The sequence below is a fragment of the Haliotis rufescens genome, unplaced genomic scaffold, assembly GCF_023055435.1.
Source record: "Haliotis rufescens isolate VD_foot unplaced genomic scaffold, xgHalRufe1.0.p SCAF_3, whole genome shotgun sequence".
In the NCBI taxonomy this organism is placed as follows: domain Eukaryota; kingdom Metazoa; phylum Mollusca; class Gastropoda; order Lepetellida; family Haliotidae; genus Haliotis; species Haliotis rufescens.
Window position 1 is genome coordinate 18,286,834 of NW_025964001.1, and position 576,716 is coordinate 18,863,549.

The 576,716-nt window shown below is 39.7% G+C and overlaps 11 protein-coding genes across 20 annotated transcripts; 6 read left to right on the forward strand and 5 right to left on the reverse strand.

The window, feature by feature from the left end:
* The first annotated feature begins 54,895 nt into the window (after nucleotides 1-54,895).
* LOC124137030 (kinesin-like protein KIF26B) lies at nucleotides 54,896-379,777 on the forward strand. Of its 6 annotated transcripts, XM_048403869.1 has the most exons (19): nucleotides 54,896-54,932; nucleotides 125,251-125,370; nucleotides 160,927-161,060; nucleotides 203,056-203,250; nucleotides 212,120-212,692; nucleotides 236,122-236,360; nucleotides 254,677-254,803; nucleotides 271,508-271,755; nucleotides 303,046-303,211; nucleotides 322,579-322,788; nucleotides 328,652-328,745; nucleotides 344,149-344,346; nucleotides 351,064-351,222; nucleotides 351,662-351,754; nucleotides 360,177-360,321; nucleotides 368,795-368,957; nucleotides 371,585-374,690; nucleotides 376,083-376,303; nucleotides 376,878-379,777. In XM_048403869.1, exons 4-19 carry the CDS (start codon nucleotides 203,068-203,070, stop codon nucleotides 377,061-377,063), a joined length of 6,111 nt encoding a protein of 2,036 aa, XP_048259826.1. In that variant the 5' UTR covers nucleotides 54,896-54,932; nucleotides 125,251-125,370; nucleotides 160,927-161,060; nucleotides 203,056-203,067; the 3' UTR covers nucleotides 377,064-379,777. The 6 variants fall into 6 exon arrangements, with proteins under 6 accessions (XP_048259826.1, XP_046359087.2, XP_046359084.2 ...); XM_046503131.2 differs by lacking the exon at nucleotides 54,896-54,932 and having other exon boundaries at nucleotides 124,682-125,370; XM_046503128.2 differs by lacking the exons at nucleotides 54,896-54,932; nucleotides 125,251-125,370; nucleotides 160,927-161,060 and adding an exon at nucleotides 176,347-177,160.
* Nucleotides 379,778-388,997: 9,220 nt separating this feature from the next.
* LOC124137032 (neuroglobin-like) lies at nucleotides 388,998-401,432 on the forward strand. Of its 3 annotated transcripts, none has more exons than XM_046503135.2 (4): nucleotides 388,998-389,218; nucleotides 394,100-394,233; nucleotides 398,580-398,811; nucleotides 399,931-401,432. In XM_046503135.2, the coding sequence occupies exons 2-4, from the start codon at nucleotides 394,103-394,105 to the stop codon at nucleotides 400,096-400,098; spliced, it is 531 nt and encodes a 176-aa protein (XP_046359091.2). In that variant the 5' UTR covers nucleotides 388,998-389,218; nucleotides 394,100-394,102; the 3' UTR covers nucleotides 400,099-401,432. The 3 variants fall into 3 exon arrangements, with proteins under 3 accessions (XP_046359091.2, XP_046359090.2, XP_046359089.2); XM_046503134.2 differs by having other exon boundaries at nucleotides 388,999-389,218; nucleotides 394,094-394,233; XM_046503133.2 differs by lacking the exon at nucleotides 388,998-389,218 and adding an exon at nucleotides 391,277-391,338 and having other exon boundaries at nucleotides 394,094-394,233.
* A 974-nt stretch (nucleotides 401,433-402,406) lies between these two features.
* LOC124137035 (bile acid-CoA:amino acid N-acyltransferase-like) lies at nucleotides 402,407-414,510 on the reverse strand. 2 transcript variants are annotated; one of them, XM_048403870.1, is made up of 9 exons: nucleotides 414,433-414,510; nucleotides 412,118-412,462; nucleotides 410,940-411,203; nucleotides 409,701-409,870; nucleotides 408,448-408,561; nucleotides 407,455-407,543; nucleotides 406,872-406,962; nucleotides 404,807-405,008; nucleotides 402,407-402,910 (listed from the first exon to the last, which is right to left on the reverse strand). In XM_048403870.1, the coding sequence occupies exons 2-9, from the start codon at nucleotides 412,434-412,436 to the stop codon at nucleotides 402,795-402,797; spliced, it is 1,365 nt and encodes a 454-aa protein (XP_048259827.1). In that variant the 5' UTR covers nucleotides 412,437-412,462; nucleotides 414,433-414,510; the 3' UTR covers nucleotides 402,407-402,794. The 2 variants fall into 2 exon arrangements, with proteins under 2 accessions (XP_048259827.1, XP_046359095.2); XM_046503139.2 differs by lacking the exon at nucleotides 414,433-414,510 and adding an exon at nucleotides 414,183-414,403 and having other exon boundaries at nucleotides 402,408-402,910.
* Nucleotides 414,511-427,140: 12,630 nt separating this feature from the next.
* Nucleotides 427,141-435,288, reverse strand: LOC124137036 (bile acid-CoA:amino acid N-acyltransferase-like). The gene is made up of 9 exons (XM_046503140.2): nucleotides 435,217-435,288; nucleotides 434,390-434,761; nucleotides 433,849-434,118; nucleotides 432,110-432,279; nucleotides 431,803-431,916; nucleotides 430,476-430,561; nucleotides 429,281-429,356; nucleotides 428,538-428,742; nucleotides 427,141-428,135 (listed from the first exon to the last, which is right to left on the reverse strand). Exons 2-9 carry the CDS (start codon nucleotides 434,715-434,717, stop codon nucleotides 428,002-428,004), a joined length of 1,383 nt encoding a protein of 460 aa, XP_046359096.2. The 5' UTR covers nucleotides 434,718-434,761; nucleotides 435,217-435,288; the 3' UTR covers nucleotides 427,141-428,001.
* Nucleotides 435,289-437,715: 2,427 nt separating this feature from the next.
* LOC124137037 (bile acid-CoA:amino acid N-acyltransferase-like) lies at nucleotides 437,716-448,062 on the reverse strand. Its single transcript, XM_046503141.2, has 9 exons — nucleotides 447,957-448,062; nucleotides 446,178-446,520; nucleotides 445,378-445,647; nucleotides 444,388-444,557; nucleotides 443,444-443,557; nucleotides 442,676-442,761; nucleotides 442,062-442,140; nucleotides 440,006-440,210; nucleotides 437,716-437,865 (listed from the first exon to the last, which is right to left on the reverse strand). Exons 2-9 carry the CDS (start codon nucleotides 446,515-446,517, stop codon nucleotides 437,744-437,746), a joined length of 1,386 nt encoding a protein of 461 aa, XP_046359097.1. The 5' UTR covers nucleotides 446,518-446,520; nucleotides 447,957-448,062; the 3' UTR covers nucleotides 437,716-437,743.
* A 34,509-nt stretch (nucleotides 448,063-482,571) lies between these two features.
* On the reverse strand, nucleotides 482,572-486,510 carry LOC125384342. Its single transcript, XM_048403359.1, has 2 exons — nucleotides 486,388-486,510; nucleotides 482,572-483,582 (listed from the first exon to the last, which is right to left on the reverse strand). The coding sequence occupies exons 1-2, from the start codon at nucleotides 486,508-486,510 to the stop codon at nucleotides 482,572-482,574; spliced, it is 1,134 nt and encodes a 377-aa protein (XP_048259316.1).
* A 15,409-nt stretch (nucleotides 486,511-501,919) lies between these two features.
* On the forward strand, nucleotides 501,920-504,088 carry LOC124137086 (endochitinase A-like). Its single transcript, XM_046503239.2, has 3 exons — nucleotides 501,920-502,146; nucleotides 502,349-502,535; nucleotides 502,654-504,088. The coding sequence occupies exons 1-3, from the start codon at nucleotides 501,988-501,990 to the stop codon at nucleotides 504,030-504,032; spliced, it is 1,725 nt and encodes a 574-aa protein (XP_046359195.2). The 5' UTR covers nucleotides 501,920-501,987; the 3' UTR covers nucleotides 504,033-504,088.
* A 4,497-nt stretch (nucleotides 504,089-508,585) lies between these two features.
* Nucleotides 508,586-521,904, forward strand: LOC124137038. The gene is made up of 12 exons (XM_046503142.2): nucleotides 508,586-508,681; nucleotides 509,516-509,734; nucleotides 510,010-510,152; nucleotides 512,438-512,570; nucleotides 513,223-513,356; nucleotides 515,026-515,164; nucleotides 516,749-516,892; nucleotides 518,183-518,356; nucleotides 518,978-519,109; nucleotides 519,215-519,490; nucleotides 520,224-520,299; nucleotides 520,760-521,904. The coding sequence occupies exons 1-12, from the start codon at nucleotides 508,621-508,623 to the stop codon at nucleotides 521,772-521,774; spliced, it is 2,646 nt and encodes an 881-aa protein (XP_046359098.2). The 5' UTR covers nucleotides 508,586-508,620; the 3' UTR covers nucleotides 521,775-521,904.
* Nucleotides 521,905-525,802: 3,898 nt separating this feature from the next.
* On the forward strand, nucleotides 525,803-535,834 carry LOC124137040. Its single transcript, XM_046503143.2, has 10 exons — nucleotides 525,803-525,953; nucleotides 527,666-527,845; nucleotides 528,323-528,462; nucleotides 529,223-529,352; nucleotides 529,997-530,128; nucleotides 531,037-531,246; nucleotides 532,020-532,160; nucleotides 532,895-533,077; nucleotides 533,873-533,948; nucleotides 534,555-535,834. Exons 1-10 carry the CDS (start codon nucleotides 525,872-525,874, stop codon nucleotides 535,276-535,278), a joined length of 1,998 nt encoding a protein of 665 aa, XP_046359099.2. The 5' UTR covers nucleotides 525,803-525,871; the 3' UTR covers nucleotides 535,279-535,834.
* Nucleotides 535,835-540,012: 4,178 nt separating this feature from the next.
* On the forward strand, nucleotides 540,013-553,258 carry LOC124137087. 2 transcript variants are annotated; one of them, XM_046503241.2, is made up of 10 exons: nucleotides 540,013-540,121; nucleotides 542,198-542,416; nucleotides 542,969-543,105; nucleotides 545,052-545,187; nucleotides 546,024-546,221; nucleotides 547,620-547,817; nucleotides 548,974-549,120; nucleotides 549,564-549,740; nucleotides 551,255-551,327; nucleotides 552,083-553,258. In XM_046503241.2, the coding sequence occupies exons 1-10, from the start codon at nucleotides 540,016-540,018 to the stop codon at nucleotides 553,179-553,181; spliced, it is 2,490 nt and encodes an 829-aa protein (XP_046359197.2). In that variant the 5' UTR covers nucleotides 540,013-540,015; the 3' UTR covers nucleotides 553,182-553,258. The 2 variants fall into 2 exon arrangements, with proteins under 2 accessions (XP_046359197.2, XP_048258800.1); XM_048402843.1 differs by lacking the exon at nucleotides 542,198-542,416 and having other exon boundaries at nucleotides 540,015-540,121.
* A 4,734-nt stretch (nucleotides 553,259-557,992) lies between these two features.
* Nucleotides 557,993-558,934, reverse strand: LOC124137007 (probable ATP-dependent RNA helicase DDX23). The gene has a single exon (XM_046503084.2). It carries the CDS (start codon nucleotides 558,932-558,934, stop codon nucleotides 557,993-557,995), a length of 942 nt encoding a protein of 313 aa, XP_046359040.2.
* Nucleotides 558,935-576,716: the final 17,782 nt, after the last annotated feature.

The following is a 576,716-nucleotide window of genomic DNA, read 5'->3' on the forward strand; positions in this document are numbered from 1 at the left end:
GTCACGTGTCTCTTTAAGTTTTCCAGCCTTTCAGTAGGATTCGATGACTGTCTCTAACCATACATGTAAACTGCCGGGCAAAAGATAGTATACACCCATGTTTGATGGTTCCTAAAATGAAACAAACAAGAAATGGTACTTCGATCGCAATGTATTCGATACGGGTATCATAGTTGCGTATTGGACCTTAAGTTGTAGTGCTTCGAAGACCGTTTTCAGCCTAGTAACGTTTTGATAACGATTGCACTTTTTGGTCACATCCAATCGTATGTATACTATTCTTTGCCCGGCAGTTTATAATACAGGCTTCAAAGGTGAGAATATGTTTTGTGTTAAATATGTAATTTATTGTATCCCTTGTTAATATCCCAGTATCCCAGTGTTTTAAAATCTTATAGTTTTATTATTCATGAAAGGTAGTTGGTATATTTTTATCTGATATAAATAACATTTTGTTCTGTGAAATGCATTAAAATACAGCATGTCTGATACAATACGAAAATGAAAGTGATTCGTGTTTTACGTTCTTGTATCTAGGCCTGTTGTCTTTATGTGGGAAATCTGACTTGGTTGATGCATGTCATCGTATCCCAATTGCGTGGATCGATGCTCATGATGTCAATCACTGGTCCAGACTCGACTATTTACAGACCGCCGTCATATAGCTGGAATATTGCTGAGTGCGGCGTTAAACAACAAACAAACAAAACAAAACAATTATGTGGGAATATGGGAAAAAGGTGAAACCCACAAGCACGTGGACCCGTGGTAGAAAAGATCTTCAGCAACCCATGCTTGCCGTAAAAGGCGACTATGCTTGTCGTAAGAGGCGACTAACGTGATCGGGTGGTTAGGCTAGCTGACTTGGTTGATGCATCGTTTCCCGATTGTGTATATCGATGCTCATTATATCAATAAATGGAATTTCTGGTCCAGACTCGACTATTTACAGACCATCGCCATATAGCTGGGATATTGCTGAGTGCGGCGTTAAACAACAAACAAACAAACACAAGTACGGGTATGGTGCTGATACAGAATCATATTCAGGGAGAATCTGGGACTCGAACCCACGAAAAGCGGATCCTGCAATGGTTGATATAGGCAACTCTGCAAGGCAAACTGTGACGCCTTTAACCGTGACCCATTTCGTAGAGTGAGAGTTGTAAGTAACACAGACTCATTTTAGAAACATTTTATACGTTATGAAACAGTCACGTCTTGAGAGGCCAGAACCCAGGCCAGGTCGGTTGTTCGATCCCCTGGCCGCGTCATACCAAAAAGATCGTACTTGTTACAAGATGTTACTTGCTGTTAAAAGATCATACTTGTTGTGACCCATTCTGGCGCATTGAATCAATATAATGTGCAGGATACCCATGCTAAAACTGTGGCATGGTATATCAGTGGGCTAACTCTATAAAACCGACTAGACCGGACTAGTAAAATCAGCAACACAAGCATGTGCATGTACATCGCAATATATTTTAGTGAAATAATAATGAATGCGACGTTAAACCCCATTTCACATCACATCTTGTGAGACTGCTTGGAGTAGTTTTATACTGACAGTAAACCTGTTTGTGCATCCATGAGACTAGACGTGTGTATCTCGCTGATAGGGTTTTATTGGTTGGAACATCATGTCACCCCCTCACATCCCCACTGTAAGAAACCGGCTTCCTGGGGATTCTCGCTGGCCGATTCTCCCTATGACATTTCTATTGGGAAGATTATAGATTTGCATCCGCATCAAGACGGATCATCTTCGTGACACAAGGGAATGTTTTGTATAAAATCGAATAGCTTCAACAACCGTCATTGTTGGGTGATAACAGCATCCACTGATAGTCCCTTGGTTCGATATATATTACCTGTTCTTATCTGGAGATCAGTCGCTACATGGCTGAAACATTGTTTATGGGACGTCAGATTTTAACACATTCACTCCAGAAAAGAATACCTGAATCGAATAAATCTTCCCGACACACACTTGTAACACACCAGTACCTGGTTCAGACACATACACGTGGAAAACACCAGTACTTGGTTCAGACACATACACATGGAAACCCCCAGTACCTGGTTCAGACACATACACATGGAAAACACCAGTACATGGTTCAGACACATACACATGTAACACACCTATACCTCGTTCAGACACATACACACGGAAAACACCAGTACCTGGTTCAGACACATACACATGGAAAACACCAGTACATGGTTCAGACACATACACGTGGAAGACCTAGGACCTGGTTCAGACACATACACATGGAAAACACACGTACCTGGTTCAGACACATACACACGGAAAACACCAGTACATGGTTCAGACACATGCACATGGAAAACACTAGTACACGGTTCAGACACATTCACATGAAATGACTCAGTGAATGGCTCAGACACAAACACATGGAAAGAAAGACCTAGTACCTGGTTCAGACAGATGTACATGAAAAACATCAGTACCTGGTTCAGATACATACACATGGAAAACCCCAGTATCTGGTTCAGACACAAAAAACATGGAAAACCCAAGTACCTGGTTCAGACACATACACATGAAATATCAAGTACCTGGTTCAGACACATACACACGGAAAACACCAGTACATGGTTCAGACACATACACATGGAAAACACTAGTACACGGTTCAGACACATTCACATGAAATGACTCAGTAAATGGCTCAGACACAAACACATGGAAAGAAAGACCTAGTACCTGGTCCAGACAGATGTACGTGAAAAACCTCAGTATCTGGTTCAGATACATACACATGGAAAACCCCAGTATCTGGTTCAGACACAAAAAACATGGAAAACCCAAGTACCTGGTTCAGACATATACACATGAAATATCAAGTACCCGGTTCAGACACATACACATTGAAAACCCAAGTACCTGGGTCACACACATACACATAAAACACACCTATACCTCGTTCAGACACAAATACATGAAACATCCAGTACCTGGTTCAGACACATACACATGGAAAGACCCAATACCAGTCTCACAGCGCCAGCAAAGGATGCGAAATCAATCCTCTTATTACAAAAACGGACCATGTTACAAATGAAATAATCTGAACAACTTGGGAGGGAACTTCAGTGAAAGATCAACTTCCCGATGTATGACACCGCATTACGCGCAAACACAGGTACAATTATCCTCTGCTCGACTTTACATAGTGCAGTTGATTGTGTTTATCGTGTTGTCCTGCAGAAATGCCCAGTTTTGAGTAGAAACACTCTAACTGTTCACATACCCCAACGTTCTCCTCATCTCCAAGGTGAAGCAACATTGACGATGCCAGCGTGTTTAACGTCCCGGGATCGTGACGTAAACGAGGATATGAGCTCGGGGAAGTTCCGCTGTCCACCACATACGTGCGTAAAGTGGTTCTCCCTCATATTGACAGCCTCTTGCCTGAAGAGCCGTCGAGAAGACCGCATCGTTCCCACAACTGATAGTTGACAGTCTTGAAGGAGAGGGTATTTACTGTGCATTCTTTTTGAGCGGGCTTGCCTCTTCACGAGTCATTTTCGCCGTCAATACCGTGCGTCGTCGTGCAGGTGAAAGGGGCGCCAAGGAGATCTGGAAAGCGTCCCACGCTAGATAGTTGCACATATTGAACCAGAATCGATATCTGTATGGATCCTTGTGGTTAGGAACGTTGAGAGACACTTTAGCATTGGCCTCATTGGTTTTGAGTTTTTTCTTTCATTTTTATCGTATTTTGCAAAAGTGTATTTCAAGGGCAACGGATATGCCACTCTATCAAAATGAATTTCCAAATCTAGTTCATTAATCCTGTTGCTTTTTGTAAGAAGTTAGTTTAAGTATTTCAGACCCCTTGAATGCGTCAGCCTGTATTGTTAAAGTATGTTTTACTCCTTTGTAACTTGTCATTAATACCTGCATTGTAAACAATTGGACGCCAGCATCATTGCCATATTTAGACGCTCCCCTAGCACTTAAATAGTCAATTTATGGTGGGTGAAATTGGGTTTAACGTCGCGTCCAACATTATCGCACTTATATAGCGACGTGCATGCACGTGTGTGTGTATGTGGCTGCTTGTACTAGTCCGGACTGATGCCGATATGATGCGCTAGCTCACTGAGATACCATGCCGCAGTTTAACATGAATACCCCACTCAAACACAGTAAACTGACTCCGAGCCGAGTCAGTCAGTCCTTGTTTTAGCCCCTTAATGCCGAGCGCCAGACAGGGTAACAACAAGTACCATCTTTGAACGTTTTTTGGTATGACGCGGTCGGGGATCGAACCCCGGACCTTTCGCTCTCGAGGCGGACGCTCTACCACTAGACCACGGAGGCGGTCCTCAAATAGTCAAGATATTCAGATGAAATTCTATTCGAAGACAAATAAATGTTTCATTAGGTTAGCAGAGGTTTATTAATTACTGTTTCTACACACAGTCGTTCACATTAGGCAAATTTAAAACAAATGATTGAAGGCAATAAAATGTATTAGGACTGCAGAGGTTTACTAAGTTTCTATACACATTCGATCACATTAAAGAACAAATAAAACGGAAGATAGAAGACAATTAAGTGTCTCATAAGGACAACATGGGTTTACGAAGTACTGTTTCTTTACCCATTCGTTCAGATTAAGCAAATATTAAAAAGTGATTGAAGACACGTATTGCGTTTCTGTACGCAGCCGTTTACATAAAACACATTTATAATAAAAAGATTGAAGAACAATTAAAAGTATCTGATCATTCATTTGAGGTTTGCTGAGTTCTGAGTTACTGTATACACTCTTTCAGATTAAGCAATTTAAAAAAAAAGGAATAAAAAAGATTCCTCCTACAATGGTACATCCCCTCGCTGCAGTACTTTATAACTCTCCAAGTTTAATAATGTGATATTCGATTTGGTAGACAGATATAGGAGTGGGGGAAGTGCGGCGCAAGATCGGCGAAGAGCATAGCTGAGAGAAAATATATCCTCAGCAGCCGGAAATGAAATTTCACGAGAGAGTCTTAACGTGCCTCTCAACCTGAAGAGCTACCACGTGCAATGGGAATGGCCACCCACAAAATGTGCCAAATTTTCATGGTTCTTCAGCAAGCAACGTTTTGACATCCTCAGTGTATTTACTCAAGCATTTAGAGCAAAAACAGAAAATCGAGCCTCATGCATTGAGTTGATCCTTTCCCTGCATTCTTGATGATACTGGAGTCTTCCTGAATTCAGACAAGGTACGACTCCCCGAACACAGCTGTACGAGTGATGCATTAATAGAAATGCACGTCACGCCGACTGAAAAAAAATCGGACACAAAAACCTTTCTGAAGAAGAACTTGCCGGGTTTATTTCGTGCACATATGTTGTGTAGAAATCTGAAATTTGTTTTTAATTTTTAATACCATGGAACGTAATCACCATTGGCGGTATTTCGTCACGTTGGGGAATGTTGGTCACGTCATTAATAACTGATGCCACGATGAACAAGGGCATTATTAGCATGATGCGGCGTCTTTCCTCGCCGACAGCTGGGGTTATGTTACGTAACGCTTCCCGAGATATGAATGAGAAATAGATTACCTGTTCTTTTTTAGTAACTATATGCGTCCGAGACAAATCGCGGTAAAAGCATACTGGTTGAATTATATTGTTCCAGGGAGCAGAAAAAAAGGTTTCGGACTAAAAGGTTTATGGCATGAAAAAGATTGTGCTCTCAAAGTGTTGTGGATGTGAGGAACTAAAACATATGGTAAATTTTCACAGCACATGTTCAATATATCTATCTACTCTACTCGTATTTATGTATCTATTGATCTGAATTCAGATAAACCCCGTTAATCCAGACGATACTGTTCCAAGTTAAATCGTTCTGATAAAATTTTCTTCGGTTTAATGACTCATTATCTTCTCGAGGGACAGTTAACTCCCTTGCCCCGGGAAGATGTGAATTATTGGTAGGTAATAACGACCCTTTAACTATATAGACGTTCCAGGATGTCAGTGGAAAATAGGATTTCTGGATTAACAGCGTCCGCATTAATGAGGTTTCATTGTCGCCACATCGACTCTTCTTTCAATTTAAAGCATGAGTTCGATTCCTCACACGTGTACAATATCTGACTCCTATCTCTCTCGCGCCATAACTTGATAAAAACATTCACTCACTCACTCAGACACTCTTTAAATTTTAAATAAGAAACCTCAAAAATGAAATTAAATAAATATATTTTTTATTTATAAGCGTAGCCGAATGTAAAGCAACAAAAACTTGAAAGGGTTCCATCACCAACAATTTCCAGACCTAGGTGTTAAAGGTTACCCTTTCTATATACGTTTAAGACAAGTAAATGTCTGCGAATCAGTGTAGTGTAGTGTAGTGTAGTGTAGTGTAGTGTAGTGTAGTGTAGTGTTGTGTTGTGTTGTGTTGTGTTGTGTTGTGTAGTGTGCAGTGCTAGCAACATGAGCAACCAGAGGAGGAATTTGAGATAAATTGAATCAGGACAGAAGAATTTAGGGATTGTTAACCACATTTCACAGGTTTGCGAACGTCTGATCGCATAGGCAACAGGAAACATATAATATATATTATACATGTCTCGTGTGAGAATCACAGCAACACAATCAACATTCTAGCTTATTGACTGTATTGGGTGATGCGTCATAGAACCATTCCGTATAAGGAGACCAATTGCATTTCTTGTCATGGCAATAACTGCAAACGGGATGCCTATCCCCAAAAAGTAGCAGCAACAAACAAAGAAAACAACAACAACAACAACAACAACAACAACAAAACAAAAACCACTCCAACAAAACCCCCAAAAAGAAAATGTGAACTCCAGAAAATTACCCCATAGGTTAAACACTGAAAAATAAGTTGGTTGATCATCTAAAAATAAAGATAATATCTAATGTCAGATTGGGATACGATGACATGCGTAAACCAAGTCAGCGAGTCTGATCACCCGATCCCGTTGGTCGCCTCTTACGACAAGCATAGTCGTCCTTAACGGCAAGCATGGGTTGCTGAAGACCTCTTCTATCCCGGATATTCACGGGTCGCACATCCGTAAGATAAGCGAATAATCGCTCCAAATATTTTATGAAAACAAGTAATATGACAAACTATTGCGACGTCGAACTGATATGAAGCAGGTTCAGAGTGTGAAGCAAACATATTATTGGTTAAAACTCAAGAGAAGCGTAGGCAAAAAGGACTTAAAGTTGCTGTATATTTAACTTGTGTCAGAAACTGATGTCTTGTAACACTACCTCGTATGGCACGAACACACTGAGCATATCTGACTCTGAGAGTTCTATATCTGACTGTGTGGTAACCGATGTTGCATGTGTCCATTATTAAGTATACGTTTCTCCTACTATACTTCCCTGAGCATTTAGCTCAGTAATGAATGGTTCCAGTAGGTCATGTTAGAATTACTGCGACACACCTTGTATGAGCTTAAGAACGTTTTTATTACTTGCTTGATCTTCAACATTTGAAAAAAGGAAAATATAACCGTGACTGTACCGTTCCAAAAGAAAAGATATGGGGGAGTGATACTAGCCTATGTTTACAACTGAACTTGGCTTATGTGTGAAACATAAACAAATTAACAGACTCTTAAATATCGTTTCAAACTTCTGGTGTCTGATGTATAACATAATCCTATGCAGTATTTCAGCTCCACAAACAGGCATCGCTATCTCCAGATCCCTTACTGTATACATACTAAACCTCTCACAGAGCATCTCTCAAAGGTCACACAAATACGAGAAGCCTATAGTAGGGTCTGAACAGCAAAGAAAAATGAAGCAACATGATGCTAGTTTTGCAAATGCTTTCCAAACAGTTGTCGACTTCTAATCCTCAACGTATCGCAGCAGGAAGTTGACGGCCCTCCACCAGGCGCCCCCTAGCGGAATTTTCTGGCACTTCATCTCGACGTCCATGCACGATCGCGAATGCAACCCGCGCCGTTGTTCAGGGGCCTGGTGCCTGTTGTCTATATTGTTGGAGATTTCATTCTATATGCGGGCACATTACGGATGTTGCCACAGCTATCAAGATGTTTACCTGACATTTGACTATTTATCGTTGGTTTTTCTACACATGTGTACATAGGATTTGCCCAGGCCATGCCCGGCGCAACTCAACAAAGTGAAGGAGCTTTAGTTTTACGAGTTTGGTTGTCATGGTTTTATCCCATACAAAAGATGCAGATGTGTATAGAATATGATGAAACATTTTTCTTTGATTTCAAAGGGTATCATAAATCTGTTTAATATAAAATATGTAGCAGGGGGTTACATGTGGATGCTACGCTATGTCCGCATGATGGGATTGACATATGAATAAAATTGTGTGAGGATAAGAAAACAACACCTCTCCTTTGGGATCCTAAATATAATGATGGACTCCCGAACCAACACTACTGGGACTATTTCAATATTCGTAATGCTGTGTCTTAATGTACTTGAGAACGATGCAATTTGTTTGATAAAAACGATTTCGCATACAGATACCATGTGTGGTATGATGGGCATCTTTTTGTAAGGTCACGGGAATTGTACTGGAACCCATGAATAACAGCGGTGAGACGTCCGTGATTGATGACATGTAATGTTGTAGTCGTTGGAAATGTAACTTTTGAAATTAGAAACTACAATTGACACCATTGGTCGGACCAAAACAAAAAGTCTTCAGGACCCTTAAAGACCATAAGATCGAAGCGATTGTACAATCACTCATTCATCTCTATCCATCTTCTGGAGGCAAGGGAGTTAACTGTCTATAAAAGTACAGTTTCCACCCTTACCGAACTAGGCTGGTATTATTGGGGTCACATTCTGTCTGGACGAACGAGTCTATGCATAGTTCAATCAAAATCGCGTAAACATCAATGCAGATTTCGGACAATTGCGGAATTTGACATTGACATATATTTTCCAAATCTTTTCATGTTTTTATTCCAGGTGCTCCACTGGTAAGACCCGTTTTATTACACTAAATATCATGATTGTCGATCAGATCGTTTTGACTGGGCTTTTTTGTTTGAAGCAAATGCAAGTGATATGAGAAGTGGAATTTCATTGGTCAGTAGGAGGGACATAGAAGGAACGTAACTCGTAATAACCACTGGTGGTGCTACGATCGAGACACGGAGTTCCAGCCTAGTTCGCCAAGGGTGGAAACTGGACTTTTATAGTCCGTTAACTCCCTTGTCTCTGGAAGATGATCTCTCTCATGCTTCAATGTAGTTCAACACCACAGGAAACAATATTTCAGCTTCATCACGGCGTACTGTTAATATAAGCGACAAAACAAAGACTCGTGTTTTGGCAACTTGTGAACCAAATTACACTAAAAAAACCTAGAACCTGTTCACGTAACAGTGACCCCAAGGACACATGGGGATCAAAACGATACGATACACAATGTCACTGTCAAACCTCCTGTCCAACAACAGTGTGTAAAGTTTCTTCAAGGTAAGTAAAGATTGGATTAACAGCGAATTTGTCCACCTCGTACATCAATGCACACCACTACACGTCGCCACATCTTTGACCCCAGACGCCGGATGACGTCAGCGGGAATCCGTTGCCATTCATAAAGAAGAGATCGGCCCAAGTTTTGACGGGTGACTGGTAGAACTGGTCGACTTCTGATTAGCCTGTCAAAATAACCCCACAAATGTTCGATGGGGTTCATGTCAGGAGAACATGAAGGTGATGGCAAAACAGGTCTGTTCATATTGTTGTTGAAGTCCTGCTTCAGCCTTGCAGGATGGGACCTTGTGTTGTCTTGTTGAAAGAGTACAGCATGTGGCTGTTGTTGAAGTCCTGCTTCAGCCTTGCAGGATGGGACCTTGTGTTGTCTTGTTGAAAGAGTACAGCATGTGGCTGTTGTTGAAGTCCTGCTTCAGCCTTGCAGGATGGGACCTTGTGTTGTCTTGTTGAAAGAGTATAGCATGTGGCTGTTGTTGAAGTCCTGCTTCAGCCTTGCAGGATGGGACCTTGTGTTGTCTTGTTGAAAGAGTATAGCATGTGGCTGTTGTTAAGTTCTGCTTCAGCCTTGCAGGATGGGACCTTGTGTTGTCTTGTTGAAAGAGTATAGCATGTGGCTGTTGTTAAGTTCTGCTTCAGCCTTGCAGGATGGGACCTTGTGTTGTCTTGTTGAAAGAGTATAGCATGTGGCTGTTGTTAAGTTCTGCTTCAGCCTTGCAGGATGGGACCTTGTGTTGTCTTGTTGAAAGAGTAAAGCATGTGGCTGTTGTTGAAGTCCTGCTTCAGCCTTGCAGGATGGGACCTTGTGTTGTCTTGTTGAAAGAGTAAAGCCTGTGGCTGTTGTTGAAGTCCTGCTTCAGCCTTGCAGGATGTGACCTTGTGTTGTCTTGTTGAAAGAGTATAGCATGTGACTGTAGAAATGGTGGCAGAAAAGTTCACAAAACTTCATCTCGTTACCTCTGTGCATTAAAGTTGCAAAATATGATAACAGCCATGTTTTCAAGTTCCCACAGATTCCTCCCGAAACCATGACACCACCTCCTCCATACGGTTCAACTTCGTGGACACAGTTCGACACTGCAAACCCTGCTCTCACCATAGGCTAAACGTCGTCCATAATCCCGAACTTGTCAAAGGCGTCCCCTCCTGGCCAATCTCAGTTTGTCACGTCGGAGCTGTGGCTTTAACATCATCCCACGACAGGGTCGACGTGCTTGGATACAATGTTCCCACAGTCGTCGGGACACTGTCTGTCGACTGACACGATATCCGAGTGCCGTCGATGTTGTCGCGGGGAGAAAGTATTTCCGGAGTTGGAGAACGCGTATGGTCACACGCGGCCTGGTTCTGGTTGTACGGGTACAATCGGACGTTCTTGCAATATTGCCGTGGCTCCACGCTAAGCCATACCAATCCCCCCCTCTCTCTCTCTGTACAGCTGATAAACGGTGCGTTTTTTCTGTGTTCTTTCGGTTATTGCCTTCCTAACGGATGGTGTCAGCTGATGTTTACCAGTTTAGCACGTGCATTTAGTGCTTCAAGTGCATACGTCATTGTGGCAAAATGCACGATATTTTGGTAATTCACACTTTCACTGGCTTCATGTCATCGGATACATTTGGTTGTATTTTGGTCACATATATAAACATTCATTTCCATTCTCCAAATTATAAAGGAATTGAAGTCATTTTAATCTTGGTATAGTTTCTTTCGGACGTAAGTGACCAGACTGAAAGCATCAGCACCAATTCACTCCATCACGGCACGATAATACGCAATGGGCGGGTCACCGAGTCTGATCACTAGTACTCGACAGCCTTTAGTGGCCATACCCGGGGAAGAATAGGTCTTCAGCAACCCCCTTGAAAGGGGACAATGATTGCCGTAAGAGGCGACTAGCGGAATCAGGTGGTCAGGCTCGCTGATTTGGTTAATGCACGTCATCGTATCCCAATCCCCATGTAGCTGGAATATTGCTGAGTGCGGCGTTAAACAACACACACACACACACACACACACACACACACACACACACACACACACACACACACACACACACACACACACACACGGAAGGTCCGGGTATGATCCCCGGCCGCGTCATACCAAAAGACGTTAAAAGATGGTACTTGTTGTTACCCTGTCTGGCACTCGGCATTAAGGGGCTGAAACAAGGACAGGTCGGCCGGAGTCTGTGTCTGCACTGTGTCTGTAAGTGGGGTATTCATGTTAAACTGCCCCCCCCCCCCCCACACACACACACACACACCTCACCCCCCACAACACACACACACACACACGTGTCGCTATATAAGTGCAATAATATTGGACGCGACGTTAAACCTAATTTCACCTCACCCCAACAGGGCGTAATAATAGAGTGTCCATGGCAATCAGCTATAACAAAGAGCCTCACCATCCGATCCCCATTACATACCCATTACTGTTGGTTTCTACAAGCTGAGATACTACCGAAACCCCAACATGAGAAACTGCGGGGCAAAAGAAAGTATACACGTGCAAATTTGATTTGACCAAAACATTATAACCGTCATCAAAACGTTACTAGGCTAAAAACAGTCGTCGAAACACTCCAAAAACACAACTATGATACCCGTATCAAATACATCACCATCGAATAACCATTTCTTGTTTGTTTCATTTTTAGTCACCCAAAACATTGGTGTATACTAACTTTTGCTCGGCAGTTTATTTGCCGTTGAAGAATGGTGTATAGAGCACAGCCTACTTATCGGAGTTTTGAAGTTGTGTCGTTATTCTTCCAATCTTCCCCACGAATACAATAATAAGTAATCTGGTAAAGTTTTAAAGTAATGTTTGCTTTTACGATTATAAATTGGTAGTTTGATTCCAATATATCAAGAAGACGAAAGTGCGTATGATTTATATGGATTTGTTCCCGTAACAATGATTCCATCACAAATATCACCGACTCCACTTCACAGATCACAAGAATAATCATGTACATTTCTGTCATATACGCAGTGGTGTGAGGAAGCACCGACATATAGATCATATTTAACGATTAGCGAAACCATGCGCTCTCTCAGTCCACTTCGATTTGCAACATTAACTGAAACAATAACAGTCATTCACAACTCACAAGTTGTGACTGATGTTTATTGTAATTCATAATCAATGTTATAGCCTTCGAAATAGCATGAGGCAGTTATCGTACATTCCCTATCGGCCATTTGGGGTAAGCTAAAAGTGCGATCAGATATCTGAAGCGAATAGAGAAATAGCGACATGGTCATAAAAACGAAAATGGGATAATTACCCAGGAATGTTTTGTTAGCGTAAAAACAAATAGCAATTATTATTCAGCAGTTTGATTAATGTGAATACCAATGGTTGCCTCTTTTTACTCTGTGTTCTTCTCTCATTACGACGCACAGAATGATATGCAACTTTGCAAAAAAAGTTTTTTTTGTAGCTGCATTTGCATTCTATTTGCATTGTGATGCACAGGATATCGTTTTTTACTGTGCAAATATTTGTTTTTACGAACAGGTTTTTTATAATTTAGTTATAATTTCTGCGAAAGCATGAAAAGCGAAAAATAACAGATGTTAGGTTAAGTGGAACCATCGAGACGCTCAAAGCATTTTCCAAGTTTCACGAAACAAAAATAATTAGACTTTAATCAAGTGGTAAATATATACAGAATCCTCAAACCCTTCAGAAACTTGAGCGAAAAACTAACTCCCTGAGATGTAAAGCTTCACTGGGCGCTTTCGCCGTGATACATTTTGAGATTGATGCGAGCTGCTGTTACGTATACTTGTATACCGGTTTCCCCTGTGATGGAGAGTGTGGATGTGATGGGAACATTGCACTGATCGCTCTCCCCACGAATATCTTAAAGGGGGGGACTAGGCTCGGGCGAATGGCAGTCCTAGCAATATTGATTCGTCATGCAATAAAACAATATAAATCTCTGCTAAAAGCAGAGTTCGTTTTACGATTTCGAGTGTTCCATAAGCATGTTGTATGAATCACTATCAAATAGTGAAGATATCAGGTGTTCCCGAACAGGTGTGCCTTGGTACCAGTCACAAACACATACCAAGGCAAGTCAAGTATTTACCTGAACAAACACGGGAACAAGTGGTACAAGTCAAATTCGGGAATTGCATCGGGTACAGGTTGGTTACCGATGCGTCAAATCTGGAAATGTCCTCCACGTGTGTACAATAAAACCTTTTGAAAGCTTTACTGAGGCCTTGAATGGTTTAACCTTGATCAAACAACTTCTGAGCAAGAGTAGTGTGACGCTCTTTAAAATAATGGTGGAAAGAATATGCTCGACTGTACGTCAGTTGTGAAATGTAGACACCAAGGGCTGGAGCTGCAGGAATATTGCTCGCAAACACAAACGCAAGTCAAGTATTTACCTGAGCAAACACGGGAAGTGGTACAAGTCCAGTTAGGGAATTGCATCGGACATAAGTTTGGTTACCGATGCGTCAAATTTGGAAGTGTCCTCCACGTGTCTACCATCTATGATGGAAATCTGGTTGATGAAGGGCACGTTCAAGACAAAACAAATACATTTTATATCGGTCACATAGGTTAGATGTAATGTACCGGAAATAACTGTCACAAAACACTGATTAGGTCACATCAACGATCCTCATAGCATCCAATGGTCGTCACTTCAGTATTGGATCACGTATCAGCAGGTTTGACATAATGGCTATAGCAGGCTGAGTGGATTATGTGACACGGCGTTATTTGAGGGACGCGTGCCATAAATGATTGGGATGTGAGTCACGTGAACACAAATAATAGGATTGAACGGTGTAACCGGAGATCGTATCAAAATTATATGTTAAAAATGATAAATTCTCGCAATAAAAAGATATTTCGTTGAGATATCTTTTCTCATTGCTCATAAGTTAAGACGAAAAGGAATTGCAACACAGAGAGAGAAGTGATGGGTTGTGTTGGTTGGGATATTTGTACTTAAGTCTTTGACAAGGGGTTTTGTTTAGGTGGGATATTTGTAGAAAGGCAGTTCTATTGATGAACAACTTCTTTATTACAATTAGTGCTTCGCGATCGTTTCGACATGTCTGGTTTCTAATGTACTTGCCAACTGCGGTGTGGATATGTGTTTGGAAACACCCTGCCAGCTTCAGGCGCTCTTGATATAAGACAAACCTCTTTCAAGGCATTCAACAGTGACAATATGTATTCTAGGGTCAGTTACATGTTGCTGCTTATTTGACCGATGGTATTGCCTTTTGATTGAAAACCTAAAGCTATGTTTAAATATAATTTATTGATTATTAATTGATTTTACAGTTTAGTTTTGTACGAACCAATTTCTGGGTTGACCTCAGCGTTTCAAGTTGGAAATCCCATCGTAACAATACTCGCATTAAGGATTGTGTCAGTCAGTCTTTATTTCTTAACACTGATTGATTGATTTAGGCTTATGTCATGCGGGTTGTGTTGTAACATTCATACTTAGGTGTGTCACAGGGTTAGCTTTTGGATATTCGTAACTGGTACTCTGTCACAGGGTTTGTGTTGGGTGAGTGAGGGGTAGGTTGGATTTTAAAGCGGGTTTGAACGGTAAATCAGTTATCAAGGCGTGTCAACTAACTTTGAGGAGGAAGGCCGACAATGACGCATGTCAGAGAAGTTTGTCACTTTAATGAGTGAGAGAGTTTGATTTACGCCGCTTTTAGCAATATTCCAGCAATATCACGGCGGGGGACACCAGAAATGGGCTTCACACATTGTACCCATGTCGGGAATCGAACCCGTTTCTTCGGCGTGACGTCCACTTTAATGAAACTCACGAGCACGGTAATGATTCTTACAAGACAAGAATTTTAAGCGGAACGAATTTGGGTTTCGAACCCATTATTAGCGGTTCATGGGACGCCTAAGGTAAATTCGTGATCTACCAGACGATGAGCTACATGATCCTTCTGGCGATTCAAAATGTTAAAGCCAGAAATAATCTCGAATATCTGCCGAAACAGATGACACAGGGAGAATATAACGGTATTAAACTCAACTCACTCACTCTTATATGAATGGCTTACCGAAAATCAGTGACACCAGATGCTCGCGAAGACGGTAAGCATGTTCTGCTCTACCGATACCAACTGCCATTCACACGATTTTCATTGAAAATGATTATCCATGATAACAGTCATATGACAGTCTATGAAATTTGGGATATTTAAATTACAGTTCTATTACAGGTTTGTGTTGGGATGTTAGTACTACGATGTATTACGTTATGACATTCGGGTCTTTCAATCGGATTGTGCTATTCTCACGTATCTGTCTGAAATGAAACTAATTTAGATTTAATTTACACAGTCTTATGAACAATCGACAATATTACAGCTTATTCGTGGCATGGTCTCGAGAATTAAACCACGCCTTCTACATCTTACCAAAGTGCATGCCTCGATCCAAAATTGTGTGCTTAAGAGCAAATGAAATCGTATTCAACGAATCCCTTTGAGAGTCTTGTACAGTGAGTCAAGGCCCTTGCGAGTTCTTTGACTTGTCTAACTGAATTTCTATTTATCTGGAACGTAGAGGCTACCTACTCACTTGAAAGCCACTTACAGTAAGCTTAATCGATAGTTTAAGGTGAATGACACAATTTACTTGCAATAAATCTCTATAAAACTTAAACCTGGACTTTACTTGAAGGTGTTTGGGGATTGACGCACGCGGTGATGAAGGGTCTGGTCGACGGCTGCACGCTTCTTCATGGAGTGAAGCGCTGATTTGTCAAAATGTAATCAAGTGATGCGCGTGCAGCCCGTGCAGCTCGTGCAAGGCGGATCAGCAATTACGATCGCTGACGATCCTTTCTGAGAGACTTGGCCGGCGGTGCCAGATTGTCTGCAGAAGCGACGGGAGACCGACTGGGGTCGGTCGAGCGCTAATATTTCACCCCATGCGAGCCCATAACGTTATATTCCAGTCATATCTCATCGTTTCATCATAGACAAGCACTTTGGAAGCTAACCATTGCCGAACGCCCAAAGAGAGTTAGCCCCTTAACGGCTCTGATTGTTCTCTTTATTTGTGTGCCCATGAAGTGCATGGACCTTGGTCTTGTACTAGGATGAGCAAGTTGACTATATCTGTTAGAACTGAAGCTGGTAGATGTTGCTTGATTTAATCTATAAGGACTACTATGATTGACGATGCTATAAAAGAAGTCGCAGTGATAAACATGTCTGAAAACTCCTACAAGAGTACTGTAAATCACCTTTCTTCTCTTGATATCATCCAGGTGCTATCGTCCAGAATTTAAGGATTTGAAGATTCTTGTAATATGGCAAAATATGACAGCATAATTTCACAATTATCTCTGTCTGAATCGATTTCCGCCAGTTTTCTCAAGTAATAAACCGCCTTTATCATAGCATCAAGAACCGAGAACCTTGTTCATTCTAAGTTATGTTTCTTGATATCAGAGATTCGTTGTTGGCCTACTCGCGAGCACAAAAGGAATGTCAGAAAGGGATTACGATATTCCCATCAGGGACAATAAATGTCAGATAAATTCGAAGAGTTCCTGACAAAGCTTTGGACTCAAGCCTAGTATTAATGACATGTATGTACAGTGGCTGGCGTATGTTTACAAAATCAATGGTGTGTACTCTGAGGAGGACTAAAGAAACCAATACTATTTTCCGACCACTGTTGTGACTACGTGTAGAGGTAATTGTAACAGTGGATGGTCACTGAGATATTCGTCTGGTATTCTTTAGTTTCTAGTGTACACAATCCTAATACCAACACGTACTGTACGACATTGGGTCACGCGTACACATTTGGTTCACCATAGGAGTTAGATATGTCCTTGGTACACCATCGGGTAAAGTCACGTGCATATATTTATATACCATTGAATCATGTTTAACATGAAACCATTCTGAAACACCATCGGTTAGACCACATGGCACACCATCGGGTAGACCATTCAGAACACCGTGGATAGACCAAGTGACTCGTCGGGATAGACCAGGTGAGTCTTCGTGTATAGACCATGTGAGTCATCGTGGATAGACCATGTGAGTCATCGTGGATAGACCAGGTGAGTCATCGTGTATAGACCATGTGAGTCATCGTGTATAGACAACGTGAGTAATCGTGGATAGACCATGTGAGTCATCGTGTATAGACCACGTGAGTCATCGTGGACAGACCATGTGACTCGTCGTCAGGAGGACCATGTGATTCAGCGCGGATAGACCACGTGACTCGTCGTGTTTAGACCACGTGACGCATCGTGGATAGACCATGTGGCTCATCGTGAATAGACCACGTGACTCATCGTGGATATACCATGTGGCTCAGCGCGGATAGACCACGTGACTCATCGTGTTTAGACCTCGTGACTCATCGTGGATAGACCATGTGGCTCGGCGCGGATAGCCCACGTGACTCGTCGTGTTTAGACCACGTGGCTCATCGTCAGGAGGACCATGTGGTTCAGCGCGGATAGACCACGTGACTCATCGTGTTTAGACCTCGTGACTCATCGTGTTTAGACCACGTGACTCATCGTGGATAGATCACGTGGCTCATCGAAGGATAGACCATGTTGTTCACCGTCGGGTCCCATCGAGTGCCTGGTATCGACGTTGTAACTCATCTCAACAACGCATGTCACGTAGGCAGTGCCCAAGGTCCAAGAGATGATATTAATACTATTCGAATAACTCGACTTTATAGTATCCTGAATGTCCTTATGTCTTGATTTAAACTGACTGACGCTGCGAAGCCCGCCGGTACACATCGCACACACAAGCTCAATATCGCGATGTCAGCATTCTTCTGCAGATGCAACGGACATACACTTATTCCTCGTTCCGGCGCGTGCCTCGTACCGACTGTTCCAATAATGTGGTAGTGATGTATCCGAATCTAGACTGAATTATAGCCCCGGTGACGTTACGAACATGCATCGGAAGGATTCGTGGGACATTCCTCGAAACTAAGGATGCAGTTCTGTCTTATCCAGTTAATATCAACCGATAACAGTGTGTCGACGATGTCGGACTGACATTCCTTGACAATAAACGTCAAGCTGCGATTACTATATATGCGTTTTCTAGGTAACCCTGTATCATGGCTTCGATTCCAAAGCCGAGAGACATTCTTGTTTTGTCGTAAAGTCCTTTAATTCCGAGTTAAAGTGACAAGAATCGAAGGTAAAAGTTCCGTCACAGTGGTAGTTGTAGCGATAACAAACTTTATGGCTTGTATAATCACGTGAATACTTGCACCGCCTTGCTAGCGATAGGAAGGGAGATAAGTGTTGTTGGTATGCTGAGGTTAATTGTAAATTGTACGTTGGGGAAACCACATGGTATGTATGAGCGAGCGGAAGAATGATAAAATCATGTATAAATCAACGACAATATACGACATGTCAGTCAGCGGGTTCAGTTGCTTGGAAAAGCAAACCAATTTGAAAAAAAATATTTGCTTCCGAGTGATCAATACAAAGACAAGGCGACAAAAATAAAAAATAAATCTGTGCTAAAAGCCGAGTCTATCGTGCGATTCCAATTAACTGAAGGCAGAAGAAAGACTCCATCCATGTTTGTTGGCGGCTATCAATAAAACAAAATAGAAATGGTTTTTCGATGGTGGTGTATTTGATACGGGTATCATAGTTGTGTTTTGCGCCTTACGTTTGCAGTGTTTCGGCGACTGTTTTCAACCTGGTTTGTTTATACTTTTGTTTGCGCAGCAGTTTATATCATAAGCATGTGTTTATGAATCACCATGTATCCTTCCCAACCTGGTGGCACCCGTCACAAACACATGCAAAGGCAAGTAAATTGTTCACCTGAATACGGGAAAAGAAGAACATAATAATAAATAATTTTATTATATTGTTCACGCTGGTTACACTAAGAACGTTTATTTTTACCTCTCTTGTCTCCGGGTACCCACACAAACATGCGGAAATAAGACTTTTCACGCCTTATTCACTCCACTTTGGACAAAACTAACCCAGTGATTGATACTATGAGCAACGACGCCGTCCCACAACGTGGTGTTACGATGAAACTGGCGATCAAGCTGTAAGTATTACTTGGATTAAGTTTGTTAACTTTGCAGTCAGCAATGTTGAAACCATATGACTACAGCCTGCACACAATTGAGACAACCCGGTGACTGATATTATGAGCAACGTAACAGTCGATCCGGTTACGATTACACACAGTCAACCAAGTAACCGAGCCTGACCACCCAATCCATTTAACTGATTCTTAGGACAAGCAAAAGCTGCAAACATAGCTTAATGGGGACTCTCTCTAATCCGTAATCCCCATGATTAATCAAACAAGTGAGTAGGGTCAGGGGCCCCAATATTGGCCTCACAATCGGAACCAATGGGGATCGAACCAATGGTATGAAGAGCCAACATTTTACCCATAGGCTAGCCTGCCGTCACCCATGCTTGCCGTAAAAGGCGACTATGCTTGTAAGGGAGAGTAATGGGATCGGGTGGTCAGGCTCGCTGACTTGGTTGATGCATGACATCGTACCCAATTGCGTAGATCGATGCTTATGATTTCAAATAACTGGATTGTCTGGTCCAGACTCGATTATTTACAGTACGCCGTCATATAGCTTGAATATTGCTGAGTGCGGGTTAAACAAAAACAACAATAGAAAAACAAACCCAAACACTACAAACGGAATAACAAAAACAAACATTAAGAAAACAAAACATTATATTTCATTGTTCATGTGAAAGATAATCAAATTTGAGCCAATAATACAATAATTCAAGGGACTCTCAATACCGGCATTCCGTGATGTTTTTTTGCAATTTAACACACATGTTGTGAGGTAGGTTCTTGTTTCATTAGTCCATTCAATGTGTTTTCTATGCTTTCATCCAGTAGTCAATGTTCAGAGTAATCTCGCACAGCAGTTTCGGGGAATTTGTTGTCATTATTTTAAGTAGCTATTCGTCCAGACTGTGATGCAGCATATCATCGCGCTGAGAAGTAGGAAGTCTTGTCGACAGAGCCCACTGAGCATCACAGACCGTCAAGTCAAGCCTTCCACATCTGGCTTTTAACTTCTGATTCATCTCTCCGAAGGAAGCCATCATTTATACGGCCAAACTGTCTATAATTTACGTTCATGTCGGTGTGTTAAGCTTTGGGTATTGCTACTCTCCATCAACTCCAAAACGCCGTCATGTGGGGAAAGCCAATATGTTTTAGCACGGCCTTCATTGTTTTCTGTAATTTGTAATGGCGTGTTTAAATCTATTGCTTTTGATATATAATCCTTTCGTGTCAAAACTGACAGTAGTTTTTCCCTGAGATTTCCATTTTATAAATGAGCGCGCCTGAGATGAATTACGTTTGAATAACACTGCCCCATGTGTCTTGTACACGAGTCATTATAGGATTTCTCTTGGTATTTTTTGGCACTTAATGCATTGAGGGAAAAATACGTGCGCGGCATTTCATGTTTATAAAATAATAAGTATGTTTTCTGCAAAGTTTGACATTTTCAGCTGTTCGCATCTTCTCAATTAGTGTGGTGTAATGAATGATTAATTCGGCAGATATTAAAATGGAAATTGAAGAAATTCGTGAAAAAGGGTCTTTTCATTCCAAGTGTCAGACTGGCGTGAACGTTTTGCTGATCATGGAAATGGCTTCATTTTTTAGAATATTTGTCGTTATTGGTTGACGTAACCCGAGGTGATGTTCCATGTGGTGTAAAGTCACTTCGTCTTTCCTAACCGTGTAAGGTGGTACGATCGGTTGTGTCGTTGCTGTATATGCAAACTTGCTCATAATAATCAACCCAAGAGCAGACAGCCCAGTGGTCGATAGTGTGAGCATTTCAATGGGGGTACACTCAAAGAGGATCACCGGTATATGTAGATATATTGGTTATTTTCAGTTGAGGTTGTGGCCACTTAAAGGTACCCATCGATCAATATAAGACGGCTGGAAGACCTAAAGTAACATGTGACCTCAATATGGAGCAATGGAATTACGTTTCTGCACAGGACATTCGTGTAATGACTACCAGTATGGACATGTGTAGAAACATAGCAGTATAATGGAAGTCTCGTATTTGGATTACGCAGCGCCTGGAATGAGCGATCGATGACTACCTTTACCCCGTTTTTGGAATACTTCTTGTAGGGTCTTTCAGACTCATTAAACGTCAGAGAATTATCAGACGAAACAGATTCTATGGGGCGTAAAATGCAAAAAAGGCGATGAAAATTATGTGAATAGATCACTGAACATCAGTAATGACACCAGGTGTTTACGAAAATGATAAGCATATCAAAACCATCCTTTCCCGGGCCCAAACTTGGAGCTGTGTGGTAAAAGTTCACTAATCAATATTAACATATAATTGGTAAAGTGCAAAAGATGATAATTTGAAAAAATATCTAATAAAGAGATATATGAAATACATAAAATGCTTTCAAATGATATGAACGACATATGCAATAACTTATCAATTTCTAATTACACATATATTTCCACCTCTTGCTGTCCTGAACGGTTATTTGATCCGTATTGATTTCTTCTTATATTAAAAAAGACGCAGAGTAGGGAGAACATTGGCTTATGTAGTGATTGGGTACAGAGTGTTCTTTGATGATATAATTTCATGATAGCTTCATGATTAGCCTTGGAGTACTGTGCGACCCAAATTAAATGATTTTCATCTTTAAAAAATGCAGTTTAAGAAAGAATGTTAGATTATACAGCGTCCGATGCAGAGAGTCTTCCCTCATTACATATATTTCACTTCCAATGAACATTTTGCAGCCTTGCAATAGTGTTTGCAGACTGAAATCTTATTGTCGCGCGGGTTAAGTCAATATATGTTACTTCTCCTCTGTATCTGTCAAAGACCGACGCTAATAATCTTCCTAACTCCAGAACTGCTTATAGGGAATTGTTCCATCGCTTCTTAGTATGCATCATCCAAAAGCTAAAGAGATGGGCTGTCTCGACCGTCTCAATTTGTTCCTGTATATTTCTGTGACTCTCTTTGATTTATCCCATTTTGCCCACGAGATGTGTATACTGTGGTCTGTGGCGCTCGCGATGAGACGCTCGGCTACCTGTGAAATGTGGTTATCTGTCCACAAAGTCGACCGTTCCTGCTCAATTTGTCTGACTCAGTCCTTACACATAGTGTCTTCTGTGAAAGTGTCTGGCTTCTCCGCTATCATGTCATGACGCCGGGGAGAGGCAACAAGACGCTAAATCAAGGGTGTCTTAAAGGTTATTGCATCTCACGGTATGCATATACGATAGCCATTTAGACACGATTAGAAAAAAGGGTGCGATTATTTTTAAAAACAACCCAGCAAAACACAAATATTTCAACTAAGGATTGATTGAAAATGCCCTATTGATTCGAAAAGCTTATATCTGGATTGCGTTGGACTTGCTTTACATAAGGGTTGAAAGAAGAACAGATCTGGCGTTATAACAATATATATATATATTTTTACCTGTGGCACTGATGATTTCTGTACATAATATTTAACCTTGTTGTCACTTTGTAAAATAAAATTTTAAGGTAATCGATATTCCCTTAATAATTATTGAAATGGAGTGTAGCGCGCTTTAACACAACTAAATAGCTTTACGTTAGGGCCATTTGGGTTTTCGAACCCGGTATTTAGCGCGACGAGCGAACGCTTTAACCACTGGGCTACCCTACCGCCCTTAACAGTTAAGACAAATGAATACGATTCATTCTTGTGATTAGCTGACGCCGAAGAAACAAGCTTGATACGCAGCAATATTATTACACATGACAACCTTGAAGCAACGTCTTGCTTTATTGTGTTTGCGGGTTGACCGACAATCCTTGGCATTAATAGGTATATGTAATCCCGTGGCGGATACTGAAACCCATAGGAAGTTGATTTTGCGTATGTGGCTAATTAATTCGATTTCAGATTGTATGAATATATTCATCAGATGCCTATACATTTTGTTATTGTGTTCAATTATCCATACACGGTATGACAAGGTTTTCTGTACACCATTTGTGTTTGACAAATATTAACACTTACAAATATATTACACAATACACAACCCGTTAGGATCTGGGGTAGAAGTGGTCTTCAGCAACCCATGCTTGTCGTAAGAGGCGACCAACGGGATCGGGTGGTCAGGCTCGCTGACTTGGTTGATGCATGTCATCGTATCCCAGTTGTATGTATCGATGCTCATGATGTCAATCACTGGATTGTCTGGCCCAGACTCGATTATTTACAGGCTGGAATAGAACTGGAATATTGTTGAGTGCGGCGTTAAACAACAAACAAACAAAACTCGTTAAACAAAGCCAGTTATCCTTACTGTTACACAAAACGCCAACTTCAATTTTAACTGCACACAAAAGACAACACTGATTACTCGCTCCAAAGAGAATGGTGTCCGTAATGAACAGTATTAGTTACGCGAGCCATATGTTATACCCCCCTCTAATAACAATGAGATATAAGTGTCCCAAATATCGGTGTTCAACCCCAAAACTCTCGCCTCACGCGACGTTCTGTAACGAGATGATACACAGCGCGTCTCATACTACAGTTTTATAGCGCCAACTTAGACGCTAGGGTGACCATGCGAACAAGACAGATTGCGTTGTGCAGGTTTCTGCAAGCGCAAGCGCATTCCGGGGGACGGGAGAAACGAATCAGGCAACAAGGCCAATCCGATAGTCTAAGAGGAAACGCTTGTCAATTTTGATATTGATTGTATTTGTGCTCGTCCTTATTTTAGGGGCCCACGTCATCCTAAATAACGCACGCTCCACTCACTTTGAAAAAAAAATCAATTTTGGAACAACAAATAACGGTAATTAGACATAATTCCCTGTGCCAGAGACACGTGCATTGAGGGAGTTTTTGGTCAGGCGTTAACCCCAACATGGCCTATCTTGTTCCGAATCTGCGCTGGTCACCAAGGCCAAATACATGCTATCAACAACGTCTGGTATTGATAGTGTAAATGTAAGTCTGGGGCAGAGGTCCTGTTTAACGTTATTTCAAAAATAATTGTAGTGTGTTTAGTGTCTACACATAGGGGTGCACGTTTCAGCTTGACAGGCCACTCTATTTAGTGAGTAAAATAACTGATATCGATTGAAGCGTTCTTCACAGAGGTGAAAAGGAACGTCTGTAACGTGGTGTCGCCCCCCAATACGGAACAAAGAGTGAAATAAGTGTCTGTGAATGGACAAACTTGTTGGGGCTATCAGAGTGGGAGAGTGGTTTTACGCCGCTTTCAGCAATATTCCAGCAATATCACGGCAGGGGACACCAGAAGTGGGCTTCAGACATTGTACTTATGTGGGGAATCGAACCCGGGATGTCGGGCGTGACGAGCGAACTCGTTAGCCACTAGACTACCCCACCACCCCGTTGGAGCTATGAGAGTGAGAGAGTGAGTTTTGTTTAAAAAGTATTTCAATATGACCCTGTGTCAGCTTGATATTAGGAAAGGCCTGAAGTGATGCAGGTTAAATACTTTTACAACGTTCGTTAAACCTACCAGTGTGGTACTGACAAACCAAAATTAATAATCAGAGCGAATCTGGGATTCGAACCAACGATTAAAGATTTGGCTCGCCTGAAGGGACACAACTATGGACAGGACAGTGAAAGGCGGCGCCTTAGACGACTGAGCCCCCAAAAGTGTCTGCGAATGGACATTCTTCTTGGCTCTACAAAACATGCGTACGCACTTAATCGTTCTCGTCCTTATCAACAATATCGACCTTAGTGTCATTATAAGGCGTACCTGTAGTTTCGTGTTGGTTTGTAGTACAAACGCTTGGGGTTGAATCCAAACATTGGTGGATAATCTGGAAATTATAATTGTCGAGCATTTCGCATCAACCTTTTTTTATCTTACGATTCATTAAAAGCCCGATATTATCTTTACACAGCATCACTTGCTTGTCTGGTCCAGACTCGATTATTTACAGACCGCCGTCATATAGCTGGAATATTGCTGAGTGTTGCATTAAACAACAAACAAACAAAGCAAACCATTGCGCAGCATAAGTTGTCACATTGTTCTTTCAATCAGCGAATGAATGTGGTTTACGCCGTGTTATCAGATGCATGATAATCAAGTAATTACTTTCCCTTTGAGATTCCGGGCTAGAATTTGTCCCCAGCGACCCATGCCTGTCGTATGAGTCGACTGAAATGGCTCGGGTGCTCACGCTGGGTTACCTGGTTGTACCCGTCCCTGACTGAGTACTACTTTGCTCACAATATCAAATAATGGTTTGTCTGCCCCAGATTCGAGTATTCATAGAACAAATCGGGGAACGTTGACAGATTAGTTCAGCAAGTTGAAGCTACCATGTCAATAATTTACCTCTGGGATAGTTTAGTTGTTAACGTATAAGGTCGCCATGTCGAAGACCCGGTTTCGATTCCCTACAAGGGTAAGATGTGTGAATTCCATTTCTGGTGCCCATTCGCCATGTCGAAGACCCGGTTTCGGTTCCCTACAAGGGTAAGATGTGTGAATTCAAATTTCTGGTGCCCATTCGCCATAGTTTGGCAGACATATCGTACATATGGCATTCAACTCAACTCACTCACTCTATATACCTTTGAATTTGACGAACGAAACGTCAGATGACGCGCCTCACATCTATCAACACAAATGTCTGCTGCAATCTTCCAAGACGCGTACACATCAAAAGTAGGTACTCAAGCTGCCAAATATCAGCTTAGATTGGCCGGTCTGTTGTCATTGCATGATGGGAGTAGCTGTGTGACCGTTGGAAGTACAGCCATCGAAAAACTGGCGCCTGGCAAAGGAGAGACACTTCTCGTGATTGCCGCCTGTAATTGCCCTCTCGTTTGGCCACTATAGCTATGTATGGACGGAGATAATTATTATTGCACTCCTGACTTTTGGTTCTAAATTTACAGGAGTACATGATTGGTAAGATTTAACTAAATGTTGTTGCTGTTGTTGAGATCTGACACTTTGCAATGTCTGTTCTTTGGAAGTGAAGTAAGCCACATTACGAAGCTACTTACGCGTTCAAAGTAAACACGGTTGTATTAAAACAAGTGCGTAGGATATCAGTCTAACCTAATGGCTTAAAATGTTTGAACATACTTTTTTATCACAAGGAGTTCAGATTGTATGTTACTATACAAAATTCTTAAAAGGAAGCGGATGAACTTTGTGTTGTCTTGTCTGACGGGGGCACGGGTGGCCTAGTCGTCTAAGGCGCCGCGTTTCGCTGTGCAGAGTTGCGTCTCTTGGGCACGCCAGAAACCTATGATTGTGGGTTCGAATCCCGGTTCGCCCCGATTATGTTTCTAGGTTTGTCAGCACCATACCCGTGCTCATGGGTTTCACCGAAGTGGTAAACGTCTGAGACCTGCATCACTTCGGGCTTTCCTCCCACATTAAGCTGATATGCCGCGACATAACTGGAATACTGTTAAAAGCGGCGTTAAACCAAACTCACTCACTCACTCTTGTCTGACTGAAGAGTGTGAAATATTATATACAATGTGTTGTATAGAAGTGCCGATATTCACACCTGCAATGAAAATACATTGTACTTTTCTTAATATCACATCTTCGGGTACAGGCTACAAACAAACTTACGTTTTAATACAAATTAAGTGAGTGGCGGTTGCTACCACTAGAGCAGGACATGTTTACCCGTTTAACGAACACCTGGTATCACCATTCAGTTACAGTGGCCAATTCATATAGTTTTCATCACTATTTTGTCTTTTCCGCTCAGTGGAATCAGCTAATCGAGACTGGTTAATCTCTGGCGTTGACGTTTTATGTTATTATTCTGCCCATGCTCGCCAAACAACTTAATTCTTATGTTTCTCGTAAAACCAATTATAGTCATGCCATGGCTCCATGTTTAGAAAATATGGTATGTTACTGCCAACCCCTTTGTGAAACGTACTTTACTTTGCACGCATATTCTCTTGTTAAGTAATTCTTACAATGCATTCATTCGTATTAGCAGGATTCGCGATTGACTGGAAACATGTTTTACCTCAGTACACTTTTCGACTCTTTATGAACCCTTTTTACAGACGATAATGGACTCCAATGACGTATTGAGAGTCTCTATAGTGGGCAAGAATGAGGAAAAAACCGAGGCGAATCCGAAGAACAAGTCATTGATGAGGTCTTAACATCTGCTTGAGAAGCGCTTCTGAAATGTCACCACGTCTTGATATGCTCCGTCACACTGACACACATTTCATCCACAATTTGTTCACTCGACTGGAAATCCACCGATAAACCACGAGGAGAAGTATGAAATGCTGATATGTTATCATGGTCATCAGAAATTCAATTACCATATTGATGTCCCTGAAATATGCATGGTCAACAGCGGCGCTTCTCTCATCACCCAATGGCTTCTTATATATACATACTCAATGAATGACATGAGAGGGTTTCTATCTCAGGTTTGTGTCTAATAGGCTACGTTTATTTAAATATTAATCATATGATCTATCACAGTTAGTGCAGATAGCTGTTTCTCCGAGTCTCTGACAGATCTGGTTTTGACAGCCAACACTGTGCTTGGATGGCTGATTGTCATGGAGATTGAAGGACTTGGAGCCTGGCCTGGAAGGTCGGCTTGATGGAGTAGATTAAGATAGAACCTTTTAAAGCAACAATTGATTATGTTGTAAAGGGCGGTGTGATGTAATGGGATCAATGGGGTAATGCAACAACATAGGACGAAGAAGGGACAACTGCATGGCGACAACCATGACCTGGATGCTTGGGGAGGATTTGATGTCAGATGTGGAATATGTGTCCCACGGCTTGAAAATTTCTCCGGTCTGGATCTGAACGTTTGAAGGAGATGTTTTTAATAACCTGTCTATAAACGTTGTACAGCGACACACCCCTTGTGATGTGACGCTGTCGCTTGGAAGAGAAGTCCATGTCGTCTTTTTTAATACCTGACGTTTTATCATGCCATGATCCTAATGAACGTGTTGCAGTTTGGCTACATCAGTGGTATTAGTTGCAATGAGAACTGACCATGTGAATACTTTGATGACATTCATTGTGTTCTGACCGTCTGAGGTTGGATCTTAATTTACAGATTTTTTTTATCTGTTTGAAGATTTAATCATATCGGTGACTTATGTTGTGACTAACTCGAGTTTGACATCCGTGAACATGTTTGTGATATATGTGCTTCAATCTATTTTAGAATCGTGGTGTCGCAAAAACTTGATACTGACCTTGACCTTCTGGTGTGTTCTGATCGGCTGAATCTCTTGTTCAGAGCATGGCAACTTGGCTCCTTGCACTGACAAACTTGTTATCAATAATAGATTTTTTTTACAAAATGAAACCAAAATTCGTTGGCGCGTATGACCTTTTTAAAGTAAACAAGAGCCAAACCTGACGGTGTCATTTTCAAACTTTCTCCATGATCCAGAAAAGAACCATTATTGCGCTTGAACAGTCACAAAGTCATTCACCGACGGCTCACATTAACATCTGCAGTTTCCGATGGCCGTATCAGGATGTATGAAGTTTGTTGTTTCAAAAAAGTATTCGTTTCTTAATGTGACGTTAAATTAACACCCACGTAAACTTAGATGGTGATGCTAACATACACTCATATCGTTTACTTTAATGGCATCCCTAGAAGTCACATCAAAGGGATTATCCACGATCACAGATACTGATATTACAATTTTAATGCTGAATTGGACATTGGCGATTTGAAAGAAACATCTGATAACCTGATTTCCCCAGTACGACTGAAGGACAGCGTGAAGAATAGAGCCAACCAGTCTGATGAAGGGTTCTTCATCTCAACACTAGTGATGTTAGATTGTATTCATGGGGATGTTATGGTGACAGGTATTCCTATGGGTAAGTAACGGTGTTGTTGTTACGCTCAGCACGTTCAGCAGGAGCCCAACAACCAGAGTCTCAGGTTGCACTGTGGTAATGTAATTAAGGAAAGTTTACCTGATAGCTTTGGTAGAAATATCAATACTTGCAGTGAAGTGACACTTGTTGTTTCTGGTCACTTGACGACTGGACCTCTCAATATGATTATCTTCTTTCCCATGAGTCTCAATGGCCCATTAAAATGACATCAATCGTTTTGACACCACGTGCCAAAGTCGGTGCCAATTCTACGCACGTACATGAATCATGAGGTTGGATTACACACGTCCTATTTAACTGCAGCAGAGATGACTCCGTACGATTAAAGGTATGATCGTGAGAAAATTGATGATGATAATAACACTGATGCTTACAATGTGAAATTGCATTTTCATAATATTTCAGATCAATGTGAACCCACATACCTTAGGCCATGTTATGTGTTTGATGCAAGGTATACAGTTCTTCACCTGGCTTAGATTCTGGGTAAAGGTTAATTTCATTTCTTGATAATGGCTAATGGACAAACAGAATCAATCTATTACTCACAAGAGTCAGGATCAGTTCTTTAGCAATCGATTTGGCTGCACTGGCTGTTGCTCGCTTAAGAATGAAAACAAAGTTGGTTCTTCTCCTACTCCATAAAACGCTATCTCCTAAAAATACACAACACACTTAAATCTGTGTTTTAGTGATGCATGACTGGTCCTAAGTAACGCGATTGCATAAATCTCTGACAAAACCTTAACACTGAAAATTGCGATCGTGTCCTTTAGACTGGAAAGACTGTATAAAAATCAATCGTGACAATTTTCCTCAACTTGGCATTATTTTAATCAAGATCCATATATTATTCACTGGGTAGGATCGTTGAAGTTTTTAATGAACTCCGAAACTCCCAAGGGATGTAATGTATCCATATACATTGGAAGAATCGATTGAGGGTTGACATTGTCAGGATTAAATTAATTCAATTTTGTCTCTAAACTGGGCCAATTGTGTTTTTGATTGACGTATCAGATATATTCAGATGGTGTGTATATTGCTAGCTGTCCAAAGGTCACCGACTCCTTGGTTGGATATATACTTATATTATAGATACTTGACAGAGATAGAAAGGCTTCACTGAGTTTGAACAAGGGTTGTGTATCATCAATACCAGTCTCAACTTGATTGGGGCATTTAGGGTGTACGTGACGTGCCCCATGAAATAAAGTATAAACTATCATTACATACAGGCCCGTGTTCGTTCGAATTAAATTTGCAAAAGACAAGGGTTCAGTTGATTGTGAATTCCTTGTTTAGATGCTTTAAAACATTATCTGCAAACAACAAATACCCCAGGTCAGCCAATGAATGAATAAAAAAAACCAAAACCCCCAACAAATTCCCGTCATTAGTTTCAAAAAGCTTCCCTTAAATACTAGCCATGCTCACATGCGTTGATATGGTTTGATTGTGACAGATAGGAGTGATGATGTTACCTCATATGTACTGGCAAATGTTATTCTGTGAGTGAGTGAGTCGGTTTTTACGCCGCTTTTATCAATATTCCAGTAATATCACGGCGGGGGACACCAGAAATGGGCTTCACACATTGTACCCATGTCAGGAATCGAACCCGGGTCTTCGGCGTGACGAGCGAACGTTTTAACCACTAGGCTACCCGACCGCCCCCATGGTCATGTAAGCATAATCATATAAATTGTTAAATCACAACGTTACACCACATGGTTGCAGTACTTTGGACATGCACATACTACATGCTTATTATACAGTTGTAAAGCTGTAACCGCCAATGTTCTACAAGACAACGGGAACGGGAGCTGACACTGGGAAGCTTGTTGAGAAGCATCTCCTGGACGTCCAGCAGCTGGCTCCATGCTGATACAGGAACTGATACTGTCAGCCTCCGGGAGGAATGTAACGGTCAGTAGGACCAATAAACATCAGTAATAGCTGCACACTCAGCTTATTTGAATGGAAAACAAGCTATTAAGTATCAAAATACATGCACGACCAAACAAACACATTGTCAGGTGCAGTGACATTCCGTTTTGGCATGTTCATTTATTGTTGAAAGCGATACGGCTTCACAAATGGACTTGGACTTTAATACACCATATTTTCAATGCCAACACATGTCAAACATGTGTACAGGTAAGCGTATATTTATATTCTTTCTGTCAATGGAGGAGCAACATACATCTGTATTGTATATACATTGTATTGCTCTATATAGTACATTTTTCATACAGTAAACGACGGTTATAACGAACTCAAAGGGACCTCTTATTTTAGTTCGTTATAACCGTAGTTCGTTATAAGCATATATACAGCATAACTACAGCAAATAGCCGGGACAAAAAAGTAAGTTCGTTATGTCCGTCACTTCGTTATAAGCATGTTCGTTATAAACGTAGTTTACTGTAGTTACATTTTACATACTTTTTCATTGTCTATTTCTTGAAATAACAGCGAAAACCCCATATTCATGGTAACAAGAGAGTTAACAACAGTATAAAAAAACATATCCCAAAACCTATTTAATTTAAGAAACACACACTAAAAAAGCTGAATAGAAGCTAAAACACGTTCATTGACCTGATTTACTTTGTCGGAGAACAAATAATCTTTAAATATGTCACATCATTCATCGTAATTACCTGTATCATGTTCATGACATGACCTTTTACATTAATGTGTCAGCCAGTACAAATACATTAAGTTGATATGAGGTATTTGACTTCCTTGTATAAGTCAGTTCTAGTTTGATAAAATACCATGTCTCATATTCGATACGTTGACCTTCTTGAGTAGTGTACGATGCTCTATATTGACTATTCCTGTGACCAAATGCTAACTGCTATTTTAGGATATCCTCATATAAACCATCAAAAACAGAGAATCGATCAAATTAAATCCATTTATATCTGAATGGACATTCAGACAAATGAGAATGTACGTGCAGAACCATGTGGACGATAAGGTTGCCATACGTAGCTAATCACCAAGATATGATGACATATGACTGAAAGTCTACTGGGAAGATGACATCCTCCTCAGAGTCATAACTCTTCATTCGCAGGGGTTGCTGGGGCGGCCATTGAATGTCAAATCTACGCAACGATAAGACTGTCGTCTAAAAGCTAAAAACAGTCATTAGTGGGACGAAGAACCTTTCAGGAGGAGGAGCGACTCGAATATAGCAGTTAGGAAACATCTTTTAATCCTGTGAATTAGCAAATTGGTTCTTGGTTGTATTGGAATAGGTAATCAAACGCTCTTTACAATAATTGGTAGTAGATGCTCGGGGACTTAAGATCTTGAGCTAAGCGTGAAATCGCCGACAATGCTGATACGCAGAGAAAAGACTCAATTACCAAGACGGCAATATACATCACAAGACTCCACAAGGACTCTTTGGTCGAGGGACTAAGATAGCCACGGGCAAAATCAATGAAGTTCTATTGCCACCAATATGACTAAATTATCTACTATGTGAGGCTCAAGATGAAAGGGTGGAGGACATTTACCTGAGTGATTCACTGAATCGATGGTAGAATCATGAATCGTGTTCAGTAGAACTGTATTTGTGTGGCAACGAGATGTATTTGATGTTTCGATATTTTTGTATTGTGCAATGGACTAATTGTTGCAGTGACGTAGATGACGATACAATGGACAACCAAGCTTTATCTTCAGTATTTGTTTACGTATTCCTAATCGTGTGAGCTCCTCTCAGTACAGATGCCTTCGTAAAGGTAAATATTGCTCCATTATTATACACAAATTTACCGTTTTTACATAAAGGGTGATTCAGTTTGGTTGCTTACAACTTATGGATTGAACTTCTTATTATGTGACAGAGAAGCGTCATTGTTATTGTGGCTCAGTTTGATTCATATAAATCATACATGTATATGGATACTATGGTCAAATGCATATTTTCATAACTGTTTGGTCGTACAATTTACACGTGACTGCGTTGCATCTCAGTTGTTCTTTTTAGTTTCAAATTCGTATTTACGTCGATATTGTAGAATGAAGGCAAACTTGTGTTTCTACGTTATATAGCTGATATACATGCTTTCGTAAATAAAAACGCTAACAGCTAGGTTATTTGTACATAGGCTGGGTAGTGCCGGGTACACCATGCGGGTTCCGATTCATTAATATACAAGCATATAGTGGACTGACGTATTATATGTGTGTTGATATTGAGTGTGTCACATCGTGATTACTCGGACACTGAACGACAGACAGAGACGCCTCTTCTATTACTTTGAACAGTGTCACTCACAATGGCCAGGCTTTGCATTACACAAACTAATGTCATTGCACACATATTTGGAAATGCTACCTTTGCAAGTGTTTGTTCAGGTGAACACTTGACTTGCCCTTGCATGTGTTTGTGATTGGTGCCAATGATGGGACAGAATGCGCTCACCTTTTCGCGAACATTGGTACCACAACTATTTTATAGTGAGTCATAAACACATGTTTATATGATATAGTCGGAATTTGGCAATGAATTAGCAGGCATTTCTTATGATTTTAGAAAGCGCTTTGTCGCTTTTAATAAATGAAATACTCTACTGATGCTACACTGAAAGGGAAATGTTTGCTTATGTGTTCATCTAATGAGATCTACAAAACCTTTTAAACTTCTAAAAAACATGAAAATCTTTCTGTGTGATGTAAGCGTCCTTAACATATTCATAAAAAAGACAACTATCTCAACTGGTTATATCTCTGTCCTTTAAAGCCGATTAAACTCTTATCTTAACTTACTAATAGCAGTGAATGATGTAACTCTACACAATTTGCAATGAAGGCTCGTTTTAATTCTCATGAAACAGATAGCATAGTTTCGAGATATCAATGTGGGATTTTTTTTTGTGCAATTGAAAACTATGCGTTTTTGATAAGAAAGTTAAATGCAGTTTAATGTCAGTATGTCAGCCGATGTCATTGTGACCTGACAACGTTCGCTGTGTAGGCGTATGGTATATGCGTAACATTCTGACATTTTGAAAAGCTAATGTTGTTGCGTCCTTTAGAAGTGCCAGAAACATATGACAGTGCTTTCGAATCCATGTTTGCTCTGATGATATTTTAAGGTTTGTCAGCAGCATACATATATGGTCGTGGATTTCTGCTAATATCAGGGTCCATTCCAACTACATCATCAGTATGTGCTTATGAATCGCTAGCAAATACTGATGCAACCAGGCATTCGCGAAAAGGCGAGCGTACCCTGCGCCATCGATGGCACCAGTCACAAACACTGCAAAGACAAAACTACAAAACAAGGGAACATATGGCACAAGTATAAAAAGTGAACATGTCCACAATAACGCTTTTTTGAAAGCTTTACTAAGGCATTGACTGTTGTAACCTTGATTAAGCAACTTTTAAGCAATATTCATTTGAAGCTTTTGAAATTATATTAAAGAGAGCATGCTCGATTGTACCTCAAAAGTGAAATGTAGACTTCAAAGGCTGGAGCTGTTAGAATGTAGCTCGACATAAATGGAAAGTTGACTATCATGAACAGATCTAAATATGAAACATGATGTGGTTACATTGGCCTCTTATATCAGTGGAAGGAAATTGGCTATTTGGCTATTTGGCCATTATCGAACGTAATCAGATCATCGATATTCCAATAATAACCCACCTCATATTAAAACACCACCGAACCGCACCCGAGGCTAACAAATAAAACCAGTACCTAACCAACCCTAGAACACCCCACCCTTCACCACCTACCCACCCCTACACAACATCATCACAGGCGACTGACCGGATCGGGTGGTCAGGCTCGCTGACTTGGTTGATACATGTCATCGATCCAAATTGCGTGGATCGATGCTCATGATATTAATCACTGGATTGTCTGGTCCAGACTCGATTATTTACAGACCTCCGTCATATAGCTGGGATATTGCGTTAAATAACAAACAAAACAAAACATAACATTAAAAATGCAACAAACTAGACAGACAGTAAGTGGTCCCATCATTACTTCAGCTATTTTAAACCCTTTGACCCAGCGGGGGCACGGGTGGCCCAGTCGTCTAAGGCGCCGCGATTCGCTGTGCAGAGTTGCTTCCCTTGGGCAGGCTAGAAACCTATGATTGTGGGTTCGAATCCCGATTCGCCCCGATTATATATGTTTCTAGGTTTGTCAGCACCATACCCTCGCTCGTGGGTTACACCGAAGTGGTAAACGTCTAAGACCTGCATCACTTCGAGCTTTCCTCCCACATTAAGCTGACATGCCGTGATATAACTGTAATACTGTTAAAAGCGACGTTAAACAAAACTCACTCACTCCTGATGCTTACATTTTGGTCAAGAGAGATGAAACTATGGATCAGTGAATGAACCGGCGCCATCAGCAAAACTGATTAAATGGTTTAAATTCTCTATACTTTCGTTATAAGCTCTTTCGAAAATATCAAAGTAAAAGAGATTTTTGGAAAGCCGTAACAACCTTAACTAATGAAGGATTGCATTCTGTTCTGTATTGGTAGATGGCATCAGTATTTGTTGTCCTAAAGAGATTAATTTGTTTTATTTACATTGGTTCTATTATTGAATATGTGTTCGTAGGTTTGCCACGAAAAGAGTATAATTATCCGCTAATAAGTAAGATCAGGGAGCATGGTATGCATTCCAGTGCATATTTGCTTTAATCCTAGCCATTTTATCATTCTTTGTTGATAGAGGCATTGGTATGCGTCCATCTCAGTGTTTACTGTGGCAACAGTAAAGGGCAATTTACGAAAGGTCAGTGTATCGGATCATAATCATAGTATCATTACACCCCCTATGTTTTGACTTAATGCTCAGGGGACCACATTACACTTTATTTTCTATGGAAACACGTAGGGACCATCTGCTGGAGACAATCCACCCCCGAATGCACAGAAAACCTTACATGTGCCTTTGTAGCCCGAAGGTGATAAACTGCCAACATATGGTCAAAGTTCCAGACACACGCCCTCCTTGTATGAGATAAGGTGATATGTAGGTGTGTTTACTTTCACAATGTTCATACAGAGAATCTAAGAAACTCCCGACTGCACATGTAAATACAGCGTATTTGAAGCATTTGCCGACAGCGTTCGTTAAAGACCTATCGCAGAACCCCTCTTCCACTGTAAACTACCGACGGTTATATATCATACTACTGTCAATATCCGGAGCCTTAAGGGTTACTACAAAATGCAAAGATCCAGCATCTGCTTTCTTTTACGGAAATGGAACGAGTTCTTTGACAAAGAATTCTTGTACTCATTCTTAGGGTCTTTAAGCAATATTTGATACTTTCCTTTTATGTTGGAATTGCAAACGCGCCACAAGGGCGTGAAAATATATGAAGAGTTGTTTGTTTCGTGTGTTCACTAGCTTTGGTTGATGACCTCATTGTTGACTCTGGGATGGTACAATGAATTGCCTGCAGGTGGCACTTGAAAGGTTTCTTTATGGCTACAGATTCCTTGGATATTCAGCAGATTTAGGCATGTACAAGTGACATCGGATTTCATGAAGTTCGACAAATATGATATAGTTTTCACCCTTGTAATACAGATTTCAACATGTACAAATGACTGCAGATTTAAACATGTTTCACTGACTTCTGACTTAGGTTGTCACGGGTGGCACAATCGTTTTAGGCACTGCGATTCGCTCTGCAGAACTCCCCCTTTGCCGTGCCAGGATCCACCTGTTTCTTAAAATCCTGGTGATCCAAGGGGTAAACGACTAAGACTTCGGACTTTGGGCTTTCCTCCGAATTAAGGGGGCACGGGTCGCCCAGTCGTCTAAGGCGCCGCGATTCGCTGTGCCGAGTTGCGTCTCTTGGGCACGCCAGAAACCTATGATTGTGGGTTCGAATCCCGGTTCGCCCCGATTATGTTTCTAGGTTTGTCAGCACCATACCCTCGTTCGTGGGTTTCACCGAAGTGGTAAACGTTTGAGACCTGCATCACTTTGGTCTTTCCTCCTACATTAAGCTGACACGCCGTGATATAACTGGAATAATGTTCAAAGCGACGTTAAACCCAACTCACTCACTCACTCCTCCGAATTAAGCTGACATGAGGGTGATATTACCGAAATGCAGTGTAAAACTTAAAAACAAAGTGTCCAGAATATTTGATAATATGCTTTTTTCTAAAACAATCCCTAACACGTCCATGAAGCTGAATTCCAGTTTCACTATTGTTCCATGCAAATGACTGCCACTGACCACATTTCTTAGATTCCTCTAAACAGACGCTTATCAGCTACTACCAACACTTGGGGTTCTTAATTATACTCACGTGAATGAAGAGTAAAAATGTTTATTTTGCTCGTGTTCTGATGTTGGCCCGTGCTTCAGTATTTACATGTGGGGGGCTAGATATCAACACATATGGCGTGGTGCAGGTCCATGGTATTTGGACATCTGAGTCTCATTTATGATTTTCCTGTTCTCGACAAGGCGTAATACAAGAGATATGGTCATACTTTGTGCCTGGAGGTCTGGTTTCTCTGTCAAAAGAGAAGGTGGTCTTTGGTTCTGTTGTTTACTTACGACGGATTCTAAACATTACGCCTGATTTTTGCATTCGCGTTTCTTGCTGAATGATATAAAAATATTTAGAATTTTTTATTTGGGTAGGGTTTGTTGCTTTGCGATGCATCTATAGAAAAAGTTTGGGTTTTGTAATTGTTCTTTTGTGAAATTACACTTGTTTTAGTTTAACTCTAAAGTTGAGTATATAAATGACAATTAAGCATCTAACGTCAACGCCAGAGAATATGCAGTCTCGATTATCCACCGAAACTGAATCACGTGAGTGTAAAAGGCAAAATAGGGGCGAAAATTATTGGAATAGATTATCCATTATTAATCCATATATCCAATTCAGCACTTGCAATATGTGTAGTCACATAAATTATATGTCAAGTGTTTGCTATCATATCATTGGACAGTGGTCTGCTTGTATACATCAAACTCAGCATGGAGGGCAGTTCAAAACACTACCTTTGTAGGCGATGGTAAAACGAACTGTTCTAGGACAAATTTGTTAAAGATGCAATCGTTATAGTTGGACGTCGTTTCTGAAAAAGATGCATATTTAGGAAGAATGACACCGAATTACCACACAAACTATATGTACGCATCCCCTCTTTAATTCTAATACTAAACTGGACCCAATTGCAGTCAAATAAACTTTTTGAGAGTATTGTTTTCTTATTTCTGTCTTTTCCAGTAAATTGTTTTTTATCCAAATGAGTTTCTAAGTGACTTTGAAGTAGAGTTAACGGAATCACATTTCAAACGCATCTGTCGTTAGAACTAATTATAGAATAACAATATGCGCAACGAATAAACGTTAAATTCAATAAACTGAACTGCCTGTATACACCTGTAAAATAAACAAACTTCAAATTTAAACTATGCTGCTAAAAGCAGTATAACGTTTTAGAAAGTAATCATACAGTTCATTACGTTCAGGAGGCCTTTGAAGTGTGTTTTGGGTGCTCGGAAGGAAGGTTTCATTTCGACCCTGAGTCTATTCAATTTATATAAGAATGTTAATGAGCTGCGTATCACAGATCTGAAGACTCTTTCTCTTAGATTTTAAGTAACTGAAATTTTTTTTGAAAACATCTAAATGTATCTCTTCATACGTTATCAATAATATTTTTACCTGAATGAATTAAAGACTTAATGCATCGTTGCTTATGCTATCAATCACCGTTTTGTGTTCAGTACCAGGATTGATTGATTGAATGAATGAATGGTTGGTTGGTTGGTTGGTTGGTTAGTTGATTGATTGATTGAGTCAAGTGGTTAAAGCGCTCGCTCGTCATTCCAAAGTTCCAGGTCGATTCCCTACATGGATACATGTGTGAGGACCAGAGATGATACTGAATAAGGAAACAGCCGTTTAAAACCAGCGTTCCATCTTCGGTGAGGCTGTAGGTCTCTGTGTAAGCACATCGCACAGGTTCAATTTCCTACGCAGAAGTGAATTAAGCCAACTCTTGGTTGCCCGCCATTGGCTGCAATATTACAAAAAATGGCTAATCCCGAACAACTGATGAGCACATAAGCAAGCCACAACCTAACTGATGAAGTATTATGATAATGCTACTCGATTTAGACATCTAACAACATCATCAACCAAATGCATCTTGCCAAACATTAATGTTCCCGACCCAGACACGGAAATTAAGCATACCTCCGCTAACCATGTTTTCAGTCATACCTCCAACATGAACGCCATGAGATCGTTATAGATAGTGGTTACGTTTTTCATTATATACACTAGGTTAGTAAACCCGGCCCCATTGATAACGAGGTTACTGTGTACACAGGTCCGTGGAATCTGCAATAACATGCTCCATTACAGCCTCATCCAACGCCAGGGAGCCGTAAAATGAGTAATGATGTAACAACAACTGACTAATTACTCAGCGTGTTTGGTAATCCGCCATCATGTTCCCGCAATTACACCTTTGCCAGAGGATTCTTAGATGTAAATATTTTCGGAAGACCTCATTGCTTTTAAAAAGGATGCTTGTTGCATTCATCAATACCCGCCAATTATAAGTGGAAATGTGGGCCCATTGCTAGTAAAGTGTTGCTCTAAGATATATTCGTTTATATTTTTACCATTCCTGGAAGTACGTGGTTTTGGAGCCATCTGGCTCCGGTGGGTATGTTATTTACCTAATGCCCTTTAAGTGGAAGTGGCTGCGGTGTGATTTAACCCTGATAAGAAAACAACAGGCCGTATCCACCTTTAGCTAGATGGTTCTTCACGCAGGTGTTGGCGAACGGTTTATCCAGTATTGTAAACCCTCTGTGGCATTCTGTGTGTTCAATGTTTTTGTAAGTGGCTTTGAAGTATCCAATTTTTGTTTTATTAGTTATTTGTTCTACTCATATTAAGTCATATGATCCAAATGATGTTATACTTCGCGATCACGGTGGCAGTGATGTGGTAGGTGATGTGGTGAGTTGGGTTTAACGCCGCTTTTAATCGTATTTCAGTTATATCACGTCGTGTCAGCTTGATGTTGGGGGAAATCCCGAAGTGGTGCAGGTCATAGACGTTACCACTTCGGTGAAACCCACGAACGAGGGTATGGTGCTGACAAACCCAGAAACCTAATCGGGACGAAACGAGATTTCGAACCCACAATCATAGGTTTCTGGCGTGCCCGAGGGACGCAACTCTGCACAACGAATTGCGCCGCCTTAGACTACCGGGCAACCCGTTCCCCCTCACTGATTTACAAATTGATACAATTCCAATCACTGTTATATGACTACTGCTGCTCAGTATCGATGAGTGATGTTATTAATATCGAACCCTTTTCTTAAGGGTCATGATTTCACCCCAATCCCATTTATTGCTGTAAGAGCCATGTTGTTCGATCTCAGTCACTGCTGTAGGAGTGATGATGTTCGATTCCAATCACTGTAATACGAGTGATGTTGTTCGAGCCCAGTCACTATTGTATTAGCGATGTTGTTCGACTTCAATCACTGCTGTAGGAGCGATGTTGTTTGACTCCAATCACTGCTTTAGGAGCCATGTTGTTTGACTCCTATCACTGCTGTAGGAGCCATGTTGTTCGATCCCAGTCACTGCTGTAGGATTTATAATGTTCGATTCCAATCACTGTTATATGAGTGATGTTGTTCGAATCCAGTCACTATTGTATTAGCGATGTTGTCCGACTTCAATCACTGCTGTATGAGCGATGTTGTTTGACTCCAATCATTGCTGTAGGAGACATGTTGTTCGACTCCAATCACTGCGGTAGGATTTATGATGTTCGATTCCAATCACTGTTATACGAGTGATGTTGTTCTAGCCCAGTCACTATTGTACGAGTGATGTTGTTTAACTTCAATCACTGCTGTAGGAGCCATGTTGTTCGACTCCAATCACTGTTGTATGAGCGATGTTGTTTAACTTCAATCACTGTTGTATGAGCGATGTTGTTCGATTTCAATCACTGTTGTATGAACGATGTTGTTTAACTTCAATCACTGTTGTATGAGCGATGTTGTTCGACTTCAATCACTGTTGTATGAGCGATGTGGTTCGACTTCAATCACTGCTGTATGAGCGATGTTGTTTAACTTCAATCACTGTTGTATGAGCGATGTTGTTCGACTCCAATAACTGCTGTATGAGCCATGTTGTTCGACTTCAATCACTGCTGTATGAGCGATGTTGTTTAACTTCAATCACTGTTGTATGAACGATGTTGTTTAACTTCAATCACTGTTGTATGAGCGATGTTGTTCGACTTCAATCACTGTTGTATGAGCGATGTGGTTCGACTTCAATCACTGCTGTATGAGCGATGTTGTTTAACTTCAATCACTGTTGTATGAGCGATGTTGTTCGACTCCAATAACTGCTGTATGAGCCATGTTGTTCGACTTCAATCACTGCTGTATGAGCCATGTTGTTCGACTCCAATTACTGCTGTAGGAGTGATGCTGTTCGAGCCCAGTCACTGTTGTTCTCACTTCATATCAATTTTTCATGCCATTGGGTATTGTTCAATAATTATTCCAATCATTATTCGTGATTGATGTATTTCAATCAATCTCAATCAATGTTTATGAAACAATAATATTCCGTAATATGTAAGTTATGGTTAAATTCCGATCACTATTTACAGAAATATTGTTCATTTCTGAACACAATCACTCATGTTATGGCTCTATTCCGATATTCTTTAAAGGAACTTTATCGCTCTATCTTCCTTTTCGTCTCAGCAACATAAGTTTATCTCCCATTTGTGTTGTGAAGGAGGTCCCCATATTTAACCCATTTTACAATTTTCAACTGCCGTCATATCTCACATGGAACGGTTCATCCAGTGATAGACCCAGAACCCCGAAGAAGTTAAGATGCAGTCGATGTCCTTTTCATGTTATTATCACTCTGATGATTGAAACGTTTGGAGAACCTCACTAATCTTGACCAGATCTTGACCTGCCGGTTTATCGTAACACATGTAGTATCTGTTTAGCAAATTTCCTTCATTTTCGAATATTTTTAAGATCATGTTTTTTGGTCATCACTGATACAAACAAAAGTGAATACAAGCCGATTAAACCTTTTCCCCCCATACACAATAAAAATACATGCATAGATACGTGTGTACGTCCTCATCGTTAAAGAACTATAAATACTTTTTGCGAACGGTACCCTTTTTATTTACTTATTATGTGTGATTATTCAAACAAAATACAGATAAGACTTGATTCTTTTTCATTAATCGTGTTAAGGTCAAAGGTTAAACCGATGAGCGCTAAGTGGCGCCACGGCCGCGGAAACGGATGTCCGTTTTCCTGAGCTTGTGAAAAAACAATCTCATTTTTAGGAGAGTGATGAAAATGACGACTTGCTTTTGCTGACGAGAGTTCTTTAACCTTAAGAACAAGAATGGTCGATGAATCACAGGTTACATCCGGAGATCTTCCTCTTGTCACTGGGTCGGCATGACATCACAAAACATGGAGCCAAAGGACCAGTCTATGCTATTTGGTATGCATGCTTAGCAACGCTCTATTGTTTGCATGTACGAACCCCGGTCACAAAAGAACATTTGGAAATTGTCCTTCTTTCAAAGCGAACAATTGAATTAAATCAGAAATCACAGCCTCGGAGCCTACTAAAATTTTCAATTATGACATGAATGCTTAAAATTTCACATTGAATATTCGTGTAGTTTTCTTCGTCAACAATGGCCATATTTCTCCTTCACATCGGATTTAAAAAGACATTAAATTGTTCATTTAGACTGCAAAAACACCAAGGCAGTGGTAATTGGGGGCGGTTGATCCTATTTTGTAAACAGTGGGAGCAACACCGCATAGGTCATGCAAGTCAAGAGGAAGAGATATGATGCTTTAGTGGAAAGCCCTCCGGAATACCGTTTAATATTCAGCAAAATTCAGACGCTGATCTGATTTGCTCAGCTAAAATGACAAAAAATGAGACCAAGAATTGTATAAATGAGAACAAAAATAATCGTCGAAAAGATTGTGGAAGACATGACCGTATGCATTCATATCTCATTAAAACAATTACCTCGAAATGCATGCACAAGTTACACAAATGATGTTTTAGTATGCTTTTACTGAATTTCTTATGTGTATTTTAGCGTTACGTTGGCAACCGATCGACAGTCACATGTTTTGTAGCCACAGTAACGGAAAAACTGTTCAGTATGTGCGTAATGTGATTAATCTTATTCCATGCGTGGTCGTAAGCTGATGACATGCAAAGAAAATACATTAAATTTATGCATATTGGTTTCAAGCACATTTTTTCGGTGTATTAAATATATTACATTGAGCATTTACAGTATTTCAACGCAGTCACATCTGAAGACCCGTTGACTTGAACATTGTAGCAGTTAGGTGATACACTGACGCACAATGAAAACGCATAATAATGTATTCAAGCATAAGACAAAATGCGTTTTTGTAACCACGTCTATCTCGAAACACATCGAATGAGATTCGAACCCGACCGACGAAATTGTTGTGTTTGATTATCTCAAGCCTAAATACACAGAACAACTTAATTTATATTTGTGGGCATTTTGCCAAATATTACAAACATTAAGTTTATATCATAGTAGGTTATCTAGGCAAGAGGCTGTCACCTCTTGTGAGTATTCTTTCGTCAGGTAGTACACAAACCTTAAGGCCCTTGTAAAGCATAGTTCAATGTCTCATTAACCCCATCCTCGATAATACAGTGTATTATGTCGTCATTCTATTACAATAAATAAACTGGATCTATTTGCTACGGTAAACCATAGTTTCGTTCATAGCCTGGTTGAAGTAACATGACGTCACAAATTTACTTTACACACATATGTAAGAGCTTTGCTACGTTAGTGATAAGATGCACTGAGATAACGATGTCATTTCCGAAACCTATGGTATTTATAATAATGGAATGAAGATGTATTACCCTTTATAGTCGAGGATGCATTATCTCTGCACTACAATTCATATAAAGCTTATACTGTGGGACTAAAAATGATACGAATGTTCACACGGTGATTTTTCCCTGCCCAGGGGCTTTGCGTCGTAATATATGAGATTTGGATGCTTTTGAATTGAACAAAGCGTGGAGACAATGTTTGTGTATATCTTTATTGTCTTAATAGTACAATATTCCTGAAACCCATGTGTGATCCAAAGCGATGAAACCCCACAATACACGCACAAAAATGCGCATACTCTTATCACACAGAATGACTCAACCCAAACGCAGATAAACACATCTACATAGGTCAGTGCTCCATTATTATGGTCAGTAGGTCAATACATCGTTACGGTACGTAAGCGTTTATTCGTATTACTGTTTAGACATATCGGTCTTCGTGCATTAGAAGGGCCGGTGTGCCTGACTACTAAACATCCGTCTTGCTGAGTGTGTGTCCATTTGAATAAAACATTTCCATCTTGCTGATAAAGCAGTCTGCCCGTCCGTGTTAACCATGTCTATGTACCTGTTTAAGCAGTCTGTTTGTCTGACGCAAGACTCTGTGAGCAATCCACGCCTTCAGGAGCCCGATAATCCATATACCAACAGAGCATAGAGAACGGATGACCCAGCAAATTGATATACCCACTTACGTCACACATCCGGGCTTTTCTACAAATGGCGTTGCGAATAGAGACCTCTGGTGTCAGAAAGGCACGCCGACCCCCACTGAAGTGTGTAATAAGTCTCATTACCTCACTCGCTCCTCTATCACCCTTGCGGCGACCTTCACCCTGACGTCTGACAGGTGAAGCAGATTGTGGGCTCTGGATGGATGTCTTGGAACCGGGAAAAACGTCTTGAAGCTGTTTTATATTGTATGGCAGTCTCTCTGACAACGTCCTGTTCGAACTGAGAAGTCTCAGATGTTGGGGCTGGGGTGGGGGTGATGGTTGTGGCATTGGTGGGTTTTGTATCTGAGAAAATAGTATGCTTTTTCTTTTTTATGTTTAGTCCGTAACAATCCTTATTATAGAAAAGGGGCACGGGTGGCCCAGTCGTCTAAGGCGCCGCAATTCGCTGTGCAGAGTTGCGTCCCTTGGGCACGCCAGAAACCTATGATTGTGGGTTCGAATCCCGGTTCGCCCCGATTATGTTTCTAGGTCTGTCAGCACCATACCCGTGCTCGTGGGTTTCACAGTAGTGGTAAACGTTTAAGACCTACATCACTTCGGGCTTTCCTCCCACATTAAGCTGACACGCCTTGATATAAGTGGAATACTGTTAAAAGCGGCGTTAAACCCAACTCACTCACTCACTCACTATTATAGAAAAAGTGGGTCAGTGGGCTAGGGTTGTCATGACCACTCTACTGGAATAAGCATGCAAGAGGTCAAACATACCCCCCTTGGTCAGTCGACTAAATATTGATGACAACGGAAATAAAGACGAATTGAGACGGCGACGCTAATGCAATTACAGAACCTGTTTATCTACTGTTTCAATTTGTTTGGATGCTTCCTGTCATTACGGCTTATCTCTTTATCAAAGCAAGGCACACTCTGCTTTTATCTGATGATACTATCGTTAATGACATGGTATGATCAGCGATCTAATTGTATAATAATAATACGGCTGATAGTACAACGCCCCTGCTGATTACAATGTACAGGTTTGTGGGAGTTTTAATGGACGCTACTATATTGAGTGGGCGATGACGTGGCCTCGTCGTTTAGGTATTCGGTAATAAGTCCTGGGTTCGAATGTCCAAATGGGTTGAATATTTTAAGTCGGTTCTTGAAGTCATTTACGATGGAATTGTTACGGACTTAGCTCACTCACTCATACTGACAGCTGTTTGTGTTTCTCTTTTTCTTCTGTAACTGTTGCCTAACAATACACACGAACGTGTCTCCAAGAACATTTCATATTCATCTTCACGAGAGAGAAATAGTGAGTAGACTTGTTTCATGTCACTGTTAGCAATATTCCAGTAACACCACAGCGGCTCGCCCCGATTATGTTTCTAGGTTTGTCAGCACCATACCCGTGCTCGTGGGTTTCACCGATGTGGTAAACGTCTGAGACCTGCATCACTTCGGGCTTTGCTCCCACATCAAGCTGACACGCCGTGATATAACTGGAATACTGTTAAAAGCGGCGTTAAAACCAACTCAACCACCCACTCCCACAGCGGCATGTAGTTGATAGTCGATTTATGGCTTGCAACGGTCGATCCATACCAGAGGGGCACGATGACACTCAATCAGCCAGATACTCACTGTAAGGGCCTAGCTCATTCTTACTGCTCGTCAGTTGTTACAAGTATGTCTGAATGTTATTTCATTCAAAATTGCAATCCCCCGCTCTTGTTGAGAGTAGCGTAAATATGAAAATGAAATTCGGAAGTTTGGCAAAATATGTAGTTTCCATTCACACATGGATGACGTCACCCCATAGATGCATCTATGCAAGCACCGAACTTCACTAGCTCGACTTTTTTTCCGGGCGGTATTGATGATGTTATTGAAATGTTATTGTTACGTAAAGTAATAATGACGTCACACTAGAAACGACTAGGTTTGCCTTCATTCGATAATTTTGTTTTTTCTTAGACGGTGGTTCCGATCTGTGCACTTTTTTAAAGGGGAGCTCAAAAGGATTAAGAAATGATGGGTAATACAGACATTGGTGCACTCGTGTAAGAAGTCATAAGACGTCCGGCTGGGGAAAAAGTGACGTTACAAACCAGTGACATCATATCAAACACATTGACGTCAGGATGTCCGTATCGGCCCGCCAACAGACTTTTATATTTGTTTTAAAGATGGCGATAATAGCTAGATTCTTTAACGAGTACTCATAAAGATATTTTCAAGTTTACGACATCATTCTTAACGCTACTTTTTAACCTGTTTTACTCACACCCAGCAGGTAAAGTGCTAATTTGATGACATCCCCAAGTCTGGTTGTCTGTCTGTCAGAAAATAGATCCCATGATACAGCAACAAAACAAAGCTATTTCAACGAAGAAGAAATCGTTTAAAAAAAGAAACCAGCTTGATCAATTGCAGTGAGTTTCGGGGTAGGGGTGAGGATTAAGTGGTTCCTTTTCAGATTTCACTCCCCCCCCCCCCCCCCCCCCCCTACACACACACACACACACACACACTCACACACACACACAAACATACAAACACAAATAAAAAATAAATAAAAGCAAAAAAAACCAACAACACAAAAAACATACAGACACATGCACACAGAGAGACACACGTTGAAGATTACAATGCAAATTGTGACACCCAACAGAAGTTAACATTTTGCAAATAAGAATCACGCTCCCGCCTTTAAAATATCCGCCGACGCCTTCGTAGTGTAGCGCAAAGAGCATCTACCTGGAGAGCGGAAGGTCGGTGGCTCGATGCCCGGTCGCTTCATATCAAAATGCATTACAAGATGGTACTTCTTGTTGCTGTGTCTGGCGGACGCCATAAAGGGGATAAAACAAGGACTGGTCGGCTCGGAGTCAGTATATACTTTATCTAAGTGAGATATCCATGTCACTATGCGGCGTGGTATCTCAGTGGCGTAGCACTATAACACACGCATTAGTCCGGACTGGTACAAGCACGCACGCACGCACGCACGCACGCACGCACGCACGTACGTACGCACGCACGCACGATAGAAAAAAACCCAACACACACACACAAGAAAAGTAAATGCAGCGTTAAACCCCATTTCACCTCACCTAAGATCCGTGAAGATCCGGGGTACAATAGGTCTTCAGCAACCCACTCTTGCTGTAAAAGGCGACTATGCTTGTCGTAAGAAGCGACTAACAGGTTCGGGTGGTAAGGCTCGCTGACTTGGTTGATGCATGTCATCATATCGCAATTGTGTGGATCGATGCTCATGATGTCAATCACAGGATTGTCTGGTCCTGACTCGATTCTTTACAGACCGCCGTCATATAGCTGGAATATTGCTGAGTGCGGCGTCAAACAACAAACAAACAAACAAACAAACAAAATTTCACCTAACATACCCGCATCTGAATCGTAGGGGAGGAAAATCGAGCGTACATTTCAATTAGGCGATACAGTGAACAGCAAGAATATCTTCCCATCAGTAGCAATAATATTTACATAGTATTTGTTACTTGTTCTGGCTTTTCCATGCTAATAAAAAAATTTGTACCTTTTAACTTCGGGACAGGTAAAACACCTTCACACATTGAAACATATGGGTTTTGAGCCGCGGCCGGGTCGCGATCGGATCACTACATGGAGCAGATACGGTCGCGTTCACCTGACGTTCCCTGAACATAATCAACGTAATTTTATACCACACAATACTTCTATAGAGGTTTTAACCATCACACTCACAAACGTCGATGACGAAGCGCCAGTTGCATGCAGCCAAACTCCTGGCACTCCTAGAATGAAAGTTATTTTTGCTACGTTGGCAGAACTATTAATTAGTCATTAGATGGAATAAAAATTAAAAAAGTTAATAATGCGCGTTTGTTGCACAACCAATTGTTATATTGTTCATTTGATATGTTCCAATGTAAAGGACTACAAATGACTGATTAAGTAAGAGAAAAACAACAACTTTGATAAAAGAAGAAAACGGAGGTAAAAATCATACATTAGTGAGATGAATCATCGCATTCACAGTAAAGCTAATTATTTTTGTCCGATGTTATCTGAAATCCCTTTTGACATTTAGAGTTGCAAGTAAATCAACTTTTGATTTTATTTGTTCAAGCAATTGACATTTTCTCCATTGTTCTGGCACAGTAAAAGTTGACTATTTCTTAATGATTTGGTACAACTCAGCTGCTTCCGAACATTTTGTTCTCATGGACAAGAATACTGTGAATTGGTACAATTTGAGATAATGAAGCAGTATGAATATTGTTCTTAATGTTCTATTGTTGGAACTGTTAATAATGTTCGTATAATAAGGACGTGACTGGCCATTCCCTTTGTCCTGGCAATACTGACCGCTTTTCACACAATATCACCTTTATGCATCAGTTATAATTCACATGACAATGTTCAAATATTAATGGCCAATACTACCATTCCTAAAAAAAACGATCCTTAAAAGCTAAGCCTCTGGCACCAACACCCCCGCCCTTTGTTTGCAGTTTATGTGTCAAATGGACGCAGACCATCTGGTCAATGAAAGCCTAGGGGGTAGGGGAGTCGCCCTGTCCCCCTCCTCGCGGGGCAGTTCTACCCCGGGGCTAAGGAACATTAACTCGTTGGACTCAACTCGGGGTATTTGCATCTGGCTTAATGAGTAGGTTAGCAAATGTCTTGCATAAAAACACGCTTGGAGCTTCATCGTAATTCGATTGTGCTAGTCACATGGAGCTATGTCGTTACCGGGGCTCTATTACAATCAATTAGGGTCACTCCTCTGCCGCTGCAATTACAATCAGGGTGTTTCTGCTCACTGCATTTGTGCCAATCGTAACTGTCACTTACTATTCAATTTTAAGATTATTAACACAGTTCTACACAACAGTGTCCTGACCCATATTCAAAATATTGACATTCGCGTGTTAACGTATTCTGACTCAATTCTCAATTTTAAGATGGACAGGAGCACAAAGTCAAACGTTTTGTAACATTATATTACCATCAAAATGACATACACTCCAATAATCCAATAACCAGATGAAACTCTGTATACATACATGATGAAATTAGAAAATGAAAATTATGAAATGACCTTCGTTTCAAGAAGATTTATGATTACAGGGTCAAGGAATGTCAATTGAAGAAATGAAACAAAATGAATAGTGTGAGAACGTCTATAGCATATTGAATAAGCGAGATATTCCATCTATATTACACAGGACACAAAAATGGATTTTAACCATTGTACCCGTTTGGTTAATAGAACCCGGCGTATCCGCGGGTCGAGTGAACACTTTAACCGTTTGGCTACCACCCGCCAATCAACTATTCTTTTCATTGAACAACTGACACAAAATGAAGAAATTCATAAATCTATATGAGAGGTACTCTACTACCTTGCCGGACAAAAGAAAGTATACACCCATGTTTGATGGTGGCTAAAAAAGAAACAAACAAGAAATGGTTTGACGAGGGTGATATATTCGATACGGGTTTGGGATCTTAAGTTTGCAGTGTTTCGGCAACTGTTTCAGCCAAGTAACGTTTTGATAACGTTTGTACATTTTCAAGTCTTTTGCCCGCAGTTTGTTTAAGACAAGCGTTCCCTCGACCGTGATGTTTGTTTTCAACACTAGTGTAAAACTGCATGTGATTTCTTAATCGTATATATGTTGTGTTACGCTATACAAGTCAATGGGTACACGACCTCAATGTTCTTTCAGTTAAGACCGCTCTCAAGAGTCCAGTGATTAGTCTCGTTACTTGTAAATCTAACAGCGGTGAGCAGCTACAGACTGCTGCAAAGACATTAAACACCAATACCAAACAACAGCTATGCCCAACACAAGTTCTTCCTGTGGACGTAATTACAGAGAGATGGTATGGTACCACAGGGTGAACGTATATTAGCTCATTAACCCTGCAGGAAAAATATGAATCTCAGTCTATGGTACGCAAGGAAAGTCCTATAAAGTATATTTTGGACATTATTCATGAACAGTCCAAAAGACGTACCAACTCCCAATACTCTATGAAATCTTTTTTTACTGTTTAAATTATTTTGATACAACAAGTACAATTTGTGTTTGTATAATCTCGATTATTTTGGTTTTGTAAAATACACATATACTATAGTCAAATACACATATACTACAGTGATGGTACAGTACTATGTCCTCAGATGACCTGGAGAATAATCTATAACAACAGGGTTGAAAAGTATGTTGTCCTCTTAGTGTCCACTAAATTGCTTTGATGACATTCCGGTCCCCTGAGACTGGCCACTGGTCAACCGGCAATAGGCTATTAACATAGATATGTCAGACCGAGTAAAGACCCCTCCCTGCATCATCAAACACTGTTGTTGGTGGTCGGCTACGACTTTAGCTTGAGGATTGGAAATAATCAGCCTAAACGGGGATTTGTTAAGGTCAACTGAACGTAACACCTTATGGTCAAATTGATAAAGTACAGAATTCTTTGAAGAATGCTTGTTTTTTTGGCAATCAATTGCTCCGAAGACTGAAGTATTCCGTTCTGAGACGCCGTTGTCTCAGGGGTATATGGTAATAACTACACGTCGAGACAAACGTCATCCAAAGCGGCAATTAACACTGCAATAGACATCAGTAACAGCATAATAGCTGATGGCAAACACAGCGCCGAAGGTGAAATCGACAAGATAAAAGAGTTCTGAGACGTTTAGACATTAAATATAGAAATACAAGACAATAGCGGGATGCAAATTGTTCATAACATAAAGCAACACGGAATATATGTCACTAGATATGGCATCGCTTCAAGATGTCAGTTAGTGCGTTTTTATGACTTAAAAACTTTTTAGTTTTAAAACTGTTTCAACATTTTTTAAAACATTTCAAACTAAGAAATAAAGTTTCGCATAAGAGGAATATTTCTTCAAATATATTATATAATACCAATTACAGTAAACTACGGTTATAACGAATTCAAAGGGACCACTAATGTTAGTTCGTTATAGTCGTAGTTCGTTATAGGCATATATACACCATATAAACAGGAAATGGCAAAAAGACCAGTTCGTTATATCTGTTAGTTCGTTATAAGCGTGTTCGTAATGAACGTAGTTTACTGTACTAGCAATGTTGTTAAAATAATGTAATAGGAACAAAGAACATACTAGTGCAGCATTATTTTACTGTTTAATGATCGAAGTCTGTGTAAAAATAGTGAATGATTCAGGTGGTATTGAAAACAGTTTGTTTATGTGCATCACATTGTTGAGACACATTTAATTTTTTTAAATTTTCTTTTAAATTTTCTTTCAAGTTTAGCGCCATGGGTTCAGTTTGACAATAGTAAGTCCCCCATGTACGTGGCACTAGCACATTGTTGGATCCAGTAGACATATGCGAATGGGAACACCCCTATGACATTGACGTTTTTGGGATCTTGGTATGTTTGGCTTCTTGAGGTGAAATGTTGTCTGGGGGTTAATTTCACCAATTGACCTCTATTCTTTTTCCTCCCGCCAGATGTCAAACACTTAGAGAACAAAGCAAGAGTCTAACAAACGTAGGCGAGTCTGTGTATGTGTATTTCAGGAACGTATCATTCAATTGGATGCCCGGATGTGAGACCGAGGTGAGGAAATCAGATCTACGTACCGTCGTTTGTTCTCAAGATCGCCGCCAACGTCGCGACGTACTGTTCACGTTGCCTCTCCTTTAGATTGCGAGGAACACCATTCATCTCTTTTGTTTCATTCAACCAGTTAAAGCTTTATACATTTCTTCCGGATATTCTAGATGATAAATTTGCCCAAAGAAGCTAGATTCCGTCGGGGTTCGAGAGTAATGTCATTGCGGTATTATCAAGTCACGTGACCTACCCTCGTTCCCTTTGCAAGGGGAGAGAAAACAAGGCGGTGTAAAGATTGCGGAGTTTATTCGTACTGACCCTGCGTTGAACTTGGGTCTTTAACATTTCGTGCAGAAGTCCGTGTGTCTTACTTGCTAGTGTTGCTTTGATGTAATCAGAGGGATATAAGTGTTTGGCATCTCCCGTGGCGCTTTACTCTTATGCCGTGTGATATGGAACACTTATGCAACTGATGTAAACCGTTTGTTTACGGTGTTATATGATAAAGAAAGTTAACATTAACTCTGCTGTCGGAGGTTGACATTTGCGCTGTACAAGTTTTAAAAGCACTTTGTGATATTTGATTTGAAAACAATGCTTTCAGAACCGTTGAATTTCACAGGCAAATATCGAAAATAATTGAAAGATAATGTACAAATATCACTGATGTATTAAACGAATTCATGAATTGTGATTTGAATCTTTGTTTAACTGTTTTGACGCCATTTATTCCTTGTGCACCGATGGTCAGTTTCACTTCCTGATATTGCTAAACTAAGCGGGTAGATTCATATAATGGAATATTTAATCTTTCCATATAGTTTACCTTCATCAATATGTAACATATGAAGGTTTCATATTCAGATCGATCATAATGCATAACGATTCATAGTGACAAAAAACTATCCTCAAGACTGCATGACAAGATGGGTGACTTCCACATCCAATTGTCAACTTTTCCTTTATGTCGGGCGATAACATTCCAGCGGTTCCAGGTTTTGGTGTTTACATTTCACAAGTTTTGAAGTACAGCAGAACATGCTCTTCCTGCGAAGATTTGAAAGAGCATCATATGACTCTAGTTCAAAAGTTGTCCGATCAGGCTTACAACATTGGATGCCTTAGTAAAAGCGTACAAAACGTTTTATGGCGGACATGTGGAGGTCATTTCCAAATTTGAGTCATCATTGACAATATAAAAGATATATCTGATGCAATTCCCTATTTTGACTTGTACCATATGTTCCCGTGTTTGTTCAGGTGGACACTTGACTTGCCTTTGCATGTTTTATGACGGATGCTACTGGTGGGACAGGATATGCTCACCTTTTCGTAAACACCGGTCACCATCACAATTTGATAGGGATTCATAACACGTGATTATGATATAGTCGGAATCGTATTTTTATGGAAAGGATTTTGTCACTTATATTTACTTATTCCAAAGCAATAGACAGACATATAATTTAGTCAAATTCATATATCTACAATAAACCCTCCTTAATCCGTACAAAGACATGTGTTAAAACCATTCAGAGTAAGAAGGGATGAATATGTTCACAGTGTCAATCGTGGATGAGAGAGTTCAATTAACGTGGTCTCAGTGTTAGTGTTGTGCGTGAGTGTCTTTTCATGTCGCTTCAGACTTACCCCAGCTATGTCACGGATGGGGCACACCAGAAATGGTTACTGACATCAACAATGATTGAACATAAGATAATAATATGCCCTGATGTCAAACACATACCCATTCAACAAAACAGTTGATTTGTAGGTCATTGTCAATTCAATTTCATCATAGTACCATGCACATAATATAAATGTGTACCGAATAAAAATAAGACCAAACAAAAGTAGGTTGAACTGGACACAGTTTAGAATACAAGAGACAGCTAAAGAAGAACCATACAATGTAATCTGAATCCAGCATCTCACGACTAAAATATCTGTAATAGCAATACGGGCCTACGTGTGACTGAAGATGTTGAGGTGAGACTGGATACCCTAGGCAGGTTTGCTCAGAAAGGCAGACACTCAGAAACACACCTTGAGGCGAGGGTCCGGAGATTGTAGCTGGGGAACGAACGTGGGGGTAAGTTATCCGTCATTTCTACCATTGTTTGACATATACTCTCTTAACGCCTACCTGCGGTTTGAATTGGCGTTTCATCTCGAGATGCCGGGAGGGGTGGTGTTTGTGACCTGACAATGGGGAAAATATCCCACTGCCCACGTGGTCTGCACAAGAGAAGAAGATAAATATACTACCATGGGTAGAAGAAAAAGCAACAATAAATACGGTTCCACTGGGATTATTTAATGACGAATGTTCCGCCAAATGGTTGTCAGATGTGGGGCCGAATCGGGTTTGCATTCCGTACTTCCTCTTTCTGGCGCGTGTCGATAGGCTTAGTAATAACAAATTGACTGGGAAATACAAATCATTATATGCAACCACATCTTAATGGACGCCATATGATATTTACAGATTTGGAGGAAGTTAAAACGGTAGAGGACATATGCTAGACGCAGGCATAAATAAATAAAGATCTTCTTATAAAATGCTACCTTTAATTATGCTTGGATACTGGGACACCCTTGCTGAGAAAGATTATCGTAGATCAAAAGACGGGAATAGCGGTGATCAGAATTTCTTTTTAATGAAACATATGTGATTGTAAAAGGTGTAACTTAAATATTAAAAATAATTATTATTAATGTTTTGTTTAATAATGTGTATTTTATAATGGCTATCACATAAACCATTACTTGGTGTTACGGACTTTAAACCCAGAAAATATGCCTCAGCTTTAAAGTTTTTTAAACTTAATTTAAAGTTTTAAAGTAATATTCGAATTTTGTAATGATGGAAATGTTGTAACGAAATAACTGTGTGCAGTTTCACCCATCGAACAACACTTGATTCCAAATCAATACAATCGCATAATGCAAAAGGAAATGACATTTTCAATCAGGACAGAATCGTTACAGTGAACATTCTAACATCAGTTCATTCCACGTCCATTGCTATTTACCATGGTATATATACCCCACATGCTTTAACAGGATGATCTTTGCAGAAAATGTCAAATTTCCTCGAAAGCAATTCACCCCTCTTTTATCACCTGCCCAGCATCATGCAACACCACATGGACGCATTTTACAAGATGCTTAACGAAGTCCTTCAATCCCTGCTGACAAGCTGCACCAGACATCGAGTTGCTTCAAGATGTACCACATGTGCAAATATAACTGGCACAAAACCTGGTTAATTCATCACATTTTCCTATCTCTTCTCGTCCTGACATTTTATTCCACTGATTACAAAAGTCAGAGCCCATTTTCTTTGGCTTTTTACTCAGGGTAGAAAAAAGAAGCACAATCGTTAACCTTATCAACAGCCGAGTCTTCGGTATTTTCTGACTGCGTCCAATCTTCCTTCTCCACACAATGTGCATCTCGGGGACTTATTCAGAAATGGATTAATAGAAAGTGACTGACAATTATCTTCTAGCTGTGAGCATAGTCTCTATCATGAGACGTCCATTTCCCTCATACAATGTAGGTAAATGAGTCAACTTCCAATTGTCTGAAAGCACCTCGCCTCTCATTGTTTGTTTGGAGAGGCTATATGGTGAGACAATGAAATCAAAACATAGTTCTGGGATGAAAAAATAACTGGGAATAAACCTCTATGTCTGCTGACCTTTTATGTATGATTTAGTGTTGCCTTCTATTTTCCTTGACAACAAAGTGTATGAAACGTACAATCTAATTTGGAAAAGGCTACTCTCTTCACACATAGCGTCTATATCAGTGTCTAATAACACACGATAAACTCATACTCTGCGAAATAATGTCTCCATAACATCCTTTCCAGTGGTATGTGTCTTCATGGTTCGGGGTATTTCTGTGTCAGAGGGAACCGGAGGTCACTTTGAGTGTTCTTTTCTGTGATTCTCTTAATAGATGAGAAGAATCGTCATGGATGCAAAGGGGTACGGGTAGCCCAGTAGTCTAAGGTGCCGGAAATCGCTGTGAGTTTCATCCCTTTTTAGTTCAAGGATCTGCTGTTGGTTGGGTCGAATCCAAGCTTTGTTTTGATTATGATCCTTGATTTGTCAGCACCGTAATAAACGTCTAAGGCCTGCGTCTCTTTGGCTTTCCTCCTAACCTAAGGTAAAAAGCCATGACATTCTTTGCAATACCTTTCAAACGCGGCATAAAACCAAACTCACTCATACAATTACTGCAAGGCCAAAAGGTAGGAAGTAGAACAGAGTAAAAAGATCCCAACGCATTCACTATATAAGGTAAAAGGTGTGAAGAGTCCTAAGATCTCAACTCCTCACTCACTATATAAAGATAAAAGTAGTGAAAATCCTAATATCTCAACTGACTCACTTTATAACGGTAATAAGGGTGAAGAAAAGAACATGCTTACCGGGCAAGATAAAATTACATGAGGAATTCAACCTGTTACGCTTCTTCGAAATATGCCACACACGCGAGACATGGATTCTTCAAGAACTCCCCCATGTGTTCATTTGTTGAAAGGACTGGCGAAAATTAAACATCCCCACCAGGGTGATGTATCATCAGTATCTACCTATGTATGGCTATCTCCGTGACATAACAAACAGGCCAGAGTTGGGGATGACAACCTCGGAGGGGCATCAAAGCCAGGGGATCCTTTTTTCGTGTGAGGTCCTGGCGTTAACAAATACCATTTGGCTAAAAGTATGTGTCTCTGGTTCCGAAAAAAACTGCTGCTGTGGTTTGCATCGCCCAATGTATCTTCATTATAATGCCTCAAACGGCAGATTCAAATATTTCTAAGAGCTCAAGGGCAACGGTTGTATTTGCGATTGTGTAACATTGAACCTGTTAGAGATAAACACATGCGTCACAATCATTTCTGTCTGGATCGTGTCTGATTTGAGCATTACGTGATCTTCGTGGTGGAGGCATGATGTCGTTTACAGGACAACATAATCTGATAACAAATACTGATGGAGAAATGAATGCAAAGTGCTGGTTTTAAAGTCATGTTTTTGTAAAGTAATGTGGTCCTGATATATATGTTATGTCATTATAGGTGACAATACACGTGCATAAACTAGATAAGGAATCAAACATATGCATATATGCATGGTAACATGTTCAGGGTTTGACGTTTCTGTCATAAAGCAGATAACTGTCAAATTTGATTTATTGCAAATGATATTATTTGGTAAGATATTTCCATTAGGAGCAAAGAGTTTTAGGATTATAAAACACTCGTTAGGATGAATGCTGGTACCAACAGCATCTTCTAATTGCGGCATTCTATTATTCCCACATAAATATTATGACAATATTGTTTATGTGCCATGTTTTTAGATTAACTATGTGTTACGTTGACTGATTTAGACACCTTCTCAATATTGTTTAAAACCATTCTGCTGTTTATTTTATTTTTTACCTACACAATGAACGAAAACACAATCCCGTGTGTGATGCTGTAAGACGCATCTTTGCCTGAAGCTGATGCTCTCGTTCTCTTTCCCGTATGTTCAGGTGCGGGTAAAGAAAACAGCGTTGTTAACTGTGCATTATGAAGACAAACAGCCACCAAATTGGCTAGTTTATGGACAAACGTTAGCTTCAGTGCAACGGTCCACCGACCAGTTTGCTTATTATCTTACAAACTGAAGTAGGAGATGCGGTCGCCATCCGCTCAGGCTTACACTAGTAGCAGAAAACCACTCGTACATTACTGTGCAGCTGACAGACTGGGACTCACTTTAGTCTTGGTCTATGTACCTGTGGAAAGCCGTTTCACTTTATCTCATATTTACTACTCCAAGGTGTGAGAACTAGGTCTCCCAACTGACTGAGCATTGATGCATGAGGAGGGTTGGGGGAAAGAGCTTATGAGTTCTTGTCTACAATTATCTTTGGCGGTGAGGGTTGAGTGAACCCATTGCTTGGTTTTGAGTGTGATATATGGTTTAATTTGTTTTGAGGGAAACGGGAAATTCTAGGTAATTTCTTTGAAAAGATGAATGACATAAAAGTTAAAAGGGACTGGTTTGTCAGGAAATTCATTTCCAGTGGCGTCTGCTGGAGTCCTTTGAGACTCGTGATGGTAGAACATGTGTCAGCGATGACACTGATAAAATAACAACTACCGCGAACATGCAGGATATGATAGCATAGACCTATATGTATCCTAAAGTATATATATGGATGTATGGGTAATTCTAAATGAGTTGAATTCTGGTAATAGTCCAGATGACAATTTATCATTCTCACACTTATATGAATGTAAAACATGAACTCTTTCTTGCTTAGTTGTTCCATAGAGATCCACCCAAAATTGTGTTTTACATGTGTTTATCCCATACTGTTAGGATCTAAAAACTGAAAAGTTGATTCTCGCCTAAAGTTTTTAGAAATGAATTCAACGTTAACGCTAACCTTTCTCTTCTTCATTTATTATTGTGGAGGAGAATGGGTTTAAAGATTAACGTCCACTGTAATACTCAATTATATCCATCTCTGTCCATGCCCTAAGCATTGAGTAGTATATAGTATTCACCTACTTGGAAATATAATCTTCCTACTCACATATGCCCATTTTTCCGACCCCCCACGACCGAATGAGATATACTTCCTGCTATATTTCAGCAAAGGTATCACTTCTCATTTCATATTAACCAGATTTTTTTCAAACCAAGAAATGTTTTTTCTCTCTCAAAATAACCCCCTCACTTAATGCCATGGCCACGAGGAGCAAGGTAAAAAGTCGAAATCAGATGAACGAGAATTTAATCGTTGAGTAATATGGAGTGTGAACCCTGGCAGTGCCAATTGCTTCATGAATGGCGTTTTCTTCTGCAGCTAAAGACGTGGCCTGTTTGCACATGTACGTTAAGCGTGTTTCTTTGCATTAAAAACTGCTGATACATTTTATTCGTTAATGTTCCTTAGTGCTGATTAATTAACCATGAAACAGCACCATCCTGTACATGTCCGCTTTTGAAATATATATGTCTAAAAACAGGCATCATGCACCGAGAGTATCACGGAGCGTTTGCATTGCACTCTGGTCGTAATCAGACGAATATGATAATGCGCGTGATTGCACATGCGTGCGTGTTAATCTGGGCCCAGAAATTCGAAAGTGATTAAGGCGATAACATCTGTATTCAGCAAGTAACAAAAGCAGAAACTTAGCTTTTTAAAGTATATTTCTTGTGAGCATTTCTTGAGGGGCGTCAGGGTCTAAAGCGACTGATTGCACAGCATGCACGGTTGTGGAACTTTCCCAGATGAAGGTAATTAAGGATCTACGTGATAGATTGCAAATTAATTCCCTGGATGTCATGGGTGTTGGAGTTTCTTTGCACGTGTATAATTCAAGATGGTATATATCAGATATATATTTAACGTCGTAACTGTCATTTACATGAAGTGAACGATGTGGTGCAGTTGTCTGAGGTTCATGCCAGGAGGCTGAGATTTGGGGTTCTGGGCGCCGTTCCACGAAGCGATCTTAGCGTTACGACTATCGTAGGCCAGTGTTAAAGTATGGGACTTACGATCACCTTAGCGCTAAGATGGCTTTGTGGAACGGGGCCCTGATCCAAATATTAGCCCCGAGTTTGTTTTTAGGTTGGTCAGCATCCGTGCTAGTGGGTTTCAACAAAGCAGTAAAGGTATAAGGCTTGCTTCATTTTTGTCTTTCCTCCAACGTGAGGTTGACACGCCGTAATATAACTGAAATACTGTTTGAAGAGGTGTTAAACTAGACTCACTCTCTCTCTAAAGTTGGCGGTTGGGTAGCCGAGTGGTTAAAGCGTTCACTCGTCATGCCGAAGGGCCAGGCTGGATTCTCAACATGGTTACAATATGTTAGGCCCATTTCTGGTGTCCCCCAACTGAGATTGCTGGAATATTGCTAAAAGCGGCGTTAAACCGTACTCACTCACTCACTCTCACGTTCTCTTTACAATGTAGCACTACGTGTAGACTCCGGCGCAAGGTGCTCAGTGATGCATTGTTGTAAATGTAAGAGCCGGTTAGTGAGGATTAAGTGCTTGTATTGTTTGACCTGGCTAACTGTGGGCCATTGCTACGATGAGTGAGTGAGTACGGTTTTACGCCGCTTTTAACAATATTCCAGCAATATCACGGCGGGGGACACCAGAAATGGGCTTCACACATTGTACCCATGTCGGGAATCGAACCCGGGTCTTCGGCGTGACGAGCGAACGCTTTAACCACTAGGCTACCCGACCGCCCCTGCTACGATGACGTAGATAATTGCTCATGCAGTCAACCACTGGTTTGAGTAGCCAAGACTCGATTATCCAGCTCAATTTTCTTTTCATGTTAAACTAACCTATACTGCAAATGCTTTTTACCCTATAAGCGACGTAATCTGCATGGTTTGTGACGTCATTAAGACACTATGACAACATAATGGTTAATATACAAAAGGCGTAAACTTATTAGACCTAGCTCTTTCACTAAACTCATCAATACGTCACTGCTGGATTTAGAATAAGCCCAAATAGATGAAGAAACTGATGACGGAGCGTCAGGGCTGCTGCAGACTCGTCAGCTGTTATGTGATATACATGAATACGTGTGTGCGCGATAATTGAAACCCAGGGCGTCAGACGGTTAAATGGTTCCTGTAATACTGAGATTCCCAGAGGGCACATATACCCCACATAAAACCCATTCTCCAGCTGATAAAGCACTCCTATATCAAGACTATATAGACCACGGTGTGGTGTTGCAATTTCTTTCTTACAAGGGTACAGGCCCAAGGATGTCCCCAGCATGACATCCTTACCTTTGTCAGATGTGCCTTACAATTGTCCACCTTATTTACTGAAAGAGATCTTTTTAGTATTTTTTACATCGGTTTTTCCGGAATTACTTTTTTTGAAATAGTTTTCATTCGTGTAAGTTAGAACTGATTTTTTTAGGATTAACGTCATTGATCTGTTGTATACAAAGTTGGGAGCAACATTGAATCTTAAATATTATAAAATGATTGCTTAACGTGACAATGGCTCGCCGTTTCCTCTACCGGTTACACAATGCCCAAACTTCCATATAACGCAAATATGTAACAAAAGAGATATCATGACCCAAGTGGGGGGCATGGGTGGCCCAGTCGATTCGCTGTGCAGAGTTGCGTCCCTTAGGCACGCCAGAAACCTATGATCCCGGTTCGCCCGGATTATGTTTCTAGGTTTGTCAGCACCATACCCGTGCTCGTGGGTTTCACCGAAGTGGTAAACGTCTTAGACCTGCATAACTTTGGGCTTTCCTCACACGTTACGCTGACACGCCGTGATATAACTGGAATAATGTTAAAAGCGGCGTTAAACCCAACTCACTCACTCATGACCCAAGTGACCATGTAAATGTTGAAATTGTCTCATCGAAGTACCAGGACTTTATGACCGTGGTCGAAGGGACGACGCAAACCGTTCAGCTATCTCCTGGACTATTAAAAAAAGCAAAACATATTTGGGATTTCCAGACAATGAGCCGAAGCACCGGTCCAGTGCATACAGCATAAATAAGCGTTGTGTTCATTCTTTTATGACGAGCAGATATTGTATGGGGTGTGAAAAATCCCGAACAGCGAACGTTATCAGCTTTTTGTTTCTCTGACTAAGCACAAACTCTCGAAGTATCTCTAAGGGTGAGCTTGAGCATCTGGAATTAACATCTAAGGTAGAGGTTTCCGTGAGGAAGATATGATAGGCCACGTTTTTTGGCTATATTGCTGATGAGTGAACATTGGGAACGGAAGAAAACAGAGCTAGTGAAGAGAAATCGTGTGTAGTTTTGTTATGGCTGTGACGACCGGCGCAGGTGCACCCCACATCAAAAGAAAGTACAGGTTGAGACTTACTTACATGTAAGACGTGTTATATTATTGGACCATTTTCTTCCTTTTCGCACAATTTGCCAGACAGAATATGATGCAATAGAAGTGCAACGTCCTGATTTGTCCTCAAGACCCATTTGTCGCAAATATACATATATCTATCTACCTACATTGTGTCTAGCTGGTTGTCCATACCGACGCACAATGAAAACACAGAATCAACTTTAACTTGAAATCAGAAAAGATGTTTTTGTGCTCAAGTCCTTCACTAAACACGTACTTACTTATCTATCTGTGTAACTACATATGTATATCCCTTTGTGTTTATTTCTCTATATTTGTATACAGTATTAGTAATCTCTATCTTTGATCTGGGGAGGTCGGGTAGCCTAGTGGGTAAAGCGTTCGCTCGTCACGCCGAAGACCCGGGTTCAATTCCCGACGTGGGTACAATGTGTCAAGCCTAGTTCTGGTGTCCCCGCCGTGATATTGCTGGAATATTGCTAAAAGCGGCGTAAAATCACATTCACTCACTCACAGAATAACATTTGCCACTACATATGAGGTAACATCATCTCTCCTATGTGTCACAATCAAACCATATCAACGCATGTGAGCATGGCTAGTATTTAAGGGAAGCTTTTTGAAACTAATGACGGGAATTTGTTTTTTGGGGGGGGTTTTTCTTTTTCATTCAGTGGCTAACCTCACTATCTTTGATCTACCTTTCTATTGGTCCATTTACTTCTATTTCTGCCTACCTACTTTTCTATCCAAGTACAGATCTATCTATGGTTCTACCTACTTACTTATCTTACTAGCTACGGGTCTATCAAAACTATCTGTCTTTCTACCTACTCTACCTCTATCTTCATGTTTGTTTCTCTATATGTTTGGGTGCGGTCGGGTAGCCTAGTGGTTAAAGCGTTGGCTCGTCACGCCGAAGACCCGGGTTCGATTCCCGACATGAGTACAATGTGTGAAGCCCATTTCTGGTGTCCCCCGCCGTGATATTGCTGGAATATTGCTAAAAGCGGCGTAAAACCATACTCACTCACTCACTCACTCACTCAATCTATATGTTTACCTATCTATTTTTCTATCTAACCACTTTCTATCTATGTACATGGTATCGTTCTACGTGTTAATCTCTATCTGTGTATCTACCTTTCTATCTCTTCACCTACTTATCTATCTACGTATCCCCCTACGTTTGTAGCTGTCTTCATGCATATCTTTCTTCGTGTTTACATACATGTATGTATTGATCTGTCTATATTTCCTCCAACCTGGAGGCACGGGTGGTCCAGTCGTTTAAGCGCCCCAAGGTTGGGTCGATTGGGCACACCAGAAATCTATGGTCGTGGGTTCGAATCCCAGGTCGCCCCGATTATGTTTCCAGGTTTGTTTCTTCATCTTCATCTCTTTGGTCTTTCTTCCCATATTAAGTTGACACGCCGTGATTTAACTGGAATACTGTTCAAAGCGCCGTTAATCCGACCTCACTAACTTCTATCAATACCCACTTATAAACCTAGCTACCTACCAACCTACATGTACCTATCCTTACATCCATCATTCATCTATCTATCTATCTATCTATCTATCTATCCATCCATCCATCCATCCATCCATCCGTTCATCCATCCATGTGAAACCAAACCATCTTCCTGATATTTGTGAACACCCACACAATTTAACAGTTACTGAGATTCTTTGAATCCCTGATGCCTCAGCAATATGAACTGCATCCCTAATAGCTCTACCTGTCGGGCTCCATCCCCGCCAACATCATCTTGGTGGCAGCTCATCTCTTGCCTCGCAGTATGTCGAACCTCGTGTAATGTCGGACTGATTTCATACTCCATTAATCCACACACCTCCGCGGTTACATCTGGAGATTCTGTTTTTATTTGTTTTGAGAAAGAAGATACAATTCGACTTCTCCTATTTATCTCACTAACACACGTGTGAAAACCCGATAACAACAGACGGTACAAGGCTCACCTTCTCGCAAAGGCATCTTGTTCTTGTGGGATGGTTGCGTTAGAGAAAATGATCTCATGAAGTCGAGAACAGTTTTGGTGAGTGAGTATGGTATTACGCCGCTTTTTAGCAATATATCAGCAATATCCCAGTGGAGGACACATAGAGAACAGTTGAAACTCCAAACATTCATTGTCTAGGGTAAATATAAATGATATGCTTTCTCGACTGGGGGTCGATGTTTTTTATATTTCTTGATAAACCATTTGTTCTTCATTGATTCCCTCGGGCTTTGTAGCGGTGGATTTCTGCTTTCTCGCTTTCGGATTGTAACTTTAACACTCTCAGGTAACTTGCATGCATGCTCATAAAGCGAAGGGAAATCGTCGGAAGTATTCTTTTTATGTTTTCATTATGAGGTTTTGCTCCCAAGAAACTTAAGTAGAATCGCTTGCCTTCAAAAAGCGTTCTCGCACCAAGGAATACGTCGCCTAACTTCACTGAAAGAACGTTAGCAAATAGTTTACGACAATGTTACACTAATATTGCTTTGTGGCAGTGGCCAAGAAAATCTAAAGAAAAACTAGGAGACTCAGGACTAGTAGAAGTATTTTATCATAAACACTTTCTACATTTACGGCTGCGTTGCGCTTATAGTTAACAATGTAGTAGTATTCAGTTAACGACAACAGTAACGTTCCGTTTTGTGGCAGTGGGCCAGGAGATCCTTGTTGTAAAGCTAGGAAACTGAGGGTTGGGCGAAGACCCGTATCACAAACAGTTTCTAGATGTAGGAATGCGTTGATCTTCTATTTAACAATGTACTATTGCAGTTACGACAACCGTAACATCCCAATTTGTGGCAGTGGGCCAACCGACCATGTTGTAAAACTACTCGACTGACGCAGATTTAGCAGCAGTAATTTCTCGCAGGGCAATACCTTTCACTATACATCACTGATACCTAAAACTCAGCAAAATACGTACGTATCAGATATGAATGATGTATAACGTCAACAGTCAACAGTTGTGTGAACCGTGTCAGAGTGGGGTGGTACTCGACCAGACAGTGTTGACTTACGGCAAGGAAATTCCAAGATGTCGGTACCCTTTTACAGGATGTTTTTACATTGGTGAAGATGGACTCGCTATCTAGAACAATAAACACCCATCACAGCTCAGATCACGTGTTCAGTGCGTGGTGGAGTCAACAGCAGTTCTTTGTAAAACAAGTCGTAGACTAAGAGGTAGAACTTAGAGGTAGAACTTGTGAATAGGGTAAAAATAGGTGCGTTTGGTTTACGTTAGAAGCACGTAGAGGTGTATATATTAGCCGTTAGACTACATATGAGTATAAGTTGCTTTAGTACATGTAAACATGAGGGTAACAGAGTCTCAGAAGAGGGTTGTTATAATCACTGGTGAGAGGTCGACCTATCTTGTGATCGTGTTTTTAACATTAATAAACAGAACTGATTACAATTTTTTTATTGGTGGGGAAAACATTCTCATAATCGTCTTAATTACAATATAAAACGTCAACACTAGACATTTATGAGTCTCAATTGCCTGCTGAAACAAATTCCATTGGGCGAAAAGTCAAAATAGTGGTGAAAGTGATTTAAAAAAAGCTACGTTGAAGCATAATTATACTCTGCAAAAAAAGAAACGCAAAAGTAGTAAAATCGTAAATATCTGACAGAGTGTTGTCGGCATCCATACAGAATTATACCAAACATGAATTGATCATTTCTGCATGGATGGGATAGATTTGTGTACATGACATGCACGTGCAACATTACTTGTTGGGCTAAAAACACGTTAGGTTTTCATTGCATGCCATCACAATTTTACGACAAGTGAACAGCGACGAAAGCCCAACGCAAATGAACCACCACGGCTACCACTACAACTACGGCATTACCAGGATTGCGTAGGGTATCAGCCCAGACAGCGAGGAGCCGTTAATATTTACGCGCTGAAGGTATTCGCGCTAGACTACCAGTTCGAGGTGTCATTTTGACGAACCTAAATCGTCGGCTGCGACGTCAATGATGTCAATTTCACCGAGTATGGCCACGGAGACAAGTTTGGTTTATTGACGTGTCACGTTTCATACTTCGCCGTGCGGATGGTAGACTTCGTGTTTACAGGAGTCGCAGGAAACGTTATGTACGGACGGATTTGGTGGTGTACGTGTGATGATGTGGGCAGCCATCTCCTACACTGGTAGAACAGACTTGGTGCAAGTTCTGGGAAATTTGACGGCACAAAGTTACACGGATGAGATTCTTCGGCTACACGTCGTTCCCATTATGCAACAAGCGAACATCAACAACTGTGAGCACGTCAGCAACCATCACGGAATCTCCGACAGTTGGCACAAGCGATCTCATTGCTTCCATGGGACGACGATGCCAGTCACATTTGAACTGTAATGGTTAGACTAACACTTAGTCAATGAAATCATGTCTTTAAAATATTTTTTCTTCGAAAGAACCTTTCCTCTTCTGCTGTTTTCATATGTGGAATCAAGCAAACTAGACTTGGTTAGTTTGATCTAGACTTGCCTAAGGCTTTTAGTAAAAAAGATATACCTAAAAAATATATATTCCACAGTCATGGTGCAGGACTGTCTAATGGTGAGCCATGCAAGATATTGAGAGCAGATGACCTCCCTTGAAAATCTACTGTTCCATGTTTACCGTATGGAACCCCGGTCGATGGCAATGTTGTGTGTTTTTCTTTGAACAATCGACTACAATCTGTTTATTTTTTTATACGATATATAAAATATACATCTAAAATCACTTTTGCGTTTCCTTTTTTGCAGAGTATACAAATTGCATGAAATGACCATATTTCAAGATTTACCTCTTTGAATTTGTGTAACATCAACACAGTCTAGATAGACTAGATCAACGTCTAACATGTATGCATTTTTTAAGAGTTAATGTATATTTTCATTTTAAATATTGATTCCTAGAACTGACTGACATGAAATAAAAATTCCAAGAAATGCTTCTGAAATAGGCTTTCATCAATCTTTACACCTGTAAGTATTTAACTCCAGTTCTCATGGCGACAGGTGAACCATCCCAGCGCCAGCTGACGGCAATTACCCACGCTTCTGTATTCTCCCTGTGTCCTACCTCGCCCATTTCCTCAGTATGCCTTTTAACACAGTGCCCAATACTATCCCCATTACCCGTAGGTTTTGCAAGAATATCTTCTTCAATATTATTATCAGCGAACATTTTTACGTTTGAACATGCTATTGAATTTCCTGTGCTCTAATGAGGGAAAACAAACAGGCATGCAAACGCAGAAACGCAATCTGGTCGGGTCGAGCCCTTATTGCTTTTTGACTGCATTACAAAACAGTTCCGTCATCGCATATGCGGATGTTTGGAGCAAGACGGCCGAATTCCGCACTGTATTTTTCATGTGATAAGTTGGGGAGGCCAAAGGGTCATGCTGTCGTACAAATATAGGTGTATTTGTGAGGGCTTCGTTGGCTTTTATGTGCTACTTTGACAAGCTTGTCCTGAATGAAGGAGGAGAATGCATGCTTTTAAGACATTGTTTAGAGTGTTGGTTTCACTACTGGCTACTTATGTTAAGAGCAGACCTCCGGAACATGTTTCCTTCAGATGAGTCGTACCTTGGCATTTGGGTATTACAGTTCGTCTACCAGAACTAACATCGCCAAGGTGAATCCTGATATACACGTTTATTATTCATGCGTTTTTGGCGGAACAAAGGATTGAAACCTAATCTGTACGCTTGCTTCGTTTAATCGTATTGTTAATAAATTCAATGCAATTTTTCTTAAATGGTCAAATATAAATATTTATAGACATGACTTGAAAATTGCATACTAGCAGAAGTCTTTGGCTACAACGAGCGCATAAGGGGGAGCCGTTGAAGACAAATTATTTCTTTGACCGAACTCTGCTATCTCCATGAACAAAAACCGATTTCTTAAGCATTGGTATGGAAATATTTAGCTTCATCAGAGCCAATCTTCCAATTCCTCAACATTATTACACGTAACGGAGTTTTAACAACAACAACAACAACAACAACAACAACAACAACAACAACAACAACAACAACACGTTTAGAAGCGAGGGACAGTTGCACCTTATTACTGGTACTCGAGAATGCCGCCATATTTAGGACAATTACACAATTCAACTATTTTGTGTTTCAGTAGTCAGAAAGTACTGATGTCTGAAACCATTCTTTGTCAACGTAATAACCTGCAGTTCAGCGACGGCAGCTTTGTACACGAGATGTGATAAAATGTACAAGTAAGCACTGGAACAAAAGTTAAATCTATGCATTACTTCACAATTGAAATTTGCTTATATCGTTATTTAAACCCCCCAAGAGATATCGGTTTTAGATTGAATATATTACACGTCAAATCGAAGCATTATTAAATAATTGATGCTTAATATCCTTATTTTAAAAACAGGAATAGGCGTTAAATTGACAATTATACACTACGATCAAAGAAAACGACATTTCGAATCTATATTTCACAACTGTAATTGTAATATATTTATTTTACAAAGAGTAATAAGTTCGTTTTGAATCTGTAATAACGGCAAAGAAGGATCATGTGTATTGTAAGCGGGATACATAATGGACATGTTTCTTCCTATAAGCCTGGGTAAAGTATACCATTCAGGAAGCGATGGAGGGAAACTTCTATTTATCTCTTGGTAATATAAGGGCTGCTTTCTATGTCTGTAACCAACGAGGCCCCACTTTCTACATTGCACTTTGTTTTCAGTAACATAATGCAATTTTAACGTCTTTGATGTTCTTCGACACTAATCAAAACCAAGCGCTATTCAACAGCGTCCAAGCTAAAGAAACCGCAGCGAAACATGTTTAAAATGGTTACCACGTTCGTTTTACATATCTAATGTACTTGTGTCAACATAAGGCCCATTTCTTAAAATACCCTACATAGCCATGTGGTAACTCCGGTCGCCAAGTGTTATGTTGAGGGTTAATTTCAAAGACGAAGTGTAAATAACCCCCTGTTAGCCGGTATTTCATCCATGTGATGTTGAAGAGAACGAAACTGGACACCAGACCTTAATCTCTGAATGCTGTATAGAAAGAGATGGAGGGAGAGCAGAGCCCTGTCTTGGCCCAACTGGGCAGACAGGTGCTTCGCTAGATAGGCTGCAACTGGAAGAAGATACAATCTGGCAGCTCTTAAACAGACATCGACATCCTCCAATGATACAGAGACGCCGGGGACAGGTGGAGTCACAGTTAAAAGCTCTTTCATATGTTCCCGGCTTCCCCAGTGCTATAGAAAGTACCGTTTTATTCTCTTATGTGGAGGAGGTGAGCTGATACCATTACAAAATTATTCGCTATCATTTTAAAGATAATCTTAACTTCAAGCAATAAACTAAAAAGACTTGGTGCATGTGATAAAATGAATAATGTCTCACGTATCCAGATTGATGATAAGTCTGTTATAGTTTAACATGTTGAATAAGACAGAACCGAGTGGTATCACGGGCCGCCTTACAAGGTTTTGCCGCGGCAAGAGAGTGGACTAAAACTTAGTGGTGTCTAAAAATGTTATTCTCCTGTAATTATCTCTACAACTGAGTGAAAGGTAACAACAAATTGTTCGTCAGGCAAAAACCTGCCAATGCCAGAATATCTGACGTTAATTCGTGAACATTTTATCCCAAGTATTTTTGTTATGTACTGCTGAAACTGAAAGGCTGTGGTTTGGTGACGTTTATGAATTGTTTCGGCGGTACTTGAACTCACGCAAGACTTTAACTTCCGACTAGCTGTCAACGAGAATGTTTTATTGGTCTTAGGTAAATATTTGAAAAGAGTGTTTCAACGCAAGCCTCTTCTTACAAATAAAATTAGGTAAGAAAAATACACGCAGCTGGACGTGAACAGCTTAAACGTATCACAAAATAGGATCCTAATAAAATCATAGAACCTGACCAAAATGAGGACCGTCTTTGCAAAACATTGTATTATTACATTTTTTTCTGGACAAACAGTTAATCATCGCAAAATATACATCCATATAAAATAGCTACTTTTTAAATCATATCGTGTATTATTTTTCCAAAGAAAGAAATTTGTTTTGCTTTCTAAGTTTCGATTATCTATTGACATGGTCTGAAGGGAATTTGACTTCCCCTTTGACTGCTTCTTCTGCTTCTTGCATCTTATGATTTGACTCATTTGTTGTGATCTTATGGTTATGGATAGGGGTTGTCGCGGGTTTATTAAATCAGAACAACATACATTTGATTGAAGGAACCGCGTCAGAAATGTTCATGAATAAGCAAACACTTTGGCCCAGTAATTTTAATACTCCAGCTGCACATTACGATTCTGGTGGCAAATTTGGTATGAAGTTCTAAAAAGCAAACGTATAACGTATTGTTCACAGATACGAAATGTGCTAAAACACGAATAGAGTATTCAGAATCTATTAATTTCCAGAGGTATGAACATTCACAGGTCATAACATCCCAGCTATGACACCCATCTTTATGTTCAGGGCTCGCGCAGGCTCTGGACCATGATTCAATCATGGGTTTTAACATAATATAATATTTGCTTAAAGTGATTCACTCGAAAAACATAGATTACAACATTTTCACGCCTAATATGCTATTAGAATATTAAAATTGCGGCCCAGTACCTCTTCAGTAATGAAAGCTAATCCTATAGGGTCATTTTAATGTGAAATTTATCTCATGGCTGCATTAAACGCCACTTTTGGTTGAAAAATTATTTTACAGAAACACTGTAATTAATCAAATTAAAAATATTATTCAAATGGAACTGACTGAGGCCGATTTTCTGACGAGGCACATGCGAGGTAGAATGTAGCAACACTTTGTACCCCATGTCCTAATGTCCTAATCTAAGAACCTGCACCCGAGCGTAAGAAATAAACCAGTCGGTCACCCTTCTCCGCTGAACCTTCGCCTCGAGGAAAGGCAATTAACGAGGACTCATTCATTCTGTGAAATTTTCACCGTCATCTTCCGCCATCACTGTCGCCCACCAATGCAAGAGCAGTTTCTTGTCATGGAAAACGTGCGCAGGTTCAACATGCTATGACGTCACGACCGATAGGCGGCGCGCCATCGCGTGTGCCCCGTCACGTGGTAGGTGAGGCGTGGTGATTCCGCCAGGGGTCCCTGCCATCTCTAATCAGTGTTATGACCCTTTAGCCGTGCCACACAAACCACAGGGGATTCGATTTCGTCACATGTGAGCAGGAACGTTGTGAATTTTCAAAAATTGAGCTCATGTCTTCTACTCCATGAAATTCTAATCTGTCGCCGTTGTCGAAAGTTCGTTTAATTAATAAAATGAGTCGCTTACGTCTGATGGGTTTTACATATGTGCTTTTTAAAGATTTTAAAGCATGTCATTTGAGATAACTGCTGACTGGAAATCGAGTCAGTTGTCATATTGCATTCACATATGCTGTTATACTAGCGGTCAAAATAAAAATAAAATATTGATTGACAAGGAATAATAATTTTAGTACGAAATATGGGATTGTAGATATTAGTCAATCTACAAGCAGCGTAATACAACAAACCACTGATCAGTTTTTGCATCCTTACGGATAATTAAGTGTGTTAAAAAGTCAGATCTCAAACCCTCTGGCCTAAAGAAACAGCTGACTTTGAGTAACCGGAATTGAAAATGAACACCAACGTATTGATTTGGAAACTGAAATATGTTTAAATGTAAGATAAAAAATATAATTTAAAGAACCTATCACGGCGGCGTCGATCCCATTGGACACCAAAGATGATTGAAACTGAGAAAAATATATTTTGAGGCTGAAGTAATGTACTTATAAAAAGTCAAGTTATAATGATTCGGAATTCATGATCCCTTATTTTATCTGCTGTAAAAAAACACACAGTGCGGCGTAAATTGAGTGTTTCTCCAAATGGCAACGCCAGTTTTTCTTTGGGTTAAGCAAGTGCAATGATTGTTGCAACATTGGGTGAACTGCATTTAGTCTGCCGTGCACATTGCATGTCTAACCTAATGACAAGCGATATGAAAAGCGAGCCGGTCTATTTGTCACATTTAAAGCATTAATTCGAAGCGTCAAGCCTGCACACCGCAAATACGTAACTGTCCCCTATGCCTTCGCCTGTACACGAATTGCGTGACCCAAGCCAAATGACGTCAGATTGAGGAACACGTCTGATTGGTTATTAAGTCGACAGTCCCAGTAACATCCGATATTGCCACGCTTGTCGGTCATTCTTCATTGTGATAATTGAGACTCAAGGTGACTGCTAAACGCAAGTTGTGGAAAAGAGATTATACATGGAAAAGCATCAGCCACTGTCTCAATTTTTCATAGGCCCACTTATGCTTTAACAGAACCTCCACTCATCAATTACACTAGGTCTGGGATACAGAAGATGATGGGGTGGTGTGTTGGGGAGTCGGGGGGGGGGGGGGGGGGGGGGAGTCGGGGTCGAGAGGTCTTCGCAAAACCCTATGAGCATGTCTAAAACGCCAGATTCGAACATTCGCTATCCAGTTAGAATTAGCAAGTTCCTTGTATTCTCGTAAATACATCAACCGCGCCCAAGCCTGTCCGACAATGCGCAAGGGCCTCTTCGTAAACTCTACATCCCATGCTATATTATTTTCCCATAAACCTACCGAAACCTGTTTTTAATTACCTCGACGGAAGCTGGTATTTTAAGCTGTCCATTTCCTCCTGGAGTCTTGACTCGCCTCGTCTGTGCAAGGTTGAGGCTATCGTGGTAACGTAACGTAATAAACTAGTCAAAAGAACAAGTTTATAACGATGACGAGTAATTACGGCTGGCGAGATCTATTACAAACTGTATTAGCAAGGCAATTTTCTACTTTACTGACGTGTATGTCTGTTATGGCCTTGATTGGTTCTTAATGAAGACATGAAATTTGGAACAGATGGAACACCTTAATACAGTCCAGATGCAGAGAGCTTTTACAGAACCAGGGCCATCGTGTCCACTACAACCAACACGTTGTCAAATAATTAACAAACCATTTCTAATTTTGAAATATATTTCCTGGCTTTGTCTCAGAAAGACCCCGCGTCTTCCCAGCACGAACTTCAACCTTGAATACGATGTTACGAGCACGCTCTGGTTTTGCACGTGCATCTGGACGAAAACATGTTCGTCTGGTCAGCTTGCAGTTGCTAACAGATTTTACCCCAACGAGCAATTCAATATCGGCCTAACGGAAATGCAAATAGTGAAATTAATTGAAAGGGAAAATTGCAGTTTAGAGTTTCAGCAAATGACGAGGAATATCGCTACTCACTTCATCATTAAATGTTGATTTTCGACACGAGAGAGATAATTTAAGCGTTAGGGAAATATCAGAGACATCCTCCCCTCGACGACGTGCTGAAACGTCAAGAGATTGTCTACGACGTTGACGGAGGTTATTTCCGAAATAAAGTTTGGAAAAACAGATTGACTCGTAATCCCGACCGGTCCGATTTTCTCCCGATCACGTCAAATGCGTCTTAAACCTTCAAGCCAATTTGAAAACATTCTTCATCTCGATGTTAGCTTTCAATAATATGTTCCCTGTTTATGTGGGTTTGAATGGCACGCTGGAACGGTTACCATTCTGCTCCGAAGACGCGGGTCTCAACATCAGCCTTAGCGACCAAGTCATTCCCCAAGAAATGACCAAGAAAGAATTGATGTCCGCATAGGGATAAGAAGGTGATTGATAGGATGTCGACGTACCTATCTATTTATGGAGACGATCTTTGTTTTTGTAACAACAGTCACATATCACTTTTCAGCGTTTGCGAAGACCAAACATGATGTCTCAAACACAATAAATCTACATACAGGAAGGTCGAACTATTGATCGGGTTTATAACAAGAGGAACACCCGTCCCACGAAATACACCAAATATACAATCATGAAGCAATCGTCTTCCATTCGAGGCCTAAACCTGGTTCAGTCCATCGTTTAGGTTCTGATGTCCCTACCAGAGAGGACACGGAGAACTGTTCCGAGTCAGTATGTAACCATGCAATCACTTTACCTCTGTCTAGACACATAGTTTCAACGGCGGCATCCTTGCTGCTGGTCACCAATCGAACTGGATTGTGTGGACTTACTGCTGACTTAGATTGATTTAGGTCCTTCTCTGGGAATCTCAGAGCGATAACGGACATTTTATCGCTTCTCCCTGTTTTATGGACCACCCCAGTATAAATAGAACATCGACTAGCAGAAGTGGTATATGTAAGTAGATTTGCCTTACTCAGAATAGAAGAATTAGATTTAGTTTTCTCGTTGTTTACGTTGTATTATTGTAATCTGCCTTCACCATGGGGATAATTGGGTTTGGATACCGGTTTTGTTGTACATGAAATTAGACGTGCCAGCGTTAAGGAAGGTCATGTCAGTGTTTCGAGAGATTGATAGGTTCTTAGGCCTGTGAAGGTGTAAAATGTAACATGTGACGTGGTTGGGTTTAGATTTACAATGATTTGCTTGTCTGGTTGGACTTCTTTTGTATTTATACGAGTGTGGACATTCCCAATGCTGAAGTATAGGGGTACAGTTGACCAAGTCAACCGCAGTTCAATGTCCAGATTTACATCCCGTAGGCGTACCAGAAGCCTGTGATCATGCATTATGTTTCTAGGTGTGCCAGCACCATACCCGTGCTCGTTGGTTTCACCAGGTGTAATCATCTTTGAGCTTTTCTCTGACATAAAGCTGATACGATGTGATATGACTTAGAAACTATTCCAAACGCCGTGAAACCAAACTCACTAAAGTTTGCTATTTGCATATAATATGTTACATGTGCTGTTGGGGTCTTAGGATGTTGTATACGTGTCACTCATTGGCTGTTCAATGCGGCGGTTAAGGTATGCACGTGCTACATATTAATTGTACAATATGAATCTTATATATACAGGGGTAACACGTCTAACATGTTACCTGTATTGCTTGAAGCTTTACTTTGATATACACGTATAAAATATTGATGGATAGATATTGAAGTATATATACACGTATAAAATATTGATAGAAAGATATTGAAGTATATATACACGTATAAAATACTGATAGAAAGATATTGAAGTATATATACACGTATAAAATATTGATAGACAGATTGAAGTATATATACACGTATAAAATACTAATAGAAATATCTTTAAGTATATATACACGTATAAAATATTGATGGATAGATACTGAAGTATATATACACGTATAAAATATTGATAGAAAGATATTGAAGTGTGTATACACGTATACTATGTTACCTGTGTATTTGGATGCATTGTGCCATTCGTTTTATCACATATCCAGAGATAAATATCCAACAGATACAATATAGTAAACATCAATGCATTATGCATGATATACTTGTAATGTCATTCGCCATGTTACCAACGTACCATTTAGATAATATGCCACCATATAGACTATGGCCCACGTCAAGCTGACACGCCTTGATAAAAGTAGGACATTGTTCAAAGCGGCGTTATACTCATCGATACTAATGACATCCATTTTGATCTCAGTATATTTTCGTCTGGGGGATAAATACTTCCCTAGTGATAAACACGGCCGTTGAGTAGCATAGTGGGTACGCGTTTGCTTGTCACGCCGAAAACCGGTTTCGACTTCCCTCATGTGTCCAATGTGTGAAACCCATCTTTGGTGATACGCTTAAATATTACCGAAAGCGGCATAAAACCATACTGTTGACATACCACATCAATAAACTAATTTCAAGAACAGTATATACACATGAAACAGGCGTGAAAGTCATACATAATATAAATACAATATTGTCAAGAACACACTGGAAGTGACAGGGAGAGTTTTATGTAGTCAAGCAACCACCTCGCATACCACTGGAGGAACATAGGTCCCCGACGGCAATAAAACGGTCCAACAAATCCATACGTAGCTATATCAGTCAAGCCAAAGTGCCTCCATTTCTTGCTTTTCCTCTTCGCTAATTAAGGTGACGCAGGGGGTCGAGTCTGTCTGTTCGTAATCCACCACATCCCTCGGTGATAGTATTGGGCATAAACGGCAATGTCTAAACACGGAAACAGTCACGGGTTTCGAAGAATCAATTATTGAAAACCCGTCTGTACTAACCACTCTGACCCTCTCCTGCTCCAAGGACGGCTGTGTGGACGTTTAGCTCGCCTGATACATGCGATGGGAAATTAAGTATTTACCAGCCTGTGCTGTTCATTACAGTCAAGACATTCCATTGTAATCAATCATTGTGTGACAATGTAGTTTTAACGATCAGTTGTTGTTTTAATCTACGATGGTTGACTGGTCAGACGGTGGTATCGTTGGTTCAATCACGAACTGAAGGTGAGCGGAGCTGAAGAAATGAAGGGTACAGAGTATAATTGAGTTCCTTAAGTGTAGGGGTCTTGAGAGACGGCATATTTACGCATATCAATGAACTGATGAATTAAAGTTTGAACTGATGAATTAAAGTTTTAATTATCTTTTTACTAGCGTAATTGGAGTACACTGTTACGTGTGTAGTTGCCTGTACTGTTCTGGAGAGAGAGAGAGAGAGAGAGAGAGAGAGAGAGAGAGAGAGAGAGAGAGAGAGAGAGAGAGAGAGAGAGAGAGACAGTCAGAAACCAGCTCCGCAGGACAGACGTACGCGTACTGTCCTGTATGGTAACACTCAAAGACGGGATATATGCCTCTGATAAAGACACACTTTCGCAGTTATACATATACATGAATTGTGTTGAAGTTAATCCTTGGGGGGCGTGTATACGTCACCTTCTCCAAATATATTCAGTGGCATATCAATATTTTATGTATTAAGTACTAATACAGATAAAAACAACTGATAACATATTATTCTGACAATGGCGCCTCTGCGCTGCCCATTGTTAGTAAATTGTAATTTGTGGTCTAGACTTAGTGTAACATTTACGTGCAATTAGGATGCATTCAAACCAGATATTGTGGAAACAAGTCGCCCCAATTCATCAGACAGACTGTTTATGTGGATAATTTGGTTCTTGCCTAAACTCTACAAAGTCCACTTAACCCAGGAACAGGCAGACTCCTTTGAAAATGAGTCAAATACTATCTGTAGAGCTTCTCTGAGCCAATGGTACATGCCAGACTGGACTTCATCTGAAACCTATTTATCAGGGCCGTAAAACTAATCAGACAGGGCTTGTGTTGTGGACGAGAACTGACCACTAACAAATTGATGACCACACTGCTGGCACCGCTGAAGACAGGGAAGCGCATGGGTCAGTAGTCCAGACAGACCGGTGTCTAATTTTATGGACCATGGTCACTCTATCTGACCGCTCGGGCTCCAAACTGACCACAGTCAAACACTTAGTGTAACTTACTGTACACAGGGGAATCGGGGAATAATTGTCTTTCCAGGATCAAGTCCATTACTGATGTCACTGGCCGATGCTGGGTCAAAGTGAGTGAGTGAGTTGGGTTTAACGACACTTTTAACAGTATTCCAGTTATATCACGGCGTGTCAGCTTAATGTGGGAGGAAAACCCGAAGTGATGCAGGTCTCAGACGTTTACCACTTCGATGAAACCCACGGGTATGGTGCTAACAAACCTAGAAACATTATCGGGGCGAACCGGGATTCGAACCCACAGTCATTGGTTTCTGGCGTGTCCAAGGGACGCAACTCTGCACAGCAAATCGCGGCGCCTTAGACGACTGGGCCACCCGTGCCCCTGCTGGGTCAAAGGGTTTAAAATGGCTGAAGTAATGGTGGGACCATTTACTGTCTGTATTGTTTGTTGTATTTTTAATGTTATGTTTTGTTTTGTTTGTTGTTTAACGCCGCACTCAGCAATATTCCAGCTATATGACGGAGGTCTGTTAATAATCGAGTCTGGACCAGACAATCCAGTGATTCATATCATGAGCATCGATCCACGCATTTGGGATCGATGACATGCATCAACCAAGTCAGCGAGCCTGACCACCCGATCCGGTCAGTCGCCTGTGATGTAGGGGTGGGTGATGTTGTGTAGGGGTGGATAGGTGGTGAAGGGTGGGGTGTTCTAGGGTTGGTTAGGTACTGTTTTATTTTTTAGCCTCGGGTGCGGTTCGAAGGTGTTTTAATATGAGGTGGGTTAGTTGTGTTAGGTGGTTTGTTATTGTTTTCGACGTAGTTTGATGGATATTTGCTTCCTGGGGTGGTTGTGGGTTCTGTGCTGTGTTGTGATGTGCGGTGTGGTTTGGGGGCAAAGATTAATTTGTTGGGGTATGGGATGGGTGAGATGCTGTTGAGATATGGGTGTGTGTGGTGGTGTGTTGTGGGTGAGTGGGTTGGGTTTAACGCCGCTTTGAACCGCACTCCAGTTATATCATGGCGTGTCAGCTTAATGTGGGAGGAAAGCCCGTCGCGAAGCAGATCTCGGATGTTTACCACTTTCAAACCCACGAGCGCGGGTATGGTGCTAACAAACCGAGATTCGAACCCACAATCAATGGTTTCACGGCGAAGTTCGGCGCATTAGACGTTTGGGTCAGCCATACCCCTCTGGTGTGTTCCATTGGGATGGTAGTGTGGTGTGTGAGTTTGAGTGGTTTGGTGAGGTGCTCTGTTGTGTTGCGATGGTGGTGTGTGGGTTTGGCTGGTTTGGGATGGTGGTGTGCTCTGTGTGTTTGGCCAGTATGTTGTGTTAGGATGGTTGTGTTGTGCGTGTTTGGTTGGTTTGATGAGGTGCCTGGTATGTGTCGGTTTAGGATGGTAGTGTTGTTTTGGGGTTTGGCTGGTTTGATGTGGAGTCGGGCATGTCCTGTCGGGAGGCCCCAAGTGGGTAACATTGCGGACGTAGCTTTCCTTATCAAATTATCAACTATCAGCCTTGAATCAATTACTCATCTACAAATATACATTGCCTGTACCGATTCCGCGTCGAACCAACACAGGTTCTTTAGTCATTTCCCCAGTAAACAGCGATGTATAGGTCACGGGCCATGACACGAGTAACAAGAAGAATGTTTATTTGTCGTATCAATCTCGGTATGTAATGAATACTTAAACAAACAGTATGCAACAGTAACCTACGATTGTCCAGCGATATCGCAATCTGGATGGGCGGAGACCCAAGAGACATGACCACTCCTGGAGATGCTCTTTCCGATCCAGGCCATTCACACTGGTCCACAAGCGAATTGGCCTCTGGATATTTAACTATCTTCTCGGACATGATCTGGTCAGGCAAGTGCTCGCAATTGATCCGATAAGAGCAACTCGTTGCTGGTCATCTGATAAGCTATGTAAGGCAGATGGTATCTGGTATTGCGGACCCGCAGGCACACACTGACCGCTCTCTGCGGTATATCGCTTGGATCGTTTGCGTATGTACTTGCGTGTCTTTAGATGTACGTTCAGAACCTTCATGTCAGAAAGACATTGAATTGATTTGAAATGAGACGGCTCTGGTTTGGACATACTGCTGATGTGGTAGCGATTGGCGGTGGTTTTAGGATCACCTTTGTCATCGCACATGGCAACTAATCATCATCATCATCATCATCATCATCATCATCATCATCACAATGGGGTCAGAATAAGTCGGCAGTACGAGGGCTCGTAAAAAAGTTCCAAGCCTGACTAACTTTCAACTGTGGCCATAACAAAGTGAACTAGTCAATGTAGTACATTGTTTGAGTAGTTCAGTGCAAGTGTATTTGGTCTGTTAAGGCCGTTTGTATATTAGTGGCAGACAGTTGAACGTGATAGGGGTCCAAATGGACACAGAAATGGATAGGAACGAGTACCGAGCAGTCATCAAGATTTTGACGTAAGAGAAAGTTGATTTCTACCTGTTTCTTCAACCGAAAGTACAATTCGTGGAAAGCGCTGTGGCGACAACGATGACCTCAAAGCCGCCGTGAATGGGTTTTTCAGGGTGGCTTCAGAAAACTGACTGGAATTGAAAAGCTTCACTATCGACATGAGAAGTGTATTAAAAAGCAGGGAGATTATGTTGAAAAATAAAATTAAAAGCACTTTCACAATTGTTTTGTTTGTTAAACTTAGAATTGTTTGACCAGCCCTCGTATCTCATGCTTGTCCTGAGAGCTGCGACTGAAAACAGGAATCGGATGGTCCATCTGAGTCGTCCGCCCCTTGCAATTTTTCCATCCACGGAACTTTCCTGATTCAGACTCGATTTTACTCGTATGTAGCTGTTATATGGCTGTGATACTTCTTACAGTGTCGTTAAACAACGTTCAGTCATCATCACAACCTGTTATAATATTCAACATAACTGCCATCATAATCATCAATATTGTCTTCAAACATGAATTTGGAAGCTATTGAAATAGTGGACTCCTGTCACTAAAACAATGAGTAAGACCCTTAAAACATGTTCAGCAAAAGATTGTAAAGCCTCCCCACCCTACCCCTCATCCTAAACCCTCCCAGCACCATCAGTCGCGACACCGACACCTCCACATTGTATCCAGGAAAAGTCTCGATAAATCCACGATCTGCTTTAATCCCCCTCCGTTTACACTACATCTGCAACCACACAAACTGCCACCCCTTCTCCTCCGCCGTATAAGGAGATCATTTAGCGCTATTACAATCCGAACGTGGAATACATCAATGTGACGCGCATTTTCTGCTCTCAAAATTGAACGTGTGGCCGTCCTTTGTTTTTTCCCCTGACACCGAGCTCCAGCATCTTTTTTGGTGACTCAAAACCTGTCACATGCTTCTCGTGCATGCTCGTGCGTTCATCCCACGTGACTCGGGTTACACGAGAAAAGCATGTTGGCCACGGTGTCACCCAATTGAATTACAAACGCTGACGCAATCGTCTATAGAAGCAGGCATGTGTTTCAGGAGCTTTATTTCCTTCAATTTTTAATAACCGTATCGTTTACAAATCTTTAAAACAGGAAGTTTTCATTGTCACAGATTCTTCCTTCTAAAACGTTTTCCTTGTCGCTAATGGAAGTAATAACACCTCGAGGCTCTGTGTTATCCGTTTAGTTCATAGCTTGTTTTTCAAGAGCAGCATAAAACGTGCATAGCTGGGTCGTATGTGCCGCAGTGTTGTCTTGGGAGATTAAATCAGGCATTACGAAGCGAATGGGTTACAATGTATACAACAATCCTACATGGCTCCAACACACGTCAGTGATGTGGGTCTTGTAGGTGATGGATATCGTTGTGGGTCAGTCCTCATGTTACAAGGGTCTCAGTCTCGTTTGTGAAACTTTGATATGAAGTAACAATATGTAGATACGCCGTTGTGACATTTACATTTAGAAAGGATTGGAACAGGATTCATGAAAAATAACCATATTCGTCTCAAATTTGTTTCACAATTTGACATCAGAGAATCGATTATGTCCTCATCCGCAATTTACCCTCCTCAATATTTGAAAATATGACGTAACAAAGTCATATTTCAGTCTGACAAACAGGATTAGGTGATCTGATGTTCGCGCCGTTCGACGTTACGCGCCACTTTCTCCAGTCTCTCATGTCGTCTGCCTGAGTCGAACAGACGACACCGTGTCGCAGAAGGCGAGTTCTTGTCCTGCGATAATCCAAAGAAGGTGCAGCCCAAGACGCAGCCAAATAGCATTATAACAATTTCCCATTGGAAGGGGATTTTTCAAGTGATTGTCAAACTGCTTGATAGACTGAAGTTGTCAGAGTAGGCGAATTTGCCCGTCTCAGGGGCTTTAGAAAAACTGTTTAAAACACATCAATATGAGTGAATTATTTAGAGGTTGATCTCCAAGACATGTCAGTGTCAGTGAACATCGATAAGCGAACGTTTCTCGGATCGGCGTGTAGGATACACGTTTAAACGATCAGTTTGGATTACTTTCATTATCTTGACGAACCAAAGAAGTGTCCTGAAGGAGTCCCGGATTATATGTTTGGATTAACATGAAAAAGGTAGGCCCGCCTTTTGAAACTGTCTGTATAAGAGGCGGATTTTTTCTATGAGGCTTTGGCAATCTTGATCCCCAGAGCTTGAGAATATGAAGAAATCAAAATCACCTTCTAATTGAGAAGCTGACAAATCGTTAGACAAGTGTTTTAGTCTATACAAACATGTTTGCCCAATAATGTTTTTTTTGTTGTATTTCAAACGCAGAATTACACTTATAATTTTATTGTATTAATTTATTATTTATTACTTATTACAAATCCTGTATTATCATCATATGTATGAATTTAGATGTACAACAATGAAAAAGTCAAAGTTTTGGCACTTGATATAAAATTCCTTGTTGCATTATGTTGAGCATATGTGTTTGTTTGTTTGTTTGTCTGTGTTTAACGCCGAACTTAGCAACATTCCAGCTGTGTGACTGCGGCCTGAAAATATTCGAGTTAAGACAAGAGAATCCAGTGCTTGACATCATGAGCTCCGATCTACGCATTAGGGATACGATGACGTGCACCAACCATGTATCATTTCGGGAGTAGATATTGTATTACTATACCGCATCCACAACCTAATTAACTGCTAACTTAATGTATTTTGACAACGTAGGGAATATGAGAATAAGAACAGGATTTCAGGAATAGTTTCTTCATAACGTCACATTTGTTTTGACAACGAGATATTCATTAAATGAAAGTTTTAACTATTATGATGAACAGTATGTTAATAGTAATGTTGATGTATTTTCATAGTCGCCGCCTTGTGCCGTCGACAATGAAGTAAATTAGTAGATTGACGTTGCTATACCATTTACATCAAATCCCGTCGAATATCACTTAGGAACTCACTCAATCATGCAATCAGCTTATGTGACATTAGTGCCAAATGATTAACCGCAATCACGTGTATACTGACATTTTCCGTCATTTCTTCTACCACTGATTATAATGGTATTGAAGGGTTCTTGGTGCATTCAAATGTATTATGCTTATACAAACATGCCTTTCTGACACAAACAACAAAATGGTTGTACACGACTATATACACATAACAAGTAAAATGCCTTGAGACCTCGGTAAACTGGACCCCGTTAACCCAGAACCTCAACTTTCGGGACTCTCCTTGTTAGAACGTCTACATGTAACTACGTTACTCCGTACTGCAATCCGATACACCGTGTGAGTTACATGTGAACAGAACCGATCATCGGATTAATGATGTTTCACTTGGATAACATACTGATGGACATAAGACAATGCATTGAAGTAAGGCAGATAAGTGTTTACTGCTGTGTTCGTAGATTCTTCAGACCAACAAGGGCCGGTCAGGTAGCCTCGTGGTTAAAGCGCCCGCTCATCACGCTGAAGGCACCGGTTCGATGCCGAAATGTGCGAAGCCCCTTTCTGGTAACTGGGAGAACTGTAGTTGTAGGATCAGACTACAAAGGAGCCCAGTGCCTCTCTTCATTACTGCAGTAATATAGAATTGCCAAATGTTATAGACTTGCATGGTCTGTATTGGATATACTTGTTTCAGTGTCTGTATGGCAGACTAGGATAGGATGTGTTCAGTCAAATGCAAGGTCTTCATGGAGGACGTTTAAACACCAAACATACGTACATTGGTTCACAATATGAAAATGGGGTCATTCTCAGCGTACTTGAAATTTGCTTGACCTAGACTTTGAGAATGTTTTGAAAGAAAAGTATATAACGGCATTGGTTGGCATACATAACAGTGCTTCCAATGGGGAAGGACTAACTAGCCAGTTTGGCTGAGTGTCTTCATTATAGTGAATGATTTGGTGAAGGAATAACTTGGCATGTCAGCTTAATGTGGGAGACCCTAAATTTATACAAGTCTTATACGTTTACAAACAGTGGTGAAACTGGTGATCATCGGTATGCTTCTGACAAACCATCAAGGTCAGATTCCGGGCGAAACTGGGATTCGAACCCACTACCACTGGATCCAGCCACCCTAAGGGAAACAACTCTGCAGAGCGAATTAGAGCGCCTGTGAAGCTGGGTTACCCGTAGCCCTATCATCATTGTAACTTGCAATAAATTGTAAGACACCAAGTTTATTTTCCATAATGTTAAGTTCCTTATGTGACATACAAATATAAATACTCACAAGGCATAAACTATTTTAACTATTCCCATACTGAACGTCTTTAGCCATGAACCGCTGTACGTTCTTCTGGTTCTTTCTAAATGAAATGCCAGGACCATGCTTGTTCCATCTCAGATATTGCCTCTCATTGACTGTGTACATTATGCTGGACGATTGAGTAGCCTGGTGGTTAAAGCTGAAGACCGTAGACTCGGGTTCGAATCCCAACGAGTATACACATTGTAACACCTAATCTTTTAAACCTATACCCTGTCTTGATATGGTTGGAATGAAGGTAAAAACGGCGTCAAACCCAACTGACTCACTCATTTGTATGCCACCAATTGTCCTAACCATTGCATGTTATGTTATTGAATTCGACGTTTCATTATGGAACAGAACAATCAATAATTGCAGCTGTTTCAATCCATCATGGCATTATAACGAGAAGTAACATTTCATCATGTTCATGTGTCATTTTCATTCTCATTGTTGCTATCGTCATATCTGTATATGAGTGAAAATAGTTTTACGCTACTCTGGATGTATTGTATTCCTGTAATATTACGGTGAGACAGCAAGAATGGGCGCCACACACTGATCCCACGTAGAGAGTCGAACCCACTTCTCCGGCGTTACGAATGAAAGCTGTAACCACAAGGTTACTCATTGTTTTTACTTGAAAGAGTCGTGCTGAGCAAAGAAATCAGACTACACTACACGGGAACCACCCACTCATAGACACAGACACACAAACAGAGACGCAAACACATAAAAACAGACACGGAAATACATACATGTACATCCAGGTCTCACCTTCACCTACATATAAATGTACTTTTTTGGTATATGACATTGGACGGGTAAACAGTTTTATGATTAACTCCGCTATATTTGCAAAGTTAATTTTCTTGTTGGTGTAGGAAATCAATCGTCCATCTGCTGTGTATACACTCATAGCATCAGGGTTAAAAAGTACACACATCCCTGCCAAAAACAGTAAGTTCATCACAGTGAATACTATTTGCCACACCACCTCTTGTTATGCACAACACGGGGGATTACATGGCCCTTGAAACGAGTCTCTGCCGCGAGTTATCGATGTTACAAGCATGTATACCAAAGTGGACGTTGCGCTCGCTTCTGCATTGATTTGTGCACCATCAACACAGACCCTCCATCGCTGCTACATGCTTTCGTTCGCCGTTCTTCTATTCAAAATCCCGCATTGCTAGCATCCACTATTGATATACAGGGAATTAAGTAGCAATCTACCGTGTTCTCCATGATGGCATTTGCTCGAGAGCCAGTGGTCGAGAAATAATGAAAAGTAGCCATTGTTCCAATCCCTTTGATGTCATGAGCACGGATACATTGTGTTTCTGCAAACCTAATGGTTTTGTAATTTGTATATATCAATTGTACTTGATCGATGGCCATGAAGAACGAGTGTTATTACAAGCATGTAGATATGCAGGGAATAGTCAGGGTTCTGTTTGTATGTCCGTGTGTATTGATGACAAGACTACACATTGGAGGAAACATTAAGTGCTTCGGTATTAAAGAAAAACACCAGAAATCCTTTGATGTCCGGATTGATTTGTATTTAGTCTCGAGTTGAACCATTCAGTGAAGAGCATTGATCGTAGTTCAACTCTCCATGTAGAAATATGAAATGATTGACGTTTTAGGATAAAGTCGAACCGAAATAACACACTGAGCAAATTGTGCTTGCAGTTCAACAGTCTTTAGTACAATGAAAGGGATACCAATGCCTCACACCATTCACGACGCATTAACCCTGAGGTTCTATATTTGCACTTTCTGGGTCATAAATGACAAATATCTGTATTTTCTCTTTCAATGTGTGATGGCTCTAAATCCATTGGTATGAATTAGGGAGGTATTATTTTTGAAATAACGTGACAGCATAACGTGGAGTGGTTGGTGGTATTGGTAATAATCTGTGGACCTCAGGCGGCAGCTTAAGGGGCAAAATACCTCAGTTTTAGCTTGGATGTGACACACAATACTTTGAGATGTAAAAATCATAAATTTTTCATAGAAAGCATGATTAACTTTACTGAACACGTATATAATGTGTAACACGGGGAAAATATCATTTAGGTTTTCTTTTGCAGTGAATATATTGAAAGGTTTCGAATCACGTTTCGCAAAAAAACCCAAAGCTTACTCCAGCTAAAACTGAAGCAATTAACATACAATGTAAAGGTCATTCAACTGTAATCTTCATTCTGATCCTGGGGCTGTAATAATATGCAGTCATATTAAACATGCAGGAAGCAAGGAGTTGGGTCAGGAACAGCTCCTGTTGCAAGTAGCAAGTGCTGCTGTCCGTCTTCTGTGCACTGAAACGCTGCAATGATAATGTTGAAGTGTGCACGCCAATACCTTGAGGCTGTTCCTCTGTGTATGAGTTGTAGGTAGACAGCAGAAACATCTGACTTCGTGGGCATGTTGGGGATTGTGGTTTTAGGCTCAGTCACCAATGGTCCTGCTTCATCACTGTGGTGTGTAGATAAGAGATCAAAGGTTGACAGCATGAACGAGGGACAATGCTTGTGGGTCACGCTGACAGAAAATCGGCAAGAACACACACTTAGTCTTAATCCCGGGAGAAGTGTGTGTGCCTGTGTGTGTGTCTGTCTGTTTGTGTTTGTGTGGTTTGTGGAGGTGTTCGGTTGCCTAAAGAACCGCAATTCGCTGTGCAGAGTTGCATCCCTTGAGCGTGCCCGAAACCTATGATCGTGAGTTCGAATCCCAGATTAAGCTATTTCAGCACCATGCCCGTCCCACCAGGGTGGTAAATGTCTGATGGCATGATTTCGGCCATTTCTCTCACATAAAGCTGACACGCCGTGACAGAACTGTAGGAATACTGTTCAAAGCGGCATAAATACACACTCACTCACTCACTCACCTGCGTCCTCCAATTCAAAGCGTACCTGGAAGGGCAAATTGTTGGTTTTGGGGTAGATTGAGAAAGAGGTTTGACATGTACTCTGGGAACAAATGACCACATTCAAAAAGATATTCTCATCATTCATAATAAATATTCCTATCAGTAGTATTACCATTAGATGCTAGGACAGTATACTTAAGGTGAATTATTATTTTATTTCATATCTAATAAATTTACAGATGAACTGTTTCAATAAAGTTACTTATCACATGTTTCAGCAGTCATTAGTAAACGATGAGTATATTTTACGGTTCAGGTTGTGAACCAGCCCGATAACGGTGAACAGCGAGCGTTAAAGTTGGACAGCTATCTTGGCCCCCTGGCGGGGTCGACAAGCCGGGTACCCCAGAGGGAGAGACACTAATTGGGACAGGGGGGTCGGGCATGCTGAGAAATTGGCCACTGCAGTGCATGGTTGGACCGATAGGGAGGTCAATAGGTTTAATAATCTTGTTACTTACTTTGAACATAGAAACCTACTGATACACAGGTGTATCGCCTGTGCCAAATAGCTTCGTTGGACGATATGGGAATGAGTTTGCGATATTGGGAACTTTGGAAGTGGTGTCGTTTTCCTGATTGTACTCATGAAGGGTATCTTATAGATTTGATGTTGTATACAGTCTGATTAATTGAAAAATGGCTGATAGTTACACTTCAAATATACTTATGCTTGTTCGGGCTGGACCTCTATATTTAGTGCGTTTGAACTGTATTGCAGGTGTAGGTTTAGTGTCAGCTCAAAGTGGGAGGAAAGTCGAAGGTGTTTGCCTACTCCTGTACGTGACTCGAATATATGTATTATGAAAACAAATTAAGACAAATTTATATCAAATCTATATTGACATAAATGCAAGTCTAGCCAGCTTTATTCCACAATCAGCACCTGGAAAATGTTTTTAGAGGAGAGAAATGTATTTTGTAATACAAGACTTCATGGACTATATATATGTTACTGTTTGCCACTTTGATTAACTTATATGTGTGCAGGTATATATTCTGGACCAGAAGAGACCAACAATGCAACATCCCCTGGTACCCTGTGCTTGTGTCTCCTCCATAGAGAATAGAATAGGTTTGTGTTTGTTGGTTTGTTGTTTAACACAGCGCTCCAGCTATATAACGGCGGTCTGTAAATAATCGAGTCTGGACCAGAGAATCCAGTGATTGATATCATGAGCATCGATCGACGCAACTGGGATACGATGACATGCATCTACCAGGTCAGCAAGCCTGTCCACCCGATCCCGTTAGTCGCCTCTTACGACTGGCATAGTTAAAGGTATAGCAAGCATGGGTTGCTGAAAATTCCTATTCTCACCCGGAACTGCATGGGTAGTTGAATAGGCAGGTCTCATTTGCCCCATGCTTGTCTGTCACGGGGTTTCGGGGTATATATGACACCCATTGTCTCCATGTTGGGTTCCGAAGAAGAATATTGCCACCTCCCCTCCCCCACCATCCCCCACAATGCCAGTACCTCATGTCCGTCCCCAATTTGCTTTGCTGGCATCTTATATTGATGTTGTTCATAGTGTCTTCGTACCCAGAGGTCTTGGATCGCTGCTCCTGCTATCAACCACCGATTTGTCTTATCGCGGCAAGCTGCTCAGTCAACCGTGCAATAGTTGTCATGTTACTGAGCACGGCTGAATACAACGTTCTCTAAATATCGACTCTAGGCCAGCACACCTTGTCTATTCTATACCGAAGGAAACTGCATATATATATTTATATATACCTAATGGTAAGCTATTAAGTCTCAGTCTCAGTCTCTCTATGTTATAGCTTTAACCGTAGTGCATTAAATCAACCCAGCTATCGTTCAGCCTAAGTGCAATGTTAATGATCAACAATTAAAGCACTATCTCTTTGAGACAGTCCCCAATGGCAACATAAGAAGAGAGATCATGTGATTAGAACACGTGATGTTTGACTGGTTGTCCGATAAACCTGGGTCGATGTTCTACAGGCACAGTAGGCCTAAGGCATATGTTGATCGCACTTTGTGGTGTCTATAATCGCATTTGCAAGGCACTTGCAAGTACATTGTATGCCTAGGACCTCATTGCAGCGATGCTTGCACAGCGACAGAAACGCTGACAGGCAACAGTGAATGGACGATGTTACACAGGGACAGAGGCAAGAATGCAGACAGAGGGTGGTGGACAGTGATGAAGTTATGTACAGAGACAGAGAGACAGACAAACAGCAAGACAGAAGGTGGTGGACAGAAAGAGAGTGAAGTAGAAAGAAATTGGTAGATATTTATAGAGTAAAGTACACCGACAGACAGACAGACAGAAGGTTGTGGGCAGAGATAGAGCCAAGTACACAGACAGACAAAATTTGGTAAGCAGTGACAGAGTTAAGTACACGGACAGCCTGGCAGACAGACAGACAGACAGACAGATATACAGAAGGTTGTGGACAAAGATATAGAGTTAATTACACGGAAAGAGAGGCAGAAAGACAGGCAGACAGAAGGTGGTGGACAGAGAAATAGCTAGGTACACAGACAGACAGACAGAAAGAGTGAGTGAGTTGGGTTTAACGCCGCTTTTAACATTATCACAGTTATATCGCGGCGTGTCAGCTTAATGTGGGAGGAAAGCCTGAAGTGATGCAGGTCTCAGACGTTTACCACTTCGGTGAAACCCACGAGCACGGGTATGGTGCTGACAAACCTAGAAACATAATCGGGGCAAACCGGGATTCGAACCCACAATCATAGGGACGCACCTCTGCACAGCGAATCGCGGCGCCTTAGGCGACAGGGCCACCCGTACCCCCCACAGACAGAAAGAAAGGGGTGGACGGTGATAGAGTTAAGTACACATGCTGGCAGAAGATGGTGGACATTGACAGAGGAAGGTACGCATAGAAACAGATTGAGAGACTGTCAGACAGATGTTCAGACGGACTGACAGACAAAGAGGCAGAAATTCAGTCAGACATGAGGCAGGCATAGAGATATGAAATACAGAAAATATGACGAACAGTTATTCGGGCACTGAATAAAAGCCGTATTCGCCGATAGAGACAGCTCACAAGCCTTTCGACAGACACTTAGCATTAAGCGATTAAGAACATTTTAACATGATATTATCTGGTTCAAAACATATTAAGAACGAGAGTTTAAGATTTTAGACACGGGCTATTTATTTATCATATGGTTAAAACATCCTAGGTTGTTAAAAAATTGCACACCGACATAAACAAAGACATTATCAAGCCTGACATACAAGAACTTTTTTCAATGTTTTGCTATCAGTGTAATTCCATAAACGTCCTTTCTCAAGCCCTGTTTGCCTTTAAAAGATATATCAATATCACCCGATGACAGATAAATGACTGCGAAGTTGCAAAACGGCATAGATTTGTCAAGCGGCGCGCGACTTTTACTGCTATGGCACTTTTAGCACGTCCGATTCCGACTTGAGATATTTATGACATCTTGGAACCGGCGATTTGTCAATGATGTGTGTGGTGGTCAAGTGTCTAAACGAGACGTTCGTTGCCAGATCTTCATGTTATTCTTGCCTCCGATTTCACGCTGACTTCATTTGGTTTTGACAGTCATGGCTTCGTAAATCTCCCTGGTTTTGCGTTAAACCTCAACAATGAACTCTCCTTAAGACAATTTATTAAAAGCTTCCAGGGCTGTTTTATTTATGACTGAATGCCGCCCTTCTGGTCATATGATGATTGGTGGTGTAAAACAGAGCTGCGTTTTGGTGATATGTTTCAAACGATTTCTTTGAAATAGTTTAAACGTTCACATAATTTTTTCTCGAAAAATAGTTTTTGTTTGATATATCATGATTGTAAGAGAATTAAGGCCATTTTGATAATATGGAGGAAAAAATACATGCACTTTTATACCCTGATAATATTTTCTATTTTGTTTGCGTATATCATCAAATCCACAAATAAACAAAATACACACAAACCTTTCAATACATAGTATGTTTATTTAAGTTAACTCTTCTGAATGCACTCCCTGAAATATTGCCACATTAAAAAGTATTTATCAAAGTAATACGTTATGTTCCTTTTGAGGGGAACATGTTACCCAAAGTACTTGCTGACAGGAGCAAGAACCGATTTGTCCAAGAATCAATACATGATATTTTGTTTACCTCTACAGTCTTCCGCGAGGAAGTGCCCTGGAGAGCCATGTTATTCCCTCCGCGATCGCAATCCACAAATTGTTAACAAATGCGCGCGCAAACACACTACTCAAAGTCTGAACCGTGTGTGACATTGCCCTGCACAGCCTACTACCACAACGCTCACATACATCAAACCGTCTGTCAGAAAGCCACAAAAAGCAAGAAACAGAGAGCACAAGGAATGTACACTCTTAGTGAACCATTCCCGCTGGCCAAGCTTGTTTGCTTTTTCTGCAGGCCCGTGCAATAAATACGGCGAATACCCTATCAAGGGCTACTGCAGGGAGATGTTTTTTCCCCTTCGTCATCAGATGATAAGGAAGAAGTGAAATAGTGCTGCTGAGACAGCTGCTCCAGTAGGATACATGCGCCTTAATGCTGTGTTTTAATAGGGATGTTCTTTCTCAATCCGAAAAAAATGGTCTAGAGTAAACATCAAAGACGAACAACTCTGGCAGAGTTCTCAATGTGACAATTAAACAGGGCTTCATCACATAGCCTTGCCATTTATCAGAGGACAAATGTAGTATATTCGTTTTCACTTTTTGTATCTTTCATCAGTTTCTATTTCGCCGATGGCAGAGATCTGACATTAGGAGGAAACAAATTTTCAATGTTGTAGAGGTATGTGACAGACCCACATCGATTATACCTCTCGATAAAGCTTCTTATTTTGAGATATGATCAAGTAGGTGGAACATGTTAGTATGAAATAAATCAAAAGGGGCGTGTCGGGAATACAACTTGTTTTAGGTAGAAACAAACTTAGGGAGTGTATCATTCCTCACCATGTGGTTTGTTTGTGAAACATAACACCCACAAGCCTCCAGCTGGACAAATCTAGTCTCTAAATTGAAAATATTTACCGAAAAATACAGTTGTTAAATTATCTTTATATAATATAATTAAAAGGAACAAAGAAAAGCTCTTCATTTTCAGTAATATAGCCTTGCCAACTATTAAAATACTTGCATGGGCTGTATTGTATATATTTGTTCCAGGGCTTGTATGACAGTCTAGCCTCATATTTCACATTTGAACTTTAACATAAAATAATTATTCTATTGATTTTACAACCCTATATCATGCCACTTACATATTACAAAAAAACAGATATTTCATGATTCCCAGAGTTCCAGTCAAGTCCACTGAAAGCCATCTTCAATTTATTTCATACGATGATTTATTACCTCATCAACTGCACCCTTTAAAACCGTCAAAAATATCTCATAATTAGTTTGATATCAGCCAAGCAGAAATACATACTAATATGACATTTATATATAGTCTCCCTCACGACTAATAACCATAATCTAATCTTTCGGGAGAGGATAGTTGCACGCGAAAACCTTGTCAAAACCAACCGGGGACATGCAGCTAAATCCTGTCGCCCTTATCACTGTCCTCACCCCCACTGTTGTATGCTGTTTGAAGTGCTGAGGAAGCCCATCCACTGGGGACGCTAGAGGATCAGGCACGTACTGTGGTTTCTCTTGCAAATCAGCTTTTAATACGTTTATATGGAATTTCCACATGACACCCACGAAGCGTAAATGCTCCCCAATGAGATAAAGGATTTTGATATGACTATGAACATTTTGCGTGTTGGTGAGGATATAGTGTGCGCTGTTAGTTTAAGCGTATTTGTGGATCAGGGATATATCTGTGGATTTGGAAAGAGGGTTGATGAGTGCTTGGGTGTTAAAATTGGTTTAGCTATTCTCCCTGGGGTGCAGTCGTGGAAGTTGTGAGACGGGAAGGGTCGGGCGGGGGCGTGGTGGGGTCACATACCCAGATATATCATGTGATAGGGTTCTGTCAGCTTGTACATGTGTAATACAGTAAACTACGTTTATAACGAACACGCTTATAACAAACTGACGGATATAACCAACATATTTTTAATCCCGGTCCTTTGCTGTATATATGCTTATAACGAACTACGGTTATATCGAACTAAAATCAGTGGTCCCTTTGAGGTCGTTATAACCGTAGTTTACTGTATTGTCAGTAAACTGACGCGTCAGTTTAAACTTTGAGGTACCGTGCGTTGAGGTAGCCAAATGTGTACCATTTTGTACATATTGACGTACAAATTGTTTTGCGATTGTAATAGATAGAGGGTGAGTGAGGGTAGATTATCGGGATCAGATCAGTGTATATTGTGGACATAACACGAAAACGACGCTTTCTGCACCATCCAGGTGTCGAAGAAAATGCAGTTTGAGCGACACTGTTGTTTAAGATGTATTGGCATAAGTACAATATTGGTATATAATTGTATTATAGGTCACCCAAATGACGATCACCCATAGGATCAGAACCCCCAACTGTCCTCCAATAATTAATTATAAATAAAAGCGACAAAACCCTTTCCATATTCATAAAACATTTCTGCAAAACGCAGAATCTATTGTACGATTCCGACTATATCACGAGCATGTCCGTGGATCACTATTAAATAAAGAATGGATACTCACTCTGTATACACTGAGATATATTATTTTCTCTGTTGATAGTTTTGACATTCTCAAATAATTAATGTTCTCGATGATCTTAAAGTTTACTAACTTTGCACAAGTTTAAATAATGAAAATTAGAAAGCCTTACCACTTCATGAAATCAATAAATACATTGAAGTAAAGACGTTCGAATTGGACAAAACCTTAAAATATAAATTTTCTGGCCAGTTTATTTCATAACTAATTGCCAACTAGAGTGGATGACTTCTGTTTACTTTGTCGATTGGCAAGTCTTGGGGATCGTAAAATGTACCCAAATTGATCACTATGTCTGAAAAAAGAGTTAAAATAAAATGATTAACTATGTAGAATAATTCAACTTGAGATTGAAATTGAGGTTGAAATTTGCTGAGAACATATCAGAAAAAAGTGCCTGTCAGGAAAAGATGATTCAATTCTCCTGAGAAATGTTCCCCTTCAAACAAATGGATCACTGTGATATCCTATTATCTGTGATTGGGCGAATAAGGAACAGACGAATTGTCTGGAACAGCTCTGGAAGCATGACCAGATACAAACAAAGAAAAACAGACATGGACCAGTTACAACGGGGCTGGCATACACGAAGCACCCATTGCTCATTGAAGGCCCTGACTGAGGTAAATACAGATAAGTAGGACGTTTCCGTGGGTTGTTTCAGTTAAGGCTTTGTTTTTTACTTGCTTCGTCAGCCATGCAAGGTGAAGGTCAAGAGGACAGGGGCATGTTAAGATGTAGGTAGCCATATTGAGATATGGAATTGGTCTTCCTGTTAACAAACGCATTTGGATGTTTTAATATCTGTTGTTTTATGTAAAAGCTTTAGGCCGAAAACATATATATTACTACAGTTAAACCTGCTGTGTGAGTAAGTGTGTTTCGTTTAGCGCCGCTCTGAACAAAATTTCAGTCACATATATGGGAGCTTTATGTGGGAGGAAAACTCGAAGTGATAAGGGTCTCAGACGTTTACCACTTTGATGAAACCTATGAGGTATGGTGAAATGGGGTTTAACGTCCCGTCCAAAATTATTGCACTTATAAAGCTACTTTCATGCACGTGTGTTTGTGTGGCTGCTTGTAGTAGTCCGGACTGATGCCGATTTATTGTGCTAGCCCACTGAGGTACCATACGCAGTTTAACATGAATACCCCACTCAGACACTCAGACACAGTATACTGACCCCGACCCGACCAGTCTTTGTTTTAGCCCTTTAATGCCGAGCGCCTTACAGGGTAACAACAAGTACCATCTTAAATGTCTTTTGTTATGACGCGGCCGGGGATCAGACCCCGGACCTTCCGCTCTCCGTGCAGACGCTCTCCTACTAGACCACGGAGGCGGTCTGAATTCTGTGAGCACTGGTATAGTGATGACAAGCCTAGAAACATTTTTGGGTCGAACCGAATTCGAACCAATGGACATATGTTTCTGGCACGCCTAAGGGACGCAACTCTGCACGACGAATTGCGGCGCCTTGACTTAAAAATACATTGCACTGTGGCACAAAGTTTCTGATGTTGATTCTGGTTCAAGAGTAACATGACACAATAACTTCGACCAAATATTTTAGTTTGACCGCCTCCGTTGTCCAGTGGTAAAAGCGTCTGCCTGGATAGCGAAAGGTCGGTGGTTCGATCCCCAGCCGCGTCATACCAAAGTACTCGAATTTAACAAGGACTGGTCGGCTAGAAGTCGTTATGTATACAGCTTCTGAGTCAGCACCATACCAGTGCTCATAGATTTCAGACCGGCTCCGTGGTCAAGTGGTAGAGCGTCCGTGATTCGATCCCCGGTCGCCTCATACCAAAAGACGTTCAAAGATGGTCCTTGTTTTAGCCCCTTAATACCGACTGGTCGGAGTCATTATACAGTGTCTGAGTAGGGTATCCATGTTCAACTGCGGCATGGTATCTGAGTGGGCTCGCACTATAAAGTCGGCATCAGTCCGGACTAGTACCACCTGCCACACACATCCACGGCGCTATATAACTGCAATAATATTGAACGCGACGTTGAACCGATATTTCACCTCACCTGACCTTCAACACTTTAACTGAAGTCTTTCAGTCAAATATCAATATCATGGAAGAGATGGTTATTCTATTTACACATATATCACAAATATATTCTGGAAACTTTACAATCATATTTGTCTTTATTGTGATAATACCTTTATGGTTCAAGCGACATTAAGACTCTGTACTAAGTCACCGGATCAATAATAAAGTTTAACCGACAATAAGTGAAGGAATGCTTTGAAGTGTACTTGACACATCCTCATTAACATCCGTACATTCAAATGTATTAATTTCTCATCACGTTTTATTTCATGTGTATATGAAATCATTATAACGCTTTTCAATGAAATTGGTGAATGTATGCACACCAAACATCATAACAGACTTATCATTTACATTAGTTTCTATCAGGAATGCTTGTTACTCTACAACCTCACACGATTTGGTCATTTATAATTGATGTCATATTCATGTGATAATACAGTCAATAAATATCGTATACATATTTCATTTTTCAACTTCTATTACTTAACAATGACGTGGTGACAGGCTCGTAGTGCCTCTCATCCTATTGTTCTCGAGGTCAGTGTGTCTAGGGCTATAAAAATCTCCTGACCGTAAAATAGCTCGTTGGAAATGAAGTCCTTGGCGTGAACAAAGAGTCAACGATGTCGCATCGTGTCTGATAGAACGTTAATTTCATTTTATGTCCCATATATTTTTGTGGCACGCTGGAGGCCTCGGACAATGCGATTTTTTTTATTCATAGCAAACAGACTCGAAACGATATCATCAGATTTACGAGCCTGCGGCTGACCGGTCGCCATGAGAGTCGCGTACATCAATTTAGTTTCGGATCCGAATGTGACTCCAATGACACTTTGTAATTGAGTTTTATTGGGTTTATACAAATATCCGATTTTTACCATGTAAGGTGTTGAAGGCGATAATAAGTATTAATGAATTTATGACTTCCGATATTGCAGTTTTGGAAACACGAAGGGAGAGCTATGGTTTCTTGCATTGTTAGATTGGGCTAGAACCAATTTAAATGTGTTTGTAACACTTGGAATTGTACTCATGGTATAGTTTCGCCTAAAACAGTGACACTATTCCTTGGAAACGTTAGATATAAAAGGTATAATGATATATTCCACCATATCTTTTCAAGCAGCTTTAAAGTTTAATTGTTGTTAATGTAAATCCATAGTTCTGCAGTAATTATCGATAAGGCCAACTTGTAGTGCTTAGAACCAGCTCTCCCTACATAATGTCAAACCATATATCGAACAAAACAAATTAAAATATTAATAATATATTGATTTTGTATTAAGAAGTTCATGACGCTATATATCTCAAGGTATACCCAACATCATCAAATATGCATGTGCATCTCTTGCTTGACATTTGATTATAACCTCAGAGAGGTGTTTACGCTACACCATAATGACCCAAGGTGAATCAGTCAATGGTGCCAGATAGTTTTAATTTTGTAATATGCTTTATCTTTCCCACTAGATAACTCTCTAATTTGTATTTCATTTGTAAATGCAAATATGATTTGTTGACTGTCGTCAAGGACCGAGAGCCATTCACCAATAATACATAACAATACACGATTTACAAAATGAACAATGAATATGGATAGAAACATATAATTCGTTGGAATGCTTGGCGCCTCGGATTCAACATCTGTTTTATATTCTTCAACAGTATACCGTATACAAACCATCCAAAGTAAAAGCATCCACTTCAGGGGCAACACGTTTCGGAGCATTTTAAAAAAGCTCCCCAGTTGTCAACACTTGAGAAACAGGACGCTTGGATACTTCAGGTACAGGGGCATCTTACTTTGAAGTTGTAAGAATGTTGCCCTGGTTGTCATAGACTTCTAAATTGGCCTCATTTCGCTGATTGGTTCGGGCTGTTAAGGATTGGGGGATAGGTTGTGAGGGGCATTCGGGTGACGAGTGAGCTCCTTTAAATATAAAACACCTGGTTCTAGAGGAAGTGTAACATTCGTGCTACAAAATGGTCTTCCGAAATAGGTATCTCTGATACGTAAGGGATATTTTAAAATGTTCAAGCATGCAAGGTGGGCACCGGCGGCCCAGTCGGTCAAGGCGGGGCATTAGCTGTGTCGAGATGTACTAGAAACCTGTGATCCTGATTTCGATTCCCAGCTCGACCTGTTTCTTGGTTCGTACATTCCGTGATCGTGGGTTTCACAAAAATGGTTAGTGTGTAAGATCGGCATCACGTTGGGCTTTTCTCTCACATAAAACTGAAGTATGATGTAACTGAAATACTGTTCAAAGTGACGTTAAAGTCAACACACTCCCTCAAACACGTAAGCAGTTCAAGTAATTCCCCGAGTTTCAATTTTAACAAATTAATTGTAAAAGTTAATTGCAATAGCCAAATTATGTCTGCTCTACGTAAGTCTGTTTCTGTAATGATAGCTGCCAATAGTATACAAAAAAGTTTGGCTTATTCGCTTCCAAGAGTATTTCAGTTTTACGGTGAGGTGAAATGGGGTTTAACGTCGCGTTCAAGATTATTGCACTTATATAGCGACGTGCATGCACGTGTGTTTGTGTCTGTGTGTGTAAGTGTGTGTGGCTGCTTGCCGGTCTGATGCCGATTTATGGTGCTAGCCCATTGTGATACCATGCCGCAGTTTAACATGAATACCCCACTCAGACACAGTATACTGACTCCGTGCCGACCAGTCCTTGATTTATCCCCTTAATGCCGAGCGCCAGACAGGGTAACAACAAGTACCATCTGATAACGTCTTTTGGTGTGACGCGGCCGGGGATCGAACCCCGGACCTTCCGCTCTCCGTGCGGACGCTCTTCCGCTGGACCACGGTGGCGGTCTTCAGGTTTACGGTGACTGTCAGATTGATATGAAGGGAAAGTTTTATGTGAGTATGAGCAGGGTTCTAGCATTCTAAAGAATCAATATCGGGGTAAGTTTTGGATTCGAACACATGAGTATAGGATACCGGCTGTTGAAGGGCACAGTTCTGTTTACATGTCACCCTCGGCCATCGGACCATCTCTGTCCACTGTTAGGCAATGCGAAAGCGAAACGCTTAAGGGAGCAATAACTTATTCTAAAGTTTGCCAAAATCAAATTAAGCATGGTAGGAATATTCTCTCTGACCACTTTTGACTTTACAGTTCAGGTATGACAAGTATTCATCAGATCTTTTAGTTAAAACATCCATTGTTGCTTGTTGTTGATAAGACGTGTTTCTTTACCTTAGTCTTGTTTATCTTAATCCAAATTTGTTATACCATTAGTTTAGCTATGGTGTTGATTTTTTAATTGTATGAGGTCATTTTAATTCCAAATAAGATGTGTTAATGTTTTACACCGTAGTCAGGACTATACAGGCTACAGATTACATTTTACCCTTGAGAAGATCCGGGTTAGAATTGGTATTGGTTAGAAATGCATGTCTTCGTGATGCATGCGTGTCTTACACATAATGTAAATCACTGGTTTGTCATATACCTGGAATATTGTTGAGTGCGGCCTTAAACAACAAAACAAACCATACAGCAGCGTTTCATATTCGAGTCTGGGCCAGGCAAACAAGTGGTTGACAGAAACGTCCCAATCCATCTGGGAACAATAAAACAAAGTCAACAAATTCACAGTATCTGTCCCCCCAAATCCCCATATAAGCCGGGTCTTATGACAATACAAGCGACAAAAATATTCTTCTAAAAGCAGAGTCCACTGTACGAATCCGACTATATTATAAGCATGTGCTTATGAATCACAATCAAATAGTGATGATACCAGGTGTTTGCGAAAAGGAGAGCGTATCCTGCCCCACCGGTGGAACCCGTCACAAACACACGCAAAGGCAAGTCAATTATTCACCTGAAAAAACCCAACAACACGGGAACATACTGTCAAAAATAGGGAATTGAATCGGGCATCATGTTTGTCACTGATGCGTCACATTTGGACATAACCTTCACATGTCTACCACAAAACTCACCAAAACTACCACTTGAAAACATGAGTGAGTGAGTGAGTCGGGTTTAACGCTGCTTTTAACAATATTCCAGTTATAACGCGGCGTGTCAGCTTAATGTGGGAGGAAAACCCGAAGTGATGCAAGTCTCAGACGTTTACCACTTCGGTGAAACCCACGAGCACGGGTATGGTGCTGACAAACCTAGAAACATAATCGGGGCGAACCGGGATTAGAACCCACAATCATAGGTTTCTGGCGTGCCCAAGGGACGCAACTCTGCACAGCGAATCGCGGCGCATTAGACGACTGGGCCACCCGTGCCCCCTTGAAAACATGAAGTCCGTGGAACCTATACTGATCTGGAATCATAATAAGGGTGTTTTGTATTTGGATGATTTCAAACAAGAATATGGTGACAAGTGAAACCCGTTATTTGACTTTTTTGTCGTGACCCTAAAAACATTTGTTCATTTGATACAGTCAAAGAATATTAAATGAATGGAATAAAGGGAGACTACTCTATAATACAATTCGGTATTCACATAGGACCCCGGCACGAATGAAACTATAATAGCTACAATCAATCAGAGTAGTTGATTAGCATCACCATAGTTTCATTGTCTTTGGGCACCATTGTTTATGGTATTCGTGATTAGATTTTCACATCATGCATAAAATCACCACAGTACATTCAGAACATGATCATCGGTTGCACCTCACGAATTAATTCCCGTGGAATAAAAGTAATATTTTACATCATAAACGACGCCGTGACAACGTCCCTCCAACATCACGTTCGCTGGGTCAGAGGTCAGCGGATAATCAAGTTGTGGTCATTAATCATCACCCTGGCTTAAACCTTCGACGAAGGGTCAGTCATTGTCCACCTGTAACAATCGCTTTCCAACTGACCGCTAACACCTGCCCACCACGCCCCCTAGTGGTCGTGCAGTTCACTCCCCTTGAATCAACTCGCTGGTCACGTCCCACCATCTGGTGTTTAGGGAGACCCTTCAGGAGCTCCTCGTGTTGGTGATCCCCTTGTAATGCCCCTCATGGCGTTAAAATTGCCCCTTCTCCTCCTTCTGTTTTTCTTGGCTATTATTCGAGGATTAAGGCACACAAGGCCAGTGTTTGGTGTCAAAGCGGTAAGCCGGAAATCCCCTTTTTGCAGAAATTTGACTGTTGGGTGACAGAATAAAAATATTCAATTTTCTTTGTAATGCTCTTATGATAAATTTACAATGAACATTCAGTGGTTTGTCTGGAAAGTTTTGAATTAAGTTTATATTCAGGAAGAACATGATGGGATAGTAACTTGGAGATACAGTTTATGTAGACCTTGTCTATTGTGATCTAAATGCCCATCGATATATAAGACAATGAAGCTTGTTCTTGTGGATATATACATGCAAATGTGCCACACTGTTTCTTTTTCTGTCCCATTGTCAACGATGCTAGAAATGACTCATTCTTCTGAGGGAGTTCATCTCAACACTAATTATATTGTAATGCTAATTTTACAAAATCCCTAGTAATTTAGATATTTTAAAATCAGTACATTTATATTTTCTTCATTCCAAACTAACGTGAGATTATAAATCCCTCATATATATTAATCTTCTACTACTCATCACGCATAACTGTCATGACCATTTGCTTGGAAGTATTTACGTTTATCATCTTGTATTATGTTTTTGTATAACACCTTCGTGACTATAACTTGTACTGGAGAGGTATTAACATAAGCCTTCGTGGCTTGTTTACTGATCCAGATCCATTGAAAAAACATGTCTTTTAAAGTAAAAAAGATATACAGTGTCAGTACGATAATTGTTCATGGTTTTGACGTTGCATCGATGATCTTTTTGAATAAAATTATGTTTCAACAATATTGCAAACATTCATTACCGAGGATATAGAGCATGATTTCCATTAAGAACTTGGGAATGAAACCAGGACTCAAGGCGAAAGCATTAACCACTCAAACCGCTCAGCCACCCATAGCATTCATGAATTTATTGTCATGATGGTTTAAGTACAAGTATGTATTAACTTGATGTAAAAAATATGATAATAACTAGTTTAACACAGGGAGTCGCCATTACATTTCTCGTACAGTAAACTACGGTTATAACGAACTCAAAGGGACTTCTATTTTTAGTTCGTTATAACCGTAGTTCGTTATAAACATATATACAGCATAACTACAGTAAATAGTCGGGACTAAAAAGTTAGTTTGTTATATCCGTCAGTTCGTTATAAGCGTGTTCGTTATAACCGTAGTTCACTGTACTAATATTAAACGTCGGGTGTTGTATGTTCGATGTCAGACGAACGCGTAGTCTCTGAAAAATATAACTTTAACTGGAACAAGCAGCTGGATTGAAAAGGAGCCTCAGTGGGAGATTCTGAACCTATGAAAAAATCTAGACTTGCTTCTTTTAGGGATATAACATTAAAGTAAGGACTGGGCGAGAGGGGAAAATAATTTGGTTCAGGGACTGTGAGGCAGACTGGTTGGATCTGTACATAGCCTGGTCTTAAATCCCCAATATTCTTTGAATAAACTCTACTCAACTCTAGCAGCCCATACTTTTCCAATTAGAGCTCCGAAATTGAGAGATTTGACTTTTATTTAAAACTCCGCGTTCATTTTAAGAATTATTCTTATTTAACTTTATACATGATTTATCTACTTCGTGGACTGTATGTTAGTCTATACATAGTCGTACTTATGTTTGGGTACATTCGGACATTTGGTACATGTAACTGTAGAAGGGTCAGAGTGTTGCAATACTCAGTGTATTGCTTTGGAATGACAAGCTGGTCAGGACCGAGAGAATATATGCCTCAGTATTCTGTTAAAACACGTTCTCTCCGACCAAATATCGACACTGACAGATATGCGAGGCAATGCAACTAACCTGCCAGCAACATGCTCTGATCCAGCTCCGAGAGCCTGTCGGCCATAAATATTTCACCAATGCTTCTAACACTGACTAGCGTGAAAATTCCGATAACCATATTGCACAGCTAATTATGATGGTTAAGTCCTTCAATTACCTCGCTCATGCGAACCTTGATGAAACCATTATGTTCAGTAATGCATGGTCCGACAATGCGTTTAACTTGCAATCACTGTCACTGCCCTGTTTGTCATTGGTCATCAGCAGCGGCCATCTCAAGACAGTAGACAAACAATTAGGAAATCTGTGCATTTATGTTATTACTGACCACTTGCGAACCTTGGGTCTTGACCAGGGTCCGAAAGCCTGATGGACATTTGATGAATTGATTATACTAGGTTAATGTGAATTATTTGCATTTGGTATTGTTTCATTATGGGTCCGACTTTCTGTGATTGATGCTGATTTGTTTCAAGCAAATTCATATTCTATTATACTAATGCATTTTCCTTGATTGGAATAATTTCTATTTTTGGGTGCAATTCGTCATGAGAATAGTTAACGTCATAAGGGGCATTTCATTTGCAGTTGATTAGCATTTCGACTCGAATCTAATACAATATTTGCATTTTTTGTTACTTTGACTTCGTTTTCGTTTGTTTTCTTTTCAAATATGAAGCTTCAAATCTGTTGGTATTTCAAGTGACCTTTGCGGAACTAGTATTAATATCACTGAACTTTGCAATACATGGATAGCCTTTATATCTATGTAAGAGGAGATCACTAGATGGGCATTTTGTACTTTGGTATTACAAAACTTTTATCTGGAGAAAATGTAAGGTTATATGGTAGGGGTTATCATCGTCAGTAGTGTTAACGGTAAATACCAACAACAGTAGTTTAGACGTTGTAACAGAAGCATTAGTGGTAGTAGTGGCATTGGTAGTATCATCAGCATTGGTGGTAGTTATGAAATTGGTAGTAGTGATAGTAACAGTAGTGGTAGTAGCGACATTGTAAGTGGTAGTTACAGCATCAGTAGTGGTAGTAGTAATAAAATCAGCAGTGAACTTGCAGTATTACGAAATCGATAGTGGCAGTAGTGTTGTAATATTCGTAGTAACAGTAGTTGTGTAGTTGTGATAGTAGTTGTGGTAGTATCAGTGGTACTGGTACATACATATGTTGTTATGTCATCTATAGTGATAGTAGCTAGCAAATTTAGAAGCAGGCCTACTAGTATATGTTGTAATAACAGTTGTAGTGGTAATACATTACTGGTAGCAATAATAGCAGCAGTAGTAGAAGTACTTTTACTGATATCAATAATAGCAGCAGTAGTAGAAGTACTTTTAACGATAGCAATAATAGCAGCAGCGGTAGAAGTACTTTTACTGATATCAATAATAGCAGCAGTAGTAGAAGTACTTTTACCGATAGCAATAATAGTAGCAGCGGTAGAAGTACTTTTATTGATAGCAATAATAGTAGCAGCGGTAGAAGTACCTTTATTGATAGCATTAATAGTAGCAGCGGTAGAAGTACTTTTACTGATAGCAATAACAGCAGCAGTAGTAGAAGTACTTTTACTGATTGCAATAATAGCAGCAGCGGTAAAAGTACTTTTTCTGATCGCAATAATAGCAGCAGCGGTAAAAATACTTTTACTGATAGCAATAATAGCAGCGGTGAATTTAATGTGTCAAACATTGCCTTTTTTCAAACACAGTTCAATATACGGTATATTTGAATGTCTGCAGTCTTCCTTTGCAAACTAAGGCATTTGTTTTCGCCTGGAAGTAGCTACACGGTGGTTAACAAGCAAGTGACACACATTCACACAAACAACATGTCAATTATTGACTGTTTATTTACTTGCCCCAATAACCGCCTCCTTAACGCCCGAACATGGCCACCTGCAATTCCCCAGCTCCACTGGTCAGTAGGGCTCTTCAATACATTAATCTCAAAGGAATAATTTCAAAATTGATATTTATCATTCCGATCAATATGTCTCGAAAGGATAAATAAAGTTCCTGGGGGACTTCTGAATGGAGAACGAGAATTACTGCTCCCTCGGGGACGGACAAAGATTTGTAGGAGCGAAGGACCGTGACTCCGATTTTTCCCATACATCCGCCGAAAATTGCATTTTGTTTTTAATCGAAACGTTGATTAAACGACTATTCGTGTCCTGGTGGTATTGTGTTTGTCGCCAATTCGTCAACGCGTATACTGAAGGTCATAAACAACGTCATGTCGATTACAAGTGACGTTTATTGACGTGAAGTTTAAATTGTTTGGGATTAACGCCTTTGTGATTCGTATTAAGCCTTCATTGATGTTTTTGTTTGTTTTTTATTGATGTATTTGTTTGATGTGTTTTTCTTCATGTACTCGCCATGATGTTAATGGGGATTATGGTTACAATTTATCAAACAACGTTTCAAGCAGCGTTGAACGTAATTACAGCGTTTGTGACTGTAGACCCACGGGTCACTTCAATTATGTGGTATGGATTATTTAGAGCTGCAACCGACATGCTAAAACGTGCAACGTTTTTGGAATCGCATAAGAAATGAATAGTTAACAAAACGACAACGGGTACCGCGAGACTGAGACCCCGTTAATCCGGACGGTAGCATTCCCGTTGAAATTATTTGAATTTAACTAATTTCTGGATTAACGAAACAGTAATGTACCCCTGTATTCGCGCAAGCGTGACAGAGTGACTAACATGAAAGAATCTGATGTTCTTTAACTTCTTTAGCAACACGTTAGTGTATCCACTGGTAGACCGCCTCCACAGTGTAGTGGATAGAGAGTCGTGCTCAGAAAACGAAACGGTTGTTGCCCTGGCTGTGTCATACCAAAAGACGTCCAAAGATGGCACTTGCTGTTACCGGCCTTGCGCGCGGTATTTAGGGATAAAGCAATGACTGGCCGGCTCGGAGTCAGTATACTGTTTTCTGAGTGGGGTATTCGTGTTTAAACTGAAGCATGGTACCTCATTGGGCTAGCACTATGTTAGCAGCATAAGTCGAGCAAGTAACAGCAGCCACACACACGTTTGTTTGTTGTTTAACGCCGCACTCAGCAATATTCCAGCTATATGACGGCGGTCTGTAAATAATCGAGTGTGGACCATACAATCCAGTGATTGACAACATGAGCACTGATCCATGCAATTGGGATCGATGACATTGCATCAACCAAGTCAGCAAGCCTGACCACCCGATCCCGTTAGTCGCCTTTCACGACAAGCACAGTCGCCTTTTACGGCAAGCATGGGTTGCTGCCACACACACGTGCATGGACGTTTCTATCTTAAGTAAAATAATCTTGAACGCAACGTTAAAACCCATTTCACCTCACATTATCCACTATATGATATAAATCCATATTTATGATATACCCATATATGATCCAAAATATGACAGTCAGTATTTGGTGTGAGCCATTATAAGGTGTTACCGGCTTTCTTGTTAATTGAAAGCCCAAAGTTTCGTTACCTAAACGGAGTTTGTGTATTTTAACCTGCCTGATATGTGTCCTTTTCCTTAACATTCAAACTCCGCTTAACGAGATGAAGATGATACATTTTGTGACTAGGATGACATGTTGCCCACTAATTCTTTCTTTATGTTACTTGGCATTATATTACAGAATGAGATCAGTTTTACCAGGGCAATAACCTTTGGAAAAAAATTTGAATGCTGTAACTCGCTCAATATCTAACCTTTCAATGAAATTTCGGAGATACCTTGAGTTTATTGAAAGTCAATATCAATGCTGACTACTCAATACCGCGATCAATTACGTTTCTGTGTTTACAGTTGGAAATAGAAACTTAATGGCGCATGAATCTAGTTAGCTTGGATCTGATTTTTTGTTTTATATAAAAAAACATGTCACACCGCACAGGTTTAGACGATTATAATGGCATTTCTGTGTTGAAGCTTAAAGGTGAATCTGACCGAAACATAACAACGTCTGTGAATGTTCACAACGTTATCCCTGACATAAAAAGGCGTATATTAACGCTTGTCCAAAGGAAATGCGTTTAAAGATTGAAAACTCGCTAAGATATTTATTACCTTCATTAGGTAACCGCACTGCCAGGTCGAGGTATTTGCAACTTTCTTCTCCCGTGCAGCCACCTATGAGATGTGTTGCTTGTGGGGGAGCTAGAAGCTTAACGATTATGATTTCTAATATGTTTCAACCTCCATTTAGTTGCATCGAAACTGTCGTTCTCCTAATCCCTTGGGTGAATGATCCAACACCTCAAACGGTACACATCTGGAAATGCACCTCGGAGGGCTTATAAACTCACGCGAGATTTACAATCTACATCGTATCAGAGGAGCTTGAACGATTTTGGAAATTAACATCACCTGACTAGGATGTTTTCTCAGTAAATCCAAAGGTAAGGTAAGGAAATGATCGACTTGACACACACAGAGACTGTTACACCTTTATAATGGCTGGAGCCAACTGTTGTGTTTACTTTAAACTTCTGGACAAGGGAGCATCCGTTTCACGCCTCAATGCAAACAGGTGAGAGACGTATCATAAAAAAGATAGACAGTTGCAAATAATGAGCTCTCGCGAGGATGGTAAAATCATTCACAAAACTCATCAGAAACTGAACTCTCCCTAATGGCTGGCACCTTTCTGCCAACCTCGATGCAACATACTAATTCGAAGCTCGCTGCTTTCATCTGTAAATTCAGGCTACCAGGGCATTGCATGAGAAGCAGCTTTCCAAGCGTCCGCGCTGAGCAATAGGAATTCGATATGTAAGTTTTATAACGAAACTCAGGTATGCATAGACATATGAGAAGCAAAAAGGCAGAGCACTTTTTGCTGGGTAACAAGTTATCGTGTGTGGTATAAAACCAATTGACCCCGTCAATATACCAAATTTTAAATGACTGATATATTTCTGGGGCTAGGATCAGAACAGCATGATCAATTACAAAGGACGTAAGAAATACTAAAACATACAAACACATGATTGTTTTACCGGAAGTGTCTCTGAACCAAGATGTGGTGGTGCATAGCAATCCTTTCAGCCGAGCAATGTATCTTTTTATTGTTTGAGAGTAGGTCCTAGAGCTGAATAAAAGCTTATATATCCAAATTCTGAATGATTTAAGTACTTCCGGACATGTGTGTATAATCGCTTGAAGAGAACGTGAAAAATGCCTATACTACTGATGTGTCTTTGAGCCAATATCTTTAGTGTGTGGAAAACCATCTTACTTTTTAATGGTTGTGTGGTAGGTCTTGGTACTGAATGAAAGCTTTTTAGTATAGCAGAGATTCTCGCAAGGAGTTCATTATCCAATTATCTGGAAAGCTTCCCAACAAATGTCTCGGCATATGTTTATCAACAGGATCACGGCTCTCTGTATGTCTTCTTGTGGATCACACTGCTTAGTACTTACCCAAACTCAAAAGGTCTGTTACCTCCAGATCTTATCAACCTTATGATTTAAAACACTCCTTGCGAGTAAATTCCGCTGCTGCCAATTCTTCATATTTTAGATTGAGCTTGTGATAGGTTGATTATGTACGTGATACATCTGTTGTTGAGGTATGTTTTCTTACATCATAAAGAGCTTTGCATATTTCGTTGTCAGATTGCATGTATATACATGCCCCGTGAGCAGTATATTTTTATTGGCACTAGAATATTAGTTTTTATAGGTACTAGAATATTTCTTTTTGTAGGTCTTGGAATATTTGTTCTTGATTCTTTTCGTGGAGGTCTGCCACTTTATCATGGCTGAAGCTCGGGAGTTATGTTATCGTATGGTAAAGGACATTTAGCAATATCATTGTAGAACAGCGATAATGCTAACTTTAATTTTAAATTCTGTGAATATATGATACCGCTATCGAATTTGTTTCACAATCTTACTTATAGACTTCAGCTCATCAGAGGGTTTCAAACTCTGTATCCGTTACATGTAAAGAAATCTATATTTACGATGTTGATACTCATAGATATATCACCAGACTTATTAGTAATACAAGATATAATTTGTCTATCTGTGGCGGGTACTAATGTTTGTTTGTTTGTTGTTTAACGCCGCATTCAGCAATATTCCAGCTATACGAAGGCGGTCTGTAAATAATCGAGTCTGGATCAAAGAATCCAGTGATTGATATCATGAGCACCGATCCACGCAATTGGGATACGATGACATGCATCAACCAAGTCAGCGAGCCTGACCACGCGATCCCGTTAGTCGCCTCTTACGACAAGCATGGGTTGGTGAAGACCAATTCTAACCCGGATGTTCACGGGTAGGTACCAAGGGCATGTGTTTCACAGTCGTACTGCAACAAACATTATTTTAATGCAGACTGTGTGAGTGGCGGGTGCTGCCGGTAGAGCAGGACATGCTCACCCTTTTCACTAACACCTGATGTCATCACTGATTTCCAGTGATCCATTCATACACCTTTTTTGACTTTTTTTACTTTTACGCCCAGCGGAATCTGTTTCGGCAAGATTCACTTTTACTCTGGCGTTGACATTTTATAATCACTTACAATAACATTCGCTTACTCACTCAAAAGTTTAAAACGTCACGGTGCATAAACACCTAATACTGGCTTTTAGAACCATGTAGCGTAGCATTGTCATGGTGATACATACCAGCATGATGATCCGATATACATACAATTATACATACGGTTAATCTTGGCCATGTACACATATCAGGTATTTTTGGAGCCTGTAAAACCTTTATGCCTTTGGCATGCATGTTTATTGCTTCCAGTCTGTTTTATGTTGATATAACAAAACCACGACACATAATAAACTAACCCAGGACAAAGACAGGGCCATAAATCCCTCAAGAAGCTCATGGTCGCTCTTAAACGTTATCATGGTAGCTCGACCTCCTAAAGTCCATGAAACCGGGACGGTTTATGATATCCACTTGCAGTAAAGTACAGAGTCATTGTAGTTTTTATATGAACTTTTTTATTAAGGAGCGTCTATTTCTAAAATATAAGGCACATTGATTTGAACATTTCGATTAGCGAAATACACAACGAGGAAACGCTATTTCTTTTAACATTTTGGGTTTAAAATTTATATATATGCTTATATGACAATTGCTTTTATCGAAACGGGCATTAAAATAGTTCATCCCAGATGCTAGATCATTTATATAGCAATTTTACATTTAACATGGTAATAATAGAGTAATGAACACATAGTATGTATATTGCACTTAAGATCGGGTACATTAGTTTCCTTTTCAGTAACTGAAAAAAATGTTTCTTTTATGAAAACAAAATCTTCGTCTGACGATATTAGGCAGTATTATACATGGAATAGCTTTCATGTGACATAATGTTCGAAAACGTGTCTTTCCAGTACCTCAACAAAAAATATGTATAATAGAAACATCATGTTTAATTTTGCACAATACCACCATAATACAACCCCTCCCATAATCATAAGAAATCTCTACTAATAAAATAGTCCATTGTCGTCCCAACTATATCATGAGCATGTGTTTATAAATCACTATCAAATAGTAGTGACACCAGGTGTTCACGAAAAGGTGACCATATCCTGTCCCACCGGTGGCAACCATCACAAACACATGCAAAGGACAGTCAATTGTTCACCTGAAAAACAACAACACGGGAACATATGGTACAAGTTCAAAGTAAGCCGTGTTGGGGATTCTTTTGGAATAGATCCCCTACAACGTATGTTTGTCGTAACTAGGCTAGGGTGGGCGGGCTCAGTGACTTGGTTGTTCGCCTGTCATCATTCCCCGTGCGGTAACTCTCATAATATCAACCACTGGTTTGATTATTTACAAGCTGTCGTCATATAACTGTTAACTTTTGGTGATGGCGGTGTAATACAACAGACACGATAAGGTGGGAATATATGGATGTCAACTTATTTATTACGAGGAACACAACGTTTCGGAGTATATGCTTACTCCTTCATCAGGTGAATGAATGCCATGAGGCAGAGAGCATATATATATGTACATGTAAGGACAACACAATTAAGAAGATGACAAAATAAAGAAGTTGACATCCATGTATTCTCTTCCTTATGTGTATCACTTCTAAATGCCTTTCAAAGACCTGAACAAACACGATGTTTTATTCCGAATCCACACAACAGAACCAGATAGTCTTCACGTGTGCTTGAAATTGTATAACCTGCAGGGTATAAAATACTTCACTTCTGGAGTAGCCAAGTAAACCGTGTATGGTATTATATATAACATAGGGTAACATTCCCTGAGACGATATAGTATCTGTTATGTAAATGTAGATGATTTGGTTTTATGTAAGTATTGATGTTAGTGTTAAAACGACACCAATGGATGGGCCATGGGGGATCTAAGGCCCCGCATGTCGCTGAGCAGATTTATCTCCCACAGCCGTGTTATGATCCGTTGGTCTTGGGTTCGAACCTCAGATTCGTCCAGATTTTAATCCTTGATATGACAGCATGATACCCATGGGTTTCACAAAAGTCCCACCACATTAAGATGACCCGAGGTGATGTAACTGAAATGTTTTTAAAAGCGGCGTTGAGCCAACCCGACCACAGAAACGATACAACCAAATCACAAGCCAACTTGCACAAAGAGATTGTAGCGCTACAGCTTAGTTTATGTTAAGCAATGGGAGTTAGCTTTGGGACCTCTTTGTGAAAGTGAGCCCTGGAACGTATTGCCATACAATAGTTCACCAATAGAGTGTATTTTTAATAAATTAAAAGAAAATAACGCTGGTTCTATTCTATGAAACGGTAAATCGTTTTAGTCCCAGTAAGTTTCTGGCACTGAGTAATATCACACTGTGTTATTATAGAAATGAGATGCCAGGTGAATCACATGGGTTAGACATATGTTTACGCTTCATAGATTGTATATATACACAGTTCATCTATATATAAATGGCGCTGATATATCTCGATCAGTATGTTAGCATCATAATGAATGGTTCACCTTAAACTATCATAACACAGCACCCGATCTCTCCTTCATGTGATGAGACATCTTCTGGATGGGGTTTAGTTTTCAACACAGCCATACAGAAAGTGATTACATGCACTGCGTGTATTTTCTCCACCCCAACGTAATTCAAAATAATTTAAATATTTCAATTTTCGGGAAGAGATGAGGAAAGTTAAATTGCATCCTCTGAAGATAAAGGTAACATCCATTCCAATCAATGCACAGCTGGCGCAATGATAAGAATAAAACTTGGAGTGGATAATTTCAAGGAGTGGATGGTATTTTTCAGGAATTCTCCTCTACACAATCTTCTTGAGAGCCCTCTTAGAGGAACTCCCTTTCATTAACCTGGAACCTTCGTGATGGAACGATTACCCCAACGCAAAAGACATGATGGCTAATGAATGGTATTGTTGAGCAATCATTTGAGAAGGTTTTCAAGGTTTAGAATTTCTATGTGTCTTATATGACAGTTTAAAATTTTTAATTTTCTTTTTACAATTATCCAAAGTCGCCGGAATCTCGAATTGTAGAAAAATGTCTGTCTTCGATCGAAATAAGGTAACTAAAGCCGTAAAATGACTGCGCAAACGAGCATGTTAAGGGATACTGCAGTGGGTTATTTATCTTCGATTACCCCTCTTTTGTTTCGGAAGTGACGTCACCGCTCTTATCTCTAACCAAAAACAGAAGTTCACTCGATTGTGAGAGTAATTTGACAGGAAAGCTATAGGCACCATCGTGTTATTCGAATTGGGCTCAAAACAAAGCTATATTGGCCGATATCCAGGGCAATAATATAATTATAACAGAAAAGAGATATACTACACTGGATAAGTGAGGATGCGGTTAATATGACCAAGCGTACAGTTCAAACTCTTTGAAGAATTGTGGGATTCTGTAAGATAGATAAAAACCTAAATGATTTCATACGAATAGGTATTCTTCATTAAGCGTGTTTTTCATTAAACTTAATATACTAGTCTGTCATACACACCCTGATACAAATATATCCAATACATCCCATGCAAGTCTATAATGTTTGGGAAGACTAGATTTCTGCAGTATCTGAAAATGAAGAGTCTCTGGGGCTTTTTATCACATTGTTATTAAGATATCTTAACAAATATTTGTTTCTGTAAGATATGTTCATTTCAGAGACTAAATGTGAGTCAACTAATGTACCTGAAGCTTTAATTAACAGATAACCGTATCGTTCTTTTTACTGTCTACTTGATCTCAAATTCTCGGATTCATGTGAGTTACACGACCATCGGTAAAGCATAACAAGGGAGGCAGTTTCTTCTTATTGTTTTCTTAGTTATACGAGACACAAGCAATACTATCGTAGTATAGTCATCCTACCCTGGTGATGGATGCGGCAAAAAGGACTCGATATGTGCAGAAAGAATTACAGATGGCTGTCACAGTAAATCAACTTCTATATCTACAAAATCACTGGAATCAAAGAAGTGTGGTATAACATCACGTTTATCACCGTCTCATAGAAAACAACAGGAAACTAAGTGTATTTTCGTAATACAAAAACGGGAGATAATTCTTCTCCAGATGGGAGCATCCCTGATTGTTAAGCAAAACCAACATGGCGGTTCACGTGAGAAGCATTATCCACCATACATTTCATCTGGCGTGTGCTTACTTTGTTATACGTTTTTTTTGTAGACGATGCATAAAAAACGTGCCGAGTCGATTTTTAAGAATCAGGAAGAAACTGTGCTTCAATAGATCCGATTACGACTGCTGTGAGCGTTGATAGATATTTGTCATTTTCAAGAATCGTCTATCACGTTAGCCATGTGAGTGGGGGCGCTCAGCTTGAAGGGCTCTACTGGTAGAGGCGTTGTTAACTTCGTTGACGCTGTTCGTGGTGAAACTGACAACAGTAGATATTTCGTATTTTTGCTTCCCATGGGGTTCAAGTTTTTATAGATTCGAATAACGTTTATAACGTGACACGTCTGGTTGAGAGTTAATAAATCAGGCGTGGCATTGTGCGTCAAATTGACCAGTTTGCACATTTTGAAACAATTTTGTGCACTGACTTCTTGTTTACGTGGTTGTCTGGTTCTTGCTGTAAGTCACATGTTCAATGGGTGGCTAACGAAAGGAAAGTTACATTCAAGCGTCGCTGCTCGTCTATCGATATTATTGAAAGGTCATGATTGGTATGATATATGTACAGTATACATACTATGGGCATATATGCAGGTCACATTCAGTGCAAACAGAGGACAATTATTAGGAAACGGGAAAGGTAACAATGTTAATAGTGGATGGGGAAACAAAACAGTACCGACTGGTCCTTTCTGGCTTTAGGCTTCCATTGACTCGACTCTTGTGTGTCCGGACTCCGTTAATCCTGACAACCTCGTCTATCGCATAATGTCAGCTGGGAACGATAAACTGTGTGTAAAGGGACATAGCTCCAGCACATGGGTCGTTATTACAGAAATATGTTAACGGGTTTTCACTGACAAATAAGAGGTTAGCCTCGAACACAACATTATACCTTGAACTGATGCATTTCGTTGATGGTATATGCAAAATGGTGTACACAACACTATACCTTTAACTGATGTATTGCGTTGATGGTATATATGCAGAAAGGTGTACACAACACTATACCTTTAACTGATGTATTGCGTTGATGGTAGATCTAAAGAAAGGTGCACACATTGTACACAACATTATACCTTTAACGGACGCATTGCGTTGATGGTATATATACAGAAAGGTGTACACAACATTATACCTTTAACGGATGCATTGCGTTGATGGTATATGCAAAAAGGTGCACACAACACTATACCTTTAACTGATGTATTACGTTGATGGTATATGTGCAGACAGGTGCACACAACACTATACCTTTAACTGATGTATTACGTTGATGGTATATGTGCAGACAGGTGCACACAACACTATACCTTGAACTGGTGTATTGCGTTGATGGTATATGTGCAGAACGGTGTACACAACACTATACCTTGAACTGGTGTATTGCGTTGATGGTATATGTGCACACAGGTGTACACAACACTATACCTTGAACTGGTGTATTGCGTTGAAGGCAGATCTAAAGAAAGGTGTACACAACACTTTATCTTTAACTGATGTATTGGGTTGATGGTATATATGTACGGAAAGGAGCACACAACATACCTTGAACTGATGTATTGCCCAATGAAGGCGGGTATCTATATTCTGAAGCAGATTTGTACACGAGGGTTACCTTGAAATGGAAAATGTCAAGGAGCTTAGGGCTATGACGATTGTACCTTCCCCTTTGTAGAATAGATCCCTTGTCACTCTGCTTGTCGCACGAGACGACTGAATGGATCGGGGGTTTAAACTCAGTAAGTTGATTGCGTGCTATCGTACCCAGGCAGGAGGGGATGTTGCTATTACTCATAATAACTATCAAGCACTGTGGTTACATTTCCAGGTCCGCCTTCGATTATTTACAGCCGTCATACATAGCTATAAAAAAGCCAACCCTTTCCAGTACTTTGTTACAGGCGTTTGGAGTATAAGACTTTGAAAATATATGTTCGTTAATTGTAACGTCCTAAATTTTATAACATAGATGAAGCTTTCAGTTTATGGTCCACGGTCTATTGTCGATTTCAGTATAACGTCCAGAGGGCGTATTAAATGCACTGTGTGAAGCTAGGACATTGTCACTATCTAGTTGGGAAGATCATTAACCATAAGTCTGAAAGACATCATAAGATTTGACTTCACAGCAGCAGTATTTGGTGTTTGAACGACTTGAATCAAATTTACTTGCCTATTTTGCCAAAGCCTATTTATTATTTTGTGGCTAAACGAGTGAATGTGAGTAAATATGTGTATCGGGAATTATACACAGAAAATGAAAAAAAAATTAAATAGATTATATTTTATTGCATTGATTTAAATTCTTTACTGTGCATTTCTGTTGTGGTATGTGGTAAAACCATGAAGAATATTAACTAAACATGACATGTTACTGAAATAGACTGAAAGCATATGCCTATGTGTTCACGACATCACAGCACACTATTATATTTATCATTGCAATAGTCGGGTACTGATAAATGTCTTACTCTAGAATACACATTAATAAACTGTCAATACATACGCAAGAACATATGTCATCACAGAGGTTGTTCAATTCCAGTCAAACCATACCCGTGACTATCAGTTACATAAACCGTCCCTTTGTAACTGTGCTGTTCATGAAAACGTACGCAAATATCATGGAACATGTTATGTTATATACACTTCAAGCGTCTACACAGAAAATGAAAGAAGTGATGAGAGAGGTTGTCTTCATTTATCATATAAGTTGCCGTTGTGCCCTTTTTCGATTTCTTGGGTGAATAGGTTTGGCCAATGACTTGTTGGCGCCGCAGTTTTGGATCGAAATTGGTCTAAGTATAATAATTTACGTTCATTCTCTTCAACCCATCCCTTGATCCCTGAACGTTGGCATTGATATTCGCTTAATCTCCAGCTAATTCGAGTGCCCTAAATATAAAGTGTGATATGATTAATCATTCGAAATAATTGACGATTGTGGGGCCTTTGATCCCTGAAACAGCCCATGATCAGAGGTGAATTCGATACGGTGATGCCATTTTGACTTGAGACTTTCCATAAATCACATGCTGTACGCGTTTGTCAGAATATGTTTTTTATGCTAATTTATAGGTTTGTTGGGACAAAAGAGTTTTCAAGTAGTGAAAAGTTATCGGATGCTTTGAAGCTAACCTGAATAGAGTTTCGAATCGGATCTTTATTATGTTAGTAAAATGAAGACGTGCATGACATGTACGTCTTGGTATGAATTATTGCATTGAATGTTTGAACATATTGTGGTCAAGTCATGCACGATGAGATTTTTTCTTACATAAAATTCTATTAACATTGTCCACCTAGTTTCATAAATGATAAAACATTATACGCTCGATGATTTTTATTCGACCATTATCATTATACTTTAATAATATGTACACTCCCTGTGATATAAGCGGTTTAATTTTCAACCCGATATAATACATTATTATGAAATTCTCATTAAGTCTTCCCATTTCTACTAACTGTACATATAACGTCTTCTTATTGCCTCAACTAAAGTAGGAAAAAAGTCATTTTCAAATAAGGTTTCTAAATTGTATGACATTCCCAATTTGAACTAACGTATCAGAAATCGCATGCACGCGCCCTAAACACGTAGTGGCGATTTGCATGGTAATAAAATTACTCAACTACAAACACGAGCACTTAACAAACAGCGTCGAACAATTAAAGCCCATTAGCGGGTCATACTCCAAAAGCTGGAAAAATTGCCTCATGGTTTTCAAAAAAATCCCCCGGAGCGTTTTCCGTTTGAAATTCTTACAAACATTTTATATGGATTTGCCCCGTTGTAAACCATGCCCACATCTGCATAGCGTTTGCTTACCGTAACGCCACTGCGGAAATAAAGTCGTATGAATGATATTGGGGATTATGGTGCTTATGGGGTTTAAGTTATTGGTTGTTGTCTAACCTCTGACTGGCCTGGGAGAACAGGGGATCCCCAGACAGGTATTGCTATCAGTTAGCGCCTATTAGCTATGTACATTGCAATGGTGAGGGGTCAATCGTTGTGTGGGGACTAAGGAGGTGACCCAGGGAGCTGGCGTTGCGAGTGGCAAGGCTCATGTTTTAGGGAACAATTCATCATTTGATAAAGATTTTATCTGACTTTTATGACTATCGAAGATGCCTTGGAAGGTATTATCACATGGATATGAGGTATCCCATTTCTGAATGATCACTCTGCCAACAATAGGATACCAATAGCCCGAGTTTGGCGTGTCATCCAATATGTAAGTTTCCAGACTGTTTTATAGTGTATAAAATGAATGCAGGCGATTGCAATCAGTTCCAAGTGGAGTTGTATATAACAGTGAAAACAGACATAGCAAATGGCCTCGTATTGTTGATCAACATTCAGTGTATGTTTATTATGACATTTAACACATTACTTACAAAAAACTAATGTAAGAACGGTTCATATCCTTTTACACCCAGACCGTGAATTCCATATTGTAAACTATCAAATGTGCCCCACGGGTTGCCTGGAAAGAATGGTTTCGTTTTATGGGTAAATTTCTTTAAAAGAGTATGGGTTTCGCTAAATACCTTGTAACAACCATAATATATTGGTTGAGGTGTTGAAAAACGAGCACCAATTGAAGAAAACCCGTACATAACGTCATGGTGAAACGTTAGCCATCTGTTCAGTATCAATCTCAAATACGAATTGTACAATGACAAAGAACACTCACACACACAAAAAACTAATGAGAAGAGAGCATCTCTTAGCAGATCATTAACTTACTACTAGGAAGGTCAACTCAAGTCCAGACGTTCTATCTCGCTGACTCTGATGTAAAACACCAGCGTTCATTCGTGCAAAATTGCGAAAAGCATGATCAGCTTCCTCAATCGGTTTAACGTTATTGTCATAAAAAGTGCGAAAGGTGTGATGAACAAGTAGGGAAAAGAACATCTCCTTACATAATGCCTTTTTCATTGCATGTTGGACTTTGCAGAAGGAGACAGAGACCGATTCTTACCCTCAGGCAGTCAGCTCCACGTCGTAAAAACTAAATCAACTGTCTATCTCTGGTGTACATATCCCCAGCTTAACGATCTTGTCAGTCAAGCTACATGTAGGCTCGTTGACACTGACTAGAACTGCAAAGTGGCATTTCGAGCAGAGAGCCCGTATATATGACCATTGGGAAATGTCACAGGACATGGAAATAACAGAATCAAGAACCGTTCGGTGTTTTTTGTACAGAAGCCTAAGCATGGTTTTCTTCATTTGATTCCAATTCATTTACTCTTGTGACAGAAAACAGATCGTCCTAAAGGTTATTAATTTTGTAAAGTAAAACATCATCATGAAAAACATAATAGTGATATAACCTGAGGCAAGTGCATGTGTCAGGTTGTGCTTTTAGGAAATTTGATGGAGCCGCTCACGAGGATGCAATGTCAGCGGTATTATTAGATTTGCAGCTGGAGAGAAAGGCACATTGTGGATATACATGTGAATAGTGCTTTGTGAGATACACGTCTAGGTATAAGGAGTGTCAATGTTGAAAAGTCCCAAATGCTGTTGAAGGAGAAATATTTTGTAGACAAAACCAACCATAGATTTTTCAGAGATGTCAACTTTAGACACATGATGTCAGCGAAAATAAAGGTTTCGTTTGAAATAAAAGCCACTACGAAAGGCACATAAGTATGTAAGTAAAGGTGTGTCAAGTACTGGGGTTGTTGAACGAGAATGCAAATCATGTCTAATTATACCAGAACAGTTGGTGTAAGGAACGATGACATGGACAGCCCTCTCCCTCTTCCCAATACTCACAATGTGAGGTTACAAGCAGATGCAGCTGACAGAAGCACAACGTTTTTACCCTGAAGGTGAAACACGAATCGATGTTTCTACGTTACCATAGGTCATTTGCGTGTTTAACACGATGACGGTTGCCTGGAAATGTCGTCACAGAAATTGACGCCTGGGGGTTAATTTCGTTGTTGAATGACTGATATACAATATACCACCACACACTCCCTTATCACAAAGCAATATGACAATATCACAAGGCAAAGTTTATTTATTTCATGTGAGTATTGTTAATGTTTTTGTGACGGTCATTTAAATTGTGAGGTCTTGAGTGCCATCAGATGATCACATGCATTTTCTTTTTGTGAATAAGGTTCGTCCTGGGGGATTAACGCTCAAGAACACGTTGTACTGAATTGTGCTCTTTAACTTCCTCGTGGGTTCGAATCTCGATTCACATCGATGAAAAATACTTGGTTTGTTAGCACCTAGACCATGATAACGCTTACGACATATATGGAAGGGGACATTTATATTTGATCGGTCACCTCTTCAAGATATACATTTCTATGATTAGAGAAGTCCAACGAATCTTTTCACCAAACAATTTATCAGAACGCCCATCAGGCCCAAAACCTGAGGTAAAATTATGTTTCCTACAATTTTCTCTTTAAAAAAAGCGCAGGTCGTTCCCTTAGCCGTCGCGCCGTGATATAACTGAAATAAGGCAAAAAAAACAAAACTAGAAAAAACAATCACACAACCAGCCCTCTTCGTCACGCAAAAGGGGGTGGCCCAGTCGTCTCGGGAGCCACGATTCGCTGTCCCTTGGGCACGCCAGAAACCTATGACTGTGGGTTCGAATCCCGGTTCGCCCCGATTATGTTTCTTGGTTTGTGAGCACCATACCCGTGCTCGTGGGTTTCACCGAAGTGATAAACGTCTGAGACCTGCATCACTTGGGCTTTCCTCCCACATTAAGCTGACACGCCGTGATATAACTGGAATACTGTTAAAAGCGGCGTTAAACCCAACTCGCCCACTCACTCGTTACTCAAATGTTACTGAGACTGACATACAGTTCATACAAGTAGACACAGTGCGCGGAATGGTATATATACGGACAAGTGCGGACAAGCAATACTGACACATGTTGTTATACAATACATAACTTGGTTTTTACCCCATACGTCTTCATATATGTTAGAGATCATTGTCCAATATCCTGAGTGTTGAGTAAGTGCGTTGGGTTCAACACCCCTTTGAAATGTTGTTCAGTTATATCACGGCGTGTCAACTTTATGTTGGAGGAAAGCCGGGGTTCATGCAGACCAAGAAACATAACGAGGGAGAACCTGGGATTCGAACCAGCGATCATAGGTTTCTGGCGCTCCTAAGGGGCACTACTCTGCATAGTAAATCAGGCGCTTAAGACGATTTGGCCACCTTTGTGTACAAATAACACGTATTCCGTATTGGCGAAGCCAGGGGTGTGGTGTTAACAGCACGAGGATCATAATCAGGGCGAACCTGACATAAGGAATACATATAAACGATGAAACACAAGGAAGTGGATTACATAATTGATACGATTTGTAATTTACCGTATTGAATGTATATCATGACAGGGGCCAACACGAACGAGTGATGTACAAATGCTGAAAATCAAACTCAGATCATCAGGTTGATGATAAACGCTGTATCCACTGGGCTATCTAATCACTAATTAAGAAGATGCGTTTTGATTTCATAAGACAATAGTAGATATCTATTTGGATAAGTAACGTGTTTATTATTTTAGTTTAAAACATAAGCCGAAAAAACTCCGTTGAGATGCTAACTGATAAGACATGTAAGAAATACACCAAAAACAGAATAATATAAACCCGTTTCTAGGCAACACATAGGCTAACACTTAGTCTATGAAAACATTTCTTTAAAATAACTGTAATTTACTTTTCCCCAAAAAATACTCTTCCCTGCTCTGCTGTTTACACGTAGAATCAACGAACTAGACTTGATTTAGTTTGATGTAGACTTCCCTAGGCTTTCCGTAGACAATAAATTTCAAAATAATATATTCCACAGTCCTAGGGCAGATCTAGAAACGCACGTATGCTTATTAAATTGCCTTGGAACCACGCCGACCCGGGATCATAAAGAACAATGTTAGTTCCATGACATCGACATCAATCAAATCTGTGTTTATAAAAAAAACTTGCCCTTATGAGTGAATGTATGTATTTAGGTCTGGAGGGCACGCATTTATTACCACCAATGAAATCCATCATAAACAATGTATGTGTCACATGATACTATCACTTTGCTCTGCATTCACGGAGAAACGGATAACCACCCAGCTATTGTGACTCTTGTCTCGGGGGCAACCATAAATTTTAGCGTTGTCATTTATAGAAAATGATATAAATTTTAATAACAGATTTGATTTTTAAGTATCATTGTACTAGCGATCAATGCTACACGTTTACGGGGAATTGTTTCATTCATAAGTAATAGACCACATCAATCAAGTTCGCACTATCGCCCCTATACACTGACAGATGTAGTAACGCGGATATTCATTGAGTGATTGAACATCACATATCTCGATCACGAGAAACAGTCTTTCGTAACGGGTCACTGCAGGTATGGAGGCGATTCTTGATTACTGTTAGGAGTGATCACACATTGATCTCCATTCAAATGGCCTTGACTATCGTGTACATCTGATCTTTCCGTAATATGTGTGGTAATAAGAAAAGCTGAAAACGAAGCATTACATCGATTTTTACACCGTCCACCTGTAAAGGCTTGTATAGTTTCTATATATACATTTAATGCCAACATGATCACTTAATGTGTATATCTGTATGACGTATATGAAATGGTGTGTGTTTGCAGGGGGAGTGGCTGGGGTGAGAGTAGGAGCGTGAGATCGTGACAATGTGCGAGGCCCAGTGTGATTGAGACGTGATAGAATGGGAAAGAGACGAGTGTGTGTGTGTGTGTGTGTGTGTGTGTGTCTGTGAGAGAGAGAGAGAGAGAGAGAGAGAGAGAGAGAGAGAGAGAGAGAGAAGTGTCAGATAAAGACAGCGAGTGAGAGATAGTTAAAGAGGTAAAGAGTGTATATGTGTGAGTGAGTGAGTTGGTTAAACGCCGCTTTTAACAGTATTCCAGTTATATCACGGCGTGTCAGCTTAATGTGGGAGGAAAGCCCGAAGTGATGCAGGTCTCAGACGTTTACCACTACTGTGAAACCCACGAGCACGGGTATGGTGCTGACAAACCTAGAAACATAATCGGGCCGAACCGGGATTCGAACCCACAATCATAGGTTTCTGGCGTGCCTAAAGGACGCAACGCGGCGCGTTAGGCGACTGGCCCATCCGTGCCCTCTATATGTGTGAGGGAGAGATTAGGTCACTGAGAGTGACAAGGGACATTAATAAAGATAATTCCATAATGTTTTCCTTAAAGATTGTTTGAGGTTTTATTAGAGATAGAGTCATGAGCGGGCGAGAGTGTTAGAGAGAGCGAAGGGGAGAGTTTCAGAGTTAGAGACCCAGTGAGAGTGAGAGAATACATGTGCGTGAGAGAGAGAGAGAGAGAGAGAGAGAGATAGAGAGAGAGAGAGAGAGAGAGAGAGAGAGAAAGGGGGGCGAGTGAGCGAGTGTCATATAGAGATAGCGAGTGAGAGCGAGAGAGTGTATATGCGCGAGTGAGAGAGAAACAGTGAGAGCGAGAGATTGCATGTAGGAGAGAGAGATACATATATATAATAGAGAGAGAGAGAGAGAGGAGGGTGGGTGAGTGAGTGAGTACGTAGGAGTCTCAGCTATAGAGATAGCGACTAAGAGTTAGTTAAAGAGCGAGGGAGTATAAGTGTGAATGAGAGTATCAGAGACCAGTGAGAGAGCGAAAAAATAAAGAGAGAAAGAGGACGGGATGAGTGAGTGCATGTGTGGGAAAGTCAGATATAGATAGCGAGTGAGAGAGAGTTAAAGAGCTATATAGCGAGTAGAGGAGTGAGTGAGAGTGTCAGAGATAGAGAGAACCTGCCGAAGAGCGAGACGTTCATTTAGATTGCGTTTTACTGGCATAAAGACAAAAATGCATTATCATTATGTCAGAGATAGAGAGAACGGGTGAGTGAGCGAGAGAGGGAATTCCAAGTTGTAGCTTTAGATTACTTTTTCCTGGTATAAACACACAAATGCATTATCAGTGAACATTTCTATCAAGCCTAATGTGCGACGGGGCAGGATAGTAATCTCTTAAATATATGTGCTTTTAAGACAGTTAATCTCTACGTCTGCGGTACATTTCAGAATTAAGCAACGTCACTTCACCCAGTGTTGTAAATGCCTCACCAATAGCCACCAATACAATGCCTGTTTTTAACTCCAACGCATAAACAAAAAACCGAAGCCACTATGTGTCTTCCAGGGCACGTGACTGATCGTAAGACCATAAAATTGCAGGAGAACGCTCAAACACCTCAATAAACACTGCGTAAATCAAGACGAGGAATTCTCGTCTGAAATGACCGATGCTATTTGAGTTGCATTCATCGATACGTATCTCACCATGAAGGATTATCAAGATGTCGTTTAATAGTAGAAAGAATGTGACAGCACTATCGAGGGCAGGTTTGAAAATATAAAATAATCATTGGCGATATTGACAGTGCTTCAAGCGCTGAGTGAACGCAGAATTCTTGTCGACAGTTGTAGTTGTCAATCGCTCGTCTGTTGCTACCAGGCTCGCGAGCAGTTCTACAGTCGGTGATGAGCGTGAGCTATCTGTAGAGTATCACGCGAGTTTCTCCGCAAGTCCAGGCAAATGTGATTCCTTGGAAGGATTACTTCTGTCTCAGTTATTGCACTGTAAGATTTGAGGTTATATACCGCTCAACGTTATCGACGCTTCTGCTGCTCGCTTCCAGTCTTCTAAGCCACGTATTTGGAATTACGCCTTTATAAACATTTCATGTACAATTACTGGAACAGGATTGTATTTATAGTGTGGGATATAGCTCAATATTTGTGACATACACTTTTATAGCATTTTCAACTTGTGTACGAGCGTTGCTAAGTTCTCGGCCTGACGCTCTGCGGGAAAGTGTTCGTTTACATGGGCTCTCTCTTTCACCTAGTGAGCTGGCCTGTGTGCATATACATATTTAATTAGTAAACAATAGCACCACGCGGGCACGGATCTCTGGGTTGTTTGCTACACTTGCCGTGGACGGTCTCATCACGGGCTCCGCAATTCCTTCTCCACCTGTCAATGTGGTCGGAAACGGTTTTATGGCCGTTCAGCGTTCTCCAACTGGCCAGCTTCAGGATTTGCCTTGTCTGTTTCAGGGGGAGGTAACTGAGTTGGAATAGGATAGTAACGAATGTGGATAAGTTAAGGACCAGAAACGGGGATACTGGAATACCTTTTTTGTGCACACCTGGGATACCTGGATTAACTATTTACAGGTAAGATTATATTTAATTATTGCAATTCAACACGTCTCAGAATGTACCGAAACGTATTTACATTGTACTCTTATAGTATCATTTAATGATATATCTGACAAAGTTATACTTTGCACGATCAGCATGTAAAAAAAAGAAATTCTTAACAAAGAACGCATGGCAACGATCTTATGGAAACTGATATTCTAGCTGTGAACTTTAAACGCTGTAAATATTTTATGTGGAATGCTACCTTTAGGATTGAAAATGACTAAGTCGAGTTTTTCATTTCTGAGCTTTTCCATTTTCATACAAAATGGAAGTAATAGCCATTAAATATAGGCGGCACAACAAATAGTTTCAATTACTCGATATAAACACTCTCCGTATACTTTCATTCTCACGGGACAAAGCTATATTTTGTTTGAGTGGGAGGGAAAGATTGAGACTGGGTTGTTCAAAAATACGTGCATTTTGTAATCTTAACAAGCAGCGGAGAGCTGGACTGGGGGCGGCCCATGTCAAGCACGTAGACTCGTCTCGTGGAGCGCCCGGATCACCTGCGCTGAAGAAACTCAAGTAACGGGCCCATTGTTTAGCATTACAATAGCAAGCCTACAGTCGTGCAACACTGTATAGTGTATATCAACTGCGAGAATGGATTCCACAATGCTTTACCTTAGCTGGATTTGGGTGGAAGCATTCGTTGATTTCCCCTGTAAATGTATCGGTTTACTAACACTACATCACGTCAGAGGATAAGACGACTGGCGAACATGGCACGCTCTCTGCTGTAATACCGACCATTAAAGGGGCTAAACACCCGCCTCTTTGCGTCTTGTACACAAGCCTCACCGGGCAGCTGTTTCCAACGAAATAAGGGAAATCTCGCTCTTGTTTAGTTAGCAGATTTGCTTTTTGTCCTCGGATAGAAAAATCATGCGTGTCTTTAATGATTGCTACCCTCGTTATCAACTATTATCCCTGGGAGTGGGGCTCGCACCTGGCACCGGTGGGGCAATGGTTTTACTTGAAAGCCTGTATGTAACATTGGGTGTAACGGAGGTATTTTCCCATGATTTGAATCTAGCCTGTTACGCAACCGTTATCTTTCTTTGGGACCAATGAATACAATCTTTACGACACGAACTCCACCGCAGTTAACAGCGACATCTTATCTCTTGTTAGCCGTGTTACGAAACATGCTAAAGGTATAAATGAACGCTGTGGGACTGGCCTCGCATATTTACTATTGCATCAGACGTTGCGGTCGTATATCCTTACTCGAATAAATAAAACTGAAATCCTTATCATGTTTATGGTTTCACTGATGACTTGCAGACCTTTAAGTGGAGCAGGGATATTATGGGTTCCCTGCTTCTCATAATATTGAAATAAAGTGCATTCAAACGTGACACTTTTTATAATTCACGCATAATTTTAACCCTTTTCTTTGACCATAAATGATGTATCATCAGCTATGTCCTCGCGAACGAATCTAATATGATGATATGAATATGTTTTATTGCACACAACCACCACTTTCACGGTTTTTCGGTGTAGTTTTTTCCCTATCCGACACATCGGATCGCCGTATTTTTGTTTCGAACCTTGAAAATGTTCTCACCTACTGGGTATTTGCAAAGTATTACGAACATCTTTACACGTCACGTGAAATGATGTTAACCTTTCTGAAATGTTGAACAAATTGAATTTCTAATTTTAATTTAATGTTTTCGTTATTACACTCGTGATTACGTATTTACATGTAAGAGCGGGTTTCACGTTATATCTGAAGAGTACATACAGAGAAATGAAAGGTTGTGGGATCGAAGCAGTGATACAGCTTCCCCACATGGCTTTGGAAGAATCCATCCATCGCTACAGTTCCTAAGGTAATCTGGGCAAGCATTGGTAGAAATCATGCGGGAACTTAATTCATCAGTTTCACCAGTCCAAGTGACCATCACACTGCCGAACACAATCTTGATGCAGTCGTAACATTTATATATATGTAATTCGATATTATATTGTAAACCTAAATTGACTTTCAGAGTGACAAATTTCAACAAAACTGTATGATAAGATGGATGTATGACTTCAACATTCCAGAAGTCACCTCTCCCTTTTTGTTATTATTAAAGCAGCTCGAGCATTTGGTGTCTACATTTCACAACTTTTGAGGTACAATCGACTCGTATGACTCTTGCTCAAAAGTTGTTATATCGAGGCTACAACATTCAAGAACCTTTGAGGAACCGGGTTAGAATCGGTCTTCAGCAACCCATGCTTGTAAGAGGCGGCCAACGGAATCGGTTGGTCAGGCTCGGTGACTCGGATGATGCGTGTCAGTGTCATCCCAATTGTGTAGATCGGTGCTCATGATGTCAATCATTGGCTTGCCTGGTCCAAATTCGATTATTTTCATCCAACGTCATATAATTGAGTACGGCTTTTAACGAACAAACGAACAAACAAACTAACATTCAGGGCGTTAAATATTTCAAAACGATGTATCGTACACATGTGAAAGACATTTCCAAATTCGTTGCATCAGTGACAAAATGATGTCCGATGCAATTTCCTATTTTGATTTGTACTAAATATCCCCATGTTTTGTCAGGCGACCAATTTACTTACCTTTGCGTGTGTTTGTGACGGGTGCCACCGGTGGAGCAGGATACGCTCACCTTTCTGCGAACACATGGTATCATCACTATTTTATAGCAATTCATAAACACATGCGCGTGATATAGATTTAATCGTACATGGAGTGAGTATGGTGTTACGCCTCTCTTAGCAATATTCCAGCAATATCACGACTAGGGACACCGGAAAATGGGTGTCACACGCTGCACTCATGTGGGGAATCAAACCCGGGTCTTAGGCGTGACACGCCAACACTTTAACCTATAGGCTACCCCAACGCAAAGCAGATATTTCTTACTGTTATAGAAATGCTCTTGTTGCTTTCATTTCAATTAACCTAATTTCTCATAACCATTGACCCGTGGGGATCCGGGTAAAAACAGGTCACCAGCAATCTATGCAGGTCGCAAGACACGGCGAAATCGATCGGGTGGTCTTTGGGTCAGACTTAATTCATTATATGTCATCGTATCCAAATTGCCTGGATCAATGCTTATGGCGTCCATAACTGGACTTTCTAGTCCAAACTTGATCAGTTTTAAACCGCTGTCACATGGCTGGAATATTGCTGCATCAAACAACACTACCCACCACCAACGAAAATCTAATGATAATTAAAAACCCTTTTCTCAAATGCTTCTCTTATGATGTACGAACTACACGCGGAGCTGAACGAACGATTTATTATGTAGGAATAAGCCGAATGACCAGAATGGGAAACTATCCAGACGATATCTTCCGCAATGACCTTTCTGACAATCTCCAGATTGACCCAGTGGACGGTCACATGACCGGAGGTGACACCGTCGAAATTGACACAGACGTGCAAGCACGTGGCACGTGAGAGCATGTTGAGCAGACGACACTGTCCAAATGCCCGCCAAAGTCTCCCCTGTCGGTGTGCTGAAAGCTACACCTTGAAACACAGGTCGCTTGTTACGTTGACGTAACAAGCCCAAGAAACAGGCACGAAGAAAAACACTAGCCGCGGCGTGTAAAATACGGGCAAATTTGTTCAATTTAATTTGACATTCGTTTATCTTCCGCCATTATCTGTTGATTTGTCAATATTGATGGGTCGTCTGTATTTTGACCTTGATGAGCACAGGGAGAGCTAACCTCGATGTTGTTGATGTTTTGGGGTGGTCGTCATTGATCGCACAGTGATCCTGACTCGAGCAATGCGTTGTAACATTTCACAACCGCTTCTTTGTTGATGCTGGACGTGAGTAGTTCTGCTTAAATACTTGGCATTTTGGGCAGCCATTCCTGTTGATGACACGTCTGTATTTATGCTTGTTTTCAAAATAGTCAATTGCTGTTTAAAAACAACGGGAGACAGCGACCCCGGAGCGTCTCAGCAAATATTCAGAAAAGTGACAAATCGCGCTTTCAGAACAACCTTCTGTAGACTCGCGTTTCGCAGTGAAAGTTCACTCGCACTGTTATTGACCGTTTGGACACGTGTGCCTTCTGATATTATTATGTTATAACATTAATCGTGATCGTGATTATTATTCCTAAATGGCATTATCTGTGATTCTTAAAACTGGATCATGTACAGCGGGGATAAACAAAATTCACCTTTTCTGAGATTCTTGAAAATGTGAAATGGTTGTACTTGTATATATGTGTGAGTGAATATATGTGGGAGTGAATAACATCGAGAATTTGGGTAGACTAGCCAGTATTTATTTGAATATTCATCGACATAGACTATGTAGGGATTCCAGAACAAATATACCCCTTGCACCCATTGCTTGCCGTAACATTGCGTAAATGTTGTTTAAGGCCACAGTCAGTAATAGTCTAGCTATATCATGGTGGCTTGTAAATTATCGAGACTGAGCGAGACAAACAAGTGACTGACATTTCACAAATCCACGCCATCGAGGCACGCTGACACGCAATCACCCAGGCCGACCACCCAATCCTCGTTAGTATGATCTTAAGACAAGCATCGGGTACTGGGGACCCTATCCCTTAATCTGCACAAGGACTTAGCGTCAAGACTACACTGCTGATCGAGTGGTTACAGTGTGCGACCTGGATGACCTGTCATTGTTACCTAACGATGTTGGTTGTTGCTACCAATCAGTGGTTTGTCTGGTCCAGGTTGAATTAATTTAGGATCACTGTGGTATTGCTGGCGCGCTGCTTGACTGCTGCGTTAAACAACATTCACTCGTGTATTCGACCCATAGCACCATACCCGTGCTCGTGGGTTTCACCGAAGTGGTGAACGTCTGAGACCTGCATCACTTCGGCCTTTTCCCCCACATTAAGCTGACACGCAGTGATATAACTGGAATACTGTTAAAAGCGGCGTTAAACCCAACTCACTCACTCACTCACTCATAGCTAGGCTTGAGGACAACGGATTCATACACAGCTCAAGAGGACATTGACTGCCCAGAAGAGTCACCATACTGCTATTTTGTCAACTAGAGCTCACTGGGACATTGTGATACCGAATAATGGGCTTATCTGCCATTCCAACCTGATATTCATCATTCATTCATTCATTCATTAAGACTATATGTATCAGTCATCTTGATTCTATTAATAAGTTTCTCTCTTTTTTTCGAATTTACTTATGTCATGTAATACATAAAAATATTTGAAATGGAATATCAATATTTTTAAAACCATTTATCGAGAATTATACTCGTACGTGGAATCGAATGCTGGTTTTCGGCGTAACGAGGAAAGTAATTAACAAATGGCTACACGCCTTTGACATAGAAAGAAGTGAAAATGTGGAAAGTGTAGCTTGTCGGGAACAGACAACCGATTCAAACTGCCCTTGTCTCCCTATAGTAAACCACAATGTTTAATTATTTAGTTCTTCGCCATCCTTGAGGCGATTTACATGAAATAATCACCAACTGTCAAAAGAAATTATTGTAAAAACGCCATGAATTGATTAACAGACTTTGTCACTCTGATTATTTGACAAATGCCACTTTTTACCAGCTTTCCTTCACTGCAGAGTTAAGCTGATTATTTGAAGTGCGAGAGAAATGTTGGTCTCCCACTCCAACACTGATGTCTCAGACAAAGCGTATACCAACGCCAGCCGGCTGACTTCAAGCTGCTCATCTGTGTACGAGGGACCATCGAGTCAAGAAGAACGTACTGTGTTACAATCAGTCTTGCACTGCTATATTCTATCTCGTACCACCCAGGCCGGGAGAGAGCGAGTTACATCGATACCAACACAGGCCTTGTTAACTGTGGAGGTGTCGTGCCACTTGATGTAGCGGTAGGGGGCAAGGTTTAGAACCTTGACACTTTTCAACAACCCATGGTGATACTAGCCAGGAATTATGTCTTGCATAAAACACATGGCATCACCACTTACCCACATGTTGCTATCATGATGTACTTCGTCTGCAGTCGGGTTATTAAACTGCCAAGAGATTACAGAGACCCGGATTTCGATTCAGGAATTCTATTAATTTATTTGAGCTCGGAATCTACTTGTTTGTGATAAAAACGACACGGAGATCGCGAGTACTTGAGGAACTGATAGGTCTTACTCGTTACATATGTTTACAGATTACCGTTAATTGAGGTCGATAAGGGCTGCTGCGACAAATGGGCTACTTCGAATGAGGATTCGGTATCAATCGGACTTGTGTAAGCAAGGAAGGATAATATAGCATCATGTTTTGGTTACAGCGAACAAAATGTGAAAGAAAATCCAATCTTCGAGGGACGGTTCCGAAAAAAGACCCTGAAAAAATAGCCTTGTTCTTAGGGTGAGGTAAATGAACTATAAACTAAATAAACCATAAAACCAGACATTGTTAATGAATGATAGCACAAATATGTCGACGGGAGCTGAAAAAATAACGATAAAATAATTTGTCCCGAACGAAGCTCCATTCCCCTCGCAAAAAACGTGTTCGCTGAGGATCTGTCAACGTTATATAGTTAGCGTTTCCTCGAGAAAAGACAGCAGGGTTGAAACGCTGCAGAACGTCATTCAATTTCTTGTTCAAATCAGCTTATGTCATTCTTCTTGCTGAATGTTTACTTTCCAAAGATATTGTCTAATCTTCACTGATAATTCCAATAGTTTTGTATTTCACTTCTGTGCCAAACCTTTGATAGGTAACAGCGGATCTGGAAGACAGAGCTCGTGTTTGACCGACTTTAGTTCTTTATTGACCAATGGTAAATCACTACGATGAGCACTAATGGCAGATAGCGTTAGATCCCTGAAGAATGCCGGTAAGACAGTGCTATCGCGCTCTGTCCCGAACCGATAGGGCTAATGAGATCGTTTCCGTCGGCTCCGAACAGCAACGGGGATGTAAATAACTGCGTCGGTGATAGAAAGAGTTCATTAAGGAGTGAAACGGCAGACTGAACTAGGAAAAAGATCTCGTTTGCTCGTTTGTTCCAATTGTGGTCTTAGAGGAAGCGATTCTAAGTCCGTGAATAAGTATGCAGATTGAGGATGATCTTACAAGGGCCACCCCAAAGCCACACACACAGTGAATACAGTATAACTACAAGGCGAAGTGTAGATGAGCAGCTCATTTGTGCTGGCGTGTGTTGATTGTCATTTTCGGAGCAGTTTGCAAATTCTAAATTTTGTTCGTTCAACTATGGAGATCGATAGTTTTGTATTTTTTAAAGCCGGTATTTGAGGCAAGATTCTACCACGAATGGGGAGCTCGACGGAGCGTTGGTTATTACTGCATACATGATATGGATTAATGTTTGAAACAAACGGGGTCTCGGGTAAAAACAGGTCCCATCGAAAGTGAGGATCGCGGGCAACGATCATCGCAGAATATGCGCGTTGATGGAGGATTTTCCTTCTTGATTAGTTAACACAATCTGACGAACCCGTGAAGGTCCGGGGTAGAATAGGTCATCAGCAACCCATCCCTGCCGTAAAAGGCGACTATGTTTGTCGTAAGAGGCGACTAACGAGATCGGGTGATCAGCCTCACTGACTTGGTTGATGTATGTCATCGTATCCCAATTGCATGGATCGATGCTCGTGATATCAATTACTGGATTATTTGGTCCAGATTCGATTATTTACAGACCACCGTCATATAGCTGGAATATTGCTGAGTGCGGCTTTAAACAACAAACATAACATAATCTGACTATTGGAGTGCACTTTACTACCCGTACTCAATGGTCACAGCCTCGACCATTTGCTGACCTGTACCATGTACGATGCTACTTTGCAGGTGGTCGTTTGTGGTCTGGCTGGTTCAGTGCTTTCCCGCTCTCGGGCGGCGTGAATCAGTGTTCACATCATCGACCACTAGCCGATATGTTCCATGTACGATGATACTTTGCAGCCGGCTGGTCCTGACCTGGTAGATGCAGTATATCACTGCACTCCGGCGACGTGAATTGGTGTCCACATTATCGACCACTGGCTGATACATGTACGTTCCATGTTCAATGATACTTTTTAGTTTCTCTGGGCGTGACCTGACTGTTGTAGTATACGCTTCCTCTCCAGCGACGTGAATCGGTGTTCACATTATCGACCACTGGCTGACATGCACCATGTGCGATGATACTTTTCAGTTAGCTGGGCTTGACCTGACTGTTGTAGTATACGCTTCCTCTCCAGCGACGTGAATCGGTGTTCACATTATCGACCACTGGCTGACATGTTCCATGTACGCTGATTCTGTACAGATCGCTTGTCGTGACCTGACTGTTGTAGTATACGCTTCCTCTCCAGCGACGTGAATCGGTGTTCACATCATCGATCACTGGCTGACATGTTCCATGTACGATGATACTTTACAGTTCTCTGGGTGACTTGGCTGTTGTAGTATACGCTTCCACTCCAGCGACGTGAATCGGTGTTCACATTATCGACCACTGGCTGACATGTTCCATGTACGATGATACTTTTCAGTTAGTTGGGCGTGACCTGGCTGTTGTAGTATACGCTTCCACTCCAGCGACGTGAATCGATGTTCCATGTACGATGATACTTTTCAGTTCGCTGGGTCTAGACCTGACTTGAAATGTATGCCCAAGGTCCAGCGACTGGAATCAATGCTTACATTATCGACCACTTGATGACATCTTACAGTCAACATTGTGTTTTGCAGGTCGCGGTCATGTCAGAGATACCGCTGACAACGACGGAATATCGTGTTTATGTTATTACTCATTCTCCGGATCGTCGTTTCAACGAGTCTACATAATGATTTGTTCCGATCCTAAGAACAAACAAATACGCAATATTGCTAACAGTTCCATCTATATTTAGAAAACGCATAACTGTCAGTCTAGTCATCTCAATTGCATAGCTTCGTTCTGTGGTCAATATTTATAACAGGCAGTATAATCCTATAACACCGTGACATATTTCACGCTGTTGGCCATACAAATATTTACGCTCACAAGACGGGACTCTAGCGCTCTTAGCCGAAACGTTCAAATACTGGGCAATTTGACAGGGCTTTGAGTAGATAGGTCCCTTGTTTGCCGGCTAATCCAAGGCACTAATCTCGTTTGTCCCACTCACAGAATATAAATTTACCTGTTGGATATATTGCCTACTTTGTGTTAAGGTGAAACACCTGCTTCCCCTCCCTGGGCTCATATGTGCGGTTCAAACACTCGTTGATTCACGCTGTGATGTGGCTCATATGTGCGGTTCATCATTTAACACTGGGGAGTGGTTCAGATGAGAAATTTAACAGCGGGGAGTGGTTCAGATGAGAAATTTAACAGCGGGGAGTGGTTCATTCACACTGTATTGTGGTTCAGATGAGAAATTTAACAGCGGGGAGTGGTTCATTCACACTGTGTTGTGGTTCAGATGTGAAATTTAACAGCGGGGAGTGGTTCATTCACACTGTATTGTGGTTCAGATGAGAAATTCAACAGCGGGGAATGGTTCATTCACACTGAATTGTGGTTCAGATGAGAAATTTAACAGTGGGGAGTGGTTCATTCACACTGTGTTGTGGCTCAGGTGTGAAATTTAACAGCGGGGAGTGGTTCATTCACACTGTATTGTGGTTCAGATGAGAAATTCAACAGCGGGGAGTGGTTCATTCACACTTAATTGTGGTTCAGATGAGAAATTTAACAGTGGGGAGTGGTTCATTCACACTGTGTTGTGGTTCAGATGAGAAATTTAACAGCGGGGAGTGGTTCATTCACACTGTGTTGAGGTTCAGATGAGTACTTTGACATCAGACATTCGTTCATGCACGTTGTGGTTCAGAATGATGTGTAGTGGACCAGATAGTTGTTGAGAATGGTTCATTCACGTTGTGCTGTGCTTCAGATGTGTACATTGACAGCGTGGTTCATTCACTTTGTGGCGTGGTTCAAATATATAGTTTAACATGAGAGAATGGTTCATTCGCGTTGTGCTGTGGTTCAGACCTGTAATTCAACACCAGAGAATGGTTCATTCACGTTGTGATGTTCACATGTGTGGTGGTTCAGATAATAGTATATTCACGTGTGATGTTAAAATGTGTAGTTTGACACGAAAGGGCGGTTCATTCACGTTGAGAAACGTCAGATGTGTGAAGAGACAGCAGATTATGGCTTCTTCACGGAGGGTTTCGGTTGGTAAGTGAGATGAAACGTTGGTTGGTTGTTTTACGCCGCACTCAGCAATACTCCAGCTATATGACGGCGGTCTGTAAATAATCGAGTCTGGACCAGACAATCCAGTGATTAATATCATGAGCATCGATCCATGCAATTGGGATCGATGACATGCATCAACCAAGTCAGCAAGCCTGACCACCCGATCCCGTTAGTCGCCTTTTACGGCAAGCATAGTCGCCTTTTACGGCAAGCATGGGTTGCTGAAGATCTATTCTATCCCGGATCTTCACGGGTCTGAGATGAAACGACAGACAGCTGTTCATACATGTACTGCTGTGGTTCATAATGTTTTCATATGTGATAATGCTTACAGGCCACTGTAAAACAGGTGAAGTAGGGTTCATTGTGGCATAAAACAACACTCTCTCACTCAGATGTGTGACTGGTGCAGATGCGCAAGAGTATACCGATACTGTGGTTAGATTTGAAACTGTAAAAATGTGCTCAAACGTATATTTAATAATGTTTACCATCCTCCAGAATAAATGTTTTCTGTTGTGCTGGACTGTCCCTAGAAATGTAGACAAACAGGAGGTGGAACTGCAAACGAACTGTTTCCGAAAAGGAATCAAATTTCAGTTACACTGAGATACGTTGTGAAATGTCAACCATCCAATATTTTATTTGCAATATTATCTCATTTCCAACCCTGTTATTCTAAGATGATTGGGGCGGTAAAACTAAAGAATTCTATTGCTGATTATATCCCGAGCCTTATTAAACGTCCATGGTTTGTGCATGTTGATGTGGGCTACCGAACCATTTAGAAACCAACCCCGTCGTTTTATGGAGATCTAACCTTGCATTATCTAGCATTAATTGTTAATATGATATCCAAAACATTGATTTGGCGACCATATTGTGGCAATGCGTGCACAAGTATCTGAAAATACAAGGGAGTGCATGTTATTCCTTTTTACCCAGGTCCCTTGGGAGTTGGTGGTGGTGAATCACGGTTTAGTCAATTTACTAAGTTAGTATTGAGGAAGTTATAGGGGAATATAATGCAGTTTTGAAGAAGTGTAAAGGGTGTATGGAGGACCATAAAGGCCAACCCTCTTAAATGAAACCCTTTTGATCAATCGGCATTGGTTTTGAACGACACATCGGAGACATATTCCGTGGCTACTTTTATGACTTTTTGCTGACTCATTTTCCGTATCTTTTGGCGATATTCTCGCATAAACCAAAACCAATGACGAAACAAATTAGGCACATTTTGCAATGGTCTCACAAATCAGTCCAATCACTGATTTATATTGGATCGAAAGCAATAAAAACCTGGATTATAAAACATTAATCACATTAAATGCGTAAAACAGCTTAGAGGGACGGTTTCTGAAATAGGGGTCATTATCACAACTGTCCAGTCGGCTTACTGCATGTGGACAAAGACAGCGACCAATGTTTGTCTTGACCGATGGTTCCGCAAGGCTCAAGGCTTGTCATGGCCACAATGAGCAGCTAAGAGTGATGATTCTTCCAACACTAATTAGAGTGATCAGCACACCATTCGATATTCTTTTCCTGTCGCTCTGCCCATAAGGTTGCATTGTCCGGTCGGGGAGTAGCACCTTCTAGTATTGATAGAACAGTAAGGAACAACAGCTTGCAGCTGGACTATGTGTTTATAGAGACCGTTGAATGTTTATGGACAATACTGCCTCGTCATAGCATTGGTGATGTACTGTTAGTATAGATTCGGTTTTGTTACAGGCGAACGTGTACATATGTAGATCATTACAGATATTGAATTGAATCTCGGAATGTTAAAGTACTTGGCGGGTAGTTAGCAGAACATTCTCCAGAAACAGATGTTGTTTAATAGGAACGTCTTTGTTCTTTTATTGGTGTAGTGGATGGGTCGGAGTGAGTTAGTGTACAGACTAATTGGCTTGTGGATAGACGCTATGTCGTCGTGGTTTTATTTGTATTTGTCAGAAAGTGGCTTTATTTTGTTATGGTTGGTTGAAATTGTGCAGTTAATGACGTCTATGAAATATTTTTTTTTTTTCAAATAGTTAATTAGTTTTGATATGGACAAACACAAAGTGTTTTCCCAATATATACGATGGACAATGTTTTAGAGAATAGAAGCGTGCATTTTCCCCATCTTCCCGAGGCAAGAGCGTTAACTGACTTTACAAGTCCAGTTTCCACCCTTGCCGAACTAGGCTGGAATTCCTGGGCTCGATCGTAGCGCCACCAGTGGTTATTACGAGTTATGTCCATTCTATGCCTCTCCCATATGTACCAATCAGATTCCACCTCTCGTATCAAATGCATTTGTTTCAAACAAAATGGTGGCGCCCAGTCAAGACGATCTAATCGACCATCAAGATCTTTCTAGTGATAAAACGGTGCTTACTTCGTAAAGTACATCAAATCACGTGAGCGCCTTGATTAAAAACATGAAAAGATTTGGAAAATATCTGTTGACAACGACCGAACTCTGCATGACAGTTTACGAACCGGATTTCGATTTCGGTGCGTGATTTTGATTGGACTATGCATAGACTCGTTAGTCCAGCCAAAATGTAACTCCATAACCCCAGCCTAGTTCGGCAAGGGTGGAAACTGGACTTTTATAGTCAGTTAACTCTCTTGCCTCGGAAAGATGATTTTCCAAAGAAAATATAGGATAAACAAGACTAACGTTTGAACTAAGTCACTTGCCCAGGGTGATAACACAGGTTTTGACAGGGTGTATGTATGTATTCGTGTCTCCACCATTTAGTCATCTACCATCGGAGGAGTGGGTTCTTTTGAATGCACAGGGTGTACATGTATGGACTGTACACTAGGATAGTAATCTCTATTACTTCTCATGCTTCATTAACCTAGAATACGAACAAAGAGATCGTAACAAGACATCGCAGTTGACCTCCCGTGACCAAATGACCTCAAGGTTCAAATCCCATCCTTTCAATATGGTTTCTCTCAAAACCATGAAGATCTCATAATGCAGAAAGCCGGTCAATGGCCTGTTGGCAGATGCTTGTCATTGTCGTTGGTGAGCCCAATGATGGAACCAGTGTCATTACCAGAAACATCCAAAAGTTCACCCAAACCCGTAAATTGTCATCAACACGAAACAAGACAAATTCTTCCTCTATCCTTTTAGAATTGTTTCTTTAATCTCACTTTCTCTCCAAACGCCATCAGGAAGGTCGTGTAATTAATGACGGGACGTCTTCCATCCATTTTTAGCGGTATGCGAACCCCCGATTATCCCCCTTGTGACATCCTAAGGCCTCTGGATTATGACAGCTTAACTTCAAGGACTGGGGTCAAACCTCAGTGTGCTAAAAGCCGCTTAGGACCCCAGAGACGTTACCGAATTCACCCCATGGCCAGTCAAACTACCAAATTCCATCATCTAAGAGACTTGAAGACATCACGTAAACAACATTTAAATGCCTGTAGCGGAATTTCATCACGGTGTTGAAAGAATCACGTTATGCTGAAAATAGCATGTCTATAGGACATTTTTTGCTGCCATGACCAAGATTTCAATTGAGGGCGTTCGTGTATAAAAACCTGAACATATGATAACAAGCATGCTTAACACACTTGACAACAATGAATAGTTCCCACATGCATGACATAACAAGAAACCCTAACCCACGGGCGTTGACATTTTCTTTAAGAGATCTTTTAAGGATAACTTAAAATACGCTCTATGATTTCATACTGATTTCAGCTGCCTAAGCATTGCTTGCATCATCTATATAATGTTCCTTTTTTCTACATTTAATGATATACATTAGAAAGAAACGATTCCAGTTAAGAAGGATGCGCACAGATCTTATCTCATTGATGTGTTTTTTCATCGACGCAGTAGAAATTCCCTAGAGTCTTTGTAAAAGATATTTTTTCATAAATTATTGATTTCGGTTTTTTGTTTATATTTCTATATTTGTTAACCGGTCCTAAGCGATGGAATACTCTTTTTCATTAATAACACATTGAGAATCCCTGCAATGTTTCCAGTAATGCCTACCGGGCATCATCTTAATCCATCAGCGGCTGTAAACAATGAATCCGAAGTTAACAAGACTTTTACTGGTGTAATTACTTAGATAAAGCCACGTGGGGATGCTGGGTGGGGATGCCTCCTCAACTGCATCCTATGCTGGTCGTAAGAGGCGATTTAATGGATTGCGTGGTCAGGCTCGGTGACTTGGTTGATTACATGTCACCATATCCCGACGGCGTTGATCGTTGCTCACCATATCGATCACTGGTTTGTCTGGTCAAAGCTCATACCGACGTTAAACAATATGCAATCCAACAAACGTATACTAAGATGTATGTTAAAAGTTTTTTTGATTGCTGTTATCGCCGCACGCAGCCTGTAAACAATCGTATCTGGGCCGGACAAACCAATGACTGATATTATGAGCAACATCCCACGCCGTCGAAGAACGATGATAGGCCTTCAACCAATTCACCGAACCTGACCACCCGAGCCATTTAGTCGCTTCTTGCTGAGCACAATTCTCATTTGAAAACTCCACAGGAAATGTAACCAGTTTAAGCATTTCCAGTTGTACAAGTGCATGACGTTTAATATCTTTTCACAACCTTATACAGTTTATGTATCAGAACACTTGTCACGGAAACAGAAGAGAGGATACGACTTGTGATTCCTCTCAAGAGAAACAATCAGATTTTACAACAATGTTTTATTCCAACATTATGCCATCTCTGTAGCCCTGTAGCTGTTATTGGCCTTGAAAACGTTTTCAAGGGCCACATCGCTATAACTAGTATAAGGGCAATGCTGAAAGGTGTCGATATCAAATATCGAGATCTATAGCTATCAGTCACACGATCTTGACATCTAAATCGATAGTAACACATGGGGTAGATTAAAGCTATTTACACTGTTTGTATTAATTCATCCAGTTGTCAATATCGCTGTAACACATGATCAGGTTTCAGGTACATTTCCAATAAACAACAAAGACTCTCGATATAGTCATCAAGCAGATCCTTTCGGGATTTCATTAGAATCGTATAGATCCGATACCACATCCAATGCTTTAGATCAGTAATCATTATCCTCTGACTTGTCAGCTTGTCGGGGTATGATGTAAGGAAGCAAAAGTGACTTGAAAACCAGTCATTAGACCAAGAAAAGAACTAATTAATTAACCTCTTCAGAGTTATTGGTAGTGGTGAGCCGGTGGACAGTGTTCGTAGGGCAGCCGATGGCGACTGACAGTCGTCACTTGAATTATGTGTGTAGTGGTGTCTGTCTAACAAAGACATTGGTTACTTCACGGAAACCATGTTAGTTTTGCACTGATAGATCAATGGTAATTCGGTTCATTAGCAATCATGGCTTTGTTGTGCACAAGTTTAAAGACATCAAAAATCACCCAGTTTACAGGAAGTGATCACGGCCATCTGCCAACTCTGAACACTGATTGGCTGCCGGCTGCACGTGCACATGTCACATGGTAAGCCTCGTTCCCGCAGGTCAAGATAGGGGGCGGAAAAAGTCCCGTAACTGCTCGTAAATAACAATGATAAATAGTGATTAGCTAATCATGGGAGTCCCCTAGCCAGGATTTTGTTTGATTAGGCAACGTTTATGCTTGCATGCAGATGTGCTTATTTTGCCCAGTGTACAATTCATCAACCACAATTCTCTTTTGCCAAATGTTCATTCGACACACTGACTTAGTTATGAGAGCAGAGAGAATCGTTCTCTGTCATTTTACTAATGGAAATACTTCACGAAATTTGAGCAAACATAATTTTGGTCTCTGTTTGGTAGTTATTAATCAAAGCTAGCAATGGCCTGTACCGCGAAGTAGTTTTCGTGTTAATGGTATTGTGTGGTGTCAGACAATGCAAGCCCAATATCTAGAGTTATGATGTGACTGAACGTTGAAGTGTTTATGGATAGGGTAGATTTGTGGCGGTATACATGTACATGGTATTCGAACTCTTGGGCAGCAGGTGCTTATTGAACAATTTAAACTATCATTACAGGGTGTCATCAACGGTCATGGTATGGTGTCCATAACTAATATCATCGTGCTATCAACTGTCATGTCGGGGTGTCATCAACGTTCATGGTATGGTGTAATTAACTAATATCATGGTGCTATCAACTATCATCTTGGGCTGTCATCAACGGTCATGGTATAGTGTAATTAACTAATATCACGGCGTTATCAACTATCATCTTGGGCTGTCATCAACGGTCATGGTATGGTGTCATTAACTAATATCATTGTGCTATCAACTGTCATGTCTGGGTGTCATCAACGTTCATGGTATCGTGGCAATAACTATCATATGCTGCTGTCAACTCTCATGTTGTGCTGTCATCATCGTTCATGATAGGGTTTCATAACTATCATATCATGATGATATCAACTATCATATTTGGGTGCGAGCATGGTATGGTGTCATTAACTATCATACCCTGGTGTTGTCAACTGCCATGTTTGTCTGTCATCATCTTTCATGATAGGTTGTCAATAACTATAATACCATGGTGTCATAAATTATCATGCTGGGCGATCATCAACGTTTATGGTTATAGTGTCATTAACTATAATACCATGGTGTTGTCAACTGTCATGTTTGGCTGTCATCAGCTGTCTTGGTATGGGGTCATTAGCTATAATACCTTGGTGTTGTCAACTGTCATGTTTGGCTGTCATCAGCTGTCTTGGTATGGGGTCATTAGCTGTAATACCACGATGTTGTCAACTGTCATGTTTGGCTGTCATCAGCTGGCTTGGTATGGGGTCATTAGCTATAATACCATGGTGTTGTCAACTGTCATGTTTAGCTATCACCAGCTGTCTTGGTATTGTGGCATTAACTACCATTGCGTGGGGTCGTCAACCGCCGAAATGGGGAATGGGGTTGGGACGGGTGGTGGTCGTCGACGTACATGGTAATGTCGTCAAATATCATTGCAAGGTTGATTCACTGAATCGGGCTACGACACCATTAAGTAAGCAACACTGATCCCACTATATATCGCCTTTAACATCATGTATGCTCTGAAAATGGTAAATTGTAATTTGAGTGCAATGAAATGAAAGTCACGACATCCCTATGACTCCTTCTGGACATGAAATATGTGACGTGTGAGTCATGATACAAGACGGGTTATACAAGTTCAGGACAGGTGGGAACTAAAAAAGGAGAGGCGTTCTGTTATTTACGTTGGCTTCAATATCACTTTAATAGAAATACGCCTTTTTGTACCCCAACCAAACATTTACCTTCTAGGAGAAGAGAAACTGATGTTTCATGCGATCTCGCGTTATAATTTCATTCCACCCACTAATACTGAGTGTTGCCTCAACCCTTTTGGCTGTTACAGTTGAGAGTGAATTGTCGCAACATAAGTATACTGGTCTCACTAAAAGTAGGGATACTTGGGCAGTGTGGGTTTTGCCAAGAAGGTGCTCAACGTAGTAGGTAAACACTATGGATGGGGTATATGTGTTTTCAGCAAACATTGTGTCGTTATTATCCACCCTTATTGTGGGTACAACATCCAATCTGTCATGTTCTCGTCTTGCAGTACTCCAAGAGGGAACGGATCAACAATGATGACAAAGCTATATAGTCTGATAGTAATTAGGGGTGGAAACATTCTTGGGCTTTTATTAGGTGTAAGTGTGTATTTGTATATTCCGTGTACTTTGGTCCACATCTAATTTTATTGTGTAGATCACACTTTCATTGACACTAAGACGTGGAGTAAAATGTTTTTTGAGTGAGGTTGGTTTTACGCCGCTTTTAGCAATATTCCAGAAATTTCACGGCCCGGGACATCAGAAAATGTTTTTTACACATTGTACACATGTAGGGAATCGAACCTGGGTCTTCGACGTGAAGAGCGAACGCTTTGACCACGAGGCTACCCGCTTGTCCCCATTGTAATAAAGAATTTTCTTTTCTCTGAATTATTTCAATTCGGGCTGAGAAAAAGTGCTGGTAGCAGAAATATGGTGATTCATGACAGTTCCTTTTCACGTAGTTTAATAATTGACTTTTATTAAACATGACCACCAATGTGTGAAGTCGTATTCAGTTATAGCTGAAATTATCAAATCTGCTGTCTGCATTATGTATCCGGTCATTCCCCAAACTATTTTACCGTCTTCAAAGCAAGACCTATGACCCAGATCAATCTGACAGTAACTGGTTATCCTGACTTGAAAAGAGACAGTTTTTCAATTTCGTGCAACTGAAAAAAAAACTGGCGGCGTTAAACCCAGTTCGCTCGCCGACACATTCAGTTCCACATACGGCCCCAATTTCTATATGGAATGAGCTTCAAACCGTGAAACCTAATCACTGTTAACAGTAATTTTATCTATCTTCTGTTACTATGAACATATTAATAAAAGTCAAATGAATTGCTCCGCCGCTGTGGTTTGGGCGGGAAATTGTTCTGAGTGGCAGACGACAAGAAAATGAAGATACCGTTCGTCATTGTTCTAATTCATTTTGACGCGATTTATCGCTAGTTACGGTTGACCCTTACGCATACTTGCCCCAGTCACCTTTTGTTGACATTGATTGTGAATATTCAGTGAATGACAGCTCCGAGTCTGGAGAACGTTGCCTGGAATGGTTCGGCCATCTTGGGTGACGTCTCGCGAGACCAGGTCTCATATTCACTCACAGTCGAATGAATGAACAAAATCAAATCAGTTTCTTCTGGTTTAAGCGGGTGTCGTGGCGAAGATGACAGGGTTTCAATAGAAGGAGAACTATTTGCATACAGGTTGGGATGTTGTTAGGGGTCAGTGGGGATGATCAATCAAGTCTGGGTCCGCTGAGGGTTGTCTCGTCTTGGCCTGACTTGGTGTCTGCGCTGCAGACCTGGCTCTTTTATGTGTCCCTGTCACAGGGCCTGTTTATCAATTGTGTCAATACAATAGCAATCAAGCTTGATTTGCTCATAAGACAATGCGGCGTCATATCCTCGCACAATCAGGCCTCAGCTGCCGCACCTAGCTTCTTGTCGACATCTTGAGGAGTACTGACCAGTTTGCTCCCAACAGACAAAGCCACGAGCCAGGGACAGACTCCAAACCCTTGACACGTGGTGCTGGCAATTGGTCGTGAATTTCAATTGTTTTTTCACAAGATGACCAATTGTCATTGTTTAACCCTTGATCCCTCTACGACAGAGCGTCTTGTAAGTATGGCGACAGTCAAGACTGTAGTGGGTCTAATTGGGTTATCAGGTACTTCTGGAACCGTTGTCCTCCCATGGCAGACAGTTGATGACTTATTATCAGGAATAAAAGTCACCGACTCTTCCCAAAACGTCAAGCTGTGCATCCATATGTCCCCGTTCGTAATTTCTGAAAACGTTCACACATGTAATAAAGGGGTGTCACGCGAAAATAAGAGAATACCAATATTAAGCCCGACGCGGAATATCCCACTATGTTATTAAGCTGTGATATCTGGAAGGGGTTCTTCGGAAATTAATCTCCAAATTGCAGGTACTGAACCAATAGGCAGGATAACACGGAGATAACCAGGATGAGGATAACAGTGAGATGATCAAGATAACCAGAGGATCGTGACTAAGAGGGTAGTATGCATGGGTAAGTCACAATCATTTAGACACCCAAGACAAACGGACTTCGACTTAGCATCGATTTATGACAGCAACGTTTTCAATATTACAAATCAAGCTTCAATAAATGAGTCAGACAGTCGCCTAGTCCAAGGTAATGTCACGACGGAACTGGGTTACCCCAATTCCAGGAGGCATGGTAAAAGTGCCTCTTCCCACTCTAATCCGCTCTGATGGTAGCACGGTTCCATTAATCCAAGCACACTCATGGCTCAAGCGCTATATTGTCTTATCGGCAAGATGGACCCTCTTACACATTGGACTTATTGTCCACTGCGCTCATTAGGTCGTTACAGCTCGCATTAACCTGGAGACACGGGCCTACATTAAGACTTCTATATCAGGACAGCAGGATGCTTTAAATTGTCTCAATAATCCTTCTCTGTCTGAAATTACTCAACGCTCCCTGCTTCTTCCTCGCAAGTGAGTGTCGTGAGATTTATGGAGTCGTCTGCCCTCCATGTTCCAATGGACACATTTGATAGGAAAATCTTCGGTAATCTCGGGCCGGAAGGGCTGCTTGTGGGGCCTGGAAGTGCAGCTAGGCAATATTAGCGCCTATCTGGGTCGTAATGACAAGAGGTTTACAGCGTTATGCAACACCGTGCAGAGATCGTTCGATCCATCAGGAAACGGACTCCTCACCAGTAGTGTCCAATGTATTGTTGAGGCGTAGGAGTCAGTCGCTGCGACGTCTGCTGGTAGACAGAGGGGCAAGAGTGTTGAAATGCAATCGATGTTGGGGGGAACATCTGTAAGAGAATGAAGCAGTCTAATGTTGGTAATTATAACTTAATACTGAAACGGTTATCCGTGGTCGATAATGGAACACGGGGTTTGTATTTTGGAGGAAAGAATCCATGACAGTAATGAAAATGATTTGTGGGATTAACTAAGTAATGCTGTCACAGTGTGACCGGCATGACTCATGTGTCACGTTGCTTAACAGGCGTGATATTAGAATTTCTATCTCAATGAATACCTGGGTAGTCTGGTGGTTCTAAAACGCCAAACTGCCGTGATATTGCAGGAATATTGCTAAAAGCGGGGGTAGAATAGGTCTTCGGCAACCCATGCTTGCCGTAAAAGGCGACTAATAGGATCGGGTGGTGAGGCCGAGTGGTCAAAGTGGGTGGAAGCGTTCACTATATGTTGGAGGAACATCAGGCGAATACGGTGTTTTCTGATTGTATACAGGAGTTCCGATCATATCGTCACCGTTTATCTGTTCGAAACGTCCGTATACACTGAAGGACATTAACACAAAGCTGAAAGTTAAAAGAATAGTCTTTTACTCACATTCAATTTGTAGCATCCTCAATCACGAGTCTTTACCAGCTGACCGAAACAGTAGATCATCGTACATACAAGGATACAAGGATGACCTTTTGGATGGTGCTTAGTCGTACAAAAATAGCGGAACTTACAGCTGTGTTGATACGTTAGGTTCGTATCTCCATGCTGACATAATATATGGACCAGTGAATGATACTTACTCTCGCCCCCGTGAAGATCCGGATTAGAATTGGCCTTCAGCAACCGTTGGCGACTGGCGAGATCAGGTGGTCAAGTTCGGTGCCTTGTTTGATGCATGTGATGGTATCCCAGTTGGGTAGATCGTTGCTCGTGATGGCAATTACTAGATTGTTTTGTCAAAATTCGAATATTTACAGCTCAATTATTGCTGAGTGCGGCGTAAAGCAACAATTATACAAACAAACAAACAAACACCCATGCAACATCACTCTCTTCGACGCGAGGATCGACAAAATACTATTACTCAATGTTAAACCAATCCAACCAGACCGTCGGGTAGATTATATCTCACAAGGCTGTCATTCGTCCTGGAACTATTAACGCTCAACGAGTTTGGTCACTCAATCACATTTTATCCACCTCGTACGATGACCTGGAACCCGTATGTCCTCAGACTCTTTGAATAAAGAAGCACTCTGTGGAGAGTTGTTGGATTTATAAATACCGGAGCAGGATTTCAATTTGAGACTTAATGCCTAAGGCTGATGGGATATAAGAGCAATGTCATTCACACTTATTGTCAACTTCACCATAGAGCTTAACACATTACGTACAATTGCTCCTATAGATCGCTTCTTAACGGACTCCAGGTCAATTTCGAAATGCAATACCGTCACGATGCCATTCGGGTTGATGCCATTTTCCATTCTGTGTCCAATTTCTGCCTATCTATAGTTACCTAGTTGAACGAAATTGGAATCAAACTGTCCTCAATGACCTGTTCTACATTGGCACTGTTACAACGGAATAGAATCCAATACGTGAATAGGAAAAGGATGTAGACGATGTACTGTGTTTATCTGAGTAGGCGTTCGTTGTTGAGGCCAGCAACCAACGATACTGATCAGTGGTATAGACGGCTTGGAGGAATGGGACACTAAGGAAGAGGATGGCGATTCTTCGGGTTGAATGAAAATCAAATGTTTCTGAATTACGAGTTCCATCAAACAATGGCGGTTATTGATAAAATGGTATGCGCTATGTACAGTAACATATATATTTAATGAAAGCCGTCCGGGGGAATGGATTTTCGGTTCAAGAGGTGACCCGTGAAGATCCGGGGTAGAATAGGTGTTCAGCAACCCACGCTTGCTGTAAAAGGCGACTATGCTTGTCGTAAGAGGCGACTAACGGGATCGGGTGGTCAGGCTAGCTAACTTGTTTGATGCATGTCATCGATCCCAGTTGCGTGGATCGATGCTCATGATATTAATCACTGGATTGTCTTGTCCAGAATCGATTATTTACGGACCGCGGTCATATAGCTTGAATGTTGCTGAGTGCGGCGTTTAACAACAAACCAACCAACAAACGGTTCAAGAGGTCTTTACAATGTCATATATTTTTACCGTAACAATAACACAAGGTATTGGGATTCACATCAACTACGAATGCATTGATTGCCGCTTATTCTAAATCGAAGTTATATCAATTACACATTGATACATTACTGATACGTATTTTACGACCGACAATTTGGCAGGGTATTCAAATTCAGAGTTCACATTTTGCCGCTAGAACTATCAGCAGGACATGACATTCATTTCTAAATACAAATGCATTTAAAGTCAATTACCCCGAGAATATTAGATCAGATATGGAATGACATGTTACCATTTCTGAACAATGGATTACTCTTAACATGAAGGTGTGTCCATTCCCATACCTTACACAATGTCTGTAAATCACACAGACTAAAGAACATTTTATTGCCAAGACCACCTTGAAATACTATTTCGAAAACCTAAACTGGCTCAGGAAGGACATGCCCATTAAATAAGAAGCCCACGTCAATATACGTGTAATTGTCTGTCAGAGTATGCATGCAACATTGTACATTTCTCAGCTAACTACCAACGATTACCCGACCCAAGAAAATTGACAGTAGTTTTCCTATTGTCGCACTGTCAGGCCACGTCACAAAGGTGTCATTTTCGGATCAGGCCGTTTGTCCTATTACAGAAGACATCGCAACAAGGAGCCAGACCAACAAACTTCACTAATAACAGACCTCCTTGGTGACGTTATGTCATGCAGATGAATGGCGTAAGTAAAGATAGGGTTAGGGTCTGAGAACCACCAGCAGTGGGGTGAGATGGATGTGGTTTGAGCCCTTTAGTCGCATCGCTGCACTGTACAAATTCTGGCTTTGATGTAGGCTTTCGTTTTAGGTTAGCGGGGGTTGTAAAGCTTTGAACACGTGTATTTGTGTCAGTTTCGTCATTTAACAGCCAATCAAACAAGCTTTTTTGAGTTTTTGCGTGTGTCGAGCAATTATGATTGGTCTTCAATCGAAAACATGTTGCGTGTGGGTTGGTCTAAATAAGACGGTAAATCCACAGATAGGAGAACCCTTATATTATCTTAGATTTCAACAATTATGCTGTTAATAAAAAAACAACTTCAAAGAACGCAGTATTGGAACCAGGAAATTCTAATGGAACTCCTCTCTGATCAGACATAAATTGATCAGAAATGGTTGCAAGGTGAATATTGAGGTGAAGTGTGCTTTAACGTCGCGTTCAGAATTGCTTCAGGTATATGGCGACGAGCATGCACGTGTACCTGTGCGTGTGGCTGTCTGTTCAGACCGGATTTTTAGTGATTGCCCACTGAGATATCATGCCGCAACTGCAACAGGGAAACCCCACTCAGACACAGTGTACAGATTCCGAGCGGACCGGTAACATTCCTTGTTTTATCCACTTATGACGAACTCTAGTACCATCGTTTAACGTCTTTGGGTATAACGCGGCCAGGGGATCGAACCACTGACCATCCGCTCTCCGGGCAGACACTCTATCCATTAGACCACGGAGGCGGTCCACCTGGAAAACGCCTATCATCCCATACATTTGTTGCTTTGATATTGTTTATTCAAGCGAAACGCCCGTCTCCTATAATGCACCTTCTTGAGACACGGTTTGTGTGCGCGTGTGCGTGTGCGTGTGCGTGTGCGTGTGCGTGTGCGTGTGTATTTATTTTCGTCCTCATTGTGTGTGTGTGTGTGTGTGTGTGTGTGTGTGTGTGTGTGTGTGAGCTCAATTGTTCTGGTTCGATTTTCCACATTCATGGGACAAAGTGTTTTTGGTGCCTTCTTATGTGGAATTGCTGCAACACTATTGCTTATCCTAAAAAAGAAATTCAAAAATCGACACAGCAAAGTAGCGGAGTACATATGCATGATTTATTATGGGAAATGGGAATTAGAAATCAATGAAACGTCTCATTCTTCTCATCTATGCGAAGCAATTCATTGCTCTGGACATCTCTTCGCAAAGATTAATGATTTTCATTTCCCACAATGTCATACAATATACCCAGCATGTTTATCCTTTGATGTTTATCCCTCACAGTTATTGGGGTATGTGTAATACTAACGTCTAGAAACGTGTACCATTGAAATGATTCGATAAAAGGTAGAGCAAAGGTATTGTATACTAGGACTAACGATTAAGATATTTTTTATCACAAATACTCTATATATTATCTGCAGGTCTGTGTCCTTTTCCACTGTCCAGTGAATTATATCTCCTTTCTATAATGCAAAATACCCTGGATCCTCTCACCAAGTGTTGAGCCCGACTCGTATGGCTTGACGCTGCATCTTTTTTGTACTCAGTAGGTTAGTCCTGCACCATGACCGTGGAATATTCTTATTTTATGAAAAATAATAATCTAGAAACGCTTACAAAAACAAGTCTAGCCAGCTCAAGCTAGCGCTATTCCACTCTGAAATCAGTATGAGGATTTTTTATATTTTTTAAGAGTCAAGAGTGAGTGAGTGAGTGAGTATGGTTTTACGCCGCTTTTAGCAATATTCCAGCAATATCACGGCGGGGGACACCAGAAATAGGCTTCACACATTGTACCCATGTCGGGAATCGAACCCGGGTCTTCGGCGTGACGAGCGAACGCTTTAACCACTAGGCTACCCGACCGCCCCTTTAGAGTCAAGAAGGCTATTGTGTAATATAAGACTTCAGAGACTAAATGTTAGTCTCGAGATAGGTCCGATGCCGCAGTTAGACATGGAATACCTACCTAGACTCAATTTACTGATTCCCAATCCTTGTTGTATCCCCTTAAAGCAAAGTACTATCTTTAAACTTTTGATGCGATGCGGCCAGGGGATCGAACCACCGCCTCCCCCTCTCCGGGCCGACACCTAGTCCGCTAGACAATCTAGGCTGTCCACATTGAGTACACCCACCATCCATCCTTTGTTTCCCGGATAATAATAACCATGCGCAAAGTGAAATGTATCCATACCTTCATTAATCCAATTGGCCATTAAGACCGGATTCCATATCTATGATACGAATATAAAGTGCTTGATGTCATGGAAACATGTTGTTTTCAGATAGTTTTGGTTGTTTTAAAAAACAAACACGCTATTTAAGACCTCCCCTTTCATCCACTAGGCGGTCGCGTGTTAGTGTTTTGTAATACGACGTAACGGCTACAAAATGTGATGGATAAAAAAACCCATTTATCAAACAAATACTGGACATGTTTGAAATTCCTCTTTAATCGACAAGAATGATTCCGGTTAAACACACATAGCTAAGAATTCGGGCTAAAGATCTCTAGAATTTGGTTTGTTTTGTAAACATTCTGATTATTTGAAAAACGCTAAGAAAGAGTTTGGGCTCTGAGCGAACGTAACGCCCAATCCACGTGAGCGGTGATTAACGTGCAATGCGGGCGTGCGTGCGCGTCAATATCTACAATGTTGACAGTAAGCGCTTCTTGTTTTGTTTGTATTTTACACATTGAAGGAAGGTCAGAAGCTTTGACACTACAAACAACGCCTGAACTGTTCAATTAGCCTGCCCAGCTGTTACTCCGAGATCACATTTACAACTGTCCTTTGCGTTAAGTCTTTCCCGTTATGGGCTTAATGGAAAGGAAGGCACCCTGTTCGAACGACCTCTCAGCAGCACACGAACACAGGGCAGAGGTGAACGCTTGAAATACCCATTTGAAAGCGCGTAGTTTGCTGAGGAAAGTGTAGATTTAGTGGTTGTGTTGATTAATTACTACACCGATGCCCAGCGAATGTATCTCCGCACACAGTTGAATTCTGTTTTTTAGATTATTGAGGACACAGTGTGTAAGGTCTTTGAGAGCGTTGCGTAAAGCAGGCAGATAATTAATTTACATACTTGAGTGTTGTTTGGTCCGGGGAGTGAGTATATTCAGCAATATTCCGGTATATCACAGTATATCGAGATTGGAGTTGAGGTGAAAAGGGGTTTAACGTCGCGTTCAAGATTATTGCTGTTCCATAGCGACGTTAAAACGCGTGTGTTTGGCTGCTTGTACCAACCCGGACTTATGCCGATTTTATAGTGCTAGCCCACTGAGATGCCATTCCGCAGTTTAACATGAATACCCACTTAGATATTATATACTGACTCCGAGCCGACCAGTCCTTGTTTTAGTCCCTTAATGTGCAGCGCCAAGCAGGGTAACTTTCGGTTTGACGCGGCTGGGGATCGAATCCCGTCCTTCCCATCTTCGGGCGACCCGTGAAGATCCGGGGTAGAAAAGGTCTTCAGCAACCCATGCTTGCCGTAGAAGGCGACTATGCTTGTCGTCAGAGGCGACTAACGGGATCGGGTGGTCAGGCTCGCTGACTTGGTTGATGCATGTCATCGATCCCAATGGCGTGGATCGGTGCTCATGATATTAACCACTGGATTGTTTGGTCCAGACTCGATTATTTACAGACCGCCGTCATATAGCTGAAATATTGCTGACTGCAGCGTTAAACAACAAACCAACCATCTTCGGGCAGTCGCCCTACCACTAGACCACGGAGGCGGTCGGTACTTTTGGGATAGAGGTAGAGAGAAAATATAAAACGTTTCAGGTATATGTAGTTTCAGGTCCATTAACGAACAAAAACATCTTATCACATCGAAAGCTCTTGCTTTTTAGGTCGGTTACAGTGAAGATAGCAACTGTTCAGTTGATTATAGGAACTGTGGTTTGGTTGTACGAGCGGACGATACATGCACTGTAAGATAAAGAATTGTTCCCAGACATAGAGATGAGATTGATGGCCTTTGTAGAAGACACAGTGCGGCGGTGGTAATGCTCGCGTCTTCCGATGTTATCCAGATGGTACTAGGTGCAAGGTGTGCGCGGGGCAGCGTGATTACCCGTCATTGTAACAGAGAGACGTACGTTGAGTGTAGGATCGAGATTGGATGTCCACATTGCCCAATTACTGCTGCGATAGCGATTGAATACGTCACGAGTTGGTGTGACTTCTGATTGTATCTGAACGTCATCGGGTGCAAGGTGCATTCCATGTTAACATGAGAAGGTGGAATTGTTGGTGGAGGATTAGGGTAGGGTTGAGGCTGATTATAGGGGGCATGGTGTGTGGTGTGGTGTGGGGGTGTGGCGTGGTGTGGTATGGTGGTGTGTGTCGTGTCATTTGGTGTGGTGTGGTGTGGTGTGGTGTGGTGTGTCGTAGTGTGAGTCGTGTCATTTGGTGTGGTGTGGTGTGTCGTAGTGTGAGTCGTGTCATTTGGTGTGATGTGGTGTGGTGTGTCGTAGTGTGAGTCGTGTCATTTGGTGTGGTGTGGTGTGTCGTAGAGTGTGTCGTGTCATTGGGTGTGATGTGGTGTGTCGTAGAGTGTGTCGTGTCATTTGGTGTGATGTGGTGTGTCGTAGAGTGTGTCGTGTCATTTGGTGTGGTGTGGTGTGTCGTAGTGTGAGTCGTGTCATATTATTATGACACTAGTTTTGATTACGGTGTAATAGTCATGATAACAGTAGGTAGCAGTAACCCCATCAACTCGAACTCAACAAACACAAAGCATTTTATAAGATAAAGTGACTTCGTGTCCCCTGCATCATTCTGTTTGTTTCTAACTAAATTAGAGAGATACACTCCGATGATAACCTCTTCCTTGACAAATAGAGATTTGCTAGTCTTGTTCCGTCCTCTTTATCAAGGTGCTCGGAGCTATTGCTGTAGACACTTCCTGTAACCTATCGCATCTTGAGCTCTGAGGCAAATACGAACCCTCTCCGGTGACTCCTATCAGATCATAACTGTCACTATTACATTTTAATGAAGACTCTTTTTATCCAAATTGTTCACAACCTTTTACCTTCATTGCATTTTAAATTCACTTTGGGCGCTAAACATGCACCCGTGCACGCAAATAGATACCATTCAATTTAGACTTGTCTTACGCCATAGCTATATTTGTATATCATCGTAATATATCGTACATCTGCTGTCAACAGTGTTATAGTCTACTCTATTGTTCATTACAGATTTAATGCATCCGGGGCAGAATAGGCCAATGACCCTATTACCCAGATTAACATTCAGTCTTTGAACATCTACTTCTATTTTTTCAATAGAGCCTTATCTCTACTGCTGTGAACTCAAGGAAACTAGACTTGGTTTAGTTTGATCTAGACTTGCCTAGTCTTTTAGTAAAAATTTTGAAAAAACATATTTATTCCACCTTCATGGCGTAGGATACCTATTACCCCATGCTAGCCATTGGCCCCGAATATGATACGGATCTGGTTGTCACGGCGTGTGACCTGAGTGTGTATCATCGTACCCCGACGGCGGGAATCGTTGCTCATTGTATCAACCACTGGGCCGCCAAGATCAGATTTGATTATTTCTGGTCCCCGTGATGTATTGTTGACTCCCGTTTAAAACAACCCACTCGCTCACTTTTTTATGCAGAAATGTTGCAGTCTTGTAGAAACTTCTCAACGTATATTGAAATGAGTACAAATTGGCAGTGAAACAACTGGCTGTCAATCCGACCTTCTCGCCATTTTCTATCTTTGCCGATGAAAAGGGTCTCGTCACCCAGATGGGGCTTGGTTTGTACATTCGTCATGGAAAGTAACGCGTGGCAAGTTGATCCACTTAATAATCATAATATACAGAGAGACGTCAAACAAATATATCCTCCGGTGGTGTATAGACCGGTTCATATAGCTGGGTTCGTTGGACTGGCATGATGTATCAGCTGCGTAGTCGCCCTGGGCAGTAGGGCATAAGCTGTGCGGGCAACACGTGACATAATTCACACCTTTGATTTGCCCATAGCATTGAACGTGTGAAAGAATGCCAAATCTCCGCAACAACATATACCCTGGGGTTATAGTACATGATAATAGAATATAAGATTATAGGCTTAAGGTAGATCACCTCTTAAACCGCTAACGCGATGGGACGGATTAGAAAATTAGATTTAATGGATTTGCATAGCTAGGGATTTAAATCTGGCTAATTAGTTCGAGTCAGGTACGGCATAATGTAGCAAGGCGTTGTCTGGGAACAATGCCACGTAATCATAGGTTATGTTTACTTGTTTATTTCTTTTGCAGCCTTAATGACGTCACGGGGTGTTTATTTTATTCCACAGCCGTGATCTTGCATTAATAGACAGGTTAACAACCTTCTCATGGCTCGCCATCAAATGTTCACATGACGGTAACATTAGCGGGTTGTAATGAACTGCATCACCAAAGAGCACAAAAAACATCCCCCTGCACGCGGTCCATCATTCTCCTTAACTAGGTCACTGGGTACGAGCAGTTGGCAAAAATGGCGCCGATATTATGCATTCTAATATTTAATACGATGTGTCTTTTCCCACTTAAGATGAAATATGTTCGTATGACGGTCTGCAATCATGATTAAATACAGTCGATTAAGATACCATAGTCTCATTTGGCACGTTACTCTCGAGGAGTTGAAGTTGATGACGTCATCAGTGTCACGTGGTCATCACAACCCAGCTGTGGAACTGGGCTATGTCATTGATTTTTTTAAAAGACGTTATTATCTCCTGCAATCGCGGCTAGCTTAACGAAGCGTACACGGTATAACGCTAACTAATGAAATAACAGACGTGATTTAACGAAAGAAGCAATTGAGAATGTAAGAGGGTCGTTTTTCCACAATACGTCTAACTCTCGCGAGATAACGCTGGCTCCCGTTGCCCTCGTTGTGACATTATATACCTCATTAGGTCCGCCATAAAGCTTGAAATATTAGATATTCGAAGAACACTTATACTAACTTGTAAGTTAGTATAAGTGTTCTTCGAATATCTAATACTGTTAGTATCAATTATGTAAACATTACTAATAATGTACAGGTTCAAAGTCATAATATGTCACTAATAGAGGCAATACTGTCAAACTGTACACGATATCCTTGGTGTACTGTAAAAGCAACAAAACCCTTTTCATAATCGTCAGAAATGGAAACATGTGATCAACGATCAAATAAGATTATTTCAAATAAATGTCTTCGTTTCCACATTCTAAAAGCGAAATATTTCATCGACAAATATATTATGTTTGATTCACATATAACAACAACCCTCATTCATCGCATTGCACCTCTGGTTGGGACGTCACTATTTTGTATGTACGGAGATTCTCCTCATGTCTTATGCCCTGGAAGCCCAGGATTGTTATTGGTAATGTTTGCGTTGCGTCACGTTTTTGAAACTTTCTAATCAGTCGACAATCATATTGTTTAATATTCGATATCTTTGCACTGGACAGGATAAAAGATACGATACTTTAATATTTGTTTTGCCATATAAAACAGATCCAACTGAAGAAGACGAACAAACGCTTTGAAAAATAATAATTGAAGAAAAGGAAACATTTTCAGATAGAAGTATTTTTGGTTTATGACAATGGTTCGAATAGTCAGAATGTGGTACAAATATAGTTTCCGTGTTGATGTGCTATTAGTAAAAAACGAACACTACACCGTTCGTTTTAGATACGATGGGGCGTCGTAAATGTCAGGCTATTCAATCACATGCTGAAATATTGTGTAATAAATTTTGTCAGAGTAGAATATAGTGAATCCTGCTGACGTTAATGCATATAATCATTAAGCTTCTGTTACTGTGTCACTGGACTAAATTGGAAGTAAGGGGTGATTAGTACTCTCAAGTGCAGAGTACTGTCGGCGTCTGGAGAACGTTGGCATTCTCATCTCATCACTCAATATCATCTCAGAAGCTACCATAAAGGTCGCCTGATATCTCGTCTCTGGAACAATAGCCAAACGTTTGCGTACAATCACCAAACGAAATCAATTATCAGGTGGACATGTTAAACATTCTACGAGCTATGCCAGATTGACTTTGAATGTTCTTTTTAAACAAAATGTATAATTTTCGTTATTCTTCTTCTGGGGAAGCAGATCTGGTGAGGAGAAAAACAGCGAAACGTGTCATTGTTCTTTTAATGGTTTTCTCCCACCCCTGATGCCAGCTAACCAACGATGACAAAGATCCTATTAAATCAGTGTGACCGTGGATCCCCTTGCCCAAGTCCATCACACGTCCAGTATTGATCTCTTTGTTTGGTCCTGACTGGGTCATGTCCATCATTGATGGTCACTGGCGAGTTGGACAATGGTAACTGTCCTCTTACTAGGCTCCTGGTGAGTCGGTAATGTGATCTGAACATGGTGACACTGATGGCATGGCCTGGTTGCATTGGGGGAGGTAATCTGACAACTTTGTCCAGCAATAAGACTTCTTTGGACACATGGTCAACTCCTCCAATGAAACCTATGGGATCTGTATAATGAGAGGTGCCTGGTTAGATGAAACATTGTGGGTCGCCAATGAGTTGGTTGACAGTTAGGGTAGGGCGTGTGGTATCCAGGGGGTATGAGGTGTGGGATGTTAAATTATGACCCATTAAGGCCAAGGCCCCCGATGGTCAGATAAGCCCGTGAATGTGCTTTTACAGTACGTTGTGGTTCGCGATAAATGAAAGAAATATGATTCTTCCGATGGCTGCCGTGTAGATTAATATTGAAGTGTATTGTTGGGTTATTGATAAAGGAGACATATCTGAAGTAGTTTGAGAGCTTGTGTCGAGAGGGAAACTGATGATCTAGCCCAGAGATCCCATATGTCAACTCATATTACTGGATCTAGTCAGCCAGCGAGGTATCAGACTGCGAGGGAGATAGTGATTCGGTGGTGCTGTCGTGGTTTGTAGACGTTGTGTATCCTCCCAGTGAGAACCAATGGGCATTCCCCTTTTGATGGAATGGTCATCTGGTGGTCATAAGTGTCAGACACCTCCATTATGGAACAAGATAAATAACAAGTTCATGTCTCAAAAGTAAGGTCCAAATGGGTTGGTATTAGTTTTCTGTTCCAATAAACGGAATTTTGTGTTTCCGTATTAAAGTAAGATTACACTTTTTCGTATTTTTGTAGTGTTGATTATATGAAACCTTCTGAACAATGAAGACCTACACAACACGACATTGGGACGGCATTTTCTCGGACAACGAAGCCACAACCTTGCCCTTTTTAGTTCATATTCTTGGATTGACGATATTTTCAATATAGCAATGGCGCAATTGATATTTTCCAGACCGCTTGTCTTCAAATAGCTCTGGGCAGTTTAGGACCGGAGGAGAATATAAGTACACACGCGCGGAGGTCAGAGCAACGTTGATTACGGTGGCTACTGTTGTCTAACCTTTACCTGTACTGCCGCAGGGTCTAATCACGAGGGAATTACATTTTATGTCCGGCCATGACACACGACATAATTTTTAAAAGTGTGTCAGTTTCTGTCTAGCGGAAAATGACATCGCAACCAGAGACGTGTGATGACTTCGTGGGCAGAAAAGGCAGAAATGTCGGAAAAGGTTAACCATCAATATGATTGGGTATACCAAACGAAGTCAGGTAAGGCTATAACCTTGTGTTGGTTTCAATGATACGGGTGTGCTGCAGGGAGAGCTTAATGTGAACTTGGCTTGCGGATTAGAGAAGGCGTTTTGTTGAGCCATACGACCACGCAATCCTGTGTTGGAATTGATCCCAGTATCAAATATTTGTCTAGAAATACGATTGCCATTTGACTTGATATGGTAGTCGGATTCTGAACATGTACTCTACTAAATAAGTCAACATCTGGGGAGACGAAGTCTTGTCTGGCTGTGTTATTGTAGTTTCGGACCCTTCGTTTTTTAGTGCTGATTAAAACTGTCCCTTTCATCTGTAGTTCGACAGTGTTGCATTAACCCAGATAATGTACATTATATTTAAAGGCTGATATATCACAGGCAGCGGTGTAAAGTCCTAGACGCATTGTCTGTAGGCGTAATGTGATTGTAGATGGGCGTGACGTCAAGGGTCGATGTTAGGGATGAAACATGATCAAATAATCTGCTAACAGTGATTCATGATCATTGCACAGCTCGCCTGATTTCCAGATCGTTACTGCTGTAAACACATTAGCCCATTTGTGGATTTCATATTCCTTACTTAAGGGAGACTTATCTGACATTATAGTTGCTGATCATGAATTGCAAATGCTTCTGTTTGTTTCACGCCGCACTCAGCAATAGTCCAGCTGTATGACTGCGGTCTGTAAATAATCGAGCCTGACCAGACAATCCAGTGATTGTCATCAATGGGGACACGATGACACTTATCAACCAAATCAGCAAGCCTGACCACCCGATCCCTTTGGTCGCCTCTTACGACAAGCATATTTTCTTACCGCAAGCATGGGATGCTGAAGACCTATTATCTATCCGGATCCTCACGGGTCGCATTGCATTGCAGAAAGGACCAAATTTAGGAAAATGAAATGGTGTAGGGGTATCTTAGTGTTTAGACACGTATGGCTAACTGTGTCAAAATGATCGGGATGCGAGGAAGATTTATTTTTACTCACAAACGTGCTCATAGTTTGGTTTTCTCCAGAATCAGATTCGCCAACATTGAACCAGTACCAGTATACCTCTCCGCAACGCTGATTTTGGCCATTGTTTTAATGGCCAAAACAGTCCCAATCATACTACAGATTCTGTCTTGATCAGAACATTATGTTGATCAGAACATTAGTTGAAGACTGAACACACGTTGATGTCCATACGTTTACTGTCCTGTCCAACTTAACGCTATCGGGTTATCGGCAAGCCGATATTCTACCGAATGATATATGACCCGTTGCTTAAGCTTGATTTTGAACATAATTTTTAAACTATGTCAAATAAAGTACAGTGCAATGCTTGTGTCGTGATGTGCTGTTTCAGGCATATACACACATGAATAATATTTCTGCCCCTGAAGATTTATCATTTAGTATTTGTCCTTGGAGATTTCAGCTAAATTTCAGCGGCGGGTGATTTAGACTGTTCTCAAAAGATATTTGATATGGAAGTGTGTGAGTGGGTTGGGTGTATCGCCTCTGGATATATGATTCAGAAGAAAGGATATTATGGTTGACATCAAAGCATATTCGATATGACATTATGAACAAGGATATGCAATTTTACATTGGCCCAAATGATATCATTTTCAATATAACCAAAACGACCAGTGTGATCTGAAATTAAAACCTAAAATCAAAATATAGGAGCTTTGATATTAGGGCATTATATAGTACTCGCAAAGCGAATATTGATCAATTCATTTGAGCTTCAAAGATTAAGAAGTGGCGTCATTTGATTTGCGCTCATAGGTAGGTATCAGTGTAAATGTACTCGAGCGCTTAGACACGGGTATGACTGGTTTACGTCCCACCTAGTGGCATGGTCATCTTAAATTTGCAGTTTTGCAAATACCACCCGCTCTCAAGCAAACACGAAACTCAGTATATTACAACACCTGTCTCATTTTGATGAGATGTCTAGCTTTTTCTTTGAATGCAAAATACAAAACACGAATTTAAGCTATTGATGTATGAAAGCTGCCAATTAAATAACATTATCTCCGTGCAAATATTTCTCTGTTTCGAAAACCACCCAGAATCGCTCGTGTAAGTCACATCTAACAGACGGGTTTATTCTTCTCCTGAACGAAATAACTAATATATGTATCTTATTGGGGTGCAGTGAAACAGGTCCGTTGACCGATTGCGAAGTAATACACACACGTATAGACGGACCTATTCAAATAGTCCAATTGTTTATGCATGGGTCTTTTCACTGTCATGTTGACTCGATCCCCCTGGCTTAAGGAAGGACGGTAAGACCAGAAATCTAATTTGTTTGCTCAAAGTCCTGGAATTTTTGGCGTTACTAAGTCATTGTTTGTATGTTTCAGTGTTTAGACTGGCGTCGCTGTTTGGATAAAACCATGACCCTGGGTGGCTGAGGACACGGGACAAGATACACTGGACAGTCATGGATAGAACAGCGGTCAAAGTGTGGACTTAAAGCTTCCCCTCCCAGGAACAGGTAGGGAAATACACGGACGTATATTTATAATGCTCATTGTCATTGGATGTATTGTTACACAGTGGAGACATTTATATTATACTCTGTCATCAGTGACTGTTTTCATCACTGTTTTCATCACCTGTGTTCATCACCTGTGTGCCGAGTCTTGGACACAAATACTTTAGTAGATGTACATACCCATCGAGCAGACACCTTGCAGAAAGCCATGCCAGTTAATATGTCAATTGACGCTATCCATGAATATAATATTATATGATTCCTCTGAGAACTAAAGGCCATTGCCCTCAAAGCCTGGGATAATTTCATTACACGGATAACACTGGTTTCATTACTCACATTCTCTTTAACCAGCGTTTGCGAACGCGGTATTATCGGTGTTCCTCAGATGAAAGCTTTATTTCATTGGAACTATACGATGTAACGAAATTACAGCATTGTACCCATACATGGAAGCGTGTTCTAATATACCCACAATGAGGCTGTATTGATTACCCGTATGTAGTAAATCAGGTCCGCTTTGAAGAGCGTATCATTATTAAGGTGGGACAATTTCTCAGGCACAGATCTGAGGCAAATGAAAGCAAGATCGGCCATTACATATAAACGAAAACACTGTTAGTCGTTATCACTTTCATGCTTCAGTGTACACAGATTGCAAATTCAAAAGTGATTATGTTTGTTATAAAAGGAATATTGACAGCCTTTTTTCTCACGGAGTATTTTATCAGCTGTTCTCTTAATGCTATTTCTGTTTCCATTGAGCGTGGTGGCTTATGACAGTATCTGGGTCAGGGCTGTATGTGCGCGATTATATGTAACATTAATAGACCATTTCGAGAAATGATTAAGGAACCATTAATCCGATTTGAAGGCAGGCCTAATCAAAAAAATCATTTACTCTTTTTATGCATTACCATGCTTGTAGAGGGCATAGCGTTGTGTTGAATTCATACCATTCAACGCGTCAGTAATTGAAAATCATCTGTTCGTGAAAAATCCCGGGCACGGTAGGTTAACCTTGATAATGTGTTCAATATAATGGCAATACTTTATCTTTGTTCGTTATGAGGTATCTGCTGTGGATTTTATCGGATATAAACATGATTGTGACAAATTACAACAGGGAAACTCAGCTCCATGTGGATACATCCACCTAACCGTGAACAGGATGACGTACAATGGCCCTTGACAATCACGTGGACATCCATGCTCGTCTTCAAATCTGAAATTCGTTTATGTTAACGTTAATGTTAATTGTCACTATTGATGGAGCAGGATTAGCTTCGTTGAAGCCGAGTTCTCGCTCTTTATTAAGATATCACACATTAGGACCTCGTTAATTCAAAGTCTTTGGGATTATGAAAATATCGAGCTATCCACAGTTAATATAACTATGCCTATCGGGTTTCTATCGGTAGTTATGTCGACTAAAGCAATATATCGAGTCATGGAGTTCGTATGTGAACGTGAATCTAAAATTGTCATATTCATACAATAAAAAATGGTGTTACTTCTGTTTGAGACTAGTATTAGCGTGCCCGTTTGTTTTAGCGTATGGCTAAATTTGCGTAAGCACTGAAATTTGGATATGGTTGTCACAACGTAAGGCTTGATAATCACTATCAAATTCTTTACTCAAAGGTGACTCAAATAAACCAACCCTCAGCTCGACATACAAATGGAACTGCAGATTAAATGGCAGACTTGATGTTTCCCAATGTGTTTCCGCGTTGTCGTAAATGACAATTGGTTACCAAAGGGAAGAAAAACGAGTAACAGTGTTCGACATATGCAATATTTGAGATGTCGCCTTTCACGCTCGAATGACAGATGTACAAGGGAAACGATGACACTGTTGTGGGAGGTCAATATGCGTGAAAATCGGGCCCTCCGGCGTTGTCCGGAAAACAATAGATGGCCCGGATCAGAAAACCGGGACGATCCACTCCAAAGTAGTGGCGCATTGTCTTCAAGGTTACGCTAATGCCAACCACCCACTCCGATATCTTATTAGCGAACCGCGGGGAACGATAAAGCCTTTTCAACATTACACAGGACTGGAAGTACACGAATACGTTGTTTGCTAACGGAACAATATTAGAATTTTCGATTTTTATTATAAAACTTAATCTGAGATTATAATTACCACCGACATTCCGTAATTCAAGGTCACGAACCATTCCTCACAATATTTGTTTAGAAATTTCCCATGAAAACCATAGTAATTAGTTTTGTATTGTAACTCTTGCGTCTTTACGTGTGAACACTAAACCCGAATAATGTAACGTTTATCAAATCGAGGTATTGCGTCTCTGCAACTGTCGAAAATAATTTGGAGCACATTCGGAGAGAAAATCGTTTTGGATAAAGAAATTCGAACCTGTTTTTTAAATTCTGCATTCCCTAAAATGCCATTGGAACGATAGGTCTGAAAAAAGTCTAAATTACGAATTTGAGTTTCAGGGGATCGCTGCCTAGAATACCACTCACTATCGGGGCTACATCCGTTTTTGAGGCACTTATAAACTAAGAGGAGGCGCAGTTAAAATAGAGGCTGTTAGAAACTCGCCTATTCAATTAAACCGAATCCGCAGGGACTTACAACCTATCTGCTAAACGATCGTCATCGATTCCAGATGCTCAAATCACGTTTTCAGCAGTTACCGTATACCGTCATGTTTCCGGTATAGCTTACCGTATGCCAACACGTTTCCTATGCCGTATGGATAACGACAATGAAACTTAAGAACATACGCAACTGCTTTTAAATGTGCAGGGTAATCTCAAACATTATTTCTATATTTCGTAGTCATGAGAATCTGAATCTGTCGACGTTCTTGTGAAATAATGTTAACATTCCTATAAGTGTTGAATTAGAGACACCAGCTCATCGAAATCTTTGTAAGAATCAGGTTATTTCACGCCAAGGGTACTCTTGTAGCAGTTATGATATAACCATTGGTACTGCAAGTATGTACAGGAAACGGAGTATCCGTCTACGGAATGGTCACAGTTTTCGTCATAACTCGCTGACATTCTTGTATTTCTGTAGTGTAGGCCGTTCTAGTGATAAAATACTGTTGTATGACAAGAAGCAAATCCTGTTCCTTTAATTTTCAAGCTCATTAAAATAACACTTCCAGCCAGTTTTTGTTGAAACAGATGCACTTAAGGGATATTTACATGTGTGTCAAAACTTGCTTTCTTAGTTCGTTGCCATATTACTGTTTATTCACATAGGAGATTCGTAATTTTAGAAAAGTTCTTCATCGTACGAACCGGTATCAATTATCCCAGCAAGTGTTCCTTTGAAAGTTTTGCAATAAAACACGGTATTTGCCAGAACAAATTGAAGAAACGGAGTTGGGATTAGGTTTTCGAAATGGTAATTAACACTATGGAGGCGGTTTTAGTCATTATCGTCGGCACAAATGTGTTACAGATAGCATGTGTTTGCAAAGGTCAGCCAAATAAGAAACTTTCAACATATTTGAATTATATGCATGGGCTGTTTGGAGTTTTGAAAGATTTATTGCAATGTTTTAACCGACATATGAGATGTTCGGATGCAGTTTTCTTAGACTTATAGCTCATTGAAACTGACAATTACGTTTTGCGTTTAATTATCTTAGAGTTGTAACATGCAGGAGGTCACTAATTTTATGGTGTTTGTTAAAATAAGGCAACATAAGGTTAATTGTAATGAGTGGTACTATCTTCAATGCGCCAATGTTGAAAATGGAGAAAAGGTTAACAACATACGAAACCATCTATAACTAATGTTTCCCTTCACCAAATGTGGTATCTAAAACCAAATGTTTCACCTTTGAAATTAACAAATGCAAAACTGGAACTGGTATCAGATAAATACGACCCCGATTGCAGTTCCGAACATAACCAACATTCAATTGCTCGTAGACTGTGGCATATAAAGTGCCAGGCCTTTTTGCGTATACACTTGAAATTTGGATTTGACCAAACAATTACAAACGTTATTAAAACGTTACTCGGCTGAATGTCTGGTGTCTGTGAACTGAAACTGATCACGACAATACCTGCTTCACTCTGCACACTACATCACCATCCAATAACCATTCCTTGTTTCTTTCATTTTTAGCCAACATCAAACACAAACATGGGTTTGCATTTTTTTAGGTCAGCATCTTATATCTACAGCTTCAAAATAATCATATTAGTTATAGTCATAAATCAATTATCGAGAAAAAATAACCTTTTATTAAAATATCCTATTATATGAAATACTAATGTTATTTGCACAATTTTCGGATAAACCGTCTACTTTCACATTAGAAGTGGCCGCTAGCGAGAATCTACCTTCTCAACTCCCGACGGCTGACTCTGTTATGGTGTTAGCATAGACGGACTTAATCTGCTCTGTCTACCGGCGTAATTGAAATGTTTTACTGCTAGTCAGGTCTGAGAAGGAGGGAATAGTCTGCGTTATTTCGTAGCTCATTCCTAATCGTTTCAGGGATGGTGTCAATGGCATACAGCAAATTCTGACTTGTAAATGGCTTAGGTTCGTAATCCGTAGGCTCTTGCAGGCCTGGGGAACGATCTCGGCAATGTGCTAACGTCTAAGTAGATTTCCCAAACAGCTTTTCACTCTTTGCAACCAACTCTTTCTACGGTGATATTTTTTCTTCTTTTGACACCGTGTCTAAAACAGGAGTGTTTATACAAGACGGTATCATTGCTTCCTGAATTTGCAGTGCCTTTGTATACTGTGTGTGTAATCCTTCTGTATAATGATTACATCCGTTAACGTACTTACACATACTTATGCCGCTGACACGTTTCTGGACATGTGGCACATGAATCAATCAGCATATATATCATTGCCATGTTTGGTGTAAACAGGCGACCCAATGTTTCGCTTCTTGACCTCCCGATGGTGTCTCATCCGGGTAACTGAGGTATTGGTTCGACAGGTCTGAAAGGTCACCATGTCGTCTGTGCGTGGATTCCATTTGTTATCTGGACAGGATCGGCAAGTTGTCAGCTCTGCCAGGTCTCTATCCCATCTACAACATAATCCTACATAAATATACAGATAATACACAGTTGATGTACTCAGCAAAGGGAGCAACGCCGGTGGTAACCAGGCATGCCAAGTGTATCGAGACGGGCAGATTGAAGGCGAGCCAAAGAAAGAAATGGGAAGAGACTTTCTAAGTATTTTACATTCAATCATTCTGTTCAGAGGCATTCCTCTGACGCTCTCCTTGGTAGTTCATCAGTCGTAGCTCTGTTTTATTAGAACCACCTTCGACCTGGCGCAACTAATCGATGTCTGAAGTTTGAACGGGCACAACTTTATTTGGAAAACAAAGATTTGAACCATGTATGTATTTGCAAAACCTGTGTCATCTATTTATACATGCATATACCATTTTATGAAAAAGTGAGAGTTTTATGTTAGAAGAAATGTGATGTTTTCTTTAGGGGTATGGTACAAAACCATTTTCATATCTCCAGCAGTTTAAACGTAACTTTTACAACTTTGTTTGAAGGAATATTACGTTTTCTTTTGGGTTATTCTACAAAACGTATTTCATATATCCAGCAAAATATCAAAATAGTCATCTTTAAACATTCTTTAGTTGTAATCCATTGAAGTCGTTGACATAAAATAATACATTCATTTAGAGTTATACTGCCATGCATATAAACCAATATGGGCTGGCATACTATTGTTCACCATGCATGTGTTAGAAGAAGACTGTACCATGATAACAAGTCATAAATATGATTGGTACTGAAGTTCAGGTGATAACGCCGTCTCGGTGGGTGCCTCTCGCAACCTAACCATGGAAACATCTCCAAAAACCTCAAGAAACGTTTATAAGAACCTACAAGATACTAGTCTATCTGTTGCAGGAATCTGACAGAAGCGTAGAAGATATGGTAAGCATGGTAATAGACAGATGCCTCTGTAGATGACACATGTGTAGATCCGTGATGCATCACGTGAATAATAGACAAAACTGACACCTTCAGCAGAGGGCAGAGAAGAGAGCATAGTAGATAACTAGAATGCCACGGTGACTTTGTTACGGAATGATGGTGTGCTGATTGAAACGTCCCTCCAGTGTGAATACCTAGTTAAGTTAACACAAGAACGCCTTTGCTACTTCCTCATCATTCATAGTGTAACATGTTATTACAATTGTGTTTTAGTAGATAGGAGAGGTATAACCTCGTCCCAGACAGGAACCCTGGATGATGTATATTGCTGTCAATTTTTCTGACGATGTGGTAAATTAAGGGCACATCAGGAAGGGGTCGGGTTACAGAATGTTACACATTGTCGAGTACGTTCTTATGTAGCTGTCTTATATGATATGTAAATAATGAAATGGGCAATGCATTTTTGTCGGTCACATTACGGACACATGATGGACGATTTATCAGTAGACACACACAATGATGAGGGGAAAGAAGGTCGTGTTTCGTTGATAAAGATAAAGGATTGACAAATATTCCACCTACAAAGAGCATGTTCCTCGTATAGTTTAGTAGGTACAGTGTAGGCGTTGGAGGACGGGTGGTCCAGTCGTCTTAGGCGCCGCAATTCACAGATTCGCCCTGATTATATTTCTAGGTTTGCTAGCACCAATCAGTGCTCGTGGGTTCATCAAAATGGTAGACGTCTAAAACTTGCATCACTTCGGGCTTTCCTCTCCCATTAAGCTGACATATCGTGGAAAAACTGAATCATTGTTCAAAGCGGCGTTAAACCTAACTCACTCACTCACTCAACAAGTGAAGCCGTAATAATCTTCTTTCGTTCCCCGATCAAGTGACATTGTTTCGGACTGAAGTTTCCCGTTCGTGTTCAAGGACGGTTGTTTTAGGGGGTATGTGTCAATCCACTTTAGAGTTTGCTGAGCCACCTTGTTGGTCAATACTTAGTATGTCTGTAAAATTGTCCAACAAAAGTTGACAGTTGAAATTTCAAGAACACAGTTTCAGAGTGTATGATATGAATTTTATTTTATGTTTAATTCAAAAGTTGAACAGGATCTCTCTGAATATGTTTGTAACAGCATAACAAGATAAGTTTGTAACAGCATAAAATGATCTTAAAAAACAACCATTCAGTGATATCAATGATATTTCTTATGATTGTCACAATTACTCATGGTTAATTACCACTGCAATTACCATTTAGTTCGTGATATCAATTATTTCATAATATTACTTTGACCAGATAGGAAATTCATGTATAATAGTTAGTTATATGTAGAATGTATTTCCCCAATAAGTATGTTTTAACTCGATATACCTTTAATGACCAACCATTTTATGACCTCTGTGATTTACGTCGATGAAAAATATACGTGAATGAAATTGATAGAATGATTTCACGAGGAATAAAGAACGGTAAAAAGGATTGATTCTTTAATTCTGCCCAAACAGAGGTAAAGAAAGAAACGTGTCTGTGTACGCCCATACGGCTAAATGGACAAGGACAAGACGATCAAGGTCCCATCCAGTACCGATAACTGTATTAATATCCCTACTCACTGAACACAATCCCCGACACGAGTCAGTCAAGTACTCAGCAATCACCATTCTACTTCAAACAAATCACGAAATACGGTCTCCATGGCCAATAGCTGGTTTTATCTTTGTAGTACCAGAACGATTTGTTCTCTTCCGGCATATGGGCAAATAGGATTGATCCTCTTCTGGGGACACTACAACGTAGGCGGTACGGGGATATGGTGGTCGAAAGACTGGTTAATAGGACTCTTGGTGTCTATGTTAGTAATAGGAGGAGGCAACGTATCTGAGGGTTCCCTGTCAGATTAGTGTGTCAACATGTTTGGTAGACTGAAAGCAGTCTCGCTTGTATTTCCAAATCAAATTCGATTTGTGTGTAATTCTTCTATCATGTGTATCATTTGTGTTCCGAATGCATGTATTTACAATTACTCTGTTTTAGCTCACCAAACTGAAAGGCTAGTGGGGTTATGTCGTTGCGAGTTGTCTGTCGTCCGTCCGGCCGTGTGACGCTCATTGAATTCTTCATATGTCAAGTGAGCTACAGTGCCCTGTAGCTCTATTTTTAAGGACATAGCAAACATTTATTAACTTCCATCGTCTTTAAATATTGGATCTAAATTGCTTGAAATGATGAAATTGTAACATCCGTTGGTTAAATGTGCCAAGGGGTGATTTGAATTTAATTAAACGTAAATAAAAGCGACAAAACCCTTCCCATCGTGACTTTTGTTGCATTCATGCGCTGAAGGATGTATCTTATTGTCTACTATCTTTGTGTTAATACTAACATAAGTAGGCTGTGAAGTACTATTGTTGACGTATGTATTTATAAACCTTGACTCCAATATATTATTGCGGTTATGGAGGTATAAACGTATACTCAGGTGTGCACTTTGCGTAAATCTGGGTTCTCCGTTTATGCTTCCACAAAAGTAACAAATATTGGAAGTCAATTCTTACTTATACTATTATGTATAAACTGGGCATTATATATTTTACCAGTGTGGGAATCGCACCGGGGGATTCATGGTACCATCGACATCGTTAGCCATAAGGACCGTCTCCATGGTCTCGTGGTAGAGCGTCCGCTCGGAGAAGCGGAAAGTCCGGGGTTCGATCCCTGGCCCCGTCATAGCCATAGACGTTAAAAGATGGTACTTGTTGTTATCCTGTCCGGCGCCCGCCATTAAGGGGCTAAAACAAGGACTGGTCGGCGCGGAGTCAGTATACTGTGTCTGAGTGGGGTATTCATGTTAAACTGCGGCATGGTATCTCAGTGGGATACACTAGTAAAATCGGCATCTGTCAGGACTAGTAGAAGCAGCCACACACACACACACACACACACACACACACACACACACACACACACACACACACACACACACACACAAACACACAAACACACACACGTGCATGCACTTCGCTATATAATCCAATAATCTTGGACGCGACATTAAACCCCTAGTTCGACCCACCTCATCACCGTTAGCCACAGGTGGCACGGGTGGCCTAGTCGTCTAAGGCGCCGCGATTCGCAGTGCAGAGTTGCGTCCCTTGGGCAAGCCAGAAACTTATGATTGTGGGTTCGAATCCCGGTTCGCCCCAATTATGTTTCTAGGTTTGTCAGCACCATACCCGTGCTCGTGGGTTTCACCGAAGTGGTAAACGTCTGAGGCCTGCATCACCTCGAGCTTTCCTCTCACATTAAGCTGACACGCCGCGATATAACTAGAATACTGTAAAAAAACGGCGTTAAACCCAACTCACTCACTCACGTTAGCCACAAGGCTAATAAAGGAAATAATATCACATTCTAATGGGTTAAAATTAAAACGTGTTTGGATTATAAGGCTTTTATGATTTGCTGAAGTAGTAGACAAAAAATTATGGACATTTTTTATGCTCACTATTACATTTAGTACCCACTGAACTGGGTGTATACAATATTTATAATATCAAATTTAACAACATAAATATCATTATGTTACAAAATCCCGAAAGGATAACACGATTACGTGCTACATTAGAATAGACAAACATTGTTTATTCTGTTGCAAAGAAGTTCGCATGGACTCAAGTACGCTGCCTATTCATAAGGTAAACATGTTTTCTTTAAGGGTCAAGGCATGCCGAATCTCAAAGCCGTGCAGTTATAATCATTAAACAGTCGTTGACTTCAACTTCCTTATTTGCAGACGACGTTAGGAAAAGTAACGAGACTTTGATCTCGCCGCCAAAATAACGCTCAAAGATATCCCCCGTATGCTAGCAATGTCACGCACGGACCACACGGCCGCTATTGCTTGTTTTAAAACAGTCGCCGAACACGGGGGGTTCAACTTAAGGAATTCAAAATCATATTTGTTTATTGCAGTTTAGCATTACTGGCAGTGTGCTATGATATTTGATCAAACCATGTAGTGGAGATCTCATTTTATCAATGCTTTTTATATTTTCCTCTTTGATCTCGATATTATAAATCTCTAATCTATGGAAATAAAAGCGACAAGGCCATTCCCATGATCATAGCAATCTTTTCTAAAAGCAGTGTCCATTGTACCTTCAATGGATAGCATATCTTTGAAGAGTTTTTATGCCACGCTAAACCAGTTTATATAATGACATAAAACATATTATGTATATTTGTCAATTTTGATTTATGAAGGGTAGCCTTGAAAGCAGAACATGTAATATAATTTGGACCTACGTCAGAGTTGAACTTTAATAGGAATCACTTCTAAATATAAATATTGTTTCTTATTATGGGTGTATATATAACGCTGATACGTGTATGGTGTATTTCAGATAAGGCTGTATGGCTGTAGTAATGCTTGGAATGGTGTTACGTGTGTAATGAGTACGTATGGGTACGTTAACGTGACTTAAATTTACGTTATATCGTGACCTGTGCATTAGGTGTGCCTAATCCAAATTTTTACTCACCCACTTAACGATAGGCATGTATGATATATTCCTAAGATCATACGATGTCTGGACGGTATAGTATTATAAACCTTACCACGCTGTCTGGGAAGGCTTGGGCCTATGTCGCCGACATCACGCGTCACGTCGTCACGTCAAGAGGCAGCCGGCTGTCGCCTGTACTTCGATACTTGATACAGCTACACAGAAAATCAAAACGAACTTTGGTAACCCGTCACAAAACCTTCGATCAGCAATCGTAATCAATAGGAGACCTTTGCTCCTGAGGGTCGTGCACTGTTTTTAAACGCCATGGCTCGTGTCATGTGATTACGTCATGGAGCATATCGGGTAATGTCGCCTGTTGCCGTTTTAATCAAGGGGGGTAACTCTAGACAGTTTCCTGTCGATTAAATGCGATATTGTATGATAGAGAACATTATGATTGCGCAAACTTTCATGGAGGCAGTTTTTCAGTCCGTTATCGAATATCAGTAATTGAATTTGTGAACGAATTAACACTCGCGTAACAACGAGTCGGACTTTGATAAACATCAAAAGGAAATTTAGTTATACTCCCGTTTCGCGGCGAACAACATTAATCATATAAAATGACTCAAAATGTAATCCCACTTGTTTCCCCGTGAAATAATGTTTTCAGTCAGGCAAACGGAAAACTCTAGATGCTCTGTTTGTACTGCTTTATGTCAATTTATTACCTCGGCCACTCCCAGTGGGATACATATAAAAGAAGTACAAAAAGAAATAGCTGACCCGAAGACGTACGATGTTATTGGTAAACTTTGATTGAAAGTAGGACTCAGCATTGAAACAAGATACGCTGTGTAAGTACACACTGCACGACAACTTGGAAATTGATGAATATATATCGCCTTGAATTGCTGACAGAATTAATGGTAAAGGTTAACCTCCGTGTACTTTCTACTATAGGCAGTGCCTTAGAATTAATTGCTGTGACGAATCCTTCAATTCAGAACTCCTTTGAGAAATGTGATGGCTTATGTTGCGATAATTACAAAACTTTATCAAAGGCTTCATTCCCCATCATGGGATTATTACATGCAAAGCATGTCTAAAATTGTATTTAATGGTTAATATACTCAAAATTTATTTGAGTGACAGATAATTAAAGGTCATTGATAGCACGTTGTGACACCTCACCGGGGTTGACGCTTGAAGGCAAATGAGTTTGGGACTAAAAAGCAATATCGTAAAAGTTCAGAGAGCATTTACTTAAAATTTTAATAGAATAGGACATTAAAAAAATATCCATAAGTTTAGGATTGTTATTTCGGCATAAAAGTAAACTGTGAAAGTACAGCCTTTTGTTTGCAGTAATAACATTTATTTCTTTTACAAACATTTTAAAAGGAAGCGAGTGTTCGAGGTCACTCCCATGTCTTTGAAGTACACATTAATAGTCATTTCAGATAACTTCAAACACCACGTAGTGGTTTTGAACACTTGGAAATTTTAGCATCTTTCAACGGTCTACGTTTCGTGGTAGGATCTGTTTTGGTTCATTATATTCTTTTGTTGTTGAGAGACTTTTTCAAAAATGATGAAAAGTTAATAATGTTCTTCAGAAGACCTGCTTTTGCGCATGCGGTCCCATCAGAATGCAAAGATGTTAATAAAACGATTTGAAATGCGCCCAATCTCCATGCTAACCATGTGTTAATGAACAAATGTATATTTCCAGCGCCAGTTTTTGATAGATGATTCATTCAAAATATGATGGCCACGCCTCGTCCACAGTGACATTGTTGCGATTTGGAAGTTTAATTCCAAACGGAAACATATTAATTTCCGCATTAGGTCATGCTCATCCATCAGTGCCAGGTCGGAGGCAGTGAAGCCTTAAATGGAATTCCGGTCCAGTTATACGACCCCTGGCCTTTATTTACTGCCCCAACCCGGATTGTTTGCCTTCTCAGAGAGCGGATCTTTGAGACTCAAAGTACAAAGACCAATTGCATAACGACAACACGCGAGCGTAAAGTCAATAGCTGAAAGTGATGAAGAAGGACTTCTTGTGTCGGAGCGACCACTGTTTAACTTCACGCTGAGACTAATAGCAAATATACATTACCTGTGCCTTTAATCACCTGTAAATATCAATCTTATAGGGTTTAGACATGGAGAATGGGGTCGGTTGAGATTATAAAGGTTCTTGTGTCGGGCCTCCAGTATATCAGCGGAACTTGATCTATACTGGGTGGAAGGAGGGCTTTCTTGAGGAAACGTTATTGCTCTGTTATATCAAACAGTTGTGTTCCCGAACACATTTTCGGTGACCCATTCTTAATTTTTCACCGTTATGTTGATTTTTACGTCCTATGATGTATGTTTCGGCGGATAATCGAGACTGGTTAATCTCTGGCGTTGACGTTCTATGTTATCGCCATCCATTCTGGTAGAGATTATCGTTAAAATGGAAATGATGTAGACATGTCGCAGACACGACACAAAAAGGCAATGATAAATATTTTGTAATTCATGAGTTGGCAATGCTATCTAAATAGGAACGTGTTGTGTTCAGGCATTATATTAACGTATGAATAGTTACATGTAATCACGTGAGTCTCACGTTGTTTGGTATGGGACATGTTAAAAATATGCGACGTATTATTTGTTATGTGTCACGTGAATATAAATGTGACATGTTATATACAGCTATGTCAGGGGCTTTGATATATGCAATATGAATAGACATGTGACGTGTTATAGGGTCTGTGTCACGGTGTTTGATTTGTGACATGAATAAGTATGGGATATGTTATAAAGTATGTGTCTCATTATTTTGATATGTGACATTTTGTAAGGTATGTGTCACGTTGTTAGTACGTGACATTGTATAAGTTATGAATATATCCTAAGCTGGAATGTGCCACACGTTCTGGAATGTTATATAAATGTGACACGCGATTAGCAATTCGTAATAGGAATTAAATATGTCATAGGGACAATAGGAATTAGATATGTCATAGGGACAATAGTAAATAATATTCGTTACAAAATGGAAGGAACGGACAATTTAAAAAATCTAAAAACTGTAATGCTGTATAATTAGTAATACTATTAACGCTTCATATGCATGGTGACGGGAATAAAGCAATGTTAAGATGGGATTCGAACCCAGTCTTACTCCTTGAAGGGCGACCACTTTAACCAGGGAGTAACCATCCGTTTCTTTAACATAATGCAGAAGCATGACGTGAATATGTCAGTGTCAGAACATTAAAGCAAAATGTCGTTAAAGAATCACCCATGCATTAACGCACATATACAAAATATGACCCACTCCTCCAGGTGTGTGATGCTGATATATCGTTACACTAATGTCACCAAAATCAGTGGATAATCTTATCAAAACTAGGTCAAGCATGTCCTGGGCAAAACAAATGACATTTATACGATGGGATCGAAAGTCAAGCTAGCGTGCTCTTCATGACGTATAGAAAGACGCGTTCTGCCCCGTAATACAAATGTTTAGAAAACTGATATCGTGTGTATTGGTAATAGTCAAGGAAGTTTTCAGCCGGAATAATTTTGTAATGCTCTCTCATACATGATTTGATATAAATGTTTTTTGGGGAAATGCGGAACATGTCATCGTTTAAAAGATCTGAGTCGTCGGTTATCGCAATTTAAACACATAAAATTATGAACAAATGTTGTGATGTATGATTTGTGTAGATGCAGTTTCACTTATGACACGAATGTAGGCATTAACACGTGTTATCTTAAATCGCATCTGTTCAACCAGCTGTTACGATAGCCAGGGGTTTATACGAAGCCAGTATGTTTCCCTGATCCCGTTATGTGTGCTTGTTCGCCATTGAAAGAGAAACAAACAGCCGGACAATGTAATATATGGGGTTTATCCATGTCGCAGGAAAAGATTTAATGCAGGTGGGAGCTCAGCCGTGTAGCATGTTGTTGTACGTCTGTGAGCAAGCTAGGGATTAATGCTGGGAGTCGAAGCCCATTGTCCTACTACCTGTCACCATCCGATCGATTTCGTTCTTGAGTGACGCCTCTACACTTGTATACAGGTACAGAGTAGACAATACCACTTGGACATGGCCGGACGTGCGACCGCTGGTCAGTGTATGCAGGAGCACGCCCTGTAAGATTTATGTTCAACGCAGGAGTTGGGAATCAGTCAAGCGGTATGCCATTATTCTAACAAAACACTAACTTGAGCACAAGCAGAACTATTCTATATGATGTTCCCCCGTGGCGGGTTGGATAAAGTTCACGTACGGCAATCCAGTGGTATTAACTCCCGATCAGGACTTACAACTATGATTTTGTTCTTCGCCGAAGAGTTTAATGTGGCGAGAGTATGTTGGCGACGTTAAGAGAACAGACCAGCTTGTGTTCAAGGCAATTGATCTGAAGGTGTCCCGTGCTGAGAAATGACTAGCCGTTGAAGGTAAAAACTCGGACATAGACAGTCACACCTGTGGACGGGGGTGAAGGAGGGGGACAAGTGCACTCTCTAATCTCAGCAGACTCGGGATCGAGTCGTATCGTCGTATCATACCCGTCTCGGTGTCCCTTTACACACTATTGGAGATTAGGAACAAGTGTTTTTCGTTTGATCTATGTGTTGACCTAAGATGTGTTAACGGTATATCTCCCCTACCGCATATGGGGAATACTTATAAAGATCTATTATCTCGGAAAACGTACTGATACGTTTGTTGGATTACGTGCAGAAATTTCTGCAGAGGTATTGGGACGATTGTTGTGCTGGAGCCACGCTGTTTCGCTTCCCAGACCGGACGCGACACCTCAATCTTTGTGGGTGACCAACCAGACTGACTGTGCATTGGTATGTTCACTTGAGAGCGAACGGGTAGCGTTACCTTCCACAGCGTTTGGGTCGTTGATTGTAGGTGTCTCTCTCGCCTGCATTGTGTTTTCCAGTCAGTGATCATAGAGTTCAGAGCGAAACAATTGCACACGGAGAGTTCTCGCATGACAGACCAGCTAACCGCAAGAGCTTTTCCTTTCTCTCTGTCACACACTTAGGAGTGGACCGTACCGTCAGAGGGATTGCCAGAGGCACATGCTCTGTCTTCTTAAAGAAGCCATCTACGAGGATGAGGCTTGGTATAGCCTCTCGTCATTGCTTGTGCATCTGTTGTACAACGAGGCCATGGATCTCTACCGTTGATATGTTACTGCACCAGAGAGCCAGTATGGATTAAGTCAGATGGTGTCTGTGTTTCAAGCAGAAACGCAATGGATTAACATGATAGTCTCACGATTCGGATTTACTGCCTAATCGATATCGCAAGATGGATATTATCAACACGGATCCGGTTTTTAAAAGAAAAATAGCATCCTCGCTGTACGGTCAGTGTAATAGTAGATGGGCTTCCCCGGAGTCGGAGTCGATGTCAAACAGACTTTCAGAGGAACTGGACATCGAGATGAGTCGTCTCCAGGAGATGATGTCCTCTCTTGAGGAGCTTGACCAGGAGCTGAAGGGGGACCAACTAAACCCGATGACTATATCAAGGCTGGAAAATAATAAGGATAGGAAAACAAAACATAAAATGGATACCGTTAACCACACAGTCAAAGGACGAAACCTTCAACAGGTAAGAGACAATAAGAGATTATGTTCTCAGACGAAGCTTAAAAGTAAATCTGAAACTTAAACTTTGGTCATAGATCTATTCAAACTCATGAATGGGGCATGGCCATCAAGTGTTGACTCTACTCCTTATGTTGTGTTAAGTGTCCCGTTGAGGTTAGGTAAGATACTAAATGTTTCTTTGGATCTGTATGTCTGAAGGGTAGTTTTTGTAGTTTAGTTTCAGTAGTCAGACACTCTGTCGCCAGAAGTATTGATTATTTTTCAGCTGTTTCTGTCAGGTGTCTGTTTAGTACCGTGGAGTTCACTAATCGTCAACCCAGACAAGTTTTTTTAACTAGAAGGTGCTAGGAATATAATCAGATTCCTCACATTATAGCGGACCTTTCTTCGTCTTGACAGTGGAGTGTCCGCCGTTATTGGATTTGGCACTCGCCTAATCAGCACCTAAACAGCCTCATCGTACGGAGCGTAATAAGTCTCATCCTTTGTGAGATTAATGTTATTTTCTCCCTTAAAATAATTCCCCTCACACGTCAATGCCCGGAATACGTAATTGCGCTTTAATACAAAATATAAATTAACACTTTTTTGTTTTCTGTCATGCATTTACATTATAGAACACGTTTATTGAATAAAGCAACATGCATGGCCTCTCACTACCCATACGCTTACAATACAGCAGTAATTTAATTTTGAATCGAATTCAGTATTGACAATTCCCTTAAGCAACGAACCATACTGTTTAAGGCAGAGCTTTGAATTAAATCAGTATCCGTCTAACTTTGGGGATTGTTCCTGTCAGTGTGCGAATTGTTTTCTGTGGTTCTGTTTGTAGATCGGCATAGTTAATACATACACTTAGGCAGCGAACTGTTTTGGACGGCATGTCTTTTGTATGGGGACATGCTGTTAATTTGAGCATTGTTGGCTGTGAGACAAGAGCCCTAAGACCATTATTTGGCGTCTTCTGCATTCAGGAATAGATAGGTTTATTTTATGTTCTTTTGAAGTAATGCAGGAATATGGGTTATGCCACTGAAGGGTTTATTATAGGAGCATTATATCTCTTTATGGGGATATGACGTTGGTATGTGTAATTTGATTTGATGGTCATCACACAGACAGTTTTAGCATGGGAACAGCAATTAAGAGTATGTACGCTGGAACACGAATCAATAGATGATGATCACCGGCCGATATTCACATGCAGGAGAACTGCAGTGAGAAATGCGACCGCTTATCGGGAAAGATTAAACAACGAGAGAAGTGAGGGAGTGAGTGAGTGAGTGAGTTGGGTTTGACGCCCAAGATGTAGAGGGCGTCATGGAAAATGATAAATACAAAATTCTTTGGAATAGTCCTATTTACAGCCTTAGACGTATCCAGGCCAACAAACCTGATCTTGTCCTTTTTGATAAATCCAATGAAATCATTTATATCATTGAATTTTCTGCCCCCTTTGACACAAATGTGATTGACAAGATTGAGGAAAAACATGGCACATATGCGGACCTCGCTTTCGAAATGTCACGCTTGCATCCCAAGTACCAAGTTGTCCGACTCCCCATTGTTCTCGGTGCCTTAGTTTTGGTACCTCCCAATCTGTTGACTGACATTGGGAGAGTGCCCGGGTTTGCTACTAGGAATACAGCCCTTCTGACAATCTGGGTAATGCAGAAGGCTGCAGTGTTTGGGAGTCTTCACATTCTCCGAAAAGTTCTGGGTGGGTTTGACTGGGCAGCGCTTCCTGGGAGAAGTCCCATTCGCTCTGTCTGGGCTGCGTGTAGAGGGGGCCTGAGCTGATGATGAGCCTAACCAGCCTGACTGTGCCAGGATCACCTAAAAACTTTTCTGCATTTTTTATTTTAATCTATAAATACTACTACTAATACTACTACTACTACTACTACTACTACTACTACTACTACTACTACTACTAATGATAAAACGATGATGAATGCAACCACAACAATAATAACAACACTAACGAAAACAGCAATAATAATAATAATAGGGGTCGTCGTAAATATCATCATCATCATCATCATCGAACAGTTTATAGAGGTTAAAATTACCTTTGAATGGCGCCACGTACCCCTGACAATAACCTACTGTTTTGATTGTTTTAAACGTATTCCCTTTTATGTAAATTGGGACATAAAACTGTCATGTGACGGATGCAGTACCACAGTATCTCCGCGTCCCGGGCGGGCGGTACCACGCACAGTTTCAGCGCTTGCCACCAAGTGGCGTGCGGACGAGGTTACCCTTAAAGGCGGTCGCACAATCAAAGTGTCATCTTTTAGTAACGTGGCTAGAAGATGAGGGCAAGCCACTCTGTTACCATCAACGTCCCCCTGCGCCACGACACCGGACTATTACCAGCGTGTGTATGTTATATTTGGATATCTGTTTCGTTTAAATAAAACCGCAATAACCCCCATAGGCGATAAAACCAGGACAATCCGCTAATCGATTGAACTGAAATTGACTGCGATGTTAAGTGAAAACCTAAAAACCTATTCAATGAGTTTGTTTGAAAAATTCACACGAGGATTAAATTAATGGGAGGCGTGTGATTCAATCTTTGAATTAAACCCAATGTATTTCTCTCTATTACACCGATGCTTTTCATGAGGATACCCTTGCCGAATGCCATTCAGACTAATTGTCAGTGTTTATTTCTATACACTTTACAGGACACTAAATGATGCTTAGCTTGTGATAGACATTGTCAGCATGAAGCTATCAAGGAATCTGAGTACACTGGTGCCCTGTGTGGCTAAGTTAAGTAACTTAATGTCCTTTCATGTTTTTCATGCAAGTCAACAGGGATCATGTTTAATGGACGGTGTCTATTCATATATCAAACCCAGGGTTAGCCGCCGGAGAGGACTTGAATAAACCAGTAACTGTTCCCGGGGCGATGTACATTGCTTGTTGACTCTGGCACGTTGAAACAAGCACCGTGTACATAGCATGTGTATTTCATGTCCATTCGGGGATGTTTCTGTGTAGAACATCGAAACTCCAAGTGTCCTCTGTGTTAATATATACTGGCCGTTACTTCATGATCATTCCCGCAGTTAGTACTCGGATATTCATAAGGTCATACTCCGGCGTTCTGCCAAATGGCAACTATGGCCTAATAGTGAGTGAGTGAGTGAGTGAGTGAGTGCGTGAGTGAGTGAGTGAGTGAGTGAGTGAGTGAGTGAGTGAGTGAGTGAGTGCGTGAGTGAGTGAGTGCTTGCGTGCAGTTAGTACTCGGATATTCATAAGGTCATACTCCGGCGTTCTGCCAAATGGCAACTATGGCCTAATAGTGAGTGAGTGAGTGAGTGAGTGAGTGAGTGAGTGCGTGAGTGAGTGAGTGAGTGCTTGCGTGCGTGCGTGAGCTACCCAACCGACCCTGCGATATTTGAAACAATAAGACGAGAGCGAGGAAGAGTGTTCAGAAGAACCTAGAGGGAGTGAGTAATGCAATACTCCAGTCATGCCACGTGATGTAAAGAATGGGACTCACATAATATTCGAACAAAGGTCTTCAGTGTGACGAGTCAACGTTTCTGCTTGGCTACCCGCCGCTCCTTAAAACACACAAGAACCATGCTCACACATTATAATGTTCATGTCACTTGATACAGTGTCGAAATGCGTGTATATGCCACACAGTATTATTGGTTTAATTCTTTTTAACACTTCACTGTTATGTGTACACTATATTTAATTGTTGAGTGTCGTGCTTCTTCTATAAATACGGCTGGCTTTATATAGCTTAGTCTACTCCCACATATATGTAGCAACGGTTTCTTATGGGGGCTCTTGAGAGTTCGGTCAGACACAGTTCCCTTAACGCAGTAAAATACAATTTGAAACCCCTGTTAGTGAGTGAGTTGGGTTTTACGCCGCTTTTAACAGTATTCCAGTTATATCGCGGCGTGTCAGCTTAATGTGGGAGGAAAGCGCCAAGTGATGCAGGTCTCAGACGTTTACCACTTTGGTGAAACCCACGAGGATTCGAACCCACAATCATAAGTTTCTGGCTTGCCCAAGGGACGCAACTTTGCACAGCGAATCGCGGCGCTTAGACGACTGGGCCACCCGTGCCCCCTTCACCAAGGATGTCTTCATTTAAATAAAGACAAATTATGAACACACAATGCCTTTTTGAAAGTTGTTAGATAACGCTTTCTGAGAAACGTACAGATTCTCGTACTTTTTTAGGGTTGAGTCCCGCCATTGATTCGAACCCACACTTCCAGAGTGAGGCACGTAATCGCAAGCACACAAAGTCAGCGATCTAACCCACTCAACCACCGAGGCATCCACAAAAAATGAATGTCCGTCAACTGGTAATGGCGATTACGTACTTTGTGTACGTACTTGTGTGCTGGCGATTAGGTGCCTCACTCTGGCAGTGAGGGTTCGAATCCCGGACGGGACGGGACCCCCAGAAGTACGAGAATCTGAACTTTACTCAGAAAGTGTCATCCCAGATATAACATTTGTTACAAAGACATATTACACAATAACTATGTTTCGATAATCCGAATCCTCTCGAACTGACCGAAGCTTATTTCCAATTGCAATTTCAACGGAATAAACTTTATCTGCACATGATTTTAAGTCATGTTTTGAAATTCGATTTCCCAATAACATTATTCTCAAGGACTCGTCTTGAAGCCCCTGTATTGTATAGAAACACGAGTCATATCAACATATCTAGCCTGTTTGTTACAGCTCAAACAGTTATTATCATACTTGTCGAGTCTTAATAGAAGTACAAGCGTAAACATTTGTGTGTCTGGCTTCAGCTGGGCTTGTTTGATATAGTGTCCAAGATGTTGCATTAAGACCACGTCTGCGGGCCAAGGGCTGTCTCGGCTAGGTTTAGTGACACGTTATATATTCCAAATGCCGTAGTAAGGAATGTGTGTCATCAGTATTTGTTGAGGGTTTACTCCTCGCGGCTCAACACTAATCGTAGTCCATTCGTCAGCATTAGGCGCTCGCTTCTGTTGGGAGGGGCGTCCTGCTACAGCCGCTTGTGTCGCGTTTCACAGTAGTTTCATCGTGTGCTTACGTTCAACTCTGGATATGACGAACTCGAGGATATGACGTCGTTGTAATCGGAAATATAACAACCTCGAAGTCTTAGTGCCCAAAATATGTATCGAGTTATCAAATTCGATACACGCGGAGTGTCGATATCGTCGGTAGGGGGTTCAACCGGAACTGTAAATTTACGTCCCTTTTAAACGATGTATCGTGATAACAGACTTCCAGTTAATGAAGTTGAATGTTGGGGATGAGTACGTGATTGTAGTTATTGTGGCTTACTATTTACTATGTCCGTATGTTGATTCATTGGAATGTGCAGCCAAGTCGAATATTCTAAATACAGTGTATACTACTCAAAAGAAGTTAAGGATCACCTTATTCTTTCATATTACTATAGTTAATCTCTCTTGTCATGACAGATTAACTTTACCATTATGAAAGAATCAGGTGATCCTTAACTTCTTTTGAGTAGTATATGTTGAAATTTGCTCCTCACTTTAACATAAACATTATTGATCACCATTGCTCGAGTATTTGTTGACTTAAACCAAAAGTTCGGCATAATAGTCTTCGTTATATCCGGAGTGATGTGAATCATGATCATTTACAGTAGTGTCATTCCATTTCAGGCAACCTCGATACTCCAGTGTATTATGTATCTATTCTGTTACATGCTGGACCCATAGCATATAATAGCTTTGTTTTGAACTGACGCTAACATGTTCGAGAGTCACTTCGCTAAAAATAGTCGTCCAATCAAGTTACACGCGTGAGCGAGAGAAATCCTGTGCCAGGCTTGTGATAAGAGAGACGGAAGGTGGTGACGTCACTTGTCAAGTGAAATGGGCTCAGTATTTTTATCATGTGATAATGGTGATAAAGTACCCTGGATAAACGAGGATGATGTTAAGCATATTCCATGGATACTGTTAGTTGAGTCGACAACGGTAACAGTGTAGCGCATGGTTAACATGAGACCTCGTCCACCACTGCACTTTTATTTGCTAAATATTTACTACGCTTTTGTATTAACGTTATTCCTTGGTTAAGGCACCGTTTTCTTCAGTTTGAGCCGGGAAAATGTCGGAAATGATAATAAAATACATTCTGACCAATATTGTCAGACATGTCACGTGAGATGGCATGTAAGTAATAAGCTTACACGTACGTCATGTTGTGACATTTATCGGCGCCATTACAATCTAATCGATTTCGTGCCATCAAATATAATTTAGGTATCTTACGAACATGTCAAGGAAATGTTAAACTAACAACGAATATGACATTAAGTTTAGACTTGCAAATAGAGTCGCACAAAATTGATGGATTTTAAAACAAGATTCGGCGAAGTAAAAAGCTGTAATTGTATACTTTAGCCTGTTCCCTTTCCTTGACGTAGTGCAACAAAAGAAATAATTCAAATCTGGTTTAAACTGATGGCATATGGGCAGGCTAATCATTTAGATAGGATTTGACAGATTAATCAACGCGGTCCTTCCTGGATTCAATTTCTTTTTGAAAAATTCTCTCGTGTTTGAAAGGCATGTTCAAGAAATTCAGGCATTATATCATTTTAAAAATTACAATATTGATTTTTTTCACGAAAAATAACTTGTGCTCATTTAATTGCCAGCTATGCGTGGGTACATGCAAGTCATGCAGGGACTACAAGACAAGATGGAGATTCAGACAAAACGTTTTAGAACGCCCGAGGAACTTTGCGGAGAAGTAACACGACGGCGGCCAGCTTGATCAGACAAACGTGTGTTATCAAACTCCAACCTCGAAAATGATATTTTTTCGCATGGGCAAAGATGAGATTAATTATTCACCGAATATTTTGAAGCCTACTCTGACGGCAGAATTAAGCACGTGTCATGTAAATAATTAATACGGTTCAAGAAGATATAAAAGATGCGATTACCGGACAACAGTGAGATGTGACTTAGAGTCCTCCGTTGTCCGGCCTGGGCAAACTGTGTTAATAGAGCTAGCCTGAAGCCAAGACCACTTTACTTCATTACATAGGACAAATTATTCATGGACGTAATCTCCTCCTCGATTAAATTGTTTTAGTGATTATATGACAAAACGTGTTGGTCAATTGCGTGTAATTGTAGCCAAGGTGGCTTTTGATTGATGTCCATTTCAGTCGTGATTGAAAGTTACAAGAGTGCGACACTTGTCTCTTGCCAGATATCCCAATGCGGACGGTTACGATACTGGTGGTCCATTAACACTGATTTTCTTTGTTTCAAGTTGAACTGTTCTGTTAAACTCAAATTAGTTACTATCTGAAACAGGAATAAATCAAAGTTAACTGTTTGACGTAATGGATTAAGATCTTTTCCCCCACGTGTTGTAGTTTTAAGACAATGGGTTTGAAATAGGTGACCTGTAACCTTTTTCAATATTTTTTTTCTTTCTTTAAGAAATAATTAATAATTAAAGACATGGACAGAATATTGCGTGTCTCAATTCAAGATTTTGATTTCATACGCTGTCATAACAACTTTACTCAATGGGCGTGTAATTCCTGGTATTATTTATGCTTTTGGAGGGCGATGCTTTTAGAAAATTTAAAATTCATGTAAATTACAACACGTGAAATAGACATGGTTAGGGGGAAATATAATTTCAAGCACAAAGCAATTTTCTCTATTTTATCCCTAGACGACAACCACACGCCATCTTTCTCTATTCCAACGCGCTCACACGGCTGTGTCTGTTGGGGGCTAGGGGTCGATCGTGAGGGTGGGAGTCAAACCCATTGTCAAATCCGCAATCCCTCCCTGACGGGGGGCCCGGATCCCCTTCTAGCCCGGGGGGACAGGATACTTAGCTTCCTTAACCTCCGTACCCGAACCAATTGGTTTCTTCTCATGTCCTGTGAACCGGAGCCGAGATTAGCGCACGGTTTAATGTCCTGTTAATGTTTGTCTGTGGTCTGACTTTCTGATGATGTTTTAAATTCCCGGTACGGTGTAAGGTTACCGATCTACCCGCTATGAACCTTGCTTATCTCAGCAAATAATGAATAGAGTCTATTCTCCGGAATTATGCTTGGGGTTCGCAAACACGTTAAAGTCGCACCTTACAAGCTGCTGTCTCAAAAGAGATGGCCTCGACACCAGAGAGTCGAAAAGTGAGGGCCAGAAGAGGGCTATCACAGTGGCGTGTAGTATCCAGCTCACACCTTTCTGTTATGCCACCACCACCAACCATCTCTTGTCCACTCAGTGGTTATGCGGGTACACTCAGCTTCAGGACACCATTCAATTGAAACGTAATGAGGCCTGACTCAAGCAGTTTAATCACAGATAGGGCAACTAGTTCCTTGCACACATAACAGATGCTAGGAGCCTAGAAGTCATCCTTTTGAAGCTCCCTAAACCACGTTAGGCCCGGATCTGAATATAGATTAGATGGGCGTCATCGAATGGATTTCCTAGAAGCTTTGGATTCCTAATTCTCACCTTAAATGCAAACCTCCACTCTACGACATAGACATATCTTGACAGACCTACTGACCTGACGTACTCCTTATCAGAAGCATCTCAGTCGCGAAATGTTGATTTGGATCTTACGTTCATGTCTCATGTTACCTTCATTCTCAGTTTCAGACAGCGTGTCCTGATTATTTGACAATATCAGATTGAAGAGAGCCTGAATTAATCCTTTCGATTCTGGTACAACCAGGCGTGCATGTTTAAATGTAATACATTGTTTAGGCCCAAAATAACGAGGTTGTTCTTTATCATATGAAAGAACTTGAGGTAAAAGGTTCCCATGTCAGAAACAGGAAATGTCAAGTGTGCAGTTAAACTTTAGACTTATTAGTGTTTCCTTTTTTGAGAAATACATATCATTTTTCGTACTAACGTATCAAGTATATGAATCGAGCGTTCAACAATATAGCACTAGTGAGACAAAGAAAATAACCGGATGACATTCACACTGTTACAGGCATACATCAAGGTTGTGTTCTCACCCCTATCGTATTAGTGTTGTGCATACAAGTTTAATGTCTATCGATGTTAACACTGTAAACCGATGTGATATGTGTCCATTGTCACGCCATGTTTATGTTCTAGCTATTTCAAGACAACAATAAAGGAAACAGTATAGTTATACATTGATTGTAAACGATAATCACACCGGTGCGTTGACCCTTCATAAGTTTACAGGTAGGCCCACCTGGCGTTGGGGTGAATGGCTTCATCAATTTCTTATACCATAACGACATGCTGTGTTAAATTGGAATGGGCAAGCGCATGGCGCTTCAAAGAGACCGAAAATTTTCATGTCCATTTAGCGTTCCAAGTCATCCGGGCACTTTGGTAGAACACGGATGTCCCGTTATTAGTCATTACAAACAAAGGTATCGGGTTACCTGGCTCCTTTACAATCCATGCTAATTAGCAACAAGTGCTTATCGAAGCGGCTTGCTGTTTCCGAGTAACTTACGTGAGACCTAAAGTCATCGGCGTGGAAAGACAAATATTTACTTTACACAAAGTTTAATTCAGCAAGCCGCTTTCAAATGATCCTGCGCTCGGGGCTATTACTTGCCTCTAAACTGATACTCTCGAGTCGAGATACTGACTCCATCTAAGGTGCAGAAGTTCAGAAAAAACATTGTGTCATACTTGCAACTCATGCAAGCTTTGCAAATTACTTTGTCTTACCTGAAACCAATGTTTAAAATAACACAATACTTTTGGGGTAATTATTGTTGTTTTGACTTGGTTGATACATTTCTACGTTTTAAAATCTAGTCGAATGCAATTCCCGAATCTGTATTGTTTTTGTAACCAGTTTTTAATATGGTGTATTCGCTGTCACCTAAATCTAATAAGGTTTGGGTCTTGTATAATGTTGTCAGGAATGGTTGAAAGAGACTCTTAAGATGATATCACCCATTCACACAGTAAGGTGATAATACCTATCCCCTATGAACGCCTGTCTGTTGAAGATTCTTATGTAAAAGTGGCTTCCCTTCCCCAACACCTTTCACACATGGTTCCTCAACCAGTGTCAATTAGTTTCATTTCCACGTGACGCGTATTGAACATTCCTAGGAGGTACATACGTAATGGGGATACTAGCATCTTTTTATTGCCGCCTTGATAGCTGCGTGTCGCACCTATAGATGTAAATCTCGGGACGGAGCATAGCCAGGGGGAAGCAGACAGACAGGGATGAGACACGGCGAGGTCCTGACTTGTACCCTCTTTCTGACAATGTTGATAATTACCGTGAATGTCACATATCTCATGGCCTCCTGGACTATCGCATAGCACGGGCCATCACCGGCATTGTCTTGTGGATTTGCTACACGTTTGGAGGACTGTCTCGATGGATTTATTCCAAGATCGCTTTGAGGTGATATTGACTTACTTCCCTCTATGGGAATTTGCAGTCAGTTGTGTGAATGTTTGGGTCTTTATCACGAGGGTTGTGCGGACCTTTACTATCAGAGGATCAGTAAGAGTTGCATTATAATTCTCAGGAGCGGCTGCTGAGTTTATGTCGGGACAATATTTTGATATGAAAGCCTTATAGCGTGTTTTACAACTCTTGTTAACAAGGCAAGTTGGCAATAAAACCATATACCATTGACAAAGGCATATACTAGACGGCATATATGAATGGGTCGGGGGAATTTGGGTGGTTTCAGAGGCCAAACTTTCCGACCGTGACGTGAAACAGGCAGCTATAAAAGTGCGCGAGATAAGTCAGGAACACTTTCCTGTGACACTCCGAGCTTTATTTGCCTCAAACGGACGACGCTAGCTCATTTAAATTTCCTGGATCAAATACTAGAAATATTACTGCTTTTGAAGATTTGGGACGGAACAGGTAGGGCGCTGACTTCTATCACCTTTCAAGGATCATAACCAAGTGGCGTTACACGACTAACCTCATTATCGCGACCTATATGTCATCCTGTCAAATGAAAGTGTTGTCCAAATACGTCATTTTCTCATACCTTTTGGTCCTATTCTGGCTTTACCTACAGCTGGCTCAGAACATACTTTCTTCACCTGAGTCTTTCGGCTTGACTGACTGCTATCATTTGTCCACCATTAGTCCATGATGCATCTTGCTTGAGAGTTCAAGTCAATATATGCGTCTAAAAATACTCGGCAACCAATGTCATTGGGTAATCACTGCAATGGGGTGTAATTGATTAATCTTTTCCAACTGTGATATTGATGAGCGAGGACGTTCTGTATCAACACTGTAGTGAGTACATCAAAGAGATCTCCTCGACATCAAACGGAATAAGTCTCAATCCGTTAGATTAATACATGGAGAGCATGTTGATTTGGACTAAGTTCCAACCTCTGGGCAGTGTTATGGCATATTCTCAAATAGATATCGGTGTTCCACTAATGGCCATGGGTATTTGGGTTGTCAACGTCTTCCTATTATCACCGTTACTGTCAGTTTCAGTATCATAGGGATACATTTCAAGCAATCATTATTCAATGTTAATATATGAATTTCTGTAACACTCATGGTTGAAAAAAATGATCATGCGCTAAGGAATAAGTCCCTTTACTGAACAAGGTTTAGATTGTTTACTAAACACAACGATGTTAGAATGATGTCAGCTTGTTGGGTTTACGCCAGGGCTCTATTCCTGTTCGAATGTTGTAGCTATAGATAACGATGTTGGTCACATAATAGATGAGGTAAAGCCGGGATTAATCTTAAATATCATCAGTTTATACCCACATAAATCTTACTGAATCCATTCATACCTTGTGTGCCACCACCCACGATTAAGGGCGGACACATGCTGAATTTTCGTGTCATAATGGCTGATTGATTATCAAATTTCCAGCAACCATACCAGCCGGATTTGGGCTAGAAAAGAGTCACGTGACTAGTGTCATGTGATGAGGATTAATATTATCAAATCATTGTTGAGTGAGGTAATTCTGATTTGATGACCTATGATAAATGCACCCGATAAAGTAGCTCCCCTGTGGTTTGTTGGGCTAATATATGCATGGGCCTTTATGCTTGAATTTCGAAACGACATTCATTCAAACCGCTCTATATCCGAGCGGTTATCGTCAAAATATTGCCAAACACGTGATAATTGAAATCTTTTGAAAAATCTATTGCTGCGGTCAAAAATAGAAATCATGTTCCCTAATATAAAGATATTGACTCGTTTAATACCGTGTGAAGTTGTTCCATTGAAATCTGCCCATTTGTACCATGTTTTAAGTGGAGAAATCTGCTGGGAAGACGTTTTCACCGGACGAATCAAGCCTTTAAGTAAACGTTTACCAGAGGACGTTCCATTGAAAGAGACAAGATAGTTTTCGATCCAAAACAAGCTTTTTGAGTTCTTCAAGACTGGGATAAACTTCTTGATTAGCTATCGACAACCCGCGTCCAATTCCACGTTCGTCAAGGGGGACACGATAACGCCACTTGGGAGGGGGGACACACGTAGTATTGTCCTCCTCGGGGGATGCTCAACTACACTGGCATCAACGATAGCAGATGCATTACGTGGACGAGAATCCTTCCAGTATTATTATACGCCCATCTTGAAATTGAGCAGCTCAATGATACGGCATTAGGAGGCATGCAGCGGTTTGTGGCGAGGGGACAGGTTATTTTTTCAATGTCATCCTTCAAATATACATGCGGTTTCAAATAAGGATGATTGGCATATTAGTAGTACAGTAAACTACGGTTATAACGAACACGCTTATAACGAACTGACGGATGTAACGAACTTTCTTTTTTGGTCCCGACTATTTGCTGTAGTTATGCTGTATATATGCTTATAACGAACTACGGTTATTACGAACTAAAATTAGTAGTCCCTTTGAGTTCGTTATAACGGTAGTTTATTGTACGTTCTGGTGGTAGCCTTTCTGTCAACGATAGACTAGTAACTGTTTTGATGACAATTCGTGTATATTTCACTATTTCACCCTGGGATAATGTGCAAAGTAGGCATGCTCATGTCCATATAAACCTTCCATCTACCTGTTTGTATGCGATGCTGCATTATCAAAATAAGTTCTTGTTTGCCATGCCTATCACTATTCAAGCGTTCGCTCGTCACGCCGAAGGCCCGGGTTCGATTTCCCATATGTGTACAATGTGTGAAGTCATTATCTGGTGTTCCCCGCCATGTAATTGCTGGAATATTGCTACAAGTGGTGTAAGACTATACTCACTCACTCACCCATCACTATGCATTATAACACTGCTAGGAATATGAATATGAACAAGGATGCATTCAAGTGAATTCAAATTTAGGTACTTGAAATGTCATTTGGGCGGTCGGGTAGCCTAGTGGTTAAAGCGTTCGCTCGTCACGCCGAAGACCCGGGTTCGATTCCCGACATGGGTACATTGTGTGAAGCCCATGTCTGGTGTCCCCCGCTGTGATATGGCTGAAATATTGCTAAAAGCGGCGTAAAACCATATTCACTCACTCACTCACTGAAATGTCATATTTGTTTATAAACATGTTCACGTTAGCTTGTAACTGACATCTACATTCGAACAAAGGAAAGTTCACATGGTTGGTCATAGTTTGCTGGTTGTGATAACCATCATGATATAAACTTTATCACATCAACATCAACAGTGTTTTCCACCCTCAGACAAACACTGTTTTGCAGCACCCATCTGAACTCATCTGAACCTCAGACACTTGAAACTTTGTAAATATTCCTGATATAGAAACCTACTAACATCCTGTCACTTTCCCTTGCGTCTATTCGCCTCTTCCTTCTAACAGGCAGTTGTGACATCTCTGGATAAATATTAGAAGTCAACTCTAAATTGAAGGGTAAACGCAGCAGGAACGCTTGTGTTTTTGTCCATAGTGGCACACACTATACAGAGCCCCGCTGTCGGGGCTCCACCGCTCACTGCTCTGTATATCTGATCTATATATCAATCAACGTCCCATTGTACAGTACCGGTAGGACTTCACTCCATGTCAGGTGATTGTCCTCATCACGTGATCAAGTGTCCTCAACATTATTCCTGGTGTCAGTCGCACTCAAAGACTGTCAGGTGCCACCACCATCTAGATGACGCCCATATTGTATTGTCCATTAGCTGAAGATTCTGAACATGCTCAAGATGCTATTTCGAAGATTCGCCTTCATTCTTTCCTTATCCCTATTGTTCACATTCTATTAAGTCCGTCACAGTGTTTCTCGTAGTGGCTTCGACTGGTTTGCATAGCTATCGGGAGAGTCATTTACTTGGCGAGGAAAACTCCATAAAAACGGATTCTTTTCATATCTTTACTCTCTCATTGTTTTTTGTTTGAGCTATTGATCAGTGCCCCTTTTCGCTGTCAAACAATTGACCCCACCGGTGCTTCACTAATCAGAAGGTTCTATGCACATGCATGACACTCAAAACGGGATGGTAAGCATGGGCCTCGTTCGCCTTTGTAGAAGAGTATATGCTTAAGCACACTTAATGTTCAGGGTGTGGATCTACATTTGAAGAATATATGATATTAGAGAGCAATGTTAAATGGCTTTCAACAGGGCCTCGTGCGATATTGTGCTGTCAATAGCAAAGAAAGTAGTGAGAGCTCGTTATTAGGCAAAGGAGAGGGAGGAAGGCACACACGCGCATACACGCGCGTCTCCTGATGAACTAAGCCTAGGCAAGGAAGCAGTGACTTAGGGCCAGTTCGCACCGACAGCGGCGAAAGTAGGATCGTGGTGTTGATTTATATGCAGCTGATCTGCGTTCCAGGGACATATCCGGGTACAGACGGGGCTTGGTATTGGTGTGCGAGACTGTAGCAATGGGAGGTCAGTGCAGACGGTGTTATGGTTGGACATCGGAGACTATAGCCTATTGAGATTCGTATTGTGCGGACTGCCTGGCACTCTCATAGCGCCTTTAGAGAGGAGATCACGTCCATTGAACTGAGGCAGCGGGACAAAGCCATTGTCGTATGACCGGGTCTAAAGGCCGACACGGGCCAGTGGGGCTGAGAAATAGAGCGTTTACACGAGCCCGGCGTTTGACAAAAGAGGGGGGACTTATTACACTGCCTTGTTCTATGCTACGCGCCTTCTAATGGGGATCAATTCGGGGAAGGAGGTGATAGGGCGATGAAAAAAACGTCCCCAGCGGCTGTCCTTAGAGTGATAGCCCCGTGATAATACTGAGATATGGAAGTGCATCTGCTAGGAGCGACAGACCGTGGCAAAGCCATCGTGGTTTTTGCCAGGATAAAGATGCATCGGCGATTGTAGTTAGGGTCAAGAAGTGATACAGTGCACACGCTGCAGTGAGATACTCCTGGACAGGCTGGAGCATTTACTCTTTTCCTACGTCGACATAACGGCGTGACATACCTGGCATTCGGTTTTAATTGCCGCCATGAATCAAGTGAAGAAAAACGTCTTTGATGTGCTGATCGTTATTATTTTGGTGCCATATTTCGAGTATACTGGCCTCGGAACCCACGTCGTCCAAACACCGGTCAACTTCTCTTGACTGATCTTGTACAAATCATCAGACGAATCCAACCTGGCCCCCTATCTGATTGAGGAGATTTCTAATGTGCGCGCTTGATCACCGAGCTTTGGATTACCGAATGACAGATAAAACAGCACAACAGTTCAATAATAACTTCAAGAAAAAGATGTGATTACATCTGGTCTGATCAAACTCTTTTGATGGCGACTTTGAAGTACTAATCTTGTAATCGCCTTGTGTGTGGACCCATTCTAGTAGCCTTTGGCTCTCAAAGCCAATGTGGAGTTGGACTAACATATTATGCTCTTGCAAAGGTTGCCACTTCAGTAGATATGATCGTATTTATTGCGCTGATTTATAGATGCAGACGATAAATTGTTTTCCTTTGAAAGCAGACGTATGGATTTTTGATAGTCTGTACATATAGCAGACGACACGTTTTTTTTCCAAATCAAAGTGAACACGTTTAAGACATGCCCTAACCTTAGCACATTCGTGTTTTTGGCAGTCGATTAGTGTTGATTTATTGCCGGAGGACGCTGCGTGTATCGGATATATTACACTTGAGGATACTCATATAGAATACTATTGAAAACCGTCTGTTGTCACACAGCTATTATTCCTTGTCACTGGATTAGCAGTTTGTGTTCATAATGGGCAAATCGAGAGAAAATCTGTTGAAGGTAAGAAGCAATAATATATCATTTGTTGGACACTTCTAATCGTTACCATTAATGTTTCTCTTTAGCATGCATTAATATCCTTCTGACAGACTCTGAGGTAGCCTTTTTTACCTCAGCCGTTTTGTGATGTGAATATAGTTGCTAAGGTTGAGTATTACTATTTAGCGATGAATTAACTAATGGTGACATTAAGCGTAATTATTTGTCAAATATTACGTAGCGAGAGTAGAATGTTCTTTTACGACGGCAGTGTCAGGACAGTGATGTATTGTGCAAACAGCTCATTGTGTCGGCAATACATAACGCATCAGGTAATGTTGTGTGGCACTGGGGAGACGATAGAATCATAATGACAATGTAAACTACATGTAGTAGTTATCAGTTGTGAGGGGGACAGTATTACACGCTACATAGGAGAAATATCGTATCTGCAATTGAAATGGTGGGTGGCCACGAGGACATACGTGTACCGATGCACCTAATAATAAAAACTATTACAAATATACAGGTGTGAACATGTATATTGATTTACAAGATGCACTTTGCATACTACACAGGCTGATTATTTTTCATTTATTGTCAACCATGTCTGCACAGCTGATCACTGAAATCACTACCCTTTCTGTCTTCTCCCCTTCCTGATCCATTCCTCTTTCTATCTTCCTTCATTCTCTCCTTTCTCTCCTTCTGCCTCTCGAACCCTCTCCTCTTGCCTTCTCTCTGTCTTTCATTATCTATCTCAGAATGTATATGATATCCTACTTTTGAGGAATATCGCTACTGTCCCTCATATTCATATTGCAATACAGTATACTACGGTTATAACGAACTCAAAGGGACCACTAATTTTAGTTCGTTGTAACCGTAGTTCGTTATAAACATATATACACCATATACACAGCGAATGGCTTGGACCATTAAAACCAGTTCGTTATATCCGCCAGTTCGTTATAAGCGTGTTCGTTATATACGTAGTTTACTGTATTACAATGAAGGTACTCCCATGGGTTATTTTTAAATATTGCAGTGGAGATACTCCTCTGGGTAAAACATTTACCACACTAGCTTAACTTCCATGAACGATACTGTTGTTTCAGTGTAACAGTTGAGGACATGTTGAAGGGGTTTTTATCATGCACTTGCGCCCAGTAGTCAGTATGTCTCAAGTGTCACAACTGTCGTTAGTTTCTATTAAGGGCTACTTGCAAGCATACGAGAATGTGCACATATGTCAAGCATGCACTCTTTTAACTGGAATCGTATGCGCCAATATGTCTGCGTGTGGCTTTCGGGATAACTTTAAAGATCCGGTGACTCCTTCAACCTGCCTTGACAGAGGTGCCATAATTTGTCCGCAAGTATCACTCGATTGTGCTTACGCTGGGTCCACATGGAAACAATATAATCCCTCTCGGTTCCCAGATTGTGTATACTGAGAGGTGGCCGCTGTTGTTCTTAAGACCCTGAAGCTCTGATAAGAGCGACAGAATCGTCAAAAACAGTGACGGCAGACGAACAGCTCGGACGCTTCCAGGAAGCGAGTCTTTTGAGGAAAACAATCAGTACACATTTGCCAGGGCAGTAAAAACATCAGATTTGATTATGCCAACAAATCTATTCACGAGCGGGAGTTAAACACTCCTGTAATCAAATAACAAGGGTCATCTTTGTGTTTTGCCAGTATCTCTGGTCGTCCTGTACGCTGGGCGAAGGCACTTCTCGTGGAGACAACATGCCTCTCTCCTATCGCCAGTAAGGGAGGACAAGGAGAGGGGGCGAATTGATTTTTACAATACAGGGCTAATTTTGTAATTTAATGTGGCGATATGATTATGCCCAAACAGCTTTCCGCGGTAACAGGGTCTTGTGTGCCTTCCCTATAGTAGAAACGGAATAATTCGGTTAGAATTGATGCAGTTAGTTCGCAACGGTTCCTTCTTATTTCTGCTCAACCAGCTCCCTTTCTTCTCGGCTTGGGTATCTCCGTTTCGTATCCAGTTTCAGACAGCAATCTCTGAAAATTTATGAAGTCGGTTGGACACCTCAAATCCCGTTTCTTGTCGCGAGATCAAAAGTGCAAAAATCGCGAGACTCGATCAGTGTTGTTGAGCGCCAGCCAGGCGACAAGAGGGAACGAGACATTGCAACAACCCTTTACCCTTTCCTATATCAGGTTTACTACATACTTCAAGACGAGGTATCCTTATGCGCAGCTGGGATGTGGTTTTCGCTTGCTCGGAAGGTGATTATGCCTGCCTTTCATAACACGGTAGAGCTTCTGAGAGCTCTTCTTTGAGTGTGATATCGAGGTTTTTCTTGGTTAGGCATTCTCTCCATTAGCTTTTTGGTCTTATTCACCAGAGCGAATTCTCTTTTTGCAAGGAACAGACTGCTGATCCTTTAGTTCAAATATACTTATGGGCACCACTGTGGTCGTTAACAACACCTGTGCAAGCTTCTGTTATATACTAATGAAAAGAAGTTAAAGACCACCCGATTCTTTCATATTAGTATATATAATCACCTTATTCTTTCATATTGCTATTTTCATCTGTCATGCCATGGGTGTTCTTTTGAGCACTATAGATTGATTAAAATAATTAATATACCATTCCATATTGCTATTTTATTATAATAATTACGAAGGTAACCAAGAGGACAAAACGCCATTTCGTCGTGTAGATGAGTGTTCGAATCGCAACAAGGGTAAAATATTTGAAGCCTACTGATGGTCTGGATTACGTTTTTTTCAAACTGCTAGAACTTAGAATTATAAAGTAAATCACTGGATTGTCTGGTCCAGACTCGATTATTTACAGACCGCCGTCATATAGCTGGAATACTGCTGAGTGCGGCGTAAAACAACACACACACACATGATAGTACCCCAACTGAACTGGACCCTTAACGCCCTCAAGCATGACCAGTCTGGCAGTATCGATCCCTGTCTACACTAACATAGATGCCTGATCCAGTTCCAACCTCAAGAGGATACTTAAACGGACAACTCTCAGACACAATCGTCACTCACTCACTCACCCACCCACCCACTCCCTCACTCACCCACTCCCTCACTCACCCACTCCCTCACTCACCCACCCCACCCATCCTCTCACTCACTCACCACCCGCCCACCCACTTACTCCCTCCCATCCGTGTAGCCGTCACCATAAGCCATCATTATTACCTGTCTTTCATATTTATTCTCAAAATAAAACCTTTCCCGTCAAAGTAAACATCGGCGTTGAAATTTTTCATAAATATACATTGTGTGTAGGATTTCATTACCTATAGAAGCAATTGCGCCAAGCGGGGAGCGGGGTACTGTTAGCAGACATTAGTTTTACTGCATGTATTCAAACACGAATGGTTTCATCTATGCTGTAGGTCACAACCAATTCAGAATGTCTATTGGGGAAATTTATGTTCTGCTGTCGCGAAACTAATAAAGTCGACGGTTATGAGTATAGTATGCGAGCTTTGCAATGAACACCAACGTTAAAATTGCGACGCGTCTACGTCCAATAAACAACCGTGATCACGTAACGTGATAGCCTCGTCCTGATATCACTGCGGCTTTAAACAAATATGTGACTGACTACTGATTGAAACACGGCACCTTAAAAGAACGTCTTACGACATGGTTACGTCACCAGCCGTTACCGCTACCGAGATAGCCTCGTTGTGAAATTACCGCTGGCATTGACGTTAGATTTGGATTTTCAAATGCTATTTTGACGTGGCATAAATCTCTAAAGTGATAGGTATAACCCCTTCCTGATGCTACATTGACGACAGTTTTCTCAGCACATGACTTCCACAATAACAAGACAGACGCGAATGTCTTTAAGTCTATGCATTAAAGCGTTGTATTATCCGTTTGTCGTGCTGTCTTAGTGATGGGATGGTACGTCTATTTGTTGTGGTTTACAGAAACTGCTTTCCTCACGTCGCTCTAATCTCGTCATATCTACAATACGAATGTGTGAGAGTCATAATCAAATGAGTTGGTGATTCAGCGTTTTTATAAGAGCAGCAACTAATTCCCCCAAATAGAACGTGGGGAAGATTGAACGCCTTCATTTCACAACCAGTTGTTTTCATGTAGATACCGTAATCATAGTATTTGACGCTTAAATAATCCCTTTGAAGTCCAATGAGTCACTTATTGCCAAAGTTGTCATAAACCCGAGGAAAGACGTCCACGTGGCGATATATATTTTCCGCGAAGTGTATGGAAAGGCCAAGGGAGCATGAGAAAAAGAAGCAATCCCTTTTACGCTTGAGTTGGCGTTGCGTCGTGGGGTGTCGCCAGTATTACGCGAGGGTGAATGAACGCTAGAGAAAGGCGAGTGTTCCACTGCACGGAGTCAAGGGATCGATATAAAGAAAGCTAAAACAGGTTCAGCTCCCCGTGATTCAGTGGTTCGGGCACCGTGTGCATCTATCATCAAATTGAAAGTCTTTTAGCCTGTTCCTTAAGTCAAATCAGTGACAGATTGTCGGGAATTACTGCTTGAATGGGACACTTCAATTACAAGCGTCCATGTTTACTGTTGTATACAAGTCAGTCCCTAACAAAAGTCAATAGCTAGCTGCAATATTTTTATAACGTGCCGCAGTGCAAGGCCATTACGGCCAATTTGATGGTTCTTTCGGGGTTGGGGGAATATTGTTCAGATTTATTTCAATAAAAATGAATCACAAAGGGGTTTTATCTGATTGTGCTGATGCCCGTGAGTTAAAAATGATTTTGTGATGAACTGTTACACGCGATGTCTCCCCTGTGCTGTCTGTTCCTGTCGCACTTTCATCTTACTTTGAAGTTTCTTTGTATCGAAGTGCTGACATTCATCATCAGCAAAACGTTCTTACAATCTCCATTCAGAATGTAGTCAGAAGACAAATCTTGGTTCTACCTCGATGTATCTATGATGTATGTCACAAGGATTTCATGAAAATATGTTCCTTTTTTTAACAAGGGAAGCCTAAAGCACGGGTTCATTGAACACATATATATTTCTGTTGATAAAGTTAAATGACAATGTTACACATGAAACTTGTATATGTATTTTGTATCTATTATAGCAACAAGTTATTTTTCTTTTAATATTTATTGTTTAGTCATTTTGGTTTATTTATTCATTCATTCATTGTCATTCGTCTCCAAATATTATTTAGAGTTACTGCTTTTAATATTCATTGTTTAGTCATTTTGGTATATTCATTCATTCATTCATTCATTCATTCATTCATTCATTGTCATTCGTCTCCAAATATTATATAGAGTTACTGCTTTTAATATTCATTGTTATATTTTCTTTTATATTCATTCATTCATTCATTCATTCATTCATTCATTCATTGACATGCGACTCCAAATAGTATATGCAGTTACTTCATGACATCATAGTGGGAAATGTACCGCTCTTATGATAGCAAAACATACGTGCAGGAACGTTAAGACCATCAAAGAGTATGCCTATTGGTCGAGTATTAACACATAAGACTACAGCCACGTCCCCTCTTAAAAAACTGAATAAATAGAAAATTGATAAATTTGAACAAGAATAGAAATCCCACGCCTCATCCCAACAAAGACAGAAAAATAACAACACACACATAATCATAAATACCAGTATCCAAAAATATACATATACCAATTCAAAACCAGCTAAATAAAGTTAAAAACCTTTCCCGATAAATAAACAATCAACAATAACAATTACCGACCATAAATTTAGCTCTTGTTACTTCTTCCCTTCCTGGGTACAATGACGCATTACGTCACACATGTATAGTATGCAATAAATGCTTATCCTTCATGAATTATGCTATACATTTAATTGCAATTAATTCAGATTTCTTTGACCAAACCCCTTAAAATTCGACAGGATAATTACCAGTCTTGATTTACTCGGCCAGTTTGCCTGAAGGTATTCTCATCCCGTGACTCCGTCCACTATACAATGTCTACGCGATGTTATCGCCAGTTAAGCAATCAAACATCTCATTAACCATGTCCTATAGACCTCGCTATAGCGTGGAACGACGGCTGTAAACCTATTGATGTCTAGTGTCGTATTTATTATCTATGCGATGATTAATTAGGTGGAAACTGTAACTACGGGCAGCGACATTAAGTATACTGAACGGCAAAAAAGCCATTGAATATTGTCAATAATCAGTTTTAATGCGGTTCGGTTGCTGTGGCTATAGCTGTCATGCCTTTGTGATTTGTTTGGTAAACGGAAGTCATTTTGTGTTTCGGAAAGGTTGGATTCAATTGATATTGAAATATGGCTGAAGTCTGTTTATTACGAAAAATAAATTAGGACACTGGTGAATTTCGATTTGGGATGTCAGAAATTATTAATATTTCATATCAGACATTTTCCACTGAAATCGGTGTTTCTTCCCCTGAGTAATGGTTTCTTCTAAAAGTAGAACTGACATTTTTTCCGAAATGATGTAATGAAATTTGACAGGTATTAAGAGAGAATGGAGATTGATATTTTTAAAAGAACGTATTTTTCAATCAGACCTTGCATGATATCAAGAAGGACATTTAATATTTAAGATTTCCCTCAAATTAATTGTTTTTTCATCAAATTTATATAGCATGTCACAGTTAGCGTTAGCGTTGCACCCAACCCAACCATGGTCCATTGTGTCCGATATACTTGTCAAATCTAATCAAAATTGACGTTTCTTTAGAAAGGCTTTAATAAGTTATTGAATTGAATACAAACTCTACCTAGGCAGAATGCGTTTCTCGCCATTAATTAGGAACCGTGTTTGGGGTTGAAGACGGCTTAATTATGTACTATTCGCTGCCCCCACCAACTTAGAATAATAGGAACGGGCAAACACGCCTGTCAAGGGAACGCTGTTCTATGGGGCCAAAATGATTCCTTAAAAAACGCTAACAAAAGGCACAGCGGCGGAACTGTAGTGTGAAGGAGATAATTTTCAGTACAGTTGCCATTGCCAAAGAAATGTCCCGTCCCCCTGCCCACTCCCCCAAAACTGTCCCCTACCTGTCAGGTAAGCTCACCTGCGCTGCGTCACAAGTGCAGGGCCCTCGGGCGAGACATAAAGCTCCGTGGAGGCTTCGTGATGGCGTAGCGAGATAAGTCCCCTATTCTCCGTGTTCCCCGTGAACTGCAGTGTGTGGATGTCCTGGCATGGGATTATGCTTACGTTAAACAGTATGTAGTGTCTGGGTCCCGCTGTCTGTTGTGTCACACTGCACGTAAGGATTCAAGGGATGGTGGACACAGTATGCACGCCTCAAGGAAGGAATGTGTTTGACTTGGAGGTGATGCTTGGAGTTTTTCTTGACCGTTGATCTGGTGTGCTTTGTGAATGTGTTAATGGATTATGGTGCGCTGTGTATATGCTATGAGACCATAAGGCTTCATGCGTGACTTTATTGATGTTTGATCTATTGGACAGTTGATGTTGCAATGTTGTGCTTCATCGGTGAGGAAAGGAAATCGTTGTGGCAATGGTCACAAGAGTGTGACCTGTTCGATTGTGACCTGATACATCAAGGCATTCTTTTAATAGATCGGAGTTTAGAGTGTGTTGTTATTGATGGTGATGCTTGGTCTATTGGACAGTTGATATTACACTGTTGTACTTCGTCCATAATGCAATGGGAAGCACTGTAGTAATGAACACAGGAGTGTGATCTGTGGGATGTGACAGGGGATACTTTTATTAGTAGCCACTGTTTCACTTGTGACTTTGCCAGTCTTGATGTTTCTTCTACAGAATAAGTAATTTGCACTGATGTGCTTTCTAAATGTGGAAATGGCCACAAGATTGCGTTCTGTACATATATGACCCTAAACAACGTAACATATTTCAATAATTGTGCATGCATTTGTTGCGCATTGTTTTACTTTACTAATGGTGATGTATGTATGTGAGGTACTGGACTAACGGTGTGAGTTTGTTAGGTGTTTGTGCAGCTAACGATATGATCTGTTTGATGTTAGTGTGTTTGTGGAGCTGGCGGTCTAATCTGGTGGATTTTAGTGGGTCTAACGGTATCATATGTTGAGTGTATGTGAAGCTAAAGGTATGATCTGTTGGATGTGTGTGTGTGTGTGTGTGTGTTGTGTAGATGCTAACGGTATGATCTGTTGGATGTGTGTGTGTGTTTTTAGAGGCTAACGGTATGATCTGTTGGATGTGTATGTGTTTGTAGATGCTAACGGTATGATCTGTTGGATGTGTGTGTGTTTGTAGATGCTAACGGTATGATCTGTTGGATGTGTGTGTTTGTAGATGCTAACGGTATTATCTGTTGGATGTGTGTGTTTGTAGAGGCTAACGGTATGTTCTGTTGGATGTGTGTGTGTGTGTTTGTGGATGCTAACGGTATTATCTGTTGGATGTGTGTGTGTTTGTAGATGCTAACGGTATGATCTGTTGGATGTGTGTGTGTTTGTAGATGCTCAACGGTATGATCTGTTGGATGTGTGTGTGTGTTTTGTAGATGCTAACGGTATGATCTGTTGGATGTGTGTGTGTGTTTGTAGATGCTAACGGTATGATCTGTTGGATGTGTGTGTTTGTAGAGGCTTACGTTATGATATGTTTGATGTGTGTGTTTGTAGAGACTAACGGTATTATCTGTTGGATGTGTGTGTTTTTAGAGGCTAACGGTATGATCTGTTGGATGTGTGTGTTTGTAGATGCTAACGGTATGATCTGTTGGATGTGTGTGTTTTTAGAGGCTAACGGTATGATCTGTTGGATGTGTGTGTTTGTAGAGGCTTACGTTATGATATGTTTGATGTGTGTGTTTGTAGAGACTAACGGTATTATCTGTTGGATGTGTGTGTTTTTAGAGGCTAACGGTATGATCTATTGGATGTGTGTGTTTGTAGAGGCTAACAGTATAATCTGTTGGATATGTGTTTTTAGAGGCTAACGGTATGATCTGTTGGATGAGTGTTTGTATAGACTAACGGTATGATCTGTTGGATGTTTGTTACAGCGGGGCTACCGATATGATCTGTTGGATATGTGTGTTTGTATGGCTAACGGTATGCTCTGCTGGATGAGTGTGTTTGTATAGGCTAACATTATGATCTGTTGGATGTTTGTTACATAGTGGGGCTACCGATATGATCTGTTGGATATGTGTGTTTGTAGGGGCTAACGGTGCCATCTTTATGGATGAATGTGCGTCAGTAGAACTAAGACTGGGACCTGTATGGATGAGGATTCCACGTCTCAGCAGGGAACCATAAGTTCGAAGTATATGTTGTCATATTGCTTCTTTAGAGTGGGTAGATGATGACACGTTGCATTGCAGCCCGTTGAGAGCTCTCCTTTAATCAGTGTAGAAACCGACTTCACTTTTCCAATCATGACAGTGGCTTGAAACTTCTAATCACACTTCCACGAGGACACCACTTGACGCCAGAATTAACGTACACTTTCGGTTCTTGTCAGCGTCTTGCTTTAAAGAGAGCGGCTGTTCGTTCAACAGCGTACGCTATACGTGGAGATACACTAGGCGACATATGTTTTTTGCTAATTATAGTAAAGTTCAATCGATATAAATGATATATGTAACACAATATCGCATGTTGGAGTCAGTTTCTCAGAGCTGTTTTTTGTCTTTCAGATTAAGGCTGGCATGGATAAAGCCAAGAACCCCCGTGGGTCTGGTATCCCCCTGTTTGTGGGTCAGGTGAGCAGCAGCATGGGTAGCCCTGTCCCCCCACGGAGTCCAATATCACACCGTGCTGTCATCGGGAGTGAGACGTGTCTGCCCACCCCTGATGGAAGGGGACCCAGTGATTTTCCTATCCGACAAAAGGCAAGTACAGTTATTTTGAGTCTCGAATCCATTACGGTGCAGACCATGAGTCCTGGGTAGAGGATGGGAGCGGCGCGTTGGGAAGTAATAGTTGGTGGGCAGGGACCTAAAGTGGGTGGGTATGGAAGTGAGAGATAGTGGGTACTAAAGTAGCTGGGCAGGGAAGTGAGAGTGGGTGGGCAGAGACCTAAAGTGGGTTAGGGGAAGTGAGAGTTGGTGAATAGTGTAGTTGATAGGTAGGGAAGTGAGAGTGGTCGGTAGGGAAGTGTGAGTGGGTGGGTGGGGTAGTGAGAGTGGGTGAATAGTGGAGTTGATAGGTAGGGAAGTGAGAGTGGGTGGGTAGGGGAGTGAGAGTGGGTGAATAGTGGAGTTGATAGGTAGGGAAGTGAGATTTGGTGAATAGTGGAGTTGATAGGTAGGGAAGTGAGAGTGGTTGGGTAGGGAAGTGAGAGTGGGTGGGTAGGGAAGTGAGAGTGGGTGAATAGTGGAGTTGATAGGTAGGGAAGTGCGAGTGGTTGGTAGGGAAGTGAGAGTGGGTGAATAGTGGAGTTGATAGGTAGGGAAGTGAGAGTGGGTGTGTAAGGAAGTGAGAGTGGGTGGGTAGGGAAGTGAGAGTGGTTGAATCGTGGAGTTGATAGGTAGGGAAGTGAGAGTGGGTGGGTAGGGAAGTGAGAGTGGGTGAATAGTGGAGTTGATAGGTAGGGAAGTGAGAGTGGGTGAATAGTGGAGTTGATAGGTAAGGAAGTGAGAGTGGGTGGGTAGGGAAGTGAGAGTGGGTGAATAGTGGAGTTGATAGGTAGGGAAGTGAGAGTGGTTGGTAGGGAAGTGAGAGTGGGTGAATAGTGGAGTTGATAGGTAGGGAAGTGAGAGTGGGTGGGTAGGGAAGTGAGAGTTGGTGAATAGTGGAGTTGATAGGTAGGGAAGTGAGAGTGGGTGGGTAGGGAAGTGAGAGTGGGTGAATAGTGGAGTTGATAGGTAGGGAAGTGCGAGTGGTTGGTAGGGAAGTGAGAGTGGGTGAATAGTGGAGTTGATAGGTAGGGAAGTGAGAGTGGGTGTGTAAGGAAGTGAGAGTGGGTGGGTAGGGAAGTGAGAGTGGTTGAATCGTGGAGTTGATAGGTAGGGAAGTGAGAGTGGGTGGGTAGGGAAGTGAGAGTTGGTGAATAGTGGAGTTGATAGGTAGGGAAGTGAGAGTGGGTGGGTAGGGAAGTGAGAGTGGGTGAATAGTGGAGTTGATAGGTAGGGAAGTGAGAGTGGGTGAATAGTGGAGTTGATAGGTAAGGAAGTGAGAGTGGGTGGGTAGGGAAGTGAGAGTGGGTGAATAGTGGAGTTGATAGGTAGGGAAGTGAGAGTGGTTGGGTAGGGAAGTGAGAGTGGGTGGGTAGGGAAGTGAGAGTGGGTGAATAGTGGAGTTGATAGGTAGGGAAGTGCGAGTGGTTGGTAGGGAAGTGAGAGTGGGTGAATAGTGGAGTTGATAGGTAGGGAAGTGAGAGTGGGTGTGTAAGGAAGTGAGAGTGGGTGGGTAGGGAAGTGAGAGTGGTTGAATCGTGGAGTTGATAGGTAGGGAAGTGAGAGTGGGTGTGTAAGGAAGTGAGAGTGGGTGGGTAGGGAAGTGAGAGTGGTTGGGTAGGGAAGTGAGAGTGGGTGGGTAGGGAAGTGAGAGTGGGTGAATAGTGGAGTTGATAGGTAGGGAAGTGAGAGTGGTTGGTAGGGAAGTGAGAGTGGGTGAATAGTGGAGTTGATAGGTAGGGAAGTGAGAGTGGGTGGGTAGGGAAGTGAGAGTGGGTGAATAGTGGAGTTGATAGGTAGGGAAGTGAGAGTGGGTGGGTAGGGAAGTGAGAGTGGGTGAATAGTGGAGTTGATAGGTAGGGAAGTGAGAGTGGTTGGGTAGGGAAGTGAGAGTGGGTGGGTAGGGAAGTGAGAGTGGGTGAATAGTGGAGTTGATAGGTAGGAAAGTGCGAGTGGGTGGGTAGGGAAGTGAGAGTGGGTGAATAGTGGAGTTGATAGGTAGGGAAGTGCGAGTGGTTGGTAGGGAAGTGAGAGTGGGTGAATAGTGGAGTTGATAGGTAGGGAAGTGAGAGTGGGTGTGTAAGGAAGTGAGAGTGGGTGGGTAGGGAAGTGAGAGTGGTTGAATAGTGGAGTTGATAGGTAGGGAAGTGCGAGTGGTTGGTAGGGAAGTGAGAGTGGGTGAATAGTGGAGTTGATAGGTAGGGAAGTGAGAGTGGGTGTGTAAGGAAGTGAGAGTTGGTGGGTAGGGAAGTGAGAGTGGTTGAATCGTGGAGTTGATAGGTAGGGAAGTGAGAGTGGGTGTGTAAGGAAGTGAGAGTGGGTGGGTAGGGAAGTGAGAGTGGTTCGGTAGGGAAGTGAGAGTGGGTGGGTAGGGAAGTGAGAGTGGGTGAATAGTGGAGTTGATAGGTAGGGAAGTGAGAGTGGGTGGGTAGGGAAGTGAGAGTGGGTGAATAGTGGAGTTGATAGGTAGGGAAGTGAGAGTGGGTGGGTAGAGAAGTGAGAGTGGGTGAATAGTGGAGTTGATAGGTTGGGAAGTGAGAGTGGGTGGGTAGAGAAGTGAGAGTGGGTGAATAGTGGAGTTGATAGGTTGGGAAGTGAGAGTTGGTGAATAGTGGAGTTGATAGGTAGGGAAGTGAGAGTGGGTGGGTAGGGAAGTGAGAGTGGGTGAATAGTGGAGTTGATAGGTAGGGAAGTGAGAGTGGGTGGGTAGAGAAGTGAGAGTGGGTGAATAGTGGAGTTGATAGGTTGGGAAGTGAGAGTACGTGGACAGGGATGTGAGAGTAGGTGGAAAACGAAGGTAGGTGGGTGGCGTATGTGTGTTGGTGGGAGATGGTTGCCAAGATTTTGAAGAATAAGGATCATTTAGGCTTGAAGATAATTTCAGGAATTCATTAGTTGCGGAACATTTGGCGCGAGTTAGAAGACGAGAATGGGGATCTATATGAGCTTGAAAGTGGCATTTGGTTCGGGTTTCAGAATGACAATCATATACTTCGGTGTTTCTAGGATATTCAGTTCACCTGTAAACATCTTACACACCATAACGTGTCTCTAACTTAACGCAGAATTCCACTCGCTACTTGTTGATAGAACGTACGCCTTTCGAATCAGACTCTAAACGAATCTATTGTAGCGAATGGTTCCAGGATATTTCTAAGCACAGAAGGAAAATACAATACACTGGATAATCGAGGTTGACACCGCCACAACAGTGACTCGTCCAACCGTGGCACAATGTCTGCTACAAACGTACCAATCAGCCACCATCAACCATCTAGGCTGACAGGAGCATTGGTTGTTGAAGTCACTTTGAACAATTCTGAAGTGATATGAACTTCCAATGGACAGTTCCTCACACATGTCTAAAAACAGCCACTATCATCATCTTGTGTAGGCAAAGTGTTTACCAATTGTCGACATCAGATTCTAGGGAATAGCATCCCATGTCTGTACCAGATTGACTTAGGACGATACTACAGCATCAGTATCACTCAATTGATTTTTATGAAGTCCCGACCTCTGATATTTCCTCATGCAACATAATGACTGGTTCTATTGCAAGAAACTTATTGATTATTGTTTACTGCTATTTGAAACATCATTACACTCTCGTTAACACTGACGAGGGGTGTTGTTTAACATGAACATACTGCTTTACCTATATTTCATAAATGTATTCGTTGTGCAGAGTTGCGTCCCTTGGGCACGCCAGAAACCTATGATTGTGGGTTCGAATCCCGGTTCGCCCCGATTATGTTTCTAGGTGCTCGTGGTTTTCACCGAACTGGTAAACGTCTGAGACCTGTATCACTTCGGGCTTTCCTCCCACATTAGCCTAGCTAGTGGTTAAAGCGTTCGCTCGTTACGCCGAAGACCCGGGTTCGATTCCCGACATGGGTACAATGTGTGAAGCCCATTTTTGGTGTCCCCCGCCGTGATATTGCTGGAATATTGCATAAAGCGGCGTAAAACCAAACTCACTCACTCGCCGCGATATAACTGGAATACTGTTAAAAGTGGCGTTAAACCCAACTCACTCACTCATAAATGTATTTAAGAATATCCTGAAAATGAATAATATTTTAGGACATGCCATGACTCGTTTTTTCTTTAAGTATATGTTTTCATCAGCGTCAGAACACTCATTATTTGCTTAAGTCAGTTATAAATGTAATTAACATGTGCAATATGCATCAATATGATCACAATGTTTGAGAGACTCAGAATACCAAACATCGTATAAATCACAGTGCCAATAAACTTGGTCATAAAGACGTTATTTGTTTTGTGCAGTGTAAAACGTTAGTTCAATATCCCTCGATCCCGTATCAACACTGGGTGAAAAAATGACAAGTATTTTTCTGAGCATCCAACCGCATCCAAGCGTGAAACATTAATTCCAAGGGAGGTTGTCAGGGTTGCCTGTGCTAACTGGAGCGTGGCCTAATCACAGCCCAGATTTATTGTTAGCTGGGCAAAACATATGGTTTGTTTTACAGTATTGATTAAGAAGGCTAATTACTATCGGTTGGTAGCGGTAATTATTAGACATTTGATGTCGTATCTATTGAGAAAGATAACAAAGATATGATGTTTGATTCACGTATTTGATGACTGTGTGTCATATTGTAAACACGACGTTGTTTTCTGTAAACATATACACATACGGATGCACTGAATTAACTGTATTTAAATGTAGATTAATGATAGAGCGCCGAGGCCCGTTAAGAACAGATGGTAGTGATATGTGGGTGTTGGCAAATTCGCAAATATATCTTATATTAACACGTCCCGTGTTTTTATGACTAATTTACGTACACAGTATTTGTTTTCTTTCTTTTTCAAAATTCAAACTCAGGGGAACAACATTAAAAAACAATCTTTCTGTATTTTAAGGGTTTTATTGAATAACCCTAATGTAATGCAATTTGCATCACTAACTTGGTGACTCTTAACACATTTTCTATCTTGCATAAAGACGATCACGTGTGCTTCGTGTATGTTTGTAAAACTACATTAATTTAGTTTGAATGCACATGTGATTCGTGCACATTTGGTTTAAGCCTTATTCTGTTTTATCGTTTTCCTAAAAATGGTTTGATTGATCTGTTTAAACGTTTTTTATGGAATATAGTCATCTGTACTTCATACATGTGGTTATATTTTGTGAAAACGCGTTTACATACTTATACCAACACAAAATATGTCATGGGTAATGTTCAAACTTTCATCGGTTTCGTTTCAACGTTCTAACTCCCTACAAAACCACCATTCTCACTGATAGTAGGACGTACTTTACCATTAATGTGGAGCTATTGTTCAGCCAAATCAATACGGGTGAACTAATACCATTAAGAATGGCATAATGAAGTCATACTTTGACTAAAGGCGTTTTATTTCCGGTAAGTGTCAATCAAACGCTACCATTAAGTTGTCGTTTGGTGGTCGTTGTAGCAGACGACATTCTGTCGACAGATGTCAGTTCGCGCCAACTGAGGAGACTCTGGTAATGAAGTATTGAAACCAACGACCTTTGCCGTGACCTACTCAATGTAATTTCAAGCAAGGGTACCTTCCACAATCACTAGTTCAACTCCAAGTCAACATCCAGTCATTATTGAAAGTTTTCAGAGCACATGAGTGTTATTGTTAAGCAAGGGTAGGGGGGCTGGGTGTTATTATTTGATAACACTTACTCTCATTGCTCAATGGCAATTGTTAGCTCACTGGGCACGGGAGAATTACACAGCCAGTTGCCTTTGAAAAAAATCGAGATCGGGCCATGTCATTATTTGACAACATGATGGTCATTGTGCTTTCTAAACACAACTGGGAACGAACAAAAACAATGCTGCTCTCGGGAAATGAGGACCAAGTTTATCAGATAAAACATCATTAGCTGAAGAGAGAAGGTTAATTTGTACACAAACGCCGAGAGCTGAAAGACGCCCATCTTGCCTAACCGTGACTAATAATCCGGGCAGTAAACGCCATGAAAAACCGGACTTTATCCGGGAAATACCTTGAGAGTTGATCAAGTTGAAAAAAAGCAAATGAGTCATTGTGTCCTTGGTTACCAGTTAATTTGAAATGGTCATACAATTTGGCCTATGCAGCTGAGATCGTGGCGTGATTACTTCATGTGTCTAACTCGTTTCATGCATCACGCTTAAATGGGAATTTTTTGATGGTCTAAAATCAAATGGAATAAAAAATAAATACCTTTGCCGCAATTTACGTCAGAATTATCTAAATCTGTGCTTAAATCTTCCGAGTTTGGAATCACCTAATAACTATTTGAAACCATTATCTGATTATTGTAAAAATTCGAATCACATTGATATCTGAAAGATGCCACTTTTTGACATTTCGTATCCATCAAGTTTATTGCATGGCTTCACATGTAAATTTATAAATTGAAGGTGGGATTTATGTGATCATTTAATCCGTATCAGGCTTTAATCGTCCTCTGACGCCTTTACTAACAACCAGCTGCCCAGATGAACTGATACCGTATATATTACATAACAAGAACCCATTAAACGTCTGCCCCACACACATGTAATTTTCATTATCTACGACTAGCATTAGGTGTATATCGCTTTAGATTACCCGTGAGAGCGTTCATATTCGACAAATATGCTTTTCAAAATATTACTCTAAAAGAGGCTGATTAGATATAATCCGTCTCATCAGGAAATAGCTGTCAAGTTATCGGGAGGGTCAGAGGTCAGAGGAATGTTATCGTGGATTATTTTGACATAAGCGTCACAACATGTGGATGGTTGTGATAAATACATATATATGTAAGTGAAAGAGAACAGCTGATAGCAATGTCAAAATGTCAAGACGTCCGTCACATGCTTATTTGGTGCATTATTGGGACAAAAAGGCCGCCCTTTGAAGCCAGGAACGTGTGAGTTTGAGGGTGATTTATGTGTTTTATGCCTTTATTTGTGGGGACACGGTTTCTGGGACAGTGTAGGTAATGTATCTTGCATTCATGAAGTCAAGTTGACCTCCATACTTGTGTAGTGTATAGTGAGTATGGTTTTACGCCGCCTCTAGCAATATTCCAGCAATATCACGGCGGGGGACACCAGAAATGGGCTTCACACATTGTACCCATGTCGGGAATCGAACCCGGGTCTTCGGCGTGACGAGCGAACGCTTTACCCACTAGGCTACCCGACCGCCCCTGTGTAGCTTATACTTTTGTCATAAGGTGAGCTAACAATGTGTTGCTCCTTAGCGCCTAGGGTTGGTCAGGTGAGCTATAACAGAGACCATACTACTGTATGTTAAAGTCTGACATGTGAGTCAGGTGAGCTAGAACAGAGACGATGTCTCGTCTGTCTGTTTCACAGAGATAGATGACACATGAGATAGATGAACAGAAACGGAGAACCTGCCTTGTCTATGGCAGCCTGACACATTTGTCAGGTGAGCGATAACAGATATTTAGCCTAGTCTGTTACATTCTTATACACGAGTCAGGTGAGCAATGACAGAGATTATGTCTTGTCTGTTACAGCAAGACACGCGAGTCAGGTGAGCTATTACAGAGACTATTCCGTGTCAATTCGGAATGTGATTATGAGCTGATAGAGCTTGACATATTAGACATGATTCTAGACATAACCTCTGTGTGATCTGACATCATATCGTTTTTGTATGTGTCTACAGAAATGTAGATTATGTTTGTCTGTATATATGTATATATAAATCATAATGTCTTGTCTTTTAAAATTGCATCTGTCCCGTAATGGAACGTTTCTGCAATAAATATTATCTTATCGCGACAGCACGGGCCGTTGCTCATGTCATCAACCACTGGTTTGTATGCTCCGACGAACTGGATTGTTTACTGACGCTAAATAGCTGTATTATTGTTGACTGAAGCAAAAACTGTAATTCGCGATCACATCTGGTCTATTATTCAACACATACTAGTAATAGCGACCGGCAGTCGTATATCACAATATCAATCACTGGATTGTCTGGTACATACAGACCGCCGTCATTCTAACTAAAACAAACAAACGTTGGATTTTGATTTAAACTTGTTTAGCCAAATGTTGGTGGGAATGCACCCCAACGTCTGTTAAAATACCACGTGGTGCAGGGCCGCGACAGCACAGATGCGACCCGTGGCACAGGCGGCAAACAACACTAACCAGCCTCCCTCCTGCGGTCGGCCTATCTGGTCATGTGTCAAATCCCGCGATGTCTTCAAGTTTGATATAGTCTAATCGTCCCAACTATGCTGACAGTGGCATCGTGCAGCGTAAGTTACTGGGTAATTTGCCCACGGTACTCATTACCAATATCGCTTGAATTTATCGCGCCAGACGCCCCGAATGTTTTGATTCCCATAACATCTGTTTATTTGGTCAAATCATACTTAACCTTTGTGTCATTTCGGGGGTTATTTTACTTCTCAACTTCAAAAGGACCCGTGTGTTCGTTACTCCCACAGGCTACGGGTCTTGGTAGGGGTTCAAGAAATGTTTATATCTCCCTAAGCGTTTGTTTGTGGTCTGTATTTATTAGATGCTATCTGTCGTGAATTAAGGATATTTAAAGCTTTGATACGTAGTGTATTTGTGAAGAGCTGTGATCATAATCACAAACGCAAGTGCCAGTTATTGGGGGCGATCTACCCTCTCGGCGAGCTCTTCTGTACCACGGACCAACGCAGGGTGAACGAGGATTAAGTATACGCGGACAAGTGTACACTGGGGCTTAGTTCATTATTTCATCATCCATCCCCGTTTGACAACAATAGACCAATAACATAGATCCAGCGGAGGAATGATGAAGTTTGACAACACTTATTGACAATATCTGTTTTCCCTTTCAGTTCGACCGAAACATAAGTGGGGTGTCAAGCGGCGGACCCCCCGTCAGGGAAGACAGTGGCATTCGGAGACTCATCTCCCCAACCAGGGATAGCGTTGCCCCCCAGTCCATAAGAGCGGGCGACGTGAAGGAGAAATACTACTCGCATTTGGTTGATACCGACTTGGGTGACAGAACAGACAGAAGTGGCTATTCGTCTACCATGGATTATCCCATTAGAGGAACAATGTCCCCTCTCACCAACCAAATCGTAGTGAAACGATCCATTGGTCCAGTGGATGAGGTATCTTTTGTATTTGGGCGACCTGCCTCGCCCCGGAGCGAGAGGGCTGCTACAAGGTGTCTCTCTCCGATCAGTGATAAACGTTCTTTTGCCACCTCTTCGGATATTTTACCTTTGAAGAACAGCCACAGCCACGGCGAACGCTACCCCCAGCCCTCAGTTGGGGTGGGAGGGGGAGGAAACATGGGAGGGATACTTTGCGAAAACTGTAACAGTTGCCTTATAGACCTTAAACGCCAAGCTCTTCGACTTGTGTTCCCCGATAACGAGGCTAAAGGACCGGCCTTGAAGGTAAGTCCGATAACTCTCTTCTTTATGACTAACTTGTCCTTTTAAAATCTTGGTTTCAAAATCCCGGATCACGTAAATCAAGAGGTACTAATTGCAAAGATCATGCCTGCCGCCAGAGAACTATTCACAACCCCTCTGCCACTTCATCCTTCGACGACAGTGAAGCACAGGGCAGGTTATAAAACTGATGCCTTTTGTCTTGTCTATTGTTACCCAAGGACCTCTCACTGGGTTTTCTTTCAAAATGAATTTTTATAACATGGCTTGTCATCGTATCGTGATTTATTTCTTTACAAGACTTCCGCCTTGCACGTCTAGGGCCAGATTAGGAGCCTTGGGCGATCGTTTAGATGGAATAGACGATACCACACTGTCCTTAATGCAGTAATTGTCTTGCAGACTAAAACACAGGTTTTGTTCATTCTTAAGAAGCCCTACTAGTGCACGTTTTACACATCGTGTGTGTTAACAAACTTTTTTTCCAACGCACTTATAAAATTACTGTAAAAACAAACTTATTACCGAAACACACAAAAACCTGCACGTGTATCAACAATTTAGGTGTGCAGCGTAGTTTTTTTTTCAATTTAGATAATGAAAAATAGGAATAAAGTTTAATTTGAAAGTGATTCATGTCTTAAATATTCAATTTCGGGGATTTCATTTTAGAACCACGTTGAAACCATGTCCCGCTCTAGGCCGTAATTTGACCTCGTGAATTTTATAGGCCTCTGGGTCAAGTTGACCTTTTGCACTTGTGTTAATGGTTTTTGCATATTGGATAAACGTAGCAATTTGGCCACATTTTCAACAGCGAGAAACACCTCTCCATCTGGTGACAAAGGGAGGGGAATATACATTCGTTACTTTATCCGATAAGGAAGATGATCGGTAGTGGTTAATAGAATCTAAAACACGTTGGGGAGACGTTGCCATAGATGGGTTATAACCTCATTTAGGATGTCGTTATACTGACGAATCCCTTCAAAAGTTCCCACTATTGTTCCAAAATACAGTGAGAACTTCTTCAGTAAATGCCAAATGTGGAGAAATACAAGCTTTGTGTTAGAGCAGTAATTGTTACTTGTTACTTATAAATGAGAAGCTTGTAATCGTTTGAAGGCTACCGAGATTTTTCGTATTACCATAGATCTAAATATGATTTAGGTCCCGTGGTATTACTCATTATGAAAGATTGGAGTAGTTATCCTCACTTGCAGTGTCTCTGATGATAAGCATGATATGTTTAAAAGATATTATGGAAGAAATATCAGGACTTTGTTAAGATCATAGCACCAGGGAAGCCATTTCTCCCAATCAGAACATCCGGGGGATTGGTTCAACGGAGACTGAATTTGATGCATGTATTGCGATGTGTATTTCACGGGTCTGATAACAAGTCGGGCTCGTCAAAATTCATAAGCCGAACCCCGGTTTCATATATTTGAATGAGTTTTTTATGGTTAGATGTAATCTAAGACAAGAACAAAGGCCCCGGAGAATGGTTGAGAAAGCCCATTAGCATTTGACCCGATGCCATTTCCAAGGATTTATGATTTTCGTTAAAAATTCACACAGTTTTGAACGCGAGGTAAGGAGTGGAAAGGCAACTGTAAGGGTGCAGTTTCACAGAGAATGGATGGCATCTTATCTAACACACACGAGCAAGTCTTATGGGAACGCATGGCTCCAGATTACGTGAAATTCAAAACTATAGAAGCAACGACGAGGCAGGCAAGTGTGTGAATTAATGAGCTAATTTGATGCTGTTCCTTCCAAACAGTTTATCAGTTCCAGCGTTCTGCGAAAGGTTTATAAGGTGTTCTATAAAGATCTATTTGCAAGCAGGTGAATCGCGGTCGGAAACTTTTGTCACGACCTTCCCTCTACGAGGCTCTACGAGGCTCTACGAGGAGAGAGAAGTGTCCTGATCTGGATACTTTGTGGCATCGTTGAGTGGTGCCGCTGATATAGGAAGGCGTCGTTTGTGTACTCTGGCGTTTAGTTCCCGTGTTATCAACATCTGTACACCTGCCTGTGCCGAATGCAGGAGGATGTGTATCGCGTTGAAAGACTTACGACGAACCAAGTTCCAGAGCTCTCTATCTGTCTCTTCGCGGAGAGGTGATTTACTGTTGTGTTGGATTAAACCGGAACCAATTCGCTGATGGTAAAGGGCTGACTTGCGACGTGTATAATATGTTGTACCGACATTTTATGGATAATGATCAGTGAATTCATTAGCCAGAACTCTCCTTGTTGAAAGATTTGTGACTTTGTGAAATTTGAAACCATCTGAGGACGCCGGTTCCTTTGGCTATGGGACTACAACGGCGGGATCACAGGTGCAAGTGTATGCTTTGTAGAACAATATCAAAGGGACGCTAGGCCCCTGTCCAGCTTGAGTCGATGTCAGCGTGGTCTAACGCCCAATTACCACCAGTTCCATGCACTTTCTACAGGGTCGCGACAGGTCCCCGATGCCTATCTCTTCCGTGCGTGTCTTCGCAGAGATGATACCCCCACTGAGATGGGTTGAGGGGCGGGGGTTTTCGAAAGGGGAATGCATAGACCGCCCCAGGGCACGCGTCCTATCTTTGGAAGCTCTAGGATTTCAATTTTCAATCGTGCAGCTTTGAGTCCACTGTAATGTTTTAGCCCTATAACATGCCCCGTGGCCCCTGTGGACGCCATCTAACCATCGTTTCGATGAACAGGGGTCAATTGATCTTGCGTAACCGATATCAAAAGTATTTGTTAGGCTAATCCTCGGTAATTTTCTCGCCTTCGGTCAAAGAAAAGACGTTCTGTTATATGGTTTCTTGTGTCTACACACAAGATAGAATCACTAACACACCAGGAACGTATTATGTTTTCTGCAGCGAAAGATAATTGAACTTCTTACGACGTCAATCTGATAGTTGGTCGTATTTTGGAAACGTCATTTCATCACTAATGATAACCCATCTATGTGGAGAGCATTTTGCCTTGAAGATGTGTTCTCTGGAAAGATAGTTTATTGCTGACCAATCGTGTTTTAACAACAGTCTATAATAAATCAGCCTTTATGACACGATGCTGAACTGCTTGTAGCAACTTGATACCTATCTTTGGAACCCAGGGTGTATTATGTATAGAACAGGGTGAAAGAGTGTGACCTGGCTATAGGAACATTATACAATTATACAATTATACAATATAGGATGAAGCGTGTACTTGTCAAACACGGGACGCTGTTTTTTGCCAGTTATTTATATTTATGTTTTTTTTCACCTGGTCAGTGTACAGTTTTATTCCCGGCCGTTTGTTATATAAATGCTGTATATATGCTTAAAACGAACTACGGTTATTACGAACTAAAATTAGTGGTCCCTTTAAGTTCGTTATAACCGTAGTTTACTGTACACCGGTCACATACCTAAAACTTGGTGTGTTTTATTGTATCATTAAAAAGCCCACATATATTCGATATGTGCCTGTCATACAAACTGGTAAAATATACTTCGACACTCCGGGAAATATATTTTATATTTCTAAGAAATTTTCTATATTTGCGAAAATTCAACATATTTCTGAATCGATGTGTCATAATAATTAAACATTATACAAATTCATATGTTTCTGACACGTTACTCACTAACATGACACTTAATATCAAACACAAGTGTCTGTGTGTGTTTAAACAAAATCTAAGTACGCATTAAGTAGGTCAAAATTGGAAGTGGGGTAATCTTTTGACCAAGAAATCTTTTTTTAAAATATTTTGTTGAAGTTTGATACTTCTTTCGACCACTGATTCTTTGGTTAGTGAAAAAAGCGTAATCCAAGGGAAAAAATTCCCTAATGTGCACGTCCACAGACCTAAACACAAGAATCATCTCCAGACGCGGAAGTGAAACTGATAGGGATGGGGGCACTCTCTATAAGGCGATGCCGCTGCCTTACCGTGTGCCCTAATGCCGGTCGACACACTGTTCCCCTCTGCCTGTGCCTGTCAGAGTTTGTGGATGAACTGTGGAAGCAATCAGAAGAGATAGCGATGAACTTACACCAAGTGATTTATCTACCGATACATTTCACAGTCGTTCCGCGAGGCAGTGAAACGCGTGAAAACAGCTTGCGGCCAACTGTACATCCTAAACTTGACCGGCGTCAACGCTTGTGTTGCCTCTTCGTTGTCTTTGGAAGGATTTTGAGAGCTATTTCGGGCACTCCCTTGTATTTAGTACAACATTTGTATTCCAACGGTATATCCAACAGCTTTGGGATGAATCCTAAGTCGTGACTACATTTGTGAAAGTATGTTGTCCCTATATGTTGGTTGTATTCCTGTTTATTGAATTAAGTTATGATATATCATAAATATAAACTCCAGTTTTCGGAATTGATCAGAGCTTTAGGGCATATGTATTCGTTTCTTCATTGATAATAATTAACAATGTTAAGGATTCATCAGATATGTATCTATATTTTTAGGTGGAAGAAATTTTCAGTTGTTTGGGCTGCTAAGCGTCTATCAATGTAGCAGGTATTGAATACATAGCGTTATAAACGTGTTGCAGGTGTTAATTTATCACTATAAACATCGACTGTCATAACTGACATTGTCACACAATGTTTCTGTTAGAAATGTACTATTCATTGCTTATTTCACGCTAAGAACATGGTAAATCAGTAGCTGGATTCCTTGGAATGTTTTTCTAATTAGTTCAAGCTGTGCAGTGCCTTATCGTTGATATAGCTTTATCACGTAAACTCGATCCTCGACAGCCTGTAAATGCGACATTGATTGTCATAATTAGCACTGAATTATGTAATTGATTAGCGTGTGTACATTGCGTCAGGAGTTTTGACAACTGATGGACATGCCAAATATGCCATGAACACGACCCCCGCCTGTGCGACCATCCAGTGACCATGCTGGATTTGAGGAATCTCTAACACGTGGCACGTACCTTGGGGATTTATGGGGATTTATGAGGAGTGGAGTGGGGAGGAGGGTCATTTAGGACCAGAACAGGTCTGTTTGTAATGGCACTATAACAGTTAGACCTTTGAAATGAAAGAATACACCATAGCAAATCGGAAGGTAAATTCTCATCATTTTTAAAATTGTGTACAATTCCTTTGCCATAAGGCTGGAATAGTTCTGACTGCAGCCTAAAATAACATTTTATCGAAATAATTTACAAATAAATACCTTACAGGTGATAAGTGTATAAAATGTGTCCGTTTAAGACCATATATTCCCTGTTCAGATCAACACCTTTAAAGTTGTGCATCCCGGTCAGATCAACACCATATAAATCAGTGCTGCATTGTTTGAATCAAAAGGGTAATATGCTGTGCTTGCCCGGTTCTTATCAACACATGCAGAGTTGTGCTTATCTGTTTATATCAACACAAGTAAGATTTGCTTTTTTCTGCGTATTCCTTACGCCTTGTCATGTTTAAAGTTGAAAATGTTTGGCTTGATAAAATCTGATAAGAAACGTCTTACTGATCTCATTTTTCGAATTTTGGGAAATTTTGAAGATTTTGTCAAGTGTAACATTCCTCAACCAGGGCGGATTTGGGGGAAATCCTGTCAAAGATAGATCCCAGCTCGGAGGTCAATGCCTCTTACGGTACCCTGAGCTCTGCTTTGTTGGTACTCCCAGCTCTGCCACCAGCAGAAATCAAGATAGCTCAGCACCGCATGTTAACCATTAATCACAACTGCATCTTTTGGCAGCCCTCCTTGATAAATGAAAGAACCGTTTCCACTGTTGCAGACAGTATCTTACTTTAGCTTCTATGCTTTGTAGCCCCAGTGAAAGATAAGCCTATGTAAATATATAGAAAGCTGAAGATTCGCTGTATTACTTTTTTCACTGTTGTGTTATAGTTATAACCCCAATTACATTGATAGCTTTCACAGTGTGTTTTCTACTAACTTCAAGTTTTTTTCAGTTTTCTCTTCTTTAATGTTATATCATGTTTTGGCCTGTGACAGTTTTCATCTCCATTCTGGTGTCAACATTGGCATAAAAACATCACTCCAAACATAGAGTGTCTATTACTGTCAATCACAGGGGGTGCTCCATTTCAGGAGTTATGAAATCCTACACATTCTTGGTTATTGTGTATTTATATATTTAGCTGATGTGTAAATAATAAATGAAAATTCATCAGCTGAGCAGTTATGATATTTCTTCTTAACAATTTAACCTTAATATTTTATTAAACTTGTAACTGGAGTTGGTTGTGACCTAATTATAAATGATTCATGGAACATTTCAAATAATCTCTGTCTATGAAATATAGATGGGTTGTGAGCTTGGTTTAAATGTATCTACTACTCAGGATTGCTGAATTTATTAGGCTTTCTCTTTGTTTCTATTTTTCACACAAGGGCCTTTTATTGCATTTAGCAATGCATATCTGCTGTTGTTAATTTCCTGTTTGTTTTAAATAGATTGTAAAGTAACATGTTGTCTTTTCAAACCACTGGGTGTCAGTTTCCATCTTGGAATCACATTCCTGTCATTCTACTGAATGGAGGATATGTAGAATATATATACACTGGACTAGATTCATATCAGCCTGGTAATTTAGCATCAACATTTTACAGTTTGTGTATTTGCATTGGGATCACATTGACTTGTGTATCTGGTATCCATGGAAACTGATATCTAGCTTCATTTTATGTTTTAACAGAAGAAGATTATGTTATATTTCTTTTATAAATATTTGTGTGAAGGAAACCAGTGAAACTATTTGTTGTAACGGGATGTAACATTGTCAATATCACATATACTTCATATAGGAAATTAACAAGTTGGTACTTGTTTTTCATAGGAAGGTTGTCAATATCAGATATATTCCATTCAGGACAATAATGAAACCTTTGTACTTGTACTGATATAGTTATCACTATGGGATATATATCTATGCATATATATAAACAACAAGCATACCGGTACATATGAAAGTATGTTGTCATAACGTTTCATACTTGGAGCGTAAAAGGCGACTGTGCTTGTAGTAAGAGGCGACTAACGGGATCGGTCGGTCAGGCTCGCTGACTTTGTTGATGCATGTCATCATATCCCAATTGTGTGGATTGATGCTCATGACATCAATCACTGGATTGTCTGGTCCAGACTCAATTATTTACAGACCGCTAACAACAAACAAACAAAGCATACCTAGAGTTCATTATCAATGCAGATTAAGATTGGCTTTCCAAAATATATTCCAAAACTTGCTTGTTAGGCTTGTTAACATAAATTTCTCGTTTCTTTTACCCTAATACTTTTTTCACTTGTAAATTTCATCTTTTTGCTCCTGCCATTTAGAGTGTCAGGTTTCGAAGGTGAACCTAGCTGTGTCATGTTACTTTGGTCTGGCTGAAAGAGTATTACTTTAGAATAGAATTTGATAGATTTTCACCTACAAAAAAATATATATAAAAATCCTCCAACCAGTTTTTAGAAAAAGTAATGAAAATCAAGACAATTTTTTTAACTCGCCTTAACATCCTGATTGACCTAATTCAGTTGTGTAAATATCGTGTCACATGAAACCAACAACATCTGCGAATGGACAGAACCAGGCTGTCATGCATGTACTTACTGCCAGGCTTCATAGTGAGCATGCTGGAGGAGTTCAAACTGATATTGTTGTGTTCACATCATGTTGACTTAATTCAACAGGGGAATTGAGTATAAAAGTGTGTCTACATTGTAATTGATCAAATTGTCAGTCTCACAGGGGTATTCATTTCACTATCAGTTTCATTGAAAGGAACATGCCAAATAAAATAGTAGTGACAATAGGACAAAAAAAACCAACATAAGACATTGTAGTGAGTGAGTGAGTGAGTATGGTTTATGCTGCTTTTAGCAATATTCCAGCAATATCACCACAGACGACACCAATGTGGGGAATCGAACCCATGTCTTTGGCGTGACGAGCAAACGCTTTAACCTCTTGGTTACCCCACACCGCTTTTATGTTAATCTTTGTAACAGTAAAATGACAACAGGTGCATGAATAGAATTTATTAACTGTTAATTATAAGAAACATGTTCTATTGTGTACACATCATGTAACACAAAATCAGCTGAAATAATGCTGAACTGACAACTTCCGTGCCACCGTTTAAAATGTGAATTCATAGACTGTTATGCTAATAAGCCGCAAGTATTTGTATTGTTGCCATGTCAGTGATGAAATTGATTACCAGCATGACTGCATTCTGAGGACGTACATTTCAATATCAACCTGTCTTGCTGCCTCTGTGGCGCAGGGCTGTACAATGTGCAGTTGAGCATTTTGCACTGAGGCATACATAGCTCTACCTAGCTGACTTGAGTGATGGATAGATTCACCTAGGGTGGTCGATTACCACAGTGGTACATGCCCTGATAACACTTTGACACTGACAGGTCATCAGAGTGTTAAAGTTGTCCATATCATGCAGTGAAATGTGCTGAAAGTGCACTTTGTGAAATCTAGAGGTGATTAACGTGTGTGCCTAGTGTGTGTTCTTTATGTTGAAAATGTGTTGAAATGTCCATCTGATTATGTGGTAAAGGTGTTTATGGCTGTAGATAGCGTGTATATTACAGGAGCTGTTTCTGTAGATACCTTGTATCTTACAGGTGCACATAGTAGTATACAGCTTGTATGCTTCAGGTGCCTATGGCGTGATAGCTTGTATGTTACAGGTGCTTGAATGGATGTTGATAGCTTGTATGTTACAGGTGCTTGAATGGATGTTGATAGCTTGTATGTTACAGGTGCTTGAATGGATGTTGATAGCTTGTATGTTACAGGTGCTTGAATGGATGTTGATTGCTTGTATGTTACATGTGCTTGAATGAATGTAGATAGCTTGTATGTTACAGGTGCTTGAATGAATGTAGATTGCTTGTATGTTACAGGTGCTTGAATGGATGTTGATAGCTTGTATGTTACAGGTGCTTGAATGGATGTAGATTGCTTGTATGTTACTGGTGCTTGAATGAATGTAGATTGCTTGTATGTTACAGGTGCTTGAATGAATGTAGATTGCTTGTATGTCACAGGTGCTTGAATGGATGTAGATAGGGTGTATGTTACAGGTGCTTGAAAGGATATATATAGCTTATATGTTACAGGTGAGTGAATGAATGTAGATAGGGTATATGGTTCAGGTGCTTGAACGGATATATGTAGCTTGTATGTTACCGGCGCGTGAATGGGTGAAGATGGGGTGTATGTTACAGGTGCTTGAACGGATGTGTACAGCTTGTATGTTACAGGTGCTTGAACAGATATGTATAGCTTGTATGTTACAGGTTCTTGAACAGATATATATAGCTTGTATGTTACAGGTGCATGAATGGATGTAGATAGGGTGTATGTTACAGGTGCTTGAAAGGATGTAGATAGGGTGTATGTTACAGGTGCTTGAAAGGATGTATACAGCTTGTATGTTACAGGTGCTTGAACCTATGCATATAGCTTGTATGTTACAGGTTCTTGAACCTATGTATATAGTATGTATGTTACAAGTGCCTGTGGAAATATATAGCGTGTATGTATCAGGTGTTCTCAGTTACTCCCTGGTTAAGGTATTGTTCAATATGGTACATACATCATGACCTGCAAGATGAATTTGTCATGTGAAGATAGTTTGTCCACTAGCTCTTCACTTGTGACTAAATCATCAGTAAATAGTTGGTTGTGGCCTCATGTATATGATTCAATAATTCATATGGGATTTTAAATATGATTTTTTTTCTACAAAGATTTATGGAACCCCAGCATTTGACAAATATGAAATATCCTTGGTTATTTAGAATATGACATATATAGATAATATCATTCTGTAGCATACATTAGGATTTAAAATATAAACAAATGTTGATTTTAGATTTCTCAGTTTAATTCTTAAAGTCACATATCTAATTTAGAAACAAACTTTAGCCCAATTATTAAGTATACTTACCCGCTGTTGTATATATGAAGTTATATGCTACATACATGTTACGTACAATATAAACAGTAAAGTTGGCCATTTGGCTTAGCTTCCAATTTTATGATTAGTCAGACATATTGGGTAATAATACCTTTGTAGGGCTTTTTATGTGCCTGACAAACTATCTTCCCAATAACTGACATTGAAGAAGCAGGTTTGGAAGTCACAACAATCCTTTAACCATCACCTATTCATCATAAACAATCAGCCTCATGGCAGTGGTCCAACTCTGGAGTAAAATATACTACAATTAAGTTATTGCTGCAACCCTAGGGGTTTGGATTGCCTAATTTTCAGCCCATTACCCTCGATAAGTGGTAGGGAAGATAGCTTGTGGCAGTCCTGTGGTAGGTAGCATGGGAGATATATTCACAGCCCTGTCAGTAATAGACAGGGGTAGGATAAATCTCAGTGCCTTAAACTAGGATGTCAACCTACTGAAATGATATGTAATTGGGAGGTAGATGGCCCTATCAGGGTATTACAGTTAAAAGGACACTCTAACTGCTCTGTGGTCATTGATTGTATCTGGAACGGACAGATTTGAGCTATAATCATATAATGACCTGCCCAACACAGGGACTAGGTATATAATCACTGTCTTTGTATTGACCAAGAATAGTTTGTTTTTCATAAGGGATTTACTTTGCGAAACTAATATTGACATTGCCTTTCGTGTGTCTATTGTTAACAGAGGAAGAAAAAGGACTTCTTTTCCTCCTTTGTTAAAACATACTTCAAATACTGGTGTACGTGTTTATATAAGCTTAGAGGTTTTCTGAGGGTAGTAGTAGGGACTAGTCTGGAGGAAAATATCTTCACTGTTGTATGGGCTGGGAAATAGGAAATTTCTAAACCCGTGAACACTTAAAAGTGAAAAAAATAGTTGAAATTTGGGACGACACGATTCTTGCACTACTGTCACCACTTCACAAGTGAATTCCTTTTATGCTGTGATCTTGTTCTTTCAAACATGTATGTACAGAAGCCCTCGTATCTAGTCAGACAGACTTAATGTTTATACTTAAGAGCATGAGGTCAGACAGGAGTTTCAATCATTGAAGGGTTCTTCACACATCAGCTGTCACAGTAATATATGATATGATCATGGTGTTATTAACAAGCTACGTGTTGAGGAGAAACCGGTTCACTTCAGAGTATATATCACATACACAACCTGCTAATTTTGTTGTATCCTGTGCATGGATGTGATCGTGAAGACGGCCCTTTAACAGAAAAGGAAAAAGCTTGATCTCGAGTAGCTTTATGAAACTCATGGTGTCCTTGTCACCAATTGTGATCTGTAGTTCTGTTGGTGGCGCCACAACAAATATCGGTGAGTCTGTTTTCTGACAGCCTTGTGGTATATTAGGAGCTGATGAATTAGGAACTGGCAACTAGAAGAACTAGGATTGTAATTAGTTAGGGAAGGGGTTCCTCGTTAAGTGCTTCTAGGCAAGCCTTGCCAATGGAGTGGGCAAAAATTCTCTGGGAACAATGTCAGTATTCAATTTAGAGATATTTGCATTAAATTGGAAGTTGGCCATGTGTGAAGAGTCAGACTGGTTCCCTGCGTTATGGCCAGTTGCCGTGTTGCCTCGCTGATTCGAGGCCGGTTTGATTTTTATTTATGCGTTGCTGTGAATTCGGATAGGCTCTCTTGAAATTGAGTTCTGATTTATGAGGATGAACTGCTCAGAAAAGACCATTTCGATCTGTCAAAATCAGTCAAAAGAAGAATTCTCCGTCTCTGTGTATACAAGGTTATCAAACTGGCTGAAACTGAGTCAGAGATTTTCATTGCCATAATCCTGTTAAAAAAGCACTCCCTCAACATACATTATTATTTTATCAATGTTCATTGCTGTTTACAAATGTGTCCAAAGACATGTCAACCTCTACTTATCATTGATCCCCTTTTTGCTTGAAATGAATATAGATTTGTTGATAACATGGATAGATCGATGTCACCTCTGACCTCAATATGAACTATAGTGCTATAATCTTTATTATAAAGATATGAATATTTGATATGAGAGTAAATGATGAAGTGTACTGTTAAAGGGATATAGGTCAAGTTGAGGACATGTCGAAGGTCTCTGCAGCCAGTTCACAGTATCGTGGTGAATGGAGTATTATTAACTGCTGGTACCGTCTTAATGGAAAATAAATTGGGACGGCAAAACTATTTTGGGTCTTGGAAATTCCTGATGAGTGGGTTCATATCAACAATTATGAGTTTGTAACATTGAATACACTACAGCCAGTGGGTGACATGTTACATTGAATACACTACAGTCTGTGGTGACATGTAACATTGAATACACTACAGTCAGTGGGTGGCATGTAACATTGAATACACTACATACAATGGGTGACATGTAACATTGAATACACTTCAGTCAGTGGGTGGCATGTAACATTGAATACACTACATACAGTGGGTGACATGTAACATTGAATACACTTCAGTCTGTGGGTGACATGTAACATTGAATACACTACATACAGTGGGTGACATGTAACATTGAATACACTTCAGTCAGTTGGTGGCATGTAACATTGAATACACTTCAGTCTGTGGGTGGCATGTAACATTGAATACACTACAGTCAGTGGGTGGCATGTAACATTGAATACACTACAGTCAGTGGGTGACATGTAACATTGAATACACTACAGTCAGTGGGTGACATGTAACATTGAATACACTACAGTCAGTGGGTGACATGTAACATTAAATACACTACAGTCAGTGGGTGACATGTAACATTGAATACACTACAGACAGTGGGTGACATGTAACATTGAATACACTACAGACAGTGGGTGACATGTAACATTGAATACACTACAGTCAGTGGGTGACATGTAACATTGAATACACTACAGTCAGTGGGTGAAATGTAACATTGAATACACTTCAGTCTGTGGGTGGCATGTAACATTGAATACACTACAGTCAGTGGGTGACATGTAACATTGAATACACTTCAGTCTGTGGTGACATGTAACATTGAATACACTACAGTCAGTGGGTGACATGTAACATTGAATACACTACAGTCAGTGGGTGAAATGTAACATTGAATACACTACAGTCTGTGGTGACATGTAACATTAAATACACTACAGTCAGTGGGTGACATGTAACATTAAATACACTACAGTCAGTGGGTGACATGTAACATTAAATACACTACAGTCAGTGGGTGACATGTAACATTAAATACACTACAGTCAGTGGGTGACATGTAACATTAAATACACTACAATCTGTGGGTGACATGTAACATTAAATACACTACGGTCAGTGGGTGACATGTAACATTAAATACACTACAGTCAGTGGGTGACATGTAACATTAAATACACTTCAGTCAGTGGGTGACATGTAACATTAAATACACTACAGTCAGTGGGTGACATGTAACATTAAATACACTACAGACAGTGGGTGACATGTAACATTGAATACACTACAGTCAGTGGGTGACATGTAACATTAAATACACTACAGTCAGTGGGTGACATGTAACATTGAATACACTACAGACAGTGGGTGACATGTAACATTGAATACACTACAGTCAGTGGGTGACATGTAACATTGAATACACTACAGTCAGTGGGTGACATGTAACATTAAATACCATACAATCAGTGGGTGGCATGTAACATTGAATACACTACAGACAGTGGGTGACATGTAACATTAAATACACTACAGTCAGTGGGTGACATGTAACATTAAATACACTACAGTCAGTGGGTGACATGTAACATTAAATACACTACAGACAGTGGGTGACATGTAACATTGAATACACTACAGTCAGTGGGTGACATGTAACATTGAATACACTACAGTCAGTGGGTGACATGTAACATTAAATACCATACAATCAGTGGGTGGCATGTAACATTGAATACACTACAGACAGTGGGTGACATGTAACATTGAATACACTACAGTCAGTGGGTGGCATGTAACATTGAATACACTACAGTCAGTGGGTGACATGTAACATTGAATACACTACAGTCAGTGGGTGGCATGTAACATTGAATACACTACAGTCAGTGGGTGACATGTAACATTGAATACACTATAATCAGTGGGTGGCATGTAACATTGAATACACTACAGTCAGTGGGTGACATGTAACATTGAATACACTCCAATCTGTGGGTTACATGTAACATTGATCACCAGTTGACCTCCTTTGACATACCTAAGAGTACTTCTTAAGCTTTTGTTTGTTCCAGTAAGTCATGTCAAGGATATGACAAACAAGTTTAATGCCAATACACTCACTGTTCAATTTTCCGTTTCAATAACATTGCCATGTTTTGACAAAGCTACTTGGACATTTACTCAATCATATATGGAATTTCGAGTATGTTTGCTTAAGAGTTTGGCAACTGAAGACGTCATCATATAAGATACTTTATAAGTTTATTTTACATACTTCTGAGAAATAAACCCAAGAATCCGTCTACTATGTGTTGTAATGTATCAACGTTGGCATACGCACCATGTAAATATACAATTGTGACAAACAGCTTGTATTGATAGTGCAATGTACACAGCTTATCCATTTCCCTGAGTGCATGTCAATAACATTATCTGCTATAATTTGCTTAAGGATCACAGTTACACAGTAGGGGAAATACATGTTAATTTCAATGTACATTTCAGTTTGTAAACATATGTCTACATGTCTAATGCAGTGGTCATGAAATTCCTTTCAAAATTGATTTTATGTTCCAGTTTGAAATGTACTTTTCGAATATATATTGTCATGTGTCTGTCATTGATAAAGCTGTAGACATTTGTCACAGATGCTGATGATAATTTAAATATCTAGCTGGGTTTTAATATTTTATTAGAGATAACGTAAATGGATATTCTACATTCTTGTGTCAGACAAATACATGAAAAGCAAATTTACAATTTTCAAAGCTGGGAATTATTTCAAATCATTAAGACATTTCATTTGAACGGCTCCATTGCATATAACAGATAACACTAGCCCTATTCTAGATCTTATGATGTTAGGGATCTTTACGATGCCTGCCATCTTTTTAATGGTGGATCTCTCCGGTTAGGCATTTTTATCACACAATTAAAGTTTTCGGCACACAATTCTTGTTTTTATCTGCGTTTGCAGGGTTTTATCAACTCCTTGCAGTTTATTGAGAATGGGAACCGTTTTATCATGCACAGTGTGTTTGGAAAGGAAGAGGCTGGCTTTGACACCAGATGGTTTGCTAGGGCCCAACAATAACTAAAGTTTTATTGCAAATGAGTTTTGTTGTTCTGCAGTGCAGGAAGCAGTTATCTTGGCAAACAGTTAAAAAACACATGTACTTTATGTGCTTGGAAACTAAACCCTCGAAACTGAGGGTGCTTGAACCTTGGTACTTGTGCATTGCCAGTAATAGTTAGTCTTTTGTTCCAAGAGAGTGGACCTTGGGTCCATGATCCAATTCTTCTCATTAAAGGAGTCATGATGTCAAGCAAATAAAGAACTGCTGTGGGGCAAATTAATCATTATCATTAGAAGGATTATATATGAAGCGCAAGATTTGACGAAAGCGTAACAGGAAATTCCCGCCATCATGTACTCCAATACGAGCAAGCTTAGGGTAAGATTGAGTCAGAAATTTAACTATGGGCGGGCTACGAACATTAATTACTTTTAATTCATTTGATGGAAATTTTGATGACATCTTCACATAAAAATTGCACGAGCTTGATTTCCTTTGGAAATGTTTTAAGCTGATATTAATGTTTTCGCGCACTGGGCAAGTCAATACAAAACCCAATGTCCTCGGTCCTTAGCAGTGTGTCACTGCGAAAATATTAAACAGATTTGAATCTGACAGAAATTTTCGCCATTGACAGTGAGATTTGTCATAGCTGAGGTGATATCCATTTCATTTTTCCACCATGTTGTCTGTCAGATTGAAATGAGGTGGCGATAATATTTTTCATCAATTTCCAATTTTGTGTAATTAAAACCACTGACACCTGAACATGATTAGACTCACCTGTGTGACCTGGGGGAGTCAACCGCTTGTTAGGGGGTCAGGGCAGAGTGACGTGTGCTTATGGGAGGAGGGGAGGGGGAAGATTTGGGAGGGACCAGAATTTGCATCCATTGATTGCATGAGATTGAATTATGCATACATTATTTGTTAGGAAGTTAAACTATGAAAGTTGAGAGTTACTGCATTTTATTCCTTCCTTGAGACCAAACATATAACATTTATGACTCTGCCCAGTGTAGACATATTGTCGTTAAACACAAGGGCACTCCCAGCATAGAATCTGGACAGATTCATCTGAATAGGTTTTGAATAGTATTTGTTTTTATATGCACATCGTAATGTTGTTGCAATAGGAGAGCGCAAGGAGTCTTAATGATTGTTTATCACAGTTGTCGCATTGATCAGATATGGTTATAGTACATTAACTTTTCATCCCTGAAGGAGTTTGGGTTAGAGTATATTTCATCCCTTAATAAGTTTGGGTTAGAGTATATTTGATCCCTTAATAAGTTTGGGTTAGAGTATATTTGATCCCTTAATGAGTTTGGGTTAGAGTATATTTGATACCTGAATGAGATTGGGTTAGAGTATATTTGATCCCTTAATGAGTTTGGGTTTGAGTATATTTGATACCTGAATGATATTGTGTTAGAGTATATTTGATCTTTGAATGAGATTGGGTTAGAGTATATTTCATCCCGTAATAAGTTTGGGTTAGAGTATATTTGATCCCTTAATAAGTTTGGGGTTGAGTATATTTGATACCTGAATGAGATTGGGTTAGAGTATATTTGATACCTGAATGAGATTGGGTTAGAGTATATTTGATTCCTGAATGAGATTGAGTTATAGTATAGTTGATCCTTGAATGAGTTTGGGTTAGAGTATATTTGATCTTTGAATGAGATTGGGTTAGAGTATATTTGATACCAGAATGAGATTGGGTTAGAGTATATTTCATCTCTTAATGAGTTTGGGTTAGAGTACATTTGATACCTGAATGAGATTGGGTTAGAATATTTTTTATACCTGAATGAGATTGGGTTAGAGTATATTTGATTCCTGAATGAGATTGGGTTAGAGTATATTTGATACAAGAATGATATTGGGTTAGAGTATATTTGATTCCTGAATGTTATTGAGTTAGAGTATAGTTGATCTTTGAATGAGTTTGGGTTAGAGTACATTTGATTCCTGAATGAGATTGAGTTAGAGTATATTTGATCACTGAATGAGATTGAGATTGAGTACATTTGATCATTGAAACAGGCCTAAATTACAGTTGATCATGTGAGCCTGGGCTATTGTAATGATGACATTTAGTAGGGTTGGGTCATGATGGATTTGGGAGTTGGGGTTTGGGGTTGGGTGATGACGAAGTTTGGGGATGGGGTTGTCTGATGATGGAGTTTGGTGCTGGGGTTGGGTGGTGACAATGTTTGGGGTTGGGGTTTGGAGATGATAGTTTGGTGTTGGTGGTTGGGTGATGATAGTTTGGTGTTGGTGGTTGGGTGTTGATAGTTTGGTGTTGGTGGTTGGGTGAAGATAGTTTGGTGTTGGTGGTTGGTTGATGATAGTTTGGTGTTGGTGGTTGGGTGATGATAGTTTGGTGCTGGAGTTTGTTGTGACAGAGTCTGCTGTTGGGGTTACACAAGGGTCCTATGTTATTATACCAACAGCTGGAGCTCACATCATGGTCGTGATTGTTAGTGCTTAACGCTAAATTTACAAAAACACTCAACATTGTGTACTTCTGTGTAGCAGGCTTAATCAGGTCAAATGTTATGAGCGCCCTGTCAATTTGAAATGACACATCAAATGAAAGGAAACTAATGACATTATCCAAATATTTCAGCAACCCATTTCACTCCTTAAAAACAGAAAGCATAATGCTTTGACATGGTGGCGCCACAGAAGAAAGAATGCTTCAAACAATTCAAATAGGATGTCATTCAAAACCCAAACAAATCTTCGAAAAAAATCAACAAAGTGTCACCAAAAGTTTCAGTTTAAATTAACCTTAAATACATTATCTGTGAAGAAATAAATAACCACATGGACCCTTTCTGTTTCATGGCTATAATTTGTCTAAGGCAGATTGCTTCCTCAACTGTTCCTGGTATTGTCCTGTAGCCAAGGAGCCAAGGAGCCAAGGAGCCAAGTTCCAAATAGCTATTTGACAGCCTGGCTCCTCCAGTTCGTTCAAGTTGATGTTGGATTCGTAGTGGCCCCAAATAACAGAAGCATAATCAGGTTAGGGGTCCTGCTACAATGGACAGTCAGCTCGAAAAGCCCAGCAGATGTTGCAGAGGAGAGAGTCGCGGGATGTCTTCATTTAGGCCCATCTTACGAATCAATGAGAGCGTTTTTTATAGGCATTCTGGGACTTTTTTATCGGGCTTGTAACCAATCGTGACGCCTTCAATGAGACATGTCATTCTTTCACTTTAACTATTTAAATGTCTGCAGTGTTTTATGTTACAGTTCTTTTGAGGGGTGAATTTGTTGGGGATAATTTTTGCTTGTTTTCTTTGTTATTTTAATGCTCTTTTGAAATTTACGCCCCTGGATTTGAATTTCCAGGGGATTTCGATTTAGAATTGACTAAAAAGCTTGATGTAATTGATGGATGTAATCCTGTTAATTACCATATTGACAGTTGGCTTGTAGCTGATATACACGTCTCTCTTCAACATCAATCATAATTTACATAAAAATATGAGTAACGTGTTAATTTCAGAAATTTGAACAACAGTTAATGGTTTTGATTTAAATAAAATGGTGTTGAAATACGTTTCAGATTTAGACAAGAGACAAGATTTTGACATTTGAAATCCACACCAATACCAACATTTATGTATTTCTTGCGTTCTTGCTGAAACGTTGACATTGTAGGAAAGGGTATTTTACGTATGCCCTTGAATCATGTTCCATTCACAAACCTACCTTAAGTCCGGGAGACATTTGAGACTCCCTTTGAAGTCTTTTGTGTTTATAGAGGTATGTATGTTTGAAAAGTCAAAGCTCGTTACAAATGCAATTTACACAAGACGAGTGTGACGACGGCGTTTTAACATGCAGTCAGTTGGGCCAGAGATACTCGGTTGTGGATTCTTGTTAGAAACCAGCTGTGATATGTACAAGTAACATGTGATGTAATTAGCTGTGTGAAATGTACAAGCAGAGATTGCAATCACTGTGTCACTGTAACTGTCATACAAGTGAGTGGGGCTTGCTTATTTCAAGGACAGGTGTGATTACTAAGGCTGTGTAAGGTAAATATGTCATTTCTGTGTGGTCATTGATGTGATACAAGTGATAACAGGGTGGAGGAGGTGTTGTCAATTTCTAAATTTAAATCAGTAAATAATATTGACGACAATGCAAGATGAGTCATATCTTGGTAGGTGTTGATGTCGGCTGTAAGATAAGTATGTCTATCTGTTAGGTGTGAAGAGGAATTTGGTTTGAAATAGAGTCACGTCTATTTCAGCTGTCATGAACACTATCAGGGAGACAGGTGTAGATTGTAGATTTTACAAGTTTATTTTGTAATCTAAGTAGGAGGAGAGAACGGTTTTGAGAAACGGAATCAAAATAAATTATTCCTGATGTTTATTGCATGAGCTTAGAGCTCTGGTTGCTGGTTCTCCATGAACACATGTAGTTCAATTGCACTGTGTTAGATTTTGAATTCTTTTTACACAAAACACATGTGCTTTGTTGATGGAGATTTGGTTATTTTTGATGCACGTTGTCAGACATCGATTATATAAATTGCAATCAGTTTTGCTACTGACTTTATCTCTTGTACATCATCCCATTTACAAAATTACCCATCTTTTGTTGAACGGTGAAAGTTGTCAAATAGAAACATCATGCGGAAAGATTTTATGATAGTCAGACCAAAATCAATTTCATTGGCCAGATATCCAGCTGTTACCTAATTTCTTCCCAGTTGCTGGCTCGGGACTGTTTTCACTTTCACGAAGATCCAGAGATATATACGCTTGAGTCTGCCTCCCCAGACACTACCTCCTCCCTCCCGCCCTCCCTCTCTCTCTCCCCCCCAGCCATGCTGTAGCTAACATAACATGTGCTAGTGACCCCCTCCCTGCATCTCCTCTCTCCGCTCTCTCACGTCCATGTATCCTTCATGGTTTAACTGTCATCCCCTTTATACTTATCTCCTCCATCCACCCTTTCTTTTTCTTCCTTCATGCATCCTCTCTTCCCTTCTAGTTCTTTTTCTCTCACATCTCCCACTTTCTGATCCCCCTTGTATCTTCTGTCTCTCTCTCTCTCTCTCTTCCTTCTCTCTCTCTCTCTCTCCCTCTTCCCCTTTTTCTCTGCCTCTCCCTCTTTCTTTCTCTGCCTCTCTCTTCCTTCTCTCTCTCTCTCTCTCTCCCTTTCTCTCTCTCTGCCTCTCCCTCTTTCTCTCTCTGCCTCTCTTTCTCTCTCTCTGCCTGTCTTTATCTCTCTGCCTCTCTCTCATTAGGTTTAAGCCTCAAACCTAGTTCCTACTCCACCAGCTCACCTAAACGCGCCCCACTTCCCTCCTCACTAAGGATTTGTTCTAATTTGCCTGCAAAGTGACCCAGACATGTCTCTATCTCTCCCTGATGAATGGCATCAACTACAACAAATGTCTCACTCTTCCTGATATATAGACTGACATTTAGTCACAGAAATAAAGTTTTTCTTATTTAAAAATATATATCTACAAAATAAAAACCCATTAAAATTCAAATGGAGCCCAGAAAATAATGGTATCTTATTCAAAAATATATATCTACAAAATAAAAAAACATAAAGATCCAAATGGAGCCAATCCTTAATTTCAGAGCTGAAGCAATTTAGACATTGCCAAATCATTCTAGAGTTGGATTCCTTTTTAATGTATTATCTAGGGTCTGGGCGACAGACTAGCTGGTCTATGGCAGTAGTGGTGGTCCCTGCTACACAGGCCAGGTGGAAGTAATTTAACTGACATATCACTGGGGCCATGTGGTTAATCATGCTGTTGAAATAAGAACAAATGTCTCTGTTTATCTGGAGATGGGGGAAGCTGTGCATCCTGTCCATTTCACCCTCTGCAGCCCCCACTTTCATGTAGTTAATGTAGATGTAGATTGAAAGATTGCATTGATAACATCACTCAAAATGCAATAAAAATTTGATTTTATCTTGATTCTGAGCTTTTCCTTTTGACGATGTATGGGATCAAAGATGCGTAGACTAAAGTCCTGTGTTTGACATGTACATTTCGTGGTGTATATATCAGTGTATTGGGTGTATATATCAGAGCATTTCATGGTATGTATATCGGCACATTGCATAATGTGTATATAAGTGTATTGGGTGTATATATCAGAGCATTTCATGATGTGTATATCCGCACATTGCATGATATATATAACAGTGTTTTCATTTTGTATATATCAGTGTATTGGGTGTATATATCGGAGCATTTCATGATATGTTTATCGGCGCATTGCATAATGTGTATATCAGTGTATTGGGTGTATATATCAGAGCATTTCTCAGAGCTCGAGATAAGCTTCGTATTTGCATAAAATATGCATAAAATAAACTGAAATAAGCAGACAAATCAAATCCTAGCATATCAAATATGCACCAAAAACTATAAATACGCTATTGAAATAAAATTTATGCTTATATTACAACAGTTAGATAAAATGATTATGTATCAGGCGATCGCCAAATTCACTTACCGAAAGTTATATTTGGAAAAGCTTTTGCGACAACATACTGATAGATGCCAATTGAAAAGCAGATCCTTCCTGGTCAATGTACATGTTGTATCTTAACCAGTTGTGATTGGTGATTAAACAAATACAAAAATAACCCCAAAAATGGCTTCCCGGAGAGGGAGCTGCACGCAGATGCAGATGGGTATAATACTATTCACATAGTTTTAAATGATTAACAGGGATTGTTATGAAAAAAGTTTTAAGTTAAATACCCAAATGTAAAGAAGCAGGTGGGGAAAAAAACATAAAAACCTTAAAAAACTTGTGGATAACCAATCAAAATCAACCCACTGGGTAAAATACAAAAAAACACCCAACTTTATCTGTAGCTCTGATTTCATGGAATGTATATCGGTATATATCAGTGTTTTCATGGTGTATATATCAGTTTATTGCATGGTGAATATATCAGTGCATTTCATGGTGTGTATATCCGTGATTCCCAATGATGTCTTTACAAGTCCTGTGGAGATTCTGGGTTAGACTAGATCTCCAACAACCTATGCTAGTCATAAGAGGCAACTAGATGGAATAAGAGGCAACTAGATGGATCAGTGGTCAGGTTCAAGGACTTGGTTGATTGTGTTCCATCGTACCCTGATGGCATGGGTTGTAGCTCATAACATCAATCACTGGATTCTGTAATCCAGACTCATTATTTACAAGCTGCCACCCTATAGCTCGAATATTGCTGACACGGCATAATACCACAAACACACTCAATCAAGCATAAAGGATAACTTTTCTGATCACAACAACAGCTGAAACAATTACATTTATATTTTATGGCTTCTGAAATGAAATTTTTGGTTCTTCATCGATACATCTGACTGTAAACAGTTTTGTCAAGTGCTCAGACAGGCAGACTGACATGCCTTGCAAGGTTCTCTCCCTTGAATCATCCCAGCTTTCATTGTATGGAAGGCAAATGTTGCAGCTTAGTGGACTTCAATTTAGTTTCAATTCAGAGTGGTTTATGTTGTACAAAACAGTTTCAATGACGAACTGAAATTTGAAATATGCACTTAAGAAACAGATGTATTTGTTTAATAGATGTAGGGGAAAGTTCTATACATAGATCTGATATTGACTGCTGGCAACTTACATTTAGTGTGATGATCTCATAAGGGGTGGGTTTGAATCCCAGTACATTAACCAACCTTTATATCGTCTCAACCTACCAAAATACTACATGGAATCTAAGGTTCAAAAGAATGGGCTCTCTGCAGCATCATGTCAGAAACAGGTTACTGATTTGTTCTTTCAGGAATCCAACATGAGCACATTTGTGTCTTAATGCCTAAAATATATTTCTTCCATGTGGGTATGTTTTATAGAACCAAGAATGAATTTATGAAAATTGATTTAACTGTGTGTGAAGGTCCTAACTGACTTTTCTCTTGTAGGGTCTCTCAATAAAAGACATTGAATTCTGAAAGCTGAGAAACAGACCCAGGTTAAGGAACCATGTTGTTAAGGGTCCAAAAGAGTTTAAATTATTTATAAAAAAACCTATGTGGTATGTATTTGTTTACATGAGATTGACATAACACTGTGTGAAGATCATCACTGACTGTCGTGTCTTGCAGGGTCTGTCCTTGGAGAGGATCGAGGAAAAACTGCAAGTGCCTGAAAGTTTCCGCAAGTACCTGAAGCAGCTGCAGTGTGATGTGTGCGAGACCCACATCCGTCAGCTGAAGCAGGAGGCCGTCGCCATGATCAAGTCCATCCAACATGCTCAGTCAACGTCCGGGGCCACCGCCAACATCCCCGCTCTCGTTGGGTCCTGCAACATCATCCCCACCCATCAGAGGAGTGGAAGTGGAAGGTGGGTTCTGATTGGTTGATTTTTGGATTCCTTTTGGCATGGAGAATTTTTATGGACCTGTGTGTGGGTGTAAGTCCCTCCTTGTGTATACTGGGTGGCCCAGTTGTCGGTGCCACACATTTGCTATGCAGAGTTACCTGCCTTAGATGTGCCAGAGACCTGTGAGCATGGGTACTAATGCTGGTTTGTGTTGATTATTTTTCTAGGTTTCTCAGCACAGTACCTATGCTTGTAGGTTTCACGAAGGCGGTAAATGTCTAAGACCTGCATCACTTTGGGCTTTCTACCCACAGCTAGCTGAGGTGATACGTGATATAAGTGAAATACTTTCCAAAGTGGCATGAAACCCAACTAACTAGCCTTGCTCCAAGGCTGTATTGAAAGAAAAGTCCATGGATGTGTAGTATTTCTACCCTCCTAATTGGCAAGGCTAGATATGTCAGGCCTCCAGTCTCTTATAGAGACAACTTGGTCTTATTATTTACATAATCTAGAAATTATGATTTAAACTAATAATTATTGGCTTAGAGACTTGTACAAGTCTACCAACTCCCTCACTCACTTGTGTAAATTTGTGAAGGATGTTCTGGTGTTCATCGTATATTGGTGAAATGTCGCAGGTGAAAACCTCACCCACTTGTGTTTTTACCTAAAACATGCACTGGGGAGTGAGTGGTTTTTATTTGACCACATTCAGAGAAAATGTGTATTTCTGAAGCAAATCTATATCATAGACAGTCCCTACATCCCAAGAAAAACATGTTTGACTTCCAATGTTTTCTCTGCAATGCTTTGTCGCATCAATAACTCCATCACACTGCCCCATTTTGTGTGTGGGATGCAGTGCCGTGTCAGTGTTATAGCTGTCCCATCCAACCCTACCTTGTCCTTGTGAACAATTGACTTGCCTTTGCATGTGTTTGTGGGGCAGGATGCACTCACCTGGTATCATCACTATTTGATAGTAATTCATAAACACATGCTCATGGTATAGTCTGAATTGTACAATCATCTCTGCTTTTGGCAGAAATGTCTTTTGAGTATGAAAAGGGTTTATTCGCTTATATTCCAAGATCACAGGAACTCCATTAATCCAAACTGATCTTCACCTACATTTAAAGTTGGACAGAGTGCTACCTTCCACTGTAGGTCCAGATGTTCCTGACTTGTGTGCAGACAGGTTCCATGGTACCAGTGTGATAGACATCAGTCCTTTCTAGATTTTTCTAGATGAAATTATTTACCAGGCAGGTAATTTGTATGAATGACCTGATTCATACTCAAAGGGACTGCCAAGTGACCTGATCCAGGTCTTCCTTTAAGATTAATAATATGCCAGTCAACTGACCTTTGTCACTGTAATTGAGACCAAGGATTTTTTGGCCCCGTATTTATGATATCAGGCCTCATTAAATCTTCAAAAAATTCTTTATGTTTAAAATTAAAGTTTCAACATTTGACCTTCGGGCTCATTTTTTTATATAAAAACAAAACATTTCATTAAAGTTTTGTCTCTTTTGAGATGATTAATTAAGCATTATGTCATGCTAAATATGATGCAACTGTCCTTAAAAGAGAATTTCAGACTTCAAAAAGCTCTAATGCCATTGCTGATGAGCTTTGATAGCATCACCTGGAAGGGATACTTCCCGAAATTGGCATCACCTTACTGTTTTCCATTCATCACAATTACCACCACTATTTGCTATATATGATACGGCTTCTGTGCCAGTTGCCACGAGGATCCAATTGATGCATTTCTAAACTTTCAAAGACAATACCTGTAATACGACTCTCGATCAGTGATGCAAGATGTAGCAGTTCTTTTGTCTCCATGATGGAGATTCTTCCTGACTCTCTTTCTGTAGGAGATTTGAGACTTGATGAGTTGCGATGAGACCTCATGTAATAACTGTGTATTGTTACCCAGTTAATTAGTGCTGTCTGACTGCAATGGATCTGAAACTAGATCGAGGATTCGTCTCCAGATTGTCATCAGTTTCAACTGTCTTGATGAACTTTTTTTAAAATCCAGGGACAAAAAGTCCATTTCATAGTATCAAGATTCCCAACAGAATAAGATGCTGTTTCAGACTGATGTACATTTATGGGCATTGTTTTATAAAAAACATTTGAATTAAATTCTATTTTAATTTTAATGTTTGATTCATTATTCAGAGGAACCCTTTTGAAATATATGTTTCTACTATAGAACAACAGAAGACAATGGTGTCGAGAGGCATGCTCTTTGATCTTGTTTAAGATTTAAGGTTTGAATAATGGCCAAAGTAATCTTTTCTGACCATCCTTGAGGTCATGTTGTAGAATGACATGCAATACTGAAAAAACTAACATAGCCACAAGTCATGGATAGAAAGGAACTGGTAATAAGACTGTTTCATGTGAAGGATCACCATCATTTAAATGCTGTGCTGAAAACAGAAACAATAAACTTCAACTTTATATATTTTGATGCTGTAAGAATTGATATTTTAAAAAAGCTGTACAGTTTACCAGTTTTTAAGACACATTTTACTTCTATCAACAATGATTCATCTCTATTTGAAGTTTCAGGTATTATGCTAGATGAAATATATCAGGTATGAAAATCTATTTGTGAATCTGTTTTCAACAGATTCTGTGATGATAATTTTTTTAAGTATAATTTTTAAAGGATTTTTTGGGTTACTTCAACGGTATCTTCATGATTTTCAATTACACATAAAAGACTTTTTTTTTTAAAGGAAAAGAGCAAAAAATTAAAACAAAAACACTCCAAAAGAAAGTGAAATCTATTTAAAGGTGTAAATTGTCTCATTCAGATGCAAGTCCACTTCATCAATGACTATACAGAGGATTATTACTAACAGTGAAGCGAAGTCCCTCGTTAATTAGTTCTCGTTGAACGAGGGCTGTTTCACGGTCAGAGATCCAGTGACTATTTGCTGTTTGCCAGGCTGATGATAGTGTCGTTTCACCAATACTTCCATTGTTACCGGTGGATTCATTTCTGGTGGCAGTCAACTAAATTAACATGATGCGTGTGGAAATTGCATCTGTGCCACTAGCACTGACTGTAGGCTGGTAGTCCTTTCTTTAGCCGTGATTTGGGCAGGGATTAGGAGGGTTCTACATCAAAATGGCTTTTGTTTGAAGCAAGACATCCCTGGGGGAAGAGCTTGGGATTATGTGGGTTTTTTCTTGTTGAATTGTTTGGATGAAATTAGATTTGAAGGATATTGTCCATTTCTATCTAAGCAACCTTTGTTTTTTCTATTTTGAGTGAAATTTAGTCAAGTTGGCAAAGTGGTTTTTTTGTATCGTATGACTTAAGAATTAATATTATTGTGGCCTGTTGTAAGGGAATAATAACGAATGTTGTATTTTGCAACGTTTAGCAATATCACTTACAATTATGTTGCAACTGGGACAATATGCAGATAAACTGAGACTGGGTCAGACAGACAAACCAGTGGTTGATAGCATGAGCGATTATATACTATTTAAAACAAGTTGAAGGAGACCCGATTCTTTCATATCACTATAGTTTATCTGACATGGCATGAAAGATTAACTGTTGTAATCAGTGAGTGAGTGGTTTTACGCTGCTTTTAGCAATATTCCAGCAATATCACGGCAGGGGACACCAGAAATGTGTAGTAATGAGAAAGAATCGGTGGTCCTTAAGTTCTTTTGAGTAGTATGCGATGTTGCATACGGGAGATGCACAATCAGCCATGGCGCACATTGTAAACACAGATCCCCTGTATGAGGTTCCTCTTGTAACATGCTTGTGCAATATGATGTAGAGAGTACAGTGTGCATAAGTTCTTATTATGGGGGGGGGGGGCACAGGCGGCCCAGTCATCTAAGGCGCTGCAGTTCACTGTGCAGAGTTGCGTCCCCTGGGCACCTAGAAACCTATGATTGTGGGTTCGAATCCCGGTTACCTAAATTATGTTTCTTGGTTTGTTAGCACCATACATGCTTTTGGGTTTCACTGAAGTGGTAAATGTCTATGACCTGCATCACTTCTAGCTTTCCTCCCACATTAAGCTGACACGCTGTGATTTAACTGTAATACTGTTAAAAGCGACGTGAAACCAAACTCACTCACTCACACTTATTAGGGGACCACTGTTGGGATTCCAGGTCACAATAGATCCCTTGTACCCCATGCTTGTCATAAGAACTGACAAAATTCACGATTTTGTGAGACTTGGGGTATTATTTGTTTAACACTGCACTGCAACAATATTCCTGCTGTATGACAGCGGTCAGTAAGTATTCCAATCTGGACCAGACAATCCAGTGATTGACATCATGAGCATCAACTTGCACAACTTGGATACGATTACATGCATCAACCAAGCCATTGCGCCTGACCTCTGATACCGTTGTCACCCCTTATGACAAACAAGGGTTGCTGAAGATCAATTCTAACCATAGTGACATTTGGCAAATACATGTATCATATTTTGTATCTGTGTTTACTGTCAACATATAATTGTTTCAATACTGTTGATTTGTTTGTTTGTTGTAGAGGTCAAATAATTTCTGTGGGGATTCAGTTGTTTAGATGACGAAATGACTAGAAATGATATTTTATTGAAATATTTCAATTGTGAATGCAAAGTATATTCAAACTAGGGTTGGGACGAGTCCAAATTTACTACCAGGGTACTCGACCCCCCCATTACCCGACCCTACCCAGGTACCTGCTGTAGGTCTCAAGAATTGGCAGCAAATTGTCCAGTTGAGAATTATTTTACAGGAGCCCTAGGAAAAAGTGCTTTGTTACATTCATAAACTGATCTGATAATTCATACACTGAAGTTGACTTAAGCTTTATCTTTACTCAAATATATGAAAGTCAAAAGGAATGCGTCCATTGTCAGAAAGAAATGCAAACATTTAGCAACTTGTAGTGTAAGCAAGGAGTTTGATTGTTATTGTCATTAAACAATATATCACATGACTAACCACTATATCCGGGTAGTCCTGTGGGTATCCGTGTCCTACTGAGGATCCACCCGACCCGAGTACCCGAGTACCCGAGTACCCGGGTACCCGTCTGAGCCCTAATTCAAAACAAAATATTTAAACAACACTAATCATTTCTTCAATCAACAGGATAATATATACTTCTCAAAAGAAGTTAAAGAAAACCCGATTCCTTCATATTACTATAGTTAATATGAAAGAATTGGATGCTCTTTAACTCTTTGAGTAGAGATTTTGTAATATGAAATGTTCAGTGCATTCATGTTATCAGAACACTGAAACAAATTATCCAAGACAGGATAGCAGTTATGTTACTGGTACCAGATCGACAACTTACTGCTGAGGTGAAGCTTAGAGATGATTAAAGGGGAACAACTCTTGCTGACTTGATATGCCCATGCACGTTGGCAACATTGAATGAAGCAGTCATAAAATTTGTAACTTAGTGTCCAATGGTTCAAATCAAGATATGATTGTGTTGTGTGTGATTCTCTTTTATTTAAATGTCTGATTACATTGGCATCCATAAGCTGACCAAAGCAGGAAATAAAGTTTAAATCAGGAAATATTTAAGAAAGTATTAAGTACATCCCTAAAAGCAACTGAACATTTCTGGTGAGTGAAATGTATTTAGATCAAAGAAAATAGAAATGTTGTGTCTCGCATAACGCACCCAGTCCCATTTACAGAGTGTACTCCCTACAGTAATAAAAAAAGAGAAAACCATGTAATGGTGATTTCACAAATTCACAAACGGCTATGATCTACAAACATTTATTTAAAAAATGAATACTATGAAAAATACTTTTATATTGAACGTAGGAAATGTCACAAAGTGTGTTAACACACCTGACCTGAAGGCTGACCCAGGAGAAAGCATCAAAGCTAACTTTCAAGGTAAACAATTGATAATATGTTATAAATAAATGTTCAAGAGACCTAACACTTCCAGATAAACTTTCAAGTAGGGATAAGAAGTCCCCTTCAGTATCAGTATATCAGGCCCATTACATTCACCATCCAACAGTATCAAGTCCTTCGGCCCGATAACACCACGATTAATGTACTTCTCTCATGTCCCTAGGTGTACTTAGGTATGCAATAACTTCGTAAATATGTCTGTATCTCTTCAGGAGCAGTTAAATCACAGAAACATATTGCTCTGCACTCAGTCACTGTTTAATACACCGATACCAAGATTTAAAGGAGGAAGCTCCGTTGCCGTTTTTCAGTATGGGTCTAAATATTGTGATTTAGTGATTTAAAAAAAAATTGAAACAATATCAATTTTTTAAAATTAGTTAAATTAACTGTTCTATAGATAAAGGTTGTCCAATTTGAGAAGCAGAAAAAATGAGTTGAACCAAACTTGCTTGCATTGCAAATTTGCATATGCCTTGTTCTCTTTAATGCTTGCTCTGTATTTCTGTGCTGATTTTAATCATTAATTTAAGGAATTCATGTATAATGCAGGACTAATCTCTATAATTTATTCTTTCAATATTCTGAGTAACAAAACATTTACATCCGGTCTTCTCAAGAGGTTTTTGAACCCAAAATGTTTTCTTTGTCCAGTATGAAGTGGGACGACCACCAGCTAGTGTTTGCCATAGAGCTGTTTGTGGGACGTGCAATTTTCTACAGCAGAATTAGCAAATGACAGTAATTAGGATAAGTGATGCAACACAATGTCACATTTAGATCTAAATCATCCCTGGCAACTTAATTCTTTTTGACAAGGAGTAACAAATATGGCTGAAAAGTTCCTGGCTAGCCCTCATTTAGCGGTGATAGACCTCACAGCTTTACAGGGGCAACCCTGATTGAGCTTGGTGAGTCTTTGTACATGGCTGACTTATGCTTGTAGTCAAGAAAATTACGCTTTTCTGCTTCATTGAAATTCTTGTCAAGTTGAGCCGACCTGAGACTTTAATCAGCGGTTATAAAACTCGAACCGTTGGAAAATCTTTGATTGTCATCCATATGGAACTAAGCAAGATGGCTTTTGTTGTAAATCATAAACATGATTTTCAAACAATTGTAAAACATTTTCAGAGTTAATTGCCCTTGAATGGTTTTCTTTCGAGTGGTTAAGGCCCGCTTTGAACATTAAGTGTCTTTGTTTTGAAAAAAGATGTGATTTATGTTCAAGAATAATCTCATTTCTAGCCATTAATAAGTGTTGGTATATCTGTTGAAAAATGACAAGGAGAAGAGGGCAATATCGTTTTAATCTATGTCTCACATTAGATTAGATCTAATTATGTTTGATCTAATTTGAGCTCGGAGTAACACTTTATATTCAATTATGGCACATCTGGCGTTCATTGAATTATGTGGTGTTAGTATTAAGTTCTTTCCATAATGAATACTTAACACTTTGTCTTTCCCAGACTCTAAAGACAGAAAAAGTCTCCTCTGGGTGCTGTAATTGAAATGTGTGGAGTGGCTCAAAGTTGACGGAATTGATTTTGCTTTTCAAAGTCTTTAAGAGTTCCGTTATGGCTTTAGTATGTATTTGGTTTGTTGTTTAACATTGCACTCTCAAATATCCTGGCTGTATGAATGAGTGAGTGATTTGGGTTTTAAACTGCTTTTGCAATATTCCTTCAATATCACTGCTGGGAACATTAGAAATGGGCTTCACACATTGTACCCATGTGGGAAACGAACCAGGGTCTTCAGTGTGACGAGTGAACGCTTTAACCACTAGGCTACACCCCCACCCCCCCAGAGATGTGATGGCAGCTTGTAAATACTTAAGTCTAGGCCATACGAACCAGTGATTGATATTATGACCAACATTCCATGCTGTCGGATTATGATGACACGCTATTGACTGGGTCACCGCACTGACAACTCGATCCATAGGCCGAGCTAGAGACCATTCTTCACCTTCTTCCCAATGGGTGTGTTATTTGCAGTTATTTTGTTGGATGGGGGGATATGAGTGGCTAGGTTGCTTAAGATGCTGCAATTAGCTTTGCAGAGTTGTGTCCCTTAGGCATGCCAGAATCCAATGATCATTGGTTCAAGTCCCAGATTCTTCATTTGTCAGCACCATGCAGTTCTTTCACCAAAGTGGTAAACATTTAAGATGTGCATAACTTTGGGCTTTCATTCCACATTAAGCAAACATACAGTGGTATAATAGAAGTGGCATTAAAATCAAATCACTCACTCCCTCACTCACTTGGATAGACCTAATCATGTTTTATTTTGTGTAGACCAGACTATTTGCTTGTTCTACTGACAATCCTTTCCTAATTTTTGCCTAAAAATTCAAACAAATTAAATGCAGTGCTCAAGTGAATTTATTTTTCATTGACACTTTTGTCATTTTTTGTTAAAACATAGATTTCAAGAGATTGGGAATGAAAATGATATACCTGTAATCAAATTCTCTCATGACATTTTTTAATTTTTCCTCATGCCTCCTGGCATATTGATAATAAAACAATAAAATAAATCAGTATAGCCAATGGCAGTTATGAAAATATCATATTTGACTTACTATTTTTCTATGTATTAATGTATAAAAAATTAAGATAAATTTCCCTCATTCTACTACAATAAACATCAGCAATCATTAACAGTAAATGTCGATTTCATGTGCATAGCCTAAGGGTGCTGTAATCAGAACAATTTATTTCATATTTCCAAAGTAGTTAACAAGTCAAATAGAATCCAATGACTTATGGCTTGATTATGTTAATCAGAGGCATGAAGGGGTTAATATACAGGTGATTCCACAAAGTCTGGCTCGCTTTGACAGGTGCCTGTTGTCCTGTCATTATGTCCATGAGTGAAAATTCATCTCAATAACAATCTACTCTTACGATTACAAAGGTAGTCATGTTGAAGGGAGGACAGAATGCTGACATGTGTTTTAGAACATAATACCACATAGATCCAAATATTAGAGTGTTGGACGTTTATGAGAATGAACTAGAGGTGAAAGGGTGTAGTTATACCTTGATGTAATGTAGTTCCTCAATAAAGACGATCCATGGGGGTAAGAATCTAGGTCTCTAGAAACCTTTGCTTATCGGAGGAGCTAACAGAATGGATCAGACTCGGTGCCTTAGTTGATTGATTGCATGCCATTGTCTTCCAATTTTGTGGATCCTGATGTTGTCAATCACTAGATTGTCCGTTCCAGACTTGATTATTTACAGACAGCCACCGTAGCTTGAATGTTGCAGAGTGCATTGAACAACCACCAAACAAATATAATAGCCAATTATCTTTAGATTGACTAGCTTTGATAAATCGCATGAGATTCTATTATATATCTCCTTAACCTGTAATGCCAAATTAATATTACAAAATTGAATACTTTGGTGAGTGAATGATTGTAGCTTAATGCTGTGGTCCGCAATATTCCAGTTATGTTTTTGTGGCCGGTGTGTAATCATGTCTGGACCAGACAGACCGGTGACTGAAAACACAAGCAAAGAACCCAACCATGTGAGTATGATGCCATGTAATCCCCCATCATCACTTACGGTCCATATGAAGGAGTAGGGACCAATTCTACCCTGGATTCCCAGCAGGTTAAGATTCTTTGGTACATGCAAACTTTCATTGCTTAACGCCACACTCTGCAATATTCAAGCTATATGATGATATTTTGTAAATAATTGAGTCTGCACCTGACAAACTGGTGATTGATATTGTGGCCAATGACCCACGCCATCAATGAGTATAGTGACATCTTAAACCAAGACACCGAGTCTGACCACCCATTGCATTACAGGCAAGTCGTCTAAAATGATCAGCTCATGTTAGTCGAGACAGGTTCAAACCTGGAATCTCCATGTGTGCTTTGCTATACTGAAATCCTATATATATTTGCTGTATATCGCCTCCAAGGTTAGCTATCCTCTAAATAAATTTATATGATCAATAATCACTTGATGCCCCAACTAAATATGCATATAAAACCTTATAGGTATAGTAGCTTAATAAACAGTTTTTTTTAAAGGTTATGGTGTCTTGAGACTTAAGGGCTTATTGATAGTAACTTACCATCACAGCTGGTGCTGATAAAACCAAATTAAGTTTCGGTGGAATAGTTAAAGAATAGAGAATGAGGTTCTGGCTTATATCAGTTAATTCTAAGGTACCGCTGCCTATTGAATAAGAGTCCAAATTAACCAATTATCCCAGGGAAAGTTCTTAGCCATCCTGTCATCACAGTGCCACCGCAGGGCAGCAGATCAATATTGATAGGCTACAGTCATCAACGATTTCCTCCGATTATAGCACTTATCTCCAGGTCCATCATTTTTGTTATCACTTGTCTATGTTGCACATGTTCTTCTTTCTCTCTTTGTTGGATGAATAACATGGTGTCCTTTTGGCATTTTTTTGGTGTCAGTTGTGTTCAGACAAATCTGCTGAAAAACTTTGATTGTGTTTCTACGTCTTGATTGACAGGCTAATTAGAAATCACTGTCAGTGGAAAATATGAGATTTATTGGCAAATGGCTCATGACAGTGGTTCAGTGTTGAATTCACTGGCTTGAAGACACTATAGAATTCCATGCAATCCATACCCAAATATGGAATCGAGTCTTAAGAAGAATTCCATGTAAATTCCAACTTTGTCACGTTGAATTTGTCGAGCGTAATTTGCGTTAACTTGTCCCGTATTAAATGATTGACGTCTTAATGAGATGGGACTCCTAATGGTGTCATCAGAACCTTGAAGATCCATATCCTGAATGGACCATCCGTATTGCGGACCTTCCAATAGAGGCACTGATGGTATTTTCTCTGCCAGTCATCACTGGTCAGAGTGCACCATTAACCACATCACAGAGGTCCTAGCCTTTGTGAATTTTAATCAGCCCAGATTAAGAGCTTTTGTTTGACACGCTGTCCAGCCGACCATCTGATATTAATAAAAATGGCAAGATCAATAGGTAAGCTGACAAAGTCGAAGCGCATTGTCTGATTGAAAGCTGTCCGATTTGGCGGCAAGGGTGTCGAGACAACTCTCTCATCTCTATTAGCTAGCAATTGTGTTAGGAAATGTGAAGTGGATTGCAATTATCCCATATCGTCCTCCAAAGCACAAATTCTATTATATGGAAGTTACTTCGACCCTGGTAAGTAAAACAACTTTTTTCGAGGTTGGGTATTGGTCTTTTTGTGGGATCTAACAAAAACAGAGGTCTTGGTTCACAGAAGATTCTGTGTTGAAGTGATTAGTGTATTGACGTCCCTGGCCACATGTTAGCATTCCTCCTTCAGTAACACAACTGGTGTTTAATACTGTTGGCATTTAGGATAAAAACTGAAGGAAGTTTTCAATAGCTTTGTTTCAGGAAATCAGTTGCAAATAAGAGAAGGAGACATTATTGAGGTTTCTTAAAAGCATCTTATTAAGACTTAAAGTATCTAGTTAGCATCGATATCTGAACATTTTTGTGTTGAATGTTGTTGAATATATGAAGTTAGATTCTGGTGATGCATTTGCTTATCCCCACATGGATACAATACACTCACTCACTCACTTGATGCAGAGTAGCAGCATTGTTACAAAGACGATGATGATGATGATGATACTCTTTTCTTTCTTCCAATAAGTTTTAGTGTGTATTATAGTGCCTAATTTCTTCTGTTTTTCACCAAAATAAATACCCCAAAGCACCCAACTTTTTAAATCAGTGAAAATGTTATGAATTTTCCTAAATTTTAACGACTTCCTCATCCTGTCAGTTAATTAATTTGTGGTCACATCATAGCTCCCCTGCTTCCTCAACACATGCAGAGATCTAGTTCACCAGAACAGGTGTTGATACAATGTTCTCAGATATGCGCAGATTGGTTTGTGTTTCGTTGACACAGGTTCACAGGTTCTTCTTTCACACAAACAGAAAACAGCTAAGGGTGATTGTTAAGTATTTGTACAGATGATTGTTGATATGTGAAATGATTTATGATGATTGCAGATGTTTAAGAAGGTTCTATTTTATTATGTATTTGTGTAAATTTAACAATATATTTTTTTTTTTGTGATATCGGGGCATCTTTTTTTTGTGTGTGTGTAAATTTAACATTATTTCATTCATTATTTTTCTATTACGTGGTTTAATGATATCAAAAGACTTAGTTTTGTACTTTGGTTTGTTGTGACATTTTATTAAGAAATGTGATTTGTAATAGTTTTGCAGTATGAAAAAAAATGCAAACTGTTACTTTGTTCAAATTTGTTTTGTTCAAAGTTAAATATGTTCAAAACAAGAACAAACACTAACAAGAAAGCAGTAGTTTTTATTGTGAAAAAAATGTTTCATTTGGAAAGGATTAGGCAACATGTGTTTATTCAGTAACAGAGTGAATGATTAATTTCATCAATAAATTACTCAAGTCTTGATCACTCACAAAGTCAATTTACCACAAAGGGCAGATAACTCATAAGAGAAAAAGGAACTCTGGAACAGCTGGGCAGTGAACCACATGTTAGTGATCCAGTGATTTGAGTTGAGATTTTATGTCACCCGCTATTAACAAGTGTAATCCACGTCTTGAGAGCAGGAGGCGAGGGGTTATATTTCCTGCAGTAAAACTCCGCAAGACTCAATACCCCTCAGGCAATTCTCACATCTTTCCTATTATCAGATGGCAAAGTTTGCATAAATTCTTGGCAATATTTTTTATACCTCGACTAGTGTGATGATTGATAAATAGAACCAATGTCTGATTACCCCGCAATCAGCGAGCCCTATAGTTTGAGCCAGCTTGACAGCTGTAAATAGCGTATAGCGATGGAAATTTACGTCCTGAAATGCGCAACGGCTCTGATCAAACTGATGAAAGGGACATGAAACAAATTTGCTCCCCTGAATCAAAATTTTTATCAGAATCGTACATTTATCTTAAAAATCCCTTCGGTGGTGGGGTTCCGTTTTCTGTGACAGGTGGCAAGGGGTATATTAGGCCATGTAGAAGGGGAGAATACAGAACTGAGGGAATGGGATATTGATCAAGGAGAACCGATGGAGAGACGTGAGTAATATGCATTCCACATGCAGCATGCTTGCCATAATGCTTAAAGGGGCAACACTCATTGTACAGCTTGACCAGCATTGCAAGAGGGTAGTTCCAGGAAACGGTGAATTATTCAATTATATTTTTTCCTTTAATGTGCGGAGAAGTTAAAATATTTCTTTTGATGTTGATAACATATTTCCTTAATAATATTTGTGTAATATTTTCTGACGTCCATGCATGATATATTTGGGCCAAATCGCATGCCTGTGATCTTGGTTTCAAGAGTTGAGAACTTCCGATACAGCATGAACAAATTCTGCTTAACGTATACCAAAGCACTTTTCTCGCTTGCAATGAATATTGATTTATGTAACTCTATGATGGTGACTTTGAGACATTTCATGTTTCATATAATATAGTTTTTTTTAAGATAGTCATTTCTGTCATATAAACTTGTACACATGTAATGAAGCATCATTATGAATATTGCTTATGTATTTACAATGACCAATTTGATCATGATAGCCGTTTCCGCGATAGACCACATATGGCATCGGAATGTTATTGGAATAATTCCAAATCTATAGCCCAAACAGGGCCTGTTTACTTTCAGTCGAACAAGGCAAACATCGTATTGAATAATCATTCAACTGTTTTATGTAGAAACATTCAGTGACAATATGTCGGAAAGCAAAATGAATGATCTACAAGAGTTAACGTGCCAATCACGCCCCCCAAATAATCCCCATCATGGAAAATGTCATAGCAGCCTGTCTCTGCTAAATAATTACATCAATACTATGAAAGTACCTAGCTAGCTTATTATATTGATTAAATTTCCTGTGTGATGGAAGCCACTGAGATATCATGCGTTTTGTCTGGTGGAGTCTGTCACAATGTTATCGATCTCGGATCATATGGCTTTTGATAAGTATTTTCAGAGCAGAAGTTCCTTAGTATCATTATGTGTGATGTCTTGTTCATTTAATACATGCCTTGGTTCTTTGAGCCCTTTTGCATGAATCGATTCCAACAAGTTGCTCTTTAGGTTTGAGGATTTTGAAGAATTGAGCCAAATACAAATACATATCTTCAACACCAATTGGATGTTTGGATTAGTAGAGATTTAAAAATATCAAAATCATGTTATTGAAATTTAATAGATTTAATTTCCTCAAAAAGGTTTTGATTACAAATAAATATTGCTTAAAAATCAAATAAAAATACATTAACAATCATATTAAATCAAATATTGGGTTCAATAATTTCATTGAATACAGTTTACTTATCAACACATATTTGCAGCTGTATCCTGCAAATGTCTTTCTTTTACTTTCATTTTTGTAATAGATTGTATCATTATCATCATATTAGACAAAATATTTGTTTTGGAATTGTAACATAGTATTGAGATTTATTTCTTTCACCTAATCTCATTGTTGAAATTCTGAAGGAGTCATTTTTCAAGTGTGACATCCGCATTTATCTATTAAATAAATTCTATGATGTTTCATAATAAATTCTATTTGGAAATTTTCTCGGGATGTAAACCATCTCTAATTCATGTCCAGCGGTGACCGACAGGTCAATGGTATGCAAATGATGTATTCTCAGCTGTAGTGACCACATGGACTGACCACACTGTGTCCCCATCCCATGCAACAAACCCCATCGTAAGGGAGGTCTGGGACCCCCAAGCCTGACAACACAATGAAATCAATCGCAGGTCAAATGTGTTCACTCTCAAAGGTGCATAGTCAATAAGTGCCAATTGTCACCAAGGGACTAAGGGCTTACTGTAGCAACTTAATCTGTCTAACCACTTTTTCTCCCGAGTATAAATCCATTGTTAACTTCAAATCAATTCCTTTAATTAACCCTGAGGAAATAGAATTTTTTACTTTTGTGGACAGCATGAAAAAAGGTGTGGTGTCACCTATTTCACTTTTGACCTAGTTTCTCTGATTGACAGTATTGTGTGAAATGTACATGTGCATTTAAGCGTGAGTGAGTGAGTGAGTTTGGTTTTACGCTGCTTTTAGCCATATTCCAGGAATATCACGACAGGGGACACCCGAAATGGGCTTCACACATTGTACCCATGTCGGGAATCGAACCCGGGTCTTCGGCATGACGAGCGAACCCTTAAACCACTAGGCTATCCGACCGCCCCTCATTTAAGACATATAGATAAAGAGGGACATCACCAGTTTAGTTTTTAGCCTAGTTCCATTGATTGTAGTCTCGGTGGCTGAGCAGGTAAGATCGCTGACTTTGTGTCCTGGTGATTAGATGCCTGACTCTGAGACTGTGGGTTCGAATCCCAGATAGGACTCAACCCCAAAAAGAACTAGAATCTGTACTTTACTAAGAAATGTTGTCCCAAATATAACATTTGTTACATTTGACCACTTTCTAAATGGCATTGTGTATTCATAACTTTCAGCCATGTGAGCGGTGCCAATTTACACTTGTCAGAGGGGTACACAAAGTATGTGATCTAGACTACCAGTTATCGGATGTTCATGTTTGTGGAAGTCTTGGTGGCTGAGCAGGTTAGATCGCTGACTTTTTGTGTGCTGGCAATTAGGTGCATGACTCTGAGAGTGTGGGTTCTAATCCAAGCATATAATCAACCACCCAAAAAGTACGAGAATCTAAAAAAGTGTTATCCCAAATATAACATTTGTTATCACCAATTTCATTTACGACCTAGATAATTTGATTGACATTACATCAAGTGAAATGTAAGGCTACATGTGGAAGAGGTAGACAAAACAGTGTCATCACCAATGACATTAGGGACCTAGATATCTGATTGACATTACATCGAGTGAAATGTAAGGCTACATGTGGAAGAGGTAGACAAAACAGTGTCATCACCAATGACATTAGGGACCTAGATATCTGATTGACATTACATCGAGTGAAATGTAAGGCTACATGTGGAAGAGGTAGACAAAACATTGTCATCACCAATGTCATAAGGGACCTAGATATCTGATTGACATTACATCAAGTGAAATGTAAGGCTACATGTGGAAGAGGTAGACAAAACAGTGTCATCACCAATGACATTAGGGACCTAGATATCTGATTGACATTACATCGAGTGAAATGTAAGGCTACATGTGGAAGAAGTAGACAAAACAGTGTCATCACCAATGTCATTAGGGACCTAGATATCTGATTGACATTACATCAAGTGAAATGTAAGGCTACATGTGGAAGAAGTAGACAAAACAGTGTCATCACCAATGACATTAGGGACCTAGATATCTGATTGACATTACATCGAGTGAAATGTACAGGCTACATGTGGAAGAGGTAGACAAAACATTGTCATCACCAATGTCATTAGGGACCTAGATATCTTATTGACATTACATCAAGTGAAATGTACAGGCTACATGTGGAAGAAGTAGACAAAACAGTGTCATCACCAATGTCATTAGGGACCTAGATATCTCAATGACTTTACATCGAGTGAAATGTAAGGCTACGTATGGAAGAGGTAGACAAAACAGAGTCATCACCAATGACATTAGGGACCTAGATATCTGATTGACATTATACCAAGTGAAATGTACAGGCTACATGTGGAAGAAGTAGACAAAACAGTGTCATCACCAATGTCATTAGGGATCTAGATATGTAGCAGTGTTTCTTGCCAGAGCTGTAGACCAGTTGGTTCCTTTGAGTCTCAGTTTATTTACATCATAGGGGTTTATTCTGCTGTAAATGTTACTGGGCAAAGATGTACATGTCCAGAGGGTGAAGGTGTCAACTGGCTTCACTAATGTCTAGACACAAGCCGGCATTAAATTGCTTTTGTGTTTATTTTCATAGGATATATACATAGTTATGTTCACCACTATAGACTTTATCAATTTTTGAAATGACAACTATAAATTTTATTCATGAAACTTATTGAAATATGGATATCTTGATGTTATTATGGCTGAAAGAACCATATTATGGCTCAGTGAATCAGACAACCTGTTATGGGGAATTGTAATGTATGCGCTTTTTGCAACAACTGTGTTTATATACATGGAATTTCATTGGCTCGGGTTTATATGGGATATACGTCTTTCATTTCATGGTTCTATTTGCCCAGTGGGTATCAAAGACACTTTCATGTTGGATGATATAGATGAAGGTGTTTGTCAATCTGTGCTGTGATATAGAATATAGCTATAGTACATAGCTGATAACATCAGTGACTGGCGATCAGACATAGGGCTAGAAACTACACATATTTTACTTATGTTATTCATAAGTTCATACAGGCCATGTTTTTTGTTAGAATTAATGTATTAGTTAACAATTTGTGTCCAAATGCTGAAAATCTGTAGAGTTGGGGACTTGGAGGTGAAATCCTTTGCAGTGAACCAGGGCCGAGTCCACATAGTGGTTATGACTAAGACTGTCACAGCTACTAAATCTAAGTGCTCAGATCGCTTGTGGAACAGGTTCCAGTACTGATGGGAATGTGTGAATGTAGTGTACGAACTTGTCCACCTGAAATATCTGTTTGGTACCTGATGCTTCATAATGGATCATAGATATGGGACTTCCTTTGTGGTGTAGTGGAAAGAACGTCTGCCTGGAGAGCGGAAGGTCTGTGTTCTATCCCCTGCATCATACCAAAAGAGGTTAAAGGATGGAACTTGTTGTTACCCTGCCTACCGTGTGGCATTGAGGGGATAAAATAATGACTGGCCGGCTCGGAGTTCATGTGTCTGAGTGGTTATCTATGTTAAACTGTCGCATGGTATCACAGTGGGATAGCACTATAAAACTGGCAAATATGGACTAGTACAAGCGCAGGACTTTTGGGACAGACAACTCTCAGCTGTCTCCAGTGCTTACAATAAAAGTGATGTTAGTCCTATGACTATTAATACAGTATGTTGTGGGAGTTAGGACAGTCTTGACACCAAGATCACACACAGCATGTGGACACTGACTGACAAATCGTGCCATTGTATTTCACTCATTGAGATTAACAGTTAAACATCAATTTGTGAACACCAGGGTTGATTACATTGACTGGACGTTGACCTTAACATACCCAATTCACAAAATGACCACCTGGAAACTCTGCCACAGTTAATGCCACTTGTGTTTAATGTTAGCTGATACAATTTTATCCGAGTGCTAAATCAGTTCTGCTGGAAGCTCTCATAAAATCAAACATCAGCATAAAAATGGTACCGTTGTCAGACTCATACTGTTTGGACTAAATTTATTTGCTCTTCATTGAAAATTCCTGACATGAAGGTTGTTTGGCTTGTGTTTCCAGGTTTACCCGTCAAGGCAAGAACGTCTACTCTAACTGCTCCGGACCGGGGCTGCCTATCGCTGCCCAAGCACAAGCTTACCTGGAACAAAATGTACGAGCTTGGATACAACCTAAGAAATGTAACCAGGTAAGAAAATCATTTTATTATCTCTGAACCTAATGATATTAATAGTTCATTACTGGGCCACACTGAATTAATTATCAATGATTGAGTGAGTGAGTGAGTATGATTTTACTCTGCCTTTAGCAATATTCCAGCAATATCACGTTCGGGGACACCAGAAATGGGCTTCACACATTGTACCCATGTCAGGGAATTAATTATAAAATTTTCTTCCCCACCTACCTCACTATGACACACCCCACCTCATGTCTTTTTGTCATCCCCTAGTATACAGATGAAGAGAATCACTGTATGTGTTCTTGTCTTTCTTTACTTCATGAAATACGTAGCCCTTCTAGACGTTCATGGTTCATGTGAATCATATCCATCAACAGGTCCACATATTCCTATGATAGTTTGGTGAAATGACATCATTGCACTTTTGAAATATGTACTTTAAAATCTGATAATTAATTTATTATGGCCACAGAGGATTATGAAATTACCATCTCAGTCGACAAGCCCATCCTAGAAGTAGGTTGGAGGAAAGGTGTTATGCCAGGCACTAGAAATACATATCTTGCACTTCATTAAGCAGGACCTCCCATCTCCACAGAATCAGTAAGAGGCGACTAAGGGGATCAGGTGGTCAGGCTCGCTGACTTGGTTGCATGTCATCATTCCCAACTGCGTGGATCGTTGCTCATGATATCAATCACTGGATTGTCTTGTCCAGACTTGATTATTTCCAGACCTCCGTCATATAGCTGAAATATTGCTGAATGCGACATTAAACAACAACCAACCACAGAATCAACTAACCTATGCATAAGGTTATGAAACAGTCTTCTCAAAATTAGGTTTGAAATACAATGAGCAGGCAACTCCATTGTAAGTAGGTAGGGACTGTGTAGCTATCAATCTGTGTATGTCCAATGGTATACACTTTACAACTGCCCCTTGAGTTAATCATTTTATGTCCAAACTGGTGTAGCGGATATGCAGGATGACACTAGCGACCATGACAACCATCTGGTTCTGATTAGTGTAGCCTTTTCAAAGATGATACTAGACTAGCGGATCCAGGATACCGCCGTTTTTCAGAAGCTTTACATGTTAACTGTGCCTTCGGCCTAGTCACTTCATGACTTGAGTATTATATGCACACACCCTTTGGCAAAACCTGGATCCGCTTCTATATAACATACTTGCCAGCCATCATATTCTTTGACTTAGCTGACGAAAAATTCATTTTTCATTTATGAAATATGTCTTCTGTACTTTAAACCCTCAGCAGGTCATCAAGGTGATTGTTTCATTCTTTGAAGGAAGACGTGTCACAGATTCTTGTATTGTGACAGTTATTTTGCTGTTATATGTCGAATTATATTGGTCTACCCACATTCAAGGGATCAAGCGTTTCTTTGATATGGAAGCCACTGGCTTTGTGTTCCTCAGCAATGACAACCCTTCTTGTCTAATCCATTAACACAGTTGTCAAATGTCGTATTTTTTTTTGTACTTGGACAGAAATATATCTTCGGGAAACACATCTGTTGCCAAAAAATCTACAATGTAACATGTTGAAATTGACATCTCACCAGTGTAACAACGTTAAGCAATGTTTTCGCTACATTTCCAGCTAAAAGAGTGGAGTGTTAACAGTTATTGTCTCCGTACCCTTTTTAACCTAAACTGACTCCAGAATAACACATCGGCATTATTGAATTCTCAATGAGGAATTTCTTTGATATAAACAATAGTTTTATATAGATCAGCTGATGGGACTTCCCATTGTGTCAAGTATGTTGAAAATATATCACAAGAAAAGCTCTTAAGGGAATGCCAGTCTGTTTGAAAACAACACGACATACAAAGGGATCTCTGATCTTTCTTGAATAATTATTCACATTTACGTGGACTCTGGTCGTCCAATGACAAAATGAGAGACGCATTTCTTGATTACTTGATTGTGATAAGAGAAGGTTCTCGATAATTTTCCAAAGCGAAATCTTTTTGTTTGATGTGTTGCCTCTACTTAAGAATATGAAAGAAATTACGGAGTAGTTTATGCAACAAAGTAGATGTGTTATGGTTTCTTTTTGATAATAAAGACAGTTGTGTAACTTGATAACTGACTGTTTTTGTGAATCAAAGAGAGTTTCACATTTGAACGTCTCTGTGACTGCCACACCAAAGGGAACTGACTTTACCAAGGCATAGAAGTCATTACTAATTTTCTTTTAGAAAGTTGGTTTTATAAAATTTTGCACCCTTCTTTACAAGCTGAGAGGTTTGACAGTGTTTTCTAGAATAAGAAACACTACATTTTATGTTCTGTATTAGACAACTGTTAACATTACTGAGTCCCATTCCATGAAGCGATCTTGGCACTTCGCATTTCGTAAGCCAATGTTAGGTATAGGATTTACAAACATCATTGCGCTAAGACCGCTTGTGGAATGGACCTTGTTTCTTATGTTAAGTTAAGTTAAGCATTGACTGAACTCCAGTTGTTCTACTCTTCAATCTAAGTTTCTCCACAGATGATGGAAACTGCTGCCTCCAAAATTATTCTGGGCGTTGCAAAATAATAAAGTTGTGGGATAAGATGCCTAGTTTGATCACTGGTCAGATGAATGGGACTGTTAAGATAGATAAGCTCAAAGCAAGAATTTCTATGTGTCAAAATGTCAGGAACAGTGATAATGGTAGAGGTATAAAAGTGGAGGAATGAGGAACGTGATGTACCCAACAGATGATTCCTTGGTCATGTACATGAGCACAGCCTGACAATTTTTTTATTTCTTGGTCAATATGCAAAAAGAAAGAGGAAAACTAGGTGTCTGGATTGAAGGTCTATTTCTTATAAAGTGCTCTAAAACAAAACTACAAACCGATATATGTTATAAAAAAAATCAAACAAACAGCTTTATTTTTCCTTTTGCATAGCTAAGGGCAGGCTTGTCTGTACTAGAGTGAGTGAGTGGGATTGGTTTTATGTTGATTTTAGTAATATTCCAGCAATGTTCTCACATGGACACCAGAAATGGGCTTCTCACATTGTAATTTCTATACAACAAAAATAACTAGTCTGGCTTAAACGTTAATAAATGGAAAGATATTTACATGAAGCATATTTCATGTAATGTAATTAGACAAGCATTGTTGCTTCATAATTAATTTGTGTTTTAAATCAAATTAATAAATACTTCTGTATATTATGTGTCAAAGATCACTGGGAAATTGACAAGGGTGTTGATACTATTAAAAGCGTGTTTTATGAAATTGGCAACCTTGAGGTCGACAAGTGCTCAACGTGTTGACAACAGCCCCTGAGTGATCGCACCAGGAGTTAATGACCGAACTTACATAATTCCATCATTGTGCTTAGTTTCAGTGTGAATGGCACAGGGTCAGGTACACCATTCATGGCGCTTTAAGAATATATACGAATTTCCAGAGTGCATGAAACCTTCCGAGAGCCCTTATCTAAATTGTATAATGGTAAATTGGCTACTGGGGACCTTTTATGCGCAGTGCCCATAGATTACATGTCCATGATAGAACGGCCAAGTAATTTTATCGATATCATATTCTCAATTGTCACATAATGCTGTGTGCTCTTCCTCTCTCTGGGTGACTCCTAACGTATTATCCACTGGCAAACACAGATAGTGTAAATAAGTGAAATTCCCTGTCGTGTATATATACCTGATTGATATCACACTTGACAGTTGGACATTTCACTGGTGGGATTGTACATATTCAGTTTATCAGTATTGTTTGTTTAATGGTAAGTGGGGAGAGTTGTTGATCTACCATTTCACTATACTGAATTTATTATGTGCCACTTTCATAATGAATTACTTTCCCATGAGATTTCTTATGGACATATTTGTCAAGTTTATTGCACGGCCGTGCTTTGTCGCACAATGGCTACAAAGCAAAAAGGGTGTTGCATTTCGTCGTCAATTTCGTGTTTTGTTGTCTGTTCCTTGTCAGGATCTCATAAACATCATGTCAAGCAAGTGTAATTTAAAAAGTATTCGTTTGAAGGTTGTTGCCTATTGTTAGATAAGGATGAGCAAGTAAGTTAATAATTAGGAAGTAATAAAATTGACAATTAATGTTCATGTAATAGCTCCACAACAGTGTCTTAACAATAGGATTGCATTACTCGTAAGCATAGAAGCCTCTGGTTTTACTTATATGAGAAGAAATATGAATACATCACTATTGATTCCCACGAGTACATTTCACATTACCCCATTATATGTACATTTTGCCATGTGCTGGGTCAATTGCACGCTATTGGCGACACAAGCACCTGTCAGGTGGGACATCAAAGGTGTGCATCACAGAGGATACGATGGTTTCATAGTGAGTGACTTTGTTGTGACAAATGGATGGTTACCTGTCAACTACACCTGTAATTAGCTTACTTGTTATGCTTGCCTCGGGATATGGCTAGAACATTTGTAGTCGTCTATTTAACTGTGTGATGTCCATGTATACGTCGTTCTCAGGATTGTCTACTTCTTTTTTCAATTACTGGTATTTTGTGAAATTGGATTTACCAGGAGTGTCGACACTTAAAGGTAAGAGGGAGAAATATTGTTAAGCATATATTCTTTAAAGAACATTGGGCTAGTAATGATTCTTAAATTAATCATAACTTTTTTATTAACAATTTCATTAAAGACTTTAGACCCTATCTAATTGAATAAATAACTATAAATATACTGATGGATTAACCAAGATTTTAGGACTGAAATATTCATTTGGTTTGAAAAGTGTTCATGCTTGTGCATCGAATGAAAGTATGGCTGTCAAAAGAATGTGACTTTGATATGTGCAATATTGATATTACAAATGGTAACTTAATCTCCCATTTTCACTCTGGCTAATCTTGGATGGACATATACAAGTTGTATTAGAGGATTAAGTTGAGTAACACTTCATCTCATGGACACACATGGTTTACATGGTCTCTGTTACTGTGGTGGAGTATGTCATTCACAAAATTTTACAAGATAAATCAATGAGACAACATGAGACTAAATGGTTTATGGGCATAAGTTGACAGCTTATTTGAAGTACATATTGTAGGATGATGGGGGTATTAAATTTAATGGACCATCCCTAAGTCGATATATATTGTGGGTTTGTATATCACAGGTTGTTTTATGAACATGTATGCTTTAATACTGATTTGTTATTAACAATAATACATTTTATTGTAAGGTTTTAATGATGTTGAACTTGGGGTTAAGCAGGGAGATTGTGTAGACCCTACTTTATTGATGTTAGTGACATATTTTATTTCATTTGGATGAATGTTTGGTTCATTGCCATGATATGTCCCACTGTGATAGTTGAAATAGAAGAGAATAAGAATATTAATTGTACAAACCACATGCCAAGTTTCAATATTACAAAATTCCACCAGATGTCTGTAAGTTGTGGAAGAAGCTGTTCTAATGTTGAAGTGATACCAGCTGCAGGTTTCTCATGTTTGGTAATTAATACATTTGAGTGTGGCTGTGACCTGTTTTATTTTTGAGATATGTACACATATATATTGACTTCCAAAGTTAGATCTATGTATCACATAACACAAGTTCATGTTTGGATCCCAAGTTAGTCTGGTCTGATGAAAATGTGGAGATTATTTTTGTCAATTTGGATATTTGTGTTTCTGCATTCTTAATGAAAAAAAGAGAGTTAAAATATTTTGTGTGTGCAAATATAGCACTGTTAGGCCCATTTGCAACTCTTACAGACATTGTGTAGTAAAGATCTAGTTTTTCGAAAAATATTTTTGTTTGGTGAATAAAGTATTAAGGTTGACTTGGTAACCTTGCCTGGTCTGGTGCCTTTTTTCTCCATCCTCCAAAAGCAGATGCTGACCTATCTAAGTTAGTCCTTTATCTGAACAATAAAACAAGGTTGGCCTAAACAAAATAACATCACTCATACAATAATTGTTTGAAAACAGCATTGTACAGTACAGTGTTCCAAACAATGGCTACAGTAGAGGACATGTTTGATGAAAGCATACAGACAACAATAACATACCTATGGCCAGAGCTGGAAACTCTGACTCAGGATGTGGTTTATGAACTTTTTATTTCCATTTCATTGTATTTTTATAACTGTAGCTTTTTCTCTGTTAAGGGAATTCCTCGGGCTTGTTATAGCGATCTTTAAGCGATATTTGTATCTTGTCAAATGTCACTATTTGATGGCTCTGGGTGTCATTGATGTGTGTCGGAAAGAAAGTAAAAGTCATTTGTGAGATGTGGGTTGTTTCGGATAGCGGCAGGAAGGTAAGGGTTTCAACATGGTGGAATAGACAATTTCTGACAAATACTGGAAAAGACTGGGTTGTTTTGGAATGGGTGTGCCTCCTTTGGGCATAGGTTTTAGGACATTTTCACAATTTTCAAGAAGCCATGATTGAGTGCTGGGATCAGCTCCACAAATTTTGAGAATTCTTTAACCAGTCGTATGTGTGATGAGTAAAGTACACACCAAACACAGTAAACACTAGGTGTCCTCATATACCTGATATTAAGTGTTATTAATATTACAATATTGTGTTGTGGCGGGTGCTACCCAGTAGGGCAGGACATGTTTCTACCCTTTTGGCAAACACCTGTTGTCATCACTAATTTTCAGTGATCCATTTATTAATTTTCACCTCTACTTTGCATTTCTCATTCAATGGAATCAGTTTCAGTGGATAACTCAGATTTGTTATTCTCTGGCGCTGATGTTTTTATTGAATCATTATGGTTTCTTGGTTGAAGGTCTGTCTGCAGTGAAGATGTTAAGATAAATTCTCAAGTACAAAATCAGCCTTCCTAGTAGTCATGTTTGCCATGTTTAAGATTTCATTGTGTAATGTATGTGTAGACGTTAATGATTTGGTGTATTGTAATGTTATTTAGGAGAGAATGTTGATTTATGTTTCAAACAAAAAACGACATGGAACACGATAATGAAGAAGAAACACAAAGTGATGGATAGAAAACTCAAACAAAAGATCTGTTTGTGGATAAGGTTCAACAAAGGTTATCCGAGATAAGGTCATGTGAAGAATAACAGTCTTATAGCAGAAATCCAAGCCCAGGATGTCTAGACACCATTGTTGTTATGGATAGAAGTTTGAAGCCAGAAGCACAATTTGACTAGAAATTGTTAAGAGAAATTAGAGCTTTCTGACAAATGTTCATCTCAATTCTTACTGAAATCCCAAACAGCATGGCATTAACGTTGATTGGGATGAGAGTTAGATGAACGGAACTCCAAGATTACATTGTTGCTCACATTCATCATTTTATCATGCTAGCAGTTCTCAAATTGGCAAAGTCCGATTATTTTTGTGTCAAAATGTTACTGTTGCATCAGGATCGTGTGCCACGAAGGGACCTACAATTAGATTTTATGGGAATTCATTCATTTTGACTACTGAACTGTGTTAGGAATCCTTGGGCAACACCGAAAACTCAATAAAACATGTTGGATCTTTTACCATGGGGACGGAATTATCAAGTGAAAAATCACCAGGGGAGGAAGAAAATTTTAATTACGATCTCCAACCGTCTGTTTTATACAGAGTTATCTGACCCCTAGTTCATTGCTATGCATCCAAGTTGGGCAGCCCAGAATATCAAAAGTCTATCTATGCTATTATCTGCCACATGAGTTTAGCTTTGTACTCTTTGGCAAATCACATCCTTAGATGATGGCAAGGACAAGATCCACGATCATTCATCAAATGGCAATTGATTCCTGATGCATAAAAAAGGTCTGACTTTAAAAATATGATCATTTACAAATTCCAGTTGCATTAAAAGTGAGTCACTGGTTGTGGGTGAGAGACGATGATATTATACAATCATTAAATATTTCAAAGTCATTGAATTTCCTTGATGGTGAATTGAGCATATTGATGATGTTGGCGTGGTTGTTATTTAATGACACATTATCTGGTAATGATGTTTTCAATACACATCGTATCTTATAAGCTGTTTGCTCTCATTACAAATACTTCCGCTCCAATCTGTAAAATTCACTTCTAAAGTTTGATGTTTCCATCTAGACTTGTTAATCTTTTATGTTGAGGATGAGTTGAAAGCGTCCACTAGGTTTGAATAATTTTTTTAAAGTTTTGTTTTTAAATCTAAATGCATATCATATTCTGTATTTGTATTTCATGTGTTTTAAAAAAATTAAATGATATCCGAAAAGCAACAGGAAAAAATGTTGCAGCCTTTTATGTCTAATTTGGACTCTTTTTGAAACATTAAAAGGATTTATTTTTATCTGATTGCTTTAAGCGGTAATATGATAAGACTTATTGTTTCTAAACTGGTTATGGGCTTTCTGTTGTGAGGATTTTGATATTTTTATTCCTCATCAACATACTTAACAATTTGTTCAACTAAAGCCCGGTTTTCAATACAATTGTGCAAACCTCCTGACAGAATAATTGGCAATTGTGTTCACACAATTCTGAATCAGGCACCCAAAAAAGTGTCCCTTTGAAATCGACCACAAACTTTTTATCATTCCAAGTTTCCATCATATTCATTGTTATTTGTTGCAAGGAAAATAGCAGGATCACAATGTCAGTTTATAGAAAACAAGCTCAAGCTCTCAAAGCATTTGAGCCGACATCAAGTCGAGCGACAAATTGTTCACCGCTCACAGGGTTGTGCCAGTAGTTCCATTGAAAATGTGTTTTATTGTAATGAATTCAAATAAAAGGTCTTCTCTTTAGGGGCAGGCCAAACAAAAAACAGCATTAGATTGAGAACTGCTTCTTGGATCCCCTATCAACTGTTTGTCGACCAGCATGAACGATATGGACAAGCTTCGCAAATCATCATCAACTTTCGATTATCTAATTAATTCACGAAATCATCAGCAAACACTGAAAAGGCTTAAGAGGAAAACGTATCAGGAATTTTTTTGTAAGGGCCTCCACGTAATTTATGCAGTTCCCCTTGCCCGTGGCGAGAAGCCATCAACACCAGGTCCCATCAAACAGGGGGGGCCATGAAGATATAAACCTGGCAAGGCTGTGACTAAGCAGAGTTGTAACTGTTTGTGTTACCCATCTTCAAACACTGCATGACAATATACACCAATAATTCTCTTCATCATGACCAGGCTCCAGATACAGCCTCTTTATCTGAGAGAAAATCTTTTAAATAGGCTCATCTCGTGGCAATATTTTTCTGAAAATGTCGCGATGACGACTTTGACGGTTAGTTTTCATGAGAAGAATTAAATGTGTGCGCTTCCCCCGGCTTGGTGCTAATTGCTTGGATTAGAAGCGTAAAAAGCGGGGCTTGTATCTCCGCAGGACCCCAAGGCTAACTATTGACCCAATGCTGTATTTGCCCTCTCTTAGGTCATCGCGAATTTTTTATTACAAAGTTTTTCTCGATTTGACTGGCCTTTAGGCTAGCTTGATCAGCTGCGTCTCTGAATATCTTCATTAATACATGGCTTAGGGAGGCTTGGACTGTGAAGCAATTCAACACCAGATAAATTGTGCTTGCCTGTTGTCCTGTTTTGAGATCACCGCTTAGTAAACTTTCTCTCATGGAGGCCCCTCGGGTGCATGCATGTTCTCGAGATGAGAGGGAAAATGTAATAGATTCAACAGTAATTGGTCTTTTGAGCTACAAAATGAATAATGTAATATCAAAGAGAAATTAAGATTTAAGCGACTACTCTCCTGCTCTTTGCACACTGAGTGTAGCTGCTACCGATTCGAACCATTTAATCATGATGAGGTCTTGTTATGATCCGTCATTGGGAAAAACTGCTCGCCGCTTCGCTTCATTCAATGGCTTGCCTACATCATTGCTTGACTATGGAAATCCTATCGGTGAATATATTTTAACGGATAAATTTACTATGACTGTCCTGGTGGAGACAGATATTTGTGTCGTGGCTGGAGGTCAAAGGTAAAGGAAGATGGATAACATTTTCATTATTGGATGTGGAGTTATGATAGGGAGGATAGTGTTTAAGGAATTTCATTGACTGGATATTCATGGAGACTACAATGATTGATGAACGTTCAGAATAGTGGCTGGTAAGATAGATAAACTATGGATTTCAATTATAGTATTTTTCTGATCCTAACCATGTGTTGAGTTAATATTGTTTTGTATACATGGTGTAAATAATTCATATTTCGGAATCGGAAAACTTCATAATCAATTCCATGTCTTGCCAGGAACTGTTTCAGCAGATGCAGTTCAAAACAATTTCATTTTCCCATCACTTACCAAAGCCATATCAATGATATGTATTCAAATTGACACTTAAACTAACTTTGACAAGAAAGTGTCATATTCCGGAAAAAGCAGCCATGCTCATATTTGACTTTAAAATGGTCTGCATACATATAAGTTCAAATGTTTGATCACGATCGCTGAAAGATGTAACAAAGATCAGTGTTTTTCACCAGCTACCTTGGGGCCTGCATTTGCCTTTGATGTATGGCTATGTTTTCTGTCCCTAGTTTATTGTTGTGTAATGGGAGCTGTTGCTTGTTGGACATTGTGTTAACCTTTCTAACAAGAAGCTTTTTCCAGTCTGTAAATACTGTTAGAGATTATATTGTGGTAATTGAGGTTGTTGTTGTACAAAGACAATAAAAATATATTTTTGTATTTTGATTGAAAAAATGATTTAGGGTGGTTTGGTGTAAACACGTTTCTTCCTTTGACACATGCTGAAGGCTGTCTTTTTGTTTTTAGGTTTTCAATGGTTGGTTTTGTGTCAAAATTCATCTAATCCTGAACAGTCTCAAAGGCAATGGATGGAACTTCTAGAGTATGTTATATTGTACAGCTGAGGAATTGTTCAAATCATGCGAAGTTGCAAAAATACTTTTTAGTCATTCATTTGTGATGATAAGGATATGATGATGGTAATGATGATGATGATGATGATGATGATGATGATTGTTTACTTTTTTATACTTATTCACTGATTATGATGATACAAACATGATGAAGATGGCGATGAAAACTGACATGATGATGATGATGATGATGATAAGAATGCTGTTGAAACAGTGTAACATCATTCCCACAATGCATCATCCAAATGATAAGGGAATCATTTCTGTGTGGCTCCATGCTTTTTCCCAAAGTTGCAAGTCCATTATATGAAAGCATCCTATTGATTCAAATTAACAATAATTTTCCTCTTTCATGATTTCCAATCATATGATCATATAAAAGTGGTCAGGACACTTTTGTTCAATCTGTTATAATTTGAACCGCAGAAAATGAATAACAAACCAAACATTTGTCATGGATTTTGATTTTCAAGTAACCGATTAAGCTCAATTTTCCAATTCTGTATATGATGAAAGGAGCAGTGTTCTATAATGTTAACAAAAAACTTAAGCCTAAAAAAACACCATGCCAAACCAGCAATTCATCTAATATTCACTAACAGGATATTGAAGAACTTTCTAAAGAAATATTCAATATTAATATCAGAATCAAACGATTTTTTTTTTTAGCTTCACCCTCATTAGTAATGGATGCCTGATACTGAATGTCTAACCAACAATTAACATATTCTAGCCATTTGTACACAATAGCCTTTTACACCTGAATTAGGTAAAAAGAAAACAGGGCGGCCAAAGTTCTGTAAACCAACTCAAGCTATGACTCCATAAGATTAAACCCGAGAGCCCATTGAGAAACGTGAATGAAAACAGTTAAGAATTAAGGGGATCAATATGTATGGAACAAGCAGCCATGGAGTGATTAAGGGATTAACAATGAGAACTGAAAGAAGGCGGGGCAGCATTGGAAGCAACAAAGTCGCCCGTGTTGCAGGTAGCAGATCTAGTGATAACGAAACAATGATGTGACACCTCAGCTTGAGCTTATTAGCAGAGTTGCACCTTTGTGAACCAGTCAGTGAAATTCTGAAGAGGTCTTAATGATCATTGAGTTGGTGCCTCCGACTGGTGATTGGCCGGGCCGTGTGTCAGATTTGGGATATTTATGATATTTCTGCATTAGTTAGACATGCATCCGTTGGATGTTATTGGTTTGAGATTGATGTAGAAATTTGGTGTTCGGTCGGAGACTGCAGTGAGTAATACATGGCAGGGGGTTGGAATACTTAATACGTCATGTGTCCTACATGGCTGGTGAGTAGTGACGTTTGCTTCTAATTTCTTATATTTCTTTTTTTTTTTAGCAGTTTTTGTTTAAATACCTGAATAACTTGTTTAAGTTTTGTTGTAGATTGTAAAGATTTCTTATGTTGCAATAAACCTTCTTATGGAAATATTAAAAAGATTTATATTTTGACATCTCTTGTTATTAAGTTTATCTTCAACACTATATGTCCTAGCAGCATAATGTTATATTGTATTGTTAATCATTCATATTTCTCTTGTAACATTTGTAAGTTTGTCATTTAACACAGTGGTTTGTGATAATTCAAGCTGATTGCCCTAAAGTTGTGAAAGATGTTTTGTTCGCTGGTTTAATTTATCATTTTAAATCCGTTTTAGTTTATTCTAATTAGATATCACTATGTTTTATGTAAATAAATAATGTTGAAAATTTATATGCAGTCTGACATATGACAATGTGATAATGTTAAAGCTTCGGCAGTGTTGGGAGGATGAATCTGTTTCATCCTACTCAGTACATTATCATCTTTAGCTCTTGACATAATTATGTTCTTTGCTGGATTTGTTTTTTTGGCCACACCCAACTTTCCGTGGACTAATTTTAGCCAGACCCTAATGTTTCATGGCAGGAGAGCATTCGAACCATTTATTCAACTAATGCAAGAGTCGATGAAATGCAGATCAATTTCATCTGTCCTGTTAACGATTAAACAGATTCTATTATTAATTATTATATAACATCTCATCTATGTCATTGGAAAGGGGCGGTCGGGTAGCCTAGTGGTTAAAGCGTTCGCTCATCACACCGAAGACCCAGGTTCGATTCCTGACATGGGTACAATGTGTGAAGCCCATTTCTGGTGTCCCCTGCCGTGATATTGCTGGAATATTGCTAAAAGCAGCATAAAACCATACTCACTCACACTCACTCATTGGAAAGAATTTGGTTGGTTTCGCAATATATTTCCTATGAAGTAGATTTATTTGAATTGGTACATTGGAAGTCCTTAAACTTGTCATTCAGTCTTGATGTATTGAATAGATATTATGACTGGTGTTTTAGGAAATTAGGTTAAGCATAATGGTTGATATTTGTAGTTTGATGGGTGTATTTCATCATATTGTTTCATGTACAGAGTCTTTTTGTGGAGGAAAGTGAAATATCTGCCTCTCGCTAAGATGTGTGAGTTGGTTGTACATGACTTGTAGCAATTAATTTGGTAGCAGCAGCAGGAAAGACTTCACATATTTTACCCAGGATTGAACCCGGTGTGGTGGGCCTACACCTTACCTACTAGGCTACCCATTTACATTTAACATGTGCATGGTTTAGATTATTTAGAACGAGACGAATATTTTCATTTTCTATAAGTCTATCATGTCTGTTCAATGCATTTGAAAGCATACACATATTTAAATGAATAACAAGAAATAACTATGAACTGAAAATTACTCCTAGAATTTATCAATCTCAATTAAATGGATACATGGTGTATCTATATTGGAGAGCGAGTAATTGGAACGAGATGACTGAAAATGTTTAGATTATTATGGCAAAATGTTTATATGACAAAGTGATGCAGATAAGACTTATCAACATAAGGAACAAAGAATATGATATTTAATAAGCAAAAATATAGGATATATAGCTCCAAGCTGTTTGAATTGCCCAATCTGGATGAGCAGATACCGTTTACAGAAAGCCCTACAAGTGGTTGAAATGAAACAAGCAATGTTGAAGCTATGAACATGCCTCTTTAATGAGACTGTCAACTTAAAGCTGTACATCATGTCAGAGTGATTCAATGCCACCGCCTTGCTCTCCCAACCATTGAATCCTAGGCCAACCATTGAATCTAGGGCCAGGCAGTGGATCCCGGATAGGGTCTGTCCACTGGCCTGTCAGTCGACATGGTGAAGATGTGATTGCCTTGACATTGCATCCACAAGATAATGAAATGATTGCAAGCTAAGCTCTGTCTGCTGTCATGGGCAGGGATGGTGATTAAGTAATCTATATTTGCCAGAATTAAGTGAATTATTGGAAGTGTACCACAGTTATTAAATAAGGTGTCATATTCCATTTTTTCATCAAGATCTGTAATAATTCTCAGTATCTGATTTGTGGGATTTAATTAAGGACCTAATTATTCATTTTCAAACATTACAATCAATAGTTTGTTCTTGAAAAGGGACACTCCTTTTTAGCTCATTTGTATATTATACTAATTCGAGATTTGATTTTGTGTAACATTGCTTTTTCAAATAAGATGTCTTTGTCAAACTGGTCAAGGCTTAAAGGTTGAGTCTAAGGTTGGATTATATTTGGATGTTTTCTTCCCCCACAAGAACTGCCAAATTTGAAAAAATGAGGAAATGTTTTGAAAGTGTTTTAAAACTTATCAGGAAGTTTCAAATAACTAAGAATAAACAACATAGAGATCAGGTGTAAAAATTGTTAAAATGGTTCATGTTTTCTAGGAAGGCTGTTCCTAATGCTTGAACCTGTGAATGTTTTTGACCCTTTGTGATTTATGAAGGGAACATGTGAAACATATATTCTAGTTCACTGGCTTTTTCATGGTCAGATTTTTCTCAGGAGGTTGTAAACATTGTCATGTTTGAGACATGCTTGATTATGAAATAAGACAAAACACTGAAAGTGATAGAAAGAAAAAAGCTAGTTGTCAGTCATGTGAGCATATCTGATAACTTTAATATCAATTTCTAAAAACATTGTATAACTTTAGACTTTGCCAATTCCATCAGGCCCCCAAAGGACCCTTAGCATACCTCATCCTTTAAATCAGAACTGTTCATTTCCCTTGGAACACTTGATTGAAATATAAAAATTAAAAAAATTAAAATCAAAACTCTTAACTCACATCATGTCAGAGCCATTCATGAATTTTAAGTTATTTAAAATCTAATTACAAGTCAATAAAAATTTATATATTTTTTAAGTCAACAATGGCGACCAAAATGACAACAGCACTACATAAGGGCGACAGGAAGTATTGATATGATGACACATCTTCATTTTTGTGGAATTTTCCCAAAAAAATTGGTCAAGTGGTCTTGCAATAAGTGTCAAGCAGGAAATTCCAGTGTTGAATATTGGCCATGTCGTGCTTTACAACCGAAAAAGTCAGCGGTCCATCAGCGAAAAAAAATTGCCATGTGTGTCATCTTTCAACAATTCTCCTTTTTCCCCCACTGTGTGGCTATAGTGTCAGAGGACACTCATGAATTATGGAAAAGGCGTCCCCACTTGAAATGAATCAAAATCAATGCCACCCCCCAAATAATTGACGGGCAGCCTCGTTGATCAAGGTGTGAGATGGACAAGTTGTTTCTAATTATGTTATGGTATGCATCGTCCATTCCATGCTTGTAGCATGCTGTTAATGTCGGTCCATCTTGTTAGTCATAACCCTGCAAGTATTGGTGCACAGTTCACCATCTACAGGTCTTAAAGATGGGGTGATCTTTAGGGATATTGACAAAGCTGTCACTGTGTATTGTGTACGATGGTTCAGCCTGCCTCATCACCTGTAAGACAGTTTGATTACAGGTATGTTTGGGGAAGATAGTCTTTGCTGGGTATATGGTGTTATTGATTTGTCAGTGGAATTGTGTATGATATGGTGGTATTGATATTGGAGTAGTTGTAGTGGAAGTAGTAGTGGTAGTAGAAGTAGTGGAAATAGTTGTAGCTGAAGTAGTACTGTAGGAGTACAACTTATAGTGGTATTAGTAAAAGTAGCGGGATAAATAGTTGCATTAAAAGAAGTAATAAAGGTTTTGGTGGTAGAGTGAGTGAGTTGGGTTAAACACCAATTTTAACAGTATTCCAGTCCTATCACGGCGTGTCAACTTAATATTGGAAGACCCGAAGTGATGCAGGTCGCAGACACTTACCATTTCGATGAAACCCACGAGCACGGGTATGGTGCTGACAAACCTAGAAACATATCATAGGTTTCTGGCGTGCCCAAGGGACCACTAGTAGTGGTAGTGGTAGTGGTAGTGGTAGTGGTAGTAACAGTAATAGTAGTGTTACTGTTAGTGTTTGTAGACGTAGTAGTAGTAGTAGAAGTAGTAGTGGTGGTGAGGTGAGGTGAAATGTGGTTTAACATCGTGTTCAAGATTATCGCACTTATATAGCGACATGCATGCATACTCAGACACAGTAAACTGACTCCGTGCTGACCAGTCCTTGCTTTAGGACCCCAGATCTTCTGCTCTCCGGCGGATGCTCTACTACTAGACCCTGGAGGGCAGTAGTAGTAGTAGAATAGAAGTAGAATATTAGAAGTAAAAATCATATGATATGATGTGTTCTGATGTTGCTGATGAGCAATGGCAAGCATTTGGTTCTGGGGACCTAGTCTGCCTTACTATCATCTTTGCATTAGTTACATTGGTAATAGACATAGACATACATTTACTTGTTATGCAGTATTGTAAACATCAAGTCACCTGTCAATAATGTCCTTCACACAATATCGACATTATATCTTTTGCAGATGTTAGCTGGTCAGTCCGGTCGGCAGGAGAAAATGTATGGCAGCCCGGAGACTGGTGACCTCAGTGGTCAGCATGGACATTCACCCCTACCTCAACCTATCTACCACACCCCCTCCCCACATTGGCACAGTCCACCGCCTCAGGGGCAGATAACTCCAGGACAGCCACATCCTGTACAGAGAGTTATGTCCCCTGGGCCAGGGTCGCCTCCACCCAACCCCTCTGCAGCAGTTTCCTTCTTTGCAAGGTAAGAGTTATGTTCAAATATATTATTTACTAACCTACTGAGCTTCATATTGATTTATATACTTATAGGGCAAGGTGACTCATATCTCTCATGAATTTTGTTTTTGTCAGGGGTCAATTATCCGTGTCTTCTGGCAATGTGAAGCTATGGCCTAAATATACTGATTATTTAGGGATAAGAAATATATTTAGACATGGAGTCTATGGAATTCTCACACAGATTTAAACATTAAACATGTGAATTTTTATATTTTTGACATTAGTGAATCAGTTTCTTAATAAAGATTTGGAAACAGATGAAATGAAATTAGACTGTCTCTATTATTCCACTTCTCAAATAAATTTGCCGAAATTCACATCATCAATTTTAATAATTATGAGAACCAGATTTGAATAATCCTATTTAAATTTGCTGCAAATGTGAAACAAATTTAAGCTCTTGAACATTTTGTTCTTGTGGCTAGAAAATACTGGATTCATTTTTAATCCTAATTGAAACCAGCTGAATTATTCCTCATAAATCGTTCAGAAAAAAATGGAAGTTCAAATTGGACAAAAAGTTGGTGCTAGGACTAATTACATTATGCTGCCCCAATGAAGGTAGTATTTTGTAGAGTTATCTCAATGGCAGCATTGCAGTGTCGTCTGTAATTGAATTTTGAACTCATTCTTCCAAAGACAGTGGTTAGGGGAACAGACCATTAAAATTAATGTACACTGTCATAGACTGAGGTGTGATGGTCATAGAAGGGTCTTTTAGATTCAGCACTGTGTCAGAAGATGGCCTGGGTTATAACAAGCTTGGCACAAGGATTGGTATGAAATTCATGAAATGTAACACACTTCTTTCATTATCACCTTTAAAGAGCATTTGTTGTGTTCTTCAGAATTGTTTTTTGATTCCTCGATACCACTGGCGCCCTGGGCCTCCTCAAATCCGTTTTAGTCTCACATGTTTTATGTTACGTGTGAAATGTCCCTTTCTTCTGGCTATGAGGATTATTCATTTGCGACTCGGGAGGATAAAGCAATTTTCATGGTGTCTGGGGGAACTTTTTCAATTAACATGCTTTTAAAGCTTCAATACTGACAAATGTTGAATTCAATGCTAAAATATTACACTGCAAGGCAAGAATTCTTATAACAAATGAGACGTTTGTTCCTTTGAAATTAAGGAGCTAATTTTTGTCGTGTGTGAAAAAAGGGATTATATGATGAAAAAAAATTGGACAAAAAATGACCAATTTGGTAACACTGATCACCAAAGTCGTCAATAAAAAAATCGTGACAAACTGCACACCCTTTTACAATGAAGTCTCATTTTGATGGCTGGACTCAAGATGATCAAATTTGGCTCCAACTTTAGGAAGGGATACATTGATTATCCATAAAATTGCAGGCAACAAATTTCTCATAATTAATGAGTTTTTGTGACTGACTCATGGTATGTGCAAGCTACTACCAGACTTTTGGAGGAGTATGACATCTCTGCCATTGGTGGAGAGGCCACTCAGGCCAGGATTGGTTATCGAAGTAAATATTTACGAGCTTGTCTGACTATTGTCGTTATCATTATGGTCGCAAGTAATGGTTAGAATCGGCCAATTCCAACTTAATCCCCATGCTTGGTAAATCCTTGTCTGTTGATAGGATAATGATTCATTCTTTTCCAATAGTCAGTTGGATAGAAAGAAAGTGAGAGAATTTACCAGGTGTTAAGCTAATTAAGGGTTAAGCAAATAGCACGTATCCCTGGTCTAACATGCCATAATGGGTATTGTGAAAAAATGTATTGAGTGTGTTAAGTAGCTTTTGTTGCGCTTTCTTTGTTCAAAGTGTAAGCAATTTGGTCGATAATGAGACCATGCTTTGACAATTATTTGAAGTGATAATGATAGGGTTATGAGAGAATATTCACTGTGTTAATTAGAACTAAAATATGCTATTGTCCACTTGTGTCGTAAATATGAACCAATATTGACAAATATTTTTTTTAGCATTATCGTAATTTGTGGTTGTGTTTAAGCTGATATTTATTTCACATAAAATATGAAGGAGGAAAGAAATGTGTATTGTTATTTATGGACAAAATGATATAATATGAAACACAAATTTTCATCGGTGAAGGCAAACAGCCTGCAGGGGGAGAGTAAAAAGGGAAATCATTGACAGAATTTTTTTTGTAATTTGGTTTAGATTGACATTACCATAGGGAAATATGAGAAGTTGAAACAGATCACTGCTTGTAAATTTCATGTCGTGACAGACGTTGGCGAAATACACAACACTACCAAAAAATAATCAGTTTGATTTCCGAATATCTTTTTTGACGATTTTGACAGATTTTTAGCTCCCACAGTGATTCTGATTTTGAGTCCGGAGAGGACAAACACAACAAGAATTTAAAAACTAGATTCTCTGTTAGCACTATTGATTGACTTGAACAACCTTCTGTTCATTTTGAATAGGTGCACAGTACAAACTACTAAATCAATTGATAGCATTTCCCTCTCCGCTCACCAGACTGAAACCTTACAAGAAGATAAATGATATTAACAGTAAAGTCATATTTTAAGATGTGTTTTGCATTTGAGGTACAGAACTGAGCTGCAGGTGTCGTATCGATCTGGTTGTTGAGATTTATGCTAAAAACTATTTCCCTAATGTCCTATTTTATGGTTGAATAACCCGGGCCAATAGGACTTACTGTGACAGGCTTAAAGCAAGAATTATTAGATTAGACACCCGCCATCATTACTCAATGTCAGAGTTTGTATTCAATTGCTCACTGGCGTGTTTAGAAAAGTAATTAATGTGGTACTTTTATGTTCTATTTCATTTCCATAATTTCATCAAAACCACAATTTAACTTCTTGATAAATATATAAAGGATATTGGCATATAGTGAACTAGCCACAGAACAAAAAGTCATAAATTTATTTCTGTCACCAAGTAAACAAGAATGCATTGCCCGAGAAAGAAATAAGCGTGGTCGTTAATATCAGGCATTGATGTCTAATTAATATCATAAGGCTTTAACTACATATGATGATGATTCAATTTGATTGTGAGATATATGAGTTAATTGTTGGGGTAACTGTCATTGTTGCCTTATGGATGCTTTAGGGACAAACAGATGGCCACTGTGGGGTACAGTGTTTAAGGCAATAAAACCCAGCAATATTGTTACCATTGTACATTGCTATTATACATTTCAATGTCTCACTGCATGGGACTGTCACTGGAGGCTTTTGAAATGAATTTGGGTTGATTTATTTTGGGTATGAGTCTGAGTTGGGGTGGTGGACCTCAAAACTTCATCATCATTTTAATGAATAATAAATTTGAGCAATGTGTCGTTTGGGGGATTAATGTTTGTCAGCTGTGCATGATTGATGACCATGACCAGTGCTACTGAAACTGACAATGCTGATGTGTGTGGTTTTGGTGGGTTGTTGTACCTTGACGAGGCTATAAACTAGAGCTGATTGTCCTCCTTGTCATATTATTGAGAGCTTGCAGATGTTAAATCGTGAAACATTAACTCAAATTAAGTCAAGTGGGATGATATCGTGTTTATTGTTACCTGAAACTGTCAGTTTTGAAAAGAGCTATCCAGACTGGACATTACCTGTGAAATCGGTTGGGCTTTCTAATGAGGTTATCATATTACATCATATGGAACGCTGTTGTTTCATTGAATTTTTAAATTGCTTTCTATTCAAATGGTAACCTAATCTTCCACTTAAAAGTTGATAGTATTCATGTTCAAATGTTCAATATTGATCTGTCTACAGTGTTTTTTTTATACAATTGTTAAAAATTTAAATGGGGATTTGAAATTGTCTTTGTCATATCATAATTCAAAGGCCCTGAATAAACATTTGAATCATCACTGACAGTGGAATTACTGTCTGTGACACTTTCATACAGTCATATAATCCTTTTACATGAATATCACAACACTACGATGTAATGGTTTAAAGGGTTACTCATCTCTAACAATTTATCTCTAACGGTCATTCAATCTCTAACAATACTAAAACATGCATTTGATATAAATTAGACAATAAAAATAATTTTTTTATTACAAAACTTTAAAAAACTGAAATTAGATGACTTTTGACATAATTGTATTAGTGCAGGCTGTTTCTCAATAAGGTGTTGTCCAAGGGACAGTTACGCAGTATAATTTATAGCTTTTAGAGACAGAAACATGCAATTTGTACTACCATTTTCTAAGTTATGGCACCTGACACTACTTTAGAGTCGGTCAATCCAAAATCATAATTTACACTCTAGTTTTTCAAAAATTCAAATACAAATATGTTTTGGGTTGGACACAAAGATGATAGAATATGTTGATACTAGAGACAAACAACTTACCAAGTTACAACTTCAATGCCGTTAGTTGAATTAAAATATAATAAAATAAATTCAATTTATCTTTACTTGTAATGAATGATTAGTAGAAAAGATCAGTTAAATTATTTTTTAAAATTCAGTCACACACCTCAAATGTTTTGGAGAAAGGAGAATGCCCCTTTAAGTAGAAACAGTCACGCTGAGCAAGCACGTGATTCAACTGAGGTTGGACAACAAGTGGGAACCACTTGAGGAGATATAGTGTGTTTGAAAAATATCATTTATTTGGGGAATTATTTGATGCAGTTTCATTGGCCCATTCAAACTCCAGCTGGCTGAAAGTTGAAACAGGACTTTCGGGAAGTTACGATGACATACACAAACACACATATTTTGCCAATTTTATTGGTTAAGTCAAACTTGGGCAAAGCAGAATGTTAGGTCGAGATTACAGTGGCAAGAACTACTTTAAGAAGGTCGCTGGTGTACTGGACAGTAAATGACACTTCTCATTGGTTAGATTTAACCTCGGGGTAGACTGAAAATGCCGACTTAAAAATTGGCTTAAGGGATAGTCGTCTCGTAAGACTGTTAGCGCTCACGGTTGAGGAAGGAATTGACTCACATCTATTGATGAGCTTTAACTCCTTGCACAGCTCCGATGACACGAGCTTGGACCATGACTGTATATTGATATTAACGCTAACGACCATGGTTTGCAGGCTTCATCTAATTAGCCTGTAGGTTCAGATGTAATGTCAAGTTGGTTCTCGGCTCCTAAAGTGAGCATTTTGTCGCAGAATTTTGCTTGTGCCCTGCTTAAGATTGAGGACATATGTGTTCTTTTTGGGGGGCCATTTTGTGTCCTGTCCTGTAAATTAAGATTCAGAAAGCTATGGAATTAAAATCAATTGATTTGATTACACAGAAACATATGAAAAAATAGAAATATTTAGGAAAATTTAGAGATAATTTTGAAAATATCACATAATATTAAGGGTAGATGTTATAATTTCTATATTAGCCTTGAATTAAGAGTCTTTAGTCAACACTGCTTATTCAATAAATGCTTAAACAACATTTATTTTACTTATGCAGACCGAGCACAGGCTTCGAGTAAAACAATGAAAGCAAACCAAACTTTGCATGAGTACTTTTCTCATTAATCTCAATTTATGGAAATCAGATCTATGCATAATGATTTTATGAGTGCATCTACATTTAAGAACTATTTGTATAAGAAAAAGTCAATTTCCAAATAAAAGCATTTTAAGGAGATTTTGATTACATAGCCCAGAATTGAGGATCACATTCCCCAGTAAAATAAAGTATCAAACTTGTGTCATCCTCATTGTGCTCTGCAGGGTAAATAAACTCCAATAAAAATTCACAGACCTCCTTCTATTTCGTCAGTAGATGACGTTCCTTTGTTATATTCCACCTCAAGTCACGTAGATTAGATATGATGTACAGAATTACTCATGGCTATTAAACAGTGGATGGAGATTGGGACAGCGAAGAAAAAGTTTGATGGTACTCTTTTCCATTTGAACAACAAACTCAACATGCCTGTGCATAAAAACTGTTTGGAATAATTGCATTTACTCCGAAGATGAGTAAATATTGCTGTGTTACTTTAATTGATTGGTACGTCTCCCCTGTCATCATATGCAGTGTGGTTAAATCTGCGTGTACACACAGCCCCTTCTTTTGCCGATATCTGTTAAATCATAACGATCAGTTTTGTTTGTTGCTAGCTACTCATCAGGGTCCATTACAGAGGGCCGACCTTTCACCTCGGTTGACCTTGGGACAGGCACACATCCGTGTAAGATGAATCCTGCAAAGGGATAAAAAGGAATAGATATTGATTGAGGTGTTTGCTGTTTAAAGGTTTTAATGACACGCCACTCCATACCAATATTATGCTGTTTCGGGAGAACAAAGCTTGAATTACACGCGGCATATTGTGCAGCGCACCCTGGTGTCAGAGTGGTCACTTGCACATGTGGCGTTAATGAGGCACTTGTCTCGGACGCGTTAGTGGACAAACACCCTCTATACAAGTTAACATATGGAAATGGCCCCCTAAGTCTTCCATACAAACTGTGCTGGTTCTATAGCCTCGTTATCTTCATGCATATCTCCTGCATGGGGTGATGTGTTCAACGCCTTCTTATTGTTGAAAGGCATCCAAAGTAAACGTTTTGATGTTATTGTGAGAAATGTCAAAGATGTATTTAGAACATAGGGTATTTTGATTATGTCAATAAGGATATGTATTTTACTTACTGATCATTGATCTTGAAGGTGCTGGTGATTCAGTTAAAATAACAGCCTTCTTGTTATGCATATTTTCCTAAAATATATAAATAATATTTTGTTGTATTTTTGGAGTTATTAAAAAATTATGACTATAGAATCCTCATATACTACTCAAAGAGGTTAAAGAACACCCAATTCATGCAATTCTTGCATATTAATTACGTTAGTCTCTCATGGCAGGAGTAGTATATATATACACAATTTGTTTTGGAGTGCAGATGTATGTTTTGATTGTTTCACATTTTGTCAAAAATATGAAAAATTGAATCCTTTACTATTTATGTAAACTATCAGTTTTGTTGATTCTCGTGGTTGGTTTTTAACATGTGAGAAAATGTCAGAAATAAATATGTTATCAATTTCTTTGATAATTGATATAATCATCATGGTATTATATTGTTTTAAATGTAAAATGAGAGTCTTTTGTGTCTCATATCAAATAACCTTGTCTGACTCAGCAACAAGTATTGTTTTTTGCTTAAAGTGCCACTAATAAGCTCTTGCCTATGTACTTATAACACAATCTAAAACAATTCAATAGTTTAAAGAAAAATATATTCATTTACATCAGTCCTATTTTATTAATGGGATCAAATCTGAGATATTTATAAGAATGTTTCAAATTGAATCAGGACAATGTTTAAAAAACCAAACATTTCTGTTTCTTTATAACTGAAAACAACTTTTGGTTGGTATAGCTCACAACTGTCATCAATTGGATTTTAGTATGAAATTTACAAGGATTAAATGCATTGGTTTCACATATTCTGAAATGGGGTTGATCCTGAATACAAAGAACTGGTCCCAAGGGGCTCGCTGTCAGTGCTCAAAAACCAAATCAATTTGTCAAAGTTGGGCTCAAAGGGAGCTAACTGTGTATGACTTGTATCACATCTCCTGGTTGTCAAATAAGAAAATCATGGCAGCCGATTTAGTGGCGACACACGAAGAAACTAAGTGGAATTTTGTTAAACATTTTTCAACACTGAATATATTTTCTCCTACAGAAAAAAACAAAACCTGTTGAAGTTCGATGCCATCGTTTTAAGTTAATGAAATTGTCATATATCTTACTTCATATTTGCTCGGTGAAATTTGAACAAGGGACACGTCTTCTTTTTGGGGGGCTTGACAAATCTTGCAAGCAAATCCAATTTCAGCATTCCCTTAACAATATTAGAGTTTTATCGAGATTGAAAATAAGGGTTAATTTTTCTTCATTTATCTGTTTTTGACAGTAAGTTTAAGATGAGAGGATGTGTTCACTGAGATAACATACATAGATCACCAAAGGTTTCAGTAAATCAGATTTCCCAAATCTATTTTTGTATATCCCTATCCAATGGCATTGTGTGTTTTCCCGCGATGTAATTTGGTTTTGTCCCTTACACGCTGACGAAGAAAAGCTATGCGGATATAATTCTCCCGACCACTTCACCTCAATAGGACAACTGATTGATGTTTATTTATTGGGTTAGAAGACAAGGGCAGCCCTCCCAAGGCAAAATACTGCCTAGTTATCTTAATTACCGACCTACAAATCCAGAAACATATAACTTTTATTTCGTCAGATAAGCTTGTGCGCGATATAAACATTTCTCCATCTCTTCTCAAGAATTGCCCCTTTTTGGAATTGGGAGCACTCATAAAACGCAGGGGAGGATGAAGTACTTACTTGTCACTGCTTGAGCTGCGATCACAGTTTATGACAGAGATTTCAAATACACTCTGATGAACAGTGTGGCGCTAAGATTATGGAGGAATCGGCAGAACATTTTCCTTCTTCCCATTTCTTTGATCTTGTTGATGGATTAGGTTTAAATGATCCTCCAAATTCTTCGCCTTGGTTTATGCCTGCTGATAGCTTCCCAAACATGGTATTTTTGGACACATTTATGTGCAGGACTGTCATAACATGGAGGATAATTTGGTTTGTTTTTAGTTGAGAAATTATGATTTGACAGCACCAGGAAATAGACAACTGTATCAAAAAATCGTCCTGTCACATCTGTGCAATAAATGATTTCTTTTAACTATCAAAAAACACTCTTAAAGTAATCAAAACATTTTCAGACACTAGAAGCATTAAAGAAACACATTTGATGTTTTTCAGATATTTGATTTGTTCATTTCAACAATTGTGTTTGTTCGGAATGAAATGGAAATGTGAGGATATATATTTCTGATGCTCATTTCATGTAAATATCAAAATGAAATTGTGTCATCTGAAGTCATGAGTATAGCCTTGCAAAAATCATTACAACATCAAACAGTTTACAAAAAAGATAAAAATATTATTCCTCAGATGATTCCAATATTGGAGGAAATCTGTGGAGAATAACCACATAAACCCACACTGAAATGTTAGACCTACATCAACTGGAGACCTTTTCCTTTGATTTTGTCATAAATTGGATTGATCCTGAATAAAATTGAATTTTTGGTTTATATCACCGCATATTATGCCCTTAAAGATGCCTATCATACTAACGTAAGCCTTACATGATCAAAGAACGTCTTTCCCAACTTTGGGGGTACTTTGATGTGGTGTTAAAGCACATCGCTGTGAATGAACTAGGGGGGTTTGGAAGTGTGAAGACTTTTTTGTGGTTAAGCATCGACCCCGTTATATGTAATAATTTGGTTAATTTGTTTGGCAACATTCTTACAATGGGAAAGGTTGATGTGGAGTATGGTCACTTGACAGCATAATCTCATGAGCACTGATCAGGAATTGTTTAGATGCAAATGGCATCTGAGTTGAGTTGTTGATTGGCTGAAATATTCATAGACTTGCTTCTAGGTTCTGCTGCCATGGCTGTGCTAATCTTTCAGGAAGCTGTATAAATGTTTGAAGTGAGTTCTTTGCATTTTCACAAACACAGATGTCTATGTAGGCTATAGCACCTCAAAGCTGTAACCCTCATTGAATGAAATTCGATTTAATGTCTTTCATCTTGTATAATATGAGGAACTGTGGTGACAGCGAAACATAAAGGCTATAGGAAAGAATTCCCGCCGGTGTCGTAGATGAAGATTTCCTGTGTAATAACTTGTAATTGGTAGAGTTTACCAATCTTTCCCCTCTATTAGATTCTTCCCATCATACATGAGTGGTTTCCTTTCATCGCTAAGCTATGAGGTGTCGGCGTACATTTGATATGTACAATATCAACTGGCAAAATCTACATCACCTTTGGTAAAGTTTGATTGAAGTCTTTCCGTTTTATTTCCCCATTATTGATTTTATTTTTTCACCCGAAGATTGAAATCAGTGTCAGAGGACAAAATGTGTAAATAGAATAAAATTGTATTCACGCCATCTTATGTTGGTGGCAAACGTGACATGTAGTTGACTCGTGAGGCATTATACGTCCCATACGTTGCTGGTATGTTCGTGATCCGAGCTGATGAGCGCCTACAGCAGGCTTGTAGAAATAGGTCTATCTAAATAGCCACAGTATTTAACACAATTAGGTGGTTTGGAATTGCTTTTCGGAGACTTGCCAGCTAACATGATTTGGGTGTTGGAATCCTTGGACTCTTAGGCAAACGTAATCAGAATGGGTCGGAATATTCCAAGGATCCAATTGTACGGAGATGGTACCAAGCTTGTTATGCCGTTGATCTTCTCGGGAAGTTTGGTAACAGAATAGGCACTCCTACATTTCATCGGGGCTGAGCATTGACTTTTGTTTAATCACCAGCCATAGGCTCAGTCAGCGCCCCTCGCCCCAGGTCATCTAGCGTTCTTTTATAAACCAAGCGCGCCTTAGATAAATTGCTTTTCATTGATGCTGATCACTAGCCTACACTATAATCTGCAGGCATCCTTGTTGCTTCTGGGTCCGTCCACTGTTCCCCTGTTTACATAGAGCCACTGTGTTTTAGCCCGAGCAGGGGAGGTTTAGACCTTAGTGCTCCTCTTGGAGAAAAGCTGCAAGAAGGGATGAATTTGGAGACAAATTGAAACGCTACTTGTATGGAGTTTTCTTAAGTCATAAATTTATCAGAGGGAATGCAGGGAGAATTAAAGCAGCCCTGCTCTTGATGTTGCTCTCACTTTGGCTGTTTCCCAGCCCCACATGGGAAAGAATATATATGCAGTTCAATTGGTTAGTTTTTAAAGTGTTTGACCTTGTTTTGCCCATTGAGTGTGGCAGCTGAAGGAGTTTCAAAGTATTTGTTTCAGGGATGCTGAATGTGGATAATCAACATCTTGTTGAATCAACTCTTGATGATTTGTTTAGGCAACAAAATGGGATGGCCCATTTTTTACGAAGAAAGTGTTCTAATACCTCTTGGAGAGACCCTCTTAGTCTTTCTGAACAGTGTGTTTTGAAACTGTTAATGTACTTTAATTGGGATGATTTGTTGTAGTGAATCATTATATCTTAGAGTCAGCTAGACTGAAAGTATTCCACTGCACTAAACTGTTTGGACAGTAACATATTTTAAAAAATCATCATCATCATCATCATCATCATCATCATAGTGTCAGTTAGAATACAAGTATGTCATAAATTCATGTTTGTACATCAACATATTCCAAACATCATCATCATCATCATCATCATCATCATCATCATCATCATCATCATGCTTTGTCCCCTTTACTACAGCAGACATAATCTCACCATTCCAACATGGACAAATAGATAATTAATGATATGATTATCATCAATAATAGAATCAGTATATATTGAAAGTGCTCCATAAAATCAATATTTCACTCTCCTGGTGTCAATACTTTAAAACATACAGAACTAACTTGCATACATCATGAAGTCAACACAAGTGTTGCAAGTTGTGCAACGTACAGGCCATCATTGTAGTTGCCACAGTTCGGGGGATATACAAGCTCCATTTGCACTTGCAAAAAACAATTTGGTGTCCTTTTTACGATACAACAACCCCTGCTGTTTATGTAATGGATCAACCACACCAATAACTGCCTTGTTACATGTCTCACTGATTTTCACATTGATGATGGCTTTCTTGGGAGTATGGCTGACAAATATCAAAGCAATTTGCCAATCTTTTGCCAACTGTTTTGTTTCATGTCCGCTTAGGCTCTTTTACTTTGGGGATAAAAATGTAGTAGCTATTTTATTTAAATATTGAGATGTGGAAACATGGCTGAAATTGTGAAAAAAGTCATAGAATTGGGGTGATGCAGACACACCAAATAAGGTTAAAGTATCGTAAACTTATTCGTGTATGTTTAAAATGCAAACTTTATGTTTTTAATCCATTAAACATCATGGCACAGATGTGATGTTTTCCCATTTGCAGTTTTGAAGAGAACATGATACAGAAATATAATTATTGAATAATATGAACAGCAAAGTCTGTTGCACTCTGCATTTTGATGGTTATTATATGGGGCCCAGATACTGAGTCAAAGCAAGTTTTGTTTCTGTTTTTGAATTTAATAGGTATTTAGCTGCAAAGTTTCATCAAATCAGACCTATAACTTTGCTAATAGGAAATTTTTAAAATCCATTTGGGATTGGTAAAAAAAATGCTTTACATGTAATTCTGTCTTTTTTGTCAGGTATGGTTTATTAAGGTTTTACCATCCATATTTCAGAGATGTTATGTGTTTCAGGATAATTGCCTGATTGACACTTTGAACCCTATGCAATGATCTGTTTGTTCCCAAAACCAGTGTGGTCAAGTTCTGTCAGATATTGCATGTGATTGGAACATACCTAAATAAATACAGTATCTGTATTGATAGCTTATCTCTGAACTCTCTTACATGTGTTTGAAGGCTGGGAATTAGTAGCGTAGTAGGTAAGGTGATTGCTCATACAGAAAACTCAGTTCTATTCCCCATATGGGTACAGCAAGCCCTTTCTTAGTTCTCCCATATAATGGCTGGAGTGTTCCTGACAACGGCGTAAAACCTCATTCACTCACTTACTTACACATGAAATGTTCAGTTAATGTTCAGATCTATGAATTAAACTTTTTCAAAGTATTTCAATCTGCAGCATTGAGATATTCTACTACATTCATGGAATCTCCAAACACTGGCTGACCCAGAATGCCAGAATTTGCTTCCAAGCCATCAAGAGGGTTAGGATTAAGAAAATAAAATAATATTTAAAATCTATAAATTCAACTATTTCAAAGATTGAATCCACAACAAGGAAACATTCCAGCCGTGTAGCTTCTGAATTAATTGAATCACCCGATACTTGTTGACCCCCAAACCCAGAAGTGGATTCAGAACAGTCGAGGCAGTGATTGTGAAGTTATACTTCGTATCAGTGTGGCTAAGGTTTTGCAGGTGAGACTGTAATTTGCGTATATGTCATGTTTGGACATATCTGTCACCATCTCCAGGCTGGTGGCTTATGTGTGACACCTGCAATATACGTCGTCTATAGCATGTAAGGGAGACTATGGCAAGACACGTAAGTGGCAGTCGATATCCAATTAGGAAGCGCATAAGAAATCAGTGTAAAACACAACACTGGTCAATAAACTATGCATGGGAGATGTGGGGGTCATAAAAAGATGACACGCCTTCCGAAAGGGGAAATTAAGTATGATAGATGCGTTGTCATTATAACATAAAAGTGTTGTCATTTGCCTGTTATTATTTGCTTTATTTTATGTTGATATTGTGTATTTACACATCAAACTATAAATTCTGACTTTGATCACTTCGGACTGAGTGACTGATTTGTCATTTTCTCAAGAAAAGTTTATTAGATGTGGCGAAACTTCAAGCAAATTTAAACTTTGGATAATTGTTAAAAGCTCTCTGTTATCAATCAGTATTGTCAGTTTTGAGTAGGAAGTGAGTGAGACCACCCCATGTCATTTCACCTACCCTGTTATTTACAAGTTATGCAATAAATCAAACTTTGACATGACAGGAACAGAGTTGCACAAACCATATGCTAGATACCTCGTGTCTTTAATCCATTGACATAAAGTGATGAGCGATAAAAACAAAGCTGACTTAAACAAATGTCAAGAAAAAGATAAAAGCAATTATGATAACCCCTGATAATAACATGTCATTTCATGAAAAATTCTGAATAAAAAATATTTGACATGCAAAAAATGTGTTGCTTAAAGATGCTTCTATTAAACAAAAGCAGACACTGTGATGGTGTATGAGATATGTGAATAATGAGCTCATTTCTCATGCCCATTCTGCCACCATCAATCTGGCCTTGTACACTGCATATTGAAATGTTCGCCTTAATCATTGCGCTAACTTGAAGACCCCTCACTGAATTCTACTTTCAAATAAAGATTGATAGCCTGTGCACGGGAACTTGGCACATCGTTTCATTTCCCCAAATTATGCATGAGTTATGTATTCACAACATCCTTATGTCTTACTGCTGGAATCTGGAGGAGAGATCTCGAGATCATCTCCTTCAGAGATCATCTATTTTGATCATGGTTATTTGAATGGAAGAAAACTTTGAATAAAACATATTGTCCTTGGAGCCCCTGCTTCAGGGCTAGAGCTTCAATTTTAGCCATCACTTTGTAATTGCCCAAATTCTGTTTTCAGACATTTTCGGAAATGTTGAAGGTTATAGTTTAAATAAATATTTACAAAACTCATACAATATTACAATCCTGTGACATAAAAACTCAAAACAAAAAGCTATCTGGTTTTAAAGACAAATTTCCCCTCAAGTAAAAAAGACAAATTTCCCCTCAAGTAAAAATAAGATAAGAAAAAGAATAAAATCACATTATCAATTGGTGTATGTTTATGTTATATTGCCACTTAAGGATTTTTAAATTTGGTTTCAAGATCTACGTCTTTGCAGAGAATGTAACCAAACTAACCTATAATATTTGTCTAGAATCCATACCAAGAATAAAAATGCTTTGCCCATAAGAAAATGTATATGCTTTCATGTCATTAACTTTGGTTACATAAATGGGTACCTGGAAGTAAAGAAATTGTAAGGATGGCATTATAGCTGGTATGTTGAACTTAGGAACTGCTCCTGGGCCCACTTGCACAAAGCGATCTTAGCGCTAAGATGATCGTAACTCCCATCTTTAACATAGGCTTACAATAGTCTTATTGCTAAGATCGCTTTGTGCAAGTGGGCCCTGAACTGTAGAACTGTAGAGGCAGGTCCTTGTATCAATATCTTTTGGTTGTATGAGGGGTACCAGTCAGGATAAGTAATGGATTTTTACATTAGCTATATCCCATAAAGTCATTATTACTCACAGCCAAAAGAAATGCGAACCATAGAAACATAGAGAGAAGTATGTACGTTAAGAAGAAATGTTTCCAATGTGTACCAATTAATGACAAAACAAACAATCAGTCGAGTGTTACCACAGTGTCTTTATTCTTATCATGATATGCTGCATGTGATTTCCAAACTTCACATGTGATGCGTTCATGAGCATCGGTTCACACAACATACCAGTGTGTTTGTTTGTGCATCAAACCAATCTAATATCTCTTGAATTTGAGTAAGTCTTCATATATTAACCGACATGTATGGTAATGGCGTTTCTCTTGACGATGAGCACAGATATTTACTACGAGTAATCATATGACATTTCATAGAATATTTGGTATTGTAACCAGGTACTACAAAATGGTATAAATTTGTCTCGATGAATTAACACATAGCGGCAGAATATGCAGCAGAATATTAATCTTAAAACAAATAATAATTACATTTCTAGTATAACTCCAATAAAAAATGTTCCGATTATTTTGTTATCATCAACTGGGTCATCCACTCTGTCTGTCTGATTCCCTTTCACTGTTTTTTGCTCTTTTTTTAACTGGTCTTGTCCACTAATTGGGTATCACATGATCCAGTGGCTTGAAAGTGACATATTTCCAGATACTGACTAGAGCTGGTAAACATAGGTAATTAATCGGTACAATTCTCTATCAGATGTTGTTTTTTAGCCCCTCAGTATGTAGCCTGTATCAGTATGATATAATAAAAACTTTCAATCACTTTGAGTAGGCATGCTTTTCAAAACAATATAGATTGTATCAGTAGTGTGCTCAATACATCACTTCATATTTGTTATATTTGAGGCACTATGTATATCAACCCGCCCATGAAATGATCAATTTGGGCATGGGGGTTCAGCTGTGTCAGTGCTACAATTTGCTGTGAAGAGTTGCATCCCTTAATCATGCCAGGATCTGCTGATCATTTGCTTAAGCCCTAGCTGGTTCCACCAGATGGTAAACAGACACAAAATTCATTATTTTGGACTTTTTTTCTACAACAAGCAGACATGATGAGGTGACATGTAGCAATAATAATTTTCAAAGCCATGCTGTTAAACCCAGTACATTTATACTATACAAGACTTTATTTTTGCATGGTTAGGATAAACCATGGCTTTATAATGGAGTTTGATTATATGCTGTGGATAATTGTTTGTTGGTGATCTGTACTCAATTTCCTCAACAGAAAACAACATTTACAAGTCTCTCTCTTTCATTGAGAATATAAACTTTTTTGCTTGCTGTGCCGGAGATAAATACTTTAAGAATTGCTTGTACACCTTATCATCTTGGCATCTTCCCTTTTCCACAGCCTGCATGATAAATGTCAAGAGAATGAATGCTTACGACTTTAAAACACTGCTTACTTCTCAAACAGTTCAAATGATTTGCACAATATAGCACGCATAAACTGTTAATTTAGTGGTTTTAAACTTCTAAAAAAGATTGAAATATGCTAATTTGTTCAGTGGGAAGCCATTTAAACTTGTGACATTATGTTGTGTGACACCGGTCCTACTTTTGCCTTTCTGTCACACATTGCAATAACTTAGGATTGTTTCATGGGAATTCTGGAGAGACTGGCAGTTTGCAACACTGTCAGGATGCACCAATAGTTCATTCTCTCATGCAATCCATCTTTCACAGCTCTACTTCTTCATCGCTTCTTCATCGACAATCTGTCAACAAGGAGGCCATCTATAGCCAAATCACAGAACCTCAATGCACCAAAATCTACCAATACGACAAGGTTACACACTCCCTCCCTCTGTCTTAGTGTTAATTACCAGGTTCATCTCAGCAACACTGTACCCTTGACCAGGTGCCATGTGATCTACACCAAGATTCAATGAGCACTGTAATTTGTTCGCCAAGCAGTATTGGGCTTGCATGCAGTGAGCATCACCGCTGGCTTGCTTGCTTCCTCCACTAACGATCGGCTCAAGTAGTCTCTCTGTCGGTGTGCTGCTCCGTGCAGTATTCGCTCCTTACTTACCACAGTGTGTTGAACTAAGGCTGCTGACTGTACAACTATGGTAGACTGGGGATTATTTCGATGTAAGGATTAATTTCACTGTCAACGATGAGTCGGTGAGTTTCATTTGAATTCATAATTGAGAAAAAGCTGATTTTGCCTTTGAATCAGCTGTTGAATTAGAAAGGTTAAAGGTTATGTTTTAAGCTTAGTGTGTTTGCACTGTGCAGTTCTGTGAGGTGTCGCTTCTGTGCTGTCACTCATATTGGTATCATCAGGTGATCAGATGCTGACTGTAGTAATACAGCTGTAGTATCAGTTAGTTACCTGTAGTATCACTTACCTGTAGTAATGATGCATGCACAATATGGAAGATAATCAATAAGAAATATATAATACATTCCTACTTTATGTATAATAATGCAATCTTTCAACATTTATGGTAATATTTTTTGTGAGAAAGGTCATAGTGTATTGTTCATTATGCAGATTGGATGTTATTTATATGCACTTGGAGGTCATGTCTGTATATATTCAAATATTAGCACAGGGCTGTTGTGATTTTCAGCCCCATGTAGGTCTGTACTGTTAAGGACATATGATACTCAGTGCGTATATTTTTTTGTTGCAAGAATTTTAATGGATCTGTTTTACTGTTTTTGCCTGGGGGGCTTGTTTGTTATAAACTGATGGTCATGTAATCTTCAGTCTTTCCAAAGCATATGGAGCTGTGTTTCATATCCTACAAATTAATCAGTTGGTTCTTGCCCAGAATGATTTTTCTTCCATTGAAATCATCAACAAGTGTAGTGATCTGCAGAACATAACGTCCTTGCTTAGCTGTTTAAGTGAGAATCTTTATACATTCACTGTAACATGTCCACCATTGCACAGATTCTCTGCAGTGAACTGCTCTGTTATACTAAGTAAACGTTTCTGCGCAAACATATTGTTCCTTGAGCTGATAGATCAAATTCACACCTGAACACATCTCCATTGCATATAAGGATCCAATTCCCACCAAAATAAATCCCCATTGCCTATATGGATCAAGTTCACACCTAACGCCATCAGGGAATATGTATTGTTAACAAATACCCATCTTCACATATCACACTGGCAGATATAGATCATAGAGTGAGGAGACTCTCTGGACCTCTTCCAGAGTGTCCGTTCCACATTAATGGCAGATTCCTTATTCAACAATCATGTTTCCATTACACAGACTGTGATTGGCCTTAAACTATATGTGGTCACCCTGCTATATACATGATTCCCCTTAAGCCGCAGGTAAATCCCCCTAGCGCCATCTCATTGCTTCCCCAACACTTACCCATCACATCTCCCCATATATCAACAATATTTCTTTCAACACATGGTTAGTTTTCTCGATTGTGTGACTATTTGTTGCTTGGACAATCTATCTCTGCGATGATTCTCTTGCCTTTATGGATTAGCGTTGTATATTGAAGCATTTCTCGTGTTCGCAGGTTAAGAATATTGATCAAGCGATGAGCACGGGTCGTGTGGCTTACGTTGCTCAGTTAGGTGGTCTTATAGCTGGGAAGTTTAGACTTGTTTGCATGTTGACATTGCTTGCATTGACATAAAAGAACAGGATGGGAAAAACTTGCGATGTGAAGTGTGTATGATGGTGTGGGTCAGGAAAGGTGCTAAAAGCTCTCGGGGACCCATTAATCACTGATGGTGATCAGAATGCTGGCCGGTCGTCTTATTGATCAGCCCCCAGTGCCCACAACATTGACGAAGAAAGTACCCAACGATAATGAATCCAATTTCACACCACGGAAGTGGCTGTTTTCCTTGACTATATCCAAGGGACAAGGTCTCGCTTATCCATACCATAATCTCATACGTCGCAGGTTTTCGTGCATGTCCTGTCAAATGCGGCTGTCGCAACACTGAGGTCGTTAATGGGCAGAAGTTGTTCGACAACATATGCAGAATTATCATGCTTTGACCCATCAGGAATTGTGGAGCTGTTACTATCTCCATTATGACTTCGGCCATTCGAAAACATTAGCATTGAAATTGACTGAGAATTCCTGAGCAGCATATCCTAGCAGGGATTAGGAAGGTGCGAACACATAAATAAATAGACTGGGAGGGAGAAGTAATTAATAGCCCGGTAGACCACTGTATCTATTAATTACTTTACTGGTAAAACAAATTGAGAAAGGGGAACCACACATTCCATATTGTTAAGCAGGGTCATTAAAGCTACACTGCTAGAATTGAACTGGGGAACTTTTTGATGAAACATGTTGATTTTTCATTGCTGTGCTTTTAGTGAGGGCAAAAATTTGCTTCGAAATGAGTTTTATTCACTCACGTTACTGCTGATGTCATTTACTTGAAAAAATATTTTGTAATGCAATCTAAACCTTCATGAATTGAGAGTGGTTTGTTGTCTGTGGAAGATCATCAGATTTGTCACAGCTCTAAGAACATTCTCTATAAAAATGGTTCTGAGCAGCAAATGAGGTCCATTTGTATCATTGCTATTACTGACCTGTCATCTCAGAGTGTTTATTCAGTGATGGTACCTCTTTAGTGCATTGAACTTTCATGGCTAACAAGGGAGGTGGTGTGAGCCCATGTGGTACAGCCTGCTCTGGCTGCAAATCCCCACATGGGTACAATGTGTAAAGTCCTTTTTTGTGTCGCTGCCATAATATTGCTGGAATATTGATAAAGTGACAAAAAACCTCACTCACTCACTCACTCACTCACTCACTCACTCACTCACTCACTCACTCACTCAACCACTCAACCACTCACTCAACCACTCACTCAACCATTCAACCACTCACTCAATCAGTATGTTTTTTATGACACTTTCAGCAATATTCCAGCAATACTATGGCGGGGAACACCATAAATGGGCTTCACACAATGTACCCATGACGGGAATCGAACCTGGGTCTTAGGCGTGACACGTGCGAATGCTTTAACCACTAGGCTACCCTACCGCCCCCATGATGTACAGCACTGTCACAGCTTTGCCTACTTTCTCCATAATGGCCAACAGTTTACAAGCATCATGAACTCATATGTAACATGCTGAAACTTTTCTTCTCAAAATCAGCATGTATTGTGTGTGCTTGCTAGTTTTACAGAAAGATTTACAACAACGTCCTAAATGCCATTGTATGTTACACGCACGAATTAGATATTTTCCACAATACTTGCAACTCCCTTTCAGGAAATCAATAAAATCATGAGCCATTGTTGCCTGACCACTTTATCTATACTGGAAACCCCTGTCGATATTTACCACTATTTATTAACTTCCAGAGAAATAGAATACTAATAACAGTTCTAAGTGAAAAATTCATCTTGACATTTCCAGCCCCTGTCAAAGTTATTTTGTCAAATGTACATGGTGGATCTCCTGATTTAGGTGGCCCTGGGGAACAAGCTTGTGTGTCATGTCAGACTCCAGTGTGATTCCAACACCTTGTGACAACGCCTTTTGACAACACTCTGTTGGGATATATGGATTAGCAATACCATTCTCCTGACCATTAGGAACCTTCCAGGCACTGATGCAGACATTTGTGTGTTTATTGACGTAATTGTTTATTATCAATCAGCGTTTAGGGACAAGTTCTTGGATTTCATAGTAAAGACCTTTATGGCTGATGTTATGATTTTGTTTACAGATAAATTCGTGCATGTACAAGTACATGTAGAAAGTCTAGAGGATTTCACATTGAATGTCAAGCTTATAGAAATATTTGATAGCAACAGCCCTCTTGGGGATCATGCTATCAAATTGGAAAATTATGTTAAGAAAATAAAACTGTGTTCATGGCCTCTCAGCAAGTGTTTTTCAAAATGGTATTCAATGTGTGTGGAAGTACAAGACTGGGAATTATTCCAATTTGATGTGATACTATAACTGCTGATTCGAAATTACAGCTGGAAAATCTCAAGTTCCAGGGGCAAGGTCACTGCTCAGATCATCCCAAATGGATTTAGGGACAAACCATTAAATGTGTGTGTGAGTGAGTGAGTGAGTATGGTTTTACGCCGCTTTTTGCAATATTCCAGCAATATCACGGTGGGGCACACCAGGAATGGGCTTTAAACATTGTACCCATACTGGAAATCGAACCCAGGTCTTTGGCGTGATGAGCAAACGCTTTAACCTCTAGGCTACCTGACCGCACCAAATGTGTGTGTGTGGGAGGGGCAAGTGGGCGTGGGGAGGAACTAGGATTATTATTTGAGACAGAATATTTTTCTCTAAAGGTGGAACCAAACAATGTTTTAGTGCTCACAACACATCATTTCCAGAACACCCAGCACATCAAATGACAATTATTTGTTTTGTAAACAGGAGCTGAAGGTTTTTTTTCACCAGCAGTTTTGGGTTGAAATTATATAATTCGAATAAAAAGCAGTTACAAAAATATGACCTTTTCCCTGTAATAGCAAAATCCCAGTTTAATCAGATTTCGTCATGTAAGAAATGCGTCTTAACTTTGACAACCTGATTTGTTTCCTCTGAACATTTTGACAATGTTTCTTTAAGATTACAGATTGCTTGTGTCCACCTCTTGGCAATATGTCTTTTAGATTACTTTGTACATTATTCATCAAATGAATTGTTGTGAATTTGAATGGATATTGTTTCATAGTCAGCAGTCTTGTTTAAGCATTATGTGTCCTTTACAATATTGTAGATGCTTATTCAAGACACTATTTATCTTACATTCTCTTATGCTGACTGGTTATATGAGAAAGTACTTTTGTAGAAAATCAAATTGGCAAAATATCTCGCAATCTGATCATATTTGCTGGTGATCTTTGAAATGCCTGGTTGTGTTGTATTCCTCATGTTAATAGGGTACCATTAACAACACTTATGTAATCCTCATGTTGACAAGGTACGTTTAACAACCATGATGTATTCCTTGTGTTGAAATGGTACCTTTAACCACACTAATGTATTCCTCATGTTGACACGTACCTTTAATAGTTTTGATGTATTCCTCATGTTGAAATGGTACCTTTAACAACACTAATGTATTCCTCATGTGAAAGGTACCTTTAACTGTACTGATTTACTTACGTTGACAGGTATCTTTAACAGCACTGTTGTATTCCTCATGTTGCAAATGTACCTTTGATAGTATTGATGTATTCCCCATGTTGACAAGGTACCTTTAACAATTTAGATGTATTCCTCATATTGACAAGGTACCTTAACAACACTGATGTATTCCTCATATTGACAAGGTACCTTTAACAACACTGATGTGTTCCTCATATTGACAAGGTACCTTAACAACACTGATGTATTCCTCATGTTGACAAGGTACCTTTTACAGCACTGTTATATTCTCCATGTTGAATGAATACCTTAACAGTATTGATGTATTCTTCATGTTAGCAAGGTACCTTTAACAGTTTTGATGTATTCCTCATATTGACAAGGTACCTTTAACAACACTGATGTATTCCTCATATTGACAAGGTACCTTTAACAGTTTTGATGTATTCCTCATATTGACAATGAACCTTAACAACACTTATTTGTCCCTCATGTTGACAAGGTACCTTAACAACACTTATGTGTCCCTCATGTTGACAAGGTACCTTAACAACACTTATGGATTCCTCATATTGACAAGCTACCTTTAACAACAATGATGTATTCCTCATACTGACAAGGTCCCTTTAACAACACTGATGTATTCCTCATGTTGACAAGGTACCTTTAACAGCACTGTTATAAGCTCCATGTTGAAAGGATACCTTAACAGTATTAATGTGTTCCTCATGTTAGCAAGGTACCTTTAACAACACTGATGTATTCCTCATATTGACAAGGTACCTTTAACATTACTGTTCTATGCCTCATTTTGACAAGGTTCCTTTAATAGTAATGTTGTATGCCTCCTTTTGACAAGGTACCGTTAACATTACTGTTCTATGCCTCATTTTGACAAGGTACCTTTAACAGTACTGTTCTATGCCTCCTTTTGGCAAGGTTCCTTTAACAGTGATGTATTGACTTCAGTAACAATATAGCCAGAACAGATCACTGTTTAGCATTCAGATGTAGCATGACTTAGGCCAGTGCTGTAAGACACCAGACTAAAGTAGAATAATTGCAGAATATGTAGACAAATCAAATGAGAGGAAGGATGAATGTTAAACAGTAGCTTATTCATGCCCCCTTGACACCAATTACATTCAATTGTCCTGGCTCTAACCTCTGGACATGAAGAAGGGTAGCAGAATTCAATTCACGTTGTCTAAACATTGACCCACTTTTCTTCCTCATTCTTTTCTTTTGACTTAGTCCTAGATGTTTTAAGTCCTCAGCTTGAGGTATGTTTTCCTTTACATATTGCTGTAGACTTCATTCTGCTAATTAATCTGTATATCCTTTGTCTAGAGAGTCCTAATTGTCCATGTATTAGTGAGTGTCCTATGCTTGATTCCTGAATCTGCAGTTGATTGTTGGTTGGTTGGTTTGTTGTTTAACGCCGCACTCAGCAATATTCCAGCTATACGATGGAGGTCTGTAAATAATCAAGTCTGGACCAGACAATCCAGTGATTGATATGGTGAGCATCGATCCACGCAATTGGGATTGATGACATGCATCAACCAAGTCACCGAGCCCGACCACCCGATCCCGTTAGTCGCCTTTTACGACAACCATAGTCACCTCTTACGGCAAGCATGAGTTGCTGAAGACCTATTCTACCCCGGAATCTTCACGGGTCTCAGTTGATTGTACTATGTCCTTTGTGTAGTCTTTGTAAAACGTCCTAGTCCTGTACCTACTGGATATTAGACCCATGAAGATTCAGGGTAGAATTGGTCTTCACCAACCCGTGCTTGCTGTAAAAGGCGACTTTGATTGTTGTGAGAGGCAAGTGGTCAGGCCTGCTGACTGTGTGGATCGATGCTCATGATGTCAATCACTGGATTGTCTGGTCAAGAGTCGATTATTTACAGACCGCCGTCATATAGCTGGTATAATGCTGAGTGCGGTGTTAAACAACAAACAAACAAACCTACTGGATATTACAGGATTTGGGAGGACACCAGGATTTGGGAGGACACCAGGATGTGGGTGGACACCAGTGGAGCTAGGACCTGGCTGATTGTGTATCACCGTACCTCATCCACCTTGATTGTCCCTTAGATTATTGGCAATTAATTTGTCTGAGATTCAGTATTTGCAGGCTGTTATATGTAGCTGTAGTATTGGTTACCACGACATCAAATAGCATTCACTCACTGAAGCTAAACCTTCTCCACCCCCTCAACAAAAATAAAAAAGTTTTATGACATAAGTTAACTTTAATAAAATAATATATTTATAGTCATGTGACCAAGGGGTGAGTGAGTATGGCTTTATGATGCTTTTAGCAATATTCAAGCAATATCATGGTGGGGGACACCAGAAATGGGCTTCACACATTTTATCCATGTCGGAAATCGAACCCATGTTTTCAGCATGACAAGCGAATGCATTAACCACAAGGCTACCTGACCGCCCTGACCAGTGAGTGACCTCATATGTCAAGAGACATGATAGTCACAAACCATCATTGTCAACATGTTAGCTAACTATCAGTTTAATAATCTAATTAGCAGACAACAGGTACTCATGAGCTGCAAGAGCATGAATCTGAGTCAGTTATAAAAGCATGTAATACTGGCTATGCTAAAACAGAAAAAACCAAGACCAAACAACGAAACCAAGACCAAACAACGAAACCAAACCCTTCCAATTTAGACAATTTATCCATGCGTCATATCACCAACATAAATGCAATCACAAGTTTGACATAGGGCTGACCACAAGCTCCGTGTCCCTCCTCTAAATGTGAAGGGCTGTGTGTGGAGATTGACAGGGATTGGCCCCTCTAACTATAGGTACATGTCTGGCTTAATAGCAAACATCTTGTGGCCCAGACAGTCTTCTGGCTTTCTTGACAAGATGGAATGCAAATGGCAGCACACACTATGACATAACATTTTTCACATTTCCAATCTCCTTCATAAACTTTCCATGAATTTAGACGAGTTTCTAGGCTTAGCTTTATTCCTGCTGTTGCCACTATAACCATATGTTGAACGTGCATCCTTGAAATGTATTTACGGTCATCACGTTATGCTCCCTGGTATTTGTCCTTCCATGTGTACTGACTTCAAACATGCCTATGATGCTTGCTCGGGGAGTATTGGGGCAATAAAAATACTTCTTCCTGGCTACTTTTTCTTTCATTCATCTTTTAGGGTTGGATGTCGGCCAAAGCAATTGATTTGTGAATTATCGCTGTTGGCAGTTCACTTAATCACTTTGTCTTTCCTCCAACCTAAGTTTTGATTCGGATGAGTTGTCAGTATGCCAGTGTTGATTTCTACACCCATAGAATCAATACAGGAATGGTGAGGAATGGTTTTCAGGTGATCAGTACCAGGCTCTCTCAAGGAAGTGATGATGGCACATATATAATCTCACAGCCTGCTGCTCAGCCTGTAAGCCTCGGCCAGCACAGTAGAACTTATTTGTCACCCACAATGATTTATATAGTACGTCTATAGGACCAATGATTGCAGCCCAAACAATTCTTGTTTCACCCCTCTTAGTCCTGACAGATGAGAAAACACATTCTTTACATTTGGACATTCATGTGAACCTAAATCACTTAAACCTGAAATGCTGAAGATGGGATTGCCCTACAAACCTATTTTTTATGCCACCCTAGACATTTTATTGACTTGTTTATAAAGTTTAATGTACCCATCATACCAGTCTTAAATGGAAAATTTAATCATGATTTTTTTCACAAAGCCTACATTTTGTTCTTTATTTTGAAAAGCTTGTAATTAGAATTACAATGTTTTTTGATGACGTCTGTTTTACTTATTTTATGTTTATTTTGACTTTTTTGATAAGTTGTTGGGAAAGCATGGTTTAAGATTCCATCACCTAAACCATTGCTATTTCTGTGTTCATATCATATGGTGATGTCAGTCCTGTTTTAGACTACTGGTTTCTGATGGAAAATCTTCATATAAGCTTTACAAGTTAATGAAGGGTTACACTAATATCCTATGACAAGAAAATGTCAAGATCGTTTTGCTTCATAGAAGGACATAGATTTAGCCTCTTTTGAAGGCGCAATTCAGTAATTACTCAGAGTATGGCAGAACTAAGAATTTGGAGATTTATCAAGAGTTATATCTGCTCCAAAGAAACCATCAGAATACTACAGGAATTATTTTGACAAGGAAGCGGTGTAATCAGAGAGATAGTGCAACATCAGCAGAAATACTGTTAGACTTTTGATTGATTAGTCTATAGACCAATCTGTCCATGCAGAAATATAGATGATAAATAAGAGAGGCTGTTTGTTGGTACAAAAAGATAATGGCAAGTTGTCTGCCAAAATAAACTTTTCTTTTATGCTACCAGTAATCCCGGAGGGATCCTGAAGCCCCAGAAATCCCAAACATCCTTTTTGACGTGTATATCAGTTTTAGGTTTTGCATAAGTGCTGATATTTGATCACTCAACCTACACCTAGTTGTGATTGTGAAGTGTACGCATTATATGCCAATATAGGTATTATCTACATTTTTCACATTCATAACAAAGCTTCGCTTTGTCGGTTAATTCTCCTGAATCACAATTGAGCCCACTTTGATAAGACCATCATAACAGTTCTTTTGTAGTCAGGTTTCATCATCACAGCTAAGTTTTAGCATGGTAGTATTTGTTGTATGTTTTTTTGAAAGAAGATCCATCTGGCGACCGCCATGGAAGCTTTGTAATTAGTTGTCAGGTAAACAGTACCATGTGTTTTGGTAAGGAATACTGCTTTCCTGCTAAACCTTTAAATTATGCCTCATATTTGTGAACATATAAAGTCAAGTAACACATATTAGCCTCTCCACATAGCTGTTGAAAATGGGAAACATTTTTATATTCAAGATGTTCCAAAATGATATTTTACTCTGGACATTACAACAATTTGGTGTCACATACAACAATAGTGGAATGATTTCATTAGATGTCACATAGATTAATAGTTAGTTCAATGGACTCCATGTTTGAAAATGCTGGGTGTTGAAATGACAAATTTCCATATGGAAGATAATCTATAAAATGGGATTTGTGTGTGTAATATTATCAGTTGTTGAAATCCAACAGTGTCAATCAAGATGACATGAGTGTTGATTTCAGGGTAAGCTGAACACATGAAGGGTCCCTTGAGCTAAGCAGGAATTATTTGATCAGCTGATAGAATGTTAACATTTAATCACAACTCTGAAATTGATATTTTCCTAGCACAAAGGTGCTTAACCTCAACAAAATTGTAGAAGACAAATGCACATGCAGATGACTTTGGACGATTCAAATGGAAAAGATTAAAAGGAAGATTGACAGAGACACTTACCAAACTTTAATAATACCAATAATGGGATTTCAGTTTTTGTTTTAATGAGAAAGCTCTTAGGTTTGACCACTTCTAAAGGCAATACATAGTATCTGCAGATGATACTATCAATTGGTTTGTCTCGGATAACCAGTAACCTTTTTTAAGAAGAATTTTCACCCTGATGGGATCTTGTGGCTAAAGATGTATCAGCGCTGTTGTCTCATCCTGCCACTAGGTGGCGATACAATCTGAAGGTAGACTATGGCTACTACCTTTCAGCTATAACGTTGTTGTGTGAATGCATTCTCAGCATACACTTTTTGTGGCTTTGTTGATAGTAAAAACAGTAGTATGTCTTACTTTGTTTGAGAGATTTCAAAGTGAGAGATTCTTTGCTCGGTGCCAAGTCCTTTGTTCCATGACAGAGAACTCCCACACAAAACTAGCATTCATTATCAGGAGTTTTTCAAGTGCCTCCGTGAACAATTCAATCTGAAATCTCACAGCCTTACTTGACATATACCTTCATTCCCTTCTGTAATGTATATGGTTGCCTCCTTTGTCTTGTGGACAGTTGTTGGTTCGATCACTGGTGATATCATACGAAAAGTTGTTAAAAGATGGTCTTGATGTTACCCTGCCTGGTACTCAGCATTACGGTGGTTGAATGTCAGTGAGCTGGCACTATAAAACCAGCCCAGTAGACGTAGTGACATAGACACACAGGCACACAAACACACATACACAGGCACACAGACACAAACACACAGACACACACACTCTTTCTCTCACACAGAGACACAGACACACACATGCATGCACACAGACACAGACACACACACTTTCTCTTTCTTTCATACACACACACACATTCTCAAACACTCTCACACACACACACAGACACTTTCTCACACAGACACACACCACACACAGACACATACTCAGAGAAACACAGACACACAGGAACACATACAGGCACACATGCAGACACACACACACACACACACACACACACACACACACACACACACACACACACACACACACACACACACACACACACACTTTCAAATCACTATACAAGTGAAATAATCTTGAACCCCATTTCAACTCAGCTTCTATATCATATCCGTTCAGTTTTCCTATAACCTTCTGATGGGGAAACATTTGGTGATTGGGTTTAAAGTGTAAATGGATACAGAGTGAAAAAAATAGCAACAGATTTAAAGCGTTGAGGATTTTTGTCTAACCTAGAATAACTTCAGTGTTTTTTGTTTCCAATTATAGAAAATCTCATTAGGATTTGAAACAACAAAGACTTCACCACCTTTCATATAAAATATTTACTCTAAAACTCCATGTCTACATTTGTAGAGAAATTTACACTTAGGGCTCTCCTTAATCAGAGGGGAATAATTTATAGATTGTCAGTTATTTCACTTTAAGGCTGCAACTCTTGTTACATATGTTTACCACAGAGCATCTCTTGGTGTCACCTGTGTCCAAACATTGAGAAAACAAAGTTGTATTGCACAAGGATTCCTTTGAAGTTGAAAGCAAGCAAAACCAGTGGAACAGCTTTAACTAATTTGGTATCGTTTCCTTTACTTCAGGGACAGATCTGATAGCGGGGTAAAAAGTTGAACTAGATTATGGTATTAGTGGGAATGCTCTAGGATGTAAACAGAGAATACATGTACAGTAATCTTGTAGACTCTATGGCATTTCCAGGAGCTATGGCACCGTCTCAGGAGACCAAATTTGTATGCCTGACAGCAAGAATATGTGCAACCTTGCTCCTTTGTCTGTTGAGGGGACATAACCTTTTTACAAGTTTCACATGGAACATGGCTTGATATCATGAAATTAATCTGGATATTATTTACAATGTTTCAATGTTATTTGGGCTGTATTTGTTTCATGATTACTCACTTCAATGATGTTCCTTGCATCAGTAATAGCTTTATGGGGTTAAAAAATTGAACTTGAAGTGAAAACAATATTGATCAATGTGGCATTTTTATATAATGTAGACATGCACTTCAGAAGAAAATCATGTATTTTGATGGATCAATGTAGGATGGTTTTTATTGTTTGAAAATGTGCCCATCTCATCAGTGATGTGAAGAGATATGAGGAGTAGGTTGAGAAAGAAATGTAAGTAAAAAGTGTGCTTCAAGACACATTTCAGTCAGTCAGCATGCTAGGAGCCACTAACCATGATTTCTAGCACTAGGTCTTGGCTCAGGTTAGCAAGAACAGTAAATAAGTAGAGTTTGAGAGAAATTTGGAACAAGGCCAATGGAAGCTTCAGAAATCTGGACTTTCCCCAAACATTTATTTGAAGAGTATGCTAGCTGGAAGCTGTGCGTGAAGATTGGATAATCAGGGTGTATGATCGGAGATTGATGTTATAAATCGGGATGATGGGATTGGAATCCCCCCAGGAAACCACGAATCCCCTCAGTCCATGCCATGGAGTGTAGGCACCGGTTCTGTTCAACAGCAGGGCTGGAAATAAATGCATTGTTATAGTGGGTGTCATGTCTTAAACAAGGATCTGCAAGCTCCAGGAATAAACTGTAACTACCGGACGAATCGGTTTTGGCAGATTATTGTATTTGCAGATGTTTTTAGACTTTCTTCAATGCATTTTTTGTAAAGAAATGGTAGTAAAGTAGAACTTTGTTAATCTGGACAGTACTTTCTTTTAGATTTTGAGTAATCAGTAATAGTTGTTATGGAGTACCACTGTGGAAATTGTGTGGATTTACAATAATCAGTAATGAATGGTTCTGGAAATTGTGTGGATTAATAGTAATCAGTAATGAATGGTTGTTCTGGAAATAGTGTGGATTAACAGTAATCAGTACTGAAGGGTTGTTCTGGATATAGTGTGGATCAACAATAATCAGTACTGAAGGGTTGTTCTGGATATAGTGTGGATTAACAGTAATCAGTACTGAAGGGTTGTTCTGGATATAGTGTGGATTAACAATAATCAGTACTGAAGGGTTGTTCTGGATATAGTGTGGATTAACAGTTATCATTACTGAAGGGTTGTTCTGGAAATTGTGTGGATTAACAGTAATCAGTGGATTGATGGGTTCAGTAAATGGATTTCACAATTTAACACAACATGACAAAAGTTGATTGAAATCTGGCACAACATTATGAGGAACAATAATCCTCTGTGTTGAATGTGAAAGGGCCCTACTGGTATAAGAACTTGCACTCCAAGCAAATAGCTGTATCATCCATGTAAGTGGTTAGGTTGATTGATTGTTGTTTAATGTCACAATCAGAAATATTCCAACAATATGACAGCGGTCTGTAAACAATCTTGTCTAGACCAGATAATCCAGTGGTTAAGATCATGAGCATCGATCCAAACAATTGGGATACGATGACATGCATCAACCAAGTCAACGTAGCCTGACCACTCAATCCATTTAGTTGCTTCTTACGACAAGCATAGGTAGGTTTACTGGGGAGCTATATTCCTACCTGGCGTCCCCACGGGTCTGAATAAGAAGCACTTCTTGATAATATATTATGTTCGGTTACCAGAAGACTTGTATGAAGAGAACTCATTCTGAAGTATTAAGAAGCATTTAGAAACTGTAGTATAAATGACTCCAGGATGCGGTGATTTTATCTTCATCTTGTGTTTCTATGTGACATTTCAGTTCAGTTATGAGAACCTATATCAAGACTATGTAGTTAAAGATACTTGTAATGGTAATGAAATGTCACATAGGATGAATAAGTGAGTTGAAATTCAGAAATTGATCTTGCTGATGGCCATTGATGTTTAGATTATCACTGGCAAACCAATTCTTCCTTAACCAGGTTATGTAATTATGAATCTCGTACACATTTATCATCAGAGTTTGACCATAGCCTTGTCTTCTCCTCCAGAGCTGCTCAGAAACTAAGCCGGAAAAAGAAGCGGCACCAGCCTCCGGATCCAGAACCCCCACCCTTCCCAACCAGTTTCTGTGATGTCATCCGTCTATCTCCGCCACCCGCGCCGCCATGTCTGCTCCGCGGAATCAGCCGACTTACGAACCCAGGCATGGGGAAGGTACGTCACTCTCCTTCGATTCACCTGTTGTTTCTCTTCTGGAAAGTGTCACTGTATTAACATGCACATTGATGCTACTTGATAGGTGGACTGTCATAGGATGCAGGATGCAATGATACCTTTGGGGTACTTTGAAAGATACAAGCATTTTGATGGGTACCTGAAAGGATATCTAGAAAAATACATGACATTTGATAAATTAAGTACCTCAACATTTACAACTGATAGTGGGTACCTCAACATTTACAACTGATAGTGGGTACCCCAAAATATGCAACTCATAGTGGGTACCTCAAAATTTACAGCTCATAGTGGGTACCTAAAAAAATACAACTTATAGTGGGTACCTCAAAATATACAACTCATAGAGGGTACCTCAAAATATACAGCTCATATTGGGTACCTCAAAATTTACAGCTCATAGTGGGTACCTCAAAATTTACAGCTCATAGTGGGTACCTAAAAAAATACAACTTATAGTGGGTACCTCAAAATATACAACTCATAGAGGGTACCTCAAAATATACAGCTCATATTGGGTACCTCAAAATATACAGCTCATAGTGGGTACCTCAAAATATACAGCTCATATGGGGTACCTCAAAATATACAACTCATGGAGGGTACCTTAATATATACCTATTAAAATTTAGCATCATTATGGGTACCTGGAAGGGCACCTGTATGATAACGGGTACCTGGTAGGATACTGGCATCAGGCTGGGTACCAGAAAGTATGTGTACTTACACAAATACATTTCACCCTTAGTACATTGTATTATGTCTGTCTATCTTTAAAGACTGTTCCAATTTGGGCATATCCTGAGTGGGTTCCTGTGTGTAGAAGGTAAAACTTCATAATGTATGAGAAAAAAAGTAATGAGTCAGCACAATTAGCTAACACATCAAATTTGATCTTTAAATATCAACACCATTTAATCCATTATTTGATTACTTCCGAAGGCCATCAAATGTATATTGTATATACCGCAAGGGCTCAACAACCATTATCTTGTCTAATAATTCAGTCTGCTATTAAGGTTTATAAGCAGCATGATTTCTTTATTATGTTTTGAAATGTCTCAATTAATCTTGGTTTAATGAAGGAAGGAAACTAGACTAAGCATTTGAGCTCTCTGGGCTTTTTACTAATGAATATTAATGGGTAGGCTAATCAATTACACTTTTGTGGGAGGAATGGTAGAACATGTGACCTTAGCCACAAACTTGAATTATGACACTGGATGGTGTCATGAAATGTATAGTATGATTGAATTTTATTGAAGAGATAGAATTGAGATTATTGGTCATTGTTGACAAACTCATAGATACTGATTTCATGAACAGATTTCTATCATATCGTTATTTGTGAAATGTATCATATTACAGTTTGTAGTGTGAGAAATATATGTACATCCTTGGAGGGCAGCTAGTATTTTAATCTGTGGACCCCTTACTTTTTTATGTCATTACATTTAACTGAATTTTAATACAAATTTGAAAACTTGTTTTGCTTGCTGCAAACATTCCTTTTTGGCCAAAATTACCAAAATCACTACTTAAAGAACCCTTGCCTCCATTTAGATTAACATTTAGTCCCAGAAATAAAGTTATCTTTTATATATCTATTATACATATTTGCCAAGTCATTCTAGACTTGAGTAAGATTCATTTTTTAGTATAATGCTCAATTCAGATCTTAGATGCAATCTAGACTTGCCAAGTCATTCTAGACTTGAGTTAGATTCATTTTTTAGTTTATTCTCTAGGGTCTGGGAGACAGACCAGCCTCCATACTGCAAAACAGAATATTGTTGAGATACAGACAATTCAACAATAATGCTCAATTCAGATCTTAGATGCAATCTAGACTTGCCAAGTCATTCTAGACTTGAGTTAGATTCATTTTTTAGTTTATTCTCTAGGGTCTGAGAGACAGACCAGCCTCCATACTGCAAAACAGAATATTGTTGAGAGACACCTTCTGAAAGAAGTAGATTAACTAATAAGGGCATAAAGTATACACACTATACACGAAACGAACATACTTTGCATGTTGTCTTTATCATCACCAGATGAAATTCTTCAATGTGCACGGGTTAGTGGTGAACAATATGATGGAAATATGCCAGCCCTTATTGATTGCACAACCAAAACTAATGTGGCGTGAAATTATAAACAAATTGTTAGAAACTACAAGGGATTATTTGTTGACGCAGGTGATCTCAATGAACAATGTTAATCTCAAGTTGAATTATGGGAGGAGGAACTCTGAGATTGGTGATGGAATTTTGAACTGTAATTATCTGATACTACTGATTCAGGAATTCAGTAATTAGCAACAAGTTATTTGGAAAGTCATTTCAGTAATTTGCACATTTTGAAAAAAATATGATCAGATTTTCTTGGTGTAATTATGTGAATTTAGATTATATGGGGTAAAGGATGGTAATAACGAGATTGGTGGCTTTGCAACAGGTTTTGCCCAAAATACACACAACAATTGAAGTGATTAGGATGGTAGAGACATAGCTCCACAAAATTATCTCGGGTGTTCTGTGAGTGAGTGAGTGAATACATGTCAATGCCATTCAAGCAAGATCCTAGCAATATAACGACTACTAGCAACCCCAAAATGGGCTTTACATGGTGTACCCACATGAGAAATTATTGTGGGTGATCTTTGCGTGAATCGTCACGATATGGCTGAAATATTGCCGATTTGACGTAAAGCATTAACTCACTCACTCTTTGAGTGAATGTGTGAGTATTTCTTTTGCCGCACTTCGATGTGCTCCAATATTAGCACTGCTAATGATATCCAACAATGCACGTCATGCATGTTGTACCAAAATATAACCAAATGGTGAATGGGTCGGTTCTGGGTGGGTGAGAGAGTGGGTGGTTGAGTGAGTGATTGAACCAATCAAAAGGCATCAAATGTTTTACAATGAAGAGAATCTAACCAATGTCTTCAATGTAACCAACCCTGACAACAAGATTTTCCCTCAATTCCTCATATATTTTCCCTACAAAATTATTTAGGAGTAAAACATCCAAAATGATATGGTTCATAAGAGCCTTACAGTTTCAAGAAGCTGTGGCACTTTCTGCTACTGAATGTACAATACATGGATGAAAGTACCGGAAACGGGCGACATGTTTGTGCCCTCCGTCACATGAAAGAAGCTGTGTCATGTGCTAATGAAGGGTGATGCATATCTTATCTGAATTATGTACAGTTTGCTCATATTGGGGATAATTTCCCCACTAATGGTGCAATTAAGGTTCAGCACCCTCAAATATAAAAACTGGAATTTATAGCCAAGCACTCCTCCCATGGAAACCAGCAATGGTAATTACCCTATATGTAACATTATGTGATTTAAGGAGACACATAAAAATATCCCTTTGAACTTTCAATTTACATGCATTTGGGAATTGATTGACAAGTAGAATTGGCAAACCATGCTTTCTCCATTGGTGTCCTACCCTCCCCCTCTCACTGACTTCCCACCCCATCTCTCTGTGGCAGCAGCCACCCACACACTCTTTCTGCCACCCACTCCACTCCACTGGCAATGTCATCTTAACTTGTCCCTTTTCTTTGTCATGTTGACATGTAGTAGTAATTAGAAGACATGTACAAGCCCTAAAGGTCACCATTGTATATGACTAACTCATGTTCAGGGCTGGTCATGGTTATGGTCCAATCCAAATAATGAATTACATTCAAATTTGTACTTGTGATGAGTAGCCATAAGTATACTGCACCATGGCTGAGATATATATGCATTGAATTAAGTCAAAACCACAGACGATGAAAATACCAAAGTCCAGCTAGCCAGGTACAGAACTAAGAAAAATTAGATAAGTGAAATATATTTTGTAACAGAAGATTCTACAAACTATATGTTTTCTAAGGAGCCACGTCCAATACTGCAACTTGCATCCACTCACAAGGAACATGACCGAAATTGTGAAACCCCTCCCAACTGGAAGGACCCCAAATCCTTGATTATTTCTCCCCTCCCTCCCAATTCATGACTATGTCTTCCCCCTCAAATCCTTGAATATCTCCGAACCCCAATCCTTGGTTTACCCCCCCTAATTCATGTCTATCTCTCCCCCACCTCAACCCCCTGAGGATCACTCTCCATCACCTTCTCCTCCCCCACTTTCCCCCTTCCTGCCTTGCCCCTCAAAGAACACAGGGGGATTATAGGACCGAGACTACAAGCTGTCTTCAGACCCCACAGCTGCCTAGGTCATTATGTAATCTTTAAACTTGGTATAAATGTCTCCCCTTAGTTTCCCACATGCTCCATGCTTCTGGTCTTTGACGGAGATTTTTTCACAAACTTAATGGACGTGCATATCCGGTCGTCTTTGTTGAAATGCTCATTATGATGTTGTTACAAGGTTGAGGACCTAGGCAACATAACTAAGGGTCCTCTTGAAGAATTTTGAGATAAAAAACCCTGTATATTTTTACTTTGAATCCAGGGATATCGTTGCACATTTGGAAATGGTCAGAGGAATCATGTATGAAGTATTAGGTTCAGTGCAGCAACTCGTTATGAAGACGGTCTGGATTCTCAAATCAACAGTAATCTGATCTTGTTTCACATTTTTCTGAAATTTCTTTTTAATCATATTTTCATTTTCCTCTCTGTGTAATTTGAGAACTGAAATGGGAAGTATTAATGAAACGCTTCAAACATCCATCTTGTGGTTTTAGTATAAAGAAATCTTCCAAGCATTAATTCAATTCAACAACAACTTTTTCTTTCACAATTTGTCAAATATCTTTCCATCATCTCTTCATTTATTCTTAATGGGACTTTTTAGGCCTGCTAAACGTAAAATATTAATGAAACATGGCTATTTGTCCACTAGGTGTGTGTGATAATTGTGTTCAAGGCATCAGTTAGGAAGATCACATCACCATAAACATAATATGTCCGGTGAAAGCGACTCTCCTCCCAAGAACCATCACCTGTTTTGCTTGTTGCCATTTCCCCTGAAGGTCCGAGTTAAGACATGGAAAAGACCAATTAAGCATTTGTTACAAATCATCTCCTGACAGTCACCAGTCTTTTAAGATGTCCAGAGAAAAATCTGCAACAGTTTTTGCACCTACGACATAATGAATGCACTTGGTTATTAGCAAAAACTGAGAAGCAATTATAGAGTGGTTGCTAAAAAGTCACCACCAGTACGTATTTTACCCTGCTGGGTTTGAGGACCACTTGGAAGAGAGATACTACATCCTTCAGCTGATTTGTGAGACGTGCACCCCTCACCAAGATTGCCTGTAACTAGTTTGATGGGTTGAAAGCCATTTCTTGCTATCAGTCATGGCTGACTGCTGGATTGGGGCTTTCTCTGTTAGGACAATTTCCATCCTACTTCAGTTTACAGCTGCTAATTTATGTGCCCATTTCCCGGGGACTGTTTCCACTTGAGGGCGCTTTTGCTGTTATGTCCAGTCCATGCCAAGATAACCGGTCATAACGCTTCTGCCAGGCCAACCTTCCGTAATCCCCAATCAGTGATTCCAAGAGAATTGTAATTACGAGCGTGCTTTTATTGCAAGCCATAGTCAACTCACAGGCTCCTAAACACTACAGGGAAAGAAAATTAACACTAAAACTATTCAGCATAAATTCAATAGATTTGTGAGAAATTTCCAAACCGATCATCATTTCCGACACTTCAAACGGCTTCCTCTGAAAACAGCTATTCAACAGTTTTGTTGTCCTCAAATTGTATAATGCAAGATTAGGTTTCCTAAACATAATTCCAAGCTGTTATTTTATCATCAAATTATAATTATTGCTTCATTCTGTATAATAGCCTTAATGAGGGATAACTTTGAAAAAATAGCTGTTAAGCTGCCTGGCAAATGCTTTCACATCAGCCATCTTGATGACTAGCTTGTCCAACTATCAACATGGTGTCTGTGATTTTTTAGCAGAGAGTAAGACTAAAAGATTTCAATGAGAAATGATTAGCTCAAAGGTCAGAATTTGTCAACTGTAATGATTTTTTTTGTTTTGGAGGTGATGAGAGGCCATTGAATAGCATAATATTTTCATCATCGCTTCTCAAGGCATGGGATGACTCATGAACACAAAACAAAAACTTTCTTAGCAAAACTGCTATAAATCGCAAAGCATATTTTGCAAACAGAATAAGGAAATTGCAATACATTTTCAACACAGGATGATTCATCTGCATCCAGGAATAATGTCTTGTATCAAGTACAAATTCAATACTTTTAACCCATACAAATCGTTGTCAAACATATAAATACAACGACCGAGAAGAAATATTGTAATCACAGGCACTGAAAGCAATTTCACCATTAGACTTGTGATGGTGTTTTTTTTCTGTTGAAGACAAAATTGTAGTACAACACATAAATAATGTGCATTTTGATGAAGAGTCTCCTCCAGATTGTTTGGATAACAAAATCACTGTGATTAAATGTTTTTTTCATGCTATGCATTATGTACATATGGTGTGATATTTAATGTTCACATTTAATTAAAAAAAACAGTTGTAGATGTCTATTGACTATGTTACAAAGTACATGCTTGACTTTTGAATATTTATAAAATACTTTCCAAATAATATTAAAAACTACTAAGTGCTTCTGTTTAACACTAACTTAAATAAATGGGATTAAAGTACCAGTTGCAATTCAGATGCTGAAAAAGTATATGTTAAGGCATTGTTCATGCACGACTTTTGCAAATTCCATTTTCAGTTCGAAGAAGTAAATACTAGTTATCTTGGACAGTAATGACTATTTAAAGAGACTTCCGTGGAGGGCATTTCATTTGGACTGCTTTCTGATTGGCTGGAATGCCAGTCATGTGATGTAATGACTGAGTACGCCAGCTGCACTCAGAACCCATGATTATTTAAACAGCTCAATTTCAAATCAAATTAAGGAATACATGCTCTCCGTGACTAAAGGAGTATGGTTATTATGAAATTGACAGTTATTAATTGCAAGACGTGTCATATATGTTTCATATTTTATCCAGACTGGTTTCATACTAAACTGTGACCATTATTGGGAAAGTTAAGTTTGGAGGACAATGATTTGGTCGACTACAAACCAAGAATATCATTACGTGTTCATATTTATAAAGGTTAAATAATAAATAGGATAGGGCAACCACACATTGTACATGTGTATGTATAGGTCTGTGTGTAAATGTTATTATCCGGGGTAGAATAGGTCTTCAGCAACCCATGCTTGCTGTACAAAGAGACTATGTTTGTCGTAAGAGGCGACTAACGGGATGTGGTGGTCAGGCTCGCTGACTTGGTTGATGCATGTCATCATATCTCAATTGTGTGGATCGATGCTCATGATGTTAATCACTGGATTTTCTGGTCTAGACTTGATTATTTACAGACCACTGTCATAAAGCTCGAATATTGCTGAGTGCAACATTTAAGAACAAACAAAAAACTGTATGGAGAACCGAATACCAGTTCTCCTAGATGACAAGCAAACACACTTACCACTGGGCTACCTGAGGTGTTCCTGACAAAGTCTTTTGTTACAGGATATGACCACCATGACACTGTTCATTTTCTACAGCTGACCTGAAGTCAGACAGAGCTGCCAGGTATTCTTGAGCCTTAAAAAATTGTTTTCAAGCTGTTAATTGCCTTCTTTCAACTTTCCCCAGATGGTGTTAGGTGTGTTTGAAATTTACATATTTTTTAACTTAATAGTTTGCATGTTAATGGTGTTTGGCAGAGTTGGCTAAACAAGGAGATGGAAGATGTGAGTGGAAGGTAATAGTGATGTGTTCCTGGTGAGAGACAGCAGAATGATATTGATGAGGTCGCTGTAGTGTGCGAAACACTAACAAGGGGGGTCGTCATCAAAGAATAGTGATATAATTGAAGTTAAGCTGGGCAGGCAGCACCCTCTCTATAGTGCTACATTGAGGAACAGACCCAAATTCTTGTTTTAAAATATTTCACTTTTCCAGCTGCTTATTAGGTGAAGTAAACCGATATGGATAGGCTGTGGTACTGGTTTGGATTGGATGATGGTTCAGAGGAGATGGGTTGAGGTGGAGTTTTTGAGTGTGGGTGAATTTGGATGGTCTTGAGCTGGGTGGATGGTTTGACGGTTTGTTATTGTTTGGGTGGCAGGTAGGAGTGGAGGGATGGGTGTGTGTATAATGACACTATGTTTGGGTAGCAGGTGTGGGTGGAGGGGTGTAATGAGATGGGGATGCAGTTCAGGCCATTGGCAGTTTTGATTCTTGAGATGGATTGGTTCTTTGGTAGATGATGAGTGGTGATGTTTTCAAAAGTGATGGCAGTCTTGGGCTGGGCTGGATGTGGGATGGTACCAAGAAGTGCCAAAAGTCAACAATGGCCTTTTCTGTTGTGTGCTGCGAAGTTTGGCCGAAACGTTTTGAACTCGCGATATTTTCTTTTTGAGGTAAATAAACTACTGAAAGTTTTGATATTGAGCAAGCTGAGGATTTATGCATGTCATATGTAAGTTAAATTTTACATAAAGGCTTCTTGATAAATAGATATGGCGAGTTTCATTTTGGGGTGTCGTTATGCTACTCGCCTGTTGAACTGGTTTGACAGTAACATTGAGAGCTTTGATTGGAAGGAAATAAGTTTGTGGTCAGGGTAGAGAGCGTTTTACTATGGATAGCTCTTTCCCGTGGCACCAAGTCCATTTCAATTGTCTAATTTATTAATTGGCTTGGAATCACCAATGCAAAAAAACTCATTTAAGGGTGTTTTAGTTTTTTTGTCCCATAAAATCAACGACTACTTCAACGATTAACCGCAACTCTCATCCTTATCAAGCAAATCTTGCCTTAATTGGGCAAGAAATAATGGTTAATGGAACAAGGATAAGACCAAAGGACTACTTGGGATGATTCCAACAACAGCCACTCTGATGATCAGCATAATTACCAAATTAATCCTAATTGGCACCATATCTACATCTTTAACCCAACAGTGGCTCCAGAATAATGGAGATCCTATATTTAAGCAATTATGGCCATTAGGATATAGATACATTGATGCAACATAATCATTGCATGTCTGTACAGAAAATTGAAGCAAAGAGCCCTCAAGATCAAATATTCATGTAATGTCGTCCATGCCCAATTACCTTACCAGTCTATAGACAAAGTTGGTTGACAAAGGGATTCAAAGCGAAACACTGATACAAGATGATGGTGAAACTGGCAGCAATAACCTTTTAGAAGTTTACATCTAAGAAGAGCTGATGCCAGAAGGACTAGCCGATTCCATCTTTCTGGCACTGAAGTCCCTATAAGCACCAACAGTTCCCCCTGGGCGATACAGCTTTGGTCATCGGGGTCCAGCAGAGCCAGTTCCAACCCTGATGAGACATAATTGGTAGTCTGGGTCTGAAGGTCCACTGCTGTCGTGCCCCAGGATGCTGCCAGTGTTTTCATGTCAAAACTAATAATTTCATGAGAACAAAAACTAGTCCTCTTAACAGGCTTGTTGAGCTGTGTAGACATTGATGCTAAATCTAGAGGTTCCGTTACATACACCTTCCTGGAAAAACACCGCAGAGTGGCTAGATTCAATAAGCTTGGTCTGAAACATTTCCTCGGGCAAAGAAGCCTTGTCCAGTAAATCGCCAGTCCCTTTCCTTCAAAGTGCCACTGCAAAAAGCACTCACCTATTTCAGCCGAATGATTATTCAAAATTGCTCCAATTTACATCAAAGACTTTTACGGAATGTTGTTACTGTGAATAAGATAAACTGCACTTGTATTAATAGGATTTTTCTCTATGATTATTACATTTATATATGTTGCACTGTATTATCTAGGTTTGTAGGTCAAACCTCTGCTAGTGTGAAAATTGGAATAAGAACATGCCCAGGGGTTATTGAAACAAAGACATGTGGTCGATTTGTAATGGATTGGGCAGGCCCACTGATCCAATGAAAGTAATGCAGCTGAAGCAGCATCGTGACCAAAATATGTTTACATGTTATATTTGTTTTCTTTATTGCAAAAATTAATATGTTATTAGATAAAGGATATATATATTGGCATTGAGTATGGATAAAATATCACACACATGGGAAAAAATTATTTCTTTCACTTACGATAAAGCAGAATTATGAAATGGAAATGAAAAAATCACAATTTTTGTACCAATTTTTTTCAATTCTTTTGATCATGTCAAAATTAAAGTGTCTGATAATTTTCACACCAATATTTCAACATTTCCATAACTTTATAATTTGGTTTTTCTATTTGGCCCAAATGGGCACTTAACATACCTCATCCTTTTTAACTATGCACAATCATGGAAAAGATTCTAACGATATCAAAGTTACAATGCTTTAAATCATTTCACAGTATGATCTGTGATTTGTTTGATACAAGCTATAGGCAGAGCTACAGTTTGACGTGTCATGCACAGGTAAGCCTATCGCACCTGATACAGGTGAGATAGCGAGCATCCTGTTAAGCTATGCTAAGGTGTGTCCCTCGAGACCTGTACATTGCATGCGGTGCTCAGTTCATGACATGCACTACAAACAATATTCAATAAGTCAGCATTGCATGACATATTGATAAGCTGTGAGAATTAACTCCATCAAACAACCCAGATTAATTAATGACTGGGACATAAACTTAATTATCTATTTGTCCGTAGTGGAATGTCAGATTATGTCTGCAGTGATAAAGTGGACAAATCATGCTAAACATTGATGATGATGATGATGATGATTTTTCTGGTGGAATGGTCCGATTATGTCTGGAGTGGAAAAGGGGACAAATCACACTCAACAAATGATGATAATCATTATCATGATTATCATGATGGTGATGACATTGATTATGTATTTGTCTATGTTAGAATGGTCAGATTATGGATTAAAAGTGACTTGCATACATGAATAATCACTTCCAAAACTATTCACAAACTTAAATCAAAAACTGTTAAACACATCTTTGCTAACTGGACAGTCAGTAATTGTTCTCCTGAGTGTATGAGACTGATCTACTTGTACATCTCTTGCAAATATTCAAACCGTGAATTCTAATTCACAATTTGTAATGGAAAACCATATTGTTTGTAGTCTTTTATTCCCATTTGGGCCCAAAAAACGGCCTAATTCGTCATCTTAAGAAGTATGTTGTGGATGGCTCTCGTGGGTACACAAACAATAATGTTGAACTTCCTCTTTGAACACACACCATTGTTCCATCAGGCAAAAATGATAGATGTGAGCATACTGTTGAGAGCAAATGAATGGAGAAGTCATCAGGTTCCTTGAGAACTCAATGAGTTCTGTAACACCATTTCGGTGGTAGGATTGACTGAGTAACACAGACTTGTTGTCTTGAGTAATTTATATTATTTTGGTTGAAATGTGACTCAGGTTTGCTATGACACTTTCATCAGTCTTTGGAGCTTTCAGTATCACCAAAGCCCCTTAATTAACATCAGCAAAAGGCACTTTTGGAATGCAAGAGTCATGAAAAGATTATCATGAAAGCCCTTGCGACTTCTTCGTCCAGAATAAGGAACTCTGGGAGAGCAATGAGTTCTGAAGAGAGCCACATTCACTGGGCTCAATGTCTAAGGGCATGGAATAGCAGCCCTTGGGGACAATTAATTTGTCAGAAACAATTCTAAGATAGGCCTGATTTGTTTTGTGAGTTCATTGAAGCAGTCCTCCAAGGCTAAAACAGTTACCAAACCATTCTTGAACCATTCTCGACTTGTGATCTGTTTAGTATGCGTGGTCTGGGGCCAATTTGCCTCTTCCAGTTTTAAGTTGACAATTATCATGTGATTATGTTCATTTGTCCCCCCCGGCCATTTCAGGAAAAGAACATTTGTAGGGATTACTGAGTCTTGGCGACAGCAGTGAAATTGAAATTTCATGTGATGTTTAAATCATTAAAGATTTTACTTTCAGATCACAGCAGGAAGCTCATGTAAATATGACTGAAGCTAACATATGATGAGATATTAAAGTAGTGTTATTCTAAGTACACCCTCAGAGCAGATATTTTCCTTTATGTTAAAAGGTTGATGCCTCAGACAATCCTTGATATCATTTCTGAGTGATGTATTTTCGACAGCATTCAAATATAATCTTTGTAGCAGCCATCGATAAGGGCCTGAGCATTGTTCCACAGATCGGATTTAATGTAAATCTGTTTAAGTACGGACATATTGGCAGCTATAACTTAAGATCCCTTTAATGAAAAAAAAATGTACCTTGTTCTAAAAATGATCTTAAAAAAATATCTATTGTCAACCTGTTTTAAAGTATTTAGCTGTGTGATCCCTTTTCAGAACTCTGAACCTTGCTCCACAAAGGGAGCTTAACGCTACAACCACTATAGGTCTGTTTAATGGCCTCTATGATCCCTTACATAACACTCCTCAACCTTGTTATGTTTGTTTGAAAGTATTGAAGTTGTGACATTCATATAGCTGTAAGATACCTCTTCAGAGCACTCAACCTCGTTCCAAAAAGGAAAATTAATGCAACATCTATTTTAAGTCTGTTTGAGAGTATTGAAGTTATGACATTCATATAGCTCTTAGATATCTCTCCAGAATACACAACCTTATGTTCCGAAACGGAATCTTAATGCTCCAACTATTTTAAGTTTCTTTGAAAATACCGGAATAAAAGTCATAGCTCTTACAACCCACTGTATTTCCGCAGAGCAACGTTAACACTGTGACTATGGTTAGTCAGTGTTTTATGTTTGTAAAACCTTTCTTAATGGCCCAGACAGTTGTAGAGTCAGATGTGTGATGTTGTTCTCTGTCAGCCAAGAAGAGCAGTAATTGGATCCTTTACACATACATGGGATATAAACAATATGTTTTATTTCAGTTGTAAGATTTGATGGCAGCAGTGTATTGACATTGTGCCTAATACTTGATGACTACTAACCATGGTGGATGCGGGGCACATTGAACACTAAAGACTGTATTATGGTACTGATGTTTATTATTAAGACAGTGTGTGACACATTTTTTGTTTGTCTTGCCAGCCAGGCTAGCCAGATAAAAGTTTACTAGCCAATTTCAGATGTATGTAGCCAGGTTTTTTACCCTAGCAAATAATAAGAAATTTTTGGTAGCATTTTTTGTAGCAGATGAAAAAATTATTTTAAACAAGGTTAGAACAGGTTAGAAGTGCAGTCTGAATCAATATCAACAGGTTTGTGACACGTAAATAACACGAGATACAATTGTTTTTGTATAACTCACCAGATTGAAAAAAGCTAGCCAGACTTTAGTAGACTTTATCTTCACTAGCCAGATAGAAATGAAAGTAGCCATGGACAACTGTGCAGGCGTTTATTTCACACAATGTGTACTGTTTACTACCATGTGGGATTTGGCTATTCTGTTGTCCTTGGTGTGGTATCTTTAAACTGGGATTTAGGTGATCACTGTGGTTTATTGAAGGTTCGCTAGGGCAGAAGTATAATGTCAACAGTTAAGTGTCCATAAACCTAGGATTTTAATGTCTATAAACCTTGGATTAAGGCAACTACAAAACCTGGGATTTGGTTGAAGTGTCTCAGTGTTGTACTGACTACTGATGTGGGATTTAGGTGAATCGATGCATATCTACAAGATCTGGGATTTCTGTGATACAAGGTTTAAATGAAGGTCCCTACAGTGCCACGTCGGGGGGTTAGGTGAAGGATTTATGCTCTGTATTGTCTGGGACTTACATGAATCAATGTATATCTACAAGATCTGTGATTTGTGATTTGTGATTTGTGATCTGTGATTGTGATCACTATAGGTTATAGACTGAAGTGTAGATGATGTTCCCTATTGTGTGCTATGATTTAGATGAAGGATTTTTATTCTGTATTGTGTGGGATTTGGGTGAAGTGACGCCAGTAGCGTTTTTGGATTTAAGGGAATTGATTTCTCGAGTCCAGCATCAACAAAGCTGGGACTAGTATCTTCAACCCGGGAATGGGGTTAAGTGTTGTGTATGGTGTAGCCCCTGTCAGCAGCGTCTACTGTAAAGTGATCATCGACACCTTCTGTAGTATGGGGATCATCAGCAACGTCTGTTCAAACCACAAAGAAGCAACTAGACGATGAAATCTCATTCCCGATCAAAATGGTCAATCTGGTTGAGCAAGGTGGTCATTAATCGCAGATTACACCATACAACCTAGCCATGCAGGTTGTCCTGTTCAGGTGGCTGGTCAGGGATAAAGCTGGGGCTGGACACTATTCCCCTTACAAGATGGGCTGTCACTCCCATCCCCCTAGCCAGAGACTCTGATGAATAGTTGTGAGGTTTAACAGTTGCCCAGTAATAGCATTGTCAGTACCACTGATGGCTGAATTCGGTCCTCTGTCAGAGGGTTCCCAATCATCAAAACAGTTTTCTTTCCTAGCAGTGAAGTTGAAAATTAGATTTTCCCCTAGCCTGGCTCTCGAGGTTGAATGTAAATAGATTCCACGCGAAACATGATTTAGCCACGACGCTGTATTGAGAAACAGAGAATAACGGAGGACTCCGTGTACAATGCGATTGCAGTGCATTAAAGAGATTAGGCTCTCAAACTCTGTATTAATGTACGCCCGACCACCGACCATGGGCTCATGCCATCCTCACGATGGTTTGATTGCTTCCATAATGTATTGAAAGTAAGAACCAGTTGCTGCATGTCAGGCTGGTGATGGAATGCACGCTTTTAAACGGATTATTTTCTAATTGTCCAGTTTGCTATTACAGAATAAAAGATGACACAGTTTGTTATTAGATTGAAATTACCTTATTGTTGGTCTGTAATAGGGTGATGTGTTCATGGATGAAGTACTGTTCTTTACCATGTCTCAGTCTTTAACATGAAAGGATCATAAAAGTATCACATTCTGTGCTAGTTTGTTCAAGAGGAAACCGAGCATTTATGAAAGTTTGGGGCAATTTGATGTGGCTTTGTTTCATTTAGATTAGACAAAAGTTTCGCACAAAATGAGCATATTGTTGGATCATCTTCATTTTGATAGTGCCGTGATCATACAAATGATCAACATCAGATGGGATGTAGGCCAGGGCCTTTGGTTAGAGCAACTCCATTGGAGTTGTGACTGCAGCACTACTGCAGCATTATTTGACTGGTGTGGCATTCCGCTACAGAACAGCTCAATGAGTACAATACATTTATGAAAATAGTTGTAAGGATAAGCCAATTATATTACTGATTACAGCATTCCTAGTGGAAAATATGTCAGCTTTCAGTATGTTTTATGTTTTTACATTTTGTGTTATATCCTTGTTATAATTAAGACATTTTCAGTGTTGAAATTAAGACTCAAAGTCAAAGTTCTCTGCCATTGATCTTATTTAAGAATCAAAAATGTAAAATCACCCCGATTAATATTCTTTTCCTTGAACAGTAATATCCCCAGAACCCTCATAATTTCCAACTCTCCTTTTTTTAAGACCAAAGCTGTACTCCTTAATGAGAATAGTTTCACATACAGTGTAAGATTTTATCCTCAAGGCAAGACACTATTTTACCAGATGACTATCGTGAAAGAGCTAATGATACACATACGAAAAAGTAAATGTTTGGCATACCGTTATGACAAGTGAAATTAAGGTTATAACCCCCAGACAGGGGTGCTTAACCAGTTTCGGGAGATGATTCACCTAAAATACTCATTTGTATAACAAGAAAACAGCAGTTTACTATGTCGACCCATCACAACTTGGCAGATAGTAATTTCCTAACAAGTGTTTTTCATATGTAGGATGACTATCATGTCATCTGTTGTAGGTAGTATGTTTGAAATGGAACAGTTCTCAGCTGAGACTAATTTTCTAGCAAACTAAAAAGTACATTTTATGAAGCAAAATGAGTTACTGTCAGCCCCTGGGGAGTCATTTCACCAAGCCCAGAGGAGGGAGGTGTTTTATGGCCTTGCCTGCCAATATTATGGTGAAAGCTTGGGACAAGACTGAGGATGAACATCTAATGAAGCTAAGGAATCATAACTTGGCTTAGTAAAAGTCCCACCATAACGGTTAAATAGCTGTGACATATACGACCTTACAGATGAAATATACTTAATCAGATTTGCAAAGTGTCTGATACTATTAATCTGAGTTATAAATCAAAAGGACTTGACACAATTGAGAGAGATGATAGTGCTGATAAATATTTCATGCCTCTGGCCAACTGCAGAAAGGATATGCCAGCAAAAACGATCCTAGCTAGATGAGGCGAATCCTGCTTGTGGAGACACAGCGACCAGATTGGATTTAATCAGGCAAACACGAAAATTGCCCTCTACTGTTTAGGTTCATAACAATTGTTGATACAGTGGAATTTGCCATCAGTCTGTAGCATATCTGGTTGTGGCTTGAAGGTTGATCCTGAGTTATGCTCGATTTAGTACATCTATTATTCAAGTGCCCAATAAAGGTAGAAAAGTAGGAATTGTTGGGATTGTCCAAAATTTAAATCTGAAATGTGATTTGGGGACAGTCATATCGTCAAAGGAGATTAGCACTTGTGTTCGTATTTCAATGCATAATTCAATTGGTAATATTAAATTATCATCAAAGAACTGTAACAGGTCAAGACAGTTAGGCTTCTTCAGTACTGAACATTCAATGAAGTTGGGGAACTGCGTTGGCAAATTAGTATCACAAATGGCCAAAACCCATTCCCAGCTTCTGTAAGCAGCACAAATTGAAACAAATGGTTCACAAATTCGCATTCCTTTTCACAGACTGTAGTAAAATCCTGTCAGGGCAAGTTACTGTGAAGGGCTACAACAGAATACAGATGGGAGTCAGTGCGTAATGTCTTGTCCTCGTACACTTTGAGGCTCTGATTAAATGGCTGAGGAGAGTCAATCGATAACTATTATTGATTTTCTATGTGTCAATCTGCTCATATTCTGTCACCATCCGTCATATAAATAAGCTCTAATACATCACGTTCCTTTGGGATTTATACATCAGCTCCTATAGGCAGTTTCTCTCATCCCTTTAATTTTCTACTTTATTGCAGATTATGGCAAAGATTACCAAATTACCGATAGTGTATATATTTGTTTGGCGCTGCAATGGGGCACCAGTTGCCCTTGTGGCCTCAAGGATACATGATTGGTAGCCAGCATAGCGCCGATCATTTGGTAATAAGCTCAAAAACGTCTTTTGATATAGCAGAAAGTGGGCTTATTACTTAAGCTGGAGATGATGTATATTTTTGTGTCTTTCAGTGATGTTCATGGACATCTTATGGGACTATCAGGATATTTCCCTAAATCCCTAAATCCCAAATCAAATTTGTGTATCACCGTTTGCTGTCCTAGTATGCTGCATGCATTCAATAGAAATCATAGAGCCAAGAATTGGAATATATTTTAATGAATTCTTCAGTGTTATTTGATAATGCCATAAGGTAACTAGGCCACTCTGAAAAGCAGCATGGGATTCTGTTTAATTCATTAATGGATCGAGTTTTGTTTTTGAGTTAAACTTTTCATTTGAAACATTCAAACTAAGAGCATTTGTCAAGTGGGATTAAAAATGATCATGAACTGAACAAATTTTAAGTGATTAAATTAAACTTGATACTGTTGATAACTTTTTATTAGCCATTCTCAAAGCAATAAAATTTAATTGTAGCTTGAATAATGGAATGTTACTGTTTCTTTTCTTTGTTCATGATGACATTTGTGAAGAAATGGGTTTGTGGAGTTGATGTATTTCTCAATCTCAAGTAATTTAGATTTGTGATAATCTCTCAAGGACATTTTGCCAATAAACTAGAAAGAATCACTGCATCTAGGGCCAAAACAAACTTGTTTACATTGTGACAAAACTGTCATTATGATAAACATATACTTTTCATTTACATTTATGACTTTGAAGTACTTAATTATTCTCAAATTGCTGTTTGTGATGAAGTATTCTGTTCATGGTCATGTTTTTATTGTGTTTTAATATATGTTGTTATGTAAAAAACAAAACCTTTAAACAAACACTCTACATAGCTACAAGATTGGTTGTGCCTAAAATGAAGAGTTGTGTTTCCTGTATATCAGAGATAGAGACGATAAATATAATGGACTTCACAAATTGTGCCTTTTTTTGGCTGACACAGGTACTGTTTTTGAGTGAGTATGGTTTCACATGATTTTAGAAATATTACTGTAATGTCCCCATGGGTGACACCAGAAATGGACTTTATTGTACCTATGGAGAGAATCAAACCTGTGCTTTTGGCTTGACAAATGAACACTTTAACCACTGGGCTACTCAACTGCCTTTACTCTTTGTAAAGTTTGAGTGAATGAGCGAGTTGGGTTTAATGCCGCTTTAAACAGTATTCCAGTTATATCGTGTCGTGTCAGCTTAATGTGGGAGGAAAGCCCCAAGTGATGCAGGTCTCAGACAATTACCACTTTGGTGAAACCCACAAGCACGGGTATGGTGCTGACAAACCTAGAAACATAATCGGGGCAAATTGGGATTCGAACCCACAATCATAGGTTTCTGGCATGCCCAAGGGACGCAACTCTGCACATCGAATCGCGGCGCCTTAGACGACTGGGCCACCCGTGCCCCCTTGTAAAGTATGAAGTAATTTGGGGAGGTAATTCCTGAAAGTGCTGCACAACTGTTAAATGGAGAAATATATGCATACTCACTCACTTCCTGTGGACCTTTGGTGTATGTGAATTGTTAACCCGAATTTACTTCAATTAGCATCTCCATGAGAAACATGGTCATCAGGTCAGGGCAGATTGGAGATTTGTTACAGTTAATGAAACTTCTCAGACTGCCTCCGTGGTATAGGGATAGAGCGTCTACAAAGAAAGTGGTTGGTCGTGGTTTGATCCCCGGTCACATCATACCAAAAGACATTAAAAGATTGTACTTTTTCTTGCCCTGCATGTTGCTTGGGATTAAGGGGATAAAACAAGGACTATAGAGCTGGGAGTTGGTATAGACTGTGTCTGAGTGGGGTATCCTTTTTGAACTGGGGCAATGATAACTCAGTGGGCTTGCACTCTAAAATCGGCTTTAGGCCAGACTAGTACAAGTGGCCACACACCTGCACATCACTATATCAGGGCAATAATCTTGAACACAACATTAATTCCTTGTGTTCTTGAACCTAAATTCTCCCTTGCTTATTATCACCCACCAACAAATGATACAAAGTCTAATATACTCCAATTCTTAGTCAGTACAGAAAATGATATCATTTACAGAATAATGGAGCCATTACAATGTTTTTTTATGAAGAAAACATTTGATATTTTTTCAGGTTAAAGTGATGCTGAAAATATGTTCACCATCAACCTCAACCCAAGGAGAACAGGCCCACTCCTTCCTCAACATTGACCCTCGGAAGAAGCAAGTGACCGTTTATGACCCGTCCGCCAGTGGTTACTCAACTGCCGCAAGCAGGCGAGGGGGAGTAACTGCCCCTAAAATGTTTGCATTCGATGCCATCTTCTCACCAGACGACTCACTGGTAAGCAGAGATCTCACTCGTCTTTGTATAATTGACACTTCTTCATGTTTTATTCATCAAACACTCTTGTGCACAATGAATTCTTTTTCCATGTCTGCAACTACTAAATGTAAGACTCCAACCTTGTAAAGTCCCATGGAAATCTTCTTTAACTCGTAGGAAAGTAGTTTTAGTTGTACTCTCCCCAGGGAGTTCAACCTGCATTTTTATACCAAAGTGATGCATAATGATCATTTGTTACCATGGTACCATAACGCCCGCGACTGATTCTGATAATTATCATTTACCACTATTTCAAACTATGAATCCTGATTTGACCGCATGTACATCTACTGAAAAAACAAAGTTAGGGATCATGAATATATTTGTAGGAAATTGTGTGCTCAGTCTGCACTATGAAAGATATCCTGAAACTATTAATGATCCCTAAATTGTTTTGTTCAGTATAGTAAGCGAAGGCATCAATTATAGTTTTACACATGAATGAGGGTCGATCTAAAATTCCAACCATTTTTCATAGCAAAAGGACACAAATAAGGATTCAGTATTACTACATAACATCAAAGCCCTGATTCAGCATGAATTGCTACCCTTACAACTTGTGTACCTGACCCGTGACGATTCCGGGGTAGAATAGGTCGTCAGCAACCCATACTTGCCGAAAAGGCGACTATGCTTGTCGTAAAAAATGACAAACGGGATTGGGTGGTCAGGCTCGCACTTGGTTGATACATGTCATCGATCCCAATTGCATGGATTGGTGCTCATGATGTCTATCACTGGTCCAAACTCGATTATTTTACAGACCGCCGTCATATAGCGGGAATATTGCTGAGTGCGGCGTTAAACAACAAACAAACAAACAAAAACTTGCGTACCTTGGAAGACCTCTTTCACCTTCTAACACTGACATATTAGTCACCTATCAGCTCAGGGGGATATTTTTCTGCTTGTTAAACATACATTTTCACCCATATTAACCCAGTTTTCTGCAAGAGCTGTTGAGAGAGTGTCTGTTTTTGGTAACATCGAATCTTGTGCCACTGGTTTCCCCCTAGTTGCTGGGATGTAGTTAGGCATGATATGTGTATCGGGTCTGGCATTATCTCCCCTTTTGACACTCTCACTGAGAACTTCCCTTTTTTCGTTTGTTATGTGTTGAGAAAAGTGTTGAGGGGATGAGGCAACTTGGCATATGATATGACAACACAATGGGGCCAAGAATGTGACAGACATTCTTGTGCCTGATCGATTACTCCTATACCTGAGGCTCAGTGTGTATGGTCGGATGGATAACATGTTTCAGTGTGTTCAAATGCATATAAACACTTCATGATATCCCCTTTTGGCAAATCCATTCCTTTCTTGACCAACATTAGGTATGTTACTCACTGAAGGGTAAACTCCATCATGGCAGTGTCATGTGTTGAGGTCAGTGTCATGTGTTGAGGTCAGTGTCATGTGTTGAGGTCAGTGTCTCAGTGAAAGGTATCCTTTCACTGATGTTGATAAAAGACTGTTCAATCTCAAAGTTTATGAGATTAAAACATAGAGATAATCAAAGATTTCAGGTGAGGTGAAATGGGGTTCAACATCGCATCCAAGATTATTGCACTTATATGGCAACGTGCATGCACATGTGTGTGTAGCTGCTTGTACTAGTCCGGACTGATGCCTATTTATAGTTCTAGCCCACTGAGATACCATACTGCAGTTTAACATGAATAACTTACTCAGACACAGTGTACTGACTCCAAGTCGACCAGTCCTTGTTGTAGCCCCTTAATGCAGAGCGCCAGACAGGGTAACAACAAGTACCATCTTTTAACATCTTTTGGTATGATGCAGCCGGGGATCGAACCCCGGACCTTCTGCTCTTCGGTTGGATGCTCTACCACTAGACCACGGAGGCGGTCCCAAAGATTTCAGACACACAGAGTCCATTTATAAGTCAAATACACATCCTTATTTTCTAACATCCAGATCAACTTTGCTACCATGCAAATAATCTAAAAAAAGGAAGAACATTCTTGAGATAACAGTTTACTTTTTCAAAAGTTAAAGAATGACATTTAGTAAGAAATGTAGTGATAAAAGTATGATCTTGTACAGAAAATGAACTTTGAAATAAAAATTGTATAAATCAGTATATGACCCATTGACATTGTATGGAGATGAACTTGGTGTATCTCTGAGGATAATTGGTATCTATATTCAGGAGATGGGGACCATTGGTTTACTGTGAGATATTTAGGTTTGAGGTAATGAGAGCTGACTGTTGGGAGCAGCCTTCAGTACAGAAGGAACCCAGCCTTGTGTAAATTATTAATTAATTGGTTTCTTGGCTTTAGTTTGTGTGATGACCATATATAGCCTATGTCTTGGTCATCACTTAATCATTCCAAAGCAGCACTGCTCCTGTGATCCCATTACCTGCTCGGGGCAGTGCAGGTGAATAAGTAATAGTTTCTACCAGTCTGACAGACCTGTGGCACTTCCTACATTTCTACTTCTCACACTTCACTTCTGACATGTCCTCCAGTTTCACTTTTGACATGTTTCCCAGTTTCAGTTTTGCCTCATCATTCAGTTTCACTTCTGAAACTATGTTCTCCAGTTTTACTTCTGACATGTTTCCCAGTTTCACTTCTGACATGTTTACAGTTTCACTTTTGACGTGTTCTCCACTTTCACTTCTGACATGTTCTCCACTTTCACTTCTGACTTGTTTCCCAGTTTCACTTCTGACATGTTTCCCAGTTTCACTTCTGACATGTTTACAGTTTCACTTTTGACGTGTTCTCCACTTTCACTTCTGACATGTTCTCCACTTTCACTTCTGACTTGTTTCCCAGTTTCACTTCTGACATGTTTCTCAGTTTCACTTCTGACTTGTTTCCAAATTTCACTTCTGACATGTTTCCCAGTTTCACTTCTGACATATTTCCAGTTTCACTTCTGACATGTTTCTCAGTTTCACTTCTGACGTGTCTCCAGTTTCACTTCTGACGTGTTTCCAGTTTCACTTCTGACATGTTTCTCAGTTTCAGTTCTGACATGTTTCCAGTTTCACTTCTGACGTGTTTCCCAGTTTCACTTCTGACGTGTGTCCAGTTTCACTTCTGACGTGTCTCCAGTTTCACTTCTGACATGTTTCCAGTTTCACTTCTGACATGTTTCTCAGTTTCACTTCTGACATGTTTCCAGTTTCACTTCTGACATGTTTCCCAGTTTCACTTCTGACATGTTTCCCAGTTTCACTTCTGACATGTTTCCCAGTTTCACTTCTGACATATTTCCAGTTTCACTTCTGACATGTTTCTCAGTTTCACTTCTGACGTGTCTCCAGTTTCACTTCTGACGTGTTTCCAGTTTCACTTCTGACATGTTTCTCAGTTTCACTTCTGACATGTTTCCAGTTTCACTTCTGACATGTTTCCCAGTTTCACTTCTGACGTGTGTCCAGTTTCACTTCTGACGTGTCTCCAGTTTCACTTCTGACATATTTCCAGTTTCACTTCTGACATGTTTCTCAGTTTCACTTCTGACATGTTTCCAGTTTCACTTCAGACATGTTTCCCAGTTTCACTTCTGACATGTTTCCCAGTTTCACTTCTGACGTGTGTCCAGTTTCACTTCTGACATGTTTCCAGTTTCACTTCTGACATGTTTCCCGGTTTCACTTCTGACGTGTGTCCAGTTTCACTTCTGACGTGTCTCCAGTTTCACTTCTGACATGTTTTCCACTTTCACTTCTGACTTGTTTCCGAGTTTCACTTCTGACATGTTTCTCAGTTTCACTTCTGACATGTTCTCCAGTTTCACTTCTGACATGTTCTCCAGTTTCACTTCTGACGTGTCTCCAGTTTTACTTCTGACGTGTCTCCAGTTTCACTTCTGACACATCATTCAGTTTCACTTCTGACTCTAGGCCAGTAAACTTCACTTCTGACATTTGTTACTACAATTTTCATCATAACATACAAAGCACCCTTGAAATCACATATTGTTTCACTTCTGACACTTCATCAAAACAATCTCTTATACATATCATGCAGTACCTCAAAATATGCTTTTATATTCTATGAAACCCTTGACATGCTATGAAACATACTGTAAAATTAACAAAAATTTCTGCTCTCTATCAGAAAATAGTTTTACTACCTTCAGTGACATTGCTGACCTAAGCATTCATGTTAGATTTTAAGCACAGACATCTGCCTCATGTTTAAAGATTTCGATTTTTGTGGGTGTTGTTGCTACCTGAGTTTCATTATTTGCTCCCCCTGACAAACCCCCAACCCCCAACGCCCACCCCATTTCATCCTCCCTCTTGCCTAGGCATTGCATAGGGGAGAAGAACATATGGTGAAGCGGTTACTGGTTTCTTCTCTGGCAATTGCCTCCCAGTTGGTTATGAGGGAAAATGGGGGAGAGGTCAGGTTAAATGTATGCAACAGCTCACTGAAAATCTCCCACAATATTTCTCCGCCAGAAATATGGTCTTCCCCATAGTTCCAATATTCTCATTTCAGCCTGCAAGAAACCTGGCCTTTGCCATAGTCGTTTTCACTCAGCTCAGCGCATGGACTGATATACGAGCTTAGTGATTATTTGCTCGCAAACATGACTGATGAATTCTGTTGTTGAGGTTCGAGTGAAAACAACAAATAGAGATGGAGCTGTCGTTTCTTTGAGACAGTTTTTGGTGTACGTAATTGTTGCAATGTTGGGTTGAAACCCAAAGAACACAGCGTGTACATGAAAATGGCAGATGAGTGACTTTGATGGCTGACAAGCGTGTCTGTTTATGCAAGCTGACAATTACTTAGATAGTGATTTTATTGTTGCACACTTGCGTTCTCATTAAACCAATATTTAGGAATGCATTCTGCATGATTACCTCAGAAGACATTTTAAACAAAGTAAATGACCTTCGTCTTATCACTAATCTTAGATAACATTTTCAGCTGATATGTTCGATACAGGCTTGAAAATGTCTGTGGCTCTGTCATGGAATAGACACCCTCTTATCTAAGGAACTGTCTGGCACTATGCAGTAATGTGAGCTGACTAACATGTTAAAATGGTTCCTGATTTATTCTTGGCATTGATGGTTGTTGCAGGCTTGGTAATGGTTTTCATCTTCTGAACTTGCATCATCATCATGAAATGTACATCACTGTTTTTGAATGGCCACATTTCAGCTCTAGTTGATTGCTCGTCAATTTCGTTTTGTGTTCCTTTCTTTGAGAGTAGTTTCAGTAACATGGTTTTCAATTGGTAGCCACCTTTAAACCTCTTCCAGTATGCAATAAAGCACCTGTAATTGCATTCCCCTTAGTTTTAACTTGTGAGTACAATTGCACATTCACATGAAAATGGTACGTTATTGACATCCACTTTGGCAAAAATGCATGTCAAAGCATGGAATAGAAATGAACATTCACTTGGAACTGGTACCTAATGAAAAGATATGTACCTTTGGGTGGTCCTATCCAACTGCCTAAATACAACAATCCGTTAATTTTGAGATGCAATAATATCTATATTTCAGATACAAACCATATACCACAGCTGAATAAACATGCGTTAGAGCGGCTGACATGATGAAATCAACGTGGTTGTATATTGCATGTAAATAGGTGTTTCATGTCATCAGCTGACATACGTCTTTCACTATGTGCCTCCTGTGAAGGCTGTTTGGGGTACAGAAATGAAGATAACACATAAAGAACAACTGACGGTTAATTCAACATTCGTTTGCTATGAGATGTAACCAAAGTTATGACATACAGAGAGTTTGATGTATTTTTATTTCAGATCAATTTCGATCTAAGATGTGTGTATATTACCGTTTCAGGCTGAGGTGTGTTCAAGCAGCCTTGCAGAGATTGTTCAAGCAGTTGTTAATGGTGCAGATGGATGTCTGTTCACATTTGGCCACTCAAAGCTTGGTAAGAAAACTTTTAATGTTTCCTTGATAAAATTAGGTGTTGTTTGTGAGACCAGGTGCTCGAGGAATGAGTGCACGCTGTGCAGCATTTACAAAAACAGCTCTCTGATCCTCGCATTCCGGTGGCAGGAAGCGTTCGCTGGCTTACTCTCCCTGCTTTCATCCGATAGCTTGAACTTTTATGCCACCGATGTATGAAAGGCATAACAGGCTAAGGGATTTCCACGGACATCATTGTGGATAACACCGTATAAACTTTTACCTTGCTTGCCCCCCCTGCAAAGAATAACACAAATGCTTCCTCTAAATTGTCAAGTTTGCACTATCCGTATTTAGTCTTCAAAGGAGAGCACTGCGAGTGGATAGACTGGCAGTGTTACCGTCAGCTCCCTTTGAGGATGAAAGTTTAAAGCAAGGGGGATTAAATCATTAAAGATTAAAATCAATAAATTAGCTGCTAATTTTGTCTAATGAAACAAATCCCAAGATTAGGGTTTTATGAGCGGCACGTTGGTTTGAGTACAGGCAGCTATGCTTGTATCCTCACTTGCCAAATTCTTGCATCCATATTACAATGGGTACCTCCCAAGAGTGAAGTTTTTATCACTATTGACCGTGCATACCATTTGCATATATACATTATACAAGGAGAAAGAGCTTGCCATAAAAGTATTCTCTACGACATCTCAAGCAATAAGGCCTATTGAGATGAGCCATTTTATGTGATATATTTGGGGATAAAGAATGATACCGTTACCCTAGGCTGACAAGAAACTGTTAGACTCTTTAGTACATCGGAAAGCTTTCATTGAAACTGGGCGGAAAAACAAGATGGCTGACCACTTGTCCTCTGTGATGAGTCCAGTGGCCATTTTTCTGTCCTACCTGTCCACTTAATGAATTATTGGTAATTTAGTCCAAAATGAATTGGCATGTGGAGGTATTTATGAACTAAGTCAGAAGTATTTGGAGGATATGAGGTTTGTTATCCTTTGAGTGCAAAATGTTTAAACATCGTGGATGGATTGAGGGTTGTGACTCAAGACCTTTCTGGTTTTGCATGAAAGATGGATGAGATATGATAAGGGATAAATGGGAAGAATAATGAGGGGCGGGGTGGGGAGAGGGGAGCAAGCCAACATTCAAAAGTTTCTAAAATCAAGATGCATGTAACTTTAAGAAAAATTGAGATGATCCCTTAACATAAAAAACATTCTCTGAGAAGATTCCGTTGTGAATAACAAAAAATAGAATTTATGAATATGAATTTAATAGTTTACTAGTGGGTGTGAGTCAGCTGGGATTTATGCCACCTTCAGCAATATTCCAGCCTTATAAAAGCAGGAATGGGTTAGCACATTGTACCCATGGAGAGAAATGAACCCGGAATGTTGGCATGATGAACCAAAGCTTTCACCACTAGGCCACCCTGCTGCCTCTTAACAGTTTATGGACAATAAAAACGTGACAAAGCAACAGGATTCTATAGGCACTATTTCTGTTACCATTAAAGTTTTTCCTATGACCTTTTCAGTTTGTGTGGGTGCACAATTGTTGTACATAGCATAGGTGTCAATTTCAGCTTGTTTATTGCTTATGTCCAGACAGAATATTTTATTCTTTTTTTGTACTTTTAGGAATAAAGGCTTGTCTCCCCTTCTCATGCAATTAATTTATGGTAAAAAAATCATCTAGATCAAATAAGTATGTTTCAAATATCAGTCTTATTTTGTCTTCTTAATTGCCTGCAGAGCCATCATTTAACTGTTGGGGATGTAATTCAGCACACAACCCTCATATCATGAGTTATTACAAAGCTTTAAAGGATAAACATTCAATTTTATATCATCTACTCTCATGACCTTTTAATCAGACTGAAATGTTTCATAAAAAATATTATATACGGTACTACTCCAGATATGTTAAAGAACATCTGATTTTTTCCCTTTACATGAACATAGTTAATCTGTCATGGCTTGTGGGTATTGCAACACATAGCCTTTAAATTGTTGGTATCCTTTAACTTGTTTTGAGTAGTGTATGAACATTAAAAATAGTTTAAAGACAAACTGGAAACCATAACCAATAAGGCTGTGTTTTGGCCAAAATATTATATAATAATATACAGGATACAGGTATCTGTATTGTGATTATAGCGGGAGGTGAAGTGCTTGACTGTGATTGACACTGATTGTACATGTAGATCCTAGTTTCAACACACTGAATAAAATATTACACATCATGGTTAGTCAGCACCATTTTGTTGTCATGGCTACAGGGGAGATAACCTGAGAGAAAAATCACTTCCGCGTTTACGCTGTTTTATCAATCAATTTCAAAGGAAAACATCGTTTTGGAATGAATTTCTGTGTAGACTTTAGATTAAACAAAGCCAATACAGTCCACTACGGTTATAACGAACTCGCTTATAACGAACTGACGGATATAACGAACTTACTTTTTGGTCCCGACTATTTGCTGTAGTTATGCTGTATATATGCTTATAACGAACTACGGTTATAACAAACTAAAATTAGAAGTCCCTTTGAGTTCATTATAACCGAGGTTTACTGTATTAACAAAACTTGTTTTATATTTGATACCCAATATGCCGGATTGATAAGCGTATTGCTGTATACCGGTAATGACATGCAGTCCTAGTATTAAATAGGATAGGTAGGTCAGGCTTATGTTACTCATTGTCATGGAAAGAGTGTAAAAGCCAGTGCTTTCAAATGAAGAAAATGACTGGTTTATCTACAGTGAAGTGCAACATTTTAGGCATGTAGTGAGTGAGTGAGTATGGTTTTACACCGCTTTTAGCAATATTCCAGCAATATCACGCGGAGGACACCAGAAATGGGCTTCACACACTGTACACATGTCAGGAATCGAAATCGAGTCTTCGGCGTGACGAGCGAACGCTTTAACCACTAGGCTACCTGACCGCCCTTTAGGCTAGTAGCATAGAGATATGACAGTATCAGCTGTGGCGCAACTCCAGGCAAGAGGTTAAGGGTCAGGGTCAGGGGTCAGTTGTGAAACCAGAAACAATTATGGCCTAAGTATAGTACAGTTATATTATTGTATATATTTCTAACATGGTATCATTGTGAGCATCGTCAGCATCATTCATCATTCATATAGTGCAAAAAGAAATTTTAAAGACTAAAATCTTTCATAAAGACTAAAATGTCTTTTTGTACCATAAGCATCATGCTTTCAATGCTCAATGTTTTCATGTTGGAAATACTTAACAGTAATATTTACCATATGAATATAAATGCATAATGCAAATATGTCTGAGTGCTGAATCCTCTTCTATTGAATGCAGACAGTAATATGTTTGTGCTAAACTTAGTGATATGTGTGCTTTTCGTTTTGTATTTTGTGCAGAGAAGTTTAATGCGGTGGAGTGTGTATGTGCTCCCTATGCAAAATATCTTTTCGAATTTTAAACCAGAATTGGGTACTAAATTTCTCCTAAAATCGTTATGGGAGGTAAGAGGCATTTGAATCATCTCATGCCAAAAGGAAAATATAATGATCTATGCTATTTTCAATCCCATGGTTACGAGTGATGGATTGAAGGCCAATCAGAAGACAACAATGTTTACTCATAAATTGCTAACTTCCAAAACTTAACTTAACTTCCTAACTTTAAATCTAATTTTTATGCTTTTGAGCAAACAAATTACATTTATTACTTTCTTTATTTTGCTAGATTCTATGCTTGACATAAAATTTCTGGTCTTTTAAGACTAGTTTATAGAGCTGCTCTGTAAATAAGAAACACCATTTCATATACATTATATACGTTTTTCACAAGATCTTTGGAAATATTCATATAACACATATGACTGCCATAACACCAAGACTGCCTTGTGGGATTGATTCCATGGAGGAAGGATATGTTTGTGTACGACATGTTTCCTAGCTGTGTATGGCCATGTAGCTGAGCTATCATCAATCCTTGTTACAAAGTCTAGGGTCCTAGGTAATAATGATTTGCAGTGCAAAATGAGTCACGTTAGAAGCCCTTCGTTTAAGGCCATCTGTGTTCAATAAGCTTACAATGTTGTAGTTGGGTATCATGTGGTAGCCATATTGACTTGTGATGACGACTATCAGCTGTTTGTATGACAGATGTACATTTCAGTTATCAATTTCATAGGTTGGTGTAGTTCATATGTAATTGGTTATTCAAACTACTTACAGTGATTATGTCTGTTAAAAGAGGCCTATCATTTTAGAATGTTTTTAACTCACTAAAAAATACTACATGTATTTAAAAACTGCAATGACGACACATTCATAGAAAAATAAAAATATGGTTTTGATTCTGTTTAAGTGATATGCTGAGTGATAAAATTGTTTCAAACAAGATTTTTTGTTGTGCAAGTAAGAGGAATAAGTCTAGGTGATGAGAAGATCATAAAATAAAGAGAAAATGCTGTTGTGTAGAAAGGCCATGTTGAGTGATTGAATTGTTCACGAAAACATTTTTTGGAGTACAAATGAGAGAAATATTTTGGGCTTGCAGGCTTTTTATTGATTCCATGTTTCAAAGGCGGTAGTTGATGAAAGACAACATATTTGCATGTGTGATAAATTTAATGCAGCATGTTTTGAGCTGAAAACATCAAAGACCTGCTGGTGCTATAAATTGAATAAATAAACAATTATTAAGCATGAATTCGGAAGCTACAGTTTTTCGTTGCATGTAGACATACATTTAAGTGCAGCAAGCGCTGGAGAAAATTGTAGGTATCAGAATGCACCATTGTATGCCATAGAGACCCATTGTCAAAAAGAATGTTAAGTGTCAGGAATAGTAAATATTTGTCGAACAAGTGCAATATTAATCAGTTAACACACCATTTATAAAGATCAAAGGAATTTATACTGAAAAAAGGGCTTATGCATTGACAAAAATCAATAATCGTTTGTATCACTTGCAATAGATTAGATTATTCATCGCCATTACATCATTCTGATTCCAACATGGCTTCAATGCAGCAACAGGCAATGTGGAAATTGAATTATCCAAAGACATACTTTTCCCTACGTCTGTAACAGGCTCTTTTCCTCTATATGTGCAATGTACATGGCATTTGTGATGTCATTTTCAGATTCATGACCATCTTAGCATGTTTTGCTGTCCTCATCATGAAATTGACATTTCTCCAGAAATGCTGTATGTACAAAATTCTTGAAATGAATTTCGTCCTTGAGATGATTTGACATTAAAGATTTTCTGTTGTGTCAACCCTGCTTCTATTTTGAGATGTCTTGCAGCTGATAACTGCAAATGCCACTTGACAACTTCGATATTCCTTTTGTATGATCAAAGAGCTTAGTTTTATTACGTCTTAAAATGCAATTGCCAGGTTAAGCATGACTACCAGACTTTAAACCTTTATAATCATGAGATGCGAAGTAAGTATGAGGGTTTCTTAATGTATCTTTTGATGTAGATAGAGCTAGTGAACTATCAGCAAGAATTTGATGACTTTTATACTTCATCAGCTTGGAACATGGCTTGGCAGCATGCCAGTGGAGGAATATTAACTCTTGAATCCTGAAACTAATGATATTAAAATTCTCTTGATGAAACTTTGGGATTATCAGGGTTAAGCTCCGTAAGCAAACTGCCATGTTGGTGGGCTCACAGTTAGAAATTGGAGGAATCTTCATCTTGAATTGGCTAATGGAAATACTTTGAAGAGTAGCCGTTATTACCCTTGCATATACACTTTGCACTGTTAATGTGATTTTGAGTTATTACAAGCCAAATCCATCATTGCTCAATCTTGATTTCGATAATCATATTTGAACAAAAAGCATCTTTGCTAATGAAGCATCTTTCTGTAATAACGTTGATTATGAAATTAATGGTGTTTTTCAAATCCAAATATTTTATCATTCGTAAAAAGTATCCCAAAATGTTCTGGAATTCTTTGCAGCGGTTGGTTGTATGTATTTGTCATTCAAGAAAAAAATGCTTGTGAAAACAGAATTTGAGTGAAATTGACATGTGCTAATTTCAGAATGGACACTGCTACTTCTGAGAGATTGTCCGTATGAAGAGTTCTTGTTGTGATGAATCTCATTTCCGACAGGAAAACTTGAAAAATTTTCCGCGCTGTCCGCACATTCCTGTAGTGGTTCCACTTCCTGTGGTTAATAGAATCAAGCAGGATTTGTTTGCATTAAGGTTACAACGATCATAGCAATCTATTGCCTTAAGAACAAGCATCATGATCAAATTTTGTTTTCATTACTACTGAAACTTAAGATACCACAGTCCTGATGACGAGGTGATTGCACTTGTTTAGTCATGCTGTTTTAGGTTTGAAATACATTTGTCTGCGGTGGTGATACAAACATGTTAAGATGACAAACATGTTAAGATGACAAACATGTTGAGATTACAAAGCTGTTACATCAGGGCTACATCGTTCAAGACCACAGTAAAGCTTTCACAATAGACATGTGAAGCATATTTCCAAATTGGATGCATTAGTGACAAAAAAGATGTCTGATGCAATTTCCTATTTTGACTTGTACATAATGTTGCCTTGTTTTTTCAGGTGAACTATTGACTTGACTTTCCATGTGTTTATGATAGGTACCATGGGTAATATTGATTCATAAACACATGCTTACGATGTAGTCAGAATCATGCAATGGGCTGTGCATTTTGCAGAGAAGTCACAAACACCTGGTGTCATCACTTATTTTCTGTGATTCATTCACCATCCATTTTTACACTGTTGTGCCTTTTAAAACCAATGGAATCTATAATTCTCTGGTGTTGACGTTTAATATGATGATGGTTTTTGTTCATAACTGCTATTAAAAAAAAGTAAAAAGAAATTAAAAGATAAATTGCTTTATGTCTTTGTAATACATAGTTCTACTCTAAGGGTACTTTTTACCCTGATTAATTCTATTGCTTGTAATAGTATACATGAATATTGATTTGGTTCTGTGTCCGGTCTCGTGGTCTAGCACTACTGATGAATATTGGTTTATGGTAAAAGATCTGAAGAAACATAGTGTCTTGAATTATGAATAAGAAGTTTGTTCTATGCTTTGAAGAACGGATGAATATATTTAGGTACATCTAGTCCAAGAACAAACAAAATTACACAAATGCTGATAACAGTAATGTAATTATTATGGACTGAATATAGTGTATTATTCAACAATTTCTATCGATATATGATTAAATATATAATCTTGTCAATGAAGAATAATTTCACCTAGTTCAACTCTTCTCAGCCTCCAAATGATATTTAGTACAATAACCTATATATACATATGAAGATCTATATCTATAAATGGTCTTTGTGATAGATTTAAGTGTTTAATCTTTGATAGAAAATCAGATACCTGGTATTTTTTCTTAAATAAACCCGTTCTTGTATATGTAAACTGAGGGACCAATTGAATAGATTCCAATTGGGTCAGGCTGAGTGACTCTCTTCAAAAATAAGGAATTCATAATGGTATTATGTTTTGTACAAACATTTAAGTTGCTGGATTATTTATGTTGAATTCCCAGAACTGTTGTCACTGAGAGAAGTACTCCCTGAAGGGTTGAAGGTCATACCCCACACTCCTAGAACACAAATACATGAATGAAAGAAAATAAAAATAAAATGTTAACTGTAACACCTCATTTCCTCAAAACACAGTTTACACACATAACCATGTGTTTCTCAAGAGCTATGCACCAAGTAGTGGCAAGACTTAATAGCCTTATACCTTCCATATGCTGAAACAAAATACGGATAATTGAACTCTAGTTGAGGAAATACAAATACATGTTACATAATTGTTTACGTCTTGCGAAAGGATGAACTAACAGGCATGCAGAAATAATCCTTAACGTCATATTTGAGCAGATAGCGTCTTGGAATTAACTGAGCTTTGCACCTTCTTATGTGTCAAATAGCCTCTTTTCCCCCACAACTGCTTGAGCTGCTTTATCAGTTTACAGATGCTTAAAAGGTGAAAGCTCTTACATCTTAATTGATGTCAATATCGGTGATGAATGTGAATTTAGAGACAAGTCTCACTTTATTCTCTGTCTTAATAGTTTCTGCATGAGTGAGACACCATCCAGCTTGTGTTATTGTCTCAGTTGAAGAAGATGAACTTGACCTTTCTCAACTCATCTTCTACTAAACAGTTTAGGTAGGGCTGCAAAACCGAAAATGGACATAATTCAATAAATTTGAGATATTTCAAATATTAAAGGTGCATTGAACTCTAAATTTTCTGGTGATTAAAATAAAATGCCACATGGGGTATTTTTTTTGGATTAGGACAAAATATTTATTATGTTTTAACGGAAATGGGTTGCATTTCCATTGACGGTGACCTGTCAAAGGTAATGTAGTTCTGGGAATGATGGAAATGCTGATGACAATTTTCTAAATCAATCTCCTAGTGTGCACAGTTGGTACTCTGAGTCTGTGCCAGAGTCGATGGAATTGTACAGCAAGAGTGCAAGCTATTCTATGTACACAGTGTCATCTGACGTGGCCACAAGCAAAGGGCTTCATTACTGAGTCTGTGCCTTCTAGCCAGCCTCTGTATCATCCAGCAAACACAGACTTGCTATGAGACTCCATTCTGTGTGAAATGATTATAGGTTATGGATGGTTTCTATAAATTGTTTATTACTGCTTTGGACTGCTGCAGCATTCTTTTGGCTATTACCTAGTTACCAGGGAATATTGACCAAGAATCCCTTGCAAAATCAAATATATTATCTTAAATTTGGGAAAACAAATTTTGAATGTCATTGCTGTTTATTTTTGCTAATTAACATACATAAAATATTTTTGTCTGAATATCTATTACGTTTGTATATATCTTGAAAGAGATCTTAAGTGGCAATTTCAATAGGAAACAATACAACACTGAAAAAAAAGACTCATGTGTGTTTTATTCAGTTTCATTTAACAAGTATGTTGCCTATGCGGCCTATCAGTTACATGTGTGTTACTAAATGTTAAGTGTGACAATTTGTTAAATCATGTGCAAAAAGGTGCTTTTTGTCTTCAAAACCAAATACTTCACTCTGATAAGATTTTGCAAAAGAACCAAACCTGACGCATTAACTAGCTCCGGATCCATTTCTACCTAAAGCTATGCTATCACTTGAATCTGTCTGGAGAGAGGGCATGACATTTATCAGCTCACCACAACAAATTGGCAGCAGAGTCCTGTTACCCTGTCATGGCCTGTGGTCAGGTTCACCATTCCACCAATTTGTTGTGTTTTTACACGGCCATGTAAAGCATCAGCTCACTGCCAGTTTCATCCAATGATAGCAAACCAAGACAGCAAATATGGCCTGTTGAATTACGATATTGGACCTCATGGCTCCGAGGTATATAGAAGTTGGATGTTTGACTTGTGTAAATTGCTGTATAATCTGATAAAGATCTAATTAAAAGATGGTAGTGATTCTAAAATTGGTATTTATTTTTGGTGGGAATTCCCAGATTCAAACTTTAATAGTCTGTTTCGTTTTCAAGTAAATGTAAATGTTTTTTGGGGTTGATTGTAGGATTAGTTAGGATTATATCATGTCTTTTGTCGATCCTTTAGTTATTTTTTTATAGTTATGTAGTCTGTTTCTTCCACTTTAGAAGAAATTAATATTCAACGCCTATCGGTACTCTTATGAATAGGGACGGTCAGGTAGCCTAGTGGTTAAAGCGTTCACTCATTATGCCGAAGACTTGGGTTTGATTCCCGACGTGGGTACAATGTGTGAAGCCCATTTCTGGTGTCCCCCGCTGTGATATTGCTGGAATATTGCTAAAAGCGGCATAAAACCATACTCGCTCACTTACGCTTATGAATTGTATAAGTGGGAGAGCAAGACAACGTTGAAATTTTACAAGCGTAACATATCTTGTCCTTATCTCCGTCAGCATCACCATCTGGAAATAATGACTATCAAATTTGTTGTCAATTGCATAACTAGGACAACAGGGCTGTAAAACATTTCAGTGAAAATTCTTGATTTCAAGGAGGTGAAATAGAAGTGTCTCGGTTAGAACAATGCTTTTTTCTGTGCGGAGACGATATTCCAGATCTCAAGTGCAAGTCAGGACTATCAGTAGTACCATAGGGGACAGGAATGTTTACTGACAAAACACTCACCCACCATCTATAAACCTATCACTACTGTATCCCTTTCAGGATGGCTGGCATAGCAGGAGCGCGAGGTCACATTTTCTTTCATCATGTTAAAACATAATGCTACCTATCCTTTATTACCTGGTTTAATTAACAAATTTACTGGTCATTAAATCCTGCATTAGGCTATCATTTGCATGTGTTGTTTTGTATTACCTGTATCATGATATTTTAATCTAATTATCGTTTATATCTGGCTGGTATTAGTTTATCAGGCAACGACAAGACTTGCAGTCTGCAAGGAGGCGTCTATCCTAGAACCTCAGCATTGTTACCATTTTTTCGTCTTACCCATCTGATGGTAGAGTAATTAAGAAACAGTGGGTTCTACCCCCCTTTGCTTCTAGCAATCAGGGAAGAGCCAGGGATGAACTGTACCGAAACTGACGCCTTAACGCTGTTGTCTATTTCGTATCATGCTCAGCTGTTCAGCAAGGAGAGATGTTCATTAAAATGTGTGTAGTAATCGAGAACAATGGTTTCAGGAACGTGGTCGATATCATGTAGAAACAGAAAGGTAGTCATTTTTTATGTGTATTATGCTTTTATACCTGAAACTTATCTTGCTATAGTTGATAGCATTCTGCTCTGTTGTTTAACTAACTGTTCATCACTGGATATAAATAGCATACTCAAGCTGTGCTCAAATAAGAAGATTGAGGATAGTTTTAAGTATACGTGACAGATCGTTTTGCCATATGGCTTTTCTGTAGTGACTGGGGGTATTATGACATGTGATAATACATAGTGGCGGCAAACATGAAGTTGGCCGGTATCTTCACGCCTGATATGTTTCAAGCAAAAAGTTGACATAAGAAATGTTACACTGTCATGTAATGAATTTATTCAGCTGATTATCACTGGATGTTATCTGTTACATTCACATTGTATTCATTAGTGTCAAATATTACTGTCACTGTCACTTTGGGGAAATATATTGCCCTCAACAAGCTAGAACAGCACCCTACTGTGTTATCTTGGGGTTCAATGCTCACCGGCCATCTTCCTCTGCTGGTAGCAACCTCTGGTTGTGCAAATCCCATTGACTAAGATATGTTCCATGAAATCTTATATTACACAATACACTTCTCTCCGCTAAAATTAAAACAAATAATATTCCTGATGCTGATCTGGCTAGAGCTGGCTAGACCTGCTTTTGTATATATACCTAGATTGGTTTTGATTTCATAAAATAAATATATTCTACAATCATGGTGCAGGACTTCAAATCCCAGCTAGTGTCCCAGCTATTTTCAAACAATATGTTCCAGAAAATGCCCTAGCAAATGTGCCAGTCAAATGTCCTTGTAGATGTCCCAGTAATACAAGTATGTCCTTGTAGATGTCCCAGTAATACCAGTATGGGATTCTAGATGTCCCAGTTATACCAGTATGTCATAGCAAATGTCCCAGTAATACCAGTATGTCCATGCAATTGTCCCAGTAATACCAGTATATCCTAACAAATGTCCGAGTAATACCAGTATATCCTAACAAATGTCCCAGTAATACCAGTATATCCTAACAAATATCCCGGTAATACCAGTATGTCCTAACAAATGTCCCAGTAATACCAGTATGTCCTAGCAAATGTCCCAGTAATACCAGTATGTCCTAGCAAATGTTCCAGTAAATCCAGTATGTCCTAGCAAATGTCCTAGTAAGACCAGTATGTCCATGCAATTGTCCCAGTAATACCAGTATATCCTAACAAATGTCCGAGTAATACCAGTATATCCTAACAAATATCCCAGTAATACCAGTATGTCCTAACTAATATCCCAGTAATACCAGTATGTCCTAACAAATATCCCAGTAATACCAGTATGTCCTAGCAAATGTCCCAGTAATACCAGTATGTCCTAACAAATGTCGGAGTATGTCCTAGCAAATGTCCCAGTAAGACCAGTATGTCCATGCAATTGTCCCAGTAATACCAGTATATCCTAACAAATGTCCCAGTAATACCAGTATGTCCTAACAAATGTCCCAGTAATACCAGTATGTCCTAAAAAATATCCCAGTAATACCAGTATGTCCTAGCAAATGTCCCAGTAATACCAGTATGTCCTAGCAAATGTCCCAGTAAGACCAGTATGTCCATGCAAATGTCCCAGTAATACCAGTATATCCCAACAAATGTCCCAGTAATATCAGTATGTCCTAACAAATATCCCAGTAATACCAGTATGTCCTAGCAGATGTCCCAGTAATACCAGTATGTCCTAGCAAATGTCCCAGTAAGACCAGTATGTCCATGCAAATGTCTCAGTAATACCAGTATATCCCAACAAATGTCCCAGTAATATCAGTATGTCCTAGCAGATGTCCCAGTAATACCAGTATGTCCTAGCAAATGTCCCAGTAATGCCAGTATGTCCTAGCAAATGTCCCAGTCATACCATTGTGTCCTAGCAGATGTCCCAGTAATACCAGTATGTCCTAGCAAATGTTCTTAAAATACCAGTATGTCCTAGCAAATGTCCCAGTCATACCATTATGTCCTAGCAAATGTTCCAGTCATACCAGTATGTCCTAGCAAATGTCCCAGTAATACCAGTATGTCCTAGCAAATGTCCCAGTCATACCATTTTGTCCTAGCAGATGTCCCAGTAATACCAGTATGTCCTAGCAAATGTTCTTAAAATACCAGTATGTCCTAGCAGATGCCCCAGTAATACCAGTATGCCCTAGCAAATGTTCCAGTAATACCAATATGTCCCAGCAAATGTCCTAGTACAGTTAAAACCAGTATGTCGTTGCAAATGTTCCCCCCACTCGAACCCATTTTACCGCTCAAAATGTCCAGCAAATCTCTCCTCTAGTCCGACAACCCCTCTTCACTGAGGTCCTATTCCCCTTGCCATTGTGGGTCATTCTATTAATCTGCGATGGCCATTTCGTTAGCCTTGACCACTGGAATAAATCACCTTTCATTGGTCTTAATTGCTGCTCCTTATAGTGATTGGACTGTTGTTATCATATTCAGGCGCTGTGGTCAGATTCCGGATATTCCGGAGACTAGTACCTCGGTGAAAAGTCTATAAGTGTGCCTTGCTTGTGGGATAGAAGAAAATATTGAATAAAGAAAAATTCAAGATCTTTTGACAGTTCCTGTCTAAAATTTCACTGCAATAATTTGATGCATGGATGCTCAGTGCAATTTTTGTCATAAATTTCATTGCCGTTGTTTCACACTTGATCAATTCCTGGATTTATTTTGTATTTCTTCTCAATGATTCAAAAGTTAAATGATATGCGTGATTCATGTATTGTATTTTGATGAATAACATAAATTTAGTTTTATTCTTTTTCATTTTCAATTAAAAGTAATAAAAATAACACAAAATATTTTATTATTGATTTTCGAGAAATAAGCACTTTAATACCCTAATTTGAAGAGAGCTATTTTCTTTATATGGATAATAACACACAAATGTGTATAGATTTAGGTTGGGCATTCATTAGGCTGTAGATGTTTGCCAGTTTGCCAAAAGCATGGGTATAGTGAAAGCCTCAAGCACGGGTATAGTGAAAGCCACAAGCATGGGTATAGTGAAAGCCACTATCACGGGTATGCTGACACATCAATGATCATAAATGTATATGGAACCCAAACCTGTGATTTTTAGATCCTTGCATGACTAAGGGACGTAACTCTGTACATTTAATAAAATGCCTCAAACCACTGAGTCTACAGTGCAATATCAGTATACTCGTAACATGAAATCAATGACTTTTTTGTCACACAACAAAATCCTCTGTTTCTTAAAATATATAAATGCAAATTTTCCGCCTACATGGTTTAGATATATACTGTACTGCAAATTTAAATTCAGTCTTAAATTAATTATTATTTCAGATTTCATTAGCATCACAAGGCAAGTTCCCCGCTTGAGATCCTTAACATGTTATTATGATAAAGACATGTGCATAGTTAATGTGTTCATCAAGATGGAACACTTGTTTACTATCAATTTCTTTGAGGATAATTAGGCAAGCCACATAATTGAATTTCTAATTATTTTCATAATATGCTGTCCAACACATGGTTTATATTAATAGGGAACAGATTCATGGCAACAATCATTATCACCACAGAACAGAGGTTTGGCAGACAAATGAGTTATGTAAGCCCTAGAACATGACCCACTTGTGGAACTTGCTGGTTCGCTTCAAAGATATGTGTGGGAGAGTGTATGGGAGGAACTGCACTTACAGAATGGGATAAATATGTCATTTTTGGATTTTAGTTATTTCACAAAAATTGAATCTATGTTAACTTGAAGCTGGAAATGTCAGTGTTTGATGAAATTTAGGTTAATTAGAATAGTTGGAGAAGATTTAGTGTTTGGAATTGTTTGTGTTTCATTTGAGGGAAATTCATATGTCTTGACTGACCTGAAAACTATTGTTTCATAATTATTGGGATAGTATTGCTTGTTGGCTACATTGGGGTGATGTTAAATCTCAGATGTGCTCTGTATTTGGCTAAGGCATGTAATTCACTGTGCAGAGTTGTGTCCCTTGATTGTGCTAGGATCTACTAATCATTGGTCCTGGTTCCAGCACTATAACCATGCTTAAGGGTTTCACCAAAGTTGTACACATCTAGTGGTTGTATCACGTGACTGTTCTTCATCACATATAACAAGCTGTCATGCCATGATTTATGTGAAATACTGTTCAAAGCAATGTTAAGCATAACTCTCACTTTCACAAGTGTCAAGATTTGAAATGGATAATACTTTTATTGTTTAAGATGATAATCACTTTGAAATGGGAATAAATGTGGGAATCAAATATGTTAATTTGATTTAATTATTACCCATCCTTTATTCATTCACATTTTGATAAAAAATTGAGCTCCACTGAGAAAAAAGGGAAAAGATAATTATATACAACATTAGTATTATTGGTCTGCGTTGCCATGACGCTACAAGAATTCACATAATGATGGACAGTTACAGACCACACATGCTTCATAATGCATAGTGGTGGATTAGCCTTGTGGTTTAAGCTTTGACTTGTCACAACAAATTCCTGGGTTTGATTCCCTAATTGGTACAATGTATTGCTGGTCTCCCACTGTGGAATTGTTAAAAACAACATAAAACCATGCTAATTTTCATGCTCTCTCATATTTCATGATGTAACAATTATACATATCTTTCCAGGTAAAAGTTACACAATGATCGGGAGTGACGACTCGTCTCAGACGTTGGGGGTAGTGCCATGTGCTGTTGCCTGGTTGTTCAAGCTCATCAATGAACAGAAGGAAAAGACTGGAGCTCGCTTCTCTGTCCGAGTCTCTGCAGTTGAGGTCATCGGCAAACAGGAAGTGCTGCATGATCTGCTTGCAGATGTTGCTCAAAGTAAGATTTAATTTTATAAAAAACCCAAATGTTTTTGAACATTTTTCACTCTGGTAAGTTCCTAGGCTACCTGTGCAGAGGAACTAGCGATGTTCCATGGTCTAGTGCCCGCTTCCAGCTCTATGTCTAGACATTGTAATCAGTCCCATGTGTTAAGCTGATACATTGTCTATGGGTAATTAGGGTAATTATCAGCTGCGAGATTGATCTACATCATAAGATTTTAGTTAGCAGACAAACTAAGTGGTTTTTGAATGACTTGAATCCAAGTTGCCTGGACTACCAATTGCCTCACGCCACATCCCTCTTTAATTGTCCTGACTGGTCATTCCACTTCTCAACAAGTTGCTAGGAAATACCAGGACTGCAGTTGTCCAGGGATACCCAAGCATTTCATAATATGCAGATCCCATGAAGTTCTTCGATATACCATGAATTAATGAATTTTAAGCCATTCGCCTTAGTATTTGTCCAAAAATACTTTAATATTTCATAACATATGGATCCCAGGAAATCCTTCTATATACCAGTACCATGAATTTTAAGCCATTAGTCTTTAAGTATTTGTCAAGGACACTTTATCATTTCATAACATGCAAATTCATGCAATCCCTTGATATACCATGAATTCATGAATTTTATGTCATTACAGACTGAAATATTTATAGAGCCTGCAATATGATGCAATATTTGATTTCAGTTGTAATCCTCAGAAATCAGGGTCTTGTTAGCTTGTTCATAGTGTTGAAAGTTACGTTTGTAAAGTATTTGATAGTTATTTAGACTACAGAAAAGCAGAAAGTTGGAAATTAAATGTCCTGGCCAGGCAAGGTCACCATGACTCACAATTACATGTGATAATATTTCAAAATGTCCATTATCACCATTTTTATTGCATGTTGAGACACTGTGACCATCAATTTCATCATGTTTGGGCCATAGTTGTTAGAATTAGCTAGACAAACATAATACCTTTCAAAATTCCACATCAAATAACTTCTGAGAAGAGCAAGGCCTAAGAATTTGTTATGCGCTCCAATCACCACATTCATGAAACACAAAACACCACAGTAGCATGGTGTTCTATTTGTGAATGAAAAATTAAGCTGGAATTTGAAAACAAGGAATCGGTTAGAGCATGAGGGGTTGAGATCTCCATAGATCATGTTCTACATGCCCGACTCATTGGATCCATGGTTCTATATTTCTGGCTAGGATATAATACCTTTGGAGTCAGTCTTACTGGTGGTCTTGAAATCTGCTAGGATATTCTAAACCTCAGGTTGGTAATATAATCAGGCTTAATGGCAAGCGATTCAAGTTTCTTTCAGACATGTCTGTAACATGCTTCTCAGATCGGTGTAAATGCATGCAAAGACTTTTTCTCAAAGCAGGATTAGCCTGAAACTATGTTACTCATGTACAGCTGCTGTGTTATTTGTTTGGAACTTTTGGATAAGTCATTAATTGCACTGTTGTATGTCCTAATGTTCTACAAGAGCTTTGTATCAACTTGTGCCAATGAAAAAGTCTGCTTAACTTCCAAAGCCATACTATAGTTTGATTCCTTGAATTGAACCTATTATGTTAAAACAAATTATATTTGCAATGTTCTTCAGAGGGTTTCAACATTCCAATTCCCTTTTCAATGCAAAAATCAATTTGAGTCAAGAATTCTAAAAATCCAATTTTTTGGCCTGCTAGGAATTATGATTATCAACGGATTTCTTCTGTGAAATTTTTGTGTAATTTTATCATGAATTGAAAATTTGCAAACCTCTGATAAAGGAAGCAGAGATTTGAAAAAAATCCTGTTTGAATTGTTGTCAAATCAAGCAATGCAACCGCTACTTCAGCTGACTTTGTTCAACGCATAATGGCCAAGTTGTCTCAGTGCAACAAATTGATCTTGAAAGAGGCCTCTGTCAAAAACGATTCCTCGTACCACAATAGCATCAGAGACCGATTCCGACATTCCTTAGGACTTATTAGCTAACAAAAGATGAAACCTTATTAACCAGAAGCAAACAAGGCTTTAGAAAGAACAGGCAACATGCAGATCCGTCGATGTTATCCTAACATGTTCTGCCAATGAGATCCCCGAAACTGTGTTGAGGACAAAAGGATTTAATCTTCCCCTCTTCAGCGCAAACCATTCTGAGTAATACACAACAGCCTGTGATTGTTGCTTCTAAATCTCATTGCAAGCTATTCAATGTTGTTTGATAAGCAGACCATTGCAAATTAGATTCTTCAACTGCATGCCATCACATTGGAAAAGCGTGACTCACAAACTAATTAATTGGATCGGAAAGTGTTCTTAATTACCAGTTGGAGATTGTCTTTATAATATCTATTTGCATTATGGGAAATTGAGCCTGCTGTTCATAACGTGTGGGGCCACTGATCTGACAAGTATCATAGTGGGGTAATGACACTGATCAGATGCACATGCTAAGAAGATGCCCTTAACGTGCACATAATGTGCAGTATATGCAGTTGTGGTGACGCCCTAATATCATCCCTGTGACAAGAAGCACCCCAGACACTGTTGAAAGTGATTTAACTCCCACTTTGATGGTTTTTTTCGACACGAAGCAATTCTATCGTTTCTTATTCAGATCATGGATATCAGGAATACCATTCGCCAGACATTGTACAAATACATTATGAAAGGAATTCTCACAAGTGGCAAAAGGGATTGCTTGGATAAAGATTTTAGGGTTGATTTAGGAAAATCAGAACTGTTATGTCTAGTACAATAAAAAAGGTGGAATATCATCCAATCACATCTCTATTGGCCTCCTATAGGTTAAATTAACCCCATATTGTAAAGGAACAAACAAGATCAATTTTAGCTGACAAGAATAAATCGTTTATGAAATCTATGATCAAGACTCACTTATTTCTAACTTCTGGCAATTGGTAAAGATTCATGCAAGTTAATTAGCTCTGATGGGGAGAATTTAGATAATAAATACTTCTCACAAGGTGGCTTCCATTCTAAAATGGACATCTTTCGGTCTGTTTGCTTCTGAAGTGAAGACCCTTTGCATTTCCAATGCAATAAATCAAACCAGAAAATACTTTCAAGATGGTGTGGTACATAAACGAAGGGATTCCTGCTAAATCAAGCCCATCTCCTACAACCTCCCCCAAGCTGTTGCTAACGGCAGCCAAAATACATGGCTATCACAATCCAGCACCCATGGAGAGGACGAAGTCTAACAAATAGTGCAAAACAGCAGTGGCTCACCAGTTTTGAGATAAAACGGATGTAACAAGCCACAAGTGGCGGATGTTTCAAGATCACTGCTCAATAAGAGGAGTAGCTGAAGAATTTGCCTTGGTGTGACAGAGCTTGTATTGGGTAGGGGAAGTCAGCCATGACCACACTTCTGAACATTGTGTGACACTCATAGGAAATGCTTGCCAAGGCCCTCTCTGCATCCTTTTCTCTCGCTCTATCAACTACTGCGGGAAATGATTCAATTAAGAATCACTCTGAATTGTCATGTACTGAGTTCTACAGTAAGGAAACTAATTCTTGGATCGATTAAGATCGCCAAGCCTTCAGCTGTGCGTTTCTGTTAACTCAACCCTGGTCACACACCAAAAATGTTCCCAGGTCGCAACCAGTAATTCAATTTCATTTGCATGTGATCATTTGTGGAAAGTCCTTTTTTGAGAAAAAACGAGAAAGACTGTTTTTTATCAAGTGTGACTGTTGTCGTGATTTCTGGATGCCATCACCACCGGTTTGATTGCGTCAGCATCTAATTCCCGGCATCCAGGGATTATTGTCGATTCGTAATCACGACATGGCAACAGAGTCAAGGGTCATTATTGGAAACTCACTTTGGCAATCGTAAATTCGTTCATGAAGATTTATTCAGCTGAAGAAAATACAAAACAGCAGTACTTCTTCTTCATTAGTTCAAATAAGATTCTGTGTTCAATTTCTGCCTGTAATGTATGAAAGGAGGAACATATCCACGTTCTGTTAACTTTTGTAAAAAAAATTCACAAAATTCAATTTAGCTTTCATGGAAAGTTCATTATTAAACTTTTCTGACCTATGCTATCAAATCAGCAACCGTCTCTGCATTCACTTCAGTAAATATGTATTTTACGAACAGTCTCACCCTGAAGAGCATATTCAAACCTTAAAGTCTCATCTACAATGTATTAGAAAAAGCTAAAGTATTTTGACGCCAGGAATCAAGAAAGTGTCGAGTTCACAGCATGGCGTCTGTGGAAGATAAACTCTTCTTTACTATCTGCATAGGTCAATATTTGACGAGGCCATTGATTGATTTCTCATCAATTGCCCACTTCGAGCCTGGCTGTTTAGTGGAAGCTCTTCCTTCTTCTTCAAGCCTAGCAGGGAAAGGCAGTTACAGGCACAATGTTAGTTAAGCAATCTATAGCAGTGGCGGTAATGTGTGCATCTTGACACATCTCGTCCCTTCCACTCTCCCCATCAATCAATCGTCGCTGACTCCGACGACTTCGGCTGCTGTCAATGTCTACCCGGGCGGTTGCATGTCCCTATGTCATAATTTGCCCCTTCTTCTGGAGGAACGGCTGATAGGCTGATGTAGGCAAAGCTTGGGTAATACAAACAACACAGAATGTATCGGTGTCTGGGACAACTTTGACCTCTCTCCGTCTACAGCAAAAAGATGAAACTGTGGTTATTGGTTTGGTTTGGTTGAGTAATGCGTCGCCTGTCATTTTTTCAATTAGCTTGTGGGTAATTTTGTTGAGATATGTGTTTTGTAGTACTGTCCCTAATTTGTCAGGGCTAATTTGACATGGTTCATATTTTTTCTGTGCAAGATATGTCAGGTCTTTTTCTTATCATAAGAATATTAACATTCTGTTTTCTTGGTTTATGAGATGTATTTTTTATGAAAAAGGGTTGAAAGGTTAAATTTAAAAAAAATGAATGAACAAAAATTATTCTTCTTGATTTTTAAACGTGGGGCTGTTTGCCTAACTGAAAGTTATTTTATGGACCATCTCTGTGTTGAATCTTATCCAATCAAGTCAGTTAAACAGTGTTTTAAATAAAAGCGACAAAGCCCTTTACATATTCATGAGAAATCTCTGCTAACACTATCATGTGATGTGTGATATGCAGTAATTTTAACTTTTTTTTAACAATATTTCATTTCTTTGAATAAATTGCTGGGGTAGCCTTGAGGTAAAAGTATTTGCTCGGCATGCTGAAGAGTTGAGTTTGATTCCCCCACATCTGTACAATGTGTAAAGCCCATTCTTTGTGCCACAAGAACGATAGGACTGAAATATTGATTAAAGAGGTTTTAACAAAACCACCAACACAAAGTTCCTTGGTAAAAATGGTACAAACAGATTCATCACATTAACTGGTAGACCACTTCGAACAGGAAACTGACCAATCCTTCAAGAATGAAGCACCATCAGTCGAAAGACAGTTAACACTGAGAGCAAAACCATTCTTCTAAACATACAGTAATGTTCACTTCCAGGAGCCTATGTTTGTTTCCACTGGTCGTGTTTGTTGATGCGTCCACGGATGGTTTGCGTGCATGTATTTATACAATCAACAAACGACCTCATCCGGGGCAGTGCATCTTGGTCCTGAAGGCAAGCTACATTAAGTTCCGTCAAAACTTGCTAAACACAATGAAATGGGAGATGATTTGCTTGTGTCAGAGTCTTGGGTATGTGGTGCTTGAAGATGGTTGATGATCTTCAGATGATTTGAAGGAAATGTTGGATTGGTGCTCAGACAATTTGAGAGACTAGGTTTAATTGGTGGAGGAAGGGGTTGTTGTTGAGAGTGTCTGGATGGTTTTGGTGGGAAAAGTTCATGACGAGCCAGAGGTAACAAAGTAGATGGTTTATTCGAGATAGTCAGGCTCATGCAAGTCTGTGTTTTTGTTTCTCCAGCTTGTTTTTATTGTATCTGTTTACAAATGCCTGCAAACAACTGAACAAAGTTAGAAAAATAAATCAGTATGAATAATTCAACACACATTGCAATCTTGTTTTGAGCCAAGCTGATGCATGGCATTCAGGTAATGTCAATGTAGATTTTGACTTTAGCGAAACATTTACCATGCAAGAAATTCAGTTCTTTTCAATTTGTTAGATGTGAAAATTTCCAGAAACAGTATCATGTTACGGATGGTTCTAATTAATGTTAGTTTACACTAGAAATAGCTAAAATTCAGTAACCTAAGATGTCTCAACTAGTTGCCCTGATCCAGTGACAAATGACTATGTCAACAGAAAGGTTTAGTTTCACACACAATTCATGGATGGTATATGTTTGATGAATTTGTTTTCAATCCACATGTATTCTTTGATTTGGTTGTCTGTCTTACTGGCTTGGGCAGTCTATGATGCCACAATTAAATGTATGAGTTGTGTCCCTTAGCTGTGGCAGGATCAGCAGATTGCTGGTTCAAATTACAACTGTCATCTTCAAGACAATCTTAACTCACACTGCTCACATGGCAACATATCTGAAGGTTTTTTTGTTTGTTTTTTCTCCATCTACCATCCAGGATTTTAAGCATGAAAACTGTAAATCAATAAAAAGAAAAATTGACCTTATGATTGTTTCAATTAACATTCAATGCAGATTACTGCTTGTCTTGAAGATCTTAGTTTAACATTTAGGAAACTCTGAAATGTCCTCATGCATTCTCTCCTCACTTCCAGGTCAAGAGACAACCGGGGTGGGCACGGCTCCAGGGGTGTACTTAAGGGAGGACCCGATCTGTGGCACCCAACTTGAGAACCAAAGTGAACTAAGGGCGCCGACAGCTGAGAAAGCAGCCTTTTACCTGGATGCTGCACTTGCTGCAAGGTCACCTGTTGGTAAGCATATTGGAGCTTTCATTCATTCATGCCTTACCATTATTAGATTCTTAAAATAGTTGTTCAATAGCGGGACAAACTCATGCTGTGAATAAAACTAAATCGAATTCTTTATACTGAAGATCAAAGGATCCATTAAGAAGAAATATGGTTCAATATGTGTGCCATTTGATGGGATGATCTTTCATGTTTTATTTGAAAGAAATGTTACATCTTCAGTGAAGCTTTAGTAGGTTTGAAACCAATTTCTTAAATATGTCCCTATGCCCTGAGGATTCAACGAGGTGAAAAATGTGCACCTATTTACGAGATAATGTTTTATGTTTTATTTGGAAGGAATTTACTTGTTCACTGAAGCTTTTTTGTTACTTTGAAATTTGTTAAATATTTTGCTATGTCAAGAAAAGGTTAACAGATCTTGTTGATCATTCTTCTGCAGATGAGGAAGGGAGGTCATCCCATGTGTTGTTCACTCTTCATGTGTACCAGTACCGTATTGAGAAGACTAACACCAAGGCAGGACTTCCTGGAGGTGAGTCACAATCCACATTATCTGGGGTCTTTCTCCGCATCACCTGGGGTCTTTATCCACATCATCTGGTGACTTTCTCCACATCATCTGGGGACTTTCTCCACATCACCCGGGGTCCTTCTCCACATTATCTGGGGTCTTTCTCCACATCATCTGGGGTCTTTCTCCACATCAGCCGGGGGTTTTCTCCACATCACCCGGGGTCTTTGTCCACATCACCCGGGGTCCTTCTCCACATTATCTGGGGTCTTTGTCCACATCATCTGGGGACTTTCTCCACATCACCGGGGTCTTTCTCCACATTATCTGGGGACTTTCTCCACATCACCCGGGGTCTTTCTCCACATCACCCGGGGTCCTTCTCCACATTATCTGGGGTCTTTCTCCACATCACCTGGGGTCATTATCCACATCATTTGGGGACTTTCTCCACATCACCTGGGGTCTTTCTCACACCAAACTTTCAACAAGTCTCAAAGAAAATTAACACTTAATCTTTTTTAAATAATTTGTTTCTATGTACTGTGAATTCTAACCTGAATAACATGGGCTTTTCCTTTGAAAAGCATTGAGCAAGGTTATTCCCTACCCAAAATATTAGTCTATCTTATACCCCTGGGAAAGTGACCATCTGTCATCCTTATCTCTTGTTGTGAACCATATTAATGGGTACACTGACCCACTCAAGTCTACATTTACCTGGCCATAAAGGCTGAAATCATCTTGATACTGTGAGAGTGAAAATAATGACTCAGTTTTTTATCTCAAGACCAGTCATAATTCCAGGTGTGGTATTGATAATAGTGATAGGCTTGTACAACCTCCGGCTTCTCTTGGGAAAGATTGTATCAGGTTGTACAGAAAGGCCCATGGAACATTTGCCAACATTTTCTAGGTTCATGACGATTAATACAACAATAAATAAAAATCTATAGTCTAGAAATCAAGAGTACATCAGTACATTAAATGATAAATGATACCTGAAGTAAGCTAAATTTCTTATCCTGAGGCATGAAAGTGATCCGATATTTGTTAAGTCTTGCCAGCATTATGGAATCTTTTACAGGGGTAGGTTATGCTTAGGGCAACATACCTTTAAAGTCTTGTGTAGAGATTAGAAACAAGAACCTTCCATTCTGGAAATAGGACATACAAGCCTCTTCAGGTTTCAATACATCATATAGCCTGGAATAAAATGTGTAATCAATATACAATGCTAGGCAAAAGGAAGTGTACACTTGAAAATAGGATAAAGAGATTACCACTAATTTCAAAATGTTTCTAGGCTGGAATGAGTCGCTGAAACACTGCAAACAAAACACAATTCTGAAACCCGTAACAAATACATCACCATTAGTCTGTCTTACAGCCCCTGATACAAATATATCAAATACAGCCCATGCAAGTCTATAATGTTTGGCAAGTCTAGATTACTGCAGTATCTGAAAATGAAGAGAGTCTCTAGGCTCCCTTTTATTATATTTTTATTAAGATAATTTAAGAACTGTTTTTATCTGTATGATATGTTCATTTCAGAGACTAGATGTTAGTCTACATCACCATCAATAAACCATTTCTTGTTTTTTTCATTTAATAAACAAGTAGTTTGAAATTATTTTTGAAATCATCTTTTCTTCTAAAAAATGAAAAATAATTTAACACAAGTTGTGAAACATCTCCAGGTGAAGTGTGTGGAGTATTTATATCAACTCGTGGGTTCCATCCCCTGCTTGTCATTCAACAACAAATGAGTGGATATGGTTCTAGTGTAGTCCTGCACCATGACCGTGGAATATATTTATTTTATGAAAAAATATATATCTAGAAACGCATACTAAAGCAAGTCTAGCCAGCGCTAGCTAGCTCTATTCCACACCATGACCGTGGAATATATTTATTTTATGAAAAAAATTCAATCTAGAAACGCATACAAAAGCAAGTCTAGCCAGCGCGACCTAGCTCTATTCCACGCCACGACCATGGAATATATTTATTTTATGAAAAAAAATCAATCTAGAAACGCATACAAAAGCAAGTCTAGACAGCGCTAGCTAGCTCTATTCTGAAATCAGTATAGGGAATTTTTTAAAAAAAATTTAAGAAGAGTCAAGAAGGATATTGTGTTAAAATAAGATTTCAGAGACTAATTGTTAGTCTAGGTTCTAGTGTTGCAGTCTCCAATTACAGCTGTGTCATATCAGCCTGTAAATAATTCCCTAGGCAACTAACACTGGAACAGAAATAATCTGTGGTCTGTAATCATGCACAGTCATCTTGATCACATTTTTAGCTACCCCTGGTACCACTCCCCTAGTGGTTAAAGTATTTGCCTTCATTCAGAAGACCTTTGTTTAATACATTCTTGTTGTTCCCCATCATACCAATCCCACTCGAGTCCATGTTGGTCATACCAGGTTTCCCTTCACATGGACATACTATGATTATCATGGCAGGTGCAAAAAGTTGAAATCTGGTGCAAAAACATAATTTGACTTGAAAATGTTTTTTTTAAGAGTGCTTAATGATTAAAAAAATATCAGGGGCAAGAGCAGTTTTAGAGGCAGGAAGGTCATGAGAAACAAGACATTTATTAGTAAAACCACACATACTCACTCACTCACCCATTATGAAACACTGTAGACCTGTAGTCCAGGGCCCCGTTCCACTATAACTAAGTGATCGTAGGCTAAAGTGATCGTGGGCTAAAGTGATCGTAACCTCCATACTTAAACAATTACGACTGTCATAAAACTATGATCCCTTTGTGAAATGGGGCCCAAGAACTGAATTTCACCAATCAACCAGATGATTCAGAACAAATGTCATCTGCAGGATCATTTATGTCTGCATACATGGTTTATCTATGCAAGATCTGATCTTGAAGCTTTTGTCATTGACCAGATGAGAATAGGTTGCTGGAACTGAGATGGGGTTGCAAATGGAATATAGGGGGTGATTGTTTTAGTGACAAAATGAGTGAGTGAATATTGCTTATAGCCAAATCAGCAGTACTGCAGCTATTCATGGCTGATTGTTTAAGAAAAAATATGCTCTAGGGTCTAAACAAGAGACTTTAATCAAAATAACCTCAGTGGTTTCTACCGTTATCTGTAGCTGATTCATCACCCAAATCTACACTGGATCACCCCATTCTGCACAATTGGGAACTCTATGGAAACATAGGTCATTCTATATTTGATGTTTCTCTATGAGCTGACTGGGTTTGTTGGCCTATACTACAAATTACATGCCTGATCAAAGTTTCCATCAATTCCCCCTCACCAGAGACCAGACACAGTGATATTTTCACCAGGGTCAAAATCCAGCTGCGACTCTTCCATAGACTAGCATGCCAGCAAGTACACTGACTCCAAATAGTCTGTCAATACAGAAATGGTGGGACTGGTTTGAAAAATTAGGCAGGGAGATCTTTTCCCTAATTGACAGTTTAAACAAACTGTTTTTAATAAGGTGACATTTGGCTTCCGTCTTGCATGTACTTGGTTAAAGTGATAAGAGGAGGAAGGTATTCCATAATGCCACATTTCAGGGTCATTCAAGTACAGGGCCGGGGACCAATGGATTCTAGGGCTTATGTCAAATGATGAAAACCCGTGGCTCTTGGGCACTAACAAGCCCCCTCTGGAGTTGCCAGCTCATTTTAAATTCAGTCCATGTTTAAGTTCATTAAATTAGCCCTGACTTGTCCCTTGACAGGAGGGTCTTCATCAACACGGAATTACTTGTATCAAAATGCCGTTGCTGGTACAGGATGTTTTTATTTGACTTTTTGCAAGAATGTGTCAAACAGGTCGTAGTTATCTCTTTATTTTGCGTGTCAGTAGATTATGTTTGTTCCGAAAGGGATAGTTTATCAACTTGTTCGGAGGTGTGAGGCACGACACTCTCTCCCTGTTGACTCAAACAAATTGTCATATTTATCTTTCTGCATTGACATTTGACATTGGCACGAGTGTTCAAGATTCTTGTTATAATGATAACGGTGATTACATGTCAAATTTGTCATGTTTTGTCTGGCAAGAAAATATTTATGTTTGCATAATCCATGGAATGTATAAATCTGTGGTGTTCAGTGCAACACAGAAATGTCTGATTTCATGATAGTTAGAAACCCTGTATAGAAAACCAGGGGGTAGACACCATGAACTAAATCCAACTAGTCCACAGCTCATTTCTGTCTAGTGGTTTGTGATACAAAAACTAACTTTTCCGTCCACATTTTCTCTAATCTTAGGGCTAAGACACAAACTAGCAGTTGTGTCGAACCCTGAAAGTTGTTTGTAATCTATGTGGACTTTTTTTTGGCAAAAGCATCCAGATTAATACTGATAGACATGATTCTCTGTGAAATCAGATTTACTGTAACATAACTTCAGTCAACTTTCTAAACTAACATGAATAATATTTGGATTTTTCAAATCATTCTGTGCTCAACATGATGAATTTGAAGCCCATAAAATGGGAAATGCCAAGGAATCACAGAACACAAATGCTTCATCAGATCCAGGCAATTACAGCCTCATCTACTGCTAACTGCCTGTATCATGTTGTGGGTAGCCGACTCCATTGACAATGATACATGTCTCCAGGAGATGTTTGTTGTTGCTGATGGTGAGCTGTGTGTATTCACAGCTGGCAAGTGGCTGCTGTTAGAAGGGAAGGGGGTCGGTCCGTTGTTGGGTGGGGGTGGGGGCGGTAGAAGAGAAGCAGAGACTGAACAATGAGCCCTGATTCTGATTTTTTTCACTCTTATGACAGAATTGTAATAATATCATAGCTTTCTAGAAAAGAAAAAAATAATTTAAATTGTTGACTGATTCTTTAATTTAGAAAGTAAGCTCTAAATAACTGTTTGATTGGCATTTTAGAAGTTGGTGAGTAAATGATAACATGTAAACATAATGGATAACAACACCAGGACCCACTTACACAAAGCAATCTTAGCGCTAAGATGATCGTAACTCTGATACTTTAACATAGGCTTACAATAATTGTAGGGGCGGTCGGGTAGCCTAGTGGTTATAGCGTTTGCTTGTCACACCCGGGTTCGATTCCCGACATGGGTACAATGTGTGAGGCCCATTTCTGGTGTCCCCCGTCGTGATATTGCTGGAATATTGCTAAAAGCGGCGTAAAAACCATACTCAATCACTCACTACAATAATTGTAGTGCTAAGATCACTTTGTACATGTGGGCTCTGGTTTATTGCATAAACATTTCTGTGTAGATTCTTATAGTTACACTGTTTTCAGGCTGAAGTGCAATAAACCAGAAGTTGTTATTATAAAGTTGTATGTCTTATTATTCGCTCTAATTGAGGTTTTATTTTATTTTGTGCAAGAAGAAGTTGATAGTTACCAACCAAATAAAATTCTGGTTTTCTTCCCTCGGGATGAGTAAAACATGTTGGTTGAGAAAATGTGCTGGATAACAGTGTTTATTCCACCAGAATTAATCAAAATTGAAAAACAAACACAATTTGTTTTCAGCCTTAAAAGTATCCCAAATCCATAACAGATGAGACGAAATAATTAATTTTCACCATGGAACCAATTTCTATGAAATATTGTCTATTTATTTTTCCAAATCATTCACAGATCCGTTAGAGGACAAAAAAATCTTCTTCAGTCTCCATCTTGTCACTAGACTCTTCAAAATAAACACACACGGGATGGATGAGTGAGAGCCATGCTTCATTGGCAGGGATGATTCATGGAGCACACCCCTTCCTATGTCAGGCTGAACCAGTAACAACATAGATACATGGTATAAATCTGTCACTAAACGTTTCCTCTTTCTCTGAAAGGGACCATCTTTCTCTCATTATCAATGAACATCTTTCATGTTTGCCTCAAGTCTAGACTCAAGGAAAGCTCCTTCCCTTTAAATTGGTCATCGACTTGTTTATGGTCTTGCATTGAAATAAATAAATCCCTTCACACACCTTGGCTTCAGTGTTAAAGTGCTTTAAAGAATGGCCATTGGATATCCAGTTTTCTGGCTTCAGCCTTGTAGCTATGTAAACACATGAAATGCTTAAACAATCTGTTTTAAAGAATTCTTAGCTTTGGGTATTCCATCTTAACCTTAAAATATTTATTCTTAAAAATTAATGATCAGACTTTTTATAATTTGAGAAAATAATTGGATAAAGTTATCTTTTTCCTTGAAAAAAAGTTGTTTTTATGATGCACTTTTTCAATACATTTAAAAAAAATATATTTCCTATTCCAATTTTTAAAAAAAATGTTAAACGTTTTTATTGTTCCCAGAGTTGTAGATTAATACAGTATTCCATCAAAGACATATTTCGGATTGCGTAGAATGGCACAATACACTCTTTAAAAAATTAAAGGGTTGGAAACAAACATTGTCCTATTTCAAACCAAAATGGTTGCATCATATTTCAATTTGTTCAAATAAAATCTTAAAATTAAAAATTAAAATTAATCATTCTGATAGTTTGAAAATGAAAAGAGAGTCATCTTATTTGCAAACTAAATGAAATTTCTTATAGAAGATTAGTGTGTTAATTATGCTGAACTGACTTTAGACTCTAGTGATCAAAGAGAATTTGTTATTTATGTATGTACAGAAATACAATAATACATCAAATTAAAACTGCCAAAATATTTACACAAGATTATAAAATAATTGACTCGTCTATGGAACTAAATTAATTGGTCTAATCTGTTGTGTTTATTGTAGAACAAGGTAAATTAACACATATGGCCTAGGGCCATCATAGGCAATTAAACGCTAATTACCTGTTAAGAGACCAGAACCTTTATTTAGCAGTGACAATGAAGCACGTTCAGGCTCAAAGAACTAATATATGCTATGTTGTTTCGGAGGACAGTGACCATGTTTATTGTGCAGGTATAGCTCTTGTAAGTGAATGATATAGCCGATTGGGCTTAATCCCCTTGAAAGGCTATAAAAACATCAGTACAAGGGATTAACACATATCATAAAACAGAGTGCGAGAGATAAGTATTTGCAATGCAATGATTTACATGCATTGTGTGCTGTGAGTTACAAGCTAGACAACAATTGGCATGTGTAGACATGGCTCAAGTGTAAGTGTCACAATTGAAATTGACGGGGTCAGGGATGAAATGAACAATGCAATGTCTCACAAGACATCAAGGGAGGGTGTCGTCTGGTTTGTGAGGGATGCTTGGAGGGGGTATGGCAACCGGCAATTAAAACACCTCTGGCTGTGGCTGAAGTGATATAAGGAATTTAGCCGCAGTATGATCAGTTAACTGGTGTGACCGACAGTGGTCATTAGCAGGGCAAGGAGATAGTGGGGGATGGTCTGCTTAGAGGCTACTTCAAGATAACAGACTACAAATCTACTGTAAGCTGGTAAATTCATCAGATTTCCTGAGTAGTAGTCATTGGCCTTGACTTCTCGCATACAGGGGTGAATGTATGCAGAATTGCCTCATTCCTTTTGCTCTTCAGCTGGTAGTAGCTGGGATTTATCTACGATATCTTCCTGCGAATTGCTTCTTGGAGGTAGATATTTTTCTCTTTTTTTTTCACGGGGATTGAATTTCATTTTTGTAATTTGACAGAGATTGCTTGTTGATATGTTTTCATGATATGGCTGTTGTAGAAATTGATTTTTTTCCAACAGGTTTTTATGGGCTAGTTTTTCTGTTAAATATCACTTTTGAGTAAACTCAAATGGATTAGGTCTGTGCCTGAAATAAGTGTAACTCTTTCGATTGAATGATAAACTCTGCGGAAGCTATTTTACACCTCACTGATATGATCATAAAAAGTTGCTGGTTCACTAACAAATAGCATTAGCCTCAGGAGGCACTAGGAAACCAGCAGAGCTAAAGCAGCCAACGTAAAAATAGTTTCTCTTCACTTTCGAGTGGTTGTTGGGCTGTGAAGCTGCAAGTTGGGGTCCAGAGTAAGTGTCAAGTTTTTCACCTTCTTCCATGGAATCTCTAAGCTTTTTCAGGCATTTTTCTATTGCAACAGACATAATAACTGATTGAAATATTGGAAAAAGGTTGTTCCAAATTTTGAAATAACTATCTCCTGCGGTTGATATGAGAAACTTTCATGTAAACTTGGAACTTTATTAAATTTATGGTATAACTTTCTTGCGGATAAAATTGATTTTCCTTTCATTACAGTTGAGGAAGCTTTTAATGGGTAGGTTAGTGTAAAAGATATCATTAAAAATGTATCTTAATTTGTAGCAATACTGCTACAAATTAGGCCATTTTTTTCAGCTTTTCTATACACCATGGCCTCAAGCAGGGAGGGTTTGCATGTAGACTAAGCCTGCAAGAAGTGGTAATAGAATTACGTGTTTCATTGTTGTAATCAACTCAGACAAAGATAATTGATTTAAAATGGATTCTTCTTTTTTAGTTGCTGGAGGGCGAAGTCGACTACACTTGATTGACCTAGGAAGTACGTCCAAGTCGAAGGATCCCAACAACGTTGCCCTTAGTCTCTCTGCCCTTGGCAATGTCATACTTGCTCTGGTGAATGGACAGCGCCACGTGCCCCACAGGTACAGACATATGTAGTGGCATTGTAGTTTCAATTTGATTTTCACCATTGTATTGCTCTACTTCTTTCATAAGAAATATTGATGGAAATTATTTTATTAAAATTGTTTTGTCAGATCTTAGTTCTCGCTACCACTAAACAAATAGTTAAGAACTAAGATCTGATTTTAATGAGATATTATTTTGTTGAGCCTATTCTTGTGGATATTGCCTATTTCTAGAAAGAGGCAGGGATTTAGGAATTAACATACGTTCACACTATAAAACAGGTACTGAGGATGTGGAATATGATCTCAGAGAAAACAGTTAAAGAAGAGCTGGGCTCATGGCAATTGGCAGTCCCATCAAAGTTGGTTTCAACCAACCTTGTCTGCCAACTGAAATACATGATACTTATCAGTCAAGAAGTTGACAATTACCCTAATTACACAGAGACAATATCTGTTTCACACATGGCACTGATTACATTATCAACACTGGTCTGGAAATGTGCCTAGACTGTGGAGCATGGTATACTGATACACAATGAAAATGCATCGTGGAATTTGGGAAATAATTTTCAGCGAACTAACAGAAAACAAACAAATCTGTATATGGTAGTGAGGCCTGACAACATACAATGTTGTGGTCTGAGTTTGAATCCTCAATCACATTGGACATAAACCTTAAGTCACTTGTTATTTGTCGTTTATCAAGAGTCAGAATCCACGTGGTCAACATGTTTCAGTGTTTCTCTTATATTGGCACATATGTAAATTAGCAGACCATATCAAAACAATATTTACATCACAGGGGATATTGGGATTGCTTTATTTGTTTTATCAAAATGTTTCAATCAAAAGATAAATGGATCATGATAGCTGAAACATTGTAGTTGTAAGACTTGGTTACTTTGATGCTGCCATTGCACGTAGCAAACACGACCAGTAACCTTTCTTTTGTTCTTACAATGCTTTTAGTAGGGAGGTTGTTATTTGGAAACAATTACGACACTTCTGATTCTGTAGTTAGGGAACAAAGACCTGTTAAGATTAAATCACAAGATGGATGAACCAGTCAATCAGAAATGCTGTGTTTATTTCTAAATGCCTTGTTTACAAACAGAATCAAAATGTTAAAATGCCATTCTTAGGAGTTATGTAATCTGTGTTAAAGAAACATTTTCATCCACAAGTACATTCAAAAGCCAGGGGAAAATACAGACCTTTCTAAAATGTTTTAAAGGTTTGCAAACTTACACATCAAATAATGGCCAATGATAACAAGAAGCAATGTTAGAAAATGACCTATCACATTGCTTCTCACAGATTGTATATGTTGATTCTTTTGTGAAAATGCAAGCATCATCAAAGAACAAGACAAAGAGATTCTGAACCATTCTCACATGACAATGTTTTCTTACATGAAAGTATTTCGGCCATGTGATATTGTTCTTCCACTTTCATCCCACTGAGACATTATGAAACATATGTCTGTTTACTACCACGCCTAAGAAATAAATTAGAAAAATAATACACTTTCCTTACCAAATATTTAGTAAAATTTTATGAAAGTGGGGTTATTGATGAGATGGTATTTATTACACAGAAAAGATAACATTGTTATCTTTTTTATGCTACATCAGGGATCCTTTGATGCTTTACTTGGTCAATAATCATAAAAATCAATATGGACTTTGGTGCCACGGTCTGATATTTGGCGATGGGAAATGTGCAGGAGCTATAAAATTTTATACCAAATTGATGTGGCATCTCAGAGAAATGTTTTAATCGTATGGATATATCATTACACATCAAGGAGTTAGTAGACTTGGCTGAGATGTGTGATGAGACTAGGGAAAATGATGTTAAAAGGGGTCACTGGCAATAACTGGCATATTTTTCAGCCTGATGGAAAATTTTGCATTAGGTAAAGAGTCTTTCTGGTGAATTAATGACCGATGTTTGCATCAGTATGTTCACATTTGCCTTTTAACAAAGAGGCTTTTTAGCCTTTTCAAGATGGGAAATTAATTGTGAAATATGATTTGAATATTGTATTCATCCTGAGATGCTTTGAACCACTTCAAGGGATTGGAACATATTTTTGATTAGGATTGAGCAAAATGCATGCCAGTGCATACAAGCAGTGCATGCATACATGTATGTTAATTATTCTCTTGAGATTTAATGAATAGTTTTGGTACACACATTTAATGCTAGATTCTCTCATAGCTCCTTGCCTCCTCTATCTGTCTCTTCAACTCGATCATATACTTTCATTGATCATGGGGCATTGTTTTTGGCAACAGAATCATGTAAAAAAACTCCAATCACAACATGATCACACCCTTTATTTATTTTTTCTCATATCTGACTCCACACAAACACCCAACCTTCACTTCTGAATTTTATCAGGGGCACAGGTCCCAGTTATCTAAGGCGCCGTGATTCGCTGTGCAGAGTTGCGGCCCTTGGGCATGCCAGAAACCTATGATTGTGGGTTCAAATCCTGGTTCGCCTTGGTTTGTCAGCACCATACCCGTGCTCGTGGGTTTCACTGAAGTGGTAAACGTTTGAGACCTGATCACTTCGGGCTTTCCTCCCACATTAAGCTGACACGCCGTGATATAACTGGAATAATGTTATAAGCGGCATTAAACCCAACTCACTCACTCTGAATTTTATCCATTACCTATCCTCCCTCTGTTTTTGTTATTCCTATTGACATCTTAACACACACACAGACACACTTTATGACACCAAAATATCTTTTTGCTTCATTTTCTAACTAACTCGCATATTGCCACTACAATCAAAAGTCATAGTATTGAAGAAAATAATGTGTTTAGGCTGAGAGTGAAATTACTTGCAGGCTTCTTGCTGTTTCTGTGATAGATTTGAATCTGGACTTTGTTAGGTTATCTTAGTGATTGACAGCTGGGCTGGAGAAAACCATGTTGACTTATCTGCCCCTGCTGAGATGGGAGTTATCTGCCCCTGCTGTGTGCAGATGATGTAGATACGGGGCTAGCAATGTTAGGGTTGTGTATCCATCTGACAAATACAATTTATTAGTACCCAGTGGGTTTATATTGTAAGATGGAAAATCTAGCGATGTCCTTACACAAACGGCCATGATAAAGTCACACAAGTCTAGGATACTCCTTCCAGTGATTTAATGGGGAAAGTCTGGCATTTGTAAATTGTGCTGCCTATATCATCTATGGGTAAATATATTTTCAAAGGATGGCTTGTTGCTTTCGATACACATGGGGGATGTAAGAAAGGGATATAAATCAAAATCATGAAAATCCCAGACATCCAAATATGTTACACATTTTCAGTTATCTCAAAACAGACTTTTCAAAACAAGTTTCAGTACACACCCCAACGTTTATTAATGTGGCACAAGCATTGCAGAATGGTATGGAAGTACCTTGGGTCAATTTAGTTTTTGTTTTTTCAGGCATCTTGCCTGAAAAGGAGGTAACATTCCAAACAATTTAACCCATCTGTTGATGTTCTGATATTCGTAATTTTGTACAAAAACCACAGGTGCCATGTTGGTGTTGTTCTTTGCAGTGAGTCACATGGCCAGTAATTTTCAACATCCCTTAATTGCAACAGTGTTGTTAAACATGAAATCAGTTCCTGCGATAACCATGTAATTTATGGATATTGTCTAAGATTCCACCTCATTCTTTTGGAAATGTGGCTCATTTTCTTGGATTGGGGTTAGCCAAAGTCACTAATGTTGCCTTTGGGACTCAGAACCAATTATTATGAATCTAATTACCCCTTTGATATCCTCTTCATGAAGGTTGCTTGATTATGCTTCATACGAAGTCTCTTAATATATGATGAACAAATTAAGGCTAAGTGTTGATAAATACTCAGACATCAATCCAGTTTTAAGTTAAAGGTTCAAATTCCATTATATTTTTCCCTTTGTCATTTAAATTAAGCTGCACTAAAAATATGAATAATAAATATGAAATTTCAGCAAAGAAACCTTGTTAGGAAATACCGGGTATGCAAAATTGATATGCATGTAACTTTAGGAATTTGATGGACATGCTTTTCAGACCTGCAGAGAAGTGGATTATTACCATTTCACTCTTTGGTTCCATTGAAGTTAAATGTTTTGAGAAAATATTAATGCATTTGACAAAAAGCCAAGTGTGGGACTTTTATGAAGTGATGGGTTTATCAAGTTCAAAGTAAAATTTTCAAAGATAAACAATGTACTTGAGTTCACAAAAAGTATGTTTGATTTACATACCTTATGATTACTTCTCCAGAATAATTTTGTGTGTGCTATTCTAAATTCAAATCCTTGAGAAGTTAGCCTTTGGAAATCTAAGTGCATAAATGAAGTAATTTGATTATATGTAAGTATTTTACATTAAGTCTTTTATATAGTTTGTATGACATTAAAACATGAGAAAAAAATGAAAGGAACTAATTTACATATCTTAATGAACACCTCACAAGTATGAATGCTTGGAGTGTATTCAAATTTGGGATATTTTTGTAATTTAAGTTGAAAGAAACATGGAAAAGTTAAATCAAGTACCTTGAGATGAAAACAATTGCAATTGAAAAGATTGAAACTGACATAACTTGCACACGTGAAGTGTCAAATGGCTTGGATGAAATTGATTTGAAATTGACGTCTTATTCCAGATGACTATTATACAGTAAAAGTTATAAACTCCCAACTCTCATGTGAAATAAAAATCTGTGGACATGAAAACCAAGACAGTCATGACACACTGTAAACCTTCTCAACATTGCATTCCCAAGTGTCGATGAACGTAGGCTTCACCTGATGTGTGAGGTCTATACTGTCAACCCAAGAACTTTGTCTTGAAACGTCCCCACTGACCGGCCTTCTGAGGGAGGGGACCTAGCAATTTATCTAGTCTAGGTGAAGAATGTTTTCCTTGATTGTATGGACCGAATTACGACAGTCCCTCTTGGAGAAGACTTGCAGAGGAAATAAAGATAGAAAAATCAATGATAGGAGAATTGTGACAAATTGGCCCAGAACGACTGCATGGCTTGCTTCGACCAAGCAAATGAGCTAGTTTGTATTTGCGTTCAGTTTTAGGGTCCCTTAAAACTTCCCGACTGTTTGAAGTTGCCAAGAATGGACTTTAAACTTTTTACTTTTATTCCTGCCTCACTGATTACTTTGAGGACAGTTTACATAAAGAATATCCATGCCATCACCTTCCGAAATATTTCGACTCCACAATGAGGCATCCCCCGCTGAATAAATATTTCGGAGTGGATCTACAGTGCTGTGTGGAATATAGATCTCAATTAAAATCCACTTGCAGCGCCACCTATTGGCCAGGAGGAAATCAACCAGAACTGATCTCTCCTTAATGTTCAGAAACCTGAGTATAAATAATGGCCATAATGTGACTGAAGTGCTCTAACCTGTCTTTACGACAGTGTTTGTCTTCCTTGTAAGTGAGACCAGACAACCGATATGCATTTTCTAATGTATGACTTATTTCAGTGATGTTTTCCTAGCCACTGATGTCATATCGCTGTGACTTTGAAGTGAACTTCAGTCCTTTGTGTAATGTTTGAATTTTTTTATATTTATTTACATAATCATACTTTCAAATATCTTTAAACATTCAATATAATTTCATGATTAGAAATCTTTATATTTCTATTTGCATAATTGTACTTTCAAATATCAACTGTTCATTGTTTATTTCAAAATAAGCTATGCTTAAAACATGGTTGTATGGTTAGTATTCAGTACACAGACATCTCTGTACATGTCATAAAAGCACTAAAAGCTCTTTAATCTTCTTGGTCAGTTCCCTCAGTCCATATTTATTCAAATCGGTCAGCTCAGTGATGGGCATTTAGCATGTAGATAGCCCTGGCGATGATGAGACAGAATTAACTCGGCCAATGATGTTCCCATGAGATCAGATACTAGCTTCCTAAACATGAAACAGGGGCATCACCTGACCTTTGAGCAAGGTCATTAAACTGATTGAGATCTTTATCTCTTGTGGGAGATCTGTTTGCTCTAAACCAGTTGTCATCTCACTGTCAGTGAGACCTATGTGTTGGCATTTGTTTATTTTACTTTTGTGTAAAAATATGATCATTGACAAAAGAACAAACTGAATGGATCTGTACTGTAACAGATACAGTGTTGCACCAAATTGTTATGGGTTATATATTGTTTATTTTAGTAATCTAGAATAGGTTTGGAAAAGCCGAATTCCAAGTTTTGTTGTCAAAATTGTGTTGAAGCGATAGCAACTGAAGTGAATTGTTTTTCAACTATTGGGTACTTCAGATAACAGTTTGTTTATCTAAGGATTGAAACAGGTCTTGGCATTGATTGATGATGAATCTAAAACGTGTGGGCTATGGACTTGAAATTGTTTTTGCATGCACATGTCACACCCAGTTTTTTTCTTTATAAAAATGCTCTGAATGCTGACACAAAAGGCCACAGAGTGAAATGTGAAACAAAATATCTGTATAATTATATTGTTTATAGGAAAGGCATGCCTTTTGCAGAAATTTGCACTAAGTCAAAATAATAATGCTGTTTATCAGAAAAGCAAAAGAAAACATGTCATGTTTTGTAACAATATTGAAGAAAACAAAGATACTATTGCTGAAAGACATTGCTTTTTTAAGGTTCTAAGGTGTCAGAAGGCGCTAGATGCTGGAATAATCATTTTTTAAGTATCAGGATATGCCATTGTCCAAGAAACTTATTAAAAATCTAAATATATCTTTTAATCAATCACACATTTATATGAAAGAAATCGAGTGCACACTGGTCCAATGACCGGGTTAATCTGTAACACCTAGTGCTTGCTTATTCATGAAGTACAGCACTATATAAATGGTCTAATATTATTATCATTAATATAATTATTAGAATGTATTAATATTGAATTATATATCAGGACATTAAGTAATATATAGTCTTGAGCAATAATTTTTCCACAACTCTATGTGAAAATTACACAACCACCACTAAAGATGACTAATCATGACATATATTGTAGCCTAAATGACATCATGCCCTTTTTAATGGCTATAACTGCTGGTGATATAGGTTGACTAGCCATAATGGAACACAACAAAGAGAATGCAAGCTTTTCATGTCACAGTCCTGATGTCAGAGAAAGTTCCATGTGAAAACCAATCCTTTTCAACCATCTCCAACCATCTTTAACAGATGCTTTTAACATACACCATTGATTTTTATGATTGATATGGCTACCTTATACAAAGACTGGGTCAAAGCAAAAAGTACCTTTGTTTTAAATGTGCATGATCCTAATAATACCAATCTCACAGCAGCCATCTTGTGTAGATTAGCTGTTTATGATAGTGTTAAATTCAATAAAAACTGGGCCTGTAAATAAAGGAAGGTTTTATGCCTTCTTTGTGGTATGGAGTTTCCCATAGAAGTGATATAATTCTTCCCTAACATAAGAGTTTCTCTTGGGAACATGGGCATGGTGAAGAAGCTGACTGGTCTTATTGCCAATACGATATCTGTTATGGGTTTTGGGGTTCCGTTACTTAATATAAACGTGGATGTCAAAATGTTTTCATGAAGTATTGTGATTCATGCAATATGAGTCATTTTCAGATAAATTTTGTTTACATGTAGAAAATGAAAACTTGCGCTGATGTGCTGATTATGAGAAAAAGGCCAATTCATGTTTAGATTGGATATTATAGGTAGGTTTTAATTCAATAACCATTTGTCTCCCAGTTTAATTAGCAAACTTAATTAACTTGAGTTTTACACCTGTCTCTGGTTTACCTTGTTAGTTTTATGTTCTTTACTGTCATTAGGAAATTAAATCCTGCTGTCACAACCTTCAATGCTTCGGCTATAAATGTATCAGGGGAGGAGAATACAGGTCGTCTGGGAGGGATAGGGACCTTCATCACAGCAGGCACCTGATCTGTGGACTCAGATGGGGGGATGGGATGTATAGAAAAGGGGGATGGTATATGCGTGGAGGGGGGTTCATATTCTTGGAACCTGCCTTTAAAGCTGATATATTGCCCTTCTTGCCTCATACTCTGCTTGGTATTCCTGAGGAATCTTAAATAGGATTTTCGGGTAAATAATCAACATGTGTTTGGTGGCAATATGGTGTTTTGGCTTTTTGTAATAGAGTCTTTTTTGTAGTGCCCAAGTTTGTCTTAGCGTTTAAATGATGAGGAAATGTGATGAGTCTTCCGGTCATTCATTTGTGCCTGGAACTGTCATATGGATAAAATCGTACCCATTACTCAAACTCGGCTTTTTGTTCAAAGATCATTTTTGCTTGATTGATTCAATGAACAGGTGATAATTATGAAAACAGGTGGTTCTAAAAAGAATTGACACATTAATGAATTACGCTTCATTTCAGAGCAAGAAAATTTAATTGACTTTCTTGACAGTGGGGTAAAAAGCTTGTTTTAATTGCAGGGACAGCAAGATAGCTCAACTTTTGAGAGATTCTTTGGGCAACATGTCATGCCGAACGTGTATGATTGCGCATGTGTCGTCCGGAATCTCCCGGTACAATGAGACGTTGCAGGTGATTCAACTGGCAGCAAGGATACACAGAATGAAAAGGAGGCGGACAAAGGTAAGAAGATCGATAAACAATAATCAATAATAAACAGATCAATACGTGCAAACATATCACCTTACAACACTGAGTAATGGCTGATTGAATGGCTCGTAATCGACTATTGAAAATTTATGAAGAGATGCGGCATCATTTTTTAACAAGTTAATGATTTTCTTTGGCCTTGGTGTTTTGTATGGAATTTGTTCTTAGGTTATTAACACTTGAATTTGAAAGGGAATTTTTCTGCATGGAACGTGATGGTATTTTGAAAGTGGAAAACTTACAGTGCTGATTTCTGTTTTATGGGGGTTTTTTTTGGAGGGGGGGAGGGGTGATGTGTAAAGAGCACCTGCTGGGACTAGAAATACATACTGGTTCAGAGTTTGGTTTTCCAAGAATTACATTAGATGATGATCAAACTATTGGTTTAGACTGAGTGTCGGACTACATAGATGATGGTTTAGACAGTTGCAGACTATGCAGATGTTGGTTTAGACTGAGTGTTGCATTACATAGATTTTGGTTTAGACAATGTTGGACAAAACAGATGTTAGGTTAGATGGTACCAGTGTTAGCAGATAATGGTTTAGAGAGTGCCACACTATGGAGATGTTGGCTCATTGTTGGACTATGTAGATGAAGCCTGCTGGCTAGTTTCATTTCCCAGAGAGCTGGCTTTTGCAGTCTGTAGTGAATGCTTATTTTCAACCATTCCACAATAGTTTTTGGATGAAGATCAGAAGATTCATTTTACCTTCTTCCATTAAAAGTTAAGGCTATATTTTATCATGTGTTAGAGGCCATTCTTTTCAAAACATAAAAATTGTGTTGTTTTTCTAATGAATAATAGAACAACACTGAGGAAAACAAGGATATAACCTCCTTCAGACAATTCATCAGGGCCAGTAAAAAAGGTCATGATTACCACTAGCCTGCTTGACTAATGAAGCGTTTGTGTTTACTGCTGATGTCCCTTTCACTACTCTGGATTTACAGCGATTCAATGCCAAATGTATTTTTATGTTTTGAGGTAACATTCTGTTCAACATACACATTTATGGTCAGATCTTGATCTTTGGGCTTTTTTGTGTTACAAATCATGTTGGGAAGGTGGAAAAATATATATAATTGAAAAGATGTTTTAGATTGTTTTGGTCTTGTTTACTGTTAGTATGGCATCTCTTCAGTTGAACCTATTTTTTTGGTGTTGACATAAGTTTAAATTTGGTGAAATAAAAAAAATCTGCTTTTAACCTTTTCTACTTTTTGTTATTTTAGGGTTGGCTGACGCCATAAAAAATACTGGGCCTCAAGATTCACAATGTAGAGTCGTGATGGATTAGTGTATTATAAATGATGCCATTTGCAACCAAATACCCAATAATTAAATAAAATTCAATAGAAACAACCAGGTCATTATTTAATTCATTGGAAGTTTCATATTATTGTATGAGTGTATATGATAAAATTATGTTTTTGAACACTAAAACAAATAAATATCTGAAAATATATATCCCAAAAATAATCATGTTATGCAGTAGTATGTACCACATCAATAATATCATCTGAGCCATATACGGTAGCATTAGATGCTTTAGAACAGTAACACGGAAAAGTCGTATCTGAATTGTGCCGCATAAACCACAATTGAGACGGTCTGATCCATACCCCAGCGGAGCATTTAGTATAGATGTGCTCTCAATCGATGATCAAGTCAGTTATACCGATAAGGGGAAAACATCCTCCATTGATTTGTATTGTCCTCCATGCGAGCAAACTTTTTCTCTGATTAACGGTTTCAATCAATACTTTCTCAATGGTTAATAACCATCCTGTTGTACAGTACTTGCACGCTTTCAAGTCAACATATCGACACAAGCATCGTTTTAGCATACCCACTCTAATGTATTGAATACGTCAGCCTCTCAATCACCACGTTCACTAAGAGAAGTTGTCATGTTTCAATATTTGAAGAATTGTACACTGGCCGTGTAAGTAAACAGTCATATCATATTGCACGACCCTGATGACGAATAGAAAAGGTATCTGGTTCTTCACTATGTTGACGTGTTAGAGCATGTGCAGTGTATTAATTCATACATGTTTGGATTTGCATGGTATGCAACCAACTTGTTCATGCCAAATATCTTAAAACAATCAAGTTTGTTTTCGTAATCAATTGTGCAAACATACAGATCCGTTACATCATATTTCTTAAGTTTGACACAGGCTTTGTGGTAAAATGCTTTTCCCCCCAAATTGGATATATTTATATTAGATAAGGTTCTTTGCCTGTTCGTGTCTCAAGTCAGTGTAAATCGGTAAGCAAGAAGATTAAGGGTCGTTTGAAGTTTTCTGTACATGTTCTTCTGATAATGGAATATTCAAAGAGAAACAGATTATGATAAGGGGCGTATTGTTGCTTGCTGACCTGCAGGCTTAGCTGCAGTAGAATTTGACTTTGGTGATTTGCAGATGACATGATTGAGAGATTAATGAATTATTTACACAGTTTTCATTTCTATTATCATATTTATGGATATTCATGTTATCTGTGAAGTTGAATTAAAGAATGTACATTCTCAAGTTAAGCCAGGTGTCATGTGATGTACGAAGATAAATATATAATTTTTTATTTTCAGTTCTCAAGCACAAGTTCTGAAGATAGTTCTACTGATGAGAGCATCAACTTCCGCCGTCCTTATCGAGGATTTCGAATGGGAACACTCCGGGAAGATGTGCTGTATTCATCATCACACTCAGATCCCGACTATACCTCGAGTAGTGAACAGTCTTGTGATACAGTTATTTACCTTGGTGCTAATGGACAATCTCTGAGTGACCGTGAGCTGACGGATAATGAAGGTCCACCAAGACATGTACCTCGAACAAACCCTCGTCTTCCAAGGCGACCAAGCGGGTCAAGGTCGTCAGGGGATGAAGGATCCAATTCAGACAGTGGACGAAGTATGACATATTCTGATACACACAGTCGGTCCCCTCTACGATCTGTGACACCCGTTAATGGCTGTGTGCAGATGTATGGGAAACAAATGCACTCGGCTCCAGGATCCCCTCAACCAGGTGCGGTGTCAAGAAGAGCCAACGTGAGAACAAAAGCAGTAATCTCACGACCCCAGCTACCAGGTGAAATCAAAGAAGCTAATGCGCACTGGTCTGAGAAGGGAAGGCAGCATCCACAGCATCCACAGCATCCACAACATCCACAGCATCCACCCCACTCTCCTCATCACTCTAGCAAGAGGGGTATGAGGCCAAGCCCAGAGACGAAACCTCTTCAGGGAGAGCAGTGGGTGGATGGACCTGGGGCTGCAATCTACCCTGAAAAGAAGGCTAGAGAACAGTGGGTGGATGGACCACAGGCATTTGTTGTTCCTCCAGATACACCAAAAACTGCTTCTAGATTCAACAGAAAAGTAAGCTCAGAGGAGCAGTGGGTTGATGGTCCTTCAGAAATGATTGCTGGGCAGAAAAAAGCAAAAGACATTGTGCCTCCTGCAGGGATTGACCCAAAGCAGCCCATGCATACATCATGTAAATTTGAATTAAGAGAGGCATCTGCTGAATCAAAGTCTTCGCCAAGCCACCAGAAGACTTGTAGTAAGGTGCTAAAACAGACTCATCCTAAACATGTGCAAGATTCTAAGGAGCGCCCAGAAAGCACAATAAGTCTTGAAAGCAATCTCTCAACCAAAGCAGAAGCAGCTGATTCTAGACCTGCAAGTATGCTTGATGCAGGAGATGGACAGAAGGCTGAAGGACCTAAACCAGAACCTGCTCCTGAGACAATAAAAGTGAAACCATTTGTTCGTGATTGGGTTCAAAGACATGGAGTTGTTAATGAAACACAAGGACAAAATGATGCTGAAACTGGAATGTTCATTGTAGACTCCGATAACAGAGTCATAGGTACCTTAGAATCAATGTCTGGTAACAAAAAACAAAAATTACATGAAGCTGTTGCAAAGAAACTCTTGTCCACATCTCCAAAGCATTCACCTAAAAGTTCTCCTGCCTTGTCAAGGAAAGATAAACAAGAACCTAAGGATAAGGAAAAGCCTGAAAATCAAACCAAACTGCAGAAAACACAGCTGCCATCTCAGCCCCACCCAACAAATAGAGTGGCAGAGTGGATCAAGTCTGTGTCGTTTGAGCAAGGCTTGGATACTAGTGCCAAATCTGAGAGTTCAGAGGTTGTGATGGCTGATGCTGAGACAAACACAGAACATGATTCAGACTTTGAAAGGTTGGCAGCATCAGACTCAATTAAAGGAATCACAAATGGGGCTGATGCACATGCTGACACCAGTTTCGATAGTAGCATGGACATGGGAGAGTACAATGATAGCTTGTTGAATCGTGAGTCCATTTATGAGATTCAGGTGGAGGAGAAGCTGGAAGGATTGAAGCGAGGAGATGGGTCGAGGGTGGTGAATGATGTGCCTGATGATGAAACCTTCAGTAGTAGATCACGGACTGATGATAATGATAAGGACTGTGAGAATCAGCCTCTACTTGAATCTAGTGCTATAGAGGAGCATGTGCGTGCCCTCACCAGTGGCTCCACTTCAACGTCCAAGGGTATAGAGTCAATGTGTGACAGGAATACATCTCCTGTGCCATCTGATTATGACAATGAGAATGATGTGTTACCTGAACTGTCCAGGCCACTCTTGTTGAGGAGACCTGATGGTGCCTCCAACCCGAACCTTCTGAAAGAAGTGTTCCAGGAAGGATTGGCAGATCAGTTGAAATTGAAGGACAATTATGTAATAAGTGGTGAAAGTGTTTCCATTGAGATGATGTTTGCTACATCTAGTCACAACGATTCTGGAATCAGCAGTGTATCTGAACTCCCTCCTACCTCAAGTTTCTCAATGGGACCATGTAAACCTGGAACTCCAGGCATTGACTATAGTGCTCAAGATGTGCAATCAGGAAAACTGGGCAGTTCAAAAATGCCAATACGATCTAAACCTCCTCTCCCTCAGAAACCCTTGCCAACATCTAAGCCCAGCTCCCTCCCTAAACCCTCCAGTGTTGGCTCAGCTCCTTCCAGCCCATGCCGACAAATTTCTCCATCAAAAAACTCTCACAAAGACCTCTCACCAAATCAAAAAAGCAAAAGCTCTTCCTTGCCTGTTTCTTCACACAACGGTCGTAGCAAAGAAAAAGACCGAAATGGTAAAACCTCATCTCAGAAATCTGTCTCACACCAAGCTGGAAGCCCTCCAGGCAATGGTGTGTCCAAATCTGCATCCAAATCACCCAAAGCTGCCCATAGTAAGCTGCCCATCTTTGGCTCTAAGACCCCATCCCCAGCCAAAGATTCCAAATCTCGGAAAAAAGACAAAGACAGCAAAACCAGCAAAATTGGGAATGGTCGTGTTTCGGAGCTTGTTCACAAAAACAAAGGAACTGATTCTGATAGTGGAAATGACAGCGGAATTGTGACTGTGGACAAGAAACTACTGTCTCCCTATGCAACTGTGACAAAACCCAGGACACCAAGTCACTCCAGCAGTGGACACGGCAGTGACAACAGCAGCACCATCAGCACAGACATCCACTCGACACATGGCAACAAGTCTGACAAGCTTCATGGTGGAACCAGCAGTGGCTATGAAAGCATGCTAAGAGACAGCGAGGCGACAGGATCATCATCAGGAGAAGAAGAAAATACAGATGACAGTTCGGGGGAGAAAAAGAAAGGATCAAAGCGAAAAGGTATGCTTCATCCTCACCAATGATCAAACATTTGCCAATGTAGTGAGTACTGCCACTATATGGATTTTAATTGTTTTTCTAGACATTCTTGTTATGTAGTTCCTGTAGTGAATTTCATTTGATTTATTTGTGTTTACGAAACATAAGATCTAGTTTCTGCTTCACATTAGCTTTGCTGAAATGTAGTCTTGAGACTTAATGTCCTCTATAATGTATTCTTTGGATTTTGTTTCTTTATGAGTTCTTGGCATTTACAAATATCATTGAATCATGCTTTGAAATTAGATTGCGATCTTTCAAGAATATCTAACTATGAAATATTTATTTTCGAATTTGTTAGAATGATGACAAGTGATAAAAGAGTATAAGATTACACATGGAAATATCACATGATTAATATTTGATATTTCCCCCTCTTCCTCAATCGTAGCCGAGTTTATATATAGGAGAAAGGCTAATATTTGCTGATGACATAACACAAATAGCTGCAGCAGGCCATGCATTGTTAACTACACATGGTACACACAACACCAGCACACACAGCCAACACTGTTCTATCCTACATCACTCTCTTGGGTATCAGTGTATACACCAAACTATTGTACATTCTCACATAGCTAGGCTAATAGGTTCATTCCGCTTGCTTTATTTTCCTGCTTTTCATATTTGTTCTGTTTGTGTTAGGCTCACATGATATGTTCTGTCACTACAGATCAACTCTGAAAACACCCTGAATTATTGCCCACCTTTAGGAATTGACACAATGACTAGGTGTTGTCATATCAATAAGGACTCCACAAATTCTTGTATGAGGTCATATGTAAAACATGATAATGAAAACCTTTTGGTCATATGATCTACCGCTGTAAATAAATATGGATCTGATCCAAGGGACATAACTCTCATTCCTGTAAGATATTCCTAGTTATTAGGGTAGGTTGATTTGGTGCTGATTAAATGTTTAATTCATGGAGAGAATAACAGTATATATTATGTACTGCTGTTGTATATGTCCTTAATGGAAATTATTGGCAAGGCTTGAGATGAATATTTTTCAACTTGTTCAGCAATCTGTCTTACTGCTTCATTTTCATAATTATATATCATACACAAAATAGCACGACCACTAATAACAAAGAAACATTGAAACGATCTACTTAGACGTTTTTAGCCATATTCAGAATAAATGTTATTTATATTATTATTATGTTACCGATGCTAAAAATGAATTTGCAAGAGGCAAACTGAAATCACCAGCAGTGCTCTCAAATATATCTAGCATAAGTTTCATGCATTTGTGATTTTAGAAAATATGGACTTTTCTCAATAAACAGTAACTGTAAGAACTGTGAAATTATACAACATGCCTGACATTAGTGCTGTTGGTTCCAGGAACTCGACGAAGTCGATCAGCGCCTGCTAGGTCATCAGAGAGTCCCCCTGACAGTTGCAAGCAAAGCCCTTCAGTTAGTCGCAAAGCTATGAGCCCGTCGCCACGTGCTTGGGTGGACACGCGTCACATGGGGAAGGTAAAGGAAGAACCGTTAGACATCAAGAGCTATGATGCAAACGATGTAGAGAGATTTGAGAGACGCAGGACCGACGAGAAAGAGGTGCGATTTCCGCCAATTTCTTGTTCGGATTTGCTTGCTAAATTTGTACCTGCTTGATTTGCTTTTGGCATTTCTTTAGTCAGTCTATGCAACCTGAGCATCAGTGAATCCAGCTCTTGCTTTTTGTAGTGGTTTGAGTGTGTGAATGCTGCTTTATATATGAAGTGTTATATTCAGTTGTGGTACAACTAGTTCCAGCTTGATTTATATTTTAGGTTAGATTTGTGTTTGGTGTTTGGTCCCACAGTCCGCAATACTCCAGTATATCTCGGCATCATGTATTTAATCCAGTCTGGACTAGACAAACCACGGATCTGTTCTAACCTGGAATCCCATGGAGTGTAGATATGTAAATTTAATGCAGTACGACTAGTTTGTGTTTTATTGCATTTCAGTACAATTTGTGCAAACTTATATTTTCTGATTTGTGTGTCCAGTTGAAGTGTTCCTGTTCCTTAAAGCAGTTGCCTTGCTAGCTAGTTACTGATGAACATGTTAATAATATTTAATCCTTTGCATGGATGCCTTATGACAAGGAGCCCAAATTCACATTTATGACTTTTTATGATTCTAGACGAAGTTGTCTGAGCAACAGAGGAAGGAACGTGTGAAGGAGCTTCTTAACAAGCAGGAAGACCTCAAACAGGAGTTGACAGCGGCAAAAGACCGCATTATGATGGAGAGAAGCACGTGGAGCTTCGACTGTAAGTTTCTTATGTGCTTCTCATGTAAGAGCCGATCGCGCCGGACCGATGTTTGATGTGTCACATGACCCGACCTGCAGTAGCATCGTATGCCAGCACGCAACTGCACCAAATCTTTCGTGTTTTGTTCCAAGAGGAGTCGATTTAAATCTCTCTAGCACTGTCTCTCCATCGAGCTTTGGTTGTATTCCTCCACAGTCTCTGCTACCATGGTGTAGCTGAATCTCATTGTTTAGTTCCTTAGTTCAATATGTCTGAAGGGCAGGTTGACAATTTGGGTGAAATTTCAAGGGTAGATTTAGTGATATCTCAAAAAGAATAAATTTTCAGGACAGATTTGAATCAAATTTTTTCATTCTTGATTTGAATTGTTTCAGAAGACATTAATAGACTTTCATTGAATGAAAGGAATTGGTATTGGGAAATGACTGTTTGAAAAGTGGATCCATGATGGCTTCTCTTCACCTAAATGTACCCTTGAATTTATCGAATCAGTGTTAGAAACTGATTACATTTTGACACCACATGGTTTTGTATTCTTCCTTCCTGACAGGTGTAAGAACTCCACAGACAACATCATATTTTGTCATCGCACATTTTCTTTGAACCCTTGCCATTGATATGATCTCCATGTCTTGTACCATCTCCATTGCTAATGTACCTCACTGTAAAAATTCAAGACCTCATTTTGCATCTAAAGTTTATTTAAAGTCATACTGACCTTATGCAAAAGTGTACTACATTATTTTCTAACCACCTTTTTCTGTATGCAATTTTGATATTTTTTGTTAAGCATTCGCTTTCATTCAACCAATACCTCCAGTGTAACCGAGGTCTCTGATTTGATGTACATAATGTTTGAATGCTATGCAACAATGTATTTTAGCTCTTGTTGATTATGCAGTCTAAGTTTGGTGCATATTTGGGTGAAATCGATTACCACCTTGCCCTTGACATTGGAAATGTACATTACTGTCTGAAATGTACAGGGTTTAAATGTTACTATCCTCACTCTGTTAATGTGTATACATTGTCGTATTTTGCAACAGCTGTATGATGTCAGCCCAGCTGCACACAATATTTTGTTGTTTAGGTGGCACTTTTAAGTGAATCTTTCCTTTTAGAATTTTGTTGTCATCCATCCCTAGAAAGAATAAGTTTCTTTTTTTTCTTTCCAAGATGATATATTTCCAAAAAAGCTATTTTGTCAATAAAATGTTTCCTTTGAAAATGATTTGATAATTTGAAGACCTGTAAATAACAATGCCCTTGAATGTTTGTTTTTCATCCAACAATTTATCTAAAAAATAAAGTATTTGTAAAAGTATCCTACAATTAAACTTTTTCTCTGATTATGTTAACTTAATTGGTTCTAAATTGTTGTTAAAATATGAAAGTTATGTTGGTTAAAGATTTGAAATCTATTTCATCTGAAATGTCTCGTTTAATCATTTCAGTGTTTGTGGCAGGGCTGTGCGATATTGATGATCCGGGTTATATTGAAGCGCTAGAAAAGGAAACTCTTATTTTGGAGAAACGGGTCCAAGCATGTCAATCACATGTCATGATTGTCACTTGTTTTGATGGCAATTCCAAATCAAAATCTCATAGTGAAACATCCATAGTTTAGACCTTGTGAAAAAACAACAAACAAAAAATGAGATTAGCGAAGTTCAGTATTAGCTACTGAGATTTGATTTCATTTTACTGAAAAAGTAATAATGTACAATTCAAATTGTTATGTTATATTATATAATGTTATGTTATACAGATTTTATCTGTAATTATTTGGGTTAAACTAAAAGAAGTTGAGTACACTAGATTGTACGCCACAAATGAAATTTTAGCTGCATTTTAGAGTGAATGTACCGGTATGTTTGTTGTATTGATTAGAATTTTATAACAAGAAGTTACTGCTATACAAAGTGCACAGTTATTGCATCATGACACCATATTTTAGCATTTATAAGCCAAATATCAAAATGATAAGAAACCCAGAGCAAGAGGAGTGGCACAATCAGGGAATGGTTGCCAATAGGTCAGTGTGGTAAGGGAGGGAACTCCACTCAGCTTAAACATGGTAACTGATGATATGCAATATTAATGTTAACATGACAAGAGAGGGTTCAAAACTGCTGTCAACTTTTTTCTTTTTGTTAAAAACAATATTTTGTTTTTGTGGTTCAAATTAGAGTTTACCAATGTAGGTACATTACTACAAGAGCAATTTAGAACAATTTTCATTGGGAAATGTTTGTATCATTTCCATGGTAACACTGGTGCTCTTTAATATTTGAACCTTCCTACATTGGGGAGGGAAATTTTATGAATTTATAAAATTTGATATCCCTCTCCCCTTCAAGGCCCAATATGCCAAAATATGTTGTACATATTTTTCTCGGGCTGAAAGTTTTCATGGAACTGCCTTTGGGTAGCTTGTGCTGTGGCTTAGAAAAGACAAAATTTGCTATATCTTGTATTATATACCGATGACAAAACAAGGTCACCTCAACAGTGACTGAACCTAATGAAGTTGTCTTTCAAGTACTGAAGAAATGTTTTGGGGAATTTGTTTGCGAAATTCTGCCCAAAGAATGTTTTTATCTACTTTTAAGACTTGTATGATTATGTGTTCTTATGGTGGTGATAGCGTATAGGTCCATAACCATTGAATTGTCCTGTATTTATTTGTATTCATATTAGAATGATGTACAATTACTCTCTTTATATATATTACCATGTGCAGAATAAAAGACAGATTTAAATATAATCTGTGTCTTTGTCTTTTTCACTTAATAGAGTTGGGTCGAAAAGATTCCCTTGAGCAGTGGATTATTGTGATTTATTCAATGACATTGCCAATTTAACATCTACGAAAGGTGTATTTCATTACTTTAAATATTTTCACAGAATTGTGAATTAATACATGTCGGGATTTTTCACATGTGATATCGATTTTGCCACCGAAGTGAAAACCCAAACACAATTATGATCTAAAAGTGTTTATTCTAAGTAAGGATCTGAATTTATGGATGAACAACTTCTTTATTACAATTAAGAGCGACGTTTCGGTGTAGGTTCTAACACCGTTATCAAGCACTTGCTGGTGTTAGAACCTACACCTACACCTACACTGAAACGTCTTTGAATTGTAATAAAGAAGTTGTTCATCCATAAATTCTTATCCTTACTTAGTACTCCAACTTCTAAATAGATCAAAGAAGTTAAAAGAGTTTATTATCACCTGCTGACACACACAGAGTCTAAATCTAACCTTAAATTCCTGTAAATACTTAAGGAAGAGAATTTATGGATGTCAACTTCTTTATTATGAGGAACACAGTGTTTCAGAGTATATGCCTACTCCTTTACCTGAATCCGGATTACCTGATAAATTCTCCTCCTGATGTGTATCACTTCTAAATGCCTTTCAAAGACTTATCTTAAATGCCTATCCTTAATGCAATGAAACCTCATTAACCCAAACTAAATTAAGACATACAATAACAATCCTGACATGTATTAATTGTCTTAAGGGAGACAAACAGCTTTTGGGAACCACAAGACAAGGTTTCCTCAGGCCTGAGGCCAATTGTTCACCCAGCTTTTTCTGGAACAAATTCTTATCTTTATTTCATCCCATCTGAGAAAGAGACAATTGTTTTAAGGGGCTGTATGCCCCAGGGTTTGGCGTCCATTTCCAGGTAGGGTGTCATGTCTGAAAGTACTGGGTCACATCATGAGACACAGGAGCACGGAAGAAGGTGCTAGGGCTGGTTGGTTGGTTTGTTGTTTATTGCAGCACTCAGCAATATTCCAGCTATATGATGGCGGTCCTTAAATAATCAGACAATCCAGTGATTGATATCATGAGCATCAATCCACGCAATTGTGATCGATGTTACTTGGGTAGTCAAATAACTATTGACATGGAGCTGTTACAAAACAGATCACTGACGTGATCTATTTTTGTATTTCAATCATAGTATGTAACTTTGCAAGGGGCATCACTCTGCATATCCAGTGATTTTCACCTTTGCTCCAATCTCTTAAAAATCAGACCTCAGTTCTCACTACCGCTTTGTTTAAGATCTGATTTTAATGAGATTGCCTTTCCTCCTAGCTAAACGAATATATGCCCTAATCTCTTTTACACAAAACTTTATAACCAGTTGAATTAACAGCTTAAAAAGCAGTTCCAAGATATAAAGTTCATCTGTTACCTAGATTTTTTAATTTATCTGTATTTGTGGGATTTCTTGCCAGAAAAGGACCCCCAGCAAGCCATGCCTGTAGAACCAAGATCGGTTGGTCAGTGATTGTGTTTTGGTTGATTGTGTGTCATCCTACCCTGGCGAAGTGTCGTTGGCTTTGCTCATAATATCAATCACAAGTTTGTCTGGTCCAGATTCCCCTGCCCGTGAATTTCACCAAAATGGTCGGCTGACACGCCGTGATATATCTCGTAAACTATTCAACGCCGCGTTACAACTCAACTCAGTCACTCCTCATTGTCCAGATTCCATTGTTTACAGACCCACATATAGCCCAAATATTACGGCGTTAAACATCCCATAAACAAAACAAACATTTGTACACTAAAGAAAAACTGAGGATACTGTATCCCAGAGACGTACACCGGTCGGGCAAACATATGGGCGAACCAACTCTCAGAGTTAGGACTACGATTGTTTGTTCGTTTTTGTTGTTGTTTAACGCCACACTCCACTCCGGCGGTCTGTAAATAATGAAGTCTGGAGCAGACAATCCTGTGATTAATATCATAATCATCGATCTACGCATTTGGGATGACCACCGATCCCGTTAGTCGCCTTTTACTCAAGACCCGTGAAGATCCGGGGTAGAATAAATCTTCAGCAACCCATGCTTGCCGTAAAAGGCGAATTTGCTTGTCGTTAGAGGCGACTAACGGGATCGGGTGGTCAGGCTCGCTGACTTTGTTGGAGCATGTCATTGATCCCAAATGCGTGGATCAATGCTCATGATATCAATCACTAGATTGTCTGGTCCATACTCGATTATTTACAGACCGCCGTCATATAGCTGGAATATTGCTTAGTGCGGCGTTAAGCAACAAACAAACAAACAAACTCAAGCATGAGTTGCTGAAGACCTGTTCCACCCCCGGATCTTCACGGGTCTTAGAACTTTAAAACCCGTTGGGATTCCGGGATATAATTGTCCCCTAGGTGCCCTTGTTGGTCGTCAGAGGCGTCTTAATGGATAGGGTGGCCAGGCTCGGTCACGTGGTTGATGGCGTGTCATCGTACCCTGACGGCGTGAATTGTTGCAGACATCAATCACTGGATTGTATGGTCCAAAGTCGATATACATGTATTTACAGGACGCCATACACACACCAATATAATTCACCCATAATTCAGTTTGACATCAACCTACAACAGTGATTCCAGCTAACGCCTGACCTCGAACAGCCTGCTACCAATTGGGATCACAGCTTTCATTATTGATGCTGTTGAAGTGTATGCCAAAACATGGGCCAAGAGAGAAGATGAACCTGTTGGATGTCTTTCGGAGTGGGTAAAGTCATCGGTAAGTGCGGCAACTGTAGAAAGGAGACAGAATTGGAATAAACCCATTCTGTCCCAGCCAGCATCCAAAGTCTAGCTGCCCTACATGAAAGGTTTGCAGTTGTTTCATCTGACAAGGACTCAAATAATATAACAATTAAATGAAGGCATCACTGCATTAATTGTTTGATCAAAGAAGTTGGTGTAAGTGGCATATTCAATAACGCCACATATAAGTCCAGTATGTTTACCGAAGAAGAAATCTGAATACCACGCATCAGTGATATCATCTTTTCACTTGTCTCCAAAACCTGAAAACAAGTCCATTCCTCTTTTGTACTGGTGAGTGAGTGAGTTGGGTTTAACGCCGCTTTTAAAAGTATTCCAGTTATATCACGGCGTGTCAGCTTAATGTGGGAGGAAAGCCCGAAGTGATGCAGGTCTCAGACGTTTACCACTTCGGTGAAACCCACGAGCACGGGTATGGTGCTGACAAACCTAGAACCATAATCGGGGCGAACCGGGATTCGAACCCGCAATCATAGGTTTCTGGCGTGCCCAAGGGACGCAACTCTGCACAGCGAATGGCGGCGCCTTAGACGACTGGGCCACCCGTGCCCCCTCTTTTGTATTAGATTCCAAAGCGCAATTAACAAACGCGCAAAGAGAGATATATTGCTGGGCCCAACAAATGTACAGCTAATTCTGCGATTAACCACAACCCTTAATGCAACACAGGAAAGACTTTCTTTACATTCACAGAAAGTATGTGAGACAAACTGAATTATTGTGGATTGTCAAAAACTCAACGGATTTGCTTGAATGTTTGCAATCTCAGAAATGAGGTGAGATGAAATGGGGTTTAACGTCGCCTCCAAGATTATTGCACTTAGATAGCGACGTGCATACACGTGTGTGTGTGTGTGTGTGTGTGTGTGTGTGTGTGTGTGTGTCTGCTTGTACTAGTCCGGACTGATGCCGATTTATAGTGCTAGCTCACTGAGATACCATGCCGCAGTTTAACATGAATACCCCACTCAGACACAGTATACTGACTCCGAGCCGACCAGTCCTTGTTTTAGCCCATTTATGCCGAGCGCCAGACAGGGTAACAACAACAACGTCTTTTGGTATGGGGGCGGTCGGGTAGCCTAGTGGTTAAAGCGTTCGTTCGTCACGCCGAAGACCCGGGTTCGATTCCCGACATGGGTACAATGTGTGAAGCCCATTTGTGGTGTCCCCCGCCGTGATATTGCTGGAATATTGCTAAAAGCGCCGTAAAACCATACTCACTCACTCACTCTTTTGGTATGACGCGGCCGGGGATCGAACCCCGGACCTTCCGCTCTCTGGTCTACCACTAGACCACGAAGGCGGTCCTCAGAAATGACCTACGTTGATTTTTGTAGCTGTGTACATCACTATCCCACATGACACACTTACGGGAAAACTTCCATGGAGTATGTGTAACTGAACGTGATGACCATACCTATATACTGAACAGAAACGTTAGGGGTCATGAATATTTGGGGGTATATTTTGTTATAAAAGTTATGCTCAGTACACAACAAACACCCAAACTTATATTCATGATCCCTAACATTTTATATTAAGTATATTTACATCTGTATCTTCAAAGGTTCAGGACAGTTTGTCAAAAATGATAGCAAAAGTCATTTTCTGAGGAAACAATACGTTAAATGCTGAACTTTCTCAGTTGACACCTAGGTGTGAAATTTGGGGATGGGATATTTAGACAATAATAGGGCATCCCTTTGGGAAGTAATTGTGCTTCTTTTCTTGCTGATCTGTTTCTTTTAGAATGCGAGTTAGAATTTCTCCTCGGATTGGAAAAATCAAACCAAGAGAAATTGGCCGAGCAGGTTAATCAAGCCTCAGGTGTATCGATGATCTGATATCTTTCAGTAATGGTCAAATAACCAATTCTCTTCCACTGATTTACCCCAAATGAGCTAGTAATAAAAGAGACAAGTGAAACCACCTCATTTTAGATATATTTAGATCTACGCATAAAGATTCAGAGAGACATAAAGACTACCCACGAGAATAGGGACAAGAGGGATGACCTCAACTTTCCAAAAGTCCACTTTCCCTTTATGTAGAGCAATGTTCCCGCCGCTCCTTCCCCAATCGTCACCACTCGCCCCTTTCCGTAACCTGCAAGAAGACTCGTCCACCTGTCGAATGTTATGCGCGAAAATACGACAAACCAATCAGAATGCGCGTATGATTTCAAGTTCTTCCTCAAAGAATTCCTCAGAAATATTTTTTGATTTTACATATGTCTTGCATCTAAAAATACACTCAAGACACAGTTAAATGTGTTCAATCATACTGTATAATTCCGCATGTCCCGATGTGCTTTAAATTGCATCTGAAATATATATAATATATGGGGAAATATATGTGAACCATTACGCAACGAGTTGACAATTATTTTAGGTATACCCGTTTACGCTAAGACGTCACCCGGTCGCAAAAATGGTCATGAGAGGGGCACGAGTCGCTATTCGGCGTGTCCCGGAATAACACGAGTTGGTCACGAATGCTTCCCTTGGTGTCTACATTTCAAAACTGTTGAGGTACAATCGAACATGCTCTTTCTACGGAGATTTCAAAGAGTCGGTCGTTACAACCTTCAAGGCATCAGCAAAGCTTTCAAAATGTATTATGATAGTCATGTGGAAGATATTTTTAAATTTGACGCACCAGTGACAAAATATTATGTCCCATCTAATTCCTTATTTTGCCTTCCCGTGTTTCATTAGGACAACAATTGCCTTGCCTTTGTATGTATTTGTGGCAGGTGCCACTGGTGGGGCAAGATACGCTGATCTTTTCGCGAACACCTGGTGACATCACTATTTGATAGTGATTCATAAACCCATGCTCATAGTGTGCTCATATAGTGGGAATCATACAATCGACCCTGTTTTAACAGAGATTTCTTATGAACTGGTTTTGTTGCTTTTATTTAGATTGATTAAGAACGTTTTATAATTAGGTCATATTTTTGTATTTAGACGAAGCAAAAATGTATTTGCTTTCATGCTGCACTGTCTATCATTAGCATAGAATATAATTTCTGGTCTGTAAACGATCATATGTATAGACTCCCTACTAATAGTAAACATAGAAGATTTATTGTGAATGAGTGAGTGAGTTGGATTTTCACGTCGCTTTTAACAGTATTCGAGTTATATGGCGGCGTGTCAGCTTATTGTGGGTGGAAAGTGATGCAGTTCTCAGACGTGAAACCCACAAACCTAGAAACACAATCGGGGCGAACCGGAATTCGAACCAACAATCATAGGTTTCTGGCGTGCACAAGGGACGCAACTCTGCACAGTGAATCGCGGCGCCTTAGACGGCTGGGCCACCCGCGCCCCCCAAATATATAAAGATATGTTTTAAAATGTATATGAATAATTGACAGGTGGATAAACACACACACACACGTGAGATTATCATGCAGCTACATAAACTACCGGGGAAAATAAAGTATACACATGAAAATTATACTTGACCCCAAATATTAAAAACCTCTAACTTTACTAGGCTGAAAACAGTCGCCGAAACACTGCAAACTTAAGGTCCAAAATACAGCTGTGATACCCGTATCAAATATGGGACGATCGAATAACCATTTCTTGTTTGTTCGTTTTTATATTGTCTTTAGCCCGGCAGTGTATTATACCTGCCTGGGGACAGAATACCGTACAGCTTGACAAGTATTAATATTAGTGTTGTACGTTTAACGCAGTTTGGAGCATGACTGTACCCATGAGGAGAACCTAACCAGGGTATTGTAAGTCTGGTAAGAGTAACTGCATGTGGGTTTACGCCGCTTTAAACACTATTCATGTGATATCACGACGATGGTTGGTTGGTTGGTTTGTTGTTTAACGCCGCACTCAGCAATATTCCAGCTATATGACGGCGGTCTGTAAATAATCGAGTATGGACCAGACATTCCAGTGAATAATATCATGATCATCGATCCACGCAATTGGGATCGATGACATGTATCAACCAAGTCAGCGAGCCTGACCACCCGATCTTGTTAGTCGCCTTTTACGACAAGCATAGTCGCCTTTTACGGCAAGCATGGGTTGCTGAAGACCTATTCTACCCCGGAATCTTCACGGGTTCACGACGATGGACCCGGAAGTAGTCTTCACAGATTGTGTCATTGTGGAGTATAGAACCGGTCGAGCTGTTAAATATAAATTGTCAATCAAGAGAATAACCAGCCTAGATTTTGTGCCGAAACAGACTCCACATGGCGTAGAGGGCAAATAGCCGTCGAAATTATATGAATGGCCCGCTGAACGTCAGTGGTGACACCAGGTGTTCGCGAAAAGGTTAAGCATGTCCCGCCCTACCGGTAGCACCTGCCATTCTTACAATTTGCATAAAGTAAAGTAAGTATTTATTGCCTGCTGCACAGCAGTACTCCTGCCATGCGACGTCAACATGTAAACAAGCCAGACAATCAAGTGATCGATGAACCAGAAAATCAAATGACACGAGAGTACAATTCCTGATTTTGTTGAAACTAATGAGAACCGTATGTTAATTTTGAATTACGTCTGCGGTGTACAAGTGCTTAACCACTTGGCTACCTCATAGCTGAAATGAGGCTTACCCTGTTTGATAACGGCAAGTTAACCATTGAGAATGGAACGCCATTACCACGTGACCTGCTGCTATTGTCATTCGATTAAAAGCGATAATGGTTTTTTTCGGGAACAGAAAATGAGACCTAAGCACGGATGTTGATCTCCCCCACGACGCCCTCAACGACGATAAGATTACAATAGGTACATATTTGAACAATCGTTAAGAAATAGCAAGTCTATTAAGTTGTGATATGTTCATGTAAACAGATTAAGAACGCTTCTGGTGGAACCGAAATACCAATATTGACAAATGCTTGCCTCATTGAGAACATGCTATTTCCCGACCGCTATCCATTGACGTAGTCATACACGCCTCGTGACCCCGTCCCCTCCCAACCTCCTGAACATGCAGGTAGTTTATTCATCCTGTTGAACAACAACCCTAACAACACACACAGACTCACACATACTACACAGAAAACACACACACACACACTGCACAGAAACACACCATACACACACACACTACACAGAAACACACCACACACACACACACACACACACACACACTACACAGAAACACACAGAGACATACACAAACTAACGCACACACACACAGACACACACACAAACAAACACACGCACACAGACACACATGCCGCACATAAACACAAACACACGCCCTAATCAAGATACACAGACACGCACACACACATAGCACACACACACAAACACGCACAAACACACATCCTAACAAGACACAGACATACACACAAACAAACAAACAAACAAACAAACAAACAAACAAACAAACAAACAAACACACACACACACACACACACACACACACACACACACACACACACACAAAAACAAACAACAAAACACACACACACACCCTCCATCTCCGATACTGGTTTATCCCTATTCCACACCAACACAATATATCTGTTATACAGTAAACTACGGTTATAACAAACTCGAAGGGACCACAAAATGTTTAGTTCGTTATAACCGTAGTTCGTTATAAGCATATATATATATGTATTAACAGGAAACAGTTCGTTATATCCGCCAGTTCGTTATAAGCGTGTTCGTTATAAACGTATAAACGTATAAACAAACCTGCCGTATTCCTCATTTTAACCGCTACCATCCGTTTTAAGCAAGACAGAAAAGGCCTCACTATCTACGGAGTCGATGTGGATCGGGTGGTATTTATGGCCTGGTTATTTGTGTGTCATCGTGCCTCGAAGGCGTGGTTGCGTGTTTATGCTATTAATCACTGGTTTGTCACATTTGATTATCTACATGCCACCGTGTTGTAGGTGGAACAATGCTGATACAATCGTACAAAAATACATTCACTACTCCCCATCCCTTCTAAGTGACCCACCATTGTTAGGGATGGGGCGGGGATATTTTATCGGTCACTGCTTGAAATGAACCGACCAATTCAAATATTTTCACACATCTTTTTAGTACATCCAGCATGTTAATTTTTATTTATATTATTTTTTCTGAAACAATTAAAATAATGATAATAACTATCTCATTAAAATCAGATCTTAGTTCTCGCTACCGCAAAAACAAAGCGATAGCGAGAACTAAGACCACCACCAACAACACCCACCCCACCCCACCCCACGAATGTCGAATGGTCCCTAACGGTGTCCTCTAAGGCAACCCGAGTCTCTGACGGTGATTCCTTACTTTGCCTAGCTACGTATTGTTGTCAAGCTACCGACATCTTGGCCTCTATTGCGATACTAACTGGCCATTCAACAGGTACGCACGAATGGGTTGCGCCCGTAAATAACTCCGTGTAAAAGATTATTCTGTGTACACTAAGAAAAGATATGGAGTTTTTATGTACAGGTGTGTATCTCTACTGGTAGGCCTCAGCGAGCTTCCTTCAGCGTGGACATGAGTAGAGCCCAGGTGTGTTGACAGAGTAACCCATACCTACTTACGTCACTAGGTTGGATTGTTAAAGAAGATTTTCCTAAATCACAGGTGAGATTTTACCTTCTGTACTTCTTAGTTACTGTTTTATTTGAGTATATCTTTAAAGATGGTTTTCATCTGTAATTCAAATAGTTCGGTTGTGTGAAAATGTTTAATAAATTTTCTATATCATTATAATGTTGGAAGTTTCACAATGACTATCTATTTCAGTTCTGAAAATCATTTGTGATTTAAAAGATTATCTGGTTTTCAGCGAATGTCAAATTAAACTAGAATGCAAAAACATTGCAAGTAGATTCACAGATTGGTTTCATGTACTACTTAATAACATAACAGAATAACTATAGTCATATGTGAAAATAGGTTGAGCTTTAACGTCTATTGAGTAGGATATATATTGTCCTTATTATCAGGAAACTGAACTGAAGGGGTGTTGTTTTACGCACAGTCAGCAATATTCCAGCTGCATCATGGCGCTTGTAGGCAATCGAGTCTTGGCCAGGCAAACCATTGGTTGATGGCATGAGCAACGAGCAATGACGTCGCAATGGGATGGCCCCTGGCGGCCATTGTAATCACCCAATCCTCTATTGTCATCTCTCGGGACAAGAACACGATATGGGGGACTATTGTGAACCGGAATTTCAATGCGGCGTCTGTGATGAACTATAGAAAGCGCCATTACCCTGCAAAACTTTAGATAAATGGGCAGGTTGTTTTGATATACTGATGGATAGAAATAAGGGATATATGAAGAGAAAATATTTTTGACATGACTTCACGGACCGCGCGACGTGAAGCTACAAACTCTTAGATATTTATGCAAATTGTGTGAGTGGCGGGTGCTACCGGCCGGGCAGGGCAGGGCATGCTTCCCCTCTTCGCGAACACCTGGTGTCATCACCTACTTTCAGTGATCCATTCATATACTTTTCACCACTGTTTTGCCTTTAACGCCCAATGGAATCTGTATCGGCGGATGACTGAGCGTGGTTGTTCGGTTTGAGTTCGGTCAGTAATATCTGTGTTTCTGGGTAGGGAGCTGAAGCGGTCTCAGTGGAAAGGACCGATCTCCGGGAACGGGGCGCTGTATTTGCTTCAAGTTATGCAATAGCTTCTTTTGATTAGAATGAGTGAGTTGGGTTAAACGTCGCTTTACCGTTATATCATGGCGTGTCACCTTAATGTGGGTTGAAAGCCCGAAGTGATGCAAGTCTCAGGTGTTTACTCGAAACATTATCGGGACCAACAGGGATTCGAACCCACAATCTAAGCTTTTCTGGCGTGCCCTAGGGACGCAGCTCCTAAGACGACTGGGGCACCTGTTCCCTGTTTTTATTAAAAGAAAAACAAAACTGCTTTGTGGAAGGACTTAAGGACTCGGCTGAATATGTGAATGTTTATCTGATTATCTATTTACATCAATGTGAATATGAAACCTTTTATAATGACTTTCTAAGATGATGCCAAAACATGATTCAATGATTTTCTTACGTAAACATAATTTTGACATACTTGAAATACAATATTCACAAATAGCATTGTTTGATAATACAGAAAGTCGAAAGAATACGGCTGTCTTGGGGAAACGCTTTTAATGAAATACATATGATTATAACATTCGGTAAATATACACCTGGTTACATGTTTGAAATAAATATATTCTCGTTATAAAGACTTTCAGAATATGCATGAAAGCATAGCCCAATACCATTTTCTATTTACATTATTCAGATGCCTTTACCAAGTGAATGGTCTCTGTCAAAATGTGAATACTCACGCTACGTGAATGAGAAATATTTCTACGTTCAATGTAGCTATATCCCCCGGCTCATACGGGTGTATTCTCAAACAATTGCCAGGTGCTACAACTGATATATGTCCAAGTCTAGGACTGTGTAGTAAACTCTATGTCTCTAGTGGTTGTCTGAAGACCAGGTAATCATTTTCAATGGCTCTTGACGTGTCAGTGACATTTGTGTACATTCAGTGTGATTTATGTATACATCTACTGCTATGACTGTATAAACAAATAATATTTGCATAAGGTTTAAAGCATGACACATGCTGAAGGTTTAGAAACTTTTTGTTATATGGTTGTCGATATGCAATTTGGATAGGAGTAGTGATGAGCATATGTCTACGGTCATGTGTGGTAGCGGAGGATGGTAGGAATATTTTTACCACTTCTCGAGGTGGGGTGGATGGTGTTATTACTTCTTAAAGATTAGTTTCGAATGGGTAAATGGTAGTTGTTGGAATATGTATATTACCACCGGAATGGGTGGATGATGCGGAGAACTATTCGAGGTATTGCTAATTAGGGTACCTAATCAGGTATTCGGGGTGGATATAAATATATAGTATCCAACATTTCTCCCACGGAGGAAGGATGGTGTGGAATATTTGGTGGGTAATTCTTCAACTAAAACGGGTTGTTGGGCAGAGGAATTCCTTTAAGAAAAAGGGGTTTGGCGGAGACGTATGTGAACAATCAGGAGTGGATTGGTTGATACATTACATCAACCACATGAGGTGGATGAGCGGAGACATGGCTTCATCTACAAGAGGTAGATGTGCGTATGCTTTTGCTTCAACAACAACATGAGGTGGATGAGCGGAAACATGGCTTCATTTACAAGAGGTGGATGTGCGTATGTTTCTGCTTCAACAACAACAAGAGGTGGATGAGTGTATGCATTTGCTTCAACAACAACATGAGGTAGATGAGCGGAGACATGGCTTCATCTACAAGAGGTGGATGGGCGTATGCTTTTGCTTCAACAACAACATGAGGTAGATGAGCGGAGACATGGCTTCATCTACAAGAGGTGGATGGGCGTATGCTTCTGCTTCGACAACAACATGAGGTAGATGAGCGGAGACATGGCTTCATCTACAAGAGGTGGATGGGCGTATGCTTTGCTTCAACAACAACATGAGGTGGATGAGCGGAGACATGGCTTCATTTACAAGAGGTGGATGGGCGTATGCTTTGGCTTCAACAACAACATGAGGTGGATGAGCGGAGACATGGCTTCATCTACAAGAGGTGGATGGGCGTATGCTTTTGCTTTAACAGCAAAAAAAGGTGGATGAGCGGAGACATGGCTTCATCTACAAGAGGTGGATGGGCGTATGCTTTTGCTTCAACAACAACATGAGGTGGATGAGCGTATGCTTTTGCTTCAACAACAACATGAGGTGGGTGAGCGGAGACATGGCTTCATCTACAAGAGGTGGATGGGCGTATGCTTTTGCTTTAACAGCAAAAAAAGGTGGATGAGCGGAGACATGGCTTCATCTACAAGAGGTGGATGGGCGTATGCTTTTGCTTCAACAACAACATGAGGTGGATGAGCGGAGACATGGCTTCATCTACAAGAGGTGGATGGGCGTATGCTTCTGCTTCAACCACAACATGAGGTTGATGAGCGGAGACATGGCTTCATCAACAAGAGGTTGATGGGCGTATGCTTTTGCTTTAACAGCAAAAAAAGGTGGATGAGCGGAGACATGGCTTCATCTACAAGAGGTGGATGGGCGTATGCTTTTGCTTCAACAACAACATGAGGTGGATGAGCGGAGACATGGCTTCATCAACAAGAGGTGGATGGGCGTATGCTTTTGCTTCAACAACAACATGAGGTGGATGAGCGGAGACATTCCTTCAACGAGGGATGGGTGGGCGGATCCAATCCTTCAAAAAGAAGAGATGGATGTTTGAAGATATTATAATTCGATGTCGCTATTAGTTTATTCTACATATAACCAACATTTCTGCTGTCATTGAAACATCGTCATATAAATTCCTTTGTGACGTCATGATCTTCAGGTATGAGTAACAGTACGTTGTATTGACATCACAATGCTACTGACCGCTTCCCAAACACTGAAAACAATTACCTAATTGGCATGATTTAGGCTTGAACATGAACCAGAAATAAGAAATACACTGCACAATGAGAGTTATAGAATATAGTGTTTTACCAATAGCCGTGCATCTATGGCTAAAATTGATACTTTCTAGTTTTGACCAATGAGTACTAATACTACTTCCTGACAAAATCAACAGGTGGCTTTTTTCTCTTTTATGTGATGCAAACATAGTCGCGTCGTTTCTTTCCTTTTTATTTAATGTATTGTTTTTTTCTCACTACAAAGTCGGGCAGATAAAGAGAAAATTGAAGATGAATTGTTTAAATGATGACACAAGCATGACACTTACGTTAAAATTCCTTTTGGAATGTATATCGAGAAAAAAACCGACAGCTCTCTGAAAATCCAAGATTCACGATCTATGCCTTAAAAGGCGACTATGCTTGTCGTAAAAGGCGACTATGCTTGCGGTAAAAGGCGACCATGCTTGTCGTAAAAGGCGACTAACGGGATCGGATGGTTAGGCTCGCTGACTTGGTTGATGCATGTCATCGTATCCCAGTTGCGTAGATCTATGCTCATGATCTCAATCACCAAATTGTCTGGTCCAGACTCAGTTATTTACAAACCGCCATCATATAGCTGGATTATGGCCGTGTGCGGCGATAAAGAAACAACAAACAAAAAACAAAAAACAAAAACCATGCATGTGGTGTCTCGTTATTATTATGTGGTGACAGTGTTCCAACTGTTCCCCCAGCAGTGAATGGTACCCGGAAGGATGAAACGGTAATGTGTCTGTTTACTTTCTAGCGCCTCACAAGGCTGTATACTACTCAGGAAGCTGCACACTGATCCATTGATGTTATGATGATCGAGTGCACACTAATCAACTGACCGATGTTAAAAATGGTGCCCTTTGAGCTTTTCCCTATGTGAAGAACACAATAGAAATGCAATTATCACCATCGTCGTCATCACCATCACCATCACCATCATCATCATCACCGTTATTATTATTATTATTATTTATGGCCCCTACAGATCGAGACAATGGGCAACTGTAGCAGCGGCAGTGGTAGCCTCAGGGAGCTGAGCAGCAAGGAGAAGACGGACATCAGAGAGTCGTGGGCTGAGTTCAACCAGGGTAACGTTGTGGACAACGCTGCTCACCTCTACTACAAGTGAGTTCACCAGAACTCTTCCAGGTTTTAATTCTCTCAAATTAAACGTTTCCTTTGAGAACAGAAGGAATGCATTACCCAGCATAGCTAAGGCGCCGCATTAGATCCTTCAGGCGTGCCAGAAACCTATGTGTGTTGATTCGAATCCTATATCCCCCCTGATAATGTTTCTGGGTTTCTCAGCACCTTAATTGTGCTCCGAGGGTTTCCCAAAAGTGGTACACTCACACCTGCCCCACTTTAGACTCCCATATTAGCTGATACGCCGTGATATAACTGAAATATTGTTCACGGCGGTGTCGGTTAAAACAAACCCATTCACTCATTTCAGACAACTTTACATTTTAGTAATTGTTTCCACAAATCATTTAAGAATGTGAGTACAACCCTTCATAAAGAGAAGGCCAAACCATATGGACGTAGATGTTTCCGCTGGTACAAAATCCTTCAATCGTGTTAACTTTACATGAACAAAATTAATTATTTTATGTACATGTATGAGCAGTTATGAAACATATCACAATCCTTATTTAAATGAAACAAACTAAGCTTCGTTGCTTCTGTTTTAATGTCGAAGAAGTGTTGGACAATTCGCCACGACAACAGTTAATATGGCCACAAAAGAGACAAAATCTAAAGCTGATAAAATGCTAGCGGATCCAAGTATGACTACACAACCACGTATAGCATATTGATATACTAAAAATTAAGAAAAATGTAAAATATGACTTTCGTCTTGATAGACAGGCCTCTTGTACCATATTTTCCCATGTTTTTTCAAGTGAACAATTGACTTGTCCTTGCATGTGTTTGTGACGGGTGCCATTGGTGGTGTAGGTTACGCTCACCTTTTCGCGAACACCTGGTATTGTAACTATTTGATAGTGATTCATAAACACATGCTCATGATATTGTCGGAATTCTTCAATCGTCTCTATCGAGATTTCTATTGAAAGGGTTTTGCCGCATTATTTACAATGGGATATCTGCTAATTATGAATATTTCTGATACCTGCATATGGCATAGAACTAATTTGATTTGTAAATACTCTGACTGTAAATACGACTTTCCAGCTATTGAAAGATAATAAATTCTGAATATATTTTTACAAACCCTGTGAAGTATCGTGCAAACACTATTCAGAACTAGCTCCATGACACTCCCTTAGTTCTTAGCTCCTCATATTTCACCGATGTCAACCGATAGCCTGTACATACAAACAATAACACTGTGGCCACATGAGTTCAAGTCTATGTCCAGATGTCAGTTCATGGAACTAGTTTTGGTCACGCGGATTAAACCCTATCCGGAGGCCATACTAGTCGGGTACATCTACCCGATTTGAAGTCCTATCATACCCGGTCAGTTAAATAGGTTATCTTTGTCATCGACCTTTACGTTACTGGCCCACCACAGAGACACATGGCTGTGCAATACATGTAACATGTTATTATTACTCACCACCAAATAGACAATATAGAATCATATTAGCGTTCGACTGCTTTATTCTAATCCCAGTCAGTCCTGATTGTTTCTTGGTTTAATTTCACCAAAATGGTAAACGTCTAAGACCATTATCATGTCAGGATGACATGCCAAGTTATAGCTGAATACTGTTCCAACGGAGTTAGACCAACTCATTCCGGGGTAGAATAGGTCTTCAGCGACCCATGCTTGCCATAAGAGGCGACTATGCTTGTCGGAAGAGGCGACTAACGGGATCGGGTGGTCAGGCTCGCTGACTTGCTTGATGTATGTCATCGTACCCAATTGCGTAGATCGATGCTCGTGACATCAATCACTGGATTGTCTGGACCAGAAACGATTATTTACAGACCGCGGTCTGTAATATTGATAGCTGGACTATTGATGAGTACAGCGTTAAACAACAAACAAACACACAAAACAAGAAAACACTCACCCGACTGCAGTAAGACTATGTCAAAGTTCAGATATTACACACACGTTTGAATTATCTGAACTGACCGAATTATTTCCTTGTCATGACCCTTTACTTAATATTTTTAATAACATTAGGATTCGATGTGACAACTGCACGGTCGAATAACATTCGGTTCTCTTCCGTACATTCAAAATTCATATCATATACATGTTTCATTCTATAACATTTTCGATCATACTTAATTAAATGCAGGGCTAGATTATGTGTAGATTAAAATGCCGTGTGTGTTAACAATTTACAGAGTATATCCTGAATGCATTTTGAGTCCGATGCGAAAGACACGACGCTAAAATGTAGCCGTCTAATCAAATTCCACTCGTGTGCGAGAGCAATCGTGTGGGAATTTACTGAGGAAATGAGGTGTGAAACGAAGCTGTGGTTGCGAGTGGGTCCATTGTACTTATCACATAGCTCTAGGAGATTTAGATAAAAAAAACAATAGCACATACGGTAGAAATTTCGTATTGGACTTGATCATAGCTAGATTTTCGAAATAACGGTCTCTTACACTCATTCTTATGTACTTGATTATATCAGAATTCCATAATGTAAGAATGCAGATGCAAATGTAAGACAGAAAATAGGCTAGTTGTCAGCCAACTGAGCATGTCCATATGTCCGACACTTGACAATTGACAATAAAACGCCCTTATTCTATATCTTCCTTAACTAATTAAAACATCTTCTTCAGTGATGTCATTTAAACTATTGTCACGGGGATACGTAACCATATCGTATTAAACTAAAATAACAAAATATAGTTCAAGCTTTAAGACATCACCGAAGCATATTTGACCTGATCTACGTGTATATGAACCAGACATGAATATGGTCAGAAAGAGCCTTTGACAGGTATAGTTATCAGTTGTAACCTGTCAATTATACTTATATAGCCAGCCTTTCAATTCCGAGGTATTAATATCGTGATTGGGGCCGAAGCTTTACCTTTTTGCGATATTCTTTATCTACCTATAACAATCAGTAGAACTGGGATTAAGGAACTTCTTAGTGGGGTATCCAGGTAAAATATTTCTGACAGTCGTTCATAGCTTATGCCCATTTTGTAGTCACAAAACTCGCCCCGCCGACTCCTTAACCGTGGCCAATACACTGCTTTGGTTTTGAAGACTTCAATTTCGAATGGCCGTGTTGGGCAATAGATTTGTATGTACTTAGTCCTGAAAGTACTTTTTATTCACGTTTATTATGGAAACGTCAGTCGGTCACATATAAATGTCAATGACCAGGAAGAAAGTATGTGTATTCTTGTGAATGTTAGGCCAGCCATTACGAATAGCTGTAACGTTCCTATGAAATATTGCATGGTTGCATTACTCCAAGGCTGTGTGATCAGCCGTTGTGTTGTCGTGACGCCAATACTGTTACAATTCAAATACGTGGTATTCATCACAACTGTTTTTGTTTTGTTTTGTTTATTTATATTTTTTCCATCATATTTTACATTTCCATATCATACATAGAGTGTACATGGATTTATTGTGACATTATTGGCATGTTCGTAGCATGGACAGATCATATATCATATTTAAACAGAGTTTCTAAATAATACATGCAGAGAATACCAGAAGGCATGAAAACTTGCATCATTACAATTTGAATATGCCATACATCTTTTAATTTCATAATATCGAAGTATTTCTTTTTGAATTAGTAAAAAGATTGGTTTGACTTATTTCTATTCAATGTGTACAGCATAGATTCTGTTACCATAATTAATGCATTGAGTGAATTGTTAGTCTTCTCTTTAAATCCAAACAGTATGTGTTCATTACTAAAATTAACTCTGCCTTCTGTATAGTTTCCAAGCCAATCTGAAAGCTTCGTCCATTGTCCACAACGGTTAGTTTATATACTTAGGACATGTATGACTTTCAGTGTAATAAACCTTGGCGTGGAGACAGGGAAACAAGCATGTACGTCTGCTCAGTTAGGAGATTACACCTACACGTTCATGGTTGCGCAGTTTAACAGCTACACTACTGAATAGTGCATTGCATGTCATACACGTCGGTGAAGGAAATGTTTATTTCTATAAAGGGAAATTGATGATTTTTGAAAAAAGGAAACCCAGCAAAAGAAATTGTCAGATTCACGTGCTCATAAAATGTGATCTGGGCTTTAAGACGAAACACTGACAGGTATGGTAACAGGTGTACAATGTATATGTTACAGTCAATGTGTAAAATATGATTTTACACATTGACTGTAACATTTACACATGTAAGCATAATGTTGGTCATGTTTTGCCACAATTATAACAAGAAACTGTAGGCTGAATGTAGGCTAATGTTCGTCCGTAACACGTGAAAAGCTATTCATGAGGAAAACACCTCTGAAATAATGGTTTGATGTCGGTTTTAGATTGTTCAAAGAGCACCCAGAGGCTAAAGAAATGTTCAAGTTTTCGAAGGACACAGATATATCTGACGAAGAAATGCTGAAGAACAAACAGTTCCGTGGTCATGTCGACGGCGTGGTCGCCGTCATCGGCAGTGCAGTTAATGAGATTGATGACCTCACAGAGGTTGGGAAAGACCTCCAGCACCTTGGGGGGAAACATTACCATTACGGCATTACCATGAAACAATATTCGGTACGTGAAACAATGGCCTTCTTAAGGGACTGGCCATTTATTATTGATAGGGAGAGGGGTGTTGATGGGGGATGGGACGTCCCTACCTATTTCATGTAACACTGTTTCACCCCACCCCACTCCCAATACATGTAACATGACAAGTCCCTAAATAACGTTCAATTTTTTAATTTTTAATTTGAATTAAATAGAACTGTATTATTTTTCCTGCCCCCACCACTCCTCTTCCATAGGTTAATAGTTACTACGTCCAATAGAAAATGTCGATGTTAACAAAAGATAACACAGAACACAAATATTCCTTCAATGTTACTCTCGTTTGGGTCTCGATGGTGGGCTAATCTGGTGATTAAAGCGTCCTCCCGTCACACCGAAGGCTTGGGTGATTCCCCTGTGGTATTACTGGAATATTGCTACTATTGGCGTAAAATCATACTCCCTCACTCTTATTGGTGTAGATGCCATGGTGCTTAGACACGAGTGTATATATATTCTTTATTCCTCCATAGGAAGAGTTACAGACATTTAAATACAGCATTTACAAGTGTACAAGCTTAAGAATAGGCATTCTTGTGTTAAGTCTGTGCCTGCTCACATATCAGAGAATATAATGTTTCTTCACAAGGTTTATATATTTCTTCATTTGGAAGAGACCTTTCACTGCAGCTTTTGCGAAGTTCTGTATTTGCTGGGATTGGGGGCCTACATGCTAGCAGACATCAAACTAACTCTATTTCCTGCTTGTTATGGTGAGCCGCGCAGACCTCCATTTCGAGATATAGAAATGATTGTTGTATTAGTTTGAATGCTCTCTCTCTCTCTCTCTCTCTCTCTCTCACACACACACACACACACACACACACACACACACACACACACTGTTCGAAAACAAATGGTCGATCCCAAGCTTTCAAAGTTAGTGAATATGGTCTTACGCCGCTTTTAAAAAATATTCCAACAACATCACGGCGGGGGACACCAGAAAAGGGGCTTTACACATTGTACACATGGGGGAAATCGAACGCGGGCCGTCGGTGTGAAGAGTGAACGCTTTAACGCCTATGCTACCCCATCGCCCCTTAAACCATCGCCAGTACTAATCACCCTCTTGGGTTGCAGCACGTTGGCCAGTGTCTCCTCTACGCTATTCAGAAGAAGCTGGGGCCCAACTTCACCTCTGACCGCAAGAAAGCCTGGGTGGCGCTGTATGCCGTCGTGGAAACTGCCATGAAGTCAGGCATGGAGGAGGCGAGTAAAAAGAAGTCGCAGGAGCAGACGGCGGCGTGAGGATCTGGACCTGGATGCGGGCTTGGGGTCTACACGAGAGGGTGGGAGTCGGTCATGTAGAAGAGCTGGGAGAGGGTGGGGCAGGGATGGATAATGGGAGCATTTTCAGTATCAGATGATACCCAATCGAAATTATACTACTCAACCTTTGATAAGGGTTGTTCTATTTCTAGATCGACCTACTTATTATGTCATTTTGAAGTATCTCTGTATCCTTACCAAAATATGAGTAGTATACTTCACGGTGTAGCATCTTTATCCCAATCTCGAAACATGTTGTTAATACGACAGCTCTTTTTGGATAATTTGTGATAACATGTAAATGTATATTTAGGGCACAGTTGAAGGCGCTGATGCAGCGAGAGGTCGTCGTTGTTGTCATTCGTACAAGTACAAATATTCCTGACAATGTACACTACCCAATACACTTTACACAAATGTGACACTCGAGTTCCGAGACTTACACAGGCGCCTGGGACGTGGGTTTGTGGGCCTTGTGTGGAGAGTGTAAAGGACCGTTTACGTAAATTGTTCACTACACCAAAATGATAATGGTTCACCGCGTGTATTTGGCTGTGCTCTTTGACAGAGGAAGACTGGCAGTACTTTATCGGTATAAAAAGGAACAGTTATGATAACAATAGCGCACGGCTGTTTGTTCTGGCAACTGTACCTTTATTTAACGAGTGGGTATTGTCACTCGTCCTCTACCCATCACTTAGGAAAGGCATGCAGCACTCAAAGAAACCCTTCTTGGTCCTGTAATCTCCATGTATATATGCGTGTAGCTGCTGTGCTTATTCTCTCGGAAACAATGGTCTCTGCAGAGAGAAAACGTGGAACTTTTACATATTCATTATCTTCTACTCTGTTAAAACCACTACATTGAAAGTTGAAAAATGATGCAAAACCCACCTATCGAACTGAAAACGAAACGTCAAATGAATAAATTTATTTGGTCGGTTCTGTACTTGCATCTTGTGCTTGGTATTGGTAAGAAAAAGAAACAACAGAATCCTTCACATAGATACTTATCATTTATTGAAAATATCTTTGATATATTCCACAAATAATTAGAGGTTGTGAAGACAGGAAGTAACATATATCTGACTGTAGTTGTCATTTACTAAATATAAACATTAGGAGTTACACATATTCCTATACATTGCATTTCAACACGGTGATGTTGTTAATCACCATTGTAATTCTGCCCAACCTGTATCTGACCATTCGTATCGTTAAATTTATACTGTTACCAGCAATTTTATATATCTTGTAATATTCACATCCTTATCTAATTTTTTAAGTGCTACTTAATAAAACATGTATTTTCATCACGGTGTTGAGTACATTCTTTACACACATAGGTTGTATATTGTTCACAATAGTTATTAAATCACAGACATTTTTCGAAATAATAACGAGGACCTCTGTAGTATGTAACAGTGTGATCCTGAGTAACAGAATTCCTGAGTGAGTTAGCTGTGTTTACGCCTCAGACGGTAGGTTACACCAAAGCTTCCTATTTACATTGCTTTGGATTTGTCTTGTTGGAAAGGGGCGGTGGGGTAGCCTAGTGGTTAAAGCGTTCGCCAGTCACGCCGAAGGCCGGGTTCGAGTCCCCATATGAATACAATGTGTGAAGCCCATTTCTGGTGTCCCCCGCCATGATATTGTTGGAAAAAAGCGGTGTAATACCATACCTAGTCACTCATGTAGCAAACAAGTACTAGCACTTGAAAACATGTTAGCCAGCGTTGTGTGGCTCGCCTTTAGTGAACTATGGTTTTACACTGCTTTTAGACGTGCACCACTTTTGTGAAACTTGTAGCATACTGACAATTCAAGGGTCATAATCAGGGATTCGAATCCCGATCATTGGATAGTGGATAGAGGACTTCACACTAAACATTGAGTCGCCTGACACCACTCATACACGAGTTCTTGTATGAATGCCCCTGAGGTGTCCTGTGGTGAAATGTGTTCCCAACAACCCATTGCTGGTTGAAAGAGGTGGGGTCAGCGGGTTAGTTTTGGTCCCGAGCGACTCATGCTGGCCATAAGAGTGAGTGAGTATGGTTTTACGCCGCTTTTAGCAATATTCCAGCAATATCACGGGGTACCAGAAATGAGTGAGTTGGGTTTAACGCCGTTTTTAACAGTATTCCAGTTATATGACGGCGTGTCAGGTTAATGTGGGAGGAAAGCTCGAAGTGATGCAGGTCTTAGTACGTTTACCACTTCGGTGAAACCCACGAGCACGGGTATGGTGCTGTCAAACCTAGAAACATAATCAGGGCGAACCGGGATTCGAACCCACGATCATAGGTTTCTGGCGTGCCCAAGGGACGCGACTCTGCACAACGAATCACGGCGCCTCAGGAGACGACTGGGCCACCCGTGCCCCCTCCTCCAGTAAGAAATGTTACACTGAGGATACTCATTATGGAGTAGAAGCCTTCATAACACCCTTCACGGCCTTTATTTTATCCATTCAAAAAGATTCCATGAATTATCCTGATATATCTTCCAGTAAATTTAACACATCAATTAACATTACCCAAATAAACGATCATTGTGAAACAGCTTTAAAATAGTCCTGCGCAACGACTCTGAAATATTATATCTTTAGCTGACTATCTGTAATAACTGAGCCCTGATTTGGACCAAGACCTGATTTGAACTGATCACAAGTGTCACAAGTGAGATTTCGGAGTCATGTGTGTTTTGAGGAACGTCAGTATCTCTCGCCATGCGTCCTCCTGGGCCGGCAGGTGATACTCTTCCTCCCCGCCCCACAGGTGAGTGACGTCTGCAATACAAGGGAGATAAGTCGAGTTAAGCGGGACAATTCGTAAACATATGAATGCATATAATCAAATATTACTGCTCAACAAACTTGGGGTGAATCCCGCTTTATGGGCCTGTTTCACGTGCTAAGGAAGAAACAGAAATTGCGGTAGTGTGTGACGCTGTGCATGTGGAATTCATGCTATCCGTGTATTCTTCAATGAGCAACCTCACCTGGCCCGCGAGCAAACCTTATTCCCCTGCTATAGACTGCACAAATTATGTCGAACCGCGGGTTCGATTGCCATTACTTATCTTGAGCAGTAGCACTTTTGTGTTTTACATAATCTAGCATAGTTTTCCGATGCATGTGTGTATATGTTCATGGTTAAAGCGTCACGCTGAAGACCTGGGTTCGATTCCTCGCATGAGGACAATTTGTGAAGCCCATTTCCGGTGTCCCCCGTCGTGATGGTGCTGGAATATTGCACCATCGAAAAACCATACTCACTCACTCTATATGCGCCTGTGTCAGCTCAAATGCATGTTTGTTTGTTTGTTGTTTGAGGCCACACTCAGCAGTATTCCAGCTATATGACGGCGGTCTGTATATAATCGAGTCTGGATTAGGGAATCCAGTGATTGTCATCACGCATCGATCCACGCAATTGGGACACGATCAACCAAGTCACCCGATTCGTTAGTCCCCTCTTGCGACAAGCATATCTACATGTATATGGGCGGCACGTGATGCAGTTCTTCATTTTGGTGAAACCCATGTGCACGAGCATAAAGCTGACAAAATCTAGAAAACCAATCAGGACGAATCTGGGAACCGAACCCACGATCATAGGTTCCTGGCATCCCTGCGGGACGCAACTCTGTACAGTTAACTGCATGCCGTGTCTTAGACAAATAGGCCACCATTGCCCCCACTCATTAGGAGAGCAAAAAAGAGAATATCACAATATATCACATTTGATTTCATCCTCAGTGCAATATGCAGTGATACTGTAATATTTAAATATCTGAAGTATTGATCAGTAACTACCATGACAATATTGAAAATACTCTGTAAAGTGGCTAATTTCAAGAAACGTTACATCAGAGTTCAAAATGTAATAAAAAGTTCATGTTATGGATAGTATCAGTTGACAGAAAGTTTCAGAAGTTGGTGGATTGATAGGATAATTGGCGAAACCTATCCTTGACTGGCCCTATCTGTTACAAGTTAATAACACACTGAGTTCATCTTCCTCATAGTTGAGGCCTCTTGGGATAACAATAACAAATAGTTGGTTATATGGAGCTTTTTTATGGCGGCCACACCCAAATGCAAGTCTACGGTTATTACCACGAAACAAAGTAATGATTATCCATCGATAAAGACGAGGGTCACTGGGTATATGGGATTCAGCATTTTAGTACAGACCCGAACCGAGAACAGTACATGTATTTATTGAAAGAAGCCGTCATAAAATATCTGTCTGGAGACTGCCATGCCCGTTGAAATGCAACCAATATTTTGATTCCACCATCCAAATTTAAATTTAAATAATATTACTCTAAGTCTTATATGAGTTGCCAATGTAGTTCTACCATTATGGTCAAGAGAGTAAATCATGTTGCTTGGTGATTGAGTCTGTTCTGTTGAACCGGTTCAACAAGTAACCTTAAGTGCCAATCCAAAAGTATTTTAATAGAATAATCAGATTTACAGCACAAATATATACTCTACGGTTGTGACCCATCACGAAAAGCCACGTGACAAGTGCTTGTCTAAATAGGCACACAGTCCTAATTAATACGCTAACACAATCTGAAAACGTTTCCACTAGACTCGACCCCCTTGAGATGTGATTATTTGTAACCAATCCGGAAAGAAAGTGTTAGACACGTAGGGTTAATATGTACTTACTAAGTATTTTGTTATATGACGCCTTGCATAGTGGAGAATATGGCGGCTCAATCAGGTGACCTGCCCCCGGGTAGTATACAAACCGGAAGTTCGTCTTCTTATCACGTGGTACAACTTCTTCAAGGTCATGCTGCCACTGAGCGTCAACACACAGATCTTCTTCCCCAACCACTATCAAAGTCTTAACATCTCGCCGCCAAATCTATAACAAGACCGGTTATTAAATGTTATGCATATGGATCAAATTTTATTCGATTCGTACTTACAAAAAGCGACAAAAAACATTTCTAAAGGCATAAGAAGTCTCCACTAAAACCATTAAGGAATAAGAATTCAACATCAGCATGAGAGTCCATTGTACGATTCCGACTAAATCACAAGCATGTGTTTATGAATCACTATCACATAGTGATGACACCAGGGTTTGAAAAGGTAAGCGTATCCTGCTCAACTGATGGCACCCGTCACAAACACATGCAAAGACAAGCCAAATGTTCCACTGAAAAAAAACCCGGAACATATGGTACAAGTTGAAATAGGGAATTTCATAGGACATAATTTTTGTCACATCCATCAAATGCCCTCTACATGCAAACCATAAAAACTTTGGAAAGTTTTGCTGAGGTCTTGAATGTTGTAAACTTGATCAAACAACACACTTCTGCATGAGGGTGCCCTGTCGTAATAAAACTATGAAGCAAGACGTATTAAGTACATCTTCAACAAACATGACTTTCTCATGCTAATGTTGAACCAAATACAGTGACGTGCGTTTTAAAGTGGCGCTAGGTTCCGGACAATTACAATTCCTAGCAAGTTTCATTCAAGTTCCTCAAAACCTCTTTGAGTGCTAATGTTTTTGTCCGTCATAAGTTGAGATCTAATACAATCTAATGATAACTGGTATTATATAAAGACTATGTCTCACACATGACACTCATTACAGATCTGACCGCCTGCGTGGTGTAGTGGATAAGGCGTCTGCCCGGAGAACGGTGGTTCGATCCCCTGGCCGCGTCATACCAATAGACGTTAAAAGATCGTACTTGGTGTACCCAGTCTGACGTTAGGAATAAGGGACTAAAACAAGGACTGGTCGTCAGTTTACTTGGTCTGAGTGGGGTATCCATGTTAAACTACGGCATGGCCTCATTGTTGGCTGGCACTATAAACCGGCATTAGTCCGGACTACTTCAAGCAGACACACACGCACCCACGTGCATGCACTTTGCTTTATAGTGCAATAATCTTTAACGAGACCCACCCCATTAAAGGTCTAGATCTTTGCCTCTGTTTAACACTGTTTGTACCAGATTGGTGGCTTGGTGGCTACGCTCGGACCAGTTGACAATCCTATCAAGTTTGATTCAAATCCTTGAATACCACTTTGCCTGCACAAATTGTTTGAGGGGCGGTGTAGTAGCCTAGTGGTTAACGCGTTAGCTCGTCACATTGAAGACCACGATTCCCCACATGGGTACAGTGTGTGAAGCCTATTTCTGGTGTTCTCCGCCCTGATATGGGAATACTGCAAAAAGCGGCGTAAAAACCATACTCACTCCAACTGTGTGATGATCATGATTCTAACACTGTCACACGCATCAATAATAACTATGCATACATGTACGTCTGGACCTCGCTGACGTGGTTGATGCATGTCATCGATCCCAATTGCGTGGATCGATGTTCATGATGTAATTCGTTGGATTGCCTGGTCCAGACTCGATTATTTACAGACCGCCGTCATATAGCTGGAATATTGCTGAGTGCGGCGTAAAACAACAAACCAAACCAAAAAACAACAACGTCCGGACCTACATTGGACATGATCCCCAGACTGTGGAGCATTGCCGCTCTCAAAGGAAAAGCCTTGTTCGAAAGTCGGTCGGGGTCAAAACCGTAGCCAACATCTTTTTAAAACTCGAAAAAGCTACTGTTTTGATCCCAATGGGCTTTCGTAACCTCGTGATGAATGGTTGATTTTGTGAAAAAAATGTTGCTTTAGGTTGCTAAAACAAGAACATTACTTGAATGAAATAAATGTGAGTAGATAATTAAGCATTACCGGTATAATATGATCCTTAATGTTGTATTCTTTAAACGCATCTTTCTGCATCACGCCTTCGTCAGTGAATGTGCACTTTGCCACGTCGAAACTATGAAGAAAAAGATATAATTATGATCATGACAGACGTGAGGTTCCAGAGAAGTTTATCTAAATTGTTTGCAAATTCGTGAAAATTGTCACTAGGGAGTGATTCGTATATCCCCCAGGAAGTTTGTGCCACTTGTAAAGTTGACAAGTACAGCGATCGGCATCGCTACTGTCATGTATTTGACCATCTTCCAGACTTGTATAGTCAGTTAACTCCCTTGCCTCAGGAACCTCCGGAACATGGTATATGACATCACTGGTCATAGAGTGTGTGAGTATGGTTTTACGCCGCTTTTAGCAATATTCCAGCAAATATCATGGCAGGGGACACCAGAAATGGGTTTCACACATTGTACCCATGTGTGGAATCGAACCCGGGTCTTCGATGTGACGAGCGAACGCTTTAACCACTAGGCTACCCGACCGCCCCCACTGATCATAGAGGGGACGCAGTCTAATTAAAGCCTGGCGTCTTTCACTAGTCTTTCCTTACTGGGTCCCGGGCACTTTAATGTCATCAATGTAAATATCCTCGGTGAGCATCAAGAAGGGGTTGCCGTTTGTGCTTACCAACACCTTCACCTGGAAAATAAATTAGTGTTTGTCATATTTTGTACTGAGAAAAGATGTTACGACTTATTAACTTAGCTGGTGATGTAATGGCATCATATTCCAATGTATTTCCTCACGCGAGAAATCGAGTGGCCGTGTGTCGTTTCCGTGCGATCATCGATTGGACATATATGTCATAATTCTTTTATCGTTTATGAGTGGCAGTTATGAGCACCTAGTTTGACATGGAAAATAATATATTCCTACGAAAACATATTTGACGCCGCATACTTCGAATCAACTTTGGACAACTTACACCAGTTGTACAACGTGAGCATTGTGTGCAACCTTCGAGGTACGATGACACGCAATTAACCGAGCCACCTAGTCTAATCACCGGATCAAATTTAGCCGCTTCTTACACCAAGCAGATCCAAAAGTGGAAATATACGTATGACTCATGTTTGCTTCATGTTTGCATTGTTATTGTGACTCATTTTAGAATAATTTTGAATGTTCTTATTGACATTGAAAATAACAAACACTTATCACATCTCAAGTGAAAATAATTAAAACGTATCACCATCTCAACATTTTTACATAACATCTCAAGTGAAAATAACTACAACGTATAACCATCTCCACATTTTTACATAACATCTCAAGTGAAAATACTAAAACGTATAACCATCTCCATATTTTTACATAACATCTCAAGTGAAAATACTAAAACGTAGAACCATCTCCATATTTTTACATAATATCTCAAGTGAAAATACTAAAACGTATAACCATCTCCATATTTTTACATAATATCTCAAGTGAAAATACTAAAACGTACCACCAACCCCACATTTTTACATAACATCTCAAGTGAAACTCATCCCTTTACTATGTCTCAGGCTGAATAATTTCATCATCTGCAGCTACTTACATGAGGTGAAAGTGTTGAGGTCATGATGCACAGGCTACCCCCAATACAGTGCCCGATCATCCCGACGCCACCGGGGGCAACCTCAGACTGACGAGCAAACCATTCAACGGCTCTCTGAAGTTTCAAATGGAGTATGAACACATTATAATTTGAACTTTACATGAAATACGGCTTACCCATTGGACAAGAGGACGGTCACATGACAACGAAAGTGACATTTTGACGTTCATGCGTTTTTCAAGCCACTGTATTCATGAAATGACGTAAACACTGACGGACTACTTCCACATTTCTGGGGAAACCCAAGAGAATTCCATGAGAAATATAAAAGCGTTGTTTCTGGTCATTTAGACCCTTTGATATTTAATTCAGCGTTTTAGAATACATCGGAAAAAGTCGGAGAGTTTGACTACATACCCGTGCACAAATATCCTCGCAACGACCTATGGCGTTTAAGCTCTGATTCATGTTTGTTTGTAGTTGAACGAAGCAGTCAAGCATATTCCAGCGGCATGTAAAAAGTCGACTCTGGACCATACAAACCAATCACTAATATAATGAGGAATGTCCCTCGCTGACCCACTGTTTCATTTAGTCGCCTCGTATGACAAGTGAGTGAGTTGGGTTTAACGCAGCTTTTAACAGTATTCCAGTTATATCACGGCGTGTCAGCTTAACGTGGGAGGAAAGCCCGAAGAGATGCAGGTCTCAGACGTTTACCACTTCGGTGAAACCCACGAGCACGGGTATGGTGCTGACAAACCTAGAAACATGATTGGTGCGAACCGGGATTCGAACCCACAATCATAGGTTTCTGGTGTGCCCAAGGGACGCAACTCTGCACAACGAATCGCGGCGCCTTAGACGACTGGGCTACCCGTGCCCCCCCCCCCCCCCCCCCCGGTCTGACAAGAGGTTAAGCTATATTTAACTGTCCATCATCAATATGACAGCAGTGAACATCTTATTGGTAAAATTCAATATTCACTGATCCTTGGGGTGTCAGCACTTTACCTATCTTCGTTGGTTCATCGAAGAAGTAAATGATCTCGACCAGGTTTTGGCTTTTGTGGGACATTTAGCGGCGAGAGTACAACTGAAATACTGTTTAAAGCCAACCCTTTACTCGATCAATATTAATACGTATTGTGGTCCATGGACATCTTCTCATACCCTCGTCGTCATAATATATAAAAGAGACACAAAATTAGAATATCGCTCTTTTGGGGAAATCAGAAATAGAAGCAGCGTACCAGGAAATAAGATATATTCATGTCCTTTGGATTGCTTGGAAGATCTTTATAGGCGATGTAAGCCAGAGAGAAGGCAGCATATCCATGTGATGCCAGGAGCGCCGCTCTGTAGTCCAAGATGCCCCCCGCCATACCAAACACGTCCACAATACCAGGGAACGGACCGTCACCTGGGATAATAGTACAACCATGAACTGAACTAGCCATTCCCTTTCAGCAAAAAACATTTAAATACCTTTCTGTTGCTAACGACTATACTATAGACAATACAGCGTGTTGAATCACAATAACATATTAATGTTCAATGAGGTGACGTGAAATGTGGTTCAAGGTTGTTGAACTTACATAGCGACGTACATGGCTGCTTGTACTAGTCCTGACTTCTGTCGGTTTTATATTGCTAGCCCACTGAGATACCATGTCAGAGTTTAACATGGATACCGCACTCAGACACAGTATACTGACTCCGAGCTTACAAGTCCTTGTTTTATCAGATGCGACCAGGGGACCGAACCATCGACCTTCCGTTTTCCGGGCAGACGGTCTTTCCACCACACCACGGATGTGATCCTTTTAGACGTGGTTGATATTGTCAGATTCAAAATACCAGCAGGGTTACTGACCAATCTCATTAAAATCAGATCTTAGTTCTCGCTATCGCTAAACAAAGATCTGAGGACATCCCATTATGGGTCACGTCAGAACGACCTTTCATCCAACCAATCAGAGCGTCGCTTACCAGATCATGAAAGTGACAGTCGGAATGTGTTTTCTAATCATGCAACCACGAAATATTTAACACGGGGTAATCCGAACGACAGTTACGGGTTTTATGATTATATCCATACAGTCTAGGCCATCTATAAGCCATTCTAGAACGTTCTTCTTATCAGTTTTAATTTTATTAATCGAGAATACGTCAAAATATGTTTCGAAGCGTAGTCGCCAGTTTGAAACTAGTGTCGTAAAGCTCGAGAAAGCTGCCTTATGATTGGCTAATGTCGATTTCTTGTCAGTCATTTCATTGGTCGGTCAAAATTCGCGAAAGGTCGTTCTGACGTGACCCGTAATTGGATGTCCTCAGATCATTGTTTAGCGGTAGCGAAAACTAAGATCTGATTTTAATGAGATTGGGTTCCTGACCTTCTAAATCAAGTAGCCCTTTGAATACTTCACCCGCCAAGGGCAGAGAGATAACGTTTGTGTCCAGCGACCTATACAAAACAAAGTTACACGTACCTGGTGGTAAAAGCAGCGCCCCGTGGATTCCGTCTTCTTCAATAAGAATTTTCTTGACGCCGGGTCTCATGTACCATCGTTTGAATGACGTCATAGCGAGAGCTGAGTGTGACTGCACATATTCTCGAGCCAGGGGTGCAAATTCCCTGTGGCCTTCGTGTACGGACAGTGTGACGTCATACGGTGTAGTGACATCTAGTTTTAATAATCTGGATGTCCCAAACGGTTCCCGTGTGGTTGTGAATAAGCCCATTGGTTGTAAACCTGAACATATGGATTTCATATGAAACTGTTACGTTAGTATCATCATCTGAGATCAACTGGGGTTCGGTCTCACTTGGTTAATGCATTATAGAGAGAGTTTATCATCGCGCAGCAATTTGGAAGGTACACCAAGTAATGTGTAAATAATCGATTCTGGGCCAGACTCACAAATTGTTTATAGTATAAACCCTGATTTATGACATCAGACAAAATGACGCACAATCTGCACAGTCTGGTTCTCTCGGCATGTAGCGCAGGCTACAATCTGCGACGCCAAATCACAGATAAAGGAAGAATCATCTGATTGATTGTTTTTTTTGTTGTTGTTTTTTTTTTTTTTTTTTTTTTTTTTTTTGGGGGGGGGGGGGATGATGTAGGTTGATCTAAATATATAGCTACAAGAAGTATCCTTCACCTCAGTGGGTTTTTTTCAACTATTCGCGGAGGTCTGTAAATAATCGAGTCTGGATCAGGCAAACCAGTGATTGAAAACATGAACCATGCCAACGGGGTATTGTGACAGCCAATCATATAGCCTGACCGTCAAATGTTGTCTCATATGACAAGCATGGCACACAGGGGCCCAACACTAACCCAAATGCACAAAGGGGATATAGTTTTTGTGATTAAATTCGTTGCACTGTTGGCTGGCGCAGCATATTGAGCGGTTCTTGCTTAATGTGGTCAATATATATTCAGATGCGCATGCGTAGCGTCCTAAATTACAAATGTCAACACACATGAAAACATATTTACACTTCGAAAGCAGTTTTTGGCGAATCATTTATAAGAAACTGTTCTGTTTGTATGACTTTTGGTGAGGGGAAGTGTACTCCACGAACACATTTCACGTACAGCCCTATTTGTTTTCATTCGATACTGAGGACCAAAGAGTGACCAAGACTTTGACCAACCTGAGTAAGTTCCTCCGAGACTATGGTGGACAAAGGTGTCAACATGGCCGTGGTCATCCGCCACGAAGTGAGCGCAGGATGCGAAGTTCTTGTTGTTTTCAACCAACGTCGACAGCAAGGTAACCTTCTGATTTCTGTGAAGACCGTTGACGGTCACACGTACTTTCTCATCCACAAGTACTTCCGACTGGCTAACATGAAGCGACGGACCGGCCATTGTGGTCAGCGAGTGTCTGAATGCCACGACAACTGATGTCCTCCTTTCTATGTTGATAAACGATTTTATGAAACTGTGGACGATTAGCTTGCGGAGCGCCATGCTTCATCCCGCCAGAAGTCTGGCTTCTGAAAATCAGTGGAAACAGTTTATCATTCCATGATTTAGAAAGTATAACCTGTGTTCAACTTGATACGATTCAGCTCGGACTTCAAGACAGTCATCCCTAATGTACATACTTATGCTATTAGCATGTGCCATGCGTAGTTCACATAATTACAGATGGCTGTTTGGGCCATGAGACAGCCTCGAAGACCCCAACCCCGCACACACACTTATATTGTCAGGGTATTTGAACATATTTTTTAATTCTTGGAAAAACATAGTGATACATATGGTACGGGTTCGACGCAAGCGAGGATTCGACACGAGTTCCAGACACCGGGGATCAACTGCACTGGCAAAGACAGCAGCAGCACATTCACCGCCTTTGCCCCCAAGCAAGCCAAGTATGATCATATCATACTTCAAATTCAAAATCATTACATCCAGACCTTGACCTAAATCGAGACGTCATGTACATGTACATGTGAGTGAGTATGGTTTTACGCCGCTTTTAGCAATATTCCAGCAGTATTATAGACGGGGACACCAGAAATGGGCTTCACACATTGTATCCATGTGGGGAATCGAACCCGGGTCTTCGGCGCGACGAGCGAATGCTTTTACCACTTGGCAACCTCTCTGCCCTCGGATTTTACAAGTAAAAGTGCATATCCACATTCAAACAAGCAAGGGGCAGCGGGGTAGCCTTGTGGTTAAAACCTTCGTTAGTCAAACCGCCGAAACGCATGGGTTAGATTTCCCACATTGGTTCAATATGTGAAGCCCATTTTTGGTGTCCCCCGCTGTGGTTTTGAAGGAAAACACTCACTCATTGACTCAAATTCTTCAGTATAAGTGATTTGGGATTTGGGGTTCGTGGGAAGCAAACCCAAAAGGGACGAATCAAGTTTTGAAGCAGTGACTTCAAACATATTTTGTTTCCAACAACAATTCCTACGTTCCATCATGTAATTCTATATAACTAGCTGTATTTGCCTTTTATATCATCTGGACCGTTTAAAAAATAACAACTTATATTTAGTTATTCAACAGCCCCCACCCCCACCCCCCACCCCCCTTCTTCTTGTTGTTTAACGCCGTACTGAGAAATAGTCCAGGTATATGACGAAGATCTGTTAATAATCGAGTATGGGCCAGACAATTTAGTGATTTACATCATGAGCATCGATCTACGCAATTGGGATACGATGACATGCATCAACCAAGTCAGAGAGCCTGACTACCCAATCCGTTAGTAGCGGCTGACGACAAGCACAGTCGCCTTTTACGACAAGAATGGGTTGCTGAAGACCTATTCTAGCCCGGATCTTAACGGGTCTAGTGCACAGTAATTACGCAGGAACATCCCGTAGCCATGTGCATCTGTATACATAATGCATACATAATGATATTTACGTAGCCGAGAATAGCGCATGGTGAATGTCTTATTAATGAACATTGCTAGGCTATGTTGTTCAATGATTGTGTTTGTCCAATATCTCACTAATTCAATTGTAATAATTCTATTTACCAAAACGTAAAAAAAATTAATCTTGTTCCAAATTGCTAAATGCATCAATACTAAATATACGGGCTCATCTACTTTTGAGCGGTACAATTCAAGGGACGTAACTCTAACATCGATGAGACGACATAATTTGCAAATATCCCAGGCGGGACTTTGCAACCACAGTGGCAAGATTATTGTGAAAAAGAATCGAAGCTATCTGACGTTATACTAACCGATGTAATGTCGTTCCACCATTCCATCAGAAACAGGAACAAACATATTTCAGTTTTCAAGCCGACAACAGACCATGACCTCGAAAGACATCAAATAATCATGAGAGGAACACCTTGTGATATATTCAGCTGGACTTTGAACGACTGACTCGTTCCGTTCCATCTGGTGACTCAGCACTTTGTTGTTTGTTTTGAACACGTGTAGGACATCACGTTATAGCTAGTATCAATAATACACAACATAACATACCTGATAAAGACACTCAAACACCGATTGATACACAAGTGCGCCGTGGAAGAAGTTCTAAGTTTCTACGGAAGCCCGTCACGGCCAACTGCGTGCACGATATTTTATGAAGCTTCTTACACTTGCCAGAACGATTGTAGGTCGACTTTTGTACGCCACAGTAGACTTACATCTCTGAAATGAACATATATTACGGGAAAACAGTTGTTAAATTATCTTTATGAAAATATAATAAAAAGTAGCCCTGAGACTCTCTTCATCCTGACACTGCAGTAATCTAGACTTGCCAACATTATAGCTTGCTTAGGCTGTATTGGATATATTTGTTTCGGGGACTTCTGTTAACTCGCGATACATGCTTTAAACGATTTTACTTCATGTTCTAAAAATGATCTACAACCCAACTGGGCACTCCGCTACACTGATAGGACTATCCCAGTTCGATTGACGCAGCGATTTACCGAGTTTTCAACGTCATTGAAATATCAATAGTTAAACCTTCATCCTTACAAACATATATCGTATGGATGATACCAAGCTGCCAAGCTACTCCGCGTTTTTGAATGTGTGAGTTAAACAGAAATATAGCGAATCGTGGTGGTTCCTTGAAACACTGCTTCCGATGACCCCTTTATCCCCACAATAAAGAACTGTTCTGATGTATGTATACAGAATCACAATATGACCTTTTATGACACGATCTCATCAACTGTTACAGTGATATCCTTTGACAGATACACTGCCGGGCAAAAGAAAGTATACCCTCTCGTATGATGGAGGCTAAAATGAAACAAATAAGAAATGGCTATTCGATGGTGATGCATATGATACGGTTATCGTGTTTTGCAGTGTTTCGACGATTGTTTTTAACCATGTAACGTTTTGGTCAAATCCATTTTTCAATAGTATACTTTGTTTGGCCCCGCAGCTATGTTTAAAAGCATGGTTAGATGATATAGTACAATTATCACCCCGTGGTAGTGAGAGCTGTTACTGTTTATGTTAATTGTACAGTCAAACATCTGCAACGTATTATATATAGATGGATTTTAATCAAACTCCTGACAGTCGTCTGAGGTGGTGCAATTCGCTGTGTAGAGTTTTGTCCTTTGGATGTGCTAGAAACTAGTGATCGTCGATTCGAATCCAAGATTTGCCCAGATAATGATTTTTGATTTGTCAGCCTCATAATCATGCTTGTAGCATGTTAAGGACGTGCTTGGGGAGGCATTCGATTGTGATGAAATAGGGTAACTCTATGCGCAGTATTTGTTACTAATGCTAACTGTTGATTTTAACACCAGGAGAAAAGGCTTAATTCTCGACGTTTGAAATAGAATGGAAACTATTGTAAACATACAATAAAGACCCATTTGTTCAACGCCTGAATAAAATCAAAAGAACCGTGTGAAGATCGTGAGACAACATTGGGTCCGAAATGTGTGGGCAATCGAGTAGTTTGATTAAGTCTTAATTTTAAATACACTGAAATACATTACAATGTACTGCATTAATAGAAATCCTGTAACCTCCCATGTGCAAAATGATGTCTAAATATTGATACAAGTAGGAGTGCTTGCATAGTCATTCAGGCAGTGAGCTTACCAATAGACGTTTTAGTCATGTCTTGCCATTTAAACTGACACCCATGTAAAAGTAAAATGGACTCACCACTAAAGGAAGCTCCTTCACTTGACTGGACAGTCGTAATAAATACACAAACCGCTGTGTCCATGCCACAGCAACCTCAAAGGCGGGTGTTGGTGCCTTAGGGACTATATTATTTAAGAGGTAATTTGTGTCTTAAGGTAAGGTAATTGGGTGGAACAGACCGCCAGTTAGCTCTGTTCGATGATTTTCAATTTATGGCGGCGCTTTTTACAAATTGGATATTAAACACAAATCCGTTACACATGAACCAAATTCAGAATACACTAATGCATATTGTATAATACACGAAACAGGTTCATCGACGTTGGAAGACCCGTGAAGAGCCGGGGTAGAATAGGTCTTCAGCAACCCATGCTTGCCGTAAAAGGCGACTATGCTTGTCATAAAAGGCGACCATCAGGATCGGGTGGTCAGGCTCGCTGACTTGATTGATGCTGGTCATCGATCCCAATTGCGTGGATCGATGCTCATGATATCAATCACTGGATTGTCTGGTCCAGACTCTATTATTTACAGACCGTCGTCATATAGCTGGAATATTACTGAGTGCGGCGTAAACCAACAAACAATCCATCCATCCATCCATCCATCCATAGCATGGAGTACATTTCAAGCATACATTGCCAGTGAGAAGTGTGCTGCTTGGTAAACTTTATTACGATCAAAGCTAAGAACCATCTTTGTCTAACTTTAGACATGTACTGGATACGCCAACGGAGTATTCATATTCGAAAGGCTTTCACTATTATACCAGCTAAAAATATTATGGAAAAGGCACATTCAACACGAATGAAAACGTCACCACATTCAATTGCGTTACATTGCTTAGACACTCTGAAGAATGTCAAGATGTCATAATAGAAACATATTGTCTGAAACCTTGCAATGGTCCCTTAATGTTTGGTTGGTATATATTTTGTATCACAGACAAACAATTGCTATGAAGTATTATTACATGTGCTCACACTGTGTTTCAGCAAATTATGTATTGTAGAATCAAACTTGACTGCAACTTGAGCTATTGTGTGAGTGAATTGTTGCTTAATGTCAGCTATCTTTCTGCTATTTGCAGTTACAAAGGTTTAATTATGAATAATAATGGGCTTATGAAGATGAAACACTGCATTATGCTAGCAGTACATGAAATGTAATTTCAGATCTTCAAGCCCTTTATGATGCATGTCTATTAATGCTGTTTGTTTTCAAATATTTTGTATAGCAAAACACAGATTATATTGACACATGAATATTTGTCCTGCTTTGTTTGGGAATGCATTGGTAAGCTGGGTCCATACATTTTGCTATTATTGCTTACCATTTCTTAAGCATGGATGAAAGGAAAAATGTGAGACGTTATATGCTGATGGAAGTTGTCTCCCCTGCTTAAAACATTTGTAATTCAATATTGAAGACGACATTTTCAATTTTCTAAAATTGGTACCCAATATACACTCTGAGAAGCAATTGCAATTCGTATCCTGAAAATTGGATTGTTATTTATCAGTAATTAATACAGTGCTTTCCTACTGCCAATGTGTCTATTGTTAATACATAACAAATTAAATTAAATTAGATTTGAATTTATAGTACTTCATGTGTTTGTTATTTATGTGGGTTCATTGTATTGCTGCATGTTACTGAATACTGTAATATTGATCTGGTATCATGTTCTCTTTGAAAGTTTTACAGTAGCTATGCTATAGAATATGTGAAAAAAATCAACTATATATCAATTTAATATAACAGTAAAAGAGTTTTTACAATAATTTATTCTGCATGTGGGTATCAAGTCCATTCAGGTAAAATGTTTTACAGTTGCAATTTTGTCAATATTCAAATTGACAATTCAGTCAGGGAAATATTTAAAGAAAAAATCATCCAATTTTGTCTTGCATTTAGTATCCCAGTCATGTTGAAATAAAGAATTTCTAAATGATGATGATACTCCTCATGCCACGAACAAATCACGCCATGTCAGGCCAGCTACAGCCAACTGCATCTGTATTTGGTAGCAGATGTTGTGGTTTGTTTTAAGTCGAAACTGACCATCAGACACATGCAAGTTGTCTAATCTTGATTTGGGATCGCCGCGAATAGCTGCAAAATTGCTGAGGCGGCGTTAAGCAATATTCACTCACTCACTCACTTGATTTGGGAATAGCTGGACATTTTATTTCAAGGAATCCATAGGATGGGTTTCGACTAGGATTATAGATTTTTCTGTCAGGTGATGCTCCAAGCCAGGGACAGATTGGACATATTAACACTTGTATCCTGCATCTGTAAACAAGGAAATATGATTTTTGTCAAATTTAACCTCATGATATTTGATAAAAACCTATTAGTAGATATTTCCCATTTTCAACACATGTCAATTTAGAAAATGAATTTCAGTACAGTGTCGATTAGTAATAAGACATTTTGGGGGGAAAATGGAAACAAGTTGCTACAATCATCTACTTAATTATTTTTAGGTTTACTGAACTAGTTTGAATAATTTGTTTGTGTGATCAAGGTAGAATGTTGGTATTCTCACATCAGCATAGGCTTGGGCTGCAGTTGGCTCACATGCAGGACCATGTCTCATTGGTGCTGTTGTGATCTTCTTTCCTGTTTTCAGGAAGGTGGCATAGTTCTCAAATCCTGAAAGCAGGAGTATAGTTATGAAATAAGTTCAGGAAGATTCCTGTTTATCTGTTAGTTATTGTTTAATGTTTCTTCTAAGCACATTGACATGACAACATATAAAAACAATCAACACAAAATGTTTAAATTTACCTCTTTTTTCTTTATTATTGCACCAGCAACAGATGCAGTTAATCTGGATTGTCTGACTTTGTTTCACTTGGGATAAGCTCACTGTGTCTGAGTGGAGTTCTCAATCTCAGTACTTTGATCATTAGTCAGAAAGAGAGCTTCTAGGTTGACTGTGAATAACTGAGATCTGTTGGAATACTTGAGGGACCAATACTGTTATTGGGTGGAAAGTCTGGAAAGGTTGTGTGACTATCATCATTAATAATGGTACCCTTTGTAAGTCCTTGCAGATACGATAACACACTCCCTTTTGGAATCATGCCAAACTTTGTTAATACTTCAGACTCAGAATTTGGTACAGCAACTGTCAGAAGTAACAGATCCGGCCTAATGTCACTTAGTGAATCAACTAAGTTTTGGATTAGTGGTAGAGGTGAGTGCAAAAGATTGTTGAGGTTAGAATGGACACCTTCAGTGACACGAGTAGGGTTGTCAGTGTCATACCCTTGAACAACGATATCATCTGCCTGAGCTCCCTTTTTTTTTCTCCTCTTGGAAGATGCAAGGTTCGGGGAAGTGAGGTTTTGCAGACACCAGTAACACCAAGGCACTTGTAGTTTGCTATCTGGTACATCACACATGTGATGTGGCCACAACTCTTTATCGACCAGTGGTACATGAACATACTGCTGTCTCCACAGAAAGTGGATGACAACCGAAATATATGTGGAGGGAAAATGAAATAAGTATTACCATTCATAATATTAATTACATTCCTTTTCACAATCATTTGAAAATAGATTATACCACAGTAACCAGTTACAATTGATTTCAACATGCTGAGTTGTACATCTAATTATTAACAGTCACATGAATTTAAACAAAATAATTATACTCATGGTGAAAGTGACAAACAATTACTGATGACTGTGATACATAACTTCAACTGATACAATATGAATGTAGGCCTATAGGGATAATTCTAGTCTGGGGCACACATTTTCAAATACAATGGAGCATTTTAACATTTTGCTGTATGGGCAAGTGTGGGTGTACCTCTTGAATATTTGAAATATTCACATAAGGGGCCCGTGTCAGAAAATTCCTTGAGTGAAGCCTATATATGTCTTCAAATAAAATAAACATTACTTTGACACCATATATTATGAATACCTAAAACTGATGAGGGGATTCGTTTTTCCTCTGTGATCTCAGATGTTAATTAATTTCTTCAACCTAAACAAACCGACAAAAAGAATGATGGAGGCTAATCAGATGTCATTATATGGAAATACCCTTGATGGTTTTAGTTTAACAAAAGAAGTATCTCTGCATTGAAAGCATCTTTGGATTTTGGATTACGTGGATAATACAATTGCTACTCCTTTCTTGTCATCAATGTATCCTGGTATAACCTTTCACCTGTGTATTTGTCGTCATTCACTTGATGATCAGAGGCTCGAGCATACTATAAACATTTGATGCATTCTCTTACGAGTTTACATGTGTCCTTTTCTCACAAAATAAATATGAACGTTGCCTCGTTTTGTGGTCGACAAGAGGAGAGCCCCCTCAAGGTAGATTGTCCATAAAGTCACAGTCCCTACCTTCTAAATTTGTTGAAACTGATGGATTTGACAACTAAATAATATAAAAAATAAAGATATTACTAAATTAAGTGTAAGCAAAACAGCTGTCTCCCGGCTGTTATGTCCTAATGATTTGAAATTAATATAGTCTCAACACTGTTTTCAGCTTTTAGCATGCCTGATGTTGACTGGGGAGGTATCTGTGCACTCATGTAGAGGGAACAGAAGCCAACACGTCCAAAGTGGCATTTTGACCAGCTGATCTGAAGTCCGGTGTCTGCAGTGTATGATCGACCACCCTTCATTTCCCTCACTACTGTCTACAGCCTTGTAGAAGTTGTGGTACTTGGACACGTAGGTACATTTGGTACATTAATCCTACCCCCTCACCCAATCCAGTAAGGTCCCACTGTTGAATTCCATCACAAGGTCACCCTAATACATGTTCATTTGAAGTTTCTGACAGTGCAGCATTTCACTTTTCCAAACATGAAGCAAGGGCTATACATCAGCCCCAGAACCTGCAGAGTTAAAAAAATAATACCCACTGACTCTTGCAAAATGAAACATTATGGTTCTAATTCACCTTAAACAGAATGTGTAATGTATATATCTGTCCCCTATAAGCCAAAAATTATTAGTGAGAAATACTCTTTTAAGCTGGTATTGCCAAACACTGTTAATTGTGAATAAAAATAACAACTTTACTGTGGGGATAACATATACATTTCCTTTTTGATGTGGAATTTTTACTTTGTCTCCTTCAAACTGGCAAATAACTGAAATTGGAATGTTTAAACAGAAAGTGTTTTAGATTTCCAGGGAGTATTTCAAAGTCTTAAGTAAATGAATCATTAAACTTAAGTGTAATTTTCTTTCATGTTGTGGTATTAAAGCGTTTTCTTCTACTTAAGGGGTTACTTCCTTTTATCGGCTGTGATCGACAGTATGGTTCACTGGTCAGTGTTTGCGATTGCTGGCCACAATACACCCCTTTACTTAATACGTTCTGGTAAAGTTCATTACCTAGCCTAATATGTATGAGAACTTTAAAGCTGATTAATGTGTCCCTGGCCAATTTCTGGCCTGAATTCCATGCTTTCTGTCAAAATGCGAGTAATCTTTCTTACTTCTTTCCATGTCTACTTATGTCACCAGGTTATATCATAGGTGCTTCTACTTTTGATTTTATGAGAAAAGGAAAGCACAAACATTTGTGTTAGCCCTTCTGTAGGTGATCTACCAAATGCTGACAATGATGGTAGAAACAATGCAGGGATGTAAATTCGAACAATCTCAATGACATAATGTCATGACTGTCAAAACCATATTCCATGAATGTTGAAGACTCTGCTGTGATCTGATGATATCAACACAGGAGGTGAGGTGAAATTGGGTTTAACGTCGCGTGCAAGATTATTGCACTTATATAGCGACGTGCATGTACGTGTGTGTGTTTGTGTGGCTGCTTGTACTAGTGCTATTTATAGTGCTAGCCCACTGAGATACCATGCCGCAGTTCAACATGAATACCCCACTCAGACACAGTATACTGACTCCGAGCCGACCAGTCCTTGTTTTAGCCCCTTAATGCCGAACGCCAGACAGGGTAACAACAAGTACCATCTTTTAACGTCTTTTGGTATGACGCGGCCGGCCGGACCTTCTGCTCTCCGGGCGGACGCTCTACCACTAGACCACGGAGGCGGTCTTCAACACATGAAGGCAAACAACTGACCATTAATGAATTTTGAAATATGTATTTTTATTTGTGTTGAGGTTTAAAGATTTGTTCATTTTTTACAGTTGAAAATATTGTTTTAGTTTGATATGATCTGGGCAACCTCTACCATGAATGGAATTGATCCAGGATCCCCTTCTTTTATAATTTTATGATTGTAGAAACTTCTTATTAATACAGAAATACACTTTGTAAAACATTAATGAAAAATATATCATTTAACTCTTACAGGTCTTTCAGTGCATCAAAACTTTGTATTCTGATGCCATGTAGACATGTTGGATAAGCTAAATCCAATACATAAATCAAATATTTTCTAATTTGTCTGGAGGTCCCACAACACCAAAACAGAACCAGTCATTCAACAGGCAGATTTCGTTGAGAGCCTTTTTCAATCATCTGGCAATCTGTGATTTAATGATTTTATGTAAGATTTAAAGTTTTCGGTAATTAAAACTGACAATGTTTTTCTATATTGAGTGCTGTCTTTTGTAACATGTTGACTTATGATGAATGTGACCACATATATTTTCAAGCAAGTGACATTTGGTGCGGAACTGAGGGAAGTGTGATTAGCTTTCTGTACTGTTTATATTGCTGCTTTGTGGCAGCAGACTGTGCACACATGTGCATTTATTAAATGGCTGCTGAATGCTTAGTTACTTAAAAACATATATAATGATACTATAGAAGTCTTTCGGAAAATATTTGTTTGTGTGTAACCTATATGATTTTAAATCAAGCCCTGATTTTGAATTGTTTATACTTGCAAACTCTCACGAAAAGATAGACTTCCGAAGACTTCCTTTTGGAATATTGAGGGAGTCTAATAGATGAGGAAAAGGAAAAGAAGTTGCTAGGGCCTGGTAAGGGTGCTACATGTTCTATTTCACATTTATAGACAAAAATGGTATTTGCATATTAGTGGCATTTATATTTATCTCAAAAGGGAGGGGTATGTGTCGTTTCTAGAGCACATCTTGAAAACAATGAAAGACTTTTCATCCAAACCTGGTACATTTATTAACCAAGGGCTGAAGTGGTGCCTTTTGTTTTTTAGGAATTTTTCAAATTTGATTTTCCCCTGTTTCCATGAAAACAAGTTAGACTTAGCTGAAACACTGGTAGGTGTCGTTTCGGAGCAGAACTAAAAAACAATTTTCATCCAAACTTGGTTCATGTATTAATGAAGGGCTGAAGTTGTGCCTTTTAGTATTAAGGGATTTAAAAATAAAATCCTGTTTCCATGGCAACAAGTTTGATTTTGACTATGTTCATGGTTGGTGTGTTTGTCCGGACCATATCTCTAAACCTACTAGGTATTCTTTCATGACACTTTAGACACACAAAGACCAGGTTGTCAATAGGTGCATTTTGCTACTTTGGGGTGTTTAGAATATTATTGTTTTCTGTTTCCATGGCAACAAGTTTACAGTTATAACCATATGTACAATTGCTGAGAATAATGAGAGGAATGCATATATGCTACCAGGATGGCACGGGGGTCTTACTCCACCCCTGGAGACTTAACCCCTGGGTCATAACTTTGAAACAGTTGAGATCCCCACCCCATAACCATATATACTAATGCTGGACATAAAGAGACAAACACAATCATGATATTAGAATTGAGCCTGGGGTCTTGCCACGCCACTAGGGATTAAGTTCTTGGGTGAAAATATGGAAACAGTTGAGATCCCCACCCTATTACCATGTACATGTATACATGTAATTGCTTAGTATAACAAGACAAATACACATATGCTACCAGGACTGGCCCTTCTGTTCATCTGTCCGGCACTCCTAAAGGGGTTAGAACCTTGACCATAAGATGCAAACCGATATTATCCCCACCCTATAATAAACAGATACATTGTATACATTGCTTTGTTATGAAGTGAATAATACATTTATGCCAATAGGATTTGCCCTGGGGTCCAGCCTTGCCCCTGGACCAAAACATGGAAACGGTTCAGATCTCTGTATCTAGAAAAGTACACGTTCATGCTGTCAGATTTTCTATCCACCCTTTTCAAATGCTGACAGAGTAAGAATTACGACATATTTGCAGTATTATATACATGTACAATGCAAATGTATATTTTGTCATGATTGGGCCTCTTGTTTATTTATGTAGCAAGAGGCATGGGACTTTATGTTTTGCAGCTGTACAGTATTTTCCCAAAAATGAAGTGATATTATTCCCCGGAAGTTGTTATAACTTTGATATTAAGGTAGCTATAGGCATAGGACTTTCTATTTCAAAGTTGTACTACATTGAGCATGCATTTTCCAAGCCGGAAGTGAAATGAAACTGGAAGTGTTTATACCTGTGCTTTTATAGGGTGTAGCTGGCGGCAGAGGACTTACTTGTACTAACTTACTGGGGTAGTTCTTAACTGACCGAGGCGGTAGGGTAGCTTAGTGGTTAAAGTGTTCGCTTGTCACGCCGAAGATCCGGTTCGATTCCCCACATGGGTACAATGTGTCAAGTCCATTTCTGGTGTCCCCTGCCGTGATATTGCTAGAATATTGCTAAATCGGCGTAAAACAATACTCACTCACTCACATGTCATCTCTCATTTTGGGAACTCTTTCATTCCGCGATATAGCTGGTTATTTGTATCTAGGTGTACATGTATGGTTTTTATAGTAGATAATAGTGTGAAAAGTTATGTTAGAACAAAAAAATGTCTTTTCATAGATAGATAGATAGATAGATAGATAGATAGATAGATGGTTGTCACAAAGGGTTACTTTCCATGCTGGTTTCAATGTGAGAGTGAGTGAGTTCCACAAAGAAGCTACAGCAACACTTTACGATCTGGGGCCGAAGGCCTTTAACTTTGATTTTGGAACCCGCAGCAAGAATTGTTGATTTGACCGAAGCATTCTTGCAAGGACATACTGCCCAGCCCTTTCTGTAATGCAAAAGCCCTAAATTCAGCAAATCTATATATTTTTCTCAGGATCAGGAATCTCTCATCTCACTAGGTCTCCTTTTCAATTTAAATAGAGTTATTTGTTTCTTTAAAAAATGACCCGTGAAGATCCGGGGTAGAATAGGTCTTCTGCAACCCATGCTTGCCGTAAAAGGCGACTATGCTTGTCGTAAGAGGCGACTTATGGTATCGGGCGGTCAGGCTCGCTGACTTGGTTGATGCATGTCATCGATCCCAATTGCGTGGATCGATGCTCATGATGTCAATCACTGGATTGTCTGGTCCAGACTAGATTATTTACAGACCGCCGTCATATAGATGGAATGCTAATTTAGGCGCTAAACAATCTTTAAAAATTATATATTTTCAGAATCTAAACGTTAGTCTAGTACATCAGCAGCTTTCTGAGTTTCAAGAATGACGTAAAAATGGATCTAAGTTCAAGGACATAGATGTGGAATGTATTTTACTGGCCAGACCGAGACCCTGAAACACATAAACAACCAAGGGTGACATTAAATAAGCAACAATTCGAAGACACACACTTGTATATATATATATATATACATTTAATATTACACAGCAACCATTGGGTGACATACGTATATAATACTGTATTCCACATAATAAGCACCCCGCTCTTATAAACGTCCATTAGATCAAATACGGTATTTAAAACAAGAAACTTTTGGGTGACAAATATATGATATATTATATAAGCAACCATTGGAACACACACATATATACATACATATATACTGAACAGCATTGAAAACGCACCACCATGAAAATGGATGTATTTTTATCCGGGCTTATGTCATATGAAAATAAATAATTGACGTATATACGACGTTCTGGACGAAGCATGAAGATGAACAGCTCGTCAAAACACATTCCTAAATTGTTTGTGAGCGACAACGCCAAAACGCAACAAATTGGGTGCGCATCATGGAAACGTGTTTTGTTTCTCGGGAAGCATGCAGAATAGGGCTATAAAAGACAGGCCTTTAAAAGCCACATCACTTGTTGCTGCAGACGTAAAGGGTACTGACACAAGAAATGCCAAGATTAACAGCAGAGGAACGTGAACGTGTCTTGGGCATGCTTTAAGGTGGTACGTCAAGTAGAGTCGTTGCACAACGGTTTAATGCCATCATTCAACAGTCCTCAGGCTACTGAGCAGATACCAGCAGACAGGAACCACCAGAGATCGACCATGGTGTGGGGCGGCATCAGTCATAACCATCGAACAGAGCTCCATGTTTGTCGTGGAAGAGATAATGCCCTTTACTACAAGAGCGCACACGGCACGTGTTTCAACACAGTACCTAGCGAACAATAATGTGCCTCTGCTTCCATGGCCAGCCCTGTCACCCATCTATGGGATTACCTGGGTCAACGCCTCTCACGTCGTCCGCAAGTACGGAACCTGAGAGAACTTGAAGATACACTACGTCAAGAGTGGAATGCTATCCCACAGAACACTATTCGCAGACTTATTCGATCAATGAAAAGACGTTGCATGGCCTGTGTTGCTGCCAATGGCGGACGTACCAGATATTGACTTTTCATTTTAACCCTATGTGTCTTCCTCACACTGATGACGTAAATGTAATTACTGTGCGGTATTCCTGTTTCCTTTGTCGTCTTTCACCTCACCTCACCTCCACATGCTTATGTCCGTATAAGATAAAAAGAATGTAGTTACCCATGATTACCGATGATATAGGGTCGGTGGTGATGCAACATCAATCGGTTGCCTGGCACAGACTCGAGTCTTCATAGGTCGCCGTGATAATGGTGGAATATATTTTCGCACAAATGAAGTTTTTCGGTTATGTGTACATTTAACGAACTCCACACCTTACTACAGTCTAATGAATGACCCGTGACGATCCGGGGTAGAATAGGTCTTCTGCAACCCATGCTTGCCGTAAAAGGCGACTATGCTTGTCGTAAGAGGCGACTAACGGGATCGGGCTCGCTGACTTGGTTGATGCACGTCATCGATCCCTTTTGCGTGGATCGATGCCCACGATGTCAATCACTGGATTGTCTGGTCCACACTCGATTATTTACAGACCGCCGTCACATAGCTGAAATACTGCTGAGTGCTACGTTAAACAACAAACGAACACACGAATGAGGCTTCCCTTTCGCTTTGAGGCAATGTAAATTACCTGTTGTTTGTTCAGTTTCTACACTACCATGGTTTTCGGACATGCCGGTTCCAAATTATCATTGTTGGTAAAGCAGAATTGCTCCGATTAGTCGGAAGGGGCAGCTGATGGTTAATGTAACATTAAGGTTTTTTAACTGCCTTCTATTATCAAAAGTCCTTATTGCCCCATGTCCGGGACTTAGACTTTTCAACCGTTATTCAAAAATGACAGAAATACCATTATGATTACCATTTACACATTGTGACGCTACAATTTACACGCAAATTTGCATTGTCCCGTCTAATCACCCTCCTTATCATTAACGACGATATAGAGGTTTCTACAACTGATAAACTATATTACCTTCACACTTTGCCGTTAGTAGGCCAGTTGTGTCAAACCATTAATATTAATATTTTGTTTTGAGCAATGATACTGAAACGTGTATAATGTGTATGTTTATATTTGATTTTCCTACATGTTGACATCGTACAAGAAACCGGACGCTGAACCACTAGCAACCTGTACATGGCCACAACTAAATGAAAACAAGGTAAGTGTTCCAGTACTCTTGTAAAACGTGTAATTCTATTCTCTACCATTTTGTGTTATGTTGGCTTTGTAACGGAAGAATACACATGGATGAGAAGGCAATCAACTAGCCTCTTGTACTTGGTGATCAATAAGCATTACGAAGTTCTAGATATAAGTCACGAGTCAGCATTCTTTCCATCAGTACTCCTCCTAGGCAGGTTCTTGTTGAAGTGTTCCAGGATTCTCTTCCAGGAGTCTTCCTGGGCTTCAGCAGTAGCCTTCATCTCTCCCCCAAACAGAAACAGGGTTTCTAGCAAGAACAAGATTACAGATGTCTCTAAACTCTCATGATGATATGAAAGAAAATATAATAATCGATATGGTTATTTATACAGACAGATTCACATTACATGCAGCTCACAGACTAACGCTTCTTATCCAAGTTTGCAAAAAAATAGAATTAGAATTCTATGCTACACATTATGATAAATATGGCGGAGTGCATTACTTCCTACCTTCAAAAAGACAGTTGTACTTCCCTAGGATTTCGTCTTTTAATGTATTTCGGACTAAAAGACTGGATTTAAAAAAATATTAAAATTTGGAAATGACATATGCCTGGCTCCGTGGAGAAGAAATACTATATTGATATAAAGCATGTATATACCTTCATTCTTTCTTATGGTGGTTAAGCTGGTTTGCTACAACTTACCCATAGTTTCGTCCAAATAGTGTTCTTTACACATGGGTGCATAGGGGGGTTCTATAATGTGACCAGCCCCAGGGTAGTACACACCCTGGATGTTATGCATCTTGTCCCTTGGGATCTTTTTAAACAGCTCTCTGTACAGCGTGGGAGACACTGTTCTGTCATCTTCTCCAGTGATCGAGAGGACCTGGACATCCTGTCTCCATATCTTAACAATACCATACTACGTGTTTTCTAATAATTGAATAAACATTCTAATATGCATTTGGAAAGCGATTGTGGTTGGTGAGTCAGAGGTTTAAAATCACAATTATCACCTCTGATTGAAACATGTGATTTTACGGCCACATAAAATGTTCAAAAAGTGCATCGCCCAGTACTTATGATGGAATTGGGCAACAGTTAACCAGGTTCCTTAGATTAACAACCCATACGTTTTGCAATGACAAACTAGGTTACCTGTATTTATCTCATAATTACTCCTCCATTGTAAGAAACAAAATATAACAATAGAAACCGTTTACATGAGTAATTTGAGGGTACCCTCTGACCACATAACTTAACTAATATATAAATTGCATTTTAGTACCACACACGTTTTCCTATCTGCGGGGATACCATGTGATATTCTATGGACTCTTAGTTTCCGTTAAGATGAAACATCCACTGACAACAGTTTCAACATAAACGTGTATTATATATGGAAAGAAAGTAGCTATATATTCTCAAGAGGATATTATACTTACGGGGAGGATAGGGACATTGTCCATAGTAAAGTTGAAAGTGGGTGTAAAGTACTTATCATCCTTTTTCATTATGGCCCTGTAAAGACGTTATAGACATTACAAAAGTTGCATTAAGAAATACGAATCAGGCATGGTGGTGAGGTGAGGTGAAATTGGGTTTAACGTCGCGTCCAAGATTATTGCACTTATATAGCGACGTGCATGCACGTGTATGTGTGTGTGTGGCTGCTTGTACTAGTCCGGACTGATGCCGATTTATAGTGCTAGCTCACTGAGATACTATGCCGCAGTTTAACATGAATACCCAACTCAGGCACAGTATACTGACTCCGAGCCGACCAGTCCTTGTTTTAGTCCCTTAATGCCGAGCGCCAGACAGGGTAACAACAAGTACAAACTTTTAACGTCTTTTTGTATGACGCGGCCCGGGATCGAACCCTGGACCTTCCGCTCTCCGGGCGGACGCTCTACCACAAGACCACGGAGGCGGTCGAATCAGGCATGGAACTTGCAAGGTATTGTCGATCAATCAGTTGATGTTGGATATATGGCAGCTTTAAACATAGTTCAATAAATAGGCTAATATAACACTGATAGGACAGTCCAATAAGAGATAGATAGAAACGATTAAGTTCAAGAACCGACCACTGAACATGGTGGTGGTGATATATATTTTCCAGTATTTTATGGAACAAATTATTTTCGACTTCCATCCCAAAGACGACCTAATGATCCGTCACTAACTATTTTTCTCAACCCACATGGCCAAATGGGTCCAAAACAAGAATCATAACAAGTGTGAATTTGGATTTTAGGCACAGAACGAGCGGATCATAGCAACTTAGCAATTTAACACTGTCAAACGAACTGCAAAAAACACACTGTAAACAAATTTGTTATCATTCATATTTCTTCGAATCATTTGATTCCCTTTTATAAGGTGACTATGCTTGTCGTAAAAGGCGACTAACGGGATCGGGTGGTCAGGCTCGCTGACTTGGTTGATGCATGTCATTGATCCCAAATGCGTTGATCGCTGGTCATGATATCAATCCCTGGATTGTCTGGTCAAGGCTCGATTATTTACAGACCGCCATCTTATAGCTGGAATATTGCTGAGTGCGGCGTTAAACAACAGACCAACCAACCAACCAACCCTTTTATACATTATTTCAGAATTGGTTATACAACATACATGTATCCTTTTATTCGTTCTCCGTTGATATCTTGATCTCGCAAGGTTGAAAAAGGTAAACCGTTTATTGTTGTGGCAGCTGTAACCTGAAAATATATTTTGTGGTGTGTTTTAATAATTTCAAAAAGTCAATGCCGAAGAATAACAGGTGTCGAAAATATACCAGAACAGATTCCATTGGATATATAAGTGAAAATTGTGACAACATTTATATGATATGATCACTGAAAATCAATGAGGACATCAAGTGTTCGCGAAAAGGGTATTTGCATGTCCTTATCTGTTGGTAGTTGCGGTAAAATAAGTGAATTAAATAGTTCAGTGAATTCTTCTGAATGCTTTCCATAACATCTCTTGAATAAAATGTACATGCTCTAAAATACCTTTGCCATTGAGTAATGTTGACTGGCGTCTGATTGTACATGGATATTGCTTGACTTGAAGGGAAATGCATTACTGGGAAATCATATTCCCTCTTGTACAGTTTCGTACAGAGGCTGCCATTGTTTTCCATTTCTATGCTGTTTGTTTGTTTGTTGTTTAAGGCCGCACTCAGCAATATTTCAGCTATATGACGGCGGTCTGTAAACAATCGAGTCTGGACCAGTCAATCCCGTGATTGACATCATGAGCATCGAGCCACGCAATTTGGATACGATGACATGCATCAACCAAGTCAGCGAGCCTGACCGCCCGATACCATAAGTCGCCTCTTACGACAAGCATAGTCGCCTTTTACGGCAAGCATGGGTTGCAGAAGACCTATTCTACCCCGGATCTTCACGGGTCCATTTCTATGCTATGCGAAGACCCAGATAAGACATTGAATGTGCCTTCTCAGTTGTTTCTTTGGTATCTAATTCTGCTGGATAGATGATAGAAGATTGTTGAATCATTGTTGAATGACATGAGGTCATCAATATATCTGAAACTGATGTCCTGTGAGGGAAATGAAGTTTTAAAATATCCGACATTTTTTCGTGACTATTTCTTTCAGGCAATAGGTATGTATACAGCGAATATATACACACTTTGATCTACAAAGTGTCTGTGAAGAAATCAAATATATGCATAGATAGATAGATGCATACAGAAAACATATGTTGTCTATCAAATGCACTGTCATCTGTTAGCAGAACTGGGCATCAGCGGTTAAGGATACAATTAATGGATTTACCATGCTACAAGCATTTGTGTTTTGCGCAAAGGACACTTATATTTTTACCACAGGGTTTTTGAATGAGACGGTTTTGTACAGATTGACGACGGCAATGTCCAATGTAACATAATCAGGTGGACGTTCGGGTGTGTTAAAACAGTTTCAAACCTTAGGACAAAAGGAGACCAGCATGTTTGCTACTGCTCCGCCAAAGCATGTACCCATCACACCGATACCACCAGGAGAAGCTTGAGGGTGCTGACTCAGCAATTCGGCTGCTTCCTAGAAAACATAATTAAGAAGAAGTTTCTTTAACTTCTTTCACATCACAGGCGCGAGAGGGCTATACTGGTAGTTACAGTTTGTTGTCTAATCACAAAGTGCTACATAAAGGTATAACTTGTTTAAACATTTGAACTGAAAGGTGAGCACACAAGTGTTGTCTCAAATCCTTTTGATATTTAAAGCAGCTCACCTGGAAATAATCATAGTCAAGCTCTTCATAGAAACGTGGTAGCCCGTTGTACTGAAGGTAGGCCAATGCTAGAGTCAGAAAACCTCTCGAAGCCATAAGAGCAGCTCTGTGTTCAAACAAACCACCAGCGCCACCAAAGATATCAAGGACAGCAGGAAATGGTCCCACACCTGGCAAAATAGCAAAGACAAAGTTGGATTGGTCTGTTCTTGTAATAGGTTAGTAGTAGTATTCATTTAAGATTCAAATTTAATTCAGAGGAAATACTGATAATATAACAATGTATCTGTATTTGTCCTCAGAATCAGGTTCAGCAACAAAATTCAGAAATATGTATTAGCCTCGAATGAATTATTTTAACTGCATAATCACAGGGAAAAGGACAATTGATATCATTTTCAACTGCTATTATCACCCTTAGGTACACTATAGTTATACTATAAAGGTATTATGCGTTGTAAAGATGTATGTGCGTTTGCGTGTGTATGCGTGTGCGTATGGGCGTGTGCGTGTGTGTGCGAGTGTACTTAGCAGAACTTTGACTTGGCAGCTCACGATGTAACTTCGGTTACTTGTAGCTGCCAAGCCTCACTATACAGCTACCAACCTATAGGACATGTAATCATGGGTGACTTCTCTATTATTGACAATAACGATGTTAGTCAGTTATTCCAATATGGACCAAAATATCGTGAGCAGCCTCCTACCATTTGGATCACAACTTTCATTATCATTATCATTATGCATGATGTCGAAGCATATGCCAAAGAGGAAGAGGAACCTGTTGAATGTCTTTCAAAATGGGTTAAGTCAGTACGTGATGTCACTGGTAGAATTCACAAACTGAAAAAGAGGAAACAGAATTGGAATGCACCCGTTCTGCCCCAGTCAGCTGTCACCCAAAGACTTGCTGCTCTACATGTAACGTTTGTAGTTGTTCCCACTGACACGGAATCAAAAAACATAATCATTATATGTAAGCATCATTAATTGTTTAATCAAAGAACTTGGTATCAGTGATATATCAAGCAATGTCACATGACAAGCCAGTATGGTAACTGAGTAAGAAAACAACGCATCAGCACTACAACGTTTGGCATGAATGTAAAACCTGAAGATATATTATGTCCATTCATCTTTTGTACTGGATTCCATAGCTCAATTCAAATCCGTACAAAGAGAGATATATTGCTGAGTACAGCAAATGTACCACCAAATCCCTGTCTCAATGATTATTTTCCGAGGTTCAGGACAATTTGTTAAAACTGTCATCAAAAGTAAACTGAGAAAACAATATTTGAAATTCTGGACTTCCTTATTGATAACATCTATGTAAATTTTGGGGGAAACACATTTAGGCACGAAGTATAGGCGCCAAATATTGCTCCCCTTCTTGCTGATCTGTTTCTTATGCATATGAGTCAGAATTTCTGCTTGGAATTCAAAACAAGGACAAACCACTCTCCATAAGTGAAGAGGTATGATCGTCAACTTTCCTTTATGTTGAGTAATATTCCAACAGCTCCGGCCTTTCATGTTTACATTTCACAACTTTTGAGGTACCATCAACTTTGCTCTTGCGACTCTAGCTTTTCGCGAACACCTGGTGTCATCTCTGTGTAATAGAGATCATAAATGCATGCTCTTGACATAAGCGGGATCATTCACTTAACTTTGCGTGACAGGTGATTTCTTGTGAATATGGTAAGGGTTTTGTTGCTTTTTTTTATTTTGTTTACCTGAAGGAATGAACATTGTCCCTCGTAAACGCTCATCTCTTAAGGGTACTCTTCGCACTCCCTCTCCTAAGTACCATCGTTTCACCTGTGTTGTAGCCATCACACCTGACGAGTTACTCGTTGATTGGATGGATTGCAGATGAACATGATTTAAGTGTGCAGATATTGTGATGTCATATGGAACAGTGACATCTTTCTTCAAGAGACGCGTGGCTTTTCTGTGTTTAGCAGATGGAACCATGGCCCAGAAAAGACCCATTGGTTCAACGCCTAATTAAAAATGAAAGAACTGTGTGAAGAACGTGATAAACCATTTGGTCAGGGTCCCTATATTTTCATCCGGTCGTAATTTTAAATAATTGAAATACATTACAATATAAAGAATACATTAACAAACACTCATGTGCGAAATGATACTACTATATTGATACAACTAGGAGTGCTTGCATATTCATTCAGGCGGCGAGCTTATCAGTGGATATGCGTTTTAGCCATGTCTTGACATTTAAATGGACACCATGTCAAAGTAAAATGGACTCACCACAAAATGAACCTCCTTCACTTGATTGGACAGTAGTATCCACGTCACCAGCCTGATCGGCCGTGTAGTGTGCGCAGGATACAAACTCCTTCCCCTCACCCATCAGAAGAGCAGAAAGTGTGATCTTCTGACGCCGCTGGAGGCCTGATACTCTGATAGACACAGGCTCATCTACCAATGCACTGAGAGGCTCTACTGTCAGAGTTGTGAACACTCTTGAAATGATTTCTAAACGAGCAACTGTTTGAGCAAGATACGGTCTTTGTGTCATTTTCATCATGAACAGGACTTGCTGAGGGAAACGTTTCATTGTGAAACTAGGCAGCATGCTTATGTTTCATGTATGTAACAGCCGCTATTTGTATAATTGCCCTGCGAAAAAGAGTGACATTGATAGGATTGCTACACTGGTTATAACTCATGCACATGTAATGGACACTCTGAGATATACCATGAGACTTATTACGTGAAATAAATAAAATGCAAATATTTGAATAATTCAATCTACCAATGTACTGAAAGGCTCTATTCTCAATGTTGTGAACACTCTTGACATGATTTGTAAACGAGTAAATGTTTGAGCAAGATACAGTCTTTGAGTGTTTTTCAACTTGAAAAGGACTTGCTGAATGAACTGTCCTCTCATTCTGAAACTAGGCAACATATGTTGCATGTATGTAACAGCCGATATGTATGTAAAATATACATACCAATTTGTTTGTAAGCATATGATGAAAAACCTGATATAGTTTAGGCTGATATTGCCATCCTTCACGCTTCTGAACATGATGAAGGTAGATTAAAAAACCGTAAAAGCAACTAAATACCCATAATCGTAAGAAACATCTGCCAGAAACGTCCACCATGCCATGCCTGCCCACTCCGATGTAACATAATACTGAACCCGCCTTACATATACCACCGTCTAGGCGACGTAAAGGTCAAGGTGGTTGATGTTGGGTATGAAGTTCTCAGAAGAGTCATGGGTTTGAATATGTAAAAAAACCTGAGCAAGATTTAACACGGTTATCGACATGCCTGGCATGAATCGAGCACTAGGGTCAGATTTTAATGAGATTGTCATGCATGCCTGCTAAGTTGCCATTTACTCGGTTGAGTCACACCTAGGATTATATACATCATGAGGACTACAGTACCGTGTCGCTCGACTTTTCTCCACACTGTGCAACCCGTAGTGTGTCAAGTACGTGACTTTCAGTTTCTATCTGCCATACCTAGAAATCGAGCTTTTGTAAAGTCACTGATAGTCGTGCTGGTATGGTGAACCTGTTTACAATGAATGCATCCATGACACGCTGTATCATTTGGTTGGTTGGTTCGTTGTTTAACGCCGCACTCAGCAATATTCCGGCTATATGACGGCGGTCTGTAAATAATCGAGTCTGGACCAGACAATCAAGTGATTAATATCATGAGCATCGATCGACGCAGTTGGGACCGAAGACATGTATCAACCAAGTCAGCGAGCCTGACCACCCGATCCCGTTAGTCGCCTTTTACGACAAGCACAGTCGCTTTTTACGACAAGCATAGTCGCCTTTTACGGCAAGCATGGGTTGCTGAAGACCTATTCTACCCCGGAATCTTCACGGGTCCGTTCAGAGTCGTACTAATATATGATATAGACTTTTCACTTCCAAGTTCGAATACCAGGACACCATACATGTAATGACTTTCAGAACAAGAATGGTTGTATATGCTATGTGATATTTACTATTTCAGCTTTAAGATTAATTAATGTAACAATATATTCCTTTTATGGTCAGTGAGATATCAACCAAGCATTCAGATCAAATCCCATCTCTGTCTCGTTACAATAAAGAAATACCGTTAGTCTCAAGATTTCAAGTTCAAGGTCATACACGTAACTCAAGGTCAGGATCCCACAAGCAGCGCTGCATAATGGCTTTAGGAGACCCTTTGGCGTTTATATAAAAACGCACTTGGCACTTTAATAATCATGTGTAAATGCCCAATGTTTTGTATGACATAACGTGCCAGTTTTCAAATCTGTTTGGTTCTAAAACTGTTGTGTCAGAAAAATAGTGTAATTATTTTGTCATGATTCTTAGTGGTACCAAATCAAACACTCACAGAATACCGTTAGCTATTGTGGGTAGTTTTTATTGAGTGGCATGTCCACGGCATATTGTGCTCCGGAAACGAAATGATTTACATACGGACGGACGGACGGACAGACAGATGAAGCGTCGACTATACCCCCCGACATTATGTGCCTGGGGGATAAACACAATTATGATGGTACAAGCGTGTTGCAAAGTGTTAGACACGGTCTCTCTACTTCGTTTTGAAGCAATAACGAAATAGAAATAGACAGATTTTGTATTTTAATCAATAAATAAACGCCGGGCATCAAGTACTTGTTCAGTGATAATTTATCGAAGGCAATTTGATTGTACATGTAAAGGACAATTTGCGTTATTTTAGGTGTCCTACTGACAAGTATAAGGGGTAATATAAAGAAATGTATTTGGGGGGAAATCTTGGCAATATGGTTTAAAAACATCAAAATACATCACTGATTAAGAAAAATGAGGTTGACAATTATTAAGGTCAAAATTAAAAAAGGAAAAGCGGTAAAAATATGTTGAGCCCTGCTAGTAACTACACATGTACCGAATACATTTTGAACAATAAGAACCGAGTAATGGCCATAAAAGTATTTCACATGTCTGTCGTGGCGGAATTATTACAAATCGGATTCAAAACTTTGGAAGCATTCAGGTAGAGCATCAATGGCGGGAACCTGCATGTTTCAGCTCCATTGGTCTTGGCCATTGGTCTTAGGAGTTATTACTCTAGACGCCGACACGGACATAAGCTCACGTGACTTTAAGGTCAGGTGAGCTATAAAGGCATACACTATTAGAGATATTTGTTACCTACTACCGTGCAGGGATTTAATAGTGGTTGCCAAACAGCCATACATACATTTCTTTTTTGTCAAGGCGACTAACAGGATCGGGTGGTCAGGCTCGCTGACTTGGTTGATGCATGTCATCGATCTATTTTGCGTGGATCGATGCCCATGATGTGAGTCACTGGATTGTTTGGTCCAGACTCGATTATTTACAGACCGCCGTCATATAGCTGGAATATTGCTGAGTGCGGCGTTAAACAACAAACAATCAGTCACTGGTGGTCATTTTCATTTTGAGATATAAAAAATATACCCATGCTTTCGACCACACAAGTAAGCAGCCGATGCAATTAATTGTATATTTCTTTTAATAAAGAAATAAGTTTACATTGAGATCACAGACGAGATTAACAACTCAATTATGTACAAACATCTGTAATAATGTTTATTTCCTAAAGTCTATCAGTCTTCCGCCTCGGCAGGTACTTGTTGAAGTGTTCCAGGACTCTCTTCCAGGAATCCTCCTGGGCTGCAGCATGTCCCTCCATCTCTCCTCCCCACAGCATCAGTGTCACTAGTGAAGAAAACGTTGTGTAACCACAAAAGATGGAATTGTATTGTGTGACCATTAGGATGTTCTCTCTCGTCTTTTATACATTTGTCACGAGTAGATTGAAAGAGATTTGTTTCCATTGTTCGTTCTATACAGAAAACAAAAAAATACCGTGTGCAATAAATGCAAAAACTAAAACCTCAAATACACATTGAACGACTACATACTTATCCAAAACAAGAGTCATCGGGAGATGACATATTCCCCCGGTCTTGTGCAATTCGGAAATGAAGTTTAGCTACTTGCACCCCTCTTTTGGTTCATTGCCATTGGATACATTCAGTTCAGTGGAGAATAAAATGTTGTTCAATGCTGTTAATCCCAATTCATCAAATTTTCAAATCGGGTGGAAAATGTCGTGTTTGTTATAATATACTGAACCGCAAAAGAAACGTCACCATGCATAGATATTGGAGAAACCTTATTTGTCCAAACACTGTAAACATCCTTTGAGACACATTTAAAAGATGAAACTTGGCAAAACTGATAATCAAGGTTGAAATTAAAGTGTCAAAAGTTCTTAAAGTGAAACACAACACTAGTCTCTGAGAAAATGGCATCACAAGTCACTATCTCGTGTGTCCGCCATGTGCATTGATGACTGCCGTGCAACGTGGATGGATGAGGCGGTTGATGAAGGCCAAAGGCACTTGAGCCCCCACTCTGACGAACGCCTGACGCAGTTCAGCTGCAGTTGTCGGCCTTGGTCGGACGTCATTCAGCCGTCTTTGAATCTCGTCCCACAGGTGCTCAATGGAATAAATCGGGACTGAGGGCAGGCCATTGCATGGTTCTGATGCCATTTTGCTGGGGGACGTCTCTTGTTGCTCTCGCTTTTTGGGCACGGGCGTTATCATGCTGAAACTCGTGGTTGCGGCGACGTGCCAAATGAGGTATGGCGTGTGGTCTCAAGACTTGATCAATGTACCGAGCTGCTGTGACACCATTGCCTCTCCCTGGACCGATGTTCTGGAAGACCACAGGGCCGGCCCTCTGTGCAAGACCAATTCCACCCAACACCATGATGCTCGGACTACCCAACGAGTCTCTCTCAACAAGCATCCGAATAAACGCTTCCCACGGCGTCGCCAGACTCTCACTCTGCCATCTGCTGTTGGTACCGTTGCTGGAGCCTGTATATGGTCCTTGCGTGGATTTGAAATGCATTGTCTACTTGCCGGGCGGTTTGTCCAGCTTGCAATCGTCCAAGGGCTTGGTGTCGCTGATTTCTTGTCAATCTTGGCATGTGGTAGCAATTCAATAACGAATGAATGTTATCCGATCTGGGTGGATTCTTATAGGGTAAGAAATGGGGGAACGCATGTGCATTTCAATTTGCACGGAACTCACGTGTATCGGGTTACCATGGCCGTTGCCGTGATGCGTTTGGGCGATCAGTTTTATTGTCATCTGCTTTGTTTTTTTTATCACCAAATTTAATTTTTCCGGACAAGGTAATGTTAAATTTTAGAAACTTTGACAAAATTTACCCAGATATTTAAATGACAACTTTTCACGCAATCTTACGTGGTCTTTTGCGGTTCAGTATATAATGTTTGATGTTTTCCAGTGTCCTTGAAAGTTCAATGTCATGAGTTCGAGTCCAGTGGGATTAACCTCAAACTACACCAGTATTTACTGATGTTTACGTTTCTGGAGTTGTCATCTCCACCGGTACTGATCGCCTCGATCCCCGGCCGCGTCAAAAAAGGGATGAAGCAAGGGTTGGTCGGCTCGTAGGGCTAGCACTGTGTAACCGGAAATATTCCGGACTAGTACAAGTAGAGCGCACGCCCTGACGCTCGACGTTAATTTCCATTTCACCTCACCTCATGCGGGTACTCGAGGGTTTCACCAAGTAGTAAAAGTCCATGACCTGCATCGTTTTGAGCTTCCCTCCTACATCAAGTTGACACTCCGTGATGTGGTGTTAAACAAAACTCAATCACTCACTTACCACTGACATCTATTACCCTCGTATATTTAGCCATCATCCGTGATGACCGTCTTAAAGACGAACTCCACATAAAAAGGCACACAAAGACAACATGTGTGCATAGGTATTCTCTTAACGGAATAACACGGTGATGAACATCCTTACCAAACTGTTCGTCCATGTAGGAAGCTCTACATAAGGGTGCATAAGGTGGCTCAATGAGATGACCAGCTCCAGGGTAGAACACGCTCTGGATGGTGTGCAACTTTTCCTCTGGAATCTTCCTCACCATCTCTTTGTATACTGATGACGGCATTGCTGTGTCATCTTCGGCGATGATGGACAGCATCTGCGCCCCGTGTCGCCATACCTGCACAATATTAAGGTGAGTGAGTTAGAAGACTTAGATATCACCCCTACTGGCACAAGGCTACCAAGCATTGTTGTCATGTATTGTATATTAAGAGCTGTAACCGTGGCAAATTATTTGCGACGCATGACTCTACTTACTTATTTAATTTAATGGGCTGACGTCATGTGACGCTGATCAAATTACCCCCCCCCCCCCCCCCCCCACAACCCCAACCCCACACACATACACCCCCCCCCCCCCCCCACCCCCCCACCCCCCCACCCCTAGGAATGTCTGTCCCTGGCCACTGAAATAGGCAATCTTTGAAAGGTTAACATAACCACACCAGGAAGGCATTAGCAACACACTGCAGTACAACAGCAAGGTCGCTCTTGCTTCTTCTTCCGCCATATTCGTCCCGCGGCGACGCCATGTCAGATCAAGGCCCCTCGCCCAAAGTGTTACATACATGTGTCAGCTCAGCCCCACAATGCACTTGTAGAATGTTTAGTGTCCTGATCACGTGATTACACTGTTTGTTTGTTTGTTTGTTGTTAAACGCCGCAATATTCAAGCTACAATAATCAAGTCTGGACAAGACAATCCAGTGATTGACATCATGAGCATCGATCCACGCAATTGGGATACGATGACATGCATCAACAAAGTCAGCAAGCCTGACCACCCGATCCCGTAAGTCGCTTCTTACCACAAGCACAGTCGCCTTTTACGGCAAGCATAGGTTGCTGAAGACCTATTCTACCGTGATTAAACCGAACAAAGGGTATACAAAATCATAATTATAAATATATTGGATGATCACAAATGTACGGATAATAAAATGTAACATCCAAAACAAAACAATTTGGTGGTGTTCTATTATGAATATTATATTTTTTTCACTCAAACGTAAGGCCGCAGGCAATTAAACGGAACAGCCTGTCGATTATCCGTGTTGGAGTATTTTCCATTTTCGTGGGCGCTTATTACAGAATATCTATCAAAACACACAGTTAATGAGGGGCGATCGGGTAGCCTAGTGGTTAAAGCGTTCGCTCGTCACGCCGAAGACCCGGGTTCGATTCCCGACATGGGTACAATGTGTGAAGCTCATATCTGGTGTACCCCGCCGTGATATTGCTGTAATATTGCTAAAAGCGGCGATAAAACCATACTCACTCCCTCACACAGTTAATGTTAAGATCGGCCTCTAAAAATGTAATTATTACATTTGCTCTTCCCCCATGTTTTGTGTAATAAAGTACGGCTTTGCCCTGAACTGTTAAAGCGTCATAGAACTCGGACGCAAGAAGCCTGTACTTGTTGTGAGTGAATGAGTGAGTGAGTTGAGTTTAACGCCGTTTTTAACAGTATTCCAGTTATATCGCGGCGTGTCAGCTTAATGTGGGAGAAAAGCCCCAAGTGAAGCAGGTCTCAGACGTTTACCACTTCGGTGAAACCCACGAGCACGGGTATGATGCTGACAAACCTAGAAACATAATCGGGGCGAACCGGGATTTGAACCCACAAACATAGGTTTCTGGCGTGCCAAAGGGACGCACAGCGAATCACGGCGCCTTAGACGACTGGGCCACCCGTGCCCCCTCACCTGTAGTTGTAATGTACATAATGACTGTATTCTCTCTCTCTCTCTCTCTCTCTCACACACACACACACACGCACGCACGCACGCACGCACACACACACATTGTTTACGGTATACACACTGAATGCATCTAGATAATGCTTGGCTATAATTTCTACGTTATACACACCAAATATATGATGATGATTGGCTATAATTTCTACATATAATACACCATGGAAGTATCATATTGATTCTTGGCTATACTATCTACATATACCCACCGGGAGTACTTGAACATCGTCGTTGTTGAAGTCGAAGTCGGATGTACAATACTCATCGTCAATCACTTTAAGTGTTGGCCTGAAAATATTTCAAATACAGACCGTCAACAGGTACTTGACCTGTGTCGTGAAGGTTATATCATTTTTTTTAACTTTTTAACTCCAAGACAAAAAGAATTAAGTTTGTGGCGATAAATTGATGCTACAACAATACTGACATAAAGGAACTTTGCTTTGTTAATCAAATACTGTAAGTAACGTTATATGCGTTATTTAGCAGTATTACTCCTATCATAGGACTGCCTTCAAATATCATAGACAACCAAACAGGTGAAACAGGCAATCAGTTGTGCAAAAAAGGAGCTGCATCCAGTTGTTTAATCCAGGTAACAACTAAAAATTGACCTTTGCAGACAGGCATTAATCCAAGTACTGTCCATAATGTCCAACCATTGCGACCGCCCGAAACCCTGTTTACTCGTACTTCTCGACAAACATTGGGTATTTGGGAGCCTTCTGTCCTCATTTTGACAAATCATGGTACAAATGTATACGTTTAAGAAGGGGCAGCTTATTTGAATTTACTTTTAATTTTAAATACTTTACACACGTACGTGTATCCTTTAAAACCTTGTCGCTTCAAACCTTGGTCATTTAGTGGAGGAAACAGAGATCCATTTATCGATACTGAAGCCGTTACCTGAAGATGCAACAGAAAATGTTTTGTGGTTGCTGACATACATGTATATGTGGATAAGGTGTCCAAACAACCAACTGCATCTGATAGCCTGAAGTTCCCTTGGTGTGCACCCACTCTCAGTCTATATTTTAGTATACCTGTCGCAATGTGATAAGAGTTTTATGTTGCTCTGTACAATGGTAACAGTTCTACTGCACTGTAGCTCACCTTGGATTAAGGATCCGAGAACAGATTAATGGTGATCAGCTCTACAAACTTGAAACAACGTCGTAACATTCCCACAGAGCTTTCTGGGCCTCCTAACTTCTATAGAGAATGCATTTTTGAAGTTCAAATTATTTAAAAATGAATTTACATTAGAAGTGACAAATGATTTGGAACCATTTTAACTACCGTTGATATCCTCATTGACAGAAACCAGTATATACCATTGGTCCATGTTTCAACTTCAAATGTCTAACCATATCAGAGAGGAAGGTGCAGTTTGCTGGTATGTTATCATGCACACACACACACACACACACACACACACACACACACACACACACACACACACACACACACAGAGTGTTCTGCTTTGTAAAGTAGAACTGCGTTCTGAGTTTCAGCTGACACAGATTGTCAATGATCAGGTTTATAGCATATACTAACATATAGAAATTCATAAAGAAGGAATTCGTACCTTTGGACAGAATGATGCCAGCATGTTTGTGATGCCACCTCCGAGAGAGGTACCTATCACACCAATACCTCCAGGGGATGCCTCTGCATGTTGACTTAGCCATTCCGCAGCTTCCTAATCACAGGAGCAGGGTTTTAATGCCATTGTCAGCCCGACTTCGGCCATATCAATGTGTATGGTGTAGTGGTGGCTTTGTGAGTGATCGAGTGAATGGTTGAGTGAGTAGTTGAGTGAGGGTGGTTGAGTGAGTGAAAGAGAGAGTGCAAAATACGAATAAATCACGACTCCTTGCACAAATCAGTGGTTAATAGAATGAACAACGACCAACATCGTCGGGCTTCTATGAAACACAATAAGACTGGTCACACATTGTGATCAGCCGTTGCTCATTTTAGTCGCCCCACGGACAACATGACAAGTGGAAATTACCACGTGTGCATTCGGGCCTAGTGGCTGAGATGTAGGGTATAAGTGAGGCAATCGATGCAACCAGTGTCCTAGCTGGTCCAGGCTCGCTGACTTGGTTGATGCATGTCATCGATCCCAATTGCGTGGATCGATGCTCATGATATTAATCACTGGATTGGCTTGTCCAGACTCGATTATTTACAGACCACCGTCATATAGCTGGAATATTGCTGAGTGCGGCGTTAAACAACAAACCAACCAACCAACCAACCTAGCTGGTCCAACCTGGTAAGTGTACGTATTTGACACACAATTATCACTCAGTAGGAAGACGGGACCTTTTCAAGTCCCTGAACAGTGCATACTCAGCATGCACAACTACAATACGCAATGAGTGAGAAGTTTCCACTCTTGAAGGAATGGTCAGTAAAGGACTTTGTGAAGGTGAGGTAACATACAACACGAAACACGATCTGTGATAACAATTGAACAGAAAGGTTTTCCAGTATTATTAGGCCTTACTGAAGTTAACTTACCTGGAAATAGCCATATTCAAGGTCGTTAAAGTCGTTAGGAAGTCCGTCATATCCTAGGTAGGCCAGTGCAAATGTAAGAAATCCCCTGGAGGCGAGAAGGGCCGCCCGAAATTCAAATAGACCCCCTGTGCCTCCAAACAAATCAAGGACAGCAGGGAATGGTCCGACGCCTAGAACATTAAGCATTCTTCATGTTGGGATATACTAACATAAAATAATGAGAGTGTAACTGAATTAAGCATTTTAAAACAAATCGACATTTTTTATCAAAGGCATCAGTCTATACTGACAACGAGGCTGTCACCAAGCAATAACACTTAAGAGTTTTTAATGTTCGTTTGTTTTATCCTAGGTTTATGAATGTGTTAGTGAATAGGTGATGGTGAATTTGAGAAGAAATAGACATTTATTGTGCGTTTTCATATTTCTCCTCACTCGACTCAGCGTCCCTGTAATGACGCAGTCATCAAGAACATTTTACAAAATTGACAAAGAGGTGGGGTGAAATGGGGTATAACGTCGCGCTCACGTGCACGTACGTGTGTGTGGCTGCTTGTACTAATCCGGACCTGTGACGGTTGTACAGTGCTAGCCCACTGAGATACCATGACGGAATGTAAAATGGATGCCCCACTCAGACACATGATACTGACTTAGATCCTTGTACATGTTTTACCTTCTGATTGCATGGCGCCAGGCATGGTAACAAGAAGTGCCATCTTTCAGCGCATAAACTGAAGAGGACATCCTAGGTACCAAATTTTATCTGACTTCGACATTATGACAAACGTTCTTACCTCAATTCATGCAATGTAATAGATTCGCATCATAGCTATAAACGATCATTTGTGCAATAAAAGTTTTAAAATGAGTCTTCCTGAAAAATCCGATACGAGAAATGGTTGTTAACATAAAGCACAATGACGCAGACAAAACACTTAACACTGGCCAGCATATAGCAGAGGTCATATGTACGTATTGCATGTTTACCTAAAGGAATGAACAGTGTTCCTCGTATTCGTCCAATTCTTAAAGGGAGTCTTTGCACTCCCTTTTTTAAGTACCACCGACGCACGTCTGCAGCAGCCATTACCCCTGACGTGCCACTGGTTGCTTGGATGGATTCAAGGTCCATACGACTAGATTGCACCGATATTGTGACGTAATACGGAACTGTGATGTCTTTATTGAGTAGGCGTGTTGTCCTTCTGTGTTTCACCGATGGAACCATGGCCCAGAAAAGTCCCATAGGTTCAACACCTGGAACAATGTTATCATTTACTATTATGAATAAACTATTCATCGCATTGTTTGCTGTCAATTCCGAATAAGTAGGCGTTGGGCCTCCATAGTCTGATACCAATGATTTTTAGATAGATTTCAAATAAGTGCTAATATGTATCACTGAGAAAAATATTAATATGTCAATGTCAATTTCCATCACTCACTGGACATACTAACCAATATTACATGTACAATCAAACAGAAAATTACGTTCGTCAGCAGCGCTGCTCGAAAGAAAGAAATTATCATGGGAAAATGCTATTGAAAAAATGTTTTCTCTTAAATATGTATGAAATAGATACCTATTTCGCGTCTTTCAGACGAGGTCAAATAATAAACTTGAGCCCTGATCACAAATCCCCACAAAGTGAGACATTGACATATTAGATGGTTGAGAAAAGTGGATACAAAATAGAAATTGATGTAAAACATCTGAAGGCCTGTTATATTGTTCTACTGTTCGTTCTAGATGTTGATGGGACTCCTGCCAAGTGAAGTACGCTCACCATTAAAGGACCCGCCTTCACTTGACTGAACAGCAGTGTCCACGTGACCATTCTCATCAGCTGTATAGTGTGCGCAGGATACAAACTCCTTCCCCGCACCCCTCAGAAGAGCAGAAAGTGTGATCTTCTGATGCCGCTGAAGGCCTGATACTCTGATGGAGACAGGCTCATCTACTAAGGCATCGGTCGGTTCTACTATCAGAGTAGGGGGTGAGGTATTCAAGGATAACGCTCTTGAAATGACTTGAAGTCGACGGATAGATTTGCAATGGAATTGTTTAGAACCGTCCGCCATGTTCAGCATCGCACGTGCTTGTAAAAACTGCAGGGCTTTTCTCATTTTCTAAAATGGTAAAACACAACCATTTGGTATCTCTAGTTGTTTTACAAAATTAAGGAGATTTATAAGCTTGACATGCAGTAGAAAATGTGTCCAAACAGTACGTCTCTTCTTTCAGAATATAAAAAGAAACTGTCTGTCTTGAGGAAATGACGGAAACATAAAATATGACACAAATACAGCCTCCAAGTCGAACTCTGCAATCAAGCAATCACTTCAATACTGTATATGTATTACAATTGATTAATACTGAAATTATCTGCAATATAATGGAGATGACCAAAGGTTAAAAGCGTAAACACTATGTAAAGTATACATACTTCATTAGCTTAAGTTTGAACACTATTTTCAGCTCTTGAGGAGATATTAACATGCTGACTTTCCGAGTTTTAAGGCGAGTAGTATTGGCAAAAATCAATAAACGCCTTGTGGTATTTGTGTCCATGTAATTCTCTTGTTCACGAAACTGGGAATAAACGAAGATAAGTACGCCACGTCTTTAGCTGTCAAATCCAATGCAATATTCAAATTATAAAATATCATGTGGGTCCAAACAGAGCTCGAGATAATCTGTGTATTTGCGTAAAATACGCATTACATAAACTGATACGCAGACAAATCAAATCCTATTGTATCAAATGCACAACAAAAACTATAAATATGCTATTTAAATATGTATATAAAATTACTGCGTATATTACAATCATTAGATAAAACGGTTGCGTATGTTACAACAGTTAGATAAAATGATTGTGTATCAGCCGATCGCAAAGTTCACTTACCGACGGTTACATTCGGAAAAGCTTGTGCGACAAACATACTGATAGATGCCAATTAAAAAGCACATCCTATAAATATTTTTTTCACATATACTTTTCCAGAAACGATTTTCGGCAAATGTACAATGACGATTGACGGATAACAAGAAATGCAGAAGTAAACTGCAAATAAAGTCGCAATCCGTTTTAGTTACTAATTCCTATTTTATAAATCTAGAAACTGACTATTTATCATTGTCTAGATCCAACAAAACTAGCAATGTAAGAACAATAATGAGGAGTATAATCCATATAAACAACGTAACATACAGCATTACTCAGTCAATACATTACCATTGAACTCACGGTTCGTTTCACACAATTCCGTATTTCATATAAACAAATATAGGATACGCTTTTCACATTTATTTCAACATTATCCCTCCAGTTTATTCTGAGTAATAACTGATTATTATACCTGGCACTAACATCCTCTAAACATTTAACAGACTGCCACAAGATTTTCCTAAAGACTCCATGTGTTGCGACCTGACTCGACTCAGACTTAGATAATATGGTCTCGTGGTCAAGCGTACTCTCAACAGGAAGTGTTTTGCAGGCTTGACAAGCAAGGTTATATTTCGTCAACATGTCTTTATGCTTAAGCAGTGGTCGACTTACATAAATTCCAATCAGATGGGGGTCGTCCTCAGTTCCAAAGAACTGAAACCAAACATCAGATATCCCCGAGAAACATGACACGCACGGCTTTTCTGGGGCGCACTGGTTTAACTACGGAAACCCGTTTGCGTCACAATTTCTAAACCTTGACTTATTCACAGGCAAGCGTAACTGCTAGTTTGTCCTAATTTAACACTCATAACGCATAAGCTAATAGCCTATTATATATGCCCTGTTTGTCTTAAAAGATGAAACTGTGCTGATGTTTATTTGTTCGGATTGATAGCCCTTTTTTTATTTGTATGAAAATTTTAGAAAATTTTAAATTTTAAATCATGTTTTATTGAAGTTTTATGTACGTTATGTTATGTATGTTTTATTTTTATCACTGTCGGAAATTTGCAGCAGTTTGAAAGGGAAATTAATATTAAAATTGAAACCCGCACCTTTTGTTTCACACTGTTCCGTCTTGATAAGTGAATTGTCCATCTGTAAAACCATCAGGTCCTTATCATAGCAGATGCGGGGGCACGGGTGGCCCAGTCGTCTAAGGCGCCGCGATTCGCTGTGCAGAGTTGCGTCCCTTTGGCATACCAGACACCTATGATTGTGGGTTCGATTCCCGGTTCGCCCCGATTATGTTTCTAGGTTTGTCAGCAACATACCCGTGCTCGTGGGTTTCACCGAAGTGGTAAACGTCTGAGACCCGCATCACGTGGGGCTTTCCTCCCACATTAAGCTGACACGCCGCGATATAACTGGCATACTGTTAAAAGCGGCATTAAACCCAACTCACTCACTCACTCATATCAGATGCAGGCTTTTATATTTTATATAGTGAGTAAGTGAGGTTGGTTTTACGCCGCTTTTAGCAATATTCCAGCAACATCACGGCGGGGGACACCAGAAATGGGCTTCACACATTGTACCCATGTCGGGATTCGAACCCGGGTCTTCGGCGTGACGAGCGAACGCTTTAACCACTAGGCTACCCGATCGCCCCCTTTTATATTATAAATGATGGCATTTCAGGTCTATAGTACAAAGACTGCATAATGTAGTCTTTGCTTTAATGATGACTATCAATAATGTTAATGTTTATTTTAACGCTGTGTCATGATTTGTGCTTGACACTATATATATAATCTTTTCTTGTGTGTGGGAGATACGTTTCCCTTTAACAGTGAGTGAGTAAGGTCTTACGCAGCTTTTAGCAATATTAAAATCCTAGCGGGGGACACCGGAAAACGGGCTTCACACATTTTCCCATTTGTGGAATCAAACCCGGGACTTCGGCGTGACGAGCCAACGAATAAATTACTAGACTAACCCACCGCCCCTTTCCCCTTAACAAATGTATTTAGGGTATATGAACAACATGTGATACTCATCGTCAATGCTGTCCTCTCAAAACAGGGCATAGTGCATACAAATGATTTTAAGCACCCGAGCGCCGAATGTTTATATCGTTTAATGCACAATGGAATATAGTGAACGTAATTTAAAACGGGATATTTTGACTGAAAAATATCTCTCTGTACGGAGGAAGCTCTTGCATTTATAATATGTATTTAAATTTGAGGCCTTTTTAATTTTAAAGACCAGTCTTGCATGCCCACATCTTTCAACCCTTGTTTAAACAGATTTATGAAATATGTATGATCGCCAATTTCTTGTACGTGTAAAAGAAAAGTCGTATAAAACTAATACATGTCTAACGTATCACTAATCTTCCATCTGAAAAAGTATATATGTATGTATGTGTTCCACTGGATTATCACTTCACACCTATCTCTGTGGTAACGGCACGGCCTTACCTTCAAGGAGAATAGTGAATATAACAAGAAAATAATATCATCGATATACAAAACATGTTTGTTTGTTTATTAACAACGCACTTAGCAATATTCCAGATATATTAATGTGGCCTGAAAATAATTGAGTCTGTACTAGACTAGTGAATTAAATTAGGAGTGGATGAGTTTGGTTTTAAAGCCGCTTTGAACAGTATTGCAGTTATATGGCGTCACAGGCCAAAAGCCGGATTTTCCACCTCAGAAACAAGCGTAAATACTGTAGGAAATGCGTACAATGATTTGCGTTTGTTACCCGATATGAACTTTGGGCGTTTATTTCATATGAAGACGCACCTTTGAAACGTGTGATCATCGTGTATATTGCCGTATGCACAAGCTCCATTGTCATGAATGCGATGCCCGGATTTGAAAACATTTCCAAGCATGAATACAAAATTTGATACTCAAGTCAATACTCGTATTCATAATGCATTTCTTTAGATTGTAATAGGTGCTGAAATGTCCGACTCCTTCCTAGGTTTACAAGGATTTGAAATATGAACATTTCCTTAGGTGAGGAAACATTTGTAAATTTTTAAATGTTTTCATGGCATAGAAAGTTTTCTATCATTGTGGATGTGTGTTTGTTATATTCAAGCTATATGACGGCGGTCTGTTAATAATCGAGTCTGGACAAGACAATCCTGTGATTGACATCATGAGCGTCGATCCACGCAATTGGAATACGATGACATGCACCAGCCAAGTCAGCAGCCTGCCCACCCGATCCCGTTAGTCGCCTCTTACGGCAAGCATGGGTTGCTGAAGACCTATTCTAGCCCGGATCTTCACGTGTCACATCATCGATATAGTTGGTATCAAAACTAATCAATGACATAGCATGTCTGTCTTCTTACCAATTACCAACAAATAAACATTTCAAAGCTAGGCAAGCATGGACACATCATACATTCTCAGGATCGAGTTTTGGTCTGTAATGTCATAAATTACATGGAGAAAAAATGGGATTAATAAGGGGTATGACATTGAGTCAACTATCACTGCTGTTAAGTTTCAACCTTCACAATCATTTGATAAATGGCATGACACTTTTCATTATTGCTCTCTGGGGTAAAATAGTATTCCATCTTTTCAGCAAATGTATTCCCTTCAATGTCACGAAACTTCTCAATTGTTGTCATCTTTTAAATTTACTGTCACCTTATTCACAGTCATCGGGTACCTCACACCAGCACGTACTTTTATTTGCTATTGTACAAGAACTCGTGGTTAGCCGAGACATGACAAACACACCTATCGTACAACTTGTCGCGGACCAACCGCTACCCCTTTCTCCATAATGGTACGCACCAGTTGGCCGACATCATACATAGTCATACAGGGTTCATTATCAGGTCACAACTCAACTTATCCTGGCTTATCAGTAGTTACATATGTAATTGAAATCAACTTACCATCTTAAATGGAATGCTCTACACAATTAAGATCATCTTTACATTTGATGAATCGAATAAGATTCAATAACATGAATGTAACATAAAGTGTCTTCTTTAAGTATGAGCCCATTTTGGTCTAGTCACTTATATAATTACTCATCGTCAACACTACACAGGTTTGTAAACACTACGTTACTCCTCACCCGTGAATACATACAGCTGATATGCATTTCAATACTGAGCGAGTGAGTTTTGTTTGACGCCTCTGTGAACAATGTTTCAGTTATATCACGGCGTGTCACCTTGGTGTGGGAGGAAATGGAAGCCCGAAATGATACAGATCTTCAATGTGTTCCACTTTTATGAAACCCACGGGCCCATGAATAGAACTGACAAACCTAGAAACACATTTAGGCCGAACATGGATTTAAACCTATAATCATGTTTCTGGCAAGCCATCGCCTTCACAACTCTGGACCTCTTTACTGGGAGCGGTTCGGGTGGTACCATCCGGCCTTACATCGAATCATTCTTTTCCTAACTTTATATCATGAATGGGTGAGGTTCCAAATTGCATTCTTATTGGTCTGACAGGAGAAAGAGAAAACCAGATTCATTTACACTTTACAAGTGTCAGCTTGAGTTTCTATAAATATTCTGAACAGAGCTGCTGCCTTAGTAACCATCACACCCGAAGGACCGAAAAAAAAGCGTTAATAAAGTTTCCCTTTTCAGAAACGCGTAGGTGATGCGGCATCCTGTCCTCAAAATCCGGGTTTGTCGGAAGACGGAAGAGCATGATAAAGTTGGAACTGGATGATTACAATGTGTAACCTGCTTACACGAAACGAGCTATGACAGATTTACTTCATTGACAATCTTACAAAATTAGCATTGAAGGGGGTCATATGTTACGATTTGAGTCTTTAAATATTTGTCTCTGATTAAGAAATGAACAAATGGTGATCTAAACAATATTCAATATAAACAGTGCTTACATCTAGAGGTTATTAAGGTGTTCGCTTTGTCAAGTCGAGGGCCAGGGTTCGATTCCCAACATGGATACAATGTGTGAATCTAGGCCCATTTCTAGCGTCCCCCGATATTGCTGGAACATTGTAAAAGCCACACTCACTATGAGATGATACGTTCATTTAAGAATTGACGCGCAAGCTCCGACGTTCATACAGTTTGGCCCTCACTCTATGAAGGTTCATACTTCAATGAACTCACACAAAGTGAAAGTCAATTCTTATAATTTTTTATCACAATTTCTTACCTCAAAGGATGTAGGCCTAGATCTCTAATTTTATTTAGTATATGTGACTTCACTGACTTTACACTGTCAGCCATACAACAACCAGCTGTATCGCGGAATAAAATAGTTCCTCATTAGGAGAGGTGACATGAGCGTATGTCTGCACAACATCTGCAGAAACATCTTATACAACACGTCTTCAAATAACATCACCATTATCTGTTAAGAACTACTTTTGTAAGTCTATCACAATGACAGCACGTCGTAATACATTTACAACAAGTACAAGACGTCAAACTGTCCGACACGATAAACGTGACGGGAGTGATTAAGAAAGTTGTTTTTTGACCTGTGGCGGTTACATGTTTTAGTCATCATTGATCAACTGACCAAACATTGAAAGGTGATTAAAGATATGCCATATAGACACTAAGATAAAATCATAAATTGCTGTCACTGTCAGCTTAGACACGGAACGTGGAATGTGGAAGTAGTCCGTCAGTGTCATTTCAAGAACACGGTCTCGTGAAAAACGTATTCATTGTGGCGTTCATACACTTTTCGCGGTCATGTGACCTAACTCTCGTCCAATGGAAAAGCCGTATATCGTGTAAACTTGAAATGAAAATGATATAATCATAACGATTCTTCGCCAAAACGTATGATCATGATTGTAACCCCCATTCGGGTTCACTCTGTTTATTTCGTCAGCTGTACTATCAGGCTGCCACGATACGGAAGTACACGATACGATGCGATGCATAGCTTGACACACCGGTCACGCTACGATATATACGTATATCGATGTAGCAGAATAAAAACACAAAGGTCATGACCTGAAAAGTGTTGTTTTTAAATCTTAAAGAAAATGTAACGTCGCCTACATGACAGTTACTTCCGCCGCAATCAGCAACAGCAACTGACGAAGCCCTTCCAATCCCTTTTACAGGACGTCAAGTGTATAAGACAAATAAGGGTTGTTCTGTCGTAAGTTAGTTAACATAAGGGTTTGGTATTGTTATGTATGGCGATACAGGTCCGTATGGATCGTATACCGTTTCGAATGTCACGCATAGGAGTTTTCGGTAGCAATGCGTGGTGTCATTTTTTCCGTACAACACCAGAGCCCGCCGCATAAACATAATGCCCGTATTGTTTCTTAAATGTTAAATTTACAAATAGAAATGGAGAAATATTTACATAAGTGCCATGACTGTCGTCTGATTGCCACGTGAACCAGTGGAAGTTGTGAATCTAGGTCCAATGTGGATTACTCCTAATGCTTAACAAGATGTCCTGTCGGGTCAGCATGAGTCGCCAAGCATGAAATTCCTGGTCGGTGTTCGCGCAGTGTTTGTCTAAAAGCGGACGCCATACAGATGTCAAGTCGTTTTATAAAACGATTTGGCGGTGGGGTAAGCTGGTGGTGAAATCTTTCGCTCGTCACGTCGAAGGCCTGGGTTTGATTCCCCCCATATGTACAGCATGTGAAGCCCGTGATATTGCTGGAATATTGCTAAAAGCGGCGTAAAATACAACTCACTCACTGCTGGTTGATCTTGCCCGCGATTGGTCTTTCTCAAGTCTATGTTAAATAGCTGTCATTCTACTGACATTGACGTGAAACAACATTAACGTTCTCCTTAGTTTTGGTTTTATAGTACAATTTATTATCAGCATGATAACAAAGGATTAAACTGTAAGAAACTGAGAATCGGTAAGCGTATTTTGCTATTCTTTACCCGGATCTTCACGGGTCCGCTGTGCCAAGAACGACAGTAAGAAGATGACTTCTTTGTAAGCTATAGATAACACGTATTTGTGCTGATGCATCTGCGCGTATTATTTTGGTATGTTGTATGTACATATTGTTATTAATAGGCGCTGAAATTGGTTGTCCAGAATTACGACCCCTAGGCGTGTCCGGATTCTATGATCAAATCCAAGATTCTCTCTGATCAGAACCATACAGCTGCTTGTGAGTTTAATCAACAAACCTCTACGATCCGTATCCTTTTCTTCCAACACAAAACCAACGATTTCTTAAAAACAATAATTTGTTCCAGAAATAAAAATCAATTGTCCTCTCGTTTTATAACCCAAAATGTTCGCTTGGCCTGAAAAAAATGTGAAAATGTGAAAAACTGAAATTGCTCGGCATAGAACAAAATGCGTGCTCTTCCAAAAAAATTGACAACTCCATCGAATATGTATTCAAAATGCTGGCATGGGCCCAGTAGGCTGGAATGTTGCAGACTGCGGCACGCACACACACGCACGCACACACACACACACACACACACACACACACACACACCGTCCAAACCTGTATTATATCACCTTCTGCATCTGTGTTTGTACTATAAAAGTGACGTAAATGTTTAAATACTTCATTTACATGATTGTACATATTAATGTAAAGGAACACACAATATGCAAGATGAATTGCTTGTATAATATCAGTCACAGGTTCAGCATTGTCACACATGTCAGCCCAGCTGTTAAAAGATCACACAAAAACAATTCTACACTGTTTACATTGAAAAAAACGAGGTTACTATATCGGGACATAAAATCTTGCTGATACTTTTCGTTTCTTGGTAATTTTATTCAGAAGATTTTTCCATCAAGGAAGTATCGGTATTTCTTCTGTGAGAGTTGGGAGAAATGGCCATTTGTCGTACAGCATGGTAGAGATGTTGAAAGATATCCACATACACACTATTGTTCAGAGAAGCGCATTAAATAGGACCCGTGAAGATCCAAAGTAGAATAGGTCTTCAGCAACCCATGCTTGCCGTAAAAAGCGACTAACGGGATCGGGTGGTCAGGCTGATGACTTGGTTGGTGCATGTCATCGTATCCCAATTGCGTCGGTCGATGCTCATGATGTCAATCACTAGATTGACTGGTCCAGACTGATTATTTACAGACCGCCGCCATATAACTGGTATATTGCTGAGTGCGGTGTTAAACAACAAACAAACAAACAAACAAACAAAACAAAAGCATTTAATAGAGGTATTTTATTCTCGTTATTTGGCTTATTTGTCGATCGTTCGCTGCGCAATTTCATTAATATCTTTGGGAAATTGTATTTTTCACACACATCACGCCCGTCATGACTCTTTTGTTCATCGGTAAAACAAACCTCTTTCTTATCGTTTAGTTTCTCCTCGAATTCCTTCGTTAGCTGTTCGCAAGCTTCAGTCTCGCTATTCTCTGTAACCAAAGACATAATTTGGATAGTTTAATGACTTGATAAACATGTCACAGCCAATGTTGTCAAATTATGCATTTTTCCTTCAATGTATGCAATTTTGACCCCCTTAAACATTCACGCACATACTTGCAAGCTTACTACCATTGGAAATCGTGTGCAGATACGTCATTCATGCAATAGAAAAGGTTTTAGGTATACAGGAAAAGATGGGAACGAAAGCCTCTTTTTCTCTGGTAGCACAATTATGGTGCCAATAATGTAATCGATAACACTTGCCCCAGCATTGCCAACAAATGAAAAAAATCACCTATCCCGGAATCACTTCCCCAGCGGCCATTCATAATGTGTTCATTTAAAACAGCCAAAAATTAATAAAACCTTTTCCATAGTTTCCAAACAGTATCGTTTGAATATCTACACAGATTAAACCTGTCTAAGATAAAGTCGCAGTATGAAGTATCCAGGCCATATTCAAGTTTATCATCCTCTACATAAACCGGCTCTTTGATAGTTCTTGCATTAAAGTCACCACCTAAAAAGCACGAAACGTCACAAACATCACCTAGAATGTCAAGCAGTTCATCCTGAAATAGCAATATACCGTTTTTAGATCCAACATTACTGTCGTGCCATGTAGATGCTTCTGGGTGAATATACACACAGCACGTGTTTTTCAAGTCCAAACAGTGACCTGTCAAGTAATAGATATACACCATTTGCTGTGATCCATGAGGTTTTAACATAAGCTATAACATTCTTTTTTACGAGAACAAAAATTCCATCCGAAGGTCATCCAAAATTTGCAATCTTATCTGCTGTCTTTATAAAGTTGGTATATTCGCAGAACGTATCACCAAAATTTAGTTTCTGGGTCTATGTTTCTGTCAAACCAGTTATGTCAAATGTTTTTTTAAATGATAGACACTCACAGTCTGATAACTTTGAGAGCGATCCTGATATATTCCAAAACACGAGTTTCACAGCATTAATAATACTACAGGTAGGTTCAGACGACGCCCCCTGTATATCCGGGCCCTGGCCACACCCCTATCTCTTCTGTGTCGGTCTCCCACCCCTGCCTGCGTTACCTCTGTCGGCCCGACGTGGGTTGTTTCCGTCACGAGACTCGGGTCGAGTCACCTCTGTAGTTACACGTGAAGCATACGTATCACGTACAGGAGCAGACGACAGTTTACCACCTTTACAGAAATAACGTTTGCTTAGGTCTTTCTCTTTGCATTGTTAACGTCGGGTCGTTTGCTATACCGTAGCCTCTGGACTTAAGAGAACCTCTCAAGTTGAGAGTCTATATTTTATCGTCCAAATGAACCACTCTCGATATCCCTCAGTTTTAATAGTTCATTGTTATCAGTTCTGGCAGAGTTCAGAACATCCAATGTTTTATTTTTGCAAACAGAATAATAATGTTGTTCATTCTGCTACGTCTCTCAAGATCCTCTATTCGTGAATCAATAGCATCAAAACCATTATGGATCTCAGCATCATTAACAGCATCAATATCTAATCTCATGATGTTATTTTCTTCTTTGGTCTCCTTGAGTTGTTTTTCAAGATCTGTGACGTCAACACGTAACAACTGCATGTCGTTCCTCATTGAACTGATCTCGTTTGTTAGTTTATCGTCTGAACTACTACGTATGATAATAACATAAACTTAGTGACTTATACTATATTTTAGATCATATTTTACAAATTTCAGTTCTGCATGTATTGAAGAGCAATATATATCTACTTTTAATGGTGAGGATGCAAATACCTTAAAGACTCAGAGTGTACTAACGAATGAATATGGTGGTTTGTTTGTTTGTTGTTTATAAAACAACAACGAACCTAACGAGGGACGCATTAAACCCCATGTACCCCGAGTGATCCTGCTACAACGAATGTATCTTACCGACATGTTTTAATGTGACATTGTACACGTTTGTTGTTGTTTAACGCCGCAATCAGCAATATTCCAGCTATATGACGGTAGGTTTGTAAAATTAATCTAGTATGGACCAGACGATCCAGTGATTGATATCATGAACATCGAATGGGATACGATGACGTGCATCAACCAAGTCAGCGAACCTTAAGACAAGATCCCGAAAGGCGCCTGTTACGACAAGCATAGTCGCCTGTTACGACAAGCATAGTCGCCTGTTACGACAAGCATAGTCGCCTGTTACGTCAAGCATAGTCGCCTGTTACGTCACACATGGGTTTCTGAAGACCAATTCTACCCCGGATCTCCATTGGTGAATATGGTGGCACTAATTGGGTTACGTCTGTCACTGATGATATAGTTCATGCCCCAATCAGTAGTGAGGATATACAAGAGACTACTGAAATGTAGTAAATAATTGAGTCACACCAGACACCACACACGAACGCACGCACGCACACGCGTGCATTTAATCAAATTGGTAAAATCTCCACGATCGATTTTCCTCAAACTCTAAGCTGACGTTACTATGTATACAACACACATATTGGTTGGTTGGTTGGCTTGTTGTTTAACGCCGCACTCCGCAATATTCCAGCTATAGGATGGCGGTCTGTAAATAATCGAGTCTGGACCAGACAATCCAGTGATTAATATCATGAGCATCGATCCACGCAATTGGGATCGATGACATGCATCAACCAAGTCAGCGAGCCTGACCACCCGATCCCGTTAGTCACCTTTTACGGCAAGCATGGGTTGCTGAAGACCTATTCTACCGGAATCTTCACGGGTCCAACACAAATGTCTTGCCTTTTAGAGGAATTTGACTGGAAAGCTATGTGTAGCGTCATGCCATTCGAATTGGGCTCTAAACGAAACTATGGTCGCGAATAGGTCCAGGGTATGTATCATACATGTACAATGATTCATGTATTATAGACAGGATAATGTGACACGTGAATGTATAATACAATCATTTATTTACAAAATAGTATACGCACACTTTACAAGTTGGATTGCAGGCATAACGTCAGTTATAATTTCATCAACTAGAAAATAGTATTTATACACAGATCAGCCCATGTGTTAAAAGACCAATTTTTCACTTCTTACATCAAACACAAGGCTACTACTTCAGGACATAAAATCATACCAGGATTTTTCATTTCTTGGTAATTCGTTTTAGAAGGTTTTTAATCAAAGGAGTTTTGGTAATTCTTTTGTGAGAGCTGGGAGAAATGGCCATTTGTCTCACTGCTTGACACAGATTCTCAAAGATGTCCACAAACTCAGCATTTTTCAGAGGATCACCCACAACAGGCACAGAAGCATTTGACCGATGGTTTGTACACTCGTTATTTGGCTTATTTTGCGATCTTTCCTTGCGCATTTTCATCAATATCTTTGGAAAAATGTATTTTTCACACACATCACGCCCGTCTTCACGCTTTTGTTCATCGGTAAAACAAACGTCTTTCTTATCATTTTGTTTCTCCTCAACTTCCTTCGTTAGCTGTTCGCAAGCTTCAGTCTTGCTATTTTCAGGCGCTAAAGCGTTAAGAAATACCTTTGCACGAGCGACGATGGGTGTTTTCCACAGTTGGTCCCGATGATTCTCTTTCAGTATAGGATGCGTTGTTTCAGGTTCCTTTGTTTTTTGTTCTGTTGGCATCACTGGGAAAAAACGAGACGTCTCATCGCAAAGTTTCGTCAATCTTTCATCCATGTCCGCTGCCTTTTGGGCCATTTGACCATGTTGGTTCATCATCGTGTCCACGTAGCTCGGTTCATGAAGAGATTGTCTGCAAGGATGATGGGACTTCGTAGCCGTGTTTCGTAGCCGCAAGCAGTCATTGGATATATCATCAAGACTTACCTCAGATGACCCACTCGAAGCAGTAGTCCAACCGTTCTTCTTTTGCTTGATCGCCCTACGTGGATAGAATGTGTTTCGTCGGCGGAAGCACCCGTCGGAGACAACAAACTCACTTGCATAATTTCTGACTGAAGATGACGGAAGACCTGCAGCCAAATTTCTGTCATTTCGAATTCCTATTTCATTCTTATCTGTAGTTGTGTTATTAGTGGTCTGTTGAGGCAGATCGTCCGTTATCGTAGTATTTAGAAAGAGAGGTGTTACATTTGACGTATCACAGTTTGTAATTTTCCCAGGATATGGGACTGAAGCTGTTCGATGCTCACCATCAATTATCTTCATCAGTACAGGCATTATTCCAACCTCATTTCTTTTCGCTTTCTTCTTCATAATGTCCCTCACTATATGGACATTAGAGCTGTCTGTTAAAATGACAAGGGCATCATCACCTTCTGATGTCAAACTACTGATGGATATCTCCCTAGGATATAAAGTTAAGTATCTGCTGGCCTGATATTTGATTTCCACCTCCATTTTGGAACCAGAAGCTATCAGGATGTCCTCCAATTTCTGACGGTATACATCTCTGTAAGGATGAAATACGTTATACACATGACCACAACTCATTTCGCTTTGACGATACACATTGACATATCGATCTCTACAGAGTAATAAAGTGTAATCAGAAAGTACTTCCAAATGAAACGATCTTCTACCAAGATGAAAGTTTAAAAAGGCTACGTGGGTTGAATTATCATCTCTTGTACCATTATCACAGCAACGAATGGTACTATTTGTAATGCCATCCTGTGGGGACTACGGGTCAAACTTGAATCCAACCTAATGCTTATAGTAAGAGTCGATTACAAAATGGGGATCAGTTCTGTAAGTTGGCTTACTGTTTGAGGCCAAGACATGGTTATGTAGCGAGAACATTTTATATTATTATATGCAAGGCGTTCTTCTTAAAAAGTTATAAGTTTCAATTCAATCTCATGTTAGCACGTACCTGAATATATTATTGATGTCAGTGTACACAGTAGAGTTAAGTTCTTCTTCGAGAAAACTGATGACAGCAACTGTGAAGACATCAAGACGACCGTCCACGCCCGTCTTTCGGGAAGCCATCTTACTTGTCATGAAAAAAAATGCATATGCATACATATGGTGTATTCACTCGCATTTATATGATCACTGGAAATCCCCCACACAAGTTTAAGCCGAATGACACGACCCGAGGATGATGTGTTGATTTTGCAATTGACAACACCTTTTGCCTGGCACGAGTATTTTTCTCATATACATCCTGGTCAGGATTTTGTCCTGCAAATATTCTGTCACGTATGTTCATAAGCAATGCATTTAGTATTTAGTAATAGGCAGACTCTTATGAGTAGTCTAAATATCTAAATATCTTAATATCTAAATGTCGCTGATACTAATTAATGAAAGAATCGACTTCAACGTGTTTTGGCGGTATAACACTGGTGTGTACACTGTACATCTGCGTATCAGTTATATCAATTATAACTGTGCAGACAGGTTGCTTAATCATTAACACATAAACTGTAAGACAGCGATACGAACATCAGTTACATCAGAGCAATAATGCAACAGATCTTAGGAGGGTAGTATGCTAGTGGGTGTGGCAGAAATTTATTAAGGATTATGGAAATGACTTTCATATTATTCATACTCAAACTGTGATTTATAATTTTGGTAGATAATAAACTGGCGAAATCATTAAATGCATGCTTAGCTTATGGAGCTCATAACTTTACGTCACCAGTGGACATAATAACTTCACAGGGACCACATAACATCAGAAATCTCAGCTTTCAATCGTTTTTACAAATTATATCACAATCTACGATGAACTTTGAAATTACTTGATTCTGATTTGTCAGTCAGAGGTCATCAAATTACGATAAACCTATATTGTCGGAAGGCATTTTCAAGTACTTATATGTACAACTATAAGTGCTAAGTGCAAAATGAAAAGTTGTGGTTAATACATTACTTCAGAAGAATCTATGGCGATCCTTTTATTGAGAAAGACAAATCTGCACACGTTAACGAACTGCAACACAAGAGACGTGGTCGACCATTACTGCTAGGGGAGTTAGACAAACTCGTTCATGAACAGTTATTACAACTTAGGGCAGCTGGTGGCATAATGAACAGAAACATTGCAATTTCAACTGCTTGTGGCATTGTTTACACATGAAAATCGCACACTTTTGTCAGCATACGGGCGCCCATTCTTCAAGATCGGGGCTGGTCAAATTCGTTCCTGCAGAGGCATGGCTTTGTGAAACGCAAAGCAACGACATCGGCACCAGCCGATTTCCAGCAGAAGCGAGGAGAGTTCATTACATGTGTAGGGGAGACAGTTAAATTCGATGCCAGTCCCTCGGAACTGGTACTAAACTTTGACCAGACTGGCGTGAAGATCGTTCCCCTTTTAAACTGGACATTAGCAAATTAAGGCTCAAAACAAGTTGATGTGATAGGTGTGGAAGACAAACGAGGTTACTATGTTGCGAGGCAGCACTGCTTCCGATGCCATGCACTCGCCACATGTCATCTATCAAGGTGATCTCAAACCACAATTATTTCCCTTCTTTGCTGTACAGTGACATGACTACCATAATTAATATATCTCGTAGGCTGCTCTCCTGTTGCATGCTGACCAACCTGCCACTTATCACTGAAAACACAAAAGATCGGCCTGGATTCACCAGCTAGCTGGATGCTCACCGGAAGTTTCGAGCCGAAACACACAGAGCGGCTTTCGCAGTAACCACTGTCAACAATGCTCACCGGAAGTTTCGAGCCGAAACACACAGAGCGGCTTTCGCAGTAACCACTGTCAACAATGCTCACCGGAAGTTTCGAGCCGAAACATACAGAGCGGCCTTCAACTAGGGGTCAAGTCATCTGAGGCTGGAATCAATATCTTGCACAGATTGTGGCTCACAATTTTTTTGCAACAAACGACAATCTAATCTGTCAAATCTTTCATCTAAGCTACCACAAGTCACTCCCAGAAAATTGGCACATGGTGGACAGCCCATTTAAACAGGGCACTATATTCTCCTACTTTCCTTCCGGTAAAACAGGGGGTAACTGTGGTCTGAGGCAAGTCTGTGTGCAGTACAACGTCCCAGACGAGTGGCACGTGGCACTTTCAGCCAATCACTGGAGCAACGAAGAAACCATGAATGAGTTTGTTGACTGTGTACTTACACAAAATTAGTGAAGAAAATAATTTAATTTTCAGCCAACAAAAATCTTTGCTACACATCCGAGATCATTTGAGGTGAAGTGGAATGGGGTTTAACGGTTGCTGCACATCCGAGATCATTTGAGGTGAAGTGGAATGGGGTTTAACGGTGCGTCCAACATTATTGTACTTATATAGCGACGTCCATGCGTGTGTGTGTGTGACTACTTGTACTAGTCTTGACGACCGCCTCCGTGGTCTAGTGGTAGAGCGTCCGCCAGGAGAGCGGAAGGTCCGGGGTTCGATCCCCGGCCGCGTCATTCCAAAAGACGTTAAAAGATGGCACTTGTTGTTACGTTGTCTGGCGCTCGGCATTAAGGGGCTAAAACAAGGACTTGTCGGCTCGGAGTCAGTATACTGTGTCTGAGTGGGGTATGTTAAACTGCGGCATGGTATCTCAGTGAGCTAGCACTATAAATCGGCATCAGTCCGGACTAGTACAAGCAGACACACAAACACAAACACGTACATGCACGTCGCTATATAAGTGCAATAATCTTGGACGCGACGTTGAACCCAATTTCACCTCACCTCACCTACTAGTCCTGACTAATACCGATTATATAGTGCTAGTCAACTGAGATACCATGCCGCATGGATAATCCACTCAGAAACAGCCGACCGGTCCTTGTTTTAGCCCCCGAGCGCCAGGAGGGTCACAACAAGTACCATCTTTTGACGTCTTTTTTGGTATGAACCGATCGAACCCCGGACCCTTCCGCTCTCCGGGCGGACGCTCTACCACTAGACCACGGAGGCGGTCTTGATCATTTAAAAAAAACCCCTTAACTTTGTTCTGAGATAAGTGCCAGCTAGTTGCACTCGTGAATTACAGCCAATGGACCTGTCCATCAGCCCTAAAGCAAGATTTTGCAAAAGACAGTGGCCACTGTTCGCCTATTAGTCAGTTGGCCAGTGGTGAAACACAAGATTTTCGTTCCCACATTTTCCTGTATACCTTAAACCTTTTCTATTGCACAAAGGAGGTACCTGTACACAATTTTCATTGGGTAGTTAGCTTGCAAGTGGTTGCGTGAATTTTCAGGGGGTCATAATTGCATAAATTGAAGGAAAAATGCATAATTTGACAAAATTGGCTGTAACATTTTTATTAAGTCATTAAACTATCCAAATTATGTATTTTATTACAGGTAATATATTCGGTTATCTGAATTTGGCAAACATTTTGTTTCATATAATTGTAATTCTAATTCTCAGTGGAAACATTGAAGGAAATAATGTTATTTTACTTCATTTTCAAATCGTGTGAGTAGGTAAACACTAGTTCCATTGAATTGTGACAATAAAACCACTATAACTGGGTATTAAAATCTGCCTGACTCATTTTACTATCCTATACAGAAAACATAATGAAAATATGTTACATAGGGGCTGAGATATTGTCTACAATATTACCCCAACCCCCAAAAACCAATTTTGACGAAAATTGCTTATTGAGATATGGTGGTAGATTATGTTGATGTAGTGGATGAGTGGAATAATTGCAACAATGCTTAAAAACACCAAAATAGTAAACTCATTAAGACAAATGATGTTTCAAGTTTTTCTGTGAACATTTATGATGTAAATCACTGGATTTTCTGGTCCAGACTCGATTATTTCCAGACCAGAGACGTAAATGTTTAATACAATCATTTATTTACAAAATAGTGTACGCACACTATACAGCTGAATTTCAGGCATTACGTTAGTTACAATTTCACCAACGAGAAAATAGTATTTATACACTGCTCAACCAATGTGCTAAAAGATCATAAATAAACAATTCTACACTTTTTACATCAAACACGAGGCTACTACTTCAGGACATAAAATGTTGCGTTGTGTATATCAGTGTATACATGTGGTGTATATATGTTGCGTTGTGTATATCAGTGTATGTTTGTGGTGTATATATGTTGCGTTGTGTATATCAGTGCATGCATGTGATGTATATATATTGCGTTGTGTATATCAATGTATGTTTGTGGTGCATATATGTTGCGTTGTGTATATCAGTGTATACATGTGGTGTATATATGTTGCGTTGTGTATATCACTGCACGTTGTGGTGTATATGTGTTGCGTTGTGTATATCAGTGCATGCAAGTGGTGTATAGGCGACTGGCGGGATCGGGTTGTCAGGTTCGCTGACTTGGTTGATGCATGTCATCGATCCCACATGTGTAGATCGATACTAATGATATTATTCACTGGATTGTCTGGTCCAGACTCGATTATTTACAGACCCCCGTCATATAGCTTGAATATTGCTAAGTGCGGCGTTAAACAACAAACTAATCAGTATGTACCTACGTACTCGCTTTCCTGTATTTCACAAATGGATATCGCCGTATCGCCATGTCGTGTTACCATGTTTTCAATGTCGCCTTTTCGCTTTATCGCCATTTCGCATTTCGCCGTCTTATGTTATCGCAATGTCGTGTATTGATGTCGCAAGGTCGTATCGTGTTATCGCCATATCGTTACGTGTTATCGCAATGTCGTTGCCTGTTATCGCTACTTCCTTTTTAGGCTGTATCGCATTATCGCATTATCGCTATATCATATTATGATATCGCAATGTCGTGTCATGTCGTGTTATCGATTTGTCGTGATATCGCGTAGATATGACAGGGCAACATGGCAAAGGGCCTTATCAGCAACCATATAATTCATGCTTTACACACATAGATTAATATTACATGTGATCGCGAAAGTATTTACTTCTCCCTTAAGCTAGAACAATATACGCTCACACACTACACACAGACAATCCCACCTTCACACACATCATCAAAACACACAACACAGACATCGCCATATCAGCGTGTCGCGTGACCATGTCGCATGTCGTTGCGTGTTATCGCTATTTCGTTTTTTAGCTGTATCGCAGTATCGCTATATCGTGTCGCGCTATCGCTTTGTCGCGATATGGCGATGGCCCTAATCAGTCACTATAGTAGATGGACAAGATAATCTAGTATTTGAGTTAGTGAGTGAGTTGGGTTTAACGCCGCTTTTAACAGTATTCCTGTTATATCACAGCGTGTCAACTTGATGTGGGAGGAAAGCTGTTGTTTAATAAAGTTACGTTTAAGCACCAAATGTAAATGGACAGCGAGTGCACAGCGATGGGTACGCCCTCTATATTTGTACATGTACATGTTGGACTGGGAACGATGTTAGTGTCATGTGGTGGCTGTCCACTGTGAGTGACGTGGTTCCACAGGAATAGACACTGAACCTATTAACTAGTATGTACACGTAGCACTGCCAGCTATCCAATGCATTGGGGAGATTGGGAAGGGCACACTGTGGGATGGTGAATGTCCTGAATTTAGAATACACATTGTATTCAGCGATTCTTGGAAAGCTTAAATGCATCGTGTTTTTTCCTATTATAGGACATGTACCATCCCTAAACACACGAGCCTGATAACAGTTATATCATATTAGTTATTCTTAAATTCAATAGACGAAAAAAATATTCTCATCTCTACAAACAGCGACATACGACTCTTGCTCAGAAGTTACAACTCAATCCATTCAAGGCCTCAGTAAACCTTTCAAAAAGTAGACATGTGGAGGACATTTGCAAATTTTACGCATCAGTGACAAACAATATGTCCGATGCAATTCCCTATTTTGACTTGTACCAAATGTTTCCGTGTTTTTTTAGGTGAAAATTGACTTGCCTTGAGTGTATTTGTGACGGGAGCCACCAGTACTAGTGGGACAGGATGCGCTCGCCATTTTGCGAACCACTGATATCATCACTATTTGATAGTGATTCATAAACACATGCTCATGATTTAGTCGGAATCTCACAATCTACTCTGTTTTAACATAGATTTCTATTAAATATGGAAAGGGCTGTGTCACATTTATTTACAAACGACATCTATACATTGCAAGGTGTGCTGGAATGTGAGCATTAATATTTTACGTTACGAGGTTAGTAATTAGTCAGTCAGTCAGCCAGTCAATATGATTCGAGTTGAAACTATTTTAGACCATATCGGCAAAATAACAATTGCCTACACATAATGTTTAAAGGTCAGGGAAACTGGGCACCTAGCCCTCCTAGAGTATGTGTTAAATACGATTGCATAGCAACAGGCTATGGATTAATTCCAGACCAGAGACGTAAATGTTTAATACAATCATTTATTTACAAAATAGTGTACGCACACTATACAGCTGAATTGCTGACATTATGTTAGTTACAATTTCACCAACGAGAAAATGGTATTTATACACTGCTCAACAAATGTGCTAAAAGATCATAAATACAAAACAATGCTACACTTTTAACATCAAACACGAGGCTACTACTTCAGGAAATAAATTAATACCAGGACATTTCGGTTCTTGGTATTTTTTTAGAAGGTTTTTAATCAAGGAAGTTTTGGTATTTCTTCTGCGAGAACTGGGAGAAATGGCCATTTGTCTCACTGCTTGACACAGATTCTGAGTGAGTGAGTATGGTTTTACGCCGCTATTAGCAATATTCTAGCAATATCACGGCGGGGCACACCAGAAATGGGCTTCACACATTGTACCCATGTCGGGAATCGAACCGGGGTCTTCGGCGTGACGAGCGAACGCTTTAACCACTAGGCCACCCGACCGCCCCGACACAGATTCTGAAAGTTATCCACTAACTCAACATTGTAGAGAAGCGCCCACAACAGGCACAGAGGCATATGATCGAGGGTTGTACACTCGGTATTTGGCTTATTTGTCGATTGTTCGTTGCGCATTTTCATTAATATCTTTGGAAAATTGTGTTTCTCACACACATCACGCCCGTATGGTGGCTGCTTAGGGCCATCGCCATATAGCCCTGAGATATCCACTCGATACAGCCAAAAGCGGGTCATTCAAGAACAAAAATACTTAACAGTTAGCAGTGGTTGATAATTACTAATCTCCTTCCGACGTCATCTACCGAAATAATATTTATATATATATATACAGGGTGATACAAACCTCTTTCTTATCGTTTGGTTTTTCCTCGACTTCCTTGTTAGCTGTTCGCAAGAGTAGTATAGGTAATGATGGTTCTGGACCACTTCCACTGGAGCCAGATTTATATACCTATACTGCTACTACAGGGGGAATTTATTTTTTATGCAAAAACGATGATGCGAATCAACGATCGTCATAACATTAAACTAAACTGTAATGAAAATATTCTCTATTATTTTTATTCATACCTATACCATTATTTTTAACAAAGTGATATTCAACATTTTTACTAAGTTCTTCATTCACTTTACCAGGAGACCAGACTATATACTCTTCTTGGTAATTGGAAATAAACAATTGATGACCGTATTTGGTTGGTTTGACATCACTGATATAATATATACCTTGTGGTAATTCTCTCCATTTGATAATTTTGTCCCTGAGCATAAATGCTTCGATAGCTTTTTCGAGTTCTTCCTTTGTTGGTTTGTAATTCTCCATTATTATATACTTATGTAAGCATCCGTTTAAATGAATGTATGATTTTTTATGCGGTGCAATATAATGATAGGAAGCAATCTATTTTTAATCTCCAACAAGTTCTTTGGTTTTGGCACAGAATAATTGACGGGCCTGTGTCTCCCCTGTTCTATGAACTTTTTTTTCATGTCTTCACTAATACCACTGGTCTTACGAAAATTTGATCGAATCTCCTGCTTCATTGCGTTGTACTTGGTTAGTTCTGACAACACTAAATGAAACTCCTCCTCGGATATCTTACAATCAGCCATTGCTGTTGAAATATGGTCCTCAATGCTCAAGGTGAGTATCCAAATATTATCATGTTTTAATGCTTTCTTTTGCAACTTACGAGAATTACTAATCGCTATTCCTGCCAGTCCAGAGACTCCAGCCGCTATTTCCATGCCAAGTACGATAGGCACGGCGATTATAGTTGATAATAAACCAACACCAGCTACACCGAGTCCCATGCCAGCCGTTACAAGCGCAGTGTCAACTCCGTCAAGAGCATTCACAGCTCTGCGATACTTTTTATACAATCCAAGTCTCAACTCCCTCTCCATCTCTATTTGATGTTTTATGTCGCTTATTTGATGTAATCGAAATCCATCTTTTCAGATGCTTCATCGAGCGCCGGATACAAACCCATAGTGTATATTATTATATCATATAATAGTCTTTAATTGGTCTTGCTTCAACGTTTTGAGAGTATACTTCAACCTTATTAAATGTATATTATACGGCATGAATATCTTAGTAAGAGAAATGCTGCCACTTTTAATAATTTGGACCCCTTCAAGGGTTGCAATGGGTGATGCTCCCATATAAATAATACTGCAACGTTGACGTTGGTGTTTCTTAAGCCATTTAATTGATAGACCTGGTAATATTTCGAAGGCATCTTCTGGGGCATCTCCAAACAAGACTTCAATAATAAGCGTAGAAAGATAAGGTATTGCACTCAAGTTATCTTTAATATCATTGAATTCAGTAACCAAATGGAAACTAACATTTTTTTTATGCCGGACAACTATATAACATATGACCTGGGTTTTCTTGCAGGGGAGAGACTAACACACTTTTTCGCTTTGATGGGATATAAGCCCTGAGTACGATCCCACTATTTATTATCTTAGCTAAATTATGTGCCTTACCCGTCATCACATATGGTGGAGTAATGGCGATATTCAATAGCCAATCGGCTTCGACCATAGTCCATTTATTATCATCGTTGCAAGTAAGATTGTATGAAGTGTTTTTATTAAGTCTACTAATGTCGACACCGCTTAAATCTCCTAGATTACCTGTGAATGTAACTTCTTTCTGCTTGTATACATTATCTTGTAAGTGTAAAGCGTATAACTTATCATCTGTACCAGGTTTACCGAATCCTTCTGTATCTCCGAGATCATAAAGCGCAATTGTATTACATTGTCTGAGTGTTCCAGGGCCTTATTTATAATATGGAGTGTTACACTCAAGTATCCTATATGTACAGGTTGATGTTTTACATCTAATACAGAAATTTTGAGGTCTGAAATAATACCCCTCTTTAATTGTTTATACTGTAATGATGAGAAAGATTCTGTTCTACCACTATTATATTTTCTTGACTGGAATAGCTCTCAGCAGAGTAGAAAGATTTTCGATTTGAATCTTATCCGTTGTACTGATCTGATGAAGATGGATGCACAACTCTTTATAGGGAACTACGTCGGGTAATTCAGCTCCATGCACTATATCATTGGTAATACGTTAGATCGCAGAGAGCAATTTCAAGTTGTCCATCCGAGTTATCAATAGTATGAAGCAGTTGAATAGATTGACCATTTGTTATTCCCGGGAGTGTGACATACATATTAAATATACAATGATACTATATCATAACTTAAATATGAAATCAACAATTCCCTGATATCTTTGAATAATATAGTGTCACGGCAACTAGTGATGAAATGGTTCACGATTGGTTTCACAATCTGATGCAATTTTGGCAGTACCAGTTAAACTTTGCCATTTGGTGTGCCAAAACAGGATGTGGTGTATCTCTTTATGCCCAAGGATTTGAACTAAATAAGTCTGTTTTATCATTTCACGTGTACTATCAGATTAGACGTATACTTAAAGAAATTAGTGCCCCATTACCACAGGATCGAGCATGGAATTCCTCAAATAATTCATACAATAGGCGGGCATTCGAACGTTTTTGTCAGGAATTTAATGTTTCTATGAGTAAAGATTGGCGTCTGAGTGGAGTTAACCATGGTCTAGGTATTCCGTACGCTTGTGCAAACTCTGTTAAAGAAGTCAGCGATGATTTACTGAAAAAAGGTCGGCTTCTTCCGAAGCTTTGCTCTCTCAAGTAACGAGTGGAGAGACGATCGTATGAACTTTAAGGGTGGTGTTGCTTTCACCGTCCAAAAGGTTGAGCAACCACCTGGAAATGCTTGGAATGAATTTCTTAATGATAAAACAGAAAATAATTTTACTAACCCAGGAGTTGTAAGAGTTAATGAATCAATAAGAACTTATGTATGGTCAATTCTCGGTGCACAATCGCAAACACAAACAGGAATAATTGGTTCTAGGACGGCGCTCGATGCACAAAAACAGTTTGTCGCAAACGTGGAGGATCCTATTTATTCACCAGTTGACATACCACCTTCTATAAAGCGTTACAGTACGCTCAATCCAAAGTAGACTATGTTTATGCGCTGGGACTATACATGTCTCCGAGTAATATGGAACTTAAGATCAGTCAAGTGATAGGTTAAAATAATAAAATTGTTATTACTTCCGATCAACAAACACCAGTTATAAATTCAGATATTAATACCGAATTAATAACGCAAACAAACACCGGCGAAACGGGAATAGTCAAGCCACAGACACCACATGTTTCACAACCACAACAACAACAAGTGCCACCACATATTGCAGCTAAAAATCATCAACATATCGATGAAAAAACAGCGCTTATAGTAATTGGAATCGCGGCTGGTTTACTCATGATTTGGATAAATAGTTCTTAATGAACTGATTTGGTTAAATATAGTTCTTAGCGGATACATACAACAGACCGCCAATTGCTACGATCAGTGCCCACAAGTTTTGACTAAGCCAAGTGGTGGTTTTAGCTAATAAATTCAAGAGCCAGGAAACAATACTCCCTGTTTTTCAGGGAAGTGCAGACGTGGCTTTCCCAGCGAGCTTTCCCAGTGCTTCTCCTAATGCCTTTAAATGCTTTTTTATCCACTCTTTTACACCATTTGACATAGGCGGTGTGCCACCTCCATTACCGCCTGTACCACCGGTTAACACGAGTGTCAAAGTCGATATGATAAATCCCAATGCGGTTAAAATACTGGCAATGGTTATCACCTGTTCTCTGAACAATGTTTTAATTTTATCAGCCAGTGTAGTATCATCGTTGAGGAATTGATCGATCGATATACTGAATTCATCACCCTCCTGTTCAAGTTTTGTTTTCTCATAAGCTATATGCTTGTCGAGTTCGGATAGCTTGGCTATATTATTGATAAGTTCTCCCCGCATTGTTTGCATTGCCTTGTCAAGGCCTTGTAATTCCCTAATACTGAACTCCGAGGATGGTGATACCTGTAGCGTGGAATTATCGTAGTATGTATCCAAGATTTCTCCGAGTCCATCTGAGGCCAGCTTTGAGCTTTTTTTCCAAATTATCTTTATCTATGTTACTGAGTTCACTACGCACAGTCCGAAGAACATTAGTAGTCTTCGCAGAAAGTTTTTCTCGTTAGTAGTCTACAAAACCTAATTCATTACGAACAATGTTGATGCCATGTTTACTGGCTATCGTAGACAAAGCTAGGGGCATACGAGTACGAGAATCCATAAGATCAGTATCCGGAGAGCCACTCGGTCGCAATATTCCTTTACTATCTATAGTAAACTTTGAATAGTCGCGACCAACTGGGGTTTCTTTTAAGGCATCGTTATAATCATTAACGGCTTGTTTCAAAAGTTCATCGTTAAGATTCGTAAAGCTGGTTTCATCAGTACCCTCTTCGATTGTACTAGTATCAGTTATGTTATCTAGATTAAAATCATCCATTTTTATATTCAACATAAGCTAACATAATTTCAATATAACGATGTCTTCGCAATACGGACAAGTTAAACTCACCATGTAGACTTTGGGATCCATTAGTGGTCACAGCAATTCGCCAATCTGTAACTATAACTAATAACCCGAGTACCATTGATCAGGACCAAACGCTTCTGGTTCGCTTTCCTAATCTCGGTGCACACGATGCGTTAGTGGAACTGCACGACTATCATTTACAATTAGTTTGAATTCCACCGACGCTAGCAGAGAGCTCGTTTCAGAACATAGGTCATGCGATTGTTAAGAAAATCGCGATTAAAATTAGCTGTAATGAAGTTTTGAGTATTGACGACAGTGGTGTATAATCTGTTACATGGATCTCTGGAGAATGGCTAAAGAACGGGAAACTAACAATACCAAGGTATTTGTAATCAGAACACATTGAGACTGCGTGTAGGTGCTGATAGTGGCGATAATACCGTCGTAGGAGGTAGGGCTGTTGCTGAGGCATTAGTTAACCGATTCTATATTCCGCTAGACTTTGAATTACTAGATAGTCACATGCCCTTTTATCAAGCATCCCTAGGCGATAGGTTAGAATACGAACTCACTTTTAATGACTACAGCAGAGTAATCAAAGCTGCTGAAGATGGTACTAGCTATTCTATTGAAAATATCTCACTGGAGTATGATATGATAACAGATCCTGAATTAGCCAGACAAATTCGTAACCAGTATACCGGAAGTTTAGCCATTTTGTACGATAGCGTGCTTTGACATTGAAAGTTCACTAGGAACAAAAGAAATACCATGTGGAATATCAATCTTAACGTCCCAGCGAGATCGTTGAAGGGTATTTTAATGTTGTTCAAGGACCCCTCTGATGCATTTGCAAGTGATACCGAGAAGTTCTACAACCTCAAGATTACAAAAGAAGAACTGACTATCGAGGGCGTGCCTAATCAACTATATAGTCAAGGCATGTGAACATATCAACAGTGGGATGAGATTAAAAAACTCCCTTCTATAAAACGAAGCCCAGAAGTTAACGAGGTCGCAAAAGATCTGTCTCTCGTGGATGTATCGGTTGAATTCCTTACCATGAAGTATGCGCTGTGGCTCAACATGCAAACCACAGCCGATGACCAACTACACGGCAGTGGGCGGAGAATAGAAAATTACAGCGAGGGTATTACTATGCAGATAACGAAGCTCCAGGAAGCGGCTGGTAAATTAAACATATATTTGTACGTGATTATGGACGCGCAACCTAATATACAGAATGGAAGATTTGTGCAAGCAATCTATTAATAATCTGTTACCTAAAGAACCGCACTCCACTATCATATGCGGGCAAACCGGTTGTGGAAAAAACAGCTTTTATTCTAGATATTTTACAAAGTCATTATCGGGATGTTTTCATCCATATTATTATTCTATGCCGACTATAAGCGTTAATAAAACATACCTATCGAGAGATTGGGTAATGAATGATCCAGGGGTGTACAGAGTTGATCTGGGCGATCGTTTACAAGACTGTTTACGAGTATGTCAAGAAAATTACAAAGGAGAATCAACCCTTTTCATAATAGACGATTGCAGTGCGAGTAAAGAACTTACCAAAAAGAAATATATGCCTTCATATTTAGCATTCTCCGGACGGCATACTCAGCATAGCGTTTGGGTACTTACTCAAAAATACAACTCTGTCCTGAAAGATCTCCGAGAGCAGACCAAATTGGTAGCTCTGTTTCATTGCAAAGATCGAGATTCATTTGAGGAATGTCTACGGGAAAATGATGTTATTTATACCAAGCCCAAACGAGATAAAGTCAGAAAACTGTTAGCAGAAACGAAGCATTGTAAACTCTTTGCTAAGCACAATTATAGCAAAAATATAGCAAAAATAGCAACTGCTAAGCAAAAGTATAGCAAAAATAGTAAAAATTAGAGCAAAAATATAGCAAAAATATAGCAAATATAGCAAAAAGATAGCAAAAATTTAACATTAGCAGTTATTATGTAATGATGTGGTTTGAAATCCTCATTCTTTAGCAACAGTTTATAATTTCGGGCTGTATTGGATATGCCATATTTTATTTTGTAAGACTTAAATATCTCCTCAGGTATTAAATTATGAAATGCGACGAACTCATCGAACAAATGCTCAAAGAACCAGATCAACATGCAGAAGAACATACAGATAAATCTTTAGATAAACATAGAGAAAGACTTGCGGCTTTGATAGCCAGTGGAAAATGTTCCCAATATTTTGGGGAAAATTATACCATCTAAAAAATTGATAACATGACCGATGAAGAAATTAAAAAACTGTACGCGCATTACGAGTCTAGACTGGGAGCTACCATGACTAAAACAATAGGGTCGGCTGTGTTACAACTATACACAGTCGTAGCTAGTACGTTTCTCCCTATCCCAGCAGACTATCGCATGTATTTATGCGAATCTCTTGAGAAAGACCCATTCTACGAACACGCTATAAGCGCAGTGAGCTGTGAGTTTTATCATAGATACAGAATGTTCTTAGCTCTGGTGACCACTGCTTTAATAATGGCTAGGTATTGTCAATTTAAACATACGTGCCCACTTAATAATAATGGAGACTCAAGTGACACCACAGATTGTGGAGACACAATCACAACAAGTGAACGAGGAAATAACCCTGATTGCATAATCACAGATTGTGGAAACACAATCACAATAAGTGAATGAGGAAATACCAGCGATTGCGAAATCACAAGCCAGAGTGACAAAGATTCCTTTGAAAATCTCAGCTGGTAGGAAGGGTGGGCTAGCGAGGAAGGCGAAACAGCATATTGAACATAGTCGTCCGATTAAAACTTGGGCTCCCTATGCACAAGGAGTTGTGGCTATAGCGGTGGTATGGTTGTTTTATAAGACCAGAGAAGAGAAAACATCACCCCCGATTACACAACAACAAGTTCAATTAGAGGTAAGCCCCCATATAATGTTATAATGACTACTCCAGTTACAGACGGTAAAATGTTGGTACTTAAACGCAACGTATCATTCAGCAGTGGTCAGCAGCTTGGCTATTGGCTATGCCCGTATGGCTAAAATGATTACTAAAGCCACACCACCAAAGCTAGATTTTAATGGTTATGATATCGGTATGATCATTCTTGATATTGGATTGGCAATGGCAACAAAAGATATGCTTATCAAACAAGGGCTTATCCCAGAAGACATAATGAAGTAATTAAACATTTGAATGTTTTATATTATTGAACATTTGAATACGGCAACAATTGTGATGATGGTTGGTGGAGCTATTGTTAATGCTCTAGCTTTTTCGGGGAGTAATTATTTATTTTCTACTCTGAGGGAATCAAACACTAAAGAAGTTGAGGGGGAGCGTAAACGACATAATAAAGCATTAGAACCACTCAAAGCAGCCCAGTCACAATGGACCAGAAATAGGATATTAAGATTAGATTTTATTAATGAAGAACTACGTAAGCAAGGACATTCAATTGAAACATTTAAGGCTGTTGAATCTGCCATGCACGAATACTTCCTTGTTTATGGAAAGAAACTTGACCCAATACAGAGACCAACAATAAGTCAGTTTTATACACCATCAGAGGGACCAAAAAACAGAGAGATAGCATTTATAATGTTTGGGTTATCAGTCATTGTAATTTTCAGTTATACAATAACTGCGCATAAACCATGACATGTACACATACTAGTCAGGGCGAGTCTTATCAACCATGTCACCCTGACTGCTAATCTATAAATAACCCTGACTGCTAATCTATAAATAACCCTGACTGCTAATCTATAAATAACCCTAACTGCTAATCTATAAATAACCCTGACTGGTTGTTCAGTTATGTCAGGCTGACTGTTGTCTATTTTTAGCTACACATAAGCTATGATCTATTACGTATCAACTAATCTATAAATAGCAATGGCAACTATGACTCACCAGTGGAGATGTGATTTGCATTTAGACAAATAATATGATAGATGTATATCCATGAATCTGTGCAGATTTACACTCTTGGGAAAGCCGATTCAATGCAACTGACATTGTGTTGGTATTTACTATGGTATCCACTCTTATTACATCAGACAGGGAAACATAAATTACGTTTGTTCTGTATGTGGGATAGGGGTTAAAGGTCGTTATTGTTTATGTAAGAAACACGGTGCTGATAGGATCAGGAACCAGATTATTTACGCTAGGAAGAGAGATTACATCAACGAGAGGAATAGGTTGGGGAGAATACGTATTTAGATATATGAAAAACAACCATTTAGAGATTTGACTCATTTTGCATATACCATTAAATCATAATGGTTTTTGTCAGAGAGTGGAAGGATTTGACAAAACAACGTGGTCTACATGGATATTCTCGATTGAGAAAAGCTTAATTGATCGATTTACTTGGTTTGGAATACAACAAATCCCAGACTGTTAGAGAACTCAAAGCTCAAGCGAAAAACAGTGGACTGAGAGGTTATTCTCGAATGAGAAAAGCTGAATTGATCGCTTTACAAGATAATAATCAACCCGATGATAAAAATAAACCCACTGTTGATGAGTTAAAATTTGTACCCACAGCCAGCGTTGGTAAATATCTAAGAGGTTGGAAGATGGATATTTATTCCAACATTGATGTTAATGATGTTAAGCCCATCGTATCGAGCAAAATTAACGAGGAGTTAGATGATTTAAATAGTATAGAATACCAGCTGACGATTAAAATGTCATTGAGTAAAAGTAACGCAGACAATAGCACTGAATATAGTGAACCATATTTCTGGAGCAATCAAGAAGTTATAACTGAATCCGATACTAAAAGCACTTCATTAGATACATCAATTCAGAGGATACAAGAAACTTTAAAACGCTGGACTAATAGAGGTTCGGGTTGGGGTTTGGATAAAATCGATAGTTTATATTTAGATATAGCAAATTATATGCCTTTCAAAGGTGGATCTTATATGGATTTATCCCCGTATTATAAAAAGAAAAAATCCATAATTAATGTAAAAAATAAAGGCGATGACTGTTTCAGAATGATGATAAGATCTGCATTGTTCCCCGTAGACAAACATCTGGATAGTATTTCTAGCTATCCCCTAAACAATGGACTCAACTTTGATGGTATACATGAACCTACACCAATCTCACAAATTGATAAGGTGGAAAAGCAAAATAATTTAGCTATAATTGTTTTCGGACATTCTTCTAAAGGAATTGTTGTACCGGGATAAGCTCCGCTCTGGAACATATTCCAATTCAATTCATTTCTGATCGAAAAAGATGGTAAATATCATTATACGTGGATAAAGAGTTTCAACAGGCTATTATACGATCAAACAAAACATGCTAGAAAGAAATATTTCTGTGAAAGATGCCTACATGGGTACAGCAGACAAGATCTATTAGAAGCACATAAAGAAGACTGCAGAGGTGTTGGGCAGACTGCTATCAGAATCGATATGCCTAAAGAGGGAAAAAATATATATTAAAATTTGAACGTTATTGTAATCAAATGCCAGTACCGTACGTAATTTACGCTGACTTAGAAGCACTTATCAAACCTATTGAAAATATGGAACACAATACTGATTTAAGTTTTACGTACAAAACTCAAGAACATATTCCTTGTGGGTGTGGATATATAGTTCGTATGATGGGACAACAAACCCGCACGTGATTTACAGAGGTCCCGATGCAGCGGGAAAGTTCCTAGAATATCTACAAAACGAAGAGAGAATAATCAGGGAAAATTTATCACGTAGGAAACCCATGTGTATGACGAGGGATGATTGGAGGGTCTGTAAGAAGTCGACTAGTTGTCATTTTTGTAATAAACCTCTGAATGGGGATTCTGTAAGAGATTATTCCCCCTGTAGTAGCATTATAGGCATATAAATCTGGCTCCAGTGGAAGTGGTCCAGAACCATCATTACCTATACTACTGCAAGCTTCAGTATTCTCGGACGCTGAAGCCTTATGAAATATCGGTGCACAAGCGACGATGGGTGTTTTCCACAGTTGGTCCAGATGATTCTCATTCAGTATAGGATGCGTTGTTTCAGGTTCCTTTGGTTTTTTGTTTTGTTGGCATCACTGGGAAAAGACGAGACGTCTCATCACAAACTTTCGCCAATCTTCCATCCGTGTCCGCTGTTTTGGGGGTCATTTGACCGTGTAGTTTCATCATCCATATAAGAGATAAGATCATAAGTTAAGCCTTTATTAACCTAAAGGAAATTCGCTGTGACTTGATTAAAAGCGCAGCTGATATATCAGTGTATGCATGTGGTGTATATATGTTGCGTTGTGCATATCAGTGTATGCATGTGGTGTATATATGTTGCATTGTACAATCAGTGTATGCATGTGGTGTGTATATGTTGCGTTGTGTATATCAGTGTATGCATGTGGTGTATATATGTTGCGTTGTGCATATCAGTTTATGCATGTGGTGTATATATGTTGCGTTGTACAATCAGTGTATGCATGTGGTGTGTATATGTTGCGTTGTGTATATCAGTGTATGTTTGTGGTGTATATATGTTGCGTTGTGTATATCAGTGTATGCATGTGGTGTATGTATGTTGCGTTGTGCATATCAGTGTATGCATGTGGTGTGTATATGTTGCGTTGTCTATATCAGTGCATGCATGTGGTGTATTTATGTTGCGTTGTGTATATCAGTGTATGTTTGTGGTGTATATATGTTGCGTTGTGTATATCAGTGTATGCATGTGGTGAATGTATGTTGCGTTGTGTATATCAGTGTATGCATGTGGTGTGTATATGTTGCGTTGTCTATGTCAGTGCATGCATGTGGTGTATATATGTTGCGTTGAATGTTTATGGTGTATGTATGCATCAGTCAATATAACAAAATGTATGTGGTGTGTATGTTTCATTGTTTAATGGGACTGTGTTTGTATCCGTCACCCATAACATATACAATAGCCACAGATGGACAGAAAGCCAATACGAAACAAGTGTTAATTTTAGTGGGAGCACTTGGTGCTCAAACGTTAGATTGTAATCCCACACCAAACTTGAATGAAATCTGATAAATATCTCAATGTTAACCATTCTGATGTCTCCGTTCCGTTGCCATGGTAACTAAGGTTCTCAGAACCTATGACATTGTGGTACGGGTTCCAAAACACGTATATCTATTTATCGAAATCGGATAATATCTACATTTCAACCAATCGGAATCCTCCGTCCCGTCGTTATCCGTTATGAAGTTTCCTGACTGTTGATAAGTATTATTTCATAGTGATAATTGTAAATGTAAAAGAAAATTATCTGTCACTTTAACCCGCATTGTAAAACTATTTACAGTTAGGGTTAATCCGCAACTCGTTTATGTTAATGTTTATATTAAGGGTTGTAACAAAGCAGGAGAAATTAGGTCGGGTTCAGCCAGGGTATTCCAGACATGTCCAAGAGCACAATTTCTAGTCTTTGGTGTCAGTACCAAATGTATTATATAAAACGTCAATGCCAGAGAATAACCGGTCTCGATTATTCGGCGAAATAAATCCAAATTGGTGTAAAAGGAAAAGTAGAGGTGAAACTTGTGTAAATGGATCCCTGAACATCAGTGATGACACCAGGTGTTCGCGAAGAGGGTAAGCATGTCCATTACCTCTTTGTTTTATCCATTTTTAACTACGAATACAGCGTTGAGTACAGTGATTTATGCAGCACTGAACTGATGGAAGACAGAGATGACAGCGGCGGCAGCGTAACCTCACGTCACGTAGTTCCACGTTTCTCATAAGTTCAAATGACCCGTGAAGATCCGGGGTATAATAGGTCTTCAGCAACCCATGCTTGTCGTAAAAGGCGACTAACGGGGTCGGGTGGTCAGGCTCGCTGACTTGGTTGATGCATGTCATCGATCCCATATATGTGGATCGATGCTAATGATATTTATCACTGGATTGTCTGGTCCAGACTCGATTATTTACAGACCGCCGTCATATAGCTGCAATATTGCTGTGTGCGGCGTTAAACAACAAACCAATCATAAGTTCAAATGATCAGTCGTCTTGCCAATTCAGTATGAACCTACGTATTCGCTGTGTCGCCGTATCGCCGTATCGCCATGTCGTGTTACCATGTTTTCAATGTCGCCTTTCAATGTCGCCTTCTTGCTTTATCGCCAATTCGCAATGTCGTGTGTTGTTGTCGCAAAGTCGTATCGTGTTATCGCCATGTCGTCCTTTTTGGCTGTATGGCATTATCGCTATATCATATTGTAATATCGCAATGTCGTGTCATGTCGTGTTATCGCTTTGTCGTGATATCGCGTAGATATGAGTGAATGAGTTGTGTTTAACGCCGCTTTTAACAGTATTCCAGTTATATCACGGCGTGTCAGCGTAATGTGGTAGGAAAGCCCGAAGTGATGCAGGTCACAGACGTTTATCACATTGGTGAAACCCACGAGTACGGGTATGGTGCTGACAAACCTAGAAACATAATCGGGGCGAACCGGGATTCGAACCCACAATCATAGGTCTCTGGCGTGCCCACGGGACGCACCTCTGCACAGCGAATCGCGGCGCTTTAGACGACTGGGCCACCCGTGCCCCCGCGTAGATATGACAGGGCAACATGGCAATGGACCTTAACCACCATATAATTCATGCTTTACACACATAGATTATTATTACATGTGATCGTGAAAGTATTTACTTCTCCCTTAAGCTAGAACACACACACACACATCGCCATATCAGTATTCTTGTTATATCACAGCGTGTCAGCTTGATGTGGGAGGAAAGCTGTTGTTTAATAAAGTTACGTTTAAGCACCAAATGTAAATGGACATGAGTGCACAGCGATGGGTACGCCCTCTATATTTGTAGATGTACTGAAATAGACACTGAACCTATAAACTACTATGTACACGTAGCAGTGCCAGCTATTCAATGCATTGGGGAGATTGGGAAGGGCACACTGGGATGGTGAATGTCCTGAATTTAGAATACACATTGTATTCAGCGATTTTTTGTACGTTCAGAAGAGATGTTTTCAATGTGTCAAGTCTTACAACAGATTGTCTTTATTCTTATCACCATATGCTGCACGTGACTTCCAAACTTTACACCTTAATCCTGCGTGAGACAAATGGTGCATCTCGAGTCATGGATCGATGACGTCACATATGATGCATTCATGAGCGTCGGTTCACACAACATACGTTGAATGTTGTATGTTCGTTTGTTCACCAAACCAATCTAATATCTCTTGAATATGGGTAATATTCTTCATATGTTAACCAATATTATGGCTTGTTTGATAGGCATTACTGAGAAGTTGGCGGATGACAAGATAGACACAATTTTATGGATAACAACTTCTTTAATACTGTAAAAAGCGACGTTTCGGTATAGATCCTTATACCGTTGTCAAGCAAGACTGAATGAGAGAGATATTTGGTGATTTTACGAGCGCTTCAGCCTCTGGCTATTTCGCACTCGGCTCTGGCTATTTCGCACTCGAATGAGGGACATAGTGTAGAATATATATAGCAAGTGGAGGATTAACAGTAGAGGATTAACAGTAACAACAAGGGCATACATGAGTGGGATAACATAGGTAGGTGTGACAACAAGGATGATGCTATCACAACACGATGGACAGAAAACACATAGCTAGAAGCCAATGGGGCATGAAGCCAATAAACAGGTGATTATTGTTTGATGAGTTCATAGTAGGCGGATGGGATGAAATAGCCTTGATCTCTGTTGATTGATGGGTTGTGGCGGCGAATGTGGACTGCTTCTGTTAGTTTTCTTTTGGTGAAATCATGGAGGTTGTTGGCGAGGATTTGGACGTTGTCCCAGTTGATGATGTGATTGGGACAGTTGATGATATGGTCCGAGATGGCTGATTTGCTGTCGGATTTGATGGTGGAGGTTTAAGCTCTTTGATTCTAGTGTTGATTGGGCGGGATGTTTCACCTACGTAAGATTGCCCGCAGTTGCAGTCAATTTTGTAGACTACACCTTTAACCTCTTGGGGTTTAGATGTGTTCCTGCCGTTGGCTCTTAGCAGGGTGTTGAGGGAGTTGGAGCTGGTGAAGTGGGTGTCGATGTTGGCTTGCTGTTTGAGGAGGCGGCTGATGATGTGGGAGGCTTTTCCTATGAACGGAAGGGCGATGCGGAAGGGCGCTGATTCGGGTTTAAGGGCCGCAGGTCTGGGTGTGGGACAGAGGCGATAACTTTGTCGACTAGTTTGGCCGGATAATTGTTGAGGTGGGTGAAGACTTGGCGGAGGTGTGTGATCTCAGGTTTGGGGTCAGCAGAGGAAAGGTTGATGGCACGTTTGGTAAGGGCGGAGATGATGCCAGTCTTGGTTCTGAGGGGGTGGTTAGAGTTGAAGTGGATACACTGGTCGGTGTGGGTGGGCTTCCGGTAGACACTGGTTTGGATTCTGTTAGCTGCGTTTCTACAGACGAGGACATCTAGGAAGGGTAGTTGGTTGTCCTTTTCTGTTTCGATGGTGAACTGTACTCGGGGGTGTTGTTGGTTAAGATGTTGTAGTAGCAGGGTTGGGTCTTGGTCTTGTTTGAGGATGACAAAGGTGTCGTCAACTTTCCTGTACCAGCAAATAGGTTGGATGGGTGATGTTGTGAGGGCTTGCTGTTCGAAGTGGGTCATGTAGATTTCAGTAAGGATAGGAGACAGTGGGGATCCCATGGGTAGGCTGTGTATCTGTTGATAATACTCGTCGCCCCAGGTGAAGTATGTGGTGGAGATACAGGCGGTGGTGAGGGCGATGATAGATTCTGTGGTTAAGCTGGTTTCAGGAGGGGTTTCAGTGATGCGACGGCGGAGAATTTGCAGAGTGTCATCTATGGGTACGTTGGTGAAGAGGTCTACTACATCGTAACTGATGATTTGATCTGGATTGGTGATGTTCTTGAGTTTGGAGCAGAAGTCCGTGGAGTCAGAGATGAAGGAGTCGGCTTTTTTTCCTAAGGGGGCAAGGATTGTGGTTAGGTGTTGGGCCGTTTTGTAGAAGACAGTATCTCGGGAGCACACAAGTAGACGGGCTTTAGGAGGGTTCTTGTGGATTTTGATGGTGGCTCTAGCATAGGGTGGTTGATGGAGAGTTTGTGGTTGATGGAGAGTTGGTGGTGAAGAGCTTGGCTAATATCAAAGTTGTCTTTAAGTTGTTTGAGGAGGGTTTTATGTTGGCGGAGGAGTTTGGTGGTTGGGTCCTTCTTGATCTTGGAGTAGGTGGTGGGGTCTTGGAGAATGTTGTTCACTAGCTCATATTAATATTATGGCATTCGTGTTTCTTTTGTCGGTGATATTATATAATATCCACTTGAATAACGTCGGAAATATAATACATGTACATCGGAAATATATCAGCCCACAGATAAGTAACGTATAAAGTAAGTACCATAATTAAGAAATAATGTAACGTATATTTTCCAAATAATGAAGCCTGGACTATGGAATACTGTAAGGGACATTCTCGAGATCTCGCATTATCGAGATCTCGACCTTTGGAAACGAGCAAAATATGCCCAAAACACGAGGATGCGAAATCGCGAGAACCCGAGATTTGGCCAAAATCTCGCGTTCTCGCGATTTAGCAGTCTCGTTTTTTTCTTTTACACATAGCACTTTATGTCAAAAGTCGACAACGCGAGAATGTAACAATTGGACATCATGAAAAATCTCGCAGTCTCGACTTGACAAATTAGGCCACAAAAACACGAAATCGCGAAACGCGAGAACGCGACGCTTCACTTTTTCTCGCGATCTCGCGTTTTAGACGCTGCGCATGCGTAATATCATAAGGTCAAGGCGCATGCGCACGTTTGTAGTTCTGTGCTATTCATCCTCCAAAATTGACCTTCAAATTCCTATATAATTTACATACACAAAGTCCTATGTAGAGTAGAGTCCTCTCCCTTTGGTACAGTTCCCTGTGCACTTTAAATTAAAACCCTCACCTTGCTCAATATAATTTAACAAAAGAAATTGTGTACATGAATGTTCAATGAAAGTGAAAACAATAATGTGTCCGAAAGCTGGAAACAAAATATCATTGTCAGTGAAAGAGTAACTATTGCTTACAGCCACATAAGCAGTATTGCAGCTTATTGCAGCTGCACTGTTAGTTACAGAAATAATCATATTCCCATGAAGCCATTTTGTCACCTCTGGTATTACTGGAGACGTATCCTATACCTGTATCGAAGCGGTAATAGATTTAGTTATCAGGTCTGGTAACCTAGCTACGATTCACACCTTCATACAGCTGTAGGGCGATTACGTAGCATTATAACCATCTGGTAACCAGATTAGTTCAGATTTTTTCCTCTCTCATTGTCAAAAAGAGTGAATCAAGTATATGAACTTTCTTTGGTCCAACAATTACTGAGCAGAACTAAATAAAATTTAATATATAATTTTACATCGTGACAAAATATGGTGATCGAAAAACCGAACGAAAACGGTCGCAATCAACTTCAATGAATTATTTCATCGGTGTCATTCGCCTAAATTGTCTACACCTATCTCCTTGTTTTAAAAGCATTTTCGATCAATATTTTGATGTTAATAATCAATAAACGATAACCAACTCACTAAAAACATAGTGCGATACCTTTTGACTGAAGAACGACCACTTGTCGCCGAGGACCAATTATCTCAACATATCTCATCATCATATTGTCAGGCGTCATCCCTATCCTCACATTGTCAGGCTTCATCCTTATCATCACCTTGTGAATCTTCATCCCTAATTCACATTGTCAGGAGTCATCGCTATCATCATATTGTCAGGCATCATCCCTATCATCACATTGTCAGGCGTCATCCCTATCATCATATTGTCAGGCTTCATCCCTTTCATCACATTGTCAGGCGTCATCCCTATCATCATATTGTCAGGCTTCATCCCTATCATCACATTGTCAGGAATCATCCCTATCATCACATTGTCAGGCTTCATCCCTATCATCATATTGTCAGGCTTCATCCCTATCATCATATTGTCAGGAATCATCCCTATCATCACATTGTCAGGCTTCATCCCTATCATCACATTGTCAGGAATCATCCCTATCATCATATTGTCAGGCTTCATCCCTTTCATCACAATGTCAGGCGTCATCCCTATCATCATATTGTCAGGCTTCATCCCTATCATCACATTGTCAGGAATCATCCCTATCATCACATTGTCAGGCTTCATCCCTATCATCATATTGTCAGGAATCATCCCTATCATCACATTGTCAGGCTTCATCCCTATCATCATATTGTCAGGAATCATCCCTATCACCACATTGTCAGGAATCATCCCTATCATCATATTTTCAAGCGTCAACCCTATCATCACATTGTCTACCTTCATCCCTATCATCACATTGTCTACCTTCATCCCTATCATCGCATTGTCTACCTTCATCCCTATCATCACATTGTCAGGCTTCATCTATATATCACATTGTCTGGCGTCATCCCTATCAGCACATTGTCAGGCGCCATCCCTATCATCACTTTTTCAGGCGTCATCCCTATCATCATATTGTCAGGAATCATCCCTTTCATCACATTGTCAGGCTTCATCCCTATCATCACATTGTCAGGCGTCATCCCTATCATCATATTGCCAGGCATCATCCTTATCATCATATTGTCAGGCGTCATCCCTATCATCACATTGCCAGATGTCATCCCTATCATCACATTGTCAGGAATCATCCCTATCATCACCTTGTCAAGCTTCATCCCTATCATCACATTGTCAGGAATCATCCCTATCATCACATTGTCAGGCTTCATCCCTATCATCACATTGCCAGGCTTCATCCCTATCATCATATTGTCAGGAATCATCCCTATCATCACATTGTCAGGAATCATCCCTATCATCATATTTTCAAGCGTCATCCCTATCATCACATTGTCATGCGTCATCCCTATCCTCACATTGTCAGGAATCATCCCTATCATCACATTGTCAGGAATCATCCCTATCATCACATTGTCAGGAATCATCCCTTTCATCACATTGTCAGGCTTCATCCCTATCATCACATTATCAGGCGTCATCCCTATCATCATATTGTCTACCTTCATCCCTATATCACATTGTCAGGCGTCATCCCTATCATCGCATTGTCAGGCTTCATCTATATATCACATTGTCAGGCGTCATCCCTATCAGCACATTGTCAGGCGTCATCCCTATCATCACATTGTCAGTCTTCATCCATATATCACATTGTCTGGCGTCATCCCTATCAGCACATTGTCAGGCGCCATCCCTATCATCACTTTGTCAGGCGTCATCCCTATCATCATATTGTCAGGAATCATCCCTTTCCTCACATTGTCAGGCTTCATCCCTATCATCACATTGTCAGGCGTCATCCCTATCATCATATTGCCAGGCATCATCCTTATCATCATATTGCCAGGCGTCATCCCTATCATCACATTGCCAGATGTCATCCCTATCATCCCATTGTCAGGAATCATCCCTATCATCACCTTGTCAAGCTTCATACCTATCCTTATATTGTCATGCGTCATCCGTATCATCCCATTGTCAGGAATCATCCCTTTCATCACATTGTCAGGAATCATCCCTATCATCACCTTGTCAAGCTTCATACCTATCCTTATATTGTCATGCGTCATCCGTATCATCCCATTGTCAGGAATCATCCCTATCATCACATTGTCAGGCTTCATCCCTATCATCATATTGTCAGGAATCATCCCTATCATCACATTGTCAGGAATCATCCCTATCATAATATTTTCAAGCGTCATCCCTATCATCACATTGTCATGCGTCATCCCTATCCTCACATTGTCAGGAATCATCCCTATCATCACATTGTCAGGAATCATCCCTTTCATCAAATTGTCAGGCTTCATCCCTATCATCACATTATCAGGCGTCATCCCTATCATCATATTGTCTACCTTCATCCCTATATCACCTTGTCAGGCGCCATCCCTATCATCGCATTGTCTACCTTCATCCCTATCATCACATTGTCAGGCTTCATCCATATATCACATTGTCTGGCGTCATCCCTATCAGCACATTGTCAGGCGCCATCCCTATCATCACTTTGTCAGGCGTCATCCCTATCATCATATTGTCAGGAATCATCCCTTTCATCACATTGTCAGGCTTCATCCCTATCATCACATTGTCAGGCGCCATCCCTATCATCATATTGCCAGGCATCATCCTTATCATCATATTGCCAGGCGTCATCCCTATCATCACATTGCCAGATGTCACCCCTGTCATCATGTTGTCAGGCGTCATCCCTATCATCACACTGTCAGGCATCATCTCTATCATACCATTGTGAGGCGTCATCCCTATCATCACATTGTCTAGCTTCATCCCTATATCACATTGTCAGGGGTCATCCCTATCATCATATTGTGTAGCTTCATCCCTATATCACATTGTCAGGCGTCATCCCTATCCTCACATTGTCAGGCTTCATCCCTCTCATCACTCAATCTTCATCCCTATATCACTCTGTCTAGCGTCATCCCTATCATCATATTGTTAGGCGTCATCCCTTTCATCACATTGTCAGGCGCCATCCCTATCATCATATTGTTAGGCGTCATCCCTATCATCACATGGTCAGGCATCATCCCTATCCTCACATTGTCAGGCTTCATCCTTATCATAACATGGTCAATCTTCATCCCTAATTGTCAGGAATCATCCCTATCATCATATTGTCAGGAATCATCCCTATCATCACATTGTCAGGAATCATCCCTATCATCACATTGTCAGGAATCATCCCTATCATTACCTTGTCAAGCTTCATCCCTATCCTTATATTGTCAGGCGTCATCCTTATCATCCCATTGTCAGGAATCATCCCTATCATCAAATTGTCAGGCTTCATCCCTATCATCATATTGTCAGGAATCATCCCTATCATCACATTGTCAGGAATCATCCCTATCATCATATTGTCAGGCGTCATCCCTATCATCACATTGTCATGCGTCATCCCTATCCTAACATTGTCAGGAATCATCCCTATCATCACATTGTCAGTAATCATCCCTTTCATCACATTGTCAGGCTTCATCCCTATCATCACATTATCAGGCGTCATCCCTATCATCACTTTGTCTGGTTCATCCCTATCATACATTTGTCAGGCGTCATCCCTATCATCACATTGTCTACCTTCATCCCTTTATCACATTGTCAGGCGTCATCCCTATCATCACATTGTCTACCTTCATCCCTATCATCATATTGTCAGGCGTCAATCCTATCATCACATTGTCAGGCTTCATCTATATATCACATTGTCTGGCGTCATCCCTATCAGCACATTGTCAGGCGCCATCCCTATCATCACTTTGTCAGGCGTCATCCCTATCATCATATTGTCAGGAATCATCCCTTTCATCACATTGTCAGGCTTCATCCCTATCATCACATTGTCAGGCGGCATCCCTATCATCACATTGTCAGGGATCATCCCTGTCATCACATTGTCAGGAATCATCCCTATTCTCACATTGGCAAGCGTCATCCCTATCATCATATTGTCTAGCTTCATCACTATATCACATTGTCAGGCGACATCCCTATTATGATATGGTCAGGCTTCATCTCTATTATCACCTTGGCTTCATCATTATCATCAGACTGTCAGTTTTCATCCCTATCATCCCTATCATCACATTGTCTGGCTTCATCATTATCATCCCAGGCTTCATCCCTATGATCACATTGTCTGGCTTCAACCCTATCATCACATTGTCAGGAACCATATCAACAAGCATCATAGTGGTAACATAAAATTGGAGAGCAGCCCCACTCTCTTCAATATAATGATAAACGATCTATTCGGGGGCCTATCCCCAAAAGTAAACACATCAAAATTCGCGGATGATGGAGCCCTATGGATCTGCACTAAAAGCATTAAAATGGCCCAAAACTTACTCCAAAAATCTCTTAATAAAATACAACAATGGGCTGACAAATGCGGCTTCTCCCTTAACTCAGAAAAAACAACAGGAATAGTATTCAAACATAAAAACATGAAACCCGCCTCCCCAATCCTCCAGCTAAACAACCAAACAATCAAATTTCAAAAACAAACCAAATTCTTAGGACTTATTTTCGATGAACATCTCACCTGGGATGCTCACATCCAAAACCTAACAACTAAATGCAGTAAAGACCTAAACACCCTAAGATGCCTAACTGGCTCTAACTGGGGAGCCTCCAAAGATACCCTCCTCTCTCTCTACATATCACTAATTAGATCAAAACTAGACTACGGCTGCGCCATATACAACACCCTAAACAACGCTCTATCTAAACAACTTGACTCAATACAATATCAGGCTCTCAAACTAATTACACGCACCCAACATGGCACCTCCTACACTTCACTTCAGGACTAAACAGGAGAAATGCCACTAAGTCTACGCAGGGAACAGCTAAGCTTAAATTTCTGGGCCGCGTCCCAGTCAAACCCTCTCATCCAAAACTTAATAAACCAAAATATCAGCCCCAAAAACCAAGCTCTAGCTCGTAAACACCCCTTACTTACCCCAATATCCCAAAGAATAACAAACTACCTAAATGAACACCAAATTAAAAATCTTAAACAAAACTGCAAACAATCAAATATCTTCACCCCTAAACTTAAAGTACCCAAAATAGACACAACACTAGCTAGCCAAATAAATAAACAAACCGACCCAAACATAGCTAAAATAGCTATAGCATACATACACGAAAATTGGCCAAATTGGTGTCACATTTACACGGACGGATCTTCAGATCCGACCTCCAAACACACAGGTTTCGAAGTCCATACCACACAACCAACTAAAACCACACAATCCTTCCGACTCCCAAACAACCAATCAATATTCACGGCAGAACTAATGGGCATGGCCTCAGCCCTCCACAATCAAGAATCCAAAACCCACAAAAAAATCATAATACTTACCGACTCCCTAAATGGACTGCAAGCCCTACAAAATAAAAATACCAAAAATCGACATAAATTAATAAATCAAATACTTAAAAGCTCCAACGACCTAACTAAGGCAGGCAAACAAATAACCTTCTTGTGGATACCCGCCCACGTAGGAATATACGGTAATGAAAACGCCGATAAGGCAGCTAAACTATCCCTCAAAATCCAAGAAATAAGCTGAAACTTACCCATCTCAAAATCAGAAATTAAAAGCGTAAACATGCAAAAAATCACCTAAAAATGGCATAACCTATATCTAAACAAATAGCCAAATCAAAAAAGTACTCAGCAAACCACTTACCAAACCAAAAATTCTCCATCCATCAAAAAAAATCGACAGAGTAATCACTAAACTCCAAACAGGACACACTAACCTAAATAACCACCTAAAAAAAACAAAACAACATACTACAGGTAACTGCCCACACTGCAAACAAGTAGAAACCCCAGAACACGCACTCATCCACTGCACACACTACCTAACACATCGAACCGCATTACAAACCACCCTCAATCTAAACAAGGCTCTCACTCTAGAAGCAATACTAAACCCACAAAATAAACTAGAAAACTTCAAGGCCTTAGGCGTATTCTTAATCAAAACGGAACTAATAAAACGCATCTAAAAACACTATAATCTACCAAATCAAAATTACATAAACAAACAAACATCCACCATACCCAGCTCCCTTAGTTCTCCTCCCCAACCCCATCGGCATCTATTCCAAATCTCAAAATTCCCAAATTCCATATAAGCAGCCCCTAAAGCCCCCTCTTGGGTTGCACACACCACTTTCGCCCCTTTCGGAAACACATTAAATGGCCTGGCCGGGCCCGTGTGCGAAATACGCATCAGTCGGAAAGCGCACGTTAAATCTCCAAAGTAAGTAAGTAAGTAAGGTCGACTGACATCACTGTGCTTAATATTTAAATATACTGACATGAATCATGCTTTTAATCGTAAATTTCTTCTTTTAAAAATATAAGAAGCGAACCGACATTGTCGGAAGACATGATGTATATGCTTATTTGTCATTTATACCATAAAGAATGTCATCAGTTAAAAACAACTTTGGTTAAGGTAAACATTATAACTGAAATGATCAGTTGAAAAATTTGAAATATTGTTTATATATATTTACCACGAAAATTAAAAACAACTAGCGCTTGACTTGAAAGGAAGTGTAGCGCATGTTTTTTGCAAATGTTTGTGTGTGTCAAAACGTGTTATTTTAAAGGGAGAAAGCATCTTGTATATACACACTAGTATTTAGTTGTCTGTTCACCAATCCCTTATGCCAGAGCATCATCAATCCCTATTTTCTGTCGAAACAGATTCCATTGGGCGTAAAAGGCAAAATAATTGTTAATATTATATGAATGGGTTACTGAAATCCATGATCACACGAGGTAAGCAAGTCGTGCTCTACGTTGATGTTGCTTTAAGTGTTTAAGAGGTCGCCTTCTCCCTAAGCAATTGCGACTAACCTGTCCCTCTCAGGGACTCATGTGTGTGAGTATGGTACACATGTATATTGTGAGTTTTTGTAATGATATTTATTTTTTTAACAATAGATAGCGGATCTAACTGCAGTTCTTGTTTTCACCGAGTCCGGGCTGGGGCATGGTCTTGACATTCCAGTAATACGTGAGCAATGGATTCAGGTTGATGGGACCCGTGAAGATCCGGAGTAGAGTAGGTCTTCAGCAACCCATGCTTGCCGTAAAAGCAAAATGCATGTCATCGATCCCAATCGCGTGGATCGGTGCTCATGATATCAATAACTGGATTATCTGGACCAGACTCGATTATTTACAGACCGCCGCCATATAGCTGGAGTTCGGCGTTAAACAACAAACCGACCCACCAAAATCAGGATGATTGCCAGATTGGCATACCTTGTCATAGTGCTTTTTTGTTACCGAGTCTGAGGCGTCAGATGGTTACTTCAACTGTCTCTTCATTTGAGTTTGAGTATGGCTTTTGGTGGATTTTGCGTTGAATTTTGCATAGCTATCTGCCAATCTTACTTGCGTCCCACTGGGCTTGCCAACTTGCAGTGTGTGCATTTGCTCGTTTGGTGTTGATTATATGTTGGTGTTAGTTTAGTTTGTAGTTTGCTTTTTGCCCTGTGTATGTTTTTCGATTTGTGGAAGATTGTTAGTTTTTTGAGTGGCTTTTGTAGTATCTGCTTCAGTTAAAAAATTGAATTTTGGTAGTTAGTTTGCCACTTTTCGAAAAAAGAATTGTTTAGCGAGGCTTTGGATCTGGTCTACCTTACTTATTTACTGAAATTGGGAATTTAACGTGCGCTTTCCGACATATGCGTATTTCGCGCCTGGGCCCGCCATGGCATTTAGTGATAGTGATTGGTCGAAAAGGGTATGTCTGAAAATGTGAGGCAACCTAGGGGGCTTTTAGAGTTGCTTACTTAATTTTAGAGAACAAATTTGGAATTTTGAAATGTGCCATGCAGAAGGTTGGGGGAACTAAATCGAGTTTTTTGTGAGGTTGTGTGGCTGTGTGTTTTTATAGGTTTAGAATTTTAGGGTTATTGGTAGCTTATTCGTTGTAGTTTTTAGATGCGGTCGAGTATGCCTGTTTTGATAAAATAGATGCCTCGTGCTTTATAGGTTTGTAAGTCATTTCGGGGGTTTAGTAGCGTTGCTAGTGTCATTTGATTGTTGCAGTTTAGTGTGGATTGGAGTGTTGTTCTGTGTTGCTAGTAATGTGTGCAGGAGTTTCTTTTAAGTTGCAAATTCAAGTTCAGGTTCTTTATTTCACCAAAACCTCTCACAGTGGTACACGGTACAATTCAGTAATTGTATTTATACCACTCAATATTTGCCAGGGGCCACATATTTGACTAAATATGGCTATTTTTGGTTCTTAGAAAATGTTGAATAGTAGATTTATATGAGGCAGTTTCACAATACCTTTGCGAACCCTTGAAGTCAACAAATACACAATACATTTTTTTCTTTTCTGACTGTCAAACCCCGTAGGACAAAAATATTATCTGTCGTTGAGCAGCCCTTACAGAAGAAGATAGTATTACTTTCCACAAAGATAGTAAATAACTTTCCAAGACATAACAGAATAGTAATTGGCCGGTAATATTCCGGGTTGCTTATGCACTAATCGGCCACTGTTCTAATTCAAATACCGAGATGTGATCACATGGTTGTCCGCTGTTGTTGTTGTTGTTGCATTGAGTGTTTAAGAGGTCGCCTTCTGCCTTAGCAATTTCGGCTGACCAGTCCTCTTTGGGACTGGTGTGGGGGAGTAGGGTACACATATCTATTGTGAGTTTGGTATTCACATAATTTTGGTTTTTGTATTGATATGATTTCTATTTTCTTATATTGCTATAATGTCATTTTTATCCTTGGCTGCTCTGGTTATATACGTTCGAGTAGCTGTCCATCTCTCAGAAATAATTAGTTTGGTCTTCGCTACTGCATCTCTTGGCTTTAGGAGTTCTATGACAGATAGCGGATCTAACTGCAATTCTTGTTTTAACCGAGCCCGGGCTGGGGCATGGTTTTGACATTCTAGTAACACGTGAGCAATGGTTTCAGCCTGATTGCAAGATGAACAAACCTTGTCATAGTGCTTTTTGTGACCGAGTCTGAGGCGTGAGATGGCAATTTCAATTTTCCTTTCATTTGAGTATGAGATTGGATTTTGTTGGATCTTGGGTTGAATTTTGTATAGCCATCTCACAATCTTACTTGCGTCCCATTGGGCTTGCCATCGTTCTGCTATAGAGGCTTTGCTTTTGCTTTTCATCTCTACTTTACTAAAGGGAATAGGCTGTATATCCGCTTTGTCTAGAGCTAGCTGTGTCTGCTTTTTCATTTCCATGAATATCTATGTGAGAGGGGATCCAACACAGCTCCACCTGTTGCCCTTGGTCCGATAGTTTTGTATATTCGTATAGAATATTGTTGACTGTGTTCGAGTTTCTGCCACTGATGGCTTGAAGTGCATTTAGCTGATAGGATGACTGCCTTTGCTTCCGGAAGTTCTGGTATGAGTTTGAGTGCATGATGAATTGCCTCCAATTCAGCCGTGAATACTGACTGACCATCAGGCAGGCGAACCGATTGTGCTTGGGGTTTGGAGCTGTGGATATGGATCCCGTAACCAGCACTGTTATTGATAGGATTCTTGGATCTATCAGTGTATATATGGGCCCAGCCGTCCGAGGTAGTTTGAATTTTAGTAATAGCTACTGATTGTAGTAGGGTAGGGTTTTCTGGGACTTCTGATGTTAAAGCAGTGTCAACTTTGGGAGTTTTTAAAGTCCAGGGAGGGTATAACCCTTTGTTGTGACTGTCTTGAGGCTGAATGTCATCACAATTGTGACTTCGGATGAGTTCACGTACTGATATCACAGATGGCTTTTGTGAACGGGTTGTCCGCTGCTGAATCCTGTGTATTGTAGGTATCTCATCTTAGGTGAGACAATATCAACAATACATTCACTATGATGCTAGCAAGCTATTCCAATAATGTAATACTAATCAAACAAACAAACGGCAGTTCCTTAATGACATTTCAAAAATGCTGCAATGGTGCGCTAGCCAATCAAACATGACTTTCCGGTGTGGACCGTACATAACTGTATTACTTCAGTCCACTTCAGACCAGTCAAGCTGTTTTCTGCATAGTTTAAGTTTTTTCCGTAACTACCCACTCACAGTTGTACATGGACATAAATGCAAGGAAGTAGTTTGATGAACAGAGTATATCCACATGATTAAAAGTATGCGCATATACGCTGAATGTTTTTAAGAATACAGGAGACAAATCTGTGGAGATTTCTTAACACTGATACTTTAGGGGTAGTAAATAGTTGTTGAGGTTTGTGATAATTAGGCTTGCCATAATAGTACTTTTTAAGATAGCGCTGACGGTCAGTTTCAAATCTATCCATCGTCCCTTCTCAACAGGCAGAGTGTGATTGCTGGTTCTAAACAATGGTAACAAGTTCATATTAATTTGTTTTATAAATATAGGGTAATGGTAACAAGTCCATATTATTTTTTTTTATAAATATAGGGTTCAAGGCAGAATTCTGGTTTGATACAAGAGTAGAATTTTCCTCTTGATGACATAGTTTGATCGTTGTGCCATCACTGTATAAATTGGTCTTTAAGCCTACTTTCTACAGTGGACAGCAACCATTGTCTGTTGCCAACACTTTGGTTTAACCATACAAAGCTTAAACCACAACAATTCAATATATCACTGATATACTTGGTCCATTAAGAATGGTAATTGTTTGTGATACACACCTGGTAAAGTATGTTAATAGATAATTACGGAAAGTTTGTTATTATTCGTACAGGATACAGTTTTGTACCAGAATGCAACCATTCGCTTCTTGATACTAATTGTTAAAGGGGTTCTACCAGTCTCACCATATAACATGTATGATGAAGTACGTTTTCGTAAATGGAGTATATACTTTAGAAACATTTTATGAACTCCTTCTACGCAAGTGAGATCACTGAAACCCCACACCTCGCAACCATACATTGATATAGGCGCTACCATGTGGTCAAAAGCTATCAGTAAACATTCTGTTGGCGATATACATTTCTGGCTTTGGATAATAAATCAAACGAGGCTTTTAAAGATTGTTCTCTTAACGTTTTGATGGCTTGTGTAAAAGATTTGTTTTATTGAAAGCAATTTCCAAATATATATCGCAATCTGTTATTTCGATTGTTTTATTTCCAAATTTAAAGTCAAGTTGACCTTTTCGAGGTGCCAGAACCAAAGATTAGTATCTTTGTTTTACTTAGATTCACCTTCAGTTTCCATTCTTCACTTTATTTTATGAAGACGTTTAGACTATTTTGTAAGTCAGTTGGGTTTTCCGAAAAATATTACAGTATCGTCTGAGTACAATAATAACATTAGTTACAAAACACAAGAGAAGTTTCAAGGGACACACCATTACAGTTATGGACACTCAAAGAGGTTTCAGCATCATTTAAATATACTGCAAACAGTAATGGTGACAATTGTTCACCCTGCCGGACTCCCTTCTTACAAGTAAGACATCCTGATATATCTTCATCGATTTTATATTTGAATACATATTGTGAATAAGATTAAATATTCTTCCAGAGATACCATATGATAAGAGCTTTTGCCATAATCCGATTCTCTAAATGTTGTCAAAGGCCTTTTGGAAATCCACAAATGCACAGTACAATTTCTTTTTACTCGCCCTTAAAATATCTATTAGACCATAGAGTACACAAATATGGTCAAAAGTACTGTAACCTTCCCTGAAGCCAGCTTGTATTTCTGAAAAAATATGATTGTCATTTGTAAAAGATGCCAAGCGATTGTTCAAAACTGCTGTGAACAATTTACCTAGAGAAGATAATATGGTAATTGGGCGATAATTTTCAAGTTTGGAGGGGTCACATTGCTTTTTATAAATAGGTCTGATCGTACCAACCAGCCATGATGTCGGCAATTTTCCACGTTTAAGAATTAAGTTAAACAGGTCATGATAAACATTAATCATTACGTCTTTACTCGATATCAGGTACTCGTGTTCTATCTTATCAAATCCAACACTTTTCTCTTTTTAAGTGAATTGATTGCCAGTAATATTTCTGCAACATTGATTTGCCTGTTAAGTTCTTCATTATCAGATTGATGGTCTCTAATTGGTGTACATTCATTTTCATCAACATCATTTGCATTAAGTTCTTTAAAAAAGCTTGAAGTTGGTCAATTGATATATTTTTTCAGACTCTTGATTTTTTTAAAAGTGTTTCCAAAATTGTCTTCGGTATTCTTTCGCCATTTAATTATTTTTTTTTAAGTCTTTCTCATGTGATTGTTATAATCATTTGTCAGTTTCTTATATTGTTTGTTAACACCTCTCAGTACAATTTTATCACTTTCAAGTTTAGTAAGTCTATAGTGAGTGAGTGAGTGAGTGAGTTGGGTTTAACGCCGCTTTTAACAGTATTCCAGTTATATCACGGCATGTCAGCTTAATGTGGGTGGAAAGCCCGAAGTGTTGCAGGTCTCAGACGTTTACCACTTCGGTGAAACCCACGAGCACGGGTATGGTGCTGACAAACCTAGAAACATAATCGGGGCGAACCGGGATTCGAACCCACAATCATAGGTTTCTGGCGTGTCCAAGGGACGCAACTCTGCACAGCGAATCGCGGCGCCTTAGACGACTGGGCCACCCGTGCCCCCTAGTAAGTCTATAAGTACGTCTAGCATTCTTGAACAACCTTTTCTTTGGAGAATTCGGTTTCTTTTTTTAGTTTAACCAGTAAAAAATTCCAAGATAAACTAAAAAAAGAAACCAAATTCTCCAAAGAAAACAGACAAGACAACCTAGAAATAAACCAGCCTTACACCATAGAAGAACTAAATCACGTACTAAACAATAGAAAAAAAGGAACAGCGCCTGGCCTAGACCTCACCTCTTACCAAATAATCAAACACTTACCTACCAAACTACTCCAAACTTTACTTAAACTATACAACCTAGTCTACCTAAACGGACAGGTCCCATCCTCATGGAAGGAAGCTCTAGTAATCCCAATACCTAAACCAAATAAACCAGCAGAACAGGCTAACTCCTATAGGCCCATCTCCCTAACCTCAAATCTCTGCAAAACAATGAAACTTATGACCAAAAATAGGCTACAGCACTACCTAGACCAAAACAACATCATAAACCCCGACCAAAGCGGCTTCACTCCTGGCCGATCAACTCTCGATAAACTCGCCCGACTAGAACAGGATATAAAAACAGGACAGCTAAACAAGCAATACACCATAGGCATATTCCTCGACTTCTCTAAAGCTTTCGATATGGTATGGCACCACGGGCTAATACAAAAACTTAAAAAAATAGGACTAAAAGGCCAAATAATAAACTTCATCCAAGGTTTCCTAAACAATCGCAAAATAACCGTGGGTATAGACCATACGCTATCGGACCAGTGTCCCCTAGAAAATGGCACTCCCCAGGGCAGCATCCTCAGCCCAACCCTCTTCAATATAATGATAAACGATCTATTCGAGGGCTTATCCCCTAAACTAAACACTTCAAAATTCGCGGATGACGGAGCCCTATGGATCCGCACTAAAAGCATTAAAATGGCAGAAAACTTAATCCAAAAATCTCTAAATAAAATACAACAATGGGCAGACAAATGGGGCTTCTCCCTTAACTCAGATAAAACAACAGGAGTAGTATTCAAACATAAAAACATGAAACCTGCCTTCCCAATCCTCCAGCTAAACAACCAACCAATCAAATTCCAAAAACAAACCAAATTCTTAGGACTCATTTTCGATCAACACCTCACCTGGGAGGCTCACGTCCAAAACCTAAAAACTAGATGCAGCAAAGACCTTAACACACTAAGATGTCTCACCGGCTCTAACTGGGGAGCCTGAAAAGATACCCTCCTCTCACTCTATACAGCACTAATTAGATCAAAACTAGACTACGGCTGCGCCATATACAATACCCTAAACAACTCTCTATCTGAAAAACTTGAATCAATACAATACCAAGCCCTTAAACTAATTACACGCACCCAACATGGCACCTCCTACACCTCACTTCAGGCACTTACAGGGGAAATGCCACTAAATCTGAGCAGGGAACATCAAAGCCTTAATTTCTGGGCCGCGTCCCAGTCAAACCCTCTCATCCAAAACTTATTTAACCAAAACATTAGCCCAAGAAACCAAGCTCTAGCTCGCAAACACCCCTTACTCACCCCAATATCCCAAAGAATAACTAACTACCTCAAGGAACACCAAACTCAAAATCTTAAACAAAACTGCAAAAAATCAAATATCTTCACCCCTAAACTCAAAATACCCAAAATAAACACAACGCTAGCAAACCAAATAAATAAACAAACCGACCCAAACATAGCTAAAACCACCACACTCGCATACATACACGAAAATTGGCCAAATTGGTGTCACATATACACTGACGGATCTTCAGACCCGATCTCCAACCACACAGGCTTCGGAGTCCATACCACACAACCAGTTATATCCACACAATCTTACCGACTCCCTAACAACCAATCTATATTCACGGCCGAACTTATGGGCATGGCCTCAGCCCTGCATAACCAACAATCTAAAAACAACAATAAAATCCTAATTCTCACCGACTCCCTTAGTGGACTACAAGCCCTCCAAAACAAAAATACCAAAAAACGACTTAAATTAATAAACCAAATACTTAAAAGCTCCAACGACCTAACAAAAGCAGGCAAACAAATAACATTCTTGTGGATCCCCGCCCACGTAGGAATTTACGGCAACGAAAGCGCCGATAAAGCAGCTAAATTATCTCTCAAAATACCAGAAGTAAGCCTAAACCTACCCATCTCAAAATCAGAAATTAAAAGTGTAAACAAACAAAAAATAACCAAAAAATGGCATAATCAATATCAAAACTCAAATAGCCAAATCAAAAAAGTGCTCAGAAAACCACCAGCCAAACCTAAAATCCTACACCCCTCCAAAAAATTTGACAGATTAATTACAAAACTCCAAACAGGACACACTAACCTAAATAACCACCTAAAAAATCTTAAAAGGCACACCACAGGCAACTGCCCCAACTGCAAACAACCCGAAACCACAGAACACGCACTCATCCACTGCACCCACTACCAAACACACAGAACCACACTACAAACCACCCTCAATCTAAATAAGGTTCCTACTCTAGATGAAATACTAAACCCTCAAAATAAACTAGAAAACTTCAAGGCCCTAGGCGTATTCCTAATCAAAACAGACCTAATTAAGCGCATCTAAAAACTAATTAATCTACCAATCCAAAATCCAATAAACATACAAACACCCACCTCACCCGGCTCCCTTAGTTCCCTCCTCCACCCACCTCGGCATTTATTCCAAATTTAAAAATTCCAAAAATTCAATATAATTAAGCAAACCCTAAAAGCCCCCTCTTGGGTTGCACACACCACTTTCACCCTTTTCGGAATACACTAAATGGTCTGGCCAGGCCCGTGTGCGAAATACGCTACAGTCGGAAAGCGCACGTTAAATCTTCTATATCAGTCAGTCAGTTGAACAACCTTGTTCACACAGACTTCCGCGTCAGCCTCGCCTGCACGTGCCGCGCTTTCCAGTGACGTCACTGGCGTTGAATCGACCTTTGACACGAATTCTTGTTCGAGAAGTGGGTGAAATCGTCGGGGAAACTTTACAGTTATTGCCATGTCGGTTGTTAATTTTATGTAAGGCACAGTCATTACAAAGTGTTTAGTCCAACACGAGCTGAAGTGAGCAATGAACATCACTATAGCAATCAGAAAAATCAGCTGTGTGAAAGTACTTAATAGTAGGGGCTACTTCACAAGAAACAATAAAAAATCAACCACACTTGGGTCCTTACATATGAAATCTCCAATGTGTTTGGCTGAAAATGATTTACCATTACCATTAATAGACATCCTTTCGTGAGAAAAGCCACAATGAGTCAAGACATTTGTAATAATATTTGTTTCATCAAGCGCAGCATCACCGAGGCCGATGTTATTAGCAAAGGTTCTGTCAATTTCACAAATATTATTTAGTGAACCAGTTCCTAAGTTAAAGTCTCCAGACAGGATGATATTATTACTCAGAGTTCTAAAATGTAATACATCAGAAATCAAATTATAAAAATTATCATCTTTAGCAAATGTCGATGATGAGGGGGGGAATATACGGTGGCTAAATAAATATCAGCATTTAAGTTGAACAGGTGTTTGTCAAGGCGGATCCACATCGCAACATCACAGCTTCGGGGGGGGGGGGGGTATATGGAGTTTGAGTGTTTATATAGGTTTAGAAATTTAGGGTTTATCAGCAGCTTGTTTGTTGTTCCTTATTTTTGAAATGCAGCCAAGTAGGCCTGTTTTGATTAGATATATGCCTCGTGCTTTAAAGGTTTGTAAGTCATTCAGGGGGTTTAGTACCGTTGCTAGTGTCATTTGATTGTTGCAATTTAGTGTGGATTGGAGTGTTGCCACTATTGGAAGATTTTCTCCTTTGTGATGCTTTTAATTTCGTTTTTTTTTTATTGGTAGGTTGAATTAAACACGTTTGTTCCTCCTTTTTTGTAGTGTAGTTTAAAATCAGATATTATCAAATATGGTGACCATCTGCATTGTCGTGTTGTTTTAACGATTAGACTAGTATTCTGAGATAAAAGTACACCCAAGCCTATTAATCCATGCCCTGCTCTTGCCCCAACAAATGTCTACACTGTCAGTGGTCACTTACACCGGTCTTTGTTCCAGCCTAATTGGAGATGTTCATCAATTAACATTCTCATCTCTCCAGCTTATTAGATTGGTTAGAACTAGATAGGTCAGTGTGGTCACCGGATGTTAACTGACGTAAATAGTGGGGTCAAACCAGCTGACCACACATTCCTCATCAGTGTTCTGAACAGACGTTTTAACAGTAAGAATGACCGATTCAACAACTGTGTCCAGCCTCTTGGCAGAATATGACGACAACCACGCGTGTCTGACAGCGATGGCCGAGAGCTCCCTAGCCAACAGTCACATTCCTCTGCTTGGCCACCTCTGTGGAGATCTCCCTGAGAAAGTTGTCTGGAAGATGATGGTGAGTATTGTACTGAAATGAAAATAAATAGGATACACGCATGAATTTTTTTATTGAGTAAAAATCAAATATCAGTATCTGACGCTCTTAACGAAGCATTTGAACTTTAAATGATTTAAATTAAACACGGTCTTTTGTACCACGCTATAATGATATATGTACAACACACTGAAAACATAATTGGTCAATTCTTAACTTTCAGTATATGAGCTACCACCAGCTGAGAGTTCAAGACAGGTGCACGATGCTAAGTGTCGTCACTGACTACATAGTTCACAGTCCCGTCTTCCTTGAGACTGCTGTTAGCGCCAAGTCGGGAACCAGTTCCTCAGACATCATCCGGGTTTTGGCCCAGTGTTGGCAAAAAACCCTACTTTCCGCAAAGAGAGGTAATTATCGTTTTACAGTCACGTGCTTCATCACAATTTGAAGGTACATGTACGTTCATCATTTCGTCAAGTTGGAATGGGATATTAGAGGATTGATTATATGTTTATTTCTTCATAGGTTTAGATGTTCAGTCTTTCAACAACCTCACGATGACACTGACCAGATGTGTGTCACAACTGAGGGTCTACCACCGCCACCGTTCCTTCAAAGAGGTACTCAAGCAAGCCATCCGACTGAAAGAGCTGGCATGTGCTGACCTTGTCTCGACGTATTTTCCATCCACAGTCGACGCCAACTTTCCACGGATTGCTGAAATCTCCTACAACAAAATGAGAAGGTTCCGCTCTTGTGCAAATCTTGCTACCGAGACTCTTGCCTCGACCATGCGAACATCTGCCTATCCTTCTACACCAACACATCAAAAGCTGTCCACACAGACAGAGCAGAAAGCTCACCCATCTTTGACAATTCGACAGACGCTCTCTACACCGGTTCGCCCGCTCCATTCCGTACCGGATCAGTCCCGATCTACAACGGCTAGAAAGGAGCCATCTACACTGGCTGGCATGCCCCCGTCTCTACCAGCTCGACAGAACACGTTTACACCAGCGCATATTCTGCATCCTACAGTAACTCAGAATCCGTCTACTTCGAACCGCATGAACTCCTCTACCCTGGCTCTACAGAATTCATCTACACCAGTTCAAAAGAGACTTTCTCCACAAGCTCGACAGATCCCGATTACATCATCTCGTACGTTCACGTCAACCTTGGCTCGACACAACTCGTCTGCAATGTCCTCGTCTGTACCAGCTCGACAGAGCCCATCTACACCACCTCGCACGAACATTTCAACCCTGGCTAGACAGACCCCGTCTGCACCAGTTCATATGTCCCCGTCTGTTCGAGCTCCACAGAACCTATCGACACTAGCTCGACATATCCCATCTACACCTCCTCGTATGTACGCTTCATCCCTGGCTCGACAGAACCTGTATGCACAAGCTTATACGTCCCCGTCTGCACCGCATCGACAGAACCCGTCTACACCAGTTCGACAGAGTCCATCGTTACTTCATGCAACCAGCGGGTTGACCCTCTATGGACGTCACACACCTACTCACGATCATCACACTCCGTCTACGAAAACTCCACTGGCTCCTTATACACCGTCTCAACCAAATTGGTCAAGAAACATTGGTACATCACCACGGGCTACTAACAGACTCACCGATAGCCAACGTCTGTTGATACATGCTGAATTGAAAAGACTTCATCTCGTTACATCAAGTCCTTCTATGCCACTGCACACATCAAGGAAGTCTATGGGTTCCAGCAAGAGATCAAACAGCCCGGAAGCAGCCTCAGATTCTTCTGCCCTTCGCCCTACAGGGAAACAACTTGTAGAAGCGAGGCAACTTGTCCACAGACGGACCGCAGCCAGCAGTCTCCACCCAGCAGACAGAGCTGTGACCAAGGAACTGTTTTTCAACTAGAAGCTGTTACCTTTTAGTCCGACTGATTTCTTGCTCACTGATTTCACAGTATGTTATTCTTGAAACCACAATAAACTGTTGGACGCATACATTGTTTTATTTTTTGATATGTGTAGCGGCGTATCTATGAGCTTGGGGTAGCTCAACAATTAATCACAAACGGCTAATGTGTGTGAGGCTATTCGACGTTTATTCGTTTATGTCGAAGCGCACATAAAATATATGTGAATTATTTAGTCTTCATTTCACACAACCTGAAAGTGAATCGAAGTATGTAGCAAGTTATGATCACAGCCCTGGACCAACTAGGAATAATCCATTTAATGCCCATTGACGTACCTGGAACGTATACAGCAGTTGTTTATTTGCTGATATTTCATCAAGCTCTCTAATCTGAGATATCAACTTTGACATTCTTGTCGTAAAAGCCGTCAAATGGGCATTGTTTGTCTCAGTGCCCCGACGAAGTAGACCGTTGTTCATGCCATAAACATTGGTTTGCTTGGAAATATTTGGTTATTTACAGAGTGGCGATAATAAAAGCGACAAAACCCTTTCCATATTCGTCAGAAATCTCTGTAAATGCGGAGTTGAGTTGTATGAATCCGACAATGCCATGAGCATGTGTTTATGAATCACTATCAAATAGTGACCATACCAGGTGTTCGCGATAAGGTGAGCGTAGCCTGCCCCAACGGTGGCACCCATCACACACACAAGTAAAGTCAAGTCAATTGTTCACCTGAAAAACGTGGAAACATGTGGTACATGTCAAAGTAGGGAAGTGCAACGGACATCATTTTTGTCAGTTCGTCAAATTTGGAAATATTCTCCACATTCATCTGACGAAGGTGAGGTAGCTCTGAAACGTCGTGACAAAGAATAAAAGAAATTGTCATGTATTGTGACAACTTTTAAATGCCTAAGGAATAAAGCGTAATGTAAAACAACATCCCCGATTTACTTCACTCATCCACAGCCGTGAGGATGCTCAATGTTAACTCATTTGGTGTCATTTGCGGGGTGTACGTGATTTTACGAGCTGACTCTCTACACCACCACTCGCCGCGATATAACTGGAATACTGTTAAAAGCGGCGTTAAACCCAACTCACTTACTCACTTACTCACTCTACACCACAAGACCACAAGACCACAAGACCCTGACACATGCAACAGGTTGGGAAAAGGATAAACAAGAATATGGAGACAGAAAACTTCAGAAGTAACCCGACAGCATGTGATGTGTTTAACAGTTATGATCAAGTTTCGATTGTTTGTTGTGTCACGCCGCACGCAGCAATATTCCAGCTATACGATGAGTCTGCACCAGACAATCCAGTGGTTGACATCATGAGCGTCAATCTACGCAATTGGGATACGATGACATGCATCAACCAACTCAGCGAGCCTGACCATCCGATCCCGTTAGTCGCCTCTTACGACAAGCATGGGTTGCTGAGGACCTATTCTACCCCGGATCTTCACGAGTCGATGACCTTAAGTGAGTCACCAACCGATACACGCAGCCAATTATTGGGTGTGTTTTAGTAGAAAATGTTAGAAATTTACAATATAGACTTAGGAACTAACGGTATCCCGATAACCGATTGTCTTCAACGGTAAACAAGGAAAAACGGATTATCAAAACTACCACGCGAGTTCCGAGAATATTTCTCCAGGCCTACAATCCGACTAGTATGGTTTTACAAGATGACGACTGCTCAGTGAGATGTTTAGATTCTTTAAGATAAATGTATATTCACTCTAATATTTACCGCTAGCTTAGATGAGGCAATCGATGGTTCACATTTGAAACATCATCCCCCAAGCTGTTTTCAATTATCTGGTGTCTAAAATGCACCGTCGCTGCTTCAACATTGACATTGTAAATCAAAATTATTGAGACGAATGACAAACTATTATGTTGGTATTTTAAATAACATCTTCACTTATTTTCAGTCATTCACTCATATAATTTTCCACCGCTACTTTGCCTCTTGCGGCCAATGTCATGTAATCGCGACTGGTTATTCTCTGGCGTTGACGTTTTATATTTTTTAATACTTAAAAACATTGATATGTATTTTTACCCACTCCCAACAAGACCACATTTAGCCAACTGAAACCGTAATCAATCAATATTTATTATATGTATACTAGGCAATAATTATTACAATGCTATGTTTCTTCAAGGTGGTGGTTTTGTAACCTGGACCTGTTTCCTATATTACGTTCTGAATGAAAACATTCGAAATACAGAAAGCGAAATCGCTAATCTAACGACGTTTTGTTACTGTTCCATGACATTAGTTATTTGACTGCCCTTTCAACTGCACTCTTCAAATCGTTGTGCAGAGTTGCGTCCCTTACGCGTGCCCGAAACTTATGATCGTGGGTTCGAATCTCAGATCTGCCTAGATTATTCTTCAATGTTTGTTAGCACCATATACACTCTTCAAAAAAGGAAACGCACAGGCAGTATGTAGTTCATTGAACTTGACTTCACAAAAATCCGGTATATAAATTGGATATATGTTATTGGAAATTGTTGGTGGCCTGATATTCGACAAACGGTGCGTCAAAACGAAGCCCTTGTCGATTTGAATGTCTTAAACGGCATTGTTTTCACACTTGTTAAAAAATGTCCTAGAGGAAAACAGCAACGCAAAATGCATTTATGCCATTTGTACGTAATTCTTGGTAGTGGCTATAAAAAGGCAAGCATAAGCCAGTAAGTTGTCATTCAATTGTCAGCATTTTTCAAGTTCGAAAATGCCGAGACTCAGCGCTGCCGATCGGAACATCGCCATAGGACGTATCCAAAGAGGGGGATCGCAGTCTTCTGTTGCACGCCACTAGCAACCTTCTGGCCTTATGTGACATGACAATGAACAATTTTTAATGCTTTTGAACAATGACATGTGACGAGCACCACAATTTCAAATTTGTATCTATGATATTTAATCAATTCATCGACTTCATAAGGTACAATTAATTTTTAAAATCTGCCTGTACGTTTCATTTTTGAAGAGTGTACTTTGCACAAGGATTGGCAAATGTGTCCTGAGACCCGCGCCACTCCAGACTTTCCTCCCACACCAAGCTGACACGCCGTGATATAACTGAATACTTTTCAAAGCGGAGTTACACAGGACCAGGAAGACTATACAAATGTAGACGCCCTGACAAAACTCACTGACTCGCTCGATGCATTCGACGGATCAGATAAGCAGCTTACAAATATTACACTTGTGATACAAATATAGACGCCCTGGCCAAACGCACACACTCGCTCAATGCATACAATGCATCAGATACATCAGACAATACGCAGCTAACAAATATTACACTTGTGACAGAAGCCTTTATAACATTATATCCTTTAATCTGAAACGTGAACTCGTTTTGTAAACACTCGAGCTAGTTGACTCTATGACTGTATCATAACACATGCGTCCGGATCACTTACAAACAGGACTCGTAAAGATCCGGATCAGACTTCAACAACCCATGCTTGTCGTAAGAGGCGACTAACGGGATCGGGAGGTCTGGCTCGCTGAATTTGAAGATGCATATCATCGTATCCCAATTGCCTGGATCGATGCTCATCATGTCAATCACTGTATTGTGTGGCCCAGACTCGATTATTTACAGACCGCCGTCACATATATCTAGAATGTTGGTGAGTGTGGCGTCAAACAACAAACAAACAAAAGTTACAAACAATGGAGTCCTTTAGCATCACAATTAAACATATGATTTGTTCTGGTGGGATTGTATACACTTGTCTGGTGTCACAATGCTCGCTTGGAATGGCAATCCGTGATATTTGATTCAAGTCGGGTTTTTTTGTCGAACATGCAGATGATTATCAACTTTGTATGGTGACCTTGCAGGGGTCATATACCTTTCTTCCTCATAGCGGAACAATGTGAGTGGTGAAGGCGACACCCTATATCAACTTCCGCATTTAAACAGCAGAACCAGTGTGTTCAGTATATGAGAGTAAACAATGTAAGGAAAAGCATCATGTGTTTTTCCCTTGTTAAACCAGTAAACCTTACTTTTGTCAAGTCATTGTCACAGCTTTAATGGGGCGCTAGGCTCCGTCAAATTGGCAGTCCTAGTAAGTTTCAGACAAGTAGTTTGTTTGTCTGCTTAAGATTCTGTCTATTTCAAGATTCATTGCAATCTAACAATTAAAAAGAGAGAATATGTCACTTTCACATATGACACTAATTATAACGTCTGAATTTCAATGTAAATGCACAGTCCTTATGTAAGACTCATTCTTTATATCTTAGCAGCGTGGATGTCATGGCACAGTGTATCCAAATATGAACTTACAAAGTATAAAAGCTATTTACATGATAAAGAACATATGCTTATGTATTCTCTTATAATACGCGAATGAATACGCCTAAGGCGTTGATGATTAAATTGTTGACTGGATCTACTACAACTGCCTGTTTAATATTAATTCATGACGCGCAGTTAAATTGACAATACACGAATGCTTGCGACATTAACATCCTGTTTGAAGCAGTAAAACGTGCAGCAGGTCGAGTGGCGAGCACACAAGTGACATGGACATTCACACAGCAGGCCTCTTTCTATTGTGCATCTACGTCGTCACGGGGGAAAGATGTGAGTAGTTTTTCCTACAAATTGCGAGATAATGGAAAACATACAAAGGTAATAATGATACAACTTGAGACACTGTAGTTAGCGTTATGAACTTCACCAAAGACCTATTTATATTCGTATATGATATAGTGCTGCACACGTGACAGATGACAACATACATGTGGGTAGGTTATACATAAGGTTGTTAAATTGTGGTGACATTTATGTATAATTTCACTAGCACCTTATCTGCGCTCAGGGATGCCCCCTCCCCCCTCGCAGGGACCGATCATTTCATATTCGAAGGGGTGCGGGCTGTGATTTTTTTTACGGAGACTAAATTATTATTTCAGCGACAGTTGCAAAACCAGATATTTTTAAAAATTAAAACAGTATTATTTTTCAAGTCTGAATCATGATTATTTTTTTCAAGCATTTTCTGGGACAATTTTATTTTCGACAAAAATGTACAACTTGCTTTCGTCATTTTGTGACTGAAATATTGTCGATGTGACGTGTAAGTCACAAGCAAACATAACACATGTTGGCTTCAATTGAAGTAATGATGTGTCCGTTTGACAAGCGGCTGTATATTAACAGCTACTCGCCTTACTTACAGCATTGTCTTTTGGTCATTTAAAATAGCGCGGTATGTATGGCGGTACTCAACACTTGCAGATTTAACCTGTATTTACGTCTGGTTAGACGAATATCAATTCACATTTGCTGTCTAGCAACTTTGATGTCCCCTACAGGCGCAATGGTTACGTTTCTCACTGCTTTGTTACTGTGAACTGACCAATCGATGAGGCCGTATAATCATCACACTACGAATGTTCATGTGCTATGTTTCAGCTTTCTGGGTCAATACAAATGAAAGCACCGCCCATGAGTTATATAAAACTGAGACCCCCCTTTCCTGGTGGGACGCAGCAAATCACGGGTGTGCCAAATCCGATGGACATCTTTTTGTTCCCCAGAGCGAGAGTCTTGGAGATCGTGTGAAAAACTTAATAGATGAGAACAAGGAGTATTGGGTTGGTGGATTCCAATACTCGTACTTGAAATGGACGGGTGAGGTAGTTTAAACCTGGTTCATCTCAAATGTATCTTCATGCTTTCCAATCATGTTTGTATAAGAAGCAAACACACGTCTGCAGATATATATACAGCATTTCTGTCATGTTTTGTTTGGTTTAAAATTCCCTGTCACAACCCTTTCATAATGTTTACAGATTATACAATAATATATGTATGTGCACTTACATCATTGCTGCTTCTTCCTATCTATGTTCTTCAAAACGGAAGTTTGAACACATATGACAATAGTTTCATGTACATCATTTCAGGGGACAACACAAGGTACCACACGAGAGTCGGTTACTTGTCCGCTGTTTTTGTGACCCTTGTCACACCTGTCACATTACGGCACAATTCTGCATCAAGTTGCGGTTCAAAGTGTGGAACCAATCATCGACTATATGGACTTAAGGTAAATATATGCGATCCAACCCTTTCCATAATCATAAGAAATGTCTACTAAAAGCAGAGTTCATTGTACTACTGTATTCCGATTATATCATGAGCGTGCGTTAATAAATCACAATCAAGTTATGGTGATACCAGGTCCCACCGGTGGCACCCGTCACAAACACACGTACAGGAATGATAAGACTGGGATTTCTAATACAACAGAGAAAAGTATATAGATCCAGGATGATAACATTCATCTCGTCTCAATAATACCTTCATGTCGACCATACCATTATATTCGGGCGGTGGTCTTGTGGTTGAAGCGTTTAATCCTTAAGCCGAGATTCCCCACATGAGCACAGTGTGCCCACTTCTGGGGTCCGCCGACGTGATATTGCTGGAAAATATTCTAAACGCAAAGTAAAACCTAAGTCACCACTGCAATTATGTTATGTATTCATACAGCACATGAGACCACAAGGCTAAATTTAGAGGAATATCAGTAAAGGATGTAATTCACTCCATAGTAATTCAAGATAAATATATAATGCCAAAAGTCTTACACTGAATTTCCCATGGACGATCATGACATCGTCGCTCTGTAGAGCAAACCTAATAGTGTTAAACTTCCTGTCATTGCCTTCACTCACTAAAAATAGCAGTCCACATAACACATAACACATAACACATAACACAACTAAATATAAAGGATCAAGTAGCTACATGTTTCTCCTAGAATCTAGTCTTGTATTTATGATTGAGATACTACGAATTCTTGCAAGACATGACTAGTGTTCTAATGTTACAGCATAGTCATATGCATGTATCACATGATGCACGACCTCCAATTCACACGGGGGCACGGGTGGCCCAGTCGTCTAAGGCGCCGCGATTCACTGTGCAGAGTTGCGTCCCTTAGACACGCCAGAAACCTATGATTGTTGGTTCGAATCCCGGTTCTCCCCGATTATGTTTCTAGGTTTGTCAGCACCATACCCGTGCTCGTGGGTTTCACCGAAGTGGTAAACGTCTGAGACCTGCATCACTTCGGGCTTTCCTCCCACATTAAGCTGACACGCCGTGATATAACTTGAATACTATTAAAAGCGGTGTTAAACCCAACTCACTCACTCACTCACTCCAATTCACAACGTTCTGATTTAGCCTATTATTTTATTTTTTAAGTAAGATAGTTCATGTCATATATTAGAACTACAAGCTCTGAAAAGAAAATTGTGTTTTTTTGTGCATACACCTATGTCATTCACAAAGTAAATTGTAAACCACAATGCATAATTGGTAAATATTTGGCAAGAAATGTGGGGAATATTTTTGTTCTGAGGTGAAACTACGGGAAAATACATCAATGTCCGGCAGTGAGAGTAAGTGATTTTTGTGACACGAACAATTCCGAAGAAATCAACCTCCCAAACAACAACACTGTGACAGTCAAGAAGCACGTGACCCCGGACGGCATGTGCAAGAAGTGGTATGTCAGATCTACCATTGTCACTCAGACTCGTTTGTGAGCAGACGCATTGTTTTCTTGGAACCAAACGCTCACAGACCCATTACCAACAAATACATAACGTCGATGCCAGACGCCACACTTGACGCCGAAGGGCAACAACTCAAGTCCAGGACAGACTAGTCAGAACGATGACATTAAGGAACGGTTTCGAATTGCCACTCAGATGAGGGACCGGTTACAACAGGTAACTGGTGTACGAGTACGTGTCGAGATGGTTGCACAGTTGGCATTTGCGTGCACGACGTCCACGTTTCAGCCAACAACTCACTGCACGCCATTTAAATCAGATGTTTCAGTGGTGTAGGGAACGTCAACACTTGGATAATCGACGTTGGGCTGATGTCATGTTTTCTGACGAATTATGGTTCACTTCGACTTCCATGACCGAAGAAATCGAGTTTGGAGACGTCCTAATATGAGCGTTAACGTCCTACAGCATGCTCGTTGTGGGGGTGGGGTCCATAATGGTATGAGGGTGGCATCACAATGGCTGGCTTCGCACTATACTGTCCACCGCAGCCAACACAGAACAATACTGTCGGGACAACATCATTGCACCACTTGCGTTATTCAAATATCTACACAATAACGATCCCTCGTGGCCTCTTAGCATTAAAAATACCATGCACAATTGTAATGCAAACAAATCCAACTTCAGTTCCATTCTCGGATATTTCGCATCGTACCACCTCAGCATTAAATAAGGTAGTTCACATTACCTTGTTTTGTACCTTGTATATTTATGGTCAGATTAAAATATGTCTTCATTCAAGGGAACATCCTGTTACTGTCTTGGTAACAGTTGGATTAGCGGAATTGCTGTAGGACACAGAACGACAGAGATCCAGTGTCCTGGTAACTACGATCGGTGTGGTGATCATTTGGTTATGACTGTATACAGAAAAGGTAAGGCTGGACCAGTAAATTTGAAATCATTTTCATTTGTTTACCTTTATCATGGTTATGTTTGAAATATAATTCTCAAACGTATATCAGACGTCATCAAATTTTCATTATTTGAATAACAATATATATCAAGTTGACGTGAGGGTCATATAATATATATTGTTAACGTCAGTTGTTTAGGCTGATGTTTATGGTCAGTGACAAAGATCGAGTGATAAATTTCCTTTCCTGGAGGGACGCAGCAAATCACGGATGTGCCAAATCCGGCGGACATCTTTTTGTTCCCCAGAGCCAGAGTGATGAATATCGTGTGATAAACTTAATAGATGAGCATAGGATGTATTATGTTGATGGATTCCAATACTCGTACTTGAAATGGTCGGGTGAGGTAGTGTAAGCCTGGTTCATCTCTGATGTATCTTTCTGCTATCCAATCATGTATATGGAGGAACCAAACACACATATGTAGATATATATGCAGCATTTGTCAAGGCTTGTTTGTTTTGGAATTCCCTGTTACATCACATGTTTCCAGTCTATGCAATACATGTGCATTTCTTTGTTTTCACATCCTTGCTGCTTCCTCTTATATATATTCTTTAAAACGGAACTTTGAAAATACATGACAATAGTTTCATGTACATCATTTCAGATGACTACAGAAGGTACCACACTAGAGTCGGTTACATGTACGCTGGTGTTTTGACCCCTGTCACATTACAGGACAATTCTGCATTTAGTTGCGATTTAAGATGTGGGAACAATCATCGACTGTATGGACTTAAGGTAAATATATGCGAAGCAACTCTTTCCATGATCATAAGAAATCTCTGAGCCCATGGTACTATTTCATAATTATGATAATACTGGGTCCTTTCGGAGGTACCCGTCAGAAACACGTACAAAAGCAATAAAAGGTCTGGGACCCCTAATACCACAGAAACAAATTAAAGCATATAGACCCAGAATGATATCAGAAATCTCGTCTCAACAACGAATACAATGCCTTTATGTAGAGCATACCATTCGAGCGGAGGAGCAGCCAAGATGATAAAACGTTTAATCGTTAAGCCGAAGGCTTGAGTTCAATTCCCGACATGGGTACAATGTGCGAAACCCATTTCTGGTATGCTCCGCAGTGATATTGCTGGAATATTGATAAACGCTGCGTAAAACCTAACTCACTCACTCACTCACTCACTCACTCACTCACTCACTCGTTAGGCGACTAACGGGATCGGGTGGTCAGGCTCGCTGACTTGGTTGATGATGCATGTCATCGTTTCCCAATTGTGTGGATCAATGCTCATGATGTCAATCACTGGATTGTCTGGTCCAGACTCGATTATTTACAGACCGCCGTCATATAGCTGGAATATTATAGTCTGGCGTTAAACAACAAACAAACAAATAAACAACAAACAAATAAACAACATTTACAGAAATAGACTACGACTATTCTAATGTCATCAGTAAAGGAATAGGTTCACTGGCAATTACATGTCCACGGTAAATGTCAAGATAAATATATAATGTTAGACATCTGACATTGAATTTCCTAGGACGACCATGACATCGTCACTCTGTAGAACAGACCCGAATTGTGTAGAACTTCCCGCCATTGCCTTTACTCACTAAAATGTCAGTCTACATAACATAACTAAAAGTAAAGGACCATTTACCTTCATGTTTCTCCTAGAGTCTACTGTTGTTTATAGTATTGATCAACTTCAACAGCGGGTGGCACAGTCGTCTAAGGCGCCGCGATTCGCTGTGCAGAGTTGCGTCCCTTGGGCACGCCTGAAACCTATGATTGTGGGTTCGAATCCCGGTTCGCCCCGATTATGTTTCTAGGTTTGTCAGCACCATACCCGTTCCCGTGGGTTTCACCGAAGTGGTAAACGTCTGAGACCTGCATCACTTGGGGCTTTCCTCCCACATTAAGCTGACACGCCGCGATATAACTTGAATACTGTTAAAAAAGCGGCGTTAAACCCAACTCACTCACTCTTGCCCGACAGGACTAGTGTTCTAACTATAATGCCATAAACATATACCATATCTCATAAAGAATCAAATTCTCTACGTTCTGAATTAGCCAATTATTTTGTTTTCTAACTAAGACAGTTCACGTCAGAATTTAGAACTACAAGCTCTTGAAACAAATGTGCTGTTTTAGTGCGTGCACAATGTAAAACGACAGTACATAAAAGGTAAATATATAATTATCATTCTACCATCTGTGTAACTAGAACATGCAACAACTATATCTATCCACAATACATAATATATTTCTATATACGCCAACCATTCAAATATCCACACAATAATAACCCCCATGGCCTCATAGTTATGATATCATAAATGCAAACAGAGAATAGTACATGGTTGTTATCATAGCCTTATTTTGTACATTGTGTAATTGTGGTCTGATTAAAATATATCTTTACTCAAGGGAACATCCTGTTACTGTCTTGGCCTTTACTCACGGTCGTACAACATTACTGTAAGCCACAGTGCGACAGACATCCGATGTCCAGGCGATTACAACGAGCGGTGTGGTAACGATATAGTTATGACTGTGTACAAGAAAGGTGAGAATAGACCAGTAATACTTTTCTTTTGTTTACCTTTATTACGGTTATGTTTCGAAATAAAATCATCAAACGTTCATCAGGCGTCATCAAATTTTCATAATCTGGATAACAAGATCATTTGATTAAACAGAGGGGTAAAGGATAGGATATACATGGCATTCTTAAGCACCCAAGATGATGCCAGGAGTGAAGTTCTTAATCCATAGTCTGGTTGCTACTTGAAGGTTCGTCGAATTGGAAATTTTCTCGAACCTTAATTTAATCAATGGGAAGGGTACACACACGAACACAAGAAGAGTTATAATTTCCGAACGTTCAGAAGTTGATCACAACTGCCTACACTGTGAAGGAAAACTGCGCGCATGTTTGTGTTATACTCAATGTTTAGCCTGTGTCTGGAAATGACAGAATCTGTGTTGATTCAGGATGAGATAAGGCCCCCTGCATCTCAAGTTTGTTGTAGGAGCCGACTAAATGAGGATCGGGTGGTCCCAAAGTGCGCCTTTGTTGATTGTATGTCTTTGTGCCTTGACGGCGAAGAGCGTTGCTCAAATTGATTTGTCCGGTGCAAAGTCGATTACTTAAAGGTCCTTGTAGCTGGAGTATTGCTGATTACGGCGTAAAACACTATTCTTTCACTCAAAAAGATGACGTAAGGGTTATATCGAGTGTTAACGTCAGTTGTCTAGGCCGATGTTTATGGTCAGTACTTGCCCGTGCAACAAAATTTAAATCTTTATCAGTGTCAGTGTAGATAATTCAAAACGTCAACGCAAGAGAATTAACAGTCTCCACTTGGTGTCAAAGGCGAACCAATGGTGAAACTTACGCGATTATATCAATAACGTGATGTGCAAGCTTTGCCGTCACCAATGAGACATTTGAAAATCGATATACTCTTATGTTTGTGTGTCACATCTCAAATCTGGCCCTAATAAACGCCTCAAACAACATGATATTCCAATTCTTATCCTTCACTGTTATGACCTATCTGGTTGAGCACCCTCCGTGGTCTAGTGGATAGAGCGTCTACGCGGATAACAACAGGTCGGTGGTTCGATCCCAGGCTGATTCACACCCACGTTAAATAATGGTTGTTGTTACTCTGCATGCGCTCGGCATTAAGGGTATTAAACAAGGACAGGTCTCCTCGGCTTCAGTATAATGTGTCTGAGTGGGGTATCAATGTTAAACACAACACACCTTACTCACACACACATATGCAAGCACGCACGCACAGGTGCATGCACGTCACCATATGAGGGCAATTATCTTGATCGATGCTGAACCGTATTTCACCTCATTTGAGTGGTAGCGTTCCAAAATATGTCTCGAATCGCAAACAGTTGACAAAACAACCTGTCATGACTCTTCCCATAATCATCACTAAAGTAAAACGCAATGATAGATCATGTGTTTGACAACAAGTAAGAACTTGTTTGAATATAGAACATTTGATGTCACTGTAGGGGAACAGAGCGTCGTACATATGTAGCCTAGGTGATTTGGTGGAGACTAAATGACACAAATAGAATATTATTAGTTTACGTGTAACACTTCTTAGATTTTGTATAATTACAGGTGACATATACGTACCTCTGTCAACGAATGGAGCGTGCGGTTATGTAGAAAGGTATTGGGATTACAACTGGAGACAATGGTACCCTACATATCACCTCGATAACAACTGTGGCCACAAGAGACCATACGCATGCGCAGACAAAGGTGGGAACATCCATTTGTCAAAGAACATACTGATTACAGTTACGCAGTCGAAGTGAACCTCATCTATAGTGACTATGTAATAATTATGACATATTGTACAGGGCGAGATCATTTGCAGTGTGTACTCTATTCATCACGTGTAGCACACCTTGACCTATCTAGCTTTAGGATGCACACCAAACTGCAAGACGTCGCGTCTCTATTCATCACGTGTAGCACACCTTGACCTATCTAAGCCAAACTGCAAGAAGTCGCGTAGGAGAAAGTTTTGTCTTTTAGCAGAAATATTGATATTTTCGTGACGTCATTGTTTTTATGAAACAACAAAGATAACTATGCTGATATCATTGGTAATGGATAAAGTGATTGAAACGGGCTTCACACATTGTATCCATGTTTGGAATTGAACCTGAGCCTTGGTCGTGACGAGCGAACGCTTCCACCACAAGGCGACCCAAACGAGCACACAATCATCTAACATGCATATGCATGTCTACACGCTAGAATTACTTAATGGCGTATCAACAGACATCTTTTATTTAATCACTTACTCATCTTCTGTTATTATTTTATCCTTCTGTAGTTAAATAGCCACTATTTGCAGACTTAGGGTCTCGAAATACACCGGAAGTTATGCAATTAAAAACAAATTTCATCTAAGAGTGTAAATTGAAGTAAGGCTACTGGAACAACATTCATCTATCGAACTATTTACAGTTTTACATTTACAATCATTTATATTTAATCAACATTGCACGACCTCTCTGGTAAGATTTCGTTCATTTCTTGGAGCGTTAGGGTAGCCCATGAGGCAGATGGCCTTGTTACGACGCCACAGATGGGTACAGTAGCCTGTTTTTGGTGTCCCCGACGTGATATCGCACAGGAACATTTCTTAATCCTGTTTCGTACTCAATTCGAATTTAGTTTCTACTGAATTATGGTTTTTTATTTGTTTATAAATAATAATTGTGTTCTTGTTAATTTAATGATTCGTTTATTGATATTTTAGGGTAATTGATTTCCCAATATACCTGAAAATATCAACATTTCCCCATTGAGAATGTATAGTTGGTTCATGTAAAATGACAGATTGTTGAGAGATTAACATAATCTCTTACATTTACAACTTCATACGGAGAATTGGAGGGCTTGTATGAGATATATAATATCCGCAAATTAGAAGTATACTGACAGTAGTGAATATTTAACGAAGATTTCATTGTTATACATATATATGGTCGCTTGTGGCCGAGTATGAATGTATATCATTACACTGGTATCTTTCAGGTTGCGATGGAAAACCGTGTGTGAGGACACCAGCAAAAACATGGGAAGCAGCACAAAAGGACTGTAGACTGGCAAAACCTACTATCTCAAGCAACTGGTATAATCTATATCAAATATCTGATCGTCAATGCTGGATTGGGTTGTATCGATCCATCGAAGGAAAGTTTATTAACGGTAAAGAACGATGGAGTAATGATTCTTTTCTGTTTCTTATAGTTGCATCTTTTGAGGTCTTTTACAATTACTGACTCAGAATATGCGGTATATGTAAAATAAAACTGTGTCCATCATATGATGTTCACTGGAGATAATCATAAAACATAGTATCAAGCAAATATACTCACCGTCAAAAGAAATGCGAATATCATATATGTTGGTTAATATAGGAATAATTACTCCTTTTCAAGAGACATCACAAACGAACATACTGTTATATTGTGTGAACCGACGCTCATGAACGCATCACATGTGACGTCATAGATCCATGACTCGAGATGCACCATTTGTCTTGTGTAAAGTTTGGAAATCACCTGCTGCATATCGTGATAGGAATAAAGACACCCTGTGGTAACACTTGACTGATTGTTAGTTTTGTTATTAAGTGATACACTCTGGAAACAATTCTTCTTAAGGTAATATCTTCTGTATATGATTTTATGGTTCGCGTTTCTTTTGGCGTTAAGTATATACTTGATTTTGTTTATATTAACACGGACTTCAATTACTTAATGAAGTAAAGTGTCTCGATTTAAAACAGAAGAAATGATTAAAATCATGTCATATCTTCTTTCATAGGGAAAACAATTGAAAACAACGTCAACATGTATTACTCAGACCAACGGTGCCTTGGTGTGTTAAGAACTGGTAACTCCTTGCACTTCAATTGGTACGACTGTCATCTTTCGTATCCAGCTATTTGCAACCCAGGTAAATACACTCAAACCTTCATGAAATCTTCGAATAATCAGATCTGCAATAATCCGTCAAACACATAACGCCATTATTAAACCTACATTGTGATAATGTTTACAGTGAAACGCGAATCAACGCCATTGATATGGGGATATACTTCTGCGATACACTCATCTACACAAGTGGTAGGTGCATCGACAAAAATGACACAGGCGACACAACCTTCTTTATCTGTGTTTCTAACATCGCCAATGGAACCACCTGCCACAACCCAGAAGGACCTGTTACCAACGGACTCTTCAGAATCATCTGTTGAACGTACTACCTCTCATCCAGTAGACAGTTTTGTAAATCAAGGAACAGACTCTGTAGAAGATCACCCATCTGGATTTACAGGTACAGGTTATGAATGCATAATCATCGATGAAGTATGTTCGTTTAATGCAAAAGTATTGGCAAATCATGAACTATACATAAATTCACCATCTTACTCATAAGGAGTAAACAAATTCAACTCACTTGTTGGTGTTGTAACTGGACATTAAATAAAAGAAATAGCATATACGTCGACTGTCCATAAATTTGCTGATGACTTAAAGCCACCTTTTCACATTTTTAATTCAATAATGGTTTGTCTTCTGGTATGTTCGACGAGTTATTCCGATCAGAAATTTCAATAGCATTGCCCATTACCTGACCATTAGACCATACCAATTTTCAAATACATATATAATAAGTAATAATTATGTTACAATATTCCCTTATTTTGACCTTTTGAATTTGAACACAAGACATTTAGGAATATACAAGTGGAGTAGTGTTTGCCATAGATTAGTGAGTACACGTGTAAAGCCATAGTCAGCACAGCTGCCAGTAACCAATCCACCTTGCGCATCGGGGTGTTGTGCCACACACCAGCAGAGTCGCCAAATGTGACCAAACTGTCGTCACTTTTGTCGGTTCTTACAGAGTGATGGGTTCCCCATGGGATCATCACAGAACATTGCTGTAATGTAAATTCACGCATTCAAATGAATGAAAGGTAAACCGTATAACTTACATTCATGTTAAAGATGAACATAACACATTCAAACATACTCCCCCTTCACGATTCATGCATTCATTTCAGTGATGCACATTGTGGGTGCGGCGAGTGTCCTGGCTGTGGGGATTGTTATCGCCCTGGTGCTTGTACTCTTGAAAAGGTGCGTTTACAAATACGGTGTATTACTAAATATTGGCGTTTAGTATAGGAGATTGTTACACCGGCAGTCTGTATTTTGTCCATTTAGAATAAACTAAAGGTACCAAGTACTTACTGCCGGTGTAACAATCCCCCAAAACCATTTAGAATATGTTATGCCAAAATATGTTTGACAAATTTGTTTTTAAATATAACTTTGTATTCATGACTTGTATATATCAACTTGATCTCGTCGCTATGTGGCTAAAATAAAGCGACGTTAAATTTTAACTCACTCACTACCTCACGCACTCCATTTAGAATGCCAAAGAGTGAGTCATTAAACGAGTAGCTCCATATTCTACAATCGCTTCAACAATAAATGTATTGTGATACCATATTGGAGTTTTAAGTTCACTATGTGTATCTTATATAGATATATAAATGTTATCAGATGCATTCATAACTTATTATTGTTATAGACAAAGACGTTATTGTTTCAAGATAGAAGACGAGAGAGAAGATGGTGTCCATTATGACAGAGCTAGAGAAAACCTCTCTTACTCTCTTTGTGGTCCAGTGTCACAAGGTGCTACAAGTGAGGATGCACATGTTTGTCCGGTGCAAACTGAAAGTACAAGCCCAAGGTCAACAAGGATGTCAAGGGTTCCCATTCAAAATCGTGTCAGCAACAACGGTTTCAAACAGGAAGAAAGTTTTTACAACGTTCCGGATGAAAAATCGCCAGGACAACCTACACAAATTGGACAAATAATTCAAATCAATGACACAGCTGCAAGTCCTCAAAACAAAGGTTTTGAGGATGACGGTCAATACAACGTCTTACATGGGGGAGGGTTGGCAAGTGATAGTAAATCTGGATTGTATGCCCACATTGGACCAAGCGGCGGGGAGGTGGAGTATGATACAACACGACATGCCCAAAATATAGGACGATTCGACGATACCTACAACCACATTGGTCTGAGCAAGAAACCTGACGTTGATGACGAAGATCAATATAATGTATTAAGCCTTAAGAGTCCCAACTGGGCAGCTAATGCAAGTACTGGAGTGTATGACCATACAACACCTACTGCAGACCAACGGAGCATGGCCTCAACGGTACAAGGACAGAGTCAGCACGTCTCAGATGACATTTACAGTCACATAGACAGAGCAAGCAGGGGGCCAAAGAAAGAGGAACACGATGTAAACACGGAGGGAAAGGAAGGCAACGGTGATGACGCCCAGAACCTCAACGGTAAAGCCGACGTTGGCTGTTGCAGTGCAGATGTTTCAGATGGTGCTGGTACAGAACATGTGTATGGTAACACAGGGGAGATAATCGGTCCCTACAATAAAGCGCCGTGTGTCGAGGATGAAGCAAACTATTATAACATTGACTCAATACGAGAGTCCAAATTGGACGAAACATTAACGGGAGGCGAGGGAGACACTGTATATAGTCTTGCGCGTGGAATCTCTGATAAGTAAAATAACCACGGTCTTGTAATTCATACAAACTGCATATTATGCAAATTGAGATGCCGATTTAAAGTGATATGTATATAAACTTAAACATTATTGCAAATATGAAATATGCATGGTAAATATTTCAATTTACTTGATTTACTTGATTGTATTGTTTTCCCTTGAGTTTATATCAATAACTAACCATTTTAGTGTATGTTGTATTTACATCCCTTTGTACCGTTGTACAAAACAACCTTAGCGCTACGACTGTCGTAAGTCTATGTTAAGGCATGGGAGTTACGATCATCACCTAAGCACCAAGATCGCTTTGTACAACGGCACCTTGGAGACTGCCTCGTGGTCTAGTGGTAGACAGGTAGGGGGTTCAATCCCCGGCCGCATCATACCAAAAGACGTTAAAAGATGGCACTTTGCTACCTTGCTTGGCGCTAGACATCAAGGGGCTAAAACAATGACTGGTCGGCTTGGAGCCAGTATACTGTGTCTGAGTGGGGTGTCCATGTTAAACTGCGGCATGGTATCTCAGTGTGCAAGCACAATAAAACACGCACACGTACGCACACACGCACACGCACGCAATAAGCTTGGACGCGACGTTAAACCTACTTTCACCTGGTATATATTCGTCAGTGCAAATTGCTTAATTTATGTTCCTTTAACATGAACACTTTAGTGTGGTATATATTTTGGGTGAGTCAGTGAGTTAAAATTTTAATACGTTCATTAGGAACTAATATCTGTTTTAACAAAATTATTGATTCTATAGGTATATAATGTTTAAAATTATTTTAATTAATATGTAATCTTCCGCTTCCTACCCTTCCTCGTTTGAACTGCATATTTTTTTAATGAAGATATCAAAGATCTTCTCAAAAGAAAAAGTATCCATTCAAAGAAGACTACACCGATTGTCATTTTCCAGTGAAGTGAATTTTCCGTTGCAGGAATAAATTGTCAAATTGTCAATGACCGTCGTTAAGTTGTAGTTTATCCAGACAGCTATAATAACTATACAGAAGGATTATGTGGACTGCTCTGATCTCCTTGATGTACTGGGATATATGTTAAACATTTTGATTCAGTTATTTTCTGTTTAGTGCATGTACATATATGACGTTAGCGTATTCCGCATTTATCTGATTTTCTTGTACTTACTTACGCATGAAGTGATGGTTTCCTTTCCTCACATATGTTTTGTTTTTAATTTTAAATCAAATGTCACCAACACACACATTTTGTATTGTCATTAATTGAATTGACAAGGAAAGTTAGCGTGCTGTTTAACTAGGGATGTTTGTGTGATGTGATGTCCACAGGCAACCATGTGCAACTATCAGGTTACAACTTGATCGGTCGAATTCCAAGCATGAAGTTGATCTGATCGATCGAAAAACGTTTGAACACATTTCATTCCAATCAGTCGAATCGGTGTAGTTGCCCAGGCATGGTAGCTTCTCGGGATCTACATATTTATTTATTTTGTTCACAATAGTGAATGGGTGGTGCTGGTGACCAAATGTACATACATCTTTGTATATATTGTAATAGTTTTCTTTTAGAATCAAAAATACTATAATAAACCTTTTCACAACAAATATCTTATTTCACAATTTTAACGCAATCTATATCGCTACTTACTTTTCTTTGCTTACTTACTTATTCTTCAGTTTGAGAATCAGTTTCCTGTAGTGTTAACATATTCACTTGGGTCATCTTCACGTCACTTTTAGGTATGTTTTTAGAGGAGAGATCTCCGATTTATTGTTTTCATGAAATCTGATTTAAAACTATTCACTTGTCATGAATAAAACACTTTTTAATCTTTACACCCCATACTTAATAAATAGTGAAATTCTCTGTTTTGATATTGTTATTCTCCAGGAAGTGATACGTCGACTGTGCTTGAATATACAGTACTGATTTGTCAACCACCATTTTCGCATTATTGAGTAGACAGTCAGGCAATCAGGACCTATACAGTAAGGTTCTGTAGCTCACCCTTTGTCTTCCATTTTTCTTGTCCTCGGAATAAAGAGTTAGATAGTCATAGTGCTGCGTACATACACTTGTGATTGTGGTCAAATAAGTGTATGGCATAGTCGTTTTAGTTGTCAGGGAAAACTTAATGTACATTCAGTCCTGGGCTCTCAAAGCGACATTTGCTCCTATAATTTAACATACACTTACGACATTAAAGCACTACGGCTGCTTTGTGAAACGATGCCTAGCGTGGAGACTAAATGCTTTTGATGTAATCTTAATGACTGAGCTTTTGGGTAGTGTATGATAACAATGCCGTCAAACTGTATACCTGTAGTATGGGGTGTGAGTGAGTGAATACAGTTTGGAGCCGGAGTCGAGAATACCACAGTGATAGAACAACAGCCTCCAGGATACTTTCAGTCTAGTTTGGGCATTACATATTCACGTAACAAAGGCGACCGGAAAGGTTGTTTCAAACGAACCATTATGCATTATTTTTAATCATTTTGTTTTCCCCCAAAGCAACGGGATCGGTTTACCATAAGCATATAATTTAAGATCTTGATCTCATTTTATCTGTGTCGGGTGAAACAAAAGAAATAAACATCTTAAGGGTAGTAACAGGGGTACTTTATTCAATTCAATTCGGTTTATTTTCGTAAGTGTAGGCCATCGGCCCATAATTACATTTGTATTACAATGGACGTGATATACACAGCTATTATTGTTGTGACAATAATGTACTACGGTCACACAGCTAAGATACAACTCTGTACCAAACGATACCTTGAATAAAGAATAAGAGAAAGATTTACTACCCTTGTCCAGAAGACTATGCCAATCCTGTTCATAATTACATTTCAGACGCGACATAAACTCTGTCAAAAACGAATAAGGATGACTTATACACTGGTTTTCCCATACAGAGCCAAAACCCAAACTGAAAAATAAAGATTTACATTTTGATACCCAGTAAATTTTACCATAACTTTCTGCCTGAAGCATCACATAATAACATTTCTTTGGACAATCGGACATACTCAATAACCTTATCCAATAACCAATAACTATTTTGTATGCATAAAGATATAATGGATACCGCCCACATTCACCTCGAACCATGTTGTTGGCCATGGGTGTTGACGATTAGACACCTAGAGAGCGCTTGCATGCCAATGTATGTATGGTTTCTATTTCATCATTCTGGAGTAGACCCCAGACTTCGGAACCATAGAGCAAAATTTGGACTTTATTCCATATTATACTGACCTGCTCTGACATTTTAATTATATTAAAATAAGACTTAATTACTGAGCGAAGAGAATTCGTTTATAAAAATTATTCCACATATGTGAAATTTTGATGGACGAATCAGTGTCATAAAGATTGATATCAAAGATGTTTCCATCAAATACACATAGAGAGAGAGAGAGAGAGAGAGAGAGAGAGAGAGAGAGAGAGAGAGAGAGAGAGAGAGAGAGAGAGAGAGAGACCGCCTGCTATGTCTAGCTTGGTGTGAGAAAAAGTGTTTCTGAGTGGGGTATTCATGTTAAACTGGGGCAACAATTGTGAACCCCATTTCACCTCACCTACATACATAGATTGCCTGTTAGCTATAGATGGTACAATCTGGCATTAAAAAGGGAAAATGCCCATGGAAACAATATGTTTTTAGCTACTTATATCAACAGATGTGTTGCCGGTAGCTGAGATTGTGTGGCAAGTCTGCTTGTTGGCCTGTTGTCCATTTCCAGTCTAGATCTAGACGTTGTAATGAGACATGTGGAACCTAGACATTGACTCCTTGTAGATAGGGAATTCATCAACATATCTTAATTACATTTGACTGTGCAGACAAGAGGAGTGTTTGAAACTTGGGACAAAGTGTCAATTGCTGTCACTTAACTCGGGCTTATTCGCCCTTTATGCCTTCGCTTATCAAGTGAACGTCATGCCTGTAGGAAACAGTTTAAAGGAGAAAGGAAGCGACCAATTAATTCATATGACATATCTTGCCTTGTGTCATTTTATATAGTGATAGCCGATATAACTACGGCTGTCCTAACACTGTCGAAGAAGCTTCCTTGTTAAGCCATCCCTCCGAGATCTAAGCGATGCATTTATACTTGGCCTACTTCCCGTTAAAAACATTATTGTTTCTTGGAGTGAGCTGCTCTGGGTACGCAGAGACCAAGTGTAAGTATGTGCTTCTACGCATGTGTATGTGTCTGACATGTACAACTCATTCATGGTGCTTCTTGTATGTATTTGTGATGTCACAGTCAACAGAATGCAGGTCATCATCATATGACAAACCAACGGAATCTTTTACGAAATATGATTTAACATATCGACAGAACCAATTTTAATGTGTCCATGCAATAGTTATTATTATCTTATAGCTGATAAAAAGTCATTCTTAAAGTTATCAAATCATAGAAAGTACATTATATTTCTAAAAGAGTAATGTCATAATATTTCTAAAAGAGTAATGTCATAATATTTGTAAAAGTGTTTTAAAGGTACACATGCACGTATTGCTGATTTCAATATTTTATCAGTCTTTTTTATCAGCTTCTCCCTGAGAATATATATTACTTATCCCCAACTGTCTTGTTGCAGAGTATAGCAGTTACTTTCCTCTAAACACATATCTAACGCTTCTCACCAGCTGGCTAAAGAGGCCGCACACATCTATGTACCAGCAATATCATAGGATATCCTGCTTGCTTCCTGTGCCGTTGTGGGATAGGTTGACTCACGCTCACTGGACACCACTGGGATGCTCATCTATCAAGGATGATGACACTACGATACTACGATATACTATGATACACAATTGAAGCTAGTTACTAGTCATAATAAAAGCTTGGTCATTTTGTCTAAATACAAGGAAGCATCATGAAGTTCTTAATGAATGTATAAATATATCAGACAGTTAAAAAGTAATCTTTAATGGCGAGCGGTGTGGTCATAAAACGAAGCAACGGACTTTATTTATACATGTGTTTTTCTGATCCCATGGTCGTGGGGAGTATGTAGCAACAAGTGAATATACCATATGCAGATCTATAGCGACGTCAGGTGCGTCCATCCCCCTTCACCACCACCCACTCACAACTGCACACTACACCTAACATCCAGTTGTGTTCCAGCTGCTGACCGGATCTTGTTGAGCAGTGAAATGACACTACAGCAACTTTTCACTCAGCATCTGATATTGTTGATAGAAATAAGGCCTTTCCATAATCATAAGAAAGCGTACGCGAGATAACACTATAAATGTCTCTTTGGTCTGTGTTACGATAATTCTTTCCATCGGTAACTTTTTAACTCGAATTGGCTCGAATTAATTAATTAACATCAGCACTAAGACAGTCTTATAAATTCCCATTGTTAAGCACATACTCTGTATCTTATTTGGTTGTTAAGTATTTAAAGAATCTATGTTAAAAGGTTATGGCGGTTGTCGCGCTAACATCGCTTGAGAGAACGGCCCGGGAACTATTAAACAATGTTGAAATGTCCGTAGTGTGAAACAAACAAACTGTATAAATGTATAAAAACATACAAAGTAAAGTTAGGGATTTTACCTTCACCTAGATTTACGAAGCAATCTTCTCGCAAACATATGTTAAGGTATATGATAGTCGTAGCGCGACAAAGCGATCTTATATATCGCTAAGACGATTGGAACTCTAATTTTTCAAAATGGAACGCGCTCGAGCCTGATCATAACCTTACATTTTCTTATACGATACATCGTGATACCAAAGTTCTAGTTAACGATATTTCACTGTTTCACAAAATCTCAAATTTGGATCTCTCCTTTCATAATTCCTTGACCTTTACTGTGGTACCAACCAATCATTTCTCTGTTATGTTACCAAACTGCTGCACCTTTACAGCGACAGGCGACCTCTACATCAGAGATGCTGTTTCCAGTTGGAAGGATGCTCGAAGTGCATGCAGCGGAGACCTCTACGTCCCCAGTGACGGCAGTGTTCCGGGCACCGTGTCTGCAAAGCTGTTGTTGAACACATACTACTGGATTGGTGCCATACAGTATTCGACATGGAGGTGGACACGTATGTGTTATTTGAAGGCTAAACTGACATACTGGTGCTAACTACGGTCTGTTGATAGTAGCATATTAATATATGCAGTGTTTCAATATTCAAGATGACTTCAATATTTGAATAATTAATACACATTTAAGTTATTATCACATTACATATAACTGTACGATCAGTAGATCCGTATAAATTGTCAATGCAAGAGAATAACCAGTCTTGATTATACATCGAAACAGATTTCATTTGCGAAAAGGGCAAAACAGCTGTGAAAACATGATGGTCTAAATAGGTTTCCGTAGTTAAGTTAACAAACTTATCTTGGTGTATGGTTGTAAACATAGTTACTTTGCTCCTGTAATTCATAGTTACCAACGTAAAAACACACAACCCTAACTTCGTTATAAGGATAGATACTGTAGAAAAAGATTTCCTTTCATAATTTCTTGATTACTCTGAACATTAAAAAACTCACATTGAATTCTCTGACAGAGGATAACAGCCCGCTGTACACCTATATTGGCCTAAGGACACTTCCTCTCGGTCTGTCACCGTCAACAAGCAATGCCTGGAACTCAGTCTACCTCTGTCACATTCATTGTGGTCAGGAGTGTACGGTACTCGGTCTCAGGGTACGTGTGCACAAACCTTCTTCGTCCTTGTACATGTCATTTAATAGGAGGATGTCATCATCGTTAAGAATGCTAGTTATACTTGGCAAAAACAGTTTCCATCCTCCTTCCATGAAGAAAACACAAACAAATATATTCGATAAAACTGTTTATGATAGAGTATATATATGAATATAATGTCGTTGATCATCATTTGTAGAGTGATTGATATGTGTGTGTGGGCGTGCGTGCGTGCGTGCGTGCGTGCGTGCGTGTGTTTATATATGACTGTGTGTGTTGGGTGGGGGTGGGGGCGGGGGTGGGTTGGGGTTGGGGGTATATTGTGCCCTGTGTTTTTGATACAATGTCTTGGATACAATGGGCATGGGGTGTGTGTGTGTGTGTGTGGGGTGGGGGGGGGGGGGGGGGGGGGGGTGGGGGGTGGGGGTGGGGGGGTGGGGGGGGGGGGGGTTGTTACAATGTGGACCTACTTATGAGTCATCGTACCATGATGGCGAGGCTATGTGCTCTTGATATCAATCTCTTGATTGTCTGACCCAGGTTCGGTTATTAACAGGCTGACGTAATATAGATATATAGACAGGCGACGTGCACCAACTCACCATCCAGATGCATGCATGGAGCAGTCCCATGTTGGGGAATCTCATTACAGTCATTTAGACACATCTATTCAACCCTTTATGCCATAGTTTCAACTAATAAATGAAACGCCGAATATGTCCTGGGTTTGTGAAATAATGTACAATGTATTTTGTTACAGATGAACGAGTGTTACTGTCTAAGTACAGATGAGGATGTAAGCTTACCTGAGGTATCCACAGAGGTCAGCTGCCCTGGGAATCCGGATGAAAAGTGTGGAAACAATTCAGGGTTGTCCGTCTATAAGCTAGGTACAGTAAACCCCGTTAATGCGATACCGTTCCCGGGTCAGTCGTCCATATTAACATATTTCGGGATAAACGAATCCTAGATACGGAGTAATCTCCCTTTGTATACATGATCACAGATGTTCACGACAGTCCGGTAGTCGGGGAATCACACTCAGTGTATTCAGAAAAATTGGTTTGCGTTGTGTGTTTAAATCGTTCGTTTCGTAAGCGTTAGCTTAATAGGTTTTCGGGCAGTTGCGCACTTTCGAGCAGGGGAGTGAATACATATTGCTGAACAACGCATCAGCAATCTTCCACTTCTTCTCATTGATCAAAACGTTAACCTTGACCTTGACACAGTACATGTTAAGGGAATATTTCTACAAACAGGTATTATTTTGTCTTGTAATAATTTTCCTTGAAGAAATGTTGCGCGTATGTATTTTCCTGCAGGGTGTTAGGAATAGTAGGAATAGATGTAGTAATAGTAGTAGTAGTGAAGTAGTAGTAGTAGTAGTAGTGAAGTAGTAGTAGTAGTAGTAGTAGTAGTAGTAGCAGCAGCAGCAGCAGCAGTAGCAGCAGCAGCAGCAGCAGCAGCAGCAGCAGCAGTAGTAGTAGTAGTCTTGTTATTTTATGCTCAATTTACCATCGTGTGTTGTTCACAGAGGGTATCACCTTCAGGCCAACCAAAGAGGGACACTGTGTGTACGCTACAAGATTGACATTGGGTGCCTCATTTAGTCAGGTTAACCAGACTTTATGCGGAGGGAAAAGAAGATACGCATGTTTCGAAAACAGTATGTATAGTCTATGGTTAAGCATGTTTTCTGTCATTGCTCTGTAGTTTTGCACCCTTTATTTTAAAATATTAGATCGCTGCACGATAAATCGCAATGGAAAATGAAGAACGATGCGTGGTTAATTTCAATATAAAACATTGTTCAATAATGACGTCATTTCTGACGTCGTAAATTGGACGATGTTGTTTTTTAGGGGGAAGTGTCTAGTGAATTGTTCCCCATAGAACTAAGTAGCTTGGCAACGCAGATAAACGCAGTGGCCGAACGATCGCGTCCAAAGGTTATAGAGATAAGACAATCGGTGTAGGGAGAAAAGGTACAGATAATATTGTGAGAATATCCGGGAAATACCAAACAATGTCCAATAGCAGACCTACAGCAATGGTCACGGGAAGGAGGACGCCAAGTGGACGAGCACAGAGTATCACTTTTGAAAGTAAAAGCGACAAAACCCTTTCCATATCAAGAAGAAGTCTCTGCCAAGAACATTGTCGAATGTATGATTCCGACTCACATCATGAGCATGTGTTAATGAATCACTATAAAATAGTGATTACACAAGGTTTTCGTGAAAAGGTGAGCGCATCCTGCCGCACCGGTGACAACCGTCACAAACACATGCACAGGCAAGTCAATTGTTCACCTGAAAAAAATACACACGGGTACATATGGCACAAGTCAAAATAGTTAATCGCATCGGACATCATTTTTGTCACTGGTGCGTCAAAACTGGAAATGTCCTCCACACGTCTACAATAAAACTCCCCGGAAGCTCCACCGAGGCCCTGAATGCCGCAAACCCGGTCTGAGCTTCTGCCACATTTATTCAGACTAAAGATTTGGACAATTGGTGTGGACATCTTGAAATGAAACCACACTCACATGTAACATACCCTGTGTTTCAGGTACAACGTGGATGTATGGAAGATGTTCATGGAACATTTGTATCACACAGAGAAAATATCAGAAGAACTGGACTGATGCTAGTGCTACGTGTCCTTTGGTGAAGGTTACCTCTTCCAACAGAGATAACCTCACGGCAGCCATGCACACAGGGGATGAAGTGTCCTACTGGATTGGCTTGTCACGACCACTTTCAAGTAAATGGATTAATGGTGAGAATGTGATATGTTGCGTTTAAAGAAAAGAGGATTGTATTTATTTATCAAGACACGTTTGTTACATTTTGGTATTTCAACAACGACACATGACATGATTACTTTTATATTAAAAATCGAGTGATTGATGCGGTTTTATAAACGCAGTCAGTAATATTCCAAGACTATCACAGCATCTTTGCATGAGTCTGGGACACCGAGGTACGATGACATTCAATTGACCCTGTCACACATTATGGTTGTCACACAATAGGTACTAGGGACCTATCATGACTCACAACACACACAGGTTTATGCACAAAAGGAAATCTGTATGTGTGTATGGACATGTACCACCGGTAGTACCCAAAACGATATACACTTGTACATACCTAAAATAAAATATATACAAAAAAGACTAAATGATTAAACTATGACTGAATGACACTGAAAAGCTGTTTGAAAATGACAAGTCATACTCGATTATCCAGCGTATAGTCTCGCCATGTTATAATGATAGATACCGTGTACACATTCGCTACCTCAGCTTCCTTTAGAAGTGACGACACCCTTTTCAAACCTCCTATCAGTAACTTCGCGCAGAATGTCTCTCTCCAAAGAGAGTAATTTGATTGAACAGCTATATTTAGCTATTTTACAAACGAAGCCATGGTAGCCAATGAACCAAGGTTATTTATGATAATAGAATGGAGAGATAGTGCACTAGACAAGATGGTGACGAGTTTGTCCAGCTACAGTTTCATTTAAGAAGACATAATCATTCATTTCAGGGACTACGTCTGCAAGGTACGGGACTGCCTTTCCTGACAGCACAGGGCCCAAGTGTCTGGCTATGATTGCAGACAGATGGCAAAACATAGACCGCCTCTGGGTTCCTTGTGATTTACCACAGAGATCAATCTGTGAAACAGGTCTGTTGATTTAATATATTTGAACCCTAAAATGACGGTACTGATCAAGATGAATGAATGAAAATGCTGCTAAATCCTGATATATCTGCTTGATCATTTGTTGAAAAAGCATTTCAAAGCGAATGACAATACGATCTAATGTTTCAGTGGATCGAACTTTTAATCTTCGTATCTGTAGCCAGTAGAGAGAGAAGCTGATAATCAAAATGTTTTTTAAGAACTTGTTTTACATGTACGCTGGCAAGAGATATTTTACGCCCGCTTCCTAAGGTTCATGGAAAGTATTTTTGAAACATAAAACTGTTGTCTATACATGTTGTTTCAGATTTATCTTTCGGTTTATAAGTTTGTTTGTTTGTTGTTTAACGCCGCACTGAGCAATATTCCAGCTGTATTGCGGCGGTCTGTAAGTAATCGAGTGTGTACCAGACAATCCAGTGATTGACATCATGAGAATCGCATTTGGGATTGATGACCTGCATCAACCAAGTCAGCGAGCCTGACCACCCGATCCCGTTAGTCACCTCTTACGACAAGCATAGTCGCCTTTTAGGGCAGGCATGGGTTTCTGAAGACCTATTCTACCCCGGATCATCTTCACGGGCCCGGTTAATAAGTATGTCAAAGCACTTCCCCTGAGGTTTTTTATGAATTGTGTATTTTGTATTTAGATGATAATTCAAAGATCATTGTCATTGATAGCTAGATACAGGCATGTTTGTATCACAAAACAGCATCACCCTCTTCCATACCACCAAGAACACCAACTTCATCGGCGACAACAACGGACATAGTAACAACGGCTTTGATGTCGACGATGACGGAGATGTTTACAAGTGAAGGTAGCGACGAGAATGTAACGGAGACAACAGACGGTACAGAGAGCAGTACCCTGGCGCCTCCTGCTGATACGGGTGGTGAGAAGTCTACAGCTTCTATCTATTCTGTATTCAAAGACCGTGTATATACATAGTTCTAGCAATGTCCAAGTAATATACTGGCGAATGGTGTATATGTACCCATCTTGGGTTCAAACGTAAACCAGAGGAGTGGTGAGCTGACGCTGTAACCACAAGGCTATCCCACTGCTTGTGATGTTCGGATAGAACACGTTAGGTCCGTGTCAACCATTCAAATACAAGGAAGGTAGTTTTGCACGGTAGCTACTCATTTGGATCATGCATGTGTTATATTAAATGCTGAATTGATATGTTAACTGGACGAATTGGTAGATAAATCATTTTGTTACAATCAAATATTGACAAACAATAACAGTGAATGAGTGTGGTTTAACGCCGCTTTTAGCAATATTCCAGCAATATCATGGCGGGGGACACCAGAAATGGGCTTCACACATTGTACCCATGTCGGTAATCGAACCCGGGTCTTCGGCGTGACAAGCGAACGCTTTAACCACTAGGCTACCCGACCGCCCCTACAAACCATAATAGGAATTGGGAAATATATATTAATATATTAGTTCTAATTTAATATTTGTTTCAAAATTTGACCCAAAGCGTCACACACGCCTATATGTTTCTGTTTAATCACCCCTTCACGAACACCTGGTGTCACTATTTGATAGTGATTCGTAAATACACAACTATGATAAAGTGGGACTCCTACAATGGACACTGCTTATAGTAGAGATATCTTGTGATTATGGAAATGTTTTATGTCGCTTAATATTTATAACATCATTGTTGTTCCAGGGCTATTAATAGGGGTGGCTGTTGGGTGCCTCACACTGCTGCTCGTTGTTGTGGTCACGGTGTATGTTATGTTCAGGTAGGCTATTACCGTTATTCAGTTTCGGTCTTAATAGTCGTACACATTACGCACCTGTGTCAACCTTGATCCTAATTTCGATACTTATTTTGTGAGTGTTGTTTAAATTCATGCTGTATTACGGCTTCTATAACCGAGCTTGGATCTGACATGAGACACGACCCACTCTTCCAGGGCATCTCTTAACACAACGTGTAACAGTGTCTAACAAGCTTGTGTCGCTCCACAAGCGTGTGAAATTATGTACATGATATTTGAACATTGTACGGCGCTTCCGTCAATATTACACTATTTGCAATATACTTATAATGGGCCTTTTCCCCCTAAATAAACACAACGTCAGTCTCATCAGGGCACTAAACAGGTAGAAGGATGAATATCAGACAGTGTAATTACCTGGGCTTCAATACAAATTCATGTAGATAAAATTTACAAACACGCCTATAAGATTTCGATACTAATGAAGTGACAATAAAATATAAACTATAAGTGTCTGATCCGGTAGGCATTCGTTCAGTGAGGAGGGAAATTTTAATACTCGTGATGCAGATATATCTACGATACATAAGCCTAAAACGCCATCTTACATTTTGTTATTTTTTCCAGACATCGAAAACTGTGTTTCAAAAAGACAGGCAAGTTTGAACCCCTTGACAGCACAGCCGTAGAAAATGAAACGTATGGCTTTCATTTTACAACAGAGAACACCTTCTCTCCAGCTGCTGCATCACCACAGCATCGTTCAACATCCTCTCCACAAACAACGGCTGCATCCCATCATCACTCAATAGCCTCTCCACCAACATGTGGCACTGGAAGATCCCAGAATCCCATCTATGACAATGCAGCTATCAGTGATACGTCCCTGAATGCCAATGATGAGTGCCGCATACACACAAACATCGATTACGACCGGGTCACACTAGCTGCTGCATCTCATCATCATCCAGCAGCCTCTCCACCACCACCAACATGTGGCACCGGAAGAACCCACAACCCCATCTATGACAATGCAGCTATCAGTAATACGCCCCTGAATGCCAAGGATGGGTCACGTATACCATTCAGCAGTGATCATCAAGGACCTTCCGCGCATGCATATGACTATCTTGCTTCGTCACCAGATCGACGTCACCAGACTCGCGGGGATGACACGGAGGCAACTGGCGTCGACACGTACAACCACGTCTCTTATGAAGCAAACCAGCCGAGATACAAGGGAGACTATAACACTGTCGTCACCAGAGAAGCGCCATCATCAGGTGTTGGGGAGACTGATGATGTTTACATACGACCGATTGTTGAAACCGACGCAAACATCAACGGATGACAATAATTCGATACTTATTATGCAATGTATGTACAATGCAGGATATGCATCTTCTGATATATATGTCAACAGAAAAAGATCCGGTAGGGAGTTTAAATAGCTAGGAAATATAAGCAATAGCGGTGTAAAATACAACTCAGTCACTTATCAGAGAGAATCAAAACGTCATGAAATACTGAATTGATGTGTCAACTAGACGAATTGGTTCATTGCAGCCAATACCTCGGTTAATTACAATCCAATATTGACAAACAATAATATATATAAGTTCTAATGTAATATTTGTTTCAAAATTTGACCCAAAGCGTGAGACACGCCTATATGTTTATGTTTAATCACCCCTTCACGAACAGCTGGGGTCATCACTGTTTGATAGTGATTCCTAAATACATAGCTGGACTGCTTTTAGTAGAGATATCAAATTTACACCAAGTAAACATTTATTATGCACTATTTATGATGTGGTCAGATACTGAATATAACAACTGCATATCTAGATGCCTTTTCTCTTGACTTCCTGCTGATGTTCACACGCACACACACACGCACACACACGCACACACACACACACACACACACACACACACACACACACACACACACACACACACACACACACACACACACACACACACACACACACACACACACACACACACACACACACACACACACACACACACACACACACACACACACACTTAAACATTTCCAACACTGTCACAGACTAATTTCACGTTGGAGCCGTGTATTTTCGTTTAGATTGATATTTGTCGATTCAAGGACAGTCAACCAGTGGTTGATAGCACGAGCATGTTATCAATGCCGTCAGATTAGAGTCAGCCAGACATTTTGACCACTGGATCCCCATTTCAATCGGTTCTTGCGACAAGCATGGCATTCCAGGGCCCATCTGAGTCATGAATGACAATTCGATATTGTTTGTGACATTACATTTCTGTGAAATTATAATGTAACAATGATATATCATTTGTTGGGTTTCTTTCCATAAACTAGTTTCACTTTTTTTGTACAATTCGTATAAATATTTTTCTATATAGTCTGACATATATATCTTTTTTTTAAATAAAGCGTTATTTAATGCATCGCTGTGTTATTAATCTGCATTTGTTTACAATTTATAAACCTATCATGGTGTGGTAACCATCTCCCAGACGACCTTTCTTTTGTAGTAAGACCACTTTACAATTGCTCCTCAGGTTTTACAATTGCTCCCCAGGTTTTACAATTGCAATTGTAAAACCTGGGGAGCAATTGTAAAACCTGTCGTGAAATCCGTCATCGTCAGACATCCTCTCTTGTGAACAGTCAACGACACAATGCCATGTGGTACGACGCACGCGGTTCCTTCTGCACGTACAGCCCTCTTCTGCACGTGCAGTCCGCGCAGCGTCCCGCGATAACAACTGTTATAAAGCGTGTCTCGTTATACCGCGCTTATTTGCGACCCGTATACCGCGTAAATATAAGCTCCAAAAATGACATAGATTAATGGATAGCGGTTTATAAGTTGGACAAACCATTCCACCTCAGGAATTGTATGATTGTATAACCGGGTAGGCACAGAAAAGCCGAGGACGCGTAGTAAACGTAGGACGTAGCTTTTCTGTGCCTACCTGTGCCTACCCGGTTATACAATCATACCATTCCTGAGGTGTCATGGTTTCTCCATTACATATAACTACAGAAAATGTACATGTGTATAGGGAATAAGTATCCCTGCTAAAGATTTCAAAGTTTTATGGTAGACATGTGGGGGACATTGCCAAATCTGACGCATCAGTGACAAGAATGATGGCCTATTTTGACCTGTACCATATGTTCCCGTGGGTTTTAGTCAGGTGAAAAGTTTACTTTCTTTTGCATGTGTTTGTGACGGATAGTCTCACCTTTTGGCAAACACAAACACCTGGAACCATCACTATTTGATAGTGATTCATAAACACATGCCAATGTCAACCTATTGTTCTCACGACGTCACATACAATTTCTGTGAAATAGAAAATAATGCGTGTGGTAACGTCATCTACACTCGTCACCGACACTCGAACGAACTCATTCGTGACCAACTGGTGTTATTCCGAGACAAGCCGAATAGCGACTCGTGCCCCTCTCATGGCCATTTTTGCGACCGTTGAGAAAAGACAAAACGCTTTCGAAATGATACACGAAAATCACAGCTGAAGCTGCGGAAGGAACACAGGGAACAGGGGAGGGACCTACTTGTTATTTCCCCAGTACTACAAAGATTATGCTGGACTGTTGAGTGCAGATGATGCCACCATATCTACAGGTTCTGTAGTTTTGTTTTGTGTGTGGGTCGTGTAAGCCCAACACACCATCTACAACTCTCTTAAGGCCGAGAGGTACGACATGTCTGGGGTCAATTGGAGCGACAACCCAAGCTTTGGTACTCACATTCTTTGTATACCTGAGATCTGCTTCATACTGGTTTCCATCGGGTTTAAAATGGGGAGCCCTAGTATAACACGTTGTATAACAAGACACCTACTGCTGCCATGTAACAAGACACCTACTGCTGCCATGTAACAAGCCCCCTACTGCTGCCATGTAATAAGACAACTACTGCTGCAATGTAACAAGACACCTACTGCTGCCATGTAACAAGACACCTACTGCTACCATGTGAGAAGACAACTACTGCTGCCATGTAACAAGACAACTACTGCTGCAATGTAACAAGACACCTACTGCTGCCATGTAACAAGACACCTACTGCTGCCATGTAACAAGACCCTACTGCTGCCATGTAACAAGACACCTACTGCTGCCATGTAACAAGACACCTACTGCTGCCATGTAACAAGACACCTACTGCTGCCATGTAACAAGACAACTACTGCTGCCATGTAACAAGACACCTACTGCTGCCGTGTACTAAGACACCTACTGCTGCAATGTAACAAGACACCTACTGCTGCCATGTAACAAGACACCTACTGCTGCCATGTAACAAGATACCTACTGCTGCCATGTAACAAGACACCTACTGCTGCCATGTAACAAGACACCTACTGCTGCCATGTAACAAGACACCTACTGCTGCCATGTAACAAGACACCTACTGCTGCCATGTAACAAGACACCTACTGCTGCCATGTAACAAGACACCTACTGCTGCCATGTAACAAGACACCTACTGCTGCCATGTAACAAGACACCTATTGCTGCCATGTAACAAGACACCTACTGCTGCCATGTAATAAGACCCTACTGCTGCCATGTAACAAGACACCTACTGCTGCCATGTAACAAGACACCTACTGCTGCCATGTGACAAGACAACTACTGCTGCCATGTAACAAGACACCTACTGCTGCCGTGTACTAAGACACCTACTGCTGCCATGTAACAAGACACCTACTGCTGCCATGTAACAAGACACCTACTGCTGCCATGTAACAAGACACCTACTGCTGCCATGTAACAAGACACCTACTGCTGCCATGTAACAAGATACCTACTGCTGCCATGTAACAAGACACCTACTGCTGCTACCATGATGCTCTGTACATCTTGAATCACATATGCGTTAACATATCTGACACACACGGAAAGGATTGGGCAGTTTGATCGCCCTCTACCGTAGACTTACAAGTATGCTTGTTTACAATTAATAAATTAAACGAAGAAAGAAGATAAATAGAGAAACGTATGTTCATTAACAGTGCTCACTCAGACCTTTTTCTTTTCTGTGTATATATAGATAGATATAGATGGATAGATGGATGGATGGGTGGATAGACAGATTATAAATGGTTTCGTTATATGATTATGTAATGATACACTACAAACCATTCCTATTACGTATGACAGAATTCGAGACTGATTATTCTCTGGGGATGGCGTTTTGAATTTATTGATTGACATCGCAGGATTTACCATGAACGTAAGGCAGATACTCCGAATAAAACATACTGGGACAGGACGAATATAAGAAAAGAGACTACAAAGACAGGAAGATAAGTTAGCTATGTGTTTGTTTTTGAGGTGTGTGTGGAACTTTGCTGTCACTATGTTTACACGGGAACAGCGGGTGATCCTGCGTACTCAACCACATGCTCTCTGTTGATAAAACTCTTGATTTATTCGTCTAATATCGGCTTAAACAAACAACGCTTGCTGGCACCCGGGACGTAAATCACCACCATCATGAGACGTCTCAGAGCGTAGCCAATGCTTTAATAATATAATAAAAAATAATCTAAAACCGAAATACGTATAGTTACACGAATATAGGAACATGCCAATGAGACGTCAACACACATGTACCATTCAAACACTATCAAACAATATACATGTGTATTACAAATACAAATGAACATTTCAAATAGAAAACAAATTATAACTTAATTGTCATCACCTTAATGGTTTTTTGACAATCGCAGGTTAATAATCTCTGTATATATACAAACGGGCCGATGATGCAAATATACATATACATATTCTGTTCACATTATACAACCCAGATTGTGCTTGGCCCTTTAGATCTGACATTCCTACGTCTCTACATTCCCTACCCTAGAGAGATATTTATTAATAGCTCAGATACCTGACGCCCGGTTTCGGCTGATATTGACCAGAGATTTGATTTCTGTGAAAGCGGCCATCTATAAAGGCAACTGAGATATCACTTATTGTATTGTTATCGCTTATTTCAATATTGCCAATTGCAACTACCTGGCGCAGAAACATATGGCGTCTACTGGGGACATACATGCAGGATGTTTGCCCTGTTGGACGATGGCCATTGCTACCATCCTCCTTGTTTGTGACAGTATTGTACTTGCCGATCAACTGAGTGAGTATGACATTTTATTACGTTGGAATATTTTACATACAGATTTCAAACAGAACATTGTGATGTTGTGCTATAATATAGTGAACATGTATATAGTAATTCCCCCTGTATACTGTCCCCACCTCTTACATTTATTTTAATATAGTTACAACGCAAAAGAGAACGCCATTGTTGTTTAGGAAAATTAGGAAAAACATATACACATCTGTCGCTTTATTAAGGTAATATGCTAATATACCAGAAATCGCATATACTAAATAATAAATAATAATCTCATATAATAAAGTATCATATAAATATAAATACATAACGAAACGTCGACGCCAGAGAATGCCCAGTTTCAAATATCCGCCGAAACAGATTCTGGGCGTAAAAGGCAAAAGAGCCGTAGAAATTATATGAATGGATCACTGAACATCAGTGATGATACTATGATGTTCCCCATAAAGGTAAGCATGTCCTGCCCTACCAGCAGCACCACCCACTAGCGTTAATTTGCATATCGTGTCAATTTTCTCATGTACTGTTACAAATACAGTGGAATTTGAAGTGCTTGGGACCTCTGCAAATATATCGAGTTATCCAAAGCTCAAGAATGTTTTTTGATTGATATCTAATTAGATACCTATTGTATTTAGTATTGATCCATCAAATAAAATAGCGTTTGATTTAATATACAGTGTTGTCTATTCATTCTCCCATTGTTAAAGATTCCGATATTTTATATCACATTACAATCTTAATGACAGATTTATAATATTACATTATATAGAATTCGCATTATGGAGTGAGTGAGTGAATATGGTTTTACGTTGCTTTTAGCAATATTCCAGCAATATCACGGCGGGGGACACCAGAAATGGGCTTCACACATAGTACCCATGTCGGGAATCGAACCCAGGTCTTCGGCGTGACATATATTAACCACTAGGCTACCCGACCGCCCCTCGCATTATGGCATAAACTGGTCTTTTACAGAAACTATTGAGTTCAGAGCAAATATGTTTGATATGTTAGCTGGAAATATTGCAGTTTACTTTGAATCCTACCGACTTTCATATCATTTGTTAGTTGAATCAGTGGCATTATCTTTATGTGAACTTTGTCCTAAACAACAATTACGATAACAATTCACTTTGAAGAGATAGTCAGTATGTTCGATTGTTAATTGGGTTGTTTTCTGTTTTACTCAAGTCAAACACCTTGGATGTTGCTGGAATATTGCTGACTGTATTGTCAAACAACATTCACTCACTCAGTCAAATTCCATTTGTTAGTTTACATAATTGCTGTTGCATGAAGAGCCAAATTCGAAGTTGGACCTGACACTTCAAGTTTTGAACGAATTCACTATGAGCTAATTCGGACTACAAATTGATCGGTTGTGATTATTTAACTGCCTTTACCCTTTTCGAGATAGTGTCCCAGTATCTTGGAACAGGAAGAAGTGTTTCATCAATGTAAAGTGAACACTTTATGCTAGATTGCTAGTTTTAAAGAGTTATTTTAAACTAGTGACAATAAAAATGTCTTCTGAAGCACCATTTCGAACCTGTCTTTTAATATATTAAAATCAGACCAGATTTGGTTATGTCTATTGTTGGAATATCGTATCAGACAAAAGGAATAGATTACTAGTTTTAAACATTTATAAGTAAAAAGTGGTGAAACATATTTCTCATCTATTAAGTATCTTTATCAACAATAAAAAAAATTAATCAACATTTCGTATTGATCGAATTTTTGATCGAATACATGTACATGGTAATGTCCAAAAAATGTCATTTGAAACATAAAAATATATTTTTAACGAAAACACGACAGAAACACAAATGTGAGTTATGACAGTCACGAGAGACAGTGGGGTAGCTTAGTGATTAAAGTGTTAGCTTCCACGCCGAATGTGTGGGTTCGATTCTTCACATGGGTACACCCATATCCGGTGTTTACGACTTGGTCATCCAGACATATTGCTAAATGTGGTATGAAACAACAATACAGTCAAGCAGAACTTTATATCACATCGTTTCCTGTGTCAATTCTTTCTGTGTCGTTTATTTGCTGAAGAATTTTCAGCTTTCGGAATGGATCCTACAGCCAGTAATGACAATGCAATGAACAGAATCCTCACTACGAATCAAAGCTGGTGGGATGCACAGCGGGAGTGTTCCCTTCTAGGGGGAAATATGTATGTACCACCATCACAGAGCATCCCCGAAGACATCATCAGACAGCTTCATGTCAATGTACCCTACTGGGTGGGTGCGATTACATACCCCAACTGGATCTGGACAAGTATGTCGACACATTCTGAAAGGGAAAAGTTCCCGCGATCATGAAAGTATTTATTACATTGAATGTTTTATGACACGACAACCTGTTTTATTAAGGACAGCGCATGCTGCATTAGGAATTTTGATAAATTAAAATTCAAGCAACGTCAAATTCTGCCGATCAAGTTATGTTTGTTTTAAAATAAAGGCGAAATATTTTGTTATTTTTACTCTTAAAAGAGAAAGTCGACCAGTTTGTAATGGAAAGAAATTTTGAGATGTAAGCCCAATATCTAGTAAAACGGCATTATGATACTCTTGATTTTAATCAATCTGTAAAACCATATTTTGCTTATGAAAACTATTTTTCCAAATTTTACACACCGTTCAAAACTGTATAACATTGCTTTGAGAGCAAGCATCTATGTTTATTTCATATAAAGAATATCAGTGTATTACTGACGATTAAATAAGATTGAAAATGCCATCGCGAATTAATAAAGGAAATCCAATGTCTAAAGACTCCTCTCCTCTGCAACTGATGTTACTTAATACTGCCAATGTACTGCTTCAGGAGACCATTCCCCACTGTACAGCTACATGGGGTACCGGAGACTCACTCTGAAGGACAATAAGACAAACGTAGATGGCAATTCAGCTGTAGCATGTCATCAGCACTGCAGGGAACAGCATACAGTGCTTGGTCTTCGGGTGAGTGACTGAATAAATCTCTACCTTCACGACTGGCGCTATATTTATTCTACAATTTGTAATGATTACTCACAGCGAATTAAACATACCTCGAGTTGTTGATAACATTTGCTGAAGCCAGGGAGTTCAATTGGAACTATTAATTAATAGACAGTCATACACACAGTAGTTTTCTTCCAAACTACGGTTATAACGAACTCAAAGGGACCGCTAATTTTAGTTCGTTATAACCTTAATTCGTTACAAACATATACACAGCATACATACAGCAAATTGCCGGGACTAAAAAAACAGTTCGTTATATCCATCAGTTGGTTATAAGCGTGTTCGTTATAAACGTAGTTTACTGTACATGAAATGCAAAGAGGCACATTCAGGTGTGTTAAATATTTTCTTGACTTTGTAATTGATGATGAGTATTTGATTTCCCTAGTGAAAGTGATTAATTTTGTAGACCTCTTGGTAGTTACGACTTTTCTTTAAATGATATTTCTTCCCTATTTTACATAATTACGTGAGGAGTGTACTATATTTTTGGCTCTGTACTTAAGCCATAAGTATGTGTACGCCTGTAGTGAGTACCTCCCTCGTGTTTAGTTAAGGGTGTACATCCTCTGCACGCCTTCACCAATAAAAACAAACTATTCTAAATGCTAATTGCTTGCCTAGATAACCTACATGCATTTACTTGACGCTGATTCACAATGCGTTAGTATCTCTACGACTGTTGTATCTGTGCTATCAAACTAGACGGAAGCACTGTGGCCACTGTGGATCTGAACCTAGTGCAATAGCGACCAGGGTTTGTTATCCGGTTTGTGTCATGCGCCTGGCTTCGATTTAAATAAATTTATAGCTGTTACGATATTGACAATAGCCTTCCAACTAATGCTACAGATAAATCAAGATATTGCACACATTACTGCGTTGTCACGCTGAATGCTGGTGCGTTGTCGCGCTGAATGCTGGTGCGTTGGTGCCACGTTTGTCTTGTCTGACAAATACTTCTGCGCATGACCCATTGACCATTGACCATTGACCATGAGGGAAACGTCTATTTTTTAGCATTTACAGGATACTTACATACATACACTCCAAGATGAATATAAGGTTGACATGGACTCTAAAGTCTTTCTTCTTCGGTGTTCTTTCAATGCGACGTCTCGGTACAGATGCCAGTAACTTTATGAAGCATGAATAACTAAGTGGCAATCCATCTTCGTTGATAATACGGCTTCTAAATGTCACATTATTTAAGAAATATACGACGAGTGGCAGTTGTTTGTCCTACATTAAAAAAACACTGCGGGGACAATAAACAATGAGGGGCACAGCCCCGAGCGGTTTATCCTTCCTGCAGCGTTTTATTGTACGATAAACAACGACCACTAGTCGTTTATTTCTAATATGAGATATCAGTATTATGTACATCCTCTTTAAGCAGGTTACTGAAATGTACAAGCTTTAAACTATTTAAACATATTTAAGTAATGATCACTCCCTGAATAGAACCCGACCTCGACAATGTCGGACAAGTCGATTTTATGAACAGGTGGGTTAAATTTGTATTTTCCCGCATATACTCACATTTTTCACGTCGATTATCTGTACCTTTTCCCAATGCAGATTGTCATATCATATCTACTTTTAGCCATTGTGTTTATCTACGTTGCCAAGCTACATCTATGAGCAACAACTCACGTGACACTTCCCCCTAAAAAAAACGGTGTCAAGATGCGAGCGCATGTTCGAGTCTCTATAAATGACGTCATGATAGAGCAATGTTTTATCGTGAAATAAACCACGCTTCGCTCTTTATTGTTCTTCGCGATTAATCGGGTAGATATCTTTTATTAACCGATATTACACAGATGCTGACATAACGTGCTGTTCACCAGAACGTGGGTGACATTGTTCTAAAATACCAGTGATGTTGGATCTTACAGGGAGACGGGTGCTATTGTCTCGGTAACTGGTTGAACAGTAATGACTTGTCATCAAAGAGAGCATCTGAAGTGCGGTGTCCCGGGAACTATGAGGAATTCTGCGGAAATGACAACGGGGTGTCGGTGTACAGAATGGGTAATACTACCATTTCTTTTCTTTTCGACGTCAGAAAAATGAATAACTGAATATCTTCGCGTAATATGCGTCCAAAATGCGTTCCTTTGCTCAAGTTATAGTGCTTCTGTTCTGTTCCGTGTACCTAATGACTGACAGTAATAAATTACAGTCGATCATGCTCTTTCCATGACGATTTCGGGCGGTCGGGTAGCCTAGTGGTTAAAGCGTTCGCTCGTCACGCCGAAGACCCGGGTTCGATTCCCGACATGGGTACAGTGTGTGAAGCCCATTTCTGGTGTCCCCCGCCGTGATATTGCTGGAATATTGTTAAAAGCGGCGTAAAACCATATTCACTCACTCACCCATGATAATTTCAAAGAGCATCATGCGACTCGTGATCAAAAGCTGTTTCGTCAGAATTACAACATGCAAGGACTTTCAAAATGGTTTATGGTAGACGTGTAGAGGACATTTCTAAATTTGGCGCACCGGTACCCTAAATGATATCCAATTTTGCGTTTTACCATATGCCCCTGTGTTTGTTCAGGTGAACACTTGACTTGCCTTTGGATGTATTTGTGACGGGTGCACACCATTCATAAGCATAATGCTTATGATGCAGTTGGATATATCGCTTCTGTATATACATGTGGTTACAACGTAAAAAGAAAAACGAAAGTTAATATTCTACCTCCGCAGAATGAAGGCCTTACACCTAATTCTTCTTAAATCAATCCCCATTCAATGTATATGATTTCTTGCATTAGGTGCGTTTTGCATTGAGGCGCGCTTTGGTCTTGGAATATAATTACTGATGGTAGAAGTGTTTGTATACATGAATGTTTCGTGAATAGAAAACGTCAACGTTGTACCCCTCCCAACGAGCGGATGCTGCTATGTTGGCGTGAACAGAGATCGACCAAGGGTTGACAACTTGTTCCACATCCGATATCGCGGCACAACGTACTACCCATATCTCAAGTGTGACAGCGCTTGTGATGTCCGCCGGAGAATGTCGGCATGTGAGAAGAACTCTGTGACAAGTTCTGGAAGTAAGACAGCTATGAATGGGTTGAAATATGTCTGGAATAAACTTTAGGGCTGGTCAAAATTAACTACCCGAGTACCCACCCCGCTATTATCTGACCCTACCCTGGTACCCGCTGTAGGTCTCAGGAGATAGGTACAAACTGTCCGATTGGGAAAAGTTTGACCGTAGTCCTGGCAAAATAGTTAGATACACGTATAAAACGATCTAGTCATGCATATGCACTGATGTTTACTGAAGTTTTATCTTTTTTTCAAAGATATAAAAGGGAGAAGGAATACGTGCATAGTCAGAAAGAAATGGGAACAGAAGTAGTGTGACCATAGAGTTTTAGATAAGTTTTGTCATTAAAAAATATATCACGTGACTAACCACGGGTCCGGGTAGTCCTGTGGGTACCCGGGTCCTGCTCAGTACCCACTCGACCCGAGTACCCGAGTTACCCGCCCCAGCGCTAATGTACGATATTGCGTGCATGATTGTTCCAACGAAATGTTCATGTGCAATTGCACCCATGATGTTGTTATCATGATTCAGTTTTAATGTGTACATCTAATGTTAATCACCCGTGAAGATCCGGGGTCGAATACGTCTTCAGCAACCAATGCCTGCTGTAAAAGGCGACTATGTTTGTCGTAAGAGGCGACTAACTGGATCGGGTGGTCAGGCTCGCTGACTTGGTTGATTCATGTCATCGTATCCAAATTGCGTAGATCGATGCTCATGATGTCAATCACTGGATTGTCTGCTCCAGACTCGATAATTTACAGACCAACGTTATATACCTGGAATATTGCTAGGTGCGGCGTTAAACATCAAACAACCAAATTTGATGTTAATATGTATTTACACTAAGTCATATTACTCTTGCAAAATATGAAAATATATAATATTATAATAACTTTCTGTGATATCGAGTAAGTGAGTGTGGGGGTGAATGAAAGACTGGGTGTGGTTGGTGGGATGGGGTAGGGTAGGTAGGGGCAGTTCAATGAGTGAGTGAGTGAGTGAGTGAGTGAGTGAATGGTTGAGTGACCGTGTGTGTGTGTGTGTATGGTGGGGGTGGGGGTGGGGGTGGGGGGTGGAGGGGATTCAGTCACTGAGTGAGTGAGGGTGAGTGAGCGAGCGAGTAGTTTACGGTGCTTTGAACTGCAGCATAGTAATTTAACGGTGTGTCAGTTGAAAGTAGAAGAAAAGTGATGTCGGTGTCAGACCCACGAGCACGGGTTTGATACTGACAAACATATCGTCAAAATCAATGGAAATGTGGGACTCGAACCTACGCTCTTCGCAGCAAAGTTAAGGGTTGTTGTACTTCTCTCGCAATAGCTTCGAAGAATGTTTGACATTGTTTGAAGATAGACGACATCGCCGTTATATCGGGTTGTGTGTATGTTTACAGACCCGCAATGCGAAGGTAAAGTATGCTTAAGGTATGTGCGCAGATCCTGGGTGGCCTCGAACACAGAATGCTCGTTGATCAAAGTGACAGCTGAGAACGCCGGAAACCTTACACTAGCGATGGTGTCAAGGCCCCAGGACATATATCAACAATACTGGGTCGGTCTGGAGCGAGAGTCGGTGAGGAAATGGGTCGATGGTAAGTAGAGACACTTGGCGTATACTATTCGAAATCAAGCTGATGTGAAACTAATATATAGGGCAAGACATGTAACCAATAACGTAATTAGATTACATATTGTGGATTCTAGATACGTATATACATAGGAGGTGAGGTGAAATGGGGTTTAACGTCGCGTCCAAGATTGTTGCACGTGTGTGTGTTGTGTGGCTGCGTGTACGAGACTGATGCCGATTTATAGTGCTAGCCCACTGACATACGTAATCATGCCACAGTTTAACATGGATATCCCACTCAGACACAGTATACTGACTCCGAGCCGACCAGTCCTTGTTTTAGTTCCTTAATGCCGAGCGCCAGACAGGGTAACAACAAGTACCATCTTTTAACGTCATTTGGTATGACGCGGTCGGGGATCGAACCCCGGACCTTCCGCACTCCGGGCGGACGCTCTACCACTAGACCACGGTGGCGGTCTTCAACCAGTCAAGACGATCTGATCGATAATCAAGATCAATATTGTAATAAAACGCGTATTACCTCGCGAAGTGCATGAAATCATTTGTACACCATGATTAAAGACATGAAAGGTTTGGGGAAACATATGTCGACGCCCAGTTGTCGGGGCACATGCTTGGCAAATCCTGCAACCGACTGAAATCTACACGGCAGTCGTCATGTTGTTTTAAGAGTGAGTGAGTGAGTGAGTAAATAAATTGTGACGTCGCATCGGCATATGTTCTACCATATAGCCTTTTAAAAACAATTTTTTCAAACATATTTTGCCATAACAATATTATTTACAACTGTTTAAAACACGGGCTATAATGACAGGTGTTCGGGGAACGGTCAGGCATAACAGGTCTCTACAGACGTCTAGGCTGTATTAGTTGTTTTAAGAGCAGCATGTCGATTTCGTTGCGCAATATTCATTGGACGATACATAGGGTCGTTTGTCCAGCCAAAATATAATTCAGAAAGTTCAGTCTAGTTCGGCAAGGGTGGAAACTGGACTTTTATAGTCAGTAAACTCCCTTGCCTCGGGAAGATGCCGAATATATTGTACAGTGAATAAACTGTCGATACATATTTGAAATACCTTGGCATCCATTTTATGTTACAACAACAAAATCAGTCGTTTATTTATATTTATATTTATTTGTCTTTTTTTCAGGTAACCAAGTGATTTTGCCTTCAGTCCTCTTTAGTGGTGAATCTAGTACTCTTCCAAAATGCCTTGCTGTAGGCAAGACTTCATCTACGCCGGCCATTTTCTTTTGGATTGAATGCTCCAAACGCTACGGGTCTGTCTGTGAAGGTTGTAAGTGTTTTAAACTTTTCATTTTAAAGACAAAATCACAATGTACGTAACATGCTTATGCTTATCTTTATCAATGTTAATTTCGTTCATACCTTATGGCGTATGTTGTATAACAGTTAAGGTATTATCTTTGTCAATAGAATTTATGTATTGTCATAATGTTGTGTCTTTATAACGGTTGACTCAATTCGCGTTTCTATTCTTTTATTTATAGATACGTCTTCACCACGGCTATTCCTATATTGTGGACAATTAAGACCACTTTGCATTTTCTGATTTTACAAAACGAGTGAAAGCATTACTTGCATTTCAAGAGTGAGAGCATTTATGTTAACAAATACTTGATCCAAGTAAAACTAAGATGCGTTTCTCTTCCTGATGAAACGACGAGAAAAAAGAGAACATTCATGTTAATACATACTGTATATATTATCTGTTCTTAGTAAAATTAGGACCATCAACTGTGGCGCCCAGCACAGGTGTGACACCTACAGCACGTGTTACCTCAATAAGAAACACAACAACGCCTACCAGTCACAAAACCCATCCGTCGACCACATATAACACCACGCTGTTGTACCTGGTGACTGACACTGCTGGACACAAATCTCAGAATATTGGTAAATATTCCATATTGCGATACAAGATAATTCATTATTTGCATTTTGTCCATTCCATGGAGTTTATGCAAATGTTCTGCGACTGCCATAAGGATGGTGACTGACAATGTTGGACACAAATCTCTGAATATTGGGGGCGGCGGTCGGGTAGCCTAGTGGTTAAAGCGTTCGTTCGTCACGCCGAAGACCCGGGTTGGATTCCCGACATGGGTACAATGTGTGAAGCCCATTTTTGGTGTCCCCCGCCGTGATATTGCTGGAATATTGCCAAAAGCGGCGTAAAACCATACTCACTCACTCTGAATATTGGTAAATATTCCATACAAGATTGCGACACAATTAGTTATTTGTATTTTGTTCTTTCCATGAGAGTTTATAAACATATTCACAGATTACCATAAGGAGTTTACGTTGTGTACACATGTAGGAGTAAACAGCCACCTTTTATTAAATATAATAAGTGCATTTGTTTGGCGCTGTTTTCCATCGTGGTTGCTCAAAGCGCACTTTTTACCGTGGTCAATGGATCAGTGTGCACACAATAATCATTCTCAGCTCCCTGGGGATTATACAACCCAGGCTGCGTGCGAGGTTAGCCATCTCATCCTGGCGGGTATATAACACCATAGACACGTGCTACATGAGAGCCTTGACGTCTAACTGTGGAGACCTGTTATGCGTAACCGTTCCCCGAACACTGTTGCCATTGCAGCTTTACAGTGACTCGTGAATGTAAGTTCTTCAAGCTGTAGCTTTCAGTTTGTTTTGACTCAGTTCCTTGAGGGTAGCCTAGTGGTGAAAGTGATGTCTTGGGACGTCGAAGACCGGCTTCGAATCCCGCATGGGTACAATTTGTGTTGCCCATTTCTTCTGTCCGTTCGCAATGACTGGAGTATTGCTAAAATCGGCGTAAAACTCACTAACTGTTCCTATACTTGAGACAGATATACCATTACACTATTCCTAAGGTATTACGTTATAACTGAAACATCTTACATATTTAACTGAAGCTTTTCATCGAACGGTTCTCTGAACATAAGAGATTATTAATAAATATTGATAAATTGATCTGAACTGATAGGTTTTGAATTTGTACTTTTAACTACATACATTGTTTGTGGTATCATGTATCATGTAACTTTATATACATCTGTTTTTGTATAAATACCAGAGTACAGTATTGCGTACTGTGCTATGGAGAAGGGCGTGAGGATGTGCCAACATCAATGAATTGTTGTATCCCTGGTAGATTATTCGAATTTACATCACAGTTTTGATAAGAGTGAGTGAGTAAGTTGGGTTTAACTCCGCTTTGAAAGTATTACAGTTATATCACAGGGTGGCAGCTTGATGTGGGAGAAAATTCAGGAGTAATGCACGTTTACAACGGTGGTGAAACCCAAACGCACATGTGTTGCTGTTGACCTGAAGGGACGCAAGTCCCAGCGAATTGCTGCTCCTTGACTTGGAAACCCATGCCCCCAGTTTAAATAAGATGGATGTTTGTCTTTCAGGTGTCTACGTGGGCGTTGTCATTGGAAGTTTGGTATTGCTATCTGGCGTCATGGTTCTGGTATTCACATACAGGTACACCAACTCCAATAGGATGACCGTAGTGTACTTAAAGGCAATGATCATACATGTAATCATAAATATAGAATAACAACCATGATCAATCTCCTGAGTACACAACGACGACTTGTAAAGACAGACGAGGGTAGTTTAATGCCGTTTTATAATGTAAATTGGAGTAAAAAAAGAGAGCTACTCTCCATATTTTCTCCACTCTCAAATTTCTATCTAATGGGCAATAATCAGTCATTTGAACTAATTGAACACCAATACACTTAAGACAGAAAAGAGGCGTTTTAAGTCACAACGTATGCGCTTCTAAACAGAGCAATATTAAAATTGAAATTATCATTGTTGATATTGATAGTATAACACTCCCTCGACCATATATATCAGAGTGATTCGTAAAGTCATAGGATACAAATGTCTTATCTAAAACGTACGTCAACCCAACACATACAACACGTCAGTTTCATTTATTATAAAACAGAGAAGAACGGTGTACGGAAGGGTAACCGCATATATACTAGTACGTCATAATGTATACAGCTTCCTTGTAAGGTACTGTATTGGTTCCTGTCGTTTCAAGGGCAGTGACATGTTATTACAATATTTAAACCTCCTCCATCGTTTACTGTAAACCTAATTCAACTCTCCTTTTCCAAGCTTATGGTAAATTGTCGTAGATCTATAGAACATATATTGATTAATAATTATATATTTTAAATTGCCTGTAAAATGGTAGGAAAATGACTTCAGATATATTTCAGAATGAAGAGGTTGTGCTTCCGAGCCAAACTAACGGTTACAAATGGTCAAACGATAGGCTTCAATGCATCAGCAGCCAATGCCACATACTCTGCAGCTACGGCCCTATCAGGAGACGATAATGACGGCTACGAGGTCCCGGTGCCTTTAGACACAAGCAGTTGGAACTCGCCATATTACTCCGCGGTTCCTATAGCAACAGTGAAACCGAACAGTCACATTCAAAAAGCGTTGTGGACGCGAAACAACAAGGACACAGAACAGGAGCTTTATTGCAATATCAAGTCTGAAAACGACGGGCGTGATCAGCCGGAGAGGTTATCAGGCTGTTTTAACCAAAAGCCGGACAAGGACTGTTATGAAAACATAATTTTACAATCGGGTGGACAAGAGGAAACAGAGGAGAACATACAGGTCACCAGGGCAGTAAGACACTATCAGAATACGAATGAAGCAATGCATGATGGTTCTGGTGTAAAGGACGCTCACATGGATGGTGTAACAGTTGAGGACGACGATGGCATATATCAGCTTGCTGGGGAAGTAGATCAGATGGACGATAGATGCATGTATAAACTAGCGAGTGAACCAAACAGTGACAAGAGAGGGTCAGATGCTCCTTACAATACGCTTGGACAAAGAATGAACAATACTGCCACAAAGGAAGACTCTCACATGAACGTGTATGATCGTGTGACTAATACGTCAAGCCGAGATGGTTATGACACTATGACAAGACAAGCTCCCACCGCGATCAGCGACAACGTCTACAGTCATGCCGGAGACGTTGACGCTGATTTTAAACTGGATGGCGTTGACGACAGATACGACACTACACGAAGTCAGCCACAACGGCCGCGACCGGATGACTATAGTTATGCGCACGAATTAGATTTAGATGATGATTGTGGTGTGGATGGGGACTGGGAGATGGATGACGATACGTATCAGTATATCGAAGATGTGGAAGATCTCAGTGATGAAGAAACGTGTTACTACAATTTATCCTTCACAGCACAAGGGGGGAATAGTATGTCCACACCTAGTGGCACTGCAGGAGACGACGGTGTAAACAGTAGAGAAGGAATATCCGACGCTTGAAGTCCAAAGCGTTGTGGCTAACGTAAACAATATCACTGTTTGTTTGTTTGTTGTTGTTCAACGCCACACATATATTCCATCAATATGACGGTGTCCTGTAAATAATTGATCCTTTTGTTGTTCTAACCCGGAATTCTCACTGGAGATCTCCCTGATTTGAATCATAACTTTGAGTTGTGAATTACTTGATTTGCTTAGAATTTGATAGCAATGGATAATAAAACTCACAACTTTCGGTGTGCAAGTGAACATATATACATTGAAAAACGAAAGTAATAATTTATTGTGATTACATAAATGTATTAAAAACTGCAAGCTAATAATGATGATGATATTGACAAACAGTATATTACTTCACAGATTGGTCATTCTTCTACCTGTTTAGACTCCATGAGGACCCGTTTTATTATTATAGGCCACAAGCCATCTTTTGCTTGTCAAAAGAGGCGAGTAAATTGGTTCGGTCTTTTGTTGACTCCGTGGTGTAGTGGTAAAGTGTCTGTCCAGATAGCGGAAGGTCCGGGGTTCCATACCCAGGCCGCGTCATACCAAAATACATTAAAATATGGTACTTGTTGTTATCCTGCATGGCGCTCAGCATTAAGGGGATAAAACAAGGACTGGTCGGCTGTGAGTCAGTATACTGTGTCTGAGTGGGGTTAAACTGTTGCATGGTATCTCAGTTGGCTAGCACTATAAAATCGGCATTAGTTCGGACTAATACAAGCAGTTATACACGTTTAATCCACCAGAATGGCTGGTCCAGATTCTGGAGTTACAGGCCGCCGTGATGTTCCTCATATAGTGCTTACTGTGGCGTAAAACAACAAACAAGGACTTTGGGCAAGCCTGTCAAGACATTGCAATGAGTATTAGGGGTCTAAACGAAAGAGCAACCTCAAATGATTTTCCATTTCAAACAGATGTACGTCTCCAATGGACACAACAAGGAATTCACCATTTCAGTAAAAGAGCAAATGAAGTGTTAGGCAGTTTTTTGAAATGATATCACAAGTATTTGTTTTTAATAAGTATTTACTTGGTATATGCATGCTATATTCCTGTTATCAGCCGCCTCTTCGTTACATTGGAACACGCTTGTACAGCTTCTAGTTCTGGTATGCCCCGTTGTATAAATAGCGCAGTATCAGATGCTGAAGAACTGCAGTCTGTGGGAGAACTGTTGTAAATGACACAACGAAACACTGAGCTCCAATCAAGGGAAGATTTCCTTATCCGCTTCAGGGCGGTTTGTATGGTTCCCGGTGAGACAAGGACAACATCTTGCTGCATTGTTGAATTAGTATTACGAATTCCACATCAGGGCGTCGAAGCTTTTTGTGAGGATATACTCGTGTACAATTTTGATTATTCTATGCAAGGAAAATGCAGGATTGCGTTTCAACAAAACCATATGCTTTATATTAATGACAAACCCAGGTGACAGTCACGAGAAACAAATATCATCCTGAAGCACGGCCTCTTGACGTCGAATATAACCTCTCCCTTCGGTATTTATGGTGACGTGGCATTACGACAGCTAAATAAAGAAAATACAGCGTACATTTTGATTTTTTAATTATGTGCAGACAGGAAATAGAGAAATATATCCTTCTCATTTTGTGAACATAATGTACAGATTAAAATAAACAAATTGAGCAAAGAGGGTTTGGGTGATCCTGGCACAGTCAGGCTAGTTAGGCTCTTCAGCTCTGGGCTCTCAACACAAAGTCCAGACAGCAAAGAGGACTTCTCCCAGGAAGCGCTGCCTAGTCGAACCTAACATGAACTTTTGGGAGAATGTGAAGTCTCCACATCAATGAGCCTTCTGCATTGCATTGAGTACGCTGGCAGCAAACGCGGGTACTCTCCTAATATCAGTCAACAGATTGGGAGGTACCAAACCTAAGGCACCGGGGGCACGGGGAGGTATGGGGTTAGGTGGAGGTGGGAGGGGAGTCGTCTGAGTCGCCGTGATTCGCTGTGCAGAGTTGCGTCCCTAGGGCACGCTAGAAACCTATGATTGTGGGTTCGCATCCCGGTTCATCCCGATTATGTTTCTAGGTTTGTCAGCACCATACCCGTGTTCGTGGGTTCGTGATCGTGTTCGTGGTCGTCTGAGGCACTGCAATTCACTGTGCAGAGTTGTGTCCCTTTTGCACTCCAGAAAACCTAGGTCATTGGTTCAAATCCTTGTTCAAGTCGATTATGTTTCTAGGTTTGTCAGCAGAATACCTGTGCTCGTGGGTTTCACCGAAGTGGTAAACGTCTGAGACCTGCATCACTTCGGGCTTTCCTCCTAAGTTAAGCTGACACGCCGCGATATAACTGAAATTCAGTTCAAAGCGGCGTAAAACCCGACTCACTCACTCACCAAAGGCACCGAGAACAAAGGGGACTCGGACAACTTGGTACTATGGAACGTGACTTTTCGTAAATAAAAGCGACAAATCCTTTTCCATATTCATAAGAAATCTCTGCCAAATACAGAGTCGACTGTACGATTCCGACTACATCATGAGCATGTGTTTATGAATCACTATCAAATAGTGATAACACCAGGTGTTCGCGAAAAAATGAGCGTATCCCGAAACACCGGTTGCACCCGTCACAAACATATGCAAATGCAAGACACATATTCACCTGTAAAAGCACGGGAACATATGGTACAAGTCAAGATAGGGAACTGCATCGGACATCATACTTGTCACTGATGCGTCAGATTTGGAAATGTCCTCCACATGTCGAACACCATTAAACCTGCTGAAAACTTTTACTGAGGCCTTGAATGGTGTAGCCCTGTTAAAACAGCCTCTGGGCAAGAATCGTATGACGCTCCCTAATATGTTGGTAGAAAGAGTATGCTCGACCGGATAGGATAAGCAAAATATATTGTAAGGTTCGATCGGAAACGTATGGGTACAATAATAAAACAGAGCACAGAAAATAAACGATTTTTTGGCTAACTTGGTAGTAGATGGCGTTTAATAAAATGATATTGTGTCTGATCAAGGTCACTAGCAATAACCAGTGGGTCTATTTGGGTACCAACATGTACACAACCCGATGTCGATCGTGTTATTGGGGTATTTTATAACACTTCGTGGTGACATATAGATAGTTCTACTTTTACTCATGTGAGACTAAATCTCTAAATGGTTTTTCAGTTAACACAGTCAAGGTACCTATCTGTTTGTTAGTTTGTCGACAATTCATGTTTCAATATCGAATCCTATGATCATTATCCTTTTTCGGGTAGACCGCCTCCTTCGTCTAGAGCGTCTGTCCGGAGAGCGGAAGATCGGGGTTCGATCCCCTGTCACGTCGTACCAAAAGACGTTAAAAGTGGTACTTGTTGTTTCCCTACCTGGCGCTCGGCATCACTGTAACAAAACAAGGACTGGTCGGTTCGGAATAAGTATGCTGTGTCTGAGTGGGGCATTCATGTTAAACTGTGGCATGGCATATCAGTGGGCTGGCACTATGAACTTGCCCCCCCCCCCCCCCCCCCCCCACAGAGAGACACACACACACACACACACACACCACACCACACCACACCACACCACACCACACCACACCACACCACACCACACCACACCACACCACACCACACCACACCACACCACACCACACCACACCACACCACACCACACCACACCACACACACACACACACACACACACACACACACACACACACACACACACACACACACACACACACACGCAACGTTGCTAAATTCGTGCATAAATCGTGAACGCTAAATTCATGCATAAATCTTGAACGCGACGTTAAACCTATATCAGCTAACTAGGTTTTTAACATGACATACCAAAGTATTATTCAGTAATTTGAAAACGTTAACCACAATGTATACAGCTCTTGAGAGCGAAATATATTTATTGCACACACGACCACCGCCCAGACACAAATAATACATGTATCGCAAAACAAGGAGCACTATTTCGTTAACAAGTCATGTCTGGTAACAAAAAGCAGGGTTTATGTTCTATAATTACCTTATTCTACCAGAGCAATATCATGAACACCTGTTTACTACCAAACGATAGATGACGTTCTGGTTAATATGTAATTCTCTTGTCATTTAGTAAGGACCAGTCCATCGAAGGGTGTACTCATCTTCCAATGATTTCTCTTAACAATGGACATATTCTTGTTTGATTTCTTGTCTTTAAGTTACTGTCAAATGTGTTAACCCTAGCCTTTATTTATAGAAACAACGAATATTTTTGATTAAATTATCCGTAAATAAAGTTCATGTGTTTTACTGTTAGACGTTTGTTCGTAAATCAGGTTTGTTCTTGGTTTCAGAATAATTGGCCAACTCGGAAGGACAGACGGATGAAGAACGGGCCAGGAGCATCTGCTTCATGTCATAGAAGAGATAAGAATCTTCATCCGCCAGGAAGAAAATTTCAGCACCGTTTTTACCCTCTCGACCTGTCAGACCAGGACGACATACATATTCTCCAATAATCCTTCCCATGGTTTAACTAAGAACAGTTTTCACGTTGCCAATATTGATTCCTCTACTTGCAACAATTGTGGCGAACAATATGGATCCTTCTTTGTAACTTGTGACAGCAGATTCTCTCTGGGCCATGCACATACCTCCGTGAAGTGCTACAGCATTGAAGCCCCTTCCGTTCAGATACTCGGTGACAGCATCCGCCTTTTTCTTCAACGTAACGAAGATGACAACAGGTGGTTCAAGCCAGAATCTTAAGAAACGTTTCATTCTTCTGCTGCTCTGTCACCATGTAGACAATATGCTCTGTATGATCATCTCAAACTGAATGAATGTGTACCATGCACGGGTCACGAAGGAAGCTACGCGCAAAACGCTCCAGTGTTGGTGACATGGTTGATGTGAAAATGACAGTCTGGTGGTACTTCTTCCCATCCTCTTCAACATCCTCTGTTTTTGGCAGCTCTTTATACCCCGGTATTAAGTCAAGGATCCTACACAAATCAGACTCAAAGCCAAATTCTATCATACAATCGGTTTCATCCATCACAACAAATGTCCACTGGCTGAGAACAAGAGTACGTTTCTCCAGAGTATGAGCGAGTCGACCTGGCGTGGCTACTATAATCTCGCAACCCGAACCAAGCTGGAGGTTTTGCTCTTCACGAGTCATACCTCCGATAACTGTGGCGGTTCGGATGCCACTTGTTTCGCCAAACCTAAGACATTCGTCCGCCACCTGTCGAGCCACTTGACGTGTTGGTGTAAGAATAATAGCATAAGGGGCTTTGATCGAATCTTCCATCATCTCAAGCTTGGACAATCCTTGAATCCACGCGAAAAGAGGAATAAGTGCGGCGACTGTCTTCCCACTACCAGCAGGAGCAACACCAATAACATCCCTGTTTTGTAGACCAATTGGAATTGATTGCATCTGGATAGGAGTGGGTTTTTTGTATCCCCTTTTGTCAATAAACTCTCTTATTAACTTAGGAACTGAGAGGTCATTCCATGATCTCAAGGGACAGGGAATTCCTTCTCCTTTACACCTGATCTTATGGTCAGTTTTAAAGGTAAGCCAATCTCTTTGGCTCATATCCTCCAAAGATTTCTCAGACCAGTGACGGTCTTCCCGTCTCTGCTTAATTTCAGCATGTTCATCGAGTGACGGTGCTTCATGGTTCGAAGTTCTTTTTAGTTTGATCGAATAGTGTTTCCCACCTTCCTTGGCATGTTTAGCATTCCTGATCTCACCGTCCATACCTTCAGATGAGGTGACCTTTCTGTAAGTGACTCTGCTCCGACAACACGTGTGTTTCTGCTTCTACGTCCGTGACGGTCTCACTGACAGATCTACGTCTCTGATTGTTTCTACTTATCGATCTGCATACATGATCCGTGTTCGCTCTCGATATATTACCCCTACCTTATAACCAATGTCTTCAACATACCTCTCACCAGGCCCTCAGTGTTCTATATAATATCCGTGCTTGATGCGGCGAATAGAGATTTACGCTACCGTCTTTCCTTATATCTGAGATACTCTGAACGCTGTATGTTCGTAGCATAACGCTAGCCATACGTTTCGGCAATCGATACTGTAGTCAAGGGTGACTGTCTATACACACACACGCACGCAGCCATGATAGACTCGGTGCTTACAACACAATAGTGCAATTGTACGCTATATTTATATCTGAAAGAGACCCGTCCAGCGTCAATACGTGGCGATCAATGTCTACATAAGGTCGTATATATACCTACATGTAGCTATACATAGTGATACATGCACACCCAGGTTGTGTGTATACATCGTAGTTATATTAGTAATACATGCACAACCAGAATGTCAGTATACAACGTAGCTATAAATAGTGACATATGCAGCCCCAAGATGTCAGTATACAACGTAGCTATATATAGTGATACATGCACACCGAAAATGTTAGTATACAACGAAGTTATATATAGTGATACATAAACACCCAGGATGTCAGTATACAACGTAGCTATATATAGTGACACATGCACACCAAGAATGTCAGTAGACAACGTAGCTATACAATGTGACACATGTACACCCAGGATGTCAGTATACAACGTAGCAATATATAGTGACACATGTACACAGAGGATGTCAGTATACAACGTAGCTATATATAGTGATACATGTACACCCAGGTTGTTAGTATACAACGTAGCTATACTTAGTGACACATGTACACCCAGGATGTCAGTATACAACGTAGCTATACATAGTGACACATAAATACCAAGGATGTCAGTATACAACGTAGCTATATATAGTGATACATGTACACCCAGGATGTCAGTATACAACGTAGCTATATATAGTGACACATGTACACGCAGGATGTCAGTATACAACGTAGCTATATAAAGTGACACAATATCAACAGTTACAATATCCAACTATGGAAACTATTGATGCACTTATTCAAAAAAAAAAATACAATAAATTGTTCATTTATAGACTTATCCCGCCGCACACTATGCATTTCTCCTTGTATCGATCTGCGTGTGGAAACGCGCTATGACAAAGTTTCCAGCTTTAAAAGAACCCATTACACCCGACCACATCCTAGCATCACCATGGTCACCACTAAACAAATGGACCAAGCAAATGATGTAAATAATCGAGTCAGGACAAGACAACCCAGTGATTGACATCATGAGCATCGATATACGCAATTGGGATACGATGACATGAATCAACCAAGTCAAGGAGCCTGACCACCCGATCCCGTTAGTCGCCTCTTAGGACAAGCATGAGTGGTGAAGACCATTTCTACCCCGGAATATTCACGGGGAGTAGTGAATGGTTCACTGAAAGTCAAAGGGGACACAAGACGTTCGCGCAAAGTGTAAGCATGTCCTGCTCTACCGGTATCACACCCGCCACTCGTACAGCCTGCATAAACAAGTAAGTGTTTGTTTGTTGCCTACCACAACACAGCAGTACTACTACCATACGACAGTGGCCTGAAAACAACCAAGTCTTAACCATACGATCCTTTGATAGTTGGACAGACAGCTCAGTGATAGTGTTGAAACTGAAAATGAGATGTTTATTTTGAATTACATCTGCTTCTTGAAAAACATAATTTTGCTTCACTCCGTTGATGAAAAGAAATTGTCTGCCACAAAAGTCACAGCTTGAAAATAGTACGACTCCATAAAAGACACTCCCCACATTTCTCCCCCGAAAATCCAAAGTTTGGTCCCTTACAAGTAAAGAGGAACACTTAAATGCTGTGTTAATATGTTGTTGAGCATGATTATTAAATGCTTTTTTGCTTATGATGTTACTCGGGAACTAATTTTTCATAATGTACAATATACAATCCATCAGCTAAAAAATTATTTTCTGGTTATGTTTGTACGATGGGTTATCTCCTATACCCACTGGTATGAAGCCAGTTGGAGGCTTTGGGAAGGCCAACACTTGATGGTCGTTCTTCATTATTTGAAATGTGAAGCATTACTTCATTCGAGTATAGTGAATAGAGCATAATACTGTGCTAATTGGTCGCATGGTGAATGGATTGGATAACTGGTAGTGATTTTACCTGTAGATGAGCCAACTGAAGAAGAACTCAGGCAGAAGTAGAATTTCTAACAACTTTGTCTAAGCTCGTTCTAGAAATACTCACTGCCAGAATTCCTCAGTGGACGTATGTCCAAAAACACTTGGTATCTCTGTTGAGGTATCCTCGCCCTCGAATCTGTGAGTAACATGTTCCTGAGACATATTCGCGGAAATGAATATATAGTGACGCATGCACACCCAGGATGTTATTTTACAACGTAGCTATATATAGTGACACATGCACTCCCAGGATGGGAGTTCACAACGTACCTATATATAGTGACACATGCACACCCAAGATGTCAGTATACAACGTGGCTATATATAGTGACACATGTATACACATGATGTCAGTATGCAACGTCGCTATATATCGTGGTATATGGACACCCAGGATGTCAGTATACATCGTAGATATAAATAGTGATACATGTACACCCAGGATGTCATTATACACTGTAGTTATAAATAGTGGCAAATGTACACCCAGGATGTCAGTATACAACGTAGCTATATATTGTGCTACATGTGCACGGCCCGGTTGTCAACACAGAACATTATGTTGCAGACAATGTGTAAAATCAGTCAGCGTGTCAATGGACAATGAATAGATTTGTCACTTAATTTGTAAAATGACTATTTAGAAATTGCCTAAATGAATCAGATTTAACACATTGAGTGCAACATGTATATTGGTACGTATTCACATTGCGTGTAAGTGTAGATCATAGCAGGTTGCGCATGCGCCTGAATATCATGTCGCTGAAAAGAATGCTACGTCACAATCGCGTTAATTATGAGATGATGTTGTGCAAAAATAATGTAATGTGACCTTGAAGCAACCCGGAATGGGTAAATGTGAGTGAATCATAAACATTATGGAGCGTTTTCCTTAAAATCAAGTGTCCTAAATGTAAACAAATGTGAAGGCGAATATACACAAGTATTGTCACTGCTGACTGACCCAGCGTCCAGTCAATCAACAAACAATGGGCAGCCCGAGCAGGGTCATTGAAGCACTGACCAGTTCACACAGCAAGGAAGATGGCGTACGATATCGGAAGTGTGGAGGATACACGCATTGACATTTTCAAAGCAATACACAGACGGCTTGGACAACGTGATAGATTTTATTTTGAAAATGAACTGTTTGAACCATACACTGATGATAAAGAAAACGGAACGAAGAGAGGAAGAGTAGACAAGAATAGTCGACGTGATCCCCCAAAATGGACGTCCACCAAAACGTGTTCACAGAGAGCATTCCAGGAAGTCGGTGATTGAGAAATGTGCGTCTGGTGTATATTGCCTATATGACTTTTTTACACACACAACTCCCTCCCACATACTGGAAAAAAACAAGCACTCAGCAATTGCAAGCTCGACCCCCGCCCGACCCACATGGAGACAGTTCAATGGACAAACAACGAGGTAAAGATTTTTCTACCCTTATCTATACCACGTCCAATTTTCATTCTTTAAAAATCTGTTGTTCAGAAACTCAAAGCATTGTGGCCGGTTTTACACAGTTGATCGTGTTGTTTCCACGGAAACATCCTAAGGTATGAAAAGTGCAGCAATATGCTGTCGAAAAACCACGTGGTGACCAATTTTCCTTTGCGCAAGACTGATATTTTTGCAGTCAAGACATATAACTCACCCGATGTCTAATATAATTCAATGATTAGCGTCATGAAAACATTTGTCCCATGAACCAGCGCGTGTTCCTTCACTCAAAAATCATTTCTTTGTTTTGAAGAAACACAACCGTGTAAATTCAAATATCACCAAACGTAAGTTATGCTTTTATTAAATATAATATAATAGACACTGTGATTTCACCAAAAAATACATGTTGTAAAACAACCGGGTGATAAAACCTGCGCACTTGTCAACACCTACCGTTGGATATTTATGATCAGTCAGATGTGGTGATTGGTAAAAACAATGAGGGTAGGGGTGGGATACTTGTGCTAGGAGGGTCACCTCACCTGTTAGTGATAGCTTGGTGTGTCACTTAACCAGTGTAACAGGACAGGCTTTGGGCACATTTAGACCCCTAATATATTCATGACTTTGCGTTGTGATTCTTTTATCAAGGCGATATTGATGCCAAAAATACTAAAGAATATGTCTACGGTCCCTCCGCCTGTCCTTTACGACCTCAGTTCGTTGGATGTAGGGAGGTGATTCACGACAAAATATAATCAAGTGTCAACAGTTTATTACAGAAAATATAAAAAAACACACACAAAAAAAAACTGTAACAAAATATAAATACGAACTCGACAACAATTACAAATCAGTCAATCCTATTCCTAACTAAAATTTACATTATTAAGCCAAAAATCCTACTTACTTATACCTTAAGAAGCAGCCTAAAGCAGACGAACAAACCCCTAACTTACCCACTTTAATAAATAATCACTACAGCATCCTTAACACAGTCTACGAGGGCAAACAAACCACCCTTCCAAGCCTACTGACACAATCGGTCAATGTAGCTACATCACATAGCTTACATTATTTCCTAATTAAATCCACCCGTCCAACCCAGCTTTATAACAGTTTACCCATGAATTCTAAAGTTGCCACATAATTTGGATCTTTATTGCCGAAAATCACTAGGGATTGGGGAATTGTTCGACCTCCGAACACGTAATTTGGTGTGGTCTCCCTCATCTGTAGTGATCTTCCCGATCATGCAAGACAATGAGATCATTCGCGCCAATCAGTTATATACTCGCAAGGACACGTAACTTCTGGGTCAACATGTCTAAACGGTGCAGCCACTGGCTAATCCAGTCTGTCACCAACCAATCGGGGCGCTCTTACCATACGGCCCACGATTGAAAACACTAAATCGGCATGCAGCCGACAAACGCACGTGCCCGCACGTGGGGCAAGATCTGAAACGTGCTGTCCCAAAGCGAACTACATATCGGTTAGAAACTATTAACCACGTAAATGCTACCATCTATCCTACATAATCAGAGGAAATTTCAATATTTCTACTCAAGAATAAGGGTAGGGAGTTCGGACATTACCGCAACACCAGATGCACTTTACAACATGCTCATGCGCCGCAATGTAACATGTCTGCAGTTTCTAAATACGATGTCTCTACAAATATTGAATGTTTACTGATAAAAAAAGCTGTCGTATTACGATTTCGCGACAGAAATCATGTAAATTCATTTACAAGTAATTGCTGCAGTTTGTCAACATTCATTGTTACTGACTAGTATATCACATAGATGTATCTTTGACGATATTCATCTTTACTCACGTGCTTCCAAAAGCTTTACATTCTCAAGTTCGACTACTTCAAACGTGTAAACGGGGCGATCGGGTAGCCTAGTGGTTAAAGCGTTCGCTCCTCACGCCGAAGACCCAGGTTCGATTCTTGACATGGGTACAATGTGTGAAGCCCATTTCTGGTGTCCCCCGCCGTGATATATCTGGAATATTGCTAAAAGCGGCGTAAAACCATACTCACTCACTCACTCACTCACTCAAACGTGTAAACCTAATTAAATTGCATTAAACATTATTTTGAAATGAAATGGCATAGTTTTCGTATTTACAGCTGTTACTTCCGTGTGTTTATCGATTAGCATACAACGCTGACAAAATATCATTGCGAAACAGATGGTCATGAGTGCCTATTGAAAATCTTTATTAACAAAGTATGTACGTGATTTAAAGTTTTAATGCCAGAGTAATTTATACTTTATTTAAAGTCTCAATACTGGAGACAAAAAGGTCTTGCCGTGACCGTGTGAACAGGAAGTAATGAACTATTACTCTGTGAACTCTATGACATAATCTCTGGTGTTTTCGCGAGTAGTGTCGGATATGGTCGACACATTTCACTCACTACCCCGAACATAACTCGGTGTCCGTTTGTTCCATAACATTGGACTGAGATGAGTTGACTGTCAAGCCAGTATTCCTCTTTTAAACATCAAGATACTACTTTGTATAAACCGGTCATTTAATTGTAAAGTACTCTTTGTTAGCCATTTAGAAGTTGTCGGAACATGGGGACCTAAAACGGTTATGGATAGCAACTTTAATGTTTGTAGCGATGTTTCAGGGTTACTCTATCATGCGAATACTGAGTAAGCCTATTGAGTAACATTGTTTATGTATTTTTACTTAAGCGTAATTTTACTTTGATTATATTTTATGCAAAATACTATTTCGTAGTTCCGTATGGAACGGCTAAATGGTTTAATGTATTTCATCTTGTATTCTTTTTTATTAGATGTTAAGATGATACTTTAAAAAACATGTTACTTTACTCTACTCTCTTGCCACATGCCGCATATCACACATATCACATGATACATCAAGCATATCTCATGACACATCACACATGTCACACATCACATCACACATCACATATAACATATCAACTGACACACTACGCACGAGACATATCACATGATGCACGACACATTTCTCATAACACATATCACATGATGCACGGCACATACCTCATAACACATATCACATATATGACATATCACATGATGCACGAAACATATCTCATAATAAATATCACATGTATGACATATCACATGATGCACGACACATATCTCATAACACATATCACATGTTTGACATATCACATCATGCACGACATATAACACATCTTACTTGACGCATTAAACGTATCATGACACATATCACATGACACATGTCACATATATATCACCTATTACCTGTCACCTATCACATTATACAGATAGCATGACACATATCACATTGCACTTGATGAATTCCAAATATCAAATATCGCATGATATATGGCAAAATAACACATCACACATCATATACCACTTGCCACATACCATCACATGACACATCACACATCACACAACACAACACATATCATATATCACATCGTACATATTAGATGACACATGTCACATATCAAATGACACATATCATAAGACACATCACACAACGCATATCACATATCACTTTACACATATTAGATTTTAGATGACACATATCACAGGGTGCATGACACATTTCCCATATCACATGACACGTGACGCACTACACATATCACATGACACATGTCCCATGACATATACCACATAAAACATGTCAAACATAACGCATATCACATGGCGCATGAGACATATCAAATGTCATATGCCATCTGACGCACGACACATATCGTATGACATCACATATATGATATATCACATGACACATGATACATACCACATTCAACTTGACACACCAAACTTCTCATAACACATATCACATGACACATGTCATATATCACTTAACACCTGGCAAATCTATATCGCCAATTACCCGTCATTTATCACACATGACGTGATACATGACATAATATCACATTATCCATGATGAAATGGGGTGTGAACAATATTTAATATCAAATATCAAATTACACGTCACACATCACACATCACATATTACATTTCATACATACTACCCGTCATCTATCGCATGACACACATGACATGACACATAACGCATATCACATGTATCCACGAGGAATGACAAATACCAAATATCAAATATCACATGACACATATAACATAAGGGGCGTTCGCTCGACACGCTTCAGACCCAGGTTCAATTCTCCACATGGACACAATGTGTGAAGCCCATTTCTGGTGTCCCCTACAGTGATATTGGTGGAATAATGCTAAAAGCTGCGTAAAACTATACTCACTCACTATAACATATTACATAACATTCAATGTATTCAATGATATATTTCGCGTGACACAACACATGAAATATCACACACTGAAATGAAACATATCATAAACATATCGCATATCACATGAAACAAGACGCATCACTCATATAAAAGTAATCACATATCACATAACACATTACAGAACACATATCACAGGATACATGATATATATGGCACATTACTTAATACATGACGCACGACACAGGACACATATAAACGAACTCATGACAAACGTCGCATGGAACATATCTCCTGATATATATCGCAAGACACAGGACACATTGCATATAAAATCGCATTACACATATCTCACCTCACATATAAAATGACAAATGGTATATGAAATGAAATATAGCACATATGATATGACGCATATGGCACGCATACATGACATATATGGCACATCACAAATATCAAATGATCACATCACATATTACAACAAAAACATTGTATGACAGATCACATGATGCATGACATATTAAACACATCACATATATACAGTTACACACATTACATGTCCCGAAAAGCCAACATTACATGACATATATCACGGGATACATGGCGCATATGGCATATCAAACTTATACAATTACTCCTATCATATATCACAAACAACATTCCATGACACAGATCACTGGGCCCAACGTTAGATTACGCCTGTTTTATTCCTCAATACCTCCCTGGCAGCCAGAAATGTTTGTACCAATCTGGTTAAAATATCAGGTAACAAGCCCTACTTTGTGCAAGCTGAATTCACTTTGAACTCTAGCCGTGAAAGAATTGAAATAAAAAGAAATATTCAAAGTTAAAAACATGTAAATAATCATATCTTTTTCAGAAAATATGGATATCAAAATCAAACTTTGCACCAACGTTGGCCTAACGTAGGACCGCCGATCAAAATAACGTTGGCCCAATGTTGATAGCTAACGTTGGCCAAACGTTAGATTACGCCTGTTTTAGTCCTCAATACCTCCCAGGCACCCTGAAATGTTTGTACCAATCTAGTTAAGACATCAGGTAACAAGCACGTCATTCTGCAAGCTGAATTCACTTTGAACTCTAACCATGAAAGAGTTAAAATAAAAATAAAGACTCGAAGTTAAAAACATGTAAAGAATTACATTTGTTTCCGAAAATATACACATCATAATCAAACCTTGCACCAACGTTGGCCCAACGTAGGACCGCCGATCAAAATAACGTTGGCCCAATGTTGAAAGCTAACGTTGGCCCATCGTTAGATAACGCCTGTTTTATTTCTCAATACCTCCCAGTTTTCCGGAAATGTTTGTACCAATCAAGTTAAGACATCAGGTAACAAGCACATCATTCTGCAAGATAAATTCACTTTGAACTCTGACCATGAAAGAGTTGAAATAAAAAGAAATATTCGAAATTAAAAACATGTAAAGTATCATATTTGTTTTCCGAAAATATACATATCAAAATCAAACTTTGCACCAACATTGGTCCAATGTAGGACTGCCGATCAAAATAACGTTGGCCCAATGTTGATAACCAATGTTGGCCCAACGTTAGATAACGCCTGTTTTATTTCTCAATACCGCCAAGTCAGCCTGAAATGTTTGTACCAATCTAGTTAAGACATCAGGTAACAAGCACTTCATTCTGCAAGCTGAATTCACTTTGAACTCTAGCCGTGAAAGAATTGAAATAGAAAGAAATATTCGAAATTAAAAACATGTAAATAAATATCCTGCATTAGGAATAAACATTGTATTTAGCGAGCCTTGGCGAGCTAAATACATAGTGTTTATTCCTAATACAGGATATTTACCATCCCCAAACACACAAGCGTGATAACCTCTTTATCATATAATGTCATCCTTTAATTCTGTGCTTCAAAATCGCTTTCCCTCTCTCACAAACATTACCGAAACATTGCGAGTTTTCCTGGAATGCGCGCATTAATATTTATTACGTCACAGGGTAAGTGATGTGTCAGTCGGATTGTGACAGTAGCCAATATAGTTCCAACTGAAATCTGTTTCTTACACAGTGGCGAAGCAACATATATACGCAAAACAACAATTGTTTTTAATTGCCTTTCGCGGCAATCCATCGGTTTGTCCGCTAGAGTAACTGCCCTTTGTCAAAGGGAAGCTACTCTAACCCTAGTCTATGAGACGTCACGGCCACGGTCAGACGTTGTTGACAGTCGGTCTGTCCTGTCATAACGTTGAGAAGTGCAATCAGATGTATACACAGCGACAAAACGAAACAAGGTAACAATTCAAACATATTTCGGCCAAATCCAACTATTTTAATTTGTCGAGGAGGTTTCAAGCCGCAGAGGTCTACAAGCACAGATATGGCTACTGATCCCGCTTGGCTAGGCCTTGTGCCCTCGCAAAATTGTTTCGAAATTTATATCTCCAAAGTTGCCAAAACTTATAAAATGCCTCAGCTACGTAACAGTTAGACACTGATTTTCAGTATAATAGACTGTTCTTTTGATAATGATAGCAATTATCCCTGTAGTTTATCCAGATTCCCGATGGTTAATTCTGACTCGAATGACGAGTGCGACGCCATGTTTGTTTATAAACAGTGAAAGTAGACCCTACTTGACCTTTGATATTTGCATCTCTATCCGCATATGACCCCAACGGATATCGTTTTTATCCGTTGGCTTTATCCTGCCGAGAAACCTACCCATTATATGATAAATAATCATATCTTTTTCAGAAAATATGGATATCAAAATCAAACTTTGCACCAACGTTGGCCTAACGTAGGACCGCCGATCAAAATAACGTTGGCCCAATGTTGATAGCTAACGTTGGCCAAACGTTAGATTACGCCTGTTTTAGTCCTCAATTCCTCCCAGGCACCCTGAAATGTTTGTACCAATCTAGTTAACACATCAGGTAACAAGCACGTCATTCTGCAAGATGAATTCACTTTGAACTCTAACCATGAAAGAGTTGAAATAAAAATAAAGACTCGAAGTTAAAAACATGTAAAGAATTACATTTGTTTCCGAAAATATACACATCATAATCAAACTTTGCACCAACGTTGGCCCAATGTAGGACCGCCGATCAAAATAACGTTGGCCCAATGTTGATAACCAATGTTGGCCCAACGTTAGATAACGCCTGTTTTATTTCTCTATACCGCCAAGTCAGCCTGAAATGTTTGTACCAATCTAGTTAAGACATCAGGTAACAAGCACATCATTCTGCAAGCTGAATTCACTTTGAACTCTGACCATGAAAGAGTTGAAATAGAAAGAAATATTCGAAATTAAAAACATGTAAAGAATCATATTTTTTCCGAAAATATACACATCATAATCAAACTTTGCACCAACGTTGGCCCAACGTAGGACCGCCAATCAAAATAACGTTGGCCCAATGTTGAAAGCTAACGTTGGCCCAACGTTAGATAACGCCTGTTTTGTTTCTCAATACCGCCCAGTTTTCCTGAAATGTTTGTACCAATCTAGTTAAGACATCAGGTAACAAGCACATCATTCTGCAAGATGAATTCACTTTGAACTCTGACCATGAAAGAGTTGAAATAAAAAGAAATATTCGAAATTAAAAACATGTAAAGTATCATATTTGTTTTCCGAAAATATACATATCAAAATCAATCTTTGCACCAACATTGGTCCAATGTAGGACCGCCGATCAAAATAACGTTGGCCCAATGTTGATAACCAATGTTGGCCCAACGTTAGATAACGCCTGTTTTATTTCTCTATACCGCCAAGTCAGCCTGAAATGTTTGTACCAATCTAGTTAAGACATCAGGTAACAAGCACTTCATTCTGCAAGCTGAATTCACTTTGAACTCTGACCATGAAAGAGTTGAAATAAAAAGAAATATTCAAAGTTAAAAACATGTAAATAATCATATCTTTTTCAGAAAATATGGATATCAAATTCAAACTTTGCACCAACGTTGGCCTAACGTAGGACCGCCGATCAAAATAACGTTGGCCCAATGTTGATAGCTAACGTTGGCCAAACGTTAGATTACGCCTGTTTTATTCCTCAATTCCTCCCAGGCACCCTGAAATGTTTGTACCAATCTAGTTAAGACATCAGGTAACAAGCACGTCATTCTGCAAGCTGAATTCACTTTGAACTCTAACCATGAAAGAGTTGAAATAGAAAGAAATATTCGAAATTAAAAACATGTAAAGAATCATATTTTTTCCGAAAATATACACATCATAATCAAACTTTGCACCAACGTTGGCCCAACGTAGGACCGCCAATCAAAATAACGTTGGCCCAATGTTGAAAGCTAACGTTGGCCCAACGTTAGATAACGCCTGTTTTGTTTCTCAATACCGCCCAGTTTTCCTGAAATGTTTGTACCAATCTAGTTAAGACATCAGGTAACAAGCACATCATTCTGCAAGATGAATTCACTTTGAACTCTGACCATGAAAGAGTTGAAATAAAAAGAAATATTCGAAATTAAAAACATGTAAAGTATCATATTTGTTTTCCGAAAATATACATATCAAAATCAATCTTTGCACCAACATTGGTCCAATGTAGGACCGCCGATCAAAATAACGTTGGCCCAATGTTGATAACCAATGTTGGCCCAACGTTAGATAACGCCTGTTTTATTTCTCTATACCGCCAAGTCAGCCTGAAATGTTTGTACCAATCTAGTTAAGACATCAGGTAACAAGCACTTCATTCTGCAAGCTGAATTCACTTTGAACTCTGACCATGAAAGAGTTGAAATAAAAAGAAATATTCAAAGTTAAAAACATGTAAAGAATCATATCTTTTTCAGAAAATATGGATATCAAATTCAAACTTTGCACCAACGTTGGCCTAACGTAGGACCGCCGATCAAAATAACGTTGGCCCAATGTTGATAGCTAACGTTGGCCAAACGTTAGATTACGCCTGTTTTATTCCTCAATTCCTCCCAGGCACCCTGAAATGTTTGTACCAATCTAGTTAAGACATCAGGTAACAAGCACGTCATTCTGCAAGCTGAATTCACTTTGAACTCTAACCATGAAAGAGTTGAAATAAAAAGAAATATTCGAAATTAAAAACAAGTAAAGAATCATATTTTTTCCGAAAATATACACATCATAATCAAACTTTGCACCAACGTTGGCCCAACGTAGGACCGCCGATCAAAATAACGTTGGCCCAACGCTGAAAGCTAACGTTGGCCCATCGTTAGATAACGCCTGTTTTATTTCTCAATACCGCCCAGTTTTCCGGAAATGTTTGTTCCAATCAAGTTAAGAAATCAGGTAACAATTGCAAGCACATCATTCTGCAAGATGAATTTACTTTGAACTCTGACCATGAAAGAGTTGAAATAAAAAGAAATATTCCAAGTTAAAAACATGTAAAGTATCATATGGCACATGGCACATCACATATATACAATTATTCACATAACACAAAAAAATACATGACACATATCACAGGTTACATGACAGATATGGCACATGCCACATCACACATATATAATGACTATGATATGACGCATATGGCACGCATACATGACATATATGGCACATCACAAATATCAAATGATCACATCACATATTACAACAAAAACATTGTATAACAGATCACATGATGCATGACATATAAAACACATCACATATATACAGTTACACACATTACATGTCCCGAAAAGCCAACATTACATGACATATATCACGGGATACATGGCGCATATGGCATATCAAACTTATACAATTACTCCTATCATATATCACAAACAACATTCCATGACACAGATCACTGGGCCCAACGTTAGAATACGCCTGTATTAGTCCTCAATACCTCCCAGGCACCCTGAAATGTTTGTACCAATCTAGTTAAGACATCAGGTAACAAGCACGTCATTCTGCAAGCTGAATTCACTTTGAACTCTAACCATGAAAGAGTTAAAATAAAAATAAAGACTCGAAGTTAAAAACATGTAAAGAATTACATTTGTTTCCGAAAATATACACATCATAATCAAACTTTGCACCAACGTTGGCCCAACGTAGGACCGCCGATCAAAATAACGTTGGCCCATCGTTAGATTACGCCTGTTTTATTCCTCAATTCCTCCCAGGCACCCTGAAATGTTTGTACCAATCTAGTTAAGACATCAGGTGACAAGCACGTCATTCTGCAAGCTGAATTCACTTTGAACTCTAACCATGAAAGAGTTGAAATAAAAAGAAATATTCGAAATTAAAAACATGTAAAGAATCATATTTTTTCCGAAAATATACACATCATAATCAAAAATTGCACCAACGTTGGCCCAACGTAGGACCGCCGATCAAAATAACGTTGGCCCAATGTTGAAAGCTAACGTTGGCCCATCGTTAGATAACGCCTGTTTTATTTCTCAATACCTCCCAGTTTTCCGGAAATGTTTGTACCAATCAAGTTAAGACATCAGGTAACAAGCACATCATTCTGCAAGATGAATTCACTTTGAACTCTGACCATGAAAGAGTTGAAATAAAAAGAAATATTCGAAATTAAAAACATGTAAAGTATCATATTTGTTTTCCGAAAATATACATATCAAAATCAAACTTTGCACCAACATTGGTCCAATGTAGGACTGCCGATCAAAATAACGTTGGCCCAATGTTGATAACCAATGTTGGCCCAACGTTAGATAACGCCTGTTTTATTTCTCTATACCGCCAAGTCAGCCTGAAATGTTTGTACCAATCTAGTTAAGACATCAGGTAACAAGCACTACATTCTGCAAGCTGAATTCACTTTGAACTATACTGAACCAAATTAAAAACTTCACAATCCTAAAATTTAAACATTTTGACAAGTTATCATTGTGGGCCCTTATTGTGTATTTAAACAGTAATGGCCACGTATTGTCTTCAGATAACACCCGTTTTTGTGCAGATGAATCGATCAAAATCATGTGCACAGCACTATAGTGGCAAAAGTGGTTTTTCTCGTGCAAACGGTCACGTGGCCATAATACCGCACGTGTTTTCAGCCATACTTGTTAGCAGTCATTAACAAAAAAAAGAAAAACACGCCTTTCAAATGTGCAACGTGAACGTGCCATCGGCATGTTGCAGACGGGAACGTCCGTAGCTGAAGTCGCAAGGACGATGGGTTGTAGTCGACGGACTGTTTATGATTTACAGACGCGTCTACAGCAAACGGGTACCACCGCTGACCGCCCTCGGCCAGGTCGACCACGTGTGACGTCACATGCAGAGGATCGTCAGATTGTCTTACGTCACCTCCGTAACCGATTTTTGACGGCTACATCAACCAGAAATGAACTGTTTAGGGGTAGACTGAGTGCGCAAACTGTTCGAAACCATCTGAGAACTGATCACCTACAAGCACGACGGCAATACTGCGGGCCGATTCCGACTCAATTACACAGTACACACACGTCAACGTCAATTGTGGGCACAGCGACACTTCCAATGGACTCAGAGGAATTGGAATCAAGTCGTCTTCAGTGATGAATCCCGATTTAATCTTCGATTTGCTGATGGTAGGGCGAGAGTGTGCAGGCGCCGTCATGAACGTTACGCCCAGTGTTGTGTACAGGAAGTTGACAGATTTCGAGGCGGAAGTGTCATGGTGTGTGGAGCTTTCTGTGGCAATGCACGTTCCAGGCTTCTTGTCATCCGTGGCAACCTCAACGCTGCTGCTTACCGCGACCAGGTACTGGCACCAGAACTGCTGCTTTTTATTGCAGCACATGGACCCGGTTTGATCTTCCAACACGACTATGCCAGACCCCACACAGCAATTTTGACAAGGAATTTCCTTCAGAATGCGGGGCTCAACGTCATGGACTGGCCGTCAAGGTCTCCCGACCTCAATCCCATCGAACACGTCTGGGATGCTCTTGGCAGAAGTCTGCGCACTCTCTAGAACCAACCACAGAATTTGCAAGATCTTGGCACCATTTTGCAGCAACAATGGCGTCGTCTTCCCAATCATGTGTTCACAAGCATCACAAGGTCCATGCGGAGGCGTTGTGTGGCAGTTGTCAAGGCACATGGTGGCCATACACGCTACTGAACTTGTGTGCAATCAGATTCTGGTGCTTGGGACTTATGATTTAAACTGTTGATGTTATTACCGAATGCCGTAAGTGCTTGGAACAAATTATGGTTACCACCGTTAATAAAAATCCTTCTTTGGACATTAATGATTAAAAATTACCTTCTCTGATACATTTTTCCATTGTATATCATATATGGGATTACTTTTAAAAATGTGAAGTTTTTAATTTGACTCAGTATATATCTGCGAAAGAGTTGAAATGAAAAGAAATATTCGAAGTTAAAAATATGTAAAAAATCATATTTGTTTCCGAAAAAATACATATCAAAATCAAACATTGCACGAACGCTGGCCCAACGTAGGACCGCTGATCAAAATAACGTTGGCCCAACGTTAGATTACGCCTGTTTTATTTCTCAATACCTCCAAGTCAGCCTGAAATGTTTGTATCAATCTATTTGAGACATGATGTAACAAGCACTACATTCTGCAAGCTTAATTCACTTTGAACTCTATCCATGCAAGAGCATGTCAATGAAATGCGCTGTCTTCTGGCAGGGTACCTCGGCATACATAGTTTCAAATACGGCCAAGACAGAATTCAAAATGTTTTTAATTACGTGAACAATTTCGTGACATAAAATTTACTTTCCAAAACAACTTTCAAGACTATGTGCAAATTGTTCACAAATGTTTCAACACTATTAAAAGATGTATGATTTTCCCACGAGTTTGTAAATTAAAAACCATCAGACAATAAGCCCGGCACAAATTGAAACATTTAATTTTCCTTGGCCTTACCCAATACATTCAGCATTGAGAGCATTACTGAGACAGGCAAAATAGTCCATGCATCGGATGTCCTATGATTGATTGCCTTGATCCATTAAAAAATATGATGACAGCAACAAAATGACAATAGAATTCTGGTTAAGGTGACCTCTATCTATTTGTTAAGGAGCCTTGGTTGAGGAGCCTTTTCAGTCCTGAAATGAAGAATCAGACGAACTTATCACAGGGATGATCTTCAACCTCATCCATGGTCATTGCTTTTGACTTGGTAACTGAATAAAACAATGACACAAATATTATAAAATTACAAGGTAAGCGACATATTTTGACATAAAATTGTTGCCTTCCCCCAAATAATAATTTGTTGTCTGAAAGAAGTCTCAGCAATGCTACCTCAACCCGTCCAAGTCATTAAACTGTTAAAAACTGCTAAAACTGGGAAGGTGGCATGGGCAGTACTACCATGATGCTCTTGGATCATACATTGGCAGAAAAGCTTTTAACACTAAAATGAACAAGGGTAACCTCAACTCACTTATTTTTCAAAGTTCAAAACATGAAACAAATAATATTTGTTCCGAAAATACACATATCAAAAACAACATTTGTACTTCACCTCTCATATTTGTATAGAAAGTGTTTCTCATATTTGGAAAGAATCCATGCAGCACTTCTCAAGTAAAAGGTAGCACAAACATAGAATTAAAAACAACATTTAAGGTTCAAAAGATGCAAAAAGTCATATTGTTTCATAAAATACATATATCAAAATCAACATTTGCACTGCACCTCTTCTATTTATATAGAAAGTGTTTCTCATATTTTGAAAGAATCCATGTAGGAGCTCTGAAGT

Excerpts from the sequence above, each read along its gene's own strand:
- LOC124137030 (XM_046503128.2), top strand. The coding sequence starts at position 176,855 with ATGGATATTATCAACACGGATCCGGTTTTTAAAAGAAAAATAGCATCC. Across the intron at positions 254,804-271,507 it reads AACCTAAGAAATGTAACCAG|ATGTTAGCTGGTCAGTCCGG; the intron begins GTAAGAAAATCA and ends TATCTTTTGCAG. Across the intron at positions 271,756-303,045 it reads GCAGTTTCCTTCTTTGCAAG|AGCTGCTCAGAAACTAAGCC; the intron begins GTAAGAGTTATG and ends CTTCTCCTCCAG.
- LOC124137032 (XM_046503133.2), top strand. Across the intron at positions 394,234-398,579 it reads GCTGCTCACCTCTACTACAA|ATTGTTCAAAGAGCACCCAG; the intron begins GTGAGTTCACCA and ends TGTCGGTTTTAG. Across the intron at positions 398,812-399,930 it reads TTACCATGAAACAATATTCG|CACGTTGGCCAGTGTCTCCT; the intron begins GTACGTGAAACA and ends CTTGGGTTGCAG.
- LOC124137035 (XM_048403870.1), bottom strand. The coding sequence starts at position 412,436 with ATGGCGCTCCGCAAGCTAATCGTCCACAGTTTCATAAAATCGTTTATC. Across the intron at positions 406,963-407,454 it reads ATTAAAGTGCCCGGGACCCA|TTTCGACGTGGCAAAGTGCA; the intron begins GTAAGGAAAGAC and ends TTTTCTTCATAG. Across the intron at positions 402,911-404,806 it reads GTCATATAACAAAATACTTA|ACGTCACTCACCTGTGGGGC; the intron begins GTAAGTACATAT and ends CTTGTATTGCAG.
- LOC124137036 (XM_046503140.2), bottom strand. The coding sequence starts at position 434,717 with ATGCTGCCTAGTTTCACAATGAAACGTTTCCCTCAGCAAGTCCTGTTC. Across the intron at positions 429,357-430,475 it reads GAACGAATAAAAGGATACAT|GGCCATAATGAAAAAGGATG; the intron begins GTATGTTGTATA and ends ACGTCTTTACAG. Across the intron at positions 428,743-429,280 it reads ACAATGTCCCTATCCTCCCC|ATATGGAGACAGGATGTCCA; the intron begins GTAAGTATAATA and ends GGTATTGTTAAG.
- LOC124137037 (XM_046503141.2), bottom strand. The coding sequence starts at position 446,517 with ATGAGAAAAGCCCTGCAGTTTTTACAAGCACGTGCGATGCTGAACATG. Across the intron at positions 445,648-446,177 it reads TGAAGGCGGGTCCTTTAATG|GTGTTGAACCTATGGGACTT; the intron begins GTGAGCGTACTT and ends ACATTGTTCCAG. Across the intron at positions 440,211-442,061 it reads ACGATGTTCAAGTACTCCCG|GTATGGCGACACGGGGCGCA; the intron begins GTGGGTATATGT and ends AATATTGTGCAG.
- LOC125384342 (XM_048403359.1), bottom strand. The coding sequence starts at position 486,510 with ATGACGCCTGATAATGTGATGATAGGGATGAAGCCTGACAATGTGATG. Across the intron at positions 483,583-486,387 it reads TAGGGATGATTCCTGACAAT|CCAAGCTCTTCACCACCAAC; the intron begins GTGAGGATAGGG and ends CTTTGATATTAG.
- LOC124137086 (XM_046503239.2), top strand. The coding sequence starts at position 501,988 with ATGACCGATTCAACAACTGTGTCCAGCCTCTTGGCAGAATATGACGAC. Across the intron at positions 502,147-502,348 it reads AAGTTGTCTGGAAGATGATG|TATATGAGCTACCACCAGCT; the intron begins GTGAGTATTGTA and ends CTTAACTTTCAG. Across the intron at positions 502,536-502,653 it reads CCTACTTTCCGCAAAGAGAG|GTTTAGATGTTCAGTCTTTC; the intron begins GTAATTATCGTT and ends ATTTCTTCATAG.
- LOC124137038 (XM_046503142.2), top strand. The coding sequence starts at position 508,621 with ATGGACATTCACACAGCAGGCCTCTTTCTATTGTGCATCTACGTCGTC. Across the intron at positions 509,735-510,009 it reads CTCGTACTTGAAATGGACGG|GGGACAACACAAGGTACCAC; the intron begins GTGAGGTAGTTT and ends ACATCATTTCAG. Across the intron at positions 515,165-516,748 it reads TATGACTGTGTACAAGAAAG|GTGACATATACGTACCTCTG; the intron begins GTGAGAATAGAC and ends GTATAATTACAG.
- LOC124137040 (XM_046503143.2), top strand. The coding sequence starts at position 525,872 with ATGCATTTATACTTGGCCTACTTCCCGTTAAAAACATTATTGTTTCTT. Across the intron at positions 525,954-527,665 it reads TGGGTACGCAGAGACCAAGT|CGACAGGCGACCTCTACATC; the intron begins GTAAGTATGTGC and ends GCACCTTTACAG. Across the intron at positions 533,078-533,872 it reads GCCTCCTGCTGATACGGGTG|GGCTATTAATAGGGGTGGCT; the intron begins GTGAGAAGTCTA and ends TTGTTGTTCCAG.
- LOC124137087 (XM_046503241.2), top strand. The coding sequence starts at position 540,016 with ATGGCGTCTACTGGGGACATACATGCAGGATGTTTGCCCTGTTGGACG. Across the intron at positions 545,188-546,023 it reads GGTGTCGGTGTACAGAATGG|AAAACGTCAACGTTGTACCC; the intron begins GTAATACTACCA and ends TTTCGTGAATAG. Across the intron at positions 546,222-547,619 it reads CTCTGTGACAAGTTCTGGAA|ACCCGCAATGCGAAGGTAAA; the intron begins GTAAGACAGCTA and ends GTATGTTTACAG.
- LOC124137007 (XM_046503084.2), bottom strand. The coding sequence starts at position 558,934 with ATGGACGGTGAGATCAGGAATGCTAAACATGCCAAGGAAGGTGGGAAA.